The 550,399-nt window shown below is 39.8% G+C and overlaps 4 protein-coding genes and 3 long non-coding RNA genes across 20 annotated transcripts; 3 read left to right on the forward strand and 4 right to left on the reverse strand.

Annotated features, from left to right (window-relative positions):
* Window positions 1-193,566: 193,566 nt before the first annotated feature.
* LOC120748858 (uncharacterized) lies at window positions 193,567-203,496 on the reverse strand. Its single transcript, XR_005699436.2, has 4 exons — window positions 203,357-203,496; window positions 196,964-197,046; window positions 196,026-196,082; window positions 193,567-194,688 (listed from the first exon to the last, which is right to left on the reverse strand). It is a non-coding gene; the product is annotated as an uncharacterized LOC120748858 (long non-coding RNA).
* A 195-nt stretch (window positions 203,497-203,691) lies between these two features.
* Window positions 203,692-207,926, reverse strand: LOC120748857 (uncharacterized). Its single transcript, XR_005699435.2, has 4 exons — window positions 206,819-207,926; window positions 206,224-206,266; window positions 205,065-205,208; window positions 203,692-203,924 (listed from the first exon to the last, which is right to left on the reverse strand). It is a non-coding gene; the product is annotated as an uncharacterized LOC120748857 (long non-coding RNA).
* Window positions 207,927-213,258: 5,332 nt separating this feature from the next.
* Window positions 213,259-418,088, forward strand: CNKSR2 (connector enhancer of kinase suppressor of Ras 2). Of its 8 annotated transcripts, none has more exons than XM_040055339.2 (22): window positions 213,259-213,407; window positions 248,301-248,464; window positions 260,235-260,437; window positions 271,548-271,635; window positions 286,310-286,351; window positions 295,377-295,496; window positions 301,974-302,033; window positions 306,705-306,773; window positions 322,163-322,309; window positions 331,940-332,073; window positions 335,829-336,040; window positions 339,923-340,012; window positions 341,401-341,615; window positions 360,126-360,174; window positions 361,065-361,237; window positions 363,369-363,442; window positions 365,885-365,956; window positions 372,072-372,139; window positions 376,717-376,817; window positions 378,010-378,547; window positions 412,129-412,325; window positions 415,417-418,088. In XM_040055339.2, the coding sequence occupies exons 1-22, from the start codon at window positions 213,344-213,346 to the stop codon at window positions 415,630-415,632; spliced, it is 3,096 nt and encodes a 1,031-aa protein (XP_039911273.1). In that variant the 5' UTR covers window positions 213,259-213,343; the 3' UTR covers window positions 415,633-418,088. The 8 variants fall into 8 exon arrangements, with proteins under 8 accessions (XP_039911273.1, XP_058275256.1, XP_039911275.1 ...); XM_058419273.1 differs by lacking the exons at window positions 412,129-412,325; window positions 415,417-418,088 and adding exons at window positions 381,063-381,114; window positions 399,841-399,893; XM_040055341.2 differs by lacking the exon at window positions 322,163-322,309.
* Window positions 418,089-418,943: 855 nt separating this feature from the next.
* On the reverse strand, window positions 418,944-421,770 carry KLHL34 (kelch like family member 34). Its single transcript, XM_040057056.2, has one exon. It carries the CDS (start codon window positions 421,062-421,064, stop codon window positions 419,277-419,279), a length of 1,788 nt encoding a protein of 595 aa, XP_039912990.1. The 5' UTR covers window positions 421,065-421,770; the 3' UTR covers window positions 418,944-419,276.
* A 284-nt stretch (window positions 421,771-422,054) lies between these two features.
* Window positions 422,055-428,172, forward strand: LOC120749656 (uncharacterized). Its single transcript, XR_005699719.2, has 2 exons — window positions 422,055-422,510; window positions 426,687-428,172. It is a non-coding gene; the product is annotated as an uncharacterized LOC120749656 (long non-coding RNA).
* Window positions 428,173-437,949: 9,777 nt separating this feature from the next.
* SMPX (small muscle protein X-linked) lies at window positions 437,950-481,198 on the reverse strand. Of its 5 annotated transcripts, none has more exons than XM_040053732.1 (5): window positions 481,054-481,198; window positions 477,447-477,506; window positions 472,409-472,498; window positions 468,587-468,740; window positions 437,950-438,186 (listed from the first exon to the last, which is right to left on the reverse strand). In XM_040053732.1, the coding sequence occupies exons 2-4, from the start codon at window positions 477,483-477,485 to the stop codon at window positions 468,600-468,602; spliced, it is 270 nt and encodes an 89-aa protein (XP_039909666.1). In that variant the 5' UTR covers window positions 477,486-477,506; window positions 481,054-481,198; the 3' UTR covers window positions 437,950-438,186; window positions 468,587-468,599. The 5 variants fall into 5 exon arrangements, with proteins under 5 accessions (XP_039909666.1, XP_039909651.1, XP_039909667.1 ...); XM_040053717.2 differs by lacking the exon at window positions 437,950-438,186 and adding an exon at window positions 438,193-442,526; XM_040053733.2 differs by lacking the exon at window positions 437,950-438,186 and adding an exon at window positions 438,193-442,526 and having other exon boundaries at window positions 481,034-481,171.
* An 11,186-nt stretch (window positions 481,199-492,384) lies between these two features.
* MBTPS2 (membrane bound transcription factor peptidase, site 2) lies at window positions 492,385-531,217 on the forward strand. Of its 3 annotated transcripts, none has more exons than XM_040055541.2 (11): window positions 492,385-492,519; window positions 496,009-496,157; window positions 497,864-498,002; window positions 501,705-501,808; window positions 504,173-504,300; window positions 508,109-508,227; window positions 509,063-509,243; window positions 511,703-511,797; window positions 514,038-514,233; window positions 524,086-524,161; window positions 525,450-531,217. In XM_040055541.2, exons 1-11 carry the CDS (start codon window positions 492,445-492,447, stop codon window positions 525,670-525,672), a joined length of 1,485 nt encoding a protein of 494 aa, XP_039911475.1. In that variant the 5' UTR covers window positions 492,385-492,444; the 3' UTR covers window positions 525,673-531,217. The 3 variants fall into 3 exon arrangements, with proteins under 3 accessions (XP_039911475.1, XP_039911477.1, XP_039911476.1); XM_040055542.1 differs by lacking the exon at window positions 492,385-492,519 and adding an exon at window positions 493,805-493,854; XM_040055543.1 differs by lacking the exons at window positions 524,086-524,161; window positions 525,450-531,217 and adding an exon at window positions 519,593-520,254.
* The last annotated feature ends 19,182 nt before the right edge of the window (window positions 531,218-550,399 follow it).

Here is a 550,399-nt window from a genome sequence, read left to right on the forward strand (position 1 = left end):
AGTTACTTTATAAAGTCAAACTGCTTTAATGCATGTACTTCTGTCAGCATTATGGTAAATCAGTTTGTTGTTCAGGCAGTGTGCCATATTATATCTTTTTTTAAATCTCTAGATTTCTGTCCTTACCCAGACTTTTCTCATCCAGTTTAAAACTTGATTTTACCTTTCATTCCTTTGTGACTTTTCAGGCAGAGTTTCCAGAGCTCTAGTTATGTCAGCTCTTTAGGTCTGGTGTCTCAAGCTGAAAAAATCTTAATACTTCCCATATAAGAACAGAGATGAGAGGATTGTACACATCAGAGGAAAATCTTATTTTATTTGTTGTCTAGCATGCCCATTTGTTTTCAAGAGTTCTTGTAGCTGACTACTCTGCTATCAGGATTAAAACACTTACTGTGGCTGTGAATTCTGAGAAGCGTAGATGTATCTGAAGAATTTAATTTACAGTCATACGAAGAAACTTAAAAACCAACTTTTTTTGGAAGAGCTGTTTAGTTAGCTCTTAGACAGTGCTGCTATTAGACAGCAGAAAACAGAGGAAGGCTCAGTTTAACAGAACAGAAAAAGGTCTTTCCAGGCATAAAAAACTTAAAATTCTTTAATATTAGAACATTAAGAAAATGTTTTGAAATAGCTATACTGCTATTTTTCATGCCGCCTTCTCAAAATACAAGTTAAATGGTCTGGTGAACATTAATATGCAAAGTCTCAGCAAGACACAACTGGGGACAGATGAAGAGGAGTGAACCTCTTACCCTGCCCTTACAGAATTAAAGACGTCTTAGGTAAAGACACCATTAGGTAATGTTTGGGAATTTATTTTTTTCAGATTGGACTTCCAGAAGAGTGTAAGAAAGACAGGGAGCCATCTCTCACTGAAAATCAGCGTGAATGGACATCACCATTCTTTTTAACATCTGAAAAGCCCAGCATGTAATCTTCCCTTCCCTTCCCTTCCCTTCCCTTCCCTTCCCTTCCCTTCCCTTCCCTTCCCTTCCCTTCCCTTCCCTTCCCTTCCCTTCCCTTCCCTTCCCTTCCCTTCCCTTCCCTTCCCTTCCCTTCCCTTCCCTTCCCTTCCCTTCCCTTCCCTTCCCTTCCCTTCCCTTCCCTTCCCTTCCCTTCCCTTCCCTTCCCTTCCCTTCCCTTCCCTTCCCTTCCCTTCCCTTCCCTTCCCTTCCCTTCCCTTCCCTTCCCTTCCCTTCCCTTCCCTTCCCTTCCCTTCCCTTCCTTCCCTTCCCTTCCCTTCCCTTCCCTTCCCTTCCCTTCCCTTCCCTTCCCTTCCCTTCCCTCCCCTTCCCCTTCCCCCTTTCCCCTTCCCCTTCCCCTTCCCCCTTCCCCCTTCCCCCTTCCCCTTCCCCCTTCCCCCTTCCCCCTTCCCCCTTCCCCCTTCCCCCTTCCCCCTTCCCCCTTATTTGCACAGTCATGGAAGTGCTACATTTTTGTGGAAAGGATGGAAGATCAACTGGGAGGATGCATAACTTGTTTTCAAACCATTGTTGCACTTCCCTTTCTCAAACTTCTTTGCTTGGGCTGCTATTTCTTACTGTGTGTATATCATCCAAATGAAATTTTATACCAACCACTTATATCTAAAATAAAGGTTCTGAAGAAATGTGCAAAAGTTTAACGTAATTTCTGTCTTGATGCTAAAATAACACAACGGAGGAAACCACCCAGGAAGCACCTATATTTTACTGAGAGGCTGCATTTTTCTCTGATCCCATCTTTAATTTCAAGGAGAAAAAGCCTCCCTATAAGCAGACTACAAGAGCCAGTATTCCCTATAGCAGACACAGACAACTTCATATATTTTTGTGGGAATGCACCCCCCACTCCTGAGCAGGCATTTCTATAAAAGGGAAAAAGTTTCAGGTTACCTTAAACATATAAGGAAACCAAACTAGAAAGTTCTGTGCCCTTTTCATCAGTATTGGCTCAGTGCCAGCACAGGAGCAGGGACTGGGCTTTGAGAGTGCACCTCAAAGCCTGCTGCCAATTTCATTGGGCAAAGGTGCCAAACAGCCCACCTAGACCATCAGGTACTAAAGGCACTACACAAAAGAGATCAAGGGATGTTTTGGACTGCTCTGCCAGTGTCAGAATGCTCTCTACACTGTGTTTGACTTGCATTTCTTTGTTTATGTTTATTATTTTCTTCTTTTATTAAAGCCTTTTATTTTACAAAGCATGTCCAGAGAAGTTGTCTTGCTATTATTTTAAGCTATTCTGAGAAGTGCTGGACACCCTCAGAGACTTGATAAATCTTCACGTGTCTCATTCTACTCGGGACACATGCCAAGATTTATCATGTTTTGATAATTCAAAATATATAAACTGACCACTAATTTCCTCTTCCACACCCCATCTAAATAAATGAAAAGAAAATTAGATTAATGAGATCCCTCCCTTATTTGAAGGCCATTGCGAAGCTCCCACTGTGTTTATCTGGGTTAAGACACTTCTGAAAGTATTTTTAATCACTTACTCTGTTTATGATGTTTTCAAGCAAGAGGACGTAACAGTCCTCAAAATATCCCACAAGACTGGGAAATTGGGAGCAATTTGATCCCAGAGAGGCAAGTGTTGATGATCCAACCCTACCAGAAGCAAAGTCTGAGAGGGTTTTTTAAACCCATGTTTATTCTGCTTTTCAGCCTGTTGCAAGCAATAGCTGTAAAAATAGAAATTTGTCTCTTAAATAATACAAGTTCAATTGATACAGGGCTATGACTGCTAACAACATGCTCAAAGGTGTGTGTCCCTCTGCTATACTCACCTACTCTTACCAGGCACTTGAAGTCTGGTTTCCTCTGCCAAGATGATGGCGTGAAGACCAGTTATGTGACATGCCTTGAGGTTCAGTAGAGAGGTCTTTCTTAACAGGGCTACTGCTTTGTTGTTCTTTGCAGATCCTTCTGCTACAGACTAGTGGGAATTTGGAGGGAAGGTCTGAATAATGCTTGGTCACAAGGTGATGTCCCGTCTTGCAGCGAAGATGTTTGGCAAGTAAAGAGAGCTGCTGTGGGTGACACATTCTGGAGATCAGGCTCTGGAATAAAGAACTGAATCCTGTTATAGCCTAAAAAAATCCAGCCAGTGCCTGTAGTTGTTATTTCCCAAGGGCCCTGGCAATTCTTGCCCTCTATGAGCAGGATTCAAGTTAACAAAAAATGAACACAGGTAGTGAAAAAATTCTAAAATGGGTGGAAACTTTGTGTACCTTTTGGAGTCATACTGAATTTATCCTTAATTAACAGAAGAATAATATGAGAAGTGTGTTGTTTTCAGGGACCAACTAATTGATTTTCTGGAAGAACAAAATATACTTTCTGCTTTAAACAATTGAATCCTCACTAAAGAGACAAGAGACTTGTTGCAGAATTGTGAAATTACAGGGCATGTGCTTTGCTGTGCTCATAGTTGTGACTAAGTCAAAACAGAAAAAAGAGAGTTGGTTCTACTAATATGGCTCTTCCTCTTAAGGAATTGAATGGACCAAAAGTCTGCATATGCTTCACATGGCCAGAAGGAGAGTAAGGGACGGACGTCAGGGAGTTCACTCAGCAATTCCTTTGGGATAGTGAAACTTCTTAAGCTTAAAAAGAGGAGTTCCAGGCACGACAGTTTCTGACAGTCCCACTTGTGTTTGTCATTTCAAGAACACTTCGTGTTGAACTCTCAATAGTAGCTAATTCAGTGCTGAATCAAGTCACTAAAGCCTTTGGAGTAGTTGTGCCTTTGGAAAGTCTCGGGTTTTTTTCTGCTCCAAGATTCAGGTGGTTTTAGAGTCTTTTCGCCCTCTGCAAAGCTCTGAGCCAAACGTGAGAAAGAGACAGAGTTGTCAGGTTCTGATTTTTCAAGGTTGCATGCTTCGTTTATTGTTTCTTATCTTACAAATTTCTCAGTGCCCAACAAAGGTCTGTGCAGTTGCTCGGGCATCTGGTGACTCCTCGACTCCTCCCAGACTGGGCTGTTGCTATCTTTTATACTAATTGCTACGTATTCTTTATTTATCATTATTTGCCAATACCTATCACTTATACTAAACAGGTCATCCTTACTTTGACTTAATCTCCTTAAACTACTTTGTGCCACTGTCACTGCAGAAAATGGAGTGAGGGAAGAAGAAAGAAGAAGCAGGAGACAACGCCCCAAATCCTGCATCTTGCCCCCATTCACTTCAATACTAAAAACCCAAACCTACTGTTTTCTCACCCTGTGATAAGCTAAACTACTATCTTTCACACTCTTGTGGCTTGCAATCCTTCCCGCAGTGCAGGAAGCCTTTCCCATGGACTGAGATCAAAGCCAATGTCCCTCTGGGCCCTGGACCAGGGTCCCAGACCCCCCTGTCCAGGTCTCTGACCCTCCAGGGCAGCCAAAGGAATGCCCTGGACTCCAACAGGAAAGGAATAATCTGAGGAGAGAAGGCTCCTGGAAAATGAAATAAAGAAGGAGGGAATTCTCAGTGTCTAGGCCTTGACAGAATAAAAATTTCACTGTCTGTTTCACAGTCTGAAATGAAGCAGACTAAAATGTTTCATTTTCTTGAAAACTCCTTACAGTGAATCCCAACTATGTGCTTAAAACTTACTGTTCTCACTGGAAACGTAACATCAGAAACATAAAAAAATCTGCTTAGAGAGAAGTGTTCTAATTTGTCACTTTCTGCATCCTCACAGCTCCACTCTTGCAATGACGTTGATGCAGGAATCAGTTCTGTCCAGCAGCACCTTGAACCTTCTGCTTTCGTATGGTTGGTTCCGCTTCACTTATTTTGACTTTTCTGAATTCCATCTGAGTTCCAAATTTGTATTTGGCTCTGGCTGCCCAAGTGCATGTCTAGACATGAGAGGGTGCTCTAGTAATGACGCATTCCTTTCCTTGATGATGATGATGCAATTTTTCCCATCAATCCTAGTTTTGGTGAAGAATTTAGTAATAGTGATCATTCAGACAAAACATCAATAACATCTGCTCTTCTTTCTCTTTGAAGGGACCATCTGTTTCAGAGAACTTGCACTCTTCTGAAATGCCCCTTTTCCTTTTGCTTTTTTTTTGTTTCAGAGCTTTATTCCTGTCTTTCCATTAAGCTCTGTAAAACTCTACCTTCTTCTGGTTCTGATAATTGTCTGCAAGATTTGGGTCTTTCCAACATATCATGTTCTCATGATTCCATTTTGCCTTAATTTTCCTTCAGTGCCTTGCCTCTGCTTAACCTTTCTTACTCTGCTCCCAGAAACTCCTGAGATAAGTGACCATAATGATTTGGTCTAAAAGTGACATTTGTGAAGTCACTGTGCTGAGAGATTTCCCTACAGTAAAATATAAGTTATATATTCTGTTACATTCAGAGAACTAAGTGTTGTTTTGTTTCTTTTTCTGGGTCCATCTTAAACTAAACACATCTTTGTCTAATTACTACTATTAACTGAATTACTGCCATTCCATATGGTGTAGAGGCTTTCTGGAAAAAAAAATGGAAAATAATCTCTTCTTCAGAAATATTTTCAGAACTGCCAAAATGACTGTTGAAATTTGCTAGACATATGCTCCTAACATAACCTTGGTTGAGCCAAGATATGATCCTTTAAATATTTGAATTTTTCAGGAAGTTTGCTTTTCCTTCTAAAGACTGTGTGTTAAAAGCTCTTCATTTACATGTGAATTTTTTTTAGAGAGAAAAATCTTATTTTATATTTCACATTTCACGTTGGTTTTGCTCATCAGAGCTAAAATGGTCGTCATATCAAAACAGTATGCTTTGGAAATCATGAGGAAATCACTCTCAGTGTAGCCTGAAATGTGCTTTGTGATCTTTGGCTTGCCATGCACTAGATACAATAATACTCTCTTCAGACACCAATTGCCCAAAGGTTTATTTCTTAAACACTTTTAGATCCTACAGTGGAAAATGCTGCATGAAGTTTACAGTTAATGATGTCCAACATAAAGAAAAGATACTGTAAATCTTCCTCATGCCTTTTTCAACTGTTCTTGTGGATAATGTCCTGGTTGCATTCCAGTGCAAAATCCCATCTGGATTTTTCATGTTCATTTTAACTGGAATAAATGCCACGAGTTTAGTCACACAGAGGAAGTATTCACAATGTTCCTCTTCAGCCAATTCATTCAGATGATTAGGTTAGGAGACTGGTCTCCTTAAGCTCCCTCTGTCACTGGAGTGGGACGTTCCTACAGATGACAACTGACAGCAGGAGCTTAACAAATGTGTCAGTAGCTGTATCTGTACTGGTAAAAAGGAGGAGGTAGAAAGGATTGCACCGACATTCTTTTGGCAGATTTTTTTCTAGGTCCAACTAGGTTGCTTTCCATAGCACTAAGCATGTCTGGATTTTCTTCTGACCAGCATACAATGGCTAGATGGTCTTAAGATATGAGAATTTTCCCCTCCAGTTCAAATTGCCTTAAATACGCTGATAGTCTGTGCTACAAAATTTTATGCATAATCTTCAGACAGTGGCCCCTAGCTGGAACAAACCAGCACTAGATTGCAGCTTCAAGAGGTCTAGTAAGCTCGCTTCAGTACAAGCCTGGGAGCAAAACACAATACATGAAATTAGAAGGAACAGAGCAGAGTGAAGAGGTAAACACCAGAAGTGGACTTTCTGTGGTGTGGGTGTTTGTTCCACTTCCCCCCCCCCCCCCACCCCCCCCCAGTTCTTTGTTTGTTTGTTTATTTTTCAGGGAAAAGCAACTGAATTAAACTGTGATCTTTCCACTGTTGCTAAGCAATGCCCAAGTCACCAACATCCCTGGCTCTCTTCTTTGGTTTTTCAGTGGATCACTGAAAACCAGACTTCAGCTCTGAAGTACAGTGTTGCCCCATATTGGGTAAAATGATTAATGTGGAAAAATTACAAAACAGGGAGGAAGACAGATGGAAATATTACAGAATTCTTTTTATGTAGTTAAACCAAGGTTTTGTTTCCTGACTGGCAGCTCCCCTCTCTCTGGACTCTTGGCTCTGTTTTACCTCTCTTCCCATCTGTCCATGTCAAGATTTCCCTTTGGAAATGCCAAGTTTGAGCCCCAGACTAGGCTGAGACTAGAAACTAACATTTCCCGGCAGTCCTATGCAGTCATATAGGTGGGAATAGAATCTCTGTGGGTTAACATCTACCTACTAGAAAATGAATCTCCTTTCTCTTTCATCTTCCTTATGCCTCTTACCCAGAAGAGGTGCCCTGTTATGCAATGCCAGAAATTTCATGACACTGCAGTGAAGGCTTTATATCGAACAACATGGAGGAAGAAGCATCTGCCAATAAATAACAGTTCTAAGCATGATTACGATTGTGATGACCAGTCCTAAGTCCTAAAAATCCTACATCATAGCTCCTGAACTAGAACCATCATAGAGCGTACCACATTTTTCTAGGCAGGGAATGAAAATGAGTCCTGCCATGGAGAACTTAAAATCAAAGTACAAGGAGGGAGCCAACAAGAGGCACATATATTGGGAAAATACATGCTAAAACAAAGAGGTGTGTTTCAATGTATTTCTTTCTGCTCTTCCCTTTTAGTCAAGTACAACACTGCCAGTGGAAAGGTGAAGCAGTTCCACATCAGGGTATTACAATTGGTTTGGGGTTCCTTTATGTAGCTGTGCTATTTGTAGTCTTACAAAAAAAAAGATTATAACAGGAACTTTGTTGACCTCTGTAGTGTAACTTTGCAATCATTAAATGGAGAAGGGAAAAAGTGGGTATGGGAAAGACAATGAGGTCTAACCATTTTTGGAAGTCCAGACAGTTTTTTAATAGTGGTTCCTTAGCTTCTTGACTCTTTGCTGTTCCAATTTTCAGTTGTGGTATACTTCATGCTTATGCTTAAATGACGTCTTTCAGGGAAGTTTTTTCAGTATTTTTTTAAGTAGTACTGATTTAATAAAGCTTTTAATCATTAAAAAACAAACAAAAAACCCACAAACAAACAAACAAAAAAACAAACACAAAAAACCCCACACCCAAAACCCCTACAAAAACAAACAAACAAACAAAACAAAACAACAAAAAAGCCCCCCACAAAACCAAAAAACAAACAAACAAAAAGAAACCAACCAAAAAAGCATGGGCAAAGGATGGCATAAACAGGAATAATTCCAAAGGAAAAAAAAAGTATGTGCCTCTGTGGGGATAATAATAGGCTAATGGATGAACAGATAATGGTAGTTTAGACAGATTCCTCCGAAGGCTCAATCTGTTGTATGTTAGATCCAGCTGCCCATTGCCCAGGGGCCTCTTATAGCTGTTGAGAGTTACTGGGACACAAGAATGCTTCAGCCCATGCCCTACTTACACAGTCTTGTTTTAAAGGCTGCCAGAAATCTGTTGGCGAAAACATTCTTTACCACCCAAAAATACCCTTCAGAATGAGTCTTGTTTTTCGAAGGAGACAACCTCCCCAGCTGCCTTGCATTGCTATTTTGGTTTCTTGGTTCCATTTGCTGAACAACTGTGTATGCTGCTATTCCTGTCACCTTGTGGATACAGTTTTACCAGGGCCACTGAGAGGGCTGGAGTTCTCATGGCCAGGCATATGATGTAGGAGCACCTTCACGGTTCCCCATTCCCCCTCAGGTTTGTGGCTTTTCCAGGTTGTTTCCTGCTTGGTTTCAACCTCCTGCTCTAGGCAGGAGGAGGAGGAGGCAACAGACTCACTGCTTTGGGACAGATGGTCCTCCTTGAGGTGAGTCCTTCATAGCTCTGCTGTATTGCAAGCTCTCTGGGATCAGAGAAAGTATATAATAAATAAAAGTAATACAACAGTGTTTCACCATTTACTCTTTTGGATCTTCCTTAAGATCAATGAACCTTTAGAAAACAAGAAAAAGGAGAGAGGCATTAAGGAGAAAGGAGGATGGTGAAAGGAAAATCAGGAAAGAAGGGAGAGCATTCTCACACCAGTAGAGCAGGTCTGACCCTCTGTCATTGCCCTCTACAGATAATGAAACAGTGAGTTGGGTCAAAGGGAAGGTAAGGTGATCTTACCTAGTGCAGACACAGCATTCTGCTACCCGTGGGTAAAAAGGTTTGTTAGGAAGTTGTAGGAAGTTATTAATATAAATATATTAAAATACACATTGGTTCAATAATTACATATTTGACAATAACTCTGGAGCCATCAGAGCATCCTCTTACAGCAGTTGACAGGATATTATTCTTTCTGAATGTAGTTATGACAATTGTTTTCAACAGATATAGTATAATTCCCCATGCTCAAATGCAGGTATACTTAACTTTTTAGACTTATTTCTGGGGAAAAAGGCATTTTCATAATCTACTAGAAAAAATGTTTGTGAAAAATCAACTGCTTTTTTTACACAACAGATTAGTTTTATGGGCATTCAACACTGAGCGTCCTTAGCGTAACCCACTCTTGCCTGCCCACACACAAATACTCCCAGTTTTTTAGTACTTTACACTCTGTGGCACTCCAGTCTCTGTGAGGGGTAACTGCTCTCTTTATCACTTCTTCCATTGTCAAAAGAATGGTGCTGAAATAAGTCTTAAAGAATTTTCCTTTTTATTGAATATTAAGAATAACTTACTTCAGATGGCAGGTTGAATAGTCAAGAAATAAAATAAAAAATTAGTAAACGTTCTTTCCCATATAATTTTGTTTGAGTCCTTGCGTGACTGAATTTAATAATAGAACTGACTTCAGCTGGATAAGGTTTGTACCTGGTCTGGAATGTATTGGAAGAATAAGCTTGGAAATTGTGACAGGTGCACTTGACTCCTAAGCCAAACTAGTGGTGGTTTGGTTCATTCTCCAAAGGAGGTAGAAGCCTGAGCCCTAAATGGGCCAACAATTTCTTGTGTTCCAATCTGTTCTCTCAAAACCCACAAAGAGGCAGAATGGCCCAGTGAGCATCAGTGCACATGAGGGTGGGACACCAACCATGCGATTTACACATGAACAGAGTGTTGGCTTTTCATTTATCAAGGGGCAAAGAAAGTCATGGGTACAAGGAGTTCCCATGGCATATAATTTGACTATGAGTGTACCACTTTATTCCCGTAACTATGACAGCCTAAAGGAGCCACCCTTGAGCTCTCCCTGCTAAGCAACCCGGCTGCATGGCAGTGAGCTCCTCTTGAGCTGGGAAGCCTCTCGAGGTTGCTCCTTGGAACCTAGACACTCTTTTGTAAGGTGACTGCCATCATGCATAGCTTTGTACTGAAGTGCACTAAGATTTTGTCTTAGTAATTTTGAACTTTATTTTGGTTAGTTTGGTTCTGCCTCAGAAGTTTTGAATTGTTGTATCCTTTGTGCAGTGCCATAACAGAATGAACCTTACCATCAAATGTTGGTAAGTCACAGTTTTATAACATCACATTCCAATGTTCAATTTTGCTGGTATCTTTCACACTAGTTTTTTAAGTGGTATGAATTGCTTATTTGCAGCAAACTGGCATAGTCAGAAAGATCTTGAATCAGGATTCACAAGAGAAACACCCAATATTCTTGGAATGTTTTCTTTGGGGGGAAAAAAAAAAAGAAAAAAAAATGAAAAAAAAAAGTTTAGAGATCAGAGCTTCATTGTAGGCCTATGTGTTTATCTGTAAGCAATGGACATTTTCTGGTATCTCACTTCAAGACTTCTTTACAGAATTGTTATGGATATATATATAATTATATGTGATAATATATAATGAATATTATGAAATATCATCTGAACTAAATATGGGATACTTAAAAAAACAGTAATCACTCCAGACAATACACTTTTTATGAGACTTCACTTTCAGTTTGAGATACCACAGTAACCATTCTGTTTAGTTGGAAATTGGAAGGACTTGTTTCTAGTCTTTTGTATGTTTCCATGACACTTATTTTTTCTTCTACTAATTTTTGTTCAGTACAAATGTTAATGGTTTTACAAATGCTGAAGAACTCTTTATTTTGTGCTTTATGCCTTTCTTTACAATAGTGTTTTCATATGGATAGGAAGGGCAATTATGGAACTGGTTTTTACATTTTGTAGATTTTGTTTGAAAGCTATTTCACTTGAGATGAGCTCTTTGTAGATCAAAAGAGACCTCAGAGTTGTCCATGATGCTTGCACAGCAAATCACAGACATTATTTTTCCTTTCAGCCCAGAATGTTTTGTTCGCAAAACACCACACTACTTTGTTTTTGAATAAGGCCTTAACCTGAGAGAAATATCACAACTAATCTTTATTCATTCTTTCTCTTTTCATTCATAGATTCCTTTCCATCCTTGACGCCTATTAAATCTCTGACACTAAGGTGAAAGGTGCTTCTTAGAGCTGAGCAGCACTTCATCTCAGCCTTGTCTATCCTTATGACCCTATTTCAAAATATTTTCTTTTCTGCATTGAAAAGTTTTAAACCACTGTCTTTCTGACATATTTCAAGTTCTAACCTGAAATATGCTGGGGCAGGCCTTGAATTATGATTTGGTTTTGCATTACAAATTCATTGCTTGTGGATGCTTGTCATGTTGTACTGTATCTCTGCACAGATGACAGGATTCAACTCTTGCCTGTGTTCATTGGCTTCCAGTGGTTGAGCAGTGCGGTTTTTTGTTTTCAGGAAGGGCACATGAAATATGCTGAGCCAAAACAAAACACATCACACTGTAATTCACTGGAGTATTATGTGCCATTCATGCAATTTGCATGACAGCCACTGACTTCTCTCTACTATTGGAATCTTTGCCTCTCTGCCATTCCCTTGTGAATTTCTTACTTTTGTTCATGAAATGCCAAATTTATTTGTCACTGCAAAACATTGTGTGTTCTTGCTAACTGGGATATTATTTTTTTTGTCTTTCCTCCCAATCTGATCAGGACACAAGTTTGTTCCATAATACAGTCTCCACTGATAAGTCTCATTCAATTTTAAATGTCTTATATAAAGGAGCTCTGCTTCACAGACTATTTAATGGTATGTCCTGGGTTACAATGTAAGATGTGCCCAAAGTATGTATTCTATCACCATCTACATGAGCTGTTGAAGCTGGGCTGGGCAGTGTTTCCCTTGCCCCCTCCCTCCAGACTATCTTCTGTTCACGGCCCATCAATGCCCTGCTGCATGACTCATAGGTAACTCCCTCCAGGAGCTATCTCTGTTTAATGGGCAATCAAGGACCCATTGCATGACTGATAAAATGGTATCAGCCCATTGTGAGATGCTCCCCCCAGGGGGAGGAGCCAAGCATTCCCACCTGGATATAATCTGGGCCTTGGGACAGCACAGGCAGCCTTACCCACTGGATTCCCAGAGGACAAGAGCTACCAGACCTTTTCTGCAAGAACACTGCTTCAACAAGACCGCTTCATCTGGACTGCTACCACCACGGTGTCAGGTTGTATTCTGACTCTGTCAGTGATCTTTTGTACTATTGGAAGTGTTTTATTTTATTTTACCTTGTTTTTTTTCCTCTCCTATTAAATTGTTTTTTCTGACTTGGAGACTCTTGCTGGTTTTGCCTTCAAGCCAGCACATGGTATTTTAAGGCCAGATTGCGACTTAAATTTTGTATTTCTATAAACCATCCAACCTACCTGAATCTTGTTTTCAAGCACAGAGGATGTAAAGTATTGTATTCAAAGAAGAGATACAAAAGAAGTGTCAGTGAGCTTTCTGCTTTGTGTGAACTTAGATCCCAGAGCAAAGGTGGAAGTGCAGGGTAGTTGCTGAAGAATAGGCCCTCTGTAAAAAATGTCTGCTGACAAAGAGATAAGCATGACTTCTTTTACCACATGTGACTTCTTTGATGCTCTTGGTAATTTTTCGGCTTCATTTGTGTTAAAACTGACAGCTGTGGTGATAGGTAGAAAAGGTCCCTATCTATTTATCAACTGAATATCATCCTCTGAATTTTGCAGAAAATGTTTCCGCTTTCTAGTTATACATTTTCATCAAAGCTTGGCCATTTGTTGAATAATCAAAGGCCTTGCTTGCCTGTCCTAGATTAATCTGGGAATGAAACTCCTACAATATTTTTAGCAGTCATGTTGTAAAATACAGATGGACTTCATATAACTGTGAAGTGAAAGTCAGTGCAAATTTTTTCCTTTCCATTAAGATTTTGCCAATATCTATGAGTGGACTGTAAGCTAAGCTGTATTATCATGATTCCTGGAATGACATAAGATCTCAGCTAGACTTTATTTGTGATAGGCTAGAAGGCAAAGTTGACTAAACTTTGTAGGTTTCTTGATCATGACAAATGAGACTAAAATAAAATATGGTATGAATTATATAAAAAATCTATATTATAAACTCTATCTGCTATTGGTCTGAAAGGGGCAGTAGTGTGCTCACTGAATCTCACCTGACTGTTCCTTCAACTTTTCCAAATTCCTGTGGACAGGGAAAAATATAACTCACAACTTGTGTTCTGCTAGGGGATACCCTTTGTTTTATTTACTTCATCATAAAACTTCCCTGTCTTGTTCTCATTGCTGTTTGCTCAGGTGAAAAAAAATAGTGTTTGTTTTTCTTTAGCTAGTGAAGACAAGGTTATTCTGCATTTAGATTTCCATTTGCCATATGTAGTGTCACTTCCCTTCTTTTTAGAGACTTAACAAGTTCATAGTCAAATATTTCAGTATAAATCTATGTTTATGAACACTTGACACTAGTGATTTCAAACAAGCCTATAGTTAAACTGAATTTCTTCATATGGTCCATTACTTTTTTTCCTTCTACTGCAGGTGGTTCTTGTGTATTTAAGGTCTCTTAAAGGCTGTTTAGTCATCCATGTTTCTTTTGCCATTAATAACTCCACAGAGCAGCAGATACATGAATTCTTTCCAGGTGGAATGTGAAGGCAGAGTGCTGATTATTGCCATTATGGGTGTGAGTACAATGAGGTGTCAAGGAAAAAATAGGTTTGTGGTGTTTCTTCTCAAGTTGGATGTATTCAGTTCAAGAACAGCTTCTTCTGGAATAAAACAAATTTCTTGATGAGGCTTTCATAAAAAAGTAAAATTTGACTCACCTAGTAGTTTCTGTATAGAATATCGACAAGCTTCTTCATATAAAGAAACTGTTTGGAACTCATTTGTAAGAAAGAAATAGTGTAGTTGTGTTTTTATTGCTTTGTTCCTTCATCCTGCTTAAGCATAACTGTCAGTATGCAAACATTTTTTTTCTGTCTTTAAATACACTTAGTGGAGGCTTGTTTATCATCAGCCCAAATTACTGCCAAGAACAAATCAAATAAAAGATTTATTTTAGGACACTTTGAAAAATGATCTGTCTACAGACAGAAAAGGGGACAGAAAAGTTTGATGACATTCAGTTGCTGTTGCTGAGCCTGTTTGACTCATGAGAGACCATTCGACTAAGGAGCACAAGCATTCAACAGAGGGTTTGTTCTTTATAATGAAATTATGAGACGCTTGTTATCATAGCTCTTTTCCATCTGGCTTCCTATCATTAGACAAAGCATGTTGTTTGATTAATTTTTTCTTTTTTTTTTAGGGTTTTGCCAAGTTCTAAAAAGCTAATTGTTGATAATAGCATCAATCAGCCATGATAGCTAACTCTAAAGCCATAATGCAGCATCAACCAGCAGGTTATTTTGCATCTTTTGATGCCTTCTCATCTACAAACTCTTCTTTTCCTTTTCCTAACAACCAACAGGACCAGCAAATGGTCCAGACCATACTGGCCTGTTTCTTCTTTATTGCGTACTTAACTTCTTCTCGCGATGATAGTAGGATTCTATTCAGTTCAAAGGAAGAGGTTCAGCATCTGAACTAACAGCAAACAAACCATCTGTGATAATGAAGTCCTGTTGCTTTTGTATGTTAATATCAAAATCCAGAAGAGCTGGGTCTGCTCCTCTAGTTTGATTGGTTGGGAAACCATGCTGTGGTCACAGAAAACTACTGGGATGAAGGCCCTGGCAGCACCTAGAGAAATTTAAACAATGTGGATGCTACATCACAGCCTTTTTGTATTTGGTGAGATTAACCAGCCCCCACATGTATTGGAATAGCAGATGGACAAACTGTGTCTGTGTGCTTTGTGCAGAGCTCAGGATGTGCCCTGGCAGATGTTTGTCAGTAAAGAGGATTTTCTGTATGCTGTGACTATAAAGTTTTGGTCCAGCTCCATAAGTTTTTTCAACTTTTTAAATACATAACTCAAAAATATGAAATTTGAAATTTTAATGTAGTGAGATTCCTACACTCAGTTTTATTGGCTCTGCCAAATGTTTTGTGCTAGCATGCCGTGATGTTGTCAAACCTTCAATATATTGCACCTGAAATACATATTAACATTTTTTTCCATTCTCTTTTAATTTTAAATAAAATATTAGAAATTAATGCTGTGTTTTCTTGGTCATTGATAAACTGTTTCATCCAATGAACTGTGAGTCTGTTGCATTTAAATCCCTAAAAAAATTAACCTCTAATCAGTACAGTGACCGAAGTATATGGTAATATCTAGAACCCAAGACAGAGTAAATTTTTCATTTGCACTGTAAAGGCAACTCTTTCTAAGACCATCTTAAATAAACAAATACACTGGAAATAAGCAAAGAAAGGTCAAATGATATTAAGCAAAGGCAATTGATTACTAGAAGGCTATCTGATAAAACTCATGATAGGTATACATTTAGAGTTCAAAGCCAATATAACTTACATTCTGGCATAGCATGTGTTCCTTCCTCTTACTGACATGATAAGCTGGAAGGAGCCTTTTGAGTTCACCTTCAAACTTAAAAATAAAGCTAATAAGATGACAGAAGATCTGGATTTAGGGGAGACAAACAGCAGCCAATTTTCAGAACATGAAATACATCTGTGGTAATTCTACCAAATACAGTAAAACTATTGTTGGAGGAAGGTAGGCTTCAATGTAGGTAAAGATGACCATTAAAACTGAAGCTCATACCTTGATACAAATTGTATTGAAATCAGTGAGAGGACTCACATTCTCTATTTTGATTCTTTCTCTCTTTTGATATACCATTCTTCATGCAATTATTCTTTTTCCTAAAACACAGAATTCATCACTTATCACAATTTACCAGTCTTGATAATTATTTTCAAGCTACTATATTCATGATCTTGAGCATGCCTGGATCTTATAAGTCTTGAGATCTGAATCAAAAATGTAACAAAATTACAAATTTCTTAGGAAAGGCATTTAATATTCCCTATGTCTACAAATGCAGACTTCTCATAGCAGTATCTAATGACTGGAAGATGTGGACACCAACCAAGACCGAGTGTCATATCTATTTTAAGGAGCATGAATACATTCAGTAGTAGAACAGCAGCAGATCTTGGCTTTTTAGAAGCATTTCAATTTTTTGTCCAGATGCTATGAAATACTTTTTTTCTTTAAGCTTAGATAAAGATACCAACTACTGATCCTTGAGTATAATAAAAGTTCTACTTACGTGTTTCCTTAATTCTAATGGAAAAGAATCACATAGGATAGTGAAAGAAAGCATATTTATTTAGTATTGGTAAGTAAATGTGAGTTTCCTGCAAATAACTATTTACCTTACATGGGATCCTTCCTTTTCAGGGTCAGGATTCAGGAGCTTCCCCTTTACTAAAAGCAGAATTAATACTGCAATGTGAACTCATTCCTACTGATGTGAATTAGTGGGAATACATGCACAACTTCCTTTGTATCTGCATTATTATTCCCAGGCCAATGAGCACTTGCACAGATAATGGCAAGAATGTGTTCTCCAGATAAAATGTCAGTTCAGGAAAATTCTGATGATCCTGTGACATCCTAGTAGTAGTGGAGGTGACCTGGCTCTGTTTCCTCATTGGGCACATTTTCTCTGTATCTGATAGATTCATCCTGCATCAAGAGAATAAGGGAGTGGATGAGATGAGATTTGAATTGGCAAAATCACTGTTCCACCATATAAAAGTTCAGGGAAACAGAGAAAAACCCCTTTTTTTGGAAGGAGAGCAGGACTTTGTCTAGAAGATCTTACAATTATATGGTGTCCCATGCTGTACTGTTTCTGCTGTCTTCAATCTCATTTCTTAATTTTTGTTTTGTGTGACCCTGAGACCCTTTCCTTGATACTGTTGTTAAAGATCTGTTCAGACTATAGTTCCTGTTCTCCCAGCTTTACTGTCCACATGCCACGAGTCATTTCCCCATCTTGCGTTGTTACCAGACTGTTTCCTTGCTGGCATTTGAACTTAAAGCAGCTTTCCAGATCTGACCATCACATGCTTTAGTACAGAGTTCTCATCAGATTGTAAATAACCTTTTATCACCTCTGAGAGACAGAATTGTTACCATGAACCCAAACAACACCATAATACACCTCTCGATTGCAGCAGTGCAGTCATGGATAAACAAGGTACTGCCACCACTGTGTGTTACATTCTGTTCTTTCTATTAAACCAGCTTGTAAATTAGCAATCCATGAAAAAATTGGATTGATAGCAAACCTTTTGTTACTGGTAGAGAAACAATTCAGGGATATTTTACAACTCTAGTGCTTAGTGCTTTCTCATCATAGCCTGATGGAAATGATTAAAACAAAACACCCGATAATGAGGTGGCTGTTGAACAGTAAACTTCTGTGTGTTTTATTATAATTTTTATTCTATTGTTTGGAACAGCAGTGGGATCTGGAGTGTGGAATGGGCACTGTTAGAAAAATTTATTTCTATAACAACATGGTATAAGAATGGAGTTTCCTTTCTTAGCATCTTGAAATGGAAAAATACCAATTTATTTCAGATGCAAGGTATTGGATAGCATTAGCAGTGTGTGAGACAGTAAGTAGTGACAGACGGCATTTAAAGCAATGCTTGTATGTATGTAATATTGCTCTGGGGTGATAAAGCTGTTTTTTAATTTTTTATAAGTTTTTTTAAAACTGTTTATATGTGTGCTCACCTGAAATCATGCTGCTGACTCTGCTTTCCAACCCCTCCTTCTGATGTTAACATTTTAGGAAGGAATCTCATTAGGATATTGTATCTGAGTAAAGCCAACTCACCACCAGCTTATAAGATTGAACATTATTGTGAAAACATGTCCTGTAAGTCTTCCCATTTTCAAAGAAAGAAGAAATCAGAATGATTGTAGGGGATGCATGAGTGAATGTTTTGAGTCAGCTAAAATCCATGTCCCCGGTAGTTCTTCTTCCTGATACATCCAGGACTCCCAGGACTATTCAGCCAGAGCCTGGCTTAGTCCTATTCCACCTGGTATTAATGTGACAGAACTCGTAAGGTTTATGAAGGTAAACAATATTGCTGATTTGATGTTATCTTTACTGCTGTCACCTCCTCTTACATGCATACTGGCACATGGGTGTCTAACTTTCATTGAGATGTACACAAAAGACTAATTTAGAGAACCCTTTTCCTGGCTATTGAAAACATGTGGATTGGTGACTAAGTTAAGCTTTGTTTTTTAGCTGTTTGTTGCATCGTTACTCAAATTCATGAGAGATATTTTAGATGATATATTCAAATGTTGCACTTCCAAACCAGAAAATCCAATATATTAACTTCCTGTCATTGCTCCCATTACATTTGAATTAGTTTATTCTGATTTCAGCAAGGAACTGCCAAACTTTTTTAAATTGTCAAAAATGCAAAATTAGAATATTCTGTGATTGCTACCTATGGATATATCTGTTCCCTTTCAGATCTCTTCCAGTACCTCTTTTTAGGTTATAAGGTATAATTCTTGTGGTTTTACATGTTGCGCATAAGACTGTAACTGTCCCTCCTTGTAGCTAGTCCCTGGGAGTCAAACCAGATGTTCTAACTGGTTTTTAGCTTATACAGTTTAGATTCACTGGCCAGCTTAGAACAGATAACCTTGAACCCAAGTTGTGTTGGAAAAGGGAGCCCACCATGGCTCAGAGGAGAGCAGCAGGCTGTGCTGGGTGAGTGGACATGATAGGAGCAGTGCTGGGGCTTATGCTGTCCACATCTGCAGCTGGACTGGGTGAGCTGGGTCCTTGTCTCTCCTGGAAACCTGGGCAAGAGGGTTGTATGGAGGAGGTGGCCAGAGAAGGAGAAACTTATGTCCTTGGTGGCTTTGATCCAAGGTGCAATAGGATTGTGGGCAGGTAACATCTCCAAGCTGTGTGAGAGAAAAGGATTCCTTGCCTGACGAAGAGTCAGAACCATCTCTGGGAGGAGCAGGTACTGTTTGCTCTCTCTCTCTCTCTCTCTCTCTCATCTGCCTCTTCCCTTCTTTGTGGTAATGGGTGTACATTTTATTTGAGTGAGAGAAAGAGATGTGCAAGAGGTGAAAGCCCCGTTCTTTGGTGTTGAATTCTCCGACGTAAAAAAACCCATTAAAATTATGTGCTCCAGCACAAAAGTGTGTATTTGTTTTATTTAAAGGGAGCTCTCAAGGTTAGATTTGCTTATTTAAGCACCATGTTGAGAGAGAGAGAGAGAATTAGGCTGCAGAGAGCATATGTATCCATGTGCAGAGAAACATCCTTGTGGGGAGGACCTGGTGTGCATGCCTTCAGGAGGAAATGGTCTTCCAACCCCACACCCTCTCATGAAGGAATGCAGGCAGCAATACCTCTGCTGGGCTGCATGCAAGGCCCAGGACACACAGAGGAGTTTCTTCCCTTCCACCATGAGGAAAAGAAGAAAGGCCAGGTCTTGGAGGCTTTTTCTTTCACAGATGGGATGTACATCCCTTCTTTGCAATCTGAATTCTAGCCGAATATTAAGATAGGACTGCATACAGTTGGAGCAGTACAGGCTTGCACGCTGACAGATTCAGCTTGTTCTTTCCAGATTGCTAAAGCTTATTTTAAAAGGTCTTATTATTGGAGAGCTTCCACTGTGTATCTAAAGCCACTGATATCTTGCTGTCAATTAAATGAAAACAAGTTGCTGTTACTTTTCAATTTAAGGGGCACCTCTCAATAAAAATATGTTTACCAACAGTTATACATACGGAAGTGTTTTAAAAATATTTTGAGTGCACTGCAATTACCTAAAGGTGTGAAATGATGTTGCATGTGCTCAGTGTGTCACAAGCAAGGCCTGAAATTTAGTGACTATCAGGGTTGCTGGGCTCTTTTTCCATATATATGGCCAATGAAATTAGGAGCCTTATCTCTAGGTAAACTAATTTATATTTTTTTAGGTTTAGATGATACTTTCAGCTACGAAAGTTATAGTATGAGTTTCTTAAGCAAATACTTATCTCTTTATATCACTGATATGTGAAACACTGATGCATGCTTTTAAACACTTACTTTATACTACATATCTGTGTATAATGCAGGAAAATTTGAAAAACAACTGTGGATTTCTGAGAAAAGCCTTTACTTTTAGCTCAGAAAACTATTATTGTGGTTTATGCAGTCAAATTATAACAAAATAGATTCTGGCTTTGGTGGAAAATGCATTCACATGTGAATCTATAATTGTAAAAGTAAGCTTCCTGTGGTTCATGAAGCTAAAATACTCGTGGGTGCAAAACTGCTGTAGTTTTGTGCGGAAATAGAAATGCTGAAGCACATGTACTTCACTGCACATGGATCTTGGGTTCACATCAGAAAAGCTGGTTAACTGTTTTTTGTAGCGCGTCTGTTGTGGTGGTGCTGTTCTCCTGATACTTTACAGCACTTAGAAACGGCTTAGGTGACTCATTTGCAGAAAAAAAAAGGGACTTGAAGCTTTTCTAATAATGGAAAGAGTGACAAGGAAAAGCGATTATTTCCATATCTGCTTCATTACAAAGCTCTTCAACTTTTTTTTTTTTTTTTTTTTTTAATGTACTGGAGCACAATAATTTTAAAAGAGGGTTCACTTGCCTCATATATGTGACATTCAGTACATAAATTAGCTAAACATGTCAAAAGACAACTCAAATAATATAGAAGGACATATTATCAGTGGTGTTATACCTGTGGGTTCTACTGGTCACATCAGTCCTCTCACTTCAGTTGAAATTGATCTTGAAATCTGTGTAAACTGAACATCTTCCAGTGAGTTTAAACCATAATTTAAATACAAGTTAGAGGGAAAAAGCTTTGCATTCATGATATTTCAGGTACGCTGTGAGCTAGAATTGTCTGTTCCATACACAGGATCACATATGCTCTAAAACACCTGTATCTTGTAAGGTTTCACATGATCTACAGGTACATAATATTATCTTGTATTTCCTAAAAAAACATAATCATGGGAATTTTCTCCCTTGCTGCTACTGATGATGTCAGCATTGCTTTAGGTTCCTTCTGCTTTGCTGCCAACTCATTGCATGCATATTTTTTGTACATCTTCCTGCTCTTCTTGAGATCACTCAAACAGCTGAAATCCCATGCAAGGGGCCCCACTAACATTTGCCAGTAGCTCTGTTCCAGCTTGCAATGACACTATCAACTGACTTTGGCAAGGTGTGTGAAATATTAATGTATGCCATGAATAAGGTATGATGATTGGCTCATGCAAATGAGGAAGAGTTGTTGAGTATAGTGAGGAGGAGTTTTGTTGGGGCTACAGTTCCTTGATGTACTTTTGTTGTTACTGTATAGTTTTGAAGCCTTTTCTGTTCTCCCTTCAATACTCCCCTCCCCTTTTTTGGTTACCGCAGGACATCTCTGGCTCACAGGGCTGTAAAAACATGTGTGGAAGAGAGTGCATTTGCCTTTGTAAGAAGCAGCAGGGAGCAGTGCACACTTGCTGCTGAGAGGCCCCGCATGGTAAGATGGCACCACCAATCAGGATACGAGAAGGGCTCCACCAATGAAAGGCATGGAAGGACTGATTGACAGGCCCTGGGAGGAGCCAAGTGTTACATATATGGGCAAAGGTACTGACTGTGGGAGGGGCCAGAAGGAAAAGGACTGCCCATCAATATTAATGATGCTGATACACTCTCAGGGTATAAAAGGCAGAGATGCTATTTTGTAAGTCAAGCCTCTGGTGGGCAGAAGGAGTCCCATCAAACTCCCAGCCCTGTTTCCCCCCTTTGTTTTGTAATTTTTATCGGGTTCAAATTAAATTTTATTTACTCATTCCTGCCCGGGTTTTGAGTAGATTATAACAATGTAGAGTCTTAGAATTGCTATGGCTTGAAAGGACCTCAGAGGTATTTGAGCCCAACCATTAAGGTGTCCAAAAAACATCCCTAAGGATTGGTTTTCAGATATTCCTCCTTGTCATAGCTGGAATAGTGATCTGGAGGAAATGCTTTCATGCAAATTCAGAGCTTGCTCTTCCTTAATTTCCTCTCATTACAGGTGAAGCCAGAAATTCCTTAGTACATCAGACAGAGACCTGTGCTTAGAAAGTACTGGTTGGAATTGAGATAAAGATATTCTGACACCTCTTTAGGTCAATTTCTATTGTATTTGTTGTGGAAAGGATAATAAGTTATCCAAGAATGTGAGGGCAGTTTGCCCTGCTGCTCCTCCCCTGTACTCAAGGGCTCTTTTGTTGTGTTGCTACGCTGTGTCTCTAGACCCCAGCTGTGATCAAATTCTCATTGTATGAGGGACCATAAAAATGGGTTGTATGTCACAGTCCCTGCCACAATGACAGCACAGTTTAGCAGGGGAGGACAAAAAGGGGTAGCTAAGGTAACAGAGACATGCTGAGACTTGTGTAAAGTCACTCAGCGAGCAGCAGGAAGGAGCAGCCATAGGACCATTGTTCCCAAGTCCCAATTGCACTGCAAAATTACTGACAGATGTTTCTTTTTAAAGGAAGACTCTCATCACAAAAAGAAAATGTTATTTTTGAAAATTTTCTTGCTAAAGAATCTTTAGAAGTGGCAGACAGAAAAGAAACTGAGAAATCCTGGATGGATCATTTGAAGAATTAGGTCTAAATTGTCTTGGAAAATATTTGAAATAAGACTTGGGCTGCTTTTAGTGACATTCTCCTAGCTACCAGCAAGTTCAGTGGAAGTTTCTTGTTGTTTTCTTACATTTAGATAACTTAACAAACCCCATACCAAGTTCTACACTGGTAGTTGGATCATAAAAATGGTATAGAAAAAATTGCACTCATAGTGACTTCTTTTAAACAATATTCTATAGTATTTTTATTAGGAACAGTACTTTTGTTTGGGCTGAGAAATGAAATTACATCCAAGAGAGTCTGACCCCATACAGTAAATTTGAGTCTGTTTAACTTTTATCAGTATGAGAATTCATTAGCAAATACATAAATCAGAAGTAGAAAGAAACACAAGAAGCAGTCTTGGAAAAAACTTACAGGTATGTACTACAAGTCATCAGTTTATAATGACATTAAACAGACAAGAAAGTAGAAAGAACAGACAGAGGGATGAGAACAGTGTAGTGGTGAACAATGTGAATGATGTTCAAGTGAGTATTTAATGACTTTGTTGATGTTGGTATTCATACCTATGTCTGGTAGGAATATATGTCCAAATATCTATATACTTTCCTAGTCATATGATTTTTTTTTTCCATAACTAGATCTTCCAGACCTGCTGGTAAATCTGCCCCAAGAAACAGTTCAAGTCCTGCTCATGATCTTCAAAAAGGGTAAGTATTTGACTCATTTGCAGGTAGTGTCTTTTTGAGATATCCTGGTACAGACAAAGGGTGTAATTTTATAACAATAAATTCTAGAGAAATTCTGTGGGATTTGACTAAATCCATTATTCCTTACACTTTAAACATGAAATTTGACTTGACTAAACATGAATTTGACTTGACTAAGATAGATACAACATGTAATAGATTGTACATAATTTCTGTAGGAAGAAAAAGACTCTTGTAGACTCAGAGTGTTCAGTGGAGTGTGTTGATTGCCTTGGTAATTTCAACTAAAATTAAAACGCCTTACCTGTTGCATTTTTTTGGAATTATTAAATAGTTAATAGTTGGAATATTAAAAAGTTAATAAAAAATTGCCAGCCATGAATTATGAGTTTCAAACTTGTATTCCACTGGCTCCTGTACCACCTGTTAAGAAGTAAACCAAGCAGCAGTTGCCACATCACTGAAGAATGACTCATTTCTGTAATGAACACCAATTAGCATATCACCATATTCAATGTTCTTATTCAATATTCCGGTCCTCTCTCAATCTTGCTGCATTATTGCAAACTCATTTAAAGACTTGTGTGGTAAAAATTTTATTTTACAGAGCAGAGTGAATGAAATCACAAAAATATTTCTATCTCTCTCTCTCAAAAAAAAAAAAAAAAGGCTCAATTTCTTTGAAATCAAATGGGTTTATTACAAATTTACATCTTTCTAGTGCAGTGTTAACATTTTGATATACTTTTTCTTATTCAGAATGCAAAAAGATCCCCAAAACAACACACACAAAAAAATCCACAAACCCCCCCCCCAAAAAAAAAAAAAAAAAAAAAAAAATCACCCCCACCCAACATAATTTTCCACCATATGGCAGTGCTGGCTTCAGAGCAGTTCTTGTGCTAGGGACTTTACTGTCTTTTCTATTCTGCCCTCAAAATGTAACCATTCAGCAGAACCCTGCTTCCATTTGCTCCTCTAATTTTAGAGGAGCAAATGGAAGCACATTTTCAGACAAACGAGACAAGCAGGTAGCACTGACGAGGGACAACAGGCTTGCTATACAAAGGCAGGGGAATATTTTATGTGAGCATTTTTTTCACTTGTCCAATTAGAGTCCTTATTAAAACATAGGACTCTTAAACCGAAAGAGCTAGGATAAAAGACCAGCTACAGGTGTCATTTACCAAGGTGCACATTTTGTAGCTTATAGTCTTCCTGACAACTGGTGAGCCAGAAATTAATTTCACATGCTCTACACCTGCTAGGCTTTGTCTATGCTAGATGGATTTTGCAAAAAGTGAATCGAGAGATCATCAGTCTCATCACAGCTCTGCTTGGGACAAGATCTGGTTATAGGATGCATGCAGTTACATACTTGGCAGCAATGACATTTTGGTTTGGGTGCTGGGTCAGATCTTTCCTTTGCCTCTTTTAAGTTTGGTGGCTTTGTCATTGGAGAGAAAGGGCATGGTTGTTCCAGGATTTAAACATTCAATATTTTCCCTTTTCTGACCAACTTTCTCACCACCTATGACTGTGGTAATTTTGTTCGATTGCAAACTTAGAGAGGGGAAAGAAAAAAAAAAAAAAGGAGAAAGTAACATCAACCCAGTAGTGGAACTGTTCAAATCCTGTGTATGATGCCATGCATGTAGACAAGGAGCCAAAGGCTTCAATTAATGAGTAGAACAGGTTTCCCTCTAGAGAGCAGCAATACTACCTAACCTACCAGCTAGCTGTCGGCTCTCCTTTCCCACCTTGTCCCCAGATGTCCTTGGTGAGATGACTGAGATGCTCATTCATCATTTGCTAAATTCCTTGAGCTACTAAGGTAAAAGGAGCCATTTTGGTTCTTTGTAGCCTACTGGGCTGTAGTTCTTGTGCATCAAATAAGGCAGAAGGTGCCTAAGCTATCAAGCTGAGCTACTGAGAGCAGCAAATCAACCAGGATCTGACTTGCAGCAGTGCTGTTTCCTAGAAGTCAGGCTTTTCAAGTTGAAAAGAAATTAATACTTCTGTATAAAAGCGTAGTAATGCACTCCCACACCCAAGGAGGTGTTTCTATCAAAAGAGTTTCAGTTTACCTTTGAACTTAAAAGGAAAATGGACTAGAATCTTCTGTGATACTCTCACTGTGGTTGGTCCAGTGCCAGCACAGGAGCACTGATTGGGCTTTCGAAATGTACCTTGTGGTGGTGTGAGAATTGTTTTTATTAAGTTATTTTTGTAATATTTTAAAGTTATTTTTATAATGGTTTCGTTCACTGTATACCCCTGTGTTCTGCATTGGTTTTCCCTTCTGCATCGGTTGTTTTGTCTATTGTAAAACCCGACGTTTTCTGTTATTCATCCCTTCCCTGCACCTGTCGCTGTCAATCCCTGCCCCCCCCTCCTCGTGGTCGCCTGCCTGTCACTCAGAGACCCTTCCCTGGCTTCTAGAATCCTCCGGGAAGGGTGCCGAGTGATAGGCTGGGGCCCGGGAGACCCCCTCCCCTCATTTTGTGATTAGTCCCCAGTTCCATGGTTCACACCCCCGGTTAACCCCCCGATTCCTGTGACTGGCTGACCGGTTGTCGCCACCCCTGTTTCCACCCCACTTTAAAAGCTCATGCACACCTGCCCCCAGGGTCTCTTCTGGGCGGTGGGTCAGAGAGTGCTGAGCCCCTTGCTGCCTCTCCCCCTGAATAAAATCCTGTTTAACTGAGCCCAGAGGAGTCCGCCTTTTGATTAGCTGCCGTGGGTTGCATTTGCCATCTGCTGACCGTCGCTGAGAGGGGAACCAAGGCCCCACAGGGAGGAGGTGGCTCGCCCGGCTTGCCACCCCGACCTCACACGTTGCCGCGGTGCACGAGACTGAGCTAGCCCGTGGCCGCGCTCATCAGCGCGAGGAACAGCACCGCGACAGTACCTCAAAGCCTGTTGCCAATTTCATTGGGCAAGGTGCCCACCTAGACAATCAAGTATAAAAAATACGGCACAAAGGAGCTCAAGTGCTTGTTTGAACTGCCTTAGCCAGTGTAAGAGTGTTCTCTGCTCAGTGTTCTACTTATATTTGTTTGTTCTATGTTGTTTATTTTTTTTTCATTATTAAAACCTTTTGTTTTACAAAACATCTCCAGAGAAGTTGTCTCACTATTATTAAGCCAATCTGGGAAGTTGCAGGCCAACACTCAGACTTGATAAATCTTCATGTAGCTTATACTATTCTGGCCATATGCAAGATTTTATCATAAAAGGATTTTCTCCCATGAAGATTTCTAGAAAGTATAGAGAGTTGGGTTTTATGCCCTACAAATGTTTTTGAAGGGAGTGAGCCATTTCAGAGTCATGTACTAAATAAATGGGAGTAAAGAAGAAATCTGCACTTCATGAAGACTTTCTGACATACCATGCGTTATGACCTGCCCCCGTGAAGGTGAGTGACCCAAGTTCTTATTCATGGATCCCTTGGGGCAGATTAGAGTGAAACAACACCTAATGATTGAAGTTTCTAAGTATGTGTATATATATATAAAAATATATTTGTGCAGGGTCTATTTTAGGACAGTTTGGTTGCAATGGAAAACAGGTATATAACCATTTTTTTGGTTTGTATTATCTATAGTAATATATCAATATGAAAGCTTAAAAATATTACTTGAGAAAATGTATAAGGAAAAGAAAGAAAAATAAAGGATAAGAGTAGAAAGATGCATAATCACCACCCATTGATCTGCAATGAGATTTGATTGTTGTTGCTGGTTGAAGTGATGATCTTGATCTGTCTTGATCTATCCCCTCAAGAAGTCCCCAAAACACAAAGTCTGATGGGTTAAAATACACTGAGGCTGGGTGGAAAGAACACCCACGTACCTTCCCTGTGTGGGGGGGAAGTTTTACATTGTCTCTTACAACACACCCTGGATCTGCTTCAACAGCTTTGGATCACATGCAGTCCTCTGGTGGAAGGCTTCAGGAATGGGTCTGGGGGCGTTTCAGGGGTCCCTGATGGTTGATGATGCCTCCTCAGCTGCCTCTCACATCAGCACAGCTAAGCCAGTAGTGCCCATCAGACCTTCCCTGCAGGGAGAGGGGAGTTTCACAACCGAGTGCAGTCTCCCACACCTTGGAACTCTTGGTTCATCCCAAGCATTGTGCCGGTTTCCTAGCACATAAAATTAAATATGATTCAGCTTCATAGTGACTTCCTGAAGCTTCTACAGATCCCTAAATAAATACTATATTCACATTGCACACAATGCTGACGTGTTCATTCAATGAGCACTTACTGCAGGTGAGAGTTATGTACAGTTAAAGTGTGTATAAACCTCTCAAAGTGATGAAGGGTACTCAAAGCTCTCTGATAGCAAACCTGTCATCCATGGTATTGCTTCAGGAGGAACCCCTACAGAGAACTAGAAGCGGGGGGTTGTGTGTTGGATAAGATGCGCATACAGAGTTCTCCCTGTGATGCACAGGGAATGCAGACTATTGTGGCACTGTGAACTGCATGAAGGTCATTTATAGAGAAGAATAATAGAATCATAGAATCTATTAGGGTGGAAAAAGGCCTTTAAGGTCATAATCCCCAACCATTAACCCATCACCATCTTGTTCACTGTAGTGCAGAACTGTGAGCCCAGGACTGTGAGTGTAAAGTCAGGAAAATTCCCCCACAAGGCCCTGCTTGCCACACAGTGAGCCAAAGAGGGGAGAGAGGGCCTCCAAATCCGAAAAGAGATGAGGAAAACTAGAGCTCTCCATGTTCCCAAACACAAGATTCTTGGGGGACAAAGAAACCAGATCCCCTCTGGTGATGAGGTATATCTGTGAAATAGCTCAATAGGCCTAATGTTTGTCTCACACAGAGAACTTACAGGCCAGGAAGATTTATTTATACTTAGAAAAAACTTTGCATAAATTCATAGTAAAAGGAAGTTTTCTTCAGAGAAATACAAATCATTTGTGAAAAATATTGCCTAAGGCTTACATACTGTACTGTAAACAAATACGGATTTTACACAGAAAATATGGGTGATGTATGGGTGATAAATTCAAAATGTACAAATGTAAAGAAGGACATAAAAATGTTCTAAATTTAATCAATCATTAATTAAGGAATCCTGTGAGGTAAGTGATGTGCCATTACATTATTTTTCCTATAGGAAGGAGAAAGGACTGGCTCTGTAGTCAGGTAAAGCAGATGCTTCCCCCTCACCCCCCATACAGAGGCTTGACGTGTCCAGAAAAAAATGCTGAGGTTTCTTAGCAATATTTACCTAAGTTATATTTGTCTGTGCAAGTGTACCCATAGTGCTCTGCTAGATCTAGCAGAGATGGATCCAGGAAACTGAGTCAGGTTATGGTTTTGAAGACCCTAAGCTTCCTTGAAATGCAGAGCTGGAGTTTGAATTGATCAGTATTTCTACAGAGAAGTGCTCCAAGCACTAAAGAGTGGAGAACTTAATTTATCCTTGAGCGAAGAGTCCCTTGAAGGCCCATCACAGAGATCATTGAATTGCTGGTTATTTCATTTGACAAGGATAAACTATTAGGGAATCTACATTTTTTCTTGAGATGTAATTCAATTTTATGTTCAATCTCTAATTCAGTCTAATTTTTTAAATAATAAGGACACTGTGATTAATGAAATATAAACGGTCAAATGAAAAGGCAGCTATGTTCTTCCTTTGTTCAAGGTTCATACATGACCAGAAATACGATCAATCTGGCTGGACAGTTGTAGTACAAAAACCACAACACTGATTACTTTAAAAATGTAGTTTAGCATTCAGGCTGTGATCTGACCTGTTTTGATTTAGTTGAACTACCCAGCCTTGGATCTGAAGTTGTCTTTAGGATAATCCAGCTGTCTGATGGCACCCCAAGTATGTGATTGAGCTGTCTGACGTTCCTGTGCTGTTTTTTCTTTTTCTTTTCCTTGTTAGATTAGATGCTGTCCCAAAATCCATTCTCTCATTCCTGCTTTGATTTCCAGTCTAGAATAATAATAATAATAATAGTAATAATAATAATAATAATAATAATAATAATAATAATAATAATAATAATAATAATGTTGCTCGAAGCTGAGTTTAATTCACCGTCTAGGATGACAAGAATTCTTACCTGCCATGCCAACAAATAAAGATTTACTGTTGGTACATTCTAGATACCACAGTCTTAGCTTTCAATTTTTTTAATCAAGTAGAATTTTTTATCAAAACTAGCTAGCTGTGAGCATGCAGTAGCAAAGCTGTATCTAAAATGCAGATGATCTTTTAGGCTCCCTATGTATTTTACTAACGCTTGAAAAAAGAATTGATTCCGCGTGCAGTCTGAGTCATTTTGCAATGAACAAGCTGTTATTTATGTTTTAACATTTCCTGAAGAGACAATTTCTATAGAACATCAGGAAGCAGCCATAAAATTAATATGGAAAAAAATTGGGACAGAAACAAGTAGATGTTTTTTGCAATTGGCTATGCAGAAAAATTTCATAGCAAAAGGTAGGATCACATGCAGTAGAAATCGCTGGCTTTTGTGAGTTGGCAGAAAATATAATTAAAATAAAGAAGTGACATCTTATGTGACAGAACCTGAGTAGGCAGCACAGCATTTATCACCTCCTGTTCACTAGCTTTTCTTTTTTAAAATTAGTGAGATTTATCTTATATGACGCCTACTCATGGTCTTGTTGGCATGAGCAAAAACAAAAAGAAATGTAGCAATGTAAAATAACACAAGGAGTTACTGCAGCCAACAAAAAGGGACGAATTCATCCCTGATGGTGTGAAATAGAACTGTACAAGAGTGGATACAGGCTCCAAAGTGTTTTACTTCCTGTGGTTATTCTGGTTTGTTTTTTAGTTTTGTGCTCATAAATTCTACTTCTATCTATAGATCAAATACATCTATTCACCTGAGCTAAGCTCTAGATAGAGCTATCTTCTACAAAATGGGAGCTCGACTGAAATCTTGATTTCAGCTGTGTAAATTTGAAGTTATTCCACCAGAGTCAATGAAGTAATTCTGGGTTTATACTTGTAAACCTTTAATCAGAATATGTCAGTGAGCGGGAAGATGTGGCACCTGAAAATCAATGGTTGGTGCTGCTGTTTTTCTTTCACCCTGAGAATTTTGACATCTTGCTTGCTTGGTTTTCTGTGCTGAGTTTTCTGATTCAGCCAGGCTGTGCACTGAGATGAGTAATATTCTTTATTAGGAGACATGGAATCTGGGAGGTTTCAGAAGAGGAAACCAAACCAAATCAAACCAAGACAAACCTAACTTAACACAGTTTAATTTTAGAAGACTCAAATAATGATTTGGAATGCTGGATGACATGACTTTAGCAAAGAAATGGAGTGCTGTCACAGAAATCTGCAGATAAGATGACCAGAGCAGAGAAGGGGAATAATTTTATGCATATATTTATTGAACCAGAGCTTGTAAAAGACCTCAAGTAAATCTATTTGGAGTGGGTGGAAGCACGATCCTTAGAATAACTATATATACAAGGTTTTAAAAACCTACTTTTAGGAAGGCAGTGAGGTGATAGAAAAGGTTGATCAATATTCAGATTTTAATTTTTTATGTTGTTTCTAATGAGTCACTTTCCAATATCCACACTTGAAGAATGCTTCTAAATGTACCCCTAGTGTGCATGGAAGCACACACTTAATTACAAGCCAGTCATACACTTAAGCCTTAGTAAATGGGAAGAAGGCCAACACCCCCTCCTTTCCCACTGTCCTGAATATGCCAGTTAACACCAAAAGTTGAGGCAACCATTGCTTGCAGTCTAAGGACAGACTTTCTCCCCTCCCACCTGGTGCACCTACAACATCTAGCCTGCAGTCATTTGGAGACAACCACACCAAATCTGTCCTTTACTTTGTGTGGGATTTGTAGGGCCCTTACATGCAAAGCAATGGCTTGGGCAGTATGTGGCTTGTCCTTTTTCAAGCTCTTTTCATCCCAGCAACAGATAGCTGTGGTGTGAGTGAATCCAGTTTGTCTGTATATAGAACCATGGACTGCACATCACGTTCTTCGGTTTTTCTGTAAGGATTTAGCGCCACACAGGCGCAGAAGAAAGGTACATGAATACAGCACTGCACCTTGTACAACATCTTGGTGCATCTTTGAAAAAAAGAAAGTTAACAAATTTGTACAACATCTTGTACAAATCTTCCACATTTCACTGAACAAGGAAAGGTGATGGGCTCAGGTGACTGGGTCAATGCTGAGGAGTTCACTGTGTGAACTCTGTGACCATTTTCTAGCTATCAAGATATTCTAGGACATTAAACACCAAGCCGTGTGTGTACCATGAGGCTGTGGAATGTGCAGGACTTTATCACAAAGTTTTAGGCAGATGTATGTCCAGTAAGATCTGCTGTATAGCAGTGCACTCTTAAAAGAGGTATCTAGCAATGATAGGACTGTTTTACATAGAGATCTATGACAAACAGCACTGCTGCCTTCCTGCAAGTTACCAGTCTTAAAGTCATTCACGTTCATTCATATTTCGTGATCAAGGTATTGGCAACAACAATGAATTTGACAAAAGAAAAAAAAAAAGGAAAAAGCATTTGCAACATTGAGTTATAAACTGACATGTCTCATTTAAGTGGTGTCACTTACAAGCAAATATTTAGACTCCAGATCAGGATAATGAAAAAACATTTTCAGGAGTGTGATGGAGCTTCTGTCTAATTGACACTTGTACTTCCCTGCAGCTGGGGAAGATAAAGTTTCACAGAAGTATGAGCAAGTCGACAACCCGAGTTCCTGCAGACTTGACACAATTTGTGTGGACAGTGCTTAAATCAGTTACATCTCTTACACTTGCTAAATTCTTTTGCTAATAAGGAGAGAGGTTGAATACTTAGTTTGTCACCTAGCAACCCCAGATGAGTGCTCTGAACAGCTTTGAATGAATAGTTGCCGATGGAGTCTTAAAAATAGCTGGTTTGTTTTGTTTGGTTTGTGCAAGTGAAAGGTGCGGTCCCCCATATGTGCTTGTGTGAAATGATAAGCAAACTGAAGGGAGAGTGACACAGAAAGAGAAATAAAAATGGAATCATATGGTGCAATTGGCATGCATATTTATAGAAAATCTGCTTCTATTCTTTTAAGTCAGCTCTGCATAAATTTGCATGACATACCTCAAGTTCCCTGCCTGTTCCATGTCATGCTACTCAAATTCTTTCCTATAGAAGAAATGGGAACATAGATACTTTGGTATGTTAAACTACAACCCCTGCCCCCCGCCCCCCCCAACCTCCCCCATCCCACAAAGAAGAAAAATTGGTTCAGGGATTCCTTATTTGCTTACAGTAGGTTGTAAGATTGTTCATTCTTGCCTGCATTAGACTTCACCCTTGGATTTGAGACTTAAATAGCAACTGGTAGCAATAATTGAGATTGCATTAATAGCAGCAGCTGGGTGTATGTGGCCAGCTGCAGTGGGGAGGAAGGGTGGCAGCTATGGGCAATGACAGCCTTTGCATCCTTCTCTTTAAACGGTGCTGTAGGGAGGGGGCCAGAGCCCTCTCAGCTCATCTGGGGAAGTCACACTTGGACAGGACAGGTTTGCTGTCATCCCAGAGCAGGTTTATGTCCTGCAGCAATTAAAAACCCTATTAGCCTTTGAGGGCTGGGTTTGCTTAATAGTCCCTCTACAATGACCAGCCCAATGATGCAAAGCACCTTCATGACAACTTCAACTGACCACCAGCAATTCCTCTTTCGAAGAATTGCCTCTTGTTGACAAAACTAATTGAATAGTAGTACAAGGCCCTGCTGCCATCTTACATGTTGTGGGACATTGTTATGAGAAAAGGATCATGGTCATACTATAACCAACTTCTATTTATTTGGGACATTGTATCCCAACTTAACAGCTTGGCAGATTGTATTAATAAATTACAGTGAGCTCTCATTTTAAATTGGCCCTGTGCTGAGGGCATAATTTTGTATGATTGTGCCCAATAAGGAACAGAGAGGTTGTTTTCTTTAGAAATCCAAAGTTTCTGATTTCCCCAACCTTAAAAGCCAAAAGTATTGCAGCTGCTTTTTATTTTTGTAAGTGGAGACACGTCTTTCATTCATGCAGTAATTTAAAGCATATTATTTTTGTTCAGTGTAGCCACTTAAAGAATAAAGACAGCACTACAGAATGTTTCTGAATTCTTTAAAAGCTTTCTTGGGTTTTTCTTTCAGTTTCCAGTGTTTTGTTTGAAAAATAAGAAACATGTTGTGAAGAAGTCTGTATTTTGAAGCCTAAACTTAAGGACGAAAGAAATTTTTACAGAAAGTGGGAGAGAGGTCAGGTGGGTTGGCAAACAACCAGGTGTCATGAATGTTTTTTGGTTCACTGTCTCTGGGGTAATCCATATCACAATGTAGGGTAGTTTTTATTTAGTTAATTGAATAATCGAATAAACCAGTTGTCGGCTGCATTCAGCTTATTCTCCTGTCGGCAAAGGCTGTTCCAGGCACTGCCCACATATTTATTGCAAGCTGGGTGTGTGTTGCTCTTGGCTCTTCCAGTGCCTGTGTGTGTGAGGTGTGTGGCTGTGCATGCACACACCCCGCGGGTCCCTGGGCACAGCACCAGGAGCAGCCACCTGGCACAGGAGGAAGGGCACGAGGGAGCTCAGGCAAGGCTCGCTCTGGTCCCACAGCCTGGTGGCAGCCTAGGAATGCCGGAGGTTTGGGAAAAGCCCCCACTTGAAACCGTGTCGGACATTATGGCGTATTTGCTTATCACTAAGGTCTTGATGAAAAATGTGAATGTGACTCCCCAACCTCATTTTCACCAGGGAGAAAAAGATTTTGGCTAGCTTGTGGCAGCTAATAGGAAGTAAAATCTCAGTAAGGTTTAGGCAGTTTGCAAAAGGCTCTTAGCAAAATTATCAAAATAAATGGGAACTTCCTGTAGAGGCAGAAAATGCTGTCATCAAAATGTAACTCAGAAGTTACTGACTGGGTCCTTTCATGCATTAGAGACTGATAGTTTCTTCTGAAAATTATGCTGGACTTTTCTAATGTACATTTTAAGGTCTAATCGGTGTTCCATAGCACGGTGTGTGCCTGGCAGCATTGAGACTACATTTCATCTCAGAAGCTGGTAATGGATTATCTGCGACTGATTGATGGCAACAGTGAGAAATGATAATGGGAAGCAAGTTAGTCTGGTCATTTAACCACGTCTTTATACTGAAATATATTTCCATGTAAATGTGAAAAGAAAAAAGTGAAAATGTAACAGTGAGAATCTAAAAATTTTAAGATGTCTGGTATGTTAATTTTGTGCTGTCGTTTGGGTCGGGAAAGAGTGATGGATCAGCTTCATTCTTCTCTTGTCTTGAATATCTTTAATGCCCAATTTGCGCTTAATTTTTAATATTTTCTCATATTTATGTTGTTATTATTCAGTCTTCTAACTTTAGTAAGTGCTAGATTTCAGCTTTTCTCTAATTCTGCCATTATTTCAGAGTATTCCATTTAGTTTAATATTTTTATCCTTCCCTCCCACTCTCTAGTACTTCCAGAAGAGAACTGGACTGTCATGAGCTAGCAAGTCTTTGTGTCAGGTCAGAAGTTTTGTTTAACATTATTTTCCCCCTCACTTATTTGATCAGGCATCACAGTCTCTTGGCAGTATCTTGCCAGAGACATTGTACTGATGGAACTTTCTGCTCACGTGTGTACAGATGTGGCTCCAAAAAATTACGTTCGGCAGAGGCTTCATCCTCCAGTTTGAAAGGACCCCCAGTGGCAGCCAGTGAAGGCATTGCCATGTGTAGTATATGAAGTATGACTGATGTATGACATTTCCCACATGAAAGCCATATATAACGTCATATAACACCATATAATGTCACATATTTTCCTCCAAGCCCGGCTTTGGTCATCTGCTTGAATACTGCAAAGGAGCTGCTCAGGGACCCTGGGTGTTGCAAAAAATACACTAATCACATGTTATCATACCCATGCAGCTGGCTTCCTGTTGTGACACTGCCATGTATCTGTCTGGCCTTGCTCACAGAACTAGGGATGTGAAGCCCTTTTTTGGATGCAGTTTCTTGCTGTGTGCTGGGGCAATGTCCTTGAGGCCCTTGAAATCCTTGCTGTGGCTGTGGTAATGGTGTAACATTTCTGACTCTTGTCTGCCTGTCTCTTAGCTGTAGGTGGTGCTTACCATCTTCTCTCTTTCGTGTACACTAATTAGTCCCTGAAATTTGTATTTTTGTGTAAAAATCCTTCAGTTGCTAATCCACCAAAAAAGCTAAGTGTATTTTTAGAAATCCTGAGATTTTACTTTTTCTACCAGTGGATTTAAATTTTTAAAGCTAGCTATTGAGTTCTGCAACTAAATCCTCCTTTTCATAAAACACAATACTGACTATGCACTTTTTATCATTATAATGTGGAAGTGATGTTAATCCAGTATTTTGACAGTTATGCAGTGATAAAACTTGTACAAAATAAGAGATGAGAAAATAAGGTCTGAACAACAGGCAAGAAGATAAGTGTTTAGTTTTTTGAAGCATGAAGTGTATGAAGTAATTTGAGGGATTCAGACATGAGTTCCACCTCGGCAAGTACTCTGTCTTTAACAGCAACCAATAAAAAACAGAGAAAGAAAAAAACCCCAAACATATTTCCCCTCGGTATGTCTGCTGAACTTCCAGACACCCATGGCTTAGGGACCTCTTGGGATAGAGTGTCTTTTCATGCGTAGTAACCTTTTGTGCTTTTTTTTTTCATCAGAAAACATCTAAAATTTTCTTCAATTTATGCAAAATTTCCTGTAGACAATACCAGGCACAATTAGTTCTGAAGTTAAAACACCTATCATTCAAAAAGCTACCTCGTTTTTCTTTGATCTCCGAACATTTTATTTGATGCTCCTAGTTTCTAAATTATGACTTTGTAGACCTTTATTTCATCCTTCTCTGATTTTGTTCTTCCAATCTGAAGACTTCTGGTCTATATACTGCTTTCTTGTGCAGATGCCTTTTCTGCCTTGAGTGGTGTTGCTGTTCTCTGCACCTTGTTCTTCTGCGTGTTCACGGAAACATCCTAGGAGCATGTTGATGTGATGAGGAGTTGCTCCTTGAACAAAGATTTCTCATTCATATATGAAATGATTCCTCTCCTTTCTAACGAGCGCTTTCCTTCTCTCTTTGTGGCTGTCATGCATTTTACATGAGTAAATTTGAATCTTAGGATTTTCTGCCATTTATAACTGTTTTTATTTTCTCTTGTGTTCATTTGTACCTATAATAGTTCTTGGCAGATTACCATGCATTTCTGAAAACTGAAATTTTCTCCCTTTTTTTGTGGCTCTTTTTCAAGCTGTTTATATGTCTGAATTTATTAGTGCTGATCCAGAGTTTAGTATTACTTTGAGTGTGTGAGCCATAATCAACAATTTTAGGCTGCAGTTAAGAATGGTCCATTGAATCCATTAGCAAGGAACAAATGTGAAATGGAAGATAGAAATACTATAAAATTACTTCACTATGCAGGCAAAGAAGGTTATTCCTGAAAAAAAGAAAAACAAAGTTAATGGATGTACCTTGGCAAACAGGTAATTGCCCAGGAGATACTCTATAAAGAATTTTAGACTTTTCTTGGTGGTGTGGTTTGACACTGGCTCAATGCCAGGCCCGCACCAGAGTTGCACACTCACCCTCCCTTGCCACAGCTGGGCAGAGGAAGGAGAAGGAAAAAAAAAGTTAACAAAGGCTTCATGAGTGAGACAAGGACCAGGAGAAATATTTCAAGGGAAAAACAGGCTCAAATTTAGCAAAACAGGCTCAAAGTTGCAAAGCAATATTTATTTCTAGCAGAATCAGAGGAGGATAATGAGAAGCAAAATAAGCCCTCAAAACACCTTCTCCCTCCCTCCTTCCAGTGGAGGGAGCCAGGTCTTGGGGGTTTGGTCAGTTCATCACCAAGATTTTCTTCCACTGCTCCAGGAGAGGAGTCCTTCCCCTGTGGGGCCGTGGGTCCCTCCCACAGGACACAGCTCTCTGTGAAGTTCCCTGGTGTGGGTCCACTCCCACGAGCAGCATCCAAACTGCACCTGCTGCAGTGTGGGTCCCTCCCACAGGCACACGGCTCTCCCAAAACTGCTGTGATGTGGATCTCTCTTCCCATGGGGTGCAGTGCTCCAAGGACAGGCTGCTCCAGCCTGGGAGCAGGGCCCTCTGTCTCCACTGGATATTCCACGGGATCACAGCCTCATCCAGGCATCCACCTGCTCTGGCATGGGCACCTCCCCATGGGCTGTAGGTGGATCTCTGCATCCCTGTGGATCCCCATGAAATGTGGATGGATCTCTGCATCCCCTGTGGATCCCCATGGGCTGTGGGTGGATCTCTGCATCCTTCATGTATCCCCACAGGCTGTGGGTGGATCTCTGCATCCCCTGTGGATCCCTGCAGGATGTGGGGTGGATCTCCGCATCCCCATAGATCCCCATGGGCTGTGGGTGCACAGCTGCTTCACCATGGTCTCACCGCAGCCTGCAGAGGGATCTCAGCTCTGGTGCCTAGAGCACCTCCTGCCCCTCCTTCTGCCTTAGTGTCTCCCTGTTGTTCCCCTCACATGTTCTCACCTACTCTTCTTCTCTGACTAGAAGCAAAACCCCATGACTTTGATTTTGTTCTTAAATATGTCATCACAAGGCATTGCCAGCCTCTCTCATCAGCTCAGTTTTGGCCAGCAGCATGTCTGTCTTCAGAGCCATCAGGTATTGGGTCCGCTGGACATGGTGGAAGCTTCCAGCAGCTTCTCACAGGAGGTATCTTTGTGGCATACCCCTGCTACCCAAAGCCAGGCCATGCCAGACCAATGCATTTGGCAATGTGGATTTTCTTTCCAATGAGTAGTACGGATCACTTAGAATGGAGAGTAAGCTAAGAGCAATATTTAACTTTGTTTTGGTTTTGTGGTTTGTTTTTACAGAATAATCATAACTCAGACTGGATCAAAGATAAGTTTAATGAACCAGGGACTTCATTAACATTTTGCATTACATATCTCATGACTGGATTAAAAGAACTTTCATGTTCTTTGAGGAGAAAATGTGTCGGCCCTCTATAGGACAGCCTCAGAATCCCAGCTGGACTTGGTACCATAGGGCCAAGATTATACAAAGCAAAAATAATCTTCATCCCTTCCACCGTGCCTACATCTCTGCTTCAAAAAAAGTTTAGTGATGCACATATTTGTGCTTAGCTGTGCAAACAAAATCGTATTTTATTCTGTTAATTTTGTTCTTTTTCTGTCAGGAAAGAGCTGTTTTTGCTTTGCAGTCCAGCCTAATCTGCACCTCTGTGCAAAGGTGTAATGGTTTTAATTTAATAAAACTGGGCAGAAACACTAATTAATGTAGGGGTTTTAGTGTTAATATTTTTGTGGGAGGGAGGGATTAGGAGAAAAATAAACAAAGCAGGCTTAAGCTTAAAAATGAACAAAAAAATGGTTTTATTAACACACACTAAAAGAATAGAAGAAAAAAAACTAAAACAGAATAAAACTTTAAAAACACGCTTCTTTCCTCTTACAAACTATAACTTTCTTATTAAACAACATAGAAAGACACAACTTAGGATTTTCAGTCAGTTTCACTACTTAGACATAACTACACATTATCTTAGGAAAAAAGTCCTTCTAAGATCTTTTATGAAGATGTTTGCTTACAAGACAAAATAGTCCAGTGCTGTTACACATCTGCTGCCACCCGGAGTTTTCACAGACTGTGATGTTTTATCTGCAGAGCTTCTCAGTGTATTTGGGGTATTATTTTCGAATACTTCTCCTTATCTAAAATTATCTTTGTCTCAAAAGGCTGAGACCTCCTTTTTCGACCCAGGAGCGGGGGTTTTCAAAGTTCCCCAATAAATCTCTATTACACTAGTCCTTAATTTTGATTAGAATAGCATTCAACCCAAAAATAATACTAAGAATGCTGCAAAGAACAGTTCATTTCTTCATAATTTACCTTAGAAGAGTCTGGTTAAAAATGTTCACTTCTTCAATCCTATTCCAATATTATTAGTTCTTTCACTTCTCATCTAACTGACTTCATGCAGTATCTGTTCTATGTACCTTCTGTTTTCTTCTTTCTTCTTTCTCTCAAGGAAGAATTGTGCTTTAAAAGTTCTGTATTGCTAATAAAGGGTTAATTTTTTTGCCCGGGCTTGCAAAGCCACGTGCACGCGCCGAGCTGGTAGAAGAAACCGGCAAATGTCTCTTTTTCCACCCCTCGGTCTCATCTGAGGCAGTCCAGCTCAGAGTTGTTATGGAGCTGCCGGCTTGCTTTCTCCGCTGCCAGCGGTGATTAAGCTGGGCCATGTTTTGGCCCCTTCTGCCGTGGTGTGAGCACACGGCCCCGCGCTGCCGAGCTGCAGCCGCCCCTCTCCCCTGCCCGCAGCGAGGGAAAGGGCTCAGCCGGCCCCGGCTCTCCCTGTGCGGGCAGCGGCCCTCAGACCCCCGGCCAGGCCCGGCCCGGCCGCCCAAAGGGCAGCGAGGCCCGGCCCGAGGCCGGCCCGATTATGAGGTTACCTCATGGCAAACCACTGAACCAAGAGCGTGGGCAGTCTCAGCAGATCAGTTTTAAATGTTCCTTCCAAAGTCGCACTGACAGTTCTCATTGGTCAACTTAGCTGCCAATATCCCAGCCTGCTTTTGATAGGTCCTTGTCCTCCCCCCCCCAACCTACGCCACAGTTAGGGCAGAGAAAAACCATTTTACATTTCTCTGTATCTGGAAAACAAAATTGTGCTAACCTATGATAAAAGGGGACTTGGGGGAAGAGAATTCCTGAGACTGGCTTCATTTTGCCATGGCTAACAGAAGAATAGGAAGGGTCAGAATGGGGACTGTTGCTTCTGAATGATGATGTCTTTGCAAAAAGTACCTCTTCAGTTTTCACTCAGTATTTACTGCTGAATCCTTGGTGGCAGAGGCAGCAGCCTGTCTGGCTTTCTGGAGATCTGTTGGAGGCAATGCAGGACCAATGATGATTTATTTTTACTTTTTACAACCTGTTATCCTGCCTGAGAGCTGAAGTTGCCTACAACCCAACCCTGCAACACCTTGTCAGAGTACAAGCATTGTGTTCTGCAGCCCTTCCCCAGCAAATATGGATTCCCTGACAACTTAAAGCAAGTCAGATCCCAGACTGTTAACGCAAGAGAGAACATTTGTGGAGTTTCCAATAAAAACTGTAGTGATCTCATGGAAACCCATACAACTTACTCTGATGGCCTTTCAAAAGGAAAATCAAACTACTGCATTTCATAAATTTGTCTGGGTGAAGAAGTTGATTGGATCACTGCAGAGAAGCTGCTTTTGTGCCAATTGACAGTCAAAATTAGGTAGAAAATTTCTCAGAGGACTGGAATTTAGTTACACAAATTTAAAATTAGAAGAACATTTTGTACTTTATGAAGGAAAACATATCTGTAACATTTGGTACAAGCTAACATTAGTCAGGGTAATTAAATTCAATGTTTTTAAAGATTAATAGATGTTTTACTTCAAGTGCTTTAGCAAGCACAGAGCTAGCAGGAAAAAAGTATTGCTCTGCTATGTTTTCTACTTTCATGTGTTCTGGTACATTAATTTTCCAGGGTCAGAGAAGTGGCTGGTGGGGTGGACTCTCTTGATTTCAGGTAGTTTCCATAAGCAAATTACTGCCACAAGGAGATAAACCCCATCTTTGAAAGTCATCTAAGAATTTAAAAATAGAACTGACTGAAAAAGTATTTTCAGTTCCAAGAGAAGTATTGATTTATTATTTACCTCAGAAATAACCAGAAAGATTTAAAAAACCAAACCAAACTAACCAACCAACCAAACAAACCAAACCAAAAAAACCCACCCCAACCCAGAACCACCTAATCCTCTCCCACATGCTATTTGCAGAAGTTTTCATTGTAAGGCAAACTCTCGACACCTTCACACAGAATTGAAAGAGAATTTGTTTAAAGCTGTTTTCCTGTCTTTCTTACCTTCCAGGCTCATAAAAAGTCAGGTGTACATCAAAATGCTGAGGCCAGCAGGAATGATGTCAAGGCAAGCTCCACTGTGTGCCACAGGGAGATGGAGCTGTGACCCCTGAGATAGGGGCGGCGATCCTCACAGTCAGTTTGGGGAAACTGGGATTTAAGAACCTTTTGGAATCTTCAATATCTGTGTCCTCTGCGCAATTAGGCAGGATCCCACAGCTGCTTGATAAAACTCTGATGAGGCTGCCTGCTCGCAGCAAATCCCCAGCACAACAGTCAGCACTGTTACAGTGGAAGAAATAATGTAAATCCCCACTGGTGAGCATGTGGCCCTTGCTGCATGTGAGGTAAAACAATTTCTCTGCTGTTTTGCTTTGTTATTTTAAATATCAGTTGTATTTTTTATTCAGTTCTTATTTTTACAAAAGCATTGTATAACTATCTTTGTGATCACTGAGATTTTAAAAATGCTGAAAAACGGTTTTGTCTTTGTGGGTCTGCAAGGACTTACACTCACTCTGTCAGCTCTTGCAGTGGCATCACTTTGGCTGATGCCTTGCAAAACTATCTGATTACACGAAGAAAGTCTCAAAATGGTGATATCCCATTACATGGCATGAAGCATTCTCCACAGACATATGGTAACTGGCCAGGTCTCTCCTTTTGCTTGGGAGCTTGTACTGTGTCAAGAAAACCCCAAAACAAAGCACCTCATATAGAATTTGGAGACACATGATAGTACAACAGGCTTTTATCCCCATCACTTCAGGTGTTTGTAGAAGCCAAGGGCAAACTAGCTGACAGGATAGCAGACATAGGTAATAGGAAGAAAAATTTCTGCCCTATAAAATTTACTATATAAATTAGACCAGTAACAGTATGAACACTGACAATAGGCCATGCTAGATAAGATGGGGTGGTTGGAGTAAATGCTTTTGAAAGCAATTTTATTAAAAGACATGTTTTTTTTTTTTTTTTTTTTTTCTTTGTTAGGTGGCTTATTTGGTTTGGTTTCTTTTTTTTGCTTTTTTGTTTTGGTAAAAGCCCTTATTTTTTCCCTTTGTGTTTTTAATAGGCAGGCAAGAGAGTAGGAGTAGACTGTGCTACAACAGAAGTGACAGAGGAAAACTCATTTGCTGGAAGCAGCAGTTACAGGGGGATCAAGTCAAGCCACAGAACTCATCCTGGCAAGCGGAACTTGTTCTCACGCAACCCAGTCTTGTGAGTACAAAGTCTTTGCATTTGCAGTATTGCACATTGGTGCCTTCTGTGTTCGGCCCTCTAACAGTGATGAACTCAGAAAGGGGTCAGGGAGGTGTGTGCAGTAGTCTTGTTATAAGGGCAGCTTAAAATAACAGATTTCCCAGCCCAGAGAATCTGCAAAAGTAGGGACAACAAAAGATTTGATAGGAGATAGGTAGCATTACTTGGAATGTAATCACCCTGTTAATCAACTAGGAAGTGAAAAAGAGACACCATTTGAGATTTAAACAGCAAAATCACAAAATACAGGATTAATTATTTTGAACACTGGGTATTGAGAGAAAAGGTACTTGGTTAGTAAGCACCAGTCTGTTAGAAAATGTAGGAATTGTAAGTAGCAGTTCCAAAGAGATGGAAGTGTTGGCCAATTAATACCTGCAGATATCATCTCTATCCTGTATTTTAAATCAATTCACCTTAGTAGAAAATGTGTGTGAATCTTGAAAATATTTTTATGTAGGCAGTTCTGAGAGTGAGGTTGAAGTTGTATGCTCCTTGTCTGACAGTATATAAGGGCCAATCACTAAAGAGGTCAAAATTGGCGGCTCTGTCATAATTTTGAGTATTGACACTTTTTAAAATGTTTTCCGAAAGATTTTAGAAATAATTTTTGATGTAAGTACAGAAGCTCATGCAAATTAAAAAATGACAAATATTTAACAATGAAGAGTAAAAAATGTCAGACATGAATTTTCACAATAAAATGGGAGATAATGCTAACAGAATTGGCCAAAATAGAGGTGTTTCAAAACCAATGTGCATTTCCAAAAGGAGAAATTTTAATGAAGCACTAGTGAAGTGAGCATGTGGCTGAAGATTTTTCAAACCTCTGAATTTAAAACTTCTTCTGGACTTGATCATATTCCTGCTGGGTTCAGTAAATTTATTTTGACATTCAGAGCCAAGGGGTGGGGGAGAAACATGTTTGTTAAAAATTATTATTATGGAGAATCAGGAATGAGTACTCATTACTGAACTCTGGGAGAAGATTAGTCAGCAAGCAGCTGGCTTTCACCTTGGAATGCAAAGACACAGGAATGTGTGGGAGTCAGGGAGAGCTCTGTCATGGCTTGACTGACATCCACCTCCTCCTGTAGATGTGTTTGAGATGCACATTCTGTCTTCCTTTGGAAATCAATCTTTTTGGAACCTGTTTTCCTGGAATGCAATGTCTTAAATTGCTCTGCAGGAAGGGGAAATGCTGTGAGGCCCAAATGGGAAGTTTATAAGATCATTCTGGTTACACAGCAGCCAAGAGACAAGGAAATACCCATGTCAACTATTATGAGTTGAGTAAACTCCTAATGGTTGAGTATGACGTTGATTTCAATATGCAAATTAAGGCAAATGTGTTTAGCATCAGGGGAGAAGAATGAAAATGAGAATCAGTTATGATTAAAAATCCCATATTGTGACTGGGAAGGAAAGGTATTCCACTGTCAGTGAGAGCTATGCCTGACAGAAATGTGTAAAGAGCGCAAATGAAGAAATGTATATGCTGCGTTTTGTGAAGAGGAACAAGACATGGAATGAATGCAAAAAGGAAAATGTAAGAACTGTTTTCTTCAAACTAACATATATGATATTGGTCTGTGAAATTAGTAAGCTTAGTACATGTATCTGTAGCCTCCTTACATTCTATAAAAATCAGTATTCAAATAACAAAATAGAACAATAAACAATTGTCATTTAGTTAACTGGTTTATATACTGTAACTACTCACATAAATGCTATTGGTTCCTATCAGAATTTGGATATCATTCTTATGGTGGTCTGAATTTATTATGCTGCCCTGAAAGGTTGCCAAGTGTAAACTGCTGCAAAGTGAAATTAAATTGGGTTGCTTTCAAATGTATAAGTATGTATACTACAAAAGTAGAAATATCAGAAGTAATGCTCTTTTTGTGCCACTCACTGGAATTATGTTGAGGAATTTTAGGCAAATATATAAAAATGTCTTTCATGACATGCCAAATTAATTATATAAAGCACCTTTATAGATTTTAATTCACCTTCATTTACTTGAATCTTGGTGAGGCTTCAGCCTTCTAGAGGCACAGCAAAGCAGAATCCCCTACATTCTGTGACAGGACAGTCCTTAATTGAGGGCTGCCAAGGCTGTGTTTCCTAGGAGCAAGTCACTGAGAAGGCAGTGGCCTGCTTGCATATGGCCACCTGTATAGGGCAGACTTGATTTCCTTCTCCATTGAAAGTGAAGGACACAGGCATCACCTCCAGGAGAGAGAGAGAAGCACTTCTGTTCTCTCCTTCAGGACACTGTGATGATGATGCTTATTGCAGTTGTAGCTAAATTCCATGATCTCTTCCTGGAAATGCACATTTGCCAGGTAGATGGTGACTGCTATGTTAGAGTGATGATTCCAGCTAAACCTACTGTAGTTTTCATGAGATTTTTCTATTACCAATAAAAATCACCCTAACTGGTTGTAGGATGAGAAGGTATCTCTTTAAAAAGGCTTAAGTGCTGTATTGCTCTAGAAAAAACCTATCACAGAGAAATTTCATGTTGGAGTTAGGATGCAGAAGTATTTTGAAATAATTTCAGTTCTTTTAAATAAAGTATCTGTGTTAGTGAAGGGCTGTCAGAGAATCACAGAATGGGGAAGATTGGAAGGTTATGTTGTGCAGCCTCCCTGCTCAAGCAGGGCCATCCCAGAGCACATGGCACAGGATTCTCTCCAGACTGTCCTTGAACATCCAGTGAGGGACTCTATAGCCTCTCTGGGCAATTTATTCCAGTGCTCCATTAACAGACTGCCGCACATTTAACATCCAGGATTTATAGCTTCCCTTACTACATTTTATGCCACCAGTGGGACTACACATATTCTGTGGCATGCCTTTTATTAATTAGGCTTTATCTATTTGATTTGGGGACAGACAGAGGAACTTAATATATTATTACTAACTAATGAGCAAATTCTACTTTCTGATGATTAAATTTTCAAAAGTAGTTTGAAATACAGATTGTATGCTCTTCACAGAGAGACATCATCAGATGGACTTCATTAATTAATCAGCAACATTCACTGCATAGCACGGCTATGCAGGTGCTAGAATAAAATAACTATTATTTGAAGTTGTTTTTCACATTTTTCATTGTTCCATAGGAAAATAGCCCAGGGCTTATTTTCTCTATGATGTAGCTCCATTTATAGCTCAAATTCTGTACCAAAGGAAAATGCCTTAACTTTAATATGTGCTAGTACTTCTGGATTGAACTATTAATCTGAATCACCCAAACTGATCTTGTCTAGAGTTAGTGTAGCTGATTAGATTGTGTGGATGAGGACTGTATCTATGTTGGTGCAGCAAGTCATGTGTTGGTTTGCTGTTGGTTCCCCTCTTCCTGATACAGTAAGACAGTCAATTTCTTCCCTGATTCCTTCTTGGAAAAGAAAAAATTGTGGCTCAGTTTATTGCAGCAGATAAAGTTGTGTGCAATCCCCTTTAGAAATCTTTGTGCCAGATGCAGCCAGTGGTAGTGCCTTTCATGGGCTCAGCTCTCTGTGTGCTATCCTGCAGCGACAAATTCACAAGCTAACTCTTACAGTGAAGACAGACTCTCCACTTTCTACTTCTTCTAATGTCTGACAAAGCAAATTCCTTCCTTCCTTCCTTCCTTCCTTCCTTCCTTCCTTCCTTCCTTCCTTCCTTCCTTCCTTCCTTCCTTCCTTCCTTCCTTCCTTCCTTCCTTCCTTCCTTCCTTCCTTCCTTCCTTCCTTCCTTCCTTCCTTCCTTCCTTCCTTCCTTCCTTCCTTCCTTCCTTCCTTCCTTCCTTCCTTCCTTCCTTCCTTCCTTCCTTCCTTCCTTCCTTCCTTCCTTCCTTCCTTCCTTCCTTCCTTCCTTCCTTCCTTCCTTCCTTCCTTCCTTCCTTCCTTCCTTCCTTCCTTCCTTCCTTCCTTCCATTCCCTTCCTTCCTTCCTTCCTTCCTTCCTTCCTTCCTTCCTTCCTTCCTTCCTTCCTTCCGTCCCTTTCCTTCCTTCCTTCCTTCCTTCCTCCTTCCTATCCATCATTCCTTCCTTCCTTCCTTCCTTCCTTTCCTTCCTTCCTTCCTTCCTTCCTTCCTTCCATATCCTTCCTTCCATCCCTTCCTATAACCTTCCTTGCCGTCGCTTCCTTCCTTCCTTCCTTCCTTCCTTCCTTCCTTCCTTCCTTCCTTCCTTCCTTCCTTCCTTCCTTCCTTCCTTCCTTCCTTCCTTCCTTCCTTCCCCCCCCTCCCTCCCTTCCTCAGAGGAGCCCAGTGACACAGCAGAGAGGGTGAGGCAGAAAAGCAGCACAGGGTGAGGTCAGACACTTCAGACACTTCCTTGCTGTGCTGCGGACAAAAGAAAGGGCTAAGCTTGACGCTGTAAAGCATCATGTCAGATGTCTGACCACAATGGTCCATCACCCTGAACCTCAAACCAGCACTGAGATGATGACTGAAGTCCGTACTGTTAAAGTTTGGCCTCCTTCACTGTTTTGCAAAGATTCTATTGACACAGAATGCTTCAGAGGTGTTGCTGGGGGAGTAGCCACAAGACTGGTAAAGCTGTCTCTTGGAGTCTCATTTTCTGGCTGAGAATCCCTTCAGCTGAACATGAAATTCCTACTGCTGATTATTCAGCTGTGTACTGATCTTAAAAGTCAAATTGTTAGGGACAGAAATGAATGTGAGCAGAAACATGCTGATTAAAGCAAAAAGGTTGGAAGATGCAGGTTTTAGTCCTGGCTCTAGACTACATATAATCAAGTAAAGTAAACAAGCTATGTCCATTGAGAATTAAGCTAAAGTCTCTACACTTTTAAATTATCCTCTGAATTTTGCTCGATTTTTTGACAGCAACAAAAACATCCTCATGGAGATAGCAGAGATCACACTGAGAGAAAAGTTTCACCTGTGTAGCTCCAGGGGGAAGGCTGAATGTAAGGATATGTTCTGCAGAGAATAGCTTTTAGGCCCTGAAAATGCCTGCTTCTTAAGGCAGTCACTGGAGCAATGTCAGGAGAACCAAGTCTTGAATTATCCTGATCTGGGACTGAGTCTGAACATTACTGCTAAATAGCTGCATTACAGTAGCTATCACAATAGGCTCAGATGTAGCCCTTTCCCTGTAATAATGCAGAAGTACATAAAAATCAAGAAACTACTTCAAATAAATGAAAAGGAGCTGCCAAAAGAAAAAAAAAAAGTGGCATAACATGGTGGTTGCTTAAATATAATATACTGGAATGTCAGAATAAATGTATTCTATGTATGGAAAAAGAAAACTTGGAAAAGAACTCCAAACAAGTCTTCAAAGTTAAACATCAGAGGAAGGAGGGACTACTAGGAGTTAAGAGGCTGAAATGAACATCACTTTCAAATGGAAAAAGAATGTAAGTTAAATGTAAAATAATTAAGGTAGGAAAAAAAAATACCTTGGGCAACAATTTTCTAAAGAAATAAAAATTAAAAATATAGTTATTTTTCAAACATATTAGAAAGCCTGCCAGAAAGACTGTGAGGCCAATCGATGGTCATTGTTTAAAAGCAGTTCTCACAGGGTAAAAATGAAGAGAAATTAAACCAATTCTTTTCAGTGAGCATCACCACCAAGAAGACGATACCAGAGGGCTTTGTATTACAGGCATCAGAGTTTGAAACAGAACTTTCTCAAATAAAAGTGTCAAAAGAATAAGGTTTAGAAGACACAGATAGAGTGAATGCAGACAAATTGCCACAACCAGGTGCTATTTATTTGGGATCCCTGAGGGAACATAAATATGAAAATGAAAGCCTTCAGCTATGCTATGGAGTCTATTGATTAAATCAGTAGTGGTACTAGATGAGAGTGAAATGGCAAATATAAATGTAACTTTTAAAAAGGATTAAAGTAGGATAGGGAATTCAGACAATCTATAAATTCGGTGTTATGTGAACTATTGGAAGACATCCTAGGACTAATAGACAAAAGGGTGAGAACTGTATAAAGAGGGAGAACTGACACAGATCTTGTGAAGGGATTAGTATCTTTCAAATCTATGTGGATTTTTTGATCATTACTGAATACACTGAGAAAGTGATCGTTGATATTCTGCCAAAAAAACTTTTTTACAAAGTCCTTTGCTGAATTCTCTGAAAGAACTTAAGTTGCGGCAGGATGGGGAAGAGGTCCTCTGCATGTTAATAACATGTTTAAAAGGTAGGAAATAAAAAGTAGGGAGAGAGTCTTATTTCAGAAGGGAGGAAGGTAATGGAATTCCTTAGGCATCTGTGCTGAGTTAATCACTTTAAAATATACTAATAAAAATTATACATGGTATAATTGAAGTGGTATAATATACATATATGTATACTCATATCTGTATTTGAATATACACATGACAACATAACATGTTCATATTCTGTATCTACTAATATAAGTAAAGCACTGAGGAAAACCTATTGTGTCTATAAACCCACAGTGAGATCAGCACCACATTACCATGCAAGACAAAGTCCAGAGTCACTGGGGATTGTTCTCTAAAAACATTGGTTCAGTGCTCAGCACTGCTCAAGAAAACCCAGACAGAACATTAGGAAAGACCATTAGGGGAAAAAAAAAAGACGTTGTTTATTATTTTGCCTTTTATGATAATACGAATAAGCATAGTTCATCTGCATCATGTGTACATTTGTGGAGGTCTGAGCATCATTGCTTGCATTTCTAAAAAAAGTTATATTGTTGGAGTCCAGGGCATTCCTTTGGTTGCCCTGGAGGGTCAGGGACTTGGGCAGGGGGGTCTGGGACCCTGGCCCAGAGCCCAGAGCTCAGAGAGACACTGGCTTTGATTTTAGTCCATGGGAAAGGCTTCTTGCACTGCAAGAGGGTTTACAGGCCACAAGAGTGTGAAAAATAGTAGTTTAGTATATCACAGGGTGAAAAAACAGTGGGTTTGGGATTTTTGGCATTGAAGTGAATGGGGCAAGATGGAGAATTTGGGGCGTTGTCTCCTTCTTCTTCCTTCTTGTTCCCTCACTCCATTTCTGCAGTGACGTTGGCACAAAGTAGTTACTGAGGATTGCGTCAGAGTAAAGATGACCTTTTTAGTAATAGTGATAGACATTGGTAAGAAATAGTGAATAGAGAATACGTAGCAATTAGTATAAAAGATAAGGACAGCCCAGAGACAGGAGGAGTCGTCAGGTGTCCGAGCAGCGGCAAACATCTTTTGGACACTGAGAAAATTGTAAGATAAGAAATAATAAACGAAGCATGTAACCTTGAAGACTCGGTCTTTTCCTGCATTTGGCACAGAGCTTTGCAGAGGGCCAGGACTCTAAAGCCACCTGAATGCCGGGGAATTTAAACTCCTGCAAAGGAGAACCCGACAGCTGGCGTTCCTGAGGGTGGGCCTCCTGAAAAGGAGCACCGAAAAGAGTCACAGCAACCTCTGAAGAAACATTATATAATTACAAAAACACTATAGATCTCTCTTTTGACATATACATATATATATACACACACACACACACACACATATATATATACACTGTCTGTTATTTATGTAATGTGGTAAGGATTGTTGCTGTATAGAGCAGATCCTGTACAAGGAGAGGTCTCTGATATCCTTCAGGCAAGGGAGAGGGTTGAGAGGACAGCTATCATTGGGCAGCAGATTTCAGACATGTACCTTTTCATTCAGGGCAGAATTAGTTTTGGGCCTCACTGCTATTAATGGGGCCTCAAAATATATAAGGGTCCAAATAATGATTGCAAAACCAGTATATGGAGATGTCGGTTGAAAGCTGTGGCCACAATGCCACAGCAGTGTCACTTTACTGACTGGCACTGCTGTGCTCCTGCCCCATCCAAGCCAGATGTCCCTGGCCCACAACCCTCTTGTACTGGCATTGGAACACACCTGAGGCTGTTTCAGGTCTCTGAAATAATGCACATTAGTCTCTTAGTTGTAGGGTTACTGTTCTGTTGTCTCCTTTTGCTGGTCCATGCCAATGCCTCGATGAAGGTGTGGGGAGGGCCATATTGTTGGGGAGCACAGTGGTGTTTTTGCTTATATTGAATCAATCTGCCTTATAGCTGCACACTGAGCTGGGAGAAGGTAGCTGGAGGAAACTTGTCTGGTCTACTTCTTGCTGAAGCATTTTGCACAGGCCCTTATCAGGGGCAGGGTGGATGGGGTCTGTTCAGCTTGCTTGTGTTCTTACTGCTTATATTGGTTTGTTGGTTTGTTTCTGTTAGGTTTATCTTCCAGGATGCAGAGGAGGAAAGTCAGACTTTTTTCTCCTTTTTTGAGAGATAGCTGAAAGGCTTGGAAGTTAATTCTAGGCCAGTTCAAATAGAGGGCCTAGAAAGCTTTTCATAGGAAAAAGGTTTCTTTTCCCTCTTGGTTGTTTCATCATGTGGCCAGGAAGGAAAAGAGCTTTCAAGGTGTTCTCACACTCTTGTCTAAACAGGCTCTACATGTTCATGTTTCCGCTCATGGCCCTGACACAGTTAAGCATAAGATAACACATTTTGGATCCTAGTTGGTTGGTCTTAGGAGTCATGTCTCAAAACTCTGACTTTGTAACTCAGACTCCCTGCCCTAAGAGAGCCATTCCTGCTTGCTTCATGCCTGAATGGGACACAACAGATCTGCACAATCCTGCTTGGGAACAGGATATATCTTACCCAAGCTGAGATCCAGGCTATGAAGTCGTGTGCCACACACAGGGGATGCTGGACCCAGCCTCACTTCATTTGTGGCCCAAAATAGAGCAATCTCACAGACAACACCCAGCAGTCAATATGATTTGTAGAAGTGTTGTTGACTAATCAGTAGCTTATGTTAAAGGCATGTGTAGGAAGAAACCACACACTTCACCTACAGGTATATCTGCAATTAAAAAAAGAAATGGGAATGCATGGAAGAGCTGTCTGTTGAAAACTATTCTCTCAGCTCTACTGAGAGCCAAGGAAATTCAGAAACCCTCTGCGATTTCTGGGTTGCAAATATATATATATATAAATAAATAAAAAGGTTAATTGAAATTTGGTGTCACTTAAGTATTATGGTCTTCTTAGAAAGGCTGACAGCTCCAAGATGAAATACTGATACTTTGCATGAAATATAGTGGTTTAATATCCACATTAGTACTCTATCTGTATTAGAGCCAAAGTATTAATTTCCCAGCCTTTGGAATATCATGATTTTACATCATTAGGTGTTATTCAGTGCAATAATCATCCATTTTTCCAAGGTAGAGAGGCTTTAAGCAGAATGAGGGAGGAAATGAGTGTTTGCATAGGTCAGTAGACTTGTCTGAAACCATGTACACTTATTTCTGGTCTCTTGTTTCCATAAATAATAGATTGACAGCTTCGTGGTTAGCAGAGAAAACAAGGCACATGTAAATGTCAGATAAATAAATACAAACTTTTTTTTTTTTTTTTTTTTTTTTGTGATGAATAGCTCAGTGTAAAGTTCTTATTTTTCTAAATAATACTCATAAGGTTCTTTAAATGAGCTTGAGGTTATTATGACAATAAAGCTGGGGGAGGCAGGGGGAAAGAAAAAAAAAGGTGAGTCTGCTCATACCTCCTGAGCAATTACAGTTGCTACATATTTAACAAAAGTCTTCCTAAGTAAGACAGGGTAATTTGATGGAAATATTTAACTTATTTTTATTATTTGGCAGAAGAATCTAACTGATTTCTATTACTGTATCTTACACCAACCCCAAGTCATGGCTTTAATACAGGAATGTGTTTTTTCTAACTGCTCTGTGTGGTGAGATAAGGACACTGAGCTTGACTGTTGCCCACAGAAGAACAGAGCCAGTTTATAAGGCATTCTATGATGAAGGAAACCATGATAACATCATCTTGTCATCAGGCATTAGTAATCTTTGGCAAGTAGTTTTCTCTTTTTGATCTGCTACCCCCAGCTGTTTTCTGGTGGATCTGTGGACTCCAAATGGAGAGTGAATGTCTGATTGAAACCAGACATGTTTTCCTTATCTTTCCTGGACTCCTTTGAAGGGAAAATATTCTCTGTGTGTGACTCTGTGTGGAATATGGATTTTTAATACACAGTGCACTCAATTTATTTCTTCATACTTTTTCATGAAAATTTTTAATGACTAAAAATAATTAGCTTTCTACAGAACCACCTGGAAAGCAGTGAGGGGGATATAGGAGTTGGTCAGGGAAGGAAGGAACAGGGCTAGCAGCCAAGGGGGCCAGAGTCCAGGGCTGGGCTTCTGCAGGGAGGCCAGTGCAGTGGAGAGATATAATGAATAGTCAGATTGCAGAAAGAACAGAAATTAAGTTTGCTGGGGACCGAGGGACTGTGCAGTGCTTGAGGCACTTCAGAGAGTCACTGGATTTGCTGGAATCAGTCCTATCAGCAGAGATACCCCACAGAGGGAAAGACTGGATGGTAAACCTGAGTTTGCACTCTGAGATAGTGGTTTTGGGTTGATAATGGTTAAAAATCTGTTTGGGGAGCTTACTTTTAGGGGATGATCTACACAGCTCCTGCTCAGAGCTCTATCTGACTTGGTGGCCCTTTACAAACTCATCTTTGCATACACGAGTTGGCATTGCCAAATACATTTGATACTTAACACACAGGTCTGATAGTTGCACCTAGAGAGGAGACATGCAAATTTAAGGACCATCATTTTGAGTGATGTAGCATCGCAGGATCTAGGACTGTTTGGAAGAATTGGGCCTGTACAAAACAAAGGCACTGTTTCAAAGCCTGTTAGACAGTCACAATTTTTTATAGGAAACCATGGTCTTAGGAGTCTCCTTTTTTTGAAAATATTTCCTCTGAGCATCTCCTTAACACAGAGAACTCATGGCGTGTTCTATGAATGTCCGCAGAGAAAAGGTCTCCTGCTTTCTTCTTCGCCTCTTCATGTACCGAAACCCAGAGTTGTGGGATTGAGTTAGGATAATGATTAGACATTCTTATGCTTGTTGTAGACCAAGAGGTCAGAAATCTCTGCCTGTGAAACGCATAAAGATGTTTGGAAAATAAACAATTTTTTATGTATACACAGAAATGTTTCACAGAACAAAACTGACTGCACACCATCTGTATTTAATTTTTGGGTAAAACTCTTGGTACTGCTGAGCATTCCTAAAATCAGGCCCTCTGCAAATTCACTTATAAAAGCAAATAGACCAGCTTTCAGTGTACAAAATACTTTCCTTTTTAAGTTATGTATGTGTCAAAATATCTCCATGGAGTCTAAGGATGGGTCTTCTCCCTATGTGTCAAAATGACCTCCACTGTTACTCACAACAGTTTGTGATCACATCATCCTTGGCATACTGGCAGATTGCTCATCTGGAAAGGCACATCATCTTTCCAGTCAATTTAGTGTAGAGATTCTTTTACTGTTGCAGGCAGCATTTTCATCTGAGTTATATCTGTGGGGAAACATCTACAGGTACCTATCTAACATATTAGTGAGCCTGAGACAAATGCAGCCCTAGTCAGAAACTGTAGCTTAGTTTTGAAGTAAAATATTTCCTAAGAACTTTCCAAAGGTTGACACTGATGACGTAGAGTAGTGTTTGTCATCCCGTTTTCTGCAGTATTGATTGGTTCAGCAGCAGATACTAGTTCTGCCAGCATTGTTCAGTGTAGACTAAACGCCTAAGTTGAAGAAAATTTTCAGTCTGAGGCCTCTTACAATTATGTCAAGGTTGAGTTGGTGATGGTAATAGTTGAGGAGTTTTGGCATTTTCTGTCCCTTCTTTTAAACAATACCTTTATTATAAATAATGTATATAAGATATAACATAAAAATAGTGTGTAGCCTTTGTCTCTGATACTTTGAAATGTTTATTCTCTGAGAGCAAGGTGAATATTTGTTCTCCTGCTACTGAGAAGGCTACTTTCAGAAAATGCCTTATACTTCCTATCTTCTCTCTTTCTCTTTTATTCATCAGATGCGTGTTTTGCATGATTCCCAAAGTCATGATTGATATGAATTTTGTATTGTCTCTGTCTCTGAAGTTTAAGATACTTGGGCTAAAGTTTGTTGTATTAAGAATTTCCAAGTATAAACAAAGGCAAAAGCAAAACTGAGTAACAGTAGCCGATTAACAAAAACACTATCGTGGAGGTAACTGAGAACTTCAATGCAATAAAATTTGTGAGCTTTCCAAGTGAAAGTGGTGCCTCTGGAAGTAACTTTATGCGGATTGTGTAGGATATGGATATATATAAAAATATATATATATATATGACAGTGGTAGATCAAAATCTGAGCATAGGAAAATACCAAGGTATTGTGGAACTCACTACGAATACTATCACTATTTGGAAATGTCATTTAGTACTGTTAGTAAATGCTAAAAGCTAACTTTGCATTTGGTTTTGAGACATGAAATGGGTGAAAAAGTGTCCATTATATTCTCTGGAGAAGCTTCTGCAATTAACTATTGCAAAATTCTTAAGCATTTGTGGTGGTTTTACAATGGAAGTATGGGTAAAATTAATTAGTCCCAAGGCTTGGAAAGCTTATTCTGATCTATAAAACATATTCTGATCAGATTAAAAAGAAATATTAAATAGATTTCAATAGTCTATTCAGGGATGAGGAGGAAATTGGGATTTTACCTTTTCCTGATGTTGTACTAGGTTGAAAACTGTCTTCACAAGCTAGGGGCATTAGCAGAAATGTAGCAAAATGTTTACAAAGCCAACTTCTCTCCTACATATCACAAAAGTTTTATTGGAAATTTAAGCAATTTTCTGAAGGCATGGCACGTACACTGTTCAGACCATACTGATTGGACAGAAACTGGGGTTTGTTTTCCAGTATTATGGCTGTTAAGAGAGTGAGTGAAACCATCCAGAGGTGCTCAGAGACCTGTACAGAGATGCTCTCAGGGGCGGTTCAAGCCTAGGCCTTTGAAAAATTCTTGAGCCATAACAGGAAGAAACAGGTCTAAGCTGAGAAATTTGAGAGCTGGACTAATTTTCACTTCCTTGTAATTACATAGATACGATGTTTCAGTGTCATGTTTCAGTGATCACCCAAACTCAAAGGCTATTGGCCAACCAAAAGGAGACCTTGCACTGTTGAGCCACAGAATGCCAAAAATGCAGCATGAATATTGTCCATGCTGCTAGCTAACTGTATGCTAATAAAGCCATGAAAATGCTATTATTATTATTATGTTGTTGTTGTTGTTGTTGTTATTTGTAGAGATTAATGTGCTAATTTGTGTCAGATGGTGCTATTAGAGAGCAGTAAAACTTGCAGAAAGGTTATGCCCTGATGATTCATTTAACAGAAACGAGGTTTATTATATCCCCTAAAATTAATTCAGGTAAGAACAACATAAAGACAAATAGAGCAAGATATAATTGCGCTGCAGAACAAGGGCCCACACAATGCCAGCCCTTTCGAAGGCAAACTTTATTACTGCTGATGTCTCTCAGGGATCAGGATGGCAGCGGAGGTTGTGAGGGGGCCTCTGTCTCCTCAGGCTCGGGCCTGGCCCTGTGAACTGCGGCGCCTCAGATCACTGCCGGGGTCTGCTGTCACCTTGCTGTGCAGGGTGCGGCTGCAGGGAGGCTGCTGATGTCAAACAAAAGCTTGTTTGACATCAGCTGTTATCAGCTCGCTGCTGTGTGTGAAATATTTCCCGTTCCAGCAGCCGGGGTGCTGTTTGCCCGCTTGCTGCAGTGTCAGGATTAGCTTGCTGTCTCTACCGCTGAGATGCTGCAGGCTATGGCAAGCTGAAGGGGTGATTCCTAAAGTGCTCCCCAGAGCCTCGTTGATTTATTTATTTTTTCCCCCCCTTGCTGCTCGCCCGCTGGAGTCTTACAGCTGGTGCAGCATCGACAATCACTCCAGGTCAGGCTGCGTCGGCCCGAGTGCTAACCTGCTAACAGATTCAGATTGATGAATCCAATTATGGGGCTTTACAGCCTGTTTAGCTTTGTTGTTGCTGTTATTATTGTTATTTATTCCTGTCTGCATTCAGCTGCACTGCAACCCGTTTCAGGGTGATTAAGGAGGTTCCTTTTGATAACGTTTAGGCTCAACAATATAATGACAGGGATGCGGTATAAATTTTTCTTTTTGTACTTCCCCCATCTGACAGCTGTTGGTGTGAGCCTATGGATCTTGCAGGTCTCAGTATCCTTACTTCTTCACAGCTTTGACAGCATTATATAACTTCTTTATTTTTTTTCCCTCAAATTCCGACCCAAGACGGTAAAGAAAATATTTGTTTTATCTAGTTGTTAACCAGATAAGACATTATAAAAGAGATCTCAGAAACAAGATAATAATCTCTACTTACTCTTTTAAACAGCTGCAGTTTCTTACTTCTGTCCAAACTTATAATTCAATGGCTTAGGGCTGACTCATGATTTCCATATGGTTGGGACTGGCAAGAGAGACTGTCTGTGCAAAGGGCAGAGAAGGAGATAATCAGATTTGTGATGCATGCAGAAAAAGATCTTTACCAAAATACCCCATGAGTCCAAGCAAGTTACAGTGAGCAAATTGTCTTTGAAAAAATTATAGGGTATCTAATTGAATTTTTTACCATGGCTTCCATCAATCTTGTAGTGCGTCCTGGGTTTGGTAACAATTAAAGCTGGTGATTAATTGTCAGACATAAAGCAGCTGAGAGAATATATATAGAGGCATATTATAGAAAATATTGCAAAGGTTTTCTTGTTGCAGCTCTGAATGTTACCAGACAGTTGTGTGAACTATTAACATTCAAGTCAGAGAGCATCTTAAATCTGTCAGGAAAGCCATATTAAGGGAATTTAAGTAATGATGGCCTACTATTAGGGAAAAAAAAACCAGCTGCACTTTTTTTCCATTTTCCATGCATTTATATGGTATAAATATCTTCCACCTCTTGGTCCCCTTTTTCAATATAAGTGTTTCTAAATAACCACTCTGATGTTTTCTACCTACCTGAGATCCGTTCCTTACGCTATCCATTCCTCATCTGCCTCTAGATTAAAATACTCTATACCTACATAAGGAAATTTATGTGTTTACTCAGTCCCAACTTTATGTGAACTAGTTCAGTGAAAACTAGGACAGGGCCTAAGTTTCTCTTTAAAATTAAAAACAGGAGGTTGAAATGGAAAGGTTGTACTTTTGCATTTTTGTGTCCTTTTAAGGTTTTGAATAAGAAAATAGCAATTCCAAAGAACAAACTGGCTAAACCTTTTCCGCATCTCCTTTAATATTCATACACGTCCCTGTGAATTATGAAGCATCTGATGAGAGGTTATTTTCTGCTGGGATCCCTGGCAGAATCACGCAGTTGGGAGATGTCAGACCATTATGCTGACTAACACAAGAGACAAGATTTATTAGCACAGACGATCACGTATTAATGCGCTTAAGCAACTCTGGGACTGAAGGTGATTCACCTATTGCAATGCTGGAGAGCTGGCAGCTAGGACACAACCATCTGCTTCTTTTTGCACAGAGGTACACAGAAGTTTAGAGGATTTCTTGGACAATGCTTTTCTTTAGTCTTGTGGAATTAATCACCTAATGGATAGATAAAATGGCAATGTAGGAAAGGCAAAATACCACATACCATTTTTTCTTTAATGGGCTCATAGAAGAATTGGACTAATTTTTAGCTGTTTTGATAAATGAAATGTGGAAATTGAGTAAAAGATGGTTTGGAGTTTTTCATTAAAAAGCAGAGAAAATATTATGAGACTAATTATTAACCCAGGTGTACCTAGCTCTCTATGGTAATGGGAACAGGACAGTATAATTGACATAGGTGTTTGATCATTCTCAGCATCTGTAGATTCAAGATCTTCAAGCAAAATTACAATCACTATTCTAGTTCTTCATCTTCATGTGATGGATTTTTTTACAGAAAAGAAAAGTCCTTTCTCTTTGGTGTGATTGTAGTGCGGATTCTGGCAAGGTGGGAAGGGTTGGCTCCGTAATTTCACCCTCCGGATTCTTTTGTTAGTATTTGTTTAGCTGTACTTTCAAATTAATTGTTTTCAGCAGTACCTATCCAAAGCAGAATGGAAACAAACTTCTCACGGTTCCCTGCGAGAACTGTCTTTACAGATGACAATCAGCTTGCACCAATTATTTGAAAGAGTCCCTCTTTTCAGAACTGAACTCATTGAATCTGTGAGTACCATGACACTCAGCACCAATAACAATCACCCTAGCCCTAGCATGCCAATCCTTACGCTGCAAGTCAGTTGTAGGCCAAGTTTAGCTAAGGTTGTTCTGATCCAATATAAGCCAAGAAGAGTTCGCTTTCACATGCAGTCTTGTGTTTTATTTACAATCAGTTCCCTCATGTTTGTTGGATTGTTTTTTATCTTGAAGCACAAGTTCAGTGAAGCATCTCAGGTAAAACACCTTAAAAAGGAATGAAATCCCTGTGATAGTAGCTGTAAGAAATGAAGGATGTGTTTAGCAACTAGAACCAGTTGCGTAAGATGGGTCTTCAACAAAGAATAAGTCATTATCTTCCTACTAAATCCAAATTCAGCATTACTCCTTGCAAGGCATCATTTCCTTAACATATCTCTTCATTTTTAAGGCTGACATATCTTGACATGATGGCAGCTGATGATAGGATTAGGAATGATTAGTCAAGACAGTGTAACATCTGAATAAAGCTTTGACAGGGAGCCTGGACCCAGCATGCTGATATTGCACAAGCCATCTTGTTAGATACTGTGTTATGAAATACCCTTTTTGTTACATTTCTGATAAATATAATTATAAACGACAAGCTAGGTATTATTTAGTGGTTCTTCATAGCAACCGCTCTTCATGGGGTTTCAGCTGAAACATGTTCAAGCTGCCAGTAGGGAACCGGGACCTATTTCTGCGTGGGGAAGATCACAGTTTCTCAGTGCTGCCTTCCAGAAATAGCAGGGAAATTCATCAAGACTTTCTGTACATTCTCTCCTTTTCTCCTACATACAAACCCATGCAGCCTCCTGAGGATAGCAAGCTAAGCCAAAATGAAGAGGGTGATGTAATGGTCTGTGATGCTGGAGTGGGGCAGAACTGATCCTGCATCTCCTGACAGCAGTGCATGGTCTGCCCAGTCACCATCAAGGCCAAACACCACGCCATAGGGCATCTGACACAGAGACAGAGAGATGACACAGAGACAGATGACACAGAGACTCCTCCAGTTGTAAAGGATATCAAGGTGGCTGCTGTCTTACAGCAGAAATGACCAAAAATAGGGTATGCTTGGTCCTGGGTACATGGCACAGGGGATGCTGAATGGAAATGTTGAAGATTCTAAAAATATGAAGATAATATCTTGATATCTACTGTTGGAAAATACCTCCTTCCAGGATTATGTAGAATTCCACATTTAGGAATAGGAGATGCAATTAAAAACATTAAAACACCTGTGTGCAGAAAATGAAGTCTATGTCAATGATAAGCCAAAATATATTATGCTCATGTGTGTAGTACAAGATGATGTTTTCATGGGTTTATTTTCAAGTGTATTTTACTGCAAAATAACCTGGTGGGACTTGTTTCTTAATTTGTTTTGGGTTTGTGTGTTTTTTCTTTTTATAAATGGAATTAGTTAAATCATGAAGCCATTGTGTATCAAAGGTGGCTTACTTATCTTAATTTCAGCTGAGATCTAATTACATACTCCCCTGCTGGACTTTGCTGAGTGAAGAATTTGCTTATATGACGTTATGTACAGGAAGTTGTGGTTAGATGTCAAGTAGAATATAAATCAAAGTAATCATCAGGCTTTTTAAAATACCTCTGTGTTAGGCATAGATTCCAGTTGCAAAAAGTCTGAGATGTTAAACCTTGGGGACATTCTGTTTTGTGTGAACTTCCTCAAAATCTCAGTGCAGGATGGATTCGTCTCCTCCATATGCATGTAAAAATGTGTGGAGACGTGTGGCACTGTCCCAGCACTGTGCCGCCTCAGTGAGTACTGTGCAAGTGAATTTGAACAGGGTGAGTTTGTACTCCCTGAAGGTAAAGTGAGGTTAGGAACAAGCAAGCATAAGTTTTTTTGCTTTCCCTAAACTGATGGACTTCATTAATGCAATGCAAGGAGGCTGCAGGGCCTTCTCTTCTAGGAACCTCAGTTTAACTGGAAGCATTGCATGGAGGTGCCACTGGAGTTGGAGCAAAAGGCAGTCTCAGTGTCTGGACTTCAGAGATGTCTGAAGGTAATGTCAGACTGGCTGCTTATCTGAGGCCAGTATTTCTCCTCCTTAATCATCATCACAGGCAGTTAAAACAGAAATGACTCCACTCTGTATTATTTTAAAGGGGGATAAGAAAGACAGATCCTCAGCTGTTATCTAAACCTTAGTGGGGTGAGAATCCTGTGCACTTTCGTGACATGAGCATGAGGCATCTCCACTGAGGCATGAAGATTTAAGGTACCCAGGAAACAGCACCTAATATTTTACTGCAACATCTTAGAACTTGCATTGCTTTCTAAAACACCTTTTTGTATTTAAAAAGTTATTATTAGAAGATGCAATTTTAATAGAGATTTAACAATAAAGCATATTTTAATTTATTATTTGAATTACCATAGTAGCAGATATTCTCCGTGCGGTGGTGGCAGTGCAGATTTTATGTCCTTAACACATACCCAGGTGGATGTAAATATTAGTACAGCTACACTGGTTTTTATATTCATCTGAGGAATTCAAAGACTAAATATATTCTTCATTATCCATGAAGAGAGTATTTGTAATAATTCACAGCTAGATTAGTGGTCCACACAGCAGCCATGTGCATAGGGGTTTTTTCCTGGGTTGTGGATTACGTTAGAAACAATAGATGAAAGACAACTAATTTCTCCAGTAGCTGATGACAAATGCAGACTGATCAACTTACTTCTAAAATATTTATCAAATGCATCTCTGGGTAAGGTACATTTTCAAAGAATAAACTCCTTCTGTAATGATGGCATTTATGCTTCTATTTGCAGCTTGGTGTTTTGGCCCTACTAGATTTGCTTATGGTTCCATGTCGCCACCATTCATCATATTATCTGAGCAAATTCCAGACAATAACAGGCAATTATAAATTCCTGGGAACAGGAACATTTTGTTTCATTACAAATGGGAACTAACTTTAAATAACTCCTCACTAGTCTTTTAGATAAAATTCCTAAACCCTCAAGGATCTTTGAGCTGCAGACTCATCTCCACACATGGGGGGGTGGTTAGAGATTACACCCCTGTTTGACTCCGGCAGTTTTTTTTCCTTTGTAAGTAGGAGTTAAATATTGGCAAGGTGGGATTCTTTAGACACCTTTTGTTGTATCTTTAAAAAATATTCCAGTGTAAAAATTATGAGCAAGCTTGCTGATGGTAAGACTAGATTTGTCTAAGTTCTCTGATAGCTCTGCTTGTGAATAGCTGTAAAGTTTCATCTTCACCTCTCAATATATTCATTTTAGTTTCAGCATGAAACCTGGCAAGCCTAATTGATTTTGTGTTGCAGTTGCATTCGTCTAAAAGTGAACCAAAAAGACCTCATAACTGAACTTGATGAGAATATTATCCTGCAGCAACACATAGGTTCACAGAATGATCAAGTTTGGAAGAGACCTTCAAGATCATCTACCGTCAACCCAGCACCACCTAAATCACCCCTAAACCATATCCCCAAGGGCCACATCCAGATGCCTCTTGAACCCTTCCAGAGATGCTGAGTACACCACCTCCCTGGAAATTCTTTCCCAATATCTAATTTGAACCTCCCCATGTGCAATTTAAGGCCATTTCCTTAATGAGGTATGGACCAGACCAACCCCCACCTGGCTACAACCTCCTTTCAGGTGATTGCAGAGAGCAATGAGGTTCCCCTGAAATTTCTTTCCTCCGTACTAAACAACCCCAGCTCTCCCAGCCACTCTCAAGACTTGTGCACCAGACCCTTCCCCAGGTCTATTACCTTTCTCTGGACACTCCAGCAACTCAATGCCTTTCTTGTAGTGAGTGGCCCAGAAATGGGCATGGGATTCAAGGTGTGGCCTCACCAGCACCAAGTACAAAAGGACAAGAGCTACCCCCGTCCTGCTGGCCACACTGTTCTTGATACAGGCCAGGTTGCCACTGGCCTTCTTAACCACCTGCCTGATGTTCCTCTGTCTGTTGACCAGTACCCCAAGCCCCTTTCTGCTGGGCAGCTATCACACCCCAGTCACTTACGGGGCTAAAACAAGGTCCTCTTGCTGTAGATAGACGCAAAAGTGGAGTATGAATACCAACCAGATGTCCTCAAGAGGTAAAAATTCACACAAAATTTACTGGCAAACTAAAGAAAATAGGGGAACTCTGGCAAATAACTCAGTACAACATAACAACACTTATCACAGCATAGACTTAGCCCACTGATCATAGAAAACTTTTAAACACATTTGATATTATGTTCTATGGAAAAATAATTAGAAGAAAAAGAAAGGAAGAAAAACAGAAGGATGGGAAAGATATAGAAAATCAGACATATAGCTAACAACTCCTGAGTTCCAGTGATGTAAAACTACAGTATGAAGGTGCTTGCCTTGTGGTCAGGCTTCTTAAACCTTTGGCCCATTCTGGGCTTTCCTCCCAGGTTGGACTTCAGTCACTTGGCCACTCAGGGGCTGAGTTAGTTGACACTGGGGGACTGCCTCTAGTGGGCCATGACTGAGACACTGTGGGACTGGGGGGTTCTGGGGAGCAGGGCATTACCTCACCAGAGCAAGGTCTGACCCACACCCTACCACACATTCCAAACAGCCCAAGATGTCTCAAACCAGATTACCCTGTCTAGTCTCTGATGGAAGCTCTCAAACCTCTCTTCCCCCACGCTATAGCACTGCATAGGGTTGTTGTGAACAATTATTCACAATATTCAATATTGTGAATAATTGTTCACAACAGCCCCATGAACTTACTAAACTTCTTGCAGTTGTCCGCAGCCCATCAGTCCAGTCTATCTAGATCCCACTGAAGAACCTTCTTACTCTCCAGCAGATCAATATTCTCACCCAGCAGGGTGTTGTCTATGAACTTACTGAGGGTACCTTTGATCACCTCATCCAAATCAATGATACAAATATTAAACAAGGTTTGGTGTTCCCCAGCACCACTCCCTGGGGAACCAGCAGGATGAAGCTCCATTCACCACCACTCCCTGAGTTCAGCCATGCAGCCAGGTTTTTGCACAGTGAGAGTGCACCCATCCCAGCTGTGAACAGGCAGTCGCTCCTGGAGAACACTGTGGGAGACTGTCAAAAGCTTTACTGAAGTCTAGATAGACAAAGTCTAGATAGATTCTCAGCTTTTCCCTCATTCACTCAGTGGGTCTCTTTGTTGTGGAAGGAGACCAGGTTGGTCAAGCAGCACCTGCCTTTTGTGAATCTCTGTTGGCTGGGCCTGATCCTCTGGTTGTCCTGTATGTGCTGTGTGATGACACTCAGGATGATCTGCTCCATGACCTTCCCCATTACTGAGGTGAGGACGACAGACCTGCAGTTACTGGGATCACCCTTCCAACCCTTCTCATAGGCAGGCATCACATCTCCTAATTTCCAGTCACTTGGGAATTCTCTGGTTTACCAGGACTGCTGGTAAATGATTGAAAGTGGCTTGGCAAGCTCTTTTGCCGGCTCCCTTGTTATTCTCAGGTGCACCCCCTCTGGGCCCATAGTTTTGTAGGTGTCTAATTGGCATAGAAGTTTACTAACCATTTACTCTGGGTTATGGTGAATGATGAGATATACATAAGTAACCAAGACACTATTAAAATCCAAAATTGTTTCCAAACATTTGTTTTCAAACTGGGAGTCAAAGAAAATAAGTCTCAAATGGCAAGATATTTTTTGCCACCACAGTTCTGGAGTAGAAAATAATGATAGTCAACCAACCAAACCAACTAACAAGCAATGCTCCTGTACTGAATGAGGCTAAGGTTGCTATCAAAGAAGTGCTATTCAGATATCAGAAAGGAAAGGTCTACCTGGAAGAGCTGCATTGTAAAGGAAATATTTGTTAGCAGAACTTTCAGAACCAGTTCATACTTGTGTGTGCTTTTAAGATAAAATGTAGAATAGAAATCATCATCAGCAAAAAGCTAGTAATTCTTTCTTACCCATATTGTAGTTGTGTAAAAAGACTGAGTCAGAGGTTGTTGCAAACCTGAAATTTAAGGATACTTCCTTTCTGAGAATTTAAGCTGGCTAGAAATGATCTTAAAAATAGATAAAAGACATGGTCTTTTATAGAATGTTTTCAGCTGCAGGAGAAAATTTTGAATGCTTTGTAGGTATATTAAGGCAAACACAAATGAAGAGGAGGTATTGGATTTCTGCTTTTTCAGTGGGGTTACACGCTTTTTCAGGGGTTACACCTGCACAGTGTCTCAGGTACAACTGTATTATGTAAACTGCATTTTTTTAACAGTATGTCAGCAATTATTGAACTACTTCCCTTTGATCACCGAATCGGCTCAGTTTTACCTAGCTAAGGAAGGATGTCTGCTTCCTTGACAAAGACATTTCTTGTTTGCATGAGGTTTTTAGTCTCTTAATCTTTAGGGACTCTAGGGAGTCAAAGCAGTGTTCTGCATCAATAACCCTTCACATCAAATATCTGTCAAGAGAAGTACCTGAGGTGTTTGTTCTTACTGGAAATATCCTTTAGTTTTTCTGTCCTTGCCTTGACTCTTAGGGTTCTTCTGTGGACCTCCTGCTCTTCTTTGCCCAGATATAGCTGTTGACATTTCCAAAATTGGTTCTACAATAGGGCTTTCATGGATCTGTGTGAAGATGGTGCATGACTTCCCCTTGTCCGCTGATAACAGGATGAGCTTCAGCAGATGTGTGATAGAGCCAGCGATGAGTGGTGTTCCTTAGGGGTCTCACTGGGCTGATACTCTTTTTGTTGGTGATGTAGGCAGTGGGATTGAGTGCACCCTCAGCAAAACTGGTGATGACACCAAGCTACGTGGTGCAGCTGACACTCTGGATGGAAGGGATGCCATCCAGAGGGACCTGGGCAGGCTTGAGAAGTGGGCCCATGCAAACCTCGTGATGTTCAGTGAAGTGAACTGCAAGGTCCTATACCTGGGTTGCAGCAATCCCAGGTACACCTAAGGGCTGAGTGAAGAAATGATTAAGAGCAGTTCTGCAGAGAAAGACTCAGGGATGATGGTTGATGAAAAACTCGACATGAGCTGACAGTGTGCACTCTCAGCCCAGAAAGCAAATAAATCCTGGACTACATCAAAAGGAATGTGGGCAGCAGGGTGAAGAAGGTGATTTTTCTTCTCTATGCTGCTCTTGTGTGACCCCACCTGCAGCGTTGTGTGCAGTTCAGGTTTCCCCAACATAAGAAGGACATGGAACTGCTGGAGCAAGTCCAGAGGAGGACCACAAAGTTGATAAGGGGAGTGGAGCACCTTTCCTATGAAGACAGGCTGAGAACTTTGGGGCTGTTCAGCCTAGAGAAGAGAGAGTTATGTGGAGACACCATAGCAACCTTCCAGTATCTGAAGGGGGCCTACCAGGAAGCTGGAGGGGGACCCCTCATCAAGATGTGTAGTGATGGGACAGGGAGTAAAGGGTACAAACTGGAAGAGGGGAAATTTAGGTTAGGTATTAGGAAGACATTCTTTACTGTGAGGTTGGTGAGATACTGGAACAGGTTGCCCAGGGATGTTGTGCATGCGCCAAACTTGTCAGTGTTTTCAGGCCATGCTGTATAAGGCCTCGAGCAACCTGATCTAGTGAGAGGTGTCCCTGCCCATCTCGTGGGGTTGGGATGAGATGATCTTTAAGGTCTCTTCCAACCTTAACATTCTATGATTCTATTAATCAAAGAGCTGTATTCCTGCATGAGGTGTTTCAAAAGACAAGCTGTGTTACTTAGCAGGGTAAAGCAGAGGCATGACTGTGACCCACCAGCTGTACTTGAGGAACAGGGCAGCAAACAGTGGCTGCTCAAAGAGCAGGAAGCTCAGGTGCAGAGTAGAAGGGTTGCTAGAGGGCCAAGAAAATCTATAATGGTTCTGAATCTCCTTCTACTGCTCTTGGACATACCTGGGTGACTTCTGGGGTAGGGGACAGCGGAGAAAATACAAGGGGTCAGTCACCAAGGTGCTTTGGGAGGCATTACACAGCATAGGCAAAGCCCATATGTCTGAAGGAGTTTCTGAAGGCTGCCTACATTTCTAGGAAGAAGCCAGATGCTTTTCTGCGACTGTACAAATGCAACCATGGTATATCTTATTTTCTTAAGATAGTTACATTCTACTCAGCTTTCATTTTAAGAGAAATTGCCTCCACAGTTTTATTCTGTTCTGTTCATATGACAACTTATGTGAATGAGGCCTTCTTCCCATTTCCCTGCCATTATGCCACCCCTTTTCTTTTTATCCCTCTTTCCGTCTCGAAATAGCATCGGTTTTTAATTTTCTGCCTTTAAAAACTGACTTTGTTCTATTTTTTGTCAACAGGGTCTAAAAAATAAGTGCTATTACTAACACAGCAAATGCAGATGATTTTTAGCTATAACAACAACAACTAGGCACTAATATCCATTAAATGCTAAAATATATAATAAAGAAAAAAGATATGCAATCCAGGGTAAAATTAAATTTGTTCATTTTGCTTACAACATTTTTGATTATATCCACATTCATGAAAAGATACTGTGTTGGATCCACTATATGATTAGCAAAATTCCTAGTTAATTGAGGACATCCAAGATATCACTTATCACTTATCCCAAACAATCAAAAAAGGAAAGACAGCCAAAGTGGGGAAAACAGGATTAAAATATACACATATTTTCTTCTAAATAGTAATCAAATTTTAGTCATGAGTGGTTGAATTGGAATATCCATGAAGGAAGCACTTTTGCTTTGTCTCCTTTAATGGGTGTTAATGCTTGTCAACTAAAATTCCAACATGAGGAATTTGTAGTTACAAAGGAAGCTTATTCAAATAGATAATCTACAGTGGGATATTTATCAATAGTATAAAAAATAGTATAATGTCAGATGTACAGGAAAGTTATTAGAATTATAGAAAGAAAATAGTCAAAGGATTTATATACAGTCCATAGATATGAGATTAAACTAAGACTTTAACTTTACATCTTTTAACTAGATGTACTTTTTATATGTTCCAGTGATGAGAATACCTTCATTTAACAGTCAGATGACATACGATGGTTTAATTTATTGCTTACACATTTCTCAATGCCTTGTTACTTTATAAATTATTAGACAAGCAATACTAATGAAGTTAAGTGAATTGATTATGTGTAGAAAGATTTAATTTTGTTTGATGAAAAATTATTTACAGGCACAATAGTGATGAATGGGTTGGCTGTGAGCTTCATGGGCTTAGTCATAGTCCTTAGTTACTAAAACAGTTGAAGATCACACTTTGTGGGAAAAAGATGAGTTGTTCTACTTCTGTGTCTAAGCCTGCAATACCATCTGGGATTTAGATGCTATTTCTCCTACTTTTTTTGGCCTGGAACTGATTTCCAGTGATTTGAAGTAATGTGGAGGTATTTGGAAACTTTAATTTTTAATTAAACAAGCAAAGGAAAAGCATTTTGTCTTTTTTTAGAGGCTGGTGCAAATATTTTGTGTATTTCCAGTCAGTGCAGCTTTCTTGCTTAACATCAAAGTATTCTTCTTCAGAGAAATTTGATGGGAAAATGTAGTTTCTTTAAGTTTGTTTCTTCTAGAGCTACAGTGTAGGTGCCATCCAATTTATCTGTTCAAGAAACCAGTTCAAGCCATTTTACACTTGTTCAAGTCCATTTGTACAGTCGTCTGAGATAACCATTTCAGCTGAAAAAGGATGTGAAGGCTCTCTGAATCAGACTAAGGGGAGAGGGCAAGGGACATGTAGAGAATGTCTTCAGCGGCAAAACATTCATTTGCTATCATAAACAGATACATTAATTTACTGTCGCATTAGGGAGATACCAAGTTAAATACACCCACACACAGAAACATATACACAGACAAGCAGACACACACAAAAGGCAGTTCTATCATATTTAAATTGCATAATTTCATGAAACAAATAATTTGTGTGTGCTTATTCTTCTTTCTAGGACTGTAGCCTTGGATCTTTGTCATACATCAACTTTTCTCTGTGCAAATTTACCACAAATAAGGATTTACAACCTGACCCTGTAGATGAGGGTAGATGAGGGTACCTCAGGTTCCTTGTTAATAGATCCTCTGGGCAGATAAGAGTGAATTATCAGTGTTTATATGTGTATTCATTCTTGGATTTCTGAGTAGCCAGTGGCTCTCTTTGCCGTCCTTTAAGGGTAGCACCCAAAATTGGACAAATTGCCTTCTCTTTTCCAGATTTCATTTTACGTTCTCTTGTCAGATTGTAATTTCATCTGTCTCTGCTTGTGGGTCATGCCAATTGTTATGAGGGAAGGCCATACTGGGAGGAGAAAAATTATGATTATGATTTCCTCTTGAGGGGAGAGCCCCCACTGACTCTCCCTCAGCAGTAATACCCTTCAGTCACCCACTGGGGGTCAGTGTCTTTTTCCCCTATAACCTCTCTGAGGGCTGGCTTGACTTCTCCCAGAGAAGATCGTGCAACAGATCTAGGTCACGCCAGGAAACCCAACAAGAACTTTAGATCGTACCAAGCGCTCCACTGTATCCAAGGGATCCTGTAGTGCCCCAGCCTATCTGATGGGTTTGGGGGAAAGATAGTTTTATTTACTCTGGGCAGTACATGGGAGAAACAACAATTCTCAGGAGGTTCAATAACAGACTGGTCATTAACCCAGAGAGGGTTAATGTTTTTGTTCCCATTCACCTTCTCCAAGAATCGGCTTGACTTTCTCATGGAGAAAATCTTACAACAGGTTTGTGTCACACCACAAAACCCTTAAACAGGTATGATGTGTCCAGGTCATACTGAAAAGAGAAAAATTATAGTAGTGGCAAGTAGTTGGGATCAGATGTATCCTGGGTTACCATGATCTTTGGCAAGAGATTCCAGCTTTGACTGGAAATCAGTCTTCCTTTGTCCAGAGCTCTGGCTATTATCCCTGTAGAACACCCTCCTCAGCACTTCAGAGTAATCCTCCAATTTAATGTTGCAACCCACCTCTGAAGGCAGAGGTAACTTGTGTTCTTGTTTATAGATCCCTTGGGATGGATTAGAGTGCATTGACACGAAATGACCAGTGTTTATAAATATATATAGGGCAGGTTTATTTTTGACACTGGCTTACCTTTCAACAATCCACTTGTGTTGCAAAACACCAGGAAGTTTGATATCCTGCGAGGCTGGTACAGGCACATAAAGAAATAAGTCTTGCATTCTAATTAGCAGAAGCTGTGAGTGCTGAGGATGACAAGAAAAGGATGACAGAGCAACACATGTAAAGGATGCTATTGTGAGCAACTGAGTGGTTCTAAATCATTTCAGGGGCTGTGAGAAGTTTTGCAGCTGACTGCTGTTTGATTGATGCTAGTGAGCATTACAGCAAAACAACCTGAAGGAATAATCCTGGAACAAATTGAAGAATGAGCTAATAGATAGAGGACAATTATCCTCAATGTGTGAAGTAGTATTTTATTATGCTAATGTTTCCTTGAAAAATGGTGGCACTAAATAAGCTAATGGTTGAAAAATAATGACAGATAGTAATGAATCCTCAAATTAAGTACACACAGAACGTAAGCAGCCCCCAGCAGATTTGTGTATCAAGTATTCAGATCTCCCATGCGATCTGGCAGGAGAGACCTTAAGGAAACAGTTACTGCCCATGGCAAGGGAGTTGATGAGCATCAACCAATCCGGAAAAATCTCTTAAGCAAATTAGAGACAAATCCTGCTCAGGTACCACCTTTCAATCTGAGGAATTCACAGTGCAGGCAATAACAGATGTTCTTGATCTGTTGATTTGACAGTCAACATCACAAGACTACAGAGATCACTTCTATACCAATCCATCTGTTGAGATAGAAATTTGTGCTTCCAGTTGTGCACTGCCTCTGCCATAAGTGACTTCAAGACATTTCAAAACACATTTTGTGCTAAATTAAAATCAGAGGGCGGATCAGACCTCCCTAGAAGACTGAAAACAAGAAAAATATCCTCTGCTTAACTTTCTTGTGTAATTCTAAGATTTCTTTCCTGCCAGCAAGGGTAGTACACATCAGTAAGTAATTCTTGTCTTTAAGAATAATGTGACTCTTGTATCCAGTCCCAGAAACAAGAAGAGGCCAATGAATATATGAGAAATATGTGAAATAGGGACCTCTGTCCTAAGTAATCTACTGAATGAACAGGACTGAATGAAGCAGCAGAAGTTGCCTTTAGAATGCTGACAATGCCTGGGGACAGTGTCTGGATCCTCATTTTTGGGATGAGCACAGGCTCTCAGGTTTGTCTATTGAGAGCTTTCTGGAACAGATCCAACTTTGAAAGAAGTTGATTACCATGAAGAAAAGATTTTTCCAGGCTCATCTAAAATCATAAAAGACTGTAATTTTGAGCTTCTTCACAGACAGGAATTAATATAAATAGAGTGGCCCAAATTGCAATAAAGACAGTTCTATTTAATTATTTTTTATTAGGCTTGCAAAGCATTTAGTTCATGCCCTGGTATACATTTATGGTGAAATGCTGCCTCAAGTACTCAAAATATTATGTAGGATGCTACAGATGAATTATTTATGACCTTTCATTTGGTCTGTTCCAAGAAGTACTTAGATTATCATTCCTTTGTGATTGACAGTTTCATGAAAGTATCTGGCAGGTACTTCCAACCATAATTTTTTTCCCATGTTTTAGCAAGTACTTACATATTATTATTTATTACTGATAAAACTTTCATTGATTTCTGTGGGAGCAATGAAATTCTGCATTTTTAGTAAAGCTCAGCTTCAGAATCACATTCATGTAGATTAAAATCTTAAACTCCTGGTGACTCAGTAGATGTAAAATGAAACCTTCTCGGAGGCTTTTGAGTTTTTTGGACTCGTGCACATATGCTTATGGGGATGAGTCAAATGCTCTAACTTTTGAATATTTAGAGCAATCTTGCTCTTGAACTTCAGAAAATTCTGACATTGAATTTTCATGTTATTTAAGAAAAAAAATGTAAAGGGGAAAAGTACATAGAAACAAAAAGGGAGTATTATAAGTGTCACACTGTATGAAGTGCATGTATGTGCCTAGAATTTTGTTATGAGGGCATTTTACAAAATCACTGTGAAAGTTTCTGTCAGTGACTTTATTCTCTTCTGTGCTCTTAGAGCCACACAAATAGCACAGTTGCTTCACAAAAATGTCATGCTTGGTATTCACCAAATTGTATTTTACTGTTATCTATAGCTCAGATTGGTTTATTTACTATTCTGAAGAAGCCTGGAAATATCTTCTGTTGGAAGTGCATGAGTATGGGACAGTTTTAGTTTTTTAAACTTCAGCCATTTTGGAGTTACTGAAATTTGAAAATGTTCTACTATCTTAATTAATGTTTGTTGCTGCAGTTGCTGACCTCTGCCAGACAGGTGAAACTTGTTATCATCCAAGGAAAAATCAATTTCATTCTACTCATCCACAGGCATCCTCCTTGGAAATTACTACTTCTTCCTGCTTGGGAGAGATTTTAACCTTGTCTATAGTTTTTGAATACTTTGTCAGTTTAAGAGTTGCATTCCCAGGTCTGTGTGCCACCTGCCACTTAACTTTGTCAGCCCTTTAACTGGCAAGTAAAATACAAGCTGAAAATTTTCCTTTCCCCATGAAGGAATCTGTTTCCAGCACCACCTACCTTCTGAGAAGTCCTCCCAGCCATCTTTGGACTAGGAATCCCACTGAGTGCCTTTGCTCCCCAGTGACTACCCCCATCAGCAAACAACAGAGCAAACCCAGGTACTGCTGAACCCTGAGAGACTGTGCTGCCGAGCAGGACAGGGCTTGTCAGTATGTTAGAACAGCTCTAGGATGGCTCCCAGGTGGCTCCCTGAACCTGTAGCTGGCAAAGATTTTCCATCAGCTTCCTTTCATCTTTGTGCCTGTGAATGGCTCTAGTCCTGCTTGTGTTAATGGTCCTGCTTTTTCCCACAATGAAAGTTCTTTCATTTCTCCCACTGTTGCTCTTCATCTTTCTCTTTTCACTTCTTCTGAAATCTGTGGGGGCTTAAACTCTTTTCTAGCTTTTTTTCTCCTTTTTCCTATTTTTTCATCTGGGAAAATTTATGCTTGGATTCTCAGCTGTTTGTCTCTTCCTCCATGTTGTAGTGCCTGCTGAATAAAAAATAATGCCTCTTTATTTTCTGTCTCCATTTTCTCTCACACAGACACCCTTTCCCTGGATACCTGTTGCTTCTTTCCAGGATTTCATGCCCATGGAATGTTCAGAGACTGATCATTTGGAGCGCATTTAGTGACTCACATGCTGCTATGCAAGACACAATCATAGATGCCAGCAAAAGTGATTGAATGCTTTAACTTGTTTGGTCACCTCAGGCAAGACATCTCTCTTCTTTCTTTCATCTCTGAAATGGCTTTAATAATATCTAATGCATTTGTGATTTATGGATGGAAAACACTATGCACAATCCAGTTGTAAATTACTGTTGTTGTTGTTGTAATAATAATAATAATAATAATTATTATTATTATTATTATTTCTGCAGTCTATTTTTTCCCTTTAGCTCCTTCCAGTTAAAATGATGTTTATATCAACATCCTAAAAGTACATGCAAGTTCACCAATAAAGAGCAATTGTTATTATGAGGCCTATCTTTCATCTAAAGGCTTAAAGGAAGTGCTACATTTGTGATACTTTGTTTTAAAGGCATTTTGTTAATATTCAGATGTCAGCTGTGAAACCTGCTGGTTGGTCAGCCAAGCTTTTATTCTGAGAATCCTTTTTGTGAGCAGTTAGGAAGCAAAAAAACGCATACTGGATATTTGGGATAATGATGCCAGCTGGATTCTTTCTCCAATGGTGAGCGGTAGGTTTTCTGTCTTTCTAAACCAATGAGATAGAGAGCTGTACCCTATAAGAATGACCAGGATACTGACTCCAACTGACTAACATTTAGCAGGAAAAAGTGGATCGTCTTTCATGTCAGTGTCAGATGTTGAACTGCACTGAAGAATTCAGGATGTAGCTCATACAGCAGTCATTTCACTAAGAAATAGTTTCAATATACTGAGGAGTGGTATTTTCTTTTAACAAATTTAACAAAAACACTAAAAGCAGGTTAAATACTGCTTAATGGAGTAATTCTAGTTTTCTTTCATTTTTATTTATCCCTACTTTCCCAAACAGAATAATTTGTACTCCTGGTTTCTGGCTGGATGTATGGGAACATAGGGTGAAGTAAAAAGAAAAAGCATTTCCGAACAATTAAGGTGGAGTTTAGGCCTGCTAATTTCAGAGCATGACCACCCAGGGAGTGGGAGGTGTGGGTTATTGTCGCAGTGTTGACCACAGGCTAGCTCAGTTCTGCACTGCGGCAGCATGGATCGGTCGGGGTTACAGGCAGGGCGAGTAACCTCCTCCCGGTGGGTTCTTGGTTCCCCACACTGGTGGATGGACCTGTTGGCATCACGACTGCGGCGACGGAAAAAGCGTCGACTCTCTTTAGGCAGGGTAGAAGGTAGTTTATTAAGGGGAGTCAGGCAAGGAGCTCCGCCTCAGACCACTGCTGCCCAGAGAGAGCCGAGATCAAAGCCTGGCGGCAGCTTATAAACGAGGGAGGATCCAGGGGTGGTGATAACGGGTCAGCCAGCCAGGGAACACAGGGGCGTAACATGGGGTGTCAACTTCTGAACCATTAACAAATCACAGGAGGGGAGGAGGGGATTCCCCAGGCACCAGCCTATCACTCAACGCCTCTCCTGGATCTTTCCAGAATCCAGGGAAGGGTCTTGAAGTGACAGACAGGGCGACCCAGAGGAGAGAGGGGGGAAACCATTACAGAACACAGGGGGGTACAGTGGAATGAACCATTACAAAAATAACTTATAAATCTTACAAAAATAACTTAATAACTTAATAAAACATCTCTTGCACTACTACAGGTTACGGTCCTTGCTGCTCACGATACACTCAGCTGAGGAGTTAGACTCACTCTTGGTCTCCTGGTTTGATGAATCTTGCATTCTTGGATTCACATCTTCAAAGAAGCTTTCAAAGTTGGTTTCTGTCTGGATTTACTCTACAGGAGCTGTGCATTTGAATGCCCTTAACCAAAGACCAGCTGGACTTCTGTCTCATGTATACCAGGTGAGAGGTTCAACCAGTAGGTCACTACCCAGCAGGAAAAGAGAGTCCCCACCACTTTTGGGAATCTCCTGAAATGGGCATCTAAAGCACTTCAGCTTACACCATTGTTTCCAGCTATCATCGGACTCTCACATAAGCATGTCATATCTACAAACAAACATCTATTCTCTACCAAGAGATGGAGAGGTTTTTATAGAATTCCTGTTTGGATTTATGTCTGAATCATGGTTTAATTTTAATTTTTAGCTATTTTTTTTCCCCACTCACTGGAATATACTTAGATGTCCAGTTTGTTTCTTCACAATTCACTCCTCCTGGATTTGATATCCTGAAAGAATGAGTGAAGACACTGCACATCATTCTGCCTAAATACCTCCTTTATATTTGGTTCTTTAATCTGAACAACTGAGAATATGTCTTTAAAGCAGTTGGTTACAAACCACTGAAAATCTACCTCTCACATAGTTCATTAAATGCTGAGTGATGAACACATCACACGTTTATCCAAAATTACCTCTCTAATTAGCTGCTGTAAAAGAGCTGTCTGATCTCCTCCAGTTATCTGAACATACTGCAGCATGTGCCTGTGGTCTTGTGTCTTGTTAATTCTGTTTCAGCCAATATCTTCAGTTGTCAGTGAAGTCAGCAGGAATTAAGGCAGCTCAGAGTTTTGAAAGATCCTGCCACTTCTCTAGGTGCTCAGATGTAGCAGGCATCCATATTTGACACAAATTCTAGGATGGAAGCCCTGAGAGCCACTGCTTCCCACCCTGACATACACCATTAGGAGCAAGGCAGAGCTCACTGGTGCTCATGAAGCTCCTCTTTGGATTGTTCATGGCTTTGGGCAGCTCTCCACCTGCCTGTATGGATGATAATGCAGTAATACAGCCATTAACCTTCACGGTACAAATGATAAATCCAATTAAAAAGGAGACAGTGAGAGCCCCATGCCATGGCAATGTTCCACATGAAAGGCATGTACAATATTTTACTTAAAGAAACTGTGGGATGAAATTAGGAAACTGATGAATGTATTTTTGATGCTCTTTCCCTTGTCCATTGACTGCCACTTCGGATCAAGATTACTAAATCTATACAGGGCAGATACTGAAACTTCTCTATATTATTCCATTATTATTTTGTCTTTCTGTGGCAGTATAATGATATGCTACATATTTATAATCTCAGAAGCAGGCCCTAATGCAGTCTCTTGCACCATCTCTGTTTAGCAGTGTTTACTTTAAACCCATGGTTAAGTTCAGTTGAACACATTTGCTGAGAACTCAGAATTTGTCAGAAAGATGCTGCTGAGTCTAGCCGGACTTCCAGTCTGACCCAGAACATCCATTCATTTGTTCTCAAGTATTCTAAATCAGGAAAATGCGGTGTATTTTATAAAGACCATATGGAGCCATTGTTAATGTCCCACAATTCTTGTTTATTAAATATCAACAAAAGAATTCAATAGCTGCTTCTCTTAGAAGGAACACTTCTATTATTTTTTAATTTTTTTTCCCTATAAAAGTTTCTATGAAATGGTCTTGTACAGAAAAGAAGGCACATGAAATGATGAATCCTGCAAATGAGGCATACAACATTTTCTGTCTCTGGATCTCTTCCATTTGTTCATGTTTTTGCTAAATCTGTGAACAATATTCTGCTGTGAGGTGCTGCATGTGCTCTGCATGTAGGTAGCAGCTGGATAACAATTACAGGAGGGCAGCTTGCCAACACAGTTGGCAAGTGCTAAATTGAATTGGATATTCTAAAGCAGGAATATAAATATTTTGGTTCAAAGTTTAAGATATTGAAATATACCATTTGGCACCAAAACCTTTTTGTAAATAATTTTTCTTACTCTGCAGTCACGAATCATTCCAGCAGTGGGTATATGCATTAGTGATTCCAGCCACAAGCTGCTGAAATTTGATGTTGGCTGATGTAAAAATGTAGCTATTACAGTGATTTGACATCTAGCTCCACATCTTGAGTAGACACCACTACGCCATTTAAAACTAATTCCTCAGGAGTGACATCTCATGCACAGGGATTATGAGTCATTAAATAATCATTTGGTAACACAGTGCATCCCTTGCCTCTGGAAGAAGTGTTCAGCATGGTGCCTACTCAATTAATCAACCTTAAAATAATACTTTCCACTCTTCTAAATTACTCTTCCCTTCTTAAGTTTGTGGAAAGGGCTCATTTAACTAGAACATGATTTTGAAGATAGAAATGAGGCTGGGCAATGTAACTGGGGTTCAGATCTGAACTCTGTCAAAGGGCTGACTGATTGGATCTGGTGCCAAAAGCTACTTTATGGCTGATTTGAACTGCTCTGCTGGTGCAAGTCAGAAGGAAAATCATCAGATGGAGCTCCCTGATGGCCTCTCCTGCAGAAGGAAATCTGTGGAGCATGGAAATGTCTTGTGGGGAGCTTCAGCTCTCCCCATTCGTTTTAGTGGCCTTTTGGGGCTCTGAGCATCAGGGAGCATTCCAGTGCAGCTGGGGTATCCCTGATTAAAGACCACTTCTGGACTAGGCATGCTTGTCCATGAGGGAGGAGAGCACTTTGTTACCACACCCTGTCTGCTTGTAACAGATACAGCCTAAGTAGTTTAAAGCAGAGATTTACAAACTATTTTTATAGGATGCCATGGGAGCAGCAGGTATTTGGAACAGCAGTATGAGTAAAGACAAGGCCAGATCTGGCTCTGTGTCAGCTTGTGTATTGCTCAAAATAGTTCCTGCACTATTAATGACATGTATTATAGCTGATAATTCGTATTAGCCTCTGCTTTACAGCTGAAACTCCTGCAAGTCTGGCTTCTAGCCCATGGCCATTTAATTCATGTTCTATAAATGTAATTCAGTATTCAGTCTGAGTCAAAATTTCTTCAGATTTGGGGCTTTGGCCTTTACTCAGCACTACCGAAAATGAAAATACATGGAAGTACCCTACTGACAATTTATACTGAATTAGCGTCATACATATTTAATGGAGTTTTGATTTGAGAAAGCATTTTAGTTCAAAATATAATTATATAAATACTTAAAATGAATATGCACTTGAAACTCTATTTATTAGCTGTCTTATAATTGTATTCATCATCCCATGACCTTGCATGAAATAGCAGTGATTTCAGCAAAACTTTGCCACTTTATCTTACTCAAAGGCTTGACCCATGGGCTGAAAGATTGTAAAACCTCTTTTGTAGGTGAAATTACAGGACATGAGCGAAGATTGTTGCAGTAACATTAAATGTTGCTATTTTTCTTGTGATTGAACTGGTCTAATGGTGTCTTTAAACACTTCTTTTTCTAATGAAATTTTGTGTTGTATTACAGTCCTGTGGACATTGCTTCAGCAGGGTTTGATAACATTAAGCTAAAGTAAAGAAAAGATTAAAAAATTGCATATTTAATGGCAAATGGTCACAGAGTAATTGAATTGTTAGGGTTGGAAGGGACCTTGGTAGATCATTTAGTCCAGCCCCCAGATTCTTGGTCCATTAAAAATATTCCTTAACTTATTCAGTTCCTAGGCCTTTATGAATGATTTTTGAATTTGTAGTTCATGGATGATTTGACCTTTATGAACGATTTAATGCAATGCAGTTTTGTAAAATTAAATTTATCAGGAAATAAAAATCATTCATGTATGACTGATTGTTCCTTTGCCTTTATGGTGGGACCATTTTTCCTCTTGAATTAATCTGTTTAAAAGTAGTTATCTGGTTGTCTATGCTTACTCTATAATCAAGGAAAGAGAAGTCTTGGTTTAGTAGTCTTCTGGGGACACTTATTTCCAGTGACAATAGAGAAAACTAGAGGAGCCAACTATTTTAGGCTATCTTCTGCCAATTAAGATAGGAAAGATAAACCCCATTGTAATGTACAAATCATATTCTATCTGCTCATTGGGAGTTCGCTCTTTCAGTGGAATAGGGCAGAACTTTGCCTGCATATTTTTCATAAGATGCTTAATTTTTCCTGTAGCATTTGTAATCTATTGTCAGAGAGGAACACCATGATCAGCTCTGACCTCCTTTAGAAGAAGAATGTGGGACTTTACTGGGTGAATTTGTTCAAATACTAGACTGCATCTTTTGAAAAAAGTTACCCCAACTGGAATAAAGGTGGGAATAATATGGATCTGGTACTTTTGCCTGAATGACTGGAGTCTCAGCTTCCAGTTGGTTGGATATCCCTCTATCATCGACTTGTTTTCCCTTATAGATGCTTTGAATTAATTCAGCTCAGGTCTTACCCCTTTATTGATAAGCTTAATCAATTCAGGTCTTTGAGTCATTCATTTTAGGATTTGTTTTCCAATCCCCTTATATTTCTTATGATTCTAGACTGATTCTTTGTCAAAATGTGGATACTGTCACCGGACTGTATCCTAGTGCCAATTTTGCAGATGATGGAATTTCCCCAGTCTGTCTCTTGGCTATAAAATTTTACTGTAGCTCATATTCAACAGATTATTCTGCAAACTATAATTTGAAAATTGATTTCAGAATTATCATTTTCTAAGACTGTTTGCTCTTCTATAAGGATGACATCTGGCTTCTTGTCCTGTTTCTGCATTAAACCATTTTAAATTGCACAGATTTTGCCTTCAACTTTTTTTTTTTTTTTTTTTTTTTTTTTTCCATCTTCTTGTACATGATGTATTCCCTGCTTCATTTGAAATTCCTCTGGTATCTGTACACCCACAAGCTTTATCAGTAACACTTTCATACTGAGTCATCAATAAAAACATTATATGGCATGAGGACAAAGACAGATTCTGGGAAAGCCAAACCAGGACACTGCAACTTAGTAGATCCTTGGTTTACAATCCAAATCCTACCTTTTAACTATTTCTGTAATTCCAGATGTCTGATTTATGAAACAGAAGGGTCTGTTTGAAAAACATAAAGTTCCCACTTTAAAGTTGTACCACCTTCTCTTTGCACCCACTTAGTTGTTTATGATGCATGGCTCATGAGGCACTCCTTGTCAAAGGGACACTGAGATATTTCAAAGAAGCATTGACCTGCAGTGGCTGGATGTGAGAGACAAATATCTGGCTATTTGCAGGTTACAGGTTTGAAGTTTACAGCCCTTTTTCTTGCCATCGCTTCGGATGCCGTCTGCATAATATAATTTATTGGTATATCTAGATGCAAATGGAGCATTTTTTTTTCACCGACAGTGCTTGGTAAGTTCTTTTTTTTTTTATTGAATCAAAGACTACTGTGAAATAAACCTGAGCATCTTTTTCAATTTGCTGCAGTGTCCTGGTGGCCAAGCACAATTGGGGTCTTATAGCGTCTAAAATAACCCCACAAGAAGACTGTGTTAAAAGATGCACCTTTTGTTCAGACACAGTGTTCACATTTAAAAGGTCACAAATCTCAGAGGTTTTGAGGTTTGGGTGCTGTTTGGGGCTTGATTAACTGGTGTGTATATTCCTGCAGGATAAAAATCAAGCCTGTTTTTACTTAAAAAGGGAAAAAACATTCAATTCACAGAAAGACTGACATCAATTCACTTCCTTGTTAGTGACATGGTAAAAAGGTCAGAAGGCCGCTGATGTATGTTTGCTTTGTCAGTTTTTGCTGTAATAAAGATAGATGGTCATACTGTTGTGCTGAAAAATGGCTGTTATTGGAAATTTTTAAGAGAAACACTTTGTGTAAGGTGCTTCAGTTTTTTTAATTGTGAAGAGACCTGTCTCTGAAAAATTATAGAAATTCCTCATTATCCAGAAAAAGGAGAAAGTTTGCAGTCTCCAGTGTCTTAGATTTATTCTCTCTATTTAAAGTTCCTCACTGTTGACATTTATTTTTCTCTGTTTTAACACATGCTTCCTTTCAGAAACACTATCTGCCTATCAGGATTCAAAGCAAATCCAGATGGCTCAAGAACAGATGACTTATGGTTTAAGAAGCATGGGTCAGATTCAGCCATACAGTGTACTGAGTTCACAGGAGTGCTCTTCTTACATCTAGAGATCTGGAGATGCTGAATAATGACTTTTTTCTCTGCTTTCTTGTTGTCAGACTGGAAAGTCACCATGTATGAGAGAGTGAAACCAGAAGGTGCTGTAGGAGGGAAAGTTCTACATGCTCCACTCAAGGAAAAAGATGAATTTCTCATATGGTAAAAAGGCAAAATGTAGCAGTTGCAAAGACAGATATCTAAGAAGCATTTAGAAAATCTGCTTTGCTCTGAAATTATGAATGAGGTTCATGGAAAAAGTCTGATAAATTATGCTGGAGACAGCCAAGGTGTTTCCAGGGAAAAAGAGAAAGGGAGAGCTAGCAACCTCGCAGCAAATTCCCTATTATATGACCAGAAATGAGTCTCTTGGAGCTACAGCAGACAAATAAGTGCCTGATTAATTCTAAACAGAGACCTGTTTGCAGCCAAGTAACTATGATACAGGACACCAGCAGCAATTGCAGGACACTACAATTACATATTACAGTGTCCTAGCGTAACTTTATGATGCCTGTATCCCCAGTCGTCTGTTCTGTTTGTGCTGTATATTAAGTCCTGTGCCTTTAAGACTGGTTCTAAGAGCAAGGAGAAGCGTGGGTTTGCTTCCTTAGAGGAATCCTATACAGGGGTTTTCTCCCAAATTTGTCCCAAACCAGGACATACAGTATTGAGTCAGGGCAAAATTCTGTTTCAGAGGTCTAAAAGGCATCTCACACAGACCACAGCAGCTAAAGTAATTCTCTTCTCCAAATTTGTAGTATCGCAATAAGTCTTCAAGACCGTATTCACCACTGCTCTTCACTTTCTTCACTCTAGAGGGGCAGGAAGGAGCCCCAAAATTGTGTCCACATGTGCTTCAAATGTTTCCACATCCAGTTATTTGGGATAACTGAAGAAACAGGACATGGTTGATACAAGCAGTAAGACTAGTGTACATGAACATATTTACACTGTGCCAGTAAAGTGTCTTGTTTTGGAAGACATGTAAGGACAGAGTCCATACAGTATTTTTATGAATAAATCCCCACTACAATACAGTCAGGAGTATTATCCTGACTAATTTAGGTGAATAAAGAAACAGGGAAACACATCAACCTAGTCTTTCAAGGTCATGCGATACAGCAGTATATGGAAAAGAAACTATCTCTCTTAATTCTTACATCAATTGTTTGTAGGCTCTAAAAGGGAATGAATACAGTTTTTTAATCCTCATAGCTTTTGCAGAAAGGAATAGTTTTGAGAAGGGAGCTTAATGGGTAGGAAGATTCAAGGTAATCCTACTGACTTAAACTTAGCAAATATTTGGCTTCTCTCCTTTCAAAGACTTTCTGGTTTGGATTCTTGATGGCACTTCAGGTGTGGCCTCACCTGTGATGAATAGAGGGGAAGGATCACCTCCCTTAACTTTGCCTAATGATACCCAAGGCACCATTAGCCTTTTTTGCAGCAAGGCTCATTGCTTATGTTCTCCTTGGTCTCCACCAGGACATCCCAGGTCCTTTTCTGCCAATCTGCTTTCCAGGTGGGCCATGCCCAGCATGAGGGCTGTTCCTGCACAGGAGCAGGAATTTGCTTTTCCCCTGACTGAACTTCATGACTCTCTTCTCAGCCCATTTCTCTTGGATGTTGAGGTCCCCCAGCATGGCAGCACAACACAGTGGATCACCCACCCTTCCCAGTTTCGGGTAATCGGCTGACTTGCTGACTGTACTCACTCACTGCTTCACCATCCAGATCCTTAATGAAGATGGTAAATCAGATTGGATTCATTATTGTCCCTTGGGTGTAAGTAGCACTGCTCATTACAGGCCATCTAGATTTCATGCCACTCTCTTCTGTATTTATGTCTGTATTGCTTTTCATACTTGCCTATAAACTTAACACTAACAAGAAAGACTAAAGAAGAGAAAAGGGATGAGAGGGAAAAAAAAAAAAAATCAGCACCTTCCACACAGAAATTGAACATGATAGTTTTATTCTCCACTGCATTTTGTTTGTTATCTGCTTGACAATGCTTAATATTTCCATTTGGTCCTTGCCTTCTCTCTCCCTTTCTTGACCTGGACTTAAAAAAGAGACTTATCTGGAGGAATGCTGCCTCCAGGAAAACCATTGGAGATCAGCATAGGCATAAATCAGGAGAAGCTTTAATGTACTATATTTTATAGTAAGGGCCAGTCTAGCCTAGCCCAGTACTAAGGATATAAGCGGGATAACTTAGTTACATCAGGGTCTCATCTGAGCTTAAGGACCGAGCCTCTGATGTTAGTTCTTACACACAACATTGCCTTGCTAAAACCTCTTATTTGGCTGAACTTTGCAAAACCATCCTATCTAGTAGGAAATGGAGGGAATAGCATTAAGCCTCTAATGTCTAAGTTTCAGAATTCTTGATCCTACTGTATACGCAATCAACACAATTGTAACTACCTGCTATCACCCTAAGTGTCCCTTTTTCTCCTAAATACATAGCCAGAAAAAATATTCATCTCCTGCAGAAATGCTTAATGCTGACATGACATGGATTTATGGGAGCAGAGCCAGTAGAGCAACATGAGAAATGTGTTCTGCCCAGCTCTAGCTAATATTCTCAATCTCCTAGAGATTTCTGAATGTCATCCCAAGTATAAATTAGACTACTGAGATGGTTACATATCCCTGTATTTTTCTCCCTGCCTCTCTGCCAGTCATTTTCAGCACGCAAAATCAAATCTTTCCATGTAAGAGTTGTAACATATTACATCCACGTTGCATAATTTACTGAAAAGATGTATAACAATGGAAAGTAAAAAAAAGTCCAGTGATGGCATCATCCAAAGCCTCTCCAAAACTGATAGTACAAACTGATTTTAAAATATTCCCTTCATCTTTGAAGAACTTTAAACCTTTCTCAATGGAAAAGAAATTATCTTTCCTAATGGGATAATCTGACATATTGGACGCACAACTATGAGTTTTACTCATAAATTGAATTGAAGCGTTCCTTGTCTGATAAGTTTACATAGAAAGAGTATGTATGGTGCAGTTACCCAAACCAGCTCTAAACAAATTACCCTGAGTACCAGCTGCTGTGTAACTCTATTAGCCAAGAAGTCCATCAAGGCTAATGAGTTTTACTGAGAGGCACCCAGCATTAACTAAGGAAAAGTGTCCTGTTGCCATAGCAATATCTTACTCCTAATTTGATATTTGACTATTGTGGTGATTTTCAGAAGCTAAATATTTGTAGCATATATTTTGAATATTGTTTTGCATGTAGGTATTTAGATTTGGAATTAAATAACTTAGAATCAAATTTAACTCTAGTCTGTGTATTTTCACATATGGGGTGTAATGAACACAATATATTTCATATTAACAGCTATTTATCTCAGTGAAGCTAATTGAACTTCATGTGAAGGGAAGTATGAAACCTGAACTTACCAGAAGATATTGGAATATTACTGAAGATAATGTGGAATTGTCTGGCAAACTCACAGCTTCCATAAATACACTTTCTAATATATTTCCTAATGAGGGGCTATAATTTTTTTGGTAGGGAAAGGGTGAAGTAAAGCCTTTCTCATTTTAAGACTTAGTCTGGCAAATATTTGAGATTAGTATGCCATACATGAGTTATAAAAAGATGCATTTTGAGTGTGCTCTGCATACACCTTAGGGACATGGTAAAAAGCCAAGTTTTCCACTGGGTGTTCTTGAATACTTGGTGAGGGTAAAGTAAGTGTGCTGCAGACCTTCCAGGGTATTCTTTGGGCTTCTCTGTGGCTTGGTGTATCATATCTATTGCAGATTTTAATCCCAATTGAATGGCAAAAGCTACAGCTGCACCAAAGCAGAAATTTCTTTTATGAGCTTCAGCTAAAAGGAAAATCCAGGTGGTCCTATAACCTGCAAAAGTCCCAAATGAAAATCCCTTAGGAAAAGCTTTGTGGAGACCCATGCAAACAGATACAACATTTTTAAAAAGAAAGGCCTTTTAACTACATATGTTCTACAATAATTTTCTTGTTATTTGATTTCTCTGACTTTAAAGGTGTTGCAAATGTTTTGTGGATCAGCAGGAAGGAAGCATATGTATGGAAGATGATTTGTCCTGAGGATGCTCTGTTCTGTAGACTCTTACTGAGTATATAGATCTAACCTACAATTTCTCATAGAAAATGTAATTGAACATAGAAGTGATTAAAACAAAGGACATTTTTATAATATTCTTCCCTCTCACAGACACTCATTAGAAATTAAAAAAAACCTACCTTCCTATTAAATATATATATATCCTTCTCAGTAACAGGAAAGGAAGAATTAGGCCTTGAAAAATATGTAGTTATTTCTGATTAGGTGCATTGAGATATTACAGTAACAGTGGTCCATCAGGAGCCCCACTAGAAATAACTGCATAGTTAAAAGACCGACAGACTTCTCTCCTGGATTACTAAACCCCCACATTTGTTAAATGCTTGGCCTTATGACAAAATCTAAAACTGTATGGGTGTTACATGCAGAAACATAAAACTCCGTGACTTCTCTGCCTCAAAACAAAAAAATCCACTTATACTTAAAGGCAAAACCCCATTGGCATGCATTTGAAATCAAATGCTGAAAATCACTAGTCTTTTGGAAAATGCAATTATGTGTATCAAAAGTGTGTGTGGGTGTAAGAGCTTGAGAGACAGAGCCACATGGCATGGCTGTTTGTAAGTCCCCCAAGCTTTTCCATTTGCATTCTTTTACTTCCCAGAAACAGTTTTCCAGAATAAGTGGCACCTCTTCTTGGCATTTTCAATTTGTCACATCAAACACATAAACAAAATTGCCAATTTTTGCCCAATATTCACAGGTTGAGGGTTATATTAGCTTTTTATCCAGGATAGTCCGCTGAATAAAAATTTTTGCACTGTAGCTTTTTTAACTTTATCACATTAAACTCCAGTGAAATATTAGAATTCTCTTTTTGAACTCAAGCAACTTATGTGTTATGAAGTGTTGAGAGTAGATTAATAATTTTTGGGAAAGGGACCGTAATAACCAGTCATTCAGCTGTGTGAACTCTCAAAGAGCACAAGCTGCAGAGCACATCCATGCAGTCTTTTGTCAGGTCAGGTAGCAGAAAGTTAAGCTAAAGTATACTTTTCAAAAAGGTGCATTCTATTAGGTTGAAGATTTTGAGTGTGAAAAATGCCATACAGGCCTTTATAAAGTCTTCTAATGCTGGATTATGGTATCTTTTCCCTATTAAAGATTACTGCAATGGAATTCCTATTACGCTCATTGTTGTTCCCTGGAATGAGAATGCCTTATTGAATCAGGAAAAATCAAACTATTTCTCACTCTTGAATAAGCAGTTCTTCAAGTTCTGCAGAATTTTATGACTATTCCTGGTATGGTAGTGATGGCCACATCATAAATATCCAGAGACTGTTTCCAAGGTGCATCCAGCATTTGTAAATATAACGTCAGCACAGGCTAAGCCAGCTCTGCCGGGTGAAAGGAGGAGCAGCACTAGCAATGGCACGAGCTGTGTCCAGGCTTTTCATTACTGGGAATACACATCCTGGGGCTCTGTGGCATCCCTCTGCTGGATGCCAGCCCAGGCACAAGCCTGTGCCACGTTATCTCACCTCAGCTGCAGCATGTGCAAAAGGGTGTGAGGCCAGGGCAGAAGGCAGTGTGACACAGAGGTTCAGAGCACAGTGAATGAGCTCTCGTACCCTGGGAGCTTTCCTGACTGCCTGTGCCAGTGTAGCTGAAGTAACCAGCACCACTGACTGGGAAGGGCTGGGAAGTGACCAGTTTCTTCTCTCTTACTCCTCTCATCTGCTTGCCGCTACTTACTTAGCTTTCTTCTGGTGGGAGAAAATCACGGACTGGTGAATGGGCTCTCTCTTCACAGGGTGTTTGGAGAGCTGACTGCTCAAGTGGGCAGTGGGATGCAATGCTGCTAGTGCTGCCCCTAAGGCTGGACTTTGAGCCATGTTAAATATCAGGAAAACTGCTCTTGGTCTAGTGTTTAAAACTGATTTTTGCCCCACTCTGATGCCCACTACTAAGCATACTGGCCTAACTCTGAACACTGCATGCCACAATTACACTTCATTTTGTCTTCCGTGGCAAAATGACATAGTGTTATGATCTGAAGCAGAAAGATCTGTGCCATTTGCACAAGTAGATTTTTATTTCTACATTGAATTGAAGGAAAATTAGGTTCAATGTGTTGATTATATTAACTGTTGTGAATGTAAGGAATGTTTGATGGGAACTTGATAATTAAAAGGATTTCAAGGGCCTGTCAACAAGACTTCAGGTCCATAATGGAGCCACTTGAACAGAGAGTGCTCGCAAATATATGATGAAGTTGAGAGATTAGAACGTGGTTGAAATTACTGTACATTAAAACAAAATAGTCAATAAAAATGCAAACATTCTGCAGTGTTTTAGTAAGACTGCACTAAATCACCCTCAAAGAGCATTTAGCAACACATGCCACAGGGATTCAGGGCTGCTTGTCCAACCTCTTCTGTTCCTCACCTTTTCTGTAAGAAGGCTTAATCTTTGCTGAAAGATTCAGATTTGCCACTGTCTAGCTCCTTCAAGATCTTCTTTTAAATTACTCCAAAGAAGACTTGTGTATTTAGGCCTTATTGACATGAATCTTGACCTGAAGTCATGCGGAATCGTCTGCAATCTATGGAGCTGGATGCATATTTGTCCCCATGGAAGTCATTAAGATTAAAATGCTGAATTGGGGATACACAGCTAAGTCACTGTGCATTCAGCTAAACGTAGACCACCTTGTCAAGGTGTGGTGGTGCGAGAATTGTTTTATTAGGTTTTTATAAGAAGTTTATGTTATGGTTCATTTCACTGTATCCCCAATTCTGTAACCCTTTAGTGTTTTCTGTATAATAAGGTGTTTTGTGTCAATCATCCCAACCCCCACCTATCCTTGTCCATCCCCTCTGCCCCCCCCCCTCCCCCCAGCTCTAGGGCAGCTTGTCTATCACTTTGGGATCCCTCCCAGGTTGCGAAATCTCAGGGAGAGGGCTTCAGGTGCTAGGTCCCCTGGGGGGAATTCCTTTGGCTCTGGATTTTAGTGGTCCAAGGCTTGGGGGTGGGCACACCTTGTTACCCCCTGAATCCCCTGATTTGTTGTCTTGTTATAACCCCCCTGGAACCCCTCCCCCGCTTATAAGGTGGAGGAGGGAGATTCTCTCTCTCCCGCTCCCTGGCCTCTCTGGCCTGAGGTTTGGACCGGCTGCGGACTTCCCGCAGCTGGGCCTGAATAAACACCTTTTAACCTGCTAAGCTGAGAGCCAGCCTTTTCTTCTACTGCCGCTGCTGTCAAGACACTACTTGGTCCAGCTGCTGCTGAGAAGCCGAACCAGCAGGTAAAAATAGCCTGAGTGCCTATCCGAACTGGGAACATTTTGTAGCTGTGCAGACCTGAGCTAGCTGGAGGTCAGCGCCTGCCCGGTGCGGGGACGGAACCAGCTACATCAAGGAGTTAAAAATATTTTGCATATAGGCAACCATTGGATTTTTATTTTGGGTGGGAATTGAAACAAAATATTTTGCATTTTGAACAGTTGCCAAACTCTTTTTCAGCTCAAAACAATGTAAGTTTTTTGGCTTTGCTTATAGAATCTTGGGCAGCAGGGTTTGGTTTTTTAATTTATTTTTTTCACTGGAGGCAAAAATCTGATCAATTTATGATTTTTAACCATAAGACTCTATGAACAGCGGTTTCTTTTAATTTCTCTAGTGACACTGCTAGATGGCAAAATGTATATGGGAAAATATTTCCCATTCATTTCTGCTGCACACAAAAGCATTAATTGTTTAATAATGCAGCACAAATATGGACAGCAGTTTTGTCAGAAACGTTCTCACCCTTTCTTTCTTTCTTTCTTTCTTTCTTTCTTTCTTTCTTTCTTTCTTTCTTTCTTTCTTTCTTTCTTTCTTTCTTTCTGTCTGTCTGTCTGTCTGTCTTTCTGTCTTTCTGTCTTTCTGTCTGGCTTTTGTTAGCACCCGGAGGTGAGTTGCTCCAACGTATTGACCACCAGCAGTCGTGCCGAGCAGGGCGATGAGTCAGTCTAACCCTGAAAGGTTCCTGCAGGGTGACCATACCTGCTCACAGCCACCACTGCTGCTAAGAGCAGAAAATGAGCTACAGAATGCACAGGTCAGGTTTTCATGCCAGCCTGTGTCGGGTTTTGTCACCTGTCTCAGCCTTTAGGGCAGTATTTTTCAAGCTAATAGATAAAAAATATTCTACAAAGGACTGAAGCGCCTTAAATGCTTCACCTCCACTCTTATTCTCATACTTTCCAAAAGGAGGCAAACATTAAGTTGGAAAAAAAGAAGTAACCAATTCACCTTCAGTGTTTCAGCTGTTAAATGATCAACAGTGTTATTATAAAACATGAACACTGAGGCTTTTCAGACTTTTTTCCATTAGAATAAACAAATGGTTTTGGGGGTTTAAAGTAGTTTAAATATTAAATCATATTCTCTGCGAAATGTATCTCGAGAGCAAAAATTTGTCAATCTGTTTTGACTAAATATTTTTGAAATATTTTAAAAGTAAAATCCAGTGCCGCTCAACAGTTTCTGATGGCATGTGGTGCACTGATCATGTCACTGCATTTCAGGTGAAGCTACAGCCCATTCAGTCAGATGTTTCAGGATCAGTCACACACTCTAAAGACTTACCACAGCTCCTCTTTTGCTGATGTAGCTTTTCAAGATCATATTTTTCATAATCAGTGAAACACCAATTTTTATCTCCATCAACTTTCTCAAGAAGCTAAGATCTCCCTCCTGTGCTTCCATTTTGAGTGGTTCTTCAGGTTGCGCACGATTCAAGGATTTGTACTTTCAGCACTTACGACATTTAGAGCTTCTGTTGCAATGGGTATGAGTCATGTATCTCAAAATCTTTTTTCTGGCACTCTAGCCAAACAAGATTTTTTTTTTTTTTTTTTTTCCTCGTGCCTCTGTAAAAAAACATATCACTATCTGAAAGGGAAATACCTTAAGCTTGAAACTTTGCCCTCAGGTGAAGTTGTTCCATTGTTGAAAAGTCTTGTGGTTTTAAATGTTTAAATAATAGATTAACTGAAGGCCTGCATGTTTCTTGGAAACAGAATTTAAAAATTTGGGTGATTTAAGGTGATTCTGGAAGTTACAGAGGCTGAAACACCTCTCAGATAGAGAATATGAGGACAGAGGAGAAGGGGCAGGTAAGGACAGTGCTTCATCATAACTTGCATGCTGTTGAAAGACACCATCTGAAAAAAAGAGGAAATTCCAATTTTGTTTTGGAATAGTATGTCTGAAACTCAGAAGTTATTATTTCTCTCATATTGCAAACTAATATAATGGTGATTCCTTTGCAGCCATGGTAATAAAGGCTCTGAAAAATATCAGTTACTCAGAGGAGACAATCCGAGGCAGTTAAAGACAGAAGATTAATCAGAATTGCTATGCAAAAAACATGTCACACCGAATAATCCTGGTTTTATTCAATGCGAGTTCTTATGTCCATCATCATGTTATAACAGAAAGCCATGTGAAAGGGGAATTTTCATGTTTGCAAATAACAAGTAGATCTTCCCCATATTGCTTAATAAAAAAGGTTTTTCTTTTCTATTCTTTGTTTCTCTGTTTATGTTGTGTAGCTATTGGTACGTTTGAAAAGATGAGAAGCCAAGCTTTCAACCCTTTAAGAACATTTTAATTGTTATAACCTTCAGACTTTATTGAACAGCACATAGAAAAAGGTACAGACAAAAATCATGCTGGACAAATTAATGTATTTCCATTAGGAATTGAGGAGATCTAGGCTGGATATATATCTTATTTCTGGTGAGTCCAGACTTTTTGAAGGCAGTCAGAACTCTATTTGAACTTCAGCACAAGAAACCTTGAAGTATTAGCTGAGAGAAATGTTTACTAACGTTGACATATAGATGTGAATTTTTTTCTTTAGTTCTCACACTACATCTAAAATTGGGAAAGGATCTATTTTAGATTATTCTTGTCAACATGATATTATTAAAAATTTGAATCTCAGAATAAATTTTGGAAGCAATACCCATTATATTTGGTAATTTGTCAGATGAGGAGATGTGTATTTCATTATTTGAATTAAATTCAACAAACATATAAAGTATATCCTATATATACTATACTTACAAAAGATAGACTGCCAGTAAAAATAAAATTGTTATGATAAAGCAGTTTTGTAATTAGGGGAAACTGCTACAGATACTGTTTTATTGAAATATGTCACTTCACAGTGAGGCTTCACTTCTATTAAGCTTTTTTCTTCCATACCATAGTTTCAAATCATCTCTAGCAATGACAGAGATCAGCTGGGGAAAGATCAAGATCCAGAAGGTCTCTGCAGCAACGCAGGGTGCTGATAAACACAGTTGTAACAATGTGAAAATGCTTCTCAGGAAAGCGGCACTTTGCAGATGATGACTTTAATTGAGGCACATGCAGCTGATAGTAATGGGCATCAGTCTCAGCCTGCCAATAAGTCAGGTTCAGTGTGAGCGTGGGTCACAGTCCAGCTGCACAGCAGATGTACCTGAGCCATAAAACATGCCAGTGGCTAAAAGGCAGAATTCAAACTAGCCCCGTGATGAGATCTAATTGCATATGGAGGTTTGGAGGAAGAAGAGATGTCAGCTAGGGAATCAACTGATTGGCTGTTGTTAGCTGCGCTCCTTTACCAAAGCTGAGATATCTCCTTCAAAACTGTGGGGCAAATGTCAACAAAAAAGCCCATCACAGAATACCCCAGTACAGCAACACTGTCCCCATGTTTCCTTCAGAAATGGCTGAAGTATCTTCCCTGGGAAGTAAATAAAAAACTGATGAAGTGTAGTGTAATTTGAATTTTATTGTCTGCCTTGAAAGGAAAAGGACCAACATGTGACGGGTATGCATTTTTTACTCAAATCATACTGGAAGATGCTTTGCTCTGCTGTTGATATGAGTAGGGGAAAAGTGTGGTTTTTTTTTTTTTTTTTTTTTTTTTTTTTTTTTTTTTTTTTTAATAGAAAGGATGCCTATTTTTGCCTCTTTTTCCTTCAAGTTCTAGTTGCCAGGTTTGAGAATTCAAGCAGGGCCTCAGAATGGGGTTCGGTCCATCCTCACAAGTACAAGGTTGTGCCATTCAGATTGTCTTCTTGTTACACAGGGGCAAGTCTTGCTCTCAATTATTAGGGAAGTGTTCCACAGAAAATGTAATGTCAAACTGCTATGAGTAATCAGATTAATCAGTGCTGGAGGCACTCAGAGGCAACTCAAAGAAAAGGAAGCATTTTACGTGGAGAGGCTTTTCACAAAAGTATACGCATTTCTTTTTATCTGCATGTTTAAGGATGGAGTCATGTATTCATAATACCATGCCAGATTTAGGGAAAAAATATCCATTCTGTTAGTTGTAACTAGCCCAGAGCAAGGAGGATAGAAGTGAAGGAATGGAAGAGAGAATAACAGTGAATCTATAGTGTGTCTTCTGCTTCACTAAGTTGCCCATAAACTAGGTAACTGATGTGCCACACATCTTAAGCAGCAATGACTTACTCCTTCGTCCTCTGTTGACTTGAGAAAACATATAATTAGATCAATTCAATTCTCAAATATATTACACTTGTTCTGTTGTTGCTTTCTCATGCTGGAATCTCCCTTTCCCAAAACACCCACCACCAGCTATAGATCTGAAAGGAAATTTATCTCAGAAATCTTCCAAGAATATAGTACTCATAAAGATAGATAAATAACCATTAGATCAAATAACTAAATTTAGACATGATATTGTTGTAGGTAGTGGTCCAAGGTAGCTGTAGCTCATTACAGTAATCAAATAAAAACCAGATGGCTATAAGGGGCTAAATTACCACAACAGAATTTTCTGAACTGCTGTACTATGAACACTTACATAGTGACTCATAAATATAAATTGCTATGAATTCTCAGTCCTTTTGCTCAGGTTCCTACTGAAATCACTCTCTGAATAAATGAAGTTGGGGAAACATGGGGAAAGTGGTTTCAGTAAAACTGATGTTGTAAAGGTGTGTGATTTCAAGCTGACCATCTGAATGAATAAGTTTATGTGAAAAACAGGCCTCAGATAGACTTGAGTTTTTTGATAGACTTCAATTTCATTAGAAAGTTAGCAAGTAACTTTGTGCTGTACTTTACTGAGAGGATAAACCTATGATCTTCTGATCAAGCTGTACCAAATTGTTCTCCTCAGTTTGAAAAGATAAAAATGTTACATTTGTTTTTACACCACGTGTGAAATGTGGTTTAAGATGCTGATGAATGCAAGATTACCATTCTTTAGAAATCCACAATGACTAAAAATTTTTAGTGTTATGTGTTGAGAAGACCTATAATAGCTGTTATTTTAGAAAATGCTAAAAACTCAGGCACAGATTTCCTAAATTAATGTTCTCCTGAAGGTACTGAAAGGGAGACTTCATATACTGAGTTGGTAGGTAATAATAACCAGAAGAGGGCTCCTCCCAGGTGGAGTAGGCTCAAATTGCATCACTGAAAATGAGAGGAAGGATATGGGTCTTGCCTTTAAACTCAGCAAACTGTCTCATAAAGTGTGAGCACCCAAGATTTGCAATATAAATGCAATTCATACCAGTATTTTCAGTTTTGCTGCATTTATATATACCTGCTGTCTTGAAACACTGAGTGTTGCTGTGAATTTATCATCTGTTTGCAGAGTTTCATTTCTAACTTCTACAAAACTGAGAACTGTGTTAAAGAATTCAAATCCTTCAAACAATCTTCCCTTTCATATTTTATCTTTGCATTTCCATGGAGGAGTAACATATTTTTATTATTGTAGAGCGTGCAAAAAAAAAGTGTGTGTGTATACAGTAGCATATGTATATGAAAACGTATAGTGGTATCAGGAGAATAGAACTCCAAAGCTGATTGAGCCTAAATTGAGCCTAAACTCTGTCCTCCAAGACTACTGAATTGCTGGTTCTGCTTTCTCTGAAAGACTCCTGAGAGGCTGAGCCACCACCCAAGAGCTGTGCCTCATTTGAATGTTTCTCTTGAGGTTTCATCTATACTCAGGGTGGGAGATGGGGAAGAACAGGGCGATTGGCAACCACAGAAAACAGCTGTCTGGATGATGGGGTGTTGATGCCTTTCAGGCTATGACTTCTAAGTATGGAACAATTTGATTTCAAAAGTAGAATATTCTGTTAAAAAAAGATAATTACCCTGCCCCACAGAGAGATTTTAAACTGGTTCTGAAAATAAGCACCAAATACTTTTAATACTTAAATAGTGAGACACCAGTTTTCAGTCTTACTTTTTCTATCATGTCTGTCTGATGACTGGACTAAGCAATGACTAACTCAGGTGTAACTCACCGATTTTGATGGCTGTCTGCTTTAATCCTCACTTAGGGCTCAGATGTATGGTTTAGTTCAGCATAACAGGCTGCCCTGAATCACAAGTGCCCTGTTTGCACTTCTGGTCAACAGGAATCAAAAATACCACAAAATTAATTTAACCATCTTTCATCACCATGTTTCTCTCTACCAATTTTTTTTCCATTCTGAATGTAAATCAACAGTCCAAGAGCTAGATCCCATAAAGTATTTAGCCAGTGCATGCTAGTAGAGGTTTGTTTTTTTTTTTTTTTTTTCAGTGTTCAGCTCACAGGGTACTGTCCAGAGACTTAAATTTTTGTTCTCTCTGCAGTTCATGAGGGAAGTGAACTACTGGACTTCTGAAAAGCAGCTGTGTTGAAGCTGGAACAATCTGTGCTAGATTGGCACTTCTGTTTCTTTGTAATAGTTAGTCACTCAGATACTAACTAAACAAAAACATCTTGGATGCTTTACCTCTTTCTCATTACCATGGAAAAGTCATAATAAAATGCCAGCTTCTTACAAGATGAATTGGATTGCCAGATTGACAATACATTAGTAAAATAAAAAAAAAAAATTAAACCCATCACATGCAGAGAACAGGTGTAATTTCTAGGTAAAAGGTTCAAAATGTTCAAAATATATGTAGGAAGCTGGGATTTTACCTTTGAGCTTCTATCTAGAGGAAATAACAGAAAAATAATCTCTTGCACCTGAACCAGACCTCCCTTACCACATCAAGTGAAGACCTCCCTTAACAGAGTGGGTGTGCATGCAAGATTCCAGTTCTATATGAATATTCCTGATCTATGGCAAGGAGTCAGATGCATAAGGTGACTGTTTAAATTTAAATGAAATCACAGAGCACATATGACTAAAAGGATGAACAAACCATAGCTTGTTTTTCTCTTCTGAGACAATGCTATTAGTTGAATTAATCTTGAATTGTTGTAATGTGAAGTGAGAAATAAACAAGCACAGACCATCCCAACGTATGGAAGCAAACTGTGAAGTACAACCAAGCAAAGTCTACCCCTGGTATGGTCTGGTCAAATTTCTCCTTTGATAATAGGTGCCTAACCTTCTGTTGAGCATACCCAGAAAATGGAAACACCCATGTGTCAGTGTGCTTGGGTAAATGCTGACTGCTCACAACCCTATGCAGATTCTTTAATGCACGAGAAACAAAGAAACACAGATGAACATTTTGTGCTTACTTGCTCATGGAAACAAGGGAGATTCTGTTTTCCTTTTTTAATCAATATATAAAAGAAAACAGATATTCTGTCACCTTATCACCTCTGATTCTGTAGAGAACAATAAATGGAAAAAGATTTCAAATAAACAGACATCAGTTGTTGGTGTGAGTCATCCTGATGAATAATGGTGATAATGAGAGTGTTATATTGCGTATCTAACATGAAATCTCTATTTCTGAAATAGTTTTTTATTCTGATTTTTAATTTTTTTTATTTTCTCTTTATTTGTGTGGAGAATACAATGGCTGCATCATAAATATCCTTTGTATATCTGTTATAGAAAAAGTGTACAGAAGGCAAAATTTTAGATCATATTCAGTACTTTAAAAATAATCCTCATGCAGAACCATATTAAACAGTTGCAAATGTACCCTGACTTTTGTGGGCTTTGAACACACACAGTATAGAGTTCTATTAAAAAATGCTTTTTTTCCCATTTAAAAATTGAATGGAAAAAACATTGTGCAAAATGTCTTTTTGCTGGAGTAGTAAATAAGAGGACTTCCTAACTGATAAAATCAGTCCCTTTCTTTTCTGAAAACTCTGTTCTTGTTATGAAAGGGATTACCTGACAAAAATTGTTGTGGAAGACAATATCAGAAATGAATTCTGCTACCTATCATGTAGTTCAGTCTACTCTAGACTGTTCTGGTACAGGCAGTTTAGACAGAGAGAGACCTATAAAGACCGGATTGTAGATGCTCACATGCAAACATGCACTCCATTCTTTTCTCCTCTCCTTCTTCTTCTCTTTCTGCTTTCTCTTCCTCTTCCTTTTCATGTGCTAACTTGGTAATATCTCTCCAGACCTGTTCAGGAGTAAAAGGAAGACATAACTGCTATTAAAAAAGAAATTGGTTCAAATGCCACTGGTTATCTAGTTATGTCTTTTGGCTTAAGAGTTCATCAGTCAAATGTTTGTTTTTTTGTTTTTTTTGTTTTTTCCCAAGGCAAGATTGAAGTCGCCAAGAGAATTCATGGGGACCATTAAAATCCTTCTGGCTTGACAGAATATCATCTTTGAAGAGGTTGTGACTAGTCAGTAACACAACAGAAAAGGTTGGACATAGAGGGGTGTTTTAATTTTACCTGTTATATACAGGAGGAAAAGGAAGAAGTTAAAGCCGTTTAGGGAATGATTTTTTTTTTTTTTTTTTTTTTTTTAAATAAGGACAGTTATACCAAAATTCTTGCAGCATAAAATAGAAAACATCAGTGTTGTTAGTTGTCACAATAGTAAATTTACTCACAAGAGAAACAGGAAAAGAATAAAATAGATTGGTTAATAACTATATGCCTTTGAAATTCTCCTGACCCGAAGATAGTGATGTGTAAAATCATTTGTTGCTATAGTAAATGTCAGTTTGGTACTAGTAAGCATTTAATCAGCTTTCTGCTTGATACATTTAATATGACTTCAGTGTTTTACTTGAGAAAGTAACACATCACATGGTTAAGTGACTGATGATGAATTCAGGAGAGCACAAGTGCCAGTCAGAAAGAATCAGGTCTGCTTATTGCCCACATTAGCTTGGCTCCCATGAATAATTCTCTGTCTTGCAGAAGATGTTAAGTAAAGCCATTAACTTTCCTCAGCAGTTATGGATAACTTCCACCAAACCACAGAAACCAATAAACACAGGGAGTATACTTCGATATGTTCAGTCTAATGTAGAACTTTCTGGTATTTTCTAGACTTACTCATTTACGGAAACAAACTAAGTACTCTAAATTCTAATTCAGAACCGTGTGTCTTACAGCCTCATTTTCTGTTTTCTAATTTCAGACTGTGTTATTCACCAGTCATGCCTGGACATCTCTCCCCAGATCATTGGAGGACACGGAACACGCTGGAAGAAGAGTGGCTTCGTCCATGGTCAAAGTGGAACAGCTGGTTGGTACAAGCTCAAACAGACCCAATATGTGCCACCCCTATTTTTGAGGCAGATTCACCAGGAGAGTGGTGATGTGACCCAAAGTCACAGTAGAAGGTCACAGTAGAAGGTGGTGCTGGAGTCAGCAGCAAAGTGCAATTTCCTGGCTGTCATCTCCGTGCTGTCCTCTGACGCCACCGATGGCTCAGGTCATCCAGATCTGCAACCTAGCAGTGTCCCTCACACTAAACAAATACGATAAAAGCAAAACTGTGACAGTGGCAAAGCAGAACACTCCAAAGGGATGAAATGCCACTACTAAGGTGGCCTTCTCCAGCAGAATTAGGTATCTTATGTGCACGTAGGTGTGCTGTCCACCCATCTATAAACACATACATATGCATATATTTATGCTGTAGTTCTGTCTTCAATTACAATGTAACATGTAATTTTTGATAGCATTCCCTAATTACAGAATTATTACAAAACCATATGGTGGAGACAGAACATGACTCATCCCCATGGCCTCGTGTCTGCTTTGCAGGGGTCACTCCAGTGCTAGAAGGTTATCGACTGCTACCTTGCTTAAAAGGCACTTTATTACTCCTAACAGGGTGTAAAGGAGATGGGTAAATTAGGTTCTTTTCTTTTTTTAAAGACATCAATCTCTAACTGCATTGTCGTAGTTAGAGCTGAGGAGTTTGAGAAATGTACTAGTGAAATTGATTACTCAGACATGTGTGATTATGATTCATCTGGGATCTTGGAAAAGAAAGACACGCAAGATCTTCCTCAGCCCCATCAGTTCTTCCTTTATTACTTTATTTGAAACAAAGCTTGGACAACACAAAAAATAATTTGTTTTTATGATAGCCATAGGAAGAATAAAAGTTTTTTTTATACTTACCCATGGCAGAACTACAGGCTAAAGATCAATTTGAAACAATGGTTCTCCTGACTTCCTTGGCTAACCATTTCAAAGGCATTACATTCTCATTTCTTTCAGGCAATCATAGATTTTGGGGCTGTAAAATTTGTTCTCCTTACTAAAGCAACAGGCCAGATACTCTTTACATCTTTTGTCTGCCAGTATCTAGTTATGAAGTACTCCAAGGAAAGTTAAAAAGGGGGTTGTGCAATTGATAAACAATTCACCCTTGAGGGTTTCAGAAGATTTTTCCCTGGCTTGTGGGATGGCACATTAAGGCAGCAATACTACCAAGGCACTAGTGTTTTGTTTCCTCCTTAGTAATGGAATTCTGGATGTTTTTGTAATGAATAAACACATCAGTTTCTTTTAAAAATACTATTAAACTCTCAGAACAATTTAAATGCCTTCTTCATAGGTGTTGTAATGGCTGACACGTGAAAAGCATCCCTCGGCTATCCAACCTTATAAATAGTTTTCTCCACCTCTTGTTCCCAGGTCTTAGCTCTTTTCTGACTCAGACTCCAGCTATGTGTGTTCCCACATGCTGGCATAACCTGGGACCTGACTACGCGAAGCTCTTGCTCCTAGTTTCCTTTTGTGTCAGGGCAAAATCACTGCTCGTAATTCATACCTGTTTAAAAGCAAAATCACTCCCATTTTTAAGGTGACTGTCCACCCTCTGCATGGAGACTTTGGAAAGACCAGCATCCTCTGTGTGTTCCCACAGGGCTTCCCTCTACCAGTTTGTCTCCTTGCTACGGCTTTGATCTACTCTGGACGTACCTAAGTGATTCAGCACCATTTAATGGGGATTAAGATGGTTTTAATTGTTTATAATTGTTTTGACCTTCTGCCTCAGCTGAGATCCTGGAATCGTGCCATTGCACTTCAAGCAGGGGTGGTGACTTATGGCAAAACAGTTTGCCGAAAGAGTTTTCTTTTTTTTCCTCTTTTTTCTTTTTCTTTCCTTTTTTTTTTTTTTTTTTTTTTTTTTTTTTTTTTTTTTTTTTTTTTGGCCCAATTATAGTGGATGGAGAAAATTGTTATCTTTCAGGAATGCAGAGCCTTGTGCAGGTCTGAAATGAAAATCACAATCTTCAAAGATAAATGTACATAGAGAACAGTTACTCTGAACTTAATTTCTTTATGTTAACAAGTTAGATTACCAGAAAGAAAAGGCAGCTTGTGGCTGTGAAATGGAGACAGTGTCTTAGCAGAGGGAGGGAAAATTTCAGAAAATTTTCATCTACTTCATGAGGTTATTCCAGGAGCACAGCAGCCTTATAGAGGTCATACCCATCAGTAACCATTTGACCAAGAATCACCATGCCAACTACACAGTAGGACTTATGTCTCAGGATGCTAGAAAAACCTGGAAGAATATTTCCTTTATCTAACCACACTAAAATTATGAATTAAAGCAAGAAGCAGGCTAAAATGAAGCTCTTCTGAAGTTTCCCTAATCAGTTTGCATGACTCCAAAATGCTATAAAAATAACCATGACAGGTACTGACCACAAGAACCAATACAACAGCAGCTGCCCCAGCCTCTACCTGGTAAAGAACCATTTAAACATCTTCAGTCAATGAAAACTCTGCTAACCAAAGGTGAATTGTCTGCTCCAAGAGCCAAAATGTCTCCATAGAGGAGCAACCACATAAAATGCTGGTGTATGGGGAATTAAAGTTACTTTGTTGACTTTTTTGTTCTTATTTTTGTAACAAGATAGAAATTAAGTCTAGTATCAATGCTCATCTGTCAATTTCAAGAAGACAAGGAAACATATTGAAGTCTCAAGACAAAATCTCATCTCTGACTGCTCTATCAACTACTTATGGAAAAAAGCCAGAAGAGGATTAACAAACCAGCTAGCATTACAATTTTTTCCTGTCTCAGAAAGTCTGTCCTAAATCACAAGTAGTGCAAACATGCAATTAGGTAATGCTATGACTAATGAAGTCAAGGAGACTGTACAGAAAATCACATTTTTTTCTCTAGTAGACCAGTTAATGACCATAACTTCCTGCTCTCTATAGTACTGTCATGTCCACCAGGAATGTTCCCAGCCTGTCCACCATGTTCCACTCCTTGACAGCATCCTGCTTTGTCCTCAATATGGCCCCAGGATGGGTATCAACTTTCAGTGCTCCAGCCCATGTGAAACAAATGTCATCTAATCCATTCTCACCCCATGCAGGTTCATTTCTGTCAATTTTCTTCAAAAAACGGGCACAGTATAAGCATAAAAATTACTTTATTACATTTTGACTTCATCATGATCTACAAAAAAAAAAAAAAAAAAAAAAAAGGGGATAATGTAAAGGAAAAAAAAAAAGAGATCCAAATCTTTTTATCACTAAGGCTGTACTCTATCTCTTCTATGAAGACTTTATCATTTTCACTGAAAATATGGATCTCATAATTGATTTTTATTTAATTCAATAACAGCTGTCCCTCCATCAAACTCTCTTGAATATAACTCCACTGAAATCACCTTAGATAATGATCAGTATCAAACTGCAATTTACCAGTTGTGGTAAGACACTCATGGATACATATGCTTGTCTGAAGAAAATCAGCCACTGCTCAGCTTTTGAAACCTTACCTCATTTGCTGCAAAAATATCACTCACGGAGATCACCTTAATTATTTAGAAGTCCGTTCCTGGACAGAAGTAATCCTTGGGCAAGTGGTTGGCATCTGTGAGTTAAAAGAACTGAAAATAGTGTCAAGCACTATTGTTACCAGCATAATTTGGGACCTGTATAATAAATCATGAAACTGACAAGGTCCTACCGCAAAAGAAATGTCAGAAGCAGAACTCCTTCCTTTCATATAGCTGCACCCTCACTAACTTCAGCCTCAGGAACAAATACTCAGCAGGTACCACTGTATTTGAACAGCAAACACTGAGTTTGACAAGACATCTCACAACCACAATCATCCTTGGATCCTTTACAAGGCATTTCTGCAGCCCATCCGCTGTGCCACATTCCATTCCAGACACAATGGACAAGACTCAACAACCGTGATGCACCAGGATGAGTGCATCATGTAGTCAATGAAGGACAGAAGCTTCCATCTTCCAGTGCGGGACTTCCCTGAGAGTTTTGGTGTTATCCACAGAGACACAATAAAACACCAAAACAGGAGAACGGGTGCTAGAAATCATCACTCTTACAAGTACTAAGAAATTAAAATTTCTTTTGAAACCCGTTCTCATTTAACATATTCCACTCCAACCCAATCACTCTCATCTTGAAGCGGGACAAATATATTTTTCACTGTTGTCCAGAGGATTGAATAAGCTTTTTCTCTCCAAAGGTTCCACCACTTTTTTTTTTTTTTTTTTTTTCTCTTCTCCTAAACAGCCTGATGGGTTAATTTCATCTTCCGCAACTGCTGTTTCTATTTCAGACCTGAAGGGGGGCTGTGTCCAATCACTTCTTTGTTGATTCCAGCTTTAACACACTAGTCTAATGAAACATTTCACTTTTCCCCACAGATTTTGGTATAGTTCTGCTCTTAGACCATCATGGTTATACTACTTCTGCAATACTCACACACAAAAATATTGTTATATCTCTGTATCCATGATGCTCTTACATTTCGGCTCCATGGCTGTCATGCAGACTGGCCTCCCAAACTGAATTATTTATGGAATTACTGGTGATCCCTGCCTGTGTTGTTTGGTTTTGTGTGCATAGCAATTTAAATGTTTCATGGGCAGGTCTTTGCCTGCGGTAGTGCTCCACAGTCCTTGGGCCACAGTGTGGCTCTGCCAGTGGCACCTGGTTCCAGGCTGGGAATCTCTGCCCCAGAACAGCCTGAGAAGCCAAACTCACCCAGTGCCTTCTGGAACCAGCAGCTGTCAGAAACATGTTCATTATAGAAGGAATGAGAACATAATCGCATCCAACATCTATTTAGCGTTTTCCTAAGTAACATTATGCTTGTATGAAGCTGGTAAAACTGTTATTATCTCTGAAATGGGAAAACCAAGGCATAATGCAGCCAGAACCTAAAAAAAAAACCCAGAAAATTTTTACCCAAATAGCTTGGTTTTCAGAGATAATAGTCATTCACACCTCCCACAGAATTTGTTTTTTAGATGCAGAAGTCAGAATGAGCTGCAGGTGCTCAACACCTCTGAAGATCAGGCCAGTCCTCATGGCTGACTAATTGGGAGGGGGAAGTGTTTGAGGTGGGGTGGTAGGTTGCATCTTGCTGAGGCTCATGATTTTCCCAATGTAGGCCAGGTACTCATGACATTTCAGTAACAGTCTGTTGAATGTATTGATTCTCATCCCAGTGTTAATTTGTAGGATCACATTGCCTCTCAAAGCAAGATTTTATTTTCCTAAAGGGTTCTGAATGCAAGCCTTGTTAAATCAGTTAACATACTGTTCTCTGCACGCACAAGAAAGCTGAACATCCTTATTCTTTTCTAATTATGTAAAGCCAGCACTCAGGAACTATAGAGCCACATGGTCCATGTAAAACTGATTAGAGAGGACACACATCTTGCCAGTGGTGAGGGAAACAGCAGCCTGACTTAGCGCAGGTTCACGACTCCCTGTGACTTGTGTGCATTTTTCTGGGGGCACTGACCCTTATCCCCTTCTGTGAGTGAGTGGTACCAACACTGCATTACAGAGAAGGAGAATGCTTACATTGTGTAACAGCAAATAGCCAAGAAAACTGTGAGGCAGGTCTGTATCTGTTACCTCTGCTGCCTAGCCACGAAGGATCTCCACCAGACAGCCTGGTCCTAGAAGCAAGCAAGATAAGTGCAGGCCTTTTTCCAGTAGTATTTTCCAGTTTGCCATTTGGACCCAACCAAGTTTTGTGGCTTGGAGTGTATAAAGCAAATTTGTTGTGCTGTGTTTAGTTTTTGATGGATTTGTTTTTTTTGTTTTGTTAATTTGACTGTCAAGGTTTTCAATAGCATCAACAGCAGTAATTTAGCTTCTGTTACCTGTTGTGGGTGGCTTATGTAATGTTAAATTCTTTCTTTCCTGCAAAGTGTCCAACTGCCAAGATCATAAGCATTATATAAATTAAATAACTAAATGAGAGGCTTTTCAAGGACTCAAAGAAAATTCAGGGCTTTAGTATTGCTCAAAAAAGAGCAGAATGACAGGTATAAAACTATAAGGATATGATTTCCTTTCAAAGCAAATTCCATGCAAATACTACCTCCATCTAGAAGTGTGTAGGTGCCTCCACCAAGGTCAGGGCCCTTTGTTGCTAAGTTTCATGTATATGAGAAGAAAAAGAGAACACCTCCTTTGAAAAGCTACCTCCACTCCAGGAGATATTAGCACCTCTGCTGTACACAAAGAAATCAAATGGTTTGTCCAGCAACAGGAACCACCAGGGCTTGACCTCTTCTTCATGTGTCATTGTGTCTGCTTTTTCTCCTGGGTGCTTTTCCTTCTTATGCATAATCTCTTCTTCCTTTACAAAGAATACTCTAAACAGAAATGAAACCTGAGCCCTTTTCCACTGCAGGACTGCCAGTAGTTTTGAGATTTTCTGAAGTTTTTAATTCTGAAACAAAAATTATGCCACGGTACATTTGACATTGCTGCCACATTGAAAGGACACAGAATCAATGCAATTTGTGGCAGTTTGAGTTCTGGGCTCTCTGAGGGCTTGTAAACCAACTGTAGTTTTTTCAACACAGCCCTCTGTCCTGTTCTGCTGGCCACTCAAGGGTATCCAACATGGTTTAGCTGATGGCACTGTTCCTTAACAGGTCTTTACATGCTGGGACACCATAGGATTTGGAGTGAGAAATGAAACTGTAAACAAATCCCACTGTTCCCAGATGGCATGGCTTAAGACAGTCATCTCCATCTTGTCAAATCTCATTTATTTACTTTAGTTTAATATGCAGAAAATACATATTTAAGATTTTCACATTTATGGAAATAAGGGAAATTTGGAAAAATTACACCACCCTTTATTAAACACATGAAAGATCCAGTAGCAACTGTAACAAGAGATATGGGGTGAATTAACACACTAGAAATGGAGAGATAATTCAGTAAAAGGGCACATGTAGTAGAGAAGAAACCCATCAATAAAAGGCAGCCAGACGTAAAACTTGATGTCCTGATTGCACTCTTTATGGACCACAGCTATTAACCATGCTATAGAACAGGAAACTTTTCTGCAAAACTGTAAATCAGTTCCGTGCCATCAGATGAAGTATTATGTGATATTCTGAATTAGTCTTTAAAGTGACCCCTCTCAGATATGCTCATATCAGGGGTAATAGTAGAGCTCTGTGTAAGATGATATACATTCAAGGGAAATAAATGATAAAGACAGTGATCAATAAATCTGTGGTTAAATCATACACAGATATATGCCAGCCTAGAGGTAGCTTGACAGTGAAATCAGCCATTGTGCAGGGTGTGAAGAATATAAAAAAACCTCAAAAAAATTACTACGTTTACAAAGTGCTTACAAATAAGAGGAGAAAAGTATGGGCACAGCATATTTGTCATATAGGTCACTGTTTATTGCTGTATCTTTAATTGGAGTGTTTGGAAACTAGCTTGTAAGGGAACTGAGCACAGAAAAGAAGTTCTTCATTTCTTGCTCACCTTGATTTAAGCAGTGTCAGGATCAGTGCTGTTAGCAGTGCTGAAACACAAATACGCTGTTGAGGAGGGAAGAAAGCCGATTTTTCCCTCTGCTTTGCTCAGGGCGTCAGGTGGGCATTGAGCATTGAAGTGGTGACAATAAGGTAGCATCTTGTTTCAATTCATCTTCCCAGAGTGGCACTTTGCAAGCACTTTGGAAATGTAACCCAGTTTTGGCTCGTGCCTCTTCCCCCATTTTGTTGGCAGCTGCTCGTCTCCGAGGCAAGGCGGTGGGAATTGGCTGGAATTACTGGCTGCTAGTACTGACGCCCGTGTGCTCACTCTGGTTAAGCTGAGGTGCTGCTGGCACTTAGAGATAGTTAGCAGCTATCCAGCTAGTTGAAACACTTGCAGCCCAGAAATAAAAAATCTGTTCATGCTAAGAATGGAACTGCAACCAGCTTAGGAGGAAACTGTATTGCCACAGATATATCTGATCTAGCACTTCTTGGGCTATTTCAGCCTGTATGCAGTTCCTCATCCAGGGCAGTTCTGGAATTGAGCTGCAGCCATGCTATTACTGACCTGCAAGAGACTTCCTGGATCATTTGCTCTTATGGAGAACTATTTTGACCCTTTCATGCACTTGAGAGATTACATGCAGAAACAGGAGTAGTTCTTCTGCTGTCACTGGAATATTGCTCCAGTACCTTTGTCATTAGAATCCTAATGCTGATTTCCAGTGATTTGTTCTTTTGCCAGTCTTCAAAAGTTATTCTCTATTATTTTTGTGTGTGTTTCTTTTAAAGGTTATTTTCATTCCTGCAAGGCCCTTGTGTCCTCTTATACTTATTTATAAACACCAGTTACATGCCCTCTCCACTGTCATTTTTCTACCAAAAATAAATGAAGTCTTTCTGTCATATTGTCCTGATTTTCCATACTCCTGAACATACTAGCAGTGTTAGGTATCTGCAACTTTTTCTGTGGCTCTACTGGACAGAATTGAATATGGACTCGTAGAGTAGAGCTCTGCCTTTTAGAGAAGTCTTGATATTTTCCTGTTTCCACTGGTAACACCACATGTATTATGCCCCAAGGTCAATTTTCACTCTATGTTGATTGGTTACCTCAGTGAATCATAATTATTAATGGTCATGCAGTACATGCAGGACCCTGTCATTTCCCATTTGAGAGTCCAGAGGTACATGTAAGCTGTACAAGTAAGATTTCTGGTTGTGGATGAGGAGTCATCTTGCACTAAGAGCTGCACAAAAGGGGAAAAAAAATCCAACTAGTTTAATGTCTATAAACCTGATTATTACAAACTCTGCTTTCCCATACTTTGTAAATGGAAAAATGGAAAACAAAAAAGCCCTGGATTTTATTCTTTTGGCTAGAATAAGTATTTTTCCTCTTAATACGATTTTATTTTTAGTTAGAGTGTTGCTCTGTGTTTGTTTCTTAAGGCCAAATACAGTTTTATAAAATGACAGTGTCCTTAAAATTTGAGCCACAGTTAATATAATTTTTTCTTTGAATGGATGACTCAGACCTTATTCTGTATTGTATGAAGGCAGCTCAAAGCTACATCTCATGCACATGTGCTTGTGTTTTTTGCTCACAAAACTCATAATGGATTGCTAAATCACTTCTGTGTGCAAAATCACAGTCAACAGCACTCAAGAGGAAAAGAGTGTATGAATAGGAAACCATGGTACCAGATTTGATGAAGGCTCAAAAAGATGTCACCAAGCAAACATGTCTTTGAGGCCTTGTGGCCAGCAGCAGTGGCTGGTGCTGTGTTCACCACGTGCTGCCTGCAGTTGAGGGAGGGGTTCCTTCAGCTCTGCTCAGTGCTGGAGGAGCCACACCTGGAGTGCTGAGTCCCAGCACTGGGCTTCCCAGGGAGAAGGAGAAATGGATATACTGGACAGTATCTCATGAAGGGACACAAAGATGATAATGGTGCATCTCTTCGACAGCAAAGGGCTGAGAGCTGAGTTTGGCACAGAGGAGGCTCAGGGAGGGTCTCATCTCCATGGGTAAGTGCCTGCAGGGAGAGTGCAAAGAAGATGGAGCCAGGCTGTTTTCTGTGGTGTCCCCGGGCAGGACAGAGCCAGTGGGTACACACTGAAACACAGGAGGTTCTGTCTGCACATCAGAAACACTGCCACTGTGAGCAGGCCTGAGCCCTGGCACAGGGTGTCCGGGGGGGTTTGGGTCTCCATCTTTGCAGATGTTCATGGCCATGGTTTTGGGAAACTGGTTGTAGGTGGTCCTGCTTGAGCATGGGGATTGGATGAGATGATCTTCAGTGCTTCCTTGTAACCTCAACCACCCTGTGATTCAGAGATTCCGTGATTTTGTGACACAATTTTTATGTAAAACCACGTTCTTTCATTGAAGGAAATATAGTAGCCAAATTTGGGTTATGTGGAATATGTCCTTAAAAAAAATGGCATCTACAACTAAAGATAAATACTTGAAGGAAGCACATTAGAAGTTGTTGTCCTTATGCAACCATTTTTTTTGGTAGGAACATCTATAGAGAGATTGCATCAAGTATTCCAATCCAAATTTTTGTGCCTGGCTTATGCTAAGAAATACAGCATGTTCCCTTCCTCATGAAAATTATTTTCAATTTAAAATCTATTTAAGTCATATATTGAATGTCCCCATTTGGGCAGTTGGATGGGTAGCACAAGATGGAGAGGGAATGATGGACTGGAGATGCAAAGTACGTGTGAAATGGTTTTTTGCCCTGTTTTCATATTCTGATAGGTGCTTGAAAGCTGTGGTATTAGTTATATGTGGAAAAAGATACCTTTTGGAAACAGTTACAGATTATGGGAATATTATTTCATGTTTATAAATTAGTCTCCTAAGGGGAACACAGAAGTGGCAAATTTGCGTGTCCATACCTGATTGATGAGGAAAGCATAACTGTCTACTAAGTGCAGCTGTTGATACAGAAGATAAATGCAAAGCAAGGGATTTGAGAGCCTAAGTAGAGAGAAATTGTAGATATTAATCAGAAACTCTCTCTGTTTTATGTTGGCTAAACTACTCTAGTACAAAACTCTTGCTAAAATTACCCTCAAGTAAGAGAATAGCAGAGAAATTCTAAAACTTGTATAACAATAGTCACAAGTTTATGTAAAACAAAAGAATTGCTGCAAGCATACCCTGAATAAGCTGTGGTTTGGGAATTGGATTGGAAAAGATGAAATCCAGTAACCAGTGAAATTCTGCTGTTGTGAAAATGTGTGCAACCAAGAAAAAAAAATCTGCTGGTTCTCCTCTTGTAGTGTTCATGATGGAGGTCCTCCCTTTTCTACTCTTCCATCCCAGGTACTGTCAACTGCCAACTTCTCTTAGGAAAAACATATGTGCAGCACTTTGTTAGAGTGCTTGAATTACTGATGATTGTTTGTTTATAACATATTAATCAAAATCCAGACTGTATGGTGATATTCACAGTTTTGATAGACATCCTTCATGTATATAAGAAGTTCAATTTTGTCCAAGGGAAAAAAAAAAAAAAAAAAAAAGGAGGCCTTTAATTACTTCAGCTCATTTCAGAAGATAGCTAAATGTCAATACCACGTGAGCAGTAGGAGTGACTTTCTCAGCTGTCTAGTAGTGGAGCTGGTATGAGAACGCCAAATGCTGTGGGCCCCTCTTATTGCAACACCTCTGCTAGGCTGTTCTACTGCATGAAAACAAAACTCTACAGGAGGCAATAATGCTTTTACATCTCAACAACACAGTGGCTTTTAGCTAACATATCTTATTTCAAAAAAATATATTTAAAAGCTTGTCTCTCTCCATATCTTTAGGGTTGCAGAATTTTAAACTAGCACTCAAGCTACACCAAAAGTGATGACCAGTGACTACTATTCATAGCAGGAATATGTCAGCTCATACCAATTATGTAAGTATTTTTCATACAAATATATATATATATCATGCTCTGCTTCTAATTAAAAGGGACACTTGCACAGAAAGAGATCTTTGGTCATCAGCTTTTGCTCTTCATATTTCCATAACCATGCAAAATTTTGTAATTGTTTTATGTGAAGATGAGGCTTAAGTAAAAAAGAAGGCAGGGATCAGAAAACATCAAAACATACATATGCATATTTGCTTGGGTGGTGGGTGTCACAAACTGCTGAAAATTAAATTCTTGCTTGATAGAAGGCCTATGGTCTTCAAGGAGGTGTTGTCCCTTGACTTGATTGTCTTGCAAAAAGAAATGTTTTCATTAAACAATCTGCATCTATTTTCACCATCAGTCTAATGCATAAAATCTTTCTTTCTTTCTTTCTTTCTTTCTTGCTTTCTTGCTTTCTTGCTTTCTTGCTTTCTTCCTTGCTTTCTTCCTTGCTTGCTTGCTTGCTTGCTTGCTTGCTTGCTTGCTTGCTTGCTTCCTTCCTTCCTTCCTTCCTTCCTTCCTTCCTTCCTCTCACTCTCTCTTCATAAATATAACATAATTCTCATTTCCTTTACAAAATACAAAAGATATTCTTGTAACCCCAAGAGTGCATGGCTAGCCAAAAATTGCCACAGAAAATTTTAAAAAGGACTTGGAAGAAAGCTGGCTTGATTACACAACAAATCTGCATAGCAGGTCCTAAAAGAGGGAAACACCTTCTCCAGAAGAAATAGATAAATGCATAGATGAGAGTATTTCTTTGAGGAGTATTTTATGTATCTCACAGGAAGAGAGTATATTGTCTAATATTTTTATTTCAGGCTTTACACTTTGTTTTATGAAGCACATTGAATCATTATTCCTTGGGGGAAAGTTTGATTTAGTTTCTCCCTCACGGCAATTCAGTGAAATCACTTTGAGCAAAAGGTGAACATTTGTTAGCAATGCAGAAGAACTTATGTGACACTTTTCTATGACGGCATTTACACCTCCCAAATCCTTCTTGATACCCCAGTTGCTGGCACGTAAATTGAAGCTCCACCTGCTGCAGCTGGATTCATGTCTAACTTTCTGGAACAGACTGGATTTCCAGAAATGTGACTGACGAATGAAGCATAAATTCTGTTCTATTACTCATCCTGCACTATAATGCACTATTTAAAGTTCTTTCTTGGCCCATATCTGCTTGAATCACTCAGATGGATAAATGGCTCTGTCAAGACATACTTGACTGAGAAAGGCAGCAGTAGTGTAAAACTACATGAACACAGGAACAGATGCAGCTGGACACAACCCCTTATGAAGTCTGTAAGCTGCATTACCTGGGTGATACTTATGAATAAATGTAACATGACTATGCTTTTAACCTAAGTAGAATCCCAATCTAACTGTAATCAATTACCTAGAGATGGCTATTTCTAGGAGGGCTCAAATTCTTACGTCAGCCACAGTTAGACAAAGATGTGTAGACACAAGGGAAAACAGTTAAAATTTGGTGCAAAGATGTTCTTGAAACTTGAGGACAGAGATGTGTGAGATGGAAACAGTCAAACTGGTTTTGGAGGAAGTGGTCTGTATGGGGTGGGGACGTTAGTGTCTAGGGAACTGCAGAAGGGAAAAGTGCAGTAATCAAGGTGGGAGCTGACTGAGAGGGCCCTGAGCATTTCTGTTCATGGAAAACAGCCAGAACTTCATCAGGAAAAGAAAAGAACAAGGTTAGGAAATGCATGGATTTCTGGCAGAATGAGAGAGGTGTTCAGTCAGGAATGAGGTGATATTGTCATCACAGTGGAAAGGTTGTGTGCAGGAGAGTGACAGGTGCCGAAACAGAAGTTGGTTTCATGGCCATTAAGCTCAGAGATTTTGGGGGCAGGCTGACATGTTGATTCAAGTCCAAGAAAAGGAGCTCCAGGTTAAATGAGATGACTTATGAGTACTCAGTAGAGGATTATAGAAAACTATATTAAAGAACATGAAAAGACACTTGTGTGTCTGTGTTCTATGTTAACAAACAACCTGGAAGAATGCCCTCAGCCCTTACAGCAACAAAGCCCTCGCCTGCCCCTTGCAAAGAGTTTGTGCAGAACTGAAGTTTCATTTCACCTGCATGTGGCATGGTTGGGAGTCATCTCCTTCTTGAAGAATATAATATACCATCATATTTTGATCAAAACAAATGCATTTTATATTTCTGGAGCAGGTAAAACCCTTTGCAGAAAAGTGAACAAAAAAAAAGGCTGTACAATGTTAATCTGTTTTACAAAAAGTGTCTACAATCTCGAGAAAGTAAGAAAAGAGCATCCTGTTTTACAACACCTTCCAAGCACACTCCTGGTAACAGACTGTGAGCTCAGACATCATATTAATATTGAAAGAGATGATGACTTTATCTTATTCAATATCAAAGGCTAACTAATAAAATACCACTTTCATTTTTTATTGGTTTCACTTGTATCCATCTTTCAATTAAAAAGACACAGATGAAGATGCACAAAATGTTCTCTACGCTTTTATGATAATGCAGGTATATGCCTGGAAGTGTAGATCTGCAACTGAATTTGACCTTATTTAAAATAAAGCAGAGAATTTCAAATTGTCACTTATTTACTGTTTCTCTCACACAGCTATGCCCTAGCTCCAAGCATTTGCATAGTCACCACATATCTATATTTATGCCAAAAAAATAGCAGTGGGAAATTTTTAGAATTTATAGCGGTCCTACAAAACACTTAAATTTTGGTGAACTTAGCTTGTTTTGACTATAAAAAGGATCCCTCAAAAGCCACTAAACCCGTTTTGGACAGCTCTGTTTTGATTCCTGAATGCTTTTACCAAAGGACTCAGTTCATCTGGAGTGTGGCACAGCACTGTGCCCACAAAAAAGCCGAGACCTTGTTGTAAATATCCCCTGAGGCAGTGACAATGAATAAACAGCTCTCCCATCTCCCTGCCACGTGAGCCATGTTCACACTCGTAGGGTCGAGGGCTGTCCTTGACCCAAGCAGACACACGGCACGACCCGCTGTGCAGTGAGATGTTCATTAGGATCCAGTGCATTGTGAACTAGGGAGATGCACAAAAACCTTGCTGCCCCTCGGATGGGAGCAGCGCTCTGACCAGAAGAATTCCCCTCATGAAGATACTGCGCTCTGTATTAGTGCTGGCTGTCTTCTGCACTGACCTTCACACACCCTGGGAGAGCAAATTCTGAAGGGTATAAAGCAATTAAAGTGTGCTGTCTGCTCCTTATGGAATGAGAGGAAGGAAACTCATCAGGTTACAAAGAGCCCCAAAAAAGACACACATCTGCTCGTGTCATCGTCAGCTCTCGGGATGAGCAGCTGGAGGATTCCTGGCTCATAGTTTGGATTACCAACACAGGGGGAGCAGCCCATGGGAATTCATGCAATAGAAAGCTGAAGGAGAAGCCTGCATTACTATAAGGAAAAATCTAATTGTATTTATGTTTATAATTTTTACAGTCGTGCAAATAGCTGATAAAACAAGAAAGGGCCTCATGGACGCTTCTTGAGTAACAACAAAGAGGTCAACAAACAACAAAGAGGTCAATGGAGTTAGATCAGGAGTCAGTTTAGCCCAGAATAATTCCATCTGGTGATCAAAAAGAGTATGGTTCTAAAATGAACTCTGAATAATGGCATTTATGGGGGAAAGAAAATTGTGTGTACTATATGGATTCATAATGAAGTTATAATTAGGAAGGAAAATTGCAATTGAGGACCAAACAGAATGTAATCTACATTATTGTAATGTGAATTATAATTGGCATAAAAAAACCAAAACAGGGACATGCAATATGCATACTGCAGACTATTTTCAAAATAGAATGTGCTATAAATTAACAACTGTTAAGTGTAGGTGTCCCAACCTTAGAAAGGCTTAGGGATGCTGTTCAAGTTCTTTTCTTAAAAATCACAGAATCACATAATAGGGCTGGAATGGACCTCTGGAGATCATCTCTAGTCCAACCCCCTGGCAAGGCAGGGTCACCTGGAGCAAGTGACACAGGTGAGTCAGGTTGGCTTTGAGGGTCTCCAGAGAGACTCCATGACCTCCCTGAGCAGCTTTCCAGTGCTCTGCCACCCTCAGTGGAGAGAAATTCCTCCTCGTGTTGATGTGGAACTTCTTGCATTTTAGTTTGTGATCATTACCTTTTGAAGCATGCAAAAATGTTCTGGTTTGCTGAAATTAAAACCTTTACAAATATGAATCTGGTATGAAATTTTTTTATAGTTTGAGAATAGAATTTCCTCTGAAAACAGCTGATATCCTGATAATATCCAGTGGATGTTTCAAGCAGGTTTATCAGAGACCTACATTCAATCTTCCGCTCTTGCATTGAAATCTCATTTCTTTTTTCCACTGCTGTTCATGAAAACTCTACTTTTCATATTTATGAGGAAAAATAATTCTGATACCTTCTCATTTTCACAAAATACAGAATTTTTGTATTTCTACACAAACTTAAAATATTTGGAAGCAACATAAATTTTTACTAGCGATGCATGAACAACATAAAAAAGAGGCCATTAGTAGCTGTATGTCTCTTCCCAATTAAAAAAACACTAGAAAATTTTAAGAAAGAGGTGATTGTTCATTGCTTAAAACTTGAAAGCAGTTCTGATTGTTTGCAGCAAAACTGCTGATAACAACACTGTTGTTAGAAATGATTTCCAGGAAGGAGACAGCTTTCTCCACTGAACTTTACAGTGTCTTCCAAATACTCATAAATTTCAGATTAGGACTGTGAAAGTGCTTGATCTTCAGTTGTTATCCATTTCTAAGTTTTACTATGGCATGAAATAAACTATGGAAGTGGTTTAGGGAGAGAAAATATCCACAGCACGAGAATGAACAGTTAAGTCTACATTGTAGGTATGAATTAAAAACCCAAGTGTTTTCAGATCTGGTGTAGGAAAAGAGGAAGGGGGTGTAGGAACCCTATTGTAACTATAAAACTGGTGGTTTCCAGGATTTTGCTTTCAGAGGACACAAATGAACCTGCAGAGTCAGTCATACTTCTGAACAAGACACCTTGGAGAGAGACAGATTGTGGCCGCTGCTAAGCAGAAGTGTTGGAGTCTCAGGGGAGCTGGTGAAAGTTGTGTTTTTTGATGTACCCTATTCCTGATGCTCCTGTGCTGCACCATCCCATACACAGGTCTCTGTTTCTGCTCATCAGCTCCTCGGAGCTCCCCGAGTGCATAACCAGGGGGTTTTAGTCCCTCCTCCTGCACACGAATTCCGTGCACACTCCAGGCAGGACCGAGCCCCTCTCTGAACACCCTCTGGTTTGAGATGACTGCCAGCAGCTATTTCTACATTGTTGTTTTCCTGTCAGTTTTGATGCTGGTTGTGTTTGCATTGAAGTTTCCTGAGCTTGGTTACAAAAGTATAATTTGATAGTGTCAAAAGAGCAGTGCAAATCAAAATGTAAATCCTGTTTGTTTTCCTTCCAACCACAAAACCTGTCCTACTACCATGGAAGAGAAGCTGGTTTGTAATCGGTTCCTCACAAACCCATGTTGATTGTTGTTTATCTCCTTGCTATTTCCTCCTTGTTTACAAGCAAATTGATTGTGTTTACAAGCAAATTGATTGATGAATTGTGTCACCATATATCTGGAATTGACAATTTGATATTTGATTTGTCTGTGAAACTTTTCAATCCTTCTCCCCCCCCCCCCCCCCCCCCCCCCCCCATGGACATGTAGTACCTGATATGCCCTCATATGGATTTATAAAAGCAGAATGAATTACAGTAAGGGTATCACAGACTCAACCTTCCAGCTTAGCTTTTAAATGTCAAGACAACACTCAATATGGACTCAATTCTTTCAAAAGAAATTCAGGACTTGTGTAGTTTTCATTCATCAGATTGGATGAATGTTCAGTTCACCTGAACATCTCAGTTCATCTGACTGGAACCTGATCCATATACAGCAAAACAGACCAATTTTGAATAACGTTCTTTTTCCTACTCCTTTGGTGAACAGCCCTCCTCTCTTGCCCTACAAATTCAACAACCAAAAAGTAAGAGCTAAGAAGATTTTATGGTACTGTTCAGTACAGCATCATTTTATCCTTAACAATAGAGGGGAGCTACTGCCACAATGCAATGTCTCCATCCTGTAAAAGATCTCAAGTAATTGGATTCTTTTATCAAAAGCAATTTGACCCTCTACTGTCATATTTCCGGGTAAATATCTTCCATGCAGCAAAAAGTCAATGAGGTTGAAGTAACTCTCCCCCAAGAGTGTGCAAAATGACACTTCTCTGTTGCATGCTGTTGAAAAATAAAAAGGCACCCACAGGTTCTCTGCATACAAAGTTAAAATACAATATTGAACTGCTGGGAGAAATTGTGCCTTTTCAAGTACACGCTGTCGCTTCAGCAGTGTTTGTTCAGAAGTCATTACTAACCTTTGGCATCTCATCTCGGCTACTGAACACTTGCCACTAAGGTTGCATTAATATCTGAGCAATTGTAGAGTGTAAAAAATCAAGGAGTCGCAACTATGAAATGGAAAAGCTAGCCAAAATCTAGTAGTCTTCAGCAAAATCAGTAGAATATTTCCGAAATGTATGAAAAATACTGTGTTTAGCACTATGCTGCAGGTAGTAATTTTATACCACTATCTTACAGTCAAATTAATCCTTACAACAAAGTAATTTCCACCTGTGCTTTTACCTTCTAGCTTAACCTTTCCTTTGACAAGGTGTTTTGTTTGTCAAGAGAGAGATGGGATAGAGCAATCAAATTTGTTATAACAGAAAAAGTCAGCGTTTTTCTTGATGGAGGATTGATGTGTACAGAGATGTCTACGTTGTAGGCCACCAACCTGACCTCACTGTGTATGTCTCCCATTAGAGTCAGTGGAAAAAATGGGCAATTCTCCTTCAAGGTTCAGCCAATGCATTTCAGACCCCCTACCTTTGGATAAGAGGGGTGAGACCTGCAGCATGCCTGTCACTCTCCATGGACCATAAAGAATTCCAGCCAGATAACTCAGAGGTAAATACTCACAGGGCAGATATTTCTGTTATGAGGAATAAACACTTCCATGAGTCTGACAATTATCTTCTGACTGTTTGCAAACAATAACGAAATATTTCTGAAAAAACATCTGGAATAGGTGCCAAGTGGTAGAAGGCCCAAAGTAAGTCATACTGCTAAAAAGGTGGCTTGTTTTGTTCTTCACTTACATTTCCTTGCTTGCTCACCTTGGATAGCTCACCATTTGTTATTCTGACCAAATCACAGAGAGCTTTCCCTGGTCAGGTCACATTAAGCATGATGGTCTGTTTGAGACAGCTCAGCTCCCCCAGGCTGCATAAGGTGCTTTTTTTGTTGTGGTACTGCCACAAGTGCTGCCTGATTCCTGGCTCAGGGAGGTGTGGGGAGGGTAGAGCCTCAGCAAAGTGGCTGTGGTCCTTCCCACACCGGGAGGCAGCCCAGAGATGTAAGGCCAGAGCCGAAAGTGGCAGGAGAGAGAGCAAGAGCAGTCCTTGCCAGTCCCTGGGTGACTTTTGAGCATGGAGATCAAGTCCCTGAGGTGAGGAGTCAGAAGTTCAGGTGTGTTGCCCCCAGCAGGAAAGTTAATTGGCTGTTTTATCCTTGCTGCCCCACCAAAATGAAGGTTTGTTTTCCTTTCTTTCCAAATGCCTGAAGTTACTCTATTTCCTGGGGGAACTTTGGGGTTTTCCATTTCTGTCCATTAATCTCCTTTCATATTTTGAAGCTGTAGCCCTAGATATGAAGAAGAGGCTAGGTGTGCATCCATCAGGTCTAGATTTTGGTTAGAAGTAACAGTAAATCCATATGGTAAATTAAGGGTTTGCATATTGAATCTGTCACTACATAGAATCCTACAAGCTATATCCATGTTCTCCCCTGGATCTGAACCAGAAAAGCTGGCCTTGTGGTTTTCTTCCATGTTTCTGAGGTCAAGGCCAGGAAAGTGTGAATTTATGAAACAGAGATACCCATTCTCCTCAAGTTCTAACCACATTTTTAGCCTGTTTTAAATAGGAAAATATTATTACTTCATTTCTATCTATCTGAAGACACTCAGGAGATCCAACACACTGCAGTAGCTCTTGCAGCTTCAGAGAGCCATGGAAACAGGAGGCTAGGAGCAGGCTGGAAATGTGCTAGGGTAACAACCTAGGTTCTCTGATTTCTCCTGTGCTTATTTTCTTACTTAGTGGGTTTAGGAACAGATTCTGGCTGGATCTTAACACTTTAAGAATTGTGCATTTATGAAGAGAGAAAAAATTGCTAAAAATATACATGTAAAATCTGTGCTCCATCTAATGAAAAAGATGATGGCAATCTCCTTTACTAATAATAAGAAAGATCCAAAATTCTCCTTTTTATATGAATTGTTGATGTTTATGCAATTTGATGGTGGTTAGACATTACAGTAAGATAAAGAGTTCATTGGAGAATACCATTGGTGTTATCTAGGGTATATCTACATGTCTCACTGCAAGCTCCATCTCCCTTTTATATGAACAATATGCAGCTATGGTTTTGTACATGCAGCATCCTCCACAACAGCATTCTGATTTTCAGTGATTAATTTTTCTTATTCTCATTTTTATTTTTAGTATTTTAACTTTCTTTGCAGAGTCAGCATTGACTTAGCATTTAACATCTTACTGATTTCTTTTTCCAATAATGCTTGTCATATAGAATCATGTATTTACTTAAAAATGAGTAACACTAAAAGTCTTATAAATTCTTGTATATAAAAATAAAGGTTTTTTTAAATGGTCTTGAGAATGTTGTATCATGATAAAAAATGGGCTATTGCAGATTGTAACTGTAAGTCCTGGAAATCTGACTAACAGGAAAAGAAAGTATAACTTCACCTCAACATTTTTTTTTTCACAGACTCCAGAACCAGTATAAATGTATTTTCTGGCCTCAAATGTAAAATGTCTCAAAGGCCAGTTATTTTTAATGAGGCTCTGGTCCTACAGTGATAGCTTTGGATCCTTCTGCTTTTCATCTTTTTTTTTAATGTAGTTTAAGCCTGTTTACACCTGAGGTTTAAACACAGTGAGAAATGAGAAAAGTGCAGCAAGAACAGGCACCTCAGTAAGCCTAAATGTTTTAGAGGTGGAAGTCCCCATATGACAAGGAGGATTTGGTGATACAGAGCGGGTCTGCCTTTGTTTGCTATGCAGGGATGCAGCGGACATAGAAAAAGGACAGGCTTGTGCACAGTGCCCCCTGAGACATACACTGATAGAAGGCTATTAAATTAGTTCTAGCCTAAAACATAAGGAGGAAGTGAGGCTTATTCTGTGCTTAAAGCTCTGGTGATATTTTTCCAGGGCTGAGAACATGAAGCTTTTTTTTTTTTTTTTCAGTTTACTCAGAAACTTCTGAGAAGTTGCAAATATTGGCTGATATTTCTTGAATATATATCGGGTATATTTCCATGCTGTTTGTTCTCGAAGGGAGTTCAAACCCTCTGTGGATTAGCTATGGAGAAAAGATGGTGGTGAGGTTTTGAACTATTTGTCCATTGTTTCTGAAGCATTCATCTGCTTCAGTGCCTGGGCCAATTCTTCTGCCATGGCTGCAGATATAAATCTCCACTGTCACTGGAGCTAGGCTGGTGTATAAAAGCAGCAAGTAGGGAGAGGAAATAAAGCTTGTCCACTGGAACTGAGATTGAGTCTTTTTCTTTCTCCTTATTCTGTATTCATAATCTCAATTCTTAAATTCAGTGTAACAAGGCACACTACAGAAGGGTCAAGATATTTTATAATCTTCAAATGATAAGTAATGAAATAGAGAAAATTATGCCTAGAAAAGAGACTCTCAAACTGGAACAGGCAGGTCTTTCTCTTTCCAGTAGTCATCTCATTTCATGACTTGGACATCAATTTATAAAATTCATAGCAGCATTTTAGTATAGATTGTAAGATCATTAAAAAAAAAAAAAAAAAGAAAATAAGCATATAGAGAACTGTAAAAGTAGAAGCACTTTCCCAACATAAAAAGGAGAGACTTTGTGAGACTTTATCTGTGTAGCTGTCACTGTGCTGAGTTCTTCTCCATGGAGTGGAGCCAGGGCTGGTGATGCTGGGAGGCCTTGAGGAAAGCACGACAGAGGAAAAAGGCCACGCACTCCCCATGACTCAGCTCATCTTCCTGCTCTAAATGTCCTCTTGCTACAGTCACACTGTTTAATTTTTCATTACTCATAACAAGAGACATCTGAGATTGCTAAGAGAAATTTTAAAAAAAGGAGATTTTCTAGTTAAAAAAGTTAAAAAATACTAGGAGTAGTGGTGGTCTATTAATTATGTAGAAAGTGAATGATTATTTTACAGAAGAATTCCAGATCTCTCTGAGAGGGTAAATGTTAGCCACTGTATATCTTTATTGCTCCAGCCATAAGATCAGGATAATTTCATAACACTTCAGACAATAAATATTAGTCTTTTCCTCAGGAAATATTGAGTAGCACTCTGAAAACAGTAAAGGCAGCTAAAAAAAAGTCACATAACCTAAGCAACCTGTGTTTAACTTCACCATGTTGTCTTTGGGGCTTTTGTCACAACCAGTGTTTGCTTTATCAGCAGCTTCCTGCTTAGATAAGGATATTTTGAGTGTCTTCTTGTCGTTCCCACATGGTCACACAGAACTCCGTAGAGCCAAGGTGCACTGACCCCTGAGCAGAGTGGCCATAGCTCAGGTGGTAGCAGAACGCCCTGTTGAGACTCCAGCACGGGGGCTTTGCTTGCCCCAGAGCCCACCCAGCAGCTGCAGCAGAGCAGTGGGCTCAGTGCTGGGCAGTGTTTCTCTCTAGTGAGTTGTCCTGGAGGGCACAGGAGCTGGCACCTCCAGGCAAACATCATTTGTCATGAGTTGAGGAGCACCAGAAATGCATTACAGAGTTTATGCACTAGTTAAATATGAGAGAGGCTGTGTACAGACCTAAGTAAGATGTGCAAAAACTATAGCATTTGGTAACAGATGGCCACTTGAAAGATTTATAAAACCTCCCCCAGCTCTGAGAAGAAAACACTTACTCTGTTTGGATGGTAAAAAAAATCATAGTCCCAGCAGGTTAGGGCTAGAGTTTCTGGGAAGAGGGCTGTCACCTACTTGTACCTGCTAGAACACGGTACTGAGTTGTAGCAAACTTAATGTGTCGGATACCTTGTGTCATATTTCTTGATTCCATTTGGATCCTTTGAATCTGTCCTCTCCCATGTCTACTGCAATTTATCTCTAGTCTCCAGGGAATTGTTTTATGTTCCCTCCAGGTCCCATGTAGGACATCCCTCTGCACTTTCTGTCTGTGTCATTCTCTCCAGAAATGTTCCTGCAGACGAAGAGTTGCCTTGGTTGTATGAATGGGCAGAAAGAGAGTTTAGGGCATGTGATGCAGAAGCGTGAGTCTCTGTCCCAGATCTGACCTGTCTTCCTGGCATCCAGTTTGGGATTTTCCACTGCCAATCCAAGCACAATATGTTTTGAGAGAAAATTTCTTATCTCTCTTCCTGACTCCTCTCCATTCCTCTCTCTCACTTGCTTTTGACAATTGTATTATCCTGCCTGTCAATTATTCTTGTTACTTGGGTGTTACCTGAACTCTCTCTCAGTTATCACATCAAGACTATGCAAGACTCTTCTACACAGTTTGTTGAAGATACAGCCTTTCTTATCCATCCATGCAAATGAAATTCTTGTCCAGGGTCTAAGCTGTCACCTCACATCTCAAGCTAAAGCAGTGTTTCTAAATCTTATCCATTCAGAATAATTTTTTAAATCCAATTTTCCCAACCTGCCATATTAACAATAGCAGCCTTGTCTTTGTAAATCCTCATTAACCCTCCAGAGTACCAACATCTGCTTTCTTCTCAGGGTCTCCTTCTGTGATCTTTCACTTCCCATCTTCTGTACAAGCAAACACTCTTCTTTGGCCCTTTGGCCTGAATACGAACCTCTCATCAGCTTTCACACTTTATAGAATTTATTTTTTTTTTTTTTCCCATTCTACTGCTTGAAAAGGTCTACCCTGCAAAAGTACTTTTGCCTTCAGATCCTACTTCAACATCTTCCTTGGCTGCAAAACCTACAAAAATTGACAAGTACACTAGTCCTGTTCTTGTACCATTGCAATGCTCATTAATATTGTCTCCTGAAATCCTTCTGCACCTCTATGGACCTGCATTTGTTTGGTCTCTCAAATTGTAGATCCAGTGGGTTAGGAATTAGGGCTTTATTCTGTGTTTGTCTGGTACTGCAATGTGTGCTCAGAAAGTAATTGACCCTTGTGTCAGCATCTTATCAATGCAATTCCAAAAAGGGCACTTTCACACATCCCCCATCTTCAGGGTTTTTGTTGAAATTAATAGCTGAGAGAGACAACTACTAAAGCAAGAATTGAAAGTGGAGTTCTGTAGTGCTGCCTCATATTGTGTTAAAGAACAAAAGATATGTTATTCAATTAATTTTCCTACTGTGATAGGTACACCTAGGCCAGCGCTAGAAGTTAATCCTCCGATCAGTCCTAAAAGCTTCAAACAATACCACTTACCCAAATGAGGATATTTTACAATATAGTGCTGAACTATTGTCCCTTCATTTCTGTTTATATCGAGTCTGATTCTCTGTTTCTGCAAAATTAAGCCAACAGCAACTTTTCCTGTCTCCTTCAATTGGCAAAACAATTCATTTTATTGTGGCTTCTGCAAAGGGTTTTTAATATATTTAAAAGTGGTCTTTGTTCTCACTAGAAACAATAGAATTTTTTTCAGTCTTGCTTTATAGATTCCATTCTGCAGTTCTCTAGTTTTTATTGTTTCTTTCTTCTCTGCCATTTTGCTCTTTTACTAGACTTACTGTTCAGAGCAGAACTCAGTGGTTCGTTACTGACCTAATCAGTATCAAGTAAATAAGCAAATGAAAACAACTACTTCCTGTAATAACTTATATATTAATACATCTGGGAATGTCATTAGCCATTTTCAAGGCAGGATCATGTTCCTAATTTATATTCAGCTCACGATATACAATGCCCCCAGGACCTTTTCTGGCAGAGTTGCTGCTTCACCAGTTATTCCTCATTTCGTATTTGTGTGTTTGATTTCTCCTTGCTAAGTGTATCACTTTGCACTTGTCTTTATTGAATTTCATCTTATTGATTTCAGGTCCTTCAATTTATCAAGATCATTTTGAATTCTGATCCTGTCCTTTGAGGCGCCCACAGCCCCTGCTAGCATGCTCACCTTTTTATAAGCATACAGTGTATTTTATCATCCAGATCATCACCAAAAATGTTTCATAGACTCATATTTAGGATTGACCCCACTGGAAATGCCCTCCCATATTGACAGTGAAACATCCACGCTTTCTGAAGGGTTTTTGAATTAGTCTTGCATCCATCTTAAACCACTGTTTTCTCGACCGTACTTTCCAATATTCCTATGAAAATATTGCCTGAGATGGCCAAGGAAAAAAATAACTGGCAATGCCCATTCACATGTGAAGCAAGATTCAGAAAAAAACCCCAAACTTCCCAATCTAACTGGAAGGAATTAGAAAAAAAGAACAAAAGAAAAGGTCAGGAAATAATCAGAAGCTGTACTCTGTTGCAGCGTGTTGAGAAGATTGAAAGAATAATTAAGCTATCAGACAGATAAGCTGACAAGAGCATAAAAAATTTAAAGAAGTTATAGTGAAATTAATGCATTTCTGAGATTCCATGCAAAATCCTGCTTTGTGGAAGGGATAACAGAAAATGCCGAGCTTCTTGATTAGATGTTAAATAGAAAGAATATAGACATTAAACTAAGTGAGCTTTAAGATTTATAAATAAATATTTTGTCATTAAAACGAAGCACTTCTGAAAATGTGCATAGTCATATTACAACTCATGAGCTTTTAAAGGGGGATGAAGAGTTAAGTAAAGGTAAGTAGAAAGAAACTCCTTGACAGTTCGTGAGCCACAGAAATGGCCACAGGAAAACCCTCAAGCAGATTCACAGAAAATAGCCCTGTCAGGGTGTGGTAGGTCACCCTGGGTCTGGGCAGCATCTCCATCAAAATGTGCCCTGAGAGGTGTTAATCTGACCTCTTCCCAAAACCCTCCTGTGCTGGGGTCTCTTTGGGAGCTGCCAGCAATCAGCTGCTCTGCTTCACCAACTCTAATGTTGTAGAGTCTTTCTTGAGGAACAATACCCCCTTTCCTTTCTGTAATTTCAGCCCGCTACCTTCAGTCCCAGTCCCAGCAGACAAGAAGAGCAAATTGGGCTGGATTCAGCTGCCAGTCCCTATGGTAGCTGTCAGCACTGTGCCTGTCACCAGCACGCTGTCAGGAGGAGTGCTGAGCGTGGAGTGGGGATAAAACGCATCATCACAGGGCACAAAGCTCTGCAGACTGGTGAAAAACACTGCAGAAGCTCCTGTTCTGGATGACCTCAGACCCAAGAGCTGAAGCAAATTTGATGACATGGGAACAAAATCTCCTTTATTCTGGTCAAAATGAGAGACAGTATAGGTAGACACTACAGTACAGGGGTAGAGAGCTTTTTTTCATGTGGGACGTTATGCCGTGGTGAAATCTCATTTTTTCAATGTCTTATCATTGATCCTTCCTCCTGTTATTTCACCATGGCAACATTTTGGTCCCATTACTGAGTATACAATTAAGATTTCAGATTTCTAATTTCAGACTGCAGATGTACTGATGGATATGAAGCACCCACGCCTGAGATGTATTATGTGTGCTACACGGGCAGATCCTCTGCAGCAGAAATATATGCTTGCTTTTTCACTCATTACACTGCCCTAATAATGTTTTCCTCAAACCATACATCAGTCAGAAGAGAAGTGGAAGGCAGTGAGGCAATGGGGGAGTGGGGGTAGCAGCAGAGAGGCAGCTGGGGCAGGAGGGAAGGTGTGGATAAGGGTAGGGGTTAGTCAGAATGGTGAACAAGGTTGGGAGAGTGGTAGTGGGTCCTGAGAGTGCAGAGCAGAGATGGAGAAAGACAAAAAAGTGGGACATGAGATGGAGTCTACTGGAAACTCAGCAGGATGGAAAGGAGATGATATGGGCAAAGTAAGAAAAGCCTCCATGCAAGTGTTAAAGAAGAGGTGGAATGTGATAAGGAGCATGATTAGGGTATAGGAGAAACAGAGGGAGCAAAGAGTTTGGGTGGAGGGAGGCTATCAGGTTATGGAACAGGCTAAGGAGGTAAAGAGTGACAGCTTTCTACTCCCAGCTGTAAACAGAAATTAAGTGTTACCAACATCTGAGTAGCCAGAATGTGCTTAGGCATCTGCCTTTTCAACGTGAGATAATTTGAGATGATTGTGGAAGGCTTCCTCAAATATTACCACACTTATGAAGTATAACTTTGAGACTTAAAAATCACATACAAATCTTGAGGGACAAGCATTGTACTGAAGGCTGGTAAGATATGAGCTTGGCAATAAGCCTGTTTGTGTTTGCAGAGAAAGCTTTTCCTCTCTGCTTGAATTCTCCTTTATCCTAAAAAAAAAAAAAAAAAAAAAAAAAGGTAATAAAATGTATCAGAATGCATGACACCTAATCACATAACTTCTTATTTGTATTCAGCAACCACTTCCTTCTGAGGGAGCAGTTATTAAGTGCACAGAATCCCATAATGCTCTTTAAATATCATGAGCAGGAGCAGCAAAGCACAGGAGGAGTGAAACTGCTGTCTCATGGCTCTCTTGTTTTATCAAGCCAGTGCCCAGTGCACACTGTGGTTGTGCTGTTTGAATTATGCCTGCTGGTCCTTGGTGCTCATGGGGAAGACAAGCGGGCACCAGTCAGTTCTAGGGGAAGTCTGGTTTGTCAATAGTGTGACAACTTTCAGACAATATTTTGGAAAGCTATTTATTTCAGTCTCACTGTGGAGGGATCACTGAGTGATAGGGGAGGTTATAGGTAGAAAAATGAAGGTGGGGAAAACAAAGAAACAAAGAAACAAACAAAAAACCCAGAAAATTTAGAGCAACACTTTTTTTTTTTTTTTTTTTTTTTAATATACCAAAACTCAGGTTCCTTTAGTCCAGACAGGAGAGAAACGGCTTTTGGGATAAGTGATGTCCATGACTTCCTGCCTGACTTCCACTTAGGGAGGGGCAGTCTGAGGTCCAGCCTTTGCCATTTGCCATGGCCATTTATTTTACCATGAACCACTGTGGTGCCATTGCATTTCCACGAGACAGCCTAGTCCTTGATCACTCACAGGTTTATGGCCACACTTGACTCAGCAAGACACATCAAGGCTCTGCCTCTGTGCTGGTGGTGAGGAGCCAGCAGCTCTCCAGCTGTGATTTGGGCCCAAGAATCTTCACTGTGCTTGGGAGGACAGGGGTCCAGGACACCTCCTGGGGTGCTGGCAGGGCCATCACTGCCTTGGCCACAACAACCACAAGAGCCACAACAAACGTGCTCTTGCCTGTGGCGATCCCCAGGGTGGGCAGGAGGCTGAGCCCCACCCTGAGGGTGCTGATGGACCTCTGCACCCCTCTAAACTGCAAGGGCCTCTGAGTAGTGGGGTTGAGGTTGCCAAAGGACCCACAAGGCAGGGATGGGGCACAGTCCCCACCCTGGAAAGGCTGCCTGTGCCTGAAGGAACAGCAGAGGGGTCTTTGCCAGCTGCCCCTCATGTTTCTGCTTCGTGGGAGGGAAGGATCAAGGGCAGCCAGCAGCACTGGGATAATCCCTGGTGCAGCGTGAGGGGGCTGGGTTGTGGCTCCTCATGTGTGCTGTGGGTAAGAAGCTGACAGCTGTCTGCTTTGATAAAGCTGAATTTCATAAAGGATCCATCTTTCTTCAGGTTGCTGCACTGTACATGAAAGTGTCAACAGTAGCTAAGACCCTTTTGCCTTCCAGACATGAGAAATACTAGGGCTCCCACATTTATATGCTTTTAAAAAGCTGACATCAATGCATAAAAGAAAGCTTCAATCCATGGAAATTACTGCCCTGAATTTTGTGTCCCTGTATCCTAGTAAACTTAGAGGCGTACAAGAGCTTCTTTTAAGGAAAGCAGGGAAAATCCAAATAAACAGGCAAGCTCGTAGGCTGCCTAGATGTGAACTGCATTTTCTTTCTTCTTGATTTTGTGAAAACCTGCTTGCACCTGAGAAGAGGAAAAGTCTATCTTCAGCTGCCCTATTTACACGACAACAGTGTGACCAAGAAATCAATGCACTTAGCAGAAGAGAAAGGTACCTAGCAGTAACTAGGTCATAAACACTCTATCTCCCTTTTGCCTTGAAGCCCTGCTCTTCTTTTGCTCTTCTTTTTTTTTATTTTGTGTATCAGTACAAAAACACATTGCTCTTTCAAAAGCTTCATTGCCAAACTTCTCCCTATTGTGAGCTTTTATTTTCTGAGCACTGGTGCATTGACTATTACAGGATGTGTATAAAGTATGTAATGTCCGTCAGAGAAAGAGAAAGAAAAAATACCAAGGCCTTGTCTTGCAATATCCCCTTGTGAAAATAATGCAAATAAAATATCTTTCCCATGATTTTTGTTGAACATTTACTCAAGGGCCAGATAACCCTTACCCATGTTGTATTATTGATGTTTTATTGATAAATGTGATAGGTGTTTTACAGGGTTGAACACACATTTTAGAGATGCAAGCTAAGATAACGTGGATGCGGAGAAAGGCAACTTGACCTGAAAATGAGAAAGTCACCTTACAATTCTTCCAATTTTTCTTTCTCCAAAGGGGTTTTGCAGTTCCATGCAAGAAAGTGGGTGGGTCTCAATTCCAATCACAGTGACATTTTTTCCCCCCAACCCACCAAGATCATTCCTTGTTGTGTAACTGCCATTACCGGAGGTACAGGATGGTGCCATGAAATCCTCCATGGGCAGTGAGACAGGTAAAAAATACTCAAGTTATTCATGCTTTGATTATTCCAGTCATCTCAAGCAAGGGTAGTGGTAAAAGTGTGATAATTAAATTCTCAGAAGGTAGTAAGTCAAACACTGCTGCAGAGGACTGCCGTGGCCTCAAAATGCGGCAGCGATGAGATCAGAGATTTAAATGGTACTTCCAGAATGTTATAAAATGAAATTTGTTTTTGCAACAGGAATGCTAATGTGTCTGAGCAAATATATTCACAAACAAGGACAGTCAGTGGAAGGGGAGACATGCTTTGCAGAAGGAATGACAAAGGAGAAGTTAATGGGCAGCTAATGAGATAGGAATCACAACAAGCCTGAGCTGAATTGACATGCATTGCTCCTTTGCCCACATAAACTCTTGATAATTCCAACAGTAATTCCATCTTTCCTAAGAGACGTGTCTTGGATGACAGGAACAGCACTCTGGGTGGAGTTACAGGATATGTTGTAGTTCTTAACAGCATAGCCTGACCATTGCCAAAGTCCGGATTCATGGGTGGGCAGGGAGGAAGAGGAGAAGGAGAAAGTTGCTATTTTCTAGAAAAGGTTTGACACAGAGTGAGCATCCTGGCAGATGGCACATGGGTCTCTGAGAAGTCAGCAAGCCTGAGGGGAGACCTGTTAGTGCTGGGGGTGTGGAGGGGATGGGTGAGGGGAAAGCATGAAAGGGAGGAGAAAGAGTAATGTGGTGTTCTGACTGTTAATCATGATGACATGCTGCTGTGTTGTGCCTTTTTTTTTTTTTTTTTTTTTTAGTTGTTGTTCTTTATTCTAAAGAACAACAAATAACAATTAAAAAATGCTGAATTTCTTGGCTCAAAAGGTTGCTTTTACCCAAGCTGCAAATTCCAAAGGGAAAAGCCTTTCTCCAGTTTTGGTGGAGAGAGTATATTTCTGCATAAAAGTTCTCAGGTATGGAAAGAAGCAGACACACGTGCACACACTTTTTGAGATTGGTATAGTTTATGCTCAAGTGCAGGCAAGCTGTTCTTATTTTCACAGTGGAGACTATAAGTGACAGTCCTGCACTTCAGTGAGGGAAACTGTATTTTAAAGTTTCATATGGGAAAGAGCTGAGGTATTTTGACAACCACTTCCCTTAAAACCTTCTCCTTTTTTAAAAGGGAAAAATATTTGTTGTTGCTAAATTCATCATACCTGACAGGAGTTTGCATAAACCTTGCACAAAACTTTTTTTTTTTTCCTGACTTATGCCATTAATGGAAAAAAGAGATGAAATAAATTTTGTGGCTAAAAATAAGAGAGAAAGTAAATACAGACATGATAGATTTCTGTCCTAGGGTAACTTTATGATGCTTGTATCCCCAGTCGTCTGTTCTGTTTGTGCTGTACATTGAGTCCTGTGCCTTTAAGACTGGTTCTAAGAGCAAGGAGAAGCGCGGAGTTTGTTTTGAGAAAACTGCCCGACTCCTCCACATTCTTCTGCGGACAGGGTGTTCGGCGGAGGCTTGGAGAGACTGCAGGACAGAGATCTTTTTTTTGCTTTTAGTTAGTTTCAGCTAGCTAGGGCAGAGAATTTCCCTAGACTGTTTTTTTTCCTTTTTCTCAGAACTGTTTAAACCTGCTCTGGACTGAAAACCCAGGGGAGCACTGGGGGCTGCACCTGCGGCCCACCGGGGCCTGGACCTCGGCATTTTCTAGCAGCGCCAGAGGGACTGGGACTGAGGAGACGCTGAGAGAGAGCCGAGCTACACCCACGGCAAGGTCTTTCTCAATTTGCCATCTCACTTCAGAAGGAGAGGTTTCATTGTTTCATACTGTTCATTCTTTATACTTGTATGCACTTCATTTGTTTAGTAAAATAGTTTTTTCCACTTTTCTCCAAAGAGAGTTTTGGGTTTTTTTCCGGACCGGTTGGAGGGAGGGGCCACGTAGGTTTGCTTCCTTGGAGGGATCCTATACAGGGGTTTTCTCCCAAATTTGTCCCAAACCAGGACAATTTCAAAGAGTACTGCAATGATAAAATATTTAAATACGGGTTGTTTTGAAAAAATCGTATTGTCTATAAAAATTCTACAAGTTGCATTTCTGACATGGGCTTTTTGGGAACATTTAAGCCATGTGGTACATTAGTTTAATAAGAAGTGTTTATGTGCCAGTGCTGAAAACTAGGAAATTATCAAAAGCGTGACTATAGAAGGTAATTTCTTTGGATCCAGAGTGGATCTAATGCTTCCTGAAGTTTTATGTCCAGAATGTTCCTTCAGAAATTTATCTTGGTTTCTTTACCAGCTAAAACAACAGCTGCGTAACAGCATTCCTGGATCAAATGCAGCTTTTTGAACAAAGTGACAGAGGATAGATGAAATCTTATGTCTGCAAAGACCAGAGAGGAGACCAGGAAAGCGAACTGTAGAATTCTTCATCTTGTCTGCTCTAGGGGATGGATTTCCAAGGCTGTCATTGTTTAGACAAAACTTTTTGACCCCATCAGTGTTATGGCCCCCATTTTCTTCTCCTGCTTATTTGAATCAGTGCACTCCCACAGTCAAAGGAAAAAGTGGATTTACACCAGTTACAGAGCCCTTGGACATGTCCTACACAGATCAGCAACCGAAAGCCTAGGAAGTTATAGAACCCTGGTCTATCCCGAAGCATATCTTTGATATTCAACAGAGGCTTTTACCCCACAGACACAGTGCATTTGTCAGAGCACTGAATCTGTGTTAAAAGGAAAATCTTTCATACCAAAGCTGTCAGCACTGTCATTCCAGCTGCCTTTAATGATGGGAGTATGCAATGTGAGACCAACCCTATTTTAATTTCATAACTTCTGACTCTGAATAGTCACTATTGTCTGGCCTTTTTTTTAATGTGTTTTCTCCCATAACAATTACAGTTTGGTTAATAGTATAAATTACCACTTGCCTAAAGATGCAAATTACAAGTTACGTACTCCCCAAGCCTGCTGTGCCTAAGAACACTTCTAGATTAAAAGAAAATCCTCATTTTTTCTTACTACTGTTGGTGGGGACACAGGGAAAGAAGAACATTCCTGCCACCATAGATTTCAATGTGTGGCAAATCCTTGCATATCTAGATATTATAAATTGTATCCTAATATATTGATCTTAATTCTTGGTGGGTTTTCACATTGAAAACGGCTTTCCTTTGGGTTTTGGCCTTGTTTGGTTTTCGTATTTAATGATTTTTCAGGTGGGGCTTTTTCATTAATTTTAATCAAATAAAACGTGTCAGGAGATGGAGAAATTCACTGCAACATCCTTGTCAGTCACAGGATCTCTTTTCACAGCCCTATGGTGAATATCATATCTTTGAATTTGGGCCAGGAATGAGACAGGAAGGGCAAGTGGCTCTTCAATTGTCTGACTACAAGTCTGTGCTGCAGAAACACTGCACAAAGCGGGACTTCAAAGGGATAATCATATAAATAAAATCAATGTGTATATTATGTCATTTATAATCCAATGACATTGGAAGTGTTGCTTTTTAGCTACTAGTAATTAGTGAAACTTAACTACTCAGAGAATTTGACTGTGGACTAAAAGTGCCAAGGAATACTCAGATAATACAGTGACTTACTACAGCTACTAAAAAGAAGATAAAACATGTAACTAAAGTTCACTGAAGGAATATATTCTCTAAGAAACACATGTACACTACAAATACCTTTAAAAAATGTTATCTTTCCTAGTAAAATATCTGAAGGGCAGAAAGTGGCTCTGTGAAAAAACAGTGAAGTTGTTCTCTGCATATGGCAACGCTCAGTGCCTAGTAGACTACAGGAAGGGATTTACTCTTGGAAATAGTGAGTAACCATTGAAGTGGGCAGCGATTTCGCAGAGTAACCATAAACCTCTGTCAGCAAAAATACTCAAAATTTTAAAAGTCTTCCAAGCATAGTGTGCAGAAGTGGAAACCACCTGGCATATAGCACACAGCTGCATGATATTATTATATATAATTATTATTAACAAAACACAGCTGCTGGCTGCTGTTAACAAAACCAGCCTTTCTGAACTGTCTATTTTTCTGGAGGACTTAAGAGAACTAAAGCTGTTCTGGCTGTCACCAGGGTGACCATTCTTTCAGTTGCTTTATGTCTGCACCAGAACAGTAACCACCTAGAAATCCCAGCACTGACTTTAAAAGCCTGAAAAGTGTCTCCTCTTTCCTCCCCCAATAAACAAGTCTTTTTTTCTTTGTATTGTCGTTTCTATCAAGGTGTGTTTAAAGTTAAATTGGCAATCCACTGAAAACAAAACAAGCAAGCAAACAAAAATAAAAATAAAAACAAACCAAAAAAGAGGACATTTTGAAGCAGTACTTACCATTTTCTGTCAATACATACTGCTTTGTATACAGCCTCCATGCAGTTCCCATAGTCTGCCACCCTAAGAACAGTGACATTTCTAAGGTTCAAGCCTTCAAGAGGGTTGCTACTGAATCGCCAAGACTTAAAACTTTCCAGCGTCTAGCTTATAACTTCCTTGGACTAACAGGCTTCTGCAACTGCTCCTCAAGCCTTTCACATTGTTACAGGATGTATTTCATGAATTTCAATAATGCTTCCAGTACAGCTCAAACTTAATCCATCTTGAAATGGAAGCAAGTGCATGATTAATCCATTCAATGACTTCACTGCCCTATAATAAAGCTGTTCATTAGTCCAGTATTTGCAAATAAGAATGCACTTGGCAAAAGAAAATTACTTTACTTAAACCTTGCACAGGTACCCGTTAATTTGTGATCATAATATGCTTTTGCTGCATTTACAAAAGATAAACAAGGCAAAAAAAAAGTTATTTTGCAAATACTGGAGTGTTCTGACTTCATTAATATATCCCAAATGCATTTTTAAGCTGTTTAACCAATAGAAGCATCTCTAACTTTTCTCTGATGCTTTCATAGTGGACATTGTGTCCCATCTTAAAAGCAAGTAATTACATGCTGCAGCATCCAAACTAAATAAATTAAGTTTCAAGTACCAGATCTGGGAATAGTTAATCCATTTCCCTCAGCTTGTATCCACACACTTCCTGTGCCTGTGAAAACATACTGTCCAAGTGACTGAGAATATAAGAATCCATCTTCTCACAAACACAGAAGAACTCAGAAAAACATTTCAGGATCTGAGAATTTAATTCAGTTAGTGCTTTTAATCTTTACTTTATTGCAAAAGCAAGAACTACCTCATAAATTAGTTGTTAAAACAAAATGTCCCTTTTAGACTTCATTTTCTCCACACTCTTTTATCAGTTGACAGTGATCAATAGATAACCTTTCCACAGCAGGGCTGAGGACTACAGACATTCCTGATGCCCATTGTTAAGAGATTTCTTGTGTCACTGACTGACAGCAGCTTGGTCTTGAGTGGAAGAAGAACAAAGAAGCCCACAGTGCTCTAAGCTGCCCTGCAAAAGCTGGTTTCTTCCAGGTGCCCCGCTGCTGCTGCCCCAGAGGAGAGTCTGTATGCGTCACCCACTGCAACAGGCAGGTTGGTTTTCTATTTACAGCAGTTCCCAGCGTCTCTCGGGAGCATTAGCTGAAATCTTTCAAAACATCCCAGATTCAGGCTTCAATGCTTTTCTCCTTTCCAAACTGAAGCTGGAGCTTTCTTTCTGACCTCCAAAGAGGTTCAGGTGTATACATGTCTACATCCCACCACAAAATGAGACTGAGGCATTGGTGTCACCATGGCCACCGTATACTGATGCATGACTTGTGACAGGGGTAGTTTATGCCATATTTCTTTCACATCTCAATGAACTGTTAATTATTCCTTGCAGTTGAGAGAACAGAGTTCACAAAATCATCTGGCAAAGTGTTTCTGAGAAAAGGCACACGTCACAGGGTTATAGACTGTCTCTGCTAATGAATGGCTCCTAAGTTTCCCTTGAAGAGATCACATTACATATTCTTGGCTGAAATGGGAATCAGAACATTTCTTCAATCAAGGGAGAGAGTACAGCATGTTTTACTTTTCTCATTTTAATATACATTTATGTATCTTCACAGGCACAGGAGTGACAGAATGAAGAACCAAAACAAGTAAAACTGCTTTTTAACATAAAGTACAAATTTCCTTAATTGGATGCTCTGTAGATACTTGGCTTTTAGGACTTTTAGAGGAAAGATGTTTGACGACATATGAGGCTTTTCCATGACCATTAAAAAAAATCACAATTTTTTTCAAGATCAGCAAGAGGCAAGTAGGCAGCATTAGACATCACGACCTGAATAGTCATACCTCATTCAATTTTATTGTGACTCAACTCACGATTTGCAAAATGGCAAGGTGTAGCGTAGTTGCACTAGTAGATTAACGGTGCCACACTCTACAAGCTTCAGCTTGGTCAGTTCTTGGCTTTCATTCTGGAGTTGTCACATATTGATGAAAATGGCTACATAAAATCTCCAAAGAAGCTTATTTTCACCATGGGTTGAAATGCTTGCACAAGAGAAAAGCATATCGATCCTCATGCCCATCCTTTCCACTGTAAGTGCTGCAGTTTAAGGGTTGGATGAACTGTGAAGCTTTTGCTTTGATTTCCTTAATAGTCTCTAGAAATGATGGAACAGTAGAACAATTTATCAGCTGTATCTGTGAGAGAAGAGGAATCATGGACACGCCATCATGTTGGAAGATATTAAATGGTGAGGAAAACAGGTGTTTGAATTTGGATAATAAAGTTTTTATACTTATTATTGTATTTGTAAGTCATCTGCCACCCGGGAGTTTATAATCTGATTTGCCTCTAGACAGGTATTTTTCAGCCTGCTCTGTCTGAAGGGCTTCCTTGCTAGGAGAAAGCCTTGTCATTTAATAGGACATGGGAAGGGTGCCAAAATATTATATATTCACTCATAGACTGGAAAAAAGTTTATAGTAAAAAATGAGGTCACTTTTCATGTGCTGCTGGTGAAGGATAGATAAATTTTAAGCACATCTGCAAGTGCGTTGGTTTGGTTTTTCCCCTGTTACATAGAGTATTATCAGCCACTGGACCACAGATGGGAAAACTACCCTAGCGACACCAAGTTACATACTGGTTATAGAAATAGAAATTATGACAAACTAACAGAGCAAATTGAGGAAAAGGCAGATAAATTGCTTTATTACTGCATTTACCTTTCCTTTCTGGTTGCAGTCAAGTATTGGATTGAGACCGAGTACTAGTTCATCACGAAAGTCCAACCTGGGCTAAAAGAAATTGCCAAAATTAGGAGTTGTGAAATACTCCAAAAGGTAATTGACAATACTGTGTTTCAGAGTAAATGCATGTTGAGTTTACATCTTCAAACTCATATTTCACCTGACTTTTGTCTGGGATACAGGGAAAGAGCATTGCACTTGACTTTGTTCAGAAGTCTTGTTTTCCTACTATAAGAACTAGGAGCATAATTTATTTACTTTTAATAAAAAATAAATTTTAATAAGCTTTTTCCACCAGCCTTTATATTTAAGAACAAGAGAAGAAGGATAAATCAAGGAGCTGGAAACACTACTTGAGTGTTCCTTTTAAGGACATTGTTTTCCTTGTAATCAGATTCTGTAATGACCTACCAAGTTAGTCATGAAAGTGTCATGTAAAAATCTTTCTCATCTATTAATTTAATTCAAATTAAATTTGCAAGAATGATTTTTGAATTCTGAGGACCATGTGGTACTGTAACCAAAACTATAGTCTTTCTGCACTAGAGCAGGCATTCCCCAGGAATTAAATTGAAAGTGAAAAGGCATTTTAGGCAAAAGGAGGGAAGGAAATAAATATCTTAAAAGGCTTTCTCTTGCTTGTCTTTTTATGAACAGAGGAAGTAAAATGACTAAGAAACTCAGAATTTGTTGTCTATTATAAAAGTCAGAAAGCAAGGAAATAATATATGGACAGAGTATTGTAAAACTCATTGTTGATACCATTTAGTTACTGATGAAAATTAGGAGTATTCTCCAAGTATATCAAAACCAATCCTTTTCTTGAAATTCACAACCCTAATTATTTCCAAAGAAGTATGAGGTCTCTTTAAAAAGGGCTTTAAACTGGATGGTAGGTTTTACTTTTTCTCATATCTTTGGGCCAGATGCAGAAAAATGGCCAATTTCTTTCTTCCCATTCTGATCTGGGGGTTGTTTGTCCATTGAGGCCCCACTCTGCACAGTCCCATCTCTGTTTCTGTAAGGAGACAGTCACTGGCCAAGAAACAAAGTTCAGTGGAGTGACCCAGCCTCACTCATCTGTTCAGACAGCTTCAGGCTCTCCTACTGCAGAGGAGAAATCTCTGGCCTATCTTCTTAATTGAAAATGCAATTCCTTTGATGTCAGGTTGAAGTGGCAAATTTGGAGTATTGTACTTCCCTTAATACTCAATATCAGTTTCTATTTTTTTAAGTATTCTCATTTCAAAGGACATATGAAATTAGGGATGTGGTGCAGGCCCTAAATGATTGTTAAGAAATTATACAAGTCAGGGCTTTTCCACTGCATTTCCATTTTATTAAATTCTTTTAAAAAACCCTAGTAATAAATAGTTAGATTTGGGAATACTTGTGTGGAGGTACTTGTTACTTGGTACTTGCAGGGATGGGGAATAAATGAGAGAAGAACAATATAGAAGGTAAATATAAACATTTTGTTTCTTAAAATCAAATTTCTTCTTGTTGTCTCAAGGTGTATACATGGAGTCATTAAAAAAGATTTATTTGCTGCAAATCAAAGCTACAAAAACCTCAGCTCATATAAACATATGAGTCTTTTAAGAATGCAGATAAAGTCCTGACTCCTCTAAAGTCCATGGCATTAGTCCATCTTCTATCTCTGCAACTAGGAGTTTGCTCACGATATTATTCATATTACACTGAGGCCCCATTTTGGTTATATGGACTAATTAGTTATCTTTACTGAATGTTTAATGGCAGGAAGCAGTAGTTTACCTTTGTTTTGTGTGTCTGTGTGTGTGTGATATAACATTGCATTGCTCTTTAGCTCTGGTGAAGGGAGGGCTACTAAGTGGGACTGGTGGAGAAATGAGTTCGTCCTGCTTTGAAGGTTAAAATGTGAGGTAAAAGAGAAGATCAAATCATTGTTTTACTGCTACTGTAGTGATGGAGTGCCTGAGTCTCATGTTTTGCCTTGTAGAGTTCAGTGGAGGATACCTCAGTGAGTTGCAAATGTTTCTAGAAGTGTATGGATTGCTTATTTTATGTGGAAAGACTGAGCTATACAACAGATAGGTGATGGGAAGTCTGGATACCATATGTGCAATTTATATGATTTGGGAAAAACCTCATGACAGAAACAATCACCATGAATGTCATTTTAATTTTTCAGTCCCCTCTGGCTCAAGGGAAGTCCTTTACATTTTCTTGCTCACATCCGTTAATCTGACCTCATTCTGTTCCCATTATCCTTCTCTCTTGGAAAAAGTATTGATTTTTTTATATGACATCAAACATTTTGTCTGTAACTTTTGCCCTAAAATAATCAAGAATGGCTCTACATTGCTCTTCACACAGTTATGGTTCTGCATGCACATGCCATTTGTGACTACCTTATGTGAATGTGGTATGACAATGACAAAATTCCAATCTCATCCCAGCCTATACTAATACAAGAGCTGCTGCTTTGTTTCCCCCTTAATTGTGGTATTCTATAAAAGGCTTTGCTAGAAAAGGAAAGTTTTCAAACACTTCATAAAATCCGGGGTTCTACTTCTCTAGCACAACAAACTCAGCTCCCTGTCTTCAAGACAATTCATGCACCAACAACTCCACCTTGCTCTTATTCTGTGTCTCTGGTCACACACTAGCAGTTTGATCTGGCCAGGATGTTCAATCATACAGTATAATGAAAAAACTAATATATTACTGGGCATAACCCATTAACAGTTGTGAAGCTAAGAGTAGTCTACAAGCCTTCTGCAACATTCCATTCACCAGAAATTACTAATAGTCAGAATCTGGGAGGTGAGGAAGCAGAATAGGGAAATTATTTAAGTACGCTGTTAACTACATGTTTTTTCTTCACTTGGTAGGTTGGATAAAGGTGATTTTTTTTCTTTGAGAATGTTAGATTCCTGATGAAATTCACCCGTGAGATACCAGCTAGTGCATAGCTTATTTCTCAATGATTTGGCTAGTGTGTAGGCATGTTGTGCATTTAGAAACAATAGAAAGCGCAATACATCTGTTTTGTTTCTGGCTTTACTGCAGTTGCTCCACATATTTTCCATTCTTGTGATGCGTGATGTAGCAGAATTATTTTTGAAACAGGAATAATACTCTACTTATCTTTAAAGTTGTTAAGCAACATTTCTCCTAGAACACAATATCTATCTTCTTTCCTCAAACCAAGTAACGAAAAAGAAAACTGCCTGGGGCCATGAGTCCCGAGCAGGGTCCAGTTTTGTAAGCCTGTGAGGCCCTTGGACTCCCTCAACAGTTCTCCGTAAAGCAGGTGGTTTTTTTGTGTTAACATCACAGTGAAGTTCCTTTATACTGTGATACAACTTTGGTGTCTTTCAGATGGATTCAGTTATCTGAACATAATGGTGAGGGGGTTTTTTGATAGCTGGGAGCATGGAGTTCATGGTCCAGGATTCCAAAAACATTTTTTCTATATAAAAAGCTCACATGTGCAAGGTCTTGGAAACAGCCTCATAGCCAACCTGGATGCAGGGTGTGGCTGTCTATATAGAAAAGCACACCTAAGGACTATCAAGGTTTTGTAAAAAAATACAAGTTTTTAAAGCTTTTGCATAAGGTTTTCCTACTGACTGAGCATCTATTATGAGGGAGAAATGCATGAGAATGAAAACTAGACAGTGATTCATGTAATTAGTGTCTTCAGGATTTTAACACTACAGGATGAATTCAAGCCAGTGCTCTCAATATTCAGTGATGGATATTCTTTGTTTTGACACCTCTGTGATCCTGTGGGAATCCCAGAATGGGTCAGGTTGGAAGGGAACACAGTGGATCATCTGGTCCAATCTCTCTGCTTGAGCAGGGTCATCCCAGAGCATATGACACAGGATTATGTCCAGACAGTTCTGGAATATCTCCAGTGAGGGACAATCCACAGCCTCTCTGGGCAGTCTGTGCCAGTGCACAGTCACTGCACAGGGAAGAAATTCTTTCCCATGGTCAGGTGGAACTCCCTGTGCATCAGCATCTGCCTCTTGTCCTATTGCTTGGCAATTCTGAAGAGCCTGGATCCATCTTCTTGACATCCTTCTTTCAGATACTTGTAGACAGGGATGGAATCCCCTCTCAGTTGTCTCTTTTCAAGGCTGAACAGACCCAGCTCCCTCAGCCTTTCATTGTAAGGGTGATGCTCCAGTCCTCTAATCATCCTTGTTGCCCTGCACTGGACTTGCTACGTGTCTCTTGTCCTGAGGAGCCCAGAACTGGGCACAGCACTCCAGACCCGTCTCCCTGGGGCTGAGCAGAGGGGCAGGATCACCTCCCTGCCCTGCTGGCAACGCTCTCCCTAGTGCACCCCAGGATCCCACTGGCCCTCTCGGCCCCAGGGCACTGCTGGCTCATGGACAGCTCATTGTGCACCAGGAGCCCCAGGCCCTTCTCTGCAGAGCTGCCCCAGCCGGTCGGCCCCAGCCCGTGCTGGTGCCTGGCCTTGTCCTTCCCCGCTGCAGGACCCTGCATTTGCCTGGGCTGGATCTCAGGCCGTTCCTCTGCCCGTCCCTGCAGCCTGTCAAGGCCCCTCTGAAGGGTGCACAGCTCTCGGGGGTATCGGCCACGCTCCCAGCTCTGAGCATCAGTGACCTCGCTGAGGAGGCCTCTGCCCCTTCCTGCAACTCACTGATGACCATCAAAGAACACAGGGCCCCAGCCTGAACCCTGGTGGATACCAGTGACAGGCCTCTACTGTGCCACTGTTCATGATCCTCCGGGATCACCCATTCAGGCAGTTCTCAATCCACCTCACTGTCCACTCATCCAGTCCACACTTCCTGAGTTTGCCTAGGAGGATATTGTGAGGGACAGTTTCTGGAGTTTAATTATGCGATTTGGGGAGCGTGTGCATGTGAAAAATATTTTGATCTGTTTTAAAGCTGTTGCCTGATGATTTCAGTGCTTGTTCTGTGAGAAATACTTCATAACTCTTTACTTTTCACCATTTAATTCACAGAGATATGCATGCAGTTATTACAGCCTCTTCCTCCATATAAATCTCTCTTTCAAATGGAAGAGTCTTTTGTTTTGTAGGGTTTTTTGTTTGTTTGCCTGTCATCAACTCTGACTGCCTGGGGGAAAATTTTCATTGTAGTAAAGCCACAGAATGACATCCTGCTCAGGAAGTAGTGTTATCCAGCCCTTGTGAAATGTGAACACCACTCCTACTATACATGGTTATAGATAGGAGGATGCAAACTACACATCTTTGAAGATATGGGTCCCACTAAAGGTGCACTGGGACATAATTTCTAGCTTTTTCCTTTGATTCATTTCCCCCTAACATTCTGTTTTGATTTTGACCCCTGCTGCCTATCAAACTGATGTTTTCATCAAGCTGACTGTGATGATTCCCTCTTGTCTCTCTGGACTTGTTAGTGATCATTTAGAGTTCATATTTTTCTCAGGTACATCACATCCATCTACGAAGGATTTTACTAACCATTTTATTGCTTGCCAATGCAGTCTTGCTATAATTCTTCCCAACTAACTCTAGCTTTTATTATCCTGCCTATTTTTATAACACCAGCAAACATTTGTCTATTCACCAGCTGCCTGTGCTTTTGGATCTCCTAGGATGAGATGCAAAGCACTGATCCTACTGCATATCACCATAGCAATGCACCTGTGACTTTGCCCACTGTAAGGCTGGCCACTAGCCCTATTCCTCTTTCTCTAAACTCTAATCAGTTATTAATGAATGTCAAGTTATCTTCTTAAGAACCCATGTTGAGGAGCCTTGCCAAAAGCTCTTTAAAATACACGGGTGTATCTTGAAAATATTATACCTCTTTCACCATCACTGATTCCTCCAATGGGATTTGACAAGTTTGTGCAGCATGGGTTCCCTTCTCAAAGCCTTACAGGCACATCTGCCACAGAGGACATTTTTTCCAAGCTTTCTCTAACCCTTTCCAATAAAGGAAAGGGTTAGAGAAAGCTTTGAAAAATATCAGAACTTACTGATCTTCCCAGGACAGCTGTTAGATACGCTGTACAAGTACAAACAACAAGTAGAGTGGAAACAGTATTTTTCACCCATGATTTTAAACAATTTCTGAAGTTCTGCACAAAGTAATTGGCAGAGGTGGAAGCAAGAGAGAAATGAAAGGAAAAAGAACCAAATATACCCACAAGCAAGCAGGGAGTGTACAAATCCCAGGTTTCTTCAGGAAAGTTTTTTTAAGGAACAGATTTAGACCCTACAGAATGCAGAAGAAAGACTCCTGCAGAATTCTGTGGGCTTTGGGTCAGGTTTTAAATCCCCAAACACTCAGTGTACTGTCAGATCCCTCATCACGCCAAAATGTAGTAAAAAATCTATCAGAAGACTAGAGAATACTTCAAAGGAAAAGTGCACAGAACCCCATAGGAAAAAGTGTGTCATAAATGTGAACTCAATTTGATTTACTCCTCTCTTTGATAGTAGAAATAATCTGTAGCTGAAAACATCTGTGAGCATACTCAAATATGGAAAAAACCCACCATTAGTGGTCTCCTTGTCCTTGGGCTGCTAGCATAAAAAACATCAAGGATTTCTGCTAGTCATACAGGTAGGAATTCACTATCTTTGTGCATAAAATGAAGAAAAAAAGCTATTATGTTGGTTTGCTTTTCTATCTTTGTGCATAAAATGGAGAAAAAAAGCCATTATGTTGGTTTGCTTTTCTTTCCCCTTAAGAAAAAAGGATTTAGATTTATCAGATTTAATTTAGAAGGTCAAGTATCCGCTGGATTGGAAGGAAAAGCTGTAATGTAGAGATAAATTTCAGAGGTCAGTTTCCTCTACCTTGGGACTTTATTAAAGGACTTAAGGATGTACAATCTTCTGGTTCATTTGCATTGTTTAGACATGTTCTCAGTCTTTTAATAAGGGCTGTGGTGTTTCTCACTAGCTGGGCTTAGGAAGGTTTAAGGCACACAAACAGGTTACACACAAAACACTGTGTGGAGTATGACAGAAGAAACTCTTGCCTCATATAAACAAACAAAAACTTACCAGAAAATCAGCAAAACAATGCACTGTAATGAATAGATATCCATCTTTCATACATTTACAAATAAATGCTACAAAAATGGGAGTCAAACAGTTTGTGTCAAATTGTAAGCACCCTACCACAGGAAAACACTTGAATGAAGTTATCACAGAGAAAACATGTCTCTTCTTTGGAAAGACAATTCTGTAGGAAGGTGTGTAAGGCATGTGTGCATTTAGCAAGATGAGGATGGGAGGGAATGTGCATGCTGTTTGTGGATCTGTGAGGGAGAAGGGTGAACAAATTCTGTGTGGGAATTATGATTCTGTGGATTTTACATTTTATATGCTCAGAGATAACCATTATTGCAAAATCTAATAGACATTGGAAGTCTAGGATCTGTGGTAATATGTCCAGTCTGTAAGAAGTCTCATGTTTATCTATAGAGAACTGTTATATGTGGTACTAAATAATAGTAATTTTGAAAAGAATTAGATTTAGGAGTATTTCTCAAAGATAAGTATACCCTCCAGTTCTTCAAAACTGTCAGATAACTTTTAGTTACTGCTGGAATACATGGTAGCATTTGTGAATCACCACTGTAACTCCTTATCTCCTCTAAAAACATAATATATGAGTCTTATGGAAGTTATTGACTATTTTAGAGGACAAAGAATCAATTCTGTCTGTAAGAAAGATGTTCCATTTCAAATTTTTATTACTTGCCCAAGATCTTTCTTCATTTCTCTAAATAAAAAGAATTATTAAGATTTCACAGTGGAGTTATGCAAGACAAAACATGTTGGAAATAGCTGACATTGTTGGGAGGGGTGATATGTGGTGTACGCTGCTATCAGTTGATCAAAGCCTCTGCAACATTTCTGGGATACCAGAGGTCCTCTTGAAGAATTTATCTGTGTCATGCAAGTAAATTTGTGAGGCTTTCAATGAAAATCTTTGAAAATCTCCATACAAAAGGCAGAAAAAGGAGGGATAAAGCAAACATAAACAGAATAATCAAGGAGATCCTTGCCCTTGTGAAGAGCCAAATACTGTTGGGACACAAAGAAGTAAGAACTATGACAACATGAAATAAACATGAAATAAAACAATATGAACCACTTGAGATGGAAAAGGAGATGAAGACTATTTAAACAGCAGCCTACCTTGATCTCCACAGGTCCCAGAAGGTCTTCAGACAAATGGTGGGAATTTTGTAACTGGATTGGTGACCCTTTGCCATGCTGCATCACAGGATTCCTGTACACAGAAGGCACAAAGGAATGTTCTGTTTCTGAAACAAGCCTGGCCAGAGGGACAGACACACGTACGTGTATGTCTCTATATACATATGCAACCATATGCATAATATGTATAATACATGTGCATATATACAGCCTGCCAGAGCCTGGCAACCTGAGTACAACGAGAGAAACCAAAAGGTTGTTTTCAGAATTGCTTGCTCCTTGGAAATTGGAACATGTAAAATTAGTTTGTTATTATTACCAAGGGTTTTGATCCATCCTGAAAAACCTAAACTGTTTTGAATGATGGCTTTTGTATGTATCTTGTTGAGAACGTGTATTTTGTGACCCTATATGTTGCTGATGTCCAGTGGCACCACACACTCCACAGAATGCTTGCCCCATGGTATCTTGTGGCGAACTTGAGTATCTCCATTATAAAATCTTCCTTTCCTCCTTTCCATAAAGGGTATATGAGACCTTTTGGGTTTCTATCAACAATTAATTGGTACCACAAGACACTAATAATCTTGTTCAAATACTTGGCAATGGAGAATAATTCTTCCTTTGATAGAGCTTTTAGCCTCAATTTTTGAAGGTGTGATTTTTTTCCAAAGGAAACAAACTAGTTAGAATCATATATTTTTTTCCTGTTCAAATTGGAAACAAGAAAGAACTTAAAAATATTTTTTAAGAAAGTATTCTTTTTTAATTTAACCAGCTCAGCTGTCAAGATTTGCAACATTTGACAAAGCAAGAGTCTTCACTCACCCTCAGATTTATCATATGGAGTGTTTGTACATCAGAAATGCTCTAATCTAACCCTCCAGTGGCCACAGAGGTATGAAATGTCTTATTCGCTCTGTGTCTTCAAAGTATTTGTACTTCAGAGATGACAAGAAAAGCCTCAATGTCAGTAATTTGGGGGAGGATAAGTAAAGCTACAGTTCTTTCTTCTTCTATGAAAATACTGTCGGGTATCAATTTTTTTAAACAAGAATTATGTGTAAATAGTCATAGCACTGAATGAAGTGATGGGTACATAATGCAAATCAGATGGGATGGGGATGATCCTGCAAACCTAGTATCCAGCTCTGAAAACCCTTTCAGACTTGTTAGATAAGCAGCAGAGCATTCAGTGGGGAGTGCAGCCATTTTAAAAGTAGGACTTAATGCATAACTTTCAAGCAATAATTTTACTTTTAACTGCATCTTATATATTCAAAGGAACTTTCTCTGCAGAGCAGCTTGAAGAGGATTGGTATGCCAGACACACTTCATGTTGTCCTTATCTTTATTTAAACATATCAACTTGGTGCTCTGAAGTATCAAACTAAAATCTGAGCTGAGCAATGTCAAAAAAAGAGCTGTTTGTACATACAAATAGCATCAATTGTTCCAAGCAGAACAGAAAACATAGCCCACTAGTAAACATATTCAGCTATGAACTGCAAATTTTTGGCTAAGGGGCTCTACATCTAGGAATGTTTTATCCAGAAGAGTTGAGGTTATTTAATACTAACTAAAATAATAAATCCTGTAAAGAAAATCATTCTGATAATATTCTCATGCTTGAAAGGAAAAAAAAATTAAAAAGGTACAAACATTTTCCAAGTAATTAGATCTTTGTCAACTCTATGGTCATTAATCAGTAAGTTATACATTGACTAATCAGTAAGCTATACATTGACATGATGAGTCATAGAATGACTTCTGGAGCAAGAAGCATCTTGAAACTCCAAGGAGCCAAACAGGGAATTATCCAGGCTTTTTGGTTAAAAATCTTAAGGAAAAAAAATTGACCATGTAATGATAAATACCATAAGTAGAAGATTGGGTAGCTTAAACTCAAATATTAGCTAAAAAATTCTCACAATTTAAATGTAAATTTACAATAAGTGATTTTCAAATTTCACTTTATGTTTTATAGGCATTAAAAAGCACTTCCAAGAGTTCTTTTGATTATCATACCATCAATAGAGAATAGCAAAACTAACAGCATCTGACAGAATACCTTGACTTCTAGATTTTGTGCTCCATAGTGACTAAAGCACATGGATTTTGATCCAGAGATTGGTATTAGGTGAAAAACTCCTGTTGGTTTTAATGAACTTCGTACTTACCTCACAGTAACTCTTGTCCCTCCTTTTGTTAAAAATGAATCAAAATGATTCTTGTGATTGCCTATTAATAGCACTGTCTGGATCACATTTTCCTATGTGTGAGGATGTGTGGATCACATATTTGGGAGTTCAGTCCCACAACAGCTTCCTAGAAAGAAGGAAAAAGAGAAGAACAAAAAGCAAGGCAAGGCAAGGTGGGTTGGCTGAATGTACAATTAATGCTTGCTTTGGGATAGTGATTATAGATATTAGGCGTGGAGATTGGTGATATATAGATATACTGTCATCCTAAAAAGCATAGAGGACCATAAAATATACTTTATAAGTTGGTTCTCTGTATCTGGTACTCTGCAAGACTGCTTGCATGTTGAAAATCTTTTGCTAGTCCTGTAGCTTCAGTGAGAGCAGACTAAAGGCATGGAAGCGTGTTTGAACTTTACCTACTTGAACTTAAGAGATGTTTCACCTGTATGAACCTTTACTGCTTTTCTGGATAGAACTGGGGAGCTGGATCTGGAAAGTGCACTTTAAACCACTGTCAGGGGTTAGAATTGTTTCTTTTTCACTTACAGAATTTTTCCCATAAGTTGCTAGGAAACTACTGGGTACTTGTAGGTACTCAAGCAGAACAAAGGGGCCAAAGGAGAGGAGTTGTAGCACCTGGATACACTTCTTTGGGTCTCTGGGAGTTTCTTTCAGATAGGGAAATGACTTTTGGGGCAGGTAAAGGACAGGGCTGGGGTCAGCTTCTCCCTCTTTCTCTCAGCATCGGAGAGAGGACGGCCAGGCTGCTGCTTGCTGCGGAGGAGCTCACTGTCACCAAGTCCAATCCTGAGAAATCTATCACCGTCTCCTCATGTGCCCAGGAATTCTGATCTCGCCTGCTCCTGCCCTGCCGGGCCAGCCCTGCTCCACCACCGCCGTTTCTTCGGCGCTGCTTCGAGGTTTATTTCTGCTCTGGGGCCCCGCACGGCCCTGCCCGGCCAGGACATCCCTGCCATTCCAGCTACCACTGCACAGCTCCTGATGAATCTCAGCCACCAGCCCGGGAGTTTCCACTGTTCCACCTTGGTGCTGTTGGGGTCCCAAGGGATCAGACTGCCCCAGGCTTTGTGAAATAAAACCCCTCGAGGTTCCTGGTTCTGTTTATTATTAATGCTGGAGTTGTTGTTTGTTTGCCTTGTTGTACTTACTAGTAAAGAACTGTTATTCCTATCCCCATACCTCTGCCTGAAAGCCCCTTTAATTTTCTAAATTATGATAATTTGGAGGGAAGGGATTTGAATTCTCCATTCCTAGGGAGGCACTGCCCCTCCCTTGCAGATACCTGTCTTTCAAACCAAGATAACCACGCAGCATTTGAACTCCTTGGGGACCAAGCCTGTCAGGCAGTTTTGGGCATTTAAAGGAAGAAAAATGTACAGTGAGAGTAAAGCTACCCGGGTGTTACTGCAAATGATGCTATGAATCATTAAACCAGAATGGTATATGAAAATCTTTGATGATGGCAGTGAACCCACCAAAAAAGACATTACGTTACTTTAGCCTTGGATTGTCTTTCAGTGATTTTTCATCAAGCCTTGGTGCTTCTGCCATTTTCCCCAATTGTCCAGATCAGATGAAAAATGGATATTCCTTTATGTGCTCTGGAAAGTATGGTTCATAGCTGTTGTATAAGGAGCAAATTACTGCCTTATTTAAGCAAATGTCAGCAGCTGGAAATGCTGTATGAGGTCTTTAATGCTCTCTGGGAAAGAGAGAATTATGTAAGACACAGAACAATAAAACCACCAAAATTAGTTTTGTTTAAGATTCAAACAATAATGTTTACTAATTTTCAACAAAAATCGGGCCCTTGCTGTGTTATGATCAGATAACTGGCAAGTAAAAATTTGAAAGAGTTTGGTAGGATTAAAAAAACCCTTATTTTTTAACGTTCTAATGCAGAAAAAGTGGAATCATTATATGGAATTATCAAACTTTCATAAGAACTGTTTATCAAAGTTAAAGGAAGATTTTAACTCTTGGCCCAGGACTGTAACCATGAGGCTGTTCTCAGTTTTGGAACTGAGAAATGAGATGGTATAAAATTGACTCCTCGAAGTGGTAATTTATTTTTTTCTTTTTTTTTTTTTTACATGGCATTGAATTCTTATCCTTCTTCTTTCATAATAAAAATAGTAATGAGTAGCTTGGCAAATATTTTGACATCAATAAATGAAAAAAATTATTTTCAAAATTCAACAACAAGGTTAAAATCAAGAAGCACATTAGAAATAATTCTTTGGACAGTTTCAGGTATTGTTATTTGCCTTTAAGTATGGGCATTTAAATTTCTATAATTAGAAGACTGTGTTGGGACAAAGCAGTTTAATTTTCAGACAAACCAATAAAACCTTCAGAATTATTTCATTCCTGTGTAGTGTCAGGAACACCTTAATGTGGTTTGTATGCTAGAAATAGAAGATAAAATCTTGTTTCCACAGAGGCCAGCATGTGATTTTCCGATTGGCTCCAAAGGCAGCAGAACTGAGCAGTAAATTAATGCAGAAAATGAAGCAAAGCAAGATGATTCTTTACTGAAACAAAATGCTTGTTTTGTGCCAACGCCAAGGCTGATGCCAATGCTGTGACTATATTGATGTAAACTTAATCATATCCCCTACAGCCTGATTGAAACTAAACTTAAAAATTATACAGCATGAAGGCAAACTCTTCCAACACAGCAGAGTCCATAGATTCATCACGGGTGGTCTTACTTGTACGAGTACTGACTACTTGAAACGACTTTTGTACTCTTGCTATGGCCATGTTCCCCCCAGCAAAAAGCACCAAAACCACAACAATATAATCCAAGAACTCACCTTTCTTTGCATTGCATTCTTCTCAATGATGACTGATTTTCCTTGGGACTCTTTTTCTGTACTGCCCAGCATGCATCATGAGTCAAAAAAATTCCACCCTGAAGCTGATTGTATATCAGTGGATTTATGGATGCAAAACCTGCAGCAATCTATCAAAAAAATTCCTTTCCCGAGGTCCTAGGCATTAAAGCCATGACATCTAGTGCAAGGCTCTGAGTCAGGCTTAGCTGTCGTGCCTCAAACAAGAAAAACTAATGACCTTTCAGAGAAAGTCTTTAATATACATGCATGCTCCCCTTTACAGACCAGGTAAGAGCTGAAAAATCAGACATACCTAGCACCATAGAGTTTGTATTCTAAACTTCCCCCAAAATTTTATTTTTCTGCTAAGCAGACAAGGCACACATATAGCAAGACTTCTGTACTCGACCACTGCAGTTGCAGCCAGAGATGTTTGACACAAGTTTCCATCTGAAAGTTTGTTGCTGACCCAATGTACTGCTGTTGCAGACCCAGTTCTCCCAACTCCTTAATAAATAGCACCTCCCATATAACAGAGACCTTTGACTGTACATAAACATGATGGTGATCAAGAGAAATGATCCCCACAGTGATGACTGCATATTACCAGGGGAATGAGCTTAGGATATTCTGGTACTGAAGGTTTTGTTTTTTTTTTTTACCTAGATACTGGGGTTTCCAGTACCTCCAAGGCTCCAGCCCTGTTCAGAGAAATGGCCTAAGTCACGTAGCGAGACAACTTCTCTGGACATGCTTTGTAAAATAAAAGGTTTTAATAAGAGACGAAAATAATAAACATAAACAAACAAAGAAATAGAAGTCGAACACAATGTAGAGAGCATTCTGACACTGGTAGAGCAGTCCAAAAAAGCCCTTGAGTTCTTTTGTGTAGTGCCTTTAGTGCCTGATGACCTAGGTGGGCTGTTTGGCACCTTTGCCCAAAGAAATTGGCAGCAGGCTTTGAGGTATACTCTCAAAACCCAATCCCTGCTCCTGTGCCTGATGAAAAGAGCACAGAACTTTCTAGTTTGGTTTCCTTATATGTTTAAGGTAATCTGAAACTCTTTTCCTTATACAGAAATGCCTACTTGGGGCTGGGGCTGCATTACAACACCTGGACTATATTAAAGCCTTTGACATAATTTCCCTGTGGGACAGCATTCTCCTGGAGAAACTGGCTGTTCTTTGCTTGGATGGGTAGGATCTTGGCTGGGCAAAAAGCTGGATGGAGGGCTGGGCGCAGAGATTGCTGAGGAATGGGCTGAAACTGAGCTGGCACTGTTCCTCAGGACTCAGTGGGATGAGTCCCATTTAATATCTCTATCAACAATCTGGGTGAGGAGATCGAGGCCACCCTCAGCCAGTTTACAGAAAGCCCCAGCTCGGATGAGAGTGTCAATCTGCTAAAGGGTAGGAAGGCTTACAGCAGGGTCTGGACAGGCTGCGTGAACAGACTGAGGCCAACTCTGTGAGGTCCAACAAAGCCAAGTGCCAGGTCCTGTACCTGGGACACGACAACCCCAGGGTACTGTCAAGGCACGGGGAATAGCGTCTGAAAACTGCCCTGCAGAAAAGGACCTGGGAGTGTTGGTCAACAGCAGCTGAGCATGAGCCAGCTGTGCCCAGGTGGCCAAGAAAGGCAATGGCATCCTGGCCTGTGTCAGTGACAGTGTGGCCAGCAGGAGCAAGGCAGTGATTGTCCTCCTGTACTCAGCACTGGTGAGGCCACATCTCAAATCCTGCGTCCAGTTTGGTGCACCTCACTACAAGAAAGACACTGAGGAGCTGGAATGAGTCCAGAGAAAGACAACAGAGCTGGGGAAGGGTCTGGAGCACAGTTCTGGTGAGGAGCAGCTGAGGAGCTGGGTTGTCTATGCTGGATGAAAGGGGACTCAGGGGAGACCTTTTCACTCTACAACTTCCTGAAAGGAGGCTGTTGCAAGGTGGGGATTGGTATCTTCTCCCAGATAAGAGACAGGATGAGAAGAAATGGCCTGAAGTTGCACCAGAGAAGGTTCAGATTGGACATTAGGAAAAACTTCCTTCACAAAAAGGATTGTCAAGCATTGTAACAGTGTGCTTAGGGAAGTAGTTGAGTCTCCATTCCTGAAGGTATTTAAAAGACATGTAGATGAACTCATGAACATGGTTTTGTGGTGGACTTGGAAGTGCTGGGTTAATGGTTAAATTCTGATTTAACCAATGGTTACCTGAGAGGTCTTTTCCAGCCTAAGTGATTGTTGGAGTCCAGGGCATTCCTTTGGTTGCCCCTGACAACTGATTACATGTTTTGGCATTTTTTTAGGACTTTTGTCTTGCACATGTGCCTGAACATACCTAAAGTGTCTAGGTATTAAAAAAAGAGCTTTTCCAGGAAGTTTGTTAAAGTCAGTTTGACTTTCCTTTTACATTACCATGAAGTTTAATGAGAGGTTTCCATACTGTTCTCTTAAATTGCTTCCAGTTTCCTCAAAACTAATGCTGCCAAGAAAAGCAGACTCATCTTTGCCAAATATTAATACTCTGGATTAAGAGAAGATCCCACTGTTTTCTCTACCTCTTTTGAAATGTCTGCAGTCCTCAAATCACTTTTAAAAAGAAAAAACAAACAAAAAACCAACAAACCCTGCATGAAGCATTTTATTTCATTATTGAGAATAGTAAAGGATATTAGGGAATGGTTGGAGAAGTAAAATCTGTGTTTAAATCTCCTTTAAAGATACCACACAGAGCAGCAGAACACTTCTCTATGGTAAAATGGGGTATGGTTCCAACAGCAGCATTTTCTGTTTTCTGCACAGCCGAAAGCATTTTCTAGTATGTTCACTTTCTGACTTACCCAGTGCATATTGTCAGAGGGAATTAAGGGCACTGTTACATAACAGCCTTAACTCAAGATCACTAACCCAGTAACCTACCTCAGTAACTCGATTGTGCGTCTCGTTTACACTTACCCATTTTCACTTATTCATTAAGTGAATTTAGCTCTCACTTACTTGTTCCATTCACTTATTTTCAGCATGATTTCCCTGACTTAATTTCTAATGTATGTGTCCTGACTCTGTTGGCAGCTCAAGAAGGTGGTTCAGAAAGGGCCTATGCTCATCTTTAAAACATTCTCTCTCCCTAAACTCAATATTGCAGTTCTTTTAGTCAATACCTAAATGATTTTAAATCCCTTCCTTGATCTATGTGCTATTTGTTTTATTTTATAGACTCCTCACTTTTCATTTTTTTTCCCTCAGGAATTCATAAGCAGTATCTGACTCTTCTCTCTACTTTGTCTTTCCTTGGTGTCATTGCATGTGAGTTATATGACAGCTGAAATTATACTTTCAAGGTACCTAAACAGCCCTAAAATAAACGTTCTGCTGTAAGTGCAATTTGCAAACTCCATTTCATCTCATTAGATTTGTGCCTACATTAAATTAAAGTATGGGTCAAATTAAAAGCTAGAAATACTCATGCTTCCAAAATCTGTATATACACAGTAAATATGTAGGAGAGCTAATATCTTAGGTTTCAGATTCATTTAGTCAATGTACAGCCAGACACCAGGTTTTAAGCAAGCAAGTTGTACTATGTACAAAATTCCCAAAGATTTTTGCTTAAGAGGAGCAAGTTTCTCTCAGTGAATTTGTAACACTCTCCGTGACAAAGACCAAGATTCCTAGTGGGACTTTTGACTCATGTTCAGCTGTCAGCCAGACCTTTGCCTTGAGCTAACTTTTATTCGAGGAGATTGGCAAGATTTAATAAACTGTGCACAATGCTCTGCATTGTCTTCCATCAGTCCTCTCATGCAGTGCACCCACCGAGCGCTGGCTGCCTCCAGTGACTGCCAGTATCCCAGGGAGGCTGGTATTGGCAGAAAACTCTTCACTGGGACAGGAAATTTTATTTGAGTTGAAGGAGGGCTCACAGCGTGGTTTCCTCTTGTTTCTGCAGTCACACTGCACCTCATTACCAATTTTTCAACACTATCCTTTCTGGTTGATGGCTAAGGGGCAAAGCTGCATTTGCAGATGACATTAGCTTGAGCATGGCTACTTTTCTTGGGAATTCAGATTGTGTTGATGACAGCATCCTTTCTGCTGATTTACTACACAAGAAATCAGGCATAATGCTCTGGTTTCTGAACAAGACAAAATTAAGCAGCTTAACTGCCAATAGCTTCAGAATGTAATCTCTCTGTTAATTTACACAAATATGATGTAGTTGACCAAGGATGAAATATCAAATCCTCATGAATGGTCATGTTCCTGCTGTTTAAATGGTGTACATATTTCTATAGGATCAGAGGTTACTAAACATTAAGGTTTAGTTAGCTCTGTTTTTTTGTTGTTGCTGGTTTTTTGTTGGGGTTTTTTTTCTTTCTTTCTTTCTTTCTTTCTTTCTTTCTTTCTTTCTTTCTTTTCTTTTCTTTTCTTTTCTTTTCTTTTCTTTTCTTTTCTTTTCTTTTCTTTTCTTTTCTTTTCTTTTCTTTTCTTTTCTTTTCTTTTCTTTTCTTTTCTTTTCTTTTCTTTTTTTCCTGACAAGTCACAGGATCAGTATTTGGACAAGATTTTTGTTTCCTTACTTTGTTTACTGATAAGACCTTGCTTACCACACACTAGTTTTTGCCTACTGAGGTCACACATCTTGTGTTTATGTTCAGCACAGGATTTGGACTGTATCAGTTGCCTTTTTTTATGACTAAACTAATCTCTCCACCTTCAGCACTGGATTACTAGCAAAACAATTTGAACTTTAGCTGGCTTCTGTTAGCTTGGAAAACTTTGAACACAGCCCTTTGCAGATGATGTGAATGGGTAAGTATGAAACACTCATTTTTTTTTTTCCAGCAGCCTTTTGACATAGCTGAATACAAAATGAGATTTTATTGTCCCAACTGGAAAGGATAAGGCTGCTCAGCCATTAGTCTTTGCCAGAGTAATTTAAGGTCCTTCTTGAAAAAAAACAGAAAAAAGAAGTTTGATCCAAACTGTTATAAAGATGCTGGTACTAGTGCCCTATTTTACTGATTCACAGAGGAGGTAATCTTTCCCTTTCCCTAGTTAAAATTAAATCTCAAGTGAGAAATTCCTATAATTTCTGGTAAAACTATTTCTTCCTGTTTTATTTTTTGTAACATTAGACTTTGGCAGGAAGACAGTGTATGACAGGTCACATGCTAAGGTACATTTCAGTCATGACAGAAAAAACCATCAAGAGGAAATGGAATAATGAACATTTTTGTCCAAGAAGTTGCCCAGTCTGGATCTAGTTTTGGGTCTCCAGACCTTCTACTAGTCACAAGTCCCACTCGTTACTGACAGTGCTGGAAGTTGCTTTTACAACCAGACCCATATCCCATCTTCAGCAGTACTTTCTCAGCACAGTCATTTATGACATCCTAATTCAGCATTTCTCCTTAGAGTAATTTCTGACATTTAAATGCACATTTTACAGGATGTCCAGCTGCCTGTTTGGTCTCTTTTTTTTTTTTTTTTTTTTTTTTTTTTTTTTTTTTTTTTTTTTTTTTTTTCTGTTAATGGCCACAATAATGGGAAGAATAGAGATTGTTTTGCTATCCACCTGGTTCTGAGTGAAAATGGAAGAGTTGATTTAACAAGTGTACTCCCACATGGTTGGGGTCTAGGCTTTTTTCTCTGTAAACCACAAAACCCCTTGAGAATGACTGAGGTATTTTTGTGAATAATCCCTTGCATTGTATGGCCAGGGTGACCAGAGGCCAGGAGAGCTCAGGGGAGGCCAGTCTCCATTGGAATTTGATCCCTTCATTGTTCTGTCAAAGCTAGAGTGTTTTGACCTCTGGGGCACATTATAAATCTTTGTTACTCATTCAGACTTCTACTCTGGAGCATTCACTATGGAAAGAGTAGTGGACTCTGTGTGGTTCCAATGAAATTATTCAGCCCTCTTTAATATTTCATACTTGTGCATAAAGCACATCACGTGAAAGCATTTATACCCTGGCAATACAATACAAATAAACGCTGAAGAAGTAAAAGTTGAAAATGGGTTTGATTTTATCCCCCATTTGCACAATTCAGTGCAACACAGCTGGGTACACAATTCAAAACCACTTAATTAGCATAAAGGGTGGCATTGCTGATTCTTGCTGCAAGGGATGCTTTCCCACTATTCTTTCTGTATTGAGAGGCTCTCTCTGATTATGTTGTAGTCTGGGAAAGCATAGCACCACAGGCAATGTGCAAAAGACCTGTCTGAAAGTTTTATGCTCCTTTTGTTTGTTATGCATTAAAAAAAAGGGTTACTCGTGCAGCTGTTCGCACTTGGGTAACAAATCAAAGGGCAAATTGCAGCTCCTCTTTCAGTGAGTGGAGAGGGCAGATTTCTGCCCATGAAAGGTAGAGCTGCTGTGCAGTATGTCAGTAAACACTATCAGCTGCTTCATGGCACTGGGGACAGGGGGAGAATGGATGTTGTGGTGTGGTGGAGGGTCAACAGTCAGAAGCGGGGCAGTGTCAGAATATCCTGCAACCATTACACAGGGTGTTAAATAAAAGTGGATTTTTTTAAAATTATTTTTTTAATGAATAATCATATCTACAGCATCCAATTCACTAGGTATTTGATCAGGTCAGAATGTAGGCTTGTATTTTTAACTGGCTTAGGCCTTGATGGCATTTAAGTTTCCAGTCTGCAATTTTGAGTCTGTGTTTCAGCACTTTTTTTCTTCCCCTGCCTCCCTGTTTCTCATAAGCACACACGCAGAGGTGAAAAGCTAGAAGCTCTGTGAATTCAAGGAGCTTTTCTCTACAGATTCTTATGTTTGTTGTTATTAAATTTAAAAAGCATCTCTGTTAAAATCCATGCTGGTTTGTTCCATATTGTGCTAGTTAAGATGCTAATGAAACCTAAACTGAACGCTGAAAAGAAGAATTCATTCTGTTGTACCGTAGCTACAGTACAAGTAGTTAAGGCCTCCTGTGGACATACAACAGCTGGAGTGAGTATGAAACACTATTAAAATTAATGCTCTCTATAATTCATGAAAGCTACCTGTGTGCCATCTGACAGATATACCTGGTTATAGGCCAGCTCCGCTGCATTTCTTGTCACTGACCTTAGCCCATACTGTCCCACTGAACATGACAGAGACAATTCTTCCTTGCTGAAGCAGGTAAAACCCAGTCTGTACCTGTAGTGACAAAATCAAATTTTTAGGGACATGGTATGCTGACGCTATTCATGCTTTTTGCAGATTCATGGAATAATTTAAATTTAATTAATGATGCAGTTAATAGTCATTGCACTGACTTTGCAGTCAGTGGATCACTTCAGCAAACACATTTTCTAACAGTTGGAGTTCATAGAAGGCATTATCAGGGAAACCAACCAGCAAGGAGTTTGAATAGTCTAATCTTGAGGTAACAAAAGCATGAATAACCATTTCAGGCTCTGGATCAGATACAACTGGCTGCAGAATGGTGATATTCTTTAAGTGTGCCCAACAGGATTTGGATTGAACCCAGGAAATAAAGCAAAACCCTAGGCAAATTACTATTAAAATACAGACAACATCAAAGGCAAAAGCAAGGAAATAAAGATTGAAAGAAATGTTTTGGTGCAAGGATAATTTATTTTCATTTTATCAACCTTTGCACATAAGAAGATTTTTTGGTTTCTAGGACTGCACATTTACAGCCATATCAATACAGCCATCCACATTTTCCTCTTCCTCTGAGCTTTCCTTCTGTCAATTGAACAATTTGATGTTTCTCCGTTACTGAGTTCATGTTTTTAGTTGTTGTTTAGTTTTTTCTTTTTCTACTTCCTCTCAAAAGCCCTCTTGACATTAAGAGAAGGGAGAGAGAGATGTTCTCCTTCTCCTCCCATGTAAGTTAGAAAGCAACCAGAAGAATAGAAAGATAAAATTTCATTTGGCTGTTACTGAGACAGAAAAATAAGTGACTTCATTAAAATTTTTTGTCCGGAGAGAAATACAGATGGTTAAAAGAGAATTGCCTGTTAGTATAACTGTTCTCCTAAAAGATGCTTGGTGCAGTGTCCCTTAAAATCAATCACATATGATCCTAATCACAAGAAAATACAGTCAGAACAGATCAGCACAAAATCTGAAGACCTAGCTCTTCTATACATTCCTGGAAAATTTCCACTGACACAGAGCCCCATAAGGGTACCTGGAGCTGAGATTCATCCAAATACGATGAGAAATCCCTCTATGCTCAAACCAGAGTGGGCAAAACCAGGAGAATGAAGTTTGACAGAGCAAATGACCAGAGTAGCTACAAAGTCAGACATAGGAAATAGCATCATAAGTAGATGGGAAAATCAATTTAAGAGGCATAAGACACACTTGGATATCGAAATTAAAAGTTAAGTGTGTAATCACTGTTAAGCCCACTTTTGTGCTCCAGTGAAATTAAGGCTGCGACCAGATGGATTTTTCATATTCAGAAATTATTCTCTGGAACTTTTAAAGAAAAGAGTTCAGACTATTATGGATCAGATGACTAAGGACTGCATGTCTGTAAAAGGAATTACAGGTTTCGAGCAGCTTCTTTTGTGTACCATCCCAGGGGTTTCTCCAGTCCTCTCATCAGTAGGCAGGTAGCACCATTAGGGTGTTTTGTGGGACAGGTTTAATCTTGGTGTATGGAATTCCAGACCAAGGGCCAGGGATGGTGTGGTGTTTCTCTGGATCAGGGCCTGAGGAGCTCATAGGGAGACTGACACATATCAAGTTGCTGGGATCCTATTCCTCCCTCTTTCCACACTATCTGGGCCTCGTCTGATTTTATTGTAACAGCTCTTGAAGACATGAACCGCCCTCTTTTAAGTTGCTGTTCCATTTCTGCCCCACAAGTGAGACTCGTTCAAGTAATCCTTTAACTGCCTCTGTGAAACAAATAATTCATAAGATAAACACACTTTCACTTTAAGCAGTGCAGTAAGCTGCAACACTCTTTTCTGAATAAAGGCATCTCAGTTATGCACCCAAAGGTTCTCACTTATCAAGCTTTCTTACACATCCATGCAGAAGAACCTAATTAAGGGCTCTGTACAAAAATATGAATAATTTCTCATTAAGTTAGAGGAAGTGCAGTATCAGTTATAATTGTGAAAATCTAGATGCAGGTATCTCCAATTTCTACCTGTTATAAAACATGCCAGCTGCAAAGGTTTTGTTGCAAAACCACCTATTTTATATTTCCACTTAAATATGCACTGGGGGTTTTGCTAAATGCTGACTGTCAGAACAAAGCGTCAAAGCTTAGTGCACATGCATAAATATGTTACTCTAATACCCTTTATTTATTTTTGTATGCAGCTAGATTCTTCTATTTGTCCCACATCTGTCACTCAACAAAACTAATAAATAAGTGTCAAATCAAGACAGGGAACCCCCTTTCTTCACACTGCTGCCAGTATGCCCTAATTTAACTTCTTTTTTTCTCTAGTGAAGAAATAGGAAGACTATTTTATTGATTTTCGGTTGAATTTTTTTGAACAAAAGAAGTAGGCTGACTTCATTAACATGTTTATACTGATATCAGAGTTAAGTTCTGGAAACTGTCACCCATATCATCCCTGAAGTCCATTTCCTAAATGAATTTTAGCTTTGAAAGCTTCTGAATAAATAGAGATTAGGCCCCTTCCATTTTTTTCCATGGTAGGCAATAGGCAGAATGCAGGAGAAGACAAACTTCTTATCCTGTTAAGAGTCTAAGCCTCTCAAAAGTAAAAAAAGGTTTTGGAACCCACCGTCTAACAAGAAGCCCAATGGCTTGCAAATTTGGCAAGCACTTCATGCTAAATCAGATTAGCTAAATCTCTACAGTGAACTATGCTATGAAACTTTCTGTGACTTGCCAACAAAAGACATTTCGGAGACTAAACACTGATTTGACAGGAAGTTAGACAAATCCACTACAACAACTATCTTTGGCATTCCAAACAAAATGGGATCATTTCGAGAAAAAAATGAAAAAACCCCCACAAAACCTCCACAACTGCACAATGAGATGCAGAACTTTGCCATAAGTGACTTGGTGCAATGTAGCTTTTTGTATTTTACAGAACTGAAGTTGAGCAAAAAGGGTGGAGCTCAGAGGGACAGCGCCCTGACCACCAACATCCGTCCGTGCCCATTGCGCAACCCTGTCTTTGCTTTGGACAGCCAGGCCTTGTATTTATGGGACAGTACTTCCAAAACACCCTGCTCCTTGGAAGTTACAGTACAAACAGGTTTTAAAAACTCCTGTGGTTTAACCCCAGCTGGCATCTGAGCCACTGGAGTTAACTCACAGTCAGTCATTTGCCCTCTCCAGTGAGACGGGGGGGAGAATCAAAAAGGTAAAACTGAGAAAACTCGTGGGGTGAGATAGAGTTTAATGGGTAAAACAAAAGCTGCTCACATAAGCAAACTGAAACGAGAAAGTAACTCAGCACTTGCCATCAGCAAGCAGGTGTTCAGCCACTCCCAAAAACGGCCTCCATCCTGTGTAACAGCTGCTCCTGAAGGCAAGTGCCATAACTCCGAATGTCCCCCTTCCTTCTTCTCCCAGCTCACGTGCTGAACGTGGCATCTTACGGTGTGGGGTACCCCTGTGGTGACATGGGGTCAGCTGCCCTGACTGTGTCCCCTCCCAACACCTTGTGCACTCCCAGCCTGCTCACTGTGGGGTGGGGTGAGTAGCAGAAAAGGCCTTGAGGCCGTGTAAGCACTGCTTGGCCATAGCTAAAATATTTGGGCGTTATAACACTCTTTCCATCACAAATCCAAAACACAGTCCCTTACCAGCTACTGTGAAGAAAATTAACCACCCCAGCACAGACAAGCTCACCAATGTAATTGTTCTTTTGCCCTACTTTGATGATGCCAAAGAAAAAGATGTATCTTGTTAGGTTTTCTCCTTAGCAAATACCTAGATATCTCCTGAATATGTTTATATGTACCTATGCTTCCAGGCTGTGTCCACAGAATATGCCCTTCTGCCTATGTATGTGTGTTAGCCTGAACCCTAAATACTCCCATGGTGGTAGCTCAGGTGGCTCCACATGACACGACATTCTTCAGTTTAACATTACCCTGATTTCCCATCCTTAACTACAGAGCCCTGTCATGCATCAAGGACTGGGCCAAGGGCAAGCTGAGAAAGTTCACAAGATAAATGGTCTCCTGAGACCCATCTGTCCCCAGACTCATCTGTGCCACTGACATGAAATTCACAATTATGGATGTGAAGTGTATGTTGTTTATAAAACTACTGATTAAAGGATTTCCTTCTCTTAATTAGAAAATAAATAAATATTTAACATGAGCAGATGCAAACAAGAACCCTCAAACTAATTCACTTAACTAATCAATTCCACACAGAAAATAAATTCATGCAAATCTAAGTCTTCACATGAACACATCTTTTCAGTGACATGTTCATGAGGTCATTTGTTTCAGATTAATAAATCAGACAGTTCTAGCAGCAGCATACTCACCAACATCAACCTTTTTATTCAACAGTTCATTTGCTTCATGGAGGAAAGCTGGCCTCCTCATGATTGCTCTTTTCTGGTTAAGAATATGCTGAAGGATGCAGGATGCATCCTTGAACACAGGATGCAGATGGGTTTCAAGAAGGGCTGATATTTATTCTGCCCAGTGGAGCATGCTGGAAAGCTTTCCTTGTACCCTGAAATATTGTGCTTTTGTCTGATAAGTCTGTGTCAACAAAGCATGGACAAGTAATTTCTAGCACACAAACACTTGGAAAACAGAGGATCAAGGTCCAGCAAAGAAATCTCAGAATGGGAGCATGTGTTCCTTTGCACTGAAAGTAATGAAGGCAAAATTAATATATCTTTATTGATATGTTAAATAAATTTAAGTTTCTTTTTCTATTGTGTAATGACATCCACTGCTCTAGTAGATTGAATTATACTGATAAGTTATGTGTTCAACACATCCTTGAAATTTTAGATTTTGTGCGGGGAAATATTCAAAAAAGTGGTAAGAAAAGAGGGCGAAAGTCTGAAGTTCAACTTTCTCCACTGCAATCAGTGGTGAGGTTGCTATTGGTTTCAGTGCATCAGCCTCAGAATTTTGCTGATGCTCAGAAAAAGCATGAACAGTCTGTAGGATGCTACTTTTCAGCCAAGGCCATCCTATGACCTAGAGGTTCCTTTTTGTGGGCAGGATCTCATCCTACGGTAAAAATTCTCACAGTCTCTTCTTATTCTTGTGTTCTTCGGTGTGTGTGCTGATTTTATCCTGGACACATCCCAAGCTGAGAGGGGTTTGCTACAGCCCAGCCTGCCCCTCACACGCCGGTGTGCCCCGGGAGTGGCACTGCCCAGGAGGGATGGTGTGTGGAAAGGGCACTGTGGCACTGAAGCCCAGCAATTTAAGCATGACCTACCCCTGGCTTTTTGGCTGGTAGAGAACACGTGTTTGTAAGTCAAAAGCTGCTTTTTTAACCAGCTCCAAAGTGTGGGAGCCAATAATCAAAACACGGAGTCTATTTTGGTCTTGTTTCATTGTGTGGGGTCTTTAAATTCAAGCTCTGAGAGGTTTATCGTAAGTTGAACTCTTCCTTCTCAGAGCTGATTGAATCATACAGATTGAATCATAAAAACAGCCCTTGGAGAGAGAATTTATAATTTTACTGTATAGTTTTAAGATCAACTTTTAACTCCACATGCAAACAAACCTTATTAAAAATTATATTCAAAGAGGAAAAAAGTAAGGTTTTTAATATTTTCATTGACTTGGTGTTTAATAATAGGTCAAATACTTTCCACAGTGAGCCATGAAGAATTGTAACTGTGTGTATAACCTTCAAAGCAAAATACATGCTCTCACGTGGCCCTGACCCCTGTTACCTGCTGTGTCCTGCCAGGTAAATGGTAGGTATTTGTTGTATACTCATTTCTTTGGGGCTTTTAAAGGTGAGAAAGTGTCACTTTAAAAGCTTCTTTCAAAATCCAGTGTCCTATACTTGCCTTACTCTTGTCTCACTATCCAGTTACTATGAGAATCAAAATCAAAATTCTGATGGTTCCTGTGATGCACTGGATTAACAACTGGAGAACTCCTTTACCAGGAGGAGCAAAAGGGGGAGACATCCACTGGATTATTGTTCATGTGCATGCAAGTGTTAAAAATGAGAAAACTGAATTATAAACCATGTAAATGGACACTTTATGGAAAGGGAAGGGAAGGGAAGGGAAGGGAAGGGAAGGGAAGGGAAGGGAAGGGAAGGGAAGGGAAGGGAAAAGAGAAAAAGACATAATGTTTCCTCTAGGTGCTAAAGTGTGATTTACAAGTGAACAAAGATGATGGCAATTCTTGATAAAACAGATTCAGGTATTCTTCATAATTATAGTACTTTAATAACTGGAGACTGCAGTAAGAGTTTAGTCTTCCATTGCTCTAAACCTTCCAGTGAAAAACAAGTTAGCAAAAAATATACTGTGCTCCAGAGGGTGTTTATGCAGTTTCAGGATGCAAACATGGAATAGATTAGAACAGAGAATGGAAGAGGGAGAATGAAAAGGGGGAAATGGGGGTTAAAGACATAAAAATGAACATATGGCTAAAATTGATTGCAGCAATAGTTTCAGCTCCCCTTACACTGAATTCTTTAATCTTTCATTTCCTGGTTTATAAAGGAAATGATGAGAATGTAATAAAAAATGCATATTCGTGTGCTAGCCTGAGAGTACAGAATAATGCTTTTACTAATTTGGAATTTAGAAATATTCTGTGGAATGAACAATGAAATTCTCTTAGTCAGGAGTCTGGCTCTGAGTCATTGTAAGGGATGCAAGATCACAAGTCAGTCTTTTCTCCAGGTTTTAGGAAAGTCCTCCTGTTTCAAGACATTAGATGCAATAGTATTTAGCAATCAAAAACACTGATGGGCTTTCACAGAAGAAAACTCCTTGTTATTTCTTGGGTTTTGCTATCACATTTGTACATGCAAAAAAATTCTGAATGGGAGGCTGCACTGAACTGTCCATTTAAGAGTGTTAATAATGAATAAATGGAAAAAGTGCAGGTAAATGACAGCATTAAAAAGAGGCAAGCTGGTTCAGTAAACAAGTTTTAGTTCAAATGTTTACATTTTTTAAAAATTAAAAATTAAAGCTTCAGAACCATTTTTAGTATTTAATTTTCTATTTCTTGTCTCATTGAAATAACTGGACTGTAAGTGGATTTTTTTTTTTTTTTTAAATTTTTATTCTTTGTCCAGTGTGAGACAAAGTAAGAAAAAATTAGTGTAAGAGAATTTAATCACAATTTAAAAGGAGAACAGCACATATGAATTTCTGCGCTAAGACCATTAAGACAGCAAAATGTGAGGGGGATGTTAAAAGTGATTAGCTGAGTATCACCCTGCATGCTTTAGGTCTCAAGTCTTCAGCTGGTGGAAGTCACCACAAATTCATTGTTTTCTTTCAAATCATGTCTGCAAAAGTTCTGGCTCTTTAGTTTTAGTAAAGGTAGTCTAACATTGTAATAAAAAATAGCTTGTATTGACAGCTTTTAAATGACAATATTTAAAACAAAAACGTGGTTACCAAAAAGAGTGATTTGCAACGTCTTAGCGCTACCAGAGAAAGCTGTGTTATTGCAAATGCAGTAACAGTCTCTTGTAATAATGGTCTTTTGTAATACATCACACAAGCCATGGGGGAACCCTCTTCTGGGCTACTGTACCTCAACCTGATGTCATTTTCTCATTCCACAGAAAACTGTTCTGTGGATCCCAAGATTTCCAATTCTAGAGGGTTTTTCTCTTTTCATCTGTGAAGATATCGCCTATGATTTGTAAGCTGCTGTTCAGTTTCCAAAAATCTCGTGCTACATACATGTGCAGGGTTTCACAGCACCGGTGGCTTTACCCTGATGATCTCAGGCTCCAAAACGGGGCTCATATCTCTTGTGAGACTGATAATTGGCAAGAGTTGGGCCAGGCTTTCCTGCCTCTTGGCCTCGTGATAGGATCCTTGGCCCTAAAGATTCCTTCCATTTTTCCTCTGGTGTTAGCTATACATTGCTTAGCTTCCTATAATCCCTACCTTGTCACATGTATTTTCTTGTCCAAGGAATGCCCTGGAAAGAAAAATTATTCTTTGCCTTCCCATAAAACTCCCTTTCCATTGACTTATTAAAGAAATATGGGTATTGATCTAGTATCGATACCCAACTGTGACGGACAAAAACTCTCTAACAGTTTAAAGCTAGAAAGTGTGTGTTTATTACGGCCGGGCAGCACACGGGATATTTTCCTAATACACACTGTGAAATTCACAATTTTGAATACCCAAAATACAAATACATATTCATACCCCCATCACCTCCCATTCCTCGCTTCGTATGCTAATTGGCAAAAAGGCTATTAAGCATGTGTAGTTTGTGTCCTAAAATGAGTCAGGGGTCTATTCTGGGAAGGGGTCACCCAAAATGAGGAAGTAAGTTGAGTCTTCCTCGTCCTGACCTTTCTACCTTTTCAATACATTTGTGACAAATGAATCCTTGGTAGAACTTATAGTTTCCTGTGTTCAGTGGGTCCTTTAAGCAGGAAATCTGCAGTTATCTTATGGCCTATTTACCACATTTTGTTTTTCATTACAAGCACAGCTACACAAACATAAAGCTGACAAGCAATAAGTTACTAAATCCGGGATATCTTATGTAAGATCCGGCTTCTGTTAACTGTGAACAAAGCTTACCTATCTACTTCAGCTATTTCAGCAACTTACTATCTTAACTTTCCTAAAAATCTCTAATTCTTCAAATTTAATATCTCACCATTTATTGAAGGCTTCTGGCTGAGCTGTCTGAAATGGCACTGACAATGCATTTAAACACAGGGATGGAGGTGGCTGGTCACCACCTGCCTTACTGAGTTACATCCCTGGGAGCTCAGGTTTCAGCCCTTTGTTCCCTCCACTGGAAAATGCTTCCCTGGAAAGAAGAGGGCATAGAGGGTTAATGTTTGAGGAATGCAGGGACGGGATTAATGCTTGTGGCAATTAGTAACTCAGTGAAGCTGCCCGTGCGCACCAATTTTCCTGAGGCTTGACACAACGGGGAATTTTATTTACCTGAAAATTCTCTTTTTAACCTGAGAAGGGCTCCAAACTTCAATAAAGTTGAACCCATGCGTAAGAACTTGAATCTTCTAACCCTAAAGCAGTAAAATCAACTGTATTTTACAGAACCTGGCTTTGAAATACAACCCTGAAATATAATAGAAATCAACCAGGTAGGGGACAACCTCACTCTGAGCCTGGCAGAAGCCAAATCCCTGATGCCTCATTCCCAACCTTATTGCCACGCAGTGGTGGCTCCCTCCTGACGTGAGCAATCTCCTAAAAGTGAACTCGCAGCACATGCAGAACATTTCTGGAATACACACACAGAACTTATAATATCCATTATATGCCTCCTTCATGCAAAAGTAAACTGTATTTAAAGGCATTATACATGCTCGCTATGTAATTACATCAATCAGGGAGAGCTGCTTCCCTGCGTTCCCCTGCTGTTGCCATGGCAGCATCCCCATGTTTGCAAAGTGCAGGGCACCCGCTCTGAATTATACTTACAAAGCAGCCACATTTCAAAGGAGCACAATAAATACAAAGTTGAAGTGAGGGTGCTGCACCGAAGTGATATGAACAAATATACTTCTATCACGTCTGCAACTCGTGCACACTTCACACCCATTATTAGAGCATTCTGCCTAATTCCCCGATTCCTTTTGTGCGTTTATGGAAAACTCCGGATTTTTGTCTGCCAGAAAATGCTATCTGTGTTGCAGGCCCCAGAATTATCTCTGCTTCTAACCTGGGAGCTAATTGTTACGAAACCAAAGCAATTGGTTTTGTAACAGAGATCTTTTCATTCGTGCTGATCAAAATGTGCCCAGGGGAATGTCTCTTTGCTCAACCACTGTAAAATGCCATCTCTGCTCTCCACTCCCACTGGTGCCCAAGTCACCCACCCAGCAAATGCCTAAGGAGCTGCCTCCCTGCTGCAGTCACCTGTCTCGGTGCTACCCTGGTGGTTTTGGTGACAGCGAAGGTGACGCAATCGGTCTGAGGTGCCAACATGACCAAGCAGAACACATTTTGGGACATGAACCACCGGGTTAGCGCAGCACACAGCACCAGCACAGTCTTTGCTTCCTCGTGGGTGAGCAACGCGGAGATTGCAGTTGATATAAATTCACATTTTGGGAAATTTACATTTTTACCCCTATAAAGAAACAAGGGATTCCCTCATTCTGAAATTAATGCTCTCCCTGAAGTTGAACAGGGCTTATACAGATGCCGGATTGCAGATATGAATTATGTATTTTCTGAGGGTGGAATGTCATGCAATTTTAGTGTTATTCAAGCCACAAAGATCCATCAGGGGATAAGTAATTAGAATATTTCAGAGACCCAGATTTACATTTCTTAAAGCTTGTGAGCAAAATTAAATTGGCTGCCTCCAATTTACATGTCTGCAATCACACCATGAAAAACCTGTCAGATCTCAGCTTTTGGATCTGAAACCTCTGCGGGGGAAACCAGGTGCTCTGGCAAATGATGATGTTGCTTTGGTGTCACTTGTGCCCAGCTAATTCCGAAATAATTGTGCGCTGAGGTGTAGGGGGCACTGCGTTGCTGCATGTATATAAGCAGCTGTGGCAAAAGCCATAGGATCTGATTTACAAAACAGAAGCTTAATTTTCCAGCTTATTTATTTCTATTCTCGGTTTCTTTTTTTTAAGTGTATTTATTTTTCACCTTGTGCATGGGAAATTGTGGTGTTCTCACCAGGGTGTACGCACTCAGCCGTAGAAAAGTGAAGGAATTCTGCCTTCTTAATCAACCATGATCTGACTTAATTATCTGGGTAAGCAATGTGGCCTGGATAAGCAGCAGGGCCTGGACATGGCTGACGTATAAGGACATGTGGGCAGTAACAATCCTTTTATTTTAAAAAGGAAAGCAATTCTACAATTTGGCCTGTGAGCTGTAGCCAGGTGCTGTGTATTTTCTGGGTCTCTATCTGTTCTGTCGAGGTACCTGCCACGGCCTCCTTAAAATTACAGTGACTTCTAGATAGACTTTGAGTCTCATTTGACTCTAGCCTACTGCTATGGGTGGCAGAAGTCTTTGGGTTGCCCTGGCTGAAGCTGTGGATTGAGTGGGAGGCCACAAATCTCTTGCAAGGCAGGGGTTTGCTGTTTCTTGTACCACATACTGATCCCCAACGCTGGACTCAACAGATACATTATGTTTTCTTACACTGCCAACAGAATAAAAATAATACCAGAGTGGTTGGGACTACCTTGTGCAGGCTTACATTTTCAGACCTTCTGGTCTGCAATAGCTTCCCACAGATTTGAGAAACATACTGCTGAAAGCAGGAATTATATGATTTAGACTGGTTTATGTCTATAAGTATTTGATAATACACACAGATATATAAGTATATATGCATAGCTGTACATGCACATGTGGAGCCTGTCCCTCTGCCACCCTTGTGTGGAGCACAGATGTTACATAATGCTTCCATCCGGGAACAGAGAAGCAGGGACATGACTAAGCAACAGAGCGTGACTTATGAATAACAAATTGTGCATATTCCCAAAGATATTTCTTTAGCTGATCTCCAAGGAAAGAAATCTCCAAAATTAATACATTTGAGAAACCTCTCATCTTCTAGAGGACTACGAGGAGGTAGTGGAGGACAAGGAGCAAACAGAAAAATAGGCAGAATTTATTCCATAAATTTGCATTGCTCCTTGTAGATAATTTGTCTCTGACAATGACTTCATGCATTGATTCAGATGATTAATATGTGGGTCAGGAGTTTTCACCCACTGCACAGCCATGAGTGCAGTGGGATTGCACTCCAGCTTGCAGCTGAAGGCAGAAAGCAGACCCCTCACTGGCACCAGAGAGCATTTTGGGGCAGATTAAAAATCAGTAGGATGAGATCTAGGAAGTTCTATCTCCTGATCCTCCTTGACCAGAAACCTGCATGCAGACACCTACAGCTTTATCACCTTCATGCCTTGCCTCTTTGGGTTGTCAGTACCTCCTGCATAAACCAGCATCTGAAGATATCAGTTTGCATAACAAGAGCCCTGTAAAGGGGCAGCATCAGCAAGGCAAGCACTTCTAAAAGCTTTGAGCCAGTTCCTTGTCTGGAAAAAATTGGGAGAGCTCCATTCCCACCAATAAAGTTGTGCCAGATGACTCCTGCTGGGTCTCTAGGACTCAGATTTCTCACAGAAAAAAAAAAAAAAAAAAAAATCTAATTGATGATAAAATAAGAGAGGAGGAGGGAAAGCTTTTAAATGCCTGGAAGATGATTTGGAGACAGAAAATGAAGAGCCAGGGGCAAAGAAACAAGGGCACATTTGAAATGATTCAGTAAGCTAATGGGGGAAAAGATGAAAGAAATATCACAGATAATGAGAGAAGGGTGATTATTTTCCATCTCCTCTCTTAATCCACATTTTTTCAAAGCAATCATGATTTTCCCATGGAGACAATATGACCATCTGATCCAAGGAGCTTTCACTTAGGTGACACATCTGCTTGCAATAGCAACCCCTCAGTCCTGGAATCCTTGCTGGTCTTAGTGCTGATTGGGTGACTACATGGGGCATTCATTATCTGCTGAATTTCTAAAACACTCCCCTTGGAGCAGGTGTACCTACACAGCACTGCAGGACAAAAGGCACTGCTGAGCTCCAGCTCTCCCTTGCTGATCAAACAAAGCTGAGTTAGTAAAAAGCAGTTTATTGCAAGGGGGAGGACCCATGGAAGGGTGCCACAAAAGGTTGGCTCCAGAGCACCGCACCTTTTTGGACTGAGCTCTTAAACACAAGTTCTTTCAAAGGCACAGTGAGGCCAAGGCTTTCTGCTGATCTTTTCAGATGCTCACCAATGGCATGGCCCTTTATTTCCACTCAGATCCACTGTCTTGTCTGTACTGGTTCTCTCTGCCATTCCCCTTGCTTCTCCCCCAGGAGAGCACAGTGTGATCTCATTAGTCTTGTTAACAAGGCCTAGTTCTTTATCTTTTCCCCCTCTCTTTTGTTGTCTTTTTCTATTATTCACAAGGTTTGCTTCAGTCTGTGCATTTCACAGTTTGCCATGACATTATTTCTCCTCATGCAGGGCAGCACCCCCTGATGTGGATGGGCTCTTGCTTCCTGGGGACGGGCATTTGGATTCCTGAGTGACAGAATGCTCAGCCCAGTTCAGGGCTCCACCCAGTCCAATATGATGCTGATCTGGACAGTGGGGGCAGCTGATGTCATGGCTGATTGCAGTCTGGGCCAGGCAGGTTGTGACCAAACCTATCTTCTGCCTGTAACAGATGCTAAGTCCCATGATGCGGATACAACTTTGAACTTCATCTTAAGCCTGAATGTAAAGAGCCAAATAAACTACCCCAAGGAAATGAAGTTAGCACCTGCAGTTTTTCCAGGACCAGTTCAACTGTGGACCAAGGCTGAAGTACTTCAAGTCCAGCATTAAGCAGGGAGGGATGCATGTTTGTTCAGGCCACTGAAACTTTTAGTTCCAAAGGAGCTGCTACCTGATTTGGAAGGACTTCAAATATCTGAAAGATGAGCTCTGTATATATTTAGCATCCAATTATAAAAATAACTAAAATGAGTGCACACTATAAATCTTTCCTCGATGATATTTGTGTCAGAACTGATGATAAGACAGCAGCATAGAGATTACAATTTGAAAAACTCTCCTTTCTTATGTCTCATTTTATACCTTAGACCAACTCTCCAAGCTTCCCCGCAGCTGTCAGCTCTGTTGAGATTTACTCACCAGCAATCAAGATTCCAGGCATTCCCAGGAACATTTACACTGACAGGTTCCCTCTTTCTGCTAACCCTCATCTATGCTCACCTCTTCTCTTTCCAGCTCCATTTCACTGCACTTTCTCCTTTCCTTAGGCAGGGCAGTGACTCTGCTTCCCATTCAACATACTTTCCTGAACATGGCCACTCTGAGACTCAGCAGTGGTGAAAAGGTGTCATAACAGAGATAGCAGTGTTTGGGGTTTTTCGTTGGGATTGATTTATTTCATAAAATCATGGAATAGTTTGGGTTGGAAGGGACCTTTAAAGGGCAACTAGCTCAAGCTCCCTGCAGTGAGCAGGAACATCTTCAGTTAGATCAGGTTGCCCGAAGCCCCATCCAAGGTGACTTTGAACACCTCCAGTGACAGGGTACCACATCCTCTCTGTGCAAGGTCTTCCAGTACCTGGCCATCCTTACAGTAAAAATTTCTTCCTAATACCTAGTTTGAATCTGTCCTCTTTTAGTTTAAAACCACATACCCCCTGCCTGGCTAAAAACTCTATCCCCATCTTTCTTACCAAGTCCTGGGAGGCTGCTAGAAAGTCTCTTTTTCAGGCTGAACAACTACAACTCTCTCAACTCCCTGTGCTCACGGTGCTCCAGCCCTCTGGGCACCTTTGTGGCCCTCCTCTGGACCTGCTCCAACAGGTCCCTGTCTTTCCTGTGCTGAGGGCTCCAGGGCTGCATGCTGTGCTCTCTCTCCAGGCATAGCTGTGCTGTAGATAACACAGATAACAAAGGGAAGACCTGCTAACACCAACTGAACAAGCTCTAGAAGTATCCAGTGTCAGCCTGGCTCTACTCACAAGGAATGAATCTTAACCACTGAGCTGGTTGCTTTGTGTCCTTCTGTATCATTATTGATCAACTTCAGGGGCTCTGAACACACCATTTCTGCATGGCACAGGGAGGTGGGGAGGGATTTCAAATAGTTCTTCATATTCTGAACTGAGAAATGAGAGGGAATTTCTACGTAACCATGCATGCGAGCTCTACTAAAGAAACAGAGAATGCAACACTCAAGTTTCTTCCCTATGCAGATGTTTTTTATTTTTGCTTCCTTCAAACAGCTTCAAACAACCCAATTTGCTGTTCATGTAGCAAACAGTCTCATTTATTGCAAGCCGTGTCAAAGACTTTTAGCATGAACTGTTGGACTTTTGGCAACTGAATTGCAGATATTCTTCCATTGAAATATTCTGGTTTTGGTGAACAAAAAGGGGTACATTTTCTAGATCTTGTACATTTGACTGAATGCACTAGTATATTATGATCTTTCTGTGCAAAAACCTTTCTTTTTTAGCCTATGCTTTGTACTTTGAAGAGCCCCTTTAATGAAGCTTCACATGTGTGAATGTTTACCTTCATGACAGCAAGCACTGTAACATATTGATAGTTTCACGGCAGGTTGTACAACTGATGTTTGCTTTCTTAAGCAGACTTCAGATTCTGCTGTTCAGTTTGGTCAAAAAGTATTACCAGCTTTCCCCAACATGATATTTACATAGAAGGAATGCAAGCTCTTGTCCAGCTCAAGTGATTTTTATGGTTCAATGAGTAACAAGATATTCGTCACCAGAAGATCTTTTGACCTCATTTATTTTTTCCTTCTTTTCTGCTAGTAAGTATATTATTATGTTTATGAACTGCCTACTCTTTAGTTTGAAAAAGTCAGCTTCCTGGAAAAATCTGTCAAATGTAATTCACATTCATCTTGCAGCGTTGGAAATTAAGACAAATTGATGGTATATTGACACAGACATAAATTTGCAAAACAGGAACCACTTCAAAGCTACTCTTCTGATTTTTCAGCAGGCACGGGGATATGGAAGCAAGGGCTTAGTATATATTGGGGAGAGGAAACACTTGAACTTCTACATCCTTACTCCCTTGATGTGGGATCTCCAGGCTGTTTAGATCCGAATCACCTCAGACCTTTTCCAGCTGAGCAAAGCCCATCTGGCCCAGACAACACTGGCTGTTGTAGGAACATGTAGCACAATGGTTTTGCAGTATGAACAAAGCATTAAGAGAGACAGGTTGCAAATTCCTTGGAGATGACACAGGGGGAGACCTTTTCACTTCTGAGGCAGTGTTAAACAGGGTACTTGCATAACCCATACTTCTCCCAGCACCTCTGCAGGAGCAAGGATCTGGAAGCAGCATCCTGCCATGTTAGCAGATGGACATGAGTAAGGCAGCCAAGAGAGCAGAGAAAAAGACATGCTTACAGGGAAATCACATAAGGGGAGTTAATCCCAGCTGAAGGATGTAGACAGCTGTTAACAAGTTCGTTGAATGCAGTGGAGAGACATAATTATGACTGTACACAGGCAGGGAACTAGGACTAAGACCTCAGCAACAGCAAGGCAGGTTTTACAGTATGAATCACCAGCAGACAACCACTGTTGTCTGTGAAAGCAGGTTCATTACCCTCTGCAGGCAGTGCTGTGCCTTGTCACGGGATGAGGCTGCGATGAGATACCTTACCACGCAAGCTGGCATATTATCCTTGCTGAGACCACGTGCAGCTCTGTGCTGCTACTCAGCATGAGCAGAGCCATCAAGGCCTTTCTCCAAACCAGCAGAAAAATGCATGAAATTTCTCATCTCCAAGAGCTCAGCTCTGCAACCTCTGCAGTAGAACAGAATATTGTTGAGGGCTTCTAACCATGCACTGCAAGTAAAATGGCAGCATTAGTCTGTTTGCCAAAAGGTAGTGCCCAATCCACCTATTTTCCAGCTGGATGCTATTTGAGGATAATATAAGGTGTTCTTCTGCTGCAGTAATAGTACATTGTAATAAAATTGTGAGTTCTGCTACTGAAACACACCTTTGTATGCTTTTATGTTTTTATTAGGAGCTGTGAAATTTAATTAAATACAGGGCAAGCATTTTACCTTGTCAGCTCTGCTGACAGATCAGACATTCATTGAGCACAGATGCTCCTCTTGAAAGATCTCTGTTCTGTCCTAGCTGTTAATCCTGCCTCTTCTCTCTTTTGTTTTGGTTGGGGTTTTTTAAATATGTGTATATTTTTTTGCATATGGGGATTTTTCAGCAGTGAATATTAGGACAGTTTTTAGTGTAGGTTATAGAAACATAGAATCACAGAACGGTTCAGGTTGAAAGGGGTCTAAAAGATTGTATAGTTCCAACCCCTAAGCAGATGATCTTTAAAGTCCCTTCCAAACTCAACAATTCTATGATTGTATGAATCAACACCCAGTGTTTTCTGAAGCCTTTTTGTCTATCTACAAGAGGACACCTGTGAAAATCAGCTAATAAAGAAGAAAGAAACTCAAATATGAGTTCTTTCTACCATGGTTAGAGATTAAGGATGTAAAGTTAAGACAACAAATTATTTGTGTCAATGTGCAGATTGACTTGGAGATGACATTTTTGGATTTTTTTTTATGCCTTTGATTGGCTTGATGGGAGGGGTAAGACACATCAGGGCTGGTGCTGTAATTCTGCCCTTAGTCTGAAAGCAGGAATTCCTCTGGGGCACCTCAGCTGCCTTCACGGAGCAGACCAGGGTACGTGCATCCAGAGGGCTTGCTACTGAGGTGCTGGGAATCTTGGCACCTGAAACAGGGTTCAGAAGACACTGGAGACACCAGAGCTTCTAAGATTACATGCTTCAGTGCCTACATCCTTGATGGATGGATCCAGCTCTCATGTAACTGGCTGTTGGCTTTTTCCTATGAATTCATGCGTTTCAGTCCTCACCTGAAATGACCATTGACAAAACGAGGCAATAATTCTCTCTGTCAAGTGTCTCACTGCTGAGCCCACCAAGAGAGGGTGACAGCTGTGATTTTTGGGGTTGTGCTGTGTTAGAAAGTGAGCCGCACTTGCCAGCTGACAGGTAAAACTGTTTTTGCTTGTGGTGAACGTGAGGGAGTTTAAAGAGATGATTAATTCATGAAAGTTTCTACTGTCCACTGGCCCAGCCTCTTAGACACTTCGTCACTGCACAACTATGCAATTAGTTACTTTTTCTTCCAAAACCAGCTCAGACACACACTTCTAAAGAGTGTTATCTCTTATTAAATGATGCAAACCCCTCATCCTTAATGGGTCATGGTCTGGAAAAAAACAGCCTTACTGATAACAGTACACTGAGACCTTCCTTTAGGTTTTGTCAGGAATGTTGCTCTTTGGAGATTCCAGCATGCCTCACTGAAGACCCAGAGGATTTAAGGCTTCCTCACCAGGGCTGGGACTGCAGAGAAGCCCTGGGAATGTGCTGCTGATGCGTGGGTGTAGCAGTCCCCAGCCTGGTAGTAAAGTATTGTGATGTTAGTCACTGGTAAAGGGGAGAGCAAACAAACAAGAAGAAATTCAAAGAGAACATCAAACCACTGTAAGCAACCTGAATTATGCAGGAGTCATAGAGGGAACACCAAGAGAACTGGATAGGAAAATTACTGAAAAATGAATAGCAACATCTGTCTTATGTCTGTATCGGACTCGAAGCAGAGCTGGAAAACCTGTTTTGATGACATGCCAGGCTAAACAAAACTGTTCCCTGTCTCTCAAAGAAAATGAATACAGAAAAATTTCTCTTCCTGCCATATTAATCCATTCAGAGCTACTTATCCACTTTTGTAGGCTTTACAAATTCAGAGGAGGCAGCACCAGCCCCACCAGCGGTGCTAATTCAGCTCAGCTGGGAGCTGAGACATCCAGCCTGTAGTTACCAAGGAGCTGCAGCCTGGTGCTGGAAAGGGGGGAGCTGCTCTTCTGTCACTGTGAAATATTTCTGACCCAGGGTGAGCCCATGCTGAAACAGGGGTTGGTGAACATGGGAATAGATGGGATGTACTGTCAGTGCCATGTGGCTGCAGGGTTGCTGCCATCCCAGGTCTACGGTCATCGGAGCTCAGCTAGGAAATATCCCTGGTCAGTTCAGCTGCTGCAACTCCAGGCACTGAATTTGCTCTTGGAGAGTAGAGAGGTGATGCCTGCCCTGCTTCTCAAAAATTTCCCATAAAATTCATAAAGAAAAGGCTGTAGGAGTGCCTCTTCCTCAGCTGATTCTGCTTTTCTGTTTAACAACCAGCCACCCATAAGCTGAAGCGTGAAGTTTAGCCCGCTGGAAAAAAATATGTCAGGCTCTCAAAGGACACGTGTGGGGCACACGGGAATCTCACAGGCACCTCTGCACTGTGCTCATCTGCAAAGATGCCAGAAAGCAAAACACTGTCAGGATCACATTACTGGAGGCTAAGAAAACAAAGCAAAATATTTAAACTAACAGTTCAGCTTTCCAAGACAGTGCCAACACATTGACCAATAATGATTGTAAAAGGTGATTTATAAGAGACTGGATTGAACACCTTCTGAGCATTTTGACAAAAACATAAGAAGATTTTATTTTATTTATTTTTAACTTTTGTGCTTTTAACAATTAATTTTATAAGTCTCATTTCATTTTTCTGCCTGAAGTACATTAGTTTCTATGGAAACATGGTAGTCATTTACGTGCATGGTGTTTTCTGACATCCATATGGGGAGTATAAGGACAAGTTATGTCACCATTGTGAAATGCAGGCATTTATGTGATGCTTACCATGGTTCTGTGTGCGAGAGGATGAGAGAGGATAGCTTTGGTCTGTTATATAATAGATGCAAAAGCCCATATACAGAGAGGCAGCAATGAGCTGAGCTGTAGAATTTAACACACACACTCAATACATTTATATTCACACCAAAGAAGAATGTAAGATTCACTTAATATTTTTATTTTGCCTATTTGGTGCAACCATGCCTGTCTTCACTGTGTAGAGTTTCAGCAACACTGAAACTCAGTGAATTAATTACCACAGAAAGCTTAATGATGTAAGTCATCCCTCCTGTGACAACATTCAATATTGCTGAAGAAAAGATAAAGGAAAACATCATGCTGTTTCTTCATTCATGAAAATGAGAAAATGACATTGCGACACAATCTGTAAATAACAGAACCATTGGCTGTGTAAGTATTTCATTCAGGAACATAAAACAAACTTCCAGTGAGTCATACTTGTTCCTTATGTTTTAAATAGGCTTTTATGTATCTACATTTCATATCTTCTGAAGGGTTAATGAAACCCTCCCTATTTGAAGTATGTTTTAAAAAGCCATGCCAGTCAATCCAGGATACTTAGAAAATAAAATTGTTGCTGTACCTTGGGCACACTATAGAGATAGAATTCACCCACACAGTCCTTTTGCTGTTATGTGAGAAGTGCACTTTAGGAAGTAGCACTCTGCTTATTGAAATTACCACAATGTTCTTCTCATGCATCTTTTACTTTTAATTCTTAATATTCAGAACTGTAATTTGACTTTTTTTTTCTTTTTTTTTTTTACCATTGATTTCCTCTATCAAGACATGGGAACCATCTTCCTTGAATAAACTTCTGCAATGCAAAATGAACTGCAACAGGAACGTTAACCTTTGATGTACAAATCAGGTGCTGTGGCAGCTACTACCACAGTACTAACAACCAGCAAAAAACTGTAGCAATATGACAGGTAGGATGAATTAAACCTAGCAAGCAACTGAAACTAAGAAGACATAACAATACAGGCAATGTTATCACTTGTTATGAATAACACAAAGAAAAATATACTTTTTCAGACCCCTCCAGCTGATGTGTGGGATTCTGTGTATTCTTTCAAAAATATGTAGATTTCAAATGTTTTTGACGGCTCCTGCCCCATAGAAGGAGTTGTATTTTCTCTAAGAACACCATTAGGAGAGACATAAGTATCCACATTTCTCTGTCAGACCATCTTCAAGTGCTCTTCTAGGGGATTTAGTAAGGGCTGCCAACTCAGTCAGCATCTTGAGATGAGCAGAGACAATTGTCCTGGTGGTGCATGGCAGGACAGCTCAGTGGCTCCTGAACCATTCATCCCCTCCCCAGCAGAGCTGAGTGGAGCAGAGACCCACGCTAAGGGATGGGGCAGGGTTGGGCTCACACGTGGGAGCACCACAGGAACTGAAGGGACATTCTGCCATATGTAACACCTTGTTGCAGACAGCATCCCCAGCTTACTTTTTGGCGTGTCTGAATTGGAAGTGCTTTAATCCCCAAATTCTCAGTGTTAGGCAAATGAAGCCCTCTTTACAGACAGGGCTTTGATATTTCCGGTCAAAACTAATGGAAAACAAAAATCTAATGGCATGAGGGCAAATTATTCCAAATGGTTGAAAATGTGGGATTGTGGTACTAATGGGAAAAAGATAGAAGTTCTTCCCGGCTCTCTGGATGTCCCTAGGAAACAAATGACACCCAAGATAAGGTAGGTTGTGGTTCTGGCAGGTGGGTATTGAGCTGAAGAAGCTTATTTACCTCATGCAATATGGCATTGCCAGATAGCCTTGGTTCTTATGCCGTGAGAGCACCAGCACCTGAGCCATGGCCACCTTGCTGGCAGCTGAGAGGTCCCTGTTCCTTCCCTGCCCAGAGTGTGAAAATAGCCCAAAGTGGCCTGTGATAGAGACAAGCCCAGGAGCTGCTGGGAAAAACAGTACTGCAAATCCCTGCAAAAGCACAAGTCCCTGCAAGTCCAGGTTGCCCTGACTTTTCCCTGAATCTATCACTAATTTCAGTCCTCAGTGAGATGTCAGACTTAACACTGCTCTTTTATTAGCTGTTTCTAGTTGCCTGGGTTTTGCCATCAAGTGAAGGTTGCTGGGAAGAATTTGGTGAAGAAACCTTTTTATTTTATTGATTGTGTCTATACTGCCTGAATTCTCAAGGCATCTCAGTTCACCTACAGTGGGGTGATTCCACTCCAAATAATTTGAGGTTGAGAATCTATTTTTGAAGGGAAATGCTAAAATAACTGTCCTGACGCAGAGAAATCAGGTCTTAAATTATGGGACTGAAGTATTATAGGATAAGGCTTATGCTGAGTGCAGGATTTATTTTGGCAATTCTTGGTGCTAAGTCCTGTATCACAGCTTCAGTCTCGTATTTTATGTGCTTTTCTTTCTCTTGTCCTTCCAAGGATAGCTGTCTGATATAGCAGGAAAGGGTCAACTAGGAAAAAAACAGCCTGGTAAAAGCAGAACAAGAAATGGAGTGGATGGAAACACTGAATATTTATCTCAGTGTTGGCTCTGGGATGGTTCCAGATGTCAGTATTGTGTCACTGGTGGAGACAGCAGACACGCTAGCAACCACTCTGACTTGCTCCTTTAGGACTGTCTTCCATTTCCAGCCTAAGAATTTCCTAGGAAAGAGTGTGGGTTTCTCAACACATTTTCTGAATGAATTTAATGAAATGCTGCAGGTAGCATGATCAGTGTTCCCTAATATCCCTAATATACATTGGAGGAGTGTGGAGTGGATCTGTGTGTGTAACACAGAGGGTTGTCCCCCAGGATGCTGCTGCTAACATTCATGATTGTGGCTATTGAAAATGAACTGTGTTTCTGGCAGATCCAAGGAAAGCTGGTTTTATTTAGCTTACATTTATTCAATTCTATGTAAAATGGTCCTTTTCCCTTTATTGTCCTTTAAGGGCAGTCATTAATTTCTCAATTTCGCCTCTCTTAGGGCTTTCTTCTGCCACTGCTATAAAATACAAAAGCTATTCACCAAAATCAATAGCAAACTCCCTGGTGGACTTCAGGTAGTCTCATGCTTGTTATACAGTCAAATCTCTGCCCAAGAGAGCTACTTTGGTGATTTTGTTCAGTTTTATTCTGAGAGAAGTGAAAGGATATGAGGACTAAATGGGACTTTTTGTTAATTAGCGCCACAGCTGGAGCAGAGGCTTTCTCTTGGAGGACAGCTCCCAGTGCTGAGGTGCTCCAGTGGCAAATGTTCGTCCACAAGGCTGGGCCTTTCCTACATTGCCACCCTTGTCCTTTCACCTCTGCCATCCCCAGGGTCAGAGCTGTGATCACTAATTTTGGCACAGCTGGGGATTGATACATTCATTAGCTGATTTGAAAACTGAAGCCAAGGCGTCTTCCTCGATGTTGGCCAAGGCTGGAGCCAGGCTGGGGAACTCACAGCAGCCACAGGAGAGTGGCCAGCCAGGCTCTCACCTTGAGGCAGCCTGTGGGGAGGCTCTGGCTTCAGGAAATTACTTTGTGCCAACATGGAGGAGACAAATGCCATGGCCATGTGCTTGTCACGATTACCAGCAAAGAGGAGATTCAAGAAGGCACTTTAAAATAAAGTTGCTTATCCTCATCACTCACTGCGGAGAACCGGACAGAAACCCATGGTATTGCACCTGTTGTCCAAATGAGGGCTTGATGTCCTTGGCAGAATCTTGGAGAAGACCTTTGGTCTACAAAGACATCTCTTTCAGACCAGCATCACCTGAAACTTGTCTGGGCTCAGCTTCAGCCAAGTGCTCTTTTTCCCATTTTCATACATTTAGTGGCATCAGATGAGCTCTCTACATCTCTATATTTCTACATCTATATATCTCTGTGCCTTCAAGTATCAATAGTTATATAGTCACCAGATTTTTAAAGACTATACATACACACACATCTATATCATCCCCATCATCTCTAAGTGCTACTGCATGTTGTCATTTCCTAAAGGGCTCCTGTAGGTTTTGATGAGGAGACAGGATACCATGAATATTTTTAGGACTTTGAATATGGCAGTTTTTCACTGGCTTTTTTGCCTCAAAGGATCTGTACCAGAGGGTATGGCTCAAACATTTTTCTCTGAGCCTTACAGGGTGCTAGGAGCAATATCAGACAGAGTCTGTGTGGCACAGGATAAAACTGAATCAAGGATTTTTCTTTCTTGCTCCTTTCCTATTATGCTAATATTTAACAATAATCCATCAATGAGTTTTCACAAACTGATACTTTCAGGTTATTGTTTTTAAATATTCTTTAGGAGTAGGGAACAATCATCAGCAGCCAACAAAAAGGGAGCAGTAGTACTTCAGAGAAGACAAGGGTCATCCCCATCATACAGGAAGAAACCATAGACAGCAGCAGTGAAAAGTTGTGTCCCAATCATCACAAACCCATTTTTCTCCCAAATGTGTGAGGTTTACAGGTTTATGTTGTGAAAGATGTTCAAGATGTTCTGTGAAAGCATAGCATAAATGAGAAACTCCCTGCCCTACCTGTGCCTCTCACAACAGAGCTTCCCCAAGAAGATTCCTTATCAGCCCATGTAGCCAGAGGAAAAGAAGGTAAGAACTATCCAGCACCCTGTAGTCTCCAGCTGCAAATGACATTGTGTACAAATGCAGTCAAATAACTTTTACAGGATTTCAACTAACGGATGTGGTACCTCACCAAACTGTAAACTAGATTTTTGGTGATAGAAGTAATATTTATTCTATCAGTTATTTTTTGTTTTCAAAAGGCAGCAGTTCATTATTTTTCTGTGTTGGACAACTCTATTTTAATTTAAACTTACGGAAAATCTTATAAAAGCATCAATGAACTTAAGTGCTTTTCTCAAGAAATTTGGAAAATCACAGCAACTGGATTTTACCACCTCACACTATAGGAAAATGCTTGGGTTTTAGCAAGTATATGCCATAGTTGAGTTTACTTTCAACTACTTTTATCTTCAATAATTTTATTTTCTATCTTGGGTTAAGAGCAAAATATCTGAGAATACAAGCTTCAGTATATGTGACTAGAATTTCTTCTAGTCATAGATGTAAAAACCTAGCAAGTCTAATAGAGAGCCAATGACCAATACTCAAAGATGCCCAACACCCACAGCCCACCTAAGGAGGAAATAGCAGCTAAACCAGTACTTGTGTCAAAACAGTCTTGACATTTCTCCAATGCTATTTGACTACACTTCAAACCAAAATGCCAGATTTTAAGATTACTCTATGCATCATAGTCTCTCTGTAGAAGTTAGATCTTTTGCACGAGCCTCTTTGAAGGAAAAGGATGATTTTTCCACTGTGTTTTGCATGCAATGTCCACTTACTCTTTCACATACCCGTGTCTGTTGTGACACTGAATTATTCAAACGTCTGATTATGGTTTGGTTGGTTAGAAACCAATTTATTACAGAGAACACATAGATCCATACAGTCCCGACTATGTTTGTTATCCTTCTGAGGCCCCGCAGTAGGAGCAACTTTTCCTTTCCCTGCTTCCAGAACAGGTTAGTTCATGACGGCTACACACTGGCTTTGCATCAGCCTGTGGCAACATGCAGGCACTGGTGACTTCCTCCTGCCCCACTTTCTGCAGGGCAAAGCTTTCAGTTCACTGCTGCCTTTTGATCTCCAGCTTGGAAAACAACTTGTCATGGAACTGAGTGCAAAGCAGGGATGTTGCACAGCTCTAAGCTATTTCGTCTGACCACTTTTAGAGAAGTTCCTACCAAGACGTTGTGCTCCTTTCTTGCACAGTGACCTTACGTCATCCTACTCTAAAGCTGAGGAACACCAAAATAATCATCCACATATCCACAGTGTGCTCATTAATATACTGTAGATCTATTTCAGATGATAAATTACGTGTTATACAAGGAGATAAATTTCAAATACGGAGCATGCAGAGTCCCTAACCCTATAAACTGACTTCTACCCTGGCCTAGGAAGGATCCTAATAAGGCAATAGAGAAAGTTAAAGAAAGAAGGTCAACATCACAAAAAGGATACATTAATAGAGGAATGCAAATGCTGTGCACCACAACCTATATGAAATATTGATGAGATTCTAGAATAGCTCAATTTAATGTAGTGTTGTTCAGATAAACACAGTGGCCCAGGTACCCAAGGTATTTAAAACACCCAAGGTATTTAAAAGACAGACCCTGCTCTTATGCCTGTACATACCAGAGCGGAGCAAGACAGTCCAGGCAGGCAGCTGTGACCCATGAAAGAGGGGTATACAGGGCACTGCTGTGAAACTATATGAATTATATGAACATGTAGCTAAAGCTTAACATCTTCCTCCATGTAACATTTCCTCTAAAACCCATCTCTTTTTCCAGGCCACTCAGCTTGTATTTGTGCTTGGGATAAATGAACATGTACTTCCCATGATGACATCAGACCTTTGCACTCTGTCCTCACTCTGATCTCTCCATGTACCCCCAGGCAGGCTGGTCTGGCTGTGCCTGTGGGCTGGTGGGCAAGGGACCCTGGTCTGGATAGCACAAAGGTCCAGGGGCAACTTAGTGCTGTCACCTCTGCACCACAGCAACATGAGGCAGGAGGCGGAACACACTACACCCTGCTAGGGAAACTTGGTTAGGTTAAAGCAATTACTGACACTGAAACTGGGCCAGGGAACTTAACCTAATTGCATTTACCACAAATTGCATGGCATTTCAAATACCTGGCTATTTAAAATGTCTTGAAATTTGTGCTGATCAGAGCTAGCTAGACAGCCAATGCTCCATTTTTACTGATTCCTGAATTATTTCTGTTGTTCTTAATTACTCAGAGTTATACAGCACTGGATCAGTGCTTCTATTACATAAAAACATGAGCTGTTGCTCCAAGAGCCAGCAGTCACTAAAGCCCTGGCACCCCTCTGTCTCTGGCTGCAGAGGACAGGGCATCAAGGCCAGTCACAAGGCTGTGGGGAGGATTCAGCTGGTGATGCCTTGGCACCTTCTGGCTGCAGAGCACCTTAAAGACTTACCTGTGAGGTGGGATATGGGATCCACGTCATCCAACACTGGCTGGCTGTGTTGTCCAGATACCCAGCCCAAATCTGTCTCTCTGCACTCAATAAAAAAGGAGAGACATTCAGAGGGCAATGTATTTCATCTGTCTCAAATGTTATTTCCAGAAAATGAGTAATTTCCCAATGTACCATTATTTACTCGCTGACCACAGGAGAAGCCTAAGAGACCATCCATCCACATTCTGTGTCTTTAGAAGTACTAAAAAAACCCTGCAAGCAAACATAGAAAGGTCTGTGCTAAAGAAAATTATTAAATTTCTTCAAATTCAGCTGAGATCTTATAAACTTGATTCACACATGAAGCAACAGCCTATATATAGCCCATAGCTAATGGATCCTTGGTTGAAATAGAGTAAGATTGCAAGAGAAGATAACTGAAAAACAACATTTTGTAATAGAAAAGTGTTAGTATTAGACAGTGTTAGACACTGTAGAAATGCTGGTATAGCCTGGCAGCCTATTTTCTATATGCCACGTAATTACATGAATGGATCTTTATGTAACTTACACCTGCTAAGAGATATAAATGTACCTGTGTGGAACTGGTGATGTCTGTAGTTTTGTTCATGTCCTTTGGTTTCCTGATACATTGGAGATGTTACACTGATAATATGCCCCATTAGATGCATACCATATTCTGCAATGAACTAAATCATACTCATTTTATTTACAGAGAATCATGAGGATATACTATTTTTGTCAGAATAAATAAAAAACAAATGCATGCACAGCACAGTTTTGATGACTGGGACCCTAAAGAGGCGTGTTACTGACTGGAACACTTCAATTGTGATTTTCTTTGTTTTCCACGCTAGGTGTTTCAAAAAGGACATTCTAATAAGAGACTATACCTCCTCCAGAGACTCCCTGAGCAAGCTGTGACACACACATTTGCACAGAAATGCACATGTACATCTGAAAATTCAAACCTGCTCCCTTTGTCCAGATTAGAAATGGAACTACTAAAAATGTGTCCTGTTAATCTTTTGCAAATCACCACTAATCTTCTTCCCACTGTTTTTGAATACTCTCCTTTGGATTCCTCTGTTGTTAACTGTTTGATCAAGGAAATGTAATTCTGTCTTGTCATCATAGCTCCCACTTTATACTTCAAAGAAATGCCTGCATATTTTTCAGGAAAATTATTTTCCACTATTTCACACAGAGCTTTACTTTTCTTTAAAGAGTGGGTGAATAAAATGTTCTGTACCAGCATGTACTAGCAAAAGCCATATACTGCAAAGGTTTCCTTGCTGCTTTAGCAAAGAATAAAAATGTTTATTAAGAAGTTTGTTTTCTACATTTTCCTGAGACAAGAACAGAGATTATCAAACTGTTGTTTCAAACTAGTCTCAATCTTTTTTTCTTTGTAAAAATAATAAATGTATAATACAAAACAATACGACTACATGACTAGTACAAAAATAATACATGGTCACCTGTAAAACATTCTAGGACATTAAACTTGAAAGTGCAATTCCTTTTTCTTTACAGAAATCTTTTTTTGTTTTGTTTTGTTTTGTTTTGCTTGTTTATTAAACATTATACCTATGGATTTTTTAGAAACAGAAAATAATCTCTGTGCGATGTTTGAGCGAATGTGTTCTTTCTTCATAGCATTCATTGACAGGGAAGCAAATTGCAACAATAGACAGGGAGGAGCAGCTTCACATTGACAAGTCCTGGTCCCCATGGGATACATGAGTATCTGTTTGAAGCGCAACAGAGCAGGGCATAGGCAGTCCAGAAAGTTCCTGGAATGCACTAATGATAACTTCCTACTCCAAGTGACAGAGGAGCTGTTGAGGAGAGGACCTTAAAATGGTTTCATTCCCCATGTGCTGTGCTGGACCTTGCTCTCACAAATGAGGGGCTGGTGAGGAATGTGAGGCTCAAGGGAAGCCTGGGCTGCAGTGACCAGGGAATGGTGGAGTTTGAGGTCCTTAGGGCAGTGAGGAGGGTGCACAGCCAGCTCAGTGCCCTGGACTCCAGGAGAGCAGACTTTGGCCTCTTCAGGGTTCTGCTTGATAAAGTCCCAACCCTGAAGGGAAGAGGAGCCCTAGGAAGCTGGCTGATGTTCAAAGATCATCTCTTCCAAGCTCAGGAGCAATGCATCCCAACAAAGAGGAAGACAGGCAAAAACTCCAGGGGGCCTGTGATGATGAACAAGGAACTCCTGGACAAACTCAAACACAGAAACAAAGCCTTCAGAGGATGGCAGCAAGGACAGTTAGCATGGGAGGAATACAGAGAAATTCTCCAAGCAGCCAGGGATCAGGTTAGGAAAGCTAAAGCCCTGATAGAATTAAATCTGGCCAGGGATGTCAAGAGTAAGAAGAGAAGCTTCGACAGGTACATCAGTGATAAAAGGAAGACTACAGAATATGGGCCCCCTCAGGAAGGAAATACTCCTGCGGGGAGAACTGAGGTACTTAATGACTTTTTGCCTCATTCCTCACCAGCACGCTCTCCAGACACACCACTTGAGTCATGGAAGGCAAAGGCAGGGATTGGGAGAATGAAAAACTGCCCAGCACAGGAGATCAAGTTTGAGACCATCACAGGAAGATGAAGGTGCACGAATCCACGGGACCTGATGAGAGACATCTGTGGGTGGAAAACTGGTGGGAGGAAAACTAGTGGATGGAGCTTCTAAGGCACTTTCCATCATATTTGAGAAGTCATGGAAGTTCAGTGAAACTCCCACTGATTGGAAAAGGGGAAACATAACCCCCATTTTTAAAAAGAAGAGAAAGGAAGACCTAGGTAACTACAGTCTAGTCAGTCTTACCTTTGTTCCTGGCAAGTTCATAAAGCTGATCCTCCTGGCAGTTTTGCTAGGGCTCACAAAAAATGAGGAGATGCTTGGTGAAAGCCAACACGGCTTCACTAAGAGCAAACTGTGCCTGACAAATTTGGTGGCCTTCTATGGTGGAGTTACAGAGATGGTGGATGAGGGAAGAGCGGCTGCCAACACCTACCTGGATTTGTGCAAAGCACTTGACACTGCCTGGCATGACGTACTTGTTTCTAAACTGGAGATACACGGATATGACAGATCATCCATTCAGTGGACAAGGCACTGGCTGGATGGCCACACAAAGAGTTTTTGATCGATGGTTCAACATCCAAGTGGAGACCAGTGATGTTCCTCAGGGAAACACTAGCTACTGGGACTTGTTTAACATCTTTGTTAGGGACATGGACAGTGGAATTGAGTGCACTTGCAGCCCAGAAAGCCAAACATGTCTTGGGCTGCACCAAAAAGCCGCATGAGCAGAAGGGCAAGGGGAGGATTATGCCCCTCTCCTCTCATGAGACCCACCCCACAGTGGAGTACGGTATCTAGCTCCAGGGTCCCCAAAATGAGAACCTACTGGACGAAGTGACACGAGCCTACTGGAACAAGTCCAGAGAAAGACACAAAGATGAACAGACGGCTGGAGCACCTCTCCTACGAAGAAAGGCTGCAAGGCTTGGTGGTTTTCATCCTGGAGCGGAAAAGACTCCAGGAAACCCTACAGCACCTTCCAGTACCTAATGGTTTACAGGAAAGCTGGAGAGGGACTTTTCACAAGGACATGTAGGGATAGGACAAGAGGGAATGTCTTACTGAAGGAGGTTTAAATTACATATGAGGAAAAAAAAATTATTTACTTTGAGGATAGTTGTGGATGCCCCATTGCTGAAAGTGTTCACGCCCAGGTGGATGTGGCTTTGAGCAACATGGTCTAGTGGAAGGCATCCCTGCCCATGGCTGGGCAGTTGGAACTGGATACTTTTTAAGGTCCCTTCCAGCACAAACCATCCTCTGATTCTGTAAGTTCTTAATTGCTTCTTGGGTTACACACACACACACACACACACACACACACACACCCCAAAAAAAAAAAAAAAAAAAAAAAAGTTCCAAGAGGAAGTGTCCGTGCATTACATGATGGACAAGTATCAGAATGTAAAGTATGCAGTCTATTCTTAAGAAACAGAGGCAGCCATCCGGCAGTACAGGTATGTGTGCTCAAAGTCCTATATGTGAGTATTTCTTATGCTTAACACCAAGTGCATGTGTAAGTGTTTTTACAGACTGGGGCCATAACCTCATAACCCATTGCAGGAGAGTTGCTACCACTCCCTGTCCTGCACTTCCACACATGGCTTTGTGCCAGGTGTTGCACATTCATGTCTTTCAAGTTCTGAAGACGGGCGGTTAACCAAAATTAAATTGTTCAAATTAAATCAGAGAGGAATGAGAGAAAATTGTTATTTGAAACTGACAGAAAGTGCAGCTGCAATTTGGAAATGAAATGCAAGTCTCAATAGGAGCAATGAGGGGAGAACACAGGTGTTACCTAGCAATGAAACCCCTCTGTGATACGCGAATTGAGAATTGATTTGGAAAGAGTAAAACTATCTAGACAGGCATGTACTGAGCAATAGCATGAATTCATAACTTTTCACCACGAATAATCCTGAAGTTCTTCGTACATTTAACTGATGAAAATTGGACATCTCAGAATTGGAATCACTCCATGACAGAACAGTTTAATACAAGGCCGTGCAATAGCAAGATATCTTTGGAAAGATAGAAGCTTGGGATGAAATCCTGCTTCTACTGAAAACAGGCCTTTAACATTGCCTTCCTCTGGGCCCAAATCACTCCTAGGATGTGATGTTACATTTGTAGAACCATAGCCACAGCTGTGCAGCAGCCTCTGGATCTGCAGGAGCATGCTGAGAAGCAGGAGACAGGGAGAAGACCCAGGCAATTGGGACTGCACCATCACCCATTTGCAGCCTCACACAGGAGAGCCCATCCTGGGTGAGACTGCCCTAAATGAGCTTCTTTTGCCCCTTTTGGAGGTGCATAATTGAGGGTATCCCTGTGTGTGCTGCCCCCAAACCTCATGAGCAGCCTATGGTTTGCTCATGAGGTTTCTGTTTCCTCTGATTGTCTTCTCCCAGGAAACACATTAAAGCAAATTTCATGTGGAGGCTCTGCAGAAGGGACCACATCGAGCTAAAGAAATGGAAACGCTGGATTATGTTTCCCCAAGTTTGCCAGCAGTGGGGTGTCACCCTGGTTTTTTTTAGTTTTTTTAAAGCCTTTTAATTGTTCATAAGATGGAGTCAGTCTCTTTAGCTTCTGTACAATATTAGGAGCAGTTTTCCCTTTTTCTAACACATGATAACATAAACCTTTTGTTTTTCGTTCCCTGTCCTTTGTTTGCATATTTCTAACCCGAAAACAATTGTAACTGACAGTTGGTCTGGCCATTCGGCTGGGAGGTGACAACCCCAGAAGCCAATCCACAACCAGACCCACAAATGTATAAAAACTAAGAAATAAACAGGCCGGGATCTCTCGGCCTTGGCTCAGCCTTGGGCTCTCTCTGAGGAACAACTCTGCCCTGCAAATCCCTGGTCTCTGTGTGGTTGCTTTGCGTGTTGTGATCACAGTGGGGCACATCTGGCTCTTCAGGGGCATCTGGGGAGGGACAGATACTGACTGTCTTTGGAGATTTCATTGCCCTGAGTGAAACGGTTCATTAATCATACCATGGAGTCTTTTTTAGCAAATCTGTGGCATGTAAAGTGGTACTGAAAAGGTCATGCTGTTTAATGTAGGATAAATAAAAGTTATGTTATTTTAGTAAGAGTCAATCATATTTCAGTGTTTTTAAGGCAAAGACCGTGTCAAGTGCCAGCATCTTTGGTAAACAGGATTTTTACTGTTTTCTATAGCCCACAGAGAGTAGAAAGTGACCTTGTTTGAAGGGGAAGTACAAATAATATGTCAAAATATTATTAACATCTTTCTCCAATTTCCCAGGTTTTCACAAACCAAGTGACTGAGTAAATAAAAACCAAAATGAAGTAATCAATAAGAGGCAGCTTGATGATAGCAAGTCTAAAATAGAGGAAAAATACTCAAAGTGCAGAAGCAGCAATCCAGTTTAGCCATAATATAAATACATATATTTATTAACAGAGCTCCATTGTTGTATTTATATATTATGATATTATGCACTGTGTTGAAATATGCATAACAGATAAACAAGAAGGGGTAATTAATTAAAAATTATAAATTAATTCCTTAGTCTCTTTCAAAAACTGTATGAGTGAATATTTAAGGTAGAATATGGAAGGAACATGAGATAAAAACTTTTAATAAAGTATTAAAATACTTCATTTACAATGTCCAGCCTAATTATCAGACTGGTCAGGTCTGATATAAATATCAGATATATCTGATATACCAGATATAAATTGCTTTTGGTAGTAAGATGCCAAACTGAACACCTCCAGAAAACCAGAACAGATGTTCTCTGGTATAAATAATCTGGGTCATTTCTGTAATTATACATTTGCATGAGAATCAAATTACGTCATAGAATAAAATATTTTTTGGATCATATTCTTCATCAATCATTAAACCAAGTGACCTGAGTGGCTCTGATGTGCTTTTTGGCCTTCCTCTTCACCAATACTTACTTCAGTGATCTCCTTAATCATTCTGTTAACCTCTAATAGGTGAAAAGGGCAAACAAAGCCTACATGGTTTGTCTGTATGTAACATGAAGAATGACAGTTTTTAAGAAATCAAGAATAATGCTCAATGCAATAGGTTAGAAAATGCTCATCTAAAAGTTTTATGAGAACTGTTTTCTCTCAAAATACAACAAAGTAAATAATGTATATGGAAAATTAGGCAGTACAAGAAGCAAAAGAACATTAAAGAAAAAACCCAGACTCTTTTACTTTGAGTATGTTTCCCTTCCACAAGCATACAAATAACACGGCTAAGCACAGACTTCCCAGACCTGCCATGCATAGATCAGTTTATGTTTTGTCCACGTGGACAAACCTGACCATTAGATGGATAGGCAGGGTAGCAGTGTGCCTTGTAGCAACCAGCAGCAACTTAACTTTCCCAGAAAGTATCTGTGAGAATCTGAAATCTGATGGGTAGAGGAGGGGGGATGGTGGGAACAGATTGGAAAGGAGACATGTAAAGACAAAATACACAGCTGTGGGAGATGTGACAAACATCTAAACCTAGTGAGGCTTGATAGATACATGAGTTTCCTCATGCATCTCTCATACATGTCAACTCAAGAAAATGTTTCCCCACATTTTAAATTTTAGGGCTGCTCCTACAGTAACACTACTTAATTGCTAAAAGGGTGTTCTGCTTTCTACCAAAAATATGTTAAGCACTTTGCTCTCATGAGATGGGCTCAGACTCTCATTCTTCTATAGAAATGCTTGTTCTCAGGTTTAGTCAATATGACATTAAAAAATGCATTCAGATGTTGCTGGTATTTAGTTTAGGATAGTTTTCAAAAAGGCAAGTATTCAAAAAGTGGCAACAATATGCATGGTTTCATCTGGAAATATTGGGAAATGTGGGTACTCTAAAGTTTGGCCATTTCCAGAAAAGTAAATTTTCTGGCATGAACACTTAAATACAAAAACTTTGAGCAGCTTGTTTTGTAGAAGCTATAACAACTTGAGAGCTCAAAGAAATAAAATATTTCAAATACTATGTATCATATTATGGAAAATTTCAAAATTAACAAAAATGCACAGTCAGGGTTTCATTCTACAAATTTCTTTTTTTTTTCTTTTTCTCACTCTACTTGTCCTCTGTGTCACTGGAGTAAGTGAAAAGATCAAAATTAAAAGTGGAGGAGGAGGAAGAGTTTTCCTTACTTCCCGTTGGAAAACAAGTAATTTTCTCACCAGAAGAGAAATTAGCTGCTATTTTAGGGTTTTGTAGTATACTCTTGATAGTGATAGAAAAACAATGTATTTGAAGATTTAAAATGTTGTTTTTATTTATACAAAGAGTTCTACATTTCACTCCCATTTACATCCGGGGTGGTGAGGTGGGGAGAATAAGGAAACATAAGGATTTGCCATTATTTCAACATAAAAATATCAAGCATTATAAAAATATCCTCCTGATACTTTTTTAGAAGTGGTATTTCCCCACAGAACGCTGATACTGCAATCTTTTCGAAATATTCTTCTTTAAGAGGTCAGACCTTTCAGCTTACACTTTAAACAATTTTAGCTTTCACACATACATAACACTCACTGAGTTGCCACATTTCGTGATTGCATCCACAGAAGGCTCCAGGGCCCCGAGATGAAATTAAGCCGCAATTCAAACCCTCGGGAGCAGCACTGTGGTCCTGCAGTTCCAGCTGGGGCTTCCCACCACTGGACAGCTGCTCCTGGGTGAGGCAGGGGGATGGTGTCCTGTGTCCTGTGTCCTGTGTCCCTGTGTCCTGTGTCCTGTGTCCCTGTGTCTGTCCCTGCAGAGCAGCTCCACAGCCAGGGCTGCGAGCTGGGGCACCCACCCGTGCTCAAACCCCTTCAGGTTCACCCAGCACACGGCTCCTGCCTGAAGGGACGGCCACTGCACCCCGTGCTTCTGGTCAAAACCAAAGCCCTGAAGTCAGAGATACCCAGGGGCCTGGGTCTGAAGTGATTTGTGGTTGGGTTTTCATCTGGCCTTGAGCAGGGTCTCATCCCCAAGGGAGTGCAGGAACATTTATGCTGGAAAGTCCTTCCTATTCTCCTGCTGCAGCTTCAGAGGAAGAAAAAAGCCCAAACCCAATCATGAATTGATAGACCCGGCCCCCACTAACCTGATGAACTCTGAGTGCTCCCGGTGAGCATCCGCAGAAGAGAAAGAAACTACTCTGCCCCCACTCCTTAAATGAGATTTTTAATAATATAAAATGCCTCTGTTAGACACACATTAAAAAGCATGAAGAACTGCCTCCACCACAAACACAAATCTGTGTGAAGTATTTTATCGGCTCAGTCAATTTTAGATTGGTGTAAAAATAAAGCTTTATTCTTGGTGAACAGAGCAGCATAAATAACCAAAGTAACTCTTCAGGGAGAAATCTGAAGATGCAAGCAAAAGAAGCCTGAGAAAAGAAAAGCCACACAAAAACAGAGTTTGTCTTTTGAACATCACCTGTATTTATAGTATTTAGAATATAGAAATAAATAGCTGTGGTGCACCAGGCAGAAAGGTACCTTGAAGAAGATTTCTGCATGTGAACTTTCAAAGATTAGTAAACAGATATTAGAGGGAATATTTCAGTCTCAACTCCTATCTTTAAAGAAATTAAATCCTTCCAACAAATATCCTCAACACCTTTCCATAAATTTGATATAAATGTCACATCCCTCCTGAGATTTATGAGGTCGTTGAAGAACTTTATCCTTGCCTTTGTAGTGCTAAAACCTTTTCTTTCCAAGATGTGCTGGAAATTGGTTTCTTCCACAGAATTCATTTCCATCCACTTCATACAGTATAGGGAGTTAGCAACCTCCTTCAACAGCAGGACTCAAGCAGTGTGCCCACACAGACCCGCAGCACAGCATTACTGTGGCCAGTGTCTGGCCATGAGTTTTGTGATGGTTTTGACAAGCCTCAGCACTGAAACCTGTCCAGCTTGCTCTATCTGACCTGCCCTCAGCTTCATTTTAGCTTGCTTTAGCTGTAACTGCAGTTTTCCTTCCGACCAGGTGCCTGTGGCTATTTTGGTTTGTTTTGTTCATGGCTGTATGGTACTGCTGCAGTTTTGTGACTGCACAGGAGTGATACAGGAGGAGAAATTCCACCTTGGTGAGACAGGATGTGCAGATGCCATGTGTGGTGTTGGGGAGTACCAGCACTGGGTGACAGGAGATGGGGCACAGGTTTGGCTCTGGAGACCCCAGAGCTATTAACAACTCACCACTGTCAGATAAAGAAATGCAGACCTGAGGCTGGACAAAACTGATTCCAGGGCAGCAAGCAGAATAAAGAAACAGTATCTAGCATATGTATAAGGCTCTGCTCTGTCCTTAGCAAATTCAAATCTGATGCAGAATTCAGACCATTACAGAAAGTGCAAAGATTCAAAAGCATGTTAGATGACATGCAAAATGCACCCAAATAGATCCCAGAGTGAGAAAAAGGAAACTATCAACATGAACATCAAAATCCTCCTGGTGATGAACAACAATCCATAATCCTGCCAACTCCAATACCTGAGCAAAAGCAGGCACCCACAGGCCTGAAGGGGCTGAAGATGAGAGAGAATTTCAAGAGAAAGGGTAGAAACTAAGGAGTCACAGCTTTAGCTGTATTATTACCACCACAGTTGCAACCTTTTCTGCATAGAAATAACCTTTCCTTTCTGAAGTAGTTGTATGTGGAGTAGTAATGACTTTTGGGTTAGACTCCCAAGGTTTCAATTATACTAACAATAAATTTCTGTCTTTATATGTAAGTTGTTTCTGTTTTACCCATAAAACAAGAGACTGAGCATAACAAGTAGCTTCACTAGATCTAAGACATAAAAAATATTACTTATTAGCAGTACTGAAACAGAATCACTTCCTTAGGGGTTTAATATGACAGACTAAACACTCTCAAAGCTTTTGACTTAACACAGCATTGACTGAAGATTCATTGGCATTTGCCAAAATGAAAGGATATCAAAAGGTCAGATTTTCAGGCGGCATAAGCTGGTTTTGGTTTTTGGTTGTGTGGGAAAAGCAGAGCACTCATTTCAGGCTCTGTTTCTGGGGCACGTGGCTTCCTTGAAAAACCTGAGGTCTGGCACCATCGTAACAGTTACTCTGAGGGTAAAATCTTGCTCCATCTGAAATCAGTGGGAATTTTGCCACTTGCTCATTCATATTTGAGGTTTCACCCAAGGGACTTTCACCCAAAAGCAAACTCTTCACCCAAAGAAATTCAGGAGGAAGGAGATCAGAATGGATCACAGCCAAGCTTGAGGGCACTGTTAGGACATCACTACCTTGCCTCGTGCAGAGCTGGAAGTGAAAGCACAGACACAGCCCATAAAAATATTATAGTAACACACAGTAATCTGGAGCTGTGGTTCAGAGACAAATGTGGGTGCATTAGATCAGCTGATGCTAGTTACAAATATAAAAGAAAAAAATCCCCAACCAAACAAAACTTATCCCAAAGAACAAAACCCCCAACCAACAAAAACAAGCAAAAATAGCAAAAACCAAAACCACAACAAAACAAAAACCCCACACATCAAAAAAACCCCACAAAAACAAAAAACAAAACCAAAAAACCAACAATAGGCACATCATTGCACGCACCTGTTATTGAGAAAACACAACACTATTAGAGTTATGACTAACTGGAATGCCTGGAAGAGATTTACCACAACAGAAAAGAATCAATTAGGGATGTATACCGATTCATCTTATTAATTTCCTTTAGGTTGCATGAGTAACTTTTAATTAAGCTTCAGGCTAAAATGTGTATATTTGAGTACACATATATGAGGACACTTTATAATGTTGACCATAAACATAGTATTTTAGTTCTCATATGAAATATATCAAGAAGGTTGCTGGCCTATTTCAGTCAAATTACATAATGTAAAGATGTAAATATGTAAACCAAGAATGAAGGGAATATGGATGACTTTTTCAAACTGGGTACACTTCATACACCTAAGGAAAGTTCTCCTGTTGTCCTTGAGATAACTAGTGGGTTTAGATGACTTCATGCCAAAGTATGTTGCTTCATGAAGTGCTCTTCTGACTTCTGCACAAGCACACATATGTCCAGCATTGCTTTTGTTGCTTTGTCACATTAGCCTCTGGGTTTGTGCACATAGAATATGGCCTTCACTTACTCAAGCTTAGATTTTCTGAGAAATTAAATGTCTGCGTCTGAATTATTCACGATTGGATCATTTTATAGTCTGTTGAGAGACACAGTTATTTCCAGAGGGCAATTCCTCTTCCTCTAAGATCTTTAAGACAAAGCATCCTCTAGAAATGCTTGCTTCTCTTAACTGGGCTTTGAAGGTGACCAGCTCTGACTGAAATGTCTAAAGTTTGCTTAATTAAGGTTAAGCAAGATGCATCCCTCCCAGAGACTGTAGTGGAGGCACACAGTGTTGATCAGTTCTTGCCTGTACCTGACTGGAGGGCCATAAAACAGTATCACGTGCTATGTGTGACTCAAGATTGATGATTGCTGTCAATTGGAACATTTTGTATTATGTATCTATTAAGTTTTAAATTTATAGACTGTAGTCAGAGAATTACTTCAGAAATTCAATTTTATGTTTTTCATTCATGGTCTGAATCATTTTTTATTACAAACTTCCAATTTTCTATGAAATTTTTCAATTTTTTTAAAACATTTTTCTGTGAAAATTTTAAGAAATCAAATTCTAGACAAGGTATATATTATGTTAGAACCATTTCACACGTATAACAAACCACTCAAGCATCTGAGCCATTCAGTGGAAAACAGATCCCTATGATCAATTAGAATTTTGAAACATTATTTTAATTACATTTTAAATAACCTTTTTGTTTATAAATGAACATATGAATGCTTTCATACTCTAAATACCCCCCAATTAACTGTATTAAAATAAGCATAGAAGAGACTCAAACCTTTGCAAACAGTTGTTCTAATAACATTTTATTAGCAGAACATTAATTTTTGACAAATTTACTATGAAGTCTCTTGAATCAGACACAGGATGATATCCATCACTAAGCTAAATGCCATAAAATCATTTTTAAATGCAACACTAAGCTTAGCCTAGTGGGAAAACACGATCTCTGGTTGGGAAGCTCATTTTTTGAAGTCATTCAGGAAAGGGGAGCTGAGCTCTGGAGCAACCTCGGGACTACTGCTTCCCTGCCAGATTGAAAATCTCAGGGATGACACATTTGCTCCTGAGGGGAAGGATGCTGCCCCTTTGACAGCCTACCCACTCCATACCAACTGCATCAGCCTTGGAGGAGGAAATCATCCTCCCTCCAGAGGAAAGGCTGGTGCAGTAGGAAATGAAGGAAAAAATCTCCAGGCTGTGTTTGTGCACAAGGAGCGGGCAGCAACTGACAGGGGCCAGGCTGCCGCGGCTCCCCAGGTGCAGCAGGTGATCCCAGCAGGCACACGCACACAGATACAGCACAGAATCACGGGATGGTTGCGTTGGAAGGGACCTTGGAGGACCATCTCGTTCCAACCCCCCTGCCACAGGCAGGAACACCTTCCACTAGACCAGGCTGCTCTCACACACGCACATATAAACACAGACAGACACATACAAACACACAGGTTTAATGCTGCATTTGCCTTCCTCAGAAGTGCATTTCCTTGCTGTTGCTGCCCTTCAAAACCAGTGTAATCAGGGAAAGCCCTCAGACTACAGTGTGACCAATTGCAGACACTGGAAATCCAAGTGACATGTGCACCTTGGGGCAACACAATTCCTCTTGGTTCCAGTCATGACTACAGAATGACTTGACAGTAGCGGGGATTTCAAAAAGTACAGTATCTGGTACCAAATCCAAAGTTTCTATCTGAAAGTGTACACAGGCATTTGTGAGTTTCATTAGCTCAAAACATCTCTAGTCTGGTCCCTGGACTGTAAATTCACCTGCAGCTGGAGGGCATTTGTTGTTCCACTGGAGTCTTCTGATGTATCTGATGTAAAAGAATCCTTTTTGCTGTTATTGTTCAAAGACCCAACTTCCATGTGAGGCAAAGCACAGTAAATTGGGGCAATTGATAAACTCACTTCAGCTATGACAGAAACATGATTGTAGATGTACCTTCAATCAGAAGAAATGAAACCAGAAGCTGGTCTCTAATTCTAAAGAGAAGAGAGAGAGAGAGGTATGGAGAGCATGGTATTTGGTGTATAGGAGCACATCTAATGCATTCCTGACGTTAGATTTAGTCCAAAGAAAATATAAAATGTGTATAATGTGTTGGACCTACCCCTACCGACACCTCACACTGCCTGCTGACAGATGCTGTATGAGGCAGAGGCCAAAACTGTCCCTCAGTGCTGTCCTGGAGGATGCCCTGGATCCATCCTCAGAAGTATGCACACTTCTTGTTTTGGGGAAGTCAAGAAGGTTCATGGCAAATTAGACTGGAATTGGACTAATGTGGATGATTAGAGGACAGAACCTGGAAATGAAGTGGGGAATTGTTATTTGAGAGGATAGATGTAGCTGATGGAGCCACTACTCTTTGGGGGAAAAAAAGGTTACTTATTCACCAACAAACAAAAACTAATTTCGGTTGGAGAGATAGTCCTAGCATAGTATGTCCTTTTTTTTTTTTTTTTTTTTAAGGTAGAAGTACTTAATCTTGTGTATTTATTAAGCAACTATTACAGCAATTTCAGTGCAATTGCAGTTAGCGACGTGTTCCATATTAGTTCACAACAAGGAGTGGTATTTGTAAAATAGCATAGTTTAGGCTTCCTGAACTAACAAAAATCATAGACCATGGCTATTATGAAGGCATGCAGGAAAGTTAATCAAATAAAGGTGGAATGTAAGTATGCCCAACCTGCAGGTTGATAAACGCCATATGGATGCTCTTATGGAGGAATAAAATTGCTTTCATTTTCTGCAGCTTAATTCTGTTTAAATTGCCGCAAACTCCAGCCTCTTTATTCTGAGTGAAAACACATGTCCCAGGAGTCTAGCACACTTGAACTTATGCCTGTTAACTTCACCACTTGATTATCCACAACTTTCCCAAGTCTCCCCACCAAACTTGCTGTTAAAACAAGTTATTGTTCCTACTTTTATACGAAGGGTGTAAGCAGGCATAGCAGCATGCTCCACACTGGCTGCACTTCAGCCATGTGGGGCCCTTCCAACGGGTGCTCTCGCCCACGTCTGCAAGTGTTTTAAGAAGTTAAACTCCCAAACGGACACAGAAAGGGGGCCAATGGAAAATCCTCAAAGAAATCTGACCCCTTTCTATGCACTTTATCTGAATTTGTCCCAGGGGCACTGGACCCACTTCTTTATCTTGTATGAAAAAGACGCAAGAATGGCAATGCACATCCAAGAAGACTATGGCAGACTAAAGTTGCTGTCAAGTCTTAGAAAGAATGCTGCTTTCTGGTCCTCACCTCTACCAAATCTCTTAGGAAGACAAGCTACAAGTTCTTCTTTTCCACCTTACCTGTAAAATGTCCTTCGCCATTTAACTTTAATGTTTAGCATTGCATCATATTTCTTCCTGCTTAAAAATACAAGAGTAGTAAAAAGAAAAAACAAAACAAGAAAACCAGAACAGCAATAAACACAAGCTGATTCATGGCTGAGGTACCAGTCTTTTGCCCAAACTGTCTGGCATGTGTTTGATGTACAGGATGACAAGAAATTCTCACAACAACTATTTCATTTGTGTGCTCCTAAATAGGGCAAGAATATTCAGAAGATGTGCATCACCACTAAATAATTCACTCATTGCAGGTCTTGTTCTCTGGAGCATGAAGGCAGTACTGCCTTGACCTATTTTGGTGCAGACTGACATCAGATGTGGCTCCTCACCTGTGTCAGGAGTGCCCCTGGCACCATGCAAACCACTTCCAAGACCACAGCCAGGCTGCCTCCCTCTTCCTATATGGATGCTAATTTGAATTGCCCAGAAACAGCCTGTTCACAGGCCATTACTAGCAGCTGTTTATGCAGGCATCCACCCTGTGGCTCAGCTCAGGCCATCACTGACTGCCAGGCCTGACTGACCCCAGGCACCAGCACTGCTGACTATTTGCAGACAAGTGGACTCGAGAGATGAAGGCAGTGGGAAGGGTGAGCTGTGAAGCTGATGCCCCAGTGTGAGAGTATGTGGCTGGAGAAGGTTTGAACAGCAGGGTTAGAGACAATATTCAGTGTCACCACCAGGGATGCCTGTCTGTTTTGGATGTGCGCAGCCCAATTGTACAGCAATGATTTCAGCGTGTCTATGAGTGACTGCTTAGAAAATAATTTAGAAGTGAATGATAAAATCTATACCTCTCTATGACTCTGGTTAATAGACAGCTCCTTATTTACATTGTTTGTAAAGCAAGTTTTACACTTCCTGTGTAATCTAGAGGAGAAGAAATCCAAACCTACCTCCTTTGGATGAAGAAGTCTAAGCTCCATGGATACTGTTGCTATATATATCTTCATAACTCTGTAACTGGACTCTAGGTTTCCTGTGAAAATAGATCTTAGATGAGAAAATCTGATTTTATTGGAAGCACTAGAATTATATTGAGAAAAATCTAGAACATTAGAATTACATCAAGAATTTTAGAATACAAGAATTACGTCAATAAAATCCCAGAGTGATTTACCTTTTGCTAAATGATACCCTAGATTTTAATACTAAACCTTGCACCTCCTAGTAAGTTTAGATTATTTAATATGAACATATAAAACATCTTAAACTATGTCAAGATTTTGTGAGTGACCTCAAATTCAATTTCTTGGGCGAAGAAAATATGCAGGGAAGTTATGCAAGAAAACATGCACACACTTTTGGAACACTCTGTAACCAACAGCCTGTGAGAAAAGGCAAATATGTAAAAAAAGAGCAGGCAGCTGAGACAAAGCATCAAGAGTTAAAAAAATTTAGCTAATACTAAATATTTTTTAAAAGTGAGTTCAGAATTGTTGCCTATCTTACTCTGGTATTTTTAGATTTCTTTACATTCCTGATGATCTGGAAAACTTTAAAAACTTCAGATTATTTGAAAACATACTCCTAGGTACTTAATGTATACTTGCATACTGTAACTGATATACTGGGCATGCCAGGGGGAGCAGCCTCTCCCCTTCCCTCTCTGTACACCACTGTCAGGGCATCCTCCAGTGGACATCAGTATTTTGTTGTTTTTCACTGTACCAAACATTGTGAGATAAAAATCTCAGGAGTGCTGTGGGACAGTCTTTTGGGATCATCTCTGGGAGTTATGGGATTTATTTTGGATATGTCCAGAAGGGAAAATGAGCCTTAAGGCTATAAGGCTATAAGGCTGAGAGCCAGGACTCTCAGACTGCCAGCTGCACAAGCCACATAGGCTGCTTAGCCTTTGTGTGCCCGATTTTCAACCTCCACAAGAAGAGGAATATAAATATTTCAGATGAATATTACACGTTTCCTTGTTTTAATACTCATACTGCTTAAGAACCCTGAATGAGAGATGGCATATAAAAATGAAAGCAGTGACAAATGGCTTTGTCAAGCACCAGGACAAATAGAGTGAAAAAGCTTTTAAAAGGCCAATCCCAAGTATGCACACGTGAGTGCATACAGGAAAAGAAAATCTCAGCTTGCTCAAGACATCCATGCACTTCTTGAGAGTTAATGTAAATAAATGGAATTACCCATATGAATATCATGAAGCAATATAGACTGGAAACAGTTAAATGAGTCTGCCTGCTCTATCCTGTGGCAGAAACATAAACTAACTACATGCTGATTGCATTCAAATGCCACATCGAAAGATTACGTGCATAAATTTGGATATGTAGTAGTGAAAAAATGCTTCTGGAGTGTAGGAATATTAATTTACTGGTCAATCCTTCCCAACATAGCATGTTAAAAGATTAACTTTCTTTCAGTACCTATTGAATATATGATTGAAAAATGCTAATTTTATGCAATTTTTAACTCTTGTGTACAAGTGACTTTGAGTTTAAAAGTACACAATCCTGTTTTACAGTCTGACATAATTTTCTCTGATGCTTTGAGCTTGTATAAGCAGTCACTTGACTGCAAATTATAACACACTTGACTTTTCATATATAAAGGACAGCTAGAGATATTTTTAAGATTTATTCAAACTGTGAGCAGTGCACATGGTGGATTAATATCAGGGAAAACTAACTTTTGAAAAACCCTAGTGTTTTCTCACCGTAAGTGTTCTCTTTCTTTTTTCTGAAAACAAAATAAGAAAACATGCAGTCAGTCCTGTGGTTATATGACTGTGTTTCCATGGTTCTGATACATGTTTTTCTGTTGCAGTTATTACTTTAGAAAGAGCTAATGTAACTAACAGAGCAGAACAGTATATCCTAGAACTACACATTTTTTTTGTGGGCAGAAACACCATGATGACAAAATAACAAAATTGAAATATGATGCAACTTTTGAAAACATTAAAAAATCCCATTGCTCTTCTCTGTGACAGGTTTGTCACAAAGGTGGGACTAAAATGGACCTCCAGCTACTCAACAGGCAGTGATGAACAACAAGGTTCCTGCTCTCTCCTCACATGCCAGGGTGTTCAGGGGAAAGCAGGACTATCGAAGTCAATACACTGAATTCTCTTCCATACACTTAATACTCACTTGCTTGGTGCTTTGAGTTATTCTGGAGTTAATTTGGTTTAACTCAGTGGAAAATTGCACCAACTAGAATGAGTGCTAATACAAAAGGCTTTGGAAGCCAGCCTGCATTAGTGGTCAGAGATTACCAGTGCAGCAGAAAAGGACCTCTTAGAAAACAAGAAAGACAGGGGGCTGATGCAGAGGAAATTTGCCCACTCTTTTGAATTGGCAGCTGTATCACATACTGTAGAGAGTAGGCACTCAGCAACACTCTCCACCAGTTCAAATCAATTTTGTCCCCAGTTCTTCACCACAAAAGTGATGTGTATGATGTAGGATGAACAAAAGGGAACTGTTGAAGTGGTTAGCCCAGGTCAGGGACAATAGGATAATGGTTACAAGGATCAGAATTAGTTAATCATATCTAATGCCTTGAACTTATACATGCAACTGTGCTGAAAAAAAAGTAGATCCAGAAAATACATTTTATTGCATGTTGTTTGAAAATCTGTCCCCAAGTGTAGTGGTTTCACATTCGCCAAGTACTGGTTACTAAATTTAGTGTAGTGGTCTTAGTGTTTATTCTCTTTTTGTGGGAGAAAGATTAGGAGAAAAACAAAGCAGGCTTAAGCTTAAAAATAAACAAATCGTTTTATTAACACACACTAAAAGAATGGAAAAAGAATGTTGGGGAAAAAACTAAAACAAAATAGAATGAAACTCCAAAACCACTCCCCCTACAAACTGTTGACTTTTCTACAAAACAACACAGAGAGACACAACTTTTGATTTTCAATCAGTTTCACCATTTAAACATAATCTTTCATCACTCTGGGAGAGGAGTCTCTAGAGTCTTATGGAGACACTCACTACAAGACTACAACAGTCTCCTGGCTCCCAGTGTCACAAATCTGTAACTGCCTGGAGTTTTTGCAGATTGTGATGTTCTACCCATTAGCAGCTTTTCCCCTGGTTACTCATGGGCCTCTCAGAGATCTAGGGTACCGTTTAAGAATGCATCTTCTAGTACAAAACAAGGATTCTCTTCCTCTATCTCTAAAATCATCTCTATCTTAAAAGAAATAAAGACCTCCTTTTACCTCAGGAGCCAAGGACTTAAAATCATTTTGTCTCTAAAATCATCTTTGTCTCAAAGGCTGAGACCTCCTTTTAACCCAGGAGCGAGGGCTTTGAGATTCTCACTTAAATCTCAATCATACCAGTCCCCAATTTTGATTAGAACCAGCATTACCCCAAACAACATTAAGGTGTTACAAGGAACAGTCCATTTCTCCATAGTTTACCCCAGAGAAGTCCAGTTAAAAATGTCTGCTTCTTCGATCCCTCTGTCCAATAATACTATCAGTTCTTACATTTCTGATCCACTGACTTCATGTGGCGTCTTTTCTACGTACACTCTGTCGCTTCCTTCTCTCTCTCAGGGAAGTAAGGTTAGGCCTTGGAAGCTTCATGTTGCCAGGAAAGGGTGAAATCTGCCCAGGCCTGCAGTGGCCATGTGCTCTCTGCCCTGGGCTGCAGGGCTGTAGAGACACAAAGCCGTGCTGATGGGGGAGGCTGGTGGATGTCCTCCTTTCCTCCCCTTGGTCTCATTTAGGGTAGCTCAGCTCAGAGTTGTTATAAAGCTGCAGGCTTTCTTTCTCTGCTGACAGTGGCTATTAACGCTGGGCCATGGCCTGGCCCCCTCTGCTGCGGCCCCGGGCACGTGGCCAGCACTGCCGAGCTGCAGCCGCCCCTCTGCCCTGCCAGCAGCCGGGGAAAGGGGCTCAGCCGGGGGAATGGGGCTCAGCCAGGGAAAGGGGCTCATGTGGGGGAAAGGGGGCTCAGCCTGGGGAAAGGGGCTCAGCCGGGGGAATGGGGGTTCAGCCGGGGGAATGGGGGTTCAGCTGGGGAAAGGGGGCTCAGCCGGGGGAAAGGGGCTCAGCTGGGGGAAAGGGGCTCAGCCGGGGGAAAGGGGCTCAGCTGGGGAAAGGGGGATCAGCCGGGGAAAGGGGCTCAGCCGGGGGAAAGGGGCTCAGCTGGGGGAAAGGGGCTCAGCCGGGGGAATGGGGGCTCAAGCTGGGGGAAAGAGAGCTCAGCGGGGGGAAAGGGGCTCAGCCGGGGAAAGGGGCTCAGCCAGGGAAAAGGGGCTCAGCTGGGGGAAAGGGGGCTCAGCCGGGGGAAAGGGGGCTCAGCCGGGGGAAAGGGGGCTCAGCCGGGGAAAGGGGCTCAGCCGGGGGAAAGGGGCTCAGCCGGGGAAAGGGGGCTCAGCTGGGGGAATGGGGCTCAGCCGGGGGAAAGGGGCTCAGCCGGGGGAATGGGGCTCAGCCGGGGGAAAGGGGCTCAGCCGGGGGGAAAGGGGGCTCAGCCAGGGGAAGGGGCTCAGCTGGGGGAAAGGGGCTCAGCCGGGGGAAAGGGGCTCAGCCGGGGGAAAGGGGGGTTCAGCCGGGGGAAAGGGGGCTCAGCCAGGGGAAAATGAGGCTCAGCTGGGGGAAAGGGGGCTCAGCCGGGGGAATGGGGGCTCAGCCGGGGGAAATGAGGCTCAGCCGGGGGAAATGAGGCTCAGCTGGGGGAAAGGGGGCTCAGCCGGGGGAAAGGGGGGCTCAGCCGGGGGAAAGGGGGCTCAGCCAGGGGAAATGAGGCTCAGCTGGGGGAAAGGGGGCTCAGCCGGGGGAAAGGGGGTTCAGCCGGGGGAAAGGGGGCTCAGCCGGGGGAAAGGGGGCTCAGCCGGGGGAATGGGGGCTCAGCCGGGGGAAATGAGGCTCAGCTGGGGGAAATGAGGCTCAGCTGGGGGAAAGGGGCTCAGCTGGGAGAAATGAGGCTCAGCCGGGGGAAATGAGGCTCAGCCGGGGGAAATGAGGCTCAGCCGGGGGAAAGGGGCTCAGCTGGGGGAAAGGGGCTCATCCGGGGGAAAGGGGCTCAGCTGGGGAAAGGGGGCTCAGCTGGGGGAAAGGGGGCTCAGCTGGGGGAAAGGGGCTCAGCCGGGGGAAAGGGGCTCAGCCGGGGGAATGGGGGCTCAGCTGGGGGAAAGGGGGCTCAGCCGGGGGAATGGGGGCTCAGCCGGCCCAGACTGCTCCCCACGTGGGCAGCGGCTCCCAGGGGTCTGGCCAGGCCCGGCCCGGCCACCCAAGGGCAGCAGGGCCTGGGCCAGGCCCTCCTCTGCTGCCCACAATGTTACCTGGTGACTGACCCAAAATCAGGAGAGAGACCTGTAGGGAATTAGGGTTTATATGGGTACTGCCCCCAAAAGCATTTGACATTCTCAGTGGTCAAAGCAGATGCCAATATCCCAAGCTAGCCTCCTGATAGGTCCCTGTCCTTTCTAAATCAATTCCAAGGTCCTGATCAAGAAAAAACACTCAACATTCCCCCATAACTAAAAAACTGTGCCGACCCATGACATCAAGTTAAAAGACAACATCAGTTCTAGCTTCTCACAGTAACATTGGATCAGTTGGTCAAAATAGTTTCTATGATCTCAAACCAAGAGTGGTGCCACCAGCTATACCCTAAATTTCTTCCACAGTTATGGAGCGCATTTGCATAGTAATTGAATTCACAGTACAGTATGCGAGCCCACATAAAGTGCCCCAAATAAAATTAATTTCTAAGACTTTTATATCCTTCAAATATTGCATATTATGCATATTAACCAGCAAGGTGTTAACTTTCCCATACTATTTCCTTCTTCAGGAAGGATCACTGTGTAACCCATTGACTTCCTCCATGACTATTGGCAGCTATAAGAAAGATTTCTTGCTCTAATAATAAGACAGGTGCCATGGAAATTGGGATATATTCATGTTGCTTTATCCATTTGTGGAGAATTTAATCTGTAATTACTGGTGATGGCAATTTTCTGTAGAGTGCAGGAGGAAGTGTCAGATGTAAAACCTTCTCAACATTTTCCCCCATTGGGCTGTTACTTTCTCTCTCCTGGACTGAAAGGAAAAATTGAGCAGCTGGTAATTTTTCAAATACGCCACATTGAGTTCGTGTTAGATTCATAGCTAGTGTTGCCAGCAGGGAGTACCTTTCCTTTTAATATGAACTATTAACAGAGGACACACTTTTGGTTGTTCATGTTCTTGCTTGGCAAATAACTTATTCTGGCTGCCAAAAGTCTCTCATAGAAACAAAGACACATCATGGTCATTTAGGCCATAGTGGCCATTCAAACCATCCTAAAATTACCTCTGAAGGCTGAAGAAGCAGTTGCACTTCTTTCTCTATAGACCTTGCCTGTGAAATTACACAAGCAGCTCTTCTCTTCTGTTTTACACCTGGGTGTAACTGCTACCTTGCTGCAGCTGCAGGCTGGGTCCAAGTACCTGCAGACATAAACCAAGAGGGTTTAGTGGGCAAGCAAGGACTACAAAGTCTTTTGTCCCTCCCTACGTCACCAGTTGGCATAGCATGTCACCTGTGCCAAATGACCAGATCTGGTCAGGTGGCCATGGAGGTAGACTGAACATGATCCCAAAATGTTGATTTCACATAAGGGCTTCTGGAAAGGTTTTTAGCTGTGGAATCACCATGAGCTTTTCTATTTCTATTGGTTTTCCATTAGTCAAGACTGATAGAACAATATTTTTCATCTGGTAATGGCAGGAGACCCAGTCCATGGCTGCCATATGCTGACTTGGTTCTGAACATTGTTGACTTCCAAAGCGGACAGATGTAATCCAGTCAGCTGAGAAGTAACCTCAGCTCTGGAGAGAAGAATGTAAAATTCAGGCTGGTTCAAGAGACAGCAGCTGACCTGCAATGAGAATGAAAGTGGGCAAATAAATCATTGTGATGTCTGCAGACTCTGACCTGACCTTCATCAGTCCCAACAGACTCATTCCAGATTATTTGCAAGATGACTTATTTCTAAAAAGCCACATGGCCACATTTGCACAGTAGGAATTCACATCAGCACAATGCATTATGCAAACTGATACAAACCCTGTGCACAGATGCAGGGCAGGCCCTAAACTGGATACAGTCCCATTTTGGGTATGAAACCATACATGCTGCAGCAGTGCAAATGTTAATATGCACCTCTGCTACGTATTTGCTGCTGAAAGGCTACTTGAACAAACCTGGATATGCTAGTGCAGTGTTCTCTGTGTTCAACATCACAAAGGAGAGTTTTCTCTGGGATTCACTACTTTGAGAGACCAGAAGTCTCACAGCTATCAATGCTCTCTGGCTAAAATGCAGGAGTCCTCTCTGTCATTGCTTTCCCACTGCAATAACTTTAATAATAGTAATTAAGCTAGATGAAGTATGTGCCTTTTGCTCCTTCCCATGTTGTGCAAAAAGAGAACCAAAAATCTATATTAATTAGGTTATACGGTAGACTCATCTAATTCTCTAAAACACTCAGATTACTACAGAGAAGAGCACAATGGAAATGCCTTGGAAGATGAGATTAGATAGGTGTCATACCTGGGTGTCACTGTGATTAACAGAATTTTTTAAATTGGGGTGGTTAAAGAAGTCTGAAATGAGACCATGGTGTGCATTTTCTCTGAGCAAATATTCGAACTGCAGTCAAAAGCTCTGCCAAAGTTTTCGATCTGTCACTCCTATATCCTGTCTTCCCACTGCTTATCCTTTGACAATTGCATTAACAAAAGCTTCTGGAGATCTCAGGACTGGGGCAGCACTGTGACTTACATCAGACTGTCTGGGTAGGAGGATGGCCGACTTTCTGTTGGGACTATGAGGCTCTGAAGATAGAGGGAGTTAAGAAATGAGAGGAAATGATTTAATCTGTAGTGTGCTACTGACTATTTGTCCTCATCCTACTGCCTTTTCAAGCACAGGTATGCAGGGGTTGGCTGTGAGAAAGTAAGCTGTTGTGATACTTCCGGGTGATTCCAAACTGTTTTTGAGACAGAGCTTAGATTACCTTCCCAGGTCACCTCCAGAGCACCCCACGGTTCTCCTTTGGGAATTATGACACCTCCAGGATATCCTTGATCTTTTATTGCCAAAGTACAGGGATTGTGAGACCAGAGGGAGACTGTCCAGCCCAGGCTTCTCCTACTGGATGCTGCTTCCAAGACATAGCAGAGCAGAGCATGAACTGAGACATGGAAAACAATGCCAGAGCTTGTGGTATGAATGCAAGTTCCATCCCTAATTCCCAAGAAGAAAAATCTATCTAGATCCTGGAATGTTTCCAGGTATAAGAATGCTTGTGCTGCCAAACTGCTCAAATGTTGCCCAGCACAGCTAACACCTCCCAGACAAGTCCCAAGCTCTGTTGGGGTGTTAACATGGCCAGGAACCACTCAAAATATGCTGGCTATGTGCAGCCACTTGGTTTTGCAGGGAGAGGTTATTTAATGCTGTGGACATAAGCCGCCCTGTAGTAGCTGAGACCAATGCTAGAGAATGAGACAGGCACTATTAATGCAGCAGAGCTCAATTCATTAGCTCTAGAACAACAAGGAACAAGAAGAATAACAACAAAAAGTTTTTGTTGAGCACTTGGGCATGCTCTGGGAGGAGCTTGCTTTCTTCTCTGGTTAATTAGTGTTAATTACTTATCCTTGGCTGAATTCCTACTGAGTCACTATAGGTATTTCAAATACACCCTGTTCAATCTACCTGCCTTTTAAAAATAGTTTTTTTTTCTAAAATCTGTCCATGTTTTGGACTTCTTAGCATTGATGACATTCACATTTTCTTTTTTATTTCTTCCCAGTTTTAATACTCTGCCATATCTTCTGACTTCACTCTTTCTCACATTCTTTCTAACCTTCCCTACCCTTAATTCTACCTGTATCTACCTGTATCTACAGCTTGATCCACACTTACATATACTTTTATTTCCTCTTATGCTTCTTGGTTTTCGCAATTTCTTGTAATATTTTCTTCTGATTATTGTATTGCTTCCTGTAGTGTATTCCCTATCATTCCTTTCATAATATCACCTTTTCATCTTGACCCCTCATTCCTCTCTATACTGATAGTTTTCCTTCATTATTAAAGTTATTTAATACTAGAAAAGTTTGCAGAAATATTCCTTATCCTTCCCTTTGATAATAGCAATAGTCCTTTACCTTATCATTGCTTCTTGGCTTTTTGGGCTTTAACCAGGTCTGGCTGTAAACAGCAGTACAAAAAGAACAATAAGATGGTGATGGTATAGAAAAGTCCAAACCATAGTAATGATGTGATATATGAACACTGTGTGGTATTTATGACTAACATGCACTCTGGTAAAAATTGATCTGCAGGCATTCTCTTGATTTGACCATCAGACTCCTGAAATTCCCTTTGATTTCCATGCGCCACGATATGGATGAACCTTTAGGTCTATGTACAGTCCAAACAGACCTCCAGGAAGAATTTGGAGTCTGGAAAGGACAACTCATAGTAGAGGACCTTAGGTCATAACTTTATTTATCTGTAAACATGAAGCTGCATTCATTAAATCTCAAATAACTTCTAATCATAGCCTAATCAGGGCACATCAGGGCATATTTAATTGTAACATCAATAAGCTGCTTCACACCAGGAATATTTGAAAATATGTGTTTTTTTCCTTTTCCTGTAAAATGCATTTGAAAGCAATAAATACTTCTTGAAATTCAGGACTATTTCCATACAAATAGTTTTTAGAGAAAGTTGTTAGGTATGAGAAATAAAGCAGACCTGTCAAGTTTCCCTGGTCAGTAGGAACCAGATTATTGCTGTCCAATCAATCCACAAAAGCTGGCTGATATGAAGTCTTCTGGCACTGGAAGATTTATATTCTCTTTAATTTTTTCAGAATAAAAAATCCTGTCCAAGCAGGATGAAGCCCGCACAGCACGAACAAAGAACATGCTATATTTAAGAGGTCATGTCTGACTTTGAACATATGGTAACGATACTTGAAGTCAGAAATAAAATGTAATACTTGTAATACGGCATGTAATACTTTCTGTACTCCACCAAATTACCAGGGAGACAGATTGTGCTTTTCTGAGTATACTGACAAATGTCCCTCCTTATTATGATTTTGCCTTTTTTGTATTACCGTATCGTTATTCTTTTTCTTTTGTACTACAGTGTGCCATTTAGATGACTGCATTCTTTGGCAACATTAAATATTTTCAGGATTGCTTAGAAAAATTAGCACATATTTATTATTCTTCAGAAAATATGAATTCATCAGTAGAAGTATATACCTCAAGGGGAGCCACCCATTGCGTTTAGCCAAACCAGCTAACCATTCAAAAGGCAATAAAATATCATTTATCACCAGGATTAAACTGTGACATTTCCTTCTAATGAGATTTCCAAGCTGAATCTTGTCAGCAGCCATTTTACATTTGTGATGCTAATAATGTGGGGACCTGAGTAGGAACCTGATGTTAATAATTAATTGCTGTTTTCTTTTTATAATATTTTTCTATGTGATTTTAGCACAGAAGCACACTTCCCTTGGATTTCTTATTGTTTGGGGCAGGGCATTGGTGTGGCAGTGGTAGAGGTGGAGCCTTAGCCGAGCTGATGAACAAACAGGATCCACGAGCCCGTGCCTGAAAAACAGAAAATGAGAAGGCCCACATTGCACAACCTATGTGTATTTATTTTCACAAAGGAGGAGAAAACTGTTCTTTTGCGATAGCAGCTCACCACACAGCTCCAACTCAGTGGCCAGTGCTCCTGAAAAACCCTCTGCATCTGCAGGGACATGTCTGTTGCCCCTCTACCACTGGCTTGCACCTTCCTCATAGCATCATAGCTCTTTCTCATCTTTCCCTTTGTTGGGAAGCAGCACCAGCTGGGAGAAACCATGAGATGCAGAAAGACAAGAGCCTTCCACATTTCTAGGGATTCCTCCTCTTTTCAGTGACAGAAGGAACCAGCGACTTGACTCCATGTGGAAGGAAATGAGAAACGGATACAGTTTGGGGCAGAGAAAACACCATCAGAGGAAAGATAATTCCCACCACCATGGAAAAGGCTGGGAGAATTTCTCTGGCACGCATCAATTGAGGAGAACACGTCAGATGTTTGGGGTGGTCCCTCCTGGTAGTCAAAACCTATTAAACCTTTGCACGTCCTCCCAAACCTGGGAAAGGAGGAGGTCTCAGCAGGCAATTAATTGAGTCCACCGCTTGAGAGAGGAAGTGGGACTCAAATTTTGTGGTTTCTTTTTTTATTTCAAATGAAGAAACCTAATTAAAACGATAGGAATTTCCTGGGGAAATTCTCAGCCTTTTCATTTTTTTAAGAGCCTTTGTATTACAAAAGGTGTTTGAAGTCCTTGAATTTTTACCCTTTAGCCACCTTTAATCTAATTTATAATCTCTTAATAGCCTTAATTGAGTTCTGAATGCTTTAAATTATTAAACATCTTTGGGGGATTATGATTTCTATTTCTGATTATACAAAATAGTATCAATTGCCCAACAACATCCCCTCCCCCTCATTTATGTCAAATAAAACTACCAAGGATGTAAGGCATGTACTTTAGGGCCAGAATATTTGTATTTGAAACACTTTAAAAGACTTGTGCTTTCAAGCAGGTTGAAGATGAGTGGCAAGAAATGAGGGAACAGCAAGATCCCTAAGTCATTGGAGGCTCATTGTCTTTTTGTCACCTTTGGTGATAGGTAGAGGCTACCCATGGAGCAAGCAGTGGCCAGTTGCCAGGGGGCAGTGGGCCATGCAGACCCCCGAGGCACAGGCAAGAGAGCCACCTGCTTTTCTCACCTGGGATGGGCCTCCTTCCCACTCCCAAGCCTTCCCACCTCCCCATGCTCCACTGCCAGGGACAACGGCTCAGATATAGACCCCAGTCTAAATCAGCTTGGGTCTTCAACTGCAACTAAGCCCCTCTGCTCCCATGTCTACCCTTCTCACAGGCTCACTACCTTACTGTGCCTCTGATCATGAACCTTCCTCTTCCTCCTTTGCTTTTCCCGTGGGCCCTGGAACCAAAGCTATTTGTTATTTCTCTCCCGTAAACATCTTCCCCCCTCCTCCTTGGAAGATGCCAGCCCTGGCAGGGGCAGCAACCCTCGCCCTGCTGAGGCACCAGTGCAGGCACCACTCTGAAGGCAAAAAGGCTCTGGGGAGCAGAGGACAGACAGCAGCCCTCTCCACAAGGAGAACAACAACCTGCTTTACAGCTTCCTGCAAGCTGTGGAATAAAATACTCTCCAGAATGCAGATATGGCATCCGAAGAAGATATTTGCAGCATGAGCTGGTACCAGTGGAAAAGCTCCATTCTTATCAAATAAAGCGTCATTTGTAAACACCAGGAATTTATTTGCTATCAAAAGACAAACTTTGTTAATGAAAATAAAGTATTAGCTTTTTTCCCACTTTGCTTGCTTTTGGGATTTTTTTTGTTGTTGTTGGTTTTGGGTTTGTTTTTGGGTTTTTGTTATTTTATTTTCCTCCAACAGTTTTTATTAGACATTAGCTTTAGTTAACTGTCAATTTGCCTCCACTTGTTTTCATCTCCCACCTAAGAAACAGCTTTAATATCCAGCACCAGAAACAACATCTTTTGAGAGCTAAATTTGTCTCCCTAACTTCAGGGCAAGATTTAAAATTGTCATTTCTGAGCATATTGCATGTTTTCTAGACACCCTAGCAAAACATCCATGAAATTTCTGAGGACCCACAGTTGTACTTGTAACTCATCACTGATAGCCACTGTAAAGTCTGGCTTTGCATATATAAAACAAATGACTATTCAGTGTACTATTCTAACTAGTGTTAGAACCTGGATCTAGCTGCCACCATTGTTTAGGATGAGCAGCGATCTACTTCAGTTGTCCTATTGATTAAATATGCACAAAACATACTTTATTAGACAGACTTGAACTATTTAAGGGTATTTTTTTCAATCTGTATTGCTGTAGCCGCTATGATTGCCAGCTGAGCTCTAGGGATGTTGGGTTTTGTTGGTTTTTTTTTGATAATGTACCATGACAGAAAAGCAGTATCTTCTGTGAGCTTGCAGTGTGAGGTGCTGATCCAAGAGGTGTGTGGGCTCAGACATCTGCTGAAGATGCCCATCCATATCCATGGCTGCTCAGAGGATAGATACCAAACCATATACATAGTTTTATATTTCTGAGTTCAGACTTACAGCTCAATTTTAAACTTATTCCTGTTTTTTATATTTCTTTCAATACTGAATTTTATTGTATGCTTACTTTTACATTTACTACCTAATAAATGCTTTCCGAACAAGAACATGTACATTTAGGCATGTTTTTAAGCATAGTAATTTTTATGTATTATATGGATCAGAGTAACTCTGAAAGTTGAATTAAGACATAATTTTGTAGTTCAGTGTCTCTGCAGGAGACTGTCCCATGTGCTTTATGTAAAAGGCCTGACTCATACAAGCTTGTTAGCAAGATGAAGGCCACTAAACTGAAAGATGAAAACAGCCAAAAGACGTTGATTAAGGAATTTTGGCTGAAACACTTTAGTTTTAAAAGGTCAGCATAAAAAGTCATTCAGCTCTCCTTCTTACCCTAGAAAGAGAGAACAATAATAAAATCAGACAGCAATAAATTTAGAGCAAATTAAAAAAATACTTTTATGTAGCACATGTCCTGACTATAGAATTCATTGCTGTAATAGGTCACCAAGTTAAATACCACGGATGGATAATTTTATCATTACTCCTGAACCAAGTCCTCCCTACCACAGCCAAGCCAACAATCTGCAGTGAAACTGAAACAAGATCTAAGTAAAACAGTGGGATTTCCCCAGTATTTATGATATGATCATGCTCTGTGAGAAGAACAAGAAAGGTAATTAGATTCCATGCTAAGCACTTCATCTGTTTACTGAAGTGGAAGAGAGAACTCCCTTTTACCACCCCATAATTTCATAAAACCTACATAAAGGTGCTTTAAAAGTAATAGATACTGACCATGGGGACAGTCCTGGGTCACAGATGCTTTACTGAAAAACTTGCAGTAGCTACAAATTACACTGGCAAGCTATAGGAATCCCAGGGCATGCATAATTATGAATTATATAGGACTACATACATATTTACTGAGAACCTACTTCCCCTATCCTCACCTACAAAGAACTTTTCCGCCCAATGAGAATTACATGATGACGTTATAAATTACATGCCAGGCTTCAGTCTGATCTTGCATATTTATACTTTTAAACCTTTCAGACTACTGGTTTCTAATTAAAATTATGACATGCTCTTTCAACAACAATAGCTCAGTATATAAGGATCCTGCATACCTTTCACACCTTTCACAAAGAAAAAGTCAGCCTTAGTTTGCAAGTGAGTTTGTTGTTTCTGTGGCTTTAAGTAACACAACCTCTTTAGAAGCAACTGCCTCGTCAGTGTGCTGGCAGGAATGTGACACAGGAGACACGAGTCTAGAGCTAAATTCGAGGAAAATTACAGTGTGCAAGCCCCAGTTTGCAGTAAAAAGAAGATTCTCAACGATAAGTACGTACAACCTTTGAAGTGAAAGCCAAGTCTACCTAACCCTGGTGGGGAAACTCTTCCTGGGTCTCCAGGGAGAGGAGCTACCAACCCGAAGGGTGCTTTACTGCTCCTCATCACTACTACTACTTCAGCCTCATGTATCAAAGGGCAAAAGCTCCTGGTACTGCCCATAGAGCACAAAGCATACAATTCCTTCGCTATTACCTCTTCAGTGCTGAGGGGATCCTCTTTTTTCCTCACATACAGATATTAAATGTCAGTATCAGCAGTCGGCATTCAGTAGCCAACACTGTCAGAGGGAACATCTCGATGGTCCTTGCCTCAGCCTTGGCAGGAGAAGCAGGGTGAATGCAAATGAAGGCAAAGCCGTACATTGGCCAACTTACCAGCAGGAAAATAACCCTTAGCACTACCCTCTGCCTGGAGCTCTAGAGGGACATGCCAACTGCTCAGAGCTGAGGCTTCTAGGAAGGGTGCCAGAAAAGGGTGCCACAGCCATCCTAGGAGGAATCCTGCACTTGGGAAGGGTTCCTACCAAAAGACACTGTGCCACAGGGCCTATGGGAATTGCCTTTTTGGGGATATCTTCCAGGATGATGCATCCTGGGGAGACAGAATGAGGAGAAAATTAACAGCTCCAGCAATGATGACCCGCTGCACGGATAGTGGATTTTTACACCTGCAGCCTCCCTACGTTCGTGGTGCAACCCGCACATCAGGGAAGGCAGACGAGCACCCGCGGTGCTCTCTCCATACTGCAGCCGCCAGGGTCCTGCCCCCCTTCTGCTGGGCTGACTTCGCTCCAGTTTGCCCCACTGCCGCACCCTCGGCGTTAGGTGGGCAAACAGCAAGGTGCAGCTCCGCTCCCTCTCCTCTCCTCGCCATCCCCGGGCCGCGGGCAAACGCCGCCACCCCATCGGTGCAGCTGGCACGGCTCTCTCAGGGCGCCCGGCGACACCGTCCATCATTGCCGGTTTACTGTCTCTCTCTCTCTCAAAAAAAAAAAAAAAAAATTACTTTTCTCGCCCACGCAGCCATGCTTAATTCGGGGGAAATAAAATCCAACAAACCCAAACCCCAAGCGCCAGCTCGGTGCCGCTGGCTGCGCTCCCCCGCAGGCTCCCCCGCTGCCCGGCCCGCCGGGAGCAGGTGCTCGGCGCTGCCGCCGCCCCAGACCCCCCTCTCGCCGGCGGCGGCACCTTGCGAGTCATCCCGGCTCCCCCCCACCCGCCCCAGGCGGCCGTCGGGTGTCGCTTCCCATTTCACTTGGAGATATTTTCGGGTAGCAGGAGCCGCCTCGTCATTTCCGCCAGGAGAAAAAGACACCGGCGCGGCAGCCGCGGCCGCGGAAAGCCGCGGGAGCCGCCGGGCACCCGAGCGCGCAGAGTCGAGCCGGTGCCTCGCTCGCCGCCGCCCGGGACCGACCTCTCGGCGGGGCCGGGAGCCGCCGCCGCTGGCCGCGGGTTCGCGGGGGCGGGAGGCGTCGGAGCGTGCCGCCCCCTTCTCCCCCTTCCTCCTCCTCCTCCTCCCCCGCCCCGCCGAGCCGGCAACATGAACTGAAATCCCCAGAGAGGCACAGAGGCGGCGAGCAAGCGAGCGGAGCGGAGGCAAGCGGGGATATAGTGGCTCTCTCCTCCCGCCGGCGGGATTCCGGGCAGCGCGGTCCTTCCGCCCCGCACAGCCTCGCCCCTCGCCCGGAGAGCGGCGGCCGCCCGAGCCCCGCGCCCCCGAGCCGCCCATGGCCCTCATCATGGAACCCGTCAGCAAGTGGTCGCCGAGCCAGGTCGTCGACTGGATGAAAGGTGAGGAGCGGCGCCGGCACTGCGCGGTGCCCTTTCTCATCGGCCCCCGCCCCGCAGGTGCGGGGAGCTCCGCGGCTTCCCCCGCGCCGGGATCCCGCCTCCCGGCAGCTCCGGCTGCCCCCAGGCTTTGGCTGGGGTTGGGAAGGGAGGCGGGAGGCGTCGGGGCCGCGTCGCTGGGGCCGGGGGCCGCGCTGCCCCTGTGCCCCGGGCTCAGAGCGGGGGCGGCGGCGGCGGCTGGCGATCCCCGGCTGCCCGTAGAGCCGGGGAGAGGGCCGGGGGTGGAGGCGAGGCTGTGCCCGCGGGAGCCCGGGATGCTCTCGGGCGGCGACCGCGGTGTGCGATGGAGCCGCTCCCCGGCAGCGGAGGGACGCGGGGAGAGGGGAGAGCGTCCGGCTGCTCCGGGGGGATGCGGCGCGGAACGCCTCGGCAGTAAAAGTTCAGCCGAACGCGTGGCGCTCGCCCGTGCTGGGGGACGGGGGGACACGGCTGCGACCTCCCCCGCGAGGGGCCGGGGTGCTCCGCGGGCGGCGGGGCCGGGGGTCGGTCCGCGCCCTCGGGGATTCCGGGGCTCCCCCCCCGCTGCCGGGAAGCCGCCGTGCCGGGCGAGGGCCTCCTGCGGCAGGGCCGGGGGCTCCGCGCGTCGGGCGGTCGCCGTCCCTCTCCCCGGGGGCTGCACTTCGAGATCCGTGATTGAAGGGAGCACGAACAGGCTGGGCTCTCTGCTGAGTGCGGTTGTTCCGCTGCTCCGCTACTCCCGCTCGCTCACCTGTCCTCCTCTCGAGTAAACTCTGATGGGAATAAAATTTGGAACCTTTTGGAAACGCTTTTCTTTTATTCTGTGTGCATGCCGCTCTGACATGGCTTTAATGCTGTAATGTGAAAAGGTATTTTGTTGTGTGGTTTTTGTGTGTGTGTGTGTGTGTGGGCGGTTTTTGTATTACCTTTAAGTTAGGCTGCAGCTGTGTTTTGAATAAATCACCATCTAGTGTTATATATCTTTTTATAAAGATAGAATGACCAGACGGGTACAAGTTTTGAACAACTGCTACATTGTGGGAGTTCTTTATAACATGCTGTGTGCTACCAATGTGACAGTTTCATCATCCTTAAAATTTCAGGCATATAACATATGTTTTCAGTTATTCAATCCTGGCATTTATAGCTGGCAAGTTATAATTGTATTTAGTAGCATACATAGTTTTGCAGCTTCGGAAGCATTCTCACTCTATAGAATAATAAAAAAGAATGATGTAATATTTCATATCCTGAGAAATTAGTAAATATTAATAAAAAACTCAAAGGAGCTACAGATGATCAGTATTAAGAGCAAACCGTTTTCAACTTCAAAATGTTTTTTACAGCAATTTAGCATCCAACATTTTTACTTTAAAATAAATCAGTGTCTGAGATACCTTCCCCATAATTTAGGGAATGCATAAAAATAATGAATTCGCCAATAATGCATTTTTAACACACCTAAAAATGTAATACATCAAATACTTTTCATAATGACTGGTGAAGTGCATTGCATACTCTGCTTTTGTGTTGCACTGTTATAAAATCAGTAATTTGAAAAGAACAGGCTAAATGGTACCATTAGAAATTGTGCTGCTGGATTTGTTTGTAGTTAGAAACCTGTGACTAACACTCAGAGCTGTAAATCTTTTAGAAATAATCTTGTAAACTTTACCAAAAAAAAAAAAAAAGTCATTGCAGTCGTGCTCACTTTCTGCAATACGAAGCCTGGTTTTTAGTGTTTAACCTGTTTTTCTTGGCCTCGATGTTAGATTGTTTCTCTGGAGGACTTTCATTTTTGCAGAGTGAACGCGTATATGTTGCTTCATGCTTCCATTTCTTCATTCTGTATTGTGTGTAGCACGTGAACCTTCGCTTAGGTGGTGCAAGGAGATAAAGCACCTGCCTGTGACTAGCGCTCTTGGAGGAAAAGCACCTAGGTAGGCAGTCTGCTTTCAAAAGCTGAGCCTGGAAACGAGTATGACCAGTAGCTGGGGGCAGGTTTGCTCTTGCCTGATGGGTCACACCTTGCTGAGTTTGGGGGAAGGATGGTAGTGGATAAGGGCAGGTGGTCTTTGCTGCAACAACTTTGTTTTCCTTACTTAGAATGTGTAGTGTTGCGAACATTGCTATTGAAATCCATGTGAAAAAATGTTCTTCTGATGCTTTAAGTGCGTTGTTTCCTGCAAATTCTGTTTCTGAAACTCCCCAAAATCCCTTATTTGTGTTTAAAGAGGTGCCCAAGACAGTTTAATGGGTAAAACATGAATGTGTCTGTCGTGAGAAGTTTAGGAGGAGTGCAGTAGTGGTCTCTGCATTAGCGGCAGTCAAGTCTGGCTTGCATAAATTACATTAAACTTGAAGATGTGAGAATATTTTGCTGACTTACTGGGGGTTATTTTACAGAATTATAAATGTTGAACTTGGTTTTAGCTTCCTCCTTGAAGTGGTTGCTATGTCATATGCCTGCTCAGAGCAGCTCTGTAAAGAGAATTCTTCCAAACAGATTTCAATGTTCAAAGCAAAATCTTTCCTGAAAAAGAAAAATCCTACTGTTCACCATTGTTTACAGTTATCTGAAAGTAAGGGGAAATGAAACACTTTAGATTTTATTGCTCTGTGTTTTTGTGATAGTCTTGTTGGTATGACCAGAACATTTGCAGTAAAAGGCCTCATCTGGAATTCTTTATTTAGGCAAAAGAACCATTACCTCAGTGGTATTTTGCTCACAGTAGTGATAAAGCATCGGGCCTGAAATTATAAGATGTGAGAAATGAACATGGGGAAGTATTTCAGCTCAAAGGGATTCGATAAAAGTGGCAAGCTCTGGGCTGGATTTAGGGAACAGGTTCAAGACTGGGTATTCATGGAATAAGTGCAGTTTCTCCAGTATCTTGTTGGTTTTTAATTCCGTGACATACATTGTCTGTGGATCCCTGTAATGGCCTAATGCCAATGCTGCTGAGCTACAGAATTGTACCTGGAATTGGTTATACAAATAAGTAACTATCTAATTTTTGATTGTGAAAATGTGTACAATAAGAAGTTGTAGACCAAAGTACCTGCTAAAACTTTGAAAATGAAGGGGGGAAAGTGAGGGGAGGCTATGTCAGCATATGAGTTTTCTAAGGTTTAAAATGAAACCAGAAGAGTTAACCGTCATAGAGCTGGAAAAAGCGTAGATGGATTAGCTCATCTCTCCCACAGGATGGCATATTGTACATGGAGGATAAAATGAGTATTTAAATTTATTCAAACAATGTATTATTGTGCTTTTCATATATTTAGTACTTTTTTAGGTCCTGTATGGATCAGTGAGATTAAAGTGTGTCAGCCACCTCCTCTGCCTCCCCTCTGGAGGACACGTGTGGATTCCACTGCCGTGTCTCAGGATGTTGACACATTACATAGGCAAGCGTCGTGGAACGTCATGGCTTTCGCTCACTCAGGAGGGAAACATGCCAGATGTATTTTAGATTTCTGAGGCCTTGAGAACACTTGAAGACACTCAGTTACTTACCAAACATTAGGGTGTTTTTAACTGAGTCGTCTAATCTAACTTCTTTGGTCTGAGGTTATGGATGATTGCTGTATTTTAATTAGGGCTCGCTGCTTTTAACAAGATTTTAATTTTAATTCAGTACCAATCTCTCAATGGTAGAATCTGTTCCAAAAGGCAGTCACCTTAAAAAAATCGATACTACTTTATCTAACAAAGCTTAAATATTTATTTTTTGCTTGCTGAATGACAGCTCATGGGGCTTATATGAGGCTCATACAGCTTAAACTGTTGTATCAGTAGTTGTACTCAAGGAGCTGACATCTAAGGCATGGGCTTGCCTTTAAAGGCTTCTAATGCTAAGGATTAGGGGTTTTTTACCTCTATAAAGTCTACTCTTCCAGATTTTAGAAGGATGTAAATAGAAGGACTGGGGGGAAGGAAGCAGAAATATGAACGCACTAACAAAGTGAAAGCAGAGCGCAAAAGTTCCCCATCTGATTGAATATTGCATGGGTTTGAGAACTGTTTCTGTCTGCTCTTTGTGTGCTGAAGTTCATGTCCATTTTCAGTGGTGTGTTTGCAGAGTCATCATGGGCTGCCAGCAACTGTGCTCCACTTGGTGTAGTGGGAATTATGTGTTATTCATCAAGAAAATGCAACAGTTTGTGGGAAATGCTCTGACACAAAATACTCCAATACTTAATGATGATTTTAAAAAAAAGTATTGCCATGGGGATCCTCCTATTCCTGTTCGTGCATATGCAGAGCCCTAGGACTGCTGTGGCAGCGCCCAGGTTCTGCTGCAGTTCCTGAACCATTAGTTAGCAGCAGGGAAGCTCATCAGTGAAGTCACAAATTCTCTCTCAGTGCTGGGATCTAGCAAATCAGTTTAGGCCTTAAAAAAAGTAAGGATGAATCCTGCGTTCAGGGTCACTATCAGACTGACCTCGTTTTCGGCTGTGGCTTTCTTTCTCTGAAGACTGACATGGACTGAGTTTAGGGAGGAGCTTTTTCTGGAGTGTAGGATGGACTACAGTGCTTCAAAGGAATGTGAGCACCTATTCCATGGTAAAGAGGAGATGTGCTTCCACAAATATATGTGCCTTATTTAGGGCTTTCAGTTTTGTCCATCCTTTTTATTTTTTCTTCTAGTGGTCTATTAAGTTAAAAGTTCTTTCTTGTACCACTTCCCTTCACATTGATTTTGGCAGGGCCCTTAAAAGTTGTGACTGTTAGAAATAATATAGTTATTTCTAAAATAGTTGTCTCAGGGAAAAAAAAAAAAAGCTGGAAGAGAGTATGAAAAGCACTTGGATTCTAAAACTTTGATTCTTTGTCAAGTGTGTGTAGGTGACTGATGAGCGTCAGAATAGTCATCAACTTAATAGTCATTGCTAAGTGCCATATGTGGAATAGATCAGGCATTTTACAATTTGTCAGCATTAAAGCACTATTTTCTTTCTCCAATGCAAAGCAAACTGAAATTTTACTGTATCGGAGTGTATGTGTAGTACTTCATTAGCTTTGAAGTGATGCTATTAAATGGATTTATGACTTTTACTGTAATGCCTAGCAAGAAAAGCCGTAGAAAAATACAAAATAATGCCATAGCTGGAGTTTAATTTTGATGAACTCCTTAATTTATAGATAATTTATAGATAGTTACTCTATCTAGTAACAAGAATTTTAGTCAGAGAAGGTGGGGGACTTGTTGGAGAGGGGATTTTGTACAAAGAAAGGTAGTCAAGAGTCAAACTGCACTATTCCAAACTTCAGCTTTAAGGACCCCAACTTTAAAACTGTATTGAAAGCAGCGCTGGAAGATCTCTCTCTCTAGTTTGTTTATTTTTCCTGTGGATCTCTCACTTTTTGCTTGCCCTTCTGACATTGGGAGTTTTAGCGGTATCAGTGGTTGCCACATCAATCACACTGATGTGTTTTAGAGCGTCTTTGTGATTAGAAAACCTCTTTCTTCTGCCATTGTTTATCAGCAGAAAATGAAACTGCAATTGCAACTGGGATGTGTCAAAGCCTAGCAGCCGGGTGTTGCCATAGCAAGGCAATGTTACATAAGCAGCCACTCTGCAAATAATTCATGCAGCCAAATTTTAAGCCTAACATCAGAATTAATTTCTAAATTTATGAACTTTTTGGGTGGGAGCTTTCCTAGATGAGGTCATCTCAGTTGCTGCTGAAATTGATGTGCTTAGTTGAGAAGCTCTTTAAGCACTGCCCATTTACACCTTTATTTTGTTTGAACATACTGTTCTATTTCTGAAACATCTGTTAGTTTAAATATGGCCTCACAATATGTTTTCTCAAGTGGTTTTTTGCAACAGTTCGGTAAAGCTCTGTGTTTGGATCTTATTCACATACATTTGCATGATGAAGTGTTAAACCAAGCAATTTACAAATGCCTTTTCTGGTTAATGGGTGTCAAGAATTTTGCAAGGCAGCAATTTAGACCAGATCACTTTTCAGATGAGAGGATTGAAATATATGTACAGATGTATTTTTAGAATCTTTGCAAGTAGTTGTCTTTAAGCACTCCAACAACAATAACCCAGGCAGTTTTATCTTCTAAAGCCCAAATTCACAAATGGTCTAGTCTTTCTGTCTGATCTGCAGAAGTATAGATAACCATTCAATCTCAGTTAAGTTGTTGTAGCTTTTGATTGTACTGTATTTCCCAGAGTCAAATAGTATTATTTGTTACCATTTTCCAGAGGAATAAGGAGAAGCTGTTTCCTGAGAAATTTCTCCCTGTATAGGCTCGTATTGAAAGGTATGTAACAAGGAGAAAGAACTAATTCTTCAAGGCTTCCATTCTGTGTAACTCCTTTTTTTTTTCCCAAGAAATTACAATATCCTTATTAAATCATAACTGCACTGAGGATCACCTGTAGCAAGCACTTACCTTCATCAGGATAGCAGCTTTAGATTTTTAGATCCAAATAAAGCAAAATTGTACTTTCACACTTTCTGCTTAATTTACTTAATGAATACTTTAAACCTTCAGTTTAGAAGTTGAATAATCACCAAGACAAATGCTGAAGAATAAGAATTCCCAAATACCTTGTTAAAGAATCCCATCTGGAAACGCTGTGTTGGGAAATTCTGAAAGGCCACATTTTTTTCACTGATCTCCTCCAGCTTTTCAAATGCATTTGCTTTCTCTAAAAAGATGAAGTAAGGACATGGAGATGAGTTGTATTTTTTCAGAAGAAAAATTTTGGGAGCCCAATAGCCTCATATTATAAGAAAGCTACTGCCACATGAACCTGCTCAGAGCACTGTCAATTTCTTGTTATGAGACATGCAGTTCCTTTCAATTTAAAATAGCTGACTGTCCAAGAGCAAGCATCTGCTGCTCCTCATCATGTTCCTTTCCTGCAGTTGAAGGGCTGGAAGATACAGACCCATGGGTCTGGGGCAGCTAAGATCTGGAATGCTTAATGCACGTCCACTCATATACACATTTTTGCCCTCCCTGTGTGTGGGGTTCAGCAGATATCTGGGAGACAAAATAAATTTTTCTCTGAGGTTTTCAATGCAAGCATTTCTCTTATGCAAAAGGACTCAAGCACTGGCTATAGCAAGCCACTATACTTCTGGAGGCTTAAATATCTACCCCATTTTGTGCTACTTATCTGCCATGATAATATTATCATGAAGAAAATAGCTGTGGATGTCATCTTGTAGGATGTTTGGCATTTCCAGCTTATCCTTTCAATAGAAATTTAGGGCACTTGGTACCTCATATGAAGTGGCTAGAACAGTAATTTCAAAGTGTTTGGCCTTACATGATTAACATCTGCTACAGTACCATATGGTGGGAATTTCCAAGTAAACTGTTAATTAATATTGGAGTGCACCAGAGTAAGCCTTAATTAAGCTATATTCAGCTGAAGAGTATTATTTTAATATAGTCAGATGCAAAGTGCGGTACTTTTGTACTGATACCTTTTTTCTGTTGTGTGAAGAAGAGGGAAAAATGTTGATGAGAATTATTTGAGCCTTTAAAAACTGAAGGTTCAAGTAGCTTTTAAAATAAATGGTTTAGGACTCGCATCAGCCTCAAGCATCCATTGATTTAAGTGGAACAGCGTCTGTATTTGGTGATGCTGAGTTGTGCTTTGTGAATGCTGTGGTGACTCCTCTGCCAGGATTTTACTCCTAGGTGTGGGGTGTGGGTGGTCAGAGGGTGTCCGGCGGCGCTGCACGAGCCATTTTCACAGAGCTTCAGATACTGCTGATGGGGCCATGCCTGTGCCACTTGGTGGAATGACACCTTCCTGTGTGAGCTGGCCAAAATAGTCTGGAGGAGTGTTGGGGTGGCAGCTGAGGTTGTCCATGAGCGTGGGTAATACTGGAACCTCTCCTTGGCCTCTTATATTTGGTAGGATGAGCATACCCATGTTTAGAGCTGAGCAGCTGGTAGGCTCACCTCTAAAGGGCCCTTTCTTCCCACAGGGAAGGATTGTATGCTGTAAAGAAGTTGATAACATTACTGGTTTTGTTAAAATGTAGGATTTATTTTTAGTTTAGCCAGATCCACCAGTTGCCAGTAGCTCCAGCTATAAATGACCTGGTTTTGAATGGGTATTTTTCCTTGTTTTCTTGTCCTTCTTTCTCTCCTAACTCTGCTGATAATCTTCACATCAGTAAGAAGGTGAAGAAATCCTTCCTCTGAGTATTGAGGCCAGGTAAATATAGGTGGGATGTGCCAGTGTTGTCTGAGTAATTCACTAGATGGCATTCTTCCCTCTGAGTCAGTGCTGAAACCCTTCATGGGAATGACAAGAGAACTTAGTCATTTTAGTGAGATGCCAACCTGAAATCTTGACCAGATGTGGTTGCTGAAGGCTTGCTTCATAGTAGTGGGAGAGTTAGCAGCAGCACACTAATTCAATTCCATGTTAATAATTAAAATCTTTGTAACTGGATTCCCTTCCTCGATATCCATTACTGACATGTGCCTGCCTTCCTTTCTTTAATTGCTTTATAGTTCTGTTGGTTACTTTTGTGTAGTTGCTAGTTTGATTCACAAGGTGCAGTGCTGTTGTCTTTGTTTTGTTTCAGATGTTTCTGTTTGAAGAACTATTGGTAGAGGGATCTGTTGAACACAAAGTAGAAGTTGCTCTCTAAAAAAAAACAGCTTAGGTTGTGTACACTCAACAGTTGTGAACCTGCACTTGTCCTGCTTTGTGTACACCTTTTAAACACCAAACAAGCAACAATTTCCTTCCTGCTTAGTTTGAGTGAAGTGCGACTGGCAGCTTTTTTGTGAGATATCCAAAGAGTACCTTCTTGAGTGTTCAGCACTGGCTGACTTCTGGCTGTCTTGTTTATTGTTGCTTTATCATCATGGATAGAAACATGTGCCCTTTGTCACCATTTCTCTTCAGAGATGAAGAATGGCTCTTTTTGGGACTTTATTTTATTAGAGCTAATATGAAAAGACTTTATTATGGGACTTTATGAAATATGGAAAGAACCGAACCAAATGTGTTAGTGTGTTTTTATTTTGGTAGTCCACTTTTACTTGTTTCCAAAATTTCCTGTAAATGTAGGATGACAAAATGGTCCTTACTGCTTTTCAAGTGATGTCAATTATTTCAAATGTTGCAGTCTTCAAATATTCTCAAATAAAAGTATATGCTAGTTTAACCTAGAATGTGGAGGCATCATATTTCTTAAATTTCTTTTAATGTATTTTGATATTGTGTTGAGTATTGTGCCCCACAAGTCCTCTTGAAAATACCAGCGGTCTGTAATTTCCCTGTTGGATACTTGACTTCAAAAGCAGATGTAGTTTTTGTTGCTTCAGCTATTATTTCATTGTATGTTTTAAACTGTCTGGATCTTAGCTGTTTAATACAGTCTGGGGTCAAAAGCCTATTTCTGGAGTCCTGATAATTTTGTCCAAGAGCATAGTGTAGTGTGAACGATTTGTCATGCTCTGCATGTGGACTTGACTGAGGTTCAGCCTGAAATTGTGTTCACAGAACATAAAAAAATTCCATTTAAGTGTCAATCTGAACATTTGAAGGACCTAGGACAGATTATCATTAGAAAAATAAGAGAGGTCTATGACAGGACTGCTCAAGAGCAAGTAAACTAATTTTTGAAAGTAAGTGGATAGTTCATAGTCTTCACAGGACCGTTTTAATTACGGTGCTTTAGGAAACTTCATCACTGAGAGACCATTTGAATACCTAATGAGTTATGTTGAAGCTACTGCTTGCAACTATAGAAAGTATAATGTTGTATATGTAATCATGAAGCTTCTGTGTTTCCTATGATTACCGTATTTTCTTGTTGGTTTGATAGGATTTTTTTGGATGCGTTTTATGTTGTTGTGGGTTTTTTTTCATAAATTTGATTTGGTATTCCTGATAACTACCTTGGCTTGAATAAGACAGCTGAAGAGTAGTGGCAATGTAGAAGTGATAGCCATATCACAGAATTACTTGAGTTGGAAGGGGCCTCTGGAGATAATCCTGTCCAACCACCCTGCCAAGGCAGGGTCACCTGGAGCAGGTGACATGGGAATGTGTCCAGATGGGTTTTGGATGTCTCCAGAGCGGGAGTTTACACAACGTCCTTGGGCAGCCTGTTCCAGTGCTCTGCCACTGTCAATGTAAAGAAGTTTTTCTTCATGTTAAGGTGGAACTTCCTGAGTCTTAGTTTATGGGCATTGCTTCTTGTCCCCTTGCTGGGCACCATTGAAAACAGTCTGGCACCATTTTCTTGGCCACCATCTCCCTTATGGAAATGTCAGTATTTGAAAATGGTCTTGACAGTTTACCCGGTGCAAGGTCTTGGGAAAATCCAAAACAAGACAAAAATCACTTTTCTGTGAAAATCCCATTTACTGGGTAGTATTTACTAGATGAACAAAAGATTAAATCTGTTGCAGAAGTCTAAAGGTAGTTTCTTTTCAGTTACTAAATTCTACAAAGTTAGTTTACAAGGAGCTCACCGATATTTTGGTTGATCTGTCTTGGTCGGTAAACCCCTTTTCTGTTATTTATTTGGGCATCTAGTTTCTCTCTTGCATCTTTTCTGTTGTTGCTGCGCTCACTGTTAGCTTTGCTGCACTATCTGCGAACTGGAGGTAGCTCATGCTAATGAGCTATGAGTGAGTAAACCTGAGCAGACTGGGCAATTAATGCCTGCCTCTGGTGGCTGCCTGTTTACCAGACTGTCGGGTTTCATGGGTGTTCCTGCCACCCTTGCCTTCCAAACTGGGGTGCAGTGATGTGCTGTAGGTGGCTACTTGGGCATCTGTGGCTGCTGTGACCGTCGGACAGAGGCTTGAGTCTGCAGAATAGTATGTCCTGAATGTTTTTCACCTCTGCAGATCTGAGCAAACTCCTCTTTAGAGGAATGAGTGCTCTGTGTAATAGAATGATTGAAAATAGAACTTCAATATGTGACAGGTCCCTTTAAGACCCTGCAAAGTAACTAAAGTTTGTTTTCTAGTTCAGGAGAAGGTAAAGCTGAATACAAACTTTTGCTACCCAGTCTGTTATTAAAAAAAAAAAATAAGACCTTTGCTTTACAAAACGTTTGTTTTTCAATTGACAGGATATTGTAATCTGTGGTGGGAATAGTGACATTTTAAATTCAAAGAGAAAATCTTGTAACTCTTCATCGTGCATGTATAAAGTCAGGCAGGATTAAAAAAGACCTAGAAATTGTAATACTGTCATTTCAGTAGATTTTCTCGCTTTGTTTGTGGTCAGCATTGTGGTGTAGGTAATTGACTTGTATTTATCCTAAGAATTAAAATTGTAGACCCTAAGCCTTTATCCTCTTATTTGGGGCTCTCAAATACTATGAGGACTTTCCTGCAGAATATTGTTTTGATAAATCTTACTAAATCAAACCTCAAAAATGACAATGAGACCTATGAAAGCAAAGATTAATGTGTATTGGGCTTTAGCTCCATCAATGGCAAAATTGTTTATAAAATTAAAAATGTTTCTAATTTTCTTTTCATAGAGTCTTTGAAAGTGTTACAGCAGTCACAAACTTGGAACTCAAAGTTTTTGAGTTCAAAGTATCTCAGTAATGTCAAATGTCAGGACTGTACTCACTAAAAAGACAGTGGCTTCCAGATTACAGTAATTCAGAAATTGGCTAATAGACAGAAGTAGCTTTTCGGTTGGCGTGATTTTGATATTTAAATCTCAAGAGGTAATTTTTAAAATTTTTGTTCATTTGCTTTTCTTTGTTGTTTTTCTATTTTGTTTGATGCTCACTATTTTAGGATTTTTTGTCACTATAGACCTACTCAAAATAATAAATAGTTTAATGGTGAAATTATGGCATGAGTATTGAGAAGAATAAATCCTTGTAGCTTCTGTAGAAGAACACACTCTTCTTGAGTGGAATCAAGCATGCTAAGAACAATTGACTTGAACTTTTGATGAGTTCTTAAATGTGCTTCTTTTAAAGTTAGTATTGTATGACAGATGGGGAGTAAGCTAGCTAGGAATTCAGAGAGATCAGATGTAGTCAGGTATAAAAAATTATCTGCCTGATTGTTTTTTTGGGGATTTTTTTGCCCTTATTTTCCCTTTCCCTTAATGACTTTTTGCTGTGACATATGTGACTTAATATTTGAGTTTGCTCTGTGCACTCTAATCCAATTGCTTTGTTTATTCAAATGAGTGTTTTTTGGTTTGTTCTGAATTTTAGCTGTTGGTTTTTGCATTAAATGTGCATATTTAATTGGGATATGTTATTAAAGATTAGATTCTCACAATGGGATGTGGGCCAGCTCATGAAGTGAAGTCATGCTTGTCAGGAGATAGTAAATAATATGCTTAAGAAGGTTTAAAAGACGTCTTGCAAAACATTAGCCCCTGTAATGAGTGCAAAATGGCAACAGAACATAAATATCAATTGTTTTTCTCTAGTGAATCTGTTTGAATATGAGTTTTCTTAATTTGAATTAAATTTTCTTTTACCAGTTTAATGAAACAAGCAAGAAGGGATGTCTGTCTTTTCAGAAACCAGTTTCCCATCGAGAACAATGGCTTGTTTTGAATTGTAGGGGAACAATCCAGCATTCATGCAAAGTCTTGTAATCTCTGTTCACAAAATCACTTTAAGAAATAGGAAACTGCTGTCCAGTGCATCTCCATTTAGCTGCAAGGATGTGTCTTGGATTCCCAGCTTTGCTTCCAGGACTGTCTATATTTTGTTCTTCATTTTACCCAGAATCATTTAATAATTGTGTGTGCAAGAGCTGGGAGTTTAAGGTTCCCTGTGCTCTTAAATGCCTTGAGCATCCTGGCTGGTGTGCCCAGGGTGGCATTGGCAGCAACAGGATCTGGAGGCAAGGATGTGTCTGTCTCCATCCTAATTTGATCAGACAAAACTTACTGCAATCATGCCCTGTGATATTAAATTCAGGCATCTAATTTCTCTCTCCAAGTGCCTGAGTCTCTCTCTTTGGGCCTGGACAGACTTAAATCTTCTGCTAATAATATTTGCAGTGGGCTTTCTGCTGATGTTTTTGATGTTGCCCCTTGTGCTTTTGGGAAAAGGAGCTGCTGGCACATCCCTTCTTTGGGGTGCACCTCCAGCCTGAAGCAGGGGACCTTATGTTGGAATGCAGTTGTATGATGTGGAAAGCAGAGTCCCTTAAGCGGAGAGGAGAAAAAAGGTCTGCTATGCCCACACACATATTCTTAGTCACTTTTTTTTTTTTTACATTACAAAATAATGTATACCCAATATGCTGTGGGTACCGTGCTACCATTTTTGGCCAATGCACAAAACATTGGTACTCAATACTGGGGGAACTTAGAATATCCTACAGTTAATTTTGCATGAAGCTCTTATTTTAAGTGTCTGAACAAAATTACAGAAACTGGTTCTTTTTGCTGCTGATTTTTTTTTTTTTTTCTGTGCTGCTGGACCTCCTTTATTGCTGGCATTTCTGGGGGGTTACCAGTATTGCAGAAGAGGCTGCTCATCAGCCTGCTACTAGGGTGATGCTACTCTGGCTCCTCCTTGTTACAGGGGAGGAAGAAGGTTTAGTGTCTTATGTCATCTTCAGTTTCGGTGCACTGAAGCATTTCTAACTGACTGTCTGCTTTTTTTAATGAAAGAAATTTGTCTTGTGACAGCTTTTTGTGCCCAGCTAATTAAAACCACTGTTATATTACTTGCCATGTATCCTGTTTGTTAGGCAGAAATTGTTTGCACTTTGACAGATTAATTTCTTGTTGATATTAGTTTTGTAGGATGCTGCTGTCTCGGACTTGTATAACTTAGAAATAATAAGGCATTTTAAACACTAGCAAGTACAAAGTTTTATTAATCATTAACACAGAAAACATTCTCAGTCTTGTTTAGCTTCATAAGATACAGTTTGTTCTGCCTGTGTGAATGCCTCTGCCTTATTGTAGAGACTAGGTTGAGTGACCTTTAATTTGATGCATGAAGCTTGGGAATGTATTGTAAATAAAGAAATGGTTACAATGCCATAATCCTTTTCTAGTAACCTTTTTAAAAGGAAAAATGCTCTTTTTTAGTGAAGAGGTGGGATTGTCTATTCTTTCTTAGGCACTCAGTGGTGGCTGATGTCTTTCAAATTACTTGAGGCCTTGTATGTTAGTTTTGTGGCATCCTCATTGCAGAGCTCTCATTTCTTCCACACAAATCTGAGCATGCACAGGTGGGACTCGAAGACTGCTGTGCTGCCTGTCACTCCTGATTTGAGTCTGGAGGTCTGAGGAGCTTCACCCACCGGGGAAGCTCCATCAGCTGTTAACACAGAGCCACCTCCTAAACAAACCATACTTTTCCTCCTATCTTTTACCAAAAGCTGTGGGGTGGATTGAGGATTAACAACCTCATTAACTTTTGTTCCTGCTGTCAAGCAGTCCCTTGAAAAAGTCTTTGGTGGTCGTGATGATGCAGATTCTTTAGCACACTGAAAAGTAAAAAAGTCATTATTACTGTCTTAAAATTTCACAGCTGAGGTTTCTATTCAGTTTATTGTTGACTGAACAAGTAGGATTTGTTTTGTAAGTACAGGAGTCTTAGAAATGAAGACCAGCCACCCCTACCTGCCCAAAAGTAAGGGAGGGCATAAGTAAGCACCTCTCTTCATCCCTGAGTAAAGAGCATGTTGCAGCCTGAATGGCACCAGACAAGGTGAAGTAAATAATTGTGTAGATTATTTGGAGGAAGAGATCTGGTCACCCAGTGGTAATGGCTCATTCTTCTGGCTGAGCAGTAGAAGCCATCGCATTTTGCCATCTGGTTCACCATTACTCTGTCTGAATGTAGGAGAGAAGAGACTGTAATTCATAACCCAGTATGTTGGAAGAGGCTGGTGCCAGAAACCAACTGAATGGGTACCTCTTGTCTTGGGCTCAGTAAAATGTGGATCCTGTATAACTTAGTTTGTCATGTATAAAAAGAGAGAGGCAATGTATGGACAGAGAAAAAGGTACTGTGAAGTTTTTGTTTTATAAAGATTACCTGGTTATTTTAAGCAGTAGGAAGCCCTTCAGTATAAAATTCCTGCCTGGCATAACTTACAGGTCTGGTTTGATCTTGCACAGCACATATTACTGTTACATTGATAAGCGAGACACGGGGGAACAAATTTGTGTTGATGGAAAATAAACAAACGTACCACCAAAACCTAGTTCAGAAGTTCCTTGAAGCTTTATGAGAATATCAGAGCTGTGATAAAATACTGCTGCATGATGTTGCAGTGGCCATAGGCTGAATCTGCATCCTGTTTGTTCCAGGGGCAGGTGGGGCTTCTGTACACACTGCCCAGTAATCACCAATCGTAAGGCAGGCCATAATACAACTTCAAGGATTTTTAAAAGTGCTCTAAAGAGAAGTAAAAGAGAGTAGATAATTTAGTGAGTCTGTACAGTATGTTCATGTGTTAAAAGATGCTCAAAATATCAACTGAGGTCCTCGGGAGTGCTCACTATTAATAATGATAGTAAATGCTGACATTCTGGTAAGCTCAAGCTGTTATTTGCACCAGTATTTGAGATGTTTTTTAAAGGAACATTTTAATGGGTATTTATGGACTTTCTCAAGGAAAATTTGAAATGACATTATCTTATCGCTTGAGTCTAAACTGTTTCTGAGTTTGCGTAAAAGAAATTATGATATTAAGCTATCAAGACTGTTAGGAAGAGCATCATGACATGGAAATTACAGAAAGCCAGAAGTAACCAATGCAACATGTCTTGCATAAAGGGTACACCAATTTTCTTGTTTTATTTCCTGATGGTAAAATATGATGACAAATGCGTATGGCATTTACCATAGGCCAAAGGTGGATTACAGGGAAGAGGTGGGCAGATGCTTTCATACTCCTGGTAGAGGGACTAAAAGCAGGTCCTATTGGTGTGGACACTGAGCTGCCGATGAGGGAGCAAGGTGAGGGTGGCAGGGTCACTGCTGGAGGTGGCTCTGCTGCTGAGCCACCAGTGGGCCAGGGAGGCATCTCTTGCCTCAACGCTGAGCCTCCCTACAACGTTCCTGGGTTATTGATGTGCTCACCAGGGCAAAATTACCAGGCATGTGAGACAGGCCTGTGTCCAAAGAAAGGGAGCGATAAAGTCTCACAGGTAGCAAAGAGAATTCTTTCAGGTTGGTTGATCTGTAGAAGGCAGGGGGAGGGTGGTGGTGATATTGTGGTTTCATGAAGAGTTAGGTTCTGAACTTGGTGATTACCCTTAGACTGTGTGGAGCAGGGGGAAGTGAGAGCCTTCCCAGCGGGTAGGTGTGAGCCAAGACACCTGGTAAGACAGGCGGAAGACAGTCCTAAAAGGAATCACTCTGCGTCACCAGTGCTTGAGCCACCAGGTCTGTGATGTTCTGATTCTGACTCAAGCCAAGCAAAAGTCAAGTTTATTCATTGCTCTGCTGTGTAGTGAGAAGGTCTGTAACAATTGACAGTTCTGTTATGTTTGAACACTCATTAGCGCTTCAGATTAGCTATTAAAGGACATGAAACGTTTAATCACCGTGTTTTTTCTTGTTAGCAGTAGTCACTGGTGGAATGCTTTAAAAAAAAATTGTAATTAAGTGAAAAAATTGTACTTAAGCAATTTTACTTTGGATGCAGCAATTCCAGTCATTGAGATGACTGCCCTGAGGAAACTACGTTTTCTTTTCCCTTAAATAATGTTTTTAAACTCTTGAAATAGTAGCATAATAATCTACATCATGTAGAAGCTGAGAAGATCCCCTTTTACTGCTTTTATATGTTTGGGCATTTCTAGTGTGTCGTGCAAAGATGGAACTTTTAGTCGTGATTGAAACTGCTGATTTCTCAGATTCCAAAGTCTGCTATTTAATCAAATATAAGCGTGATGCAGCAATTTTCTGTAGCAGTGACACATTCACTGAATTGCTTTTCTATTCCCTAGTACTAGTTAGCTCTCAAAAAAGCTATTTGGAATAGACTTCTGACTAAGTTTAAAAAGGAATGCTCTTAATTGTAGATTAAAGGAAAATTTATAAGCCTCAGAAATCCTCAAAATACTGAAGCATTGTCTTTTATAATGTTTTCAGCTTGATATTCTAACATTTTCAGTAAAATAAAACATCTAGTTCTTTCAGAGGTCCATAATTACAGCACCTATTTCTGAAATTGAGATCTGTTTCTTAGCACAGAATCAGCATTTAATCAAAATAATTTTCATATAACTACTTGTGCTCTAGAAGTACAGAATATGTGAAAGATAAAAACAAGCATCCATTTTTAATATGTTCCGAGGAACTGTGAAGGGAATGCCATGGTAAATACCAATGAAACTTTGCTAATCAACCCCTGTGCTTCCCTTTGCTTTTCTAAATAGCGAAGACCTGTCCCAAGCTGTGTCAGGAGACGTCTTCACAATGAGCTCATGCTGCTGTGATGACTTCTGCCAGCTGTGCTTTTTAGGAGCATGCAGCCAGCTCTGTACCTAGCGGTGCGTGGCAAGGCATCCTATGGCATCCTGCCCCAAGGGCAGTGGGGGAGGCGGCTGAAACGCTGAGTGAAAGAGAAGATGAGGCTGTGGCTTCCTACGGCTTCTCCCCTGGTTCCGAGGGGAGTGGAATGCTGTTCAGCATGGAGGAGCTCTGAGCAGGCATCAGGTGGGGTTTGGGTAGAGGCAGGGCATGGTCACACTGACGTCTTCCTCAGGTGGAGTTGATGCAGTGGGGAACTCAAGGTATTCACAGGGCACGGCATGGACAGGAGAGGAGGAGCAGTGGGTTTAGGGAATTCGGGGATGAGAGAGACGTGACTCTTGTGGGTGTTCCTGCTTGCACTGATGAGCTGGGACTGGGCTGAGACGCTCTTTTTTTCTCTTTGCCTCAGCCACCCATGGAGAAAGAGTGAGTGAACTGTAGGTGATGACTGCTGCAGTCAAAGGTCTTGGGAAGAGCTGAGATGCAGGAAAAATAGACAGTTTTTCCTTTAAATGCTGAATGGTAAAGTTTCCTGTGAAACTTGTCCATGAAAATAACCCTTTCTTATGTTTTTCCTGCTTGCCAATGGGGTATATTTTTCTGTTGGCATTTAGGGGATGCTGAGTCATGAGGACTGGGTTTACAGGAGAAAATCATCTCCTTCTCTCTGGATCTTAGCTTCCTTTGTACAGAAATAGGAAAAACAACCTCTTTGCTGATCTAGCTGAAGTGCAGCCTTGGTAAGAAGTGGGGATGGTGAAATTGGAGAGTAAGGTGCAAACAAGAAAAGGTCAGTTATTAGTAGAACTAAAAATACTTTTGTGGGCTTGACAATACAGAGGCAATTTCCTTACCAAAGGGAAGAAGGACTGTATATACTATACAGGTTGTAGAATCCTGGAAACGCATTTATCCTTGGCAAAGCATCTGAAGGTATCAGAAACCATAAGATGTTACAGACACCTCACAAGGAGACATCTGGGACCCTGATTCTTGAGATTTCAGTGTGGATTTGGGCTGGAGAGCTTTTCTCTTGTACACAGTATGATAGGATTTGAGATTCTCTGAAGAGATGAGATGAAGTCCTTGAAATTTGATGATCAGCTGCTAAGGTTCAAAACACTTGCAGAATTATTTTATTTTTTTTCTAATACATTCTATATGTATTCTGTTCTAATATCTATTCTAATACATTCTGTTTTTCCATTCTATAGCATGGAAAATTCTTGAAGACCAAATTCATAAAAAGTTAGAATTTAATTACTTTCCTAACATTAAAGCTAAAATGAAGGAAAAAGTCAATAGGCCTTATGGCTGTATAAAACTATATCAGAATTAATTTTGGAATATATTCTGTAATTTAACACTACTAAAGTGTGTTTAATGAGAAGGCTTTTTAAAAATATCTCTAAATGCTGATGCTTTTGAGATTTTCACAATATTCTAAGGTAATGACATTATTTTCTGAGAGAGACTGTAAAGGACATACTTAGTCTGATATATATATTCCTTCAGTAATATCAGTTAAATTATTAGAACACGAGTAGCTATTTCTGCTAGAACTAAAGCTTGATCACCTAAGATGTGCAAGCTCACACTTATATAAAATATTGGTGTGATCTGCTTTAGTTTTGGTTGGAGTATTCACTGTCTTGAAGTAAAATCATGGATGTCTCAGAAATTAAGCCTATATTTGAGAACTACAGTGTAGCCATGATATGTATGAAGGTTTACTCTGGGGATTTTCTGATTTTGACTTTTTTATTTCTGCAGCTATAATACTGCATTTGTGCTAGTATCTACCATTCAATTTGAGTATAGTTGTTCCTTAGTTCTTTTATTGAAGGTGATATGTTTCTGGATTGCCAGTAGCTGTGAAAATAATTTAATAATGAATAGTCTTGGAAAACGACTCTTGTATTGGCAAGGAGATCTATTTTATCTGGGATGAAAGGTTTACTTTCTGGGAAGCTAAAAAAAAAAGCATTTGTTGTTTTTTATGACTGTACCCTCATAAATGTTCTTCTAGTTGTTTTCATCCAAGGCATTTTAAAAACATTGTTTTCTCATTGCTTTTGTTTAATTGCTTTTAACTGTTTTAAAATGTTTAGGTATTCACAGAGTGTTGTTTTTTTTTCCTCAGGATGGGAATAGACTTTGAGAGGCTTTAGAAAGTGCAAATGCTACCAGCTGTCTTAGATATACATTTAAGCTTGCTAATTTACTTGGTGAAATTCTTTCAAAACGCAAAAATTTTAGGATCTAATGATTAAAGTTGGGCTGTGAAAGCCTCTAATCCTCTATGTCCAAACTAGCCTTCCTCATCCTGTGCACAGAAAGAAGAGGAGAGACATTTTGGGATGGAATTCAATAGCATCAGGCCAAACACTGAAAGATTGTTTGCACAGCTGTGCCTAAGCGGTGACCAAACTGTTAAACAACCTAGTGGGGAGAAAATGAATAGGAACTCCTGTTGGCCAGAGGAATGAGTTTCCTGGACAGTGCTCAGGACGTTATGAAGTCATTGCACATGCTGGGTCAAGGCTTTTACCCATATTTTCCCCTTGTGCTTGGGAATACTTCATGCTTCGCTTTTTCATAATAATATAATTGGCTTAAAGCATCTGAACAAAATTCTGTACTGACTGACGAATGATGCACTATAGTGTACTTACCTTTAACTTCAATTAGGGAACCTTTCCCTGCCAGTAAACTGATTCACTGATGTGAGAGGAGACAGTGCCTGTGTATCTGTCTTGCTTCCTTGCAAATTGTAGATTATGAAACTGGACTACTGAGCAATAATTTAATCAGTGGCTTCAGAAGAGCATTAAGCTCCATTAAATGTTGGGTCACCATCAATGTCAGATGAGTATTAAATTATGGCTTGCAACTTAGTAGTACTCATCCAAAAAGACAGTGCTTCAGTTCTTGGCAAGCATATAACCGTTTATTATGAAACAGATGCTTCAGAGCTTAACATATGACTGAAGTGTCAAGTTGTATCAGAGAAGAGGGTCCCAGCAGTAATGTGGTGCTCAGACTTTGTGAGACACATGTTAGCGAATCACTCCCTCCCTCAACGATTTGGGTTAAAATTATTTCATTAACAGCATCTCCTGTTGAATGCTTGGAGGTCAAAGCACTGCTCTGCCTGCCAAAGACTGGCTTATATAATTCTGTCTGCAAATTGTGGAGGTGCAATTCTCCTGACAAGGAGGGAGGATCCCTACAGGCTGCTCATAGTTGGAATTTTTATGTAGAATAAACACAGTTTTCTCGCTGTTTCTAATGCACCACAACATTGCCAACTTGGAATTTGGAAGATGTCTTTGATACTTTCATTGCCAGTCATGGATTTTCCAAGTGACATCAGGGAGCTGAAACTAGTAATGCCCTTCTGGATGGCTTTGCTAATGTCAGCAGCAGCTCTCGTGCAGCAGCTAAATCTTTGAGGTTCTTGTCAGTCTGCTATACAGCTCCTGCCACTTAGGGAAGCTGCATGCTGCAGGAGATGCTGACCTTGGAGCTCTGCAGGAAGAGAGTAGGATGAGAAACGGATGCTTGGATAAAAGGTTTTTACCATTCCTATTTAGGTGCAAAGATTACAAGGAGGAGCTAAAGAAGAGAGGGAGTGGGTTGAGCTGGGGGAGTCACTTGTGCTGAGGAGAATTTTTGCTGGTGATGGTGCTGGGAAAGGAATAAATGAGTGATACAGGTAGAGCTTACCTGGTCTTTATGCAGCCTCTAGCTCGGTGGTAAGATGAGTTCTCCAAATAGGAATCCAGAGAAGATCTCTGTACCCATCTGCTGAAGATGGCACTTAAGGCTCTTGCAAATATCTTGCGTGTGGTTAAGATTTTCTTACCTGATGGTAACCACAAGTTGGCCACATAGTCTTATGATCACAATATTGTGGCAAGATATTTAAAGGAGTGTTACAGTTTTTTATTTATTAAGGATCACATCACTGGTGCTCAGGTGTTGCCAACTAATTTCTCATTGCTGTGCAGAAACCGTAGTACTTTTTTTATGGCAGCGGGCTACAGATGAAAATGCTGCAGTTTTCAGCTGAAAACATGACAACTGGCAGTGGTCTTCAGGGATGGGTCCTAATGATTGACTGCAGGAAAGGCTGCCTGAGGTGATGAAGCAGTGCCTTGCAAAACCACTCCAGTCAAAAGTCTGCAGCGTCCTTCTGCCCACAGTTTTCACCCTAATGTTTGGGGTTCATTTCTTGTTAAAATGTACTGTCCCAAAAATCGGCATGCCCTATGTCTTTCTTTTCAAAACTATGTCAATGACTTGTTGAAATTTTGATAGTAATCTATTAATATAAAGCATCAGATATTCTTTCAATTTTCTACTTGTCTACCTATTACAGTTCTGAAACTGACTATTATGCAGAGAAACAGCTCTGAAGGGAACTTCATCAGAGCAGAACCTGTCATGAGGAGAATTGCGTCTTTATAGATAAGCATTAGAACTGTCATTTCTTCTCTACCAGAGCTTAACTTGATGCATGCTTTATTATTAAAAGTTCTGTTATTTCTGAAATAGTTCAAGTTAGGAAAGACACTCTAAAAGAACTGAAAGTTTTAAGGTATTGCTGTTTATTAATGGGGGGGATGAGGTAAAACACAAGCTCTAGGATGCATCTGATGCAATGCAAGATCAGAATACAGCTGATAGATACATGGTTGGGATTTGGAAATGGTGAAATTTTCTTTCATACCTTAGAGAAACACAGATCATATGTTTCATACTTGGAAATAGAGATATCCTCTCTTTTTCAAAAAACCCCCACTCTTAAGTCTCACTCAGAATGTTATTTTTCAGTGAGCCCAGAGGAGTTTGTGGCAGGTAACAGGGACAGTAATTTCACGTGTTAGCAACAAGTAGGAAGACATGCGAAGTCAGCCAGAATTATTATCAAACTAGTAATTATTAACTCATTCATATTTTACAAGTACTTGAAATTATATCTGTTCAACCTTTAGTTTGAAGTATATTTTAAAAGATAAATATGGAATAAGGCATGTCTCATACACTAGAAAAATTAATGTATATAAAAAACCCTATTAAAACTCAGCAGAGTGAAAATTCAGGTGGTTTTTTCACCTTTTTTGTTTTTGTCTTTCTTTGACTGTTTTTTATTTTTTTGGCTTTTGATTAGGTATGGATGAGGTGCTGACAAAATACATAGAATTTTTATACTGTTCTCTGTGTTTTGTACAAATGTATTTAGTATGTAATACCATTATTTAATGAGGTGCCTAATCCCATCTTTGGGAAGGAAGTTTAAGAATGGATTTCATACCATTAATTTAGTGCTATGCAGTTAACAGTTAAAAATAAATTACTGTTTTTGTGTGTGCACATGTTACTTTCCATGCGAGTGTTCATTTCTCTTTCTTGGGGATATAACATTGACAAGACTTGAAAGAGACTAATAAGTCACTGTAGATTAATTCAGTCTTTGAAGGGTCTAATTCCTAGTTACAGCTTTTTGCTCATATGGATAAATTGTACAAGCAAGTGGTAATGTAAAATGAGAAACTAACTAAAGTGTAGTTTAGCTTATCACTTCAACAGATTTTGTGTATTTACAACCTCGCCAAAACTGACAACATTATTTTTGAAAAGTATATTGCTAAATTGTGTGGCTTGCTCCAGTTGTGTGGCTTGCACTTCCACTTTACAAGCTTGCAGTCCGTGTTGTGTATTTTACATGATGGAATGTATTCTTCGCTATTAATGAATGAGAGGAAGAGTTGGGAAGAGCCCGCATGTAAAGTTATCCTTGCCTATTCTCTTAGGTAAAGCTCTCTACTTTGGATATAGTTTGAAGCAGATTGTGTTAGCCAGGAAGCTTAAAACCCAAGTGTTTTTACTTAACATATCTGTGCATATCAGAATGTAATAAAGCTGTACTTCAGGACTGTTTGTAAAGTAATTTGAACATATTCTGTCCAATTATGGTTGATGCCATTACAGTTCCCGGTTAATTTTGAAATCCTTCCTGAGAGGAGGCAGATAAAGCCAGTGAATGCTGGATGATTTTGCTGGTCATAGAAGGAAAATCAAATGTAAGAGGAGGAAGAGCAATTTGAAGCATGGATGAAGTCATTGTATAAGCACACCCAACCAAACCTAGCATCTTGTCCCCTGTTGCTCCAGAGAGAGATTTAATATAAGTGTAGCAAAACTATAGAATTGCTGCTGTTGCAAAATAAATTGATTTGCTTTTAACCATGCTGCTGGGCTGTACCAAAACCACAGACCCTCTGTGAGGACAGCACCAGATAAAGCTTGAAGCCTTATTTGAACTGTTAGCAGATTTCTCCAGTGGGTGGGAGGCGGTGTAAAAGTACAGAGGTAAAGGAAAGCTTTAACAACTGTTGTAGTACTACTTTGGGGACAGAGTGTTCCAGCTTGTGCCAAAAGGATGCCTTCTGGCATAATAAATTCTTGGCAGCAAAGCTGGTTTTCATGGTGAAAAACTCTAATAAAGACTGTGGAGGGGTTGTCTGACTATTTTGCATAATAGCATATATTAGCCTGTGTGAGGGAGGAAGAAGAGGAGGGCTCTTCGAGTAACAACAGTGTGTTTCAGGTGGCTGCTCCAGAGCATGCTGTAAAAATGCAAACATGGGGAAGCACTTGAAAGAACAACCAGTACTTATTTACTTACTTGGCTAATGTCAGGGGTGTGCTTGGCTTACATAAACATCTTCTGACTATCTAACATACTATAGTTGTTTTTTTCCCTTTAATATATGATTCATTTATGTTTTCCAGAGATGTGGGATGGTTACTGGGACATTGTACGTGAAGTGATGAATATTAGAAGTATAGCTTTCCCTTTCTTCTTCAAGACACTCCTACACATATCAAAGTATTTGACCAGTGGTTTGTATTACACATGTTTCTTTGTCATGTGCAGGGGGATGCACATCTTTTTCTGCCCACAACTCTAAAACCATCCCAAGTCTCACACTGTGCTGAGTTGTGCAAACTCATTTTAAAGAGCTTCAAGCCTGGGAATTGCATGGGCGTTGCGAGAAGGAAAAATGAATGGGAGGGAGTTCACTCAGAGTTTGAAGAAACTTTCCCTCCTGTCCTGCCTGGTGTGTGCTTGCACATTGGATGGCTTTGCACTTTCTGTAGTTGTATGGTGTGAAGCACAGCTGCAAATAATCATGGGAGACAGTGCAAAGCTATGGAAAATTAAGACTTTCATATCTTAAGTCCTGAGGGAGTGTTTCAGACTTAGCCCCTTCTAAACTGTCGAAATAACCAATACCGCACCTATTTAGACAAAGCTTGCCATCCTTAGGGAGTATGGTGGTTGCATTTCAGTGCTTACAGTAATACTGAGGAAATTGATAGTTTGTCATTGTTACAAGGCACAGAATTGTTTGGGGGAAGATGCTGCACATTAGTGCAGTTGTGCTCAGAGATGTGCAGTTCTGGCACTGCTATTTTGGTGGTGTGCTTGAGTGGTAGTCCTCACTTCAGCCTATTTTAATGCCATTAGTGCTCATGCTTGCTAGAGAGATGTGTTGGGGACATAATAAAGCCACATGCTGTTATTAGATGGACAGATGTTTTTCCTGTGTAAACCAGTGGTGCAGCCTCTGTGTGCTGGTACCAGAATATTGTGTGTTTGGGGATAAAAAGCTGTGTTTTCATCTTATAAAGTTACTTTGTTCTAGCCTTCAGAAACTAAAGTCAGAAGGACGCTGCTGAGAAAAACATTTTCTGTGCTCATTCATATGTTGCTTTGTATTTTAGGGGGATCCAATTAGTAATAAAGTTACTCATTGTAGTGGGATATGTGGCAGCAAATTTTCAGGAAGCATCAAATCCCTACAGTGGTTGTGATGCGGACAGCTGTTGTACAAGGAGTCATTTTAGAGGAGAAAAATGGTAGTATTTGAAATTTTAACATTTAATGAAACACAAATCAAATAACTGCTAGTTAATGGTATTTAGATCCCTAATTTTATAGTGGTGGTTGAAAAAATCCCCACATGCTGAGATAGTTGCAATGTATTCTAGTTTACTCGTAATAATTGGAGCAGAAACGTGGCACTTTTAGGAAGAAGTTAAACATTGATTGTACCCGACCGAGGAGATTTCCCTTTCCTGAGGAACCCTGCAAACTAAGAGTGCATGTAAAGAATGAGGAGAATCATTGTGAGAATATGAAAACTGCAATGTGAAACAGAGTAGAAATAAAAGTAGCTGTTGAGGGATTTGCCTTTATTAGTTAGACAGCATGAATTTCTTGGGAAAAGAGAAGTATATTGAGCTTCTTGGGTCAGGGCCATGTCTCCTTGTATGTTACTTTGTTCAGTCTCTAACATTATGGGACTGTGAATAAGAACAGACTGTCTGGATTCTTAAAAATCATAAGCCTGGATGATGAAATTATATTATTACGAGAAAATGCCAATGTCACTTGCCTCTTGCTTTTTGCAAAGCTTTGATGGTACATTCCTGCTGTCAAAGCTGTTCCAAAAATCATAAGGGCATAGACTTAAGCAAGAAAAAATAATGTAATTTCCTCTTTGAAATATTAGGGGAGTATTTAATTCAGACTTTATAGTCTTATAATCTTAATAATACTTGGACAACTTTCTGGAAAACTTCTTGTGTTTGGATCAGATATTTTCAATTTATCTCAAAATACCTCTCCTGTTGGGCTGAACTTCTAACCCTGAACTTAAAAAGCTGTCATTTTATACATTTTCCTATGAAAGTGAATGCACTCTTTCTCATCTCATCCTCACTGGGGCTGTCCTAGGCCTCTGTAATTGGGTGTTGTTTTTTATCAGGAGCAAGTGAATGTGTTCCTTTGATTTTTTTGCTTCATTTAAGGGATTCCTGAGACTTAATGATGCTGTGGGTTGTTTGGCTTCACTGTCAGAGAGATTTCTGCCATTATCAGCTATACAAACTTTTCACACACTTCAGCATTTCTCATGTGTAAAAGCCACAGCTGTAGTTGAACAATGTGTTCGTTGTAATCCAATAATAAAAGTCCTAAATATAATAATAATTATAAACCCTTACATTGAGAACAATATTGATAATCAGAGATACTAATCCTTGAATTTCATAGAAATAAAGCTCAGCACTGGTTGTTGCAGTGTTATCCATGTTCTAAGATTTTAAATACTTTGCAAAACTAGTATGTGGTTGTGTAAAGATTTGGCTTTGCTATACAGATGGGCATAATGGAAGCAAAAAGTATACAGAGGAATACACGTGATTACATTTATGAACAGCTAAACAGAATGCTGTGGATATTATTCTTGTCATTTACAAGTCTAGCTTGCCATAATAAGCACTGATTATAAGTAGGCTAACTGATTTTATTAAAATAAGCCCTATTGGACACAGTACCCAGTTTGGTCTTATGTAGCTTTAAGTCATGCTTGTAATTATTTGGTTTTTCTTGTCTCCTTCTTCAGTTTTTTTTTTTCAATAAAACACTTTTAAAATTGGTCAACATGAAGTTCTTTGTAAAGTAGAGCTTTTGATGAGCTATGAGTGATCCACACAGTCTTGAAATTTCTGCAATTTTCTGATGAGCAAAATTGCCATGTATTGTCAACATCGTCATAAAGTTAATATATCCAGGTGTCATAAGAGTTCAGTCCCAAAGAGTGTATCTGTAGGCATAGAAATAGCAGATCCTTCAAAGCTGGATTCCTTGATCGGGATTTAAATTTTAATTGCAGAATTCATAGTAACTTGAGACAGCACATCTTTTGTCTCAGACTTCTGTTTCAATCCATTGCTATCACAAATACACTCTTTCAGGTCCTTGCCCAGTGTAATGCCATCTCCTTCTTTGCTTGTGGCTTTCCATTGACCAGCCACAGGTCCTTCTCCTCGTAAGGACCTTTAAGAAGTCGAGAGGCTGAATTTGAATTAATGTTGCTGCTTTTCATGTTCACGTCTCTCTTCTGAGTTCTTAATTTTACAAACTTAACATGCTTTTCTGGATGTAATAGTATATACCCAGTGGATATAAAGTGGGTTTTTAATTGTGTTTCTCTTTCATTATCTGAAACAGTTTTTAGTTAGCAGTACCTTTCAGCTAATGTTTTGACTGAACATTTGAAAATTCCAAGTTAAAATACATCTAAACTAAACTGCACATAGAAAACATCTAATCTTATACTATATTCTATGAATATGTGTTATGCTTGAAGGAATAATTATTTGGATGTTCTTGGTAATTTTTAATGTTTCTTCTCTTTAATGCTTTTGGAATTTTATTTTATTCTGCTATAGAGAGGGGGAGAAGGGAGTGAGAGAGAATAATCCTATAGAGGGAAGGATAGATATGCTTTGCAATCAGATGGCTTTCGCCTCAAATTACAGATAAACAGTGCAGAAAACAATTGTCCAGCTCTTTGGGAAATACTACTGTAATCTAGGCACTTGGCAATTCTTTTTATCATTAATCCAATACCCATTCCTTAATCTGCCTGCAATTAATGTGTTAGTTTTTTGGGGTTTTTTTTCCAGTTGCAAATGTATCATAATGTTTTTTCAATCTGTACTGAAAGCTGCTTCTGGTGGTTCATCCTTCCTACAGTGCTCCTCTGGGATGGGGCATTATTTTTTGCAGCTATCATGTTCACAGTAGGCATTTGCCATCCACAACACTTAAAACGTTCTGTTCTTTGCACCATCTTCTGGCACTAATAACTGTGACATCTGTTTGTCACATACGAAGCCCAGAGCGTGCTGAAGACGCTGAAGCAGTGAGCATCCCTTCTGTGAGCATCCCTTCCGTGGGCAGAGGAAAATTCTCTTTGCCTCTCAGGTGGGGAAGCGGCTGGCTTGGCTCGTCCCTGGTTTCTGTGGTGACATTAAGACTGAGGAGGATGGAGAGTTTCCAAATGTCTGTCCCCCACGTACAGATTGTGGGAGAAACTGGCCTTTCCTGGTCTTGCCTCTCGTGCTCTGGTTCTGGGGAGAAAATGCGGGTGGGGATAATTGTCTGCTGTGGCCTGCCAGCAGTGTCTGTGCCCGGGAACAGCTCTCTTGGTGGAGGTGGAAGAGAGGGAGTAGGTTACTGCTTGGTTGCCTTGCTCTTTGGCATAACTAAAGCTTGTATTTTTGTACGATTAAAGTGAATACACTAATAGCCTGTCGGCCCTGGATTAATAAAGCCTAGGTGCAAATGCACATGTCATAGCAAAATGTTTTAGCTTATCAGGAACTTGGCTAAACTTTTAAGTTTGAAACGTGTGTAGGCTGATGTGAGCCTCAAAGGTGGTCAGTCGTTAAGAATATGTAGCTTAAATTTAATGCATATTTTAATAATGAGCAGAGATAAAACAACTGCAGCTTTTGAGATGTCACTTCCATCGTGCTAGTTTAAGTAAAAATATTGCAAATAATAGTTTGCAATATGAAAAGGCATTGAATAGTGCTACATATATGCGCACCCAGTTTATATTACATACTAGGTAACTTTTCTTTTTCTGGCTTGGTAAGTTCTGTGCTACAGTCCGTTGCTTGAATTTGCCTTTGTTAAGGTATAAAAGCTGATGGAGTTCAGGTAGTCCTTCTGTTCAGTTTGAAAGATAAATTTGTTTGCCTTATATTTAAAGAAAAAAGGAAAGCCCATGATCTGTAGTTTTGTGTTTCTTTTTTTAATAAACCTATGTGCTTTTCTTTCTCATGCAAAATTATTCCATGTATTATTTGTAGGTTACTGCTTTTCAGTAAGTGCTGTGTTTACAGAACAAGGGCTTGCTCAGGGAAGTTGTCAGTTTGCATCCTCACTCTGATAACCAGGGGAGTAGAAAAATATACTTCCTTGTCAAAGTTTTGTGTGTGATTGTTAAACCTGTAATGTTCATCATCTTTTCCTAAACTCAAACTGAGAGGGTGGCTGATAAGGACAGAAGGTCTGTTATTTCTGCTGTAGTTTCCCAGCCTTGAAGAAAAATTCTTTTACTGCCAATTTGGGGAAGAATATTCTCCCTAGTTGCTTCTGGTTTTAGAACAGTATCTGAGCAGCTGATTTTTAATTCAGATCTAGCCGTGGAAAAAGCCTATTTTAATATTTTTTTGTCTCTTAGAGGTGGGAGAAAAGACAGTACTGCTTGCAGAGGAGGAGCAGACTAAGATCAGAACATCAGAATATATTTTATGGAAAGACTTATTTGAGTTTCAGGTACCAGAGATGTGCATAACATGTTGTGGCACTGAATTACAGGTCAGTTTGTTGGTTAGCTTGTTTCAAAAGATGACCTGTTACACTCATCAGAATAAGACAATACTTCAGAATGATTGTGAAGTTAGGAGACTGTGAGCATGGAAGATTTCTCTGGAGGGTCATGCTGCATCTTGCAATCTAGTCTTATTCCATATAATCATATGAGTAAAAAAATGAAGTTGAACCTTTCTTGATCAGTTTCTATGATGCTGTTGTAATAAAAGGAATTAATTACGTAGAAATCTGTCTTATTTGCATCTGTGAACTGTCAAAAATTGTTAATGATTTGATGAACTCTGAATAGGCCCATGTAAGGTAGAACTCAATGACAAAGTTGGGGGAAAAAAACTAGCTCCAGTATGTTCTACTTGCAAAATAAACTTTTCTAGAGATTTTTTTTTTTTTAATGTTTAAAGTATTGAGTCTTCTGCATAGTTTCTTTTTGAGAAGTTTTTTTTTCTTTCTTGCTGGTTTTTATATATTTAATCCCACAGGTGAGGTAGAGCTTGCTTGATACTTAATGTAAAGGGTTGTTCCTTTGTCGTCCAAGCCCAGAATGATCCATCTGTGTACATAACACCTCAGGTGTACACCAGCTAACAAAGATGGGCAGTGTATTAACATCTTAAATGCTCTTGTAGGTATCAATCAAATGGGCCAGGTAATGTGTGTATAATTGCCAGACTCCATGGTTGATAAGCTCAGGTGGAAAGCATGTGAGGCAGGGGAGTCCTTCTTGAGTAGTTAACATCATCCGAGTCAGAGTTACTGCTGGACCTCAGGACCAAGAATATTTCAAGGAAAAAAAAAAAAGGATATAGTATATAGTTTCCTTTAAAGAGTAGGTTTAAAAGGAAGAGGACTATCATCATACAGTTTAAGAGGACAAGTGTCATACTTTACCTCTGTTACTACTAAAACACCTGTGCCTTTATATATACCCGAAAAATCTTGCAGTTATTTTGGGTGAGGAGCAGAATTGTTGAGTATAAGACTATCACTTGTGTCCTGACATCACAGAACCTGTTTTTTATATACTCTGGGGGCTTACACCTCCAGAACATAATCATGAACAAGGCTTTTGGACTGAGGCTACTTCTTGAAACACCCCAGACTGCTGGATACTATGCAACTTTAATCTCACCCAGGAATGGCCAGGAACAGGGAGTAGTGCATCAAACTAAATTACTTGTCGGAATTGCTGTGGTATGGGTGATACCCTCTCATATGACAGTGGAGAAGAAGCAGAGCAGCCCTTGGCAGCTAGAAAAACTGCTAGCTACATTGAGCTTGGGTGGATTTTGGACTCGCAGGGAATTAGAAGACAGTATTCTTAAGAAGGTATTATTTTCATTTAGCTTCCTCTCCAGGCACCTGATGTTTTTTGGTACATCTTGTCCTGTCCCAAGTTAATGGCATCATCAGCCAGGAATGCTTGTTCCCTGCAGCTCCCCTCCTGTTGACTTGAAGGCAGCAATGACTCTCTGGATGTGTTGTGGCTTTAGGGGCAAAAGGTGTGGGAGAAGAATGCTGCCCTTTTTGTATTAATATTATTATAGTCATCATTATTATCATCATTATCTGTGCACAGTTTTGTTTACAAAAAGAAGAGCTGTTCTTTAATTTAGAAATAAAATGACAGAAATAAATTACTTTAAAGGATGTTTAGGGAATAAGGAGACGTATTTGTGGCAAGCTATTCTGAAAATGTCATCCAGTATATGATTAAATTATTTTGTTGTTTCCTAGCTGTAGTTTTTATTAAATTGGTGAGTCAAATAATTGTCAGTAATATTTCTGTTCTCTTAAACTTTTTTCTCACCCTGTAGGAACTACATGCATCCATCTAGATTACATCTGAATGACAAAAATACTTAGGTAGCAGGAGTAGTAAGACTATTGCCTTTATATAGAATTATCTGTCAGTGACTGTTTATTTAAAGTGCATCTGTCATGTCTTATTCTGGATTTGTGTTGCTAGTGCCTTAACTGGTAATTCATTTTTTGATACCTGATGATGTTAATTATTTTGATATTATTCTCATTCAGCAGTCTATTTAAACAATGTAGGTTTTAAGTTCAGGAAGAGCAGAAGTATGCTGAGCCCCTCATGCAGGTCATCAGTAAAGATTTTTAAAAGGACTGGCCTCAGCACTGAACCCCAAGAAACATCACTTGTGACCAGCGACCAGCTGGATTAACTCCATTCACCACCACTCCTGGAGCCCAGTCATCCAGGCACTTTTATACCCAGCCAAGAGCACATCCATCCAAGCCATGGATAGCTAGTTTTTCCAAGAAAATGCTGTGGAAAATGATGTCAAAGACTCTACTGATGTCTATGTAGACAATATCACAGCTTTTCCCTCCTTACTAAGTCAGCCTTGTCACAGAAGGAGCTCAGATTGGTCAAGCAGAACCTGCCTTTTCTAAGTGCATGCTGGCTGTGTCTGATCTCCCAGTTGTCCTGTATGTGCCATGTGATTGCATTCAAGAAGAGCTGTTCCATGACCTTTCCTGCTATGAGTTCAGACTGAAAGGTCTGTGGTTGCCCAGATCCTCCTTGCAGCACTTCTTGGAGGTGGACATCACAATTGCTGACCTGCAGGCAACTGGGGCCTCTCCAGTTAGCCAGGAGTGCTGGTATTTGGTGAAAGGTGGCTCACTGAGCACTTCCACCAGCTCCCTCAGTACCCTTGGCTGGATCCCATCTAGCCCCACAGACTTTTGTGTGTCTAAGTAATGTAACTGGTCACTGACCATTCCCTCTTGGATTATGGAGGCTTCATCCTGCTCCCCATCCCTGTCTTCTAGCTCAGGGGGGCTGGGTCCTGGGAGGGCAGCTGGTCTTGTTATTCAAGGCTGAGGCAAAGAAGGCACTAGGTACCTTAGTCTTTTCTTTGTTCTTCACCGCTGTGTTTTCCCCCACATCCAATAAAGGCTGAAGATTCTCTGTGGCTCTCCTTTGGTTGCTAACGTATTTATAGAAACACTTACGTTTTTCTTGTATGGCACTGGCCCAATTAAGTTGTAGCTGGGCTTTGGTCTTTCTATTTTTCTCCCTGTATAACCTCATGATATCCCAGTAGTCCTCCTGAGTTTCCTGCCCCTTCTGCAAAAGTTCATAAACTCTTTTTTTCCTGAGTTCCAGTCAAAGCTCTCTGTTCAGCCAGGCTGGTCTTCTTCTCTGACAGCTCAAGTTTTACCCTGTCACCGAATCACAGAATATTTTGAGTTGGGAGGAGCCCACAAGGATCATCGAGTCTGGCCCTTAAGAGACTGATCTGTACAGGGATCAATCCCCCAACTTTGGTGAATGTTAGCACCATGCTCTGACCAGTTGAACTGATCTGAGCAGCTGCCTTTGGAGGGGACCTCTCTGGCCCTTTCAAGATTTCTTTCCTGAAGAATGGCTTGAGCAACTATTTGATTAGAAAGGGCAATGAAATGAAGGCAATAGCTTCAAGTGCTTGATTAACCTAGACCTTTAAGTGGCTTTGTTTTGGAGGCGGAAAATCAGGCAGCAGGCTCTGGAAGGACATGGTTGAAGTCTGCTGGAATTTGGGACTTTCTCCTGTATCTTGATACTGGAGCGTTTCTTTTACAGCGTGTTTGTGTGTCGTTTAGTTTCAGTGTGAGTCCTAGAGGTTAAAGCCCTATGAATATTGTGCTGTTGTATCAGGGACAGAGTTTGGGTGACTCTTGCCCAAAGACTGAGCCAGGAACAATAAGCTGGCCTGGTACTGGGGCATCTCTGCCTGCAGCACCAACATGTTCCTCATGTGAGTCTCTTCTGAGGTGTGGCTACACCCTGAAAGGCATGAATGAGAACCAAAAATGCAACACAACCAGTTTCAGAGAAGCTTTATGTCGTATACCAGGGCTCTTACAAGATAACTGGGGCTCAGCAGTCAGATCAATCTTTTATCTTCCATGTATCTTCAGATTTTTCAGACATTTTGATTAGCAAGTAAGAATGTTCTTGGTTTCTTCCAGTCTAATGAGCAGGTGTCTTTTCACTATTAGGGATTGTTTGAAGACATTTTTCAGAAAGGTTGTATCTCTCAAGAATCAGCAAAATTAATGCATTCAGAGCTTTGTCAAGTCCTGTTGCTTGGTAGCAGTCATGTTGATCCACCGTAACGTATTCAGACAGAAATATTAAATGGACCACCAAATACCCAAGAGTCTTACTTATCTCTTGGTACGAGTGGACATGCTGCAGAGCTTCCCTGTACTGCCTGGCTCTCTTGGACAAAGATTGATGGGCAAGAGATGTGGGGTGGATTCTCTCACATTCTGCAGTGCTCTTGGCTCCAGGTGAAAGTGTGGTCAGCTGCATGTCGTTGACTCGTAAACAAACTGAAAAGGTAGAATATGGATGCCCCCCAAAGCAGGACCTGTACAACCCTGCATTCAGCCATATCCTGAGCAAATGTGCTGCATGACCTTCTAGAATTTTTTTTGGCACAATGGGCCTGTTTCTGCTCCCTGCTTACTGTGTTCTGAGAAGTGTAGCCAGGTCTTGATTTGAGTGGCTTCTCATGCTCGTTTGTGTACTGTCACTCCTTACAGGTTCTCTTTGTGGTACATTGAGCTGGATCTGCTGCTGCAGTTGGGGCCCCATTTTTGCATTTGCAGTACTACTGCCTTTCTTGTTCTCTAGAGCTCTTTGTAGTTTGTTTTAGAGGATGGCATTACTGGTGAACTTTCAGGTGCCTCAGCAATATGTGAGTGACCTTAGAGCAGAACAGACGCTGTGGTGCGGCATTGCCACTTCGTGTTTGACTGCGTGTTCCATTGTTCCCTTTTCTCCTCTCCCCTTCCAGATGTGATGGAGGCATCCCTAACATATTTGTTATTAGGGGCTGTTGGATTGACATTCATAGCACAGTAAAGTACAAGAATTCAGGGTTTTTTTCAGGGTTAAGGAGTGGTTGGTATTGTCCACAGGTGAAAAAAACCCAAAACAAACATGTGGCTGCTGTAGCTCTTCGAATCTTAAGGTTTCTGGGTAAAAAAACTTTTTTAATGTTAAAATACTTCTCTTAAAGAGAGGACAAGGATCCTCTGCTGGTTTAATTTTTGGCCAGTTTTACTTCCTGCTAGGTACAAAATGTTGCTAACTTCTGTCTTCCCTCCTTCTGTCCTTTTGTTGCAGGTCTGGATGATTGCCTGCAGCAATATATAAAGAACTTTGAGAGAGAGAAGATTAGTGGTGACCAGCTATTACGAATTACTCATCAGGAGCTGGAAGATCTTGGAGTCACGCGAATTGGCCATCAGGAGCTTATCTTGGAAGCAGTAGACTTACTCTGTGCACTGGTAAACTTCTTGGGGCAAATGGGGAGGGGTGAACAGTATTTGCGTAGTCACGCTTTCTGTACTCAAATTATAAGTCCTAAAGACTTATCTAAGCAGCTCAAGAAACTCCTGATTTGTAATGTGTGAACACTTCAGCATTTTAAACCAGGGCCAAGATAAAGGGAGAAATCTATTGCTAGAATGATGTTTGTTGAATAAACTGGTATCAGAGATTTAGGGCTTGCATAACTTTATAGAATGGAAGTTCATCTGAAATCACAAAGAAACTAGACCGTGTTTCGTTTGGAATGTAAAATAGTTATATATGTGAGTGGAGTAATTGAGTGTTGGTTGCCCTTTAGAAACAAAATGTTTTGATATTAACCATGTTGTTTTTCACTGGTCCTTTCATGCAAATTATATCTTAGATGATTTTTTTGAGCCTGATGAAACAGAACTGCTTGTGTTTCACAGTAGAAAGGATTTAATACTGAAATCGTTATCTTAATGTATAAATTATATATAAATTTTTTGATGGAGCATATGGAAGGATTTTGGTTATGATCTTTTCAGTCAGGTCATGTTGTGCATAACTAGGATTATCTGCTCAGTGAGGGGTGTGGCGCTGACTTCACCCTCCTTTATGAATTTCTATTGTCTGTCTGTAAAGATTAGTGATAGATGGGGCACACTGCATTCTCCACTGTAGAAAGGATTGTGAATAGCTCTGTTAAGATGTACTTCACCGCCTAAGGTGGTGTTTTGTGGGTTTTAGTACATACTGTTTTTCAAGCCTCAGAAGGAGCTTTTAAGAAAGCTGAATCCTGGGAGAGGCAATCAAAGACAGTAGGCTGAAAGGCTCTTCAGAAGGGCCTGTTGGTTCTCCATATGGAGCAGCTTTTCTGAATACCCTGTTGTTGCATTTTGGGGTATTGTGAAGTGCAGTGAAAAAGAGAGAGTGAAAAAATATACCCGAAAAAAGTTTTAAAAAAGGGAGAAAGCTTTTTCATACAGGAAAACATTTGATTTTAAACACAGATTATCTTCTACAGAATACTGTTTCTAGTAACGTTGCAATGTGAGTCAGTGCAATAAGTTAACTCATCAATTTGTTTTTTAAATAGGGAAGTTGTAGTCTTAAAGAAATGCTAGTGATATAGAAGGGGACATAAAGAGAGTTATTCACAAAGTACTTTTCTTATCAGACAGTGCAAAAGAAAACAAAAAAGTAAATAGTTAACTGAGAAGGATAAAGTCTAAGGGGGTACACCAATGACTTTCACAGTCACACAGAGAAACAGATTGTGGCTCTTTGAAAAATAAATTACTTTTACGGAAAAAAGCCCCTTGTTTATTAGCTGAAATGTCTTTTTTTCCTCAGTATGTAATTACAGATATAATCTTCAGACAAACAAACACAACTTGTCTTTGTAGCTCCTTTATCTTAGGCGAAAGTGTATGGAACTAAGTTGAATATAAAATAAGGAATTTCTAGCAAAGGCTAACACTGCATCTTATATGCATGCAGACAGTCTTTCCCTTCGTGTTTCTTGCTGCACATATAGTATTGTCTGCTTTTCTGAGTTTGTCTTAAAGAAAATTTCTAGAGCGCATTGCTAAAACACAGTGGCATGAGTTCAGATCACAGCTTCTAATTTAAGATGAGGTTTTTGCAGTCTCGCAATTGGCTCCCAATGGCTCCTCAGGGATAGAAAATGTTATTGTTATATTGATTTTAGTGGACTTAATTTGAATTTATTGCTCACCAATCAGATAAATCTCTTAGAAAATTTAATTCAGAGGCAATCCATTTGGCTGGACTGGTCCTCTACTTACAGGCTTTTCTTTTTCTATTGCATCCCTGAGTGTCTATCCTGGGTAGGGCTTACATTTTCTTCTGATTTGACTTTAATATTAGCTGTATCGTTTAGGAGAACATTAAGCCTGTGACTCTCCAATATAGAATAACTGCTAATTCAGATAGTGGCTATGCAAGTTGGTTTTTGTAACTATCTGATTTTTCTATCTGTTTCACTGGAGTTTGACAGAAGTTTCATGATAGAACTTAGCATGAGTTACAAATATATGATCCAAATGAGTTAACATCTCTTTGGAGGATGGAGATGATGGATGGCATAATGGGCCATGAATAGTTAAGGTAATTATGCCTTGCAAGCTTAAACCCTGATTGATTTAAAAGTAATTATTAAAAAACAAAAGGATTGTTGCTTCTGCTTCTCCCCCCTTTCTTGCTGAGGTAGTGAGTGACTACCTAGACAGTTCTTGGGGTTGAGGACAACTGAGGGTGCAGAACCCGTCCCGCTGTTTGTTCATCTCTGTTCAAACTCTACAGGTCAGTTTGCCAGCACAGGGTTGCTGTCACTTAGGAAAGCTTCTGCAGTGTTGACATGCTTTATTCCTGCCACCCCTTCCCAGTATTTTTGGGGGGTAAACTTCTGCTGGCAGTTCCCTGGCAGCTGTGGATATGGCAAACAGCAAAGCAGCTGCTTGGATTGCGTGCCTGTAGTTCACGGGGCTAAGGGTGAGAGGCCTGAACAAGCATATCTGGCTGGCATGGAGAGTGCAAGGCACCCACCAGTGGGGCTGTTGAGCTCTGCTAAACACACAAACTGCCATGGTGATAGCTGGCAGCCAGTTACGATTGATAACACTGTTTAAAGGATGCTCTTTATGGGTCTTTGACAGAAGGTGCGTGGGTGGCTGGCTATGGTCTCTCACATTATTCGCCTCCTGTCATCAGCACTTGCAACAAATGGATCTTCCAGTGTTTGTCAGCTGATCAGAGGATGAATGGTGGCCTGTGCTGTCCATCTTTAGTAGAGTCTCTCTTGGCTGGCAACCTGCCATACTGCTCTTGACAGCAGAGCAAGCATTCGGGAGTAAGATTCGCAGGTTTTCTTTTCCTGTGGTGCTTCAGGGAGGGAGGAATAAAGTTTTTGCGCAGCTGCTACTGCTGTTACAGGTCATGCTTGCTGGTAGTGGTGGGGATGTATGTTCTGCATACCACTGCTGGAGTTGAATGTGCTTTGGGGGAAGGCAGGCAGTCTAACTAATGTAGTTTGTCTCTTCCCTCTGTCCTTCAGGCTGTGAATGTGGGAGCATGTTCAACAGATTATTATGCCTTGGTGCAGTGTTGTGTTTTACAAAATCCATATGTCAGAGAGGGCATGATAAAGGAAATGTTCTCTGTGCTTAGAAGAAATAAGTAGTGAGGTCTGTGGTGGTATTTTGTTGCTGCTATAAGAGTTTGTCGCATGTTTTTCAAGGGGAGTAACCTTGAGAAGCCACCATGATGGATAAATGCTGGCAGCATTACTTTATTTCCAGCAAGACAAATCTCCTGTTCTTGTCTTCCTGTTTAAATTGGGACATGCAGTTGCACTGGTGGTGTCAGCAGGTAGATTTTTACTTGATGTGGATGGACATTTTTATTCATATTAACAAAATCACCCAAAACAGTTGACAAAACTGTTTTTTTGTCCAGCTCTAGAGGTACAGGATAAACTACTGAGTTGAGTGCCATGTTTCTCCACTATTACCAGGTAATAAAAGATAGAGTTGTTCATCAGTTCTAGCAATTACCATTAGTCCCTTAGCTTCAACATGATCCTTTTCAGTATGTGTGTGAGGGTGAAGCTAGTCTAACACTGCTTTCATTTAATCATTAAACAAACAACAGTGTAGCAGATTTCATCTATGCCCAAAATGTGATGAGCCTTCTTTCTTTGATGGTTGCCTGAAAAACTGAATGTGAATGAACAATGCCAGGAGAAAGTAAATTGAGAAAAAAAGGAGATGGTGCTTATGAAAAGAGAAATGCATGATAAAGAACAAATTAGGTGGTGCCATCAGATCGCTGTTCCGGTCATCAGGTTTGGAGTGCATCCTGCTATATGTAACTGGCCTGAAGAAAGGAAATCCTTTTCCTATCGTGTTTGTCACAAGATGGAGTTTCATTTACCAAAACTGGGTATGACCATTTTTTCCCAGAAAATACTACATGCTGCCTGGAGAACACGAAGACAAGGCTGCATAGCCAAATGTGGCTTCTTCCATCTTTAAGAAAATTATGTAGTTTACCACAATGACTTGATAAATGAAATGCCACATGGAGATTTTTTTCCCCCCTTCTCCTAAATATCATGTTTATTTTGTTTGCTTGAAGATTAAGTTAGTTTAATGTGATTTTGGAAATAGTTTTTAATCAGAGATCCTAAAGTAGGAGTTATGTTGTTATAAGAATATTTGAAAAGCTTCATAAATAATTTTTGGATGCTTTGAAGTTTTTTATTAACAAAAGAACTTAGGAAGTCCCTGTGAATCTGCAAAGTAATTCTTCAGGGAATCTTAATTTGTGTAGAATAGAGTTTGGTTAAAAAACAAATATTTTGCTTTATAAAGCATACTGGTTTCAGTACTAGTTTCATGCTAGTTAGTTAAATCTGCTATGGCTGCACAGGAATTTATTGCACACTATATTGAAATCTGTAAAGCTAGAAGATTGCAGCAGATGAAATAGCATTATTATTTGGCAGAGAAAACATTGGTGTGCACTAACAGCATGAAATTGCTTATCATTTACCACTAACACAAAACATTTATATGCAAATGATTGTAAAAAATAGACCTACTTTACCCATGAATGATTTGATTCCTCTTAAGAATTATGCCTTTTATCTTAATTTCATCTTCCTGCCATTTCTCACACAGAAATACTTTCCTTTGCACTTATCACTAGTCAGATCTTAAAACTGTTTGTCAGTAACAGTGACTATTAGACTTAATCATTATGGTGCTAAATGAGGAAGACTTCATTTCAGAATGGAGATTTATATGTACTGAAGGTGAAATTTACTGTTAGTATTCTGAATGCTCATAGCAGAAAAATAATTTACCCTTTTCTCTATTGCCCTTTGCAAGTTAAAGTTTTGCCTATCTATCATATATCAAATATCATATGCCTCCCTGTCCTCAGCCTGAGCTAACCTGTTTGCAGTGCAGGAAATCCTGAAGTCCATCACCAGATCAGTAAAGCTAAGGAGATAAAGAGTTTCTGATAGCTCATATAGATCAAATTGAAAATGTGTTAGCAAATCTTTTACACAGAACTGCAGTAAACCCCATGGTGTGCCAAAGGCAGTAAATACATCTGTATGCAAAGGGTGAATCCTCTTCCCACCAAGCCTCAAGAATCAGTTATGGATCCTAGATACTTTTGAATTTTGGTGTTTTATTTGGTTTTTTATGTTTTGGGGGGTTTTTTCTCTTTGGACTGCTTGGAGGTTTGGGCAAGTATGAAATACATAATGCATACCTTGGTTCATAGAGTCATAGTGTGGCTTGGGTTGGGAGTGACATTTATAAAACTGTAAACACCCAATTAAAAGCAGACTGCCTAAAAAGACGTGTTAAAATGTAAAATGTTTTTAAAAGGTAGTGTGTCCGTAACAATACTTATTTTCTTTTTGATAAAGTGATTTTAAACTGCGGATTAGCTGTTTAAGGCTTTTGGAAATGCATGGTACTGGTAGTTCAAATTATGGAGAAGTAAGAGTATTTGGCAGGCTAGCGACAAAATTACATGAGAAAATAAAAACCAAAAAGGTAACAAGCGTTTGGTCTTCCAGAGTCTGTTGATTGAATAAGAAAAAGAAGATTAGTTTATATAATTGCTCTGTCAGTGCTACAAAGTGTGGCCAGGGCTTGGTTTTTTGAGATGTTGCTTGATTGGGATGTAGAAGAAGGGCATTTTTCAAGAAAGGAGATAATGATGATGACTGTGAATCTTTCCTGGGTTCTGCAAGGCTGGAAGTATCATTCACCTGAGTGTCTTTAAACATTTGGGACAGACACACTCTGAAATCGTTTGCCATTTAATCAGTGTGTGTTTAATAATTGCAGTAAATGATAAGTGTCATTTGAGCTATCTGGGGTTTCTGTCCTTATCTCCTTACTCTGTGTTTATGAAACAGATGTGTTAGGATCATATGTTGTGCACTTCCAAATTACCCCATATGTCAGTGCTATTTGAAGGAGAGATAACCTTAGTGCTGGCATTTCAAGACGCTGGAGGAAGGGCTGTTAGAAATATATGTTGTAGGCAGATCTGATGAGGTATAAAGTTACATAAGGCACCTTCCATATGACAAGCTGTGATATCAGTTGCTAGCAGCTTTGGGCTGGTAAACTATCTGCCTCATACTTTGTGGGATGTGTTCAGCCAAATGTTTTGGAGAATGAGATTCAGATCCCTTTTGTTTATTTTTAAAACCACCTTTGGAGGCGAAGGGTGGGACTTTTCATGGTGAATTTTTGTCCACCACAAATTTTCAGATGTTGTTTTGAAATGGCTGCCATGTGCTGTGGTATCCATGGTATGATGTTTTGATAATTCATATAAAATCTTCCTCAGGCTTTTCAAGAAATGAGAACCCTATGAACTTTCTATTTCCAGGTTGCTTGTTTAAAAGCAAATAAATAATACATACAGAAAGGATACTCAAGAATTAAGTGGGGAAGATGAAAGCACTGAAAGATAGTGAGGAGAAGAATTAAACTCACTTGAGGTGATTTTAAGTCCATTTCTTAGCAGCCATGTGCTGTTCTTGCCTAAAACTCCTGCCTTCATCCTGTGAATAAGTAGAAAATTACTCTTTATTGCATTAGAGAGAAAACTTATTATTTCATCCTTGTGATAGTTACAATGAGAAGTTGCACTTCTTTACACATAATTTATTACTCAGTACAGCTATCTAGACTCTAAAATTTGTTTTTTCAAGAGATTGCCATTTTCTTTCTTCTTTAAAATATATTGTTTGTGTGTGTTACAAAAATATTTACCAAATTAAAATAAACCTTCACCTTCTTAGTTTATACAGTCGTGGTTGCCTTCTGCAGAGGAGCAGCAGAAATTAATCAATGTAAGCACTGCTATCTGCTCCACTGTCTGGTGAAGATACTGCTTTTATTTTATTCTTGCCCACAAGCACCAGTATTACAGTAGCGTATTCAGTTCCCAATCTTGTGTCTCTTTGGTAGAAGTTAACACTGGTCTCTGCATGCCTTCTGCTCTACATGGTTTCCAGCAGTATGGTTTTCATGCCTTTTGTTCCTCAGGGTTTTCAGCTTTCTGGGCTGAAGAGAAGACAGAGTGATTTAGAAAGGTAGGCAGAAAGGCCATATGCTCATTTCCCTGTTTTGGGAGTGTTTCTAAGTGTTAAATAGTGTCACTGAACTTGATACAGCATTTGTGCTTACAGACATAGAGGTATTCATGGTTGCATAAAAGTTGTGATCGAGACAGTTGTTCTAAGGGATTTCTGGATTTGTTAATGGGACTGTGGTTGTGTCTGTGTTGCATGTTGTACTGTGTTTAGATCTGAGCTTGCCTTATTTAGATATCTGAGATGGCCTTGCACTTGCAATGGGCAGTATAAAAATACCCTAAACTAAAGTTTATATCTGGCATCTTCTAGAGAGTCTGTCTAAGCCAGCAGAGATAGTTAGCACTGTATGAGTTAGGAACACTCTACTTTTCAACTTGTGCTAATAGTGTCAGATGCAATTCCCTGCCAGCGAGAATCAAGTGAATTTAACACAGGAAAGAAATGAGGTCTAAATTATTGTTTTGTTTTTAACTGAGGGAAGAAGGGAACACAACTACTGAACATTGATCAAGCTAGTTAGAGAAAATTTTGCTTTACTTCCACTTTTGGTTCGTGTAGTCTTCCTACCCTTGGGGTGCTGGTGCAAGGAAGGGCTGGCAGAGGGACCAGGCTGGCTGTTCTCACAGAAATACCAAGCAAAACTCATCAGTGGTGATTAGAGCTGCTGCTCGTCACTACGTGAAGAAAAGAGCTACAGTTCCTCACTCACACTGTCATGAGAAGCCACAGAAAAGTAATTAGCAGGTAAGATGTCTATTAATAGCTCCCACCACTTTTAGTTCAAACACCTGCTGACAAGCTATTACTCTGTGTAGTTCAGCTTCATCAAGTTCTTGTTTTATGATTGCCAGAAGAAACTCCATTGGAGCTGTTTCTGTTGGGGCAGGGTGTCTCTGAAGATACTCTGTGGCCTCTCATTGAGGAAGTGGATGCCTAGACTTGGGTCACTTCTCGTAATCTCTACAAGCATGCAGAGCTTTCTTTGTGGTTCTTTCTGTGACTGAATGTATTTTGGCTAATGAAGGTGCAACTTGGGTCGTGCTGGCTAAATGCAGACTAGGGGAAAACAAAGAACTGTCTCCTTTGCCTGCAATTATCTTCTTACAGTGCTTGAAAATAAACGCAGTGCATTTCTAAGGAAACCCTTTTGCTAATAGTATATTATTGAATATAAAGTATGATTAAACTTGGCAGTTTTTACTTAAGAAAGCTTTTTCCCACTACTAGAACACGCAGCTCTGGTCGCTTTTAATATGGGCCAGAAATATTAGTGATAAACAAAGTGAGGATTTTGTTAGCTTGGCTGCTGCTTTAGGATCCTTCTGCTTAAAGACTTCAATTAACACAGATGCTCCAAAATACATTTTGCCTGAAATTTATCTCTTATTTTCCATCCCTGGCTTTATCTGTATAGTACAGGTAGAGGCTTTACCAAAGTCAGTGCCATCCTCTTGTGAGACTGAATTTACATGTGGTCTAGGCTCAGTGTTTTCTGTTGAAGAGCACACACACACATTTGATGAATGTGTGAAAAAAGGCTTTGAATATGTTAATGCTCCCTCTTCCTTCCCTTATATCTGATGGTGAAAAAAGGCATCTGAAAAAGAATGTGGCTATAGGTGACCATCACTTAGATATTAAGAGGTTTTGTGGCTGATTTTATAAAGGAGCATATACATAAATGCAGCGTGTTTTCCTATTGTACAAAAAATTTTGAGACTTGTTTTGCTTGGTCTGCAGTGTTCAATATTGCAGATTTACTCTTCTTCTGGTGCTTTACTTTCTGGTGGTACTGGAGGTCTGTACACTGCCTGCCAGGGCTCCCGCTGGGGCGGGTGTGGAACGCCGGCGCAGGCTGGGAGCCAGCACCTGCCTGTCTGAGGAGATGAGGCACAGACAAGGTGACAAAGAGGAGATGGCAAAAGAGGGGGAGTTGAAATAACCCAGGGTTGTTGAGGACCATTGGGATCAGCCTCGGCCTCAGCGTGGTCTCCCCCGGCTGTGGGCCTGGGTGGGGCGTGGCTGGGGTGACAAGATGGTGCCTGGGCTCCTTCCCCACACGCTCCCTGCCTCACCCACCTTAGTTTGACATTTGGATAACCAGACTCTGCTCCTTAGGAACAGCCTGCTGGGTTAAGAAGTTCAGTGTTTCAGTGTGTCAGAAAGAAGGCAGCCCTGTGAGAAGGCCTATGGCTGGCCTGCGGCCTGTGGTTGTACCCCCCACGTTTTGGGGGTGTGAGTGCCATGTTGTTGGGGCTTGCTTGTGGTGGCCTTTGCTTTGGCTGGTCTTTAAGACATTTTGGTGATTTATCATTCATCCAGAGTATCTTTCGTGTTTCTTCCCCCATTAACTTTGCCAAGATGAATTAGATGCGCAAGAAGCAGGATGAAGTAAGAACAAACCTGTTACCTTTTTCAAACTTACTCCTACTCACACCTCAGTCCTCATTGTGCTCCCACAGCCAGACCAACCACAGAAAGCTGCAGAAAAAAACAGATATATTTTTATCTGATGTTTATCTCTTTACTTTGGACGGATCTAATAAGTTATCAGTTATGAGCCCTTTACATGCATAATGAAGTACATTTTACTTTTCAATCCAAATTAATTGTTTTCATCTTGTAATTTTTTATGTATAACCTAACGCTATCCGTTGTATAATCGCTTTTGAATATTTACATGGTGGAAAAGTCACTGCCCAAACATAGAGTTTGTCTAATTGGGACTGAATGTGGTGGCAGGGAGCAGCATCTGTGTAGCTGAGGAACACGCCTGCAAAAGCCTTCTTTGCCCAAGATAGGGATGTTCACAGAAGTTCCAGTAATGGTTTATAAAGTACAACCTTAGTCTGTGGTCAGTGCCCACTTAAGCTGAGTTCCAAAGTGCATTCTCTGCTGCAGAAGGATGGTTGTTGGTTGAGTGGCTCCCTCACAAAGTGTGTTCAGTTTGCAAACACACACATCTGACTGGGAGATGGCAGATGAGCCGTGTGCTGTAGTCTCTCCTTTCTGTCATGAGCCCCTATTGGCATGGGAGTGGATGTTGTGGGAGGGCTGGGGGCTCACTGGGAATGGCTTCAGTGTAATGTTCCTGCAGTCCCTGTGTACTAAAAGAGGATTAAATTCATTTAGTAGGTGGTTTGGATTGGGAGCATGACAACTGCTGTAAATAATCACTACCTCGCATCCTGCCCCCTCCAATTCCTATAGAAAGAAGACTAAGGTAAATAAGCTTCAGCAGTCTTAAATTAGCATTGGTGCGTGTATCTCTTCTCCTATCTCTCCTTGTGGGCAGATCAGCTTGGGAAGCAAACCAGGGGCATGGGAGAAGAGCTGGGGAGGTCACAGAGTGTCATTAGGAAGTAGATTTTTCTGTGTGCATCTGAGGGGCTTTGTGCATTCTATTTCATCATTTGTGGTAGGAAATGGTCCATACTCTGTAATGAGTAGCCCATTCCATTGTCAACTGAATGAGTTGTCAGCACCCCATGCTATCACCCTGTGATGTGGCTAAAGTGAGAACCTTCAAACTTCCTTAATTCTCTTAGAGGAGTACTAAACTCAAGTTTGTGCAATTGCTTATTCCTTTGCAAAGGCAAATAAGTCCTTTTTGTAATAACTCTAACACTCTATGTGTGTGTGAGGAAAACAAATATTTTATAGAAATAAAAAAATTGCTAATGTTACTATATTAGATTGTAATTGAACACTAAATCAGGCCATTCTTAGTGCTGTTTTGGTAACATTTGTACTTTTCAAGGATTTCCAGCTCCTGTTTGTTAATATCATTTGTTAGTATTTCTGCATAGTTATTTCTGTCTCTACTGCACAGCTAAGGAACATGATTTAAGAGATTGACTCTTAAATAGAAACAAAGTTTAGAACTTGATTTTAAATGAGTGAAATAGAGGTTGAGCAGGGCAGCGCTGTGTTCTCTGGTCTGTGATTGTGATGGTCCTTTACTGCTAAAAACAATAGAAGTATGCTAATTAACTTACATCTCTGAAGCCAACAAAACCAATTTAGTGTCACACCATGTCCATACTTCTGCTGTTTGCAAGCCCTGGTGCCAGGTGTATCTCAGGAGTTATTGTGAGTACGGACGTGGGGTACTGATCCCTAATCATCAGGTCTACAGAGAGAACCCTTTGTTCAAGGCTGGGCTGGATGGAGCTCTGAGCAACCTGCTCTAGTGAAAGGTGTCTGTGCATGTGGCAGGGGTGTTAGAACGAGGTGATCTTGAAGGTCTCTTCCGACCTACACCATTCTTTGATCTACTGACAGTGATGCACTGCTTTGAAAAACAATTTTCCAGACTAGGTTTTTTTCTTTGAGATGTTTTTCTCAGTACACTTAGAACAAGCTAAAGGATCACTCATAATTTTGTTCTTCTTTTGTTCTCTTTTTATGTGCTTCAGAAACAGAACATTCTATACATTTAAAAACTACTGAGTGGGTGTATTTCTGCCTTAATTATTAGGAATGGTTAAGTTTTGAAGCAGAAGATCAGTCTTGCTGTTCTTGGTTCTTCCTGTTCATCTGTAAAGCTAACTTTCTTTTTTTTTCTTCTTTTTTTTTTTTCTTTTTTTTTTTTTCCTATGCAGAACTATGGTTTGGAAACAGAAAATCTAAAAACCCTGTCTCACAAACTGAACGCATCTGCCAAAAATCTGCAGAACTTCATTACTGGGAGAAGGAGGAGTGGTCACTATGATGGACGGACCAGTCGCAAATTACCGAATGATTTTCTGACATCAGTAGTGGATCTGATTGGAGCAGCTAAAAGTCTTCTGGCTTGGTTGGACAGGTAAAATCTCCCAAATACCTCACAGATAGCCAGATCATGCACCTGAACAAGCTCCAGCTTCTTTACAAAATGTAACATAGACACTGAATGGAAGCAGAATTCATTCACGTGTTCTGAGGGGATGTTTGTACCAATTCTTTTTTTTTATGTCAGCATGCAATTCAGATTAGCTTTTCAATACAATACCTCCAAATGCCCTGTGACCCTCCACATACATGCAGCAAAGCAACAGGATGACATCATTAGGTTATATATGTATTTTTTTACTAATATAAAGCAGCAATTTAACCTGCATAAATCAGATTCATTGCTTTGTTTCTATCAAATTCACAAAACTGATCATACTTTTCATTACATGGTTGTCAATATAGAATTGCAGAGTGTGTGTTTACAAACACGTATGTTGTGTTTCAGGTTTTTTAAAGAGCAGTGAAATACCTCTGATTTTCTAGAGGTACTGTTCTACACTTTTCCCTCTGTTACCTAGGAAGTATGTGGGACCTTTGCTACATTTGTAGTGACTTTTTCTAATTATAACGAGTAATACACAGGTATTTAAGATGATCATTGAAATTCCTAGAGTGGCTGTAATTAGTCTATCTGTATGTCTTTGTATAATGCATCACAGTGAATTTTAATCAGAGAAAACAGAAGACTTATCTTGATTTAAAGGTGTATCTTGTTTCCAGCAGCTGAAGTTTTGCTCAGAGTATGATCTTGTAACTTTTCAAATCCAACAATTATTTGATTTTACTGCTGTGTGTTTTGTGTTTCATTTTTCTGAGGAAAACTGGCTTCTTTCCCATAAATGCTTTCCATATGAATGGTTTAGGTGAGGCCTGAATCTTTTCCACTTCTTAAACTGGACTGCAAACTCTTTGTTTTCTTCAGGAGATTGCAGCTACCATTGCTTCTACTTTTATACTCCCTCTCTAGTCTTTCCCCAAGTTTGAAATCTGGAGTACCTGAAGTTGGCTCCTAAATTTCTCTTTAGATATTTTATATTAGGTGTGTAGAGAAGTAGTGCAATCTCATGGAAGGAGTTTGGGATTGAGACTTGAAAAATTGGTAGTATATTTTTAGCTCTGTCTCTAACCTGTTAGTACTTGGGACACCTGTAGGCTTCATTTTTTTCTCCCTGCAAAATTGTTATTGGCAAAGAGCAAAATATCACACTGTGTTTTAAAACAGAAAGAAGAGTAGAAAAACGTGTTCTTTTGCCTAGATGGGTCAGTTTTTGCCACGTATTTCTATTTAGAAATAGTCTTGTTTGGTTTCTCATTGGAACTGTAGCGTGATTTAAGACTGTTCATTAGTAAGTTCAAGTTCTTTTGGGGTTTTGCTTGCTTGATTCATGGGTTTTAGGGTTCTTTTTTTAATAGTCTGTTATTCGAAAGTACATTTCATATATATATACATATTTAATACATTAAAGAAAAAATATTTCTTTGCAACTTAATATGAATTTAATAATTGAAGTTCAGAAAGAAGGTAGTTATTAATGCTAGAAAACATCTGCATCTCAGGACTAGCGTGTCACTGTAGTGCTGTGCGCTGCATATACTTTTGCATTTAGCTGAAATGAAGTGACAGCTGATCAGACCTAAGAATTCAAAGAATTTAAAAATGAGGGCAATTATGGTGCTGTCACTTGCTCAGCAAGGCTGTCTTGAGTGTCCAAAGAAGGATTCAGATTTCTAGGAAAGTCCTTTTGAAGATCTAAACACCTGGTTCTAAGAAATGTTTTCTACAACATTTTAATACTTTTCTGATTTATGAGTGTCTGGTTCTTCCTTATTTGTGAAGACCCCAAATGAGGATGAAGGTAGGCCAATAACTGCATTTTTCTTAGGAAGTGGGAACATCTGAAGATAATTATGATTCTGCTTCTTGTATAGGAAAATATTGGGACCACTAGGGGGAGATAGAAAGATTAAAAAATTGATAAATAAGAGTAAGGAACATGGATTTAATTTTATTATGCACACCTATTACTATCAAATCCGGACTCCAAATCTTAGTTTTTTGGTTGTTTTCTAGTACCAGTTCCATCTCTGGGTTATTAGAGTGGAGAGCAAACCATTAGGATGAAATGAAGTGGCTGTTAGGGTTGTCCATCCATTCTAACAGCCCTGCTAGGCTGTCCCTGTGCTGTGGATTTTGAGGTCATGTCTGGGAGAACAGCTAGCAGCAGCTCCAGCTTGCACAGACGTGCAGTGATGTGGGTTTTATACATAGGGAATGGTGACGACTCCATGCAGATTGTGCCTCACTTGTTGCTGTAATGTGTGCTCTGTTTATGATGTCTGTGGGACACTTAAGGTCTTAAAGGGCTTCATTAGGCCTAGCACAATTGTCTAAAGGAGTGTGAGAGTTGTGATTTGCTGAGTTACTTTCACTGCAGTCTTGCAGTACTACTGTGCAGGATTGATCCAAGGACGCTCTTTGTTCCAGGTCTTCGCCTGGAGCAGTCCTGCTTCCAGATGTATGTCAGAAATTGAGTTTTACTGAAAATTGGGGTAGCTTTTATTGCCAGGTTTTAAAAGTCTTTTGATTTAGTTTCATTTATGAGCTGGAAAACTTAATAGATAATTCTGTTTTCAAAAGAAGTTGTCTGACGATTTTGAGGAGCATGAAATAACTGGACAATAACATGCTGTAAGGAAACTGTCATCACACTGATACATTTGAGTCTAATTTTAACTTCCTGTTATTTTCTCAGCCCACAAAATGTATCTTCTTTCAGGAGGCTTCTTAGCTTTCAAACCTTTAGTTTTATACTTTCTCTCTAATCTTAAAATTGTTCCAAGTGAATTTCCTGACAAGATCTGTACCTTCCTGAAAAACAGTGAGTCTTCTGTGAAAGGGTGATGCGTTTCTACTTGACGCTTAACACAGTTTAGACAGATGGAAACCCACACTTCAGGCTGTAGCAACAAACAACTTACCTGATGTGCACAGTAACTTGGCATTGAAATATTTCCTGTGTTACTTCTCAGGAATTACAGTCAACCAGGTCCTCTACATTTCCAGACAAATGACTGGCGTTCTGTTCAGTCTTTACTCCTGTAATTCATGAAAGTTGTATTCTTTGGAATAGTAACATGTCACCTTTCTTTAATGTCCTTCTCTGATGTGTCAGATTTCTGGAAATTCTTCTGCCTTTTATAGGGCTGATTCACTCCATCCTGGTGAGGAATATTTTAAAAAGTGTAATTAAATCAGAATTACTTTTATAAATTCCCTACTGTGGGTTTGCACTATGAATGTGTTGCAATTTTCTCACATAAAGCTGTTTCCAACCTCATAAAAGTATTTTTTCCTGTGCACTAGTATGTCCAGTAGTATTTGCACATTTAATTGGAATTAAGCATATTTATTTCTGTTAATCTTGGTTAAGGTTTCATTCTTAGAGCACACATTTACAATCCACCTGAAAAACACTTTGTAAAAGGTTGCTTTACATGTGGCTGTGTTGGCTTTCACTGCCTTTGCAATTACTGAATTATGTGTATATTGTTTATCCATGGCTTTCGTGATCTAAAAGCAACATGAATACCTCAATGATTTTGAGAGCCAAAGCTACTTTTTTCCATTTTTAACAAAATTTTGTTAGGATTTTACCATGTTACTTGTGTCTTCAATGACACCAGTGAAAATTTCCCAGTTGTTGTCTAGATGCAAGCATAAACTGGAAAGCATTGATATCATAGGGATCCCAGAAAATTCTTCTGAGCCCCAGGATTAGAGCATTTACCAGTGCTTATAAGTATCTTTCTCTCTGGTTAGGACACAGCCAGCTCTTTTACTGTACTCCCAGCTCATTCCTTTTCTACTAATTTGCTGATACCTGTTGGTTGCAGTACTGAGATTGCAATGAGTCCTGAGTGAACGGTGCTTAGATTCATCAAACACATTTTCTCCCAGGTCTTAGCAGACCACCTGAAAGGCAGACAGAAGGTTGTATCTTCTTTGGAAGATGGCATAACTTTGAATGTTGAGTTTGTGTCCTAGTTGAGTCAGAAGCTGCTGCAAAGTGAAGACAGCCCTAAGAGCAAAAGGATTTCAACCTTACTGTTCCTCTTCAAGTCCCACTGTACATCATATGTTTTTCTTTATGGGGCAGCTGGATTTAACAGGTACAGCTCATTACTGTAGTCTTAACTGGGAAGAACTGTACTGTTGTTTGTGGAAGAGGAAGGATCCTTAGCAAACCTGAACTGAGGTGACATTTTATAGCAGCTTCATGAGCTCTGTCTCTTCCCATTTCTCTTGTTGCTCTGCCAGCACAAACTTCTGGTGATGTCATCTTCCGTGTTTTTCCTGGTTTGGTATGTTCTCTTCATTCACCTCCACCACACTTCAGTTGATTTTGCCAACCAAAATCCCTGGAAATATGTGTTTCCTGCAGATTGCACTAAGCAAGAAAAGAATTCTTAGCTGTGCTTCTGGGCTTCTTCCTGTCTAGTCTAGTGTTGGGGCCATGTTATCTGAAGCAAGGACTCCTTATACCATATATCTTATGAAGCATCAATAGAATATTTTGGATCTTAACAGTAGGACTGATATCTGTATAAACTATAAGTGCAGACTTAGGGAATAGGAGTGAGGAAGATTTGGTTGGTTTTGGGCTTTACTTGAGTCCTCATTAATGAGACACTAAGATAATGTGGTATTTATTTTTTCTCTTAATTTAACAAAATACAGTCAACTTTCCATGAGGTACCTACTACAACATTTTGCGTCTGTTGTTGTGTCACAGATTTTAATGGTCGTGAATTAGGATTTGTCAAGCACCACTGGATTTTTTAGTGTACTGTTTGACTCAGCCATCTGTGTGGGCAGAGATTCAATATGTCTTTCACAGCAGCTCTTTTGTAGCTCTTGTTTTTCACACTAGCACTATCCCTTTTTGGAAATAAAAACCTTAAACTGCTGCTGCAGATTACACTGCAGTCTAAGTAGGAGGAACAAAGAGATTTTGTCGAGATAGATTTCTGTATTCAAGGCTTTCAGTGCTGTGGCCAGAGAAAAGGTAGCAGGCTGACAAATGTGCCTCAGTCTGATTAACTTACCACTGCTGTCTGGACGCATAGTACATGAACAAAATGAAAAAAAGGTGAACAAAAAGCTAACTGTAAATAGAAATTTTGGTTATATAAAATATATGGTAAAATTGCTGACAGGAATAACAAAATGTAAAATTTCATAGTAAAGGGCCTTTTTGGCAAGTCCAGGTCTGCTTTTAGGGTCGTTCAGAGAGCAGTGGAGTATAATCCTATAACTTCTAAACCTCAGGTGGGCAAATTATTTTGGTAGAAGCATAGATTGCTACAATTCTGCGAAGCAGTTATATCTGTACATAAATCCTATCAAATAAGGGTAAAATCTGTGCCTGAAGTTAAGGACGTTTGAATGCTTCAGTGGCTGACAGCGGAACAGGATCTCCAAGCCTTACACCATGGGCTTTTTTTGGTGGTGCTTGGAAGTGTCAGAGAAGTGCAGCCTGCAATGATGCTGCAATGCTCTTGGTTTATGACTGAACAATTGTGGGTGTTCAGTTTAGCACACTCTTTAAGTCTGCATTGTGTGAAAGGATTGTAGTAGGAGAACACGTTCCCCACTCCAAAATGGATGTCCTCCTTTTCACCATGGTGACATACTCCATGCATGCATTTCCTTCCATTATAGATAGAATGTGTTCAGCTGGGTTTCTTTGCCTCATTGTTTTTGGTGAATGAGCCCTTTTGATGTTTATGGTGTGAATATTTTGTAGTTTTAAGTAAAGAGGTGCATTGTTTGTGAGCCCATACCTTATTACTTACAAAGAAAGTGTTACTGGTTTAGAGTCTCCTTTATAAGAGAGTTCATACGGTCCTGTTAGCTGTGCTTGGTTATTACTTGTCCTGACAGGGTAAATCTGCTTTACACAGGAGATGGTGGGAGTAAACAAATGAAAACTCAAGCAAAGAGAAACAGAGGACTTTAGCTAGTCTTTACTCACCACCCCAGTATTGCACTATCTGTCAACTGGGTTTTAGTCTTAAACCTTTGAATCTTGTTTCCTCTATGCATTTCCCTTTTTGCCGGTTTGAATAGTATACCAAACCTGTCAGTAAGTGCTGCCTCAGAATGCTATGGTACTTAACTGTATTGTGCTCCTGGAACAACTGTAGGGGTTTAATAGAGCACTCATTTAAAGAATTCCTTTATCCAGTTTGAATTTTACTGCATTCTTCCCTGATTCCACATAAAGCCATTCTATTAGAAATACAAATGAAATGTTTGTTTCATGAAAGCCTAAAACCATGAATCTTAGATGGCTTAGGCACAATGTACATACAACATTATTGTGCATTCAGAATTTTATTTGACCTTAGTATGTTGTTGCCTTTGAAGACTGAGTTATATTACTGCTTTGGTTGCCTCTCTCTTTGAAAGATTTGGGACTTTATGTTTAACCAAAAGGCTCTGAGGATGTTTTCCCTTGTTAGGATGCTAAAATAAGTATGATATTGGTTTTAAATCGCTCACATTGTCTAAATAGTTATAAAATATCTCAGTACTGCAACTAGAGGTGAAATATGATTAATTTTTGGTTTGTTTTATGCTTTTACTTAACAGCAGTCTGTATTTGTCCAAATTGTAACTTTTAAAAGAGAAATGGTTATTTCTATGTCTTATTTTCCCTTAACATTATATGAGGAAGACAGATGAGGAGGCTGAAGCGTATGAGGACAGAAAAGTTGATAGTGTAGAAATACTGAGGGTAAGCATCTCCTTCAAAATTTTTTAATTGTTTTTGGAGGATTTTTCTTCATGTGTAATCAGTAGTTGTGACTATTAATAGCTGTTGAATTGTATTATTTCTTAATTCTGTGATGGAATTAGCTGTGCTGTGTTAATGTGGCTGGTTTTTCTACCAGTCCTTCAGGGTGGTTTCATTAATGAATGTTTGATAATATAATTTATTTTTTTTTCATTCTGAAAGATGCTGATACTGCTAAAAATGCTAACTAGATCTCAATTCATAAAAGCGTACACACATGCGTGTTGCAGCCTATGTTACCTGGGTAAAAACAAATTCCCATTTCAGAGGTGTTTGATTATTTATGTCACTGATTTTAAAAAGTGTGAAAAGAACCAGTAGCTTTTTGTGCCTTACCTTAGGAAAACCTTACATCCTATAGATCGGGGCACTGAAGTTGATTGACTTTAGTGTTTAAAAAAAAAACCACAAAAAAGTAAGCACTAATGTTTTTTCCCTGTGGGTGAGGTTCTGTTCTGAAGCTCTTCATCTTGCCCTGGTGTCTCATGAGGTAAAGGTTCACAATGAGGGTTTGCACAGTGGAAAAATTTAGAGGTTTCCACTTTTCCAGCTATATTCATGATTACAAAATGTCTATGAACTTAATTATCCTTGAAACCGACTACCCACTCACTTGTGAAAGTGGTTTGAAAATGGCTAATGGCTTCAAATGTTGGAAAGGAGAAGGATGGAGAGAATGTGAGACTAAAGGCAGAAAACACCCTGCGCGTGTTTGCAAAAGCATTCATCTGATTGTGTAAATTTATTTTCCTTAAGATATGAGGTGTGGAAGGCTTAGACAAATAATGAAAAGGGGAAACCAGCAGAGGTTTGGAAGAGGAAATGAGTGGAAAGGGCATGTGGTCAGGTAGGCGTACTGTGGAGCTGCAAAGGTGTTTTCATGTGGGTGTTGCAAAGAAAATCACAATTTTGAAGGAAGAACAAACAAATTACAAGAGAAACAGTAAAAGATGTTCCACAGAAAGGGAAATGTGTATTGGAAATATCTTGGAAATGACTGTGAGAGGTGAGACAGTGAGACACTGAGATCAATGTCACAGCAGGAAGTGGGGCAACATATGGCCCCAGTCCAAGGCAGTTCTTTGGTTCTTGTTTAACTTTAAAAGCACCGAGTTGCACAGAATATGTGTTGCAAATAGAATTTTTTTTCTCAGGGAATTTTCTTCACTGGAGCTCTATGTGGTACTTCAGACCTGAAGGTCCAAGGGACTGTGAAAAATGTGGCTTTGAAAGAAAAGCGTAGAAATTGAAGGGTGATAGAAATGGCTCTACCAAGACAAGAAATTTTTTTTTTTTTTAGAGAGAAGTTGTCTAATTAAACAGGGAATTTCTTATATTTGGTATTATACATCTATTCACAGTCAATAATATTGTGCTGTATTAAAATTATAAACAATGGGTATATTACCAGTGAAGATACTTTTTTGCCAGATTGGCATTTTATACTGTCTCATGTGAAATCCAGTCAGTGACCCTACATTGAAGTTTCTGTTGTTATTTTGTTTGAAACTGCTGGCATGTTGTTACACAAGTCTTCCTGGTTTTGCCTACTGAAGTTGAGACTTGGGATAGAATACTAAAATACATTTCCTTTGGAGGCAAATATTTAGAGAGGTCCTTACCTTTTATCCAGCTGCTTATATGGTAGTGGCTGTGTAATTGTGCATGCAGATTGTCTCCAGGGATGTGGTCTGAACTGGGAAGGAGGAGGAAAGGAATTTGCAGTTTTACTGCAGTTTACAGCAATACCCCAGGGAGGCATCTGCAGAAATTGATGCAAGGGACTTGGTTTAAAAGCTACAGAGAACTGCAGAGAAGGCAATTGGAGGATCCCTTAGATTTTCTGCAGGAGCAGTTTATATAAAACATGGACCTGTCTCCTTGTCTTCTAAGATGTGAAGCACTTCTCAAAATCTTGCATCTTAGTTGGTAATTTGTAGTAGTCTTCTTCCTCCTGCTGACACCCTTGCTGCCTGCTTGACATGCTGTTGCCCATAACCCTTCACTGTGATAACTTAATGTAACTAAAATGAGTAATGTCTCAGTCCCTTTGCCTGTTCTTTAAAGTCAACGAAGTTTATTTGGGGCATTTCTAATGATCTTCACTAAGAGTAATGATGGTAAAAAATGCCATTATTTTCCTCATGAACCGTGAAACCAAACTAAATTACAAAACTATGAGGGAGGATGATGTGGTATTAGAAGCCAAAGCCTACTGTGTGATTTTGTTTAGAGAAATGCTGGAGGCTGTGAAATGTCAGATAGATTCCAGTTGTGTAATTTCAGGATCAAATTGTATTAACACCCATACTTAAAGTAAAATAATACCATTTGCTGGTTTGATTCCATTCATCTTCAACAAAAGTAAGTTCCTAAATGAACATTACCTTTTTAAATCAAGGTTTCAGGTAGATTTCGGAACCTCAATGGTTACAATTATGGAAGGAAAATGGAAGGAAAAATCAGTGTTTTTGTATACCTTGACTAATGTACTTCTTTAAATGCAATTATCATAGAATCACAGAATTCCCCGAGTTAGAAGGGACTCATCATGATCATTGAGTCCAACTCCCAGCCCTGCACAGCGTGTCCCAAGAATGACACCATGTGCCTGAAAGCATTGTCCAAATACTTCTTGAACTCAGTTATGGTTCATAACCAAGCAGTTCAGTTCCCTTTCATCCTTTAATATGTTCACATATATCTATATATATAGATATATGTATCTATATATATCTATATCTCCTAAACTTCAGAAATAGTCTCTGGGTTGGCCTGCTCTAGTGTATACCTGCTGTATGGTTGTCATATGCTGCAGAAAACTTGGACTCTGAATTGTGAGTGTGTATGTCCAATAACTTTCATAAAACACCTTTTGGAACTTACCTTAGCTTCCAATGTCTGTACTTTCATTTTAAAAGAACGTACTGGTTTTCTCTCTAGAAAATAAAGGCAGAAATTGTATGTCATTGTGTGATGTATTATATAAAATAAAAGCTGCTAGACTTAATTATGCACCTCAGAGTTAATTCTGTCTTATGAACCATCAGGGCTGGATTGCGAGCCCTGGAGAAGAAAGAGAGCATGAGATGAAACCGTCAGAGATAGAGGAGTTCACATGGGGTTATTAATGGACAATTCCAAATCTGCCTGCACTAAAATGTCAGTAATTCTGTGTTTAGGATTACTGTAATTTAGAAACCTGTTAGTACCAGTAGAACCAGAGTATTTACAGCTATCACTTGGACTTGCTTATAGTAAAGTTCTTTGTACTGGAAATGTCTTTAGGCTTAAATAAGGAAGGCGTAATACCAAGCAATGCTGTAAAACACTTCAAGGTATATGCAGCTGTGTGTGAAGTGATGAAAGAAGCCAGTTGGGGAAGGGATTAGTCACCCATCCTAATTTTAAGACAACCACACTACCTTTTTTTTTAATGTTTGTTTTAAATGCTTGAAGCAGGTATATTAGGCACAAATGCCATCTTTGTGATGCTAATAATGCCCATAAAATCCTCCTTTGCAACACTGATAAAAAGTCAAGCTCTTGACTCTAAGAGAAAATAACAGTCCTGCCTAGTGTTTGGCTACTTCTTGAATATAGATCATATATATAAGTTTATAGATTGAGAGGCTTGTAGTACACAAATCAGATGACTGCCAGCTTCTCTAACCAAATCCATTTTAGCAGTGCCTCTAGAAAGCAAGCAAGCTTCCAGGTAGGCAAGCATTTTAACTTCCTAATGTGAAGTTTTTAAAGTATAGGACACATGTAGGTAGGGTCTGTGAATGTTGGATTGCGCTGTTCATTTCAGTAAGCAGCTTTGCCTGTAGCATGGTGTGTGGACATGTTGGATTGTGCTTCCAGCTTAGGCTTTGCAGCCACTTCTCAGCATTGATGCATCTCTGGATTTAAATGCCCTTTTCCCCTCTAGATAAAGATTCTACTTATTCCAAGTTCCTCTATTTCCACCAGATTTTAGATCAAATTCCAAGAATCCCAGTGAATCAGCCAAGAGCTTCTCTGATCTCATTCACACACCGTTCAGATCACAGGAGGAAATAGTGCCTCTGGCTGTCTTTATAAGGGTATTCCCAAACCAAAGCAGAAGCCCAGCTGGGCTTCTTCTGAGGGAGTAAAGGCAGTCCAGAAGTAAACTGTTAGAAATAATGCTTTTATGAATGAAGTTTCTGAAAGAGGAACTTAAAAACTGCAAGTGGATATATGCTAGTGCTATTCAACTTTTTTCTTTGTTTGTTTTTTTTTTTCTTTTATTTTTAGATCACCTTTTGCTGCTGTCACAGATTACTCAGTAACAAGAAATAATGTCATACAACTCTGTCTGGAACTAACAACAATAGTACAACAGGTATGAGACAGTCTGCTTGGCAGTTTATTATTCCTGACCTGTAAATGGCTATTACCTTCTTCCCACAATTTTGTTTTACACTGGCTATATCATTGTCCAACCAAAATAAGGGAATACTAGTATTCAGTAAATGCTTTTTAAAAATTCTGTTTTCTGGTTTTATTGAACTAGTTTGTGTTCTGCTGTGTATATGGCTCTAAATATCTCAGCAGTAATATTCATCTTGAGTTCTCTATTATAATATAATAGTATAAAATGCGATATCTACTTGATAATTTGCATATTTAATTTCTCATATTTTGTCTTTTAATTTTATTTGCCTGTCTGGTTCAAAAGATCTGTATATATTGGACTTTAGTAATCCACTCTTTCATAAAGTTTATATCATCTAGACAACTGTTGACACAATCCCATGGGGGGGGGGTTAGAATATTTTGACTATATTTTTGTACATCTTACCTTCAAGAAATCCAGAACTGGTTACTGAGAAGCGCTTGCTTAATGAGCTTCACCGGGGTGTGCAAACCTGAGAACTTTCCCCACTCTTCTGTGTGTGGGTTAGGTCTGTCTCTATGTTTGTCTCTTGTTCTGATGAACTGTAAAGTCTCTTTGCTTCCAAGCAGAAGTTTGAGGGATTGTTTGTACTTGAGAAGGTAGAGTGGAGAAAAAGTGAGAGAGTGGGCTAGGTAGGAGCACTGAGGAGAATTTCTGGTTTTCACAAGCATCATTTCAAACTAAGAAAAACTAAACTTCTGACCCAGCTTTCCAGACTGGTCATTTTCCACAGTAGCTGTCTATCACTGTCTTTAGATAGTTTTTATATGAGGGAAAGAGCCACCTGATCAATTTTCATGTGTCCCTTATTAATGAGAACGTGGGTAAAGTAGCAAACACAGCAGTATTTCCCAGGAATTAAGTCAATATCAATTCATCTTACAAATTCCTCCCTATCCCTGATACTGCTAATTCACCATGGTGTAGGTTGATATTTCTCTATGTATGTTTCTCAGTGTGAATGAGAGTAAATGTTATTTAATACCTTTGGAGAACAGCATTTTTACTTTCTCCAAAAACAACATATTTCTGCAGTCAGAAAGCAGCTCATGAATCCATACTTTGAAGTCAAAAGGAGCATTTATGTGCCTAAATGTAAGCATGTACTGAAATTGGATTGGGCTGTATTCAGAAGAACAATAAGGAAAAATTTCATTAGCAGTCTCAAACACATGTGGTTTGAGCTCTACTTAAAACAAATGCATTCCCATGTAGCGTTTCAAAATGTCTTAGCTGTTGTTTTTTTATATGCTTACTGAACACACTGAGAATCCTCATTGTGCATTCTTATGGCTGTAAATGAAATCTTTCAATATCACCTCATCAGGTATTTTTTCTGTCTCAGAGTTCTGTTTTCTTTTGTATGCAAAGTATTTTATCGTACCTTACTACCATTTTTTTTTTTGTGAAAAATCTACAGAAAGCAATGTTGCAGTTTTTCTTTTTAACAGTAGTGAACAGCTTCTTATAGTACTTAAACGTTTATAAAACTTATACAGTCTGTACATTTTTTAATATCTTGGAACTTTTTCAAGACTTTTGTAAAATTTAAAAATAGAATTCAGTAGCTGGGTTTCATCAGTTTTTGTTTGTTTGTTTGTTTGTTTGTTTGTTGCATTGTTTAAGTCACAGTCAACGTTCAGATTTATTAACCAAAAGCAAAAAACGATTCTTTGGTCAAGATGAAGAATAAAAAGCGCTAAACTTAAGGTGGCTTGCTTGAATTATTTTGCACGTTTTGAAGCTATTTGTAATATCATCTTTCTTCAAAGAATTAAATGATGCTGGGTTGTGTCCCCCTCATTATCAGAGCTAAATGGATAATGGAACAAAATGACAGTATTGCATCGCTCTTACAAGAGCGAAGTCTAAGAAAACCTATTGAGTTTCTGTGTTTTAACCTAAAAAAAAAATTAGAAAAGTTGGAGTTAGAGACAGATTTTGGAATAAAATGTGGGAAGACACATGCTTTGTTTTAACTATGAAGTTTTCTACGTGTGTTGCACATTGCCCAAGGCCTGACAGGCCAGTATGCAGTGGATATTTGCCAGTGACAGCAGGTCCCTCAAACCTGCAAGTTATTGCTGTAGCCTGCATTAATCATCTGCTTCTATGCAGCTGCTTTATTTTGGCTTTGGTATTTTTGGCTTAGGTATGAGACTATTACAATTTTTTGCTACCATTTCCTTGCACTCTCCTTCTCTCCTACACATGTCTGCCCCTTTGTAGGAAGTGAAGGCTGAGCATTAGATTTAGATTAGATTTGTGTCGACAGAATTGTTCCAGTCACAAATGCATATCAGGAAGAACATGAGAGAATGTCTGGATGGTGTTCATGAAAGTCTTGCTGTTGACTTATGTAGCTGGGTTATTCAGCTTCAGAGGGTGCCAAGAACTGGTCCTTTTGAGTGTGCTCATTTTGCTTTAGGAAGGTAGCAGTAGCTACATTGATAACGTTAAGGAACAGAAGATTTTTTGCTTTTTTAGGCAATCTGTAGATAGCTTTTATTACCGTTCTCAGTGCTCTTATTCCTCAGGAATTCATTAAGGTTTCACTTAAGAAGCTTTCTTCTTTAGAATCGAAACCCTGGAAATCTTGGGAATATCTAAAAAGTCTAATTTTATATTGACTTTGTAAGTTACCGGACAGTTGAAGAAAACTTTGCTGCTGAGCACAGTGTTTCTTTTATTACTCTTGAATAGTGATCATCAGTAGCCCTCATCACATGTTTTTGACTTTCCTTAATCAGCTTTCGCAATGATTTGCAGTGTTTATTTAGTTTTAAACCCCCTGATGTTTATCTTGCGGCTTTAGTGTCTTGTGAGATTTACTCAGGAGTACGCTCCAGTAGAAGCATAGCTGTAGGCCTGTAAATACTCCTTTAGAAAAGCTTCACTGCTTTTAATTCTCTGAAGACCTCTGAAGAGCTGTGGTGGAAGCAATGCTGTGTAACCGGGGTGGAGATGGAGAGTAGTCACTTGGCTGAATGGATCTGTCTTGCGTTGTTGTCACAGAGCAGACTTCTGGTACCAGCTGTCTCACAGCGACTTTTGGAGGTGACTTCAGATTTTGGATGACACAGGGTGAGAACCTGGGTGATGCAATTTGGGAGGTGGCAGCTAGGATGGAAGATAGCAGAGAGAGACCACGATAATGCTACACAAATGCACTGTCTGGACTTTATGGGCACCTGTGATTTTGAGCTAAAAGCTGTGCTATAGAGCGCACAGAAGTGCTCTATGCACTTCTTCAGCTGAGAGGTTATAACTTTTTTCCCATTTAAAGGCTTTTGAGATACAAAAAAGAAAGCATCCATATATCCCTTGCCCACTGGATGCACTCCCCATCCCAGGGGATATTTCTCTTGGGCTTTTAGCCGTGGCTGTTTTTCGCATAAGAGATATTGAAAAGGATCACAAACTATTCCTTGGGCAATGCACTTTTTTTTAATGTCACTGTGGGTTTTGTAATCACATGGCTGTAAACTCAAAAGAGGGATGTTTCAAATGTTAAGTTTCACTGAGAAATGTAAGTTCAGACTTGTTTTCCACTTAAAAGGATAAAATGGAAATTTACCTTCTTAGCTCCCCTGCTCTGACTCAGAATCCAAATGCAGTAGTATAAAGTGGTTCTATTAATTTGTTAAGGACAATATCAAATTCATGAATGAAGAAGAATAATTAATATCTTGAGTACCAGTCTTACAAATTATCTCTCGTATAATCTTTTCTTTCACAATTCCTCATGTTTATTTTTAAGTCCTGATTATTAAGGACTTTAATGACTCACTAAATATTGTCTTAAAATTTTAGAATTTCAGGTTGTACCAAATTGGTAATTACCTCAGGAATCTTTAGCTAATAAAATGGTTTTAATAGTTTAGTGGTGTGAAGCTTTGATTGGATTGTCATTAAAGCTGCTTTGTGCCTCTAGATTGTAGGGATTTTCAAAGCATCACGTTTGCTGGAGACAGTTGCATGTTAAATTTTAAAGTTTTTTATTTGCATTTTTAGCATTATTCTTTCCACCCTAACTTTAATACCAAATGCTTGCAGAAAAAACTTGGTTAACCTGCTGTGTTTAGATAAAAATATTTCATGACGAGGAGGCTAGATTCTTTAAGTTTTTATATATATGCATAGCACACTGTTTATACAAAACACCCCATTTTTGATAAATGTTCAAGGGGTAAGTATACAAGTAGCTAGATAGATGTGGGGGAAAGTTACAGCTAAATAGCTCCCCTTGGAAACAATTCACAGGCAATATCTGCCTATGTATATGAAATCAAAAGGGTCTTCATATGAGAGTATTATAACTCATTTTAAGTAATGCTGGCAGGAATTCAGGCTCACCTTGTATCCTTTTATTGCTGCTCTTATGCAAGATTTTCTGTTATATAAGTTTCAAAGCAGCTCTCCATCGTGGTGTTTCAGAATACATATTGATCTGTGCAGTTGTTCTCACTTTTAAAAGTCAATGTGTGATGCATAGAATGTATGTATAGTCAAAACTAAAGGAATGTGGGAAGCACAAAACTATTGTTTGTTTACAAGAAGCTATATCAAAGTAGTTTCAATTTATGCTCTTTAGCCATGTTTTTCTCTTTTTCATAATAGAGTAGCCTATTTCTCTTAAAACACACTTTTATGGAAAATTTCAGATGTAATTTAATGTAATGTAAAAAGTTCCTAAGGTTCTTAGCATTGATGCCTTTTTCTTATTCTGGTAGTTTGTTTCTGCTATTTGATTATACAGGTTTTCTTTTTTTTTTTTCCCTTGAAATGGCTTACTTGTATATATATATTTTCTTTTGATGTAAGTTTTGAAGTGCTTTTTGAAATGGAATTAGGTATGGAATAGATGAAAGACTAAAACATCAATAATAGTCTATTGGGATGAACCTCTACTAGAACTAATTTGGTGACTCATTAGTTGTCATTGAGATAGATGCTGTAAAGAGGTATGGGGTTTTCTTCCTAAAGCTGCGTACTGCTGTATATGTCTGTGATGTGACATTTTCAAAGTAGCTTAAGAAGCTGCCACCCTGTAAAAGTGAATTTGTTTTCTTTTCCATTCTCAGAGAAAGTAATTTCTTTTCCTAGGGGATAGAAGGGAAAAAAAAGCAAAACCAAAACCCACCAAAATACTCAATGTTGCTTACTATGTAAAAAACATAGTGACCAGAAAGCAAAAATGAGTTGGTATTGGCTTGTTTTGTTATTTTTAGGCTTGTTTTTGCTTGCTTGCTTTTCTTCCAGATTAATGATTGACCGTCTCTGAACATGGGAGAAAAGTGAAACACAAAGCAGAATTATTTTTGAAAAAAGGGTAGTCTTTCTGACAGGGCATATGTTGGTAAACCAATGCAGCTGTTAAACTTTTCCAACAAATGGAGCTTGAGTGAGTCAAGGTGACAGTGAAGGAGTCAGGGACTATGGAACCCACTCATCGAACCACGTACAGAAAGTAGCAGAAACTTGGTGAAAACTGAGATAAAGTGTAGACAGGAAGGAAAATATGGTTTTGTATCTCATGTTTCCTTTAAACCGAAGCTTTAGCTTTTTTTATTAGACTGCTGTGGGCGCTGTGTCCATGCACACTGAGTGACATCACAGTCTCCATCTGAATAGGGACACACAGAGGATGTGTCACACTGACTGTGTAATTCTTTATATTGATAAATTTCATGCTTAATGGTGATGTATTGTGTTGGTCATATCGGTAGATGTGAAGCCTGAGACTCTGCATTTCTTTCACTTTGGAAGCTGATCTCCCTTCCCAGAGGCAGGGCAGTCTCTGTAACCAGGTACACTGAAGCAAGATTCCAGTTCAGTACAGTGAGTTACAGAAACCATGTTTCTTACTAACCAGGAGCTACTAAGAGCCTTAAGCATAAATAAGTGTAGTGTCTGTCTTTATTTCAGGAATGTGTGTGTGCTTGTTTACTTAAATCCATTACAAATACATACATTTCAGGTGATCCAATATGAAACACTGAAGTTGTAGCTGAGCCTGGAATGCCATCTGTCTAAATATTACTTTTTTTTCAGTTCAATTAATTTAATTTTTTTCTGTCGGCAAAATAACCACTTAGACAAATATAAAACATGAAATATTTTCTGCAGTTATATTTTAAAAACCAGAATTATTTGCCCTGATAGTACTAGCGGAAAAGCAGAGCTGAAAAATTAAGAAGTTGTTTACCTATAAATTGTCTTGGAAGTGACATTGAAAACTTAAGAACTGCACAATACATTGTGCTACTAGCTCTATTTTTCATGCCAATAATAAAATAGTTTTGAATGCATGAGGCTTATTTAGAGGTGTAGGAAGTGTTTTGACTTCTTTTTTTTTTTTTTTTTTTTTTTTTTTCCTTTGGATGAACAATTTTTTTATCAGTTCCAATCTCTCATCTGTTGATAGTTTCAGTGGATCTTTTTTATCTGCTGAGAATGTCACCAAGTAGAGAAATCATCTGAGCAGCTGAAATCTGACTTAGACCATGTAAGCACTTGGATTCTGCCAGATATATGAGCAAGTATCAGTGATTTTAGTTGGTGGTGAAATACTGGCTGTGGTTTCTGACTGAATGGTGTACTGGCTCATTTTAGAAACAAGGAAGAGGTGTAACTTTCTACAGGCAAAGTAAGAATTAGTATGTGACCAGATCCCTAAGGAGAGCAACATGATGTCTTTTACAGAGGGGAGAAATAATTGGAAATGGAAAATTACTTTGGAAAGATAGAATGAAAGAGCTTAGTGTACCCATTGCATCTCTCTTAATCCAGCAAGCAAATTTTCCCAGTAGTTGCTTGGTCTATGGGTGATTTATGTAAGTTGTATTAAATTTCTGCATTAAGTATTCTGTTACTATGGTGATAGGTGCCACTCCACACAGATTGTTTAAATAAAATTGAAGCAATTCTTTGTACTCAGTAAGCTGGGTAATTGCTATTAGTTTGTACATAAGGGTTATGAACTTGGAGTACTGCAAGTTTATTGCATTTTCAGGGAAAGGCTCTAGACTTCTTAAAAGCATGTGTGTAGGTTGCATAAGAAATGTCCTTTTTTATAGCATTTCTTTTGTAGCTTGCACTGTATTTTCCCAATAGAGATTTTTTTCCTTCTCCTCTTACTATGATGCCTGCTCACCATTTTGCTTTCTCCCATCTCTCTCAGTTCTTATGCATGTTTCCAGTGGGGGAGGGCTGAGTGGGTTTTGCAGGTTCAAATGAGTTCTGGCTTCAGTGTGGAGGGGAAGGAAATTAATTATAATAGAATGAGGATGCTATAGACCCAGTGGCAAGAAGCTGCAAGAATTGAATAACTGTAGTATAAGTGAGAAGGAATGCAAGTATTTCTGAATGACAGTGGGAATAAAAGCGACAGGATTTGTGTGGGAAGCGAAGAGGAGTTGAAAATGGCACCCAGGTTGTGAGCTTGTGGGACATAAGGTGGTGGAGCTGTTGACAGAGATAGGGAAAGAAAGGGGGAATAGGGAGCATTGGGAAGAAACGTGATTTCAGCTCTTCAGCATCCTGTGTTAGGGCTGGTGGCAAATATCCAGAAGGAGATTCTGAGCTGCGAATGTGAACAGAAGGGCTGAGAGATCTGTGACTCATCCGTACAGAGATGATAATTAAAGCAGCATGATTTTAGGAGGCTGTTGAGCAATAGGGAGGAGGTTGCAGAAAAGCGGAGAGTTGAGGATAGAGCTCCCTGGGACTGTTGCAGTTGAAACAGCCATAATGGGAGACCTTTTGAGCAGCGCAGTGGAAAGAAAGTCATGGAAATAGCATATTTTGGGATGGTTATTTAGAAATACAGTGTAGATTTTAACAGTGTATGTGTAATTTTAAAAATTAATTTTGTGTGGCAGCAGCCAAGGGTTACCTGTGCCAGCACTGGGTGTTGTATAGCTTAGAGGAGCTTGCTTTTGCATTTTGTTTAGGTGAGAGACAGAAAAAAGGTATTTCCTTTCCCCCTCTGACTGTTCCAAACATTGGTAATTCTCAGTTTTCCCAAGGCCCGTACCTTTTGTATCCAATGACCCGCTAGACCTCTTAAAATATGTGTTAAAGCACATCAGGAAACTACTGAATGTGTCATGCTCTTATTTGTTAGCATGTTGCCAGAGGAGAATGTTACCTGCTTACCAGCTTCTGTGGCTTTTGGGGAATTTAAGTTTTTTTGTTCCTGGTCCTTGGGGGGGTTGGAGGAGGGGGTTGAACGGAGCTGTATATCTGCCAGTTTGTATTCTATTATTCCAGTAATTACCCAGACATACCTGTAAATCACAGTCCAAGCAGGGGTCCATAATATCCATCAGTTTCCTAATCATCATGCTCTGCAGAACACAGCATTTTGCCACAGCCAACCATATCCAGGGCTGCTTCAAAAGCAGGGTGAGGGAGGTGATTCCCCCACTCTGTTTTTGTGAGACCCCACCTGCAGTGCTGCATCCAGCTCTGGGGCCTCTATGTAAGAAGGGTTTGGATCTGTTGAAATGACTCCAGAGGACATCACAAAGATGGATCAGAGTGCTGGAGTGCATCTACTATGAAGACAGGTCAAATGAGTTGGGGTTCTTCAGCCTGGAGAAGAGAATGTTCCAGGGGGACCTTATAGCACCCTGCAGTGCCTGAGGGGGGCTACAAAAGAGCTGGAGAGGGACTTTTCACAAGGGCATGTAGTGATAGGATAAGGGGGAATGGCTTTAACTGAAAGAAGTCAGTTTTAGATTAGATATTAAGAAATTCTTTAGTGTGAGGGTGGTGAGGCACTGGCACAGTTTGTCCAGAGGGGTTATGGATGGCCCGTCCCTGGCAGTGTTCAAGTCCAGGCTGGATGGGGCTCTTACCAACCTGGTCTAGTGGGTGCTATCCCTGCTCATGGCAGTGGTATAGGAGCTAGATCATCTTTAGAGTCCCTTCCAGCCCAAACCATTCTGGGATATCATTCAAGTGTACTGTTTCAAAGCTGTCGTTTTTTATTACCGCCATCAGCCGTATTAGATATATATTCCTTGTATTTTCTAATTGGTGAAAGGCTAAATGAACTCAACCTGTCTTACTTTTGTAAGTACTTTTTAGTAATTATATTTCCTGTTTGGAAACTATATACCAGTGTCTTCGTCCACGAAAAGTGATAAAGGATGATAATGAATAAAAGTACACTAAATGTTATAAAACTTTTGCCACCTACATGTGTTGGACAAGCTTTAGACTTTGTCATAATTATTGTCGAGAACGTCTGTGTGAACCGTCGGTGATGACTCCAGCACACCTGTCTTGTGGCTTTCTTGCTATAGCTGAATTGGGCAAATTCAAACCAAATGAGCCCTTCAAGAGCCAATGGCATAATATTGACAGACCTAGTGACACTTGAACGGGCGCCTTGGAACCAGAACAATTTATTTTGCAGTACTGAGACTGAAGGGGCTGGAAGTCATGATCTGGGCATTCTCAAGTTAATTATTTTTTATTGTTGCTAAGTAGCAAGACCGACAGATCATCCATTTGACTTACACACTTGCTATTAAAGTATTCAGTTACAGTTTTAATCAATTTGAGAAGCAAAGGGATTTAAAGGATGGCTTGGCTTAATTCCAACCAATGGGTACATTGCTCAAGAGAGTTTTTATGCCAAAGGTTTGGCAATTCACAAGAATCTGAACCCTCTTTTAAGCAATCATGCAATTCATTATTTTTGTTACAAATAGAAAACTGGAGTTGCATAGCTTAGCATATTTTGCATGACTTGAAAAACAGTGGTGGCAAGAAGTCTATCAGACATGTTTTTAAGTAGTATGTAAAATATAGCGGGTGCCATCTTAAAACTAGACATGGAAGATGAGTGGGATTTCCCATGCATTTTCCAGGTAATTTTACTACCATTCTTAAAATGGTGTTCCTAACATAATTACCTACATTTTTATCTGCAACATATTGGAAAAAACAGTGCAATATTCACAAATGTACACATGTATATTGGCTTCCTGTAAATTCAGTTGGACTACAGAGAAAAATAAAGGAAGAAATAAGTGAAGAAGCTCCACCAGAAGCATCGTAAAAGCTACCCAGGGAATTAATGATTTCATGGCAAGCTGTTGCTCTTCATTCCAGTTGAATTGATCACACAGCCTGCTTTTTTAGGCGATGCAACTATCATATGAATTTACAAAGGGCATTTTGGGGTTAATATGTTACCTGGCAATTGTGGCATTTGGGTTTTTTCCTGAAAATCATGTAGTCTGCTTCTATATCAGTTCTGCCTAGGAATTTGTCTTTCCTTATAGGAAAAATAAATTAGGATGACTACATATTCATAGGCAACTAAGGCATTCTGCATTGCATACAATGAAAGGAGTCCATGCCATCTCTTAGGTACTCTGAGATTTAATGTATATATTTCTGCATTTCTCCCTTTGTGTATCCATTAAATATTTCTATGTATATATTTCATTTTCTGAACTAGCATAATTTTATTCTGAAGTAAAGTTATGGAGTTGACAGGAACTTAAGACTGCCAAGAAGAGTGCAGTGCATCAGCTGCCTGTAATACATGGCAAAACCATGAATAATAATAATAGTTGTAGTGGTGGTTATAATGATGGAAAATTTTAAGATTATAGCCTGCAAGTATCCTGAGAGAAGTGTTTGACAAGTAATTGCAGTAGGTAATTTGACAGACTGCCAACTTGGACTTGTAAACCAGATCATATAGATGCAAAAATAGAAATGTTTTCGGCAAAATATTTACCCCACAGTTATAGTTCTGGAGAACTGCACGAACATATTTTATCTGTGGGGCATGGGAGCAGTAGGGTGAGTTGGCAGGTTGTCTTTATCTCAGCTCTTCACATTTTGAGTTGAGATTTATTCAATGTGAGTGCAAAGAAAAAAAAGAACAAGAAAAGTTCTAGTGTAATTAGCTGATCCCATTTCCCACTTCTGTGAGATACTAAGACAATTGTTTAAAAAGAAGGTGGTAGTACTGAGGATAGGGGGAGGGGGGGAAAAGGAAGAATAAAGCATCAGAAACACTGATTTTGAAAACAAAAAAAAAGTCCCTAGATATTTGTATTTTATATATGCTGTCTCATGTCTGATTTGTTCCAGCAATTTTTGGGATGGGATGGGTGGGATGTGTACATTTTGCAGTGCTGTCACCAGTCAGTGCTGTCTGATTCTGTGGGTTTAATTGAAACGTCCTTAGCAATTATTCCTTAGGACATTATAGTAGGATCTCTGCAGATACAACTTAAAACTTTTATTTCGTAGAGACCATATGAAGTTTTGATTATGAAGGTCAGAACTTCTGGAAGAAATAAGCAGTGCCTCTCAGTTACAGTGTAGTGTAGGTCTTGCTAGTCTTAAAATTAGGTTTTGAAATTGTATTGGGATTGAAAATGCAGAACCCTCTCCTTGATTTGTGTGGTTTGATCTTTGTGCTTTTATCTTTGCTATTTTTTGGGTTTTTTTCTTCCAGTTTTGGAGCTTTTTTTTTTTTTTTTTTTTTTTTTTTTTTTTTTTTTTTTTTTTTTTTTTTTTGCCTAGTTCCAGCTGGATGGCAAAGGTCCCTTTTGCTGTTTTTATGCACGCGTCAGAGCTGGAAAGAGTGACCATGAAGATCTGATATTAGTCATAAAGTTCTTCCATCATATTTCCCTTTTATTTCTCTCCTTTTTCTTGTGGATGATACTCTGCCATTTTTCTCCCTTGAACTAGTAATGGCCAGTATTTGACTACATCTTCAGAAATGTAAATTAACACAACTTCTTTTTTTGCTTTTTAACAATTTGTGTCATTAATGTTTTAGAAAATAATACACAATTAGAAGATAACCTTGCAGTGTTTCAGCTGAAGTTTTAATTTGTTGGTTAGATCATCATGTAGCCTAGCTATACTTACAGTATGCAGTGAATATATGTGCAAAGTTCAGAGAATAAACAAGTAGAAGTAATATATGTCCTCCTTGCTGTAACTGTGCCTTTCAGTTCAGGGATAATCACAGTATTGGTTTAACTAAGTGAATAGCAAATTTTTAGGTTGTGTAGGAGTAAGGCTTGGTTGAAGATTTTTGTGTGTGTTCTTGCTTTTCTGAAGTAAAAAAAAAGTTGATGTTAAACTTGCATATGATCTGTTTCTTCCCTTAATTGCAATGTTTTGATACCCTGGTTAAACAGACATTAAAGAAAATTTTTCAGAAGTAAGATAAGGATTTGTATGGAAGAAAAATACATTCTCTGGGTGTGGGTGGTATGCTACTAAGAATAAAAATTTATTTCTAATGGCATAGTTAGAGACCTTTTTATAATTCTGAAGTGCTTTAAGCTCTTTTAGGTGAAATGAAATGAGTATGAAGAAGCAATAACTATAAATTATAAAGGCCCCCAGTAATAAGCAGTCAGCCTACCATTCCACCCAAGGAGTGTTTGTGGAAGGTGGGCACAGTTATCCTCAGCCCTTGCTGAAAGATAAAGCACAAGGCAGCAAACCATTCCCCATGAGGGAACATGGCATGTGGCTGTTGCTCCTGGGCTTGTTCAGAAGCAGACTCAGCCCTCATCTCCAGGGGTGGCTGCAGGAAGTGGAAACAAGCTGCAGGGATCAGCTTGGTGACCTTTTCCTGGGTTTCTTTGAGTCCTAGACTCCAGGGCTGCTCTGGGGTATGCTGTCACGGTTCTTGACATTCGTGCACATTTCCCAGAGTGCTTGAATTATTTTCAGTTGGATGTCCTTCATCTATGGAAAAAGTGTATTCTGGAATTGTTTTTTGTACCTAGGCATGGTATTTGCTGTCCTCCAGTCTTTCTGTCTTCTATGTTTTACTGAACTGTTAATTTTTCTCTTGTCTGAATGTGAAGATGTAGTATCAACAATCTGCTGTTATGTGATGAACTTGTTTAGTAATTCCTCCACCCAGACCATGGATTTGTAGGGAATTGTGTGTTGAGGAGGAAAATTCAGGGTGAATCTATTCATAGACTGGATGCCTGAGTTTTCCACTTTTTTTGCTTTTTTTTGTGGATTCAGAATATTTTAATTTTTCACATATAGTCTTGGTTTGTCAGAAAAAATAGCATATTTCTTTAGCTTCCTTCATGATCGTGAGGACGTTTCAATTCAAGGACTTAGCAGTATTTCTCTGTTATTCACTGCTTTCTTGTTTGTAATAAACCCTACAGCATTTGAGGATCCAGAATCCTTCTTCCCTTAGCAGTGAGACTTCTCAAACTGTATCCTCTTTAAACTGAATGTTTAAACTTATAGTAAACTCTTCCTATTACCAATGAAATTATTATGTCTGCTTAAAAACACTTTTTTTCCTCCAGTGTAAATGTTGCAATCTCCTCCTGCTATTTTTGCAAAATGATTCATAAGTAACCATGCAGAAAATAGATGTATCCAGATTGAAAATGTTACATGCCCTCCCACATATAACAATGAAATGTGTGTTTTGCTACTAAGATTGCAAATACTTCATTGATGTCTGCATATAATTAAATGTGTTAGATTTTCTTTCCGGCTCTACTTACTGGCAAATGTTTCTTGAATGCCAACAGCTGTTATTAGGAAAATGCTCCCCGATCAACCTGCTACTTCTGCATAGGTGCCTTTATGTAAAGCTTAAGAACTCACTGGCTTTTCTTGCCTGAGTAACACTTGAAGTGTTTCATGGATTAAAAGTTTTTGTTTTGTTTTGTTTTTTTAAACAGTTGCATATAAAAAAGTTGGTTTTCTAGCTGGATGAATTGATTTTTAAAGTGAGACTTGAAACATGAAAACTTAGTCACATTTTTCATGTGGTTTCTTGGATAGGATATAAAGCATCTGCTCTAAACAGAGCTTGCATTAATTACCACAAAGCTACAGCACCTGAATGAACTTAAGAGTGGTTCTTTCACCAATATTGGTTGTTTTCATGTGCTCTCTGCCTTGGTAATTCCATGTCCTTATATCCACTGAGATTCTGGCCTGTCAGAAAAGCTTCTGCAATCCCAGCCCCCATCTGTTGGTCTTGCTTATGGAAGCTGCCTCACGTGCTGCATGAGGTAACGAGAATGCACCCGCAGTCCCGGCAGGCTGTGTGTGCCTCAGGTTTCCTGTGTGCTTTGTATGCTGTGTTTCTCCTCCCTCCTGTTCAGGGTGTGTTATAAACAATCAACTCCTCTTCCTCCTCCACCAAGGTTTTCTTCAGCAGGGTGCAAAAGTGTCAGTTCAGCTCAGCAAGGATTGTTCATCTCAGTCACTTAAGACTGTTGCTGGTATCTGTTTTCCAGTGATATCATTAGAAGAGGGTCATTTCTGTACGTGCTCAGGGACGGCTGGTGGAAGGCGCTTGTGTGGTACATGTGGTCAAAAGCATGTCAAGTGGAGAGAGTGTTGTCTGTCTCAAGGAAAGAAGCAACTAGAACTAGTGAATAGATGTAAACATTTACTAGTATTTCCTTTCAGTGGTAGCTTCACATTTTCTTTCCATTTTGTCCAAGTCTTTGAAATATTTTGTTTATCCTAAGGACTTTTCAAGTCAGTTGAATTCTTTTAAGGACAAGTCAAGGAAGGAAAAATGATTGGACCAATTTAACCTGCTTTTTCTGCTTTACTTTTTTAGGATTGCACAGTATATGAAACAGAGAACAAAATCCTTCATGTGGTGAGTACTGTTTGGATTTCTGATAACAAAGTTTGTACAGACCACACAGAATTTTAGAGCTGTGTGTTTTGTGCTTTTTGTGTGCAGTGCCAGTTTGATAACTAAATAGACTGGGTATGACTGAGTGGATTTATGGAGCTACTTGTGAGTAGGTCAAGAGCTTTTGAAAGGGTTTGTGTTTGTCTGGCTCAGGCCCACCTGTTAGTTGTAAATCATGATTAGAAGAGTGATGTTTTAAAAAGACAGTTTTTTGAGAGAGGTGGTTGCTTCTATGAAATTATTTATGTTTGTGGTAGTGATATAGCTTAATTTATACAGCTTTATTCCTCATAGGAGCCTGGAGATAGCTTAATGATAGGAAAATTCATGCAATGTTTCCTTTTGAATTCTCTGAATAAATACAATAGTCTCTTTTGAGAATCTTTAGTGCTATTTATGGTAAATAAAGCAGATGAAAGTTGCCAGGGCTTCAGAAAATATGAGGAGTTTGGAAGGCTGGTGCACAGAAAGTAAAAACCTTGAGTAAACCTTGTCTGAGAGCTGCACCCAAATTTTAGGTATTAAATTGTGTCTCATGTTGTGGCTGAGCTTTAGTGAGTATTAAGTTATCCCGCAGCTTGTTTCTAAAAGTTAGAAGAGAAGATAATCTCTTCAAGGGTGAGTAATGAATTAGTTTAATTTATTTCACATTCAGGTTGGTTTTGATATCTTACTGTTCTTATTACCAGAGCTTAAATCAGAAAATACTGCATTTCTTTAGGTTAGCTTCCCAGTAAATGTTGAAATACTTCTTTTTTGTTATTTATTTTATTCATAGTGTACCCATATGAGATACTTGGCAGGCTGAATTCTGTAAGCTTTTGATGCTTTGGTTTCACAGTGACGTGGAATAAAAAGTCTCCTTGTATTTTTAAGTTTCACTGACATTTTCTCAGGTGTGAGACGTAAAGAATTAGTGAATTTAGTGAGGCTGACATTGTCATCTATGCTAGGTTGGCCTCTGCAAGTATTTAAGTAATGAAGACTTTTATTACATAATCTTGGCAAAAGTTGAAGTGCTGTGAGTTTGAAATCTGTGTATATGGCCTGGTTTTCAAAGCATGCTTGTTGTCTGCTGTAAGAGGTGCGAGTTCTGAAATCTTCTATATACACTATATACCTTTTACAAATTGGCAGAAAGGATTGTAAAGGAAGCTGACAGAGTTTAGTACTGGGGAGGCATCACTTTATGCATTCATCAACAGACAATTTTAAAGAAACTGAGAGGGATTAATTTAAGATATGAGTGCACAAAATCGAGACAGGTTTCAAAAGTTATCTTACATCATTCAGACTTTTGTAGGTTTATTTCTTAGGCTGCAGTAACTTCTTTGTGGTCACAGGTGGACATAGATATAAGTGTACCTCCTGTGAGGAAGCTTGAAAGGAAACGAGCACAAACAGGGCATAGAATGTCTTAGTGAAGCCACGGGTTAAAATGACCCTGCATGGATTATACGTGACTATGTGTGTTACATGTAACTTGGATAATTTCTGACCATGTTGCATATCAGCTGATCAGTGGGATTTGATGGGGGAAAGGCTGACCAAGGCACCAAAGCAATTGGTGAAAGAGGTAAAGCTGTGACTAAATAATGAAACAATGGCATTTGAGATCATATTTTCAGTTTGAAAGGTAGTGGTTTTTTTACATGGGCAGGTGAAAAAGTTGATGATAGAATTGGAATTGAATGCAGTCACAATTTCCTCTAACCCTTTTCCTTGGAAGACAGAAGAAGGTGGTGTGGGTTTAGCCCACTAGACAATCTGAAGGGAGCAATCCAACAGTAAAAGAAAAGGTTCTCTGATACAGAAAGAATAGCGGTAAATTGTGGAAAAGGCATAGAAGGAACCTTGAGTAAGAAATATTGGGAAACCTATGAAAGATTGAGAGGACATGTGCACAGATATTGTAGGAGAGAAAGTAAATTCTCTCTTTTTAAATTCCAAGATCACACTGTCCCAAGTCCATTTTCAGGGTCCATTTCCCCTCTGAAGTTACATTTGACCAGCGTTCTATGCAGCTGCCTTGGAATGATCAGGTACGAGCATAGAGGTGTGTTTGCTGAGGTGACTTAGACAAAAAGTTGAATTCAAACCTGTGGGCTGGTCCCATGTAATTTCATGTACCACCTTCTCTTCATGACTCAAGTTTCTCAAAAAAGTGAAGGGAAATGATTATCAATTAACATTTCATGCTATTAGCAAAAATAAATCCTTATTGCAAGGTATTGTTTTTGCTAAAGATTGAAGTCAGATTTTAAGAGGGCCTTCTTACATAAATAAAATAGAACTAGAGCTACAGAAATGGAAAAAATATAATTTAAAGGACAATTGTGTGCTCTTACTTGTCAGGGCACCAAGATATTTACCACCTTAGGAGCAGACTGTTGGATCAAAGTAGTAGATTTTGGTGTTCTGGGTTGAACATCTCCATTGTCCATGGAACGAGAAGGGGTTTTGGTTTTTGACTCATGCTGTGGTTCAAGGGCTGGAGCTCTGTAAGCACAGGTCTCCTGTGGGGGTGCTGCCCTGTTTCCCCCAGAGCGAGCCTGCTTTGTGCCAGTTCGGGGAGCAAGAGGATGTGTGACCATCCTTCTGCTATTGATGAGCATGCAAGGAAACCTCCAAAGTTAACCCCTCGCTGAGCCTTCGTGGCTTCCTCTACAGTGAAGTAGGCAAGATCCTCAAATAAATGACTGATTGGTCTGCTTTAATTAGGTAAGGCAAAAAAATAGTTCATGTGCTCATATTCTAACAGCACTATTTTTTTTGAAAAGCAAACGAATGCCTCTTTCCTCCAGAAGTGACAGTGTGGGTGTGCATGTGGAGATTGCTGAATCACCTTGTCCACAGATAGCATGTTTCAATGTCAGTTAATGTATTCACATGTTAGCTTTTCAGGGTTTTTCATTTTAAGAAGTGGTATTTTGTGGGAACTCTACAGCTTCAGCTTATATTCAAGGAAGAAGTATTTTTTGTTTGCTCCGAGCAATTTGAGTTTCAAATGCTTTAAAAAGATTTTGATTGTCACTTATGATGTTAGGTTAGTCAGTAAACCAATCTGTTATTCAAGTAAACACATAAAATGTATCTAAAGGAAAAAGGTCTGATTGAAAAATTGCAAAGTTTTAGGATGAAATAACCTACTTGAACTTGTTTATTTCTTCTAAATGGAATTTCAAAGTGCGTCTGGGGAAAAATGTCTTTTCTATAATTTTTTTGTCCCAGAATTGTAGGAGTGTTGAAAAATTTTTTTTAAAGACAAATACATCTCTTAAAGCTTTGGTGTTTTTTTCTGTGATTTCATTCACAGAAACACTTGGTTTCAGTGGAATAAGAAATGTAAAACGACACAGGAGTAATGTCTTGGGTTTTGCTCATTAAAATTCTGAAATATTCATGAATAGAGTATCTCTTCATATTTCTGCCACTTCATTTCTCAGTATGATTTTTCCAGGGTAGCTTTCACTAAGTAAGCGATGTAATAAATAGTTAAATAATATTAATAATAATTTCTTGATATAAACAGAAAGGAAATAGTACTAGAAAACAATACCAACAGAAGTAGATGGCATTAGAAAATAATAATTTCAGAATAGGTTTGAGCCTAAATTGGAAAGGATAAGTCATAGGTGTGGTGCTGGCTTCAAAACTGAAAATTAGTGTTCTCTTGCTAGTTCATATTTAGAATCTTTATATTAATTTAACTTGAGATGATAAAGTATTTGGAAAACTGCTCTACTTAAAAGGCTATCAGTTTATATCTGCTTATTTGGGGAATTGTATGTTAATTGTTAGAAAATTCTGACTGGAGCTGTAGAATACTTGAAGAATAATTCATTGATTCCATCCAGCTGTGCAAGGCTGTATTTGATGGAAATACTCAGTTCAGATAAATCCGTGTGAAGCAGTAGAGTATTAAAGGGAGAGCAAAGCTAGAAGAACTAATTATAGAAAGTAGAAGCCAGGCTTCAGTCAGATTAATAATAAGTTTTAACTGAAAAGTTTTAATAATTTTTCTTTTAACATTTTTAGTTTAATTCCATAAGAAAAAAAAGACTTTTCTTAAGGAGTTTCACTTTTTAAAAATTAGGCTGCATTTTCTGCAAACAGAAAATACAGGTTTTTTGAGTCGGAAAACTAGGAACTGATCTGCAGAGGGAAGCTAATATAGCTAGAACTTTTTTTCAAAAGCAAATGAGCTATTTAAATTTAAAAAGAGTTTCTAAGTTGAAAAAGAGAAAACAAGCAATAGATCAGAATGTTCTTTTTTTCCAAGAGCCTTATTGAAACCACAGATGATAATTTGCTCCCGCCTACTATATTTGAATATTTGTTATAGAAGTATAATGAACTAAAAATATATTGTCAAAAATATCATTTTTATAGTCTTAAAAAAAAAAAAAAGAAAAAGTAACCACCTTCTGCATTTCAAGAGTCTATACCTTGGAAATTGAACTAAACAAATTTCAGTTTAACAGGAGCTTCTGCAGCCAAAAGCAGATGTAGTTCACTGTTTAAACTTCATACATGCACCAGTGCGTGTTCAGGCCCACTTGGTTTTAAGCCTGCTGGAGTTACAGCTGAATTCTATACAGTGTAACAATCATTTTGGACTAAAATTAATTGCTTAATAATTACTTGGTTTGGCTTAATTAATTACACTTCATTCATCTTGGACAGCTGTAACTAACTAAACTAACAGACTGAGCTTAACATTAACGTGGACATTTTTTCTTACTGTTAGTCTTGAAAGTCCCTATGTCTTACTGGTATCCTGTTCCTCACTCACATGCCATAGGTGAGGGTGCTGATGAGGGAGGCTGGTGCTTTTCTTCTCCTCGGTCCTGGGAATGTGGTTAAGACAGATGTTTCAGTATTGCAAATACTTGGCAAGATAGGTTTTAAACCTGGTCCCTAGCCTGGATAAAATGAAGGACAGGGACGAACCTAAGTGTGTTTGCTAGATGAGAAATGCTAGATGAGAAATGCTCGGTGACCCTGGAGCTGCCCGAGTCGAACAGACAATGGATGGCCAGGTTGAAGAAAGGTCCCTGAAGCTGTCCATGGGCACTTCACTGTGCTGCAGACGTTTTCCCAGCACAAACTGAAGCAGCCACTGAGAACTGGAACCGATGCAAATCTAATTCAGTCACCTTTAAGTGTCCATCCTCCTGACTGAAAGAAGGAGCAACTGTGGAAAAGCTGTTAGAAATTGGTACCTTACAGTCCAAAAACACAGGTAGAAACTAAGCATTATCTGTCATTCTTCATGCTCTGAGGCATAAAGAATATGCCTGCTGAGGGAAACATAATGTTTCCCTTTGAATTCCTACCAAACAACGAGGTACTGTGTGGTGATATTTTTTGTTCTCCTTTGAATCATTTAGCTTTGCACATAAAGACTGTGGTGTAGCTTCAATCTGCAATTACGAGTGTGTCACTTGAACAGAGAGGAGAATTTATTAGAAGTGCAGTGATGAGTTACTGCAAAAGAGAACTGAAATCATTCCTTTAAGGCTTATGGTGAGAACAGGGACCATGTGATAAAAGGAGAAAATGTAATTATCTGTTGGTTTCTCTCAGTTAATCTTTTGTAAATTGCTTTTTTTTTTGGCCTGGACAAATCCTTTCCCTGTGTGTAGATACCTTGCAGACTGGGAGCTGAGTGCTGCTTGAAGGCTGGGAATTTTTAATGCCTGCTGATTTTTGTGGGAGCAATTGGATCCTCAGCTTCCTGTGTGTCTTACTGTAACTTATACTGCATTGCAGCAGGCAATCAACACTTACACAGGGTAAAGGATCCTGATCTCGTTAACAATGTTTTCATAATCAGAAGTGTAGTTTTACAAGGCATCCAAAGGTAACCACCATTAAAGAGAAGAGGTGACTATCATCTGATTTTAGCAGAAGTAAAACAGATGTCTATGATACAGATTATCCTGAATAATATTGCTGAGATATAATGTGCTCATAAATTGTTAGGAACAAAATGAGTAGAAAAAGTAAAATGTTTGAGTGCTTTGCCACGTGGCAATGTCTTTGCCTTGGAAGGCCCGGATAGGTCCAAGATCTTTTTCTATATGGATGCCTGAGAGGGAGGAAGCATGCTCCTGGTAACAGACTGTTTGGTTTGTATGCCAATTTATGCTGAATAGCGTATTATCAACACAAACTGTGAGTGAGATATTCCTGAGAGTAAAGGAAGAATGCATTATTTTGCCTGTGTCAGCCTTTGGACATGTTTCCAGTGAGGGTCTGCGTACCCTGCCTTTGCAGTGGGCAGAGAATATCTGCTGTATGTGTGCTTCTTGCTGTCCTGGCTCTCTGGACAAATTCAAAGTTCATGAAAATTTGTCCTTAATGTAAGCCAGATAGATACCTGATCCTACTTACAGTTCAACTCTTTAACCAAGGAATATTTCATGAAAATATTTAAATGTATAATAGTTTATAGGGATAATGTGCTGTTGGGGTGCAGTGGGAATATCTAAGCAAGCTGTGAGACCCAAAAGACTGTAGTCTTTTAGAAATGCACTGAAGCATATGGTAGACTTTTTTATCCTAGCAACTTGGTGATTTTGGTAACCAGTAATCCCAGAGCTCCTCTTGGGGACTATTCACACCACATTGTTTTAGGATTGTAACCAATGTAACTGTACTGGAATTCTGATCCCTGTGGGCATTACTGTGTAGACTGTCTGTACCCCTCTCATGGGGAGGCAGCAGGAGAGACCCTGCTCCAAGGGATTCTTTAATGCATCTCAGCTTAGGCTTCTGCTCCATGCCGTGCTGGACTTGCCCGGCTCCTCTCCTTTCCCCATCATCTCTCAAGGGAGCTGGCAACATGTTTTTTAATGAGGAGATGTGTTGATGAAATGTTACACCTTGTCTTAGGTGGTAGGAACACCCCTTTTCTCTGTGTTTTGGCATCTCTCCGCAATGCAACAGTTCTGGAAGTTGGAGAAAAAAAGTAATTCACTATAAACAGAAGTTTCTCTGAAATTGCTAAGAACTCCATATATTTAATGGGTTTAGAGGAGATTAATAGGAAGAATAGGTAGATGAATACAAGTCTAAAGAGATATAAAAACCTCCATTTTCAATTGCAGAGAATAATTTATAATGTTTATATGCTTGCACAAATATCTGAGTGCTCTGTAATTTTTAGAGCAGATTTTCAATAATTGTCAGTGCAGTTCCAAGATGGAAATAGAAATGACATGCCAACACTGTATTTAAAATCACAAATAAACAGAAATCTAAGCTTGCATTTTTATTTTGTAATTTTATATAATTTTACCTTTTAAAAATGTCAGCTCAAAGCCATTTTCATGTGTCCAAAAGCCATTCAAGAAGCCCAAATTTCAATAAAGGCCTAATTTTCGCTTTTTTGTACTTCAGGAAAAGCACAAACCATTCTTAACCTCGTTTTATGTATTTCTTGATGTCCTTTGTTCAGTAATTATTCTGCATCATGAAAAAGTAGGAAGGTGGTGTGTGTGGCTATGCTTGAAAGTAGTATTTTCTCTGGAAGATGGTCATGTTGGTAATACAAATTTTGTTGTGTTTTGCATTTGATTCTGATTTGCTTATTCACCCTGAAACATTATTGCTCAACAAAATAAGCGGTCTGTATACAAACCTAAACTTTCAACTGTTTGTAAATACTTTAAAGAGGAGAAAAGTGTATTGGTCTCTTAACAGGATTAAGATGTCGTTGTCATTGATTGTTTTTGCTTATTGTGGGTTTTGGGTTGTCGTTCTGTTTTTGGGGAGGGGTGTTTGTTTGGTTGGGGGTTTTTTTGGTGGGTGTTTGTGTTTTTTGTTTTGTTTTTTGTTTTTAATCACTTTTCAAAGTTTTCCTTTTTACGTAAGATATTTGTAGTTTGCGATTTGGAATTATAATGGTGATTTGGTAGGGGGTTATATCCAAATTTACATTACTTTTCCATAGCATTGTTGCAATTTTTTTTACTGTAAGAACTATACCTTGGAATCTTGGAAGATTGATTGGTGCAGCAGTTGTGTGCAGTTGTGTTTCAGTCATTTGAGGAGACGGGTTAGCTTTCATCTTTTGAATTTCAGAGCAGTTAAGCTGGTTCTTAATTGCTTTTGGAGATTCCCACTGTTTTGGGACCAGAAGAATGTCCTAATCCCTGAATTTGCTGACAAAAGATTCATTGGAAACCTGAACAGTTGCTGATAGGGGACTTCCTGGAAAGCACTGGAACTCTCAAAAATCACTTTCTTGCAGAGAGTGATAGGAAAGCCTCGCAGCTTTCCTGCTTCTGAGAAGAGGTTGTTCAGGGAGTGAGAGATCAGGAGATAAAACAGTACCAATTTCACAGTCTCAGCCTTTTCAGAAATTTTTTCTGTATTGCTGCAGAGGCTGCCAGCAATAACTGGTTTAAGAGTTATCCCATTGTGAAGTGGTGATTTATTGTAATCTTCGTGTCTGCAATAGTAAATCATGTTTGGCAGCTGTAGAACATGAGAAACACAGTCCAAAGACAATTAGCATGTTTTATTATATAGAATAAACTTCGGAGTTAATGAGAGTTACCTGTCATCATTAAGAGCCTGATGTTCATCTGTGCTGAACAGCTGCACGTTCAGTGGAAATTAGTGGGCTTGAGGCACTTACTGTCTTCGCAAAAGATGTGGGTAAGGTGGGGGCTGGGGCTCACCACACATACCCTGTGTGCCTGAGCAGGGCATCTATCTGTGAGAGTGCATGGGAACCCCTCTTTGTCTCTGCTCAGATGCAAAAGCATTTGCCTCCTGTTCCTCCCTGGTCTGATGCTGTTAGTTCAGGGTCATCAGGAGATAATGTATTTTGTGTTGTATTGCTGCCTCAGGCCTTTCCCCCTCTGCCTTGTATGTACTTGAAAAATATGGTGATTTAAACTGTATATTGACATGTGAAAAGTTAGCAGTGGTATGCTTATTCAAACATTTTCTTTCCTTTTTTCTTTCCTAGTGTAAAACTCTTTCTGGTGTCTGTGACCACATTATCTCACTCTCTTCTGATCCGCTGGTTTCGCAGTCTGCCCATCTTGAAGTGATCCAGCTTACAAACATCAAGCCAAGTGAAGGGCTGGTAAGAAGTACGCAGTTAATCAAACCCGTCATCCAGGATGAGAAAGTGATTTTATTTATTTATTTTTTTTAATAAATTAATGAATATGACGTGAATGGGAAAATGAATAGGACATTTTAGCCTTTTGTGTTTGAAAGTTTGAAAAGAGTTTGATTCCTCATGCCAGTTTGGTTTCTTATGCAGCTGGGCCAACAGGGAAGTATTTTTTAAAGCTGACTGAAGTATACAGAGTTCAGTGAGCAGGGAGAAGTGAGTAAGACGTTCTTGCCATTTATACTAGGTTCTGAAAAATGGTTCAGATTGTTCTAGGATCTTGAAGTCTGAAGGGACTTAAATTACTAATATCAACTCAACCAAGAAGTTTGCGTGGGCTTATGCACAAAACCTGTCAGATTCTGGAAAATGTTTCATAGTATCTCGGGGATATAAAGCTATTTTATAAGTTATTCCAGGGCTTCACAGCACTACTGATAAGTAACTCGTTGAATTTTACTGCAGGAATTTGGCATTTTTAATCTGGTGCTTGTAGAGGCTCTTAATACAGCTATCCTGTGTTTGTTGTTCAAGAGCTGACCATTGATCTCTTGTTTACTCAAGTATCCCAACATCCACTGCATGGTGAAAACCAACACTGGTAACAATTCCAGATATATAGCTTTACATCATTAATAATATCTGTTCCCATAATTATTGGAGGTGGAAAATGAGAATTTAGAATACAGTTAAACATTCTTTGTCTAAAGAAATAGCTTCTGCAACTTCTGATCAAGCTTATTCTCATTCCACATTCTTGAATAGTCTTGAAAGAGGACTGCTCTACTCTTTGCAGCAGGTTTTTGAAGTTGTCTGGATGTTGTAGTTTTGGAGAATATTTTGGTTTGTGGATTGGTTGTTGCTGGGTTTTGGGTTGATTTGTTTTTCTTGGCCAAGTTGGGTATGCCAAGTTATTTAGAGCAATTGTACACTAAATTAATTTTCCATTCTTTTGGAAAATTGCAATTAAAATTTGAGAAAACCCCCAAACACTTGGATGAGTCGATACAGCCCCATCCTTTGTTTTAGTCTGCAGTTTGTTTTCCCTTCCTCTTCTGGCTTTCTTTTTTATCTCTGAATCCATTTTAAACTTGTCCTTCAGGATTTCAGCTTCTCAAGGATTCTCTCCTTCTCTTTTCCTTCTCTTTCCCCTGTAATTTTAACTCTTCCATCACCTCACTGCAGTCAAACTTTTGAAACCCTTTCTTCTATTGCAATGAGAAAATCTTCCTCTTGCTCTTAATCACCTTTTTGTGAGTGCTGTCCATTTTTATCTGAACTTGATTTTTTTTTCTTTCTGTCTTGTGACTGGGTTTTTTTTGCGTTTTTTCTCCTTCATTTAAGTCTTCGTGTAGGTTGGTATGAACTCCCAGGGACTGAAAAATGTTGAATGGTATTTTTGTAAATAAGAATGTGTTTCGTGGATCTGTTCCTGCTGGGTAGCTGATGAGAGAATCTCTTTCCCTCTCTGTGTCTGTTTTATACCCTCTGTCTGTCTTGTCTGTTTAAACTGGAAACTCTTCAAGGCTGGGCTTTTTCTTTTTATCTATTTGTGAATGAATTTAGCAGGATTTTGATGTCATTGTCATAAAAATAATTGTGTGCATTTTTTAAAAAAAAGGAAAATAACAACCATACAGTATACAAGCCTTAGAAGGATACAATGCCATTTTGACACAGTCATGTTTTTTTCCCTCTCATCCTTGCCTGCATGCCACTATTGTGTTGCCTCAGCATTGTGCTGTCTCCTCTAGATTGTGAGCTCTCCAGAGCAGGCACCAGGGATGCTGAAAATCATCCCCTTCCCTTTGTAACAGCGCCAGTCGTGCCAACAGACCACCTTTGTTGTGGTTCTTGGTGCTTTACATGTTTTTGGGTTCTTGGGGTTTTGTTTGTTTGCTTCTTAACCTAATACGTTTGAATTAGGACACAGTGAATGCACATCAGTACTGCCCCACTGACTGCTGAGGGTGTCAATTTAAGAACTGATAGTGGAGCTTGGAGTTGTAAATATTCTCTGCACATAAGAAATGCTGGGACAAATGTGAAGCTCAATCATTTCTGGACCTTCTTCCAGGATTTGTGCATTGATGGAGGTGAAATAATGGTTTATTGTCAACTTTGCTGTAGAGTTTTGACCCACATGACAGTTCCGTGCTGACTTTACCAATCACTAAAGAAAATGTTCTATAAGAATGGAAGGACTTCAGGCAGAAGAAAAAGACAAGGATGGCTGCTAACTGGGAAGATATTTTGTCACTTTTCATGAACAGAATATCTGCCATCTCAAATTCAACAGATAAGAAGCTAAAGTAAATCTGGGAGGGAAGAAGGAAAGGAGATGAGAAGGAAATTAAAAGGTTGGAAAACAATGCTGTTTCTCTAAACTCGTGGTAAATATATGATGGAATTAAGAAAATGCTTGAAGCTTTTACAACTTAAAGAACATTGGCATGGTCAGGATATTTTAATCAATACAAATAGTTCCTTCATTGTGTTTGCTCTTTTCATATGGAAAAGTAAGTATTTGTCAGAGGTAAATGTAAACTTTCAGACTTACACCTGAATGCAGAAGAAACAACTAAATGTGTTACCATGTCTTATAGATATTAAAACTATCTAACACCTATGACTAAATAACCTTTGAAGCAGCTAAAAACCTGTCAAGCCGAAAATGCTTTTAGGGTGTGATGTGGAGAACCTCTTGTGTACTGAGTAAAGCAATGTTACGGGTGGGATTTGGTATTGGTTTTGTTGTTTGTTTTTCTTTCCTTTTTTGTTTTCCCTCAAGCCTTGTTTCTTATGACTGGCATTCACGTGTTCTCCAGTGAGTGCTGCTGGGGGAAGAGATGTTGCCTGCAGTGGCAGTGCAGTAAGGATGAAAAGAGTTGTGACGGTAGAAAGTTCTTTTAAAAGCCTTAAAATGGATTAATGTGGTCAACTTTGCAATCAACAACGTGGTCCCATGTGTAATCCTTTTTTTTTTTTTTTTGAGGACTTGCAAGTTGTTTCATCTGTATCAGTAAGCAGAATTTAATTGTGTATGTTTTTTACATTCCTGATACACAAAGAGACAAAACTGACTAGCTTAGGTAGTATGTTTTACCAGGAAACAGACTTAAAAATGTCGCTGCTTGACTAAAAACAGTGAGTGTATTTAGACAAAAAGCAGAAAACCAAGTAGTTCTTGGGTAGTTTTTCTGCAACAATCCCTTTCTACTGTATTTTTAATATAGAACAGAATATCAGAGAACTGTGGCAAAGATTAATCTTGAATTTCGGTTGTTTCCTGTGCATATAATTATTTTAATCCCAGTCAGGTAAGTGGCTGTGATATGATTTCAGGGGTTCAGAAATGCAAATGTAAATTGATCAGAACATGAGAGTGATTGTTCAGGGTTCCTTTTTGCCTGCTGAAGCAAACACAAAAGAAGCTTGTAATGTAAGAAATTGCATAAAATGCAAGTTGTAGATACAGCAGGGTGTGGCAGCTGATTAAAGTGTATTGCTTACTTCCTTTCTAGGATTCCAGTGTACTAATATTCTTGATATTTCTTTTGAATTTTTTAGTTTGAAATACTGAAAGAGCTGGGAAAGAATAATGAACAGCATTCTGAGAGCTCTTTGGGGTTAAAGAGGCACATGCAACTTTGGAGAGCTCCATGAAAATGGAGTGAAAGTAAAAATTCTGTTACATGTGTGATAAAATGAAATTAGTATCTTCTTCCCTTTTCCATCCAGCATTGCTTAAAATATTGAGAAATATGTTATATATTTATATACATAAAATATGTGAGAAATATATCACATTCTGTTTTAATCACTGAAAAAATATATAAACAAAAACAAAGAAGGGGGAGAGAGAAAAAGCACAGAAGGTCTCTTTTCTAACCCTTAATTTAATCACCAAGATAAATTGTAATGGTTGCTTTGAAATAAGAGCTCTCTCCATAACTGATAAGGACAACCTCTCATGTAATTTAGCATGAGTTACTTGTTTTTTAATCTAGGCATACATTTATTCCTGATTACTAGGTTGGTTAGTTTATGATGATTTTAGTCATGTAAACTGAATTATCTTTCCTTTTTCTGGTGTAACTGATTCTTGTAAACTCTTAAGAACTTATATTTGAATACCTAAGACTGTATCTACCAGTTTCTTTCAGTGCAAGTGTATTCTTGATTGCTAAAAGTACTACTGATATTGTGCAGCTACAAGGAGGCAGAGAGAGGAAAACTTGTAAATGTCTGTGGTATTCTTATTTCCATTCCAGATCAAACAGCTGTAAGCCAGAAATGTTCTGTTCTCTTCTCTGTACCATTTCCCGTATATTGTTCACTTAAAACAAGGAGTGGAGAAACGTGGATGAAAGGGGCTCATTTTTGAGCAAACTGTTACCTCTCCTCAATGAAAAGCTCCTTTATATCAAGAATTTTGTTGACTCTTGTAAAATAAATGTGACATGGTACTAATATAACATTTATTTTGTTCATGTGAAATAAATGCAATCTAGGGTGGATATTTTTCAGCTTTCTTCTTCCCTCTCTTTCTTAATGTGTGCAAAATCTTGATCCTAGCCTTTAAAGAACGTCCTGCAAAAGTTCTTTCTCCTCATTTGCATTTTCAAAGTCTTTTAAATTTATCAAAAAGACTAGATTGGATGTGAATTGTCCTCTGGAACGATAACACACTTGGATGAACTTACTATCCCTTGGAACAATGCTTTGCACAAAACTAAACACCATGTAACCGTTAAACCCTGACGTTTAAGGTTGAAAGCAGTACCTCACTGTGAATGAAAATAAAGATGTCTTTCTTCAGAAATTGCAATGTTTGGGGACCTGACTCAAAGTTCCTGTCACCATGGTCACTGTGATTTTAGCTCTTGCCATATTGCAGGGTGTGTGGCCCAGTGACTTAGATGGGGGACCTGAGGCCCTGATTAGTGATGTTTTGAGGGTAGTTGTGTGTACCAGGGAGCAGATACCAACATATCTCAGCCTCTTGTGTGGCTCACTATGTTTCCTGTAAGATACCTTAGTGTTAAGATGTGTGTATATTATTAGTGTTTCCCTACCTCACAGGGGTGTTGTGAGGATGAATGTATGGAAAAAGCCATTCTATATTTGAGTTAAGCCAAAGATGTGTGATGGAACCAATCAATGGACAAATTGGTGATGGTACACAGAGGAGCTGAAAGTTGAAGGATGATGTCAGGGGGTTTCTGACTGTGTAGTAATAAGTAAGTTCTGGATTTTTTGCCTTCGAGCTGTGGCAGCTGAATATGATAACTGGGTTTGATGTGATTAACAGTATGTAATTGTGCAGAATAAAATAGGCGTTCACTTTTGAGCCCCTATCCAGAGAAACTCAGGAAGACCCTGGCTTGTTTTACTGGGGATATTATCCACTTTGTTAATTCAGGTGTACTTCCTCATATCTGCTCCCAAAAGTCTGCCAGTTCTGTTCCCAATGTAGATTAGTCCAACTTGATCTGTCTTCTTTGCCTCTTTACCATACTTAGTCACCACTGAGTGCACTGGGCTCCTCAGCTAGGAACAGACTTCTCTGTGGCACTCTGATTAAAAAGAGAAAAAGTAGGTTATGGAGAGGATGTTTACTCAGGCACTCAGTGTTTACCTGCTTTCTGTAAAGTGGTTGAGGGGAAAGGAGATTCCTCAGAAATTGTTGAGTGCTCAGTATATGTCAATTATCTCTCATTTCTCCTTCTCTCAGTGTCACGGTGGATGCTGCTAAAATGTTTGAATTGAGGCTTGGTGAAAAGACATATTCGAAACACTGTCTTGAACTACTCATGCGGGAACTTCTGTCTGTTCATAAGCTATCTCTCCTTTTTTGTATTTTTTTAAAAGAAGTGGGATAGCTAACAAAGTTGATGTTGACTTTTTTATCGTTTAGTTTTATAGAGGAAGTGTTCATTGGGATGAGTGAGGCTATGAGAAGGTGTTACAGCCATTTTGCAGGCACTGTTCCAAGCACTGGTTAGCAGTTTGAAAGTTGTGTTTGCAGCGTTGCCTACTGAAGACTCCAGATCTTTTAAAACTCAATGTAGTTTTCAAAGCAAAATGGGCATATTGATCATACTAAGGCAATTTGTAAATCTTGGTCTTTTTGTAAGGCATTGTTCTACTTGTAGTTGAAGAAGTGTATTAAAAAAATGGTGGAGCACTGATGGACTTAACTATGGTAAACATTTTAGTTTTCTATTGCCAGTTAGGGCTATAATAATTTGGGCTGTTCTTGTGTATAAAAAAGCACTTCTTAGGCAGAGATAAATTACTCATGGCATGCGTTAAATTCCACAAATCTTAAAGAAAACAAAAAGAAAAGGGAGATTCTTTAAGAGATATGCAAGTTTTGTTTGGATGGTGATGGTTTGTGAAACACTTTAAAAATTCTTTCCCATGATGTCTTTTTCTTAGGGTATGTACATTAAGTCAACATATGATGGTCTTCATGTAATTACTGGAACAACAGAAAATGTAAGTATTGTTAATACTGTATGTTCAGGCCTGGAAACCTTTCTGACCTTACCTGTGGTTAATGCTTTCCCTTTGCTGTAAACTACATTTTGCTTGCAAACTTGTGCTGGTTGGCTGTTAAGGACCAATGGCATGTTGGACAGCAGAGATGCTTGTGCTTGTTTACCTCAGAATTGAAAGAGTTGTTGCCAGTTAAGGACCAAGAGAATCAGTCTTGATTTGTTCTTGCAAGACACTTAAAATGCTCCAGTTGATCAAGACAGGAAGCAGCTGTCTTGGAGTTACTTTGCTCTGTGAATAAAAGATAAATGTCTATATTATATTGAGACTGTTATGCTGAAGTTTGCTGCAGTGTTAGACAAACAGCTTTTATATTTTCCATCTATCAAGCTTCATTTTTTAATAAGTGAGTGCATGGAAATGGATATCCCTTCACATTGACAAATAACCATGTATTTCTGCATGAACTTCTGAGTAATGCCTATGGAAGGGAACACTTACTACCAGTGTTAAAGGCATTAAAGAGCAAGTAAAACATAACAGACTACTTTTCAAAAGCCTTTGAAATACAACCTCTTTCCCTTGTACACTATATTTAGGGAACTGGATGTCTGTTAGGAGTTGAGCAAAATCATAATTGTGTGTGAAAAGGCTTCTATCCATAATCTTCAGTTAATGTGGAAGAATCACTAAACAACACTGAACTGTTCCGTAATGATTTAGGCAATTCCTTTCAAAGATTTTGATGGCATTTTCTTAAAATGAAGCTGTCAGAAATGTTTGTTTTATCATGCTACTGTTTCATCCTGTGGGAAGTGCAAACTACCTACATGACATTTACAGCTGCTCCATCTGATCTGCAGTGAGATTCTGTTAACATCTCAATAAAATAGGAATATAATTTTCATCCTTTCATATCAACTGCAATCTGGTAGCCTTTTTCCTGTCTGTTTTTTGCTGTGGGCAGAACATGTGTGGGTCATAACCAATAGATAATACCTGTTGTACAATTTGTGTGAATGCCACCTGTCGTGGAATAAAAAAAAGGAATTTCAAGGAAAATAAAAATTCTAGAGAGTCAGGCCTACAGCTACAGACATCATTAGTGAAATTAGTAAAAGTAAACAAACAAAACAGAATTACAGTTGAGCTTAATCTAGAAAATATATGAGATAAAGAGAGCAATTTTTATAGTTGAATCTCTCAAATTAAAGAAGGAACAATTTCTTTCCATAACTTGCTAATGGATTTAATTTCCCAGAGGCAAAGATAAAAATAAAATCCTAATGCATTCCCTCAAAACTCTATCTTTTGTGATTCATGAATATAATTTAAAGCTATGTCAGGAAGCTTCAGTCATGATGACTCTTGTGCTGCTACCGACTCTTTCACTCATTGTGACACCCTGGAGGTGCTCATGCCAGACCAAGAAACTGAACTCTTTGTCAAGGGGAAAAGCTGCTGTGTGTTAAAGCAGTTGTGAAAATGAGCAGTCCTTTAGAGAAAGAAGGGTGTCTCCTGCTTTTAAGATCACAATTTCTAGCTGCTTTCTTACACACACACATGCACACTTTTGATTTTGGTAGATGGGAGGAGAAAGATCTAAGCAGCATGGCCAGAATAAGATCATGATGGTGCACATGTGATCTGACCTGCTGGCCTTAACATGTTTGCCTCTTTGCAGTACAGTTTAACTTCTAGGAAACAAGAATCCAAATTCTCTTGCATTTGAACAAAATTTTGTGTCCTTTGAATTTCCAAGTCTTCTCTCCCAAGTGAGGCAGTAACAGAATTGTCTGAAAGATCCTGGAGAAGAACATGTGTCTGTATTAAACACAGTACCATGGTAGTCCTCTCCACATTAATGTAAGAAAGTAGTTCTGTAATGACAGTTCTGCTTTTTCTGTCTGGCCTTTGAGGTGTTTGATGTCCAGCTGCAAAGCCCATTAGAGTTTAGGTCTTGCTGTTTGGCCGTAGGAGTCATCTCCCCCAATACGTTTGCCATGCAGATCAAAGCAGCTGAGCTCTGAAGCTTAGACTGAGAGAGAGAGAGCAGCGTTCCTCACAGGTCACTGCCCTGTAAGGGCTTCTCTCTGGTGGCCCTGTAGCATTAGAGCTTTCCAGTTTGTGTCTTCTGTCTTTTGCTTGGAAGTAACAATCTAAAGGGTGTTTTGGTCAAACAAAATTTTAGGTTTCTTGTTGAGTAGCCCATCTAGACCATGTTGGAGAGATTCTTTTAATTCACAAACCAAACATGTGCTTCAGATAAGACCATTTTGTCCTTTGATTTTCCAATAAAAAAGAACATTTTTCTAAAGTAATAGCATGCAGTGCATCTCCAGCAGCAATGTAGCTTTGAAGAGGATGCTCCCAGTGTCACCCCTTACTGTGGTCTGGTTGGCTTTGCATGATGCCCTTAGATCATAGGGAAGAGAGATTTTCAGAAGAAATAGTACCAAAATCTCTGTGGGCATGCAGCACTTGTTCTCCAGAGGCTCTAAATTGGACTTTGAGATAGTGTGAGTATACCAGGGGAACAGGAAAAAGACAACGTTTATCCTAAAGGACAAAACTAAATCTATTCTAAAGAATAAATCTAAGCAGTTTCTGAATAGCTTTTAGTTATTGATGTGTGAGCCTCAGTGACAGGTGCTTCCATCTCTTCAGCTCCCTGTTGAACGAATTACCAGCTAATGAAGATACATTTGTGGTGTGGCACACTTTGTTCCTCCTGGTAGGACTTCATGAGTGGATCCTCTGCTTAATGATCAGCCTGTACATCTAAAAAAGAAAGACCTTATTGATTCTCCTGTCTTTTCCATAAATAGCCATGATAAAAGATACTATTTTACATCAAGGTCTGTTTTTTACTGGAGAGGAAAAAGCAGTGAGGAACAGGAGTTACAACCCCTTCATAAGACCACAGCCTTGACATATCTTTATAAATGATTTTTACCTCACCTTGTGGTGAGGCATAATTGCAATGACATTTTTAACACAGACCTTTCCAGTTTGAAGATTCTCAGACCATGTTTTAATGGGTTGGCAAACTTGACCTGTTTTGTCAAGATTTAAGTTGCAAATGCTGAAGACACTGTAAAGCAAAGGACGTATCATAATAAAGTCCTGAAGAGTTCAAGGGTAATGACACAGAATTCACCTGCTTTTGCATTTTAAAAGTTTTAGGTATAACTACATCTGAGCTAAAAGAACTGTATTATATAGGAGGATTATAAAGATTGTAGAGGTATGAATGAGTAAATGTGGTGTTGTGAAATGGCAGACAGAAGACAGATTGTTAGGGCATAATCACCAATGTTAAAATTTTTTCCCAAGTCACTTGGCCAGTACTTTTATTGCTTAAATAGTGCCAGCATGTCAAGACTGGTGTTCTTTATATTAGTAAAATGACATTCTTACCAGCCCAGTTTGATTTAGGATGTTCTGTTCAATGTCTCCTAGGACTGAGTCATGAGTGACCCTTCTTTCAGCCTCTCATGTTTCTCAGATATCTTTCATTTGTACACTCTCCTTAACTTAGGCCATGAATTATGTTTAATTGAACTAGAAAGTCACGGCTTAGCTGTGGGACATGTGTTTTGAATGGGGATGTAGTACATAAGTCATTGCAAAAAGTCCACATTTCAGGCCTGGAGCATTTTCTTTAGGTGACCTGTTATCTCAACTGAAAATTAAATTAATTTCACTCATTAACATAAAATTTGTAGCAGATCTTTTTTGCTCCTGAGCAACATGTTTCCTCTGGGTTCTTTTTTCAAACTGTCAGTCTCACCTTCTACTGTGGAGTCAGTTAAGTGCCTTCTGGCAGCCACAGTATTGTAAGAAAAATGAAAGTGTGACTCTGAAAAACTGAAGGAATTTATTTCCCTTTAAACTTAGAGGTATTCCCCTCAGAAAATAGTTGGTCTGCTGTAAAGAGAGAAGAAGGGAAAGTTTGTGGGGCTTTCACTTTATGGAAGGGGCATTTTTTGTTGTGGTTTATATATATATATATATTTGTTGTTATTGTCACTGAGACTTTTTCTGAGTCAAAAGCAAAGTACAAAACTACTTTGCTTTTTTGAAAGTGTGATTACTGTAGGATTTTAACAATGGTTATATTTCTTTCATCCAAATAATGTTCCAAAACCAAAGTTACTATTAACTAACTTGCTCTTCCTAGGTTGTACCTAACCCAATCTTCTTTTCTTGTGTGCTCTTTTCAGAACAGTAATTTACTAAAGCTCTCTGCAACATATTGAAATATTGTAGAATAAAAAGACAATTTTATGAAATTTGTTTATGAAGAATTGCCAGTTAGTCTTGATAGGTTCAAAAGTCAGCCAAAGATTGGCTTTCAAGATTTAAGAGATGTTGGGTAGATTTAAGCTTCCTTTTGTCAGGATAAAATTCCAAAGAAATCATTAGGACTCAGTTATCATTTATATTCATACTTCTCTTCACATGTGATTTTATTGTGTAGAACAGTGCATATTGTTTTTCTCCAATAATAACAAACTGTTTTACTGCATATTTCTTTAATTCTTTATTTCACAGTAGAATGTCTATCAGTCTAACCTGATTTCCATAGCTTAGCAATCATACTGCTGAAAGAGAGATGATGACTGGTAAGACCTGTATTCTTGATCATCTCTTTTATTTTAAATTCAGTCACCTGCAGATCGGTGCAAGAAAATCCATGCTGGGGATGAAGTGATTCAAGTTAACCACCAAACTGTGGTATGTATAACTATGTTCTGTGTCAATTGGAGATAGACGTGTTGGGGCACATTAGCATGTGTAGAGAAGAATTGTGTAGAAAAATGTGTTTTTATAAATCATTATTTCTTCTAACATCTAAATTTTCCTTTTTTCTTTTGAAACCACATAGTTCTGAAGTCTTGCTAGACCCTGATCATCTGAGTATTACAGGAGATATCAAGTTAGGCTAGATATCTTTGTCTTGGGAGATGAGTTAGGCTGTTTTCTGCTTGCCCATGCACTCTTAATAAACAGTTGGTTTAAGTGTAATGGAAATTTTGGGTTGAAGGGATGCACAGAGTTGGAAATACATTATACCCTTGTGGGTTTAAGATCAAGGATGCTTCCTTGAAGCTGGAAAACCTTCTACTTTCCAAACACACCAGAAAGTGTGGTTTTTAAGAAGACAAGCATGTGAAATTCCCATAGGGGTACATAGGGTGATTGACTTAAAGACAGATTTTAAACTTGGAAACTTAAAATTAAACAAACCTTTCTGATATGATAGTCAAGAATATTAATACCATGCAAATTGCCTTTTGTGGGAACAGATACTTGTTAGGGCCAAGTTATTTTATTTAGGATTAGTGAACTGTTAAAATTAATTTACCTTTTCTAAGGTAAGGCTTTGTAAGGGAAAAGGCAGACTTACAGTATGGAAAGCAGCTATTCTTTTTCCAAAGTATGAAGTTTCTTGAGAGTACTGAAAGTCAATATATGGTATTAGTGCAGCAGGCATTTGTTAAAAGTTGTGTTTTGTCATTCCACACGGGACTCCACTTCCAGCTTTAGGCCATTGTACATCATGTCAGCTCCTCTGCACAGATTAGAGTAATATTTCACTATACCCTCTAGTTAAGTTTGAAATCAAAAATACTCTGCGTATGTGGAACTTAACAGATGAGAAGCTATATTTTGAGCTATGCAATGTAATTTGATAAATCTGAGCAGGTCAGGGTGAATTTTAATACTATTTTGGCCATACAGCTTCTTTATAAGTGTTGTATTCCATGATTACTTTTCATGTACAGTTGACGACTAATTTCTTTGCTTTTCTTCACTAAGGGAGTTTTTGATATCAATTTAATTTGAAAATCATTTTAGAGCATTATTATTTTGGCTATTAAAAGGTATCCACATCTGAGCAAACACATTATTAAACATTCAGTACTAGCTAGCTAGTTTTCAAAAAAATTTCTGATGGTGCTGTAAAGTTGCCTTGTCAACTTGAAAATTTCCAGTTGGCTAGGTATTTATTCTAGTTTTCTTAGTACATCTATACTGCGTTTATTTGATGGAAAGATCAGATTCTTAACCTTAATGCTAATAGTAACATTTTGGCTAGCCTCACGATGAGCTTTCTTGCCTACCTGGATGGAATATTTAATGTAGGATTTGGGTGTCCTTGCTTTTGTATAAGTGAAATATTTTCAGAGGCACAGAAAAAAGTAATTGTATTTCTAGGAAAAAGGACCATAGAGAGAGTTTGTCTTTAAACTAAGACAAACTTAGTTTAAAATGGTGAATATGTAGAGTAATTGACTAAACCACACATTTACTTATGCTTTTCTTTGTTGTATCAACAATAGTTGTCATCATTGATATTGTATACAGTTATGCAGGTAATTTTCTTGTGTTCTAGTGTTAATTTTCCACAGTGAAAGTCGCTGTGGACTGAACTAGGATTTTCTTAGAAACGTGATAGTACCTCCCATGTTACTTTTGCAGCAGTACACTATGTTCGCTCCTCAGTTTATAAAACCCAAATATTTCATTTTTTCTATAGATTCTGCAGATTTTGACAAGAGTCTAAGTAAATCCTTTTGTACTCCAGCCCCTGTCATGAGGAATTTACTGTCCAGTCCTAGGAATCTGTTTTTCTGGGAAGAGGTATTATTCCTTACAGTGACTCTTGCTTAGAAGATAAATAATTCTGAAGATGCTACATTTTGTTTTTAGTGTTTATTGATTTTTTTTCACACTTGATAAACTGCTCACCAGATGCAAATAGAGGGCAACATGCTCTCTGTAACTTATCATCCATATTATATGTAACTCATCATACTTACATCACTAGTATTGACCATAGAAGTAACTAATTTTTTTAAATATCTAACTCTAAAGCTGTAGGGAAGTGTTATTCACATGTAGCTGCTATTATGCTGTTATGTCTTGTAAATGAAGACTCAAAATGTTAAAAAAAATCCTGAATTTCTTTTAGAGTTGAAGGCCTTTTTAAAAAAAAAATATCTTCAGTTATTTCAGTGTATTTTTTTGCCAAATTGAAGTTAGTCTGTCTTTTGTACTTTATATTTCAAAGAGTACAAATATGATGAAGAGAAGTTCCATACAATTGGTTTAAAAATCCAACTCGTTAGATAATACTTTTACAAGAAGCACATTGTAATAACTATGAAAAGGCTGCTTTTTCAGAAAGTCCACTGGCTTTCAAATAAGCAGCATGACAAAGTAGGAGGATGGTTAAGTGATTTATATTGATTTTCATTATGCATGTCCTAATACTGGATGTCATATAGTTTTAAATTATCTATTGACATCCTCTGCTTGTAGTGATTTTTAATCTTTGTAGTATTTCATTTGGCAGTGAAATCAAAGAATTTCAAGTGATTATTTTGATTGTTTGCTATTCGATAGATGCGTAACAGGATTATTCCACTTGTTACTGGCAGGATGTTTGGACTGTTTGAATCTTCTAAATCAAAAAAAAAAAAATTGATTAAGCCTAAAGTCAGTGAAAAGTTAATGTTCAGAAAATTGTCCTTTAAATAGTGTTTTCTTGAGGTTAAATTGTTATGTGAATCTTCTTTGTCAGTTTTGCCTTACAGGACAGATCTATTCTTCAATAGTTCTGTAACTAAGTGTCATAACTCCCTCCAACATGAGAAGGTCATGGACCTGTTGAACCAAGTCCGGAGGAGATCACAAAGATGATCCCAGGGCTGGAACACATGTCCTATGACAACAGGCTGAGAGAATTGGAGTTGTTCAGCCTAGAGAAGAAAAGGCTTTGGGGAGATTTTGTAGCACCTTCCAGTAACTAAAGGTGCTGCAAGAGAGCTGTGGGCCTCTATTGACAGCCCAAGGGGGATAGCTTTAAACTGAAGGAGGGCAAGTTTAGATTAGGTGTTGGGAAGAAATTCTTTACTGGGAGGCTTGTAAAGGACTGGAAAAAGTTAGCCGGGGAAGCTGTAGATGCCCCATCCCTAGAAATGTTCAAGGCCAGATTGGACAGGGCTTTGTGGAGATGTCTCTGCCCACGGCAGGGGCTTTGATGCTAGGTGATCTTCCAACCCAAACGATTCTATGATTCTATGACGCTTCTATTAAGATTCAAAAGATTTTGACAATGTCTTCTCCTAAACCTCCTTGCAAATTCCATCCTTAATCTTCTCTAAAAGCCTGTGTGTCTAAAATATTTCCTGTGAAAATAAACAAGCAAAAACACCTTTCTCACTTGGATATTTCAGAATTTGCACTGTACTGCATTACTCATGTTTCTGCCCATATATAATTCAAGAGCCTATTTTGGCTCAAGATAGTTGCTTTTTAACCAACTGAAAGTGCTTAAATGAATTAATACTCTCCACAATACTCTTTCTGGTTGCATCAGTGATAAAACTGTGGAGAAAATACTCCAAGCACAAAACAGGGATGTGCAGACTCAGGATGGTATAGGATTCTTGATTAACAGTCTGTTCTTGTGTAACAGTTTCTTTATTTTGGAGGCATTATTTGGCACATTGCATATACTTTGAATACCAGTATGATATGACTTACAGATTGAATGCATTTGATATGACGTGAAAGACTACTGGATTCCCAAAATTTGTTTTTCTTAGCTAAAGCTCATCAGAACTTATGTAAATATTGATGATGGGGAAAAAATAGGTGACTATGGTCAACTGTCAATCTGTTGCATGTAGAAGCTGATGGGTTTAATGTATTTAACACCTGTAAGTTGCAATTGTTTCTTTTGGCATCTTGTAGTAGATAACACTTAGCTTTTATACAACAGATATCTTACTGTGGAAACTACAGTGTGCCAAACCAAGTCCACATAATTGACCTACAGGAACTCTTTATATTTACAGTGCAAAAACTTAGAGGAGGTTTTGCTAAAATTCTTCTGAAACACAATAGTTACAAGATCATGCCTTGCTTTATTGGAAGGGTGTACACTTAAGAGTATGATGCCTTTCTAGGTACTCATCCTAACTAAAATCTTTGTTTAGGAAACGGAAAGAACAGATTTTGAAGTTTTACCGTACAATTAGTGAGGAGAGTTCAACTTCCACAGAATGTCTTAGAATTTGTTGGGAGATGGTAAATTCCAGCTCATGGGAACTACTGAACTTGGGGTGCATGTGAAGCTCTGGAGTCTATGCATCCAAAACAGAGTTTGGTTGGCTTCTTATTTTGGGGAGAAACCAAACAAAACACCTCTAAGTAGAAAAATGATGTTGCAAATATTTATTTATTTGTTTTTTTCTGGACTGTTTCAGATCCAGCTAGGCTTTTGTGAACACAGGTATTTCACTTAAGGCCTTGTTAATTTGGCTTTTAACAAGGCGGTATTTTTAAAGAGGCTTAGTGGGGAAGTGGGCTGGAATAGTACAAGGGAGGGGACAGCTGGGTCAGTCCAAGCTTTTAACATAAGGTGTTTGACACCTTATACAACTTCCATTAACGGTATCTTTATTTAAAACAGTATTTTTATTTTCTTATGATGCTTGACTTGAACAAAAAAACAGTGCAACAAGATCATAAAAATTCAAGAGAAATAAGCCTTTTGTTCGGTTTTCTTCTACTGTTGTCATGTATGTGCTTTAATGGAGGAAGAGATAGAAGAACAGCTCCCAAATCATGCTTTTAATCCTTTCTGAATCCTTGGGCTTTCTTTGTTTATAAAAGTTTAGTAGATGTTAATACAAATATTTAGTTTTAAAGGTGGGTGGGATTTACATTTAAAAGCTTTTTAGGGCTATCCAGAAATTTTCATGGAAGTCTTTATCAGAGTAACCTAGTTCTCTAGAGCTGTGCTGTAAACTCTGTAGTTTGCCAGGATAAAGGGTCCATACTTTTTAACAATTATAGTCTGTCCTTCAACTACCCTCTCAAAATTTCAGTATAATTCCCTATCCTGTTTTTACAATATCTAGGTATTGTGTAGTACTGAGAAAGGAACTAAATTGTCATGATCTCTTCAAAAGAAAAAATACTTCTGTCAATTTCCCTTTACCATGGAATTTGTGTTGAGACCATATGGTGTTATTTATGTTACCCTTTTTTACACAGATGTGCAGTGACCCACAAATACATTATTTTATAGTGCATATGTCAGGGAAGTGTGGTATTGCAGAAACGAAATGTGTGAGAGAACATGAGCTTTCCTTTCCCTGTGGGAACAAATGCTGTATGCACTTGTCCATGGAATCTCTTTCCAGTTGATCCCTGGGTGTTGTTTGGAGTTGATGTGTGGAACACACACCACTTTGATGAGCTCAAGCTCATTCTCATGTAAATAGAGTGGTGTGCCAGTGTGGGCATCCAGTTGCACTTCTGTCTCTCGTAGGACAGAACAGCTAACAAGTCATTGTCACATCTGTGTTAGACCAGTATAACGTTTGACCAGCCCATGCTGCTTCACATTTCTGCCAAACTTTAAATAATTTTCCTTAATAAATTTTCACATGTAAGCACACCTGTGTCACGTTCCAGTGGAATTTCAGTTGCAGCGGAAAGCCGCTGCTGCCATTTAGCAGCTACCTACCTCCCCGTTGATAACAGAACTAAACTATGTCAGTTTTTCTACTTTAATTTGAAATCAACCCACTTGTCTTAGGTGAAAGCATTAAACCTGGCTGACTGTGCTGAAGAACGGAAAGGAAGCACTGTCAGTGTCATTCAGAAATCACAAATGGTTATGGAAACTGCTCCTTACTGCCTCTGGCTTTGTGAGTGGCACATTTGGTCCTGTAGCCTGGGCACTGGCATCCCACATCCAGTGTGCTCTTGGTTCTGTGCTCCAGAGCACCTGATTTCTACCCTCTGCTGCAGTTTGGTGCAGTGGAATATGTGTTGGGCATGGTAAACCTCATCTGTGGGATTGGTGTGGAACTAACAGAGCTGTGAACAGTCAAGTACTGAAAGGTTGATGTTGCTATATGAGTCCTTTCAGGAAGTTCTTTCAAGAAAAAGTTGGTGCAACAAGAGATGCTCATCATCTGATATGACTGGGACATGGCTTCAGTACCCATACAATGTATTTCTGGAGGTATTCCCTGCCAGCTGATTGTGGTTTTGCTCACCAAATGCCATTTGGTAGGACACATCCTACAGCTCACACAAAACCAGATTTTTTTCACTCTGTCCTGGCTGTACCCCAGAATGGACAAATATACTGCTATTGAGCCCTGATACTTTACTTGTGTGATTATATGAACATACAGGAGCAACATTCAGCAGACAACATTCATTTTGAATCCTTGAATTATTTTTCTTTGGGGGAAAAATGTTCTGTTGTAATTGAGGACATAGGCTGCTCTGTACAGCTGCCATTTGGGAATACACACATGGGCTGACTTTCAGGACCAAAGCATCTTTTGAAAGCAGTGTAATTGTAGTAAGAAATCCTCTGCAGACACCAGTTGACTTTTTCTGTGGGTGTCACTGGTGGGCCTTCATAGTGTCACCACTGGTAATAGCCAAGTTTCTGAGTCTACATCCAAGTCTATTATTTTTTATACAAGCTGTACTTGGGAGTATACACCTGAGGATGTGTTTGCTAAAAATTGCTGCAGTATTCCGTGGAGTATTTTTGTGACCTAATTGGTAAATTCATCTTTCTGCACAGAACACACTGGAAAATTATGTATTTTAATAGTTTTATTTTTTAGAGGGTTTTTTCTCTTTTACTTTTTTCACCTCATATGGTAGCATTTCCATAGGAAAAAAATCCTCTAAGTGGTGCTGTAAATGGGATTAATATTTTCAACATAAATATTGAAAGACCATATGCTCCCAAATTTTTTTTACATATATTCCTGATAAAAATTATTTTCATATTCTCAGTAGTTGCTACTGGCTACAAATCTTGGTACAGTTTGTATTTGCAGGCAGTTTATATTAAAATTTTAGCAATATGTTCTCTATTGTGAGAATGCAGTAAATTCTGCATTTAAAATGGTTATTTCAGAACACAAAATTAGAGTATATTTTTTTATGCCAGGTAGCAGATACTAAGTAGAATTAGAATTTTCTATTGTTAACTTTTTTGGTGCCTGTGGAACAGAATACAGATTATATTACCCTTTTTGTCTCATAAGAAAAGGTTAAAAAGGCTTACTGTTAGTGTGTGTTCAGGTATGTGTATTTGGAAAGGAAGGCAGGTATTACTCTGCTGCTTATAATTTCCTTTTACCCGAGGCTGCTGAAAATTGAAGTACACTCTAGAAAAGATGACAAAAGCTTGAGGAGGGATGTCTTCAATGATGTGCATATTATACACAACTGACATAACAGTTGTGCACAGCCTGGTCCACATATGAGTTAGGATGAAATAATTTTGAATACTTCTGTGCTTTGTGCAGGGTAGCAGCTGTGTTCATGATACAGCTGATCTTCTGTTGCATAATCTGTTGTTTTGTTCTGATGAAATTAGGAGGTAACTGTGAGAAAGTGTAAGACAGTGATAGTTGTTGTAAAAATAGACCAAAACAGTAAGAAAAGCAAATTCATGCTGTGTAGCATGGGAGGAAAAATTAAAGCAAGGGAAATTCTATGAATAGATGTACTTTGAATACGTAAATTTTTATTTAAGAAAAACTCAGTACTGGATTAAAACAACTCAGTGGCCTGAACAGAGTACATAGTCTGTGGCTGACTATTTTAATAGAAGTAAAATGGAAAAAAAAAAGCTCTGTCATGACAAAATAATTACTGCTTTTTTATGAAAAATCCTTTTAACTCTGTATCCTTGTCATTCCTTTAGCTAAGTGATGCTGCATAAGTTTGCAGCTCACTTACAGGCTTATTTTGGACTTGGATTTTTTTTTTTTTTTTCTGTTTGTTTTGTCATTAGTGACCTTAAGGATTTTTTTTTCCCAACAATTTCTTTGTGCACATCTTAATTTATTTTCAGTATATGATTTCACTCTCAAGAAACATCTGCTTCAAGGATAACAGCACTGTTTAGCTGCAGGGTAGCTGGGGATCTCAAGTAGTTTACTTATACACTGAAAAGCTGGGGGGTGTCAGAGACTGTTGGAATTACTGGCTCACTAGAATAATTCTAAAATACTAAGTTTTAATAATGTAAATCTAATCTAATGAAATCCAATAAAAAAATCTATATGTATGCATGTATGTTTATATATATATTTATTATTTTAATTCCAGGACAAGCGTGTGGGAAATTTAAATACGAGACTGTGCAATGCACACGCACATAAGTCAAATTCCAATTGTGAGATGAAGCACAGGGCCACAAAAATGAGTTCTTGTAAGGCAGATGTGGCTGGGAGTTAATACTGCAGGATCACTCCTGAGGAGTACATTCCTTACGCTGCCTGAAGTGTGGAGAACTTGGCTATTCCTCCCCGCTGAGGAAGGGGGAAGCCATCCACATCATACTGTAGCTTAATCTGTGAGGAACCAGGGTGTGACCCAGTCTGCCTAAATCCTGCCTGAGCCTCCAGCTCCTGCCCCCAGCTCTCTGTGCCTGCTTATTTATTTATCAGCACTTGAGTTTTATTAGCGCTCACCCGAGGCCACCCAAGGATGCTGAAGTGTATCTTCTTAGGCTGGGGAGATACTTTGCCAGAAGCCCTGCTGAAATGAAGCCCTGACACCTGAGCTTTCCATATATTCCCTGGGAGCTCTTGAAAATGAGGCCAAGGACGGATTCTGGTGGCAGCGCCTTTGTTCCTGAGAGTTTAATTTCTGTCTCCTTGCTGAAGAAAGGAGTAGGGCCCGCTCGTCACAGTGGGGCTCTCAGACCCTGTTCTCTGCAGTGTGTGTTAGTTTGTATTGCATTTACAGTACACAAAAAAGTGGTCTCTGGGAATTGGGACCAGAACGCTCATTTCCACATCCCAGTACAAGGACCTAATGGTTTCTTGCCTCTTGTATGATTGGGGTTTGTGTTTTCACCGTCCCGTCAGCACAGTACTTTGCCCCCGTGGAAGTTATGCTTGTCTTGGTGCTTTGAGATACCTTTGTAGTAATTGAAGGACTGAGTTTAGTCCCTCTAAAAATAAATAATGCTGAGATCCATTTTCTGAAAGTAGATGGAGGATTGAGTGAAAACCTTACAAATTGTCAGTAGCTGTCTTTTCTGGTTATCTGTGCTCCTAGTTGAAGAGACAGAGGCCTTACAATTACCACACTGCAGACAGCCAGTCACTGCTGGTACCCAAGTGAAAGAAAGTGCTTTGAATTTCAGAGGTACACCAAATCTGAACTGGAACCAACCCCATTTTTTAGAGCCATACCCTAAAATGGGGAAATGAGACCCTTCTTCCTCAGAAATTCTACTTAGTAACTGACCTTTATGTCTATAAAATATATAATGAAATCCACAGAGTTGGAGTCTTTGCTCTTCCAACAAATATGCTCATTTATTTGTTCTAGGATGTTGTGCTAGTAATGACTCCAGAGCAAAACAGTGGGGTAGCTCTGAGTTGAAGGTTGATTGTATCAGTACAAAATTAAAGGTAAGCATTGCTGTTAAACAGTATCCAAGCTTCAGTACAGAACTGGCTCTCTGTTCCTGGATAAAGCAAGTTTTAGTTCCCCCATGGATAATATAGATGGTTGCCTCCTATACTGAGGTGCTCTGTAGTCATGTTATTAATACTGTGAGGTTTGTTGAATTGTGATGGTACTTTGCAGAAGTTAAGCTCTGGGTCAGATACGTTTCTGAAAAGGAAATGTGTTTAGGGCAGCTTAATGAGAGGCAGTGATTTCTGCACTCAACTCTCAATATGGATCCTAACTTAGTTAATTCTTGGGAAGGTCTCTTAATTGTGATCTTTAGTGTCCATAGCCAAAAATGAATTTAAACATCACTTATTTCATGGTTTGGTGGTAGTAAGCAAAAGTTTTAGTGAAATATCAGGAAGTATTCAAGTAAAATACGTGATTTTTCAATGCACTTTACATACAAACTGTGTTGTGACTTCTGGCAATGATACAGTGCAGTGTGATCAGTGACATTCTAAGGATGCACAGAACTGACTTTGAACATTGAATTAAAATTGCATTGCTTTAAATAATATAGTCAAGATACTCTTTAATTAGAATTGCAGTCTATACAGTCATAATATTAATAACCTCTCCTCTTTGGGAGAAAACCATGCAGGTGTAGATGCTATTATCATCATCCTTTTGTGGTTTCCTCATCAGTTATATTTTCTGGAGACAGAAGACCTGTGGCTTTCCATTCATTTTTCGCCTTTTCAGGCATGTGCAGCTTGGGGAAGGGAAGAAGATACTTGCTACTAACATTTGTTTCATGGGGCTAGCAGCTGACCATCCTCGTTTCTGGCCAGTGTTCATGGAAATCAGCCTGTTAGTTTAGCAGCATGATGCTGTTAAATTTCTGGTCAGATTCTGTGTTACCTAACAACATGCTGTTTGATAGCTATTTGAAGTGCAGTGTTTGGGTTTTTATCCTTAGGCACTATTTTTTTTTTTTTTTTTTCATGAAATGCAAGATGGTATTTGATATGGAACTTCTTAAAAAAACCTAATTTCTTAAGGTGAATACACTTTCCCTCCTAGAAATTGTTCAGGTTATTTTTAGCTGAAAAATGGGTAAAAGCTTGAAGCCTGAAATGTTGATAAGTCAAAGTACTCTGGGTTCATGCAACTAATTACAGGCAACACTGAAAGAAAAAGAATTTTGGTTATCTTCCCAGTCCACCAACTTTTTAGAATTAGACACTAGAGTGGATTTTGCATATTCACATAGTTAGAAAATAGGAAATGGCTTAGCAGTTTATATTTAGCAGCAAGGTGTTATTTTTCCTTCAAAAGTATACAAATACTACTATTTTTACCTTTTCAAACTCTGCAAGTCAGGAAATAATTAAAATAATGGGGAAAAAAATACCAAAAAACCTTTTCTTTTTCATGGATACAGAACGCTTACATTAACTTTCATGGGATTCTGGTCACTCTTAGAATAGAATTATGCCTGTAAAAATATGAACTCTGTTCTGTTTACCATTTGGCTGTTATTCCACCCTCTCAATAATATAGTTTCACTGTGTATTGGTTTTGGATACTGCTTTTAAGTGATGTAGCTGTTCTCTGGGAATGCAAATCCTAAATTTTTGAGACTGTAGGTTATTTCATAGCATCCTAAAAATAGTTGGTATAGGGCCATCCAATCCTAATGGAGCTGCCTGCATGTTAATGCTTTACAGATCTCCTTTCTGGATCATAACATGCAGCAGTACTCATGAATGAGCACAGGAGTATGGGAATACTGTCATGAGTGCAGCTTTGTGAAAAAAAGATTCAGTGAATGGTCATGCTTACTTTCAGAAGAAGCAAGATTATTCCAGTCTTCTAAGCTTGCCATAAGGGGGACAATAGATTTACCTGAGGAAAAAAGTATCTACAGAAGAGCAACATTTAATTATTTAGAAGTTAGATTTTTGACAATTTCGAATAAGAATTCAAAATAAATGTTTAATTTCAGGCTGTTGTAATATTGTCATCCAGATGTGCTTGTTGAAAGCCGAAGAAACATAGAGAACTTTTAAAGTGTATCTCTGCTTGCTCAGAAGCATGTTCTTTCCCCAAGTGGTGGGTGGGGACCTCTAAGAGCACCCTTTGCTAAGGCTTCCGGAGATTTGGGTTAGCAGGGAGTTGAGCAGGGTGTGTCCGGGCTGTGCAGGGCTCCCATGTGCCAATCTTGCCCTGCTGAAGCAACCTGGGTGACCCTGAGCGACTCTGGAGCACTCTGGTGAGGCTTCCCAGGCTGGCCACACTCTGGGCATGTAGTGGTGAATGGATGAGAAGTGTGGAGGTGGCCTGATGTAGGCAATGCCTGCCCTGGTCCCTCCCTGCACTGGCCATGAGCTGCACAGGCAGCAGCAGGGATTCAGGCGTGGGCAGTGAAAGGCAGCGCTGGGCTTACGCTGCCATCAAAGTCACCTCTCCTGCTTCTAGGTGGCACTAGTTTGACAATGTAAATTTATTTTAAAGCAAGCAACAGCAGCTTTCTTGACCCTTAAAAATGGCCACCTGGTCAGCACAGTGTGCTGTTTTCGAAATAAATTGTGCAGGTTATTTTACTATAAGTAAAGTTGTCTGCTAATACAGTCCTCTTACATATATATTGAATTTTCAAACCAGTGTCGAAACTTTCTTGTTACTGTCCTTCCTTGCTGTACGTGGGCAGGATAAAGGATATGATAGGAACTTTGAAAATTCTGTCCAAAAATCTTGATGATTAGAAGTTTCAAATTTATAACTGTGGTAATGAGAAAGGAGATGTTAGAGAGAATAAAACCAAATTGCATTTAAAGGGTAGGTTACATGTCACTGAAGTGGATTTCTGAAAAAGTTTTCAGTTCAGATATAGTCCCTGCTTTTTCTTCTTTCCAGTCTGACCGCCTGAAATAAAATTGTTTTGTCTGTGTCAAAATGAATTTTGAGAGGGTCTGGACTGTGTTGGGACTGAAAAACAGGCCTTCTGTGTGGACATCAATTTCCTTCGATTGATCTTTGACTGCCTCTTACGTGACTTGTTCCTCTTAGGCCAATTTAGTACTTTCTGTTCAGATTGTGAGAAGCCATCAAGGCCTGTCTGAACAGTCAGAACACTTTAGTCAGGGAACTAGATAAAAGCAGAGGATGAACTTGGTTTGAAATTTTTAGTAAACTCAGAATTTCACTGTGAAAAATTAAGTTAAATTGTTTTTATTCATGAGCTTCTAAATTAAATACATCAGATTTAGTGCTTTGAAGTGATTTTTTTTCTTTAATCCCCCTAACTGTTATAAAGAGACTAGATAATCTCCCATTTATTGCAATGTAAGGCATATTTCAAATGCACGAGACAGTTTATCTCTGCAAAGTATGAAAGTGCATTTGAAATAACTTTTTAAATGCTAGCATAACCAAAAAGCCCCAATTTTATTTATATTCCTTTGGCTATTTCAGTGAGAAAAAGATGGCTTTAAAGTACCGTTTTCGCATGCAATGTCCTACTAACTTAAATGGAAAGAATTTTACATCCTGACATCCATAACTAAGGTCAAATCACGTTCTCCTCAAGGCTCCCTGTGCTGCTTTGTTCAGCAGAAGGATTCTGCTCCACAAATCCCTCTGCACTTGTTGCTTTAAGGAATTACAATGTGCAGTACCTTAGGTACACAGCTTACATGAACTGTAAGCCAGTAATTCCCTTCTTTGGATAGCAAATGAAACCTTGAATATGCCCACAGTGATAATATCTAACTGTGGGGAATATATTGCTTCTAAGCTGCGGTGGAAGTCTCTAAAAGTAAGAAAACAGTATGGTAAATAGTAAGGTATTTTAAAATGAATTTGTTATGTCTTTACATGCAAAGTTTGGGCTTGAAGATATTTTGTTTAAATGCTGTTGAAACACAATAGAAACTTCAGTTAGATGTGGGGATTGAGCTGGAGTTGGTTAATTTAATGTTTCATTTTATTCAAAGTATAATAGCCATATGCCTAGTACATAGGACTGAAAATAAGGATTTCAGCATGCTTGGAATTCTTCTGTGAAAGCTGAAAAATATTCTATAAAGATGCATGTTATCAGTCCCCTTTTCCTTTGCATACAATAATCTTACTGTAGAAGTGCATCCTGGATATAATGGGCTTTGCTGTGGTGGAATCAGAACAGGTAGGTTCACAGGAGCTGAAGAGAGTGATGGGATTTGAGCAATGTTTGTGATTCAGGGGTGTTGGTAAAATTAGTTGGCTCAAGTGGAGCACTTGTGTGGGAGAAGCAGTTATTAAAATAAGTGATGCTAACCAAAGTGAGGTTTGGTGTAATAGGGAATAAGGTACAAAATAAGTAGCAATAACCTACGTGGGATTATATTGCTTAAGCATAGGTAACATATGTTTGTGTCATGTTACACTGTACCCACGATAAAGAACATCTGTACTCTTTGTTCACATTGCTGATTTGAGTTTTCGAATGTATTGACATGATATAAAGTAACCTTATTACTTCAAAGTTCTAGATTTTTGTTTTTCCTCTTATCAGCTGGGTAATTTTCTTCTTGTCCATGTTCTTTTATAAATTGTGAAAGAAGGAAAATATTCATAATTGTGATCGTTTACAAATTAGGAAATTTTACTTGTTTAGCAGGGTGCAGGTGGGCGACAGAGCAAAAAGAAGTAGAAAAAGTGTAAGGTTTACAGAAATAATCACTTTCTGAGTCTACAGATTTTGAAGGGGTGTATGATTCTAGGTATGTAGTCTAGGTGCCAAACTTGAAAAAGTGTACTTTTACTATCCTAAAGCATTTCACAGTAGGTACCTTGTAATCAGGCCTTATTTGGACTAAAAACCATTGCCACAACTTAAAATGTTGTAGTATTTGAAGTACTTTTTCCAAAAATGCAAAATAAATTATTGAGAAAGTTATATCTTGCATTTATAAATACAAACTTGTTGCTTTCCATTTAAATCAAGGTTTTAATTTTAGAATATTTCAAAATGCTGTAATTAAATTAGGAAAATTTAATTTTGGGCTAATACATAGTGACTGGACTACATTTCTGTCATTGATTTACTGTGTTTGCTTCTGAAATCATCATGAAAGAAGCACTATTTTAAATAATGCTTTGTGAGTCTGACTTCATTTTTATAACAGTGTTAAGAGTAAGGTTTTCCTGAGCTGCTTTGTGCTTGCATAATCTGCTAGGAGTAGTTGTGTATGACTACACGTGGTTAGTGGACTTTGAATAATAACCACAAAGTACAAAATGCTCAGTTTTGAAATGAACTGTCAATGCAAAAGCCGGGGCTTTTTAATTTTCTAATCTCTAGTCTATGTACCAGAGCTAAGTTTGAAAACACCTTGCAATTTAATTGTGCATTTGCAGTGAAGTAACAGTAGTTTATTAATTCTAAAACCTGAAATTATACATATACATCTCAATGCATTACAATAATTATTTTACTTTATGTGATTTTTATGCAGTAATTAAGTTTTGACATTTCTAGAGTTAATCTCCTTTATGGTATATATACATTCCTTTATGTTATTTACTAATCTTATTTAAAAAGGGAACATTACATATTGAATAATGTACCTCAATTTTATTGTAATAATTTTACTGGTTACCAGGTGGGGTGGCAGTTGAAAAATTTGGTGAATGCACTACGAGAGGATCCGAGTGGTGTTATCTTAACTTTGAAAAAGCGACCTCAGAGCATGCTTACCTCAGCACCAGCTTTACTGAAAAATATGAGATGGAAGCCCCTTGCTCTGCAGGTAATGAAGCTTAATCATAAGTCATACACCATCATTTTAACTATAGATTATCTCAATGATGCTTTATTGTGCTTCATCCTCAGCAGCATATAGATTTACTCTTGTATACTTTGAAAAATTGTTTCTGAAATTATTTCTTTGCGATTTGTTCTCATAGGCTTAATTCAAATTAAACCTGTTAGAACTTTTCAAAGTTAAGAGGTAATCATCCCAGTGTTCTACAATGCAGAAAAGTAGCCTCACGTAATTTTTTCTAACTGAGACAAACATACTTCACAAACTAATAAATTTTAGTTTGATTTCTTGTGAAGATGTCAGTACAGTATAACCTTAAAAAAGAGGGGAGAAAAATGTTTGAGTTCTCAGTTTGAGCACTCATGGAGTTATAGAAAAATTTATAAGGTGACTGTATTCAATAAACCACTTGACCATCAAAATTTCTTTTATGTAAATAAAGCTGTACTTGTCTCAAAGTTGTCCTTGAGATTGAAGGCTTGCATATAAAGAGGCATAGCACAGGATATCTGGCTGGACACTTAATTTTAGTAAGTCTGCAACATGCTGAAAGCTGTGGAATGGTTTCATTAAAGCTTTCATGTTTAACTCTAGGATAAAATGTCACTGTGATGGATTACTCTAGGAAATAAAAGTCATGTTCAGACTGATGAAGGCATGTAACTAACTGATGGAACCAACAAATAATCCACTTTTCCATTCAGTTCAGACAGAATACTGTTTGGAAATTTATTTTGTTTGCGTAAAGACTGCATTCTTTGGGAGATTTTTATTATCACACTAAAAATTCTAATTAAAAATTAAGTACATATGAAAGAGAAAAGACTTCTGCAAAGTTTGGGCAAAAGGAGAATGGGATATGGATATTCCACTGCCATTATCTGTGGTCTTATGCCATTTGAAATGTTAGGAGATATATAAAAAACTAATGCCTTGAAGAACTTCTTTCATATGTGTGTGTGTCTATATAAATATATATTATAATGGTGAAATGCATCATAGTCTTTGAAACTAAGTTTTTAAATGATTGAGATATTTTGGCCTTTCAGATATAAAGACCTGAATATACGTATGACAAAAACTTTCAACCAGAAATTAGTATCTGAAGATAAAATTGCAAATCTAGATGGATGAAATGAGTGTATGAATGTCTATACTTGAAGGCTGCACTGTCTCCATAGCTTTAGTGAGAACATAAATACAAATGTAAAGTACACATCATTGCTTTAAATGGGGTCAAATGCTTTCAGTCTAAATCCTGAGTTAGGGTGAGTTTGGTATTTCTTTAGATGAATTGGGCTATGCTCCATTTTGCTTCACTTTATTATTTATTACCGGAATAATTGCACTGCAGACCCCACATCAGATGTTTCTTACAGGTACATGGGTCTTACTCGACTGATCTAACTTTTAGAACTGCTATGTAAATACCTACATGTTATTCAGGTTTCTCTTTTAAACTTCCTTTGGCCAGCAGACATACATTTGTAATTACTGATTCGTTCATCTTGCCCTGTTTTAGACTGCTCTACCTTAGGATACGGTGACTTTGCCCCTGCACATGCCTCTCTCTCTGCATTTGATGATAAAGGGAATCTGGACAGGTAGCTTGAATGTAGGTTATCTGTACTGTATGACACAGACCCTAGATAGTGATTTTCTGTAATCTCACACATTTGGGGGATGGGGAGCAATGGGAGTTATTGGGGGTGGGAGGGTTGGTTCTTGCTGTTAGCATGAAAAATCTAAATATTTTCAAGGCTAATATGAACACAAATGGAGATGCTGTTAAACATTGCAGATATAATTCTGGTATCATGATGATATTATTCTGATTTTATCAAACATGACACCAGGAAAAGGCCAGAACCTCAGTCAGCGCTTATGTGTGCAGTGGGCATATGTGTGTCTGTTGTAATTTATAATTTTAGTGTGAGAAACAACAGTTTTCTTAAGTAGGCAGAGTGTGGACAAAGCTCCAGGGTGAAGTGCAAACTTCGGAAGTTGCATAATGTGGAAATTTCTGTCGTTGACTTTTGCAGATCAGAGTTGAACAGATGTTAAAGTCAGCTGATGTTAAAGTTTAAATGTAGCCTAAGTTTGAAGTTAGTACTGTATCTTTTATCAATAACAAGCATCAGAAGAAGTCAGAGTGCAGTGTAATTTTATAGCTGTAAAAATATGAAGCAATTATGTTTATTTAACTAATTGTCTGACAAAAAGCCTTCAGAAAACCTGAAAGCGTAACAATTGCAATTTGATGCTGTGGCTGGTCTGAAATTTCTTACGTTCCTGGTTCACATAAAGGGGCTATTCTTTAATAAAACTTGGGATGTAATGGGAGATGAGAGGGAGGAAAATGATAGCAAATACCAAAAAAACATAAAGGGAAGCAGTATTTAACATCAACTTTGCAAGCAGGGGAGATTATGGTAACTTGTTTTCCCATATCCCGATGTCTTGAAATATTTGAGAACGTTATAAATGTGCTGTCATCCCAGAGTTAAGTTAATTGAACTATGTGTATTACTCAGCAGACACAAGCTACAAGGAAATTGTAACTCAGTCGTAATTCTGTTAAAGTGCAAAATATTCAAAAGGTTATGGAGTGAGATATGGCAGTGAGATGAAATATGGCAGTGAGATGAAATTCTGATAAAATGGGAAATAGGATCAGCAAAAAGACTGCTGTGGTCTTTTTGTTTCTGCAAATACAGGGAACACAGGAAGAATGTGGTATCACAATCTAATCATATTGTGATGAGTGAGGTTAGAAGGTGTAAGTTTGCCCTGATGTAAGGAGGATGACACAAAATCAGACTTGAGTTTTTGTATGCATCCCACCAATCAATATGTTCAACAGCTGATGCCATGGGTGTAGAAGGTAAATATTTCAGTGTATTAAATTAAGAGACTCATTTACATTAAAAATTATATTGTGATGTTTAAATTGAGAACCTTCGAAACTCAATTTTAGCTTAAAGTGAATAAAGTGGAGGCTTTATTGGTAAATTACATTCAGCTTGTTCAGTCCGTAATTAAGAACGTGAAGTTTGCCATTTGCAGCTGCATGACAAACTAGACTTAATGGAGAGATGATAAATAGCCTGTGAGCTGGGAAAGTGCTCAATGAGTGTCCCAGCTCAGGCAGCGCGGTGTGCAGGTACCACCAGTGTATTGAGCTGGTTTGTGTGGAGTGACAGGGTGTCCTAAAAGTTAAATTATAAACGGATAGTGAAATGTTTAAGAGTTTTCTGCCCACTGTTAGTGATCTAGATTAGGTATATGCCAGCCAAATATTCACAGTCTCCAAGTGTGGAAAATGCTTTTAGATCATTCAGATATTAACTGGTTTTTAATTGGCATAAATGCTTCTTAGAATTTCCAGCTGTTTCCTTTGTACAGCTCTGCCTTCACGTTGCAGACTTGCCATGAATTAGGAGTTAAATGCAAGCTGTGTAATTACTGATTAATTCTTAATTCTTTGTGAGGTTGTTTTTTTTTTTTCCTTTTTAGCAGAAACACTTACATTTATTCTTTTCATTAATATTCTTATCCTTAGAATAAATATGAAAGGTTAGGGGAGAGAAAGGAAGACAAAGAATTATGCATCTGGTGTAATAGTCCTGAAACTGAAATTGAATGGCTTGATGTACAGAAAAATAATACAATTAGCCTTTGGCTATACTGTGCACCATTACATAATGAGTTTGTACTTACAAGCGCATTAATTCCAGCTCTAAGGTCAATCAGTACAGAAATAAAAAACTCCTTTTTTTTTTCCTCTTGTGTCCTGATTAAAGAAAGTGCTGTTTGGTTGGTTGGGTTTTTTTATTGTGTGTTTTCAGTGAGTTGATTGTCTGTTTTAATATCCATCAGTATCCAACCTCTTACTGATAATCAAGGTTCTCCCATGATGCATTTTAGAATCATGTCCAAATTTGTGAAGTCAAGGGATTTTTCTGCCTTTTTTTGTTATTGCTTTTGCAACAGTTGAATTAGGCAGCTGTGGCCTTGTGGTCGCCTTTTGCAAAATTGTAATATTTATTAATATGCTATTGAACATAAATATTAAGATGTTATGACTGCAAGACAAACCTTACTAAATTTGCTTTTTAGTTACTTTTTTGAGTCTGATTCATTGTGTGAGAACCTAGAATGATATTGCAGTTTGCAATGTTTGTATTTCTGACTTCTGCTGAATATTGTGAACAAACCAATTAACTTTAACCTTTAATTTTTTTTGTTTTCCTTGTTTGACATGAAGCTGACTTTATTTTTCAACTCTCCAAATTTTTGTCTGGTTCAAAACGTAACCGAAATAAATCTCCTCTGCTCTAGATTGTCTGTTTTATTTCTCCTTTCTACTTGGTGTTATTTTGGGGAGGTTTCAAAGGAAGGCCCCTTCGAGTGCTATTTGAATAAGGGTGAAAAGTTCAATAGAGAAGATTCTCAGAGCATATGAAATTTTGTGTAAGTCGATGTCAGCACACTTGCAAGAGCCTAGCTGCAAAGTCCTTTGCCTTCTGGAAAATGCTTTGTTAATTACTCAAAAAGAAAACAGACTTTATTACAGTGGAAGACTCTTCATCAAGTTTTTTTTCAATACAGAAAAGGAGTGCTAGAGCAACATGTGCCATGTTTCAGTTAATTTGGAATGCATCTGCTGGTGTCACTGAGAAGGCTTTTTCTCATGGCAGTGAGGCGGGGCAGGTCCAGCTGCCAGCCACATCTGGTGTGTTGACTTGGAAAGAAACCTTCTGACCCCTCCTTCACCAAGCCTTTTTAAATGTCACCTTTTGTGTATCTTTATAGTTTGCTGTACTGTTTTGTATTTAATTAAATTGTACTGTTTTAAAAGCACCAGCAGCTCAGTATCTAGTTTTTTTGACAGAATTTGTTTTGGATTAGATGTGCATCATATTTCCACTGTTACATATTCGGCTTTTCATTTTCTTAAGAAGCAACGGCGACAATAACAAGTCCTTTGTTTGAAAGAAAATGCTACTTATCATTTTTATTCAGTATATTTTCTTACTTGATTATATTGCCTCCTTCATTCATCTAGACACAATGCTGTATTACTGTTTTCATCATTTATTACTAGAACTAATGATCTTACACTTTTTAATCATTAAATTTGAATAAAATACTAACATGTTTGCTTTTTAACTGGTTGGGAACTGGGCATTCTTTTTGTAGCACTGTTAAAATTAACTGAGTTATGGTATCTCATTATTTCATGTCATTGTTTTTACAAAAAGTTTATTTTATTGGAAACATTTTGTTCAATATATTGTTGTAACTTTAATCCAATATGAAAAATATATTGGCAGTAAAATCTGCTTATTGATGCAAATACTGTATAAAGATATTGTAATTTAAAATATTGTATTTGTTTTGCTTATATTTTGAAAAAACTGTATGTCTTTTTCTGGAGCAATGTTTCTCAAACTTATATTGCAGCTTCCATGGGAGTCAATGAAAGGTTCAAAGAGTTTTAAAAAAACAATAAAAAGAATTTTAGATAGTATATATTAAATATTGATTACTTTCATTGTTTAGACAGAAAACTCAAAAATAATATGCTGACTCACTGGGACACCCTCTCAGTTTCTTCAGGGCTAGGGGTGTAAAAAGCAGCAATGGGTCGTGTTAGCAAGAGAGAGGTGGGGACCACAGGGCAGAGCCAACCAGGCACAGAACAGCTGCTGAAGAGAGGGGGCTTGGGTGCTGTCAGTCAGTACTTAAAGGGATTTCCTTGCTCCCAGTGTTAGAGAAACCAAGCTGCTGTGAGTAAAGACGTCTGGTTCCCTGTTCTGCAGCCAAGCAACAGTTTTGGGAAGGCTCTGTAAAGACTAATGAACCTGAGGGAGGGTGGTGCATTCAAAATGTTTGAGAAATAGTACTCCAAAATATATTGAATTACAGATTTTGTGTCTATCATTGTGGATTAAGATTGATGCAGGATCATTTGTGGGGCATTTTTTAGGTTGTTCCAATTTTAATATGTAACTTCCAAACTTTCTCTGTCAGGCTTTTGCCATGGGCCAAGTATCCAAGTCTTTAGACCTGGAAATGTTTTAGTTGTATTGCTGTTTCAGCAATCCTACTTTCCCTGGCCAGCCTGCCAAAAGGAACTGCAGCAGGAGAATCTCTGCTCCTTGGGAGAGAATGAAATCCATGATAACACTGATCTCCAAGGCATCCAGTTGAGAAATACTTGATTGGAGTTGCATGTGGTTTTGTATCCAATGTGCCTGCACGTGGGTCGCAGAGTGGCTGCCACTGAAATAGAGAGCTGCATGAGCTGGTTATTTGCACATGACCAGATTGACTTGAACAGTTGAGGTGTCAAAATTTCAATGCAAAATACTATGTTGTTGTGCCATACCTCTAGGCCATGTCTGAAGGCTTTCTTTTCAACCAGAGGGGTCTGAAGACTTTTGTATTCTGTATATAAAAATGAAAGCTGAACTTCTACAGCACAAGGTGGTAGTTAAAGCAAGGCTCTCAGTGTGTTGAGCTACTACCAGGAGAGACCATTTAAATGTTTTTACCATGTAAAAATTCTTACTATGCTACTAATTTACTGGTGTAGTCATGATAAATACTGGGGTTTTTTTAAGGGTGACCTATTTTTAAATTAGGATTTCCCTTTTTTTTTAGTTGGGCGACTTTTCCGTTTCTGTATAAATAAGCAGAGAGTTGAGTTTGGCAATGGAAAAGAAATATGGAAAATATATGAGACATCCTAGTATGTTTTGGGACAATCCTACAGGATTGTAGCTCCGCCTGGATTGGATTATGATTTATGTCCCCTTGGGAGCTCCAGGTGCCCTGGGAAGGTGAATGCACTTTGCCATCCTGTGAGGTACCACAGTCATTCAGAGTGTCCACAGTTACACTGTGTCTTCACATCTGACAATGTCTGACAGGGAACCAGTGGCCTTCAGTAAGTTGGATAGCTTGTGGCTTTCTGTGTTAGACTGAATAGCATTTCTTCCTATTGTACTCAGTGTTTTAACCACCTTCCTGTGCTAAAAGATGAACCAAAATATGCATTTGTCAAAGATGCACAAACCCAAACTGATTTCCAGGATCAACCAGCAAACTACCTGGAGGACAAACTGATTTGTATGTCATGGCTGTGTGTTACACCAAACATTCCTCAGACTTCAGAAATCAGAGCAATATCATTAAAATTTAAATAGTTGCAGCCAGGTATTCTAGGCTGTAACACAAGGAAAATTCTTTCCCTTTGTCCTCTAGCCCTTGGGCAGCTTGTCAGGATCACCAGAGACACATCAAACTCTTGGAAGTCCAGATGCTCTTATGCTTGAGCATGTTTTTCCTTATGTAACATAAACCATAAGCTCATACTGATTGCCACCATTCCAGTCTCTGAGTCCCCCTTTCCTCTCACCTCGCTTTTCATGGAGGTAAAGGCTTGTCTTCCTCCTATAAATGGAGAATAGCAAACCCATTTATACAGTTTGTCTTCCTCTTGGTGCTTCTGCTGGTATGAGCCGTGTGCAAACAGCTTGGGCTTAACGAGCATAAACAGGATCTAGGTCACAAAATCCTCGTGGCTTACAATGAAAATTAATTCAACAGGCTACTCAGCAAGCCACAAAGTGTTCTTGTTATAGAAATGCAAGGTATCAGAAAGGAACAAACACGGTTGTATTAGTGAGCGGTTCAAAAATAACTCTAAAAAAATATACCTTGGCTACAGCGTCTCAGATGAAAATTTAAAAGATAAGATTTTTGTTTCTCTGAAAGCGGGAGGAGGGTTTTTTAGGGTTTTTTTTTAATATTTTGAGTTGTTCGGGCTTTTTTCTTTACCTGTTTTTGCCACCAATTTTATTCTTATTTTTGCAGACTTGTCTTGTTTTTAGTGGTTGTGAAGTCTTTTACCTGTCTGGTTTTTTGTGTGTGTCTTTCTCCCTTTCTTCCTGTAAATACTGGCAGTCTTTCTTTGGCCTATCTGTAGAATACTCAGGTTAACTCTAATGAGCAATAAAAGAGTTAAGCAGTATAACCGTTTATAGGAGACAGATCTTAAACCTTCAAAACCAGAAAACTTGTGTCAGTTTACAGCTACTGCTCTAAAGGTGGACTTGCAAAGTTTTAACAAGCAAATTTTAAGCACGCATTTTATTATTTTAGAGCTACGTAGCACCTAATGCAGCTCTGTTCCTAAAACAAGGCAGTAACTGGCTAAAGGATGAGGTTTCCTAAGTGATGTTCATTGTTTCTACATCCAGATTGTAAAAAAGTAACACGGTGGTAGAGCCTGGGCTTGATAGGCATAGATTTGTATCACTTATCAGGAGCTGACAAAAGGCCAACATTCTGGCAATGTTCCTGCTTTAAACTTTTTGGGTTTTCTGCTACAGTGTCTCAAGATTAATATTTAGAAAATGAGAACTGATTATTCTGCACAGGAATACCCTTTTGGTCTGTCATAAAGTATTAGTAATAGTACTCAGAGAAGGATCTTTCTATGCACCCATTCAGTCCACATTTAGAGCTTCTCTGCCATCACTACAATGAGAAATGTTTGTGTCTTCAAGTAGTTACTAAGGTCAGAAATTGTAGATATAGTGAACTCTCTTCAATCCCAGCACTTCTTTCTTCAAGGAGTAAATTTCTAAAAAGATGGAGGAGAAAAAAAAGAAACAAACCCTCTTTTGAAGCAAAACTCAGTATATTTTAATATTAGATTTGTTTTAGGGTGTCTGAAGATACTCTTGTACTTGCTGTTCTGCTCTTTCTTTTTCTTCTGCCTGAGTTTAGCTATCACACAAACCAATCCACACAAGACTTTTGTTTTTAGACAGACGTTATTAAGTAGACTAAAACAATCAAACTTTTCTTCTCATTTAATTTTTCTGCATCTGCGTAGAGACTTAGAAAATCTTGTGAAAAAATGTCAAGATTAAGAGGAAGGATTCTATCTGGACTGGAATGATAGCTAGAATGCATGATTATTTTGCAATGAGGGTACAGTTTATTTACCTGTGAGTAAATGTTATTTTGTGAGGAGTGTGCCCAGGGGAATGAAGAATAATAATAATCTCCAGTTGATTCTCTCATAGCGTGTGTGCTCTGAGGATGCAGTACCTGATTTAACAGCATCTGCAGGCATAAACTGAAGCTTTTACTGTTAATTCTTAAGCTGTAGAGCAGATGGGAGGACTTGACATTCAATTTAATGCCTACTTATGCACCTTTTGCTGTAAACAGTAGACTTTTTTTTTATGTTAGTTTAATTAAGGAATTAACTGGATTCTGTATGTTATTTACTCGTTAAGATTTCACCAGTAGCTTTAATGATCACTAATTTTACGAGCATTGGCAATGAACTTGCTATGCTAAAGGGAAAAAGATGTAATCAGAGAAGTCAATTTTATAAGCACAATACATGTCCATTTGTAGATCTGTCTTCTTAGCATGAGTGGTTTTTTTTAGTCTGTTTAAAAGCACACAAAATGTTACAACTGCTATTTCTTCAGCTTTCTGAACTATATTCTGGTTTTAGCTTTTACAAATAAATATGTATAATATGTAAGGATAATTCTGATCCTTTCTCTCTCTCTTTTGAACCAGCCTCTTATTCCTAGAAGCCCTACAAGCAGTGTTGCTACTCCATCCAGCACTATAAGCACACCTACAAAAAGAGACAGCTCTGCCCTTCAGGATCTCTACATACCCCCTCCTCCGACAGAGCCTTATGTTCCAAGGTAAAAAAGTAAAAAAAATGTTTGTGAAGTAACTGACCATTCTGTTCAACCTTTATTAGTCTGCTCTGCAGATAATCCTGTATTAATGCTGTATTTTGCAGGTAGACTGGTTAGTAAGGGTAGATGTGTTGAATCAGATGCACAAAAGTTTTGAAGTTTTGAATCAATAAAATGGACAGTAGCCTTTAGAAAAGAAGGTTCAGTACCCTGTTTTCTCAAATATGGGGTAACCAATTGACTGCAACAGTCTCATCCTTATTCAGAAGAGCAAATGTTACCTGAAACCCTGAATCTGTAACTAGGAAAGGAGCTCACAGTTGTCCCCAGTAATCATGATGCAGCAAGGGAGTCTGAGGTAAATGCAAGAAACTTCTCCATTTCAGCAACAGCACTGTTTAGTTCTGCTGTACCATCTTTTTTTCAGATATATTTGATTAGATAGCATTAGAGCAAATTTCAGGTTTGTCTTTTAGTGTGGCCACTCTGCTAGGCTGTGCAGTGACCATGCTGTTCCCTGTCAATATAGCTGCTACTCTGACCTGCCACCTGGAACAGGCATTTTCATCTCTCCCAGGTTTCTGGACTTGCTGAGCCAGAGGGGCAGCACATCCTGCAGATCCACTAGCCTACCTTTACACAACACAAATGATTCCATGTAATTCCATAATGTGCACAGATACTGTGTTCCTGAAACTCTGAGGGAATTATGGCCTACAAATAGTACAAAAAGTGGCTACCCAGAGGTCTAGGATTGTATTTAAGAGGAATCAGAATTCCTAAAGCTACCATAATCTTTGACACAGGTTATCATATGCTCAGTTAATGTATTTTAAAATTACTTCTTGCATTTCTTTTAGTTACCTTTCTTGGAAGGGTTATAAGGGCAGCATATTCTTTCTTGTACCTGAGTTTCTTGTAGCTGAGTTTTTCTTACACTTTCTTATCAGCAACTCCTCTAGCCAGTTAATAAGATGTATGACCTGATACTGATGGGACTTTCCAGGGGCTTGTCCAAGAGTGAGGTATATGGTAAGTTAAATTGCCTACTGGGGAGAAGTTGAGATGATAAATTCTTACTCTTCAGAGATATGAAAAACCTTCCAGGGCAGAAGTTTGATTTTGACTTCATGAGGATGTCAGAAGTCTTTTGTGAAGCCTTAAGCTGTGTCCCGTGTTCCTTCCTTATCGTTGCTTCATCTGTATATGGCTTGGTTTCTATTTCTCAGAGAAAAAAAAAATCAAATGTGACATGTGTAACCCAGTTGAACTACATATACTCCAGTTTACTGTAACTGTTTTTTTTTTCTTTTAATTGAATGAGAGCATTCTCAGTCATGACACTTGAATTGTGCACAGGAATCAAATATATATTTTACCTCCCTGATAACAGTTCTTTGTTATGCTTATATAAATATTTTAAGGACAGAGTTTTCAGAACATTTACAGAAAAAGAACCAATTATTTAATTCTAATCCATTAACACAAAAAAAGCTGGGAGGAAAAACCCAACATAATCTTAGGTGTGTTCTCTTTGAATGCAGTATTCATATGGTAAAGACCTAGTGCTCCTGAAACTCTACTATCTTAAAAGAATTAGTACCTTTGTACTGATTCTGATTATTTTTACCATCACAAACATTTTTTTTTTAATAAGAAGTGCATCCTTATTTTTAAAGTATTTTTGCTGAACATTCACTACTCTTCAGTTTCTGAACTCTGGCCTAGAAATCAAGGTCTTCCAAATAAATTTTGATTATTTTTAATAACATCTCTTAAATCATGATGATAAGCAGTAGTTTGGAACAATTCAGATTAAGTCTTATAATACATATTAGTACAAGCTGTAATCTTGTAGAGAGATTAAGCTTTGTACATTTGAATTTTTTTATCAGCTTAATCCAAATGGACTATTCTTGATTTCACCTGTCACATAGGGCGCAGTGTTTCTGAACAAATTGGTTGGACATTTCATCAGGTTTTTTGTCCATAATTAACTATATTAAATCATGTGTGTATTTTGGGTATTATCAAACTGCTCAACATCTGTTTCTCAGTTTGTTGTTGCCATTCCAAAGGAGTTCAGGCAAATAAACAGGCCTCCTTTTGTTACTGGAATAGAGGAAAAGACTTGATATTTTGACACGAGTCGTAATACCGAAAGCCTTGGTGTTGATACCCACAGACAGTACAGCTGCTGCCATAGCCTTGCATGGATGGCATGACAGAAAGGGACCAACACTTTCCACGTTCTGGTTGCCTAGGAGTGCTGGTTGTACATTAATGCCTGCTCATATTTATCAAGTACCTTTGGGGGTGAGAGCTGGAGCCCTCCTCTCCAGAGGGCTGTGACCGAGGGTGCTTGCCTGATGGCTCTGTACCTAACTCCATGCTGGCAGTGAGGAGTGAAGATCCCTCTAGGTCAGGCTGTGCTGCCTTGCTTGTGCCGGCCCCTGATGGTGGTTGCAGCATTGATTAGCATCTGACTGGTTTATGTCAGTCTCCATCGTGTCACCTGCTGGGTCCCCAGCTGTGTCACCACAGAAAGTGTCTCTGTACTGCAGGAGAGCCCACAGCCCTCTTGGGGCTGCACCAGCCTCCCTCACTAAGCCAACACCATCTCTGCTCTGGGAAAGCAGCTTGCCAAAGTGAGTGCAGTGATCAGTGAGGGTTTGTGATGCTGCACTGTCACACTGAGGCAGGATGGCCTTTTCTCATCTTCATGGCTGCCTGGGTCCCGGGAGGAGGCTTTGCTTGGTCCTCAGATGGAGTCTCAAGGTGCCAGGTGAAGTAGGGGTCAGCATGCTGGGCCAGCTTGGAACTCACGTGGAAGTTCACAGGGGCTGAAGCTCTCTAGCCAAGAGCATATGGCCTAGTTTGTCTCTTGATTACTTTGAATACCTACTTCTCTCTTGACTACCTGCATTTTGCTGCCCAGAAATGACTGTCTGATCAAGTCTTTTGCAGCCATCTCCAGGCAGTTCTAGCAGCACATTTTACTAGATAAGTCCTGGTTCATCTAGTGCAAGAAAGGATTCCTAACCCAGCACAGCTTGCTCTCTTGTTTGATGTCTTTGAGTAGTTTCCATTTTCAAAGAGTGGGGCAGGGGTGCAGGAAAGCAAAAAGATCTTGGGGATCTGACACAAAGGGCAGAATGAACACTGTGCTGGGGTAGCAGCTGATAAGCAGATGCTGCACAGTGTATGTGAAACTCCATGAATGTACCTGTACGATTTCTAGACCTGAAACGGTTGTGCAAAACTCTGCCAGATGTCTGTATGTCTTCTGTGCCTGGTTCTTCTTGATCTGGGATAAAGTGTAAGGAACCAGACTGAGTTTGCTGATACTTGCCACGTAGCCATGTTTTAAAAGTATCCAATGTATTTAAAAATGCAAGTATAAAAACGTAGGGCCAAGATTATTCCTCTGCCCTAAATCACAGTGCTAGGTAGATTCCAGATAAAATAAGAAAAATGAAAAAAGTAACTGGACATCAATTTTATTTCTGTAATTCTTTTCAATAGAAATCATTTAGATGGATAAATCAGTAAAGAACTGAGCAAACAGAAATGTGTGAGGTGATTGGCATATAAATGCATACATATGCGTGTATGCTGTGTGATCCTGATGTGGGGTGGATTTCATCTGTTTCAGTGCATGAAATATTGACATAGGCCCATGTTTATTGCAATATTCACAGTGTAAAAAAATCAGTGTCTTATCTCAATATATCAAAAACTTCTCTTTTTAACTAAAGGGATGAAAAGGGAAATCTCCCCTGTGACGATGTTGGCAGACATATAGTGGGCAAACCGGTTCATACAGGATCTGAATCTCCAAACTCATTTCTGGACCAGGAATATCGGAAACGCTTTAATGTGGTTGAAGAAGATGCAGTTTTGTACTGCTATGAGTATGAGAAAGGAAGAACAAGTGGTCCTGGAAGGAGAGAGAGCACACCGACATATGGTACAGCATTGATCTCATAAAGATAATCACCATTTGTTGATTTTAGGATTTTCATGCATCTGCTTTTGTTTTTAACCATGAAAATATTTCTGGTTGCCATTGATTTTGCTGAGAATTCAATACTACTTTAGTCCAATTTCAGTCTGAGAGCTTATTCTGTTATAGGAAAGAAAAATACTTACTATGATAGGTAAGTCCAGTTTAAAATTGACGGGTTTTCTGAATTTTTGCTATTAGCTTAGTTTCCCAGACCATGTTTCAGTATCATTTCATTGAAAGAAAGTATATACCAGAAGCTCATTATTTTTTTACAAAAAATACAGAATAGAATTTTTCTCTATTATAGGGGCAAGACTTGAATAAGTTTTGGAATTCAGCTTTGGAAAATTTTTCCTAGGTATATAGGAAACAAATAGTAGTTTGTTTCCTATATAAAACCTATAGTAACAATCAAACCCTTCTGTATTTACCAAGGGATGACATGCTGCCTTCATGTTGCACTGCTCTCTAATACTCTTTAATTTTTCTTTAGTCCCAGAATTGAAGTATGACTGATGACAGTGGGCTTTTTCTTGGTAATACTGTATTAACCTCCTGTAACTTCCTATATTGCAAGTGGTGCCTTTCTACATACAGCTGTTCCTCTTTATTTGAGATCATAGGTTGTTTAAGAAGGAATTTTGCATGTAAACACGCACGTGTATTCGTGCTACATCCACATGTTGGGTTTTTGGCTTATTTAGGATGAGAATTCAAACAATTTCTGGTAAGAGTTTTGATGCGCAAACCCTTGTCCTACAGCTTATTTTACCCTTGAAACTGTTGGAACTCTTCCTTTAGCTAGTATGGTAACTTGTTTCAGCTTTGGACTGAGAGAACTGGTTTTCTGTTGCCAGGTATAAAATTGTACAAATATAGAGTTGTTAGGCTATAAAAGAAAATGAAGAGGAAATCTCATGTTTTAAAAAGGTATTTTGACTGCCATAGTATTAGCTAAGCACACACTTGAATATTTTATCAGCCTACCTGCTACATTACTTCAGTTTTTAAAGTGAGCACAAGCTGTATGTTAGAGTTGTTACAGCAATCCTGTCATCATATCCCTTTGTGAAGAAAATAGATGTAATTTATGAGTCAGCATAGATATAGCACGTCATGCAGCCAAGCTCCAGCCAGCCAGCTTGAGAACCTTGGTATAAATTGAACTTGAGCTCTGTAAAGTGTCCTCAGGACCTGGAGCAATGTGCTTGCACAACATGAAAGGTTGCATTTTCACAAAATGTACCCTTTCTACACAAGTACACCATCCTGCTGAAAAATCTTCAGTGTCCTTCTGATTTCAAAGTGTTTTCAAGTGTTTTCAAACCCTGCCCATTCTGTGCAAAACAACTGTTTTCAAAATGGATATATCAATTTTATTACTCCAGTATTTCAAATATTACAATTGGTGGCTGCAGTCAGTTCCATTAACAGAGGTGTACTCACTGCCTCAGACATTAAATTTTAATACTGGTGGTTGAGAGTGAAGAAGAGCACATCTCTTCTTCAAGGACTGCTGAATCCATTATTTTGTTACAGGGTAGCTTTTTTAGCCTTTTTTTTCTGTTTGCAGAAAGGGTCATAAAGACATGGATCAAAGACTCCACTGAAAATCAGTCATTATTTAACACGTTTGTTTTACAGTCTTTCACTCTTGATCTCACTTTTATTTAATGAATTCACATCTTCCAAGTTCATTTCCATGTGTATTTTCTAAAAATATTACCATTTCAGCATTTAATTCTAAAGTTTCCCACATGGCATTTGTTAACATAAGATTTGTGGGTAGGCATGACCTTATGGTTATACAGAAATCTGGAAAATGACAATAACACTCTTCTTGCTTATGGTCACCCATTAAAGAAGGTCAAAGAGAGTTCCCAGGGCTAGAGAAATAATTTTCAACCTGTGCTTACAATTAATTTTGTGATGTGTCAATTTTTCTACAAACGTTTTTTCAGTCCTCCTTCATGAGAGGCTAATAAGGCCCTCTGTAATTTCTTTATTGGAATCTTTTGACATTTTTTGACAATGTTAACAAAGGTATTTCTCTTTCATGCTCTTACTGGCTTCGAGCTCTTCCATAGTTGCTGCTAATTGGCCTATGAAAGCTTCTGTTCACATGCAGGATAAAAATTTTCGTGAGTGTCCTCCTCATTGAAAAGAGATTAGGGAATCCATAGGGGTTAAAAATAAGGTTGTTAGGAGAGGTAACAAGCAAATGAAACTTGATTTGGAAGAAGGAAACAAATTTTATCATTGTGGTTTAAATGCCAGATACAAAAGCATGTACTTTGAACAGCTGAAGGTTTTGCAGAAAATTTGTTACTCTTGAAAACAATCAGATTTTAACAATCAATTTTGTAGCTTTTCTGTTTTATTAAGTGTGCAGTTCCTATTAATAAGATACTGTGTGTTCAGCCTCACAAAGAAAATTAGGTTTTATTTCTAGAAAAAGGAACTATTGAGAGCTGTTTGTGACCAGATAAACTTGATCTGAATACATCCCCACTCAGGAAATTACTTTGTGTGCACTAAATCTCACCAGCTTCAGTCAGACTTAAATATGTGTCTCTAAATAATAAAATGAATGATAAGTGAAAAGTTTAAAATATCTGTGATTTTCCTGAGTACTGATGTATTTGTGACCTGATCCTGTGATCTGTACAGAATATACAACTTTTTTTTTCAAATATTTAAAAAGGTGATAAAAACTTTTACCATTCTGCTGCCTGCATGGTGTTGGTGTGTTTTCCATGGACGCAGTACTTCAGCAGGGACATGGACGTGTTTGAATATTCGTTTTCATTATAAACATCTCTTTTTTTAAGTGTATCATGGATTAAACCTCAAAAATGTGGAGTAAGACTTTTATGTAGGGATTTTAAACTAAAATAATTTACAAGACTTTCGAAGTTTTACTTTCAGCTTTGCTACTTTCAAAATAAAATTATTTACTCACTTTTTGAGTTTGTGAGTCATAGATTGATTTTAAAAAGTGAGGGCTGATCTTATTGAGAAAACATTTTGTTTTCAGTCAGATAATATGCCATGTGTTACGCTTCTCTGTTTTGTTTCAATACATCATTTACCTATGCTTTGTTTCAATACACTATTTAACTAGCCAAAGAATTCAAACCACTCTAAGTGGCCCAACTAAGTTCCACAGCACACTGATTTCTGACTATATGTGTGCAATCCTTAGACAGAAATCAGAGTTTACAGCATTTTTTAAAATCAATTCAACAGCTTCCAATCAAAATTTAAAAGATAGGAAGGTCTTCAGCTATTCTTTTTTCTTTGGTATCTGAAGTCAAAATGAATTTAGCAATGATAATGTACTTTGCTTTCTGTGGATGAAATGCTACAAATGAAATTACATGTAGAAGTTTTCTACTTCCTTTCTTACTTAGTCACTGATGGATCTTGTAAGCCCACCAGCAAATATGCTATTTGTGAAGGTACTTCAGTGATATACACAAGTTTCTGTTGCCAACAATTCACATGTGATTTAAAGCAGCTCCCCCATGTGTATGCCAGGGGCTTCCAGAATAATAAATAAATACTGCTCAGTGAAGACTGAAGTAATTTGAATGTGTTTGTCAGTGTCAGATGTTTGTTTTCTAAACTTTAAAAAAAATCTGTTAAATACTCAGCTGCGTCTTTCTGTTAAAGAAAACAGAACTCCTGTCTTAACCTCTTGTTCAGAGGCAACACTGGATTCTCTTTCATAAACAACCCTGTAGAATAGCAGTTTAGCACATAATTTGTTCTTTCTTCTGAAGAATGTTGGATTAATGCTGCCTTATGCTGCATGATCTCAATTTTTTCCACTGTTTCCAGGGAAGCTGAGGCCTATTTCTATGCCAGTAGAATATAACTGGGTGGGAGATTATGAAGACCCCAATAAAATGAAAAGAGATACTAGGAGAGGTAAGTAATCTGAACACACATCTTATACAAGGTATTATAGGTTTTATCTTGCTTTAAGCTATGTATTTCAACATCATTTTGCTGTTTGCTTGGCTATATATATGTTTGCAAACCTGTTTTGGTATTTTCTTCATTATGTATGCTTAATATTTGCAGAGTTTATTTTAGGATTGAGGAAGTTGGTTGGAAAACATTCTAGAGCAGCATGGGATTTACTTCAAAATCAAAGAGGATAAGTTGTTCAAAATTTTGGGTTGTAAGGCTTGGATGCATAACTCCACATATAAAATTATGACCTCTGTGATCAGCCAGGAACAAGATGTTACAGTAATGATAGCTATTTCTGTAAAAATACTAACTAAATATTCATGAGGGATAAAAAAAGGAAACACGTAGGTATTATTAGGAAAATAATACAAGACCAAATTTAGAAGTATTCTTATGCTGCCATATCAGTTGATGCTCATGCTGTGTGTGTGTAATTCCAGTCTCTTAATACCTTGAGAAAAATACAGCTGAATTCAAGAAGGTTTAGGAGACAACAAAAATTAAATCAGGTGCATGAATTGACTTCTAAACTGGGGTCAGTTAAGCAAGCTGACTATTACCAGTTTGGGGAACTTAAACAGGACATAATAAAGGTTTATAAAAGCTTGTGTGGAATGAAGTAAGGAAATAGGTTTGTCAGTGTTTGATCTGAAACAAGAGCCAAGAGATCAATTATCTTTGTTGGAGCTGGATAAAAAGAAAATGAGCTGGTGCAGTTCATGCTCAGGCTAAAGAACCTCTTGCCACAGGAGGTTGTGGATATTAGAAGTTCACGTTAATGCAAGGAAAGACAGACAACTTTTTGAAAAAGAAATCTGCTGAGGTTTCCTAAATTGACAGACATTGCTTCTGGGTCAGGATGTCTTGGTTACAAATTGGTACGTGTTGGACATGTACATACATTCAGGGAACTTATATGTGATATGGTGAGTGATCTGCAATGAATGTTAAGAGCAAATTACTTTGAAAAGTGTGGTACCGCTGACCTTTGTACTCATTAGGAAAAAAATAGCAAAACCCCAAAAATTATTGTAAGTCCATCATTGCTCATTTTTTTTAAAACTCTGAGACAAAATTTATTGATGTGCAACTTCTTTTATATTTTGTTCCCTTTATTTAAAATACGCCAGAAAAGTGATAGAGTCATGTATTTTCCTTACCAAAAGTTTGCTTTCTTAATATATCTGAACCAAAGAAGCATATGGGTTTTGTTAATGAAGTAGTCCTAAAGAGTTAAAATTGACAGTAGATCTTAGCAAGAATATTGCATATTCTGGAAGCAGGATTTACATGCATGCAACAGTTCACAATGACGTTTTGCATTACTTTTCTTTCAACAGAAAATTCATTGCTTCGCTATATGAGCAATGAGAAAATTGGTCAAGAAGACTACATGTTTCAAAGGAATAGCAAAAAGGATACTGGGAAGAAGTCCAAAAAGAAAGGAGACAAGAGTAGTAGTCCAAGTCATTACTCGCTGTTGCCTAGTTTACAAATGGAGTCATTGAGGCAAGAAGTCATGGGCACACCTGGACCAGAAACTGCTTTGTACCATGTGAGTAAAGATAACATTAACAAAAGTCATTGATAGCTCTGTGCTTGTGAGAAGAGAAAGTCTTGTGTTTATAGTGGTGTTCAAACCTTCTCTGGAGTGCTGCTGTTGCACTGATATATATTCTTCAGACAATAACTAGGTCTCAAAGAAATGTTTTAGAATTCTTGATTTTGCTGTTAGGATGCAGGATGGACAGCGTTGTTTTTTTTTTTCCTTTATTAGAATATGGCATGTTTGAAGTGTGGTGTGGTGTCTCTTCCTTGACTTACTTGTTGCTGATGGAAAGAGAAGCAGCAGCAGTTTCTTGACTGGCTAGAAACCTTCTTCCCAGCATCTCTTATCACTGCAATATGCTAAGTGTTGTCAGACAAGTCCTGTACTACAGGTACTTGCAAGGTCCTATCATTGCAGGAAAACTTGTGTTTGTTTTTCTTTTGACGTAAGAGGAGCTCTAATGCATGTGACTCTCTTTAACATACAGCCCTCAGGAATGCAAGTGTGAATGTGAAGGTAGCAGTTCTGCTGAACAGAATGCAAAAGGAAAACTGCAGTAACTTGATCATTTTTAAGTGTGTCCATAAAATGGAGTTGGAATATCACAGCATATTTTAGATGGAATAAGACATTCACAACACAGCACTTGCCATATATCGAGAGAATGCTCATCTCCCAGTGACATTTCTTTCTCAGTACGTGTTAAATTCCTGACACTATGCAGTGACAAAACCTTTTATTTTAAGGTACCATCTTTTTCTTTTTTTTCTTTGGTTCCCTCTATCACATAACAAGTCTAGTTTCCAAACTCTGTACAAAAATAAATGCTGTACACAGGAACTGGAAGATTCTCAAAGCTCTGGTTTGGAAGTTAATGAGCAACAGTCAGCACAGAATTGACAACAAGCATTTTTCATTTACTTTGGATATCCATCCACAAAACACTTGAAGTGTTACCACCCCAAATTTAACCAGTATCAGCTAATCCTTTTTGTGCATCATTGCCATTAAAGGATCAATCTCTATAATCTTATTAAATCTTCCGCATCTATTTGAAAGTTTAGTTGGAGCTTACTCCTTTATAAAAATCAGTAAAGGTTATTCATTCTTTAGAATACAAATCAGTATTGATCTGCTGACTGGCTATGGATAAAAATGTATGAAGTAGACAGAAAAAGGAATCTTGGACTATTGGTTTGTCCCAGGGGAAATGGAGAGGAGCCCTTCACAAAGCATTTACAGCCCTCTGCAGCTAAATATTGCTGATGCTGTCTCTGGAATCTGGCTGCTATCATGCAGTACTGCTGCCTAAGAGAGGCTGATCTGGAACAGAGTCTAGACAGAGTTCAAGGAATAAAGTAGATATTTATTAAGAAGGCCTTCAAAGGATGCACCTTGGGCAAGTACAAGAGCCTGGCCAAGGCTACTCCCAAGATGGGATGACAGGGCACGAGTTTTCACACTTTTGTAAGTTTTGGTCGGTTTACATATTGGGGTTAATTGTCCAGTTACAGCTTCATGTTATGAAATCCTGTCCTCTCAGATTGCTGTGCTCAATTAATTGTTATTTATGCTTTTTGGGCCTGAAGCTGCAATGGTGTCCTTGGTTCTTGGGCTGGAAAAGGATTGTTCTGTCTGACAAAACTGTGAAGAGAACTTGCTAACACTTTATCTGAAGTTCAGAGTCACGCACTAAGGCAGTACTGAATCTAAGAAATAGGAAAGCTAAAACTTTTTGCATCAGTACCAGAGTTTCTGCTTAGTGATGATGACACCCAGGTATTCTGGTGCATACATCTTCCGCCACATAGCAGAGTCAAAGGTTTTGTAATAAATAGGGCTGAACCTTTCTTCCAGTCTTAAATAAATAGTGCAGTGAGCAGACAAAGAATGGAGGAAAGAACTCCTATCTGTCTGCAGTAAAATTTTATTAAGCTATAGATAACTCAGACTATGAAGACGTACTTTATGCTCAAATTGCATCTTAAAGATCACTAAAATGTGGCTGTCTATTACTTTTTTTTTAAAAAAATTAGCAGCTACCTAGTTTTTCCCAAAGATTTCGTATTATTTGGAAATCAAGCCTCCAGATACACATGAGTTGAGTGCAAAGGAACTGCTCTGATAGTAGTGAAAGAGCTGGAGGTTTTTGTTTGGTTTAGTTTGGGTTTGGGTTTTTTGTTTTTTTTCCAGAAGTCTGTTTCCATCATGCTAGAATACCAGGGGAAGAGACAATCTGTGACTCCATGCTGTGTGTCTACCAAAGCGAGTAGATTTTCCTAAAGTCAAGAGTAGCTTCTACCAGGTGACTTCAGTTGGATTTGAACCTGTAGTGTCTCAGCTGTTTGCATAAGGTCCCACTGCTAAAGAACACTCCATCAGGCTTGTTAAGTAGCTCCAATCCCTGATTGCTCAGGTTGTTAAGGGTATTCACCTGTGTTTACCTAGCTTCAATGTCCAACCATAGTTATAAGTGTACCATTATCCTCTGGATTTAAACATCTTTTCTTACCAAATTTATCCCTCAGTAAAGGATTTTACAGGTTGTAATCATATATTTTTGTAGATTCCTCTTGCTTGCAAGAGTTCAAAATGAGCATCTTAGGTTTTCCTTCAAAGATTGTGTTTTCACATCCTTTCCTCCTTCTCATAATTCTTTCGGATCTTCATATCTAATCCTAAACTGTCTTAAGCATCCTTCCTAAAGTATATATGTCAGCACAACACATAAATTTCCGAGCTGCATGGAAAGGTTACATGACCTTTCCTGTTCACTGCTTCTCTGGTTAAACGCTTAAAGGACTGATTACAGCTTTTAAGCATAGCCTTGGAATGAGAGTATGTTTGTTACTTCGTTTTAGTTTTATTTCTTCTGTAATGATGTTATTTCAAAACACTTATCTGCAAGACTGATATTCCCAACCTGAAAGTTTTTATCTTGCATTCATTGTTCTTAAATACGGTAGCATTGTATATGGTCATGTTGAAATATGTGACTTCTTGGGATGGCTTGCTGAATAATCCATGTCTCTGAAGCAACCCTAAGTGTGATATATGTAAGAGTAAGTGCTCTGGACCCTCAAACTGGGCCCCCATGATTCCCAAGTCCGTAACAAAGGAGTATTGAAGCTCTAGGAATCTGGGGTCTGGTGTGGGGTCTCCTTGTTCTGAAATTATATTTTTAATGTGTGAATTCTGTGAAATAGAAAGCATGCACGTTTAATTTCTTCTTTTTTTTTTCTTCTATTTTCTTTTCTCTTTTACTGAATTCCCTGGAGTAAAAGCCATGCTGGTCACTCAGCAGTCAGGTGTTGTGTCATTCACTGGTCTTTGATTCTGTGTTACCTTTATTCAGTAATGTTTTCATTCTTTTTTGACTCCATTGATATAAATGTTAAATAATTTTGGACTACAATGCATCCCACTAGTTAATTATGAATTCCCCTTACAATTTCAGGCCTCTTTCCTTTTGAATTTTGCAGTCACTGACATGAGCAGTGAAGCTTTTCTGCAGAAAAGCACCTTTTACAATTATGCTGACTTCAACTCCTTCTGCTGCATTTATGTATGCCTCTACAAAAAAGAAAAATCTTTGATCAAAAAGCTAAACTGCTGAATTAAATTACCACAGCAGAAATGGTATTATTTTTTGTGCTGTAAACAAAGTGGATGGTGTTAAAAAAATTGCCATGGTAATGTAGATGTGCCTGGTTGTTATTTGCTAAAAGCTATTCTGTAAAATGCCAGCAGATTCAAATTGTTATATTCTAAAGTGATCACAAGATTGTGGCAGTGCAGCATTTTACTGACTGTCAGGATACTAAACTTGCATAAAATCACTGGTTTCAAGTTTTATTTGTATTGCTGACCTGCCATTGCAATCAAAAACTCTCTGGTCAAGGGTTCATTTCAGTTGCAGCCTTGAAATGTGAACAGGGTTTGCTTGTGTCCACTGAACATAACCTATGTGATAGCTGGTAGCATAGCAAAACAAAAACTTAATTTCTGTTTTGTCTGTGGACTAAACATCTCTTGTATCCTCTTCTGGTGTTTCTGAATCCCCATATGCAAATTTTCTACACTGCTTCGGTTTGTTGGGTTTTTTTTTTTTTCTTTTTTCCATCCTAGAAATTGTTTTCAGTGTTATGTTCATTTCTAGACAAGTTGTTGTTCTTGCATTCTGTTTTTCTTCCTCAGTATTGTAAAAGAAACCAACACAGAGTGTTAATGTTTTTATTAAGCTGAGGCAAACTGAGCTGTTGCTAATCTGATGTGCAAGCAGGTGTGCAGTGTGATCTATTTCTGTAGGTAGGAAACAACGCAGTTAAAATTGTCCTGAACTTTTGGGACACGAGATGAAAGCTCTGACATATCATTGTAGTTTCTCAAGTTCCTTATGTTTTCTGTGTAGGAATTTTCTTGGTGTGTTGTGCTTTGTTTTTGTTGAAGGAAAATAGTGTGGTTATTTAGGAGAGAGATAGAGTCATGGGTCAAAAGAAGTTCAACATTAGATTAATAATAATTTGCCGCTAACTGGATCAATACAACTTTCCCTTAGCCTAGGAACAGCACTGCAATGTGAAGAAAAGGTTACAGGCTGTTTGTGGTAATAAGCAAGATTGCTTTTTCTTGCATAACTCCCTACTATATACAATAGGCTGTGACCTACACAAATAAACTTATATTATTGTCCTTGTTTCTTCTCCCTTCCTGCCTCCCATTATCCCTCTGCCTTTTCCAGTGTATGCTCCCTTGTTCATGTGTTCTTAGCAATCCATAGTGACTTGCTTGTTGTAAGAAAAGGGATGGAAAAATAACAGCTTCTCACTTTGCTGTGATAACCAGATTATTTTAAATTGTTTAACTAATTAGAGGAGTTTTCTTAGTTATTTTATTTGCATTTGAAAATAAGGTAAGTTTACTAGCAAAATGTGCCGCTTGAATTTCATACAGCTGAAACAGGTTGCCCAGTAATGGGTTGAGGAGAAAAATCAGGGTTTTGTACCATCGGGATTTTGCCGAATTTACGTGTAGATATGTACACATGCCCTATCTTTAATGTTCCAGTTCTACTTTTAATAAGGGAGAAATAAAATTAAAACTCTCAACTGGAGTTGTGCTGCAAATTGAACTAAGTTGGTTCAACTTTGACAAACTTTTTTTTCCTCTTTAGCAATGTATAACCATCCACGTGGTTGACATGCAGCCTGATGACTCTTAATCACGTAATTAACAGCAATACTTGCTGCAGTGAGCACCAGGGAGAGCCAGGCACTATCCTTTCTGCTCTGCCAGGGAGGCAGCAGGGACAAGGGGTTTGAGCAGGGTTACAGGTTCAGCTGCTCCTCTCTCCAGTCCTCCCAGGGTGGCCGTACCAGTTCAGCTCCCTGGGTTTCTCAGCAGGGCTGGTGGGGCAGCATCAGCCTGGCCAGGCAAGGGGCAGTTGGCTGATCTTGTTGAGAATACTTCAAGCGAAGAAGATTTGTTTATGGACCTCTTGCAAAAGTCAGTTTTTACTAATAATGTAAATTGGAAAGGAGACAGTAACTTTTAGGCAAAATAACTTCTGCTTAATTTTTTGCGTGTTTCCAGGTGTTTCTTGCCTCCTACAAGCCCGTCCAGAAAAAATACAGGAAAATGCTTTTTAAAGGCTGAATTCAAATTGTATAAATGTATGTGTTGTCAATACAGAGAAGAATTTACAAAAAACCTCATGATTTTGAAAACTTTAAGCCTAACTCAAGTGGTTGATTTTCCCTTACTTCTGTTCCTTTCTGCAGAAAGGCTGAAAGGAAGTAAAAAGTGAAAATACTTAAAAAACATCATTTTTGATGAAAATTCTTGAATCAAATATGCATGTATTTATAAAACCCTTTAATTGTAGTACCCAATAACTAGCATTTTTAAAAGTGCAGAACATGTGCATATTAGTTTCCTATTAAATTTGTGCACAAGCTACCCATTAATTTATCGCAAAAAATCTTCATTATAAAAGTGGCATCTAAAAAACATTAAATAGTGCAGGATGATTTACCAAAAAACAGACCTAACAGAACTACCCCTCTGAAAAACTAACAGTTTCCTAAAATTGTAAATATCACAGTATTTAAAGAATATCTGTTTGGTGAAATTTTTTTTGTTATTGATATTTGTAAATAAACAAAATTGTAGAGAAAAATTTAAATATCAATTGCACAGATTTTAAGTAGGTGTCTGAAATTTTGAATGTCATTGTACCATTACAACAGATGGAGTTGGTACATTTTCTTCTTAAAAATGTCTGGAGTCCAACTACGGCAATATTTAAATAACAAGGCTCCCTTTTTCTTTTTCTTCTCCCTGTTTTCACAATAGTCTACAGTTAGACATAAAATTGTTATAGAATAAAAATCTAGCAGTTGGTATCAAAGTCCAGTTTAACCTTAGTGCGTACTGAAAAATATTTTTCAATAGTATCTCCATAATTTTTGTTAATACTTGAATTAGTGTTACTTCTTTGCTGTGGTCTTTCATCTCCATTTGAATATATGTATTAAAATAATACTGAAACTTGCAGGTAGATTACAGGCTTATGTGCTTTAATTATCAGCAAAGGAAATCTTAAACTCTTTTTTGAAAATGTAACAGTTATGTAATGTAAAAAATTTATAGTTGTGTTCCAGTTAAAAACCACTGGCATTTTTATATTCCTAGCTAAGAAATTGCACTGGATTTTAAGTAACTGTCCAGGAATTAAATAAATATAATGAACAGTTTTGGAAATAGTTGTGAAAAATTATAGTCTTCAATTACCACGGTAATTCACTGCTTTGTTGGAAGTTAGCAGTTTACATTCTAAATATAATCGTGCACACCCTAGCTTCTACTGTAAAGGTAGAAAAACACAAGCCTTAACCAAAAGTAGTGCCCATGCTGTTGAAATTTCACATGTGAAAGAAACTGTAATTTCTCATGATGTCTAGACTTTTCAAAACCAGCAGTCTCAGACTGGACTGCAAGTAGGCTCCTGGGAGCCTCAGTCGAAAAGTCCAACACTGACCTGCTGTGGTGCCTGAGTTTCTTCTCAAGTACTTGTATGTTCATGAAGCTCCAGCACAGCTTGGCTGATAAAAGCTAAGAACCTGAATATTCCTCTCTGGAGGTGACTGGATCATTTAAGACATTTACATCTTTCTTCTCTAGGTTATACTGGTCACTTCCCAGTTTTGTAGCCTTAGGGGGTTGTTTGGCCTATTCTACAACTCCTTGCTTCCTTTTCCATCAGTGAGCATGTAATGAGGAAATGAGGCTGTGATGGTAACTAGGTCCACATGTGTGAAAATGGAAGAAACTCACTGCATTACAGTAGAAACTGAGCTGAAAAAGCTTATGAAGTTATGGAATAATCTGATCTGGAGTTATTTTATAAGCCTCCAAGTCTATTCAGAGGCAGAAGTGCCAGTAAAATGTTTCTTATAACACAATGCAGAGAAACAAATGCAGTTGTGCTATGAAGGCATCATGAGCTTGTATCCATTTCTCATCAGCCTTATCTACTATGGTTCAGGTGTAGACAGCCCTTTGCTCTGAGACATTTAGAAAGAACAACACTTAAAAAGTTAAGCAAGGGAAAAGTAGGATAAGGAAAAGAAACATAATAGGAAATTTTTACCTATTGTCTTCATGAGTCTAAAGCACCATCATGTCCCCTAGCCACATTGGCCGCGGGCAGCTTTTCATGCCTACACATTGGCACACGCAGGGTTTCTTTCAGTTGGATACATGTGGGTTTGTATATCTGATTCAGATAGGAGAGCAGCATGTCTCACATTATCAAGTTGGCATAGTGGTTCCAGAACTTGGCCAGCTGCTACATGCCCAAAAGAAACCATCTAAACAATACTGGATGTATCCTTTCATTTGAATGCAGCACTTCACAAATGTAAAAGACATAAAAGAAGTGATAAAAATAGTATTCATGTTGTTAAAATCTGTGTAGGAATTTCATCTAGGTCATAAGTGAACTGTGTAGCATGTAAGACAAACAACACAGTGAAACAGCCAATAAGCAAAATATACCTTTCTTGTGACAATTGGAAAATTATTGGCATAGCTAGAAGATGGTATTGGTCAAAGGTAATTTTTGCTATTCCATCTGAGTTTGGCAAAATTTTGGTTCAAAATAAATCTACATTTCTGAGAGAAAAAACAAGAGAGAAACAGCATATAAATTCATTGCCAATGGAAGATGGCTTTATATTATTTTTAGACTAGTCCAATCAACATAAAAGAATAGAGGGGCCTCCTGGGTCTGGTCCTCTGCTATTACAGTTAATCTCTTTCACTTAATCCTATTCAGAGCTGTATTAAATTCCACATTCAAATATGGTGTGAATTGCTGTTACTAATGATGGGACCAGTAAATGGTGATAAACTGGCTGAATTGGTAGCCAGTTGTCATAATTCCAAGTAAAATATTGGATGGGAGGAGGAAAGATGCCAGCAAGAGAAAGGCATCTAGTGAATTTGCTCCAGAAAAACAAAACCCAGATGCCTTGGAAACCAGCATAAACTGCATAGGATAATAGGATAAGTCAGTCTGGGAGCAACCTCAGGAGGTTCTGTGCTCTGGTCTTCGGCTCAAAGCAGGGCCAGCTCTGAAGTCAGACAAGGCTTCTCAGGGCTTTGCACAGCTGGATGTTGAACACCTCCTGAGATGGAGACTGAATGAACTCTCAGCCAACCTACAGCACTGCTTGTCTGTGCCCATGGCAGAAAAGTTGGAGATGAACAGCAAAACAGGTATTTTGGCAATAGCTGAGAGGATAGCAACTTGCTCAGATTTAAGGCATAGTTTCTCTTGTTTCATTGCTGCTTAGCTAAAATCATCTTGGGAATGTGCCTCAGTAATCTCACGTCTGTTTTCCCAGTTCTAGACTCTCAGTCCTTTGAACTCGAGAGTGAATAGTGCATATGCAGCTTTTATATTTGAGTTCTGTTTAAGCATATATTTTGTGAAAAAGTAATAGTTAGTCTCCTTGGGAAGGAGTGCTAGATTCTTTTAATTATATGGAATAATGCCTGCATTGTTCTTGAGGTGTATTATTCCTGTCACAGATTAGAGAATATTTTCACATTGTTTCGGTTTGAAAGAAATGGTTAATACTATTAATTTGCTCTTATTGGGGAAGTGGTTGCCCAAATGAAATTTGAAAGTATTGAATATGAGAGATATCACATCTAATTCTATATACTCTCTGATCATTACTAAAATCCAGAGTTAATTATTGCAGCAAAGCAAAATCCTCTAGAGATAAGATTGGTTTATGGGCCATCATGAACCACAGAGGGAGTCTTTTGTGGAAAATTTTTCTTTAGACTTTCTCTATTACCTTCTTTTGCATTGTGACCAAAACAAAACTAAACAAAAAAGGCCTAATGTCATAATTTCTTTCCATGACAAAGCTGGAGAGTTCTTTAAAAATGAGAGAGTTACTGTAAAGGTCATCTAGTCCAGCCCTGCCAGTCTAGATTTATCCCTTACTGCATAGAATATAATGGTCTGAAAGTGTAATTTTATATGGTCTAGAGATGTAGATCTATACATTAATAAATCTCTCAGCTCGGAACATTCCCTAATTTCCTTTCACATCCCCATTCTGTATTTTTTTCTATTAGCTATTTTGTAGAATCGTTCCTGATTGTATCCTGCTTTTATTACCTGATAGAGGACCATTGCCTTTGTAGGTATTAGCATTGTTTGTACATCAAGTAAGCTACATTATCTGTAGCTGGTACAATCACAATAACACAGTGTTAATTTTTTTTATTAATGCAGGATAAGTGATTTAGTCCCTCAGTTATTTCCCTTTGATAAAGAAGATATTAAGTGCAGCACATTGTAGCAGATTAATTTATGTCAGGTATAGCACAGAGGGGACTCATGAGCTACCACTGCAGTATGGTGGGGAATGTCACATCCTTTGATGTAGGGCCTGACTTCTCTATTGGCTCTTCTCTGTTCTCCTTACTGCACAAGGGAAAGGGAGATACCAGGACTATGAAAGCATTTTACCGAGGACACTGGCTGGCATGTGTCATGGAAATCTGGCATTCTAAAAAACTTGTACTGAGTGGTGAAAATGTTGTTTGAATTAATGGAGCACATATGCCTGTTTCAGAGTGCCATTTTATCAAAATTTGACAAAGGACTCCATTGTTTCTGAACAAGGCTTTTTTTTCCAAAAAGTGGTTTTGACTCCACAGGAGTCTCTGCCCCATTCCTCTGCCCCCCTTACACAGTGGTGGCCCCTGGAGCCTGTTGCTAACACACAATGTGGGAGATTGTATGGTTCCAACTGGGAGGAAAATGGCTCTTTGCAGCATTGCGGCTCCTGAACTGAAGCTGTTTTATTAGGTGTTTCTGTTTTACTGGAGAGAAGTGCTTGTTGCTTAGTGCCTGATCCCTGAGTCAGCCAATCCATCTCTGCTACTGTGCTGCAGAGGAAAAAGCAGCCTGGTATTTTTCATAAAGCAATAACTGGTCTTTGTCCACTTCTCAAGTATATCCCTTTGCTTTCAGATTAACCCAAGCAGATAGCATTTCCAGCACTACAGAATTCTGACTTTAGAATGATGTGTAAAACTTCTTGTAAGCTGGTTTGTATCTATGAGGTCACCATAGCCAGCTCAGAATTGAAAAGACCTAATGTTATCTTTCCTCACCTTCTGCAAAGAGCTGCTTCATCTTATGCTTAGAGGAAATTTTACTGAATTACAGCAAGTAATGAGACTTCTCGTGGAATGAACTGTTCTTTTTCTTCCTTAATTCATAGGGCTAATGGAAGTGTTTGGTATGAATTTTAACAGAACGTATAATTCCTGATATACAGAAGCTCTTTCCTTCTTTTCCCCCTGAAAACTTCCCCTCTGTTGAAAGCCAGAAGGAGTTTCCTGTTTCTTTCACCAAAGCATATTATGTCCAAGTACTAACAGAGAATAACTTGCAATAGTATATCTTCCTTAAAGCAGAAATCTGTTTTCTTACAGCACCTACATCCTCTGCATTTTTTTCTATCACACAGAGCAGTATGAAAGAGATCATGCTGAGGGGCACAGTCAGAAGTGTTGCTCACTCCTCCTGCAGAAGGAGGTGCATGCGCTCGTCACTATAAGCAAGCACCAAGGTGTTGTAAGGAGGCATGGGACTTTTATTCTAGGCTAATGATTTTTCCTCTTCAGAGACCAAGGACTTGGTGCAAGATGTTGTTAATGGCCCAGGGGTGACTTCTGTTTTATAGCAGTTTGTTTTCTTCTGAGAAGGTCCAAGACTGGCTCCATGTTGTGCCACATGTTGTGCCACGTCTCTAATCCGGTAATAGATCAAGAATAAGTTTCTTAAATCTGCTTGGATAGTCTTGTTTTAATGTTTAGATAACCATAAGAGGAAAACCTACCTTCCCTATGAATAACACAGAAATTTTCTAAGCAAACCAAGATTTTTCCTGGAGGTAGTTGCAGGGTTCGGTATCTGCTGGAGAGGCATAGCAGCAGGGCACAAGTGTCCACGAGGCTTCTCATATGCTTTTGAGGTGACTTGTCTCAGAGACTGTGAAAGGACAGAAGGCAATGGACAAAAATTGAAATACAGGAAATTCCATAAAAACATAAGAAAAAGATACTTTTACTGTGAAGATGATTTAACTGGAACAGGTTGCCCGTGGAGTTAGTGGAGTCTCCGTCTTGGAGCTACTAAAAACCCAGCTGGACCCAGCCCTGAACAGCCTTCTCAAGTCTGCTTTGAGCAACGAGGCTGGATAAAATGATCTCCAGGGCTGATTTCCTGCCTCAGTTGTTTAGTGGTTTTTCTGACTGGTCCATTCTCCTCAGTAGGAAGTTAAACTGGGAACTGATGGGAAGTAGAAATAAAAAAAAAAAAAAAAAAAAAAAAAAAAAAAAAAAAAAAAAAAAAAAAAGAGTTAAATACTGTTCTCTAACAGGTGATAGTCTAGTTTCTATTTTCCTTCTTAAATGGGTGCATTTGAAACACACAGTGATGGAGCAACTGATGCATCTTGGACTTTCTACATTAAAGGATACATACAGGAGGATTTTTGAATCCTCCATTTCTCTCCTAGATTTCTTACTGTCAATGAAAAGTAGTGTGGGAGGTACCAAAATTACATATTTCAAAGTAGATGTAGAGCAGAAGAATGATCTCAGAATAAATTATTCTAATGAACAGCACTTGTCTAGTTTAACTTTTTATTCTCATTTGCTTCAGGCAGCTATGACACTGCTGCAGTCCTTGTTATGTCAGTCAAAAAGACTGGGGGAATATGAGAACTCCCATTTCAAGTTAATGTTGTCTAGGAGTTTTACTGCTTGGTATTTCAGTTAAAGAGTTCTCTGGCTTAATGGTTAGGAAGGAAAACCTTTCCCTGATGGTGGAAAGCAGCTCCACTGTTTATTATTTTTCCAAATAGCCTAAAGATCTAAAAAATTATTTTATTTTTGCATTCCTTATGCTAACAACTTCACACAAAATATTTTCACAGCTTCTACAACTGCAAAGTTGTATCCAGCTATTGTAACATTTGCCACAGACCTCCCCCAAATGATAAGACAACATATAGAAATGGGAGAATGAATTAGAATCCCTGAGCAGAAAAGCTGTGCTTGCTATCACATTTCAGACTTCTGCCCTTAGCTAGCCTATTCTTCTTGGATAAGCAGACATAGGAGCAGTTGTATGAAAAGGATAGACATCTTTGATATTATCAACCCTTGTAGACTATGTGATAAGGAGACCATCCTGCGCAGCTCACACAGCCATTGCTCACCTCAGACACAGATAAAAAGTTGGCAGCTTCAATATCTCAGCCTTTTTTTTTTACAGTAAAATCTCTTAAGGCGCTTACATAATGTTTCTTTCTCCTTGTGGTCATTGACAAAATGCAAGAATGAAAATCTGGTGCTGATTGGCAGGAGGTTTCAAACTTTCTGATCTCACAGAGGTCTTCCCTCATCATGTCTTTGCAACGGAGTCTTTGAAAACTTTTATTTTCCACAAATATCCGTAAAAAATAATTAGTCCTGTCTGCTATAAGCTCTTAATGGAGACTAAACAAGGTGGTAAACAAAAAAAGATTTTGGCAAAACCTTGTGTTGCGAATACCCTTAAGCATGAGATGTTAATACTGATGTAGAGTGTGACATTGTATCTAAATAGGTTTGCATTTTCCCCCCTTTTCATTCTTCTTTTAGCTCGGAAATTTTGGATCTCAACACACCAAATCCAGAGAAATGTGTATGTGTTATATCAGAACTGTGAAAATAGAGCATTGCCAGTGTTCTCAAAGTACTGAGATCTCTCAAAGTGAGAGATCAATGATATAATTGGCAAAACCAGATTTCATTTCTTTTCTCAGATACTATCTTTTCCATCTGTAGCAGAAAGTTCCAGTAATAAGATGTGTTACAATCTACCCTTCTGAAACCAGAGAAAGCTATCTTACAGTGACAGAGGGGAATTGCCTGCCTGTAAAAAGTTCCTTAGTGTCTAAACGTGCAGCTTGAGAAAAACTGGATTTGACCTGAGCTCTAAATAAAGCTATAAAGATATGTGCCATTTTTCCTTCCAATCAGACTGAGCTTGAATTTGGGTAGAAGGATTGGATATTATTTTTTCCATAACCTGGTTCTCTCTTCCAGCTTTTTTTAAATGAGTGAAAAAATCCCTGAAGAACAGTGGAGAAACAAAAAACCCCTTGAATGAGAATTTTAGGAGCTGTCCAATTTAGTACTATGGCCAATCTGTTCCTTCAGAGAATCTTCAATTGTGGTCTTTTTTTGGTAGACCTACAAATTCTGTAACCATGAAGAAGTTTATATAACTATTAGAATGTATTTCTGTTTTGGACATGGATGTAACTTTCTTTTGGTCACAGATCTAATTTATATTAGATCTTAGAGAAGCTCTAAGGAACAGCTTAATCTCAAATCTTTAGACATCGTCCTCAGACTCCTGAAGTTTGTCAAAATAACTAATTTTCTCAAATTTATTGTTTTGATAGCCAGTCTGGTTTTTTTCTACTTTTATTTCAGCTATCAATTGGAATAGAAGTTTTTGAATTTTCATCATAACAGTTTTATCAAACATTCTCCTCTTCTGATAGCAGTTTCACTCCAATTTAATATTAGTATTGAAAGATCAGTTTATTAAGTTTCCTATTTGGCATGAAAAAAATTCATTGAAACTTAAATAATTTCACACTTTCATTTAAATACTTTTTTTTTTTTTCAAATAGAGAGCTATGAAATTACTACTAAATAAGTTAATAATAAAGTCATGTTCTGGTTTCGTAACATTAATGATTTACTTTCAATCTTGTTTCCCTATAGAGCAGTAACAGGACTAACGAATAATAAATACTTTCTCCCTGAAAGAAACCTGGATAATTCTGAGAATGAGACAAAAATATGGTAGTCCCATATCTTGAAAATGTTATGTTATACATACAAAGATGCTCATTTGCAATTGTGTGCATGCAGATAGCATTGATTACACCACCTATATGGGATTATTCTCTTGCTAAAGAGCAAGTACAGTTACAGGCTAGTGGTGATCTTTTTGGTTGGTATGGGCCTCCATCTTCAAGTTTTTTACAAGATAGCTGCATTGCTGTGCTATCATCCCGAAAGGCTTGCCCTTGGGGATGCTCTTTACAGCATTTGCTCTTTACAGGAGTGCAGTCTGCTGGCCTTTTGGAATTCTGTCAATCATTTTGAAGACTGTTAAAGTAAATACAACCCACACAGCAAGTCTGATAATGAACAGTCACAGGAAGAGAGGAGCTGTTATGGCTCTTCCCTGCACAATGAAATCTCCATTGGCTAATGGAATTTGCAGCTAAGACCTCAGAAAGGTAGGGTTAGATGCATGCTAGAACCTTTGTAAGAAAAAAACAAACAGACAAAAAAAAAAAAAAAAAAAAAAAAAAAAAAAAAAAAAAAAAAAAAAAAACCAAAAAAACAATCCCAACCCACCCCCAAAAAACAAACAAACAGAACAAACAAACAAACAAAAAACCAAAACAACAAAAAAAAAAACCCCAAACACAAGAACCAAAACATCAAACCAGAAACACAGAAAAAACCCTTTAATAAATGGTGTTTTATTCCTCTTAAAATACATGTCCTTTGAGGCTTGTAATAGGAACGGCAGTCTTATACACACGTTAAATGTTTCTTTGATATTCTCCTTAGAGATGCATTTTTCTAAGGGCTTAGTCTAGGTGTATCATTAAACAGAACAAGCGCAAAGATCACATAATATAGGAGAAAATCATTGTGTCTAAAAAACTCACTGAGTCTTAGTGTATTCAAAGGGATTTTGATATGTGTTACACATCAAGTGACACCTTGCTTTTGGGTAATAGAAAGTTTTTCTAGTTGTATTTTGGGTGACTGGAAAGCATATAATTCAGAATATGATTAAACAGTTTCAAATTTTCTTCAGGAGTGCCAATTTCCACTTGTCTTAAGGTTCTCATCTAATCTTTTCAGTGTCCGTCTTGTTTCCATTTTTCTCATTATTTTGAGTTACTGACAACTTTCTTTAATATGGAATGCTGCTTTCTAGTTCATCTGTATTTCCTGCTTGCTCTCATAATTAGTAGAAGAGATGGATTCTTGGAAACTGGGACATGATATTTATGAAAGCAGTTACTCAAACCTCAAGGTGTATCAGAATCAAAATGCAGTGAACATATATTGGATCTGGCTGTGGGCGAGTGATTAAACAGTGTCTTACAGCAAGTTTGTATTAGTACAACTAAATTTCTTTCTTTGGTGTAAATCCATGTTTTTAGAGTTCATGGAATTTAGAAGTAGTAGTTATATTATGTCGATATTTGCCACATAATGTGATTAAGCTGTAACAGGGGAAACATTATGGTGGCCAACATTAGGACAGGTTGCTTAAAGAAGATGTGGAATCTACCTCTTTGGAGATAGTTTATCTAGACTAGAGATGACCCAGAAGAACAGGATCCAGTGTTGGCTGCAAAGCAAGCCTTGCTCTGATCAAGAGGAAGGACATGTCCTCCTGACACCACTGAGAAAATGGCACTAAGCATTATCTTACAGCTGGTAAGAGGCTGTAGATTGCATTCAGTGAGTTCCTAAAAAAGCAATAAAAGAAGCATTTTTAGATTTCATGCTCTTTTTGTTTGTTTGTTTGTTTGTTTGTTGTGGTTGTTTTCTAATTCCATATTTTATATTACTTACACATTTTCTGAGTTAAGAAAAAAGACGGTGGTGTTTTTTTGCAAAGGGTCAACTAACTTGAAGCCTAAAGTCTGTAAAATAATCTGAAGGGTTAGTTAAAGTCACTGCAGTTGAAATAGTTCCCAGTAACTTCACTCAGCTGTAGTATCTGTCCTTAATTATGATTTAATTCAGCGAGCTAATTTAGAATAAAAACTGAATTTAATAAAACCTTTCTATTTTGCAATATAACATAATGTATGGAAAAATGGTTAGGCATGTAAATTACATGGTTTCTTCCTGTTAAAAACTGATACCCCTTCATTACCCTTTCTTCCTAAAAACTGACTCAGAAGTTAAGAGGTGTGAACTGAGGTTTGCAAGTTCAATTTACAGACAAAACATCTAAAGAGTAGGTTTTTCATATTGTTCTCATCTGCTCTCAGAATCGCTTGTAAGAACATGGAGCAGAAATTTTCCTTTTTTGTTTTGACACTGTGAAAATAATAGTGCAGAAAAGGCAAACAGCAGAATGAAATTGTCTGAGTTGTGAACTGAGAAGCGCTAAAGCTTTGGATTTGTATGTGTGTGTATTTTTTCATCCACTTTGAATTAAGATTTTCAGAGGGAGTTATTTACACACTTCTGCTCAGACACTGTTATTCCTGGGTCATTAAGATCTCTTCTAGTCCTTTGCAGGTTGAAATATTTTGTGTGATTTAAGTGGGGTGGTGTTGCTGTCTTGCTTTGTTGAGAGCTGGTGCTGATTTAATTGGTACCAGTAGCAGAAGAAAAAGGACAAAGAGCCAGGGAAAGGAAATGAGTGGGACCCTTCTTCAGTTCCCAGTGGAGGCCTACTTTGACCCACTGAAGTAGCAGTGTAGTGCGGTAGTTTTTCTCAGATATGGTCTCCGCGGGATCAGCGCGTCTAGCAAGTCAGTTAAATTTTTTAATTACATTTAATTATTGTCTTGCTGGTAATTTTTCCCCATGGGCATGTTAGTTTTTGCTTCATGAAAATCTCTCAGCTGTGAGGCAAGAGATCCCTTTGAAGCTGAGTCTGCTGCACGTGAGCTCACAGGGGTGGGAAGCAGGGAGGAGAAAATTAGAATAGTCATTAAGGTTGGAAAAGAACTCCCCAGATCATCAAGTCCAACATTTGACCAAACAATATCACGTCAAGCCATAGCGCTAAGTGCCATGTGCAAAACCAAAGCTGCTCTTTGAATTGAACCTAGTCTTGTAAACTAGGGTGAGGGTTTGGCTTACCTACTAGGAACAGGATTTGGGATTGCAGAGCTGTCAGTGCTTTTGCTTAGATTTATTTTTACCAAGTGGCACAAAAGTATTGACTTCTGTATTGATTCCTGGCAAGCTGAAACAGGAAGTTTTAATACTCAGACACTCTAATGTAGCCTTTTCTTAGTTTTAATGCTGATACATTTGTCTGCCATCCTAGAAAACTAAAATTCAGACAAGTGAAATCACGTCTTAAAATTTTGGCTGATTATTTACAGAATTTTTTTTTAGTTCATTGGGGATTACGCTTATCTGAGTCAAAGTTTTTAAACAGAAAGGGTTGATATTTATTGATATTAATAAGTTCAGATCTTAAATAAAGGAGCAATTTGCATCCTGTCTCATTGTCAAGGGAGTGGGTTGGTTTATGGAAGTGGATCAGCTGGAGGGAAATACTTCCACTTAAAACCTGGTGAGAAAATGAAATTCTAGTTCTGACTTTTTATTTGGGAGATTTTTTCTCAGTTGTGATTTAGCAGAATATACTGGTGTCTTTCAGAATACTAGGCCTGGTTCTGAGAAAATTGTCTGATGGTCTAATGACCATTTTATGAATACTTCCACACCTGCATTAGCCAGTGTGTTATTTTGCATATTTACATATAGATGTCAAGAATACTTTATTTAGTGTATACATTAAAAACACGTGGGCTGTGTAGCTTCATTATCATTGTAAACAGAGAGACATTCCTTCTTTATTAACAGAACAAGAGGAGAGTGACCATTTTGGACAGAAACTACAGTTGGTTTGGCAACCTCATTGGTGATCTGTTTTGAGGTGTTCCACAGTGTGCTTTTGCTTTACAATCTTATGAACAGGTGAACTAAAATTACCTTTTTTCTTAGGCCTAAATGTCTCGTGGCCAGTGTTACCTGATATGATTTCACATAACTTTTTTTTTTCATTATAAGTATGTGGTTGAATATAAACATTGCATTTTCACTTCTTCCATTTTCATTTTTTTGTAGACATTTCAGCAGTCTTCTCTACAGCAGAAAAGTAAAAAGAAGAACAAAGGTAAAAAATAAATTCGTTTTCATATATGGGTAGGAAGGGAATTGCCAAGATTAATTTTATGGTCTTGCAGTATGTGAGGAACTATAACTTGTTAGCTTCAATAAAATGTTCAGTTCATTTGATCATGTTGAGAATGTATTAGTCCATTACTGATGTCTCAGAGTTTCCTAATGCTCCTCTACCTTCATGTATCTACTTTTTTTTTTTTTTTTTTTTTTTGAGTACTTAGACTCTAGCCTCTTTGGGGCCAGGGTTGGTTTTTCCAGCTGTGTTCAGGTAATGCCTCACTGCAGCACTTGCTCATTACCTACACTCTCAGGTAATTTATATCACAGTAAATTTTCCTCCTTTGATTTTGAAGTACAAAGGCCTTAGGAACTGTTTCGTTTCAAAAAGAGCTGCAAAGAGAGGTTTGTGAACACCTGTGAAGTACTTAAAGAGTTATATTTGGTAACCAAGAGGGAAGAACATGAATTTATTTGTTGTGTGCTTTATTCTAAAGTGAAATAATGATCTGTTGAAAATTAAAAATGAGCATTTTTTCTGATTTTTAAATATCTTCCCTTTCTTTTCTCTATAGAGTCTTCTGTCTTCTCTTTCTGTGTTGCTTTTTTTTGGTCTGTTTTTTCTTTTTTTTTTTTGGTCTTATCCATAGAAAATGAGCTCTGAAATTCTGAACGTGGTTTGGTTTGATTTGCTTTGGCTTTTAACTTATGGTGGTGCGCATAAGCTTTATGGTCAAAATAGAATGCTTGTAATAATTTTTCATGGCAATTTGAGGCTGAAAATTTTAACTGATTTTCTTAAATCTACAGTGCTTTCTGACTAGGTGTCTTGTTGATTTAGTGGACAAATCAAATGCTTTCACATCACCCCGTTTTCATTTTCAGCTCCTATTGCTGGTAAAAGCAAAAGACGAATCTCATGTAAAGATCTTGGTCGAGGGGACTGTGAAGGCTGGCTTTGGAAAAAGAAAGATGCCAAGAGTTATTTCTCCCAAAAATGGAAAAAGTACTGGTTTGTCCTGAAGGACACGTCTCTGTATTGGTATATTAATGAAGAGGTAAACATCTGTACTCATTGTCTCAACAAATACTTTGTGTAGTGCTTTGTGTAGTCAGGATCTGGTGGGAAAACAATGCTTTCAGTGCTTATATATGTTAATAACTTTATTAACCCAAATAATCATACTGAAATTAATATTAACTGCCTGAAAAAATTACCATGAAGGTTTTGAGATATTTGTTCCTTCCAATTCACCTTTTACTACATGAAGAAATAGCACAGTTTTCTGTGTCCTTATGACACCAGTTTAGAGTAAATTTATCCTCGAACTCTTGAAAGCAAAAAGGTAATTATTTAATCCTGTCATTCAAGGACTAGTTGTTAGTCATAGGAGTGTAAACTTTAATGTTGTGCTGTTTGGTGTTCCTTGTTTATCTCTGCTAGGCAATTAAGGAAGAGTGTTCTGTTTCCTCAGTTCTGTTCGCCTGTTGTTTCTTCTTTGTAGCTTTTGATATGATTCCAGTGCTCATATATGCTGAACTTAAAAGCACAGGAGCATCCCAGCTGAGTTGTGTACAGTTTTGATTATGCAACGTTTTCTGCATTGGTACAATTTATTATATCAGCTTTAGCTACAAAGGTTTTTGCCAGTGTTAGGATACCTTGACTTTTAATCCTATTAGACTCATCAGTAAATATGCTGAGATAAAACCGTTGTTAACCTCTGCATGCACTCTGTCCTGGACTTGTTCTTTTAATCACAGCAAGCATTTGTACATAACCTTTGCAAAGTAATCCCCAATTTCTCCCTGAGTAAACGGAAAGCAAGTTCTCCCATGGCCAGACTTCTCGAAGCCTGTTTTCTTAGACTCATTCCATTTGTGCATGGATCCCAAACTTCAGATCAGTAACTCTAACTCCCTCCTCTCCATTTTCCCTCCCCTGGCTACTACAAGGTTTTCATCAGGGCAGTAATTGATGCTTACAAGTGCAGTGAGTGGTCAGCAGCCGGGTCCAAGGACCTCTGTGGAACCTCTGTGCCATACTTCCCTGTATGAAAGGCAGTTGTTCTCAGCACCTTTGTCTCCCGCCCTATCCCAAGTTTCCCTGGGATTTTCTGAGTTTCCGTTGTTTTTGAGACTTCAGCTCCCTCAGCACAGTGTCTGTCATCGCCAGTAGACTTAAAGGCTGGTAGGGGGTGCCTCAGTGGTGGGTGAACAGACAAGCCAACACTGCTCTTGGCAAAACTCTGTTTCTCTAGGCAACCACTCAAAAAAGAAGTAGCAAGATTATTCTAAACAGTGTCTTTTTGATTTTAAAATACCTGCTAATGCAGAACCAGTTACAAGCCTGTACCTTCCACATAATGACTCCAGCTCCAGTTTTACATGCTGATTTGTGCCTTTTACTTATTTTTAAGAAGGCATATAATCATATGGACTGCATATGTGGTGTAAATAGCCACTTAAACTCTTAGGAAAATATGTATATTCATGGAATTCCTTCAGATATGTTTGTGTGTTTTCCAGTTTAATTTCTATGATCCTGTATTAATTTTGCATGCAAAGTTATGAGCAGTTAAATAACAGAGTCTGTGTTATTGATGTAATAGTAGCTTAACATAAATAATGCTTTCAAACTGTGAAAAGTCAAGGGAGATTGCATAGCTGATAAAATAAACTGTGTAAATCTTCAGAGGAGAGAGGAGGAAGGTCAGATACATTCTGAGTGTTGTAGAGGGATGAAAGTAGCTAAAGACATATCATGTCTCTTAGCTATGATACATAAAAATGATAAACAACACCCGCTGAAATAACTTTTTTTCTCTGTTTCTTCCACTAGGTTGCATTTTTCCTTACTAATTAGTCCATTTTCCCCCAAAATTAACTCATTACAATAACTAATTGACTGAATACATTTGGTCATTTTGTATATTTTCAACTGTTGGTTCAGCTGTGAAATTGTTTCAGAAAAGTGGGTATTTAAAACTACATTTTTCACCAAGGGATCAATCTTGCTGCTTTGGCAAAAGTCCCAGTGACTTCTGTATGAGGTTTGGCAGAGCAGAGCAGGCATTAGTATTCCTTTTGTAAGAAACAAGCAGGTGAAAATATTTGTAAGTTTTCAGCATGGTGGGGGTTTTTTTGGCAACACTGTAGCTACAGTAATATCTGGAACTATCTTTGCAGGATGAAAAAGCAGAAGGATTCATCAGTCTACCTGAATTTAAAATTGACAGAGCCAGTGAATGCCGCAAGAAATAGTAAGCATGCTTAAAAATAATGCAATGATACAATAAATAAAGTGCAAAGGACTAGATTTTCCCTTAAAACAGGGAGACAATGGACTTGGTCACTGTTGTCATGAGGTTGTATCACAGAATAAGCTCATACAACAAAAAACAAATTAATTTTTTGTGTTGTGTGTGCCATCTTGCCCAAAGAAGGCTATTTTTTCACTTCATCATGGACCACAGTGCTTGACTGGACCAAAATGAATTACGAGCAGGAAGACTGCTTGGCTGCTTCTGTCCCTTTGTTTCCTTAGTTTTCCTGGGGTTTTTGTTTTGCTTTCTGTTTGGGGTTGCTATTTTTTTTATTTGTTTGTTGAGGGTTGGAGTGTGTTTGTGTGCTTTATACTCAATAAAGAGCTTTAAGCATAATACAGAGACCATCCAAATAAGAAAGGCCCCAAGTTCATGGCCAGGCATCAATATTTAATGTAATTCCAAATAAGTTAGCATCATCTCAAATTTTGCTGAGACATTATTTAAGTCCTGAGGCAGAGAAAAAAAAAAAGAGGATGACAGTGATTTGGTGGATTTTTATTATATGACCTCAAGATCTCAAAGAACATATCTTCTCACCTGTTTATGCTCCTATCCAGATTTGTGCCATTGCACAAATCCACTATTTATTTAGATAAATTCAAGTACATGTAGCAATGTGACAGGTGCATGCTCCCACAGAGATATTTTGAGTAATTATTGTTCAAAATCTTTTTGGCCTTGCCTTCTAATGAACTTGTACTATCTTTTGAGCAAGACTGGAATTGCTGAAATTTGTGCAAAACATCATTTTCAAATGAAAAATGGTATGACTTGTAGTACTTACCGTTCTGCAGAAGTGACCAACCTTGTATCAGTTGATCTGTATCTCTCTTTAGGATGAACTCTACACTTAAAGGTGGTCTCAAAGGGCAGAAGATAAAAACTGCATTTAAAAAAAAAAAAAAAAATGCATTAACTTGAGCCTGTTGTCCTGTGTCCTTCGGCCACATGGCTAAAGTGCTTCATTGTTTCTTTTTTGTCGGGGCAGCAGCATAGAGTCAACTCATTTTTCAGAATTGCACCCTGCTTAAATTGGTTTGGTTCTGCTTGATTTGGTGTCTGCTGAATAGCAACACATAAAACATGGTTATTAAGATTCTTAGCGTGGGTGGCAGATAAAGAGGAAAAACTCTCTAAGAATCCAGAAGACAGATGCTGCAGCAGTTTTAAGAAGTCCAGTTTTAGGTCTCAGTAACTTGATGATGTCTTTCTTAACTGAGCAGATGTTGCTGTACATCTGCTTTGACTTGCATAACACTGTTGTGTTGTCATGTGTTAGGGGAATCCGTTCAGCCCCAATATTATGTTACCTTCTGTAGCAGTAACTATCCTGTTATCAATTTCATTTGCCTGATTTCTAAAACATAGATGTGTGTACATCTGTGTGCACACAGACACGTATATTGAAAATTGCAAGCATGATAGGCATGAACAACATCATTACCATTTTTCTGAGACACAATTGATGAGAGAGTGAGAATTACTATATTTGTGTGTGTGTGTGTATAAAATCCATTATGTCTCAGAAAAATGGTGGTGATGCTCGTCATGTTTGCAGTTTTCCTTATTTTCTTTGGGACTGTTACATTTTTTGTTCTTAAGAGACAGCTTCAGATTATTCTCAAAATGCTTCAGATTATTCTCCACTGTAAATTATTCTTTATTTCAAATGCATTTGCCGGGTCTTCAGGTACTTCACCATAAATCTTTATCCAACATAGTTAAAAGATTCTTTCTTGTAATTTATTTTATATTATGTATGAAATGCAGTAATTCTCTCAGCCCAGTCATATTGATTACTTTGGTGGAAAGGAAAGATGAGATGTAATTGCCCATTGCTTAGGATGACCTCATGAACACGCTGTTGATTTATGACAGCTTTTCAGAAGTCAATCAGCACATCACATTTTCCTGCTCAAAATACAGTTATTAGAGCTAAAGGTAATGTCAAAGTCATTAGGACATGAGAAATCACAAGGATTGAGAATTTTAGTTTTGTGTTGAATTAATTGTTTAATCAGTTTTCTGTTCAGAAAAAATTGACAGCTATATGCATATCAGCAAAAATACCTGATCCATAAAATGATATTCTTAACTGATGAACTTTATCCACATACAGCACACTGCAGGTGATGGTTGAACAATTATTTATGCACATATGGATCAAGGATTATTTAGAAGGGTAGTTGAAGAGCACTTTACTTGGTGAAACCTGGCACAATCCTAAAAGTTGTATGTTCATACACTGTTTGGGGGCATGCAGCAACTCAGAAATATGAACTCATCTCATTCCTTGGTGACCATGTGATCTTACATTTTGGAAAAATTAAAAAGAGTTGTGCCATTACATTTTTTAATTATGTTTTTCCTCTACAGTGCATTCAAAGCCTGCCATCCTAAGATCAAAAGTTTTTATTTTGCTGCTGAACATCTAGATGATATGAACAGGTAAGGAAATCTAGCAAAGTTCAAGGACCCATTCCTTAAATGTGACACTTCTGGAAGCTACTAATAACACAGGAATAATGAATTACTTGTTACTCTAAAAAGATAAGTTTAATTGCTGAGAAAATAGGTGCAGAGTAACATTGTTTCTGACTGGCTTCCTATGTTAATTATTCAGTTCATGCAAAAATAACCTCCTTTTTGAGACAAAGGTTTGAAATATTTAGAAACATGATTCCATGTTTCTAAAAAGAAATAAAGTTTGTGAAACAACATCCAGCCACAATTTCAGAATTCCAGCTTTCTGGAATTGTGTGGCACCTGCAAAGGTGAGGTATCTCCAACTCTGCTTCCTTACATCCTCCCAAACACATGTGATGCTTCCTCTGGGAGTCTGTTTCTTGCCCTGGAGGAAATAAGAAGTTGGAGAAAGATTTAAAGCAGTCACTGTTTTTTTATGCCAATCTTAAAAAAGGAGTGGGGCTTACAAGTAATGAATTTTGCAGATTCTCTCTACTTCCATGAATTTTGTATGTGAAATTTTGGTTGTATTGGATTTGATAGGGAAAATTTCAGCACTTCAAAAAAGAACAAGGACTTAAGTCTTAGTTCTTTGAGTAGTGAATTTTACTATATCTATTCTTGGCCACTTGTGCAATTTTTCAGAAAAATGATTGAGACTTCAGCACAAAATAAACACAATTCTTCTTAATTCATTTGAATGGTAAATTAGAACATGAATCCCATGTTTATTCAAATATTAGGAGGTTTATTTCATTTTTCTCACAATGTAAACTGAAATTAATTAAGTTCAAAATAATATACCATTTTCATCAAATGACAGAGGACACAAACAAAAATCTATTATTGATTCTCACAACCTGAGAAGTTTTCTATCTTAGATAATGTCTGCTGATATCATCATTGACCAAAGTTATTTTTAAAGCAGAGGAAAAAAGAGCTAAAACTGAATCAATAAAACTTAATAAGTCCTATGGTCATGGTTTAATCTCTCCTGTGTGTGCCTAGATTCAGCTACCTGGCAGAGCACCTTCAGGATACTTCCAGTTCATTACTGATAATATTTGGATGGGAAGGCATGCTGATACTATACTATGCCAGCTTTTCTTTAGAAGTAGCTGTGTGTTAAGGTTTTTCAGAAATATGTGCATGACTGAGGCTCGCTTTAAAAGTCTCTTCTCAGTTAGAAAACTTAAAAGCTTTTTATTTGTTTGTGAAATTTTAGGCTTGCCTTTCTTTGATAATTCTGTCAAGCCAGTCACTCAAAATGCAGTTTGCTGCACAGCGAACTGAATAATGGCATGGTCTATATACAACATATCCTGAACAGCAGCAGTAGCTAAATCATTTCTGTCAGCAGTTTCTCACTCTGTATGACAAAGCACCTTCTTTTTAAGGATAGAAATTGATATATTTGTTCAGTAATTAGAAAGCAGCAGCAAATATGCAGCAATATTTTAAAAACATATTGTGCGGTGTAAAACCCAGGCATTAAAAGATTTTTATCTTCCCACCACAAATAGTCCTTTCATCATAATTTTGAAATTAGTGCTTATTAATTCCTTTAGAATGAGCTTGACAAAGTTTTGATTTCAGTAATGCACATATAAATTCAAACTCTGTCAAGGTCTATGGAATTACTTGGAATTCAATTTGAGTTGCCATCAGAGTCTCACCAAAGAATTTTATTTTTGCTCTTTGTTTAATGTTTTAGAAAAATTAGTTCACTTCCACAAATATTCAGTTAATAGATTGGAAAAAAGTGACTGAGAAATAGTCTTTCAAACGCATGGCTAATAAAATACTTCCTGTCTAAAAGCATTTTGAAGCCTAGATGAAGTAAAACACAATGAAATTATGAAGCTAAATTAATACTCTTTTGATTGTTTTATGTTCTTTTTTTTTTGTCAAGTTTCTGACATAGGTTCTGGTTATGTATCAGGCAGTCATTTCAGTTTTATTTATACTTAAAGCGGAAGAAACAACAGTAGAAAATGGCTATTACATAGACTGACTGAAAATTCAAAATGATTCAATTCCTTCATCCCTTGTATAAAATGATTCAGTTGTTTATATATAAAAATGTTTGCCAGCTCTGAAGTTTTTGTTTGTGTGTATCTACTCACATAAAATGGGTATTTTAATCTCAGGTAACTCTGTCACTGTTCAAATTTTCTTACTACTTTTATGACTGTGCCACACCATCGTGCTGGTAAGGAGTCTGGAGAGCTATAATCACTGAACTTTGCTGCTGTGGTGTCTGAAGTCCCTTTGGTTTTTGTGGTCATGCCAGCAAAACGTTCTTTTTACCTATGAGCATGCTTTTTTCATGAGAGAAGGACAGACTATCCTGTACAGATGCAAAGTACTGTTTTCTATTGTAAGTCATGAAAATGTGTTGCTTGGAAATTCATGGTTATTCTCTTCACTTGGTAAAACTGCATTCAGGTACTCACAGATACTCTAAGGTATCCATATTTCCATACAGCAAGTTCATCCTATAGCCTTGAGTTTTATGATTAAGGAGAATTTGACACCCTACTTTGACTAAAAGTATTGCATCTACCTGAACGTGAGATAAGATAGAGAAATCTTATTTTGTTTCCTACTAGTCTGTGAGAGTGAGAGTATTTTACATCCTTCCTTACAGAAATAGCAGGTCTGCAGAGTCAGAGGGTTTTAATCCCATTCTATGTGTCATAAAACTGTTTTAATTAAATACTGACAAGAAATGAATGTGCTGTTCTTAAAAAAAAAAAAAAAAAAAAAAAAAAAAGGAAACCTGAATGACTACTGCAGTTACCAGTGACACTGTATTTATTGTCATACCTAGAAAACAGATCTTATAATTCTCACAAGAAAATTGAAGCTGCATTTGCTGTAAAGAAGCAATATTTTCCTGGCCTCTTGCCATCCAAAGGTTACAGTGCCTACCAGGATACACTCACTGAAGGGAAGAAAGATATAAATCTTCCCGTATCCTAGGGCTTTGTATCCATTAATATGCATATTAAGAAACATTTGTGTGGCTGTATGGTGGGAACTTCTGTCCCCAGTGGATTGTAATCCAGGCATGTATTACTCCTCTTCCATTCTGCAGGAGATCTGTACGTTTCCCTTTTGACAGAAGTCCTGTGTTGACAGTGGACACGAGTAAATACTCACAGATTTGACTCCACAAAATGAAGGCTGAAGAAGGAAAGCCTTTATTATTTACAAAGACCTCGCTTTTATAGGTTTTGAAGAATGACCAGGGATTGGAGAACAAGGCTACCACCTCTCCATCCCACTGGTTAGGCTAGAAGTCCATCAGTTGACTATCATCAGAAAGAAATGCGGAAAAACAAGATGTTTACATCAAGAAGCTGTGGGAGAATTCAGTCAGAGCTGTAAACATCTCACAGAAGCTCACATATTAGGGCAGCCGTCCAGTGTATTGGATTTCTCATACAATTCTAACTTCAGTGAGCCAGAACTCTGGCCATGCATTATTGAAATAATATTAATTGCCTAACCATATCTGAAGAAGCTTTAGCAGCCACATATCAAAAAATATGCAGAAGAAGTCAATATCGTGCCTTTAGCTTCCATACTGGCAAACTACTCAAAAGCTGTGGTTGTTCACAGTTTATAACCAGATCAGTGCCTTCTGGTTCACCCCACAGGCACTGCAGGTCATAGTCCAAACCTCAACACAGATCATGACCTGCAGAAATCCATTAAAAGTGAAGTCAGTCTGCTCTCTCTCTCAAGACTGAGGGAATGGTACCCATTTCCTGGCCTCTCATTAGATTGCGCTTTTCCTGGAAACAGTCCTCTGTCATCTCTGTAAGCAGCATCAATTGACTGTCAGTTAAGTGTTCATTAATTGGTTACCTCACTAATAAGCGCTCTTACCAGGAAATGCTATCTCATGTTTAGGACAGAATGAAGGACAGGAGAACCTTTATAGCTGTATTGTCTAATGCTTTGTGGTCAGCAGCCATATCCAGTGGTTCATAGGTGGCTGTTCCCTGCTGGCAGTGCAGGTGAGAGGGTGGTAAACCAGGAGTTGAACTGGGAGCGTGAAATCCTGAAAGGTGAGAGGCAAGCAAAGCACCATCCCCACTGTCTGCCATGCCATTTGACAGAGCAGATGCTTGTCATCTTGTGTTGCTTTACCTTTTGGACACAAACAAGACCGTGGCCTTTGTTGGTCCCTCTGCAGCACAGGGCTGGAGTGCTTTGGGTGAGGTCTCTGCCTCTGTGCCTCTGTTTTGGGCTGGCAGAACTGGCTTAGCTGGCAGCTGAGATTTATTCCCCAAAGGAAGTCTTCACATATCAAGAATATGAGCCTAAAAGACAGCTTTGTTATGGGGCATCTTTTGGCTTTGAATATGTAATATCATTGTCTGAGCTGAGGTTTGTTGGATTTCTTTTCCTGCGTGCGGCTTGTTTTTACAGCTGTATGGCACTTCCTGATAGTTACAACTCAAACTTCAAGTGTCCTCTTCAGCTTCCCTATTCTTTTGGCAGAAATTTTGATTGTGTGGTAGCGTGAAGTATTCTGCAGTCACTTTAGGAGTAAATCCCTAACTTTCTTCCCAATGTACAATGATTTATGGACCATTAACCTGCTTTACAGATCAAAAATGTGGTCACAGTTTTTGGAAGGACAGTGACAGTCAGTGGAAAGTGTCCCTGCCCCTGCCAGAGGGATATGTAACTAGAAGACTGTTAACCTTCCAGCCTAAGCATTCTATAGTTCTCTGACTCCATGATGACAAGAGTCAATTTCTAGGAAAGCAGCTGTATTTTGATTTGATGCTTGCCCTGCACTGCAGTGTCTTCAACACAGGCATGCAGGTGTCATTACAAAGGTGTGTCCTCTGCTGAGAAAAGCATCCTGTTTCTGTGCATGCAGTATGCAAACAAAACCCATCAGGCATAGGTTTGTGAACTGGGGGTTTCCCGCTCCTGAGGAAAACACAAACCTGACTGGAGTTGTCTTTCTGTATACCCGAGCAGTTTAATTGCAAGCCAGTAGGTTGGCAAACCAGGCCTGTCAAATCCTGACTAGGAGATGACTGGAGCAAGTAATTCCAGGTTTACCATGGAATGGACAACATGGGAGATTGCCATGGTGCTTTAAAGCCTCGTTGATGAAGGACCTGATTCAGTGTAAGCATTTGGCTAATGAATACACTGAGAGCCCCATGGGGGAAGAGCACAGGTTGAAACTGCCCTGCTACAGATAGTTCAGTGTATGTTTGGTAGTGACAGCCCTACTAGAAGAGAGCAGAAATAGCTCATTTGGGTTTGGGGTTTTTTTGTTTTTGTTTGGTTGGTTGGTTGGTTTTGGGTTTTTTTGGGGTGGGGTGTTTTGTTTTGTGGGTTTTTTTGTGTGTTTGGGCTGGGGTTCTTTATATGGTTTTGTTTGGGTTTGGTTTTTTTTTAATTTGTGCAATTTATGGAATCACCTTTTCAAGGCTGAATTGAAATTAAAGCCTTAGATGTGAATTGCATTGAAGCAGCTATCTTTCTCCCTGCACTTCTCTGACACAAACACAAAAGTGAATTGTGATATGCCTCCTTCTCTTTGTACACAGCACTGTAGGTAAGCTCTAAAACATAATGGCATCATTAAACCACAATGTCTGTTTGGGAGTGAACCTGTTCTTTTTACTGCTGTTTTCTGCTCTGTTCCTCTGCTAAGTTGCCAATTCCAGCCTTAAAATATTGCTTAAATCTCTGAAAAGTGGTATTTATTCTTAAGAAATCAGAACAGCAGGAGTATTTGTGTGATGGCATATCTGTGAGCAGCAGACTTAACAGCTCTTTGATTATCTCTAAATCCTTTTTTTACAGATGTTTGACATCGTACATGGTTTTCCATTTGAAATAAAATCCTTGCTGTGAAAACAGTTTGTTCAACGGCAAAATCATAGATCTTTGGAGATACCCTGAATAAGAGTATCAAAGAGAACAGCTGTCTGATATGAAATATAACATAGTCCTTAATCTCCTTCAGATGCTTCTAGCTTTGTTTCTGCTAGAAATGCACACAAAAATTAAGAGGCTGGATCAGTATCACTGCTTTTTTTTAATATTATTTCAGATGGCTCAACAGAATTAACATGCTTGCTGCTGGCTATGCAGAAAGAGAGAGGATCAAACAAGAGCAAGGTAACGTGTTGTTATTTTGGTTCCTTCTGTCAGCGCTTATCACAAGTTCATCTGTTCTCTTTTCCCTGCTGTGTATCAGGCCTCATTCTTGTCATCTGAAAGCAAATCACATATGGGTATTGCTGTTATTGCTTTAGAGAATTCCTTCTCTGTCAGGAGTTTTGATTAACTCCTTCAGACTGATCTGCAGAAGATCTCTGTTTCTGAGAAGGCTCCAAAAGACAGCTGAAAAGGCAGATATACTACCAGGAAGCTCCACTATGTGGTACTAAGGAATGTGCCCCTTATCAGAAGAAAGTTAAGAATCTGGAGGCTAAAAAGATATTTCAGACATTGCATTTGGTGTTTGAATTCACAGAGGGCAGGAGTGCATGAAATTGGTCTTGGGAACAAAACCATTTTTCTAAAGCCTGTTGAGATAACTGGATTTGCCCTAAGGGCTTTAATTTTAAGGCCGCTTAAATTTTGTGATTTCTGCTGGTTTTACTATATTGCAGTGTGTGCTACAGCCCTGTGTTGGCATTTCACTTGGAGTTGTAGGGTTACAGCATTTTACATGTTTATTTTTTATGCCTAATATTTCATGGGTTAAAAAAAGCAGCATATATAAAATAATGTGTTGCTTTGCTTTGAACTGTTGCAATAGAAACTGTGTTTGCAGACAGAAAAAAAAAAGGGGTCAGTCCAGTTGTGTTGTGGAGGTTGTTTCTTAGAATTGCCAGTGACATGGATGCACAGAAGGGTTCCTGTCCAAGTATCTGCTTTGGCAAGTAGATTGCTTTTGAATTCATGCTCTTTTTAACATATGTTCCCAACAGCAGGCACCAGAAAATTGCAGTGGTCGTGATGATCCAGAGCTTATCCAGATGGCTGTCTGCCTGTTTCCCACTCAGTCAAAATCCCAGTTTTTAATTCTGTGGCTCTGAAGCCTTCATGAGAAAGAATTTGGGGTTTGGCCCAAAAAACTCATGTCATTTTTGACACCAGGCCCTCTGCATTCCCACAGCCCAGGGTAGCAGCACCATGCTCAGTATTCTTAAATCATGTTCTCAGTGCCTCACCTGACCTGGAAATCAGTTTGGAAACCCATATTTCCTAAGCAGCACTACAACAACCTGTTTGAAAGAACCTGTGTACCATCTGCTGTCACTGCTTGAAGAGGCTGTGAGCAAACTGAACCTCAGAGTCCACGAGGAATTCCTCTGTTTTGGCATTCAAAGCCAAATTACGGGTTTTATTGACAGTAGGTTGGCACTAGAATTACAATGCCATGTGGGACAGTAAGTGAAAAGGTGTATGTTATGCTAATGCTGTCCAAATGCACAATTACACATGATACACCTTTCAAAATCCAGATGGACGTGGAGAAATATTTTTGCTACTAAGAAATCACTGAGTAATAAAATAGCAGATGATCCAGCTAGACATGAGATGATGTGCATTCAGGCCTTATGTAGCTTATTATTAGAATGTCTCCCTATTGAAGATAATCAGTGAAACTTCACTGACTATGGAAATTATATCCCAGGCACTGACAGAGTTCTTTATTACCACTCTAACACCGTTCACTCATGTTGATTTGTTATAGGCAGGTAGGTAGAACTGTACCCTCTTTGTGTTTCTGAGCAGTGTTTAGTGTGGGAGGCAGTGTCACATTCCCCCCTCGCTGCCCTGCACAGTTTTAATGCCTCTGGTGATTTTCCTCCACTCCCGGCCCAAGGGCTCTTACACAGCTCAGTAGTGTCCCTAATTAGCAGAGGCACGAAGTTAGCAAAGTAAAACCTCTCCATCACTTCAAGCATTTCTGCAGTTATAGAAACTGTGAAGCTGGAATTTTCTATATTCAGTGACTGTACCAATTGTCATCTGCATATTTGATTTGACAAAAGGTCTTTTATTTCTGTGTGGTTCAGCCCTTTGCAGCAGAGCTTTATAATACCTCTGAAACAATTCAACAGGAGTTGTCAAATCTGTCTCAATTAAGAGTTGAATGGTTCTGAATCCAAAGTGCATAAATATATTTCAAGAGCTTCAGAGATGCACGAATCACTGAATTGTGGGTGTACTGCTGAATAAAATGTTACATTCTGTACAGAACAGTTTTATAAAAATACCTTCAACTTTTCATATGAAATACAATGCATGCTAGCAATACATCAAGGGACTTCCATGGATGGAGAAGTTATATACTTTCCAGTCATATAAATCAGAGGGAAAAAATCCCTAGTTTATATAAATAGAGTATAATTATTTGGGAAATGGCAGGTCAGTGTTGGTTTATATATAATACATTTAGTCTATTAGTCATTGAGAAAACTTTCAAGATATGCCTGATGCATAGAGTTTGTCCATCACCGAATTGGACAAATCTACAGAGAGAAATACAGCAACTGTTTCAGAGCATCATACATGTTTTAGATGGACTCTAATGAGTCAGTTGCCAAAAGCAGAGCTTTTATAAAAATTAGTGGGAATCCATTCTCATACATTTTGTCTGAAAATTGATCCCTCTTGCTGCAGAAATATTCAAGACAAGCCATAAGCTGCCAACAGAATTCCCTGCTGAATATCCCCTGAGATAAGGTGTGCAAAAGTTTCATCGTACAGTGTTTTCTTGTATGTGGATTTGACAGCAAGAAAACCTTTGTAGTTTTAGCCAAAATTGGAACCTGCACTGAGACTGCTAAATTTTGCTTGCAGAATAAACAGTGGAGCTCCAGGTCTGCAGAAATGTCACTTAACAATGCAGTTCTGACAGGTCTCTCACCACACGTTGCACCATTAGGCTTTGCTGTAATAGGAACAAACCCGCCTATATGCCAATATTTTCAAGTATTTTAAGTCTTGGGAACAAGCTTTCTTAAAACTAGGATTTATTTAGAAAAAGAGTTTTCAGTGATTTAGTCTTTCAGTCACCAGATAATAATTATTTGCAGATGTCTAGAGACATAACTGTTAGGAATTTTTTTATTTTGTTGTCATAAAAACTGTATTTATGCAACTTATTTATTATACTGTTTAAATAAAATGTCTCAGCCATAAGCTTGCGGGAAACAAATCAAAAGGCTCGGAGTAAAAAGAATTGCTATTGTGTGGAAAAAATAAATAGATAAATAAAGCTGTCTCTGTCAATACTAAAATTTAAAAAATACAAAACTATAGAGACTCCTGTTTCAAGATGGTGTGGTTTAAAGGTAAGTTTATGTTTTAAGTCTTGAATAAGATTAAATATGGTAGATCATTGATCATACAATACAGTAATCGTAACAAAAAAACCATTAAAGACAAAATTACATGTTGTGCCAGCTCAGATTTTTAGTTTAAATCATTTGTGAAGCAGCAATCAATCTTTTTTTCCTTATCCATCAGAGAGAGTAGTAAATTATGCACTTTGTTGAACACTTGAGGTGAAGTGAAAATTGCTTGTGATTGATCTGTGCGTAGTCTGAGCTATCGTGTCCTGTTGTGCAGTTATTTACCCAAATACTGTAAGGTAATGCAGTCAGAAGCAAAGTGACAGCAGAAATGTTTGCATTAAGTCTTACAATGTGCAAAAATGTTAAGAGTTGTCTGTCTTGAACTGAGTCAGCAATTAAGTAGGATTTTTTTGTAGGGAATATTAAGGTTCAGTGTCCTTTTAGTTAGATGCTGTTCTGCTTCAAAAAATATTTGTAACAGAATAAATATAAATTCCCATAGTATATTCGTCTATGTGATTTCCCCTTTGAAATAAGCTTGGCCAAGACTTTATTTTCTGAAAACTGAAACATTGTAGCCCATTAAACTTAGCCCACAAAATCTGTGTCCTTTATGCTTTCTCATCCTCCTTTTTGAACTCTGTTCTTAAATATCATTGTCATATTTTTCCTTACCATATCACTGTTGTGTTCTTGCGTGGATAACAGGGCAGCAGCTGTTTTATGAAGCAGATATATGATATAAATTTTTTCTGTTTTGCCTTAAATACAGCTGGTTTTTTTATTACAAATTGAATTGAAAAACCTGATTGGTAGAATATAATGGAGAAAATGGGTAGAAAAGTAGCACATTCATATGTGCAATAACCCCTACCTTTTTGATTTGTCAGTTGGTTAAATACATATGTTGATGTTATTTGCAGTCCACAAGACTTTAGCAAAGCTATATTTTTAATCATTTCTGTTCAAAAAAAAAGTCAGTATTTTTCAGCCAATACATGTCCAATCGTAATTATTTTTGTGGATGTATAAATATTTGAAAGTCTGATACTTGAGTATTAAGAGTATTCTGTATGCCACTTGCATTTCTAAGATATCACAAGAGTTAAATTTGTGGCTCATTTGCAGGTTGTTGTCCAGTAGCTTAGTAATGGGACATTAGGTTTAGGATACTCCATAATGTTTAGAAATTTGCCTTTTTAGATTAAGACAATTCCAAGTTACAAGCAGCTAACAATGACAGCATCAGCTTTCTGGTATTTCACTGCCGATAGTACCAAAGGAGGAATTTCCAGTTGCTTTTGTGAAAGCAGGTCTCTGATACAAAGATGCATCAAGATGTGTTGGCAGTTTTTGACCCGATCCTTACGTAACTCGTAGATTACTGGAGCGAGAGTGACAAGGAGGAAGCTGACACTCCGTCAACACCGAAGCAGGACAGCCCCCCGCCCCCATATGACACGTACCCGCGGCCACCTTCGGTGAGTCACCTGCGCTGTCCCTAGGAATGTGTGCCCAAAGTGCCACCTCTGCCTGCTCTCCTGCCCGGGAGCACACACGTGGGCCCAGGAGGGTGCTCGACCGTGTGGGTTTAAGTCTGCTTGATTTAAGGCGTTTGCTAAGCAACACACATTGCAGACTTCAATGGCCGTCACTGCTGTTTCCACTGGGTTGCAGAGAATGAGGATTTCTAATCCCACTTGCTGTACAAAATAGATTGTTACAGAAGTCTTTCTTTTTGCTCTTCATTCATGATGGACAGCTGCTCATCCATGCAATCCCTCCCCACCCCCTTACCAGCTTTCTGAGAAAATGTTATTGCCTCAGGAACAACACAGACTTCTCTAAGGCTCCAGCAGTTGTGCTGTGAAGCTTTACAGTCACAAATTACACTTGAATTTCCAGGGAAATGCAAACATAAAAATTTTCTGTCTTGCATTGCAAACAGCAATACCAAGTGTTCTGTTACTGTGAAAAAGTAGGTTTCTCTTATAGAGAAATATAAATTAGAAAAAAGGAGGATTTTGGGTTTTGTTTGTTTGTTTGTTTCTTGAAGCACTTGTTCATATAAAACTTTATTATAGACCTCTAACTTACTTTCCACTGGAAATTTTAACTTTCATCTGTGCATACTCAGTGCTAACTAATGCATCTTACTTGGATGTGGTTTTTGGAATGAACAATCAGGAAGTTCAGGGGAAAGAGAGCATTCATGATGTTCAATTTGAAGGCAGTACTTTATCTTACAAAATGAATGACAGTACTGAAGCACTGCAAGCATGATTCCAAAGATTAGCAAGGTAAGATAATGACAGACATTTGGATAGCATTTTTAAGGTTTTGAATGCATCAGGTACATCTCCTCTATGTCTTCCATAGTGCCATATTTTGCACTATTTTGCAATGTTTTCTGCAAATTTTCTTGGTTTATTTTATGGATGAAATGACACAGTAAAGATACTTATTATGAATAACTATCAGTATTTGACCCACAGGTGTGACATATACAGACATGGGTATGCATTAAAATTAGGATCAGGACAGGTTATTAGTTAAGTCTACGACTCAGTGAACCAGGTGCCATCACTGGTGATGAAAAGTGACAGGTTGTTATTATTAGCAGTGGGTCTGGGTGTGCGTTGATCTAAAGATTGCTCCTTGTTGACGTTGCAGATGAGCTGCACAAGCCCCTACGTGGAGCCCAAGCACAGCCGCCTCTCGTCCACGGAGACGTCCCAGTCGCAGTCGTCGCACGAGGAGTTCCGCCCAGAGGTGGCCGGGAGCACCACCGAGTCCCCGGTGCGCAAGACCGCGAGCCAGCGGCGCTCCTGGCAGGACCTCATCGAGACGCCGCTCACCAGCTCGGGACTGCACTACCTGCAGACGCTGCCGCTGGAGGACTCCGTGTTCTCCGAGGTGGCCGTGGTGTCCCCCGAGCACCGGCGGCAGTCCACCTTGCCCACCCAGAAGTGCCACCTGCAAGACCACTACGGCCCCTTCCCCCTCGTGGAGGGTGAGCGGATGCAAGCGCTGAACGGGAACGGGGGAAAGCCCCGAAGTTTCACTCTGCCTCGGGATAGCGGCTTCAACCACTGCTGCCAGAGCCTCTCGGTCGGTGCTGCCGACCACCATGAAGAAGCGCAGCAGAAGGAGGTTGAGGAGGAGGAGGAAGAGGAAGGCAAAGCAGCAGAAGAAAACCAGGAAGATAAAAGTAAGTATGGGATATTTCTGTGGCTTTTCAAGTGTCCCGTTTGTGTAATGTAGAGGTTGTTTTTCCTTTTTCCTATCAGAAATCCCCAACAGTCTTTCACCATCCCCCTTGTTTTACCAGGTCTCCCTTGTTCCACACCTCTTAGGTCTGCCTTATGTATGAGGCCTCATAACCAGAGTGCTGCATGACCTCTCACGATCACCAGACATTTCCCTGTAGGCTGGTCAGCAATCACCTTCTGCTAGTACTTCTTAGTTTAAATGGATTTTGCTTCCATGCTTTCTTCATGTTTACACTTTCACAGTATCCTCCTGCACTGGCACACGTGTTACAGGGACATAATTAGTAAGGCCTCCAGCCAGCCCCATCTGAGCTGTAAAAACCTCTCGGTAAATCCTGAAGTGCAGAGTCAGGCTGTGATTGGTTAGTATCCTGGCAGACAGGTCAGAAGACATCCCAAAATCTCTAAGAAGTTGAAAAAGAGAAGGTATTTTCCCCAGTGCAATACAAAAAGAAAGAAATTCAAAAAACATTTCAGACAAACAAACAAAAAAATATAGAAAACGACTATGACCAGTGAGGCTTAAAAAAATAATAATGCTGAGTAACTGTCAAGTTACATGGCACATAAACTCCATAGAGATTAGTGCTACTTATCAAACATAATCCAAATAACCAGGGATTAGAGAAGGTCCCTGCCCCTCCTGAACATGTAAACCCATTTTTGTGTCTGTTCCATGCTCTGTCCTTCACTGTCATTTGTGGAGCTTCTCAGCATGTCCTGCCAGCAAATTTGAGTCCACACCCAGGTTGTAGAGTCAGTCAGTGAAGCCTGCACTCATGATTTGTGGGGTTACACTGCAATTAGGTTATCTGAAGTGGCAAAGAAGGCAGGATAGCCATTGGAGCTCTCCAAGGGTCTCTGCTATCTGTTCCTTCAAATTCAGCTTTTTCACTGCAGTGAAGAAGTGCAAAAGTGGTTAAGAGAGAGGAAAGGGTAATGAAAGCTTTGTGTGATTAACTACGTACCTAAGTTGATTCATTAAAGTTAGAACCTTTGTTGAGCATTAAAATCCACGTGGATGTTATTTAGTATGCTTGGGAGAGATCAGAAGTTTTGCATTGCCCTTATGCTTTAGGCATTACCTTCTAAACATCTCCAATTCTTTGCTTTCTTCTGCTGCTTTGAGAAAGCAATGGTTTCTTCTGCAGATATTAAATTTGATGGCATTAATAGTTTAAAAAGGCACTATTTCAGTTGTGTTCATGCATGACATTTTGCAAAAATCTGATACATTTATTACGGTAGTATTAGATTCTTACTGACTGTGAAATGAAACTGTCTAATTAACAGGTTTAAGTTTCATCAACCATGCAGAACATTTTGTCCTATTTTTAGCTTTCAGTTTTGGGTTTCAAATGGGTTTTTACTGATAGCAATATAATAATATTTTTTTAAAAAGTCCTTACTGAAAATGGAAAGAGTCAAGTCAAGGAGACCTTCCACTGGCTTTGCTGTGCTGTTCGGGCACTACTTACAGATGCTGTTGCAAGGTCTAAGGTTTTAGGTGTTTTAAATCTCAATTTCAGTGCTTTTTGTGTACCTGGTTGTCGCATTTTATAGCATGCTAATTCCTAGAAAAAGGCTAGTGCTTGATTTAATGGACTTGGGCTTTTCTCCATTCTTCCATACTAATTGCCAGAAAAGGAGAACAAAGGTGTAATTTTTGAAGTGGTCTCCCTGTATACATATATTTTTTTATTTGAGTGAGGAGGTTTCCTTGGTTGAGGCTGTAACAGGAGATTATTTTTGAGAAGTTGATGACCAGCTAGACAAGTCAAGTGCTCATGATGAGTTGTTGACCTTGAAATTATAAAACCAGAAGTAAAATACTGTCTTGACTGTTGAAAAGTTTGTGTTGAATTGCTCGTTGCTATGACCGCAATGTTCTGTTTGCAACGCTGACTTTTTCCAGTGCCTTTACCAATAAAAGGCAGGAGGATTTCCTGCAAGTGATGTTCTCAAGTGCAAAATGCAGTTTCTGTGCTGAGAGATTTGCTTACATCTGCTAAGTCACCAACAGGATGGGTGACCTTGTGTGTGCTACCTCACTGCCTCCTTCACTTCCATTGCTGTGGGAAAATGAAACATTGCAACTGGCTGGAGAAAGGAAATCCTCTCTCTTTCGGAAATGTTTTAACCTCACGTTGTATGTTCCCTCTTGTGGTATCAGAATCTTTTAAATACATTTATTTGCCTTACACCTTTGTGATGCTGACATAGTTCTGGGCTCTTGGATGATTATGTGTGTTCTTGTGTGTACATGTGTGTGTTTTAAAGCTTAATCATTCCTACTGCTTTTTGTGTGGGACAAGAATGCCGCTCCTTTGCTGCTGTCAGATGTCGTTGCCAAACGTTTGTTTTCTCAGCTTTCTGTTTTTACATTCTCACTTTTAGAACCAGGTGAATTTAAATAGTAAAATGCAGTCTTGTTTCTTCCAACTTCTCTTGCAGAATTGTTTTCAAATAATGGCACCACAAACTAGGAGCTCCACGCTTTTTTCAGGTGCTATAATTTAATATAATTCTGTTGACTTTGAACTAAAGCTATGCTGATTTGCAACATCTTCTCTCAGTCAGTCACCACTTTATGTCTTAAACAGATATTGCAAGACTTTCCTGATCCTGCAAATAGTTTTGTGTGTTAGCTCTGCTACAATGCCTAGATATATATGGTAAATTGAAAATATGAGCTATCCTTTCCTATGTTTATCTGTCAGAACCTAGTTTTATTGTATGTTCAGTTGCTTCTTTTTGTCCTGTTATATCACATTAACATTGCACTGCTAATCCTTAATGGATTGTTTTATATCCCAAGTGACTTTTGTGTAAATCATTTTGATGTTCCATCTTGTAACGGTCTCTTGCATTGTAATCAAAGAGGATTTTCTTGTGGGATATTTGAACTTTTTCTGTGTGTTTGCTCCTGACTATGCAAATGGAAAACCATGTTCAGGCCTGTGGCACCAATCATGTCCCCTGCTGCACACAGAGGGCAGGTTGGAGGCTGTGGCACAGTGCTTGCATTTCTGTGATTCAGTGGTGGAGGAAAAGTTGGGCCTTTTCAGGTTTGTTTTCTTCTAGTGGGAGGTAAAGGAAGGAGACAGCAGCGTATCATGACACCATCACCCCCTTCCCACTGGCCCCACCTCTGTCTGCACTCCGTGTTTCGGCAAATTTTGCCACTTAAATCAAAGAACACTTTCAGAGAGACTGCTTCCAGGTTTTGTCCCAGGAAGGCTTGTTCCATTTTTTGCCTTTTTTTTTTAATTGTCTTTGGTGGTTTTTTTCAAAGACTTCTGTGGTTTGTGCATTAATAGGGTTTCAGCATCTAAAAGCAGCACATAACTAGTTCTCCGCAGGGTTTTGCTGGCTGTTGATCCCATCAACTTAGCTGCAGAAAAGCCTGCACCTTTTTTGCATATTCCCTGAGAAAGTCTTTGGAGAGCAGCAGTGTCTATGTGAGTCTCAGGTGCTGTCATCTGCCCAGAGATGCTGGGGCAGGAGCTCTGCTGCTGCCTCCATGTGCTGCAGGATTGGCTGGGGCTCTTTCCAGGGAACTCACGCCTGGGACCTGCAACAATGTGGAAGGGAGATTTCCACTATGCTGGCTCCATAAAATTTATTCAGGGAACATGAATAGAAAAGCACTGATGTCTGTGTTCGAGTTTGAAAGGGTATTTGCAGCAGGAAGAAACTACTTAGATCGTCTTTGCAGTGTTAAACCCCATTTTGTTCTGTGTTGTTTCTTGCCTCTTTGTTCTGCAGGTTTTCAGTTGTTTTTCTGCACTCTTAAGTATTATAGCTCTTCCTGACGTGTTTAAGGATTTTTTGTTGCTACTCCATCATTGTAATTTTAGAGTACCTTCTATATAGCATGGACAACTGTAACAAAGTCTCATATAAATTTTTAAAAATTATGGGCTGCTCTTCTGGGGCAGTTAATGGCTGGGAGCCTCTTCTTTGCTGCATTGGTTTCACCCTTCAGAATGTTTACAAGATGTGACAGTCTTTCTCCTGTGACTTCTGTCACCTTTAAAAGATTTCACAGTGCTTTTGAAGGCTGGGAAGACTCAGAGGTATTCCCTGGCATTTTGCTCCATCACCACAAGCTCTCTTGCAGGTTTGAAATATCTCCTGGCATCCCGTGCTTAGTCCCATGCAGTCTTGTGAATGCTGCCTCAGAGGAACACAGTAGCCTCATGCTCCAGTCTCTGAAACCTGCCTTTTGACCCTAAAGTACTGAAAACACTTATCAAAGGCCAGAGCAGGAGCTAATGTTGGCATTTTGCAGCTCTGAGGGATGTCCAGTCCCTGTGAAGGGTTTCAGGAAAGCTCACCTTCACATCAGGGAGGGCTGGTCACTAAAAGAGGTATCAAATGACTCTGCTAAGGTACCAAGCCAAAGAGGTTTTCTTTTTTTTTTTTTTTCCCCAATAAAAAACTACAAACCAGCAAGAGAATAAAGGAAACAGAACAATTTCTCCCATGTTGCAACTTCCCAGCTGCAGAAATGAAATTCAAAGCGGTGGTGCTTTCACAAAATAGGACAGAGGAGTTAAGGGCTCCCATGAGTAGCAACAAATACCATGCACTGTGCCCAAGAAGGTGTAACCATGGGATATCCTAGGCAGCATTTGCCTTCAAGAAGGAGTTAGTGCTGGTGAAAAATATACTCTGAATAATGTCAGGTATTTCGAATTCTAAAATACAGGTCTAGGGAAGCTTCCCTCTTCTTAGTGAAGGGGCTGTAATGCATGGTGTAAATGGTATGTTTCAGAAGGATCAATATTTGCTAATTAAACGCTGTGTTATGAAGTGGTACCTTGTGTACACTTCTAGGTTTTGCTTCTCTGCATTTTAGGTAGAGTGTCTTCACTTGGCAGGTTTTAGGCAACAGTGAAATGTGGGAGTCAGGACGGATAAAGCACAAAGCCTGGATTGCATGCACTGGAGTTGATGAGGATGTGTGGCTGAAATTAATAGGGCAGTTTGCTGTTCTGACAGCCTCTCTGTTTTAGAGAGAACATCATTAGTGGTGTCCTGTCCTCTGATCCCCTAGTTCTGTTGTCACTGAGAGGCAAGGGAGGAAGTGTTAAGTTACTGTATCTTCCCCTCTGGGATTAGTGCCCAGGAGTGTCTTAAATAAGCAGAGCTATGAGAAATTGAGGTAATGTTTCACATTAGAAGTATTCCAAATGAAATTGGTGAATAGCACAAAGTGCAGCACCTTCTGGGACACTAAGGAGGGTGTTATTCTAACTTTCTGCATCCACTGTCTGTCTTGTACAACCAAGAACATTTGCCAAGTTGGGGTTGAGGGTTTTTTTTTTTTTTTCGATATCCTTCTGGGCAACACAGTCTGTGCATGCTCAGAGGCTGGAGCAGGTTAATGAAATGTCTGTTTTTTCTGAGCTTTGTTTTTGTGATCTGAGTTTTCAATCCTAGTTCCCATTTCAGCCTTCCCATGGCACCTGGCTGGGCATTTGCACTCCTGTGAGCTGAAGACCATCAGCGTTTCATGCCTTGTCTACTTGTCCCATTGCCTCCAAGGCACTGTTTTTTGCTGTTAACTCAGACTGAGTATACCTAAAAATGCTGCCTAATTATGTTAAAAAATATGACTACCTTAGATAAACAACTGGGAGTAGGTATGCTCATTTCTGAGCATGTTCCTTAATTAAAATTTAAAATTTATTAAATAAAACTTTTTCACTTCTCATATATAAAGGCATCTCCACTGCAGAAGTCAGTTTGTATTCTAAACTAAAATTATGGGATACAAAAATCTCTATATCCTGATTTTAAATTTCATTTCAAGGGAAAAAAATTGCCTACAGTGTTTGAAAGCCAGGTATTGAATTATTTACTGAGTAGCAATTCAGAAAGCTATATGAGCTGTCAACAAAAATAAGAATAATTTAAATTTTATGCTTGTTAGTGTTTATACATATACATGCATTTTGCCCACAAATATCTTGTTGCCACATTTAAAATTTTATTTGATTTCCATTGCCCATGCTGCTAAAAATGCAAAGAAGAGATGAATTCCTACTTTTCTTTTGGTTTTAATAACTTTGGGTGTCATTGCCAATAAAGGTCATCTGCTTTTTGCCTGAAATATATGGATTAAATTGTCTTTTTATAGGCAAAAGAAGTTCACAAGAGACTTTCTTACATGGCCATTCTTCCAAATTGCTTTTCTTGCAAAGTTTCCTCAGTTCAGTTACTAAGTTGGGGACTGTCAGTGGAGCTATGTTACTCCCTTCCAGAGACTCCTTCAGGTTGGGTGGTGAAACAAGGAATCTATACATGTGAGAATATATTTCTGATGGGGCTTTTTTATGTTCTGCATTAATTCTCTTGCCAGGTGTTGTGTAACCAGTCTGTTTTACATTTAATTTTTCTGCTTCATGGTGTTAGCAAGCTCTGTCTCTGCTGATGCCCTGAGTCTGGCTGCAGAGATGCTCTCCTTGGGAAAAGGTCACTCATAAATGGTAAAACACTTCACAAGCAACAGAGGAAAGACAGTCCAAGTTCTCTGAGGCTCTCTGTTTACTCTGCTGATTTTCCTTTCCAGTTTGTTGGCCTAAAAAGTTTTAGTAGCAATATTAAAAAAGCCCTTTTTTGTGATCGCTGTTTCCACTTCCTCAATTCTAAATGTGCTTTCAAATCTGAAGCTGTAGTCAAAATTTCCTAAATGAACATCCCTTTTTTGAAATTATTTTATGGATGAAAAGGAAAATCCAACTTTTTTTTTCATTAACCCATAATTTTCCATTGAAAAGAGGGTTTTCCTGTCCTAAAATTTAAAATTACATTCATTTTGATTTTAAACATGAAACCCACATGATTTTAAATCATTTATATAAACCTTCTCACTGAAACCTACTGAAATTTGTTTTAAAAACATTCTTAGATTTGGCTACTGCAATTTAATTGAAATTTTTCCATGACAAAGCCATTTTTCACTGGGATTTTTGCAGAACTGGGATAGTTCCTCTTTGAGATATAGCAGGGACTTGGCCTAATCTGAAGGTTTCTAAATGCAAAGGAAACAGAAATCTACAATTAAAAAAGTTAGCTACCTATTGTTTACATGAGAATGTTCTTTTGAAATGTATAATTTTAAATTTCCAAAGCTAAGAAAGGATTAATCCCTTTCTATAATCAATGGCAATTAAGTCAGAACATGATGGCATAGTACCAGTAGGACTAGGGGAATAGAAGAGTACTGAAGTCTTTTCAGAATGTATTCATTACATCTCCAGGTGGTACCATCTGTTGTGTGTGGCTCTCATGTTTTTTTCAAGGCAGTCATTAAAACAAGGATGAACTTGAGTCAGTAGGGCTTGGAAGGACATGGGAGGGATATAGTTTTATTAAACTACCACCATGCTGAATTTCTGGAGGGTCACCATGCAAACATGCATTCTTGTTTAATTAATGTTCATCATGGGAAGCAGGATGGGATATTAAAGACTTCAGTGCAAACAGTCAGCTTCCTGCCAAAATTTTTTTTTTGCTGGGCAGAAGACTCTAGAAAAGCGACATTTGTTACAAAGCAGTTCAGTTAAATCTATTTTTAAAAAAGAAGTCCTCAGAATTTTTGGATTTAAGATGATTTTTTTCATGGAGGTCTATGTAATCACTGTTGTAGGACAATTTTTTGTGAGCTGTCCTAACATGCTAGCCTGGTTTTCCAGCTGCCTTTCCTTGCAGTCACTAGCTGCTGCTCCAGACGGTCACGGGTCTTGTGTCTGACCTGCCAGCCCTATGCAGCTTCCTTGGATACCACTGGACAGCTAAAATTGGATTAGATGCTTATTTTTTTGGCATCTTAATGTCCTTACTTTCCAGTGCAGGAGGGCAGTGTATATAGGTTAAAATCTTGGTCTCTGCAAAGACCCTGGCAAAGCTGTAAGTGTGATGTGCATGTCTCAGAGCCAGGGAGCTGGAAATGATTTGGAAGATTATCCATTGTAGCTCTGCCATCTAAATCTGGAGCTGCCATACCTTACAAATCTTAAACAGCCCTGGTGGTGGACATTCTTCATTCCCTCCAGACAGTGCTTTTCCTCTTTGCTGTTTGGGAAGGAGTAAATTTTTTTTTTTTTTTTTCTGCTAATGGATGTTGAATTGTTCCCTCTTCAATTTAAGCCCAGCATTTCCATTCCCTTACGGCACAGAAAACAGACTGCTCCATTACAGCAGCCCTTCTTCTGAGCTGCAAGGTTGTTGTGAAGTTTAAACGTTGGTTTAGTTTTTCCTATACTTACTGTTTGCTCAACCTCTGACTCCTCTTGCTGACCCTCCCTGGGTTTTCCAGGCTGACTCCCATCCCTTCTGCCGTGGTAGGCTCCAGGCTGGGTGCAGCACATCTGGTTGAGACCAGGAGGGTTGCTCTGCCCTGGCTGTTCTACGCTCTGTACTGTGACAAGCATCTGTTTGGCAACCATACTGTACTTCATATTTCACTTGGGGCTATACAGTATCCCAGATGGGTTTCTGCTTAATGGTTGTTTTTCTAATTGTAGTTGTTCCGATTTTTTTCTGGGCCTCTTACCTATCCACATTAAAAAGATATGTTAATAAAAGCCTCAGCTGAATTAAAATGTCAAATTAATTGGCCTAAAACCAACCAACAAATATATATGACATTTTGTAAAACTAACAGCCTGACTAGGTTTAAAAAAAAAAAAAAAAAGCCTTGCAGAGTAACCTGGTGTTTGCCAGGCTTTGTGTCGGTTAGCACAGCATTTACCATATTGTTATATAAAACTTGGCAAGCGATTTTGTCCCTCCAGATCATTCCAGCTCTGAGACTGTCCTCCAGCAGTCTAGGAGATGTTTTCTCACACTTTGGTGCCTGTGGATTTTAATAAGTTTGTTCTCTTGAGCAGTTCAGGGTATGAGTGCCATCTGGGACTGTTTCTGGTTGCAGAGCACCCTCAGGAGAACCCCATGTAGTGCAGCCCCTCCCTTTAACAGTGAGCCAGCCTCTGGTGTCTGCTCCCTCTGGGCTTGGCTTTTGCTATCAGAGGACACCTTGTATAGGGAAGGTGGCTAATATTGTTCACTTCAGAGACCAGAACTTCTTGAAGGAAAAGATGGTTCCCTGTGTCACAGACCTTTTGCATCTAAATAGCTGAGGAAGATGTTAGGTGGAGATAAGTGGGGAGAAGAAGGCTCATTCTTTTGTCACTTGGGATTCCATCCGTTCCTCAAAAGTGTTTAATGCTCAGAGTTCATCGCAGCCATGTATGTTTAATTTGTAAGACCTCCTATTGTTTTATACCATTAAGAATTTCCAGTTCTTTGGAAACAAATGTGATAATGGAGTATTAACAAACAAGCTGAAAAAGTAAAAGGCCCTGTAATCAGGCAATTTTGCAGTTCTCATTCATTATTAATAAAATAGGTTCCTAGCTTTCTTTTTAAAAACACATAGTTCAAGAACAAGAAGATAAATGTTTTTGTCTCCTTTTGTGCCCCAAATTTGCAAATTTTGGAATCTGCTGATGATGGTTAACAGTCCAGCATCCTTGTACTAGTGTGGTGCTATTAAATACCATGAGTTTATGAACAAAGCATGAAACAAGTTCTCTGCAGGATCTTACTGTATTTACATGAAGAAGATGGCTGAATTTTAAGTAGGATTTTTGCTTTCTGGCCTCACATTTTGGATACTGCTGACACGAAATAATACCAGCTAATTATTTCTTCTCTTCTGGATTCCAGAGGGATAAACTTCAGGCTTTGGGAATAAAAAAATATCACCACTGATTTCTTTAAAAGTGTCTGAGTTGTTATCACCATCAGAGTGGGGAGAGAGGCTGCCAAAAAACTTCAGTTTAAACCATCTTTCAGCCAGTTTTTGAGATGTTCATTTAATCATGAGATGATTTACAGGCCTCAAGGAGGAAGCAAAATTAGGAAAGCCTCACTTAGGAGATTTCTCCTAGTTGTAAACTCAGGGATGGACAGAGATCAGGCAGTGGCAAGGACAGGAAGTTTACCCTCATCACTTTACCCAGCACCACTGATGAGAATAAGTAAGAAAACTCAACTGGAGATCCTTGTGCTTTTAGTTCCAGGTTAAAAGGAGCTCGGATTTTCGAGTAAGGAGCTTGGGGAGGCTCCAGGAACAGCTCCTGGTGTGACACCCAGGGGCTTGGCTATGCCAGAATCCCCTGTTAGTGGGATTTATAGGAGAGCATAAAAGTCACTCAAAGTAAAAATTCGACTCTTCAGTTTTGAAAACAGCGCTTGGATCTTTATGGATTTCATTATTCCCCAAATTTAGTGGAGGTTGAACGTGGAAGGATGAGGGCACGTGTGGATGGCCCTGAGCAGTCAGTACCTGTGACTTCTGTAGTTTCTACTTGGAGGAAAACAGGCATGGAGGGGCAAGATTTTATATTCTACATGGATTTGGCTTTGCTGCCAAGGCTGTGTGCATTTTTGAGTATCCCTGCTCCTTGAATGATGGGGAGTAGGAGGTTGCTGAGGGTAACCCAATGAACAAAGGAAAGCACACACCCCCAAGGTGGTGGAGGCTTAATTTATCCCTCTTCTTGAAAAAGAAAAGAAACAGTTTGTGCAATCTAATCTGTTGTACTTGGGAATTGGAACATCAGGGTAGCTGGGGAGCACATTGCAAAACTGAGTGGGGTAAAATGGAAGCAGAAAGTAGAAGACTAGAATGGCATAAATCTGTAATGGAGAGGATAGGCTATGGAATGAGTTTAATTAAGTTGTGATTGGTTTTTGATATGCAAATCCCCTCACCCTCTAATTTCTCTGTGCCATAAATGAGGATGATGGTGTTATAAACCTTTCCCCAGAAAGAAAAACTGTTTTAAAAGTATTTTGTTTCTACAGTGTCACATTTCTCTTACAGCATAATGTACTGTAAATGCACCTATGCTGCTTTAGCCTTTATTTCAAAGATTTATGCAGTTAAACATTTTGAGTCAAGGTGAGCCACATGGATGGATTTCATGCTGGGCCCATGTTCTGTGCATTGATCATTCCAGTGCATTGAAATATTTCTCAGCCCAAGTTGTCTTCCAAGGGGGAGACTCTGGCATAACCTCATTATTAAGGTGAAAACCCTTCAATATCAATGTCCATAATTAGCTGGGGCAGCAGTTATTTTTAGCTCCTTAGCTCTTGTCTTCTGAAAGTAGTGCTAAGACTTTTTCTTCAGATGACTTACTCAGTTTTACTATATGGAAATAGAGTAAAGTTTTTAAAAGACAAATTCATCAGGCTGTTTCTTTATTTTGTCCTTGTATGTTTTGCATTTCTCTAGTGTGGTGGTGCTCATCTTTAGCACTGTTATTAATGACCAAAAGTATACAGCCAAATCTTCATCTCTGGCCCTCCCAGGTTTTACTAACATCTGTTTCCTCCTTCCAAGGCCAATAGTTGTGGTAGTTTCAGGTTGAACAGGAGAGATTGTTCTCTGCACTTAGACTTCTAACTGTGGGATTCCAGTCCTGAAATCCCCACAAGGTTTCTGCACACACCTGCTAAGGGGTTGTTTTAAACATCTTCAGCTTAAGCTGACTGTGTTCTTACTGTATTTTATAGTTCACAAAGAAGTGAGTAAATCATGGTCACCAACATTTTTTTCATCACCAGCTGTTGTGTTCCAGATACATAACCAGAACAGGTAAATTCTTGCCTGTTCCTACCTTCTCATGTACTTTTTCATAGAAAATGTAAAAATTCTTATCTTTCCATGGAAGTGTTGAATAGATAGGTCATATAATACACGCTGAACTTTTTGGTTACTCTGTAACTCTTTGGAGTAGCCAGTTGTACTGATGGCAAGTCCCGGCACTATTTTCCAGTAGTGGAAAATTAATGCAATTAGATACACAAGTTCTTTAACAGGGATGTCTGCATCCTTCTGGAAGAAAAAAAAAAAATCCTTCCAAGATAAAAAATTCACTGAACCTGTTATTTTTACTGTTTAATCTTGCAATCTAATACTTCCATTCTGCACAGCATTGATTTATTTGTCTAGTACTGTATCAGATCACAGACTCTGAGTTATTTGAGTTTTAAAAAGTCACCTGCAAGAACAAGTGGTTGTACCAAAGAGAACTGAGCCCCATGTCCCAGCTAACCCAGTTAGCCTGCCTTGAACTATGCCTAAAAACATATTTCTAAGCAGAGATAAAGGTGTCTCGCTTGTAACCCTTGATGGATCATTCTTCCACAAAATAGTTTTATAGATTTTGAACTCAGGTGTACTTTGAGCTCAGTCATGTGGTATTAAAGAGTTGCACATTTTAACTCCAGGCTAGAGAAACAAGCATCTCTTCTAGTTAGTTTTAAATCTAGCACACAAACTTTCAGATGTTTCTGTTACTTGAAGAGGCAATTATCAACCTTTTCTCTGAATTTATGTCCTTGTAATTGTATATACAGACTTCTATTCTTTCCCCCTGGTTTATAGGGGAGAAGTCTTGATTAGCCCTAGACCATGTATTCCTTGCAGGAAAATCCTTTTGTACAATAATCCTATCAGCCCTTCTCTGCCTTTTTCAGTACTGCTTTTTGAGGTGAGATGTCACAAATGAGTCTCTTTTATTGTTTGTTTCTGCTTTATCTACACTACTTCATGTATTTATTGTAGGTAGAAGCCAAACCTCCCTAGCTCTCTGTTTTTGTAGAAGCTGATTTGACATTTTTAACAAGTGCAATCCAAGAAGAGAACTAAAAGGAACTGCTCAGTATGAGATGCTTCTGCCTGATAGGGAAAAAAGAAAAAGGCTTGGTTTTGATGTTGGTGATGCATGAAAAGAGACCTGTAATGCTTATTCATGTACAAGACTGCAGAGGAGAGAAAAGTAAAAAAGACAATGTAGCATCTGAAGAAAATAGCAGAGGACAATAGCTAACTGTGCAGCTTGAGAAATGCATAGGAGAGAGGTTGCTGTTACAGGATAAGAAGAGAGCTCAGCTATATGGTAGTCAGTGTTATTCAGGCTGTAGAAATGATAATATTTTCTTTGTTTAGCCGTGATATTTTGGTGAAAAGCACTTAAGCAAGCCAAAACAGGAGTATGTAGCAAATTGCTGGGAATATATCCCTGCATAAAGCTCTGGGTGATGCTACAGCTTGTCCAGGGGAGCCTTGCTCATGCATGTGACTGCTCCGGACAGCAGAAACCCCTCCTTACAAGGGGATCCTTTGGCTTACCGTCCGCTGAGGGAAGAGCACTCTTACCCACCCTTTTCAAAAGGTGCCTGCTTTTACAGGTAACCCTTCCCCCAGCATCTCAGGGTGTTTTGGTCCATTTGGATAGCCTTGCATACAACAGTTACGAGTTGTGGTGACAGGAAGGGGTTTTCTCTTCGAGCCTCTTGATGCCATTTCTGCCACTGTTGGCAGGACCAAGGGCTGAGTGCACAGCGGCTCTGGGGACTGGCACTGCTGGAGGCTGCCAGTGGAGCAGGCTGAGCCCTTCACATCATTACCCAGATCATGAGGTTTCTTGTAAAACTAGTTATGTCTGAAATGTGTCCCCACCTCGCAGCAGATTGCTACAGCAATGCCGCGGTCAGGTGTCAGTGGTGGAGCTGCAGTGAGTGCTCTCTCCCACCCAGCACCTGCCTTTCTCCAATTCCTCTCTCTTGCCTCAGCCTGATCAGCCATCATCTCACACCTGCAGTTCCCCTGCTGCCCAGCTGCTCTCAGAGCTGGGGCAGCTCTTTGAGGATCAGCTACCCTCACTTTAATAAGACTTCTATTTTCCTGAATATTGTTAACTTTGAGTAAACTAAAGGTATTTTTCCCTTGTTGTGATCAAAAAATCTGGATGAGGTAGCAGAAGCTAGCAAGTAGTTGTGTATGTTCTAAGATGATGGCACTCATTTCCAGTTGAAAGCTGCAGAGATCCTGTTTTCATTCTCCTGAAAAAGATCACCACTTTTAGTAACTCAAAAGGCTTTGAGAAGTGCCCATCTCCAACACAACTCTGGTGGTTTCTGCCAGTAGAGGAGCTTGACGTGCCTTAGGAATGGGGAGATTGGTACCTGGTGTGCTCTGTGCACTGCTTCATCACTCCAGGAGGACAGCAGGCTCTGCCCTTCCACACTGGGAAGGGGTCAGATGTGCACAAGAAGAGAACCAGGGTCTGAATCACATATTGGTGCTGTAATATGTTCAGTGCATGGTTAATTTTTTCTGTGAAACAATTCCATCATACTGAAGTATGGCAGCTACACCTCGCCAAGCAGTGTGTGACAGGGGCAGTTTGTATGTTTTGGAGATGCTTGGCAATGAATTAGGAAGGAAGAGGATGAAGAGAAGCAATTTACACAACAATGTCTTTGTACCTTTGTGCAAAGGTCATTGAGGGTAAACACCTCCTGAATTGGTGGAAGAATCGGTGGAAGAGTAGGAATTGATAGGGGTATAGATGGTTGTAGATGGCTCCTTACTCGTTTTCACCAGTTCACCAAGAATGCTGTCAGGATCTTTCCTTGAAAACCACTGTGTGCACCATGTCCTCTTGCCAAGAGGGTGTTTGGTGGGTGCCTAAATTTCAGAAGAGGCTGGGAAGGAGGGCTTAGGACTCCTGCATGGCTGGGCATCATGGTGTCATGAAACCCTGGCATGGCATCCTTCATCTTTGTCTAGGTTCCTGGCCAGTCTGACAAATCCCTTTTGCCATCCATTTTCATGAATGGCACCTTTGTGGTTTTTGGAGAGTATTTAACCAGGAGCTTGAACTCATCAGGTGATAGGACAAAATACTCCCTTGATTAGTTTACTGTTTTTTCCCCTCCTAAAGGACATACAGAAGTACTGTCTTAGCAGGCTTCAAGAGATACTCTCCATGCTATATCTCATCCAGTCTAGCACGTTCAGGGATTTGAAATAATTTAAAATTTGCTATTTGTTGCTATCTATAAAGTTAAAATACAGTCAGGAGCTTCTGAGGTTTTCAGCACTTGACTCATGTAACAGGAATCTTTAGAGTAATGAAATCCCTGTGCAACCCTGATTTTCTCTTATTACACTAGTGATAGCATTGTTTAGAATATGATAGGCTTAAGATACACTTTTTATGAAAAAAATTGATCCCCTCTGAAAACAGCTTTTACACATCAAAAATATGCAAACAATTCTTAACGAACAGCACAGTGATGTATGGCTTGTCAGAAGAGTATCTTTCATCAAAACTTGGAGTGCAAATTTTTTATATAGAGATAATTATTTTCATTAAAAATAATTTAAATTTGCCAGATAAAAGTACATGCCTTCAGCATCCAACAGGTGTGAAGCATTTAATCAGTAATTCTTCATTTTATGTCCTCAAATAGGCAAGGATTTTCTTCCAGGAAGACAAAGAAGTCATTTCTGTGTTGGTCTGGTGGGTTTTAAAGACACCATAGGTAGCCAAGAAAGCAGCTCAATCACTGGTTTGGAATAAGAAAGGTGATTCCTGTCCTATTTCTATGGGTACCAAACGAATTTAAGGCAAGACTTTTCTAAAAGTCTTTATATGGTAATTTTGTGCAGTATATTTCAACCTGTTGATATGAGGGAGGATTTCAGGTCTGATAGCATTTTTGTTGCTAAATATGGCCCTCCTCAAACCTGAAAGAGACCTGACTGAGTCAAAAGTATAGTTGGTACTTGCCTGGGAACAGTCAAGGCAAGTTGGATTGACATATGAAAGGAGAGAAGGGAATACCTTTGTGATGGTTGCAGCGCAACGAGCCAGGAGTGGTGCCAACATTTCGCTTGTTGGCCTTGCCAGAAGAGTAACAGTAGAGTCCACGTTTTGTGTGTGCCCCTCCAGTGAGCTCTGAAGTAAATTAAAATATCTCAACAAGATCAATACTAATATAACAATAATAATAATCCATCCCTCCAATTTTCTCCAACTGAGTAGGTTTTAACACCCCGTTGGAAGTTTTAGCAGAAGCTGCTGAAAAATCTCAGCTGAATGTGGCACAAAGAAGATAAGACTTTTTTCAGTCTGTTCATTTTACCTTAAGCACGTGGTATGCTATCAGTAACTCAGAGTTTTGAGGTGATCTGTGGCTCTTTTATTGACCCAGCCAGAGAAGGGATCCCAGGCCAGGATGGCAGGTTGCTTCAGCTGTCAGCAGCTGTGGCAGGGGCAGCATCTCCATCCTCTGCCCTTGGATGTAGCCTGGCAGTGGGAACATGACAGTCAGGCTGGGTGTTACTTAGTCACACCAGGGATTTTGTCAGTGTATTGGTGTTTTTGTTGTCAGTATGGAAAGCACCAGCAGAAAAGGCAATTACGTTACTTGATGGGCTGTTAAAGCCTTCTTTGACCAAAGGGGCTTCTACTGGTTGAAGTTAAAAGTTTGTTTGTGTAAATTTAAATTGGTTATGCTATAATTAATTCCATACGTTTCTGTCTGCTTTTAAATCCCCTGAGCAAGTTAATGTAAAAAAATTTCCAGACATACACTGCTTGAAAAAGTAATTTAAAAAGTAATACAGAAGTAGTTTGTCACAATAAGACCAATTCTCCTTAAATACTCCTTATTAAAAATTTTGTTGATAACAATGCAAAAAATTAGAACATTGGTTTTTTTCAGGGGTGATGTCCAAAGCATTAGTCAGGAAACACTCCCATTTTTGTGTTGTTCATTGTCTCTTTCATGGGGTGATAGACTGGAACTACAGTTCCTGCTTTATGGTCAGGAAACAAGGACATGGCTTTTCAAGCAGTTTTCAGAATAAAAAATGCAGAAGATTTGATAGATTAAATTGAGCTTTATATTCCATTACAATCATAGCCTGGCTGATTTTAGCTTACAATAGTACTAAGAATTGTATTGAAAGGAATCTCACCATTAGATATATGCCTCATGTGCTCATCTTTGGGATGTAATATAGACTTCTCCTGGGTGAGGCTTGTCCCATAGGCTTACGTAACTTAATTCTTTGTGTAATCCAGCAATTAGAGTGCCAATATGCAGAAATTTTAATATCATTATCAGAATTCATAAACTGCCCAGTGGGATGCTAAAGTTGCGATTACATCCTACGCCTGCTAAATGTATATAAAACTATGAGAAGTTCAGCCAGCTGCTTTTTTTTTTTTTTCCTGAAGATGGTTATTCAACTGTGTCTCACTGTTTATGTCCCAAATTAGAGGGCTTCCTTTATCTGGGAGCAGCTTTTTGTATTACTTTACAGTGGTTACAAAATTAACTACTCTGGAAAAATAACCTTATTTTCTGACACAACCACACTCAAACTGCTCCATCTTGAAGCTGTGAACTGTCACACCAGTAGGACCCCAGTAATGAGCTGAAGAGCATAGGAATAACCGTAAGATATATCTAATATGGAGGGACAAAATAGGGGGAGAATTAGGAATAATATAATATAATACACTATAATAATATAGTAAGAGTTAGTAATTTGGCAACTTAATGTGCTAAATTTTAGTTCATTTAGTTCTTTAGTACTGAGTAGACAGAGGGTTATTTAGCAATAGCTGTAGTACATGAAGTGCATAGGAGAGCTGGGTTACATTTGCAATTTAGAAATGCTGTGGTAAGTGGGAGGAAAAAATGCCTGCCAATCAGAGCACCGTAATTTCCACTGCCTTGTTCTCGTGGGACCGAGTGCAGCACCTGCAGAGGGGCAGGCACTGGAGGTTGTACGTGGGCTTACACCACCATCTGTCCTCCCTGTGCCTGTTCCTCACCATGGTGCTCTCTCATAGAATATTTGTGCTCTTGTTGTTCCTCAGTGAGGTCATGGGGGGCACTGAAGCGTATATTGTGATGTTGGAAAAGCTGAAACTTGCTCTTTGCAGATAGCATACTCCTGTATTATAATTTTTTTGATTTAGTGCCATTTACTGCAGTCTCCAGAGGAGTACTGAGTGACTACTGCCATTGCTTCCATACCTGACTGGCTTCCCGCAGGATAATGTGCGGAGGCGCTGCTTTGGAGTGCAGTGTTGGGGGTCTGCATCAGACGTATCACCAAAACCCTCCTTCCTCAGGCTGTCTCACTGCCAGGCTCCTACCAGCTCCTTTTCATCTCTGATGGCATCTGTCTGAGACCTGGAGGTGGTGGGAGCTTCCCACCACTGAGCAATAGACAGTTTGCAGATTGCCAGTGTTCCTCCCCAGGACTCTGTGTCAAGGAGCCGTGAGCCTTTTCCCTAGTAAGGAGGAAGATGTATCTGCCAGTGGACTTCTAGCAGAAACAGCCAGGTCACAGTTTCTGGCACATGGGAAAGGTTTTCTCTTTCCTTGTTCTTTTCTCTTTCCTTATTCTTTCATTCTTGTTTGCAGCCTGATCGCTCATGCAAAGTATTTACAGAAAATGCATAACTGGATATGATTCTTTATTGGACTAGATATTAGGTAGGGGCTTCCAGTCAAAGTTCTTCCCTCCTGAACATGTAGACAGATGTAGAAATATGTACACAAAACAGGATAAAAACTAAGGAAAAGGTAGATTTTCAAAAGGCAGGTACAGGTTTACTGATGGTCACTATAGATCTGAAATTTTTAAAACTTCAGTATGTATTTAAAAAGTAAGTTTATTAACCTTCTATTATTCACCTTAACCCTTCTTGGAAAAGTTGTCATAAACCTACCATTAAATAACCAGGTATCTTGTCGTCTGTTTAAGCAAAATACATAATCAGAAGATTGATATAAAAGTGTACTCTTAAGTGGCAGTGGTAAAATCTTGTGCTTTTTCATAATAAAAAGCACATCAAAGTGAAAATCCTAACTTTATACCTTCTCATTAGTGACTGCTGGTATTCCTTAAAAATTGATTTGTAAATTAGTCTCAAAGAGAAAGAGTTGTATCACTTTCTGTGCCCCTTTCATTACACAGGACTTCTTGTGTGCTAGCCATTTTGAGTCCTTATTGATTGTCACTCTCAAATACTTCTCTCATGAGAACTTTCTGCTTCCCTTTGCTTACGTTTTTATTGGCTTTTGACACTTGGCCTGGGAAGGCGTGCAGGGCATCCCTTTCCTCCTGCTTGGTGGGTTGATCCCAGCCCGGTAGAGCATTCTGTCTCTACCACTTTAGATGGGTAAAGTCCCTCCTACTGCTGCAGGTTTGCTCAGATATGAGATTCCTCATGTCCCACATGACCACATCAGCTGAAGAAATAGGCAGAGATTTACAGCAGACAGTTTTGTGTCTGTAACCTTTCTGGGGAAGCCATTTGCCGTAAAAGTCTTCTCATAATGCAGGCATAATTTGGTTGATAAATGCAGTAAGTTCACTTCACTGTATTCACAGGGTCACATTCATTTTTGTATGTCAATGGCAGTTGGTTTATTTTTCAAAATGTTTGCAAGTCTCATGAGTTTCATAAGTTGCAGTGTCGATAAGTATCCGTCCAAAAGCACGTTACTCGTTCTTTGTTACTTGTATTTGTTCTCCTTTAAAACAAATTTTAAAACCCTTATCTAGAAACAAGACCATATGCTGGAGATTTTTTGCATAAATAATTTTGCTAATGTTAATGATATAGAAAGAATAATGTGGGGTTTGTAAGGATAAGGAAAAATAATTTTACTACTAAAAATCAGATTTTCTAAACGCTTAGTTACTATCAGTAAGTGATACTGAAAATATATTTGGAAAGGCCCCCTAGTGCCTGATAATTATGTTCACATTAAGGTAAATAGGACAGCATATGCTACCACTTACCTTAAGAAGTTAATGAAAGGCTGTTCATACACAGGGACTAATCCAAACTGGGATAGTGAAAAATCACCAGTGTTTGATAATTTACATAATAAACAAACCTTAGCAATATTACTGAATAGTCTTTACAAAAGTGTGTCTTACTAGCAGGGTTTTTTTCAGTAATAGTTTCCTAGTGCAAAATCTAGTTGAATTTTATGTACATAACACAAGTCCTGTCCCACCATGTGTTGAAGGTAGCACAGCTGTTCCACAGATAGAGGATGTGTCCCAGCCAGACTCAGATGGGTGTGAGGAAGAGCTGGGTATAGACATCTGCTAGATAATAGGTTTGCCATAACTTCCATAACCCTCCTTTATTTCACACCCACCTTGTTTCGCAAAAAGTGAAGTTTCTTTTGCCAAAGCCTGACCTTTGAAACAAACTTTCTGAATTCTTAGTGATTAAGTTGTATGAACAGCAGCCATAAGATGACAGGATCTCCTTAAGCTGTAGAATTGATACCAATGAGGCAGCTCCTCTTTCACTTAGAGCCTTTTTCCAAATAAATCCAAGACTCTTCTTTTCAATGCTACAACTGTTTGTAGTTTAAAACAGGATGAAATCTGAAAAACATTCCCTTTTGTACTCCACAAAGTCTCCCTTCCTCAACCCCATGCGTCCTGAAATGTGCTGGTTTGGCCTTTTGTTTGTCAGGGGTTTGGGGGTTGGTTTTGGGGGTTGGTTTTGGGTTTTTTTTCGTTTTAGTTGTGGAATCAAATGGGTTTTTTTATTTTAAACAATAGGTTATGTAAAAGTTTCTCTTGACTGCTATACTTAGAATTTAGTTATATAAACTGTTTTCCTCACACTTCTTCTTCCTCCTCTCCTTGTTGACGCATAGAGTCCCAGGAAACCTCAGCAATAGAGAAGAGGCTGAACTGGGTTTGAGTTCTGTGTAGCATTGCTCACCCTCTGCCTCTCTGAAACTCATTTTCCAATTGCTGCCATGTGTGGAGTAAATGGCACCAATGTTTCCATTTGGGATTCTTTGTACCTCGTGTTTTCTGTCCCTGAGACAACATTTCTTGTCTGCTCTCCAGACCTTTTGTGATGTGCTCAAGAATAAAAGTGGCAATGCTTAAATATTTTCCTTCTTTTACATCCTGTCTTTTGGAAAAAAAATCTCTTTAACAGGGGTTAAACAAATCTCACTAGTTAAATTGGAATGAGTTTATATGTCTTTATATTACGCACAGCTGAACTCTTTCCCAAAGTGTTTTTTGGGGTTTTTTTAACAACAAAACATCCCCCAGCTTTTTGTATCTGAGATTCAAAATGACAACGCATGTTAAGGTCCGTGGAGTTTCATTTTTTTTACAATTTAGTGTAGTAGGCAATAGAATAGGGAATGCACTGAGAGCAGCCAGGCTTTTGAAACTGCCTGTGCAGAGACTGCATATCCACACAGAAACTCTAAGTAAACAATTTAGCTGTATGCTGTTTATTCCACCTCTCTCTTTCTCTTTTCTTTGCTAACACAGGTCCACAAAGATTCTCGAGTTCTCAAGCCCTAGCTTATGGAAGTGTGTAATGTCAGTGTGGTTGCAAAATCACATGATCTCCTAGCTCTGTATCTTATCCTTCACCCAACATTGCACAACGCTGGACTGTCAGCTAGGAGAACGAAAGGAGCCAGATTGTGTTGTGCCACCTCTTTTTCTAGTTCACGCATAAGTTGCCACCAGGATATTTTTCTGTGTTTGTAGCACGTTTGGTGGATTTGGGGCACATTCTTTGCTTCCATTCTCCTCATTCATGTGACCCTTTCCCAGTGCTTCCAAATGAGCTAATGTGTCTTCGACATGGAGAAAACCAACTAAGTTGGTTAGGATGTGTATTGTTCTCTTGTTTTATTTGTGGGTTGTTTGGGGTTTTTTTTAATTGGTCTTTGTTCTGTTCTTTTTAAAAACATATCTACAAAAAAGAATATATCACTTTCTGCCCTAAATACCTCTTTTGCATCAGGGATGGATATTTTAATGGAGTGAGGTGTAATAGCAGAACAGTGCCATGTCTCTGTCCTCACGAGCATAGCTGCATGCAGATTAGAAAGGCTCTGTAGTGCTGCTACTGTATGCCAGATTTGCTATTTGCTCTTGTTTGCATGATAGTATTTCTAATTTACTAATATGATGTGGAAATAATGGCACATCACCGATCTTTCAACATATTGTATCACTGCTTTATCATATTAGGCTAATACACTGCGAGAGTTGATAGCACCTCTCCATGTCAAATGGGAACCACATCTCTTGGCACTGAACCGATTGGACTCAAAAGTTGATAAACTTATCATTAGAGAATTGGCACGACGGAGACTCAACTTCAGCCTCTTGCAAGCAACCTAATGGCCTCCGTTCAGAAAGTCAGTTCTTCTTGAATAACTTTGATGTTTATAACAGAGAACAGACCTGTTAAAGCATAGACAACCACATGCCTGAATATGAGGCCTCCAGGAAGGTGTCAAAGGGCATGGCCAGTCTTTTGAAGAATGCACCCTTTCCACAATGGGACTAGGCACAAAGTCAGATCCAGTCTACATGGAGCACATTTGCAGAAAATACTGCCCCCCGCACGGGAGAACGGAAGGGGAAGAGGGTATTGGCAGGGGAAGGGCTTTGATGTCACTCAGTTTTGTTCTGTACACCTCGAGGAATTAAAGAGGGATTCAGCCATGGTAACTGTAATTTCCCATTGCTTGTACTGAACTCCAGTGAACCCATTCAGGCCAACCAGAAAGAGTTGTGTCATTTAAGCGTGCTTCACGTTAGTGAAGGAAGTTTCCTTTCTGTGTCATGCTAAACTAAGTGTATTCTGTCAAGTGGAGGTATGTACAGACCTTTCAGAGACTTCCATTTATCTGATGGTTTGTAATGAATTCCCAGAGGGTACACTGGCACTCGTTCGGATGATGATGGAGAAGATACCTCACGCTGAGATTTATTAGACTCTGCAGTTAAACTCTTCGGTTCCTCTTTATCTTCTAGGACTAAAACATTTGAGTGATGCTGCCTGGCCAGTCAGGCACAAAGTATTCTCTGTATAACACCCAGACTCCAGAGGGCTGTTTTGGGGCCAGTATTTGTCTGGATGTCACTCGAAGTAGATTCAGATATTGTATTTATCATTATGTTCTGAGTCCCCTATGGGTTGATGTTAGCCTCTATCTCTGTGATTAGAATGTGGATTTTCCTTAATATATTTGGCTAAGGGTGTATTGTAATAATGTTAATGCTAATTACTTGATATTTCATACTATCTTACGGGGAGATACTTTTAAAAATGTATTTTGAAATGTTTTCTTTCTGTTTGCTCAATGTATGGTATTGCATTATGTTAATACCAATAAAATTATATATATATAGTTATATATATATTTCCCTTTTATAAAGAAGTAAATTATGCTTTTTTGCCTCACAAACAGGAAATGTGCAGTGAATAAAATTACATCATTCTGCCTTACAGCAGGTGACAAAGCTTATAATAGTTTTAATATTCTTTTTTGAAAAATAAAAAGTATAGTATGACATAAACTAGTTGGAAATTCATCAAAATGCATGTTTTATGTTTCTGCTCAATGGGACTGTCACAAAACAGCCTAAATATTTAGCAATGTTGTTTGGCATCTTTAATTTTTTCTAATCAGAAACATGCACTGTATTGCTATTATTGATTACAAAACTGTACTGTCATAAATTTTTGCCTGTTGGCCAGATAGACAAACACACTGAGTTTGTCTGTAAGAATTGATTTTAAAATTTAATTTAGTGCTCTTTCCAATGCTTGGCAAAGGCAGAATTTATTTTTTATATAAGGTTGCCTTTGAAGTACCTGCCTCTGCCAGGAATGATAAATCACTGCTAAGTACATAAAGATTCTGCAACCTGAAGGATATGTGATTAAAGCCTTGTTGGAATGGCCTGCAACCCCAGCCAGTCCTCTACATTCTGTCATTAAATTTCATAATTAGTTAGAGGTGAAATGTTTTGGAAATGAATTAGAGAAGCAGAAGCAGGGATGTGACTCTAAAATGTCCTTTGGCTGCCATTTGGGGTTACATTGATGGCTTATTTGCTGCTTGTAGCCAAAGGCCAGCATATATCTGCACTAATGCCTATTAGATTGTCTTCAGCTTCCTCTCTTTCTTTTCCCCACCCTTTCTAACATATTGTATTGAGTATCTTTGTTTTGCAGAGGCATTCAGAAGGGCTGTAATTAGCAGTCCCTGGCATTTAATTGCATACACATTTGTTAAATATTTTTCTGTATGCCTTAAAATAAAGTATAGAAAATGGCAGTAAATGTTTCTTTAATGAAGGCATTTGATTTATTCATGAAGTCAGGATTTTTTAAAGGTGTTATTTTGGGCTTAATAAAGGAAATAAGCCAGCAAATTTTCAGTCTTGCTCTTGCATAACGATCGTCTGTCAGGGCTGATGTTCAGTTCCTTTCTCTTGTTCCTTTTGTGGCAAACACATTCTGCCCAGTGGGTGGGGAATGGACCTTTCTGCTGTGACCACGCTCATGCCAGTTTTGAGAGCACTTTACGCTGAGGTTCATATGTGTTCACAAGTTCCTTCTGACATCTGATGACATGAGCGATGTCTAGAAAAGCCACGTGGAATTATTGCATTTCTCTCATCACAGCAATGGCTTCTCTTCCGAAAGGTCCTTTGAACTCACCACTCTTCTGTGGTGCTTCCACACCATGGGGGTGTGATGGGCATTCAGCAGCTGATGGGGGGTTTGGCAGCCGTGTGCCCTGCATAAATAAGATGTAAATCAGGATGCAGCTTAATTAGGTTGGAATCTAATCAGTGCAGCTATCATAATGTGCACTTATAAATCCAATAATAAATCTAAATATCTGAATAAATATGACATCTTCTGGGATAACATTTTGGGAAGTATTTCAGGCCCCTTTCAGAAACACCTTGGGAGGTGCCTCCCCAGCAGACCACAGTGAGTTACAGAGGCAACTGAGGCAGAGATTTGATTAACCTGGCCCCTGCCCACACTTATGTTTCTCCCATGTTGAAAGCAGGATTGCAATTCCTTAGTGATGCATTTTGGAGAACTTCACTCTCGGTGCTACATTTTCATACAAATAAGCAACTTGGGATGTAGCCTGAAGTAGAGTTCATTTTCCAGGTGGGTGTTACTCCTGAGGAATATGCCCCCATCTGCTCAGGCTGGCTTTTGAACAGCAGTGCCATAACCCTTGAGCTGCACTGCTGTTGTGCAAGCGTGACTGTGGCTTGATTCTGACTGGTGAGTAATGTCGCTGGGTCCGTATCGTTTGGCACTTAACCTTTCACAGCTTTGCTTCAACAGCTTAGGTTTATAAAAACAATATTTTCCTCAAGGAGTAATTGCTTCTATATATTACTTGGGAATTGTTATTTGTAGGAAACTCCTCATCCTGTTTAAAAGCTACAGAATCCCCACATGTCTAGCAATTTTGCCCAGTTTGCTCCAGCTCCTGTCTTTCCTCATAAATACTAGTTTGCTACTGTTTTTGAACTGCAGGGCCCAAGGGGAAGTGTACCATCCAAATGTGATTGGTCTGTTTATTTCATTTCAGCATTGATAGCTTGTGATAAAATTAAACAGCACTTACATCTGTGTGTGGCACAGAAAAATGTCAGGATATCCTATTTCATTGTGTAAAATTCTCCCAGAGAGTCACTAAAATCAGCAGATTAAGGTTAAACTGGTGGCTTCACAGGCAGCTTAACGAGTAGAGTACCATATCCAAAACCAAGGAAGGATGCGACTATAACCCTGCTGCAGAAGCGTTCTACCACTGATCAGAATTCCCTGACTTTGGGAAGCTTTGGAGTGACTTCATTCTTACGCCTTCTCTGAAATCACAGCCCACCAGTACAACCTCATGAAACAGCAGGACTGTGAGCAAAGAGGGAGCTACAGATGCTCATTTGACATGTGCAAGAGCTGTCAAGAGGCAGCACGAGCAGAAAAAGCGGATTATTCCCTCTGTGTGTCCCCTTCTCACTGACAGTAACACGTTAGCTGGCACCTGTACTTCACTGCTAAGTGCATGTCAGAAATGGCTGTGTTACTGTCGTCTCAGCAATGCAGGTCTGCATGGAGAGACATCAGGGGCTTTTCCTGATGCTCAGTTTAGTGTCAGCTGTGTTTAGTAAGCAATTCCAGTTGCATGGAAGGCCGAAGAGGTGTGGCTGAGGTGTGTGTGAGACTCAGAGCAGGACCAGCTCAAGTGTCCCGTGAAGGCTGGAGGTTGAACGTGTAGCTCACACTGCAGCCAGCAGGGCACTGGAGCCTGCAGGGCCATGGCAGGGTGCAGACAGCTTGTCCTTCAGCCATCCCCAGAAAGGTGACTTCAGCAGAGAAGAGATTCACAGGGATCTACTGACCCAAAAGGAAAACTGCTAGTGCCTTAAGTAGTTCACAAAAACAATTAGACCTTTGGTGTCACAGCAAAAGCTTGGTATCTGTCAGGCCTTACAGAAGCGAGATCTTTTAAAAGATGGAAGCTACCTGATTCCGATATTAAACTTGTCTGTAGTGGAAAATGCCTGAAATACCTTCAGATATCTATCATTTGGGAGGTGAGTTTTCCACTTGGCTGCACAATTCACTTTATTTCAAGAAACCAAATTTATGCTCGTGCATGTGAGAGGAGAAGCAGACTCACAGCATTGGGTGTAAAACTCCAGCAAGTGTAGGACTCTTGTGTTGGTGCTTTCAGTGAGCACCCTCTCCTGGGAGTATTTTTTTGCCTGCAGGTTTACATAATAGAACAGAATAGAAACTGTGTACAACTATCCCAGTTACCCAAAAATACTTCCACTTTAGAGGAAATGATGGTATAAAATCCAGATTTAATACCTGCATTGAATAAATACAAAAGAATAAATACAGTAAATATAAAATGTAACAATCTTCCAGCTACTAATATTTCACCAAACACATGAATCAAAGCTTGTTTTTAAACAATGCTCCTCCCTTCCTTGATTCAAGACTTTTGGGTGAATCCTGCACTTTCACATACACAGGGACAGAGAGGACAGAGGATTACAGGAATCAGAAGGCAGGAAAGGGGAAGCAATACTAGAGAGAAGGGTTGCAAAGACTGGGTACTGTACAAGAAGACCCCATTTTGCTTTTACTTTAGTTTTAGTTCAGCTTGCTTAAACTTTTCTTCACTTGTAGAGAACATTAGTGTGCTCATGTGTGTGTGTATAGACATATATATATATATGTGATATGTGTGTCAGACACACATATCCAGTCAGGCCTTGATTTTAAAGTGGCATAGGACATAGCATAGAGGTCTACTTGTACTTTGACGTGGAAATCTGCTCTATCATGCCCAGAGCAGATGAGTAGCAGCTGTTTCCATGCAGACCTGCATTTCATTGCACCTCCTGCCTGTTGTACCATGCCAGGTTTAAATACTGCTTCTTCCTTTTCTCGGTAATTAGAGATGTGACTTGTAACATTTTCCTACCAGGAGCTGACTTTCCATGTCATTGTGGCTCCACCCATACCTGTGCAGGAGTGACCTCATGCACAGCCACAGCTGTGCAGACACCAGCTCCTTACATTGATTTCAACCACTTTGTTCTTTTAGCTTGTAGGTGGTGGGGTGAAGAAAATATATAGCTTAGTCTGCCAGCCAGCAATCTAAATCATGTTAAAAATTATTAATTCCTGAATCTTTGTATTAGAAGCACTAACTGGGGATATGTCTCACTCTTGGTCACTTTGGACTCTTAATGATTAACCCGAACAGCAGCAATGATGGATTTAGGCCTTGCACTGAGAAACCAACTCCTTTGGAGGATTTCTTTTCTCCCCTCAGCTGCAACAACTGCTAAAATCCACATCCACTCTCCTTTCATCCTTCTACTTCTTCGCCTTGTATCTAGGGAGATCCCTTCAGTCTCTCTCCTAGCTGTTCCCTGGGGTTTACAAGCCCAGCCAGGCTGTTGCACACTGTGGCCACAGCCCTCGTCTGCTGCTGTGTTCCTCTGAGGAATGGTTTTTCCCCTCAGAATCCACCTGAAGCCTGTGCTATGTAGTTTAACCCTTCTTCCCTATCATACCTCCTCCTGACCCTATTGGCTCAGGGCCAATATCTTTCCTTGGCCCAAAACTAGATAAACCCCTGTCTCTTCCTGTTCACGCTCTCTCTTCTCGGGCTCCTGGAACATCACATCGAGAATAAAGCTTGGACTGGAGCTGGGGTGAGAGCCACTCTTGAAATCTTTATTTTGTCTCTATGAAATATATTTCCCTAAAACCCCTGAGTAACTGAGCTAGCGAGAGCCAGGGGGGGTGGCTAGAGGGAAGTATATTTTCAGTCGTCTGCCTGTTGGCACAGCCTGAGCCGGGACCGGAGAGCTTCCCAAGGGGTCAGCAGGTGTCTGTGTGCTCTACCTGTCTGCTCTACCTCCCTGTCAGTGAAACCACTGCAGGCCCAGGCAGGGTTTGACAGTCCCTGTTTTTACACATGGCAGAGGGAACCTGCTGTGGCATAGGAAGATTACAAATGCTTTCTTGCTACCGGGATTATATCAGTCCTTAGTTAGCTTGTGGCAGATCAGTGTGTCTGTTCCCAGCATAGACACAGCAGGGTCAGGAAGGCAAAGGAAAAAAAAACCACTCAGAGGCCTGGGATGCTTCTTGTTTTCAGGGAGTATTTACTGCATTTACTGTCACTTGCAGAAGGTCTCTGGGACACTTGAGGTAAATGCCTCCCCTGCACAAAAGGTGAAGCAAAAAGGTGTCGCTCTCAAATTGGAAGCAAATCTTTGGGATTTGGAGGGATAAAATAACCTGGCAGCTGTTTAATTAGTGATGTAGTCTAACAAAATTGACTCGTTAATATCCTGAGAAAGCTGAGGTTAGCTGGTTCCTCTGCCAGAAGGAGTGAGCTCACCAAAAAGGGAGTTTAAATTTCAGTCTGACTGTGCCTTGTTCGCTTCCTGTCACAGACTTTGCAGCAGCTTGGCTTTCTGGGGATTTGCAGAGGGTGGTACTTCTGTTCAAATGCAGGGCTGATTGCAAGGAGAGGAGTGGGCGTGTGTGAGAGGAGTTGTACAGCAAAGGAAAGTGCGTCACTAAGCAGTAAAGGTAGCAAACAGAAGAGGATAGTGGGAAAATTCCATCAGGGTGGCAGCGGTGCCCGTCAGTCGGGATGAGCAGTCTAAAGGCAACGGGGTTGAGCCTGGCTGGTGTCTGGAGGCACTGGCAAAGACCAGAAGGGCCCCAATGAAGAGCTTTGATCCTTGAAAAATATGATCTTGTTGGCAGGGTTGGTGACAAAATTTATTAACTCCCCTTACATAGGCAGTTCTGTTCACTCCTAGCCCCACGTGAAAGCATGGGCTCCTCTGGTGCCTCACTGAAAGACAAAAACCATGCAAAATTTTAGCAGCTTGAACTTTAGCAGAAAAATGAATCACAGAAGTGCAGGGACCTCCACTAAAAACTGCTGGAGGTTATTCCATATATTTAGAGCAGATTTCTGAGGAGTGTGTGCCTAGAGATTCTCTGTGTCCAGAGAGCAGTGTGTTAGCCAGCTGGGCTGCAGTGGTGACCTTCTACAGGGTTCTAATTCAGTACCATCTTCCTGAATCATCAGTTTACATGGACCAATCATCTCTTGATCCATGTAAATACCAATGGTAACTTTTCTCTCTGGTCACTTTTACCCTTAAGTACCTTATGATCTTATAATCTTGGTTTATAAGAGGGAAGTAATGGAAATATGAATTGCCTAACAGAGCCAGGTGATTACACTTAGTACATCACAGAGCTTGGTGCATGCTCTTTTCAACATGTGACAACACAGTATGAGAAATCCCACCAGTTTTTCCTGAATGCCAAGAACCAAACAGTTCCTCACCTGTTGGAGTTTGACCTGCTCAGCCGTAATCTTTGTCTCTCTCTCCTGAGAAAATGTAGAAGTAGTTACAAATGTTTATGGCATTCTAAGAACTGAGGGCAAAGTACAAAAAGTTCAGAAAATTTTCCTATGGAAAGCAGAATAGGGAAAAATAAAAACACATTTACTAGATAGATGTATTCATTATCTCCAGAACTGAATGCAAATAGCTTTGCATTCACTTGAAGACAGCAGGAGCTTCTTTGTTACAAAATTCAGTGCCTGTGTATTCTTGCATTTGGAAGATAGGGTTCTCACCAGATTTAGATCCCTTGTGTTGCCGTTTGTGCAGCTTTACTTCTGCCCCTGAGTTAGAGTTGTTCAGGCTTGTGTGGGGCAGGGCACAAAATTACAGCTTCAGAGAAGAGACCCTGCTTTTCAGCAGTATGTGGAAACTGTGACCTGGCAGCGCATTCTGAGAAACAGGAAAGATGCAAGCCACGACTCAGCAGCCGAATGAGTGTGAAAAACAACTGTTGTGTTGGCAGCTGGTCCAGGGTCACCTGCAAATCCTATTAGACCACATTTCCTACTTAAACAAAACATTACCAGAGATCTTATTCTTCCTTAATGAGACAGCTGTGCTGGAATGGCATGACTTGCATACAAATCCAGGAATTTTAAAGAAGAAAATATGTTTCAAGCTCAGCTCTATATGTAACAGAATACCTCAGATGCTTTATGGTGCCAAGGGTTTCACCAACACCTACAGGAAATCAATCAAAGGCTCTAGCAGAAGGCTGAGGGAGGGGAGATGTGTGTGTAATCTCATTCCCTCCTACTGAGCGCAATTGAGAGCAGCAGCCCCACCTTCAGCATTTCTCTAGAAAATATTAAGGGCTTGGGATGTGTTTGCATGACGCCCACTGCCCTCTCCCCCACCATTGGTGAGCAAGGCATCTTGCCCTCTTTAGAGCTTTCCCAGCCTCAGCAGCAGTAAGGCATTTAAGGGACTTGTTTTTCGTCCCTCCTCTTTCCTCTTTAGGAAATCCTGTCCCCTTTTTGATGTGCTGCTCATAGTGACATCACCAAGTCGGTGACAGAGTGGGGGGGAGGCAGCCCCAGCTGTGTGGAGGTGATGTGCTGATGTGTTCCAGGGACCTCCTGTGGGTGTTCTGCTGCCTAACCCAGCCTGTGTCCTGCCCCCACAGTCCTGTGCCTTTCCTGTGCGGTCTCAGAGCTGTTCCCATTTGGGCAAGCGTAGAAATGTGGTGTCCTTGCTCCCTCTGAGCCCCACGGTGAGCTGTGAGTGCCTGTCCCAGGGGATGAGCCCTGAGGAGCACCAGCCCTGCAGATCCCAGGCCAGCAGTGTGGGGAGGGAGGGCAGGACAAGCCCCCTAGCACAGGGTTTATACACACAGGGGCCATGTTGCCATCCAGGTTCATTAAAGGCACTTCTCATCCAGTATGGAATCTTAGGGGTGAACTCAAATGCTGTATTTTGTCTTGGTGGGGAGTTCCTGTTTTTTAGGAAGCCATGGGTTTTTGATGGCAAGCCTCAATGTGGTGGCTGGTTGCCAATCCAGGCTACAGATGACTTTAGCAAAGTACACTTAGGTGGTGTGGAGTCAAAGTGCTGGCCTGCTTCTTCAGCAAGCCATCCCTGTCCTAATTCCCTCAGGGTACAACCTTGGCAGTGCTGCTGGGGAAGAGACACCCGAGGAAAGATCTCTTTTGCCTTGCGTAGCAAGAGATGAGAAGGAGAGAGATAAACATGTGTCAAATACTCCTGTGTAAGACCAGGAGGGAGTTTTCCCTTTGCCCTTTAGCAAATCACTCCCCTTCCACAGCTGTCAGACTGGTGGACATCAGCATTCAGCAATAGGAACTGATAGAGAGATCCCAAACTTCTGACCTCACTGCTGCATAGACTTCTTAAGAAAGCATAAAAAAAATCAAGACCACAAAAGATTTTAACCACTCTAATTGTTCAGCTGCTGCATGTTTTGTCCTTTAGCCCATTAGATGTTTTAATAAGAAAGAAAATTACAAGAAGGAGAAATGCATGTAATTTCTATTTTATTTCAGTCCTAGCCACCATTAACAGTGCTCACCAAGCAGGGTAGCACAGGATGGGATGATTTAGGGAGCTCTGTGCAGACTCAAAATACTTCCATCAATAAAAAGTCTCCAACCCTTCTTCATTTCCATATCTCAAAAAAAATTAAAATGTGTGTTGTTTATAATATATATAAACAGCTCTTCTCTAAAAGGCTAAAGGAATAAACTGATGAGAGATGAAGCTAGATTAACTGCTGATTGTAAAATTCTTGGATTGCATGAAGAGCTGTACAAATGCAAACACTTTTTGTGATGGAGTGAGGAGGTTTTGGTTTCTGCAGTTCTTGTCTGAGCCTGAGGAGTCATTGCCCATAGTATGGGCTAAAATGGGAGGTGACCTCAGGTAGCTCTTGATGGACTAAAAATGTCACTCCTGAACACAAGCTGTCTTCTCTCTTGGTGACTGATAAAAAGCCCTCTAATCACCTAAGGACACTGAGGTTCTTTACCTAAGGGTACTTTGGTGTGTGATAAACAAACCAGCAGAAGTGACTGTCTTGGAGCAGGGTCAGTCACAGGGTAAAGCTAACGCTTGAAACCAGGCAGCCTTCCTACAAGCGCTTCTAGGAAAGCCTCTCGAGGTCACAGGCACCTGGAACCAGGAAAACAGGCACCACTGTGAAAGCCAAAACTGGCTGGGAGGATCCCAAGGGCTCTGGAAGCAACCAGGAGGCCACGCACAGGCAGTGTCTGGCTGTTGCATGAACATGTGTGTCAGTGAATAAGGGGCAGCAGGGACAGAGCTAAGGGACACAGCTAACGCTGTCCCAAGGGCTGCCCTGGCTAATCCTGATGCCCACCCTGCTAATCGTGACTGCACTGGTGCTTGCAAAGCTTGCTCAGAGTCACCAAAGAGTTTCCTCTGGGGGAAACATTGTGTGAAAGGTTGAAGTGGTTTGATGTTTTCTAAATGCAGCATTTCAAAGGCTCATACCAGAGTAAACACTTCATACCCAGCTTTTCCTTGGTTTTGTTTTTAAAATAAGGAAAACCTTTCTTTTTGATATTTTTTTTCTTTTTATATGCTTTCAGTACTAGTTAGAACAAATATTTTAAATCTATAATAAATACTTCTCATATTTATGTATTTTGATATAGTATATAATAAATATTAATTGTTCGGAACCAAACTATAATGCAGACAGCTCTGTTTTGATTTGCCATGCTGCCAGGTCACGATTGTGCTCTTACATTTAGTCTGTAATCTGCTGCTAAACCTTCAGGTAAGAGTCAAGTAACAGACCAGCATAAATGACAGCATTGCTGACTATTGAACAGCACTGCTGAGTGTCAAAAATAAGAGACAAAAATAAGTGGACTTTCCTAGGAAGGAAAAGGACATGTCATTCCAGGCCATCATCACATATTCTTGAGTGCTGTTATCAGCACTTTCAGTCCAAGATGTTGTGATGCCTGGTGTTTCCTTAGCAGGATGCTTCCAGGGCTTCCTCTCCTTGTGACAGAAAAGTCACCAGAACTATATACCTGCAATACCAGAAATCTGATTTCTGGTGGTAAGTCACTCTAATACTACAATGCCTTGCGCTGTTTCTTTTTACTCCCTTTCTTCTGAAGGCAGTAGCAAGAAGGAGTAGTCACAACACTTTTCTGGAGCTTAGGGGCTGTGAAATATTCTCTTTATAGTCTAGTTCAACCTGTTAAAGATTTTGCAAAGGTTTTTGATAGGTCTTGATGTAATCACATTAATAATACATTGTTGCTTTCTCTATTCCTTCCTCCTTTTTTTGTTTTCCCCTTTGTCTCATTGCAGTTGAAACTATAGAGGAAAAAACAGCAGACTCCTTGCAAGATTTGTACAGAGCCTTGGAGCAGGCCAGCCTGTCTCCTTTAGGAGAACACCGGATTTCCACTAAGCTGGAGTATAAGAAATCTTTTATAAAGAGATGTAGCGATCCAGTAGTCAATGAAAAACTGCACCAGCTGCGAATTCTGAAAAGCACTTTAAAGGTGAGATAAAACAGGGAGGAAAAGTCCTGCCCCAGGGTTGGATCGGGCTGTATTGTAATCAGAGATTATTGTGTGCAGCTGGAGTCCAGGCTGAGCCCCGGTGTGCAAACAAGGGAGACATGGAGAAGTGCTGCTTGAAAAGCAGAGAAAAATGTGCCTGGGAGAGCAGTCAAAGTGAGGGGATCAGTTTTAATTTCTTTATTTTCTTGTATTTTTTCTCAGTCAGCTGCTCTTCCTCTAGCCAGTTTAAGAGAAGCTGACAACAAATTATTGGAGGAAACCTAAACCCCTTTTTGTTCCTGGATGTTTTCATTTACCAAAACAGAATCGCTTTGTAATTGCCAAAGTCTAAAGTTAAGCAAAGCCAGCCTTTAGAAGGGAACAGTATCTCTTGCATTACTTGACTGTTTTCTAATTGATGAGCTTGTCCAGGAGGAAACTGTGTGCTTGTTTTCTGTGTAAACTGATAGGATCATTGTAGTTATTCAGTAAGGTTGATTAAATAAGTAGATAGTGATAAGGATAGATTTGAAAAATTTTATGGTAATTTTAAATGTACCACAGCTCATTTAGCCTCCTTGTCAACTTCCTTTGTTTGTTACAGCAGTTTCAGTTCCGTCCTGATAGAAATTTCAGCAAACAATATGCTGGATTTCCTCAGGGACCCTGTTAACGATATTAAATTACCACATTTTAAGTCGCCAGATAATTGTACAGTGCGTTTTGTAACAGCTTTCATCAAAGAGAGCTTTATCAACATTAATTAATTTAGTTTTCTATGACCTAGAGAAGCATTTAAACAATATTATTTTCATGCTGAGGGGCTCCCATCCTGAAAAAAATCCTACACATGCTTAACTTTCTGTACTGTATCATCTCACTGAAGGCAACTCGTATTATTTTCTTGGCATTCAAGTCTTTGCAGGATTGAAGGCTGGCAAAAAAGGACAACATTCACAGCTGTCCATGACTTATACAAGCATGAGAAACTGAAGTAAAATCAGAGTGCTCTCATACATGTTGGGGTGGCAGAAGGTTCATGCTGGAGTTGTGGTTTTGTACCACAGTGGACTCACACACCACAACTGTGGTTCAGCATCAGCAGCCTCTTACCATGCTGCATTGTCTCTTTTGTTGGGGGTTATTGATACCTGAGGTACATTATACCAATGGCTTCCTGCAAATCAAATTGCTTCCCTTCAGGGAAGTCCAAAAAGCAGCACAGCCTCTTGATCTGGCAGGTCCCTGGTTTTGTGCTTCTCTGGAACTTCTTTCCTTTGGACCAAGCAAACACAATGTTTTTGTTCTCTTTGAAATCTCCATGAGCCATATTTTCTAGGCCTGTCAGTGCTCTTGTTTGGACTGTGATTGGTGTAAGTCATTCTTACTGGTGCTTGAGACCAATAATGGAAAATGGAATGGCAGGAAGGAGCAAAGACAGATAATTGTTGTTTCCTGCATAGAGCAGCAGTGCAGAGTGACACATGCTTGGTTAGCAGTGACATCGTGGTAACTTGTGACTGGCTGCATTTCAGCCCAGAGCTGAAATGCCATACGACTGACAATTGTTGCATACTGCTATTACCTAATCAATTAGTCTTTCTTTTTATCAGTGCCTTTGATTTCTCCTTCTTGAGTGCAGCCAATTGCACCAGCCTGTTGGCCTGTTGGCACTGATGTTCTGAACTCTCCTTGAATTTTATTCTACGTGATGGTATCCAGAGACAGTCCTCCAAACTGCTTCTCGCACTTGGTGTCCCATCTTCTGAGTCGTTAATGAAAGACCCCTGTGCTTTCTTTCCTGTGATAACACAAAATCATTCTCCTGTCATTGAGTATGAGCTGCCTGGCTGGTAGTGCAGAGGTGTGCACCTGGCTGGTGCAGAGTGCACCAGTACAATCTGTGAGAAATAAGTTATGGAAACTCAAGCAGAGACCTGGTGATAAGAGTTCCCATAGTTTCTTTTCCACAGCTTGTTCTCAGCTTGCCCTCTCTGAAAATGAGTATTCTATCAGTTAGTGTTAATTTGCTGTTGTTTGCACAGCAGTGAAAGCACTGCTTATAGAAGATGTCTCTGACCCTCCTAATCTGTCCCATCATACACAGCTTGATATTTCCCCCTTGCCATGCTACCCAGAAAGATTTAGCATACTCATAGTACGGACGTGGAAAATGTGAGTTAGCCATGAGGAATGTGAAATCCCTCTCGCAGGGTGGTAGGAGGGGAGATTGCTGGTGGCCACACCATTCCTGTGCTGAGGAGCAGTGCTGGAAACCTGTGTGCTAGCTGTGTTCCCAAGGATTATGGCTGTGGCATCCATCTTCTGCTGCTTGCAACTGGCGTGAGTGGCTGTGGGTACACCTGAGGCTTACTGTGACCCTCAGCTCTGTGAACCAATCCCCAGAGAGGGATCATGGTACGCTTGCTTCCCCTGCCTCCATGGTGCATAAGGAGGTACCAACAGCTCTGTTACATTGTCCCTTTTTCTGCCTTCTCTTTGCCACATCAGTGGCAGGAAGAGGTTGCAGCCAGCCAGCCCATGGCATGCAGTAGCTCTGCAGTGAAGATGAGTTGTCATTCCCATGGGACTCCTTGCACAAGCCCTTGCAGTGCGGAGCTCGGGTGCCCCCATGACAAGCCTGGTGAAGAGGTGTGGCTGTGCTGCCGGGTACGAGGCCGTGTGTGCGTGTCTGCGTCCCGCACACCCACGCAGTATTTCTGATGCTGATCAAGAGCAGCAAACAGATGGCACTTTGTTGTGTGAAACTCATCCTGAGAAATGCAAGCAGCTAATAGTAAACAGTACAGGGCTTGCTTTTTCTGGGGCTGAAAAAGGGGGCAGGTGGGGGAATAGGAACTCTTACTGAGGATTCTGGACAAGGCGAGGGAAGCCCAAGTCCCACAGGGGAATGTGTGACACTGTAGAAAGGGCTCCTATTTGTGAGTGCTCATAGAGCAGATAGTCCCTGTGCTTTCAGGGGCTCCAGGCTTGGGTTTGTACCCCCATTCTCTCCTTCCACCCACGTGATTGATTTTGCCAATGACTCATCACTTGCATTAACTCTTTGCTTGTTCCTTTTCTCTCACAGGCCAGGGAAGGAGAAGTAGCCATTATAGATAAAATTTTGGATAATCCAGCGTTGACGTCTAGAGACTTTCAAGAATGGAAACAAATGTACCTTGATCTCTTCATGAACGTCTATGAAAGCAGCCCCTCAAGGGACTCTGTTAATGGCTCGTCTGAGGTTGAAACACTTATAGCCTCGTTAGCACACACTCACTCTTACATAGAAACACATGTATAAAAGTCTCTCTTTTTGTCCATTTGCTACACTCCAGCCCTTTACTTAAGTGCATAAAGTAGTTTTTATATCAATATGTGAGAGCTCTAGTAAATTATATATTTTAATGTTACTCAGCTGTGTGAAACCTTCAATGGTCAACGATACCACTTCTTTAATGAGGATTTGTATATTTTATATGCTACCAACGCTCTGTTTGTGTTTACCTTCTGTGAATTAAAAAACATGATCTTTAGCTATTGAAGAAATGGATTTAAAAGAATTTTTGGAAGACTGTGGCCTTCATGCAGGAAGTTCCACATGCTAAAGCTTTTGTTATCAAAGGTCAGTTTTACAATGATATTTTATATTATATAATTCCAGTATTGCATTGCATTTTTGGAGTGCAGGTACTGTTTTGGTGGTGGGAGAAAAACAATTTTTATATTTCATGAGAAACTCTAGGAGTTTTCTTAAATAACAGGGAAAAAGTGTAATGCAGTGGTTGTGTTTCAGTTTTGTCAAACACATAAAAGGGTGAAAACAGGCAGACAAAAACATGACTAATGTGAATTTAAGTGTCAAAAGGTTAGGTCTTATTTCCTTGTGCTTTTTTAAAGCCTGTTGCTAAGGTTTACCACCAGTGCAAAGGAATGCTGGTTTGTATTATAATTAAGACCAAATTGTGTATTGTCTGTTAATCACATTAGGTTGATTAAAAAAAAAAAAAATAGTCATGGTACTGTGATTGATGATGCTTTTGCACTGAAGGTATCAGTATAATGTGCAGATTTTGCAAGAGAGAAAATGTAGACTTTCAACATCCTTGGTAGCAGCATTTCTTTAGCCCAGAACAGCAGCAGTAGAAAAGCTTTCCAGTGAAATTCTTCAAATCTGGGATGCTTTGAAGATTCCCACAATAGAAAAGGAGTGAATCGGACTTTTCAAGTAGTTTCCTATGTGTTTTCTGAGCTGTGAGATTTGGCTGTATTGTGTGCAGGGATGAGAGCAGAGTTGAGCACAGAACCTGAAAAATAATCGAGGAGTAAAAAAGCCTGTGGTTTGCTTTTGAAGGGGAAGGGATGTCTCTGGGTTCTGCAGAGTTCACAAGCCAATTAAAATGTTTTAAACTTCCATGGGATTTGTTATCTGTTGAAGACAACCCAGTGAATATGAGGGGAAATAGATCCTTAGAGTTAGGCACATGCCGGAAATAAAAGTGGGAGGGAACTTTTAAATCATGTATTTAATTTTTATGGGCTTAATTTTGAAAAATGTTACGAGCATGACAAAATATTTCTGCTGCTCTTCAGTATTTTGCTGCTTAAGTTACGATTCATGATATGATTTAATAATGCTCATGTGGAAAGGAAAAGCTTCCTTTATACTTTAGTGAGTTGTACTCTTAACCAACCTGAGACTATTGCCTGTACAGCTCCATGAATGTACTTTAAACCTTATGAACTCTGATATTTCCTGGCAGTTATATCCATGAAGGGATGAAGGAAAGAATGGACAGATTTATTTTCTCCTTTCATTCTTTTTCTTTCTCTTTCTTTCTTTCTTTCTTTCTTTCTTTCTTTCTTTCTTTCTTTCTTTCTTTCTTTCTTTCTTTCTTTCTTTCTTTCTTTCTTTCTTTCTCCTTCTTTCCTTTCCTTTCCTTTCCTTTCCTTTCCTTTCCTTTCCTTTCCTTTCCTTTCCTTTCCTTTCCTTTCCTTTCCTTTCCTTTCCTTTCCTTTCCTTTCCTTTTTTTCTGTCTTGACCCCCTTTCTCATTTTCTTTCTTTTCCTCTTTCTACCCCTCATTTTCTGTCTTGTTACTGCATTTGGATTGCAAATGTTCTGCAGATTTTGCACAACTGTATAGAAGAGTGGCCTTTCTGTAGCCCATTTTCAGTGATCCTATATTCAAGTCGTATGGATGACAAATCATGTATTGACATTTGTATAGAATTCTGGATCCAGTGTAAGATTTGTACCATTAGAAGAATACTGTTTGTATAAACTGGACATATATCTCCTGCATGGGTACTGACTTGTATATTAAATTTGTGAGGTTTTTGTAAATTTCTCTTTAAAAATGCTTGACTTGAAATGGATTGTGCTATTGTTCCAAGCATTTAGATTCTCTTGCTATTGTTTTACTGGACCAAAAGTAAATATATTCATATGAAAAACTCTTTATATCTGATGGATGTATATGCACATTGTGTAGTTGATTCCTTGTCAAAACCAAGGCAGTTCAGAAGACTTAGATCTGTTGCTATGCAACAGCCATTCTGCCTGCACTTTACATTAGTAAAGTTAGCTTGATTGCTTTAAAGGTGAAAATTAAACATTACAGTTTTTTAAGCTAGTCTAGTGACAAAGAACATGTGTCCTCTCCATTGTGCTGCCTTCTTTTAAGACTATTAAATGTTCTTCTATATATATTTTTATTGTATTAACTCTCAGCCTAGAAAGGGAACACTGTAAAATGAAGTACAATAAATTTAGCTTTTAAATGAACATTTATGGCTCAAGTTTCACTTTACTCCATACCAGATTGATTCTGTGGCATCTGACCATTTTGTCTGCATTTCACAAATCCTTGTATCTTAAAGTACCCCTGTGTGACTTCAAACATTGCCACCGTGGCCAAAAGGGAGTGACGCTATTACTGATTTATATGTGGGCAGACACTGAGTAAAGACTTCTGAAAACCTGCAGTTACCTCCCTCCCCTTTGTACTCTTTGATGAAAGTAAACCTTTTTTGACTGCAGGGTTCTCTCATGTAGCAGTTCAACAGCAACAAAGCATTGTACCCTTACAAACAGGTGTGATAAAACTGCTTATGGTGCCAAGGTAAATGCCAAGGCATCAGTAACAGCTTGTTACTCCTGTGAGAAACTTCTTGGAGGCTAACAGTAAAGATACCCTTCAGCTCTGGCCATCTAAGCTAACACAGGGTTTGGATACAAAAGAAACGTGCATCACGAGCAGTGTGCGTCTCGAAAATAACACAAACATCTGGAAGGTGTTCTACACCAAAGGCCACTGAGAGAAATGGCTTCTATCAACCAAACACTGTTTTAACTTTCAGCTGTAGCTGAGTCTACATAGTGAGAAGTCCATGCTTTCTGTCCAGTAATTTCAGGCTGGTTAGCTAAGACATTCTTGCCTTGTAGGTAGTATATCAAATAATACCTTTTCCTTGGCAATACTTGCTGCTAATTCTTGTAGGCATCAATTTTCTAGTCTTTATACAGCTCTCTTTCCTTTTGCTTAGCCATAGCATAAAAACTCAATAGCACTTACCAGCTGGGAAAATTACCTCTGATTAAGAAAACAGAAAAGATGGATTATATTTTTTAATATATGAAAAATCCGACTTGCAACACCTACTAATTGCTATCTAGGTATTATCCAAAAGTCAAGGATTACAATTCTCACTCATCACTTCTAAATGTGCTAGTTGCTACATCCTTGCTCAATGAGATCAGCTTCCAGCTTTATAAATCCTACATGTGTTTCCTGTGCTGGAGCCAGATTTTCTTGCTTGTTTCCACCAAACATTTGGCTTATCCAAGCAAAACTTCCACTCTCACATTCAGTGCCACTGCAATTTTCTTCTCCGGGACTGCTCTGCTCTCTCATCTCCTGGGACAGATATTCCTCAGCATGGGAGCTCAGCAGTTGGGCAGCTTCTTCTGCTGGCTGTCGCTGTCCTGCTCTTCAGCCGCCTCGGAGAGCTGGAGCACGGCACACTGCAGCCCACACCACGGCAGTGGGGCCTTGCAGATCTCCTCCCAGCCATCGTTGTCGATGTCATAGCCAACCACATCTTGCGTGGAGACCTCCAGTGAGTTTTGCCATTTCTTTCCCCCAATAAGTAGAGCTGTTTCCTCTACCACTGCCAGGCCGTAGGAGAATCGATCGTAGACCAGTGGTCTTAACCGAGTCCATTGGTTTTGATCAGGGTCATACCTTTCTATTTCAGAGAAAGGTTCATATAATCCCAGAAAGGTGAATATGGATCCCCTGATTGTTGCCATCTGATGCCCAAACCGAGCAATGCTCATTGGGGCTCGTTGCACCCATTGCCCTTCAAGTGAGCTCAGAGAATAAACGTCATTGCTTGTGCTGGCTGGGGCTGAGTACTTGCCCCCGGAGATGTATATGGTGTTCTTGCAAACAGCACTGGCATGGCCATGTATCCTGCATGGCAATTCCCTGGCCTTCGTCCATCTGTCCCTGCTGATGTCATAGACTTCCACAGATGAATGCAGCGACCCATCCTCACCCCTTCCACCAATGGCAAAGATATCCTTGCCGAGGACACAGCAAGAAAACTGGCATCTCTTTTCCAGCATGCCCGTGACTTGGGTCCACGTGTTAAATCTTGGATCGTACCGATGGACCTTGTTTGTCACCAGTAAGGTCTTTCCAATTTTAGCATCGCCCAGGGTACCATTTTGTATTTCCCCTCCCAAGACATAGAGGAAGTTCCCCACCACACACACGCTGTGGTTCTGCACCCTGTCCTGCAGCTGCGTGAGGGTTCGCCATTTGTGATTGTAAACATCGAAGGCCACCACATCGGTGACGAGCCCCTCACTTGCTGTGCCTCCCCCCAGGAGAATGATCCGAGTTTTCTGGTTCCTCAGTGTGGTGAACTTATCCTGCAGGACAGGCTGTTTGAATACAGATGTGTGATAATTTATTGCTTTTATGATTAAGCACTTAATACCTGCTGAGAGGGGCACTTCTGACTGTGTGTAGGTTTTTCTCAGCTCTTCCACTGGGATGAGACCATATCTTACGTGCTCTAAAAGGCTGCTTGCGTGATCCAGCCTGGATTTATCCTGCTTCAACCACAGCAAGACAAGATTCAACAGGCGGCATTCTTCCACCATGGGGAGATCTGGTGATTGAATCACTGCTAGCAAGGACCTGAAGTTCAGCTCAAGAAGTCCTGACAAATCCAAGTCCAGCAGCTTCCAGACATTCTTGATAATGTATTTTTCTGTGGCTGCTAAGGCATCTGGCAAGTAGAACCTCCTGGCCACGTTGGCAGAGAAGCAGCAGTTTTCCAGGGCAAGATTGTTAACTAAATACTGATTGCACAAGCTGATAGCATCAGTCACTTGCAAGTAGCTTGCAGCTTCCAAGGTATCCTCCAGGCTTTCAAAGGAAAGGGGCAGCAAGGATGTGTAAATGAAATCCAGGATGTGCTGGAGCCCAGTGGGTGAGACAACTTGTAGGTGAATGACACTGGCTTTAGATTCTTGGGTATAGCTTTTGAACATGGCTCGGAAGTAGTCGCTGGAGCATGCCAGCAAGGATTTGTGCGCAGGAAACTCGTTTTCTTTCACTTTCAGCAAAATATCACAGAGAAAGCCCTCTGATCTCAGGCTCTGGTATTGGGCGAGCACGGCGGTGCAGTGTGCTTTGCAGTAGGACAGGAAGTAGCTCATGGCAGACAATGCAATGCTTTCCCCTTGAGCTATTAGAGCTAAAATGCAATTAGATATTGAAACAGCTGCCTTACTCAACAGCCATTGCTTGAATGCCCAGCAGACCTCCAGCTGTTAGAGAAAAGCCCAACCCAAAAAAAATCCAAGTCAGTCTCTTGCCTGGCATAAGGGGGACAGTTAGTAGATTTGTAGTGAATTCAATTCATTCCTTTATAGAAAGAATAGCTGAACGTCATAGCAGCTGTAGGATGCTTACTTTTCTTGCCTCCACAAGTTGCGCAAGGAAGAGGAGTCCACAGTTGTGCCGAGCACTTGCTTGGCTGGCCATCAGGTGACAGATGAGGGAGCTAGATGACAATCCCAATAAATGGCCCTTCGTGTCTGCCCAGCCGTCGCCCCCAACCCTTCTTGCTCCACAGGCAGATCAAAGGGATCCTCTCTGGCTGCCAGTGCGTGGCTCTGAGCAGACACAGATGAGAAGAGAGCGCTGACTCTTCTCCTCGTTTGTATTTTGAACTCCAAGCAGTTTAGACGTCACCACCCCTGGGACAGCAGCTCCCTTTCTGTCCTCTTTCCACGCGGTCTTGGGAAGCCTCAGCCGAAGATCAAATCAGCGCCCAGGGATTATTACGGGGAGGTTTTCTGAGCCCATAAATCTTTCCCCGGCAGCCACTAAGACAACCAAAATACCATGATTAGTCACTGGTCCGATTTGACATGCATTTCTGGCTCTTTGCTTCACGTGACACCTCCATAGCTCACAGCTACCAGAATAGCCACAGGCTCATCCCCTCATCCCCCTTGCCTGGGAGCCAACCCCAGGCGGGTGAGAAATGGGGCCAGGGACTGGGCAGATGGGGGAGCTTCCAGTGACAGCCACAGCCAAAGCAGCTGACTTGGAATGACCGGGCTGGAAATCACAAGGGTAACACATTCGCTCAAAGTGGCGACAAAAATAGATTCCCACAGGCTGGCCCTAATAAACCAAGTTCTGTTTAGAGAGGAGGCTTTGCATAATTGTGCTCTCAGTTACCAGCTGGGAACAAACCCAGAGCCCCCAGGGGTGGGCCAGAGCTGTCTTGCTCAACTTTCTCACTTTCAGTTTGTCCCAATTAGAAGCACTTATACAGGGATTATCCCTGATTTTCACCTGGGCACTTCAGGGTCTAATTTCTATCAGGAATAGCAGCTCTGGGCACGCTACACATTCTGACCTCTTAAAGCTTGTTTTTATTTCTTCTCTTTTTTCCCTGCATAACTCTGGGTGAAGGTGTTCAGGAATCTCCTCCTGACACCTTTCTTTCCAAATCAAACACCCTCAGGACTTGCAGACCTTGCCAGGGTTGATAAATGCCTGATCATTTTGCTGCACTGTGAGCCAGCAGACTTGGGAGCAGAGGAAGATCCCACAGGACTGGAAAATTTCGCTTTTTGCTTAAGCCCAAGGTAAAGCCTTTTTACTATATTTGTTTATATTTATTTATGTGATGTCATGAAGTTCTGGCTTATCCCTGTAGATGAGCAGTGTTTGGAGCTGACTGGATCCTAATATGGACTGTGCATGCTGTGTGACTGTTCCAGTGAGCTTAAACTGTCTTGCTAAACAGACTGATACCTGTACATACTCTGCTCTGTTTGTGGGGAAGGACTCCAAAAACATCATTTTTTTGTTGCTGTATAGCTCTGAAAATGTATTTCCCACTTGAATTCACTTTCTGTCATGACATTATAGACCATAAATCAGGATCTTGCTAAAAGATGTTACCCTTTGCTAGCAACACGACATGTATGGGCAGTAGGGATGAAGGAGAAAAGGGATGCTTGTTTCTTTTTCCCAATGGTTTTGCCTATGTCCAAATTGGAACAACTCTAAGGTATTTCAGGTGTTATTGAAGCTGTGCAGTTGATTCCAAGCTTCAGTTTTGATATTTCTGTTTTGGAAGTAGAGACCAAAGGCCAGGTACCTCTGTGCCCCCTCTGCAGGCATGAGTCCTGGTGATGAGGGACCAGGCCTTAAATGCTCCCACTCCTAGAGACGCTGCTTTCCCCAGTTTAACCCCATCAGGTACCAGATTTCTATAACACGAGGTGCAGATAAACCTCTGCTGTTTTGAAATAGCAGGTGGGCACTGTCCAACACAATTTCCCTGGGAGCCTGAGGTGTGAGGCAGATGAGCACAGGAGCTGTGCCTGCAGCACAGGGCTGAGTTTGAGGAGAGTTCCTGCAGCAGTTCTGGCATATGAACCTCCTGGCACCACCTCCTCCTCACCAACAGTCCTTGTCCTCCACCAGCCCTTAGCCTGTGCTGCCACAACTCCTGTGACACAGCCAGGAGCTGATGCACAGGGAGAAACGGGGAAAACCCAAAACCAGACCAGCGGAGAGGTCTCTGTGGCCCAGGCCAGGCTGTCAGCCTCCTCACTGTGTGACCTCCCAAGCAGGTGTAGCACAGCAGAGGGGATGCACCCCCAGGAGAGAGCCCGTGCCCAGAGCGGGGCTGGTCTGCCGTGGAGCCGCGGCCTCCAGCCCCAGGGCACTGCTGAAGTGGTGTGATGGGACCACAGAACAGTGGGACCGAGGACACAGACACAGATCCTACTGCCCCCGCACCCAGGTGTACCAGAAAGAGGGCAAATGTATGGCTTGGCCAGCTGAGGGTGTTGCCAGCAGCAGCCAAGGACTACTTCTGACCCCGAATGACACTCCTGCCTCCCAAGGGATGCACTGCCAGGCAAAAGCCAAGGTGCCTTTTCCTCACCCCCGGCAAGGCCAGGCCAGACCCTGCCTGATGTTGCACCAGTTTGGCTGGCACGTGTAAAGTACCAGCAGAGCTACAGCCACAAGCTCTGTTATTTCAGAGGCCAAACAAGGCTCAGTCGGAATGTCCCTGCCTGTGCCCAGAGTGATTCCATGTTAACCCAACCGGTTGTGCATCACTTGCTTTCCAAACAAATTCCATCCATGGGTAGCTGTTTATACAGGTCAGTTGCTGGTGCTGATTTAACCGAACTGATTTAACACCAGTGCCAGGTAAGCAGGTCCTATAATTGTATACAGATTTGTTGTGCTATTCCCTCTCAGACCTACTTCATCTTCATGGCAAGCCAGCTAATAGAAGTAGTAAGAATCATGATGCTAATAAAGCTCTTTATCTGCCTGGCAATTTTTTTCCTTTGGCTTATTGTGGTGGTGCAGAACTGTTTTATTAGATTTTTGTAAGTTTATGTTATGGTTCGTTTCACTGTATCCCCAACTCTGTATCCCTTTTGTGTTGTCTGTATAATAAGGTATTTTGTGTCAATCATCCCATACCTCACATGACATGTAACATCCCCTCTGCCCCAACCCCCCTCTCTGGGGCAGCTTGCCAATCACTCCCGGGGTCCCTCCCAGATTGTGAAATCTCCGTGAGAGAGCTTCAGGTGATAGGTAGCCTGGGGGAAATTCCTTTGGCTCTGGATTTTAGTGGTCTGAAGCTTGGGGGTGGGCACACCTTGTTACCCCCTGAAACCCCTGATTTGTGGTCTTTTTTGTATCCTCCCTGGGACCCTCCCCCGCTTATAGGGGGTGGGAGGGAGGAGCAAACTCTCTCAGCCGCCAGGTTCTCAGCCTGGAAGCTCTCAGCCGCTGGGTTCTCCACCGAGAAGCTCTCAGCCGCGGGGTTCTCAGCCTGGAAGCTCCGAGCCGCTCGCCTCGGAGCTTGGAGATCTCTGCTAATAAACATCCTTTAACCTGCTAAGCTGAGAGCCAGCCTTTTCTCTTCTGCTGCTGTTGACTGTCACCTTTGGGTCCAGCTGCTGAGCCGAGAAGCCAAAACGAACTGGAAACTTTGTGTCCGTGTTGACCCGAGCTAGTTGGGGGTTAGCTCCCACCCGGAGCGGGGACACAACCGGACATAGCTTATAATTGAAATAAAACCAGATCCTTTCCAGTCTCTTGCTGTGGAGTGATTTAAAAAAAAAAAAAAAAAAATCATTATCAAAATCAGGGTTTTTCCTGCTTTACTTCCAGACAGTAGCCTTGTCTAACTAGGGAGCCTGTACAGACAAGACCCTGCTTTGTCAACAAACAAATTATCTTCATTCAGCAGCTCAGGTCTCCAGCACCTTTGGAAGAATATTTAATGCCCATTAGTAAGAGAACAGGCAGTGGCTAAACATCTAACTTAAAAATCTCAGCACGAGACCTAGCACTAAGTGGGATGCAGTCAAACCAGAATCTTATTTTCCTCGGGGTTAATTTGGGAGATCAGACCTAATGTTTGACTCACTAGATGGTGTTTAAAATTAGGGAAACATTAGTGTTTCAATGGTGCTGATTTGTTGGGAGTAGATAATACATTTTGTGTTATAAATAAATAAAAATAAATTAAATAAAAAAACCCCATTCAGCTGTGTGCTGTGAAAAATGTTGGCTTCCACACATGCAGAGGTTTTTTTTTTTCCTATACAAAGTTGAAATACCATGCTCAGTTTAATGTTGCAAGTAGGCCATCGGTTAATAAACAACTGAATTATTATTTTCAGCTTAGCCAATTATTTTTTAAGAATAAAGATTATAAAAGGAGTCGTACAAGTGATATTAGGCTCATTACTAACAAGTGGCTTACTGTGAAATATTCGTTACAAAAATCCACAGCAGAGGATTACAAGCCTACATTTTGTTCCAAAAAAAATCAGTGCAGTCCAGAGGACAACAGAGTTAATATTTCAGATGCTTGATAACATACCACATGAACAAATAGCAGCAAAATGAGCCAAGCAATGAGCCATACAGGTTTCCTAGAAGTGCTAATCAGAAAGATCATATTGATTTAAGATGTCTTGCAAAAATCTTTGGACTACAGTCTGTTCTTCATCCTTGAATAATCGTTCACGGCAGTATTTGGGTCAGCACATCTATTTAAAGCAAAGGATGTTTAGCCCGGGAAGGCAGTCCTTAAGAGCAGAACAGTAAGAAAGAGGAATTTTCTTGCAGCGAAAAGCAATGTCTGGTGAGATCATGTCTGTGTATAAAAGCAAAAGAGAAGGTTCCCAGCTTGCATGAAGTGGGTGTGGGCTGTGAGGTTTCCATTTTGGCAGGGGGAGGCTGGGGTTGCGTGTGGCTTTAAGCACTGTCCGAGTGGTGCCCACAGGACACTGTCCCTGTGAGCTGGGGGTGCAGGAAGGCAGCACAAGGCAGTGCCTCCTCCAGCCTGTCAGAGAAGTTCCGCAAACCCTCAGCACCCTGCGTCCATCCATGTGCCACCTCAGAGGGCTCTGTGTCTGGGGACAGCGCTGGCAGCAAAACCCTTGAGTGCAAGGCTCCGTCTGCCTCTGGGGAGAAGAGTCAGAGCACGGTCAGGAGCCAGAGCAGGGATGCCAGCCAAAGCTTGCTGCAAGACCACGGCTGCTAAACCATGGCTGTGTGGCACTTTCCTGTGGTTCTGTGGAAAAAGAGGAGGAAAGGAGGAAATACCACTGGCACACCTGGGCTGGGAGTGGCCATGTCCCAGCTGGGTTACTCCAGCACTAACTACACCTGTGCTAGAAAGTATTCTGTGTCAAATTGTGAAGGCAACATGAAATAACAGACTTTCAATCAGACAGTGCCTCATTTGTTTCCTCTCCCTGTTTTTTCAGGTTTTGTCTGCGTCCCATGAAGACAGATGTTGTTCCAACTTCCACTGCCAGCTCAGTGGGTTAGACATGAGCTTCCCTGGTGAATAAAAAACAAGTTGGAAAATTTTTAACCTGGGTTCCCATTCCAGAGCAACTGCAGTAAGATGAGTCAGGCACAGCAGCCACAGGATAATGATGGAGAATGTGTATTTTAATGAGCCCATTGCAGAGCAGATGCACTAATAGCTTTCACAGCATCTCACAGCGGTGTTCTTGTGATGGCCAGGTGGCACAAGAGATGCTCTGCATTGAGCCCTGGCTTTCACCCCTGGGCAAGCAGTGCTGCCTGTGCTGTTGTTGGGGCAGAAAAGAACCTGCAACCCCTGCCCAGGAGAATCTTCCCTCTGCGTCCAGCTCAGGGATGCTCACAGACGCCTCTGGCTGCTGACTTTGCACAGCCTGGGTATGTACAGCCCTAGCTGAAGCTGCTCTGCTCTTGGATCCCTTCTGCAAGTACGGAAGCCCTCCTGCTATAACAGGAACCTTCCTGACCCCCATGTGGCATTGGGGCTGGTTGAACTGGGTTCCCAGCCTTTATTTGCCTGGGTTCATGTAGTGGTGAGAGGCTGCAGCTTTGGGCTGTGTGAGCACTCATGGCAGGAGAGCTGAGCTTTCCCCCCTGCCCCGGCTGGGCTCACGCACCCGGCGCTGCCCCCGCCGCACACAGCCCGCTCTGCCCGGACACGTGTATCCAGCACAAACCCCCACCACTGCCCTACACACCTCAGGTCCAGGAGGGATGAGGAAATGGGCCTAGCCTCCCATGGTTCAATGGTCTTTGAATGCATTTACTTGTAATTAGAGTAAGTTTTTATAGGGACAGAGATATAAGGAACAACCAGTGCTCTGAGACCACGGAGGAGAAAACTGACACTTGTCCTGTATTGGGACACCATGGAGATGAACTAAACTGCAGTGTTGAAGCAAAGCTGCATGTCTCTGCAACCAAGGTGCTTTTCATGTTAGCTGTTAGGATTCAGCTCTACCATCCTCTTTGATTTCCTAAATTCACAATCAAGCAAATGCTCTCCCAGACGTGGATTGTTGGTGAGCAAATAAAGGTTACACTGTAATCAGCTGCTGTTACTGCATGGGATAATGAGATCCTGATGTCCACACTCAGCTGGTCACTAAAAGTGTTCCTAGAGCCTACACACAATTGTTGTAATTGTGATCTACCACTACCACATTACCTGGTGACTTGGACTTGGTCCATCCATGTCATATAAGTCTCAGGCTTATCCTTGCACCTGACCATGCTGATCCTTTTTCATTTACTCACAAGCTCTCAGGTTTGAGAGTGGGAGAGCACCCATGGGTGAAGTGCGGCTGGAATTGACTGCACATGCCGAAGGATGAAGGATGGATGACAAACCACCAGGCACCTAGAGGGCTTTTTTTCCTCCGTGACACCTGACTGAATAAAGCCATACTGGACTGTGACAAAGGCATTGGTGGAATGCGTGTCATTTGCCCCCCTAATCTTCATGAGTTACTGACTGGTGTGTGACTAGCAAGCCTCTCTGATCACTCGTCAGGCTGATCTCAGAGCCAGTCCATAGTGGCATAAGGTACTGGTGGTGCCGCTCACCGAGGAGGGAGAGAGACAACTCCCTCCACACCAGACATAACCTCTAAATTCCACCCCGAAAGAAATTCCTAGGGCAGTTACAGAAATCGTGTACGCCAAATTTTCTTTTCCTGGCCAGAGTCCTAGCAGGCCATGCAGGATTTCAGTTATCTCCCGTCTTTCCCTGGTGGGATCTGGATGCCAGCTGGGCATTACACATCAATTGGGAATAGCAATGAGCCAAACCCGTCATCTCCAAGGCACTCTCCAAGAACTAATGTATTATGAGCTCACTTTTATGAATTTTAATTTAGAGTTCTTATGACAGGCACAATGCAAATATTGACTCCATCATGGAAGTGCAAAGGTTTGCCTGCACAGAAGAAAACACATAGTATACCCAAACAGCTTGAAAGGCTGTTCTATATTCAGCAAGTTTATTTTGGGCTCGTCTGTCTAGGATAAGGATTGGCATAAGTGACTCCTGAAGAGAGTGACCACTCATGCCCTGAGCCCGAGAGTGTGCACCTGGCACAAGAGTGCAGCAGCATCTTCCTGGTACAATTGCAGAGTTTGTATTTTGCCTGAAGCTGGAAAATCATTGCTCTATGTTTGTTCTTCTGTCACACCCAAGAAAGGAAACTGTAGACAAGTGAAGAAAAAGCAGGTGAAGAGGACAGGTGGACCTGAAACTCTTTGGGGGGGAAACAAACTTTGAATTGTCTAAGAGCAAAACGCCCTCCCAATGCTGCAAAGCCTTACCAGTCCATTGGCCTTCCAGGTGGCCCTGAGCAGGTGGTATCTCTCAGCAGAACTTGTCCGACATCGTAAGTCAGCAGCCCTTGGATGTGCCACTCCAGCCTTGCCAAAGGCACCCAAAGCACCTGGGGCAAGCACACACTCTGCTCAGGAATGCAGGTTAGCCAGAGGTGTGGTATGGCAAAACTCCTCTGGCAGGAAAGAGACAGTGGCTTTGGGGCTGAGGGTGGGGAATACAGTTCAGCAGGACGCCAGGTTCTGCCAGAAAATTCTTAGTCCTCACACACAGGAAAGAGTGCAACTTCCTCCTCCATTTAAGAAAGCAGCACTGGGGTCAAGGAACCTCCTCTGATCCCACCAGAGGCATGTTCAAGGGGAAGATGCTAATGAGAGCAGAAGTTCAGTGAGAAACGTGGTTAAATGGAACTACCACGCAATTGTGTCAATTCCGTATCCTAGCATTGAAAGGATGAAGAAGATTAAAAAGTATATGCCTCAATTTTTTAAAAATTACAAGTAATGACATAATTAATATTTTCTGGAGGTCATTCAAGGACAGAAATTCAGTAGTTTAGGCCAACTTGACCATCTTGAAAGAGTGCAACTAAGGCTTCCCTATCTTTCATCCTCTTCCAGTCCTCCTCTTTGCTGAACAGACAAGTTGGTCCAACAGACCAGTTACCACAAAGAAAATTTCCTGAATTTGCACTGTGAAAATGACAGATGTGGTCAGAAGAAACCTGATTTCAAAAGGTAATTAGGTTTATGTATGTAGAACAATAGATAATCTCTCTGCCTGCACCTTCATTTAGCTCAAATTTGCCTTCAGCCCTGGAAAAACAACAAACCAAACCAAAACCAAAAAACACCAAAAGAAAAGTCAAAATATTAACTTAACAAACTAGACTGGAGGCAGACTTTCAGCTCATCATTATGCAGGCAAATACTGTGCACTTCATTACACCAGCTAAGTCAATACTTCTGAAAAGTATTAAGTAAATATTATTTAAAATTAAGTAAGTAAGTAAAAATTAAGTAACTTCTGATTGTATTAAGTAAATTCTCCCATACTTCCCAACATCAGCACCCTAACATAATTTCCAGTGTTTGAAGATTGCACTGTCTGGAAAGAAAACACTCATGTTCAGGACATACCTTGAAATAGCCATATCCACGCGCCTTTGACACACACCAGCTGTACACGTAAAATAAACAGTCTGTGCAAACAAACCACACATCCTGCTATTTCTACTGCTCCTGACTCTGGTTTAGAGGCTGTAAGTTGAAATTATAAACAGAATACGAAAGCAGTCACCATACAAATCACCTGTCTGTTTTTCCCCAAGCAGGTTTATTTGCCTTTGATGATATAAAATTGCTGCTTTAACAGTCTAACAGATCCTCTTCAGGGAGCTATATTTTGAAATTTTCTTCAAGTGAACTTTGTGGTCGAAAAAGTATTTTTCAGTCCAAAGTTTACAGAGTTACACGTAAACAGAGACTGGTTTGGTTCCTTCAAAGCAAATAGAAATTTTGCCATCAGCTCTGGAACAAGCAGAAACACAACTGTCTTAGCACATAGAAGCTTGGGAGGCTGTTTCAGCTTAATTTTTCAACCTTTTATGCTGGCTGTCTCACCTGATATGCAGGGTATAATCAACTCCCAATGGTCCTGTTAGAATAAAGGTCATTTTAAAGATCAGACCCCTTAACAACTGAGCCCCTTATTTGCTACAGAAGAGAGTCTGGTGAGTTTCTACCTACAGCACTTTATTTTTAATGGGTTAACTCTTGCTGTGTAGAGATTATTAGTGTCTTGTACAGAGTGAGCAGGCCCTGGTGAGCAAGGATGGGGAAGGGCAGCAATAATCTGCGCTAGGATGTTCTCATTCTGCAGCCTTCACTGATGCTGCAGGGAGCAGAGTCCTCAGACACCAGTGTTATGTGGGCGCCCCTGCTGATCCCACTTGGGTTACTTCAGAAGCAATATTGTTTCCTACTGCTCCAACTTCTGGAAATGTTTAATTAAATTATAAAAATGTTGATCTTTTTATCCCCCCTGTTAGGAAGATCAGGCATTCTCCTGATCTTCCTCATATTTTCTAAAAGACAAAGAAGATGATAAATAGGCATAGCTAAGACATCAGAAACAAAAGTATTCAGGTCACTTCCAAAGGCAGAAAGAACAGTCAGAGGCCAAGGTCCTGACAGGGAGCTAAACAATCCAAATGGCCGTTACTCCTCATGACAATGTCCTTCCTGCTTTCTAAAATCCAGTGATTCTGTTATCAAGGTGACACCAAACTGTCCAATGTGTTCAGGACAGTGCTGTGTGCAATGGGCACTTCTAAAACACTCAGAAAGTGCTGGAAACTGCCCTCCCATGAGGCCACAACTGTGAGTCACTACAGTCAATAAATCTTTTTGCTCTTAATTGTTTGGGTTTCTCTTAGAAACAAATATTTACCAGCTTCTGGTCTGCACAGTCTTCTAAAGGTCACAAATGCTAGCTCTAAGGGGAGCCAGGCTATTCAACCTTAAACTATTTAACCTTGGCTTCCTGTGGCAGCCTGCACTGCCATAAAAGCAGGCATCACTATGGGATGTATGTGCAAGGATGGAGGGGTAAAGGTCTTCTCCCCTTGGCCCATTTCAGCATGTTATTTTTAAAAGCTTATGTGTTCAGTGATGAAAATAGACATCTTCATTCTGCTTATCCTTTTGGATGTGTTTGATGCTAATTATATGCTGAGAAATTAGAATTACTTTCTCATTTAAAAATGTGAATAGAGGGAAGAGAAAAGGATTTTCTTGTGATTGTTATTAGTGGTGAAAGTTTATATTAAGCATAGAAAAAGGTTCAGGTTTTCCAAAACAACTTTAGTCCTTCTATGTCCCCTACACAACTACATGTGGGAACCTGTAACTCCAGAAAAGCTTCAACTTAGCTACCAGTCTCAACTTCCTAAGACTATTCAGACATGAAACTACCTCTATCAATATTTCTTATATCTACCTTTCATTTTATCATGACCAAAAATTCCAACCAGAATTGCTGGGGAAGCTATAACCCAACTCTGTGCCTTGACTCTTTTCATGCTGACTCTTTATATTTGAATGGCATAATTTCTAATTGCACCAATCACTCCACACTCATTTAGGCTCCTCGCTTTTGAAGATAATAAAATGTGTTCTGAGCTACATCTTCTGCATGGTGAAGTGGTTTGAGGTTTGACTTTTAAACTTTTAGTCATCTATCCTCTTCCTTTTTTCTCCTAGCTTTGATTTTTGATCTGTTCTCTAGTGGCATTAGAGAAGGTGGAGCCTCCCAGGACTGGGAACCACTAGTTCTTCTGAGTGAGATCTTCCTTGCTTGGGTTCAGCAAGAACCAGCTCACTTTCCTTTAAGACTCATTATTTTTGTCATCTGACCTAGAAAAATCACAAGAGACCAAGGTCCTCCCTTGCATGTAGGTCAGTCATGTCTTGGGAAATACAGGGCTTGCTTTCTCATCTCTGGATGGAAACTGATATGGTTGTCATAATTTTCCAATTTGATTGCTCTACCGAGTGTTGGATGTTTCCTGCAGAGGCATAACACGTCATATCACACATACATGTTATATATATGCAGGCCAATAATAACAGCTTCAAATTAGGAAAAGGTTTCCAACAGTAAAGATAACAAAAGGCCAGGATAAGTTGCCTTGGGAGGTTGTGAGGTTGCCGTCATGCATGGCATCATCTTTAAAGTGTGCCGTAGAGAATATACTTCTTACAAATTTACCTGGAGGCAAAGAGATGGATTAGATGGCATTTTGAATCCCTCTGAGGGCTGTACTTAAAGATCTGCATCTAGTAAGCGTTCAGTCACAAAGTCCTCAGGACTTGGTGATTCACACAAGCGATTTTCTAAATAGAGGTGCTTTACTGAAAAACAAAAGTTTTAATAGGAGAAAGCCTGAGATGCATACTGGTGTGGGATGCTTTGAGGCATCATAATTGCTGTTTGCAAAACTTACTAAACATGTCAATAAGCTGAAAATGTACAGGACAAAGGGCATATACAGGACAAAGGGCATGAAAGCACTACCTCTCTTCACAGGAAGAGCCATTGGAAGGTCAGTGCCCAGCATCACTGCTCCTTATAAAGCTGCTTCCCAGGGATGTCATGACATGAGAACTTCTGCTGAGATGGATCCATAAAAAATGCATTTTTGACAACTGAACGCATTAGTGTGGAAATTAACTCCACCAATACTCATGTCAGAGCTGGCTTCTCTTGTTTTTCCTCCTACACGACATAAAGATAAATAAAACAGGTAATTTTCTTTTTTAGATTGGTAGAGGAAAAATATTTCTTGTTCTGGATATTAGTAATTTGTATTTCTGGATGTCACTTTCTTCTCTCTTTTCTTGAAGAGAAGGAGCAAGCCGTGCAAAATATCACTAAGCCAAGAAACCCAAACCAATAAGCAAGACAAGCAACAGCCTTATTTTTCTATCTGATTTATGCTGTACCATACCAAGTTGAAAGAGGTGCAGAAGAGAGATCCCCTCAAAGAACTGGAAGCTGCTCTTGGTAAAGGTTTGCTAGACAATGCAACACCAGTGACACTGCTGGGATACAACAAGACAAATTCTGGAGAATCTATACCTCCACATTGACATACATGGCATGTCCCAAAATCCTGCAAGGCAAAATCACTTCCCCAGTGTGCTGGTTCATTTGCTGCTCCAGCAGGACAGAATGACTTCAGAGAGGAAAACCCAGTCACACTAAAGAAGCTCACAGAGGGATGAGACAGTCCCATCTTTGTGGGGAAGGACTAGAAATCCTGGGCACTGGGCTTTTCCCCCCACAGATGTGAGGAGCTCCCTGAAGGACAGCAGGGCAGGAAGCCTCAACCAAGTAGGCTAGATGGGTGCAATCCCAAGAGACACCAGGCTAGCAGAGCCTGGGTCTTGCTGGAGGGAAGAGAAGGGAAGGAGAAGAGCCTCCCTGGCTTGCCTCCACCCCAGAAGAAAGGGGTTTTGGAGTCTGTGGTCCCACCTCATGTCTTTCTGAATCAGGCTCCTCCAGAGCTGGGGCTCTTTTCCAGGTGAAGGCTGGTGATAAATCCATGGTACAAACCAGCAGAGCTGTGTTTACACCTGCAGCTGACCTGGCCTTTGGGTTTAGGTCAGAACACAGGTGATTCCAGCTGTCTTGCTGGATGTGTTGCACATGCAGAGCACATTCGTCTCCTTCCAAGTGCTAGGCAAGAGCCCACATTTGAGTCATGACCATATGAATTTGATGTCAAATGAATTTTCCCAACTATGTGATGCTGTCCAGTGTCATTTTCCCGATCTCCACAGACCTCTTACCCCTTGCACTGCCCTACTTAATTGGTCTCAGAGTGAGGATGCTCAGTAACATTTTATTGGAGAAACAGCCATAGCAGGGAATTAAGGGCTGGCCTCCTTCAGAGGTGTTAGTGGCTGAGTCACTGGGATGTCATTCAGGCATGAGGACAGACTGTGAAGACCTTCAGATCACATGCGTGCATGACATTTAGAAGAGGTGGGTGACCTCACAGGAGATTATCTGAGAGACCTAAACTGGCCATAGAAAGTGGCATTGAAGGCCTTCGTTTACCCTCGATAACCTTCAGCAATAAAAACAGAGGATGAGCGTACGGATGTGCATGCAGGGAGTGTGCGAGAAGTGCCGAGAACATCGTGAAGGCCAGCGGGCTGGTAAACCATACCCCAGCTCCAGTGACATGTGTCTGTCATGGAAAGAGGGAGGAGAAGGACACTATGTGCTTCACAGGGCAGGGGACTTTGTTTTATTTGATTTTGTGTGTGTGTGTACGTTTGCTACCTGTCTGTGCAATAAGACATTTAAGAATATGTGCTTTTTACCTCGTTTCTGTAGGAAAGCACAAATTTGGATATTCTCCTGACCCTTATAATACTAGGTCACCAGGCCAGGGCCAGACTTGTCAGCAACGGTGACAGCAACACTGAGAAGCAGAACTCTATTGATTCAAACCCTGCTGTTTCTTCCATTGCTCACCAGCGTCTCCAAATCAGCACCTCAGCACACACAAGGACTGCTGGGGGGAAGCAAGCGGAAAGATGGGTTTCCTAATTTCAGTAACAATAATGATACAAAGGCCCTTAAGATTTGTCCTCAAGTCTTTTGCCTTCTCTAAGCATTTATCTCTCATGGTTCAGTCCAGCACATATCTTTCACCACCCCTCTGGACCTGCTCGAGTGAACCTGCCGAGCTATCTGTTCGAAAATTTGGGAAGAAAGAAATGGTATGGCAGCAGGGATTTTAGAATCACAGAATCACAGCATTGTTTAGTTTGGAAAAGACAGGATCAGCAAGTCCAGCCCTTGCTAACCCAGCACTGCTAAGTCCACCACCAAACAGGGTGCGTTGCCCTTCTCTGGATTCACTCCAGCCCTCAGTGTCTGTCTTGTACTGAGGGGCCCAAAACCGAATACAGATTTGGGTAAGGTGTGACCTCACCAGTGCTGAGTACAGGGGACAATCCCTGCCCTGTTCCTGCTGCCACACTGTCACTGACACAGGCCAGGATGCCATTGGCTTCTTGGCCCCCTGGGTGCATGCTGGTCCGTGTTCAGCTGCTGTTGACCAACACCCCCAGGCTGAGCCTTTTACACCACACAGCCTTCCATCCATTTTTCTCCAAGTCTGGAGTGTTGCCTTGGGTTGTTGTGACCCAGGTGAAAGAACTGGCAATTCTCCTTACTGAACCTTATACAACTGGCCTCAGCCCATCAATTCAACATGTCCACATCTCTCTGAAGAGCCTTTCTGCCCTCCAGCAGATCAACACTCCCACCCAGCTTGATGTCTTCTGCAAACTGACTGAACTGATAAAGATATTAAACAGGACTGGCCCAAAAACTGAGCCCTTGGTTACCACTTGTGACCAGTTGTCCTCTGAAAGCCTAAGGTGGCAGTTCTGCTGGTCCTCCTCCTTCTCCAAGAATCAAAAATTTTTATTGTTTCATTATGGCTTTGCCCCAGACACACTCCAACCACCACATTACCCACGAGTTCTCTGTCCAGAAGCAGCAGGTCCAGCTGGGCACCTCCTCTGGTTGGCTCACTCACAAGCTGTGTCAGGTCATCTTTCAGATACCCCAGGAACCTCCTGGAGTCTTTCCTCTCTGCTCTGGTGTATATCCAGCAGGCAATTGGAAAATTGACAGTGCCCCTCAGAGAAAGGACCAGTGATAGTGAGATTTCTCCCAGCCGCTTATAAGAATATTTCATCTGCCTTACAGGAGATCTGAAATCATTCTTCTCCCTAACCTGTTTTTTAAAGCAGAAACCTACAGCTAGGCTGTCTTCTGCCTCTCAGCCCCACATCTGATGTTCTATGCGTTCATCCCACTTGCATTATTGTCCTGCACTTGTTGTGTTGATTTTCTGCATTGGGTTTGCTTGGACTGGCTTTTGTTAGCCGGGGGGACACAGAGATGGCTCCTGTGAGAAGCTACTGGAAGCTTCCACTATGTCTGGCAGAGCCAGTCCCTGGTGGCTTCAAAGATGGATGGGCTGTTGGCCGAGGCTGGGCGGATTAGAGATGGTGGTGACACCTCTGTGATAACATATTTAAGAAGAAATCAAAACAAAAGTTGTGGCACAGTTGTAATTTTCTGCCAGAGAAGAGTGGAGTGAGAACATGCGAGAGGAACTCTGCAGATACCAAGGTCATTGAAGAAGAAGGGGGAGGACATGTCCAGATGCTGGAGCAGAGATTCCCCTGCAGCCCCTGGTGCAGCCCACGGTGAAGCAGCTGTGCCCCTGCAGCCCATGGAGGATCATGGAGATGCAGAGATCCACCTGCAACCCATGGAGGAGCCTCCACCAGAGCAGGGGGATGTCTGAGAGGAGGCTGTGATCCTGGGAGGGACCTGTGGAGAGAGGGGCCCTGCTCCCAGGCTGGAGCAGCCTGTCCTTGGAGAACTGCACCCTGCGGTAGAGTGATCCACACCACAGCAGTTTGAGGGGGATGGTTGTCCATGAGATGGATTCACATTGGAGAAATGCATGGAGAACTGTCTCCCATGGGAGGGACCCCAGGGTGCAGCAGGGGAATGACTCCTCTCCCTGAGCAGTGGGAGAAGCTACAGGAGATGAGCTGACCATAACCCCCATTCCCTGTCTCCCTGCACTGCTGGAGTAGGAGGTGGGGCTGAAAGGAGGGAAAGGTGCAGGGAAGGTGTCTTTAAGGATTTACCTTACTTCTCATTATTCTGCTCTGGTTTTGTTAGCAATAAATTCTCTTCATATCTCTAAGTTGAGCCTGTTTTGCCCTTGATAGTATTTGGTGAGTGATCTCTCCCAGTCCTTACCTCAACTCTATATAATGAACTCTTCATTATATTTTCTCTCCTCTGTCCAGCTGCAGAGGAGAGTGAGTGAGTGAGTGAGTGAGTGAGTGAGTGAGTGAGTGAGTGAGTGAGTGAGTGGCTTTGGTGAGTGCCTGGCAGCTTGCCAGTGTCACCCCATGACATCTACTCATATGGATCCTACTCATGCCCAAAAAAACCTGTGAATCCTGCCCCTTGTGCCCAAACCTGCCTCACATGGTCAACAGCTCTGTGTTAAGGATAGATAATGTACTGTATCATTACAATGTTCAGTTCTGCTGCATGCTGACTTCTGCATCTCTGCTCATGCCAGGGCTTGGATTGTCAGTCTCCTGTTGGAAGGGAGATGTGTTATGGACCACTAAAACCCTGCAGTTGCTCAGCTAGGAAAGTATTAGATGGAAATGAAGAACCACTGTATCAGATGAAGATTAGTCTCAACAGAAATTATTGTGGTGCCTGTAAAAAACATTTATTATGGATGCAGCATCTGTAAGAAAGACAAATTTAATCCCAGTTCCACAAAAGATACAGCAAAGGATTAAATCACTATTCGCAGTAGGACATCCAGACAGAATCAAATTTAATTAGTTACGAGACAAGATTTAGCATCCACCAGTGCTTAAGAAACCCACAGCTGGTATCAAGGCCAGAGAACTCTCACTTCACTTGCAGTCAGTCACCAGTCTTCTGCAGGATGACTTTGAAGGCATCCACCTCATAGATCACTGCAAAGTAATGTGGTGTAAACATAACATATGGATAAGTGGGCTTATTTTATAAATGGCTTTAAACTTCTTCCAAAGACAAGGGAAAACTGGATTTTACCAGATTTGACTGAGCTTATATCCAACCTTCAGGGTTTTTGTCTCTATAGAATATTTTATCTTGGGGCTGCAGTATTTTTTGAGGACAGAAAAACTGGCTTTAGGGGAAGTGTTCTTTGTGTTTATTCATGCACCAATAGTACTAGGCAGCCTATATACCAAAATTAGGATCTTTCTTCCAAATGCATTATTTAATCTGCAAAAACTCATTCAAATTAAATATGCACACATTAGAGAAACTGGGACTTAGTCACAAGGGCAAAAGAAAATTGTTTCAATATTTTGACCCTAAAGCAAAAGAAAAGATACAGCTATTTTCCTTGGACCATCTTCTGTGATTCTCTTCTCTCAACATAATTTTTTTAATAATAAAAAATAGCCAAAGTGCCAGATTTTTTAATGCCTTCTCATAAATAATTTACAGACTGCATAAAACAAGAGATAAATAAAAGGACCTTCTTTGCCTTCTTTTGTGAGTACACTGAGCACGGTCGCGGTGAGATGCCATTGAACTCAGTGAGCTGTGTCTCCAGGCTTTGATTTGGGGTACTCACATCCATAAACACAATTGCATGTAACCACAGATGTTTTACAGATACATTATGTAAAGCAGTACAGGAGGCTTTGCTTTTACTGTTTTTTTGTTTGTTTGTTTGTTTTTTAACTACCTGCTTTTACTACTAGCTTACACCATAACAGAAAAGACAAAACTGCCAGTTTAGTTCTATAATTTAAATTAATGCATAAATCCAAGCCTCCAGAGTTTTAAGAGAAATTTTGCCTCAGAAGTGCGGAAAGCATATAATCTTTTAACTGGAAGTGATTAAACCAGAGTAACCAATGGGGATACATTCAAACTCCCCAAAATTTTCAGGTAACAGCAATTATTATTATTATTTTACCTCTATCTTAATCTTTACCTCTAAGCTAAATATGTTTGGACTTTTCTGTGCAGATAATCAGAGAAGTCCTTAGAGTGTGATTTCATTCACTGGCCAGTGATTAAAACTCTCTTCCCAAATGTGTTGGGGTCTTGCTCTCCCATTAGACTACAGCCTTTGCTGTGGACACTGCATGATACCTATCTCTGTTTTTTTCTAACAGAACATGTTGCCACAACATCGTTGAGCAATTTCTCTTAGATTAACAAAATCTCTTTCTTTTGCATTAGGAAAAAAAAAAAAAAAAAAAAAAATTACAGTGCAGAGCATTGGGTAGGGAGCTAACAAAGGAAACTCTCCCCCCACCTTTCATGTCCAGTGCTTGGTGACACCGGGGCAGCACTGTCCCTTTGAGTTAGTCTCACACCAGCACCGTACAGAGTCCAGGGCACAGGGATGACACTGAAATCTGGGTATTTTGCTTTATATCATAGGCCCCCCACTGAATGGGTTTGGGATAGGGGTAGAGAGGAGCTCATCTCTCTGGTTCAGCTGGAAGTGTTTGCTTGCAGTAGTCATTAGGGAGGTGTTAATACACACCTGCCAGTGAGTTTGGCTCATACCCCCAAAGACTCCCATGTGACCACAGGAAATGGGCTTGATTTTAGTATGATCTGTTATTATGTATTTCTGTGCTTGTTCTTCATTGTAAGACCTCAATCCTTCCCTAAATTTGTGCCAAAATCTAACATCTGGGGGATAGAATTTGCCATGCCAGAAGTACTAGACTGCAGAGTTGCTGGGGGCATCTTTCACTGGTCCGTGTGTGCCCTACGGTCAAAACCTTTGATGCCCTAAGTTTTAAGCTTTCATGTTTTCCAGATTCTGTGCTGCCTAGGGATGTAGTTCTCAGCCTCATTAAGTGTTAGTAAGCTCTCTTCACAGAGTAGGTAGACAAAACAATCCTTTTCCTGCTGGAGACCAAGGACAAGGGTTACAAGTTTTCAGGCCCAAAAGTATAAACAACAGTGGACTGGAGAGAAAACAAGAAGGATGGGACTTCCTAATCTGAAGCTGTAATTGGACAATTAACCCCAATATGCAAATGGACCAAAACATAAAATTGTGAGACCTCACGACCAGTTGTCCATTTTGTGACCATTTTGGGTCCATCATGGGTGTAGCCCAGGCCAGGCTCTTGTACTGCCCAAAGTATATCCTTTAAGGCCTTTTGATAAATACCTACTTTATTCTCTTAGCACTGTCTAGTCTCTGTTCCAGATCAGCCTTCCCAAGGCATCACATTCAATATGGATTTTGGTTGCTAATTTCATGTTTTATTAAGGATTTCTTGTAGCCCTAAAACTTAACTCAGGGTTCTCACTGATCCTACTCCCCATTAGCTGTCAGTCTCAAGGGAGTGTAAAAATTTTTGTTTAAAAGAAAAACAAAGCTCAGAAAAAGTATTCTTTGCCTCTGACTGGTCCCTCCCCCTGTGAAGGTGTTTCAGTGGCCCCTGGTGGTACCCCTCCATTTGGAAGCAAGGATTTGAAATCTGGAACAAAAGAACCACATTTCTCTGTCAGGGATGGTTTTTTTTTTTCTTTCACCTACACATTCAGGTGTGAAGACTGGGAAATTTCAGGGTATGGAGAGAGTGGTTGCAACTCTCTCCATCCCCTGGAATTTCCACTATGAAGTGTCCTAACTATAAACGGAGGGAAGAAATGAGGCTTTACCTTTCCCCAATTCTCTAAAATTAGTATTTTTAAAGTGAGTAAAGAAAACAAAAGCCAAGGCCCTGACTCATCTCACCTTTGGCATGCTTTTGGATCAAGGTATTATGTGTTTTCTCCTTTTTATAATTTCCATACTGGCAAGAACCAATGCAGTCCAATATCAGTGACTGATAAAGCAGTGCTGGGGAAAAGGGTTCATTTTTGATGGAACAGACATGTTAATCTCATCAGGATGTAAATGAAAGGTGCTCCTAATGCATTCCATCTCTTGACATTTCCATTTCAGCCTGTCATTCAGGAATGTTCACGCCCAAGAAATGCATTAAGGGAAATCAGAGCATATAAGAATGAAGCAGGATAGTAAGCAATGTTGATATTACATATTCAGAGTAAAAAATACAAGAATGTCATTTTAACTGAGCTGCAGAGAGTACAGCTCCTTTCTAATTTCCTGTACAAAGTAATGCAAATATATGGAAACTTAAAATTCAAAAATAATTTCAGTTAGTTCTTGTATTATCTGAGAGAGCAAATGAGAATTAAATGGATGTCATTGTAAACAATATTCAACTTGAAATCTGTTTTCTAACCAGAATAATTATCTTTATTTTATTTGAATAAACAAGAGCCAGGGAGAGAGTTTAAGAGTATGTAGAATAGTTTAAATCAACATTAGAAGAATATTATTAAAAACAGCTCCTCATATCCCTTTACAGTAAGTAACATAAAAGAGACCAAGGAGACACAGTGTATTAAATTTCTCTAACAACAAAATCTCATTTCCAAAAATAGAATATGCATCAATCTTCTTTATGTACAGTCCATATAATGCAAGGATTAATCACTCCATGTAAGAGGTGCTGTGATCATACATTACTTTTGCCCAGCATCCATATTCCAGTGTCCCCTTTTGATCTGAGCTTTTGAAGATAATGATCCTTCAAGCAATATTCATGAACATGTTCCATCAAGGCTAGATGACTGTTTATTTGAATAAAGGTTGCAGGTTTTCTGTCAGCTACCTCACATCTTGTATACTCATTGTATAAAAATGATGCATAAGTATCAGAACAGCAGTGCATTTTAGATTCTGGAGGAAAATAAACACTGTCTCTACAACAAAAGAAGAATTTAGCTCAGCTCACCAGAAAGACCATTGCTTTTAATATTTTCATTTCCTTTATTACACATGATACATGATTCCTCTTCTATAACTAGGAACTCACAACAGGACATTCTGCATTTTGAGAGTTATTTAAAAATGCTTTTGTACACATTAACATTTTTCAAAAAAATAAAGAAACCAAATTAATTGAAAATAATGATGTAAATTTCAGAAGTTTTTTCCTACTTTTGCTCTAACTTGAAATTACACTACTCCCCATTCTCAGGTCAAAATCATTCCTGCACATACACATATTCATTGCTAGTTGTTTTATTTCAGCACTACTTTCCTATGTTAGGAAAGCAAAGAAACAAGAAAGCATTGATATAAATGTACAAAGAAGATACTTCCTATGGGGTATTGAAGAGTTGGGAAGTTTATAGTCTTCATACAAATATATAAAATATTTGAAATTTTCTCCACTCATTGGAATCCATTCAGTTTCACTTGTCAGACCTGTGCAACAAATACAAGACCAGCAATTAATCATTATCAGTGCACCCACGGGTATTTTCAGATCATGCAGAAAAGCTGTGAGGGGGAGGACACTCCCCACACCTGCAATTTTTCCATGCTGACAACTCTTGTTTACAGCCAAGCTCAGGGAACACAAATCTTTGTGACCCACTAGCTTTTCCCGCCTACCCTCCAGATCTCTGTCCGATGAAGCTTCATGATTCTGTCAAGACTTCAGGCCTTTAAAGCCTTGAGTTTTGCGCTGGGTACAGGGGCTGGGGCTCTGCCCATCTCACCCCCGGCCACCCAGCAGAGTGTGGGAGCGGGGCAGGGAGCTGGGCAGCTCCAGCCCTACACAGACCTGAGTGGGACTCAGCCCCAGGAAAGCCCTGCTACTGCTTCAAAAGGCACAGGAGGCAAATCCTGCCACGTGGCCACGTTGCAGGGTGTAGGGATGCATCAGTCCATAAAAATGGTATTGAATTTTACCATTAAATGCTACTTATGGATAAATACATAGATAGGTCTGTGTATTTTAAGTTTTTTTTTTAAAGTGCTCTGGTTGTCTTCTTCTCTTCCTTTTTCTGTTCTGCCCATTAGAGTCTTCACTGGTGAGATGCCATCCAAACTGAATAGTCCTGGGGAATTTTCAGCCTCTCTTCTTTTGGTAGTGTATATCTTCCTTTAACAACCTTTGTCACAGCTCCGCTTCTCCCCTAATTCTGCTTTCATTCTCATGACTGACCAGCACCGATGACAGTATTCTAGACACAGCAGCAAAGTATTTTCTGTGTTCTTTTCATAAATCTCACTGATTTATTTGTTTATCCAAAGCAAGGGCGGGGGGGGGGGGGGGGGTGGTGCGGCACTTAGCTTCTGTCTGGGGAGTGATGAGCAATTTCCTTTGACCTGTCTACAGTGACTTTTTCCTGCATAGTCACAGCTAATTTGAAGCCCAGCATAGGGCCTATTTCTGTTCTCTTTGAAGTTAAGAAATACCATGGTTGGTATTGATATCAGTGGTTCCAGACAGCGTAATATTGAAAACCTGAAAATAGGTTTTGCAATTAATTTCCAAAAGGTCAAGACACTAACTTTCTCAGCATATATGTCTAATCAGCTAAGAATACAAGTATTTGAGGTGGAGGAATATGTCTACTTTTGGTAAGTTTTATTGAACTCATGAACTTTAAACAAAGGCTTAGAAAATGGAGAAAAAGTCACAGGACAGACAAAAAAATGACAACCATCTGTATCTCAGGATGTGTTACATGGAGGGAGTTTTTGCTGTGCTCCTGAGCACCTGCAGGCTGTGCACATTTGAGCAAAGAGTGGAGGGACATTCAAAAGGCTGGGATTGCTTAGCTTTCAGAAGAAACTCTTCCCTAGAGAAGAGAGGTGCTACTAAGAGAAACCCTGCATGGCTTATACTGAAAGTGATGGCAACCTTTAAATAAAGAAGTCAAATGTTAATTAATTTATCTTGAAAGAAAGTGAGAGGGTGTTATTGTCCACCATGAAGCAGCCATAACACCATGTGTAGTGCTACCAATACTCTCTGGGGCCATTAGCCATCAAACAGCGTAGCCATCTCATAGCTGGGCTCAGGAAGGCAACGCACTGCTCTGTTTCAGCTGAAATTTCCTCCCAGTCAGGTAATTTTAGGTCTTTCTTTTTCTGATCTCAAAACCAAAATCCAGCTTTAGGGCTGTATTTGATGGCTCCCTGGGATACACACACACATGTAATCCTGTCCTATATAATTACCTCCTGCCTACACGAGCTCTCCTTGTGCTTCAGCATTCAGGATTATTCTCCTTCCTCTTTCAAACTCTTCTGTGCCTGTTCCTGAGTATCACAGGGTGCCTGTTTTCAAGTGGTATGTGAATAAAACATTGCTGGCTATGGATGAACTCGAGGGCTCAAGCCTGGGATCAGGAGAAAGAGTGTGCAGGGCACAGCAGGCAACTCTGAGCACAGTGTGGTCTTCAGCATGGCAAGTGTTTTCTGATCCTTCTGCTGAAAGAGGCCAGGGACAGGTTCTGCCTCCAAACACACTGTGGGCAGATTGTGGCCTGATGGACAGCTGTAATTCAGCATTTTGGGTTTTAGGATTACATGATAATTTTTTGTACCTTTCTAGCAGATTCAGCATCTTAGATTTAAGGCTGCATTTTCTGCAGGTGTCTCTCTGGAGGAGACATCTGCCATGCATGGGAGCTCCATTCTTATCTTCTTTAAGTAGTTTAGCCTTTCCTTACCTCCTGAGCTCCTAATGACAGCCATCCTGTGCTAGGCATATCAGCCCCCAAGGATTGTGGTAATACAGAGAAGATGGGTAAAAAGCCCTTGGGTACAAAAAGGACAGACTGCCCTCACTGTGCTGAGTGACAAGAAAGGAGACAACAGGCACAAATTGAAATACATGCAAATTCATCTAAATAGGAAATAAAACTTCTTTTCCCGTCAGGGTGGTAAAACACTAGTCTAGGTTGCCCAGGAAGGTTGTGGAGACTCCATTCTTGAAGATATTCAAACCCTGACTGGACATGGCCATGAGCAATGACCTGAAAACGGCCTGAGCAGGACATTGGACTGGATGCTTTCCTGAGGTTGTCATGAGGCTCAGGCAGTCTGTAAGCCTGGGAGAGGCTTTGCTTGTCCCAGGGGAAGGTGTCCTCATGAGGGTCAAGGTGGATTCACGGGCTATGTGCAAGGTCCCTGTTGCCCCTGTCTTGTTGGGGAGCCATCGGTGAGTTTACAAACTAAACCAGTGAGGTGCTATAAACAATATTACTGTGTTGCTAGTAAGACAAGTAATCTGGTTGAAGGGATTAGTTTTGGTAACAAGCTCCATTTTTTCAAATACTTCTTTGTCCTTTGTTTCCTCATAGTTCCCACACCTCTGACCTTCAGCTCCCATTGAAATCAATATTAACATCCCTTAATACCTCCATGAGGTATTTCAGCTCCTCAGGGCTGAAAGGTCCAAACTGGCACTGTATCCCACCCAGCCAAACAAGCACCTCTCCTCTTTCCTCCTTCCATGACACAGGTCTCTCACTAGGCAATGGACCAAAAGACCTGCTGTGTCCAGTTCTTCCGGTCACAGCTGGGACACAGCAGCTCTAACCAAAGGAAACTCAGCCTTCCAGGAGACCTACAAGAGTAGCTAGTTAGCAGGAGGAGCAGTAAACCCCAAAAGCCCAGGAACCCTGCCACTTGCCATTCAAAAGAAGCAAAAAACAAATTGCCATGATGAAAAATAAATCTCTCCTTAGGGCCCAGGTGCTGAGGAAAATCAAGCCCACTTGGCTCAAATTTTCTCTAAAGCATGCTGCTTGCAAGTTGTGCTATTTTAACACCTGGTAACTGTATTATCTTTCTCTCAGGTATACTCTCTGCTCTCTGGTTGCTTATAATTACTACCTGAGCTCCCTTTGCAGTCAGTGGACCCTCTATTATCTCCCTGTGATGCTCTAATCCACTCAGACCTCCCACTGGCCAGCTCCAATTCTCCCTGTCCCAGCTCCCAAAGGCACATTATTTTTAGAGCACAAACTCCTCCAGAGATCAATGGGAGCCTGTAAACTCAAAAATAGGTTGCTTATGGTACATTAATAATCCTCACAGTTATGTTCTCTGGTGATTCTTTCAGCTGCTGCAGGTTATCACCAGACTCCCTCACTGCTCCAATCAACCTTGCGCTGAACAACCCTCAGCCATTTAAATAAAGAATAAACTTGAGAGCAGATGCTTTAATGTTATCCTGATTAAGGGTGGACATAAGCACATGCTCAGGAGCACTTTGAATCATGGAATTAGAGGGTTTTTCAGCCCTCAAGACCTCCTCCATTCCCTGACTGAGAATTTGCAAGGCTATGATTGCAGTCAGTTGGATGCCAGTGTCAGCTTCTGGAATACAAAAGACTGGATCCCTGAGGTTTCTGATCACAGAAAAAAGCAGTAGCTATTTTTATATAAGAAACTATTTAATGCATTTTTTGTTCAACACGGATGCAACTTCAAAAAGAAATGCAAACAAAGTAATGTATTGCAAAATCTCTCCATTTTTTTCCATTTCCAAAATCACAGTTTTTAATGCTGCACCTTTTATTCTCTGAAAACACTCAACTAGTTAACAGCAAGCAGACAAAATATTTATTTTTTAAAAAACACTAGTAATCCCAATTGTTAGTGTTTTCTGTTCTTAGAGAGCATGCTAGCTGAAAAATGAAGAAACATAAAATCCATCCAGTTTTTGGCTGTATCTCCACATATGCAATAAAATTACTACAATTGGTGCTAGTATTATTTAATTAAAGACCATGCATTAATCACCTGGGCACAAAATATATATTTTTTTCCTCATTTTGGTAGTTCCCAGCCCTATATATTTAACCCCAAAACTCCGTTAAGGGATCCTCTTTTATAAGAAGTAACTTTACACTGGAGAAAACAGACATTAGCACTTCAGAGAAGATCAGTGATTATAGCAAGTGCACCAAGGTTCAGTAAATGCCTCCCACTCAGCAAGCTTCCAAAGTGAACGACCACATGATGTTTACTCCTCACCAGAACCCATTTATAGAGCTCTTACTCACCACTATCTCAGTCACAAATGCAACCCTGGAAAAGAGGCAGCAAGGAGCTCTATTTGGGAGCAGACAGAGAGCTCCCAGTTGGAGATGCGGCCCTTGTCTTCACAATACTGTTTAGCCAGGCTGTGGATCATGATTTAGGTCATCCATGCTCTAAAGATTCCAAACTGGAAGTGTTTCTTACACACCATGTGAATTGCACACGGATAACGGGTATGGCTGCTTGAAGAAAATTCTGCTCCACTTGGAAAAAGTGATAAAAAGAGTTAAAAAATGCTCCTTCAAAAGTGCAAGTGGGAAATGAAGGTAATGACTTCTTATGGCATTAGGAGGCCTAGGAAAGAGTTTTGTTCCCATTATGTCATTTAAAAGACATCTGGCCATTCCCAGGAAATAGCACACTGGGAATGAAAAGGGTATCAGTTACAGTAAGGTAAGAAGGGGACAGAGGTCATGAATGTCAGTTAGTCTGGAGCAGAATTAGCCTAGAATTACAAACACACCGCTCTACAGAAGGAAAAACCTGGACAAAAGGTAAATCCAGGGACATGTCTCCTTTCATTGCCCTAGTGAATTGTCAAGGCGAAATAAAGCCAGACTATCTCCTTAGACTCTCTAATTCTCCTACACATCTGGTAAAAGCCTTGATCTTTTGGAGACAGTGACCTGGAGTGCCAGTGGATCTGCTTTAATTCCTCTCCCTTTGATGGGCAGCTCTTGCTACAACCAGCTTCTCCATGCAGCTACTTTGATATTTATATCATATGGTGATCACTGTCCACACAGATGCCAGAGGAAGCAGTAGGAAGTCAAATGTGCTTCAGGTTAACACGTTAATACTGTGATGGGATGCCACAGAGATGTTTTAAGTTGCAAAGGGGAGGGAGTTCATCCCTTGACTCCTTTCCAAAGATATCTGGTCGACTAAATGAAAGATCCTACTTTACTTTCCTGCATGGTTTTTTACAAAATATTTCAAAACATTTGTTATATTTCTGTCAGGATAATGAGAGCAACTCTCATATCGCTGAGCATATATCATATGTCTTTTAAAATATGTTTTCTCTCATTTATATTTTCTGGGCATTGTCCCTGTGAAATACTGGAAAGAGAAACATTTACGCTTTTTTTTTTTTTAATTATTTTAACTCCTTTTTTTTCCCCCTTTACCTACAGCCAGTAAAAATATGTACAAAAGCAGCTGAAAATGGAAATGTAGGCTGCACATACACATACACGCAGGATTTCAAAACTAAAAGAGAAAGGTCAGAATTTTTATTCTTTCAATTTGTCTGACAAAGAATGCAAGGCAAAAAATAGTTTCCACCAAAACGCAAAAAATAATCTTTTTAATACCAAACTTTGCTATCTTCACTATGAAGAAGTTATTGAAAGCCGTATGCTGCTTTTGGCATACATATGTTCTTTCTCTAATTTACATCTCAGTTCAGGCAGTGTGACACGGGGAGTGAAGGACAGTTTTGACCCTTTCACCGTTTGCAGCTCAGCAGTGCACACACAAAGGAGCTGCAGCCAAGTGCTGTCCAACAGCAGGTCTAGTCAGACACAACAGACCTTTTTATTTAAGACAAGGAAAGTCAGGTGGAAATATTCCTCCTGTTATACTGTTATCAAAATTTCTTGTTACCTGCGCCAACACAAAGCTTTGACACCAAAGAAACTTGAAGAAGAGACAAAATTTCCCTCAGTGGCTCTGAAATGATAGCTGTCAAATAGAAGCCTTTCTGATCAACATGAATTCTAATTTTTTGTTCTCTGAAAGACCTAATGTCCATAAAGACATGATACTTGTAATTTATATATATATTTTAAGTGCAACCCAGATGCTGATGATCCACATGTATGTGGTCCAAGATGTTGCAATAAACAGCAGTTTCAAAAGTAAAAAAAAAAAAAACAAAAACAAACAAACAAAAAAAACCACTCAGATATCAGCATTTCTAGTGAAAAATAAAAAATTATCTCTACCTCTTGACTAGTACTAATTCAAGACTTTTGGGATTTGTAGTGTGTTACAAACATTACCACCTCTAGACCATGGAAATATGTTCTGAAATTCCCCATCTCTTTAGCCTTACCAGTTACAATTTTACTTTAGTTCGGGCATTTCTTGGCTGAGATCAGAAATCTGCTTAAAAACATTATGCTGGGCTGCCATTTCCACTTACTTGAAGGAGAACACTAATGAGCCTGAGGTTTTTTTAGCTAATCGATTCACTACAAATGCTGATATAAATACATTGTCTATAAAGATAAAAAACAACAGTTTCTGAAAGCTGGCAAAGCATATCTTGAAGTTTATCATATCTGAGTAGTTCATAAAGAGACAATTTTAAAGGATTGATTATGCAGAGCACTTTGAATTGTTATCACAAAGAAAACCCTATATAAATTCTGACATCGTATCTGTTACTGGTATTATGACTATTTCTGCAATGACTTTTTCTGGAGCTATCCTTTACATTTTCTCTCCATACTGTACAGGTTTTAAGGCACAGTAGCTGTAACAGATGCTTACCTCACATTAAATTCAAGTTTTCATTTTAATTTTCTGCTTTCCAATATAATTTTCACTACAAATTCTTATAACTTAAAGCGTCACCCCTACAAAAAGATTTTGCAGACCCATCTTCAGTAGCTTTGGGAGTGTATGAGGTCATTTGTGACTCATAATGGCTAACAAAGATTAAGCAGCATATACCATATGCTGTGATTAAAGTTGTTCATAAGGAGCTGCAGTGGCTCTTTTTACCTCTCTTAATGAGAACTACGCTGCAGCACTTTCTACCTTTTAAATTAGTGTCTTCTGAAGAAAAAAAAAGCTTTTTCTTTCTAGCACTTTAGTAAGCTCTGACGAGTCCATGCCTGTGCGTGCCTATAATTATTATACTGTGCAATTATTTATCAATATAGAGAAAATTGTTCTCTGAGTTTATGTTAAATGGTTCTCACTCACCCATACAATCTCTGTTAAAAAGCATTTGTTTCCAGTGTAGGCATCACTCAAGAGCTTGGTCATGGCTGTCAGCTATCATCCTGACCATATTAGCAAGTACACCCAAATAGTCTGTCAATGAAGCAAAATGACTTGAAGAGCATAAGTAGCAAAAAGTTTATGTTAGCGAGATTGGAGAGGGATTTCTTGGACAGTTTAGTTGCATTTCATTTTCATTCCCCATAACAGCAGACAGTGAATATTCAGTAATCACCATTGTAGCAAATGCATCAGTAAGGAAACGAAAGCCTAATGGTTGATCCTGCTAAGTGTTTGTTACCTCCTTTGAGCGCAACAAATCCTATTGATTTCTCCAATGATAACCAAAACCACTCAACTGCTTGCAGGCACAGGGTGGAAAATATCCAGTAGCAATGCACCTGGGTGGTGGCATAGCACGGAAAAGAAAATAGGTTGCTAGGAGCCCTTATGGACTGGTAATTGTGATGTCAACAAGACAAAGATCTATATGGAAGGGACCAGACAAAGCACTAATACAAACAAAATAGTGATTGGTAAAATGTTCAGTACAGAAAAACAGACAAACAAAAAAACCCAAAATAAACTATAAAAATATCAAGAGGAAGTCAAAAAAAGCTGTGACATTTAAAACAATGGGACATCTTTCTTGTTCTGAGAGTGGTGATGCAATATGAAATTCACCCTCTGAGAGTTAATTGCCTGACTGGGGTTTCTGAGCCAGGACATGTCTCTGAAAACAAAATTTCCAGCTAGGAGAAAATGTATATGGTGGTGAGTGCTCTTGCTGCAGAGGCTCCCTGCAGTCAGCACTTGGCAGCCCACCACAGAGATGACATGGGGAAAATACCTCAGAGGCTGTCTGCAGCTGAAGTACAAAGGCAAGAACATGATTACTGGTACTGAATGCTGCAACCTGGATCAAACATGGTCAAATTATTATACAGCCAAAACACAGAATTCCTGGATTGCTTCAAAAGTGACTTGTGTGGCAGCCACAGCCTTTGGTCTGGATCATGATGGAACCCACCAGAAGCATTACAGCTCCAAAAAGCCAAACCTCCTCACATCCCACGTAGGACAGCACCATCAGGGGGACCAAAGCCATTTTGCACCTCTCAATCCCTTTCTGCTGCTCGTGGCAGCCCCTCTCCTGTGGAAGCCTCAGCCCAGCAGCACGGCAGTGCCTTGGCCAGGCACTCGGCACAGAGACCCAGCAGCAGGAGCTGTGCCTGGCACAGGAGGAGGACGTTTGGTGAGACATCTCCCAGCCTTGTAAACCCTCCAATAGCTTGGACTGTGAAATTCCATGATGACCTTAGTGGCTTGTGTCTGCACCAGACCCATGGCATCAAGGGTTTGAAGCTCCTGAACAACAGCTGTTTGAAATGCTTCCAAATGTTGTTACTTGGGGTGTACAGAATGCTGGAAATCTAACAAATCAAAGCTTGTTGAGAAAAGTACCCGATTTAGTTTACAAATTTGGATTCATTCTCAGGAAACTGAAAATCCCCAGCTATTCCATGCTTTTCTGGGAAAATTCTGGCCACCCAGTTTTGTTTTTCTAGAGAAATATTTTATTTGGGGAGGCTGAAATTTAGAGGAAGATGATGTTATTTTTAGTGACATTTTTATGGTAGGGTGAAGACTCTTCCAGGTGAATCCTTTCAGCAGTTTTACTGTAGTCCCTCAAACAGTGCAATAAAAGCCATTGTAGGGGTGGGATATCACCCTCAAGATTGTGCTGCCTCATGCCATATGAACTCTAAAATGCATAATTAAATTATGAACAACGATTTTCAAGTTGTTTTGCACAAAAGAAAGTCTGGAGGAAGGCACTGTCCTTGGACTTCTTGTACTTTGGCATTTCATTTGTGCTGGCTCTACAATCAAATATTAAAGCTTTACCCAAAATTATGTATGAAACAGTCTCAGAAATCCAAATGCAACCTATCACACAGCAAAATGCTGTGGCTGGAAAGGTTCTATGATTTCACACCTGGATGCTCATGTCTTTTGCTATTGTCATGCTGGCTGCCACTTAAAACTCCTGATAAGCTGGCATTTTCTCCAGAGACACACTCCCAGTGCTTAGCAACACTGCTTCATGTCTGCATGGTTTTCACATACAGAGAAGGGTTTAAATATTGTGTGTATTTTTTAAATTAAAAATGGTAAGCAAAAGGTTAAGAAATTATTTTTGCTGGAGATGGTAGAGCTGCAGGGACAAAGACTGTGGAAAGTGAAATATCTGGCACGCTGCTGATTCCTGTGGAGTCCCTCAGTAACGGCATTTCTAAAGTGCCACTGATCATTGTTGACAGCTGACTTTCATGGAGTCTGTGACTTTTTCTTTCTCAAAAAAATTGAGGAACTTAATGATAAGAAGCACATATTAAAATAATATTGAATTGATAAATGGCTCACGTAAGCATCAGTTCATCAGTGAAGACTGAACATGAAGCCTAATAGTGATTATTCATATTCAAATATTAAGATAGAAATACCAAGTTTTCTTTCCCCTATACTTAAAGTGGGGTAGGCTACTTCAGAGACTTACTGGTATGCAGAAAAGATGATTCAGCATTGCTGTGCTTGTTTTGTACCCACACATAATTTTGTAGCTATGAGATGGTATGAGGAAAATTGTTATGAATCATAAAATTCAGGCAACACAATATAAGGCAAACTGTACAGTATGTTCATTCTCGTGCAATGACAAACACATAAACACCCTTACCTTCCATACTGCCTGTTTTTTCAGATTTTAATATTATCTGAAGATTTTTATTTCATTACCCATAAGAATTCACATATTGTCCAGGATCCTAGCTCTGGTGCTGACTTTTTATGGCAAATACTTTTATTTTCGTGCAACTTTAATGGTTGAGAAGAAAGGTCTAAGCACTGGGTGTTGACTGGTTAGACTTTCAAAAACTATGTGTTCAAACTTTGGCAAGGCAGACTGTTGTCTTGTTTGTCCCTGAAAAATAGACACATTTAATGTTGTTTTTAGATATTATTATGTTAAAAAAAAAGTTTTAGAAAACAAAGTCTGATCATGTGTATCCTGGAGGTAATTGATTTTTGGGGTTGTTTGTATATGCTCACTTTAGGATTTAAATTATTTATATATTTATAGCATGACAGTTTATGAATTTCAAGTTCCAGGGCAATGAAAATAGAAGCAACAGCATCTTGGTGTACTGCAGACACGCCCCTTCTTCCTTCAGTGAAGCAAAAGGTGAAATGACAAGAGAATTATCAGGTTGGATAATTACTGGAGAAAAAGCCGAGTTTGTTTGATTTGTTGCTTGAGAGTTGGCATGGGCTGAGGCTGCTGAAATTTATTTAAAATGCAATGAGTTTTTGTACCTTAGAGTATGCCAAGAGTCAAAATGGTCCAACATTTTTCTCATGGAACATTACTCCACTGGGAAAGTTTTGTGCTTTGAAAATATAACTTTTTATGGAAACATTTGGCTTTCAGCAATTCTCCTGATGCAACATGGAACACTGAGCATGACTGATCTGGCCAGTTTTGTATCCCAGCAGCTGCCCAAGAGGCTGGTGCTGCTCTTTGACTTTGGGGGCTTCCAAGGGTCAGCAATTTCAGGTCTGACAGACTCAAAAACCCTAATCCCTGCTCAACACTCCAAACATTCAGAAGCTCCTAACATTCTTAGCATCCCAAATCAGAGGAAAAATATCCTATTTTTTTTTTTTTCTAACTGTAAATAGTATGGTTTAACCCTGCTATTCCTGCTCCCTTGTGGTTCAGCTGAGGGCAGGGCCTAAATCTGCAGTATAACATAAACCTGACATTCCCAAATGGTTCCACAGCCTCTACCCCACCTCAGCCTCCTGATGCACTGATCTGCACCTTCATTCGTGTGTGATGCCAAACACTTTAATGCTGCCCTTCAAGATTCATTGTGACAACTCCAAGCTCTGAAAATGAGCTGTATACCCAGTTCCCCCAGACTCAAAGGTTGACCCATAGGAAGTATTAAAAAAAAAAAAAAAAAAAAAAATTATGAATGTGTCAGAAGCCAAGTCCCATGTAGAAGCTAAGCAGTACTCACACATATAACAATAATGATAACAATTATAATAAAACCCTATTTGGCCCACAGTGATTTCTAGTACACAATAAGACACAATTCATGGCATGAAAATTTGAGACGAGTGGAGGGATAAGCAAAAGACAGCTCAGTTATATTGGGTATAATAATCAGTAGACTTAGATTAGGAGCTGCTTGACTGCTGACACACAGCAATGACTATTATTTTTATGCAGCAGGCTTCCTGAGCCCTCCCAGGGCAGTATTTTGAAAGCATTTAGCTGATTAAACATGCAAGCCCCTAGGAATGAGGCACTTTGCATTTCTTCGGGAAGCTGAGGAGATACCTAATTGCAGGTTTACCGAGCTCAAAGTACTTTAGAAGCTTGCCCTCTAGTTTCCCTGAAGAGTTACTGCCACGATGCAGTATTTACCAATATGTTTTGACTGAGATTTATCTCACTGTAACAGTTACTGCTTTTATTTATTTATTTATTTATTTATTTATGTATTTGTTTGTTTGTTTTACAAAATAAAAAGTAAAAATCCCAAACTCACATCCTACCAACAATCAACAGTGTAAATAAACCAGATTCACGATTAACCCTTTGGGCAATGTTCTGTACTAAATCATTATATCAATAGAGTTGACAAAGCCACAATTCATTTGAAAACTAATCCTTGGGAAAAAAAATAGTCTTTATTAACGGCAAACCCAGAAGCACGAGAAGATAAAAGACTGTCAGAAAAGAGTCTTTTGCATTTTTAGCACTTCAGATTCCTGAAGCAGCTGAAGGACACGCTGTTCCTTTACATAACTATTGAGGAGAGGCTGGGGAAAGTAAAACAACCACATTTCTGTGGTAGCCAGGGAAACATAGAAGGGCAGCAGCGCAACCTACCTGCTTCTGCTATTGGAATTAAAGGGAAAAAATGCAGCAGTGACGTCTACAGACCCTTTTTGAACAGAGGGCTACTGCCCCTTGACCTGCCACCCTGGGGAGGAGGGATCATCCTACAGATGCTCCCCTGCCACTGCCTGATCCACTCCCCACTTTAAAACTAAACTGCAAATAAAGCTACAAAGAGAATTCACTTCAGAAGCATCTTAGAGCTGAACACTAGTGAGGGCTTTGCCAGGATCTGTGTTTGTTTGGAAACCTCAGGAAAGGAACACAGCTCTGCTGTAATTTCGGTTCTTTCAGGACTTTTCAGGGATATCGTGGGCACTTGGACAGTTTGCAGCTCTGTGAGAGCAGCACACACTGTTGTGTGTTGCTCTGCTACTGAAAGAGAAGGTTTGCCCAGAGATCCCAGTCAGCTGAAGTGACATTTAGTGGTCCTTGCTGGGCTCTGGAGGCAAGGGAAGCTACTTCTTCTCAACTGTGAGGCTGGTGTGGAGGCAGGTGTCTCCTCAGTACAGCTCCACTGCAGGAACAAGGATGGGCAGCATGGGGGTGTTGGGGCTGGGGCCAGCCAGGTGCTGCTGAACCTGAAGCAATCCCTATCCCTAAGCTCTCTAAGACTAATTTCTTTTACCTCAATGCATTAGCAGCAAGCTCTGCGATCTTGAAGACACTGAGAAGAGGCTCCTCTCCAAGAAAGAAAATAGAAATCTCAGCTATCTCTATTTGGGCAGCAATATCCAATTTATTCATCATGAATTCTGCCTCTTCTGCCCAGTCTGTACTGAAAATAACCCACATTTGACTCTCTGTGCTAGTTACAGCTTCTAAAAATGGTACTTTCTCCTGGTCATATGGCTTCTTCTCACAGAATATATGAGTGAGTGTTGTTCCATACAAATATAGTGTACATCTGATATGCCTACAGATAATATCACAGCACAACTGAACGTGGTACTAATCATCCACCTGTTTTCTTCAATATAACTCTGGCATGTGCAATAAAAAGAGAGGGCCTGAGACAATGGTCACATCCCTGCAAATATACTCACAGATGAGACAGAAGTTGTCTGTGGTTTTATTTTCAATATGTTTAAATCAAGACTTAGTTGTCTTTGCGCATTTTGCAAATACTTTTCCTGAAATTCTCAGCACTTTGTATGAAGCAAAATATATTGAAAAATATAGCAAATGGGAGGAAAAGGAAAGGGTGGCAAGAAAACGATTGCCAACTCAAAACCCAACATCATTTTTCCATAACCCACATTCTCTGCAGACTCTTCTGCATATTTAAGTCTCATCCTAGGTTTTATGGCTCCTTTGCCATGGAAAAGTGAGGGTTCCTTATCAGCTCTGGAAATCTGACAGCCGTCTTGCACCTAACCCAGAGGATCTCCTCAGAGATGGAAAAGCATGAAGCCAAGACATCATGTACAGGCTGTTAATTTAACTTGGCATGTTACTGACTGCATTAGAAAACTGTGTATTCTGACATCTGGTTCATGCAGGATATGTTCAATTCATATTATCTCACTTCTTCAAAGCTACTGCAGGTACTGGGGAAGTTTGTCTCTGCCTTTGGACAACTAGAGTAATATTTGATACATAAATCCACAGAACACGTGTAGATTTTCATATCAGTAAACTATATATATATATATGCGCACACATATATGCTGTGCTCATAGGATTTTGTCATTTATCAGGGTTTCAAAGGTAAGCCCATCATTTGCCTAGGAATATATAGGTTTCTTCAAAACATAAATGAAAGTGTTACAACAGGTTGCCTGTCCTGTTAATACTTGATTTGCAATCTGTGACAGGTGAGCATTTAGAAATGAGTTACTAGGATTGACTGGAAGACATATGGGAGAACTAAACTTTCCCACGGCACCATGTTTCGAAACAGAAAATTGGTTTTTTGACTAAACAAACTGAAAAGGGAAAAAAAAATGTTTCCACCGAGAAATAGAAAGAAAAGCTGAGAGGAATTACCTGCTGTTAAAAAACAGGCACCAGAGACCAGTTATATTTTGGGTTTGAATTTGCATGGCCATGATCTACAGTTTCTGTGGAAAAGATTTCTTCTGCTCAGCTCAGCAGAAAGGCTCCTCTCAGAACGTGTGCAGCAGCTCCTGCTGGAGCACTCACACAGCTGTACCAGCACAGGTGCTGGATTTGACTGCAGAGAGACAGAGCCCCACTCACCGTTAGCAGTGAGCAATATGAAATTTGAAGATTCAAAACTGGAGTGTGATTTTGAGATGCATATAAGTGATTTATGGGCACAGTTCCCACTTGGGGCTGAGCTCCTTACCACTGGAGGACAGTCCCAGCAATTTGGATGCCTCAGGTGCAAATGAGATGTAGGTTAATACTTCTATCCAAAATTATCATCCTGAAAACCAAGAACCAGCTACACTGTAACCTCCAACTGTGCTCATGCCCATCTGAAATGACCTGAGTTTAAATAACCCTGCTCATCTGAGTGCCAGGGAGATGTGTAAACCTGAGCAGCACCCAGAAACTTGGTGGGTTTCCACAGTGATTGTCCTCCTCAGCACCTACATAATTGCATCAGACTGTACAAAAACACAGCAGCAGCATACAGCCACCCTGGTTTCTTTCAAAGCACAGCTTGAGGAGATGGTTGCGACACAAATTAGCCTTTAGACATGGTACACAGCAACCCACAGGCACATGGAAGCAAGTTTCCTTACTGCCAGTTGAGCTCCACATGGCTAAGCTGCCATCAGAGTGACTCGTATACAGATTAATTTTAATTCATTTCTGCACAGCAGCTGAGCTTTGAGCTTGAAGTCTAGAAAGGGCCCCTCTGCCAAGGTAGTCTGCAGTCTCCAGGGAAGCAAGAATTGTGGGGTTTAATCCTTTTGAGGCAAAGAAAGACCTGACCTGGTTTATTCACGCTTCCTGGCTGTGTATGTGTGTGATAATAACCGAGCCAAGGCAGAAGGGAGGGGGTACCAGCACATCCCTTCTCTTGCATGTTTGCAAGTTTTTCTACCTACTTTTAAAAAAGTTGGAGCATATCTGGAGGAGACAGTCCACGCTGTTTATCCAGGGCGACGGCAAATGTCTCCTGGCTTTACTGAGGACATTGCTGAAGCTCCAGGGGAAAAAATCTGATTGTTTTCAATTTTTTTCTATTAGCTATGTCTAAACAGCTTTCCACACAAGCTTCATCATGCTGCTTGCAGAAGAGTCTCAAGGGTTCGTAACAGTACATCCAAAACCAACTTGTTGAGATGGCAGAAGTGTGGTTTCTGAAGGGACCTGTGTGATCAGAAGCACTGAGGACTGTGGGTGAGACAGGACTCTATGCTTCCATTTTCCTCTCTCTGCAACCCTGTACATCTCTTTACAGCCAGTTTCCTGTTGGGAGGAGCCAGGACTTATCCCTGAGCAAGGCTAGAGCGCCCTGGCAAGGGGAGACAATGCTGGCCTTCATTCATCCCTGGGATCCAGCCGTTGAGGCAGAGGGCAGTGCCATAGTGTGGGCCAGCTGTTCTCCACTCCTGCCTGCCTGCCCTCGGGGTCTGAGGCACTTCAGCTCCCCTTTTTAGTGATGAAGCCAGCGAGCCAGCAAGTGTTTACCAAAGCTGGAGTTTAGGCAGCTGTTCCCTCTGGTAGATCTTGCAAGAGATCCATGCACCTCCACGGCAAAGAGCACTGGGAGGCACAGAAGTGAGTTGTCTCTCTGAGGCAGGTCAGAACACAGCAGTGCCATGTGTTCTGCCATCCTTGACGGCCATCTGGAGCTGCCTGCATCATTCTGCCCAACATGGATCTGCTCCACATGCTGCCAATAAAATCCCAGACACTGTGGAGGGATGTCAAGGAATGCTCCATTGGCTCAAGGTACTCCACTGCCATTGCACATGATTTTCATACCACGGGCCTGCCTTGATGCAAATGGCTAAGATGCCAAAAATCTCACTGCAGATGGAGCCCCAAGAACTTGAGTTTTCTGAAGGATGGTAGATCTTTAGCTCAAAAATGAGACTTTTAACCTCAGGTAGACACAAGCTTCTCTGAGAGCCAGCCTCCACTTACCTCTATGGTGTCTATTAAAGCAAAGCATTGCAGAAGTTGGAGCTGATCACCCTATTTGTCATCCTCAGGTTTGTGGTTTTTTTTAATTTCAACCAAACTGCAGATGACTTCACACTTGGACATGGCCCAGAAAGCCGCTGCTTATCAACAGAGTGGTGTTCTGTGGCCTGGTTTAACACAGGTTTGGCCAGGTTTTTGTTCTCTACACATGTAAAGCAGAACACAAACACGGTTTGTGACAGACTTTGGAGCATTCACAAACTCAGCAGTGGCTCAGGTGTTGTCTGCTGATGTGTTAAACCATAGTTAACTGGGACAGACAACACCTAGCTGCAGAATTAATTTGCCCCAGAGTAATTATTCAAATATAAGATAGCATATCAATTCTATTTCAAAATAGAATTTTTAAAAGCATATAAAAAGCAGAAAGAGATGCGGTACTACATTATTTCTTACTTTTTTAATGAAGGGCTTAAACTAAAAAAAGTGTACATGTGTGATATACCCATCTGGACTCACTTTACTTTCAGCAAAATGGACTGAAAAACTGAAAATATGCCTTGTCTTCACAGAGAGAGCTCTTCTTTTCTTGAGAACTAAAAGAGAGAAATAGAACATATTTCTCAAAAATAAATGCTTCCATTCAAGGCCTGAACAGACAGATCAATTCAAATATTTTCAGACAAAACCACAAAACCAAGGAAATTGAGAAATTCAAAATTAAAAGGTTAGAGATCCTTCATTAAGTATTTAATGGAGGTCTGAGACTCATTTTAGCATAGGACATACTGTATTCTATCTTTAACAACCTGTGGGAAGGATACTGCACTCAAGAGCAGTGTGATTTATAAACACAGAAAAACCAAAGGTGTCCTTTTTCCTGTATTCTGTCTATTTTAGCTCAAATATTTGGTTTCAAGTCCTTGGATATGCATCTTCTTCCATTTCAGTACGTACTTTGTGTTGGTTTCATCTTCCGTATAAAGGCAGCAGGTTGCAAAGCTTTGAAACAGCACTAGCCAGTTATTGTCATCATCCTTCCCTCAGAACAGGAGCAGTTTGGCTTTGGGGGAAGCTTTTAGTGCTTTGATGTTTCCACAGTCAAAGCAATTTGGGCAGCCCTGCTCTCCCTTTGTGCGCAGCAGCATTCCTGCTGCCGGGGCTGCGGACACGACCCCGCTCCAGTCGCGCATCCTTAGCGGGGAGCTCGGCCAGCGCCCTCTCCTTCCCTGGGCGCATCCACGGCCACAGCCATTATTTGCTCGAGATTGCTTTTCTGTGCCCCGAAAGGCTCTGCAAATTCACGTAGGAGTAACAGCAATTTTAAGACAAGGTGTGCTCCAAGGCAATAAATGAGAACAAAGACCCAGGAGAGCTAAAAGCTGAAGGACTCAATTTATTTCTTTTATCCGTTGAATGACTGAATTATTAAATTGAAAGCAATGCTACATCAACTTTACCAAGGTGGGGGAGTGAGTTCTGAACACTGAGACTGAGGGCTGTATTCTGCTTTTATGGAACCTGTGTCTGTACATGAACCTCAGTCAATAGCAGTCAGAAGAAAATACAGCCCTACTGTTATAACCAGCAAATGGCAAGACAAAAAACAGGCATTATACTTGTTCCCAAGCTGAAGTAAAGGTTAGTTCAGCTGAGTCTCCCTTCAGCTAGCTACAACCCGCAGCAAATCAAATTTGAAAAAGAAATTATGACCAACACTGAGAGTAAAACTAATACATATTTCTGCAGGAAAACACTCATTTATGCTGTGCTCCTTTGTTCACATGGAAATACAGTGTATTTGAGACTTCTTTAGCAAATCAAAGGGGAATTAGGAGGTTAAAAGAGCAGCAGGGTCAGCAAACCCCAATAACTGGAAGCTTAGTATTTCCTCAGTAGTGTTTACAATGGGGCAATGGATGTTGGGATCAGTGTCACAGTGAGCTCTACCTACATACAATGTTCTACCTACACACAGCAAAGTGAATTTCTCTGAAGAAATTTGTGAACAAGTGTGAAACAGAGGTAGCCTTGGCACTAAAAGAGCTACATTTCTCAAAAGAAGAAGCACCAGGAGCACTTTGGTGGCTGAAGCAGGTACAAAACAGGGCTTGGGACGCTTGTAGATGGCCTGCTCCTGGACAGGGGTCACAAGGCTCATGCCACATCGAGCCAGTGCTGCAACAGATGACAAAATACAGTAGTGCAGTAATTTATGTGGATTTTAAGCACAAGGCTGTGAGAACATAATTAGGTAGTCTTCTATCAAATGAAATGAATAAAAACTATAAAACAAAATGATGAGGCACTAAATTTAGAAGAAAATTCGTTTGATTATCACATCAGAGCTGAGATATTTCAGATCATACTGTCAGCTTAATTGGCTACAATTTATGTAGATTTGATAAAACTATCTGAGCTGTTACTAACGTGGGAAGTCACACTTCGTGCATTCCAAAGCAGTTAGCCTTTTCACTCTCATGCAGCACTTGAAAAACCTTGTGCTGAACACATTTTGAACTGTATAAGGTGGGAATTACTGGAATAGCCTATTATTTTGTGTTTCTGATGATTTCTGTCATTTCAGTGTCTGATTGCTCCAGGCATACCTAACACTGGCAGGACAATGCCCAGAAACAGAGAGACAGCATTGCTCTCCTCTCTCTCATACCTCTCTAACAGCGATCAGTGTGATGTTGTTCCTGCCCTCCAATTGCTAATGCCCACAGTTCCCTGCTTACAACTAGTTCTGCATGGATTTATATGCATATGACTTGGGATAGATGTCTTTCAAGTCACAGGACCTTCTCCTAAATACTTGGATGTGTTCACAAAGCAAATAGTTGAAGTTTTGGGATTCCTGATAACCTGTTCTGAGATTTCCAAGAGGAGTACATTCCAGTAGTACCTGTTGTTAGATGCTGTAGTTCATGGGCTCTTAACACACCTAACAGAGGTAAGCAAGAAAAAGCCTGTTGACTGTATTTCTTCACACTTCACTCACCCCTCAACATCTGGTAGATCTTCAGGAGGCCTCCTGCCTTTCTGAGCTTCTTTTGAGGGCTGACACCCCAGAAATTGCATCTCACTCAGGCAACGGAGTGCAAAGTTTATTTTTTATTAAAATCTGTCATGAACAGCACCAATGAAAAGAGAGGGGTTATTTTATAAAAGAGTCTAACAAATACTCAGGACTAAGTAATCAACAGAATGACCATGGGGATGCAGTTATTAACTAGCAGTGACCTGTGAAAATTTTCAGCTTTCAAACAAAACTCTTGGACCTTTCTTCCAGAAATGTTTCTCACTCGAGAACAGAGCAGAGATTTGTGGGCCCACACTGCTAGCATTGGAACTATTTTGTTACTTTAAGGGCATTAATGTTTTAAAGGGAGAAGCTCAATGAAGACACTTCTGCCTGTGTGTAGAGGCCTGTTCATCTCCACGTGTCTGCAAACTCTCTTGTGTATGGTGTAGATAGAACACCAAGATGCTCATCTTCTAAAAACTAGGAGAGACTTCTTCAAGTTATTAATTTGTGCTTGTCTCTTCCAGTAATAATTAAATAATAATAATAATAATTTAAAAAGCTCTGCTTGAATATACAGTTTGGAAAAAAGATTATTTCCCATATTTTTTGTTTTGAAAAAATACAAGCATCTGTTCTTGCAGTTTGCTTTGAAGCAAAATGTTTCCTGATTCTTCAGTGTTTGTTTTGAAGTTATTAGTCAGTTTTCAAAACCACGAAGCATTATCTTTTCCTAACTAGTTTATGTAGAAGCATTTTGATTTACGAGAATATGCCCTGTGGTTTACTTGGCAAAATTAAACTCCTAACACATACCTCTAGAAAGCAGACTCCCTCCAGTCTGTTCTCCCCGCTCTCTTTCACACTTCAGCGAGAGAATGAGGAGGAAATCTCCCCTTGACTTGCCAAGGACTGATGTGCTGGGGCTTGCCCACGGCGTGGTGTTGGGGGTGGAGACTCAGTTCAGGACAGCTGCAGGCCACGTTAGAGAAAATTGTGCTGGTTTGGCTGAGGTGGAGTTAATTTTCTTCACACTGGCTGGTATGGGGCTAAATTTTGGATTCATGCTGAACACAGGGCTGACAATACAGAGATGTTTTTTGTTATTGCTGAGCAGTTCTCACACAGAGCCAAGGCCTTTTCTGCTTTTCCTACAGCCACGCTGGCGAGGAGGCTGGGGGTGTGTGAGAGGAGACACAGCTGGGACTGGTCACCCCAACTGTCCAAAGGATATTCCAAACTATATGTCATGATCAGTATATAGTGGGGGGAAGAAGGAGGAAGAGGAGATGTTTGGAGTGATGGTGTTTGTCCTCCCAAGTCACTGATATGTGTGATGGGGCCCTGCTCTCCTGGAGATGGCTGAACTCCTGCCTGCCCTTGGGAAGATATGAATTAATTTCTTGTTTTGCTTTGCTTGCTTGCATGACTTTTGCTTTACTTATTAAACAGTTTTTATTTCAACCCATGAGTTTTCTCACTTTTATCCTTTCAGTTCTCTTCCCCCCAGCAGTGGTGGGGGAGTGAGTGAGTGCCTGTGTGGTACCTGGAGGCTGGCTGGGGTTAGACCATGAAAACTAATTTTTTTCTTCTGATTACAGAAACTCTGGGAAGCAAAAACACTATTCTCTCACTCAAGCTTTGGCTGCTGGGACTCAATCAAATGAAGACATTTTCCTAAAACTGCAGTGCTCTTTCAAGAGCTCACAGCATGTCAGGGTTTCTCTATTAGCAAAGCACTGCTGTGTTTCTGGAGAAAAAAGCAATAACCTTGCTTGCAACTGTACAGCAGTTTAACTGTACCCCTCTGATCCATGTGAGCACAGGAATAAGATGCAAACACCAAACTCTGTGTCAGAGCAGGGACACCAGGAGAGGTAAATGGCTGCTGTTAACTGAGGGGCAGCTTAAGAGTGATATATGGCAGTAAACTATAATTAAAGCTTTAGTGGGCAAAGTTATAACGTGCATTTTTAGCCCAGGGTAATCAACAAGTTTTTCTATGTAAATAATTAATAGCAACACCAAGGAACATCTTGTGTGTATGGATATAAGACCTTTATTCCCTAAGGGACTTCTACTAGGGTTTTTGCATCTTTCTTTTTTCTCCAAGTGATGCCTATCTCAGAGTGAGATAGGCAGTGACGTTGGCACAAAGTAGTTAGTGAAGATTGGGTCAGAGTAAAGATGACAAGATTTCTCATTTTATGTGGGGCAGAATTCTCTGCATAACGCAAAGGCTAAGCTGCCCTAGGAAGCTTTTTCCAGTTCTTCAGCCTTCAAACTACAGTTTCCTTGCTTCTGTAAACTGACAACAAAACTACCTTCTACCATCAAACCACTCTCCCCAGCAGAGCTCCAGGTAAAGACAACAATTTTTCTGCAAGTACGGCATCAGATGGTGAGAAGCCATCTCATCAACGTTGTGATGGGGATCCTGACAACTCCTTTCTCCAAACACAACAAGAACATGGTGCTGGGAGTGCTGCCCTTATGTCCATGACAGACTGTTTCGTAAATTCAAGACAGTAAATTTCCCTTTTTGCCTTTTGAGAAGTGCTTCTACTAAGAAAGTTTTCCTCAAGAGGAAAGAACTAGAGCACTTCAGCTGAAGGTTTAGGTCCTCTGAAACCAAAGTCCAGCATTTCCACTCCATGGCCCTTCACCATAAAAAGATTTGTTACACAGCCCTACACACTTCAGGACACAAAAGGTGAAGGGATACAGAATGAAGAATGAACATGAGCTGCAGAAGTAACTGGCTGCCATTATCTGTATTCTCAGGGGAAATGCCAGTTTGTGCTCGGGCCCATTTTCAAGTGCAATCACCATACTAGTTATCACATGAGATATCCCAACAATTGGCAGTAAATCTCAGCCACAGCAGACTCCATTTGTCACAGACGAAATGCTTCCTACCATTATTAACTCAATAGGGCATATATTTTTAGTGTTTGATATCCTGCTACTATTTTATTTTGCATGTGCTTCACTCCTGTGCATGTAGAAATGTCCAGGTGTGAAGGGAGAAGAAAAAAATATTGTAGATGGAGAAAGGGGAAATGAATCATAACTCACATTGTATATTAAAACATCATCTACAGGTGTGGAAGAAAAAAGTCTTAATGACAAAGCAGAGTATGCTAATTAGCTAATTAGAGATGATAGACCAGATCCCCATAAGGGAGGACTACAGGAATATCTTAACTGAGGAGCACTTGATGACCTTCAATGGATCCAGCTTCATGACATCTCCCTAATTGCATTCCTCCCACAAACTGTTATACTCACAACTATGATCTTAGAATTCTATTCATGTTTCCTAATTTGGCAAAGAGCAAGACCAAAGATATTTAACAGAAGTTACTCCAGAGTGCAAATTATGTAGGAATGGGTTTGCAAATAATGAACCAACCTGCTGCTTTGCAGGTTTCTTAGTTTTGCTGCTGGGTTTGCATGCTAAACTGAGCAAGAAAACACGGATCAAAATTAAAACAAAATGAATCATGTTAGCTGGTAATTTACTGAAACTAACCATGATATCTGACAATACAGGAGGTAAAGTTGGAAATAACTGCTGTGGTTGTAAAAGCTTTGATATTGTAACATGTTGAAGTGTACTTTTGATATTTTTTATTGTATTGTCTCATAGGATCACAGCATAATGGAAATTATCCAGAGTATTTGGAGTTACTCTTTTTCAAGTAGGTATTTCCTACTGAGCACCACAAGAAAGAAAAAAATAATATCAAAGGGAAATCCCACAATAGTGAGTATCTGAGAAGATTATAGTACTGATGTAAGAGAGAATTAATTTCCAAACTGTGAAAACCAAAGAACACCCTCATCTACCAGTACACAATCTCCACAGCATATTCTATTGACCAGTCAGTTCACCATGCTTTTGAGAACATCACATCCAAAGGATGATCCCTAACCCCTTCTTGTAGATGGAGCACAGTATCAGGCAGATATGAGTGTGAATTTCTTGCAGGCTGAGATAATCTTCTCTGGATTTGCATGATCAATCATAAAACAGCTCTCTGAAAATATCATATTTTATACAAGGCTGCAGGCCATAATTCAAACACCAGATCTGATGAATGTCCTCTTATTGGGACAGCCTTTAGATTTAGTCTCATTCAAGGCTGCTGGATGTGGCACATGATTAATTTACATCTGTTTTATGTGGAATTCATGCACATGCTTAGTTCTACACAACATTCAAACTCACAGGCTCCACTGCTGTACCTGCAACTGTAGAAACTAAGTTTTCAGATATGACCTGTGACCACACTACCCAAAATCTAGAAATCTGTATCACTGTCAGAACCTGATAACCAATACATCAAAAGAATGACAGAGACAAAAATGACTTCACAGTTACCTCACTGCTTTTGAGATGCCCTTTACTTGGCTGACCTTTCTGTAGAAAACTTCAGAGTGAACATCTGACCATGTCCTAAATGTTTCTGTCAGATTCTCAGTAAGGTAATTACTAAAAAACTTTTAAATGTTAAAAATAACAATCATGTGAGCATAAATATGGGGCTAAATTTACGCTGAAATATCTCTTACAGGAAACAACTTCTTTAAAGACTCACATTAAAAATTCATATTTCTCTGGGCAGTACTTTAGTTAAATTACTAAAATGTTGCTTTTACAAAATGTTATTTTTTCTCTCCCAAGTTTCCTGAAGAGAAAGACTCTGTTTCATCTTTAAAATATCTGGAACATTATGACACAGCAGGGTAAAAGCATGAAAAGACTCAACACTCTTTCCTTCCAAATGGCATATTTATGCCGTACATAAAAAATAAGTTAATGATGCAGAGTGCACTTGGGTAATTCACTCAAAATATACACCATATCTTTTAAAATTCCTGGTTCTTAGCACTTCTGCAGTCCCAGAACTATTTTGATTGCTTTCTGTTTTCCTTTGTTCTTCATTTATGTTTCTGTGCAGTGAATTCCAGATGATTTTCTCCTGCTCAACTTAACTCCTCTGCCACTCTTCAGGATAAAAACGATTTATCAATCAGTATGCATGACTAGAAATTCAGGTGACTATTATGTGACACAACTATCTCTTTTTTTACTGTAGCCAGAGTAGGAATTTTTTTGTATTGAAACTTCTCTGTACATCTGTGTTTTCATTGTAATTGTCTGACCCATATTTACTGACTCAGGCTTTTCAAAGGAAGCCAGAGGATAATTTCATGGACAGAAATTATCATCAATTTCTGTAAGGTTTTGAATGTAGAACAACAGAGGCTTATGGGTCTTGTTTGAAATATAAATTCTTCAGAAGCTGGCACTGAAGTGCTGAATACTTCCTTTTAAATAAAATTATCATAGAATCATAGATTGGTTTGGGTTGGAAGGGATCTTTAAAGGTCATCTAGTCCAACCCCTCTGCAATAGGCAGTCATTTTCCGCTAGACCAGGTTGCTCAGAGCCTCATCCAGCCTGATCTTCAATGTTTATGGGGATGGGGCTTTTACCACCTCTCTGGGCAACCTGGTCCAGTGTTTCATCACCCTCATTGTAAAAAACCTTCTTCCTTATATCTAGTCTGAATCTAACATCCTCCAGTTTAAAACCCTTACTCATTATCTTATGACAACAAGACCTACTAGAAATTCTCTCCCCATCTTTTTTGTAAGCCCTCTTTAAGTACTGAAAGGTCAGGGTGAGGTCTGCCCAGACAACCTCACTGTCTTTCATAGAGTCTGTCTTTCACAGAGATGCTCCTGCCCTGTCTTCACCCTTGTGACCCTCCTCTGGATCCACTCCAACAGGTCCATGTCCCTTGTGTGCTGGACTACAGCAAGTCCTTGAGTGCCACAAATAGCACAAACTGGGTATGTTTGTGTGATCAAATACATGGACCCATAAGCATGTTAATGTTGAATTATATAAATAAATGAATATCAAATAACTAATGTCCCAAAGGAGCTTTTTAAAAAGGAGCTTTTTTAAAAATTGTCCATCACTGCAATACTTTTATTTGCATTGTTAAACATTCATTTGTAGTTAGATTGTAAAAAATACAAGTTCCATATTTTGCAAAACTGGAACTGGTGCTTATGAAGCAATATGTTATTTTTAAGGTGGCTTCAATATTACAAATACACTGCATTCTTAATATGCTGAATAGACTACTTCAGGCTGGTTGATGGGTGCCATATATCATGGGATATGGTCTCCAGCATGATCTATGTTTGAAATAGCAGAAAATCCCAATTATGACTTTTAATATTTTACCTTTGAGTTATGGGGTGTGACTCAAGGTTCCATGGAGTAATTGAAAAGCCATCTTTTTACTTAGAGAGGCTTCTGGATCAGCTTGTTCCTCCTAAAGCCATGCAGAGAACCTCCTATTTACTCACCTGCTTCTTCCAGCTACTGTTCAGCTTTGGGGACGTATTTCAGCTCACTCTTTATGTTCTGAATCTCTGACAAGTTGACAGCAGGACCTGGAAGTTTCTTAGCTCCTGGGAACAGTTTCTTCTCTTTCTCCTCCTCTGTTGAAGCAGGAACATCCTGCACAAAAGGACACCAGTGACCTTGCTGCTGCAATAGCAATCTCTTGAACATAAGCATAGATCAGTTATTTGAAAAACAGGAAATTATATTCTTATACCAAAGGCAATCCCAGTGGAAAATGGGGTGGAAGCATGAAGAGATAAGTTATTTTGTTGGTTGTTGTCTAAAATGTCTAAAAACATTCTAAAAAGAATAGAAGATGCTCAGTGTAGAGGAATGAGGATTAGAATGGGTAAGAATTTATAGTGCCAGGCAATTAGAAGAAAATAAATGACTGCAGAACTAAAGGCAACTCCAAGTCCTTCATATTTTAGATGACAAAAAAGTAGAAGAACCATTTTTATCATTTAATTCCTTTGAGAGTTTCAGAGTTGCCAGACACTTGGAGAGGAGGATCATGGTGCACTTCTGCAGCTCTGGAGAAGAGCTATGATAGTAGGTTATGGACTCCAAAACCTCCATGTAAGATCAACTTGAGTTGAAATTTAACTTTTCATAACCTCAGTTGCAAGACCAGAAAGGTTTTTGTTATTTTATGTTTGAATTAGGGCGGTGTTGCATGGCTATTTTGTTGACACTGTAAAAATGCCATTTGAATAACAGCAATTACACAATAGTGAGCAACTCAGCTAATTTCCCAATGGACCACAGTATTTCAGCCCTTGGTACTTCCTCAGCTGTACTATTGCTTCTAGGTGAGTTGAGCAGGTATTTTACAGCATTTCTGCTCTACACTGGGTAATGTTCTGAAGGAGTAGATTTCCAGACATGAGTTTACTGTTGTTCCAACCTGTTCTATATTTTATAAACCTGGCATACAGGAGGACTCAAGTACATTTAGAGAGTCATTTATATTTTACTACAAATATTTTTTTTTTCCATTTTTGATTACTCTGTGAATGTCCTCTTGTTGTGGGCTTTTAGAGTTCGATCATGATTTGGATTTATTATCCACACTTCTTGAAAAGGTGTATTAACTGTGAAAAGTCAGTTCTTAATATTTTACTTAATTCCTAAAATTCCAACATTACTTGTCAAATATTATTGCCCACTTTTTTTTCTCTGCTGACTAATGGACTACATGCTAACCAGGAAGAAGTCTTCACAAAGTCAAGTAGCAAACAGACAAGGTATTGTAAAAAACTGACATCTTCTTCCTATCTGATCTTTAAGGACTTTCTTAAGATCACCAGATACAAGGAAATGGAAGTGATATTATATTTCTTGGCTCGGTAGACATGTGTATTATCTTTTCTCTATCAATACACTATTAATTAATAACAGGTAATACTAATAGTATTTTACTATTGTTTTAGCTGGATCATTTCAAATTCCAGACAGTAATTCAGCCCCAGGTACTGTATGTACTTCCTGATACCTGGTTTAATGATCTAACATCCTGAAAAAGTAGCAAAGTACAGCAGGAGAATAAGTAAATTGATACAGAAGCTGTTTGGAAGGATGCACAAAATTGTATCAGTAGTCAAAGACGCCATGAGCTTATAATGTTTCCTTTGACAGTTTTCCTAGCTAATCTGAATAATCAGGGAAAGCAAGCACCCCCCCAAGCCCCGTAGTATTTATTAGTATATAGCAAAAACTATGTCAATAGTTTCTAAAATGTACAAATATGTACTAAAGGTACTAAAATACATTTCAAGTCATGTGCAATACTATTCCTCTTGTAGAACAAGTGGTGCAAGCTTTGCCCACATTTTGGAGACTTTGTGCTCCATAAATTGCTGACAGTGTTCTCTTCCAGTCTCAGGTGTTTGTTATTTATGACCTCACCACTCCCTGTATCACTCACTCCATGTGCAACACAGAGCTGAGATTAGACCATGGCCTTCAGTTTTATGGAAGGAAGCCTGAAGAGTCACTTAGATATACAATAAGGGTTAAAAAATACAAGCATGGGAATGCTCTGACTGTAGAAGTGTTCTTTTCAGTAATCCCCACCCTCCATTTCTTTTCATGTTAACATGTCTGCTCCACTGACCTTCAAACACATACATTCCTATCTGACTCCACCACCCCCTTGAATAAGATCCACATTCCCCTCATCTCCTATGTCAAGGCTTTAAAATACAGTGGGAAATGCACTGTTAGCAGTGATTATGCACTGCTAGCCAAAGTTGCATTTGTCTAAAATTGCTCTGAAAAACCATGAGCTGTATGGCAAAACTTACGGCAAAACTTAACAAGATGAGAAAATTGAAATGACAAGTTCACTGGTAGCATTTTTATTCTATTCCTATAACAAGATCTGTTTCTGTAGGGTTTATTTCCTTTTTTTTTTTTTTTTTTTTTTTGGTTGAGTATTGGCCATAAAACCTGGCCCAAGGACTTCTGTAATGTCTGTCTCATACAGAGTATTCATGTTGCTGAGAAACAAACAACATTCAATTACCCAAACAAATGCAATTATCAGCACCAGTCACTTATTTTATTTCTCAAGCACTTCAAGAATTCACACAGGCTATATTAGTTTCTGCTTAATAACATGCACTCCTTCACCAGTTTAATTACTGCAGAGAGAATATGCTTTGATTTCTTTCCAAGGGAGAAATCCACAATATATGTTCAAAATCATTTTGTATGTTTGTTTTCTAAATCTTCTTAAGAGCCGAGTCAGCCTAAGCTTGATTACTTCAGGAAAGTTCTCTGTAAACAGAGCACTGTTTATACCAAAATATGGCAAAATTCAGTAAAAAAAAAATCTGACTGAGATAGAAAAGCCTTTCCTGCTCTTGGCTGAGAGGAGCAGTGGGAGCTCTGGCCCAGCAGGATGGGTTCTCATGCAGGGATTATGAATCCAAACTAAAAAACTGGCCAGAAAACCAGGAGCACCCATCTTTTTTATCTTGCTTGGAGTATCTACCACTACCTTTTCTTCCACTCTTGGTGTTAGGGTCTCATTCATTATCTAAATTAATGGTAAATAAGAAGCTTTAAAATAATTCAAAAATATGACATCTGTGTTTAATCATAGCCTTTGTGATCAATGTTAGTTAAGGTATAAATTAGGTTTTATATTAAAAACTCAGTGTTAAACACTTCCTGTAAAATACAACCATAAAAATACAGAATTCAGTCTAAAATGGAGTATTTTCATTCCTGGGCAGGTAAATGGGTTCAGAATTTCTGTTTTAACTTGAAAGTGTCTTCACATTCATTTTCTTCTTGTTGATAAACCTCCCAAAAAGTGTTGTGTTTGAAAACCTGTTCCAATACTGTTAAGCCGTAACAATTAATCACACCACAGGGCAACAGGTAGCAGCAAAGTCTTCCAAAGCCTTGCTGTAACTTTTCCTGCTGTATCTCATCAGCTCCCATCTAGACAAATACTGCTGGTGAAATCCTGGCTTTCTCTCCTGACAGCAGATATCATCCCACTGGGAAAGCAGAGCTACACACCTTCGAAACAGTTTATACTCCTCTAGGTGCCTTGGCACCAAAAGCACAGCTATTTATACATGAAGTGTTAGTAAGTGGCCATTTATTTCATGAATGATCAGTGCATGTTCAGCTGTGGTACCTAAGATTGGTATGCAGAGCTATAAGATCACTTTAAAGCCTTTCTCCCATTTCATGACAGGGATTCTCTTCAGGGGAAAACAAACAAACAAACCAACAAAACAAAAACCCCAACCATTTTTGCTTACCTCCTCTACTTCCTCAGGTGTAAGTTCTTTTCTTTTATGAGGGTGGCCTGCACCAGGTCGAAATGCTCCCATTGGGATGTTAATATTAGCCTGTGAGAAGGAAATCGTGATGCATATAATAGTGACTGATAAATAAAGATACCGTTGGTAAACGACAAAACTCGAAAGGAGTGGGACAAGCATATAGACCTGATCATGGTTTCCAAGCACTTATGCCTTCAATGTATACATCATCACACCACTTTTGTGGATAGAGAACTGTTTTCATCTCCATTTTAATGTGAGAAAGTGAAAAAACAAACTAGAAAGCTTTTGAAGGTCTGCATTTTAGACTAATGCTTCCTGATTTTATTGGACTTTAAACAAATTAGTACTGGACACTAAAGAGTCTTTAGGCACCTGGGTCTGCTTCAGTTTGGTCAAGGTCAAACAGAAAGTGAGCGCCAAAACCAACTTTAAATGTAAATCATGTAAATCCTTCAATTACACCAAATCACTGGACCACTCTCCATTCTCCAGTGACACCAGTTTTCACCTCACTTAATAACAGGTATCTTAGAAGGAAAGCCTGCCCTGAGTCAGCTTAAGCCACAAGTACTTAAAATGTGATTTTGCCAACAAAATTTTCTCATGGTTGCTATGAACTGCAAAAACTTGAACCAGCTGCAGCACCAGGCAGATCACTGGCCCCTGGCTCCTGCAAACTCCCTCCAGAATGATACCCACACAACTGCATCAATCTCATCTTTTTTTCTGGGGCAGAAAGACAGTGGCCATAACATAATTGGGGCTGATAACAGATGTCTTAAAAGTAAAGATTTTGGGGAATAGAATGGCACAAAACACTGCTTAGGAAAGAGCAGCTGGGGAGTATCTATTTCCCAGTGTGACCCAGGCAAGATTATTTTAAAAGTCAAATGGCATGATCAACTAAATGCACAATTTATACTTATTCTTATCTCGTGATCTTAGAAGAGAAGCTGCTCCTAGGAAATGTCATCAAAATATCATGACTCCCACTGGTACAACCAGGGGGTGAATTGGTAATGTTATGGAGCGGAAGGAGAAAACCTTCTAACAGTGAGCTCTATTCTTGTCCTTTACCATCTGACTGATCTGCACTAAATGAAGACAAATAATCCCATCCTTCTGCTCAAATTATGGTCTTGCAGATCATGCACGACTTGGGCAACCACAGGAAAACGGCCCACAATTTTCAGGAACAACTGTGCTGACAGCTGGAATCAAATGACGAGCAAATTAAGAATCCATCTACCAAGAAATTAATGCTTTTCCCTGTATTCTACTTACCTGTTTCCCATTATCTTATTTATGCAAGATGGTGCTTTAATTTCAGTGGGGCCACCAAATAGCTGCAGGCTCACAGACAACCAGGTATTTGTTTCATAGGGCTTTTTCACTGGGCATCAATTTAGATATTGTGAAACTTTTCACATGCAATTTGTAAATTCCCAGGAGGTGGCATTTTCAGCCTCACAGTTCCTAACTCATTACTTCATTTATGGGCGGAAAAACCCCAGCTTTGCCATTTCTAATTTTAAGTAACTGCCCCGCCAAGCTCTGGTATCTCCAAGAAGCTCCAGTTTTTGGAATGGGAAACTTCTCTGCAAATTACACCTAGCATGGACATAAAAGTCTGCAGAGTTGAAACTTCAAGAGATATCTCTCCTTGTGGTGCACATCCTGAACTTGGACATTCCTTCCCCTCGGAGGCAGCCAAAGCAGAAAACAGCCTCCCACAGAAGACCACAGTCCTTGCATTTCCCACTGTGACTGACAGACCAACTGTGACTAAAAGTGGTTCAGAAAGCCAAAATGAACCACTAAGTCCCAAGCTGCTAATTAAATTCAATAAACCACTCTTCAGCATTTTCCCAGTAATCTGTGTCACATGAAAGCAGTTTGGTACATTTTTATCTGCAGTAGGGACGTTCACGTCAGAGTTTGGGCAAGAAGTAAGCAGTCATGACATAAAAACTTGGTAAAATGAGCATCCTTTAAAACATAGTTAAAAACTGCCTGGATCTGATAACACATACTGTAAATTTAAATATTTCCAGTATGAAATGAAAATATGACATTTCCAAATAATTCCTGACCATAGGTACCAAAGTCCTGAGTTGTAAATTTCTCTTAATCCGAGGCTGGTCCTGTCTCACAGATGAGCAGCTCTGTAATGGGTGGTCCAAATTCTGTACAGCAGCATAGCTCTGCAAGGACTTGTGCTGATCAGTACAAGTTCACAATTTTGTTTTAAGAATATGCTTCAAGGTTTTTGTCACCTGTAAGCTGAGATGGAGATATGACCCATGGGGATCTCCATCCAGTAAAATGCTAAAGAGGAAATTTTCTGTTTCAGACTCTGAAGATCCTAAATTATTATTGCTTTAGACAGACTTTCTAGGTGTGATTGTTATGTTTAACCATAATTTTTATGCAAACTACTGAGTTTGCCTCTTCCTTTGTTTGAAAGGGCTACCATACTGTGTTCCACTGCAGTTTTTGCAATGACTGGGTAGATCTGTGCAGTGATGTACTCTTCCAGGGTCCTTCTAAACAGACCAAAGGAAAAATACCTGTAAAAATGACATATTAATATATTGCTGGTTTGACTCAATTGAATTGGTACTTAAGAGATTTTTTTGGTATATTCTTCTTTCTGTTTAGTAGAGAGAGGATATTAAGGTTAGGATACATCTGATGCAGCTATGCATGAGTTAAGGACTGTTATATGTGAGTCCTTCACAGCATCACAGCCATTCTTGGCTGTCCAGATGGCTGACTGAATAATCTGGAATGACACTTTTGTATAAACATTTTTAATTTTAAAAATAAAAAAATTTAAAAAAGGAAAGAGAGAAAGAGAGAAAGAGAGAAAAAAGAGAGAAGGAGAGAAAGAAAGAGAGAAGGACGGGGCAGGCAATGAAGAAACGTGAATGCAGGACGGAAGACATGAAGGTCCTGTCCTGCATGCTAGTCAGCGCCTGCCGGCCTCCAGTCCGTTTTTCCTGTCCGTCCTGCTTCGCCTTTACTCCCTACTCCTTCCTTCCGCGTCCCCTCCCTTCCTTCCTCCTCCTCCTCCCTCTCCTCCCCTTCCTCCCTCCCTCCATCCTCCTTCCCTCCTCCTCCCTCCCTCCCTTCCTCCCCCCGCCCGCCCTCCCCCTCCCTCCGCCCTCCCTCCTCCCCCTCCCCCTCCCTCCTCCCTCCCTCCCTCCCGCCTCCCCCCTCCCTCCTCCCTCCACAAGAAAGAAAGAAAGAACTTGTAGAGAAAAGTGAATGAAATCCAGAATCAAACAAACAACAAAAATAAACAACAACAAAAAACCCTAGAAACCTCCTCACCCTTACCTCTGGGGAAACCCAAGAGTGTTCAAAGATAGAATAACTTTTAGTCAGAGTTGTTCACAGCCTTTTACACACTGATAAGGGGAGGTCAGCAATTGTTTCAAGGAATTAACTTACTTTGGTCCTCTATTGCCCTAAACTCCTCTTGGGAACCAGTTGCTGCCTTTAAGTCTCACACATCTGTATTTAGTAGCTATTGGGAAATGAACATTTTTGTCTATATCTAGTACAGTCAGAAAAAAGCCATTTCACACACAGAAGTCCATGAAACACTTCAATTAGTGAGGTGCCATTATATTCATTGCTGCAGCGTGATGTACATTCCCCAGGGCACGTCAGTCCTGTTATACCAGCACACAACAGTAAAGAAGCATAATATATGAATCACAATATATAAAAGTAATGTGACATTTTGAGTCATAGTTCTTATGCTCAGAGTAATAAGGATCAACTCAAGTGCAAGTCTCCCTACTAGAGCCACCTATGGCATAATGCTTAACAGATATATTTTAAATGTTTGCTGTAATTTTTCTCACTATTCGAGTTACCTTTGCAAAAATTAAAGTTTCTTAAAATATTAAACTGAGTGCTTAAATTTAATGCATTTTAAATGAACAGCCTAGGAGCATTGTTTACATTTAGAAACTGGAAGTCATCCTAGAAATAAAATGTAGACTATCATTACTTCTTTAAGAAAAAAAATGCAAACCAATTAATTCCTGAAAAATGTTTGTATGTTCCTATGGAGTTTAAATGCAAAAAGTAGATAAATACTTTTCAGGTAGTAAAGATCTATATTTTTTCATTAATCCTACAAACATTTCTATAGTCATTGTAAAAGAGAGATGAAAATCTGAACAGAGTGAAATATCAATTCTGGCAAAATGGCATTTTGAACTCACAGTAAAATTTCATTGGAAGTGCATCTTACTAAATACATGAGAATTCTTTAAGAGTCTTCAGTTCAGAAGGTATTTTGGCCTTTTGACAAGAACCATTGATAAAATGAACTAAACACATTCTTAATGACATTACTTCATGATGATGTTGGGATAATTCTCCAGCTGTTTCTTTTACAAGTATGCAACAATCAACTCCATCCTTATAAGCATATACCATTGAAGAGGTATGTGGCAGACAAGAACCTCTCAAGCTAAAAGATAAGTGTTTCTCTCATTTTCCTTTGGCTTCTAAATAAAATGCTTCTTAAACAATTATTTGAACTTGAGGGTTTTCCTCCTTTAGGAATGCAGACATGAAAAACTTCACAATACCTATGCTATCTTTTTAGCCTGTAATTCTCCCAACATTATTTTGGCTTTGTGGAAAATCTAGTGGTTGCAGGAATTATTTTTACTTAACAGTTATGCAGATGCTTTACCATGTTTTGCTTAGATGATCCTCCAATAGGCATAACCTAATGCTGCAAAGACCAAGCAAACAAGTGATTAATGAACCTATCTGATCCAGTTTTTTATCAACTCAGATCAAAAGATGATCTCCAGGTCACACTTTTTCAGTGCTTTCATATCTCCTAAGCTTTTCACTTTAAAAGAATAACCCCAGCTAGCACTCTTATGGCGCTTTGTCTGAGTAAAAATGCAGTCTGCCAAGCAATGGAGATCGAGATTTATTTTTTTATTATATTAAAAACATAAATGCTATCTCTTACCTGAATGGCTTTGACATGTGATGCTGGCTGTTTTGACATTTTTACGACAGAGGCTTATCCCTGCAAGCAAAATTGGAAAGTGTTACAGGCTCTGACATTCTGATAGCTTTGGAAGATAAGCTAGAACTTAACCCATGCTGCCTCTTGACAGGTGTCCATTTCATCTGCCGAGCTCCTGTTTCCATCTCAGTTTCCAAGTTGCTTAGTTATTCCTTCTGATATCAGAAGGAGACAGAACACCTGAGCTTCACCAATTAATCTTTCATAGCCACAAATGAAGCTATCTCTTTCGCATTAAAAACAATAATGAGTAGAGATAAGGAATCTCTCATACGTTAACAGCACTGTAAAATGAGTGAGAATTAAGGGAAGCTTTTGAGGATAAACAGCGTATGATTAGCCCTGTCACAGTACATATGTGGGAATTATTAGAACTTTCCGGTTAAGACTACTCTCAAATAAAACATAACTTGTTAGAAAATATTGATAAATGCAGACATAACCATTTTCTGACTCACAAATCCTTGCAAACCTTTAATGTCTATGGACTTAAAGTGGTGAAGGTGGTCAAAGAGAAAAGTTCTCCTTCACAATTGCTAGTGCACAAAGTAGCCTCCCTTCAAAGTTTTAGATCATATAGATTCATCAATTTTCTTTAGCAATAAGATCAAAAATGACATATTTTTCCATATAACTTTATGCAGGTGGAGAAATATGGACTGATACAGTATTAATATACAATAGCAAAGGGAAATACACCAAAGTAAAAGGAAGACATTTTATTAGCAGATCGTTTGAAACACCATCTCGGCCTTTTATTCTCTCACTGAGAAGTTAGTTTTTAACTGAGCTAGACTTTCATCAAAGTCTTGGTTTTTAACTATTATAATATAAAGTAAGGTAGTTATTCTAAAAGCTGAGAAATTCATTCACCAGAGAAGTCACTGACCACCACCAAACTACTACAGTATTTTTAATACTGCATTTAATCTTATTTAGGAAGGGAAGTAATGAGAACAGAAATAAATTACATAGGAGAGAACAGTATAAATACACTGAGAAATTAAAACTGTGTCAAAGACTTGGGTACTCCAAAGAGTATAATTGCCACATGAGGCAGTCCCCCCCAAAAAACATTTAGATGAGTCGTAGTTTCCAAATTTCCAACTTGGAATATCAGCTATATCAGCCTGAAATTGTATTGCTGGGACTGACTAGAAGACTTCCTCCTGAATATTTTCACATCAGGTTTAAATCTGTGTACGATGCTGAGCAGAATTAAAAGTACAAATGACCTGCCATTAGAGGTCTCCCTCTGGTCACACTCTCAGCTGCAAAAAGTGCTGTCCAAACCAACATAGCATTTAGTCAGAGGACAATCATGTTCATAAACTGCTTTGGGTTTAAATTGCTTTCACTAAACTAATAAATCAGAAAAAAATCCCACTGTGTAAAATAAAACCAATATTCTTTTAATAATTTTTATATTGTGGTTTTATATATACAATCTTAAAATGAGAGGGAGTTTAAAAATCTTCAGGATTCATTTTAGGGGATGCAATCTCAGCCACTGATGTTCATGACAAAATTCAAACAGATTTCAAAAACACAAAAGGATTTACTGCACTCTGTGTCCTTTATTTTTGAAAAACTTTATTAGGCTTAAAATAACTGTTCTGTTGATCAGTGGGTGTATTTCAAAATAAACACAAAACAATCCCCCAACTGACTGGGAAGATAGGACTCATAATGCAGAATGTTAAATTAATTTTTAATCAACTTCTCATCTTTCTAATCAGAATGAAAATTGGAAACACAAGCACAGGAAAATAACATTAAACATTTTGAAACACAGTGCAGCTACTTCCCAAGGACTGTCATAAAGAAATTCTTGCCAAGATATACTTCACCTTGCATGCCTATACTTTGCAAAAACACCCATACACAACTCTTGGGCTACTTAGAGATAAATGGCAAGGATTTACCCCGAACCTCAGCTTTAAAACCAGCACAGCATTAGTGCTCCTCAGTGAGGTGCTCTCGGCTCACAAGCAGTCGATGTTTGAAACTTCTGCAATCAGACACCGGTTCCTAAAGACGGATGCATGATACAATTGTGTAGGACTGCTTCTGGAGGAGGTGATTTTCCTACCAGACCATGCTGTCCTCATTACTGCCAGAGAAATCAGGACAACAGCACACTACTGAGTAAAAATAGATCTCTGGCTCTTTCCCTTTCCCTCCCCTCTCTGAATTTCCTTACCGAGCGATACTGACCATCAATCACAGGAAAATAAACCTTAGATTACAGAAACATCCATTACAGAAGTGATTAGTTAATTTTTATAAATCCCTTTGTTCTTTTACCATGTGTCTCAGAGAAAGTCAAGAGCGCTGCACTGATGGTATTAAGTTATTTCTGGTATTCCAATCAGCTCTGCAAACTTGAAAAAATCCCACTTCACCCTCATTTCCACAGCAGGATTTCACGTCTCAGGCAGGCAGAGAAATGCAGACATGTAGCCTGTATTCCCCAGTGTCTTTTTGGCCTCCCCATACCTTACCTTTTACCTTTTATGGGCTGCATGCTGAGCCAAACTTAGAAAGCAGTGGCAACGTTAGTTCAATTTGGAGCTGGTTTATGGCAGGCTTCCCTTGCAAATTCCCTCGATTTGCAGTGAAAGTACTACTCATGAGCAGGACTACTAGCGAAATACAGGACTACTGCAGTGAAATAAATGAGCGTTTTGAAGCGAAACTTTGTAAAACAAAGGAACCTATCTTCTGTCTCTCCGCTAAAAATAATTTCTGACAGGGCTGCAGCAAGATAATAAGCTGATTTATTCAATTTGCTTTAAATACGATGAGATATCATAATGCCATCTTCTGTAATGCACACAAGAGATGTACAGTAGCACACAGACAACAGCAAGAGCCCTCCCCCTGCCCCAGCTGGAAGCTGTCCTCTCCCCCCACTGCATAATCGGCATCAAGCACAACGGGAATTTTGGAGACAGAACTGCAGTGTATTATCTTATTAAAAGGCTTTGACAGGAACTACATGACTGAGACCCAGCCAGTTAAATGAAAGAAGAGAAACCCCTACTCTGCAGCTTTCAGCCTGTTACACGAAAACTTACTACAAGCTCTAGGCAAAAGTGGTCACATTTTCTGTAATACACACACATTATTCTTCGCTACAGTTGCCTGTTAAGCTTAGTGAAAGAAACCTCTCTTACATCAAAACCATAATGTAATATTTCACTAACTATAATAAACATATAGAAAACAACCATTTGCCTATGTACTAGAATAATCAAGCTCATAATACACACTTCTTATGAGTCATGAGGTATTTAAGTGACTTTTTGTTTTAAATCTTTAGATCCCCACAGACTATGAAGCAATAGCAACCTGCTCTGAATACTCTGATACACTGCATGAGACACTAAAATAGTCAGAAACCCACAAGTAGTGTAGTAAACTCACAGCAATTACTAAAGAGTTTCCATTAGGGTCTTCCAAGATTTTAATTGACCCCTTCAAGCTTAGCTAACTTATTTACTTATATAAAAAAAGTTCCAAACCGTCAAGTGAGAATGCACACCTCCTTTTGATGCTGAAAGAGGTACCTTCTTCCACCAGCTGAGGTATTGACTGTGACCCTTTTAATGTGTCTGAAATAGCTCCGATGCTTTCAGCCTGGATGGCACTGAGTGCTGCTCCAGGCTGGAGTGGGACTCAGCAGAGAAGCGAAGTGTAAAAGGGAATTCCTGTCATAGCTTCCAGTTGTTCTTCCTAAATATAGAGTTTGATTCACCCTGTAACTTGGTCCCCCGTGACACTTGACCATGGTAAAAGCAGGGCTCAACTGTCAAGCAGGAGGTGTTGAAGGAACACACCTTTAGGTCCTTTTCCTGCCCTCCCTCTCCCTGTCATCCCAGGCTTTTCCCAAGTGCCAGGCATACAGCGGTAGTAGGTAACACAGAACTCCTCCCAAGGCATTTGGGGCAGTCTGTGCTTCCCTACGCCACATCAGAGAAGGAAATAATTATGGAGACATAATTATGAAGAAGTCATCTCGGAGGAACTATCTAGGGGAGATGAATGACACACCAACGTGATCATATTGCTGCTGCTTTGGGAGCAAACTCCCACAGCAGCTGCCCCGGGGTGTCAGCAGAGTTCTCCCCGCTGCAGGACACCCTGCTCACAGGGAAGGGCTCCTGTGCATGCCAGGCCATAGCGACCAGCTGCCAAGCCTGCAGGCATGGGGAGGAAGAAAAGCCAAAGGAGGATCATGTGTGTGCACACCTGTGTCTGTGTGTGTGTGTGTGAGAGAGAGAGAGAGAGTTGTTTTAGCTCATGAGGGAAGTAGAACACCACACAGTTGTGCTCATGCTGGCTGGAGCATTGTCTTAGTAAGGGCTACTGATAGGGATCTCACAACTGGTCATGTGTGGGGCATATCCTCAACTTTCCACTTGCAGAAGTGCAGATTCCTGGTCATCTGTGCATCCTCACAAGAATGAATTCCCCTCTTCCTCACTCCTCTGCTGTACCTGATCTCCACCGGACCCACAACAGTAATGGTGACAAGAGCAGTGTCATTATGGGCAATAATTGTCAAGGATCTCCCTCAACTTTCACTCATTTGACCAACGACCTTTTTCATTTCAAGTATCTCAAAGAGGAAGGTGACCAAGCAGGTTGCTTCATTAAGTCTGTGACTCATTCTCCACGGCCCTCTTTCCCAAAAATGTTGTCATCTGGAAGCTGATAAAGCTGACGACTTGCTCTGGGAGAGTGCTGACTACTTACAGCCACCCTTTCCCAAGCAGCCACAAGAAGATGGATGGCACAAAACTAGGCATGCAACCAGGGCGTGCATTGTGTAGGTCAGTGTAAGAGTTCTGGTTTCTTTTCTTCTGCCAAGGTCAGGATGAAAGACATGAGAAATGCAGAGTCGAGTTCAGACTTGGAACATTTATTATCTCTTATCTGTTTACAGTATTTACAGACTCACATACCGTGAGCTCCAACTAGCATGCTAGGAAAACAAGGTAAAATGGAGTGCTAACTCTTTCCAAGGTCTTTTAAGTGATAATTACCCAATACCAAGGTGACACCTATATTATTTATGTTTTCGACCCAATGATGACCACCCTTGCCTGTAATGTGGACCTTTTTCACCCAATTACAGAAAACCACCTAAACCCATGAAGAAAGAAGGTGAAGAAGAAGGACTTAGACAACATCCAAAATCCTCCATCTTGACTCATATGCACTACTATACACTAAAACCCCAAATTCTAAGCTTCTAGGACTCCAACAGGTCAGGACTGATGGATGTATGCACAGCAATCAGCTCGTTCCAAGGAGACCTCTAGTCCTCAGAAAGGCTGATTATGCCTGTTGCCAGAAATTTTGAGGCATGAGAGGACTACTGCACTTGAAATGTGGTGGAGTTCTCAAGAGGGCTCACAGAGGTGTTCTCTGGCTGGAATAGGCAGCAGTCAGGCTGCAGTCAGGCAAAGGCCCTGCCTTCCAGATGGTTGGGACCACATTAAAACAAAGCCAGAATCAGGTAAGTAACTCTACATACCTCCTTCTGAAGGTTCGGATTTACAACAAAAGTACCAGAAGGCTATGGAAGAGGTAATATATTTTTGTAACAAGGTCCTGTACATTAACTTATTTCCATTTATATTACAATAGTAATATTACAAACTAGCTCTTGAATACACAATTCTTTCTTCCATGTGCCTTTAATTAAGCAAAGGTAGACCATTGTTAAGATTTTATAATATCTTCATCTTGCAAATATGCCTAAGAAATAAATATCAGCTCAACATTGTCCCTTCAAGAAATTTTCATAGCACTGACAAATAATTTGATAGACTTAGTGATGTGTAAGCAAGAAAAGAGTCTGTCTAACCTACCTAAAACCCAGTAACTATCACACCTGAAGTGTCTAAGGATAAAAGGAGTAAACTTAAATTTTATCACTAATATCAGAAAATACAGATCTGAGTAGATTTTGAAAGGAAAAATAGTCACTCAGCATTATTTTGCAGCATATCATTGCCTTTGAATAACTTCTGGGATGCACAGCCCCATGACTTGCAGAGTCATCTGGTAAAAATACATGCAGGAGATGAATTGGTAAGTAAATAAGGAGACATATGTGCATTTCAAATGATGGATTCAGTGTCTGTCAAGTTAGGGCCCTGTAGATTGACACACATGGCATAAAAATATTATGTCTTGTGTACAGAGATCCAAAAGCTATAGTAGAAATGCATTTATTTGAAGTGTAAAATCCCAATATAGATAAAAATAGACTTTTGTGGCATTGCTAGAAGCTTGTCTAATTAATATGCTTCCTGGCACAACTTACTAGTTTTGAAAGTGAAGTTGATGGTTAGCAGAAATGTGTATGTGTCTTACTTCTCCACTGAGATATTTCACTGCATAATGTCAGAACTGTTTTTTAAAGCTGTCACTGCTTAATACATTTATGTAAATGTTTTGCTTTTTGAGAAACCTCATGAGCATAGATAAAACTTCCCTGAGCGTCCCAAAAGAATGTATTTTTCTATTGTAGTCCACAATGTTTTAGTGTAATGCAAACAGTGTAATACAGTTGAAAATGCAAGGCCACACATAAGAAGTCACAACCTCAGCTCACTTGAAATAAGACTTCTTGGAAGTAAAAAGTTAAAAAAGAAATTTCTGGAATTTTTCTTTAACTTACCATGTAGTAGCAACATATTATAGATCTTTAGCAAGGCAAAACTTTGCTTCTCTGTCTTAATCCTAGCTCCATAAAATACAGTTTATTATCAGGTAAGAATAATGGGTCCACGATATTAAGTATTTAGCTAATTAATTCCTATTTTTATGTTAATTTGAAATTTTTTATGAAGAATATGCAAACTAAAGTTGCAGTCTAACTATAACTATTCTCTTCAGTCAACAAACTGAAATTGCTGGTTAAGATGCAAAATGCTATCAGACAGATTTATCAGAGGACTTACACAGAGGATCCTGAAAAAAAAAAAAAAAAACCAAAAAAAACCCCTCACCATCCATTTTCTAACTCAGGTTTTACTTATGTTCTCGGGTTCCTTCCCCTTAGTAAAGATGCATCCATGTAATAATGACTTGGCACACAGACTTGATGAAAGGCAGGGACTTTTAGCAGTGCTACCAAGTCACATGTGGTCAGAGAGAACAACAGAAATTTAAAATACAGTGGAGCTATCAATTTTACCAGGCATCACAAACCATTCCTATGCTTGATTTTAACAGAAAGTAGCTTTGAATCATTGACTGCAGAAAGAGTATCAAACCTCAATGATTTTTTCAGAAGAAAAATTGTTTGATGAAGTATCACCAACTGGTTGTGTATGTCTTCCAATTCTGCCCCATCTCTATTTCTTAATGCCAAGAAAAAAATCAAGCACCTGCTCTTGAGTTTCTACTTGTATAGTTATGCCAACAACAATAACATCAAGTTATTTAAATAATGAACGACATAAAATAGCATGAAAAAATATTTGCTGTTATCTAGTAGGCAGGAAATCAACATAAAACATATCTAAATTAGCTGATTTTGTTTCTGTGGCATTTCTGAGCTGCTAAATATTAATTCAACTCCTGCACACTCTCTTTCTTTTCCATAGAAAAGCATGATGATTATTATCACAGACTGTTCCACAGAGTAATAATTAGCCTCGTGTTAAGGAGATGGTCTCATTAAAGGCTCATAGTGACCTTGTTCTGAATTTCAGAGTTACAGCATCATTAATAGTGTTGTTAGTATCATCTACGCATTTGTATTAAGTTCTGAAAGCTGCCTTATGAATATAACCCATACAAATTCTAGAACATCATAGCTTTGACCATTATTACCCAAAAGCCATATTCTCTGTTGCTTTGTGTCATGTAAAATTTCTAGTTACCCAAATGTTTTTGGTAACTGAAATATGATGATGATGACGATGATGATGTACAAACAACAAATTTGTTTTCACTTTTCTCCTGGTAAATTTTAACTAGTATATCTGGCAAAGCTGGTAGCATAAGTGGTAGCATAAGAAAGAGCAAGGCTAATGACAGATTTTGAATATGAAATTTAAATTACATGCTGATTTTTGTAAACATCTTGTCTACTGTAATGATTCAGAATTATTTGGAAATGCAACTAAAAACATGACACTGCACTATCAGATACTGTTCTCAGCAAGTGATTTTGACAAAACAGGAACTGACTAAATCACTGTTGAAACTTTCAACAGAGACTACTAATTGTTTTCACAAATCAGGATAATTCAAGTAAGCACGTACTATCATTTTCAATCCCACTACACACTTACCTTGATGATGCCCATCCCCACCATCTGATCATATCAGCTGTGCACTATTAGATGTTCTCAGATTAAGACCTTGCCTGACTGCAGCAAGGAATTTTGCTGTTGACTCAACCCAGAGAAATACATGAAAACTAGGTACAGATATGGCATAACGACTTGGGGACTCAGCACTACAGAAAGTAATTTATTTATCTGTTGTGATAAAGCATGACAAAAAATTGCAGCTATGGTCCCTGTGTGAGTGCAATCAGCTCAAGTCTAACAAAGAGAACAATGAATAAATTCTCCTGATTTCTCATCTGAATGGCATATTGAAAGAAATACCTGTTTAAGACATTAAAAATGTGTCTGGTAGAAAGATGCACCCAGAACAAAATGAGGAAATGGGCTAGAGGAAGTAGAATTTCAAGGACATTATAAATAAATTAATGCCTTTAGATAAAAAGTTACCAAACTCAAGGATAACTGCACCGACCTGCTGAATTATATGTGATTTATCAGTTGCTATCTTTGGTTTGTACCTGCTGAACAGAAAATAAAAGATGAAGATTGTTAAATCGTGGGTGTGAAGATTTTTAAAGTTTGAGTCAATATCAGGACACTTACCTTAGTTCTCCAGAGTCATAAGGAAAAAATCCTTACCTTGTCACACCTCCAATGTTCTGAAAAAATGAATGCTTTCCATGGTGAAGATATGCATAGGTCTACTGGTTGTACCTATCTCTAAAGTAGTCAAACATGATCTCTATTAAACCTTGTTTTTATTGAACCAAATCTGAAACAGAAACATTTTTCAATTATCTGTGGACTTCTGCCATACAAATTGCAATGTTCAGAGAGAAATTGCCAAAATAATTCAGGGTTGGCACAGGAAGACAAGTCCTCCAGCTGCTCCACTGGGCAATGACATTTTCTGATATCAAATCTCCAGGATCAAAAAGTGTTTCTCTTAGCAGACAAAGTAGTTTTTAAAATCTTCATATCTTACTTTATACCCATATGAGTTAGAGCTGTGGATTGGCAGTATCTTCTATGCAAGGATAAAAACAAGACCGGAAAAAGAAACCATATTAAGCTGTTTCACTCCTCCTCTGGCTATGCAACACAAGCTCTTTAAAGAACAGTTCAGTTCCCAAGATCTGGAGCTAAAAGTGATGCTTGAAAGTAATTTCTCTTGGAAATTACTTTTGAGAACTGCAGGCTGCTCTGTGTTTCCTGTGCCCACCAGCTATTGATGAGGTACTGACTACACTCTGACTAGAGTATCCATGAAGATATTCCCTGCTTTACTGCAGCCAACTCTCAAACTATTTATTTTTATTAGTAAGAAAGGAAATGTTCTTAGCTTAGGCTCCTAACACAACGTAGTCTGTGTAAGGCAAACACACAGTTTTGTCATGGATGGTGCCCTGGCTGACAAGGGCAGAGCGGATTTGTAGTACTGGGACAGTTAGAATGAGTTTATCCACCGTATGCAGTGCTATGCAATCACAAAGCTGCTCCCCTCTGTCCTTGAGGCAGAACAAAATCAGTGCTGGTTTAACGGAGTGCTCTGTTGCGTGAAGCAATTCAGGAGCTGCTTCTGCCATCTGTGCAGTCCAAGTGGACAGTTTTGGGCATATCCTCACTGGTTCATCCTGTGCAAGATCCTCCTATTGCTTAGAACAGCCAAGTATCACACGTGCACAGATGAATCCAGACTGGATGGGGCCCTGAGCAACCTGGGCTAGGGGAAGGTGTCCCTGCCCATGGTGGGGTTAGGAACTGGATGGTTTTAAGGCCCCTCCCAACCCAAGCCAATCTATGCTTCTATGAAGAGTTAATACTTCAGACTTTAGGAAATGATGAACTACACACTACCTTGTCTCAAACTGTTACTTCACTTTGACCTGCTTATGCTAAGGGCACTTCTTTCCCTAAGGAAAGCAGTTGGAGTTCAAAGTTGATTGGTCTAATGCTATCATGTGCATTGTTTTCAGGTTACAGTAGTTACAGGTTCAGTTAGACTGAAACCATTTAATTTATTTTACATTCTGCAATACAATAGGGGATTGTGTCCATAGGGACTTCATGGGTAATTTAAAGAAAAAAAACAACAACAACAAAAACCCCCTCAAACCTTGAAACAATTGTTTGCTATTATGCCCTTTCATGGTCTCCCCCTTCACTGACTCAGCCCTTTGTTTCCTTGTAATTTAGGTAAAGTCACTTTCATGGATAGACTTTTAAAGTTGTAAAGGGCCCCTAACATAGGAGCTAATGCCGAATAGCTGTTCTCCAGTAGATTTTCTTCATGTGTAACTTCTAAATTTTTACAGAGGATGCAAGCAAGACCATAATCTAAAAACAGGTAGCATAAGCCTGAAACTAATATTTTAATGGAACTGTATTCTAGAATAATATTCCAGCCACATCTCTCAAGTTTCTCCATTTCCTTTGCTTTTCTTTAAAGTCTGATACTTATTTCTCCTTGGAATGCAACAGCTTTGAAGGACCCTCCTTTGAATTCCAGGTGAGGTTTGCCTAACAGAGTTAACACAGATGGGTAAATGCTGCAAACGTGACAGTAAATAAGAAAAACCTATAATTTGTTTTGTTTTGCAGAACAACACCCTGAGACAATTGGTGAAAAAGCATGTACAACTATTGTTTTTTGGAGAATAACCTAGTAAATGCACATTTCTAGGAACACTGGTGCTTTTCCTTTACCTGTGTTTTCATGTGAATAGTGATTTAAGAACAAATTTCACTTGTTTTAAGAATCAAAATCCCACCTTTCCAACAATTATTTTTGGTAATCAGGTTAAATACTGCATACAAATCCTGAACCTTAACAGAGTATTTTGACCTCATTTCTATTTAAATAAAGCAAGAATGTTTTATACTGTAACTGGAACATAAAAACACCCAAACCAATAAAACTGTGTAATGTTCTGCCCTTATCTTTTTCAGGCAGAGAAAAGATGAAAGGATTTTTTTTTATATTTTCTTGTTTGAGTTTCAAAGATCACACAAATAACATACTTCTGTAATTCCCACTACCTGAGTTTCTCCCCAATACTGATACTTTTAATACAATAATATTAAAAAGGTAATGAAAGCAGATTTTTCCTTCAAACTTTTACAACCAATGCTACACACATCTCTGTAGTGTGTCAGTCTCTGTATGACTCCTCCTGTGTCTCAGATTTCTTCTTCATTCTGATCTCTTTATTTCCTCCAGAAGCAATCTCCTAACCTGCAGAAGTGCTTAATGGACCATTTATTTCATCTTTTCCCATGGATTTCTTCTTTCATGCAGTCTAGTCTGTACTTTAAATCCTCAGGTAGGCTCATTCTGGAAACATTCCAGTACTCTGTGAAAGCACACCTTCACTTTAAGTCACAGTGGCACATAAACACTTGCAGAATCACATTTTATCCCAGCAGTCCTTAGCTCATCTCTGTGCCAAACAACCTAGAGATGAAGACTACTCAGAACGTATCTAAAACCTCATTTTCTTTTTCTGAGGCTCAAACACTTTCCCAATCAATTCATGTTCTGATTGTAGTGTCTTCAAACTGGCAAAATTTGCAACCTCTCCTCAACAAAATCAACATCTTAGCTGATTTTAGGTCTGAGTCTGTGATGAACTGCAATTGGGTACAACTTCCCTGAAGCCCTGCAAACCCCTCTAATATAAGGGGTTTTGATAGTGCTCTTCAGGCTAGTTTTATTTTTATTTTGCCACATGTCTTCTATGGTAATATCAGAATAATCACATATCTACTTCAATAATAGATCAAAGTTGAAGATATTAATTATTAGACATGTTGTTAATTAATCCCAAGATAAATACATTTACCATGTCTAGAAAAAGATGCCTATGATACTAATGCCTAAATCACTAATTGAATTTGATAATAACTTAATGACTGCATTATTAACAGATTCTACTCGGTATTTACTCGATAAATTATCTTTAATCAGTAGTTGCTTATGAGAGTATTTTTTTTCCTGTCTAAACATTTTGCATGGACTTAGATACTCTTGTATGATGATTGATGTTTAACCTTTTCCCACATTCTTTGACAGTTGCCCTGTCGAGGTCCAGCCATGCCCTCCCTGATGCAGCCCCCAGCTGTGACTCCTGACACTGTGACAGCTGAAGTGCTCTGGAACACGTGTGGACACTGTGCACTCGCCTGGTGACTGCAGGGCACTCTGCTCCGGCCACTGCTTCGGCTCTGTGTCTGGCTCTAGGTAAAACCAAGCAGGAGTAAAACGTGTATCAGTATCTGTGGTACCTCCTGAGCCATTTTAAAGTGGAAATCTTTAATCCTGAATAACTTTTAAAATGCAACCACATCGTGTAACACGTCACAGTCCACAACAACTTAGTTCCGTGGGAACAAGGATAATCTTTGCCTCTCTGCCATGGCAAAACACCTGCTGAAGTTATCCAAGTCAGAACACTGGGGCTGGCAGTTCACTCAGAACATCCATCTTCTGCATTCTAGAAAATTCTTACCTTGAGATAACCTTTCCAGCAGTAAAATAGAGACTGTGTATTTTACTTGCACTCTTTTTTTAGTTGCACTTCCAATTTCTATGAAAACTCAATGAAATTCAAGTCTGTACTTTTATGGTACACTAACTGAATGCAGAAGAAAAGACACAGTAAAGTTACAAAACCAGGTCACCAACTGGTTCATTTAAACATGTCCATTTTAGTTTGCTTTATTTCAGTGAGGGTATGACACTAGTAAAAACACTACTTGTGTTCTTAACTGTTTGAATACAATTCCCCTCCATTGCTTCTGAAGACCACCACTGGTTTATAGTCTGTATACTTATATTAAATTCATGTTGGTCTATGGAACAACTTGAATCTTCAACCAATAAGGTGTAGAATAAACCATATTTGCATAATTTCTCAATGATTTGATACATTTTTAGACTGGGAACCACTGCAGAAAAAAAACATTATCAGATGTCAATATTCTGTGACTGCTTCTTAGTCCTTTTAGATGCTGGGGACATCTCAAAGTCATCTGTGTCAGTGCATAAACTCAAATTCAGTTGCATGCAGGGCTGGATATACTTGTGGTAATTCTTCAGATTTTATGTCCAAATGAAGCTCTTTCCAACGTTCTCAAAGGGCATTAGTCAACATGGACAGCTTCCATCAAAAAGCAGGGTTGTTAGAATGGTGGGAAATCTAAACATAAGGGGAAAACAATCCCTGAGTTGAGACGAAAGACAAAGGAGTTGAGCAAACAGAACAAGCAAAAGCTAGCATCCACTACCCGTTCAATTCCTGCTCACACCCACAAATGCCAATGATGAGAGGCTGCCCAGGACTGTTTCTCTCACTTGCTGTGGAAGTCAAACACTAAATAACAAATGCTTCCTCCTCTGGTTAGTTTTTACATCTGATGCCACACGGTATGGAATATCCCTTTGGTTAATTTGGGTCAGCTGTCCCAGTTGTATCCTCTCTCAGGATCTTGCCCACCCCCAGCCCATTGATGGGAAGAATGTTGGAGAGTCGGCATCGATGCTGTGCCAAACCCCGGGGTGTTACCAACACCTTTGTAGGTACCAACGCAAGGCCGTGAGGCTGCCGAGGAAAAACGAACTCCCTGTCAGGCAGACCCAATACAGGCACACAGGTCGGAGAATCAGCATTGACAGTGGCCTGGGAAGGAAACACAGGGACCAGGAAGCATTTGCTTAAAAGCCATTCTCACACGGAGGCTCATAGAATGATTTTGTAGTGCAGCGAGGTCGGTGCTAAATTTCTGAACGCCAGCGGTTAAAGAGAATCCTGTTACTCTCTCATTACTGAAGGGCTTCCACGATGTGCTTTGATCTTGCTACCACAAACGACTTTAATTCTCCCGCGCAGTTTCCCGACCGTCGCAGACAGCCTCTTCGAAGAACTCAGAGGACGCAGCTGACGTACATTTACCCAGAGGGGGAGGAACAGCCCTAGCCTCCGCCCCGCCCTCAGCCCGCTCTCCGCCCTCAGCTCGCTCTCCGCCCCGCCCTCAGACCGCTCTCCGCCCCGCACCGCTCTCCGCCCCGCCCTCAGCTCGCTCTCCGCCCCGCCCTCAGCCCGCTCTCCGCCCCGCACCGCTCTCCGCCCCGCCCTCAGCTCGCTCTCCGCCCCGCCCTCAGCTCGCTCTCCGCCCCGCCCTCAGCTCGCTCTCCGCCCCGCCCTCAGCCCGCTCTCCGCCCGCACCGCTCTCCGCCCCGCCCTCAGACCGCTCTCCGCCCCGCACCGCTCTCCGCCCCGCCCTCAGCCCGCTCTCCGCCCCGCCCTCAGCCCACTCTCCGCCCCGCCCTCAGCTCGCTCTCCGCCCCGCCCACAGCCCGCTCTCCGCCCCGCCCCGCTCTCCGCCCCGCCCTCAGCCCGCTCTCCGCCGACCCCGCCCCTCTCGCCCCCACTGCGCATGCGCCCCGCCCCGACGCCCCGAACGCTCCCCCGCGTCCCGGCCAGTGACGTCATGCCGCCACCTGCGCTCGCTCGACGCGCTGCCCGGAAGCGTCCGCCCGGGCAGTAGAGCCGGTGGGAGAAAGGTTCCGGGCAGGTTGGGTTCCGGGTCTGCCCCGCTGAAGCGCGGCGCGGCCCGCGATGATCCCGGTGCCGGTGGTGGTGACCGTGCTCGGCGGCTGGTGCGCCGTGTACCTGGCGGACACGCTGCTCAAGGTGAGGGCCGAGGGCGCAGAGCAGGACGGGGCCGGGGGGAGGTGGCGGCAGCCCCGTTCCCCCCGCGCCGGGAGCCCCGGGCGGCCCGGGGGCCCCGCTGCCGTGCCCGGGCCGGCGGAGGGGCCGCGCCCTGGCCGGGCCCGCTGCGCTCCCTCGGGCCGTGAGGCGATGCCGCCCCAGGCGCGCCTCCCGCCCCGCGGCCCGGGCAGGCCCTGCTCTGCTTCCGCCCGCGCTGGGCTCTCGGCGCCTCCCCGGACAGTGCGCGGGCTTCGCTCTGTGCTAAACGACCTAAGCCGCGAAAAGTTAGGGAAAACAGCTTTCAATATACTGCTTAAGCAGTTCCGTGGCGTTTTAATGTGCTGTCTGGAGTTTATTATTATTATATTACCAAAAGAAACGTTGTAAGTTTGCCATGTAGAGTCTGTGCCTTATAATGATTATTTTCCTTAAAAAATGTAAAAAGTAATGCATATTTATTTCTTTTGAATGTCTTTAGTTTTACTGGAAAAAAAGTAAGTTGAAACAGAACTCGATACAAATGCTTTTTTAAAGCAATAAACTTTGCTCCTCGGAGAGTATTGGGAGACTCATGGTTTTCCTTCTGATACAGGGTGGAACGTTTGAAAAGAAAATACACCAAGACATCATTTGTTATGTCTGGGGTGGGTCTGTGCATTGCACAAGTTTCATTAAGTGGTCTGGCATTATTTTTGGGTTTTTTAAAAGATTCAGAGGTGTGATTTCTAAGACATGACTGAAATTGGAAAGAATGCATGCAAAGTAGGCTGTGTGCTGGTTAAATATGAGGGAAAACGAAATGAAACGTTTGATCTGTAATTCTTAATTTTACACTCCAGGAGTTGCATCTGTTTCTGCCAAGGCAGATGAGGCTCACTGATATGAAAGTACAAAATGTGCATTTTGTCACTCATGTCATCATAAAATATAGGAAGAAATACAGGAAAATTCAGGTGCTTAGGAAACTTGGAAAAGTGTCTCCCCCTGCAGTGAATTGGAGAGCAAATGTAGCTCTGTTAATCACAAAAGCTGATAATTGCAAAATATCAGTCTGTACATAATGACAATAATAAATACAGTCATTTACCTGAAGACTTCTCAAATTTTCTTGCAACAAGTCTATGTTAAATGTTAAAAAAAATAATAAAAATACAGCATTGTTTTGAAACATGTGAGAAGATTGGCCAGGTACCAGAAGAATGTGCTCTGACTGCAGTGAGACACACCAGGAAGGTCAGCCAGGAGGCTGCTTCTCTTTTGGCGGCAGCTTTGTGCCTGGTGAAGACTCTTGGGCTGTGAAGCAGGAGCTGAGCTCAGGTACCAGACCTGTTGGGCCATGATGCTGAGGCCATTTGCATCTCTGACATTCTGAAGATCTCTTTCTGCATTAGACCATAAAAACATTCCCTTTTGTAAATAAGGAGAGTCACTGTGTTTCATGCAGCAGCAAGAAAGAACAAAAAAAAAAACTACATTGGAACCTACTTAATGCCTGATTTACACTGAAAAAGAAGGGGGAATGCCTAGAATTCTCTAGCAAGCATGAGGGTCCAGGAGTTAAATTTTAATTCTGATCTTCTAACTAAAAGTTGACCGAGGTTATTAAGTGTCAGGAATTATGTGGGAGCTGTTGAGTTTCAGTGAACTTACTGGTAGATCTCGTGTTGTACATCTCAGTAATAGGTTTCACTGTGAGTACCACAGTTGAAATAGAGTTTGGATAAAATAACCAGATTTATATAATTAGGAAGCTCAGGTTGTTGTTTTTTTTAATCAGCTGGTACTCTAAATCTCCACCACAGTCACAACCCAAGGCTGCTAGCAACCACAGCAAAATTGTACTGTTTAATTAATTGTACTGTTTGAATCTCAAATCACTTGTACTGTAATTATACCAAAAGGATGTACAGAGCATGAGTGAAAAATAATGTGGGAACACTTCCGTGTGTGATCCTGTGTGATATTTTTGGCAAGAGAAGGATGTGTACTGTAACTTGTAGTTAGTGTTTATTCTGTAAACCTGTTCAATGTGCAATGTTTTTTGTTCAGTTTGTTCTCTCACTGATTTTGTTCAGTATTTAAATATTTTGTTTTGGCACTCTGACTCTTAGACTTCAGTATAGAAAGTATAACTGTGTATAAATGTATTTTTGCCCAGCTAAATCCACATACTATAATGCTGCTAGAATTAAATGATACATTTGTGTCAAGAAACTAAAGCTGTGCCAAATCAAACTGGAATTTTGAATGTTAAGTCTGTCTTGTTGCTCCTCATTGTACCACTGCCGCCATTGTTTTCAGTGAAGCTTGGATTCTGTAAGAGGGAATCACTCAGACCCCTAAATTCCTTCTCTCCAGCATCCTCAATCATCACATTTCATTCTGCTCGAAGGATCAGAACAGTCAGAAACTTGTGAAGTTCCTTGTCGGGGAGGAGAAGGGAGCCTGTTGTGAACTATACATTCTGGAGACCTTCAGTAGGTGCTGCTGCTTGTGGGGAACCTTGGGAACACTTCTCCAGTTCAGACAGCTCCAAATACTTGGCTGGATTGTGTCAGAGACACTCCTGCCTTGGGATCTGGGCGTTTGCAGAGCTCTGAGTTCCTCTTTCACCTCCAAGGAAAGCATTCCTTCATCTTCATCTTCATCTTCACCTTCTGACACAAGCTTCCATGGAGCAGGTGACTAAAGCCTATTGAGGATGCAGGCTCCATGAAGTAAAGTTAGCAATTGCAAAAACCATGTCTGTTGGTCTATAATTCAAGATAATGCTGCAGATAAGTACTCATAGGTCACATTTATACGTCATATTTCTCATCAAGAGAAATCTGGAGCTACTAGAAGTATCTTGAACTGCTGGGAAGTTACCATAGTGAAACTGCTATTGCAATACAGATTGATAATTTTAAATTCCTTGTGGTTTTTTGTTAGCCTGATCAGATATTCCAGACCCTCTTTAGGTACAGTATTTGTGTTTGAAAAATAGACTTTGTTTTTGTCCTTACTACCAGGTATCTGTGATACTGAGCCATACCTCATCTGTATTAGAATTTTCAGCTGAAGACAAAAGAAGCATTTTTCTTTATTGTAGGTTTAAAAATATTTATTGGAATATAATTGCATGTTGAAAGAAAAGCCATCAACAGTCTGTAGCCTTCTAACCAGAAAGTAGAGCTACTGAAAGTGATTTAACACTGGGAAAGATGTTGCAAGAACTTGTTTGTCAGATAACTCTGGATACCCAATCTCTCTCACAAACCTATAGTTGTTGGAAGTGACATCAAAACACTGCCATAGCTTTTTCATATTGCATGTCACACCTACCTATATGTCACAACGTGAATAATGTGTAGAACATCTACTTGAAATTATACATCTGTTTTTATATAAGCAGATCACATTTACTCTTTGGTCACATTACAAAATCTCCCTAGAATGTTTTGGTCAAACTGGTTTTCTGTTGTTTTGCAGTCCTCCAACTCTCTGAAGGCGTCGTACGAGGACTGGCTGCTGACGTACGGCTTGAGCGTCTCTCCCTTCCACCTGCGGTGGCAAACAGCCCTCTTCAACCGCCAGTTCTACAACTGGGGGAGATGGAAACCCAAATTTCTCTACTTATGGTATGAATTCAGCATCACTCTTCTGTCAGAGTCAGCAACTGGGCCACACAGGTGCCTTTCAGCATGAGAAGGGCAGTGGGTAGACATGGTTATTTTAATAGGCTAATGATAAAACCAATTAGAGTGGTTGCTCTAATTGTACTGTGCCAGTATAAATATTTATCCTCTGCTAAAAATACATAAATGTAATACGGGTTGTGTATTGAGAATCTATAAAGCTAGAAATCCTTAAACGGTTTTTACTTATGGTTTGAACTATGCATAGTTCTGAAGAGTACAGCTATTACATGCAATACTGCATACAGAAGCAGGTCTGAAAGCAGCTGCTTGGATCCTAGATCATTCCCAGTGGTGTAGACTTAGCTCTCCCAATCACTAGAGTTTACAAAGTATTCAGAGACAGCTGTGACCCTATAGTTAATCATTGCCCAGACATTCAGCAATGATACCTGCTCAGAAGCACCTTGCTTACCTTCTGTCTTTTATCTGCGTGCACCTTTCCATGCAAAGGTTGCACAGGGCTGGGAATGTGTAGATAAGTAGGGTGGTTTACTATGGCTGCTCCTGGACTGGTTTAGAAAACGATTGTTCAGTTGCCTTCCTAGCATTACTTTGTATCTGCTCTGAAAGTATAAAATGAGTGAGGTTTGAATTATTTTTGTTTCCTGTATTGCTACCCTCGGTGAGATTGTAATAAAAGAGAGGTTTGCTTCATATTGGTTTCTTTAGTATGTCATGATTTTGTAATAATCAGTCTGAAATAGCTCTATATCAATTACAATTTTTAATGTGTATAATTTAATGCAGTTTAATGTTTCCACTAGTCTCTTTAATTAACATTACAAGTCCATGTTGCTTAAAATAAATCTAATAATTCCCAGTGAGCTCCATTAGGGCTCTTAAGAGAACAGTTGCACTCTTGTGAGAGGAAAAAAGATCGGTAGTGAGGTGTTTCAGTTAGAAATAAAAGTTTTCACATCCTTCAACTACAGGACAGTGCAAAATAAGAATAATAATGCTGAATAAAAAATTGTTACTCGATGGAGTGACATGAATTGAAATTTTTTTCATTGATTTTAATGAAAAATTGGTGAGAAGAACAATGTAGCTTAAGAAATTGGTGTTAATGTGGTCTTGCAGTTGTACTTTTTATTTTTTCTTTTTAAAAGATTCAGTCTCATTTATTGTTCTTTAGCCTGTTTTATTGTTTGTGAGAAAGATGCAAAATGTACTGAAGAAGCTTGTATATATGTGTATATATATATATATAAGTGCATAAGCTGCCCCCATGATTTGATCCAGGTCTCTAAATAAGTGATGCTGTGGTGCAACATGGCCAGTTGTTAGTTATTTATTATTTATTATGCATGTTAGTTCTATATTCATATAAATTTATATATTCATAGCTACAGGCAGGTTACACGTATTGGGTAACTGAATGAAAATACTCCAAATTTGATCAGGATATGGTTTGAATGTAAAACATTTATTAAACAAGGAGAACATATGTTATTGTTGTATATTGTTATTAGTTTCCTTTAGCATTTTTGTACTGGATTGTTGATGAATTGTGGTAGATTCAGGTAAGTTTTGCCCTGTGTTTTGTGTAATAACTTGTGCTCCAAGTCAGAGATTTACATAGCCAGAGGTGATACCCTTTTTCTCTTGTGGCTGTGCGTGGTTGAACTGTTTGCTTCTCTGTGTAGGTTCAGTGTGGGAATGGTGTTTGGAATAGTTGCCATGTTTGGCTCTGTTATTCTGCTCGGAAAGACCCTGCTGCAAACACTGACCCAGATGCTCACCGAGGCTCCGAAAGCCCAGAATGATCGGATGCTGCAAGTTGTGGTGAGTGTTCCCTCCTCAGGTCTTAGTCTGAGAGCTGTGTACAGATCTAAAGCAGCTTCTTAATGGGGTATGGGATGCTTAAATATTCCTGTGCAAGAATAACCCCACTCCTGACGTTCATCTGCATGAAAATGTGCTGGTTTTTTACCTGCCTTAAAAACGGGAGAGTGGACATAATAAAGGGCAAATGAAGGCAGACATGTGGAAGAGTTTATATTAAAAATCCTCAGGAGTGGGAATTGGATAGTCATTTTGAAAAGCCCTAAATTATAGTACTAAGAATAAAATTATAGTGCTAAGAGTATAAAACTGAGTTAAGAACTTGTTTCCTGTGAGCTGTGCAGTGTGTAGGCTATGGTGACCTCAAAGTTTGCAGAGCTCATACATAATTGACAAGAAGACACAAGTTCTGTTTTTTCAATACAATACAAAACCAACAGTGGAAAAGGAAAGACAGGCAAAAAGCTTCGTGTGATAGTAAAAGCAATGAATCATTAGTGAGGAGGTATTTTTTAATTCTTTAAGGACTTATGACTTATACTGTCTTTTTAATCTCTTTGCAAGTCAGTAATGGAAGAACTGATACTTCTTTGCAGCAGTTTTAACCTAGAAGGATTCCTAGTCATCTTTTTTATACCAAGAGTGCAATCTGGCCAAAATGTATGGTCATTTTCCAGAACTTCAGAAAGTCTTATGGGATTGCTCCGCCTTCTGCTACATGGCTTAAAACAGAGGTGCTCAGCCATGTTACTCTATTTAAGCACTCAGCTTTTCAAGTGAACAGATGTTGAGAATTGTGTGCAGACACAATAGACCTTCCTGTAAGCACTAAACTGAAAATGGCACAAGTGCAGGAAGCCTGATTTAGCATATGCCATAAACTTAGTGCCTTTGTATGGCTGGGTCTGTTTCCCACATGCAGAGTGAGCGTACAGAGTGCAATGTGTGTTGGAAGAAGCAAGCAGTGAGACCTGAGGGAGAACCACTGTCATTGCCACTGTTGTCCCCTGTCCAGAGCCTGCTCCTGAATTACCTCCAGGGGCAGATACGAGTGGGCAGTCTGTGCATCCTGGAGGACATAGCTGAACTTGAGACAGAAACTTTTGTAATTTACATTCCAACAGGATCTGTCCTAACCTTTCTGGAGTAAGGGAAGCCTCCTTTGCACCTTCATTTTCTGAGGTCACTATATGGATCCATCCACTTCTGTGACACCAGAGTAAAGTGGTCACTGACAATATATTGCTCTTTGGAGAAAATAGCACAGACACAACCAAAGTAAAGATGAGCCTTTGGAATTAATCTGGTGTGAACTGGCACAATGAAAGTAGAAAAGTTCTACTTTATGGGATAATGCTCAGAGTTGCAGTGTGGTGTTGTTTCCTCAGTGACTGCCTGCTGGCAATTTCACTGCGTTCAAACCAAAGATTGACTGGCACTGAAAACAATGTAACAGCTAGGGATAAAGTAATGTCATGTATGGGGATAAGATTACCTCTCCTAAACTGAGTTGTGGGTCTCTTCATTTCTTACCTCATTCTTTCATTTCTGAATGGTCACGGTTGTATAATTCTGCCTTTAGCAAGTTTCAGTATTCTCTTTAAGGGGAATGTGCTAGTATAAATTGACACCAAAAAGACACTTATGTGCTTGCGAAGAGGTAAAGAATGACTTAGGAGGACCTTCTCATTTAAATTATTTACTTGCATTGGACTGTCTGGAAGAGAGCGAATTAGTTAAAAACAAACAAACAAACAAAAAAAAAACCCACACCACTTTTTCTTTGTAAACCTAATTTTAGCCTGTGGCATAAAGCTGTTTAGCCTTTAGCCTCTGGGTCTGGAGAGAGTGATAAACAGTTCTGCTGTATTTTATGAAGATTTTTGTACCCTTCTTCTTTGTTCAGTCATGTACTTGATTTGAAATACCTGTCTATAGGTAACTGGGCTGTTTCTCTTCAGCTGCCCCCTCTTGTGTTGGTTGCTTACTGGCAAAGGTAGGAAAGAGGCAGATTAGTTACAAGCAATGGATCTTCTTTTACTAAAGGCATTTCCAGAAGGCCATCAAATACAGAACAGTATGCTTTTTAACAAAATACTGCTATTGGTTTCAGAACTCTTCATGAGAGGTAGCTTTCTGTTTTAGGTGAATCTTAAAATAGCTTCTTTTACGTAAAGTCTGAAAGCATCTGGTGCTGTGTTCTAGCAGGCTGTAGTCATGGTGGAATTGAGATGGCAACTCTTGCTGTTGCCATCTGTCCTCCCACTGCAGAGGCAACACCACTGAAGTGATGCGTTAGTGCCACCAGCTGATGCTGTAATGCAAGCGGTGATGTTTAAGAAATGAAGTGTGGCTGTCTTTCATACTGTGAGGTGCTATTGCTGAGCATGTTAAGGTAAATTCCTTGGTCACCATCCCACTCTGGACAGAATTTGTGAGGTGATTAACTAATGAATCCTTTTGAATGATTTACTTTAGCTAGATTTTCTCAACAACGTCTCATGGAGTTCTGCTGCATGGGTAGGTAAATGCATATAAGTGGAGAATGTGCAGGACTGAACAAAGGTAGAATCCAACCTACCTAGTTGGATGTGCAGCCTTTTGTTTTCCACAATGCTGGTTTTTATAGAGTTCTATACACAGGCCAGAATAATAATAATTTTGCCCACAGCATCTCTTTTGTGAGGCTGGATTGCAATTCAGATTGTGTTCACATCAGTTGTCACTGAGCATACTGGAGTGCAGCCTGCCTTGAGTAGAAAAAGCTGTAGATCTGACAAGAGAAATGCCCCAGAGCAAGCAGCAGAAGCGGCCTTATCATCCCACTGCAGCCTAGCAGCTGAGAGGGGTGAAACTGAGCAGGATGAAGGTCCATCAGGAGGAAGGAGGGGATGGTTCCTTGTGCTTTGACTAGTGACTGCTTTGAAGCCTGTCTGGAAGCAGTTGATGTCTCGTGACAAGCACAGTGGAGGATCTGGGAATGGTGGGAATCCACAGCGACAGGAAGAATATTAGGGGCTTGCATATTATGTCTTAGGTAAATTGAAATAATATACTTATTTCAAGGTCGAGGTTTTTTGAGGTTAAATTGCCATTTGTAGACTACCAAAACATGAAGAATAGAGAGTTACCTTTTTTTTGACCCTGTAAACTGAGATAATCTTGTGATTTGTACAGGAAGAGAGAAGGGAGAGACTGACTGTTCAGCTGTCAACTCATTTTTGAACTTTCCATGTTCATACTTTAAAGTGCCATACAATTTTTAGTATTTCCTTTTGAAAGGTGGGTCTTTTCTATAGCTATGTGACTGGCTGCAGGAAATTGTAAACTAATGCTCACAGTGCCAAGCCTGTTTCATTTGAATGGAGGTCTGTGTACATTTTTATAAACTTCTCAAGCTTAATATGTAGTAGGACATATTTGGTCAGAGCTGTAGGGAATATATAGGGCAGAGAGAGGGCTTTTATGCCAGGAAAGCTATTTAATGTTCAACAAATGAATATATATTTAATATATTCTAAAATGCACTGAATAAGTTGGTAAAAGAGGTGCAAACTGATGGTGCTGCATGAGAACAGCCCCTGTTCTGTTGTGGGTCTGAAGAAGTGAGTGAGAGCAGCAAATTTAGGAGCAGAATGTTTTGTCTTTGTAGCTCTTGTTTTCCTCCTGTGTTTTGTTTTGTTGTCATGCCCACATTGACAGGTGCCTGGTGTCAATTTGCCCATCAGCCAGCTGACCTATTTCTTCTCTGCAATCCTCATCAGCGGTGTGATACATGAAGTCGGCCATGGGGTGGCAGCTATCCGGTAATTTCTTCTTTGCTTTTCTCCTACTCTGACAAGAAAGCCAAATATTCCAGAGCAGTTACTTGCCTGTGAATGTTGTTAGCACTGCTTTGTTTTATCTATAGAGTCTGTTTAGTCTGTCATTCATAGCTTCCTTAGATTTGAAGTTTGGAAGGGTGTACAAATTAAGGATAGAGTTTTAATACAGTATATATTATGCAGATCATGAGAAAGGACTTCTGCTTTGCAAATACAGCATCAAGTTTAAAACATTTTTTTTTAAGTGGCCCTGTTTTTCACACAAATTTAATTTCTGCGCCTGTGGCACTTGAAAAGAACTCGTGCTATTGCACAGTGATACGTTAAAATTGATTTTTAATTTATTTGTTTAAACATAGCTTGTGAAATATGATGTGAACAGGTTGAAGCAATAACTTGGTCAAATGTGATTTGTCCCTATTAACCTCAGTGATGTATTAGTTTTGATCAAAGATTATATTTTTAATGTCCTCAACTATGATGATTACTTCACAAAAATTATTTGACAGGTTAGTCATTAATGTTAAATGCCACTTTAGCATAGGAAGGTTAAGCAGTGATTACTGGGACTGATGTTCAGGTGTCCTCCACATTTCTCCTGGACAGTGTCATTATCTTTCTTTGAGCAGAAAACCCTAAGTTTTTTCTCTGATTTTCCTGAGTGTAGGGAGTCATGACTGCATTTTAACCCATATTCTGCCTTTTTTGTGACCTTTTTGTAAAAGGTTCTCACTCAAAGGGGTGGTTTGAGACCCTCTGTGTTTCATATGCTCTGCTTGTCTTTCAGCTTCCCTCAAATACTCACAGGGAATTTTCTGTGGAGGATGAGCCTTTTGCTTATCCCATCACAGGAAGAAGCAACATTTTCATTCTACATGTTGCTGGTGGACTGCAGAGAAGCTAGGAGTTACTACAGAGCTCTTTTTAAGCAGAAAGGAAGAATAATTGTTGTATCTTAATAATCTTTATTCAAGGTCTGTCTAGAGCAAAGGCTTTGGATATTCAATTTTGAGTTATATTTTCATCAAAAAATTGTTTTTCCGGCTGTTTCCAGAGGAGAAATTAGTTGGTCCAATGTACATTGGCAGCCAACATTGCTGTTGCTCTTTTCTGCTTGACTTCTTTATTTTCCTTCTAGCACAGGTCGGGTCTATAGCACTGTCACCGTAAATTGTCAGGATTTCAACTTCTCTAAAAAGCTGTGCTGTGGGCAAATTTTATTATTCTGGCAAGTCACTTAGCCTTCCTGAAATCTAACACTTTTGCCAACTTCAGTTCTAGAAAGCATGAGCTGTGAACTATAAGAGCTTAAATATTTAATCCTTAGCTTAGTCAAGGCCTGTACCAAACAAGTCTTTTTCTTCCTCCCTGTGTATCTTGTACCCAAGTCGTGAAATCCTGAATAGGCATTAAACTGCTGATTATTAATTGGTAGTATGGGATGAGTTAACTCCACAATATTAGTGTGTGACTTAATTCTGAATAATTTTGTATAATTCCTTTTCTTCTTTTGGTGTATATACACATTAAATAGATAAATGTAAATAAGTAAAATATTAGACCCAGTATATTTTCTCAGTAAAGGTATGGGATTAGCTGATCTGTGCCTGGTTTGTCTAGGAACATGATTTTTCCATGCCTCTCTTAAGTCCCTTACGCAATTTCTAGCTTCAAAAAACCTTAATGTGTTTGTTCCAAAAAATTCCATTTAAAAGTAATTGCAAAACCCTTGGGAAAAAAATATTATCTGTATAATAGTGTCAGCTACTAATGTATTTAAATAGAATCATAGAGTGTTAAGGTTTGGAAGGGCATTAGCATTTGTCCTTTTAACCTCTTGACTAGTTTTCATTTTTTCAGGTGACATTTCCCTAATTTTTGTTAGTCACAACGTACTCTAAGTTCCATTTAGGAGAAACAGAGGAATTAAAAATTCCAAAACAGTGGAAGTGTTTCTTTAAAAGGAAAGTGATTGCTTCTTGCGAATATTTTTACATTGATGAGTTTGAAACTGCTTCCTATGGACTGCCACTTTTTTACTTAAAAGAACTATTACACCAAGTGTTGAAATATATCTTAAAATGAAAATTAGGTACGTTTTTAAAAAGTATTTTATGTGTTACTGTTACTAAACTTAAAAATGTGTACATACAGCTTAAAAGAGGCAACTACTGCAGAAAACATCCTTTAGTTTAATTATCTTTCAATTACTGGTTGTATAAAAAAATGAATTAGTTTTATAACTAAAATTTTAGTCGTTGTTGTCAAATGTATGCTACGTGGAATCTCTCAGTTTTTCTTTTGTTTGTTTGCAGTTAACACTGCTTCACTTTTCTTCTTTTTAAGAGAACAAGTACGATTTAATGGATTTGGGATTTTTATCTTCATTGTCTATCCTGGAGCGTTTGTTGACCTCTTTACAACTCACTTGCAGCTGATATCTCCTGTCCAGCAGTTAAGGATATTTTGTGCAGGTAATAGTTTATGGGTTTTTATTAAATCTTTGCTTAGCACCATTACTTAAGGCATCATTTGTGAATCTTTCATTGCATATTTAAAGTTTAGAATGAGTAAATACGAAAGCTTCTCTTCACCTAACGGGGATCCTTCTGTTCTGAGCCTCTGTTGGCTTCTCAGAAAATCATTTGATCATTACTGTCCTTATTGAGCTGCATTCTGGGCTAGAGATGTCAGTTTCTGGGATCTTAAATGAGTGCAAATTTCCTGTCATAAAAATCATTATTATATTCTAAATCCAATTCAGAATGTTTGTGCATAAGAAAATCCAGTTGTGTGGTTGGGGAAAAACTGTGGTTTCTGTTCTTGCTCTTATTTCAAAGAGCTCTTGCACAAGGTGCAGAAGTTCCTCTGTCTCTTTTGTTTGTATGTTGTTTGGGATGTTTCTACACATTGTATAACCTAAGAAGCAAAACCTTGGAGCACACAAGCTGGGAAATACCCAGCTGGAATGGAGCTGTGAGAGCAGGACTTCCTGTCACAGGTCAACATCCTTAAACAATTCGCTACCGCTTTCTGCAATAGGAGCAATCTGTTCTATTTTTCAATAGTATTGTGAGTGATTTTCACTGACCTGTGAGTTGTGTTATTATACAGGTCACTGTGTTTTGATGTTGCCATCAGGAGGAAATAAAGGTTAAAACACAAACATCCAAAGAGAATTGTAGCTTATGGCTCCACATAACCTCCAAATGTTTTTGAACTGATATTTTTTGAAGTCTCTGGCCACTGGGAAGTGGAGCCTGGATGCTGTGAGAAGTCAAACTAAGACTGTGTCATTCTGCCTGAACCACTTGTATGATTATTTCTAGAGACAAAGGTGGCTCCCAAAGAACTGAAATAGAGATAGAAAAGTTATCAGTCCTTGATACTGGTGTTTTTCTGTTGCAGGCTGCCAGACAGCCTGTTGTAGTTTTTAGTTATTAATGTTATTTCTTGAATATTGTATCTAAAACATCATATAGAGTGTAGACATGTAGAAGCCTTTAGCAAGCTTGTTTTCAAGCTTTCATAAATCAAGTAAATAATTACAAATGTCAGGTAAGTAAATATATCCGTATTCCAAATACCCAAATCAACAAAATCAATCACTACAATAGGCTAACTTTTATGAAGCCCCGTTTCTCAAATCAATCTGTTTCCATTGCCATCTGGGAAATGTTCCATTCTGTTCTGGGAACAGAACTGAAAGAAAAGGCATACTGAATTTCAAAATTGTTTGCTTACATAGATTTCTGAGAGAATATCTAGAAAAATAGAATTCTGAGCTGTAATAGAAAATAATTGCTTTCATATTTTGATGACAAGCAAACACCTGTAATAATTTTTCATGTTTCTTGGGAAAACTGAAATAGGGGAATACAAGGCAGGAGCAAATGTTGTGAGACTGCTCAGCATGAATGGCTTGCTTTCAGTTAGGTGTAACAAATAAATGCATTTTTTTACATTTATGATGGATGTGTTTCAGAACTAGGATGTTTGATAATGATGAAATGCAATATTCAGTAAACAACCAATTTCTTTTATTTATCAGAACAGTTGAATTAACCTATTCCTGGTGTTCAGAAATTTGAATTTAGAGCTCTCAGATTTTTGTATAGCAGCTAAGTAACAGAGCTAGACTAGAGGCTAATACCAAATACTCTTTTTGTAGTCCAGCTCTAGTCTAGAGATTAAAAAATACATTTTTTGTACAGCAGATGGCATCATATGATCAAGAATAGGAAATTAGTGTTCTTGTAAGTCTTGTGATATTTATAGCAAAATTCCATGCCTACTAGATAGATGAAAAGTGATTCTGTGCAGCACGTTCTTGCAATTAGTTCAAATATTTGTATTACTTTCTGAGATAATTTTTCATACATTTCATCTTGTCTTTTACAGGAATTAAATGGGTTTTGGTTTTTTAATCAATTAAAAGTTAATAAATTATTTTAAGGTGTTTTAGAGTTATGTAAAATGTCCCTTTTTAAGTGTAAAGAATTAGGTGTCCAAGGATGAGGCTGTTTTAGCAAGTTGGAGTTGAAGGCAGACTGAGCAGTGTGCCTCTACATTCTCATTTGGAGCATGTTTGTTTTTCTGTGGATTGCTTGGGATGAGTTTGAAACCTTTCTATTTTAGACATTTTGCTGTATTCCACACAGCAAATGGTGTCAATTTTGGTAGCAAGGCCCCTGTTTAGCTGCTTGAAAATATTCCTTGCCACTCTCTAGCAGTTCCATCACCTCTTTTTTGTTATTATTATTTTAAGGGTTGGGATTTTTTTTCAGTTTACTCTGTGTAGTAGACACACTGTTGGAAAGAATTTTGTTTCCATTTTACATTTTTTGTCTTTTGTTAAGCTGAAAAAATATTTTTATGATAAAAAGGTTAAAACAATAAAGTTAAAATATTTGCTCACTACTTCTGTATTTGTTGCAAATAAATGTGTGTATGTGAGATAAGGACAACTGATTACAAAACCACTTCCTCTATCTGAGTGCCTTTCCATGAGATACAATTAAAGCTATAGAAAGAAATTACTTGAAGAAGCATCTACCAGTGCAAATCAACAAACCCTTACTTCAAGAACTCCAAAAAAATGACTCTCATTTCTGCAGCATTAGAAGTGTAAAAAGAAGGTGAGGTGAGATGTGGTGTGGGGAGATAAGTCTGCCATATGCTGTGATTTCTGTGTTACATACACTGAAAGAAAGATAGATTTAATCTATTTTAAATATATTTAATTGAATTCCTGTGCTGTAACTGCACTGTAAGTATAGAATTGAATCAAACTCCTCATAACAAGATGAAGCACTGTAAGAGGGAAATAAAGCCTCTTCAACACTGAGAAGTTTTCCTGCATTGTTCATACAAAACTGTTTGTCCAAGAACACAAACTAAATGAGAAAATCTGTGTAGTGCTGAATGTGGAGAGCCATAAAGCTTTGATGATGAACACCAGCTGTGTCTTATGATAGTGGCTCATTGCTTCTTATGGAGGACCGCATTCTATAAAGATGGCAATTGCAGATACCTTCCCCAAAACAATGTGTCAGGAAATTCTGATTGTACAATTTAGTTTCTTGACGGGGTTTTAGGTCTGTATTTTCTTGTAGAAGAAGCTTTTTATTCATATAATTTTCTAAATTAGTTTGGCACATATACGTGTAATAATTTGAATTGAAATAATGTAGGTTACCATCACAAATACTGAATTGCAAGTAAATTTTAAACATCTTGCTCTCTAAGACAAACAATATTTATTCAAAAATAAGCCCATTTATTGAGATTCTTAAATTCAATACTTTATTGTGGTAGAAGGTAATGCGTAATACATTTCATTCCACCTTTTTTAATATTTATGATTGAAGACAACTCTGAAGATAGAAACTGTATTTTAATAATTGATTCAGAAGCCCACTTTTTTTTTTTGGGTACACTGCCTTCTCATACTTAGAAAAGTATGGTACATGAAATCTTAATCTGGTAGAATGACGCCTTAGAAATGGTCTTAGTGCTCTCCTGTTTTTTTTGATAGTGTAATTCTCAGAGGGTTAGAAGTTTCTCTAAAACCCCCTTACAAAGTGGCATCATAGAAGCTAAAGTTTGTAATCTATGTACTCTCCTTTTATGCTTATGTTCACAAATTAACTTTTAATTTATTTTTACAGTAATTATTTCAAGAAAGTTAAGGCTAAAATTAGAAGACAGGTGTAAGATAATTTTAAAAACAGGTTTTTGTTATTAGTGTTTATTTAGAATTTTTTTTTGCCTTCTTTTTAGGGGTGTGGCATAATTTTGTTCTTGGTGTTGCCAGTTTCATGGTGTTGTTTCTGCTGCCAGCCATTCTTTTCCCTTTCTATTACACGGGTGTTGGGGCACTTGTCACTGAGGTTGCAGAGGTAAGAAGGATATTTGCTGTTTTCATATCATATGCTTTGTGACCTGAAATGTACCTGTATCTCTTATTATCACAAATCGGATTTGTTCAGTGCAGCCCTTTGCAGAATCTAATATACTGAACTTCTTGCTTAAAGTTTTCCTTTAGTCTCATGTATCTTAGTATTAGTAAATAAAGGAACATGGTGTGACTACTGATAGACTAATTAGCATACTATAAAGCTGTTGAGATGTTTGAGATGAGTTTGCAGGTTTATTTCTGGGTGTTTTAAACTGTTTTTAGGTATTGGCACAAATCAAACCTACTGGAAACTGCGTTATCATTCCAGTTACTGCTATCTGTTTTTAATGTTAAAGATTATTTTGAGCTGATTTCCTTGTTTGGTCAGCTGGAAGCAAAGTAGAGATAGACTTCTGGGATTCTGGAAAGGAATGATTTTTTTCTGACTTAATCAAATACAGCATAGTTGAACTGCAGAGCTGAAAGGATCCAACCTTTCTTGGATGTAAAAGTCAACTGATAAAACTCAGGAGAGAGTGGCATTTATAATGCTTGACTACCTTTGAAAGTGTAGGTACACCTGCTTTCTTGAGAAGTATTGATTTAAGTTACTTGAACTTAATATGTTGTGGGTTTTCTTACCATTTTGACCTATATGAAAATAATTACTCAAATTTGAAGATATCTCCGGGACACTTGGAGACTTCCCTTTCCCTCCCCTTGTCCCTCATTTTTTAGTGTCTTGACCTAAAAAATTCATAGTATTCAGTAGAACTGTAAACTAATCCTTGTGGTTTTAACTATAGTAATATGACTGACTTCACTGTTCTTCTCAGGATTCTCCTGCCAATGGACCAAGAGGTCTTTTTGTGGGAGACCTTGTCACTAACCTACAAGACTGCCCAGTTTATAATGTGGAAGACTGGAATTCCTGTCTGGGAGACATTTCAGAGAAGTCACAGGTCGGCTACTGTGTAAGTGCAGCCACCCTACAGCAATTAAGCTTTCCAGCTAGAGGTATGACTTAAGGTGCTCTCCTCATTATTTTGTTTGTTAATTAATTTATATTTTAATTTTCTCATGTGTTAAAGACTATTTTGGATTTAGAATTTGTTGTCAGGGTCAGATATCTTGCAAGTCAAATCTGCTGTCCTGTCTTAAGCAATTACCACTGTGCCATGCTCTTTTGTGAGATCTGAAAGTGAGGGTGGGCTAGATAGAGGAATTTCTCTTCTCTTTCAGTCATCCTGTAAAAATATCCTGTATGATCTGAGTAATAAAATTTGCTTCTTTGGGATATTGCAGGACTTGGTTCTTAGCAGCAGTACAATTATCTGCTCTGTAAGTTCTGTAAAATAGACCAACTCAGTGATCTTTTGGAGATGTAAATTACACATTACTTCACAGCTTTGATCAGCATGACATTGCAAATTGTATGATTTAACCCAATTATGTACTTTATTATGGTTACTTCTTTGGGTATGTCTGCCTGTAGAGTTTTATGTCATTGCCCATAAACTCAGTTTTGTCTGGATTGCACATACTGCTTCTGGAAGTCAGTCTACTTCCTTCTGTTTCCTTTTATACATTAGAGTGCTTGTTGCTGTAAGCACTTACCCCTGAGAAACCCAAAAAAAGAAAAAAGAACTGAACTAAACTAGAGCAATAAACAAAAACTGAGTAGAACAAAAAAGAACAGTCAAGTTAAATTGGCTGAGCGTCTTGTGACATGCCCTGAAGCTCTCTAGAGTTTCTTTCATGTAATCATTCATGGAAACTGAATTCCAGAGGTAAGGGGCTGCTGCTGAGCAAAGCCTGTAGGATGCTATTCAGAGCTTTAAAATTGTCACTGCATTTTTCCATCATTCTGGAAACAAACAGGAGGTCAGGCAACTCGACTGTCCATGGTTTTGATGCACTATAGTACTTTTGTGAGGCTGAAGAAGTAATTTAGTTTTTTTTAGTATGTAAAGAAAGTGATCTTATAGCTGGTGATAAGATAAATATTTAAACTGGAAACTTGTGGAGTATGGGTAAGAACCTGCTTTTAGAGGTCTGACAGTTTGGATTATACCTCTGAAGAGGAGTGCAACTTTGGCCCAGGATTTCAGCTGGGCAGGCATGGCAAGAACCAATTCTCAGGTGTTGTAGGTATATATATCTTCAGATTCTGTTGTTCTCTGAAGTGCAGTTTCAGAGTCATGGGTAATAAAACTGCATATTCTGCAGATGAACCAGTTCTATTTAGATTGAAATACTAGAGGCTTAATGCTGGAGACTCAATATTGCTTCCAAGCCTGGTTGCTGTATTACGTTAGCAGCCCATTGTCCCACTGCTGCCTTCTAATCAGACCAGTCTGTCTGCATTTTCAGAGTCATAAGCCTCCAGCAGTGAGAATATTCCTCAGAAATTAAATGAACTCCGTTTGGTCTCCAGCAGCTGTCATTTGTCAAAATCTTGACAGTTCACAACTTGACATAAATACAGAGTATTGATAAAAATGTATATAGCAAATGGACTCCATCTAGTTGCCCATAAAACTAATGGAGAGTGAACTATCTGAGTATTGAACCTAGAGAAAAAACAATGCCCTAAGGATCTTCTTGAAATTAAAAAAAAAAGTGTTTCCAATGTAGTTTATGAGGAAACTAATTTCATGGTCATTTGCTATTCAAAAATAGTATGTGGTTTCTTAGCCTCAGGGTACTTGAAGGAAGGTTTGCACGGCACAGTGCTTGCACCTGTAAGCCCCAGGCATAAAGCTCCATGTCAGTGGATTGCAGGTTATGCAGTGATAAATCAGCAACCAGTATCACAGGCTTGATCCACCTGAGGAAGAGACTGCAGCTGCTGTGGTACAGATCCTTACTGTGACCATTCTTCTGTGTCTGTGTGTGTTTAAGCTGTTGCTGGACAGCATGTTAGGCTTAATTCATTTCAAGAGCATATGTACAAAGGTTCTTTACTGGTTAGACTAGTTAAATCATGGTTTAAAACATCATGTATTCACTGCTGCAGCCTTCAAGGCTTGGGAAGCTTTCAGAATCTGAGTCTTGTAAAGGCTTTCATGATTTAAAAAGTATGGTTTGAGTCTTGGCCATTTCTGTAGCCAGCCAGTGAAATCAGTATGGTACTAGCTAACAAATTTCTATGCCAACCATTGGTGCAAGTTAGGGGCAATGGATATAAAAGCATTTTGCAACTTGTAATGCTCAAAACGTTGCAATGGTAGATTCTCAGCATCTCAAGGAGATTTATTAAGGTGAAAAATCAGTATGTGATGTGACTGAAATCATGTGACATTCACACATATTGGTGGTGAAGCTTTATTTTTGGTTGAGCCTCACCTAGGCTAAACAATTCACTGTGTGAATTACTATAATTCTTGAAGGCTGCAGGATGATTGCTTTACTTCATTCAGAGATTAATTTGTTTTTCAGCAAATAATAATTTGCTCTATGCCTATGTTGTTTAGTCTACAGAAGACTTGATGGCACAGTTGAATGTTGTAGTAACAACAGCCTCACAGACATTTGCTTTTCATACAGCAATAAGTTGGACAGCAATCTGGTAAGTTACCTAAACTGCTAATTCTCTTTGGTAAATCCAATTTCTTTAATATTAAATTAGTAATATTTACTGACACTTATGCAGCATATTCAAGTGTTTAGGAATATCCGCAGTTTGTAGTAAAGGTATGCATGTACTCTCCCAATTACAGCTTAAAAAACCAGAAAATATTAGTTATGATTTTTCCCATAATCAAACAGGCGGTCGCTGGAAGAATCATAAAAAATCTTGGACACCTCATTCCTTTAGGCAGAAAGACACCTCAGTCATTTTCAGGATTCTGGATGCACAATACTGGTGAGAAAAAACAACTTTTGAGAAGGTGAAATTACTTATTTTGGTGCTTCAGTCTTTAAAGATACTGAGCACTACAGGGAGAGCAAAGCCCTGGACTGTCTGTTCAGGTATTTGGTCTGAAGCCAGCTGTGCTGCTCCCTAAATTAAAATAAAAACATGCAGGAGAAGGTCCTAGAGATTGCCCAGTTTCTCAAAATAAGGGCCCATACTTGAATCTTTTTTCACCATATTGAATTTCTTGTCACATAGAAACATGAAGTTTCTCAGTAGGATTTTGACTTACTCCCTTATAAAAGGGTTTAGCAGCATTCCAGTGCCTAAAGGGGCTTCAAGAAGGCTGGGGAGAGACTTTTCACAGAGGCTTGTAGTGATAGGATGGGGGGGAATGGCTTTAAACTGGAAGAGGGCAGGTTTAAATTAGACATTAGGAAGAAATTCTTCATTGTGAGGGTGGTGAGGCACTGACACAGGCTGTCCAGAGAAGCTGTGGATGCCCCATCCCTGGAAGTGTTCAAGGCCAGACTGGATGGAGCTCTGAGCAGCCTGGTCTAGGGCAAGGTGACCCTGCCCATGACTGCGGTTGGAATGAGAGGTCTTTAAGGTCCCTTCCAACCCAAGCCAGTCTGTGATTCTGTGTAAATACATCAATGTTTGTTAAAATATGTATCCCATATTGACAGTGATGGGATATTTGCATTGGTTCTTTACAAGCAAAAGAGCACAAGAACCAACTGTGTAAACTTTTCTACACATACCAGTTAGTTATTGTTCTGACTCTAGTGATAAATACCCAAAGAAATTCAAATAAATTTGTTCCAAATCTGCTATGTCTACAGTTTCTACAGTGGTAAACTTCCCACTCCAGGGTGTTTTTGTGGTATCTGACCACTAAGAGTTGAACACATTCCAGCAGTTTATTTGAAATTACGGCAGTGGCAGCAAGATTTGATAAATCACTGTCCCATGGAGCCTGGGCATTCTTAAGCTTGTAGCTGCTGCTTATGAACAGGGAAGAAATAAAAGCATCAGGAAGCTTGAGACTTGGTGACTTTCAAGTGTCCTTAGACTGGCTGTGAGTTTTTGAATAGTTTTTTTTAAATGGTCTTTGCAGTGCTATGCAGCAGTTTTTGAAAGTGTGTCCTCTCCCTCATTAGAATAGAAGGAATTTGTACCAAGGTTCATGGTGAGGGTCTGACACTCATGCATTTATGGGGAGTGCAATAATCAGGCTGAGAAGGTAGAAATTACTTTTGTTTTTCCTTCTAAGGCAAACAGTAGATTAGGATTCCTTGCTTCTATTTTTACAAGAAAAGGAAAAGTGTCACTGAGATTTTATGAGAGACATGAAGGGGAAAACTAATTTCCTGTTCCCTTCTGCTGTACTGTCTTTGGCCTGTGGGGAGCAAGAAAGATCTGGTCTCAGACTTAGAGAGTGAAAGAGTGTTATAGGCAAGGGTTGGGGCACAGCAGTGCATTGAGTCCTGTGTTCATCTTAGTGGAGAATGTTTTCTTAGCAACCAGACACGTGGTAGGTTTGTTGGTTTACTTGCTAAAATTTCAGCTTGAACAGATAGGTCACTAGGATGTTGATATAGGCTCTGTCCATTAGAAATCACTGACCTATGTTTAGATGCCATGATTTTTTGTTGTGCATGCGTGTACTTTTCTAGAAATAGTTTGCTTTTATTTTGGTATGTGTACATACACTCTCTTCCACACTACAAAATATGGAATGACAGGTTGAAAATGCATCAGGTAGAGATTTGTCAGGATTTCACAGCAGAAAACTAGGGAAAAAAATCAGATTTTCTTCATGGGCTTATATGATTGATGTAAGGTATGTGAGGCATTTCTTTGCTTAAAACAGAATATTTTGTTCCTTTTATTTTGATCTGCTGGGAAATACCTTTACCTTTCATAATGGTTTTAAATGCCCTTTGCAGTATGCCTGTCTGCCAGCACGAAAAGTTATTGAAGCCAGCAAAGTTTGTCGAACCAACATGGACTGCCATAAGGACTTTGTTCCAAGCTTTTGTGTGACTCCTTCTTTGGAGAACCAAACAAGACTAATCAGGGTAAAGCATCCACCCCATATTGACATGCTCTACGTAGGACACCCTATGCATCTTCAGTACACAGGTTGGTTTTATTTAATGAAAGTTTAGCAAAAACAATCTCTAACATGGGTTTCCTTTTTCTACCTGCTTAACCAAGGTCTTGGAGTGGTTCTTAGTTAATTTTTTTAAAGCAGAATCCATTTCTTACAGCCAGTGGAGAGACATGGACTACTCAGGCCTGAAATGAAATGTTCACAGTGCAATGAGATATGAAGGAAATAGAAACCATATGTGATATGAGATGGTTGTTTTTTCAGAAAAGCATGAAAGAGCTATTTCTAGAACAGCTCTTATTCAGGTTAGCCATAGGAACCAGGTACCTGAATTTTCCCAGCACATAAATGTCTCAAAATGCTGTTGTAAAATCTCTAGGGCACCTTGCTCCAACACCTTGCCTGGAACATTAGCATGACTGCTTAAATCACACCTAATGTCCAAGTATCTGTGACAGATTCTTGTGACTACTGAGCCATGAGTGTTACCATAACACAGTTTTTTCCTGATTTATTTTTTTCATTTGACTGCCCTAAATTAAGTAACATATAAAATTTTAGTTCCTTACTTTGAAGTTCACTGTGACTCTCCTTTGGGCATCTTATATAAATAAAAAGTAGTTCTGCTCCTGAAGTGAGTATGGAAAGAATGAACAAATTCATCAGCATCCTACTTGACAGCTTGAGTGGCATGGCGAAAATTAGCTGCAGATGGGCTTTTAAGAAGTTTGAAGTGTTAAATTACTATTCCTTCCTGTGAGGAAGGTATCTGTTCTTAACAGGCAGCTGAAACTCTCGGGGTGATTTTACCTCAAACACCTTGGAAGTATCTCCTTAGGAGGGCATTGTACTTGTCTGAATAAGTACTGGGATTAGGTACAAAAGAGCTTTAGAAACCATGATGAAATCTGGTGGTGTAAATCCATTAACATTCTTGGATACTGTATTTTTAGATAATCTATCAGTCTTTATTTTTCCATACTGGTAATTTGATACTCTGTGAGGAGTTATTTATTTCAACGTTTTTTCAATATACTCTCATTTAAGTCCCAAATATGATCTCTTCATTTGTTACTTCTGGCCTCATGCCATTTAAGAGGAAAACATTTTGCTCTTGTGTGTTGCCTACACACACTACTATATCTGATGATATTTATTTCAAACACAGCTGTATATTTTAAGAATAGAGTTTCATAATTATTCAGAATTCCTTTTCTTGGTGTTCAGCAATACAAACTATTGGTACTGAAGAACAATTGATGTTGTTCTCTTTTCAATACACTGGAGCAATGAAGTTTTCGTTGGTGTTTCCCACTGCAGTAATTCTGAAGAAGAATTGAACCTGCCAGTCTTTCAGAAGTCAGGAAATAATGTTATTGCATATAAAGAGGTAGTTCTCATTTAAGAAGTTACTTTGTGAAAATACTGTTTGCATACACATGTAGGAGTAGAATTTTAAAGTGATTTACCCTTGGAATTGTGTACTGAATATACTAATTTTAAAGCTACAGGTTTGATTTTATTACCAGCCTTGCTGCAAATGCAATCTATGCTCTTATATTCCCTTTGGAAGAACACCAGACCTAAAGTGATAGGCTCCTGGCTTGGGTAGCAGGCAGTCTGCTGTACCATCCTAGAGTTTCATGCATTCCAATGAAACAACTTCTAAATATTTCACAGTTAACATTGCACTGTACAGGACTGACTGGCACCAACAGGTTTGTTCTGGGTTGGTTTTTTTTTCCCCAAATGTGACTGATCAGAATGTGTTAACTGTTTTTTACAGTTAAAAAAAGAAAATAAGTTCTTCCTCTACTGTGTGAGCGTTGAAATAGGAATATGTTTTAGTGAAATGCCCTGTTCTTTAGTGTGGTCTTTCTGCCTGCAGGAAACATTGCTTTTTAGAGTGCTGCTACATTTAACATACAGCATAATACAGGAGTTGTAGTAATAGTGTGTACTATGACTATACTTTCTCTAGAAATGTCACTAAAGCAATTGTAAAATTATGCATGCATTATTTTCTGCTTAGGCTTGTATTGTTGCCATGGTAGTCCTGATTTATGGAGAAGCAGTAATTATTTCATATTTTCATTTGAAGATCGCTTTCAGATTACACATTTTTTTAGAAAAAGTATATTCATATTAGCTACTTAGAAGAAATAGTCTTTATAGTTTATTTCTATTAAATCTTTCTGTTGCCTCAAATTAAAATATCCTAGCAAAAGTATATTTTTTCAATATGGAGGCTATATATAGCACTTGTTTCCAGTATTTAAAAAATAACAAAACTTTAAAGAATTATAATCCTAAATGAATACGCAGTGACAGAGATTTGGCCAAAATCAAAACAGAAGGATGATTAGGAGTACATGTTGTTTGGGACAGACACATTGAGTAATGCTTTTAATTAGCATTCTTTCTGTAAAAAGTACCTAATGTTATCCAATATAAATTCATACTGCTGGTTCAATACACACAGTATTAGGTCTTTTAAAACTCTTCGTATTGCTGACCAGTTATGTTCTAGAGTCTCTTCCTCTATTGGGCAGTTGATAGGTAAAGTTGAAATGGAGGGCCCTGTCAGTACTGCCATGCAAATTTGCATTGTTTCTTCTTTATTATGTATGAGGAGTTTTATTCCCTCATGTCATTTCTAATAGTGCAACATTTTTACTTCCTTCCCTGGCCCTTGTTGGTTGGGAAGAATCTAGTGACTAAGATTTGTATTAGGAATTCACACTACTTGAGGAAACATGATATCCCTGAATGTTACTCTTGCCCATCACAGACCAAAACCTGTAAGATTTTCTTCATGAAAAGAAGATGGAACTTAACCTAGAAGATCATTTCCTCAAGCTTGACCAGTCTCCTACTTCTGTTGTATCTGAGTCTTCTAAAAAAAAGCCCAGCACTTCCTGGCTTTGGGCATGTTCATGAGCAACAACAGCCATAATCCATTATGGTCTTTCTGGTACAGCCTGTTCTCTCAGTATTTCCGTGCTTGTTTACCCTTATAGGTGAGGATGGTCCCTCATTGCTTTTAACCCAGGTTTAAAGGATTACTCACACAGTTCTTGTGGAGACCACACAGAAATATCTCATGCCATCCTGTCTGTTTCCTCCATGGCATACATGCCCGTTCCCCCACAAAGAAATTTTGAAAAGCTCTTTGGTCAACCTAGTCTCCAAGTCACTTCCAATTAAAATTGTGTCTGTTGTGAATTCTTCTCAATGTTTGGCAACACCATCTAGCATTACCCAACAAAAGAAATGTTATTTCCAGGTCAGGGAACTGTTTAATTAGAGTGGGAAAACAGTGACCGTTTTCTCTTACCCAGGCTCATTGCTGTTCACCTCTTCCCAGCAGTGTCTTTGAAGACGTGCCTATAGAGTATAATTTCTGTAATTCTTTTGTTGTTTTTCAGAGGACAGATTTGCCTCCTGCCATTAGGTTTGATCCATTACAACCACAAAATTCATTGCTTCATATTACAGTCTCTAGAGCTCAGTCCAGCACCTTCCTGAAGAGTGTCTCTGTGTTTGGAGCTTGCTTCAGCAGCAAGGTTTGGAGTTTAGGTCCATATCCAGCAGCTGTCAGTGACAACAGTTTATTGTAACAAAGAGGGAAGAGGATCAATGATCCATTCTCAATGTAGGCATAATTTCAGGTTCAGGATGGTGACTTGGTAGTGGCCATTAGGTGTTTGTCAAGAGGCAGTCAAGCTTTGAAACTACAGTGTTTTGCAGTGTGTGTCTTTTGAAACCTTTGAATACACTGGCTGTCTCAGCCATTTTGTTATTTTGGCTCATGAACAGGAGTTTTGATCAGATGTTTTGATACCAGCATTCAACTTGCCATGTTGTTTGCTTTGGATATCACTTGACCTGTGCATACAGACAAACTTGGTAATGCAAGGCTGGAGAGCAGCCCTGCAGAAAGACATCTGAGTGTCTTGGTGAGTAGCAAGTTGAACATGAGCCAGCAGTGCCCTGGCAGCCAGGAGGGCCACCTGTGTCCTGGGGGCATCGGGGACAGCATTGCCGGCTGGGCAAGGGAGGGGATTGTCCCGCTCTGCTCTACACTGGGGCAGCCTCACCTCCAGTGCTGAGGGCAGTTTTGGGCACCACAATATAAGATATAAAGCCATTAGCATCCAGAGGATGGTGAAGGGTATAGACAGGAAACCATTTGAGGAGTGGCTGAGGTCTCTTGGCTTCCTCAGTCTGGAGGAAACTTCATTGTGGTCTACAACCTCATGAGGGGAAGTGGAGGGGCAGGCATTGATCTCTCCGGTGACCAGTGACAGGACCCCAGAAAATGGCCTGAAACTGCCCGGGGAGGTTTAGGTCAGATCACAGGAAAAGGTTCTTCACCCAGAGGGTGATCAGGCAGAGGAACAGGCTCCCCAGGGAAGTGGTCACAACACCAGGCTTGACAGACTTCAAGCAGCATTTGGACAATGCTCTCGGGGCCAGGAGTTAGACTTGATGATCCTTGTGAGTCCCTTCCAACTCTAGGTATTCTGATACTATACAAATACTTGTGTGAAGACTGTCCCTTTTATTCAAACAAAAAGCCGATCCCTGAAGTTGTTGGTTGTGTTTCTGTCAGCCCAACCCCTACCCCGACAGGCCCACCTTCAGCTTTGTCTGGAGGGCTGGGCCAGCAGGTTTGGGGGTGGAGGGGGCTGTGGCTGGGGCTGGGCAGTTCCCACAGCTGCTGAAGGGCAGCCAAGGAGGGGCAGGGGAAGAGGGAAGCTCAGAGATCAGATGTGTGAGTGTCTTAGGGCTAATGCAGGGCAGGTTCAGGTAAATTGGTCTGGCTGTTTGAGCCTGTGATCAGGCCGGTACGTTCCTGCTGGTCTCCAGAGAGACGCCTGTGGAGAGAGGAGGTGGCTAAGCTGCAGGTGAGACACAGGGACTCTGCTCCACAGCAGGGCCCAGAGCTGGCAGGGCTCACCGCTGTGAGTGGAGCTGCTGGGGCACCTTGGCAGAGGCACCGCCAAGCAGAGGGACTCCTCTGGGTAGCAGCAGGTGCCAATGCATCTCTCGCTTTCTAGAGCAATACCACCCTCCCCTCTGTTTCATCCTGACTTTGTTTTGCCTCTGCCTGTCGCTCATGCAAGCTCCTCTTGTCCAGGCAGGCTCAGTTTGAGTAAATACTGGCTCCAATTCAAGCAGGCTCCCCAAGAGAAGACCCAGAAAATAAGAGGCCAGTTAAAGCTGCTGACAGCTGCAGAAGCCTCAGCAGAGTTTTCTAATCAATCACTAACCTGCTGCTGCACAGCAGCCTGACTAGAAATGCTTTGTGGCTGTGAGCCGCCTTTGAAGGAAGCAGGAGCTGTGGGGGGATCCATGACTCACCGTTTCCTCTCGCACCACCAGCAGATTGCAAGAGAACCCATCAGTATGCCAGCTGGCACGGCAACCAGGACTATGACTAGGCCTATCATACAGCCTGCTCCACGACAGAAAATACTTTCGATGTGCTCGTGGCCATTAGGATCTTGTTTGGTCACTTCTTCAGCCATTTCTGCAGTGCAATTCAAAATGTTAGCCTGTGATCTGCCAGTTTACCACTTGTGAACTTGTAGCATATTTGATACCATCAGTGTTCTCTGTTTTCCCCCCAGTGCTGGTCCTGGAAGCACACTGCCACCCTTTGGTGGACAGGTTGTCCCTGTGAACAGAACTCAGGTGATCAGGAGGAGAACACAGTGGGGAGCACTGCTGCTTGGCCAGTCACTCCTTTGATAAAAACTCATCAGGAAGTTCTGCCTGTGACTCTCCTTCTCTGAGCCAGCTCTCACACTCCAGGGGGATGGAGTCAGGCCCTCACAGGAGACACTTGAGCCTTGCTCTCCCTGTCTGCCTTTTCTCCAGCATGGCACCCCTTGCAGCCACTCAAAGGTTTCAGGATGTGTCTCCCCATAAGGGACCCCAGCACAACTGCTCAGCACCTGAGTGCTTTGGGTCTGCTTAAGGAGATTCACCAGCTTTCTGTTTTTCTCCAGTCTTTGGCAGCACTTTCAAAAAGCAGAGATCGGTAAAGCCTCAGCATGGCTCAGGCATGGAGGATGCAGGAGGATGGGGAAGTTCGCTCTAGCTTCCTTGCCCAATGTATGAGTCAGAACACTGATCTGGACCTCAGCTCATGGGAGGGATCCTGCTTGGGGCTACTTTTGTGCTTTGGCCGTCTAGGTTCTCAGGGCGAGCTCTGGGATGAAACTGCTGGGATGTTTGTGCAAGAGTCCTGTTTTTCATTGTCTCTGCAACCTAATGATGTCTTGAACCTAACACACTTTCAGCTTAGTTGCTGATGTGAGATGCAAGAGTAGGCGCTGAGGAAAGAGCTGCTGCTACCCAGCCATCCTCTGCTGAGCATAGGCCAGCAATTACCTGGCCATGCCAGAGGCTGGCTTCAGCCTTGGAATGAACAACTTGCATTTCACATGGAAGGAAGATTAAAAGGTAAATGAACCTTCCTACAACTAACTTACCTGTGGAATTATGCCTATGCTTGATGACTGGAGATTTCCGCAAGCCATTAGCCTTGACATCTTAAAGAAAATTGCTCATTAATAAGCTGTTGACACTTTGTTGATAATTACTCTTTCAAAGGAAGGAACATTGAGAACTTACATACTCCAGGCTCATCCAAGAGCTCCAAACCATCTTTCTGCCATGCTGCCAGAGAATCTGCTAGAGCGTCAGCTAGAAGCAAGCACAGAGAAGTGTTTCCGTTGCGTGTTGGGATCTTCTGCTTTTGTGTACAGAAGCACTGAATGGGGATCAGGTGACAACATGGAAGCCAGATGTCAGCAGATTGCCAGAGCCGCAGAGGAAGACCTAGGGACCTCTGAGCTGGCAGCTGAACACTCTTCAAACACAATGTGCAGCACCCCTGGGGGAGAGATGAACCCTTGGGACTCTGTTAGCAGCAGAGTACTCACACAGAGGAAACCCTCACTAAAGCCCTGAAGTTTTAAAAAGCATGTTGCTGAGAAGACTCCACTAGCCCATGAAAGGTTGGACCAGTGCTGGCAGCTTACCTTCTTCCTGTGATTTCTGTGGAGCATAGTGGGCAGCACCAGGATGCAGGACCATCAGGAGGATGGGGAGGGAGAGAAAAAGACGATGGACAAAGGCCATGGTCCCCCTTCCACCACACTGCTGCTGCTGCAGTCAGGAATGGGGGCTGAGCAGTTGGTTCTTATGGCCAGTGCAGTGCCATGGGGCTCTGTGACCTCATGGCTTCATGCAGCCAGGGCAGGGTGTGTGGAGATGGCACTCAGGGTGTTCATGGAGAGCTGCTGGACTACTGTGGGACTGTGTGACCTCATGGTCCTGGAATGAGCGGGCAGCCAGGGTGGAGCTGTGTGGGGATGGCACTCGAGGAGCTCCTGGGAAGCTGCCCTCCCAAGCAGGAGAGCACATCCCATAGGGTTGCATAGCACATCCCAGCTCCTCCCAAGGACTGGGACACAGCCTCCCCACTGCAGGAACAAGTACACCTTCTACAGGTTTGCAGACAATGCCAAGCTGAGGGGTGCTGTTGGCACACCTGAAGGATGGGAAACCATCCAGAGGGACCTGAACAAGCTTGAAAAGTACCCTCATGAGGTTCAGTAAGACCAAGTACAAGGTCCTGCACCTGCACTGAGGCAAGCCCCTGTATCAAGCTGGAGAAGGCTGTGGTGTCTGCTTGGTTAACCAATGTAATTTTAAATATAAGGCTGAAAGAGCATTTATTAAAATATTGCATTTAGTTGAGTAATTCTGTGTGTAGAATAGGTATAAGGGAAAAATATTGTATCTTTGGGGCTTCTTTTTGTGGTTCAACAATTTTTTTACCATAATGCATTAATACTAATAACTGCTAGACAAACACATAGAATGTTTCAAAGAACTTCCCAGTTGTATCTACAATAATCAGCGGTTTATCCTACAGGCTTTCTTCTAGAAAGAGATTAGATACAATGAAGAAATTCTTCACTAAACATGGTGAGGCACTGAAAAATGTTGCCCGCAGAAATGGTGGATGCCCTATCCCTGGTAATATTCAAGGCAAGGCTAGATGGGGTTTTGAGCAACCTGGTCTAGTAGAAGATGTTCCTGCCTGTGCCAGGGAGGTTAGAACGATATGATGTTTAAGGTCCCTTCCTACCCAAATCATTCTATGATTGACTTGGATACCTCTGACTTTCTGAACTGGGTGGTGTCCAGGATTTCTGTCTGTTGTGTCTTTCACTCAGTCCAACAGACAACTTATTTTCTCTCAGTTCCCCTAAATCAAAAGTCAGTCTTAAGCTTTAAGCAAAAACATGACTTTCAAGCACACTGGCAGTTTTGATACCGAAAAGTTCTCTCCTTGTTGTCACACCAAAGCCATTCTTTTTGATTCTCCTTTCTATCCATATCTTTCCAACCCATTGTGTATTTGCTGGCTGGACTTACCAGAAGGGCATCTATTAACAGAAGAAAATGTCTTTATGTGACTGAATGGACCAGTTCTCTGCCCTGTGTGACTTTAGAACTACTTTCCCTCACCTTTGTTGCTGTGTCCTTGAATTCCTTATTGAACCTGAAGAAATTTGGTCTCACTCTTAAGTAAGATACACTCAGCAGCCCTTTTGGTATGTTACATTCCCAGTATTCTCTTACCCTAGGGTTAAACTGGGATGTTTGTATTGAGTGGGATTTGAACTCTTACCTTCAAATATCTCTGTGGAGGTATATATTTCTTATGGTTATAACTATTCTCCACATAGGTAGGAAAAATTCAGGCCATTGTGGCTGGTAGCTCAAATCTAAAGTTGTTCTTTAAAGACAGATAATACTGGTGGTACTATGCAAGTTCATTCTCAAGGTGGTTTTCTAATTCTGTACTAATTTGCCCTAACCTCCTCCTTCTGGGGATAAGACCCAGTTGTGCCTTCCTTTTAGCAGGAAAGGTGTCTTTCTTGCAGCTGTCAAAGAATGGTTCTCAGATGGTCCCTGGTGCTGGCAGACCCAGGATGTTCCTGGATGGAACATCCCTGTACTAACAAAGTACCTTCTGGCAGGTCTCAAACTACTGCACTTGCCTTGAAGAATCTCTCAGAAACATTTGACATGCAGTCTACTGAAGGTTCATGTACACCTTCAAAGAACAGCGTGTACAGTAATGAAGTATTCAAGATCAGGTCCTTGACACTGCAGTTTTCCAGTCACTATTTTTAAGGATGCAAAGTCCCACCTCCCAGGTTTTTGAGGTGCACCGGGTTTTATCTTGAAGTCACTCATCATCTGAACACAGAAGAGAAGCTCCTTATGTACTGGCTAACTGTGCAGCTGTGCATCCCCTCGTAGCCTTTGCTTTCTCAGAGGGACTCCAGAATTCTGCTCCCCATCTCCCCCATTCCTGTACACCTTGGGTTCAGCCTCAGGTTAGGGGGATTTTCTGCAGGTACTGAAAGAGAAAATTTTTCTGGCATTCAGAGAAAATGCACGTGTGCATTCACAGTATGCATGTGGACTGCATATGTTGAAAAAGTCTGGTAACTATAATCTCTTCTCTTTGAAAAAATACTGGAATCATACAGTGGGGTCTTTATGACTAAAGATGCCTCTGAAAATTTGTATTTTAGATCTAGTTTTACTGAAATGCTAACTGTGCTTTGTGTAGTGATTTTACTGTGACAGTGGCCATGTTTAAGAAAAATATAATAGCTGCACTCTTGTAAAAACAAGAAAACAATCAAACCTTTATTGAGATTGATTGATTGTCCTAGAAGAAGGTCATTTCACATGTGGTTTTTCTGCAAAATTATAATCTAAAATTATATAATGTTAGAACCCTGGAATGACTTTTTGTGCTTTGTGTATTTTCATTTCAGTAAGTCTCAGCAGTTTTGTACCACGACAAAACTTTCTAAGTATTGATCTGCCTGTGGTGATAGAGACATTTTGCAAGTATCCTTTGAAGTACGTTTGTTCTTTTAAGGTAAGAAGGGAACTGTTCGAATTTAGTGACCTAGCAAAATTTCAGTTGGGTGTCATTTTAAGACAGGATGTCCTGAAATATTTCTGTAGAGATTTGACATCTTTATTCCATCTCTGCATTGATTATTGTCCATGTGCCAAGCTAAAAATGAAATCTCTCACTTTCTTGCGCTTAAGAGCATAGTTTTGATCAGTGCTTTTTTAACTCTCGAGGGTGAGCCTTAACAGATGTGACAAGAAAGCCAAAGTAAACCTGAATTTAAGTCAGGAAAAATGAGAAGTTCTTGCTAGCTTTTTAATGTCAGAGTTTTGTTATTTTTTGTGTCATTATACTGAACTAAATAACAGGATTTGGTTGGTTTATTTTTTTTTTTCTTCAAAAGAAAAGAAAATAGCTATTCAAAAACCAGGATAATTCAGTTAACACTTATTTGTTAATGAACAAGTTTATATATATATACATACATATAGATTAGTAGATTTGAATATGGCTAATCTAGGAGCTCTTAGCCTTAGAAACTGAAATGTTTATGCATGGCCATAGGATAATTAAACTGTGTAGTTCAGTTTAATAACAAGTCCATAGAACCAGAGTAAAGGTACCACATAAGCTCCTTTTTTTGGGAGCACGTCAAGGTTCCCGCCGCCCAAGCTGCTTTCTGACTCGTGTCTTCTTGCCTGGCCATTCAGGATGGGGGTAGGTGCTGCAGTTAGCAAGCCTTTAACCTGCAGTAAAAGTTACCTGCCCGTGCCTCATTCTCACGTGCACACACATGTACAGAAATCCAGTCAGCTTTTCTGGCTAACAGGTAAGTAGGAGAGATAGGTCAGATTTCTGATTATATTCTAGTCATTTACTAGGGAGTGTTTTGGAAAATGTTCCTAATCATGATTTCATACTTGGGTCTAGAATACCTTCTTAGTTCAGGCATGGTGTCAGAGCTATAACCTTCCTCCAAAACCACACAAAGCAAGCAAAGAAGGTGGTGGTTTTGCTGTTTTCCTGCTTTCATTCAAATTGTGAAGAGTGCAGGTTTAAATATCCAAACTTAACTCTTAAAAAAAAAAAAATCTATAAAGGCAATTCTCTGAACGGGTATGTTACAGGGTAAAAATAATTTATTGGTATAATTTCTGTGGAACAGAATGGCAGCTAGAAAAATAACATTTGTATGTCTCTCTCTGCATACTTCTTTTTTTTTTTTTTTTTTAACATTTTCTCAGATACTCCTAATGAACCTTAACTACATTCGACCAGGTACCTCATCTCACTGTCAGGAGCACTGGCAGTTATCAATGCTGTACCCTGCTTCGCTTTGGATGGTCAGTGGATATTAAATTCCTTCCTGGAAGCTACACTAAGCTCCCTAATTGTAGAAAAACATAACAGAGAGCTTGTTGGCTTTTTGATTTTGCTTGCTGGTAGTGCACTTCTGGCTGCCAATGTTGCCCTGGGACTTTGGATGGTGACAGCGCGATAGAACATTGGATGTTCTTCCATCAGTTCTCAAAGAACACAGAAATAATGAATCCATTACCTTTTAAAATTTGTCCAGTACTGAGATTGAAATAATTCCCTTAAAATGACACTGAAAGAACAATCAACTGTTGGTTGCTGTTTTAATTTAAAACTTTACTACATCATGCCTGTGGTCATGGGAAATCTAATAGGAAGAAGTAGGAGCCTTTTTATTTACTCTTTAAGCACTGTATTAATTTTAGAGAAGTTGCATTTTAAGATTTCATAGGAAAAAAATCAGACTTCATTAATTCAGACCTCAAAATAAGGGAATTATTTTGCTTGAAACATTTGTAAAACGGGAGGAAAAACCCAGTGTTATTTATAATTTAAATAATTGTCTGTGTGGGCTCTGATCATCAGTTGGCATAGTCTTCAGTGACTTGTTTTGGTTTTTTTAGCCTGCTATTCTACCAAATTGGATTCTAAGAAGCCCTAAAGTCTGGTCTCAAAATGGGGAAAAGCTAGGTAAATGCTTACCACGTGTTAATGGGGAGAGAGCAGCCATTTGGGTTAGTGGCTTTCCTTTTCACCTGGCCAGAATGACTGGAGGGATGTTGTCCTCACGACGTAGATGAGAAGTGCCAATGTCTGCTAAAAATGAACCTGTGGGAAGATAACGAGGCCCACATGTTTGTGTTGATTACTCTTTCAGTTGCTTACTCTTTCAGTTGCAGCTGAAGTGTTTTTAAAGGCAATATTTGTCAACAATTTCAGTTATTCAAGATAACTGAAATTTAATTTCTGAGTTCTGAAGTATGCTGTGCACAGTTTTCCTAAGTGATATGTAATGTTTGTGGTGTTTTACTCAGAAAATAATACTGTATTCTACCTGTTCACAGTTGAAAGTGAAACCTATTGTTTTAATGGTGTCTATCTTCTGATGCTATGCATGTAATATGTACAGTAGGTCACTGATGGTTTTCTGTGTTTCAAAGGGTAATTTTCCTTTGCTAGGATTAACTCTGTTCAAAGATAGCTAACAAAGATATTTCGCTGGTCTTAGATATGAATTATTTAAAGGGAGAATATGATTGTGACTTGAACTGTTTAAACACTTGGCTTTGCTTTCTGAGAAGAATACAGACAATATCCATGTTATTAAGTGAACAGTGGAAGAACAGTCAGTGTTTTACTGACTGAATTACGTCTGACATGTTTTGAAGCTCTTTATGTCTGTGATGTTTAGTAGCCAATAGGATTATATACTGGATGTCTTGTCCTCCTGTGATGTATTGCCTAGATTATATGAATTAGGTTCAGTCAGAGCCTTGCCTCAATATAGGCTGATATTTAAACAAAAATGCTCTAGTTTGGGAGCCTAAATATTTGAAATAGAAAATTTTTGAAAAATACCCTGGAACTTCTGCCTCATCCAGGGCTCCCCATAGGAGCTGCTGCAGCTCACAGTTCCTTTACAGAAATGGCCATTCCATCATGAACTGAAGTGGAACCTAAGCTCACAGATCCTGGCCTGCAGGGAGTACTGAAACAGCTTGACCAGGTAAAATAGATTCTTTTGGTACCTGAGGTGAAAGCCTGGGTAATTTCAAAGTGGGGATGAGTGTTGCTGCACAGATTCATAACTCTGATGTTTGCATTTGCCCACTGATGTGTACTTTTGCACAACAGCTTTCACACTAAAGATGCACTCCTTTCATACGATGATGCAAACAGTAATGAGAGACCATGTTTATTTATTTGTTGTTGGCTAGTTTACATCCCTTTCCACTGCTGCCACGGGCTGGGTGGGCTCTGAAAGTTCAGCTCTGTGGCGTGGCTGGCCCTTGCCTCTCCTTTTCAGTCATTTCAACCTAGGCAAGCTGGGACAGGTCCTGGTAGGAGAGATTAAATCCTCGAATCCAGTGTGAGCTGGCCCCTTTGGGATCCATGAAAAGTGACACAAAGTGTAAGAAAGAAAAAACAAACAACACCCTGTAAGTCTAATTTGTCATTGCTCCTGGAAACATGCAGAGGTTTCAGAGTAGCAGTTCTGATGGGCCGCTCTGCCATCCCTCTGTGGACAGGGGACAGGAGCAGCCTGGTCCTTGCACAAGGCCTGGCTCCAAGGCTCTGTTCCAGACTGCTCTCTCACCTCTCTGGCTGTTTACTGATCTGAGCTGTTCCTTTCAGTGGCTCTATGACACTTTCCTCTGTCTCGTCCAATTTACAGTGCAAAAAATTAAATTGCACTTAGAAGGTTTAATGTAGTTTAGTAAGACAGGATATTTACTTTCAAAACCTGTCAAGTTTGATTTTTATTTATTAATGTTGACTACATTGGCTTGGAATAATAATGCTTCTCGAGGATATATTGGCAACAGATTTAGAAAAACCCAAAGCTTCTGAATTCATATGCACAAATTTCACCTGCTATAATGAGACTGGCAGGTTGTTCCTGGTTATTTAGTGTGCTACCAAAACATGAAGTTTTATCAAACGAATCTAAAGTCAGTTTACTTTACACCATCACTGAAAGCCACAGTTTTACTAAGTAGATCTTCAGTCTGTGTCTGACCTCATAAGCAAGAAGAGGGTGGAGAAGACATTGCTCATGGCTTTAGCAAAACAGACAGTAGTGCACTGTAAATATCCTAGATATCTTGTATGGAAGAGAGAGTACTAGAAATGCTTAAAAATAACTCAAGAGTCCATTTCTCCACATACTAAAATTTGACTGAGTAAGGGTTGATTTGGGTACATACAGGTTCTTTAAATCAAGATTTTAAACAAATTGAGTATGAATGGTGACCCACATGTCTTATATAATCCATATGTTAATCCTAACATATGGATTACATTCTGATAAGCATGTGCCATACATACACTTACAGGGAGGATTTTTCTTGGGGTTTTGGTAATTTATTTAGCAAGAGAAAACACAAAAGTATGGAGTGATTTTTGTGTGTTGGATTTTTGCTGGAGTATTTCTGATGTGTGTTCTGTTTTTGTAGAAATAGGAAATCTTTAAATCAAATCCTTCTACATCTTATTCTAATTAGCCCCTCGGATTCTTTAATACAGAATCCATCAATATAATTATAGGGCATTGACTGGACTGTAAAACACAGCACTCTTAAAGACTGGATGGCTGCTACTATTTATGTACATACTATGCATTTTAAATCTGTATCAGATGGAAAAAGTAATGTCTAATATTCAGAAATGTTATACTTAGCTTTTGTTTGAAAATTTCCAGAAGAATTTCAGAATTATAATCATTCTTCTACTTTGTTTTTATTAAATTGTTTTTTATATCAGCAAATATTTACATAGCATGTTCTGATAATGCATGATATGACATGAAAATGGCAAACTCCTTAGCATGGGGGATGTTACATGCTCTTTGCTAACTTAGGAAATTAAAACCAGCTTGCTTCTGTACAAATTAAATGAAAGAGGCTTCACTAGAAAAAGTATAGACAAACTTGCAGATTAGTCATCCCAATTTATGAGCCGCAGTGGAAAATTTGTTAACTCACCCTTTTTATTTAAGTGAAACAACCATGTTGATAGTTTCTTTCAGTATAATTCTACATTTGTGGATATATGTGTATACATACATTTGTATAACAGATACATGCATAGCCATAGGATGGATTAGTGCTTTTTAAAGGATAACTTACAGTAGTCCTCCATATTCTGCAATGTAGGCTTTTGTTTTTCTTCTTCCTTCTCTCTAAGGTTTTGTCTGGATTTGAAGATAGAAATTTATGTTTTCTTCCCATAAGCAATTCTTAACTTCTTTATCAACAGAGGACAAGTGATGGGGACAAGATGTAACCACAGCTGTGTGAGTTTTGTTCAGATGATGTTTAAAGTACGTTTCTTACTTTCTGTGAAGCCTCAGCTACAAGCATGGTAAACACGGCTTTTTCAGGGCAACTAAGAAAGGTCAGCCTTGGAATCCATCACTCTCTCACTGCTGCTGTTTGTGCTGTTCTGAAGAACTGGGATGAATAAGACTGTGTAGAGCATACAGAAGAAATAAAGTTCTCAGGATGGAGCTCTCCATGGCAGTCAGGGTGTTTCAGCTTTCTTTTAATAAGGATATGTTTTATTCAATTTAGCACATCAGCAATCCCAGTGCTCCCATGGTTTCCCATACATTTTACATGATGTCAAAGGGTGACCTGTAGGAATATTTTAAAAATAAATTATGTATGTCTTACAAATTCATACCAATCTGGATATCACTAACTAGAGGTTAGTGAGGCTGTTAGTTAGGCTGTAGAAACTAGAGGTTTCTACAGCCTAGTCTGTATTTAGTTGTTTTAAACATATGTGAGTTAAGCTCTAGATATAAGTAATCTATAAAATATGCATTCTGTACACTGCATTCAGACCAATTTCCACAACCAGTCTTGCCTCAGCTTTGTTCTTGTAATCTTGTCAGTAAGGAGTCTTGAATCTTAACACAGGTAAGATCCAATATTGGCAAATATTTTACAGCCTCTTTGTCCTGAATTTCATGTAACACTTTCTATTGATTAGTTATTTAATGTTGCTGAGTTACCTGTGGTACACACTCTGCATCAATGCAGCTTTTGGGAAGTTTGCACTGGAGACTGCCAGAAAACAGCAGCTCTGTGACTCCTGGTCCTTGGGCTCATCCACTCCATCCTGTGAAGAGCAAATGGCAGCGTTTAGGGGCAGTGAAGGACTTGAGTTTATAGCAGCTTTATGAAACTTTCACACTGCTGACCCGGTGTGAAAGGACAGGAACAAAGAGCAGGATATGACACTGCAATTCCTTTCATTCCATTTACATTGTCACGAAACCTGAAAAGAACTTGTAATTAACATTTCAGAGCAGGAAGATATGTTCCAGCGCTTCACTGAATCATTCAGTGACTGGTGGTCAAACTTTTTTCTTAACACTTCGTCATTCCTTCGATAAATATGTGCTGAATAAGTAGCATGGGTAGTTGTAGCTTATTCTGTAAAATGGACTTGGATTTTGCTCACCTCTAGATGTTCATCCTGGGATGGTTTTTGCAGTATCATAGTATAATTGATCTTCATTGATACTGGGTTGAAAGTTTGGAGGCTGTTTCCAAGCCATTACTAGGAAAATCTATTTCCAAGTTGTTTCTTAATATTTTAAATTCGTCTTTTCCTTACATGACATTGTTTTTAGATTTCATATACTTAGTCGATCTTATCTGAAGCCTGTCAATGGAATATGTATTGTTTAGAAATTCACTGTGGGTTTTTTTTTTTCCTCTACATGGCCTTATTTTTCACACTGACTCACAGCTGTGGAATGTTAGATTTCTAGACCCTTTGTTCCCACTATGCATTGTTCGTGATCATTTTTTTTTTAAAAAAATGGGGGAAAAAAGAAAGCTTCATTTGGAAAATGTCAGCTAACAAATAATATGGAACACTGAATAATGTATTGTGGTTTTGTTTTGCTTTTTTCTCTATTTAATTAACCAAACAATAAGTATTGTTTTCTATGTATGATAAATGTATCCTGCAAATAAATTCATTGTCTGATTGTTGATGTGCTTAAGTCTGTTTTTAAAAATAAGGTACAATGACATAATTCCTTGCTAGTGGCAATTGCCATATTCTCTCATATATTCTTTTTCTCTTTGTGTGTGATTCATATGCTCTCTCTGGGTACCAACAAGATGCACCGTCCTTTTTGGTATCTGACCACCTTCTAAAAATAACTATCACTTTACTTTCCCTTCTTTATCAGTTTATCACAGTAACCGTTGAAATATTTGACACTGATTGTCGTCATCAGGGTAAGCGAAACCACTGCTCTGGCCAGTCCTGTGTGAAGAGCTTAGAATGTCAGATCTTCAAAGGTGAACTTACATCTGCCAACTTTGATTTGTGTACCCAGGCCAGCCCAGAGCTGGGCACAACCCCTGGCTGGCTCTGGACAGGTTTCCTTGGGTATCCAGGTGGTCCTGAGCATTCAGCTCTGTGTGAGAGGGAAGTGCTGTTGCTCTGTTTCTTGAGCAAGCTCATCTGGAGCCAGCCAGGTTATTTGTTCTGAGAGCTAAATCGTCCTTTGTTGCTTATTGGACACTTTATACAAGCAAAGCTGTTTCAGCAACTGTGGCTTTGTTCCCAGATAAAAGATTACCATGACAAATGGACACAAAGCACAGATTGGACACATTGCTAGGATTTCCCAGATAGGTTGCCATGCAGTTTTTGCAATTTTCTGAATTGCATTTTTCTGGCATGAGGAGATGCCTTTTTTGTTTCCTTTTACCCATGTTAAAGGTAGATACAATAGGGGTTTTTTTCTGAAGTATGTAAGCTTTTAGGAGAGTTTTGAGGTTTTTCCGTTGGTTTTGAAAATGTTATCCTTTACTGTGATTAGGTATGTTCCTCTTGTAGTCTGGGAAACCAGTCAATTATATGCTAATGTCATCCTGAGGAATGTTGCCTTATTCACTAATGTAGTTTCAGAGTAAAATTTAAAAACAAATCCTGTATCTATGAGTCCTATTGCTAGTAACTTTATAAAGAAAGCTAAATATAATTCTTCCTGTGATCATACCAGTTTGAGCCACCAAGGAGAAGCAGTCCTAAACATTTGCAGTAGATTTGTATGCACTGAAGTCACTTAATTTTTTTAAGTATTTTTATGATCTTTTTCTGTGACCTCAACAAAAAAATACAATTTAAGTTTTGATTCTAATCTTATGGTGGTAAACATTTATGAGGACTAAGCTCATAAATGTCTTGTAGCTAGACTAAAATTTTCCCCTTTTTTACCTCAGAGAGATGTGTTTGCTTTCATACTTTTAAGGCTCTGGCGTTATTGAAATATAATTGGATATTCTGAACAAGTATGTATCGTATTCTCTACATTTATGATAAGTTCTAGCTCTTTTTAGTTCTTTGCAAGTATAATAGTAGCTGAATACTATGTCGCTGCCACTCTGACTGTCTTGAAAACAAAACAAAACACATGGTCCTGCATCCTTTTTTATTTCCCACTCCAAGGAATGTTTCAAAAGGAAAAATACCTTTTTTTTTTTTTTTAATGTCATCCTTTTTGTTTGCTATTGCATTACAGAAGTTCCTGTCCTTTTACCTTTCATGGCTCTTTGAGGACATCTATTAAAATATTACCAGATATTTTTTTCAATTTCCCCAAACCAACTGAATTTGATTCAGTTGCCCACATAGGCATCTGGTGTGGTCTGAGATATGCTAAGGTGTTCTTAGGTTAAAAATCTGACTTGAAAGAACATTTTGAAACTCATCCCCCACTTGTCTCATTTTGTCTCCTGGTGGATGAGTCTCAGGGTTTCTAGGACCTACACATGGGGCTTCCAGATGTGGGTGAGACCCTACTGGAGATCAAAGACATTCTGGACCAGCTGCTGGATACTTGGGAAGGTACCTGAGGGCATTTTCTATCACACCAGATGCTTGCACGTGGGCAACAAATCAAGCCAAACAGATTCCTTTTCTTCCTTGCATTTTTTTCTTTTTGGCTGATGAATTACAGTAGACTATGAGGCTTTTTGAGTAAGTATATCTGACATAAAATTCATCTTAAGTTTTTCTGTTCATGTAGAATAGTGTGATGCAGACTGTTGTGTAAAAGCCAGGCTAGCAGAATACATGCATTCTGTTCCTGCACTGACCCCAGGCCTGTAAGCAGCAGGAATTAGTGTTGCTGCCTTACCTACAGCAAGAAAAAGGAGGGCTGATGTGATAAGGAAAACCCCATCAGCTGTGGAGGCACCAGGTAGAAACAAGGCTGTGTGAGGGGACTGTGATCAACTCTGCCATGACTCTGTGCCATGACTCTGCATTTGACTAGTTTTTAACTTGCAGGAGAAGAGAAAGGAGACTTGCAGTTAAGAATGGGATAAAATCAGGGAAGGGAGTGATAGAGAGAGGCGGTTTGTTCATTTACAGAATCATTAATAACTCCACAATAATTTATTTATTTTTTTTTTCCCCCCATTGAAGCATTTATAGAGCTGACCTGCAACTATAACCAACAACTTCCATCATTGGTAGAAACACATTTGTAGTAAGATCAGAGGGGCTGTGAAAGCCTGTCCTTCTAGACAGCAGTTCAGGGTGTTCAGACTTCGGAGTTGTGTCCTTCTCCCTGACTGAGGATCAGGACCAATCTGACTTTCAGTTAGTCCAGATGCAAAGCCAGAACTTTTCTCCTCCTGTTTCCACATTCCCCCTTCAGCATCAGTTAACCTTACAAGTGCAATTATTAAGAAAATCAGATTTTTAAAATATTTTGCCCCTTGGCTTTGTTTTCATTCCTGCAGCTATTTGAATAACTAGCAGATACTTGGCCAAACCACTTGTATCTCTATCATTGCTGCAAAATCAACAAAGATTATGAGTGTGCATTATAAACCATAAATTCCTGGGTACTTGCCACTGGGTATACCAACAAATTAAATTTTCCTTCTTCACTTTGAGTGTTCACTGCTCTTTATTAGATGCTTGAATTTATTCCCTGGAAATGTTCTGGTGCTTGCAGTGCTAAACGTGGTGCAGTGCTGAAGGAAGGAAAAAATGGGCAAGCCAAAACTTGCATCGTGTGTTTTTTGCAACAAAATTCACTGTTCTATTTAGTGAACCAACACAGATAAGAATATTTTGTAGATTAAGGCTCTGGTTATTTTTCCAGCATTTATATTCAAAGGTACTCCTAAGGAGAGCACTTCATTTAACCTAACTGGCTCTGTGTACCCCTGACCTCTGCAATTAAATGGAGCTGAACCAGAAGTTAGACCAGAGGTTAAAATATTACTGTCGTTGTTGTGAAAACTTCAGCATATTATCAAATGGTAATTTTTCATAAAAATGCAGAAACCTAATGTTCAGTTGAGATTTTAACTAGTTGGAACAGTACAATTTTTTTTTTTCTTTTTCATTTTGATTGAAAATACCAAAAGCCATTCTGAAGAGAACAATTTAGCTTTCACTTACAGGGTCACTTAGAGGGATTCCCTTTTAGCATGTGCAAATGAGGGTGTAAAAATAAAACCGCATCATTTAACAAAGTGATACTAAATGTGACACAAAGTATATAAATCACTCTGTTCTCATAGATGTGGTCATGAAACCAAACCTGTTGCATTCTGATGTAAAATAGCAAAAATAATCCAGAAAATTAATGGTCATGCAAGTTTAAAAATAATGATTTTTATTATTAATTACAAGTAAGTAAATAAATTGAGGGGGAAAGCCCCTTAAATGAAGGCACTCTTCTAGATCAAAAAGGAGTTAAAAGGCAAAATAACCCTCTTGTCTTCTGCCATGAGTTTGTGTATACACAGAGATATGAATTTGATAAGCACTTGGTTAACTTCTGCTGGCCTGCAGTAGCGTCAGTTTAGATGAAAGTAATGATTGCTTGTGGACTGCAGAGGGTTGTGAATCATACAGGCTGTAGCTGCAGTGAAGTGGCACTGTCAGTCAGATCCATAAAACACAATTTGCAGTGAAGAAAAGTGGTTGAGCAGCTCTGTCTGGGCCTGGGACGTGAGGCCACCCTGCAGGACAGGAATCCATCCCGCTGTGCTCCGCGGTGTGACCTGCAGCACCTGCCAGGGCCAGCCCAGAAAGGCACCTGCAGTCCCAAGCAGGGACCTAGGCCAGTAGATCTCACCAAGCTCTACCATTAAGACCTTTCTTACCCTGAGGTCAGCAGCCCTCCAGAACTGATTTTTGCCCAAAATAGCCCCGAGCTCTTCTGCACATGCCCAGCCCTGGCAGCAGAAGAGCTCACATCCAATGTCCAGGCTGGGTTCTGGCAATGACGTGTGCTGCTCCTCTGGCTCGAGAGGCTCAGCGTAGCGCACAGTCTCAGTGTGGAATGTTATAATCCAGCATCCCACAAAATGCACCTGGGGTTAGTTCTGTCTCTGAAAATGCTGCGTGCAGGGGTGGGAGCAGGACACAGCCGATGGGGAGCAGCCTGGGCACAATCCAGCGTCTCTTTAGTGAACCGCTGAACAGTTTATGTAATGCTGTAGGTGAGTTCCAGGTTTTGGCCAGGACCTGCTTAAAATCTCCAGGACAGAGCCATGAAGTCTCCAGGAATGTTTTAACTTGTGTCCTGGTTGTTGGGATACATATACAACTAATCTTTGCTGTATCTGCAGATGCATACAAACCATGTCAGAGTAAGGTGTTCTCTTGCTGGAGAGGAATGTCAAAGAGATGCTGCCGATTTTAAGCTTTGGGGAAAAATGATTTTATTTTAAAGAATAAAATTGCTTTAATATTTGAAAAGCTGTTAAAGCTGTTCTGCTTTTCTACAGAATTTGCTGAAATACCTTTTCAATGTTTAAGAAAACATTTTAACTTTCTTCCAAGTCTAGGGAGTGTGCAGCTTGGGCCATGGAAGCTTAGTAACAAAGCAGTTTGAAATGGGCTGTCTCCTCTTCAACTGCTCCAAATATTTGACCTTGTTGTATCAGCACCAGTTTGGTGCTGATAAAAGCTTGCTGTTGTGTAGCTGTAAGGAAAGTCAGCTGTCTTAAGAACAGCTTAACTTATTAGTCAGGCATCTGAAACTAGAAATTATTGCTTGTGCGTCCCGGGTTTGGAATGCCGTCCTATGAAATCTAACACTGCAGCCAGATAATTAGACCTGATACCAGGAAACTATGAGTCCAAGTTAAATGGAGTCCTTGAAGTAGACCCTGAATGTGGTATTTATGTGAAAACAGAGCTAAATTGTGCGCAAAGCAATAAGAGTCTTATCCATATGAAAATGTGAAGGACGCCTTTCTTCCATCCTCGTTCACCACAGACATGGTCTGGCTGCACTGACATCAGTGGGAAACATCCTGGCCATATATGGAGGGGAGTATGGAGTGTTGAAGTGATAGCAGAATAAGGTGGCGTGGCCTAAAGAACAGTGCCAGAACTGCACCTACTGCAGAAGGAAAACTTGCTTCAACCTACGGAATGAAGCAAGAGGCTTCTCTTGTAATTAATGCATTTTGAAAAGCACTTTATTTCTATAGTGTAAGACATAGCCCTATTCTTCAAGCACATCTTGTAAAAGTTATTTTGTATTGAAGCATAAGGGTGTAGCAATCAAATGGAATTTGGAAGGTTTTTTTGGGTTTTTTTTTGCTTTGGGCTGTAACAGGCTTTCAAGGCTGCTTGTTGATTGAACAGGCTGCTGCCATGAGGGGAGGAATTCAGGGGCAGAACCCCACCTAGCTTGAGTCACTTGCTTTAGGCATTTGGAAAGTCACCCTGGCCTCTCTCTGTTAACAAAGACATACCAGCACAGATAAGCCTGAGGAGCACCAGGCTCTGGGGCTGCTTCTCAACCTACATATTACAGACCCAGCCTGGGTGAGCAGCCAGGGCACAGCCTGCTGCACAGCCATGTTGCAGAACGACTACATTATGAGATGGGATTGCTCAAAGTACCTACATGGGCAGGATAGAGTTGAACAGAATAATCAGTGTTGGTTCCTACACTGCCTTATTTCCTCTTTCTTGGGTCCACAGCACATTTAAGAATAAAAAGCTTTGTGTGAATAAACACTGGTTTGTGGCTTATTACGATACTCAAAAGGTCTTTATTCATGCACATAACGTTCCTCTAGAGAATGTTTTAGAACGTGTTCTAAAAATTTTAAGTACTGGTTGTAATCATTCACAATTTTAAAATATTTGATCTAGTAACACAGTATCTCTTCTTATATATGTGTGTGTCTTTAAGATCACTGAAGCATGATGATGAATAATTTCTGATTGCTAGGTATCCGGAGCTAACAATCTCTTCTTATTTTTTAAAGTAACAATTACAATAAAAAGAGTTTTAAAAGTAAACAATAATGCTTACGAGTACTAATGATGAAGATAGTGATCTAGAAATCAACCTATCTAGAACAGGCTTAGAAATAAGACAAATGTATGCTTGAAAACAGGCATTCTCAATTACATGTGTGGCCTCACATCATCCCTATCCACCTCTCACACTGTACATCTCTGCTTGATGTAAATAATCACTTTTTATCTTCAGAATTGCTCACTAGCCTTTTCTCTGTCTTTCTGTCAAGATCAAGCCTGCAGGCTGGAAAGCAAATTAGAGATACAACTTCCCTGTCACAGCTGACTGCCACATTCATTCACTGGAGAGGGACTTTTCACAAGGGTGCACAGTGACAGGACAAAAGGAAAAGGGTTGAAGTCACAGATGGGCATATTTTGATTGTGTATTAGGAAGGAATTCTTTACTGTGAGGGTGGTGAGGTACTGTAAATGGTTGGGGATGTCTCTGGAAGTGTTTTAGGCCAGATTTGATGGGGCTTCGAGCAACTTGATCCAGTGGGAGGTGTCCCTGTCTATGGTAGGGGGGTTGGAATGAGATTATTTTAAGGTCCCTTCCAACCAAAATCATTCTGTGATTCTATGATTACCGGTGTGACACTGAATTCACAAACTGTATTTCTTCTACCTCCTGCCTTTCCAAGCACCTCTCCTACCTCCTCACTTTGACTTCATCTTCTCATTAACAAATCCAGAACCACATTGCAGAGTTATTAGTATCTGCCTGCCTTTGTTTTGTCAGTAAGACATGATTTTTTAAATGAAAAAGTGATAATTTCTCAACAAGCCATTCCTATGCAGTCAGGAGGAAACAAAGGAGGAGCATGGCACCTGTATTTTACTCTTGATTTAGCTGGGGACTTAATTAGCAAATGTATTTGTCAGACTTTCTGGTTTTTACATGTCTTTAAAAGAAATGACTGTGGTGATACGATTGACAAGGACTGCATAGAGAATGATGAGTCCCTACGTAATTGTGTGTAGTTTGCCAGCTGTGGCAACTATTTGAAAGGCTGCACTTCTGGCCAGAGATTATTAGCTTATATATACCAGGTTACATACTTTCATACAATTTATTGCTTAATGCTTTATCTCCCTTGAGGGCACTAGAGATATTAGGCAAAAACCTGGATTCACACTGAGGGATGATTTGCTTTAGGAAGAAAGATGTTTTTACAGTGAATAAGCATCACATGCATCATGTAAAGATCCAGCCAAGATTCTGGAAAGCAATGGCTGAATCTGGGGACGTCTCTAGAATTCTCAGTCTAAAGGATTTATTTTTCCAATGCAAGAGAACAGAAAATTAAGTCTTTTAAAAAGAGCCAACTTGCACACCAGAACCATTGCTTGCCGCACAATAACATCCGTGTTTGTATATGTGACTCTGATTTACTTCCCACTGAAAGATAAAATAAAATGGTTGGGAAAACTGAAGACAGGTGCTAGTAAGGGCACTAACTGCATTATCACAGGCAATCACGCTAGTTTCCTGGACAGCTGAAATAATAGCAGCCTGGTTTAGTGCCTCGGACTAGTTTCTACTGGGTGACGGCACTTCACGGTAAAACCTGCAATACATCTGTCATCAAAATTGACAGCACCTTAAATGTGACACTGAATAACTATGGCAGGTGCTGAGAAAATCTCCACATCTGCCCAAGCTTGGTTTCACTTCTTGGAGTACCAGGGAGATGATGGTTTGAGTAACAGGATATTTCCACCATTAACAAACTGGACTAAGTTTTACAAGACCTGAATTAAACTTTCAGCTCAGTCCATGTAAAAGAGGAACAATAATGTTTTTGGTATTTTGCCGATCCCTTTTATTGTCAGTATTTGGATCATAAATGCCCTGTGTAGAAACTCCCTTTTCTGAGTGCAATGATGTGAGAATATAACTCTCTTTGGAGAGAGGGGCTCCAAGTACTGATACGAAAATTGTTTGAAAGTAGTGTGCACTGGAAAAACTGGTTTTTAGTAAAGAGATATTAGGTCTTAAACATGATCCGTGTCACACAGTCCATACCCCAACAGCAGCATGCATTTTGAAATTTAATTAAGTCAAGAACTCAGCAACAGTGCAGGCAGAGCAAGAAAAGGTAGTTGTAAACAGCAGAGAAATCAGAAACTGATGGAATGAACATCCTACAAAGGACTCAGCAGGAGGGAATGCAAATGATGGTATCAAACAGAATAAATATGGTTTAGGGAAGAAGAAAGGAAAAAGCACTGAGAACAAACATTGCTGCATTCAGAACAGGTTGGGCAAAAGTGGTTTCAATGGGAACATGGAGAAAGCTCTGCTGATTTCTAAATAACAGATAAAGATGCTGAGATAAATGAAAGATATTAAGGTGTATTAAGTATCAAAGAGCTTTAGACAGAAGCAGGGCTGGAGTAGCAAGCGGCAAATTAAAAACCAAGTTAGTGGAGGGGAAATAGTTGGGATAGTATTGAAGAACAAGGCCTCCAGCCAGAAAAGATTTAAAGTGATGATCACAGAAAAGAAGGAAGAGAGAATGGAACTGGGGGACAGGAAGTTGAAAGGGGGAATGGGAGAGATGACTGGGACTTGAAACTGCAGAAAGAGTGTAAGGATTAAAGAGAGGTCATATTGATAGTCATTGCTTCTCCTTCATTCAGAGGTATTTTGGGGGTTTTTTATTATTTCCTTGTCTACTTATGCACTTTTTGTATTTACACCACAGTTGCATTACTTGGTTTTAAGATTCCTTATTTCAAGCAGTTTGCAATATGACCTGAGGGAAGGTTTAAGGTTTTATAGCAACCTCTTACCTACCCACCACCTCTTCTCAGGAAATTTCCAGTTCATTCCTGCCATGACTGAAATGCTGCATGATAGCATCTCTACAAAGCCTTCAGAAAACAGCACCAGGCCAAAAGCATCTTATTGCTTCTCACTTAATATTCTCCCAAAAGTCAGTTTAATCCCACATATTTAGTGCTGCAAGCAAGCAATTTCAGAAAATTAAACTGGAATTTCCCTGTGTGTTTATGACATGGCAGTAACGATAGATTTTTATTTGTAGTTAAATATTATCCTGCTGTGTTTACCAATTAAACATCCAAGGCACACAGGGAAAGTGATTGTGGGCTTGACTGAAAGCCAGATGAAGGGAGAAGATGTCATAGATTCAGCTGTGGTCTAGAATTGATAAAACCAGCCCGGAGAATGATTTGTGAGTAAATGTGGACATTTCACTAATACATAGGAAGTGTGAATGCTTGCTTTTTGGGGATGGAACACTTAAGAGACATGTAACTCCTAAACAGTTTATAAATAGAGCTCTGTGCTACTTTAGGATGTACTGTATATGTGTTACTGGAGGCTACCATTCAGACAGACTGCACATAATCCAGGCAATGGAATACGCCATGAAGGATGGACCTCATATGAATAGGACCACTCTGGCAATAACACATGCATGATCCCTTAAAGTTGAGCTCCATTAATTATTATAAAGTTAGAAGTAAGACTTACTAGCAGAAGTAAGCCCAAAGCTAATGCTACTCGTGAGATATAATTTGACCAGAAATATTCCCTACGAGCAGAGAACTGTGGTCTCTTTCCCCATCAAAAAGTACCATTTACATTTTGAACAAAACACAGGGGAAAAAACTTAATTTTTTTTAGCTTGATATTTGTGAATGAGAAAGAAAAACAATAGGAAAACCATTGAATGGTTAAGGCTGGAAAAGACCTCTGAGATCATCAAGTCCAACCATCAACCTAGCGCCACCACCATGTTCAACATTAAACCATGCCCTCCAGTGCCCTGTCCTCATATTTTTTGAACACTTCCAGGGATGGTGACTCCAACACTTCCCTGGCTAGTCTGTTTCAATGCCTTACAATGCTTTCAGTGAAGATTTTTTTTCCTAATATCCAATCTAGACCACCCTGGTGTAACTCAAAACCATATTGTCTTGTCCTGTTGCTTACTACCTGGGAGAAGAGACCAGAGAAACCCCACCTGGCTACAACCTCCTTTCAAGTAGTTCAAGAGAACAGTAAGGTCTTCCCAGAGACTCTCCAGCTTAAAAACCCCAACTCTCTCAGATGCTCATCACAAGACTTTTGGTCCAGACCCTCCACTGTCGGGGGCTTACTCCAACATTGAGGTGGTTTCAGGGTCTTTGCTTCCCTGCGCAGCTCCGAGCCGAGCTGAAGGAAGAGACGGAGTTCTTAGGTTTAGATTTCTCAAGGTTGCATACGTCGTTTATTGTTTCTTATCTTACAATTTTCTTTGAGTTCGACAAGATGTTCGCAGCTGCATGGATTCCTCACGTCTCCCCCCGAGCTGGGCTGTCCTTATCTTTTATACTAATTACTACGTATTTCTTATTTACTATTTCTTACCGATGTCTATCACTATTACTAAAAAGGTCATCTTTACTTTGACTTAATCCTCACTATCTACTTTGTGCCACGTCAATGCAGCAGTGGAGTGAGGGAAGAAGAAGGAGAAGGAGAAGGAGACAACGCCTCAGATTCTCCATCTTGTCCCCATTTACTTCAATGCTAGAAACTTAAAACTATTATTTTCTCATTCTGTGATAAGCTAAACAACTATTTCTCACATTCTTGTAGCATGTAAACCTTTTCTCAGTGTAAGAAGTTTTTCCTATAGACAAAAATCAAAGCCAGTGTCTCTCTAAGCCCTAGACTGAAGTCCTAGACCCCCCTGCCCAAGTCCCTAACCCTCCAAAGCAACTAAAAGAATGCTCTAGACTCTAACACTCCACCAGCTCTATTTCCATTCTCTGGACTCACTCCAGCACCTCGAATAAATCTATTGAAAGTAAAGCAAATTTGTTGCCAAGTGGTCCGTAGTCTAAACAGCCCTATATGTAGGTAAATGGGCTTGTTCTGTTGTCCAGAAATCAAAGAAATTTTTCAGTCCCTTTGGTTAACCCTGCAAAACCACAATCATGTGCTCTCATAACTAGAAAGGATCCAACATGAGAAATCGTGACAAGAAGATATTTTCAGGGAAGAATACTTAAAGAGTAAGGTGCTTACTAGTATTTCCTCTGACCATCCTGACTTCCTCCTGCAGCTCTATAGCAGCCCTTCCCATGTGATCCCATGGGACTTGTTTCCATCCCAATAGGAAGCATCACAGCAAGAACTGTGCCTGGGGATCAGAGGGACCCCAACTTCAGTACTCAAACCTGGTTTATGACAGGGTAAGCTGTTATCTCCTAGGGCCAAGACTTTTAATCCATCTGCATAGTTTCAACGCAGGACAGAGTGTGGGAAAGCAGAGCTGGGTGCTGCTTCTACACTCCTGCAGTGCTGCAGCAAAGGCTCCACACTACGTCTGGCTGCACTGAGCTGCCCATGACACAAAGGAAAACTGGCCCCATCCACCAGGAGAGCCCTGGGCTCCTTGTGTCAGTGGCTCTCAGTGCCACAGTGCAACCACGTCGGAGTGTGATCAAATCCGTGAAAAACTTTTCTGAAAGAATGGAGTCAGGCAACTGCATCATTTGTTCCAAGAAGTGTGCATGACATATTGGTTAAGTTTTACAGCTTTGTTTGACGTACCCAAAAGTGGCTTTCACACAGAAAATGTATCTTGTCTTTTCCTGAGCCATTTTTGTTGCAAAATCTATTATTCAGCATTCATTGGTCAAAAAATGAATTCGTACACTTTCTCATTAGTTCCCACACACTTCCTAAGCAAAAAGTAAAAGTTAAAGGCTGGCAGTTCAGTATTGTTTATTGTTACATGGGGCCCTGTCAGACTATGTGACGGAGAGAAATACAATAGTGCACAATTTAAAACAGGAATCGGGAAGAAAATATAATCCAAGAGTTTCATTTCAGCATTCTCAAGTATCTCTTTGAATCAGCGTCTTTTGGCATTGGCAAGACACCAGCTTGAGCTCTTTTGGTACAATGAAACACAGTATCATTGATTCTGACAGATGTAGCCCTTGAAAACAGGGCAAAATAGAAAAAAGGTCAGGAGGTAGTGAGCACACAGAACACAGCAGCTTGAATTCATCAGAGTACAAAAACAAGGCCACCATATCACTGCCTCGATCAGAAGAGAAACCTAACCAGGATTTCTAGTACCCTGCAGGTATGACAATACATTCTTTTCTTCTTACAGCTTAACCCCTGCATAGTAGCAATCCCAAAACACTGAAAGCATAGGAGCCAGACCAAACTAAATTACCCACCATTTGCTTTAGGTCATAAAAGCAACCTTTCTGACAAGTTTTAATTGAAAAATGAAAATGTTTCCACACCAGAAATTCTAACTACATTACCTATTCACTTACGCTTTTAATTTTGTGTGTCATGCTGGTAACATTGGGATTGGGAAATGAGAGGAAACAAAATAGCTACTTGCTTTTTTTTCAGATTCAGGCACTCACAAAAGTAAGACCCTGAACTGATAAACTTAAAAATAATGAAAATTCAATTGCATAATTGTATCTTATGTTGTTCCATAAGATACTTGCAGTCCTTAGATTACAGAACACTGTGTGGGTAGCCTTCCTTTGAGTAGCTGGACAGTCTTTCTCTGTTGAAGCAACTGGCATCTTCAGTGCCTATGCTTTGACATAAACCTCATCAAGGAAGTTTTTTGCTTCCAATTTTGTCCAGTCAGAGGAAATTGATGACAATTTGAATTTTGTATAAGAAATTCTTTTTCCCTGTCTCTTTTTCCAAGTCTGCATTCCTTTTGCCATTTTCAGCCCAAAAGTCAAAATAGATACAGTACTCAAAAGTCCTGCCTTTGAAAAATTATCCTCAGGTGTTACCAGTAGCTGCAGGTTCTACTGGAAATCCCCTTAAAATTTTGAAAATCTCCCTCTCATGATTTTCACCTCTCACCTCTTCGAAGAAAAGCTTCCAGAATTTTGATGCTGGGAAGAAAAAAACCCACCTACATTTAAACTTTGCATCTAGTAAGTATTTCTATCTGATTGCTTTTCTGATTTTCTTGTATTTGAGGTTAATGTTGCTGGCAGTAATAGTCATTATATAAGTGCTGCAGCCAAAACCTCTAAGCAAACAGCGTTATCTTTTGAACAACTGCTCGCTCATTGACAATATCTTTACATGCCATTCTGTGTTCATCAGAAGTTCTTTCAGTTTAGATTTAAGAGAGTGAAGAAGAAAACCTAAAAAAGAAATCTAAACAAACCTGTTAAATAACTGGAGAATATATTAAAGACTGTGTAAGGAATCACTCAGATAATGTAGGGCAAGTAATAATATAAGGGAAGTAATAAAGAACCATTATGGAAAATTTGTGTAGAATACCATATACATTATTCACAAGAGGAATTTAGAGCTACCTGTTGAATCTGTATATTTTAAAATGTCACAGATTTTCATCCTCACAGGTGTACAAACTAACAAAGTACTGTTTCCACCAATTTTAGGGTGGAATAATCATTAACAATTTAAGAATTAAAACACTGATCTCCTGACTCCTGCCTTACTGCTCTAGTTTCTCTCAAAGTATCAGCTGAGATATTTTAGTAAAGACTGAGCTGGTACCAGTGGGGACTAATTCCTGCAATCAGTATGTCTTACCTGACAAACTTCTGAGTTGCAAGGACACATAAGTTTTTTGATGTTTACAACAGGTTGTTTCAGGCTGAAAATTTTTATGTCAATTCCAAAAGGCACTTTGCTGTAATTACTGCCAAATACTACTTTATTGAGTTCTGGTGAAGTTTTGGTAACAGATTGCAATACATTATTATTGTGTGACCTTGTTAATGGGGTCAGTATTTTTACACAGGTTTTGGAGGATTAACTACTAGGCTTTTGTCCGTTTCTCCCAATTTGGATTATCTTTGTGAAAGTACTTAGATGAGCTATAGATCAATAACTTTGTATTATATTTTTTATTCTACACGTTTATTTACACTGCATTGAAAAAACACAAATTTATGATTAAATGTTACCTGACAACCTCTTAGAGGAACTGACTGTGAAGCACCACAAAGTCTTTCACAAAGTCCTTTCAACTGTTTTTATGTGATGTTATTTAATGAACTCAAAGATGGTCTGACACCAAATAAAATGAGATCATGGCCAGCTGAGTTGATCAGTATTATCTTACTGTATTGGTTTTTCCCCCGGAAAACTCATCTCTCTTTCCTAAACCCATGCTGTTTCTTATTTACAATAGAAAATGGAGAAGTTTGTACAAAAGTTTCTTCTAAGGAGAAAACTTGAAAAAAAGGAAACATGGTTCTTATCCCCACAAGGCAATTCTTATTTCATGTTGAGAGTATCACTGAATAGAAGGAAATTAGTTCAATCTGTTCAAAGCACTCCACAAATGTGGAATTCACCTGAACTGTTCATAGGCAACAGATGGAAGCAGAATACATTTTATCTGATCTGGTTTAAACTGCAGATGAGATAAATGCATCTTAAAACTAGCTCTCTGCTGTTTCTGAATGCAGTGAAGACAACCAGATCAAAGACAGGCTTCTGGATTGTAGAGTTAGAGGAGATGAGCTTCATGTGCAGGGTGCCCAGGAGAGGCTGTGCAACAGCTGTTCTGCACTGGCACCTTGGCCTGCTTAGACAGGCACCTTTCTTTAGTCTGGAAATCCCTTTGCAGAAGAGATTTGGAATTCATATTGCAATTGAAAGGTTCACTCATGGCAGGCATAATGGTAATACCTTGTCTCACAATGAGAAAGCTGAACTCATGGATAAAGTAATACCCCTCAGAGAGTTCTGAAGGGTTGAGTTTATGACTTAACTGTGGCTAGTATGAGTTATTGGCATGTATTTAAGCATTCTGTTAATTCTTGTTGGTTTTATATTTTGAATGCTGTTACATACAATTCTGCCTGGAAAGTCAAATGACCAGGTGAAAAAGAGTATTGGTCTAACCTTGTCTGTAGTGCACCAGACAAGTACTGATATTCTGGCTCCCTTGAAGGAGGCATTCAGTCTGTCTTTGATTTCAGCACCAGCTGAATTTCGTGTAAGGAGCCCTGAATACAGGGCTTAATACACATATGAGAATAAAATTCACACTATCATTTATCAGCATTTCTCACAGAGTTCACACTGAGGCATCATCACTCAAAAGAGAATTGGAAAAGGAAACTAAAAAGAACAACTTTATGAGAAACAATATTGTAAAACATGCATATAAAGTACTATAAAGTACATATTACTGATATCCAGTTAAGGTAAAACATCTTTTCTATTGTGGTGGTTTGGTTTTTTTTTTCGTTTGGTGTTTTTTGGTGGTTTTTTTTTTTTTTTTTTTTTTTTTTTTTTTTTTTTTTTTTTTTTTTTTTTTTTTTTTTTTTTTTTTTTTTGTTTTGTTTTTGTTTTTTTTTTTTTCTTCCACTCCCTCTCTTTTGTTCTACTGCCTCCATGCTGTCTGGATGAATTCATTACTCTAATTTCAATCAATTTACCATCCATTCTTCTCTGTGCAGGGATTCTCTCCCTCCCTAAAAAGCTTTGATCAGAAAGAATATTATTTTCTCCATGCTCTGAGAGGCTAAGATTACAAATTATCGCCCCACATATATTTTTCCCTGATATAAAGAGTTTTACAAGGTGTAAAGGAAATTCTTTAGCCCTGATCATGTTGTTTACGGTTTTCTATAACATTTACATTGTTTCAATTGTAGCTGCTAATGTTGATAGTAAGAAGGGAGAATGGTGTCCACTGGATACAAGTGCTGTGATGAAAAAGACAGGATTTGCCTGTTCGGTGTGTTTTTTGATATTTAGGGGTAACCTCTTCCTGAGGTCACCTGCATACCATGAGAAATTATAATTAATAGGCAAGATGCTGTAACTTGAAGGGATTGGGGAAACCTGTGCATTACTGGTTTTGTGGCAGTAATTATTAGGAAATATAAACAAAACAGAAGGAGAACAGAAAAAAAAAACAAAGCAAACAACCAGAACTAGCTTAATGTAATAGAAAAATGATTCTGTTGTACTGCTGGTGGAAACAAGGGCTATCCTAAAGTCCCAGCCGTGTCACACAGCCACCCTAGCACTGGTTATCTGACCTCACCTGAGCTGGCTGTCATTCTGCTTTGTGTGGGGGGAAATGAGGCATCAGAGTCCATTTTTTTCTGTTATGTTCTTTTTGATTGTGAACCACGGGTCCTGTCCTGTAAGCCACCACTTGGGAGTGGTTTAGATATTCTAACAAGCTGATGCAGCCATGAGACATAACTTCTATAGCTTAGGTCATAAAAAAAGACCAGTACTGGCAGGCCCTCTCGATGCCTGGAGGTGCACCCAGACAATGTGACAGGCATGATAGAAGGTGGACAAGCCAGGCACGTCCTTTGGTTGCTATCCCAGATTATGATCATCTGATGTGGTACTAGGAATCACCAGATGAGCTGCCCATGGGATCAGATGATGACTGGGGACAAAGCAAACAGGGGAGATCATCTGATAGGAGTTATAAAAAGGTTCCTCAAAGGCTAGTTTTAAACTCCAAGAGGAACTTCTTAGAGGATATAATTGTTCTGAGAGATGACTCAGATGTTAAGGAAAAACTTGATCAAATGTTGCTGCATCATGTGGTGAGTTCACAGGAAAGACTGTGGTTGGGATGGAAAAGCAGGGTTCATCTAGCCATTCTTTGTGTTTGGTTTGGGACTGAGGAAATACTCATTAAGATTCTGGGGAACTTTAAACATCTACAGAGAAACACAGAAAGAAACTGTTAGGTCTGGTGTTTTGGCAGTTAGGAAAAAACCCCAGCCCCAAACCTCCCATTATGTGCTGGTTAGAGGTATGACATGGGCTAAACTTAGAGGATGCTGTTGGGATGACAAAGGTAAGGGAGGGTCTGTAAGTGGTTTCTGTGGCTACTTTCTATGGCTATCTTCTTCAGGGACACCTTACACAAGTAAGGTGACCCTGAAGAAGATGTACAGGATGACCTGGATCCTGGGATGACTGGACTAAAGGTCTCACCTCCACAGTAAATAACCTCTGCCCAAAGGAAGCAGACTGGTGTCTATTTGGGCCAAAGGAAATACCAAGGGTTCACACACAGCAACCTGACTGAAACCCAGCAGAGGGTTCTCAAAAAGCAGGGAGTATAATAGCTGCTATAATTTATGGTAGCACTTATTTAAGTAATTAACTCTTATCTGAGTTTGCTAACTTCCTGAAATTATTCTCTTGTTCTGTGAGAAGTCTTACATCCTATGATATAATTTGACTCTCCAGGGTCTTTCTTTGCAGAATTAAATAAAAATATATATTTAAAAAAAAAAAGGGGGGGGGGGGGGGGGGAAGAGTCTCTTGTAATCTACCTAAGTTTCCTGTTGAACTTAATATTCTTGTTTTTAAATTTAGAGATTTTTCTCATAATTTCCAATAAGATGTAGACTCCACACTGCCTAAATTTAATTTGAAATGGACAGTTTGCTATCTTTTTTTTATGCTTCTAGAGCTATGCCCCAGCAAGCCTACATACTAGATAGAAAGCATCCAAGAGAGGGGGGATAAACTGTATTTGTTTTAGTAAACAGTAACATGCTCAGGCACAAAAGCAGAAATAAAAATTAAAGAAGTTAATTAATTACAATAATCGGTTCTAGTTTTCTTAGCTGTATTAAACAGTTGTTCACCTCTAGAAAACACAAATTTCACCTTATAAAATAATGCTGTTTCACAAAGTGGTGAATTTAATGTTTGGTCACAATTGTGATACCACATTGTCACCTCAAATAATTTCTAAAACAACCATTAACTTACAAGACCCTTTCCCATCCCACCATACCAATATCTTTCTAAAATGAAGTATTATCTTCCCTCTCATACCTCAAAATTTACCATGACTTCTGTCAATGATAAGCAAATACCTAAGGACTAGAGCTGTTTACAAAAAAAGAAAATTCACAGGGAAAAACTGATCCAGATGAACAAACAGTGAAGATGATGAAAACACTTTCAGGGGTTTGCACCAAATTCTACCCCTATTCTGTTTGCAGCCCCTGCTTTTCTCTTTTTCATTTTGGTACTATCTTCTAGCAGACACTTCAGCTTGTTTGCACATGTTATTCTGCTTATTTAATTGTATTGCATCAAAGTTTAACAATACTGTGAATATACAGAACTAGGCATGGAGAGACAACTCGTGTATGTATATTTTAGATAGATATATTTAATTTCAAGTTTTCAATTAGCATTATGAGATGGCCACATTATTCCCAAGTGATAAAGCCATGAGATATACAAGTGTTCCTAAACAAGGGCTAACATAACCTTTGTGAAGTCCTGTCTTAAATGTGTCATCACTTTAAAAACTTTTTAGCCATTCAGAAAAAAAAAATCCACTATTGTTAAGCAACCTGGCTGAACCCTAGGCTGGACTCAGAAGGATCTGAAGTTAATGAATTTCTGAACAGGTTATAAACAAAAGGAAAAAAAAAATCTTTTTCTTAAAGGATGCTTCTTAGCTGTGTATGAGAAGAAGTTGGGTTTAACTTTCATTCCTGAGGTGAACTTTGGATTGTGGCAGTTGCAGGTGAAATATTTTCAGAACAATGAACAGAGGTGGATGTAGTCAGAGAGGATGAATGGGAAATCTGTGGTTAAAAATGCTATTACACCCTGATTAAAAAACTTGAGACTTGAAACACTTGGTATTTCAGCCTGCTGTGGTCCTGTATGAAGAGCACACATCTAGTGCAGGTTACTGCATACTGTGCAAAGCCTTTGTCCCAGCTATTTACCAGTGCAAGATTGTTCCCATCAGCTGGTGCCTTTAATCTGTCCGATCTACCTGTAGAGGGTATGGTCTGTGCCCTTGATTTTCAGCACAAAACTTTTCAAACACCAGTGCCTCAACCTG

This window comes from Hirundo rustica, chromosome 2 (genome assembly GCF_015227805.2).
Source record: "Hirundo rustica isolate bHirRus1 chromosome 2, bHirRus1.pri.v3, whole genome shotgun sequence".
In the NCBI taxonomy this organism is placed as follows: domain Eukaryota; kingdom Metazoa; phylum Chordata; class Aves; order Passeriformes; family Hirundinidae; genus Hirundo; species Hirundo rustica.

Bases quoted from the DNA above. Each gene is read 5' to 3' on its own strand.
- CNKSR2 (XM_040055339.2), top strand. From the start codon at position 213,344: ATGGCCCTCATCATGGAACCCGTCAGCAAGTGGTCGCCGAGCCAGGTC. The intron at 271,636-286,309 runs GTATGAGACAGT...TTACTTTTTTAG, and splicing joins TAACAACAATAGTACAACAG to GATTGCACAGTATATGAAAC. The intron at 306,774-322,162 runs GTATGTATAACT...ACTGGTTACCAG, and splicing joins AAGTTAACCACCAAACTGTG to GTGGGGTGGCAGTTGAAAAA.
- KLHL34 (XM_040057056.2), bottom strand. From the start codon at position 421,064: ATGAGCTACTTCCTGTCCTACTGCAAAGCACACTGCACCGCCGTGCTC.
- SMPX (XM_040053732.1), bottom strand. From the start codon at position 477,485: ATGTCAAAACAGCCAGCATCACATGTCAAAGCCATTCAG. The intron at 472,499-477,446 runs GTAAGAGATAGC...TCCTTCTCACAG, and splicing joins CACATGTCAAAGCCATTCAG to GCTAATATTAACATCCCAAT. The intron at 468,741-472,408 runs GTAAGCAAAAAT...CCTTTTGTGCAG, and splicing joins CACCTGAGGAAGTAGAGGAG to GATGTTCCTGCTTCAACAGA.
- MBTPS2 (XM_040055541.2), top strand. From the start codon at position 492,445: ATGATCCCGGTGCCGGTGGTGGTGACCGTGCTCGGCGGCTGGTGCGCC. The intron at 498,003-501,704 runs GTGAGTGTTCCC...CCACATTGACAG, and splicing joins ATCGGATGCTGCAAGTTGTG to GTGCCTGGTGTCAATTTGCC. The intron at 514,234-524,085 runs GTTGGTTTTATT...TTTTCATTTCAG, and splicing joins TATGCATCTTCAGTACACAG to TAAGTCTCAGCAGTTTTGTA.